Source organism: Leptopilina heterotoma, unplaced genomic scaffold (assembly GCF_015476425.1).
Source record: "Leptopilina heterotoma isolate Lh14 unplaced genomic scaffold, ASM1547642v1 Lhet_71, whole genome shotgun sequence".
Taxonomy (NCBI): Eukaryota; Metazoa; Arthropoda; class Insecta; order Hymenoptera; family Figitidae; genus Leptopilina; species Leptopilina heterotoma.
In genome coordinates, this window is record NW_025111165.1 from 78,788 (window position 1) to 619,750 (window position 540,963).

General features: G+C 23.7%; 17 protein-coding genes across 23 annotated transcripts; 7 read left to right on the forward strand and 10 right to left on the reverse strand.

Moving 5' to 3' along the window:
- Nucleotides 1-23,451: 23,451 nt before the first annotated feature.
- On the forward strand, nucleotides 23,452-38,502 carry LOC122510618 (DNA replication ATP-dependent helicase/nuclease DNA2). Its single transcript, XM_043625389.1, has 14 exons — nucleotides 23,452-23,654; nucleotides 23,898-24,649; nucleotides 24,849-25,113; nucleotides 25,206-25,383; nucleotides 31,741-32,020; nucleotides 32,419-32,829; nucleotides 33,027-33,263; nucleotides 33,380-33,526; nucleotides 33,719-34,115; nucleotides 36,068-36,261; nucleotides 36,566-36,752; nucleotides 36,846-37,031; nucleotides 37,156-37,338; nucleotides 37,467-38,502. Exons 1-14 carry the CDS (start codon nucleotides 23,613-23,615, stop codon nucleotides 37,695-37,697), a joined length of 3,690 nt encoding a protein of 1,229 aa, XP_043481324.1. The 5' UTR covers nucleotides 23,452-23,612; the 3' UTR covers nucleotides 37,698-38,502.
- A 2,410-nt stretch (nucleotides 38,503-40,912) lies between these two features.
- LOC122510611 (lysine-specific histone demethylase 1A) lies at nucleotides 40,913-305,969 on the reverse strand. The gene is made up of 14 exons (XM_043625382.1): nucleotides 305,758-305,969; nucleotides 304,974-305,196; nucleotides 304,733-304,884; nucleotides 303,445-303,606; nucleotides 303,242-303,358; nucleotides 302,800-302,976; nucleotides 302,143-302,409; nucleotides 298,846-298,980; nucleotides 298,670-298,743; nucleotides 298,070-298,218; nucleotides 47,138-47,430; nucleotides 45,055-45,267; nucleotides 42,643-42,853; nucleotides 40,913-41,287 (listed from the first exon to the last, which is right to left on the reverse strand). Exons 1-14 carry the CDS (start codon nucleotides 305,779-305,781, stop codon nucleotides 41,103-41,105), a joined length of 2,382 nt encoding a protein of 793 aa, XP_043481317.1. The 5' UTR covers nucleotides 305,782-305,969; the 3' UTR covers nucleotides 40,913-41,102.
- Nucleotides 184,558-190,085, forward strand: LOC122510610 (toll-like receptor Tollo). The gene has a single exon (XM_043625381.1). The coding sequence runs from the start codon at nucleotides 185,428-185,430 to the stop codon at nucleotides 189,136-189,138; it is 3,711 nt and encodes a 1,236-aa protein (XP_043481316.1). The 5' UTR covers nucleotides 184,558-185,427; the 3' UTR covers nucleotides 189,139-190,085.
- A 350-nt stretch (nucleotides 305,970-306,319) lies between the features above and the next one.
- LOC122510623 (acyl-coenzyme A diphosphatase FITM2) lies at nucleotides 306,320-308,547 on the forward strand. The gene is made up of 2 exons (XM_043625396.1): nucleotides 306,320-306,824; nucleotides 306,936-308,547. Exons 1-2 carry the CDS (start codon nucleotides 306,520-306,522, stop codon nucleotides 307,756-307,758), a joined length of 1,128 nt encoding a protein of 375 aa, XP_043481331.1. The 5' UTR covers nucleotides 306,320-306,519; the 3' UTR covers nucleotides 307,759-308,547.
- A 33-nt stretch (nucleotides 308,548-308,580) lies between these two features.
- On the reverse strand, nucleotides 308,581-310,140 carry LOC122510624 (BPTI/Kunitz domain-containing protein-like). The gene is made up of 3 exons (XM_043625397.1): nucleotides 309,650-310,140; nucleotides 309,051-309,209; nucleotides 308,581-308,842 (listed from the first exon to the last, which is right to left on the reverse strand). Exons 1-3 carry the CDS (start codon nucleotides 309,747-309,749, stop codon nucleotides 308,682-308,684), a joined length of 420 nt encoding a protein of 139 aa, XP_043481332.1. The 5' UTR covers nucleotides 309,750-310,140; the 3' UTR covers nucleotides 308,581-308,681.
- Nucleotides 310,141-310,677: 537 nt separating this feature from the next.
- On the forward strand, nucleotides 310,678-321,366 carry LOC122510613 (lysophospholipid acyltransferase 5). Its single transcript, XM_043625385.1, has 8 exons — nucleotides 310,678-310,938; nucleotides 315,130-315,237; nucleotides 315,323-315,445; nucleotides 315,744-315,859; nucleotides 315,989-316,147; nucleotides 316,349-316,579; nucleotides 319,915-320,223; nucleotides 320,567-321,366. The coding sequence occupies exons 1-8, from the start codon at nucleotides 310,836-310,838 to the stop codon at nucleotides 320,840-320,842; spliced, it is 1,425 nt and encodes a 474-aa protein (XP_043481320.1). The 5' UTR covers nucleotides 310,678-310,835; the 3' UTR covers nucleotides 320,843-321,366.
- A 2,900-nt stretch (nucleotides 321,367-324,266) lies between these two features.
- Nucleotides 324,267-335,368, reverse strand: LOC122510615 (extensin-3-like). The gene is made up of 3 exons (XM_043625387.1): nucleotides 335,204-335,368; nucleotides 326,533-327,024; nucleotides 324,267-324,361 (listed from the first exon to the last, which is right to left on the reverse strand). Exons 1-3 carry the CDS (start codon nucleotides 335,216-335,218, stop codon nucleotides 324,275-324,277), a joined length of 594 nt encoding a protein of 197 aa, XP_043481322.1. The 5' UTR covers nucleotides 335,219-335,368; the 3' UTR covers nucleotides 324,267-324,274.
- A 52,137-nt stretch (nucleotides 335,369-387,505) lies between these two features.
- Nucleotides 387,506-391,651, reverse strand: LOC122510614 (nucleoside diphosphate-linked moiety X motif 19-like). Its single transcript, XM_043625386.1, has 6 exons — nucleotides 391,422-391,651; nucleotides 390,506-390,718; nucleotides 389,872-390,214; nucleotides 388,672-388,904; nucleotides 388,187-388,345; nucleotides 387,506-387,963 (listed from the first exon to the last, which is right to left on the reverse strand). Exons 2-6 carry the CDS (start codon nucleotides 390,584-390,586, stop codon nucleotides 387,697-387,699), a joined length of 1,083 nt encoding a protein of 360 aa, XP_043481321.1. The 5' UTR covers nucleotides 390,587-390,718; nucleotides 391,422-391,651; the 3' UTR covers nucleotides 387,506-387,696.
- A 490-nt stretch (nucleotides 391,652-392,141) lies between these two features.
- Nucleotides 392,142-393,934, reverse strand: LOC122510616 (succinate dehydrogenase assembly factor 3, mitochondrial). The gene is made up of 2 exons (XM_043625388.1): nucleotides 393,444-393,934; nucleotides 392,142-392,659 (listed from the first exon to the last, which is right to left on the reverse strand). The coding sequence occupies exons 1-2, from the start codon at nucleotides 393,618-393,620 to the stop codon at nucleotides 392,480-392,482; spliced, it is 357 nt and encodes a 118-aa protein (XP_043481323.1). The 5' UTR covers nucleotides 393,621-393,934; the 3' UTR covers nucleotides 392,142-392,479.
- A 725-nt stretch (nucleotides 393,935-394,659) lies between these two features.
- LOC122510612 (ATP-binding cassette sub-family C member 4-like) lies at nucleotides 394,660-413,947 on the reverse strand. Of its 2 annotated transcripts, none has more exons than XM_043625383.1 (16): nucleotides 413,826-413,947; nucleotides 413,454-413,557; nucleotides 412,204-412,314; nucleotides 409,760-410,153; nucleotides 406,449-406,580; nucleotides 405,952-406,143; nucleotides 402,566-403,393; nucleotides 402,112-402,417; nucleotides 401,494-401,703; nucleotides 398,852-399,353; nucleotides 398,208-398,438; nucleotides 397,852-398,082; nucleotides 397,464-397,726; nucleotides 395,461-395,900; nucleotides 395,146-395,275; nucleotides 394,660-395,059 (listed from the first exon to the last, which is right to left on the reverse strand). In XM_043625383.1, the coding sequence occupies exons 2-16, from the start codon at nucleotides 413,525-413,527 to the stop codon at nucleotides 394,844-394,846; spliced, it is 4,260 nt and encodes a 1,419-aa protein (XP_043481318.1). In that variant the 5' UTR covers nucleotides 413,528-413,557; nucleotides 413,826-413,947; the 3' UTR covers nucleotides 394,660-394,843. The 2 variants fall into 2 exon arrangements, with proteins under 2 accessions (XP_043481318.1, XP_043481319.1); XM_043625384.1 differs by having other exon boundaries at nucleotides 413,454-413,551; nucleotides 413,826-413,848.
- Nucleotides 413,948-417,671: 3,724 nt separating this feature from the next.
- On the forward strand, nucleotides 417,672-425,480 carry LOC122510619 (caspase Dronc). Its single transcript, XM_043625390.1, has 7 exons — nucleotides 417,672-417,817; nucleotides 420,611-420,827; nucleotides 421,511-421,749; nucleotides 422,046-422,322; nucleotides 422,415-422,671; nucleotides 424,748-425,042; nucleotides 425,293-425,480. Exons 2-7 carry the CDS (start codon nucleotides 420,690-420,692, stop codon nucleotides 425,413-425,415), a joined length of 1,329 nt encoding a protein of 442 aa, XP_043481325.1. The 5' UTR covers nucleotides 417,672-417,817; nucleotides 420,611-420,689; the 3' UTR covers nucleotides 425,416-425,480.
- A 2,583-nt stretch (nucleotides 425,481-428,063) lies between these two features.
- LOC122510620 (proteasome activator complex subunit 3) lies at nucleotides 428,064-432,916 on the reverse strand. 2 transcript variants are annotated; one of them, XM_043625391.1, is made up of 5 exons: nucleotides 432,780-432,916; nucleotides 431,551-431,583; nucleotides 431,089-431,409; nucleotides 430,759-430,895; nucleotides 428,064-429,075 (listed from the first exon to the last, which is right to left on the reverse strand). In XM_043625391.1, the coding sequence occupies exons 1-5, from the start codon at nucleotides 432,801-432,803 to the stop codon at nucleotides 428,853-428,855; spliced, it is 738 nt and encodes a 245-aa protein (XP_043481326.1). In that variant the 5' UTR covers nucleotides 432,804-432,916; the 3' UTR covers nucleotides 428,064-428,852. The 2 variants fall into 2 exon arrangements, with proteins under 2 accessions (XP_043481326.1, XP_043481327.1); XM_043625392.1 differs by lacking the exon at nucleotides 432,780-432,916 and adding an exon at nucleotides 432,589-432,711.
- Nucleotides 432,917-434,272: 1,356 nt separating this feature from the next.
- On the forward strand, nucleotides 434,273-436,670 carry LOC122510621 (cytochrome b5 domain-containing protein 1). Its single transcript, XM_043625394.1, has 3 exons — nucleotides 434,273-434,629; nucleotides 434,717-434,841; nucleotides 436,365-436,670. Exons 1-3 carry the CDS (start codon nucleotides 434,275-434,277, stop codon nucleotides 436,596-436,598), a joined length of 714 nt encoding a protein of 237 aa, XP_043481329.1. The 5' UTR covers nucleotides 434,273-434,274; the 3' UTR covers nucleotides 436,599-436,670.
- Nucleotides 436,671-436,936: 266 nt separating this feature from the next.
- On the reverse strand, nucleotides 436,937-449,992 carry LOC122510635 (alpha-amylase A-like). Of its 3 annotated transcripts, none has more exons than XM_043625410.1 (6): nucleotides 449,833-449,992; nucleotides 446,766-447,008; nucleotides 446,155-446,585; nucleotides 442,366-442,750; nucleotides 439,328-439,825; nucleotides 436,937-437,160 (listed from the first exon to the last, which is right to left on the reverse strand). In XM_043625410.1, the coding sequence occupies exons 2-6, from the start codon at nucleotides 446,946-446,948 to the stop codon at nucleotides 437,149-437,151; spliced, it is 1,509 nt and encodes a 502-aa protein (XP_043481345.1). In that variant the 5' UTR covers nucleotides 446,949-447,008; nucleotides 449,833-449,992; the 3' UTR covers nucleotides 436,937-437,148. The 3 variants fall into 3 exon arrangements, with proteins under 3 accessions (XP_043481345.1, XP_043481347.1, XP_043481346.1); XM_043625412.1 differs by lacking the exon at nucleotides 449,833-449,992 and adding an exon at nucleotides 449,716-449,824; XM_043625411.1 differs by lacking the exon at nucleotides 449,833-449,992 and having other exon boundaries at nucleotides 446,766-447,146.
- Nucleotides 449,993-450,046: 54 nt separating this feature from the next.
- LOC122510638 (malate dehydrogenase, mitochondrial-like) lies at nucleotides 450,047-467,306 on the forward strand. Of its 2 annotated transcripts, none has more exons than XM_043625413.1 (7): nucleotides 450,047-450,267; nucleotides 456,111-456,614; nucleotides 458,492-458,787; nucleotides 462,730-462,987; nucleotides 463,230-463,365; nucleotides 463,611-463,813; nucleotides 467,104-467,306. In XM_043625413.1, the coding sequence occupies exons 2-7, from the start codon at nucleotides 456,467-456,469 to the stop codon at nucleotides 467,224-467,226; spliced, it is 1,164 nt and encodes a 387-aa protein (XP_043481348.1). In that variant the 5' UTR covers nucleotides 450,047-450,267; nucleotides 456,111-456,466; the 3' UTR covers nucleotides 467,227-467,306. The 2 variants fall into 2 exon arrangements, with proteins under 2 accessions (XP_043481348.1, XP_043481349.1); XM_043625414.1 differs by having other exon boundaries at nucleotides 456,150-456,614.
- A 35,886-nt stretch (nucleotides 467,307-503,192) lies between these two features.
- LOC122510625 lies at nucleotides 503,193-507,356 on the reverse strand. Its single transcript, XM_043625398.1, has 3 exons — nucleotides 507,177-507,356; nucleotides 504,985-506,154; nucleotides 503,193-504,715 (listed from the first exon to the last, which is right to left on the reverse strand). Exons 1-3 carry the CDS (start codon nucleotides 507,354-507,356, stop codon nucleotides 503,330-503,332), a joined length of 2,736 nt encoding a protein of 911 aa, XP_043481333.1. The 3' UTR covers nucleotides 503,193-503,329.
- LOC122510626 lies at nucleotides 507,173-516,437 on the reverse strand. 2 transcript variants are annotated; one of them, XM_043625400.1, is made up of 4 exons: nucleotides 516,309-516,437; nucleotides 514,098-515,276; nucleotides 512,331-513,676; nucleotides 507,173-507,965 (listed from the first exon to the last, which is right to left on the reverse strand). In XM_043625400.1, exons 1-4 carry the CDS (start codon nucleotides 516,393-516,395, stop codon nucleotides 507,920-507,922), a joined length of 2,658 nt encoding a protein of 885 aa, XP_043481335.1. In that variant the 5' UTR covers nucleotides 516,396-516,437; the 3' UTR covers nucleotides 507,173-507,919. The 2 variants fall into 2 exon arrangements, with proteins under 2 accessions (XP_043481335.1, XP_043481334.1); XM_043625399.1 differs by lacking the exon at nucleotides 507,173-507,965 and having other exon boundaries at nucleotides 512,251-513,676.
- Nucleotides 516,438-540,963: the final 24,526 nt, after the last annotated feature.

The window sequence follows — 540,963 nt, forward strand, 5'->3', positions numbered from 1 at the left end:
TTTTATTATTTTTTAAAAACAAATTTTTTATATAATTGAATTCTTTTGACGAATTTTAATTAAATTTTTTAGAATAGTTACATTTTTCAAGGAATTCGATTAAAATTGTATTAAAAATAAATTTAATAAATAAATATATATTTAATAAATAATATATTATTATTTATTATTATTATTATTATTATTATTATTATTATTTATTATTTAATAATAATATATTTAATAAATAAATTTTATTTATTTATTAAAAATAAATTTAAATAATTGAAATTCTGCGATTAGTTTTATTATTTCTGAAAATATATTGAATTCCTAAAAAGAATTTTATTATTTATGAAAATAATATTGAATTCTTGCAAAAAAAATTTATGAGAAATTTGTAAATAATTGGAATTCCAGTGAAACTTTTATTATATTTCTGAAAATAATAAAAAGTTTGCGTGGAATTGTTTTAAAATTTTTTTAAAAATAATTATATAAAAAAAAATTTTACAAAATTCTACGCAAACATTTAATTAGTACTTTTGGAAAATTTTATCAAAATAATTGATATATTGAAAATTATTAAATTGAAGAAAATTTTTTAAAATAATTGAAATTTTTTCAAAGAATTTTATTAAAAATTTCTGAAAATAATTTAATTTTGAAGAAGAATTTTATTACTTTTAAAGATAATTGAAATTTTAACAAGAATTTTTTTTAATTTTTGAACATAATTGAATTTTTATATTATTTTTATATTATAAGAATATTATAACTGTAACTTCTTAAAAAATTATTTTCCTATTTAATTATTATCTAAAATTTAAACTAAAATTCATTTTCAAATCAATTTTTATTAAAAAATTCTACGAAAATTGAATTATTTAAATACAAAAGTGAATTATTTGTTCAATAATTGAATGTTTCTTAAAATTTAATTCTTTTAAAGAATTTTTATTATTTTTTAAAAACAAATTTTTTATATAATTGAATTCTTTTGACGAATTTTAATTAAATTTTTTAGAATAGTTACATTTTTCAAGGAATTCGATTAAAATTGTATTAAAAATAAATTTAAATAATTGAAATTCTGCGATTAGTTTTATTATTTCTGAAAATATATTGAATTCCTAAAAAGAATTTTATTATTTATGAAAATAATATTGAATTCTTGCAAAAAAAATTTATGAGAAATTTGTAAATAATTGGAATTCCAGTGAAACTTTTATTATATTTCTGAAAATAATAAAAAGTTTGCGTGGAATTGTTTTAAAATTTTTTTAAAAATAATTATATAAAAAAAAATTTTACAAAATTCCACGCAAACATTTAATTAGTCTTTTGGAAAATTTTATTAAAATAATTGATATATTGAAAATTATTAAATTGAAGAAAATTTTTAAAAATAATTGAAATTTTTTCAAAGAATTTTATTAAAATTTTTGAAAATAATTTAATTTTGAAGAAGAATTTTATTACTTTTAAAGATAATTGAAATTTTGACAAGAATTTTTTTTAATTTTTAAACATAATTGAATTTTTATATTATTTTTATATTATAAGATTAGAAATATTATTACTGTAACTTCTTAAAAATTATTTTCATATTCTATTATTATCTAAAATTTAAACTAAAATTCATTTTCAAATCAACTTTTATTAAAAAATTCTACGAAAATTGAATTATTTAAATACAAAATTGAATTATTTATTGAATAATTGAATGTTTCTTGAAATTTAATTCTTTTAAAGAATTTTTATTATTTTTTTTAAAATGTGAAAATTTTTTGAAAATAATTGAATTTTGACGAATTTTTTTATTTATAAAGATAATAATTGTGATTTTGTCGAGATTTTTTTTCCTAAATTTTGAACATAATTGAATTTTGTGATAAGAATTTTATTACTTTTGAAAATAATTGTATTTCTGCAATCATTTGTATAATTTCTTCATAATTAAATTTTTTTTACTGTTTTTAACTAAAATTCTTCTGTAAATCAATTATTTTTAATAATTAATTAAATAGATATTGATAAATTTAACTCATTTGGAAAAAATTTTCAATTAATACAATTTTTAAAAAATCGAATTTCATTATAATTTCTAACAAAATTCATTCAACACTGAAATAAAAAAAAAATTCAGTATTGTTAGAAATTTGTCTGCTTTAAATGGTTCCTACTACTAAAAATCATTTATTTATTTATGTCCTCAAATGTTAACACCCAGAAAAAAATTTATTTCTGACTAAAATTGATTGTACTACTAAAAATAATTTGTAATTTTAATTTGTAATTTTTTGGACAAATAAACTTTTGTCTAATTTGATTAGTTTTTGCTGTTAAGGTAAGCATTTTTAATTTGACTATTGCGATTAATCTAAGAATCTCTTGTCTGACTAAATAAGAATTTTCTACTTAATGTCAGTTTTGGTATCTTTAAGAATTTTATTTATTATTTCACCTTTAAGAAAACTTATAAAATCTATTTTTAGAGAGTTGCTTTTTGTATTTACTATTTAAAAAAAAACAAGTATTCACTCAGAACATATTTTTTCTGGAAACAAATAATTTTTGTCTGACTAAACATACGGTTATACTACTTAAAAATTGTCGAGTTAAACAAATTGATTTGTTGAAATAGAAATTCGTCTGACTTAAATAGTTTTAACTACTATATAACAGTAATTTTTTTTGTCTCGAAAAATATCCAAAAAAAAGTTGTTTGTCCGACCAAACTGAATTTTACTACTTAAAAGTTCATTGTCGTTTGTCATAAAATTTCTATCGTAAAAAGAATCGTTTTCCGAGTTAATGGTCAAGATCATTTTCATTTTTAAATTTAAAAATATTTTCTAATTCTATATTGAATTTTAAACACTTTCGAAGTAGTGAACCCTTTTGGAAAAAAGCCCTTTTTAAAAAGACTTCTTTTATAATTATAAGGTAAAAAACTTTTAAGTTAGAATTTAAAGAAAAATAAAAAAAAAATCAATAATAGAAATTTAGTAAAATATATAGTATAAAAATAAAAGTATAAAAAAATGTTGGACAGAAAAAAAGGAGAGCAGGAGAAATGTATTTTTAAAATAGAATGAACAGTGGAATGTGAATTTTATGGAATGCCATAACCATAAATTAGAGGAAAAAGTGGGTTCATCAGTGATAATTATAGTCAATGTTCGTAGTTTTCAATTAAGAACTGCAACTTTTTAAATTAAGAATCATAAGTCCCTAATATTGTTCTCTTTCAAGATATTCAGTGCTAAAGTTTCAGCGAGAGAACGACCAGTCCGACTTTAATTATCCAGGACTTGTTTTCTTCTTTATTAAATTCTCAACAGCCTGCCTTGCCTTCCTAGAGATCGTGTACTCAATACGAACTCGTGATTTAAAATTGCAAAAAGTTCCACGTAGTCTTTTACTCCGAAACTTTGATATCCTAGACATTTACGTTAAAATGGAAAAATAATGTCTCCTACTCTTTATATCAAAAATTTATTCACTTTATTTTATTGATAATGTAAATAATTTAATTTATTTCAATTTTTATTTTTTTTTAAATTACTTTTTTTAAAAATATGTTTAAAAATATTTTATATTTATTATTAACTAATATATTTACTCCTCTATTTTTGATATTTTATGAATTTATCAATAAAATAAATTTGAAATAAAAAAATTGAAATTAAATTTTATATTATTTTTAATTATCAATTAATAAGTCTTCTGAAAGTATCAAGTTGATACTAAAGTGGACAAAATTGATGCCAAAAATATGAATCAATTTTTAATTTGTCCCACGGTTTTGGTATCAATTCGTTGCAATTTGATTCTTTTTGAGTTAACAGTATAATTACTTAAATTTAATTAAAGAATTTTTATTTTTCGAGAAGAATTAATTTTTCTTTTACTGCTTTCTGTATTTTTAATTCTTTACTTGATTTAATTTATTCAATTATAAATAATTTGTTATTTAAAATTTTAAATGCAAAATTTTGATGATATAGATATTTTAAACGGTTGTAAAAGTAAAATAATTAAATAATAAAAAAAAGAGATTTTTTTAAGAAGTTATTTTCTCCCAAAAAAAAAGTAATTGTCTAATAAAGCCAAGTTTTCCCGGCACGTTTTATGCAGGCTGCACTCTTAAAGTTTTACTATTTTTTCTCGAGTTTGTTTACTTTTTTTTCCTCTCTAAACTCAAATTAAGTGAAATTTCGACTTATTTATTTCTGTTCCATTATCTCGTGAAACATTAATTGAAAACAATTAAAATCATGTTAAAAGGCATTTCTTTTTATTTTTATTGATTAAATCTTTTTTTTTTTTAATAATAAATAGAGGAAAATTTTTAGAAGTCGAGAAATAATGACGGGAATTAAATAACAAATGGCAAATGTGAATTAAAAGTGGAAGAATAGAAAAAATTTGAAAAATACAAAAAATGAAAAAATAGAGAAATAGAAAAATAAAAATAAAAAGTAGAGAAACCGAAATATTAAAAAAATAAAAAGAAAAATAGAAAAATAAAAATTAAAAGTAGAAAAACAGAAAAATTTTAAAGATAGAAATAAAAAAATAGGAAAATAGAGAAAATGAAATTGAAAATGAAATTGAAAATGAAAAATAAAAAAAAATTGATAAAATAAAATAGAAAAATAGAAACATAAAAAAATTGAAAAATAGAAAAAGTAGAAAAGTAAAAAAATTAGAAAATAGAAAAAATAAAAAAATTGCAAAATAAAACTAAAAATACAGAAATATAGAAAAATGAAGTCGGAAAACATTAATTTCCAGCATTTAGGGAAAATAATTTCTCGGAGGTGAAATTTACATTTCTTTTTTAATTAATCAACTTTATTGCTGTGAGTGAGTGCATGATAAATTAGACAAATTAACATTTTAAGACGAAGAGAGACGTTAAGTAAGAGAAATTTATTATTTCAAGTTACATAAACCTGTTGAGTCGGACAAATTTATTAGTGAAGTGATTTTAAGTCAGAGAGAAATCTTGATTGAACGTATTTTCTTTAACAAAAGACTTTGTCTGACTTAATTGGTTTCTACTACTGGAAAAAAATAATTAACCATAAGAATTGTCAGCAGAAAGTATTTTGCGACTCAATTTATTATTACTACTGAAAAAATAAAAATTTTTTTCCCACCTTCAGAATATTCTCTGACTTATTAACTAGTTTTGGTCGAAATAAAATAGTTTTTACTACTGAAAAAAAAATTTTTTTTTCACCTAAAATATGTTTGTCCCACAGAAAGAAGAAATGGTCTGGCTCTGACTGGTTTTTACTACTGTAAATTAATTTTTGATAAGTTAGGGAATATTTTAAAAAAAAAACTGTCTGACTGAACTTAATTAGTTTAAATTTTACTACTTAAAAATTGTTTTTAGTTCAAAAGAATTCAAAAATATTATTTTTTCGAACTAAAATAGTTTTTACTACTGAAAAAAAGATTATTTTTTAACTGAACAATTTTTATCGAAAAGAAAGAAAAGTTTGTCTGACTTAAACAGGTTTATACTACTGGAAAATGATATTTACAAAATTAAATTAAATTTCCCTTAGCAATTGTTGTTAGAAAAAATGATGTCTCACTATTCATTGGGTTTTACTACTTAAAAACTTCTGTAAAAAAAATGTTATCAAAAAAATAGTTCTTGTCTGACTAAAAGATTTTTTACTACTAAAAAAATTTGTTTTTGCATAGACCATACTATTTAACAAAAAAAATATTTCGCCAGACCGAAAATTTCTTTTTCTACTTAAAAACATTCATCCTGTTTAAAATTTTTTAAGTTTTTTAAATTTTAAAGCAAATATTTTTGATAAAAAGCTTTGTGTAGGACTTGAATATTTTTTATTACTGAAAATATTGTTTCGACAGGAAATAAATAAAAAATTAAAATTCAAAAAGGGAACAATAATGGTTTGAATTATTCTTTTTTTGAACAAAAGAAATGTTGGAATATGTGCATAAATATTTGAACAATCGCGCTCTTATTGACCGCCACCTGACTTATAGTTACTGTACTATTTTTGAACCTACAAATATGTAACTTCCGTTTTTCACAAAAGTAACGCGAACGCGTCGTAGAGCCATCCCTTTTTGTATCTTTGCTATCTTATATTAAATATATTCTTCTAAACGAAGTTGCCTGTGTCATTACTCTTCCTGTGCGACCCGAATATCCAACAGGTTATGGGCCCAGAGCGCGTGTGATTAGTGAACGGGCGAAACTTTCTTTATCCTTTGGTCTAACAAACTGAACGACTTTGAGGTTATGTACAGAAACGTGTTTCTCTCTCCCTTGAGTGAAAAAGCGTGAACTTACCGTGACTCTGTGTTTTACTTTTTGTGTACAGTGATAAAGAAAGAACAGGAAAAATGTCGAGTTCGACATATCGCATTGAATCTCTTACCCAAAATAATTACGACACTTGGAAAATGCAGGTGCAAGCGCTGCTTTTCAAGAATGATGCTTGGGACTATGTAAACGGCAATACTAAGAAACCAGAAATCGTCGAAGGGGACGCCGCATCCATAGAACAAGCACGTCTTTGGGACATAGGAGATGGGAAAGCAAAATCGGATCTGATCTTGGCGATCACACCCTCAGAGCTCAAGCAGATTAAAGGCTGCATTACGTCGCATCAAGTCTGGCTAAAACTAGAGTCAATCTATCAGTCAAAGGGCCCTGCCAGGAAGGCAACACTTTTAAAGCAATTGACATTGCAGAAAATGCAAGAAGGCGACAACGTACGTCAACACCTTCACAGTTTCTTTGACGCAGTGGATAAACTCCACGAAATGGAAGTGAAAATAAATCCTGAGTTGTTAGCCATTATGCTTTTATACAGTCTGCCCAAAAGTTTCGACAATTTTCGATGTGCCATCGAATCAAGGGATGAACTTCCGACTCCTGAGGCCCTTAAGGTAAAAATCCTAGAAGAAAACGATGCCAGACAACAGAAAACGAAAGAAGGTACTCAAAACGCCATGGTAGCTAGTGATCCGAAATGGAAATCCAAAGGTTCAAGATTCAACAAATTCAGCGAGGAAAATCCTAGGAGAAAATATGAAGTACGGTGTTACGGCTGTAATAAAACGGGTCACATTATTAGAAATTGTCCTCAGAAAAACACAAGTGAAAAAGTTAAAGCTAAAAAAGTGGAAGAGGAAAGTTTTCTTGCTACCGAAAAAACAGCTTTAAAAGCTGAACGTGTTGTTTCTCGTGGTTGGTGTTTAGATAGTGGGTGTACCTCCCACATGTGTAATGTGAAAGAAATTCTTACATCAATAGAAAGTTCTACGAGTGAAAAATTGAGCCTCGCGAACGGCGAATCGACGGACATCAAGGCCAAAGGTGAAGTGAGACTAGCTGTGTCAGACAACCTGGGTGACAGATACGTGAAGTTAAAAAACACACTTTTCGTCCCCGATCTTCAAACAAATTTGATGTCTGTGTCGAAGGTAACAGATAACGGTTTCAAAGTTATTTTCGATAGTGACAAGGCTGTCGTAGAAAATAGTGAAGGAGATGTGAAATTGATCGCCAACCGTGTTAATGACTTATATTACGTGCAATCACCGATCGATAGTGAAAAAGCAAAACAGGCTTCCGAAAAAACAGCAACGGAATTGACATTGACAGAATGGCACAGCAGATTCGGACATCTCAATGAGGAAAGTCTTAAGCAAATTGTTAAAAATAATCTTGCCCTAGGAATTAATTTCGACATTTCCGAAAAGTTATCTCCCTGTGAAATCTGTGTAAAAGGTAAAATGGTTCGACAACTCTTTCCCAAATCACAATTAAAAAGTACAGAAATTTTAGAAATTGTCCACAGTGATGTGTGTGGCCCCATGAGAGTGGAATCGATCGGAGGATCTCGTTATGTCGCCACATTCGTCGACGACCACACAAGATGGTGTGAAGTGCGTTTCTTAAAAAGAAAAAGTGATGTTTTAACCGAGTTCGTGAAATACAAAACTCGCATGGAAAACCTGACGGGAAAAAGGATCAAATTTCTACAATCTGATAACGGGGGAGAATATTGCAACAGAGAATTCGACGAATACCTAGAAGATCATGGAATCGGAAGAAGACTGACGGCCCCGTACACCCCTGAACAGAACGGCCTAGCCGAACGGAAAAATCGCACGCTTCTGGAGGTCGCCAGATGCATGCTCATCGAAGGAGGACTGTTATCAGGATTTTGGGCTGAAGCTATTCATACGGCCAACTACGTAAAAAATCGCACCCCATCAAAATCAATCAATAATGCAACACCATTTTGGAAGTTGACAGGAAGACATCCTGTCGTCGCCCACTTCCGAAGTTTTGGAAGCAAAGTTTTCGTTCTAGAAAAGAAACCAGGAATGGACAAATTCAAACCACGCTCATATGAAGGAATATTTGTTGGCTATTCTGAAGAGGCGAAAGCCTATCGTGTGTGGAATCCTGAAAGAAAAATCGTGGTAATTACTCGAGATGTTAAATTCATGCCTAAATCAATCACTCACACTAAATTTGAAGAGTTTGAACCTGATCCTCAAATTAATCCACAAGATCAACAGCAAGAAAACGATGAAGTACCATTCGAAGGGCCGGAAGTCCCCATGCGACAGGCAGCTGGAAATAATCAACGAAGAGGGCGAGGCAGACCAAGGACGATACGAACAGGAGAAAAAGGCAGACCGAGGAAAGAGTATCAAATGATTCCTGAAAACATCATCGAAGAAGAAGAAGTCGAAGAAAACATTGAAATCGCCGACCTTGCAGAAATTTCATTAAAAGAAGCTATCAATAGTTCTGATCACGACGAGTGGAAAGCAGCCATGTGCGACGAAGTAAAGTCTCTTCTAAAAAACAATACTTGGACTGTAGTCGATAAACCAATCAATCAGAGTATTGTAACTTGTCGATTCACTCTTCGAAATAAACCAGTGGCAGACGGATCTCAAATCAAGAAAAAAGCTCGTCTCGTTGCTAGAGGCTTCTCGCAACGTGAAGGCATCGACTATCACGAAACGTTCTCACCAGTCGCTCGGATGAGCTCAATAAGATTAATGATGGCGATCGCAACCAATATGAAGATGAAGATTCACCAGTTAGATGTGTCAAGTGCCTTTTTAAATGGAGACTTAGAAGAAGATGTCTTCATGAATCTCCCTGAATTTTTTGAAGAGATAATTGAAAAAATATCTGCTGAGGAAAAGAAAAAGAAAAATTTACATTCATACCAGGAAATGAGAAAAATTTTAAACAGTCTACGAAGTGGAAATAAAGTTCTTAAGTTAAATAAAGCGATATACGGACTGAAGCAGGCTGGAAGACAATGGAACTTAAAATTCGACAACGCTCTTCGAGAAATCGGATTAACCCCCTGTGACACAGACCATTGTTTTTATCATGCTGAGAGAAACGGTGCTTTATTACTTGTCATCATCTATGTGGACGACGTGCTGATCTCATGTCAGGATCTAGAGTGGATGTACGAGGTGGAACGAAATCTCATGAACAAATTCGAAATGAGAAACCTTGGCAACATTAAATATTGCCTTGGAATCAATTTTAACTGGAACAACGGAAATATGGAAATGTCACAACAGCATTACATCAACGAAATTCTGGAACGCTTTGGAATGAGCGAATCAAAGTCTGTGCTCACTCCATTCGAGACAGGTAAACAGCTGATCAAACCAGAGAATCCATCAGCAGACATCATGGCTAAATATCCATATCGACAACTCGTGGGCTCTTTGATGTATTTGGCCGTGAGCACAAGGCCAGACTTAATGTTCGCTGTTAGCAGTTTAAGTCAATTCAACGACTCATTTGGCGAGGATCACTGGATTGCAGCGAAGCGCGTGCTACGCTACGTAAAAGGTACTGCATCCTACGGAATCGTCTTTAAGAAAGGTCCAAATATTCTACAAGGCTACGTTGACTCAGACTGGGGAGCATCACCCGAAGATCGACGATCCTGTACCGGGTTCGCCTTCAAATTCGGAAATTCGACTATCAGCTGGGAGTCAAGAAAGCAACGAAGTGTTGCACTCTCAAGCACAGAAGCGGAGTACATGGCGCTCTCCGAGGCCACAAAAGAGTCAATCTACCTTTCTCGACTTATAAATGAACTAGGAATCAGCATGGAACGGACATCGACCATTTTCTGCGATAATCAAGGAGCTATGAAATTAGCAAAAAATCCAATCTATCACGGCAGAACTAAGCATATCGACATCCGCTACCATTTTGTGCGCGAAGCCATCCAAAATGAACTTATCGAAGTAAAGTACTTGTGCACAGAAGACATGATTGCCGATGTGATGACTAAAGGACTTTGTAAAGTGAAACATAAAAGGTGTATGGACAATCTTAGTTTTGTGAACATATGTCCTTTCGATTGAGGGAGGATGTTGGAATATGTGCATAAATATTTGAACAATCGCGCTCTTATTGACCGCCACCTGACTTATAGTTACTGTACTATTTTTGAACCTACAAATATGTAACTTCCGTTTTTCACAAAAGTAACGCGAACGCGTCGTAGAGCCATCCCTTTTTGTATCTTTGCTATCTTATATTAAATATATTCTTCTAAACGAAGTTGCCTGTGTCATTACTCTTCCTGTGCGACCCGAATATCCAACAAGAAATTTCAAAAAAGTATAATACTCGCTCTTGAAAACAATAAACCGGAAAATTGTGAGAAACAATTTTTATGATTAAAAAAAAAAAAAAAAAATTGGTTCAGATATAAATTGTCTCCCGAAAGTCGTAAGGAGAAGAAAAGAGAAATTTCTTTCCTGCATTTTATGCTTTATTCATCTCTATTTCATTTAATATTTCTTTCAACGTTCTTTAATATTGCACTACATATAAAGACTGCAATAATTTTCATTTTTTTTCAAAGTTTTTTTTTGTGTACAAGAAATGAGTTCATTATTCGAATCGTCATTTTTTTGTATAAAGAATTTTCGGAATGCTCAAAAATGAAAAAATAATTAAAAAAAAAAGACGAAGTGAAGGAATAAGAGATGCTCATTTTTATTTAAAAAAATTCTTTTAATAAACAATTTTGTCTGACTTAAAATATGTTTTTATTACTGCTAACAAAATTTTCTGCGAATAAACAGTTTTGTCTGACTTAAAATTCGTTTTTACTACTGAAAAATCGCTTTTTTATGGCTTTTAACCATTTTTCGGCATTATAAAGTTATTTTTCCGCTTAAATTTGATTTTTCTATTGGTTCTGCATATTTTCCATGTTTTCTGCACTTAAACAAATTCTTTTACAAATAAAAAGCTTTGCCTGTCTTAAAATTTGTTTTTACTACTAAAAAATCGTTTTTTTATTAATTTCTAACAATTTTTGTAAATTAAAAGTTATTTTTCTGAGACTAAATTTGATTTCTTTTGCAAATTCTTTCTGATTCTGCATAAAAAAAATGTCTGGCAAAATGTATTTTTATCTGATGAAACATCAATTTTCTACTGAGATTTCTTTTTTTCTCCAAAAGAAAAGAATTTAGATTATAGTCTGACTAAACTAGGTTATTTTAATTAAAACTTGGGCGTAATTGAATTATTTCTTAAAAATAGATATTCGTCTGAGACATTTTTTTAATAAAATAATTTATTCACATCTCGTCAGTATGTTTAAATAATTTATTGTTGTTGTTAAAAATAACTATGTCTGACGTAATTCGTTTTTACTAGTTAATAAAATATATTAATTTCAATAATGTTAATGTTTGTCTGACTAAATTGACTTTTACTACTAAAAATAATTTTATTATGGTTTGACAATCATCAGGAAATAATATTTTGTCTGACAAAAGTAGATTTTACTACTGAAAAATGAATTTACTATGTTAACAATTTTTTTTTATGAAAAAGTGTGTGTCTGACTAGATTGGTTTTTACTACTGAAAAATAAAATATTTTATTTTACAATTTTTGTTGTCTATAAAAAATTCATTGAGAAAGTTAATGTTTGTCTGACTAAATTGACTTTTACTACAGAAAATAATTTGATTATAGTTCGATAATTATCAGGAAATAATATTTTGTCTGAGCAAAGCAAATTTCACTACTTAAATAAGCATTTTCAATAATATTCCATAAATATTGAACGATGACATAAAAAAAAATTTTTTTTTCGATAATTATCAGAAAATAGTATTTTGTATGTATACAGTAGATTTTACTACTTAAAACATGTGCTAGGTCAAAATAAATTTTTTTATTAAAAATTTGTACGTCTGACTCTAATAGTTTTCACTAATGAAAAATAATATATTTAATTTGTCAATTCTTGTACACCCTTAACAAATTTTATTAAAAACTATCATGTTGTCTGACCAAACTGGTTTTATAACTTCGAATAATATAAAAGAAAATTCAATTAAACTTTTTCAAAAAAATTAATTTCAAAATTCAATTATTTCTAAAAATTCACGCTTTATTGCTTTCAATATTCAATTCTAATCTAAAATTTTAACTGAAATTCATTTTTATGAAATGAAAATCAATTTTTATTAGAAAATTCTACAAGAATTCAATTATTTAAATGAAAAAGTAAATAATTTATTGAATAATTGAATGTTTCTCAAAATTCAATTCTCATAAAGAATTTTAGTATCAAATTTTTAAATAATTGAATTCTTTTTTCGAATTTTATTAAAACTTGCATGATCATAATTACTTTTTTTAAGGAATTCAATTATAATTGTATGAAAAATAATTGAAACCCTGCGATGAGTTTTATTATTAGTAAAAATAATTGAATCCTTAAGAAGAATTTTATTACTCTTGAAAATAATTGAATTTCTGCAATAATTTCTAACTTCTCTAAAATTAAATTTTTTTCTAGTGTTTTTAACTAAAATTCTCCAATAAATCCATTATTTTTAATAATTTTTAAAAATGTTCTTTGATAATTTTCAAATACATTCGTTTACAATTCAATTTTACAAAATTTCAATTATTCGGAAATTCTGCAATTAAATACATATTGAAAAATATAAAATTAAAATAATTTCAATAAAAATCCTATTAAACTTTTAGAAAGAATTAATTCTACAGAAATTGTTTGTCAAAAATATGAAAAATTAAGAATTTCAATGAATTTAATTTGAAAATTTTTCCAAAAATTATTTCTAAAAATCCACGTTATAATGCTTTTAATATTTAATTATAATCTAAAATTTTAACTGAAATTCATTTTTAAAACCATTTTTATTAGTATAAATTCTACAAGAATTCAATTATTTAAATACAAAACTAAATAATTTATTAATTTCATGTGTCTTGAAATTAAATTTTCATAAAAAATGTTATCAACAAATTTTTTAAATCATTAAATTCTTTGGACGAATTTTAATAAATTTTTTAAGAATAATTACATTTTTTAAGGAATTCGATTAAAATTGCATTCAAAATAATTGAAATTATGCAATGAGTTTTATTATTTATGAAAATAATTGAATTCCTAAAAGAATTTTATTATTTATAAAAATAATTGAATGCCTGCAAAAAAATTTATTATTTATGAAAATAATTGAATTATTGCGAAGAAATTTTTTTAAAAAAATTTGTAAATAATTGAATTCCTGTAAAAAATTTCATTATTTATGAAAATAATTGAATGTTTGCGTAGAATTTTATTCAATTTTTTTTTTTAATAATGGAATTCTTTTGGAAAATTTTATTGAAATAGTAGATATTAAAAATCATTGAATTTTAGAAAACTTTTGAAAATAATTGAAATTTTAACAAGAATTTGATTAAAATTTTGTAAAATAATTGAATATCAGAGAAGAATTTTGTTATTTATAAAGAAAATTGAAATTTTGACGAGAATCTTTTAAAATTTTTGAACACAATTAAATTTAGTAAATATGTTACTAAGTTAGTTAGTAAGTTAGTAACTAACTTACTAACTTACTATTTTCCCTGGAGAAGCTAAATTCGTTGAATTTTGACAAATCGTTGACTTTGGTGTTTTATTTAGAGTAAAATTTTATTTATAGTTAAAAATAACACCAAAATAGATTATTTTAATCCTTTCTGGTATTAATTTAATCCTAGAGGGATTTAAACTGTTGCAGATTATTTTAATCCATTCTGATGTTATTTTAACACTTCACTTTTTACTGTGATTGACATACCTAACTATAGATGTTACTACTTAAAAAACATTTGTCTTATTTAAACAATTTTTAAATAGAACGTTTTTGTTACTGAAAACGTTACATCACAACGCTTTTGATTTGTTTTTCTTCTCAATTTTGAAATCCTTAGAAAAACTGTGTTTACTTAGTAAAATTTTTACTTATTAATTGCGTTTAATTATCACCGAGTAATTTATTTATTAATTAATATAAGATTGAGTTAAATTTTGAAATAATTACAAAAGAGAAAGAGAAAATTTTCAAATATTAAATAGAAAAAAAGGGAATATCGTCGTGTCAGAAGAGCATTAAACAAAATTCGACTCATGTTTATGCGAGGATAATTCGAAAATTGGTTCAACAATGTGGAATAATGTCCTGAGAGAGAGAGAGAGAGAATCGACGACAAACGGAATTCATACAAGTGTAAACCATCCACTTAAGTGTGCGGCGCTTATGTGGAATATTTAAGAGGGAGAAATAATGGTTTGTAATATATTTTGCGGGTATAACAATAAGTGAAAGAGTGTGTCATTTATTGATGAAATGAAGCACGAAGTATTAATGCAGACATGTGTGTGTGTGGGTGTTATTTAATGTTGATGGTTAAAAGGAAAATTCTTGCATCTGTTGGCAGATGCGACGAGGGATATATGCGACGTTGGTTTTGCGAGAGAGCCCGGCTTACCGCATGAAAACAAAAGATATAATGATGCTCCAGTAGTAACAGCCTGTCCAACTGGTGCAACGTTGAGATTCAGCCACTGGAAGCACCCATTAGAATGCATATGGGCGTATGCGAACCAAGAGAGAGAGAGAGAGAGAGAGAGAGAGAAAGGAAGGGCTGAGCAAATAGTACCCTACGCGCAGTTAAATACAAAACGATACTTGAAAAAGTAGATACATACATATATATATATACAGCAATGTATGTTTTATATGACCACGACTCTTCATGTTAGTCTAGCCAGACTTTTCTGCATAATGAATGAACCTGCGGTCCCATTAAAATAAAAGACTTCTCGTTTTCTTTTTCTTTTCCTCTTCCTTTTTTTCCTTTTTTCCTTTTTTTTTTTTTTTTGAACACACCGAAAACTCTTCACAAAAAAAAGACGGTTCGAATAATGAACCCATCTCTTGTATACAGAAAAAAGAAAATAGAAGGAAAAAAATTGCGAAAATTATTGCACATTATTATACATATAGGGGAAATATCAAAGAATTTTGAAAAAAATGTTAAATTGAATAGAGCTGAATAAGGCATAAAATAAAAAAAAATTCATTAACTAGTACAAATTGTTTTTTTCCTTTTGCAAGTAGTAAAAACCTATGTTAAGTCAGACTAAATTTATTTTATTGAGATGCTTTATATACCCTCTTATTTTCTCTGAATTGTTTCTCAATTTATTTCTATGTTTTTAAGTAGGTAAAGATTTGTTGGGTCAGACGCAACTCGCTCAGTCTTTGATTTCATACTTAAACTGTTGTTGTTTAGTAAAAGAGGTAAATATTGGCAAACAAAAAAGAATGTTAAAAAAAGGAAAAAATATGTAAAATAAGGAAAACGTATTGAAACGATAAAGAGAAATTAAATTGTATTCAAAATTATCTTTAAAATTGGAAAACATTAAATCGAAAATAATAAAAAATAATTATATGTGACGCTCCACGAGAAAAGGGACCTTATTTACTCTTGTCATAAGGTCCCTTTTCTCGTGGAGCGTCACATATTTATATTTTAAAGAAAAAGGATTAAATATTTTCATGAAAAAAAAAATAAAAAAACGAAAAATATCGTTAATAAATTGTCGCATTATAAACAAATTATTTTCAGTAGTAAAAGACAATTAGGTTAAACAAACAATAATTTTCCCATTAAATTCTATTAAGACGATAAAAATTGTGAAATTAAATATAATATTTTTCAGTAGTACAAACCAATAGAGTCAGACATACACATTTTTACTAAAAAAAAATTATTTAATCCTAATTCATGATGTTTTAAGTAGTAAAATCTACTTTAGTCAGACAAAATACTGTATTTATTAATAAATTGTTGAATAAAAAAAAAAATTATTTTCAGTAGTAAAAGACAATTAAGTCAGGCAACAATATTTTTATAAATATTTTTATCTACAAAAATTGTTAAATAACATAGTTTATTTTTCAGTAGTAAAAACTAATCTAGTCAGACATACAGTTTTTTCAACAAAAATTTTTTTAGACAGCAAATGCTCTCTAAGTAGTAAAGTCTATTTTCGTAGGACAAAATACTATTTATTGATAAATTTTCGTAGCGTAAACAAATTATTTTCAATAGTAAATGATAAGTAAGTAAGACAAACAATAATTTTTGTTCTCATAACTTTTTTCAAACTATTAAAATTGTAAAATAAAATATTTTATTTTTCAGTAGTAAAAAGCAATTAAATGAGACATACACTTTTTGTCAAATAAAATTGTTTAAATCTAGCAAATACTTTTTTAAGTAGTAAAAATCTACTTTGGTCAGCCAAAATATTAATTTCCTGATGATTATCGAATAATAATAGAATTATTTTCAGTAGTAAAAGTCAATTTAGTTCAGACAAATATTAACTTTTTCATAAAATTTTTTAGAGACGACAAAAATTGTCAAATAATTTTTTTTTTCAGTAGTAAAAACCAATTTAGTCAGACAAAAAACCTTTTTTCCAAAAAAAATGGTTAACATAGCAAATTAATTTTTAGGTACTAAAATTTACTTTTGTCAGACGAAATATTACTTCCTGGATGATTATCGAACTATAAACAAATTATTAATAATAATTAATAATAAATAATTAATAATTAATAATTTTCTCATAAATCTTTCTTAACTATAAAAATTGTCAAATAAAATATTTTATTTTTTTTATTATTAATAATAATTAATAATAAATAATTAATAATTAACAATTAATAATTTTCTCATAAATCTTTCTTAACTATAAAAATTGGCAAATAAAATATTTTATTTTTCAGTAGAAACAACCATTGAAATCAGACATAAACTTTTTTGGAGAAAAAATTATTTAGATCTAGGATATGCTTTTTTAATTGTTGTAAAATCTACTTTTGTCAGACAAAATATTATTTAATGCAATAAATGAATAAATAATGAAACTAATTGTAATTGTAAATAAATAAATAAAATAAATAAAATAAATAAAATAAATAAAATAAATAAAATAAATAAAATAAATAAAATAAATAAAATAAATAAAATAAATAAATAATAAAATAATAATTAATAAAATAAATAAAATAATAAAAATAAAATAATAATAATAAAATAATAATAATAATAATAATAATAATAATAATAATAAATTGTAATTAATAGAAACGTAAAATGCGCATAAAAATGGTAATTTGAGTCAAATCTGCACAACTTCCTGCGGGGCTATTATACACATTGAGAATATTTATATCTATGTGGCGCCCTTAATGTTGAACGGCTATTACTACTAGTCACCCTATTTTTTCAAGGGCGATAAATTTGAAAAACCCCTAATGCTTGAGAGCTTATAATTATAGTCCTAGAATGTGCAGAAAGAGCTTACAAATCCTCTGGTTTATTTATTGTAATAGTATAAATTCTGCTTTTATCCTCAAACGCAATATATACATTATCTTAGAATTTCATATTCGAAAATTTACTATATATTTATTTATTAATATATTTATTAAATTAAAAATGTAATCTTTGTTATATCTAATCTAAGAAAGATATATTAAATATCGAAAAAAGTATTTTCTAGGTCTAAACAAATTTTTTTTTCATACAAAAAAGTGTGTGTCTGACTTAATTGGTTTTTACTACCTGAAAAAAATATATATTTGACAATTTTCATCGTCTTAAAAAAATTTTATAAGAATGTTATTGTTTGTCTGACTAAATAGATTTTTACTACTGAAAATAATTTGTTTATAATTAGACAATTTATTAACGACATTTTTCGTTTCTTTATTTTTTTTGCCGAAAATATTATTTAGTCTTTTCTCTTTTAAATATAAATATAATTATTTTTTATGTTTTCGAATTTTAAATATCATTTTGAACAATTGAATTTTCCTTTATTGTTTCAATACGTTTTCCTTATTTTACATATTTGTTTTTTCTTTTTTTCATTTTTTTATTTCTTTTTGTCAATATTTACCTCTTTTACTAAACAACAACAGTTTAAGTATGAAATCAAAGACTGAGCGAGTTGCGTCTGACCCAACAAATCTTTACCTACTTAAAAACATAGAAATAAATTGAGAAAAAATTCAGAGAAAATAAGAGGGAATATAAAACATCTCAATAAAATAAATTCAGTCTGACTTAACATAGATTCTTACTACGCTTGCAAAAGTAAAAAAATAAAATTCATCTAATTTTGACAATTTTTTAAAAAAATATTTCATTATAAAAAATAATTTTCTTTCCCCATGAACACTAGACATTTTAAGTTATTCAAAGAATCGTGTCAACGCAGGAAAAACTTTCATTTCTATTTAAATTAGAAGTTGTTACGAATTTTACACCACATTATTCACGGTTTCCTTAATATAATACACACACACTCTCTCCCTACTAACTTCAAAAAAAAAGGTACCATCCAATTTCTATTTAAATTATCCAAAAAAAAATTCTTGTCATATTTCTGTTGACCCGTAAAAAAAAAGTTAAAAAAAAAACTTGACGTCTTTTTTTTTTGATAAAACTTTGTATATATATAAATTTTTCAGTTTACTGAGGAGAAAAAAAAAGATGAATAAATCGATGAATGGAAAAAGTTTTCTTTCAATAATGAAAATAGACAGAGGAGGTCAAACAAGATAAAAAATGGATGGAAATAGATTGAACGCATTTTTGTCCCAGTAGATTTGGATTCTATGTATTTCCGCAAAATTCCTTTTTTTTCTATATATATATATATATATATATATATATATATATATATATATATATATATATATATATATATATATCTCCTTTTCTTCTGCTCAACATGGAATTAAATTCTCTATATAACGCATCAGTCTTTCTTTCTTTTCTTTCATTTTCTTTTTTTTAAACTACTTTTATCCAATCTTTACGACTATCTTATTCTACTCCCGGTGTATATAGTGTTATTCGATTTTTTTTCAATTTGACTAGAAAAGGTCTTATCTATTTTATTTATCTTGTTAAGAAAATTAACCCCCTTTTTTATATTCACTCAGTGTTAATAGAATTTTCAATTTTTTTTTCTATTTTTCAATTTTGTGGAAAATTGAAGAAAAAATTGCAAAGTGTTTCTTTCACGAAAATAAATTTAAATAGTTTTCTTTTTATTTGGAAATTTTGTTTTATTTTCAATTGTATATTTACTATATATAGAACTGAACGAAAAATAGAAAATTTATAAACTATATAATATATATAAACCACGCTTTCATGAAGAAACAATACAAATAAATAAACTATAAATAAAAATTTAACTATAACTAATTTCAAGCCGTTCTGTAGACGCAAAAATTTAGTATTTAAGTTTAATAAGAAAAATTTGTAAAGAGAAATTACGAAAATGTAAAAACACTTGTTTAGCCAAATATGTAAGGCTGAAGACAGGTGTATAAACCAATAAATAAAATAAAAAATAAGAAGAAGATTATACAATTCTCAACCAAAAAACAAAAGTTCTGCAAAAAAACATATGGAGCAATAAAAAAAGGTACAAACTTGACAGGTAATACAAAAACGTGTCTAAAAGATTAGTACAAAATGACAAGCAAATTTCTATAATATTTTTTACCAAAAAAAAAAAATTTTTTCTCCAACAAACTTTATTACCAACATAAAACAATAAGAAACACCATCCTAAGAAATATGAAAAAACAAAATAAAAATTTGCAAAAAAATTAAAAAACAAAATTGCAAAAAACTTTAAAAAAAAAATAAATAAAATAATTAAAAAAATGGCAAAACATGCCAAAAACTTTGAAAAAAAATTTTCAAAAATTTATTTTTGATACTAAAATTACTTCTGGTGAGGCTCCAGAGATGCTCCAATTCAAAGGATTTTAAAAAAATATCATTTAGGTAAGAAAAAAAAATTTCGAAAAAATTTTGAAAAATGACGTCACAACCCTCAAAATTGCCCAAAAGTGCCCAGAAATGAGTCCTAGATCTGGCCATTTTTGAAATGCAAAAATGCACTTAACGTATACTCAACTTTAAATTGCTATAACTTTTTTTCTAATTATATCCGATTCAACTGAGCCTACATTTTTCTGACTCGTTAGGAGTTTCTGCAAAAAATCTCTGTTGGTGAAAATTCTGTAAACAAATTTTTTAAGGGTTTTTTTTTTTTGCAAAATATGTCAAAAATAGTCGTTTTTTCAACCCAAAAATTTTGGGTGTTTTTGAACCTTTTTTTTGACACATCGCCATTTTTAAATTGCTATAACTTTTTTCCTAATCGTCTGTTCTGACTCAGCCCACGTTTTTCTGACTCATTAGGAGTTTCTGTAAAGAACCCTCTTTGTGCGAATAAAGAAAAAATATTTTTTTTGCAAAAGGTGCCAAAAATAGGTTGAACAATTTTTTGGTTTTTGAGGTGTTTTTTGCAAAAAAAAGCAATAAAAATTTGTTTTACTGAATTCGCACAAAGAGGGTTCATTGCAGAAAGTCCTGCGATGAGTCTGTCGAACGTAGTCTGAGTCAAAACGAATAATTAGGGACAAATTTAGAGCATTTTAAAGTTGGAAATCAAGCCCAAAAAAACACCTCAAAAACTAAAAATTTTTCAGCCTATTTTTGGCACGTTTTGCAAAAAAAAGGCAAAAAAAAATATTTTTTCTTTATTCGCACAAAGAGGGTTTTTTTTACAGAAACTCCTAACGAGTCAAAAAAATGTAAGCTCAGCCGAATCGGATAATTAGAAAAATGATTTCAGTTATAGTTCAAATTAATATTTCTCTGACTCATTTCAATTAATTATTTTTTACCTATAATGAAAAATAAAAAAAACCTTCATGAGAAAGCACCAAAAATATAAAATTTAAAACCGACACGGTTTTGAAACTAAAACTTTTATATTTTATGACTATGAATTATTCTTCACTATCAACGTAACTCTATTATAAATATTAAATTAATATTGAGTCAATTTTTCGAAATGAGAAAATAAGAAAAGAATGAAAAAAAGAAGGAAGAAAAAACCAATAATTTGGTGATTTTGACGTAGAATAGTTTCCAATATAAAGTAATATCGGACAAGAACCATTGAAAAGGGAGAAATAAAAATCTCCTGAAAAATGAATCTCAAGTTTGATGAGGCATGGACCAATTTGAAGAAATATGGAGAGGCATTGACTTTTCTATATTTTATCCCCTTTCGTTTATATATATATAGAGAGAGAGAGAGAGAGAGAGAGAGATACTATAGAAAAATGATGAAGACACAAAGAGATGCAATCAGAGTTAAGTGTTGATACTGACTTTTATATGTCTTCAAAAAAAAAAAAAGAGAAAAAAAAAGAAAAAAAACCGTAATCGTTTCTCTCGTCGCCAGTGAATTTTTCAAGAGAGTAATACGCATCTTGTTTAACTTTCAACGATTGTTTGAGTATGATGGGTAAAAAGTTTCTATAGAGCGCATCCAACCCCCACTCCTCAACCCCATTTGAGAATGTTGATTTTCATCGTTTAATATTGCCCAGAGACTTTATTTAAAAACTTTTCAAAATTGGTGAACAGAATTTTTTTTTCCCAAGTTTCTTAGATAGTTTTTTCCTTGCAAGAAATATTTTTAGTTTGCCAATCATTTTTTTTTTTTTTTTTGTAACTTACTCTCGAGGAACTAACAAAATCCAATTTATAGTTGAAAGTGAAACTGTAAATTAGAAAATTATTATAATTTTTCTTCCTCATTGGAAAGCCATATATTTTTTTTATCAATTAATATAGTTAAGAATAATTTTTTTAATGATTAATTAATAATATGAATTAACATTAATTAATTAATTAATTAACATTAATTTTTTAAGAATAAATAATCAATTATAAAAATAAATATTTTTAATATTTTAATATTGTAAAATTAAAAAACTTGTGTTATTATTATTTACGTAAAAAAATCATAATTTTTATAATTAATTTCTATCGTATTTTTAAATAAAAAGTTCCTCACTACATAAAGGGGGGAATAGAAAAGATGAAAAGATGTTTAAAATTTAAATTGAAATTTTTTTTTATCAGTATAAAGAAATCAAGTTGTTGGTTGAAAGAAATTTTTTTAAAACCACTTAAATTCTAAACAAAAGCGGCAACTGCGACGACTGCTGCTGCAGAAAACCACCCTTTAATATAATCTTAACGGAAAACGTAAAACGTTCACATTCGCTGTCTGCTGCTGACATTTAATTATGCGGATATACTGAAAATTTCGACTTTATTTCAAATAAATTAATATCACAATTCTTATAAATAGATTATAAATCATTTTTTCTTCAATTTTATCATCAGTTGCATAAAAAATTTTTTAAAAGCTGATTAAAAATCGTAAAATTCTAAATTTTACTCAGGTTTCAATTTTTTTATTATTAATTATTATTAATTAGTTGTAATATTATAATCAATTTATTCTGATTAAAATTTAATTAGATACAAATTACAATTTTTATTATTTTTAGAATCTTGAAATTTTTTTTATTTTAATATAAAATTATTACATTACAACTACACAATTATTTAAATATTTTTATTTATTTCTTGCTATTTTCTTTATTATTATTTTTATTATTATTATTATTATTTTGATTTAGTTAAATAATATTATTTATTAATTATTAGTATATTATATTATTTCTCAGTATATTATTTATTATTAGTTACTAATTATTATTTGTTAATAATATAATATAATATAATAATAAAATAATAAACAAGAACAATAATTTAATAATAATTTATATTAATTTATTATTGAAATTTAATTATTTTCAAACTTATTTATTATTTAATTATAATTCAGATAAAAAATTTTAGTCGTTTTAATTTAAAAAAACCAAAGTTAAAAATTAGCTGAAAAAAAATTAAATAAATAATTTATTATTAAGAATTTAGAGAAGGTAAAAAATAAATAATTTTCAATAAAAAAAATTTCTTTCCAGATTTATTCAAATTGAATTTACGCGCTATTTTTCAAAGACACACGTGACTTTCAATTCGCGCATGCGCAATAGAGCAATGTTTACATATCAACATAACCAAAAAAGAAATTATGCACGTAATTTGTTTACATTCACTTTTTTATCTCATAATGAGGTAATATTGGCGGGAACTAAAGAGAATAGACTGGAAATGTTCTATTCTCGTGTAATTCTGGAAGATGTCGAATAAAAATTATAATTATTGATTCAAATGGTCTGTGATAATGAAGAAAATAAAAACAACGAATACATCAGCCAAGCAAAAGGTTAGTTTTGAAGCACTTTATTTACAAAAATTAAATACAAAAACAATTTTCCCCCACAATGATAACAACAACATCCAACGAGTCTATACTTGTCAAAAATATTATGATTCACGAATAATAATATTAATTTGAAAAGAAATAAATATTATCATTTTTCCTAGACTTCAAAGTTAGTAATCTCTTTGATTTGAAACGCATTTAGTTGAATTTTAGTTTTGAATAATTTATATTATTATGTTTCAGGCCATAAAAAGAGACGTTGCAAATAATAAAAAAATATCTTCTTTCTTCACAAAAAAACCATCTGATTCAGTAAATAACAAAAATAAATCTATCGAGACAAATGATTCGAAAAATAAGAGAAAAATTGACGATTTAGGGGAGAAATCAATTTTGGAGCATTCGTCAAAACAGAGAAAAATTGAGAATGACACGAAAATACGAGAAAAAATTAAGGATCATTCAAAAAGTGATTGTTCCACGAAAAAAGGGGGAAAAAATATAAAAATTTCATCACCGAAAAAAATGAAAATTACAAAAAGTGCTGCAAACGAATCTACTTCTACAATAGATGCAAATAATTCAAATTTACCACTAAATAATGTATTAAAGGAGAAAATAATCAGCGATGAGGATTCTGGTGTTGCATCGAAATTATCAATTGATGAGAATTTTAGTGAAATTTTCCCCGATCAATTAAAAGAAAAATTCACCACTAACGATGTGAATAAGGAAAATAATTTAGACAGTAAAACCGTCGTGTGTGACAAAAAATTACCTGTTGATAAAATTGAACACAATTTCGATTCCTTTGATTTGGAAAATGATTTTTTCGATGATATATTCATTGAGGATTTTGTGCAAAATGATCTCAGTCTTGCGGAATTGACACGTTGTATTATAACAAATGTGACAAAATCTGGAAGATTTTTAAATTTATCTTTGAAAGATTCGATTTCCAATGAGACGGCTTGTGTCAAATGTTGTGATTACTGGTGAGTTTCAAGTTCATAAATTTAATTTATTTTAAATTAATTACAATTATGTATTTATATTTGGATCCTGAAAATTTGCTTCGCAGAGAGAACGAATTAATTTATAATTAATAATTATAAATAGATTAATGAATTTAAAATAATATATTATAACATAAAAAAATAAATATAAATTTATTTTTCTTGAATGTTAAAAAAGGTCCAATTTGGAAGTTGAAAAGGGACAAATAATTGTGATACAAGCTGAAAAAATTGGCGACGATTGGATAGTGGACAACAATAATGGTCTCGTAGTAATGCACCCGGATATTTTAATATCCGGAACTTCCGTTGTTGGAGGACTTTTTTGCCACAGACAAAGTATTTTGAAGGAAAAATTCCGTGGATTCGAGTCATTGCCACTTTTTGAGTCCAATGGCTCCTACATGACTGTTGGACTTCTCGTACATAATATTCTACAAGAGGTAACAACAATAATGATAATAATATTAAAATGATATTCATTATAATTAATTGAATTAAAATTTGCTATTTTAAAATGTAATTTTAATTTTAGGTACTGATGAAAAAAATTGAAACACTTCCCGCAATTATGGAAATTTACGAAAAAATTATTTCAACTTTCGATGCCATAAGTTTAATGTTTCAATGTAATATGACAACAAAACAATGTCGAGAGAGTGTTGAACCTTATATTCCGCAAATTTACAATTTTATTCAACGTTACATGAAAGGTAATTAATTACAATAATCTTCATAAATTATCTATTAACATTTTACATTAAATTAGTGATAAAATTTATTTATTTAGGTATTTATTATTATTATTTAAACATTTTTAATTTTAAATTATCATTGATCCAAAAATTTTGAACTTGTAAAAATAAAGACGAACGAAATATTTTTTTATTAATAATATTTTCATAAATTACTGATTGAAAAAAATTTTTATTAAAAGTACTGGAAAAAATTATTTTAAAGAATTCAAATATCTTGATAAATAGCAAAATTCTTCCCAGAAATTAAATTATCTTTTCAGAAATTTTAATAAAATTCTTTATAAAATTCAATTATTCTCATAAATAAAATATTCATCACATGAATTAAATTATTTTCCAAAGTAATAAAATTCTTCGCAAAAATTCAATTACTTTCAAAAATTTTTCACGAAATTCTCCTCAAAAATTCAATTATCTTGATAAATAGGTAGCTAAATTCTTTGAGAAAAATTCATTTTTTAAAAATTTTAATTAAATTGTCAAAATTTAAAATATTTTGAAAACTTTATTGCAATTCAAAGATTTTTAATATCTACTATTATCATAAAATTTTTCATGAATTAAATTATTGAAAAAGAATTTTGATAAAATTCTACGCAAACTTTCAATTATATTTTCATAAATAATAATATTAATTTCATAGGAATTCAAATATTTAAAGAAATAAGATTTGCCTACAATTTTTCGAATAAAATCAATTATTTACCAAATTTTTATGAAATTCTTCGCATGAATTTAATTATTTTCACAAATAATAAATTTTTTTACTCGAATTCAATTTTTTGAAGAATTTTAATAAAATTCTTCTCAAGATTTCAATTATTTAAAGTATTTAAAGAATTGAATTATTCTTGTACAATTTTCTAATAAAAATCCATTAAAACATGAGTTTTAGTTAAAGTTTTAGATAATAATTGAATATTAGAAGCATTATATAGAGTGCATTTTTAGAAGTTATTATTGAATTTGAAAAAGTTTCAAATAAAAATCTTTGAAAATCTGAAATTTTCATACTTTTAACTAACAATTCTGTATTAGAATTAATTTTCTAAAAAAAGTATTAACGAGGTTCCAGGGATCACGAAATAAGACCAAAGATTCAGGGTTTTAAGTAAAGTCACAGATTTATTAATAATGAGCGAAAAAGGATTAATTAGATACAAAAATGTACTATTGTCTCAAGCGTCTCTATGAGAACTGAACGAATAAAAAAAGAAAGACGCCGTAACAGGCGATTAAAGAAAAATATAGCGGAAGCAGATGGCACCACCAGATATAAAATAAAATAAGTAATAAAAAAAGGGAGGCTCAATTTGAATATTTCTAACACCCCCTCTCAAAGTGATGTCCATCTAGTTTCACATTAATATTCCGATGTTGTTCAAACATTTCCAATGCTTGATCCTCGGCAGTCCTTTGGTAAAGACGTCCGCTGGCATGTTCTCCGTGGCAAGGTATTTCAAGTAAATTTCCTCTGCTGACAAGGCTTCCCTCACGAAATGATAACGCACGTCTATATGTTTCGTGCGCGAGTGGTACACGGGGTTCTCTGCCAATTTCTTTGCTCCTTGATTGTCCACGTGTAGCGTGATGGCCGGCTGCTTCTTTTTACTAATCTCCTCCAGGATCCGACGTAGGTGGATTGCCTCCTTGGAGGCATCGCTGAGAGCCATGTACTCCGACTCTGTAGAGGATAGTGCTACCGTAGGCTGTTTTCTCGACTCCCAGGAAACTGGACCTCCGTTCATTGTAAAAATGTACCCGGTGTAAGATTTCCTGTCATCGATGCACGCAGCCCAATCTGCGTCGACGAAACCGGTAATACTGCCCCCTCCTGCTCCGAAGGTGATCCCCACGTCCAGCGTTCCCTTGAGGTAACGAAGCACTCTCTTCGCGGCCTGCCAATGACTAATTCCGAAACAGTCATTAAATTGACTTAAGTTGCTTGTTGCATGAGTTATATCGGGGCGCGTCGCCACCGATAGATAAATGAGTGCTCCCACGAGCTCTCTAAATGGTGGTTTCTTACCATCCTTAGTTGTCCAGGTGTCGGTCTTGGACAGCTTCGTTCCCGGGTCGAGTGGCGTGTTCACCGGATGACACGATGACATCCCAAAACGGTCCAGGATCTCCAAGATGTATCCTCGTTGATTCATGGTGATCGTTGATGCATCATGAGAGAATTCGATTCCCAGGCAGTAGGATACTTCGCCTAAGTCGTTGATTTGAAACGACTTCCCCAGGAAGTTGTGAAAGTCATTGATCTTCTCGCGGTTCTTTGAGAGTGTGATGATGTCATCGACGTACGCGATAATTATAAGGGCGTCATCACCTTTACCTTTCACATACACACTAGCATCACCAAAAGTCGGTTTTGCTCCGAAATTGCACAACACTTCACCCAGGCGTTTGTGCCAACAACGTCCGGATTGTTTCAGTCCATACAGGGATTTCTTTATCCGACACACTTTGTTTCCCGAAAGGAGTTTGGATAACATCCTCTCAGATTTTTCGACGATTTCTCTAGATCCGTATTTCTTTTCGATTATAAATTTTAACACTTTTTCGGTGCACTCCGGGATCTCCATGTGAATTTCCTCTTCGATAACGCCGTTGAGGTAAGCAGTTGAAATATCGAATTGTCTTGTGTACATCTTGTGTTCCGCCGCAAAAGCCATTGCGACACGGATAGAGCTGAATCGTGCTACGGGAGCATACGTCTCGTTGTAGTCCATGCCAGGACGCTGGGAAAATCCTCTTGCGACAACCCTCGCCTTCCGCTTGATTACAGATCCATCAGCACCACGTTTGTTCCTGAGGATCATTCGACTTCCTATAGTCGACCGGTTTCCAGGACGTTCCACCAGGTCCCAGACGTCGTTTCCTAGCAACGAACAAAATTCGTCCGCCATTGCCTCCATCCATGAGTCAGCTTCTGGACCAGAGATTGCGTGATCAATCGGGATTTCCGCTGTGCTTGCGAAATTCGTATCATTATCGATGTCCTCTTGAACGACCCTGTTCCCCTTCCTCGGCCTACCACGTCTTCCCGTGAGAATCTTCCTTGGTCTTCCTCTGACCTTCGCCGGAACTGGAACGTCAGGAGGCTCATCTCCTGGAATTTGATCTGGATTAACGTCGAAACCCAGGAAGGGTTCATACTCACTTGAGGCATCCTCGAAGAGTAACTCGTCATCACCAGAGTCATCGGTCAAATTTTGTGTTTCGATGATTTCCTGATCCTCTAGGTTGCTTGCTTTCCTGTCCAAGATGACGTCAACTTCATCCGTTGGCATGCGCTGCTCGATTGTCTCGTTCCGTTCCAAGATTTCGTTTGACTCGTGGTTGTCGATTATCTGCTCCGGGTAGAAGTCCTCGAATTTTCGTTCATCTGTTTTCTGGCATTCCTTCAAGAACTCCACGTCCCGCGAAATTTCCACCCTGTGTTCTTCAGGAATCCAGATCCTGAAGGCCTTGGAGTCCGCAGCGAAACCCAGGAAGACACCTTTGCGAGCACGTGGTCCGAATTTACCTGTGTTTTTAGTCCGATTAAGGCAATAAACAGACGAGCCAAATTCATGAAAGTTTCCGACATTCGGTACTTCTCCCATCCACTTTTCAAAGGGAGTTTTACCTTTCAATGAGACCGAGGGGCAACGATTCCTTATGAAATTTGCAGTTGAGATCGCTTCTGCCCAAAATGAAGCCGGGAGTCCGGACTGAATCAGCAAACAGCGAGCCATTTCGACTAAGGTTCGGTTTTTGCGCTCGGCCACACCATTCTGTTCCGGGTTATTGGGAACCGTCAGCCGATGCTTGATGCCAGAGTTCTTGAGAAGGTCGTTGAATTCCCTGTTGACATACTCCGTCCCATTATCCGATTGTACGTATTTTATTTTCTTTTGATATTGTGTCTCGATCATGCTCTTGAACGCCTTGAATTCCTGAAATGCCTCGTTCTTCTGTCGCAGGAAACGAACTTCCGTCCAACGTGTTGAGTCGTCAGTAAATGTCAGGAAATATTTGGCATGACCGTTCGATGTGACTTTCATCGGCCCACATAAATCCGTGTGGATCAATTCACCTGGAGCGGAACTTCTCGAGGATGCTTTCGGGAACGGCTTGCGTGTCATTTTTCCTTGAAGACAAACTTCGCACTCGATGTTGGAGTTGATGTTATTGATCTCTATTCCTTTGATTGTTTGATTTTTCACTGCCTCACGAAGATCCCTGGCATTCAGATGTCCCATCTTCTTATGCCAGTTGAGTAGGGTATTTTTCTCTTCGCGGCTCACTAGTGCGGAATTTTTGACACTTGCATTTGGATCGTTCACAAAATATAGTCCGTCAACCCGATCCGCACGTAGAATCACACTGTTATCAGTCTTGTTTACAACTTCGGCCTTGTGTTTATCGAACATTACACGATAGCCTTTGTCGACGATCTTCCCGACCGAGAGAAGATTCGTTCTTAAGTCCGGAACATGCAAGACTTCACTGAGATTTATCGTTTTGTCACTTTCGTTCACACGCGTTACCATTTCCACAGCACCTTTTGCACTGATTTTCGTTGAACTAGAATTCGCTAAGTTCAATGTTTCCGAGATATTTGCATCGAGGAACTTGAAATTACTAATATCCTTAGCCATGTGTGCAGTGCATCCACTGTCTAGGCACCATCGTTCTTTATTCGACGGGTAAATTAACGCGGTACTCGCTTCGCGACACTCATTTGGTACGAAAGTAGCGTATAACGACGCATTTTCTGTTTTGTTTTTGTTTTGTTCACTTCTCACTTTCGACCAACATTTCGATGCTTTGTGACCCAACTTCCCGCACTTGTAACATTTAAATTTGCTTTCACTATTTTGTTTATCCGATTTACCCGACTTTTCGTAAACTCGATTATTTGACTTTTGTGAAAACATCGCGTTCTGCACAGAATTTTGAGAATTACTCGATCGCGCATCACTTTCTTCGACAATTTTAATTCGAAGCGTTTCGGGTTGGGGGAGCTCGTCGCGCGACTCGATTGCGACACGAAAACTATCAAAACTGGCCGGTAAACTGTAAAGTAGCAATATCGACAGCAGGTCATGGTTTATCGGAACTTCCATGTCGCTCAGTCGATCAACAGCATCGAAAAATTTTCGAAGATGGCTACGAACGTCGTCGCCCTCGTCCATGCGTTGTAGCACAATTTGTTTTAGCAAGTTAGCTTTTCTTGCGGGGCCCCTTGACTGGTATACGGCTTTTAGCTTCGTCCAAAGTTCATTCGACGTCACGCACTCTTTCACTTGTTTCAATTCCGTGGGGGAAATTCCCAAAAATATGTCTGACAGAGCCTTGCTGTCTTCGAGTTCCCATTGCGTTACAGCCGCCGCGTTCACATTGTTCTGACCAGGTTCGGGTTTAACTTTTGTACCATTTACAAAGCCCCACGCGTCATTTTTAATGAGTAATGCTTTCATGTGGATTTGCCACGTATCAAAATTATCCTTGTTAAGCATTTCTATTCGCGTTACCGTTTGCGACGCCATTTTTCTTTCTTTTCGCGAGAATGAATGAACTTACTTTCGAATCTAAACTTATTTTCACTTATTTACTCGTGGCCTGGGCCCATAACCTATTAACGAGGTTCCAGGGATCACGAAATAAGACCAAAGATTCAGGGTTTTAAGTAAAGTCACAGATTTATTAATAATGAGCGAAAAAGGATTAATTAGATACAAAAATGTACTATTGTCTCAAGCGTCTCTATGAGAACTGAACGAATAAAAAAAGAAAGACGCCGTAACAGGCGATTAAAGAAAAATATAGCGGAAGCAGATGGCACCACCAGATATAAAATAAAATAAGTAATAAAAAAAGGGAGGCTCAATTTGAATATTTCTAACAAAAAGTTTGATTGAATTTTTTTTTAAAATTAATTGAAGTTTTTTATTTTCTAATATGAAGAATTTTTGAATAATTGAAGTTTCGTGAAATTGAATTGTAAACAAATGGATTTAAAAATTCTCAAAGAATTTTTTCATAAATTATTAAAAATAATTGAATTAAAGAATAATTCGAGTTAAAAATTCTAGAAAATAATAATTGAATTAAAATAATAAAAGAATTTTGAAGAAGTTAAAGTAAAAATATTCTTATAATCGAAAATAATTTACCACTCGGTCATTTTTAATTATTAGAACATGATGAAATAATATAATATTCTTAAAAGTTACTGAATTTCAAAAGATTTGAATTTGAAATAATAAATTTATATACTATTCTATTGTTCTTTTTATTAATAATAATAAAATTATTCAGGAGTGAAGGAACCGAATAATGCAGATAAAAATTTCGAAGGTCAAGTCGAGACGATTCAAGATATCGAAGAAAATATCTGGCTCCCAAAATTGGGATTGAAAGGAAAAATTGATGTTTCCGTCGAGGTGAAAATCAATTCAAGGAGGAAAATTATGCCCCTTGAGTTGAAGACTGGAAAGAGTTCTTTTTCTCCTGAGCACAAGGGTCAAGTGATTCTTTATACAATGATGATGTCTATGATAGGTCAACAAGTCGACAGTGGACTTCTTCTCTATCTAAAGTAAGTCTCTTCAATTTCGATCATATCGAACCATTTTTCTCCAATTTTTACAATTTAATTCCAAACTATTAAAAACTTTCTATTCGAGCAATTTAAAATCTACCAACAATAGGAAAACGTTTATTTATCTGAGAAATATATTTCTATGAATGATAATTATAATTATCATTCATTCATAATTATTAACCATAATTCTATCTATGAAACAAAAATCACAAATCTATCTATGAATAGTTAGAATTAAAATATATAATTTTAATAATATAAATTATTTTATAGAGTAAAAAATATTTATTTATTTAAGCAATGTTGTTAGTAAATTATAAATTTACCAATAATTAATTTTATCTAGAAAAAAATGTTTTAATTCTTTTTTTTTCTTTTCTTTTTTTTTGCAGGGAAAATGAAATGAAAGAAATAAAAGGCAGCAACAATGAGAGACGAGATTTAATAATGCTTCGCAATAATTTGGCACTTTTTCTTGCGAAAAAAACGAATGTTAATGTAAATAATTTTCATGATGTTAAAGAATTACTATTGGATTTGCCTGAACCGATACATCATCATAGTGCATGCGGAAAATGTTCTGTTAATCATTTGTGTTCAATGTATCTCATGCATGATGAGAAATTTCGTTTAAAAAGCAGTTCGCATCCCTTGAAGGAAATATCGGAGAAAGTATTGAATCACTTGAAACCGGAACATATTCATTATGTAATGAAATGGGTGAAACTCCATCAAATTGAAGAAGAGACCTATAATCAAAGTTCATCAATGAAAGACGTTTGGACAATGGAACCCTTAAAACGGTAGAATTATTTTTTAATTCAAAAAAATTAATTGTTTGTTAAAACAAAAGAATCAATTGTTTATTTGAATTTAAATATTAAAAATTTTTAATTATAATTTATTTATTATCTTACTTTCTATTATTTTATATTAATATTTAAGAATAGAAATTGTACTTTTTTTTCTGTTTTATATCACTAATTTTAAAAAATTAAAGAGAGAAGAAAGGTTCGTGCATTTGTAATTTAAAAATGGTGCATGTAGTGAAAATAGGAGATCACTATAAACACACTTTCAAAAGAAATAAAGAACTGGAGGGCGCACTCAACGATTTCACTATCTCGGATATACAGCAGAGTGATTTCGTGATTATTAATACTTCAGAGAGAATTAATATATCCGCTGGATATGCTGGCGAAATAAATCGCGATACAATTACAGTTTTTCTCGACAGGTGAATATTGAAACTTTTCCCCTTGGAAAAAAAATAAATATCTAAATAAATTTTTCACTTTTTTTTCCTCGTTGTATAAAACTAAAACGATTTCATTTTTTTTTTGTTTTTTGCAGAAATCTCACATTACGCTATCCGAATTTGATTTTTCACGTTGACAAATATTTTTCTGCTAATATTTCTCACTACAATCGAGCGGCCGTTAGTGGACTCTTGATTAATGACGAACACTGCAGCCGATTGAGAAGTATTGTCATTGAAAAGTAATTGAATTCATTTTTCATTCATTCCTTTTTTTTCTATTTACAGGTGTAAAGACAATTTTTTCGAAAAATGTAAGGACATTTTTTTCGTAAAAATGTAGAGAGTATTTTTCGTGAAAATTTAGAGTTGTTTCCCTTGAGATTTATTTACGTATTTATTTATTTATTTTCTTTTTTTTTTGTTTTTGACAGAAAACCGGCGACTTTTAAGACTCATTTGCCGAGAAAAATTGCGCCAATCAGTGCGCCAATATTGGGACGTTTGAATAAACAACAGCAGCGGGGAATTTTTAAAATTTTAACAGCACAAGAGTATGTATTGCTGAAGGGTTTCCCGGGAACTGGAAAAACGAGAACTTTAATTGCATTGGTGGAATTATTGGTAAAAATTGGAAAATCAGTTCTTATCACAGCAAACACACATAGTGCAGTTGACAATATTTTGATTGGTTTAATGGAGAAGAAAATTGATTTTTTGAGATTAGGTTCAAGCACAAGAGTTCATTCGTCACTGTCTGCATTTACCGAGAATGTGCTTACTAAAGATTGCAAAACTCCGGAGGATCTACGTAATGCCTATGATAGTAAAGTGAGTTTTTCCAAATTTTCAATCGAGAAATTAATTTTCTCTTTCAGCAACTACTCTCTTTTTTAAAATTTCTATTTACTTTTGGATTTATTTTTACATTTTTATTTATTTTTGTATTTATTTCTATATTTTTATTTATTTTTGTATGTTTTAAAAATGTTTTTAATTTTATGAGGCTAAAGTTCACAACGTTTTTAAAAACGAAAAAACAGAAAAAAATTTTTTTCAAGTTAAAATCATTTCTAATTTTCATATTCGTGAGTTTTTTTAAAGAAATTATTACTTAATAATTGTTACTCAAAAACAAAAAGTAGAAAATAATGTAAATTTGAAACTGAAATAAAATAAATTGTCGCATTATTTTTGAGATTTTGTTTTTAAAAACGTTGCGGACTTCAGCCTCATTCAATTTTAAAATAAATGTACTGAAAATGATTGAATTCTTCAAAAATAATTATCAAAAAATTTTTTTGGAGAAAATGTAATTAAAATTGTATTGAAAATAATTTTATTCTTGGAAAAATTTTTATTAAAATTCTTTAAAATAATTGGATTGTTTTGTAGAATTTATTTTAATGTTCTTGAAAATAGTGAAGTTTTTTTTAATAATTGTTACTGAAAATTTTGAAAGTAATTGAATTTTATGAAGATTTTCTTCTAAGTTTTTTAAATAATTGTGTTTATTATTAATTGTAATTAAAAATTTCCCTATTAAATTATATTAAAATTATTCATAGAAAATTAAATTCTTTTAAAAAATTTTATTAGAGTTTTTGTAAATAATTACATTTTTTTTTTAAATTTCATTACATTTCATAAAAATAGTGAAATTTTTTAAAAGAATTTTAGTTGAAAATTTTGAAAATAACTGAAACTTACAAAGAATTTTATTAAAAACTTTTGAGAACAGTTGAATTGTTTAGAAAAATTTTATTTTACAATTTTTAAAAATAATTAAACCTGTTAGAGTAATTTTATTAAAATTGTATTGAAAATAATTGAATTTCTCAGAAGAATTTTATTATTTACAAAAATAATGGAATTATTGCCAAGAATTTTACAATTTATTCTTCTTGGAAATTTTATTAAAATATTTTGAAGTCATTGAATTGTTTCGATGAATTGAATTTAAATTTTATTGAAAATAATTGAATTCTTTCGGATACTTTTATTAAAATTTTTGAAAATATTTGAATTCTTTTGAGGAATTTTATTAAAATTGTATTGAAAACAATTGAATTTCTCAGAAGAATTTTATTATTTACAAAAATAATTGAACTATTGCAAGAATTTTACAATTTATAAAAATAATTGAATTGTTTTGAAGAATTTTATCTAAATTGTATTGAAAGTAATTGAATTTCTCCGAAACATTTTATTATTTATGAAAATAATTGAATTCCTTTGAAGAATATTTTTTATAATATTTTGTGGAAATATTTTAATACCTGCAAAGAATTTTATTTATAAAAATAATTGAATTCTTGCGGAGGATTTTACAATTCATATTATTAAATAATTGAATTGTTTCGAAAAATTTTATCTGAATTGTTGAAAATAATTTTCAATTTTTATTAAAACTCTTGAAAATAATTGAATTTAAATAATATTTTTAAAAATAATTCTATTCTTTGGAGGAATTTTATTAAAATTCTATTGAAAATAATTGAATTCTTGCTTAGAATTTTACAATTCATAAAAATAGTTGAATTGTTTTTGAAAAATTTTATCTGAATTTTTTGAAAATAATTGTATTCTTTTGAGAAATTTTATTAAAATTCTGTTGAAAATTATTTAATTGCTCTAAAAGATATTATTATTTATGTGAGAATAATAAAAGTCTCGTGAAAAAAAAATTTATAGTCTATTTACAAAAAAGTAAAAACAATTTGAAAAATTGACCTAATATTAAACGAATTGAATTTAATTTTGAAAATAATTTGCATTGGCAGAAAGTTGTAGGCGTTACTTGTCTCGGTGCGTACCACAAACTTTTCGAGTCAAGGAAATTCGACATGTGTCTCGTCGATGAAAGTACGCAAGCTCAGCAGTGTGCGGTCTTGAAACCGCTTTACAATTCAACGAAATTTGTTCTTGTTGGCGATCCCGAACAATTACCTCCAATTGCGAAAAGTCAAGTCGGAAGGTGAAATTATTTTTTATTCGACACATTTTCTCTTCACACTCTCATTATTTTTCCTTTCGAAATAAAAAATATTTCATACGAAACAAAAAATTTCTTCGTTAAAAAAGAAAATTTTTTTCTAAACAAAATTTAAAATCTATTTGAAATTTAAAGTCTTAAAAAAATGTCTTAAAAAATGTTCTTAAAAAATGTTCTTAAAGAATTCTTCAGGCATTTGTTCTTAAAAAATGTTCTTTGAAATTTAAAAATAAGTTTAGAAGAAAATTAAGAGAATGAAATTTTAATTTATTGATAAATTTTTCAGAGAACTCGGCTTTAGTGAATCTCTGTTTAAGAGACTCGATAGTGAAAATAATACCGTAGTGTTATTTGTTCAATATCGAATGAATAAGGAAATTATGACCCTGGCGAATAAAATTACCTACGAAGATCAATTGGAAGTTGGCAATGAGAATGTAGGGAACGCTACTTTGCACTTCAAAAATAATAAGGTAAAAATAAAAATAATAAATAAAAAAATAAAAGAAACTTTTATTTCTTCTAAAGATTTAATTTCTAGAAATTAATCGAAATCTAAATTCCAGGTTTCGCAGATTTGGTGGATCCAAGCAGCTCTCTCCACAAAACTCGAAGAATCCGTGATTTTTCTCAACACCTCTGTACCAAAGGATTTTGAATCAAAATTCGAGTATCTCAAAAATAATACCAAACCCTATAAAAATCTACTGGAAGCTGCGATTGTCGAAAGACTCGTCAATACACTTAAAGAGGTAAATTTACAGAAAATTTCAATAAGGAAAGAAAAAATAGATAAAATGAAAAAAGAATAACAGAATTGAAAATTGTAAATAGAATTTTGATTTTACCATTTTAAAAAAAATTGTTCCTTTGTAGGCGGGACTAAATAATAAAGATATTGGCGTCATTGCACCATTTCGGGCGCAGGTGAATTTAGTAGGAAAAGCCGTTTCAAAGGATGTCGAAGTAAACACTGTAGATCAGTATCAAGGACGTGAAAAGAACATTATCATTTACTCGTGTACTGAGAGCTCACCTCAAGGCTGTGCAAATACAAAGGTAAATATTCTAGTGCGATAGCGAATTTACTTTCCCAACGACAAAGCAAGCGCTTGCGCAAATTAATTACGCCTCGCAAAGTTTCCAACCCTATCCTATTAAACAAGGAAAATTTTCTCTCTCGGCAGGCATTTCACATTCTCGACGATCACAACCGACTTACTGTCGCTGTCACACGAGCAAAACACAAATTAATCATCATTGGCGATCGTCATATTTTAACCACATATTCACCATTCGAGAAACTTATTCGTCACACTCGATCGGAAAATATCATTGATTTATTTCATTCAAAATTGTCAGACGAATTTAACTGGAAGGAAATGATTGACACTTTTCAGGATAAATTCGATTTCTAGTAATTTATAACAAAAAATTTTGTTATAAAACGTAATTGTAAAATTAGTTATTTTGTATACAAAAGTTAGGTTTAGAAACGAGGCATTTTTTTTACAAAAATTTCTTTATTGAATGGTAATTATTATACATGAGTTTTTTTTCTTGTAAAATATTTAACGTGTGTATTTGTCAATTTTATTTATATTCTGCATTTTTTTTGTATCATTTTGTGCAAACATTGAATGTCTGTGTTTATATTATATTATATATAATGAAAAGAGTGATTCTTGACGAATAAATATGATAAATATTTTTACTGCCTTTTTTTATTACGTCAACTATATATTTGCAGTTTTTTTTCTATCTTTTCTTTCACACATCATGTACATAAAAATTCCCATGTGAACACTTCATTAAAATACTAATTCATTAATAACTTTTTCTATTTCACGTTTGCCGCAGTCCCCGAAGAATTTGCATTCATTTACTGAATGGCTAACGGAGCTTCGAAATAATTCGCAAAGTTTCAATAAACAAGGGCTTGGAAATGTTTTCCTGGCAAAAGTTACAGTGTTATATGTGTGTCTTTATATATCTATATATTGAGAAGCAAACTTTGTGGCCTCTAAAACTTTTCGTCGAAAAGCATTTCCCCCTTTGGTGTTTATTGGAACTTCCCTTCTCGGTTTATTATCCTGAAGCTGTTTTGCGAATTTTCGCTTATCTTTCAAAAAAAGAAGCGTTCCATTAATGATGGAATCATTAAAAAAAAACTAAAAATTCATATCATTAATGGAAAATTGAAAATTTCAAAAATTTTATTTGTTCAAAAATTAATCAATAGTTATAAATACTTGAAAAAAAAACGAAACAAACATATATAGGGAAAGACTGGAAAATTCATGATTAACATTATTTAATAGATTATAAAATAAGTGCTTAATTTAAATTCTTAAGAATTACGGTTAAAGAAACATTTTTATATACAATTTAACTTTTTTTTTTTTGTTCGTTCTAACTAACGAACATGATTTTTGCTATTAGCATTTAAGAGTATAAAAATTCGTAATAATTGATTGAGTGAAACGGCAGAATTTTTTTTTTTACACTTTAGGCTCGAGCACTGTCACGTTTCAACTCAAGCATCGAGTATATCGTTACGATTGGAATTGCGTAATACTATTGGCGTACTTTTCACGTAACGATGTGTAAAGTACATTAAAACATTCGCTTCAGTCTATTAAAAACTAAAAAAAAAAAATATAAACTTAAGACTTAGATCCAAGGCATTTAGATGACAAAATTCACAAATTTCTCATTTAACTAAAAAAATGTCCACTTTTCATTTTTCAAAATAGTTCATTAATAATTTATTTATTCATTCAAATTAATTAATTTATTCATTCAAATTAAGTAATTCATTTATTCAAATTAATTAATTCAAATTAATGAAACTGAGAATTTAAACTTTAATATTTAAATAAAATTCAGTTTCTTGACAATAATTTAAACATGAGACTTTTAACAATAATTTATTAATTTCGAAAAAAAGTTCCTAATTTCAGAAAATTTGAAAAGGACACTTTTTTATTAGCAAAATTTATCAACTTAAAAAATCACATTCCATTATTAAGCTCAAAAAAGAAAAACAGTCGCAGAGTAATCAAATATTAAAAATTCTCGGTTTATTATTTAATAGTATTTATTTTATTGAACAAAATTTTTTTTTCTAATTCGACTATAATTATAATTCACAAGTTTCGAACGTTCAAATGAAGGAAATTATCTTTTAGTAAAAATATTTTATTAATAAAATATTTAAAATATTTTTTCAATAGAATATTAAAAATATTTTTAATATTTTTTCAATAAAATATTAAAAATATTTTTTAATAAAATTAAAAAATACTTTTTCAATAAAATATTATAATATTTTTTCAATAAAATATTAAAAATATTTTTTCAATAAAATATTAAAAATATTTTTTCAATAAAATATTAAAAATATTTTTGCAATAAAATATTAAAACTATTTTTTAATAAAATATGAAAAATATATTTTTAAGGCAGAATCCGACAAACAATCAGAACGAAAGTTAGTCCAATGTCATAATTTCGTATTTTAAAAAAAAAAGTTAAATTAAATTTTAAATTCCTTTTGGTAGAAGCGTAAGGAATTTAATTTTCTACTTTTTGAACATTTTAAAGTTATATTTGAATAAACATGATTAGTTTTTGTCAATAATAAATGATTTAAGTAACAGAACCTAAAATTTAACAAATGTTTCTTATTGACAGAAAATTGTAATTTTTAACCAAGTGCAACTTTTAATCGTTTTAAATATTCAAAATTAAATTCTTCGCTTTTTCACCAAGACGAATTTAAAATTCAATTTGTTTTTTTCTTTTCAATTACGATATTATTGACATTCGACTAACTTTTGATTTGACTGTCCGTCAGATTCTTTCTTAATAAAATATTAAAAATATTTTTTAAATAAAATATTAAAAATATTTTTTAAATGAAATATTAAAAATATTTTTTAATAAAAATACTGATTGCAAGCTAAAAGCTTAAAATTTACATTTTTTAAACACTTTATAATTAATTTTCTTTTTAACATTGTGACGGAAAATTGTAATAAAAATTTAATTTGACAAAGAAATAAATAAATTCCTCTCAATTGAACGTTCGGGATTTTTAGGATCGTGTATATTTTTTCTGAGACTTTATAAAATTCCATTTATGTAAAATTTGATTTATCGTTAAATTTTTCTTGTTCGATTTGTGATTGATATTTAATAATTATGTAATTTTGAACGAAAATCGAGAATTCTTAATAAACGATACACTCTTGGAAAAAAAAGAAATTAACGGCGAACTGCGATTTTTTCAACTATTTACAATTCACTCTTCCACCGTAATAGGTGTACTTCTCGAAAGTGAGAAAAATCAGAAATATTTAATTAAATTTCGCTTAAAAAAAATCATTCTTATCTTTGTCAAACACCAAAAAAAAAGTGTTTAAGAAAATTCGCATCGTCTGACGAAAATAAAAAAATAACACGTAACAATATAAAAAATGGAAACGTTAAAAAAAATTTAGTAATAATAATTGGAGAAGATTAAATTGGAAGAGAATGTGGAATGGATTTTAAAAAGATTAGAGTGATATTCAGCAGAGTTGCGTTTTTCTGTATGACAAAATGCAAGGAGCGATTTTTTTTCTTCTTCTTCTTCTTTTTGAAAACTTTTCTCACAAGATCTGCTGATGAAACTTTAAGGAAAAGTTTTCAATGTTTCCGAGAGTTGGTAGTCACTAGTCTGTGAAGATTTTGCGCGAACGAACGCATTAGCTGCGGGGCCAGTGAGAGAGAGAGAATGAGAGAAAATGAGAGAGGGAGAGAGAGAGAAAGAGAAGTCTTTATGGAGTTACGCCTGAGCTCGGAGTAGCTGTAGGGATTGCGGTTGACGAGGCAACGGAAGTGGTTAAGTTAGGAGGTGCATACGGACTTCCACAAAGTTGGTCTGCTATACGGCCACCCTCTCTGAGTCCACTTAAAAATGCTCCGTGCACTGTTGCTGGATAATTGCGTATCGTGTGTTCACCTGCAAAAAAAAAACCATAAAAATAAATAATAAAAGAAAACAAACACATTTTTATTAGTCAAATAACAAAAGGGAGGACTCTTCATTTTTGTGGCTAAATGCCAGAACGCTCTAGCCATAATTTCAGAAGAAATTATTAAATTATTACTATTATTCTTGTTATTATTATCATTAAAATCACGCAAGCAGAAAATTCACCTCGAAATTTAAGAGAGACTGCATTAAAAATTCGTATTTTCGTTCTGGTTTTTTCTAAATTACGTTTCTTATTATTTATTCTCAAAAATTTTTTTTATTTCTGCAAATTCTGCAAATTTTTTCTCGAAATCTTTTAATATTTATTCTGCAAATGTTTGGATATTTAATCTAAAAATCTTCGAATATCTATTTCGAAAAATTTTAAATTCCTATTAAAAAAATTTTGATTTTTTTTTTATCTATATTGGAATATTTTTGAATATTTAAATTTTAATTTGAAAATTTTTCGATAGTTTAATTTGGCAAATTTTTGAATAGTGTAATTTGAGTGTTTAATTGAAAAACTTTTGAATGGTTCAATTTGGAAAATATTTTGAATATTTAATATGCAAAATTTTTGTTTATTAAATTGGAAAATTTTTTGAATATTTAATTTAATAACTTTTGAATATTTAATTTAATAACTTTTGAATATTTAATTTAAAAACTTTTGAATGGTTTAGTTTTTGAAAATTTTTTGAATAATAAATCTGAAAAGTTTTCTAGAATACTTTGAGAATACAACAGCAAGAGGCAAAAAAAATAAACTTTTTAGTAGTCTCTTTATTTTTCGCCTTTCTTCTCCTCTGATGTTTATTGCAACTTTTATATTTAGAAGTGAAGCCTCTCGACAAGTTTTTATGACTTTCTTTCGCATCACCAGAATACTGAACTGCATATGAAAGAATATATAACTTTACAAGGAGTATTACACAAATATACATTCATGAAAAAAAAATGTGAAAATAAAAATTATTTCCAACCACTAATATATGTAGTTCACCAAAAGTGAAGATTATTTAGTTTTCAAGTTTTCCATTTTTTCTTTTTTTTTTTTGAAAAACAACAATTTTATTGTTAAAATTACAACAAATTAAATTAAATTGTAATAAATATTATAAAACGAAAAAAATGTACATTATGAAAATGAAAAAGTTGAAAATTAGAAATAAAAATTGTAAATAATAAAACTGTGAATAAAAATTGTAAAGTATAAATTAAAACCAAATAAAAAAATAATAAAATAAAAAAAATAAATTGAACCAAAAATTAAAAGTGGAATTAAAATAAAAAAAAGTTCTACTTTGAAAAGTGGAGGAAAAAGAGACAAAGCTCACCGGCGAAAAATAAACGTGGTTGGGGTGGCGTTGCTCCTGACGGTTGGTTTGGCGGAGGCGGGGGAATCACGGGTGCAGCAAGAAGGTCGTAGTCACTTCCGGAACTTCCAACGGCTACAAAACTATAAGATCCTCGAGCCCAGGGATCAGCACGCCACCTTGTTACAACGCTCTCACGGGGCTGAGGCACAACTTGGTTTCCAAAAATACCCTAAAATTTTGGAGAAACAAATTTTTTTCGAATTAAAATTTAGTAAAAACTATTTACTATTGCATGTAAATAAATAAATAATTAGGTTCTAATTTCTCTTATTTCTTTTTTAATTATTTAATTAGCCACTTTTTAATTTACAATTTTAATTTTTTTACCCTAATCTAGTCTCATCTTATTTTAATTTATAATTTTTCTACTTCTCAATTTTTTTTATTAACAATATTTAAATTTTGAATATTTAAATTTACAATTTTTTCTACTCAAAAATTTGTTTATTTGCAATATTTTAATTCATCATTTCTTCTAATTTGGTTTTTTCTACTTTTTAATTTTTTTTCCCCGACATATATTATAATTTACGGTTTTTTCTACTTAACCATTTTTTTAATGTGCAATTCTTTCTACTTTTCAATATTTTTTACTTACGATATTTAAATTAACAATGCTTTTTATTAATAATATTTAAATTTACAAATTTTTCTACCTAAAAATTTTTAAATTTGCAATATTTTAATTCACCATTTTTTCTAATTTGCAGTTTTTTTTAATTTAAATTTTTTTTACTAGACACATTTTAATTTACAATTTTTTCTACTTTACAATTATTTTAATATGCAATTCTTTCAACTTTTCAATATTTTTTACTTACGATATTTAAATTTACAATTCTTTTTATTTACGATATTTTTAAATTTACAATTCCATTAATTTACAATATATTCTAAATTTACAACTTGTTTTACTTTATAATTTTTTTAATTTTTAATTTTCTTCTACTTTAAAAACTTTTTTATTTTCCATTTTTTCTAATTTAATATTGTTTTAATTTGCATTTTTTTCTACTTTAAACATTTTTTTTATCCATAATCTTTTCTTAATGTACAATTTATTCTCATTTGCAATTTTTGTTCACAATATTGTAATTTATTGAAAAATAAATTAGAATTTATAATTTGAATAAAATAAATAAAGTTTCTTTGCATTACAAATATTTACAATCTTTTTTTCAATTTCCAAATTTTCTTTTATTTGCAATTTTTTTGCTTTGCAATTTTTTTTAATGTAGGCAATTTTTTCTACTTTGTAATTTTTTTATGTACAATATTTTAATTAATAATTTGAAAGAATACAATATTTTAATTTATAATTTGAAGGAATTAGGTAAATAAATTTTCTTTGAGTTACAAATATTTATCATTTTTTTCAGTTTTCAATTTTTCTTTTATTTGCAATTTTTGTGCTTTATAATTTTTTTTTAATGTTGGCAATTTTTTCTACTCTGTAATTTTTTTTATTCAGAATATTTTAATTTATAATTTAAAATAAATAAATAGATTTTCTCTGAGTAACAAATTTTTATTTATTTTGTTCATATTCCAATTTTTTTTTAAATTGTTATGCTTTACAATTTTGTCTAATTTGCAATTTTTTCTACATTTCAATTTTTTTTTACTCAGGATATTTTAATTTACAAATTTTTCTACTTCAAAATTTTTTTTTAATTTGCAATTTCCTTTATTTACAATGTTTTAATTTATAATTTGAAATAAATAAATAGATTTCTTTTCAATAGCAAATTTTTAACAATTTTCTTTCAATTTCAAATTTTTCTTTAATTTGCTATTTTTATGATTTACAATTTTTTTTAACTTGTAATTTATATTGCAATTCTTATTGCATCTTTTTTATTTGCAATTTATTCTAATTTATAATTGTTATAATTTACATTTTTTTCAAGTTACAATTTTGTCATTAAAATACAATTTTTGTTATTTACAAGATCTATAAGTCCCGAGCCTTCAAATAAAAGAAAATTGTTTATTTCTTCTTCAAATTAAATTTTTATTGCAATAATTATTTTTCAAAGTAACGCAAAAATATTAAAAATAGGAATTATAAATTTTCTAAATGTAAAATTTAATTTTTTAACTTTTATTAATCGAATAAGGCAATTTTATTCTTTTTATTTTCAATATTATATTTTTTAAACAGACAAAAAGCCTTGAAATTATACAATGTAACAAATTATCGAAATTTATGTTTAAAAACTAAAAAACAATGGTAAATAAAAAAATAATTAAAATAAATAAAAGAAAAAAATTAAATCTTTGTACGCTTAATTGAAAAGGAATTCAATAGAGAATTTTTTTTCTTCCTCGAATCTCTGGTGGCTATAAAGATGATAAATGATAGTTTACCTTGAGTACAGCAATACAGCGACCGATGATGACGTCGTCACTGACATTTTCCATAACGCAAGCGGCTTCTCCGGCGACCAGCGCCAGAAGGACCGGCGCTTTATACAAATTCCAGAATAAAAAGAGTTCACCACGAGACGCCGTTGTACTTCCAACATGACCGAACAAGTTTGCCGTTGGATCCCAAAAAATGCGTTCGAAACATAATACCACCTGAAAAACCAGAATTGAAATGAATTTCGAATTTTTATTATAAGCCTCATCTCTACCTCACTCTCTCTCATTTCTTGATTTCAGTTAAACTTCGTCTTCTTTTTTTTCTTCTTTTTCTTATTCATTTTTTTTCTCCCTTCTTTTGCATAAATTGAAAAACAAATCACGTCCCATTTGAAATAAATGATTCACCAAAGTGTCAAAATAAAAGAAAAAAAAAAGAAAAGAAAACTGTTATTTCATTTATAATTTAGAAAAAGAAAAAAAAATCATTGAATATTCTCTTTTCTTGCTCATTTATGCGTATAGAAATTTTTATTTATGATTTAGAAGGATGACATTCTCAATATAAAATGGAAGCGTTCATTTCAGATAAAAATTAATTTCTCCGCTCTTTAATGTCTCGATGAAGGGGTTTTTTTTTTATTTTTTTCCTTTTTTATATATTTAAAAGAATCTTGTGTCGAATCGACTCCTAAAATTCTTTAATCGTTCCTGGTGAAAAAATTGAAATTGGAATTTGTGATAAATGAATGCAATAAAAAGTTAATATTTTTCTGAATGTGGAGAATATTTTATTTTTCATTAAAAATAATTAAAAAAAAAAGAAAAGAAAGATGTTACTAATTTCTTATAAATCTCGTATCGTTTTCTAATTAAAAATCTCCAATAAGTATAACATTTTTTACAAATTTCAAAATTTAGAGTCGTTTTTATTTTATGTTTATTAAGTGAAAAAAAGGAAATTTGATTTTTTAAAAAAGAAGTTTTCGTTTAAAAAATTCTTTTTTTTTGTTTTGTCTCTATTTTATTTTATTCTCTTTTATTCATTTCATTTTTTCTTTTTTTCTTTTATCATTTTATTATTTAGGAGTGTTTTTTATTTTTAAAAGCTCTTTTAAAAATTGTAAAAGCAATAAATAAATAAATTATTACAAAATTTTTTGTTTTATTATAGTATTTAAGAGTTTATTTTAAAAAAATTTTCCTTCTCTTATAATAACATTTTTTTTTAATCATATAAATTAAACTTTTTTTGTCCAATTCTTTCTAACAATTATTATTACTAATTTTTAATTTCAATATTTTTCTGTCATTTCTGTTTATTTGCAATTTTTTCATTTATTAATTACATTTAAAAAATTTAATTTTAAATTTGTTAAAAAAGTTTTTTACGACTAAAAGAAAGTAAAATTTAAAATAAATTAAATTAATATAAGAAGTAAAATCAAAATCAATATGAGAATAAATAAATATTTAAAAAAAAATAAAATAAAATACATTAACGAATAAATAATACGAACAATTTTCAATTTTAAATGAATAAATAAATAAAGTGTTGGAAAAAACAAAAAATAAAAAATAAAAACAATTAAATAAATTGAAATAAAAAATAAATACAAAAATTTTTACTAATCTATGTTGAGGAAAAAGTGTAAATGAATAAAAAAAGAGGTAAAATTAAAGTAAATTAAAATAATAATGGAAATAAAATCAAAATCGAGATGGAAATAAAAGTGAGAAGAAATAAATACCACGAAAATAAAATAAAACGAAAAAAAAATTAAGAAAATTTGTAAAAGCTAAAAATATAAAAAATTAGAAAAACTAACAATAAAAAAATTTGTGATAGGTAAAAATATAAAAAAGTTAGAAGGAAAAATTAAAAATTAAAAAAATATGTAAAAATAAAACTAAGAAAATTTGTAAAAACTAAAAATATAGAAAATTATAAAAATTAACAATAACAAAATTTGTACTAAAAATTAAAAATAAAAGAAATTAGTAAATAAAAATTAAACAAAATAATTTTTTTTTTTTTTTTGATGAATTTTGTAAATTTTTTTTTTTTTTTGAGGAAAATAACTACCTTGTTGAGATTGCCAAAGCCCAGCCTTTGAATGGCTTGTGTTTTCCAATCGGGAAGTGGAGGATTGAAGCTAACTGCCGAAGGTGCGGCTTGTGCTTTTAATACTCCCAAGGGAAGAGTGACGAGCACAGCGTCAGCTTTATAGACAGTGTGACTACTTTGAGGACTTCTTGCAGGCGCTGCCCAAACTTCAACTCCATTTGGTCCATATCTCACGGCTCTTGCTGCTGTATTCAATCGTATATCAAGACCCTCAGACAGTGCCACCGGTACACACGAATATCCATTTCGAACTGCAAAAAAATAACACACTTATAAAAATCAAAATTTTTTATCATTATACAATTTTTTTTAATTTGCAATTTTTTATCATCTAAGATTAATTTTAATTTGCAATTTTTTACCATCTAAAATTAATTTTAATTTGCAATTTTTCATTATCTAAAATTCATTTTAATTTGCAATTTTTTTTTCTCAGTCAATGTAAATTATAAATTTATTAATTTTTTTTTTACTATTTATTTACAATTTTCTATCAATTCATTCTTAATTTGCTATTTTTTTAATTAACAATTTTCTTAATTTGCAATTTGTTTTTTATTAGCAATGTTTAAATTTATAAGTCTGTCTACTTTTCAAATTGTTTTAATTTACAGTTCTTTCTACTTTTAAATTTTTTTATTTACAAATATTTAAATTTACAATTTGTTTTATTTACAATATTTAAATTTACAAATTTTTTTTACTTTATAATTCTTTAATTTGCAATTTTTTCTAAGTTACTCTAAAATTTTTGTATTCGCAATTTTTATTAATTTACAATTTTTTTTTAGAAATATTTTAATTTAGGTACAATTTTTTCTACTTTACACATTTTTTTATTTACCTTATTTAATTATTTAATTATTTATTTATTTACCTTATTTACTTTAATATTTTGCTGATTCACAATTATTTCAATTTGCAATTTTCTCTTATGTGCTTTACAATTTTTCTTTAATTTGCAACTTTTTTGAAATTTTTTTTTATTTTCAATTTATTTCAATTTATAATTATTATAATTTACCACAGTTTATTTAAGTTACAATTATTCATTTAAATAAATTTTTTATATTTTATTGCAATTCTTTCAAATTTTTCTTTCTTCAGTATGCAATTTTTTTAAGTAGCAATTTTTCTAATTATCAATTATTTTTTATTCAACAATTTTTTCTTTAATTTTCAATTTATTTTTAATTTGCAATTTTTTGTAATTTATAATTTTTTATTATAATTTAATTAATTTACAATTTATAGTTTAAATTTTTAGTTTATTTTTCTTTAATTTCCAAATTTTTTTTAAATGTCATAATTTTTTTTATAAATTTTCATAATTTAACATTTTTTTATTATACAATTTTTTTAAATTTTCAATTTATTTTTGTTTTATTCTGTTTAATTTTCAATTAAATTAATTAATTAATTAATTAATTAATTAATTTTTATTCTACGCGATTTCTTTAATTATTAATTTAATTTGTTTAACTTTCAATTAAGGTTTTTTTAATATACAATAATTTTCATTTTATTTTTGTTTTCAATTTGTATAAATTTCAATTAAATTTTTTTTTAATGTATAATTTTGTTTATAATTTTAAAGTTTAGTTCAAAATTTGCCGTTTCTTTAGTATATAATTTTTTGAATTAAAAATTTTTCATTTAATTAAGAAAAATTTGTATACTTCCAGGATTTCTTGAATAGCAAACACTTTTTCCTAATTTCCCAAGAGGAGTTTGTTTTTTCAAAGACAAATTTTTACATTCAGGTAAATTTTGTCCAATTAGTGACAAAATCTAATTTTATTACAAAAAATCTTGCAAAAGAAAACATTTTTCCATAAAGAATATTTTTCTAAAATTTTTGGAAATATATTTTAGAAAATAAAAAAAAAACTTATTCTTCTAAAAAAATATATCTTTCTGCAAAAGAAGTTTTTCTGAGAATCTCTTTGTTAACTAAAGTTATTCTGACAGTTTTTTTTACGAGTCAAAATAATTTTCTCAGGGGAAAAATTATTTCTTGAGTAGAAAATGTAGTTTTATCAGTGCAATTTTTTTTTGTCGAACATAAAAAAATTTTTTGATGAATAAAAGAAAATAACGCTTAGAGAGAAGAATATTGTTTCTCAAAAATAATTCCATATAATTTTTTTTTGATTTTTTTTTAATTTTTCTTTTCGTCAAATTTCTCAAAAATAATTCCAAAGTCATAGAATTTTTTTTAAAATTAATTTTCAGTCTAATAAAGAGACTTTTTCAGTCGTAAAAAAAGAGAGAAACTTTTATTTTCGATTTTCCTTGTCACTGTTTCATTAAACTTTAAAGTTTTAAAACAAAAAAAATATGAGGATAGAGACATCAGAATGTTAAATAAGTAAATGAAATTATAAAGAGGAAACGAAAAATAAAAAAAGGAAATAAAAATTGTTGAATTCAAGGCATATTTCATCATGAGTGACCTGAAAGTGAATAAAAGAAGTAAGGACACAAGTGATAATATTTTACATGCTGTTGGCATGATTTCCGTGAGTCTTATTTTTAAATAAGCAATTTCTCTCTCCTCGTCTACTCTTTTTCACTTTTTTCTTTTATTTTATTCTTTTTCTCCTTCTTCTTCGTCTTCTTCTTCTTTTTCAAGTAAACTGTTCTTCATTTATGTGCGCTTATTCCACTTCTTTTGTTACCTTTGGTACTTTGTGCCAGAACGTATAATAAATATTTCATTTCTTTTTGGGTCTTTTTTTCCATTATCTGCACCCATTGTTGTTTGTATTTTTACCACATTTTATCTCTCGTTTTTCTTGTCCTCTACTTTTTTTATTTTTTTTATTTTTTTGGTCCTCATCTCGACTTCTCCCTCACACCCACAATTGAAATGATGAAGGAAAAAAGGGCACGAGCCAAGTTAACGTAATTTTAAACGTTTCATATTGTGACGTTCTTCAAACAAGAGTCGTGAATGTTTTATCGTCTCCTTTTATATAGACAAGCTGCTTTAGACTTTTTAAGGAAAATTTACCTTCCGATCGTTGAAGTTTATAGAATTTTTTTTTCCTTCCTCTTTTTTTTGAAGTGCACAGTTTTCAAAGGGAATTAATAATGTAAGGACAAAAATCCCAGGGGATTAAAAATGTAATACTGTAGCTTATGAAAAATTTATTCTTCTCTAATTACTGTTTTCCGAAATGTTTATTTTTCTACAATTTTTTTTCTTAATTTTTGTATTAAAAGATGGAATTATTCTAAAGAATTAAAAAAAAAAAGTTAATAGAATATTATTACTGTATTTGTTTTCAGATTATTTTTCAACAGAAAAATGAAAATGGAAAAGAGAGAAAATGTGAAGAACAATGTAAAAAAATAAAGAAAATAAAATAAAGTAAATTTAAAAACACAAAGAAGAAAATTTGAATACAAAATTAAAAACAAAATTAAAAGAGGAAAATGAAAGAACAAAATAAAGAAAATTTATAAACAAAAAGATGGAAATTTAAAAATAAAAAGTATATAATAAAAAAAATTTTTAAAAAAGTAATCAAAACATAAAATAAAAGAACAAATAAAATCACTTTATAGTTTGAAAAAGTATGAATTTTTCTCTCATATTTTTGAAAAAAACAATTTTTCTCCTCTCACTTGTAAATTACAAATTCATCAAAAAATAGCAGTGTTCCAATTTCAATTCTCAACTTGTTCGATAAATCAATTTTCAACCACTTTTCCAACAATCCATTTTTCATACTTTGGCAAAGGAATTTCCAACACTTAATTTTTTCAACTTCTTTTTACAAAATTCAAAAGTACATTTTTTACTAATTTAATTTATTAAATTTTGTTTATACAGTCAACTCTCGATAAGACAAAGCGCGATAACTCAAATTTTTCGGTAAGTAATTCTTGGGTCCCGTTAATTCCTTATAAGCATTATTAACATTTGATAACTCAAACTTTTCGATAACTCAAAGTTTTTTCGGTCTCCCTTCGAGTTGTTTGTCTTATCGAGAGTTGACTGTATTATTTTTTTTTTAATTAGAACTTTTCTTTTGTTTATTAAAAAATTGAATTCTTTTTATTAAAACGAATAAATTAATAAAATACAAACTTCATAATTAAAAATAATTAAATAAAAATATCTACATTTAATTTATATTCTCACTTTTTATTTTTTTTTTTATTCTCAATTTTCTAAACAAAAACCATTTCTTTTTTAATGAGAAAATTGAGAAATTTTACTAATTTATTGTTTTTTATTTGATTAACTAAATATTAATAGAAATTTTGTATTAAATTATTGTATTCATTATCAAATTTCAATTAAATTTTGTTTAAATAATTTTTGTTCTTATTTAAGTAAACTTCAAATTATTGAAGTAGAATTTCACTTATTCTTTGAGTAGAATTTTATGAAACTTTTTGAAATCATTCAAATCTTTCCAAGAAATTTATTAACATTCTTAAAAATAATTGAATTCCTGCGAACAATTTTATTATTTCTTTTAATTCTTTCAAAGCAATTTTAGAAAATATTAAAAAATAACTTAGCTCCTGCGAAAAACTTTATTATTTATGAAAATAATTAAATTCTAATAAAAAATATTATCATCATTTTTGAAAATAATTCAATTCACTCAAAGATATTCATGAGATATTTATAAAAATAACTGAATTCTTACAAAAAATTCTAATATTTATGAAAATAATTGAATTATTAAACAAATGTTATAGAATTTTTAAAAATAATTGAATCGCTACGTAGAATTTTATTATTTATAAAATAATTCAATTCTTTTTAAGAAACTTATTAAAATTAATTTAATAAAATTTTTAATTTATTAACATATTTCAATCTTAGCGAAGAATAATTGAATTATAATAATTTTATCAAAATTTTTGAAAATAATTGAATTCTTTTGGAGAATTTTATTACAATTTTTGAAAATAATTGAATCCTTATGTAGATTTTTATTATTTATAAAATACTTGAATTCTTTTAAATTTATTTATCAAAGTTTTTTGAAAATAATTGAATTCCATCGAATAATTTTGTTGTTTATAAAAAAAATTGAATTCTTTTGAAGAATTTTATGCAAATATTTTTAAAAATAATTGAATTCTAATAAAAAATTTTATCCACATTTTTTAAAATAATTGAATTTACGTAAAAAATTCCATTATTTATGAAAATAATTAAATTGTTTTAAAAAAATTTATTAAAATTTAAAAAAATATTTCAATCCATAAGAAGAATACTTGAATTACATTAAAGATTAAATTTAATTTAATTTAATTAATTAAATTAAATTTTTGAAAATAATTGAATTTTGCAAAGAATTTTATTATTTATAAAAATATTTGAATCCCTGCAATGAAATTTATTATTTATAAAATAATAAAATTGTTTCAAAGAAATTTATTAAAATTTCTTGAAAGTAATTGAATTCCTGCGAACAATTTTATATTGTTTATAAAAATAATTGAATTATTATGAAAAACTTATAAAATTTTTTGAAAACAATTGAATTCCTCTGTAACAATTTATTATTTATAAAAAAATTTAATTTCGGTGAAGAATTTTATCATTTATGAAATAATTCAATTATTATAAAATGTTTTAAAAAATTTGTTTAAAAATAATTGAATTTTTTCGAAGAAGTTTTTTATTTATGAAAATTATCGAATTCCTGCGAATAATTTTATTATTTATAAAAATAATTTAATTCTTAAGAAGAATTTTTCTTAATTTTCAACAATAATAAGATATAATTAGTTAATATGTAAATTTTAATAAATTCTCAATCTAAAATAATTGAAAAATTGAAGCTGATATATGAAAATAAATACTTTCTGTAATTTTCGTAAAAATAATTAATTAATAATTAAAACTAATAAAAGAATTAATAATAATAATAATAATAATAATTTAATTGATAAAAAGCAGTAAGTACAAAATTTTCCATACCTTGTATAAATAATAATATTGTTGTAAACAAGAAAGTTGATGATGAGTTTCTCTCTCCATCCAGAAAATTTAGAAACTAATTCACAAGATTGTGAATTAATATCAATAATTGTAGTTATGTTAATTATTTACTTTTAACATTTGTTAAATAATAAATCAATAAGTTTGAAGAAATAATAATTTTCCTTTAATTTTCCAAAGAAATTTTTCTCCCTCCAGTAGTTAATAGAAATTTCCCCAAAAAATACCATTACAGAAAGAAAATAACCCGCGATTACAGTAATCAAAATATCAGAATCAAATTTGACAAATTTCGATTTTTGCTCCGTTTCTTTTTGACTATAAAATAAATCAATTCTCAACCACTTTTCTATCATTCCATTTTCCATAAGTATCGCGAGTATTTCATTAAACCGTTCAAGAAAAGGTGTACTCGGTTCCATTACTAAATTACTCCAAAACCACAATATGGATTCCGGTAAAATTTTCAACATCGAATCCTCATCTAATTTACTATAGTCATTCAATAACAGTTTCGCAAAATCTTTTCTCATCAAACAAGTGACATTTCCAAATTTCACAATATAATTTGTACAATATTTCGGCGTCTGATTTTTCGGCAACAGACGATAATTACTCTTAAAAATATTCAATATTCTCGTATTATGTTCAAAAATTATTTTCGCAACAACCGGATGTAATAGTGTTGTTATATTAAAATTTTCCAAATCATCGACATTTTTTATTTGTCTTTCAGAATTATGAACATAAGCGACGTTTGTCAAGAATGTGTACAAACAACTTGACAATAAATACTGTAAAATTAACAAAACAGCAAAAACAGCCTTTTGTTTCCTTTTCCTCGGTTCCTTGTTCACTGTAAATCCCAAAATTAACTGGAGAATTACGAATGGATTCCAAATTTCAGAATCGAATTTCAGCAGCAGGAGAATGAACCAAAAAATTAGGATAAAAAGAGTCAAAGTTAGAAGTGTGAATAGAGCGTGTTTGGAAATCACTTTCATTATTTCGTTATCGTCCGATTCAAAAATTGGTACAACAACATTTAGTGGATTTAGGGATAAAAATATACTTCTCGATACATTGCGATCGAATTCAATTGACCACATTATATTCATTATAACATCAATTTCGTGATTTTCGACTTTTTCCTCAAGTACTCCGGGCAAAGAACCAAAATCCGCATTCACAAAAATATCGTAGGTGAAATTTAACTTTTCGGACATAATAAAGAGAATCGCTGAATGTGAACCGAAAATTTCGTTAATTCCTGTTTTTGGATTCTTCTCCACGTAGACGAATGGAAAATCATTATTGATACCAACTCGCATTTTGTAACCGTTTAGATCAATTAGCTTATTAGGAAACAATTCGGTCCGATTGGTAAAATTCCCAAAGTGAAAATTATTTTCAAACGGATTGAATGTGAAAATTTTTTGATTTTCCAAATTTGGCAAATTTATAGATTTTACCAACAAATTTCGATCGGAATTCTCCTCGCGGATCTGAAGAATCGTAAAATCCAAAAAATTCTCTCGCCAAGAGTCGCGAAATAATTTTCGATAAGCGAACTGTTCGTTTTTGACAATGTGGATAATTAGAAATCTTGGTCGGATTGAAATTTTCGATAATTGGGTCAAAGATTTTAGGGCATTTATGATTCGGGTTTCGTGGTTTCGATTCGAAGTGTCAATAAACAGAATGAAAATTGACACCCTTGGATTTGATAGTGATCGCAATTCTAGTAAATTTTTTTCTTTCCAATCAAAATTTTGGTTGAAATTAACATTCACTGTTGGGACTGATCTAGTAATTTCTGTAACAATTTTGCTAATTTTTTCACTTTCATTCGGTTTTTCTCTGTTAATTAAAACGACTTGATGAAAACTCGAACTTTTTTTCAAATAATTCATCAAATGTGAAGAATCGCATTTGGAAAATTTACAGTTGATCGTAAAAAATAATAGAAAAATAAGTAACCAAAGTAGAGAAGCACTGTCGGACAACATTTTTTTTCGGAGAAAATAGAAAATAAATTGTAAAATAAAAAAATTGATTAAAATAAAATAATATAATTCATGGTATCTACTATTTTCGTTCAACAAAATTGCCGGTTTTTTTCATCAAATTTAAATTTATTTGAATTCGAACATAAATCTACAAATTGTTTTAAAAATTTTAATTCGAGTTTTTATGAATAATTAAATTCTTTTGACGAGTTTCTATAAATTTTTTCAAAACAATGTTTTTTTCAATAATTTTAATTAAAAACTTGGAAAATAATTCAATTAAACAAATAATTTTTTAAATTTTTAAAATTTTTTATAATATTCTTGTCTGTTCAGAATTATAATTGAAAATTTGATTAAAATTTTAGAAAACAATTGAATTTTGTTGCAAAATATGAAAAATTTTTAAAAAATTAAATTCTTTCATGAAATTTGATTAAAATTGTATCTATTAAAAATAATTAAATTTTTGTACAGAATTTGAATTTTTTTTGTAATATTTTATCAAGAATTAAAAACAAAATTTAATTCAATAGTGAAATTTTCTTGAAAATAATTGAATTTTTGCAAAGATTTTACAATTAAAAAAAATAATTAAAGTTGTTTTGAAGGATTTATTAAAATTTTAGAAAATAATTGCATTTGTTCGTGAAATTTTATTAAAATTTTGTTTAAAAATAATTGAATTTTTACAAAAAATTTTACTATTTATAAAAGTAATTGGAGTCATCCAAACAACTTATTATTTATGAAAATATTTGAATTCTTGTGAAGAATTTTATGAAAATTTTTGAAAACAATAAACAGTAATAATTAATTATGTACTTAATAAGTAATAAAAATTTTCAATTATTTGTTTATAAAAATTAAATCATCTTCAAACAATAGAATTGAAAAATTTCAAAAATCTTATTTTTCAGAGTTTTTAAAATGACTTTGGGAAAATTCAATTTTTCCAGAAATTTTTTTTTCAGTATAATACTAAAACTAAAAAATTACAAAGTGTTAAATAAAATATTTAGCGAAATTTTCACGAAATATCAAAATTTTTAACTTTGTTATGCAAAGTAAAAAAAAGTACTGATGAAAATAAAAAAAAAACTGTTGATAGAAACTGAAGAAAATCCTTTAAAAAATTAATCAAACAGATTGTTTTTTTCAATTTCAATATTTTTCGCTAATAAAAATTATTATTTCATTTCTCATTCAAATAATCAAGAAATTTCCATATTCTTTTTTCCGAATACTTTGTAAATTGAAAAGAATCGCTTTTTAAAATGAAAAAGTTTCTTTAGTGGAATCTAAAGAAACGTGTCCTTTAAAAAACAATCTTTCTGATGGTTTTTTTTATCAGTTTTGATTACTTTCAATACCAAAATTATTTTGCGTGCTTTTAACAAATTCAGTCATTGTTCATCATCAGAGTTTCGGTCAGAAATTCAATTATGTTCAAAAAATTTTTTTAAATTCTTGTCAAAATTTCATTTATCTTTATAAATAATCAAATTCTTCTCCGAAATCCAATTATTTTCAAAAATTTTAATAAAATTCTTGGCAAAGTTTCAATTATTTTCAAAAATTTTCCTTAATTCAATGATTTTCAATATTTACTATTTTAATACAATTTTTCAAAACAATTCAATTATTTAAAAGAAAAATTAATAAAATTCTGCGCAAAGATTTAATGATTTTCATAAATAATAAAAATTCTTCAGGAATTCAATTATTTACACATTTTTTTTCATAAATTTCTTTGAAATAATTCAATTAGTTTCATAAATAATATAATTTTTTGCAGGAATTCAATTAATATTGTAATAAATATTAAAATTTTTGACCAATTATTTTCATAAATATTACAATTTTTTACAGGGATTCAATTATTATTTATAAATAATAAAACTCATTGCAGAATTTCAATTAATTTTAATACAATTTTAATCGAGTTTCTCAAAAAATGTAATTATTTTAAAAAAATTTATTAAAATTCGTCGAAAGAATTCAATTATTTTAAAATTTGTTGATAATATTCTTTACATGAGAATTCAATTTTAAGAAACATCTAATTATTCAATAAATTATTTATTTTTGTATTTAAATAATTGAATTCTTATAGAATTTTCTAAGAAAAATTGATTTAAAAATGTATTTTAGTTAAAATTTTAGATAATAATTGAATATTAAAGCATTTCAGCTGGTATTTTTTGAAAAAAAAAGAAAAGAAAAGATGAAAAGATTTCAAATTAAAATCTCTAAAAATCAGAATTTTTCATACTTTTAACTGATAATTTTGTAGAATTAATTTTTTTTGAAAAAGTTTAATGCAATTTTTTAGAAATAATTTAAAATTTTTATTTTCTAATATATATTTAATTGAAGAATTTCAGAATAATCGAAATTTCGTGAAATTGAATTGTAAACATATAGATTTGACAATTTTTAATGTCCTTTTTCGAAAGTTATTAAAAGTAATTGATTTTAAAAAGAATTTTAGTTAAAAATTGTGGAAATTAATATTCGATTTGAAATGATGAAAATAATTTTGAAGAAGTTACAGTAAAAAAAATTCTTATAATATAAAATAATTATTTTATAACTCGATCATCTTTAATTATTATAAAATAAGAAGATAAATAATAATAAAAATAAAATATTTTTTTGAAAATAATGTTATTGATGTTTTCGAATAATTTTACAATTAAAGAAATTCGTAAATAAATGTAATAGAATATTTTTTTTGAGTATCTAATCATTTTTACAGAATCGGAATATTCTCTAGGGTTAGGGAAAAATTAAAAAATTTTGTCTGGAAATCAGGGAAAATTAAAATTAAATTTTTGTGGTAAACCTGATCACAATAATAAATTTTTAATTGTTATACCTATAGTAGATTCTATTAATTAACAAAATGTATATAGTAGTACGAAAAATAAAAGGAGAAGACTAATTAAGATTAATTAAACAATTCAGACTGAGAAAACCTTGTTAATAATAATTTCACCAAAAAATACTACTGCAGAAAGAATATAACTCGCAAATATAATTATCAAAATATAGGGATCGAATTCCAAAAGTTGTGATTTCTGTTCTACATTTTTACTGTTCGATAAATCGACTTTCAACCATTTTTCCAATAAACCATTTTCTGTAAGTGCAGTCAATATTACATTAAAGCGTTCTACGTAAGGTGTACTTGGTTCCATTAACATATTACTCCAATAAAATAATACTGGTTCATTTAAAATTTTCAACATCGAACGTTCTTCCACTTTTATGGCATTTATCGAAAATTCAGCAATGGATTTCCTCAATAAAATTGTTGTATTTTTGTACTTCATGAAATACTTCAGAAAGTATTTTAGTCCTTCATTTTTCTTATAAAAGAGAGTTTTTCTTCTTAAAAAATTAAAAATGTTCAAATTACTATCATTTAATGCCTCGAACATACGAGGATTTATTGACATTGATAAATTAAAATCTTCAATATCATCTAATGTTTTGATTTTTCGTTGAGCATTTTGAACGTAAGCAATATTTGTCAACAGAGTGTACAAAAAACTTGATAATAAATACTGGGAAATTAACAAAAATGCAAAAAGAGCTTTTTGTTTCCATTCTTTTGGTTCTTTGTTCACTCCGTAACCCAAAATCATTTGGAGAATCGTGAATGGATTCCAAATTTTTGGGTCGAACTTCATTTTAAGAAGAAAAAGCCAGAAAATTGTGATAACAAAGGCAAGATTCAGAATTGTAAACAGAGCATGTTTGAAAATTACTTTCACTACTTGGTTTGAATTTTCATCAAAAATTGGTACAATGAAATTTAAAGACGTTGGAATAAGAAATACACTTCTTGATGCATTTGGATTAAGTGTGCCTGCATTCTCCATGTTTAGTAAAAAATTAATTTTTTCATTTGCTATTGTATTTCGAATTGCATTGTAAGATGTTCCAAAAGCATTACTCACAATTAAATCAAATGTGAAATTTAACTTATCCGATAGAATAAGGAGCAATCGCGAGTGTATTCCATCAATTACTGTAAATTTTCCCATTGAATTTTCTCTAGCAAAAACATATGGAGGATCATTGGTGAGGCCTACTCGCATTCTGTGACCATTTAGATCAATCAGTTTATTTGGAAACAATTCGGAACAATTGGAAACTTTTCCAACTTGAAAATCATTCCAAAACGGATTGAAAGTGTAAATTTTGTGATTTTCCCAATTTTGCAAACCTACAGATTTTACCATCAATTTTTGATCGGAATTCTCCTCGCGGAGCTGAAGAATCGTAAAGTCCAAAAATCTTTTGCGCCAAGAGTCGCGAAATAATTTTCGATAAGCAAGTTGTTCGTTTTTGACAATGTGGATGATTAGACATTTTGGTCGGGTTGCAATTTTTGATAATTGTGTCAAAGATTTCAAAGCATTTGTGATCCAGGTTTCGTAGTTTCGATTCGAAGTGTCAATAAAAAAGATGAAAATTGACGCTCTTGGATTTGTCAGTGAAGGCAATTCTAGTAATTTTTTTCCTTTCCAATCAAAGTCATCGTTGAAATTAACAGTCAGTGTTGGAACTGACCTCGAAATGTCGGAAATAATTTTGCCAACTAAACCAATTTCGTTGGGTTCCAAACCAATTACTTCATTGTCTTTTGTTATTAAAACCACTTGATGAATTTTTGAATATTTTTTCAAGTAACTTGTTTGTAGGGAATCGCCTTTGGAAAAATTGTAGTTGACGAAAAGAAATGCTTAAAAAATTAGTAACCGAACGAGAGAGATAAAATAAATTTTAGGCAACATTTTTTTTGAGAAGTGAAGAAAATTCTAATCAACAAAAAATGTTTTCTTAATTATTAAAATAAAATAAAGTTATTTCGGTTTTCAGGGAAATAAACACAGCTAACAAAAGAAAGAATGATAATAAATTAGAATTTTAATACCACTTTTTAAATTTAATTGAGAACCTATTCAATTGTTTAGAGCCAAATATTAAAATCCAATTTCACATATTCTATTTTTGTACACAGGGTTAGAATACATTTTTATCATCAAACGTTCACTAATTTGTTCACTCTTATCTTTTTCGTCTTAAGTTAATAAAAATTTAAAAAACAATTAAAAAGTTAAATACTAGATACAAATTTAAAAATATTTTTCATCCAATTTGTTAAAAGTACAAAGACGAAAACGGCTTTGGAGAAATTAGAAACCAAAAACAAGAGGCAAGATTAAATATTATTTTATAGAGAAAATGAAAAAAAATTTAACAATTAAATACTGTTAAACAATTGTCAACAATATAACAATGTTTGCCTTTGTCTCCTTATTGCCTAATATTTTAATTTATTTTTTCTGAAGTCATCAACAGTATAAATAAACTTGGTCAAAAATAAAATAATTATAACTATAATAATAATTAATTACTTAAATAATATTATCATTATTAATAAATATAATAAGGAATACTAAGAATTAAATAAATAAATTTAAAAAAATTTTAAGCAATATAATTAGTAACTGTGAAAAATATGAGTAACCACAATTTTTTAACTTATTTACTCAAAGGAAGGAATAATACTGAAACAAAAATGAAATAAACTTTTCCACAAGTCGAAGAAATATGACCTTCAAAAATCATTTGTTATTGATTATTTTTAATTTCACTGACCAATAGAAAATTTACACATTTTGAAATTTCTAGAACTGGGAAAAAATATTTTTAATAACATTAGAAAGAAAGAAAGAAACATTTTCTCCACTAAAAAATCGATGGTAAAAATTTCAAAATAAATATTTTTCTATAAACTAACACCATTTTCAGTAACAAATGTATTTTAATATTTTTTTGATTAGACTAAAAAATATCTGTATATGAATTTTTGCAGACTTGTTTAATCAATTTCAAGAAGATTTAAATTAATTAACTTTTTCAAAAACGACAAAATTAATTCTGCAGAATTGTTAGTTAAAACTATGAAAAATTCAGATTTTTAAAAGATTTTAATTTGAAACCTTTTCAAAATTCAATTATTTCTAAACATTCAGGCAATTATTATTTTAATATTCAATTATTATCTAAATTTTTAAATAAAATAAAATTAAATTAAATTAAATCCATTTTTATTAGAAAATTCTACCATAATTCAATTATTTAAATACATAAATAAACAATTTATTGAATAATTAAATGTTTCTTAGGATTCAAATCTCATGAAGAATTTAATTAAAAATTTTTTAAATAATTAAATTCTTTCGAGGAATTTTAATAAAATTTTTAAAAATAATTACATTTTTCAAGAAATTCGATTAAAAAATTGTATTAAAAATAATTTAAACGAAAATTCTTTTCTTTAGAAGAATAAATTAACTATTGAAATTCATTTATGTATTTATGAAAATTAAAAACGCAATTCTTTTAAAATTTCATTAGTTTTAAAATATTTAAGTAAAATCATCCACTACATAAATAATTTATGAGTAATAACTTTATGATAGATTTTTAACAATTAAGTTATTTAAAAAGAAATTATTTTCAGAAATTGAAAAGCTTGAAGGTTTTGTAAATATACTTAAGAATTCTAAAAATTTAATTTTTTCCAGTACTTTTAATAAAAATCCTGGACTTTTCCTTGATTTCCCTGACCAATGTTATACTTTTCCTGAATTTCCTGACTTTTGGCAACCCTGAAACTTTATAATTATAAATCCCAGTTCAAATAAATTATAAATAAAATTATTATTGTTATTTACTAACTTTTGAAAGAAAGTTTAAATAATAATTTTTTTTTTAAATCTGAACTGATATTTACATAAAGTTTGGAAAAAAGTGCATTTTTCCAGGTGACACAAAATTTTTAATTCCTTCATACTTTATGAATTAAGATAAATGTATAGAAACACGAAAAAGAAGATGAAAGAAAAGGAGTAGATTAATTCTACAATTCTGATTGAATACTTTTTTTCACAATAGTTAACAAAAATTTCACCAAAAAGTACCATAATAGAAAGTGAATAACCTGTCATTATAATTACCAAAATATTAGAATCAAATTCCATAGACAGTGAATTCTGTTCTACATTTTTACTGTTCGATAAATCGAATTTCAACCATTTTTCCAATAAACCATTTTCCACAACTCCCTGGAGTATGTCATTAAAGCGTTCAAGGAAAGGTGTACTCGGTTTCGTTACTACATTACTCCACAAAATGACAACTGGATCATTTAAAATTTTCAACATCGAACGTTTTTCAACATTCATTTTATTTATCAATAATTCAGCCCAGGATTTTCTTATCAAACACGTGACATTTTTGTACTTCATCAAATAATCAAGACAGTATTCAACTTCTTCAGCTTTTGTAAAAGAGGGTTTAATTCGTCTTAAGAAACTAGAAGATCCCAAATTACTACTGCTCAATGCTATCGCTAAAGAAGGATGTAGATATGTTGTTAAATTAGAATCATCAATATCACGAATGCTTTCTATTTCACGTTGAGAATTATCAACGTAAGCAACATTTGTCAACATTGAGTAGAGAAAACTTGACAATAAATACTGTGTAATTAGCAAAAATGCAAAAAGAGCTTTTTGTTTCCACTTTTTTGGTTCTCTGTTCACTCCTAAACCCAAAATCATTTGGAGAATCGTGAATGGATTCCAAATTTCTGGATCGAATTTCATCTTAAGTAGAATAAGCCAGAAAATTGTGATAAAAAAGGCTAAATTTAAAATCGTGAATAGAGCGTTTTCGACAATTACATTCATTATTTCCTTTGAAGTTGGATCAAAAATTGGAACAACGAAATTAATGGAATTCGCTGTAAAAAATACACTTCGCGATGCGTTTGGATGATTTGTAAGTGCTGTCGCAACATTTAGTAGAATATCAATTTGTTCACTTTCGACGAGAATACTAACTACATTTACAGTTGCGGAAAAATTTGAATTCACAACTATATCATATGTGAAATTTAATTTCTCCTTTAGCACAAAAAGCAACATTGACCATTTTCCATCGACTATTGTAAACTTTCCCATCGAATTTCTTCTAGCAAAAACAAATGGAGCTTGGTTAAAGAAACCTACACGCATTCTGTGACCATTTAGATCAATCAGTTTATTCGGAAACAATTGGGAACTGTTTGCAAAATTCCCAACGTGGAAATTATTCCAAAATGGATTGAAAGTGTAAATTTTGTGATTTTCCCAATTTTCCAAACCTACAGATTTTTCCATCAATTTTCGATTGGAATTCTCATCGCGGAGCTGAAGAATCGTAAAGTCCAAAAATTTCTCTCGCCAAGAGTCGCGAAATAATTTTCGATAAGCAAGTTGTTCGTTTTTGACAATGTGGACAATTAGACACTTTGGTCGGACTGAAATTGGCGATAATTGTGTCAAAGATTTCAAAGCATTTCCGATCCAGGTTTCGTAGTTTCGATTTGAAGTGTCAATAAACAGAATGAAAATTGACGCCCTTAAATTTGATAGTGATGGCAAGGATTCTAATTTTTTCCCTTTCCAATCAAAATCATCGTTGAAATTAACATTCACAGTTGGAATGAATCTCTCAATGTTTCTGATGATCTTACCAAGTTTTTCACTTTCATCTCGTTTGTCTTTAGTAATTAAGACAACTTGATGAAAATCCGAAGTGTTTTTCAAATAATTTGTCAAAAGTGAAGAGTCACCTTTAGCGAAATTGTTGTCTAACAATAAAAATAATAGAAAAATTACAAACAAAAAAAGAGAGTCACAACTAGACAACATTTTTGTAGAGAAAATAGAAAAAAATAAATTATAATTATTGCAATAACTTAGTAAAATACAATATTATTATTTAATATAATAACAAACAGTAAAAATGTGTCAAATAAATTTTGAAAACTTGTTAAACTTGTTAAAGAATTAGTAAAATAGGAATAAGTAAATTTTTCCAACTATTGCACTCAAAGCAAACAATAGTACTGAAACAAAAATAAAATAAAGTTTTCCACAAGTCGAAGAAACATGACCTTCAAAAATCATTAGTTATTGATTATTTTTAATTGCACTGACAAATAGAAAATTTTAACTTTCTGGAAATTTCTAGAAAAGAAAAAAATATTTTTAAACAATGAAAATGAAGAAAGAAACAAAGTTTTTTATTAAAAAAATCGATGGTAAAAATTTTAAAATAAATAGCGCTAGAGTGAATTTATTTACAAGCTGAATTAAACAATTATAACTGAAGATTTTTTCTTCCAATAGTTAACAACAATTTCACCAAGCAGTACCATTGTCGAAAGAACATAACCTGCCACTAGAATCATCAAAATATGAGGATCGAATTCTAAACTTTCTGATGTATTCTGTTCTTTAGGTCCACTAATCGATATATTAAATTTCAACAATTTTCCCAATAAACCATTTTCAGAAATTCCTGTAAGTATTTCATTAAAGCGTTCAAGGAAAGGTGAACTCGGTTTCGTTACTATGTTAGTCCAAAAACTTACTAATGGTTCATTTAAAATTTTCATGCTCGAACGTTCTTCAATTTTCATGTTACTTAACAAAAATTCAACAAAGAATTTTGACAGTGCACATGTGTTATTTTTGTACTTGATCAAATAATCAAGACAGTATTCTGCGTCTCCAGCTTTCGTAAACGTTATTCTAACTCTTTGTAAACAATTTGAGGATCTCAAACTACTACGATTCATCATTACTAAAAGAACAGGATGCACAAATGTTGTTAAATCAAAATCATTAAGATCATCGAAATTTTGTATTTGTCGTTGAGAATTATCAGCGTGAGCAACATTTTTCAACAATGAGTACAAAAAACCTGACAATAAATATTGTGAAATTCACAAAAATGCAAAAAGAGCTTTTTGTTTCCATTCTTTTGGTTCTTTGCTCACTCCGTAACCCAAAATCATTTGGAGAATCGTGAATGGATTCCAAATTTTTGGGTCGAACTTCATTTTAAGAAGAAAAAGCCAGAAGATTGTGATAAAAAATGCTAAATTCAGAGACGTGAATAGAGCATATCGGCTCATTACTTTTAACATTTGTCGTTCGAATTTGCACTAAAAATCGATACGATATCAATTTGTTCTTTTTCGACAAGATGTGCAACTACTTTCGGATGTGAAGAAAAATTTGGATTCACAAATACGTCATAAGTGAAATTTAATTTTTCCATCAGCTCGAAAAGCAATATTGAGTTTTTTCCACCGACTCCAGTAAAATTGCCGAGAGAATTTTTTCTAGCAAAAATAAATGGAGGATTGTGATAGAAACCTACTCGCATTCTGTGACCATTTAGATCAATTAGTTTATTCGGAAACAATTCGGAGCACTTAGCAACATTTCCAACGTAGAAATTATTCCAATACGGATTGAAAGTGTAAATTTTCTGATTTTCCAATTTTTGAAAACCTACTGATTTTTGCAACACTTTTTGATCGGAATTCTCTTCGCGGAGCTGAAGAATCGTAAAGTCTAAAAATTTTTCTTGCCAGGAGTCGCGCAGTAATTTTCGATAAGCAAACTGTTCGTTTCTGACAATGTGGACATAGTCAACTGTAATACACGTTTGAAGAAAATTTTTATAGTGTACCAAAATACTTAATTCTTCTTCATTTATCAATATTTTCAGATATTTTTTGCTTAAAATTTAACTTCTTCAAAAAAAAGGAAACATTGAATCACAATCCTAGTAGTTTTTCCCCATTCCAATCAACATTTTGGATAAAATTAACATTTACTTTTGGAACTGTCCAAAACAAGAGAATTATTACCGAAGGGGATATACAAAAATATAACTATCCTTTTTCAAAAATAAATTACAACAATTCTAATTATTGCACTAATTTAGAAACATTCAATATTATTATTTAGTATAATAGAAAATACTAAAGATAAAGCAAATAAAATAAATTTTTTTTAAATATAGTTACAGAATATGAAAGCAAAATATTTGATAAAGTAAATAAAATAAAATTTTTTAAAAATATTAGTTAGAGAATATGAAGAATGGGAGTAACTTAAATTTTTCAACTTTTTCACTCAAAGTAAAGAATAGTACTGAAACAAAAATTAAAAAAAAAATTTCACAAGTCGAAGAAACACGACCTTTAAAATGATTAATTATTGATTATTTTTAATTTTACTGACCAATAAAAAATTTTACCTTTCTAGAAATTTCTTGAAGGAAAAAAAATATTTTTAAACAGTAGAAATAAAGAAAGAGACTTTTTTAATTGAAAAATCGTTTGTAAAATATTTTCTAAATAAAATTTTTTCCTTCCTACCATTTTCAATGAAAAATGTATTCACATATTTTTTTGAAAAATATTTGCAGCTAAAAAAAATCTATGTGGATTTTCCTATTTTTTAAAATCAATTTCAACATATTTTAATTAATTTTAACTTTCGTAATTCAAAATTCCTTACATTTGGTAAATCAACAAATCATGAAGTCAGACAATTCTGTAAAAAGATAGTAAATAAAAATAATAATTTGTTTAAAAACTGTTGAAATAATAATTTTGTATTTAATTTGAATTCGTATTTACAAAAAATGTTTGGTAAATTGCAATATTTATCAATATACGATTAAAAAAACAGGAAGAATTCTAGTGCATTTTATAATATTTAAATTTTAAATTTATAATATTTTAAATTTTTTGTCAACTTTAGATAGATTGTAAATCATTATTTGATATTATAACAATATTGTTATTTTTCTTTATACCATTTTCAAAAACAAATGTATTTGCATATTTTTTTGGAAAATATTTTTAGTTAAAAAAATCTATGTGAATTTTTCCAGATTTAATTTCTTTGAATCAATTTCAAGTAGTTTTATTAAATTTTAATTTTTTTTAAATTCAGTACAAATTTATGAATTAAAACATACCCAGTAATACGAAATATTTTTAATTATCTATTAGAAGAAGAAATTGACGATAATTCTGACAAAGATTTTAGAGCAATAGTTGATAGAAATTTCAATGAAAAATACCAGTATAGAAAAAACATAACCCATGATTATAATAATCAAAGTATCAAAATTTAATTTTACAAAATCTGATACTGGGTCCGATTCCTTCTCACTATTCGATAAATCAGGTTTTAACCACTTTTCCATTAAACCATTTTCCATAAGTGCTGTGAGTATTTCATTAAAGCGTTCAACGTAAGGTGTACCCTCTTCCAGTATTAAGTTACACCAATAAAAAAGTACTGGTTCATTTAAAAGTTTTACCATCGAACGTTTTTCCACTTTCATATTTTTAATCATTACTTCAGCCATTGATTTTCTTAATAAACAAGTAATATTTTTGTACTTTATTAAATACTCAACACAGTAATTTGCATTTTGTTTTCCAACATACAAGCCTGCACTTCTTTGTAAAAAAACAAACAATTTTGAATCACTATCATTTAATGCTCTGAAAAGAGTTTGATGCATTGAAGTGGTTAGATTAAAATCTACAACATCATCCAGATTTTTTATTTGTCGTCTAGAATTATCAACGAAAGCAGCACTTGTCAAAAAAGTAAAGAGAAAACTTGACAATAAAGACTGTGAAAGTAACAAAAAAGCAAAAACTGCCCTCTGTTTCCATTTTTTTGGTTCTTTGTTCACTCCGTAACCCAAAATCATTTGGAGAATCGTGAATGGATTCCAAATTTCAGGATCGAATTTCATTTGTAGGAGAATATGCCAAAAAATCAGGATGAAAAGGGTCAAACTTAGAATTGTAATTGGAGCATGTTTGCAAATTAATTCCATTATTTCGTTTGAATTTCCTTCAAAAGTTGGTACAACGATAGGGTAAGTGTACTAATTCCTGCGGTATTTTGGTCAAGACGTCTTTTAACTATAAAATATAATTTTTATATTGATCAAATTGAACTTATGTCTTATTAAATTTGTAGTTTGTGTTATTAAGATATGTTTACAATAAATAACATCTCTAAAATATAATTTATTTTAATAAATTTAATAAATTAAAAATAATATTCAATGCGTTTAATTCTGCGCGTTTGAGTCAGTTGCTGCGCATCAGTTGCTGCGCGAATTTAATTCCTGTGGGTCAGTTTCTGCGCATAATTTCGTGTTTATGTGTATAATACCGCAAACTACTATGAAATCAAAATGGGACAATGATTTTAATCAATGCTTAATTGAATAGAATATAAATTTATTAAAAATAAATATATATCATATATTAACAAAAGTAACAAATAATTTCTGAATTATCACATTTTTGAAACATTTAGTTAAAACTTAATAACAGAATTCTTCCTTAATTAATTTATGTATTTATTAAATTTTATTTAGTTTTTCCTCCATAATCTTCATTTTTTCTTTCATTTTCATAATTTTTTCTTGCTCTTTTTCAAAATAGATAGTCTATTGTAACCAGTCTTAGTTGATTTTCTGAGGGCGCAGAAATTAAATCAAGCCCAAATTCTGTGTTAATTACTACTCTTAAAAATAAAATATAATAACAGACAAAAATAAAGTAAAGTTTAATTTTTCTTTTAAAACAAGGTTTTCTTTATCTAAAATCATCATAGTAATAACCACTTTAAGTCTAAAAACAATAATAAAGCCTTTTTTATGTAGGTATTTTTGCACCGCCAGCAAAGTTAGCAATGAAAATAAATAAAACCTTGAACACGTCAACTTTTAATTAAAATAAAATACATAAATATTATGTTTTGGTATATACTTCCTATATCTATTTTAAAACTTACATCGTTAAGTAATTTTTAAAAAAAATTTCAAAATTATTTGTGCTCTGAACAAATGTATTCACTTAAATTATTAAAATGCCGCAGAAACTGAAGCACCCGCAGCAATTGACGCACTTACCCTATTAAAAGAATCTGGAGTTAAGAATACAGTTTTTGATGAATTTTGTGAAATTGTTAGTGATGTCACAAGGTTTAATACGATATTAATTTTTTCATTTTCTATTAAATTGCTGAGTACATTGCGAGTTAAGATAAATTCTCTTTTCATTACTACATCATACGTGAATCTTAATTTCTCCGATAGCACAAAAAGCAATGGTGAATGTGATCCACCGACTATTGCAAAATCTCCTTTCGAATTTTTTCTAGCAAAAATAAACGGAAAATCGTTATAGAAACCTACACGCATTCTGTGACTATTTAGATCAATCAGTTTATTCGGAAACAATTGGGAACTGTTTGCAAAATTCCCAACGTGAAAATTATTCCAAAACGGATTGAAAGTGTAAATTTTCTGATTTTGCAAACCTACAGATTTTTCCATCAATTTTCGATCGGAATTCTCTTCGCGGAGCTGAAGAATCGTAAAGTCCAAAAATTTCTGTTGCCAAGAGTCGCGAAATATTTTTCGATACGCGAACTGTTCGTTTTTGACAATGTGGACAATTAGAAACCTTGGTCGGATTGAAATTGGCGATAATTGTGTCAAAGATTTTAAAGCATTTCCGATCCAGGTTTCGTAGTTTCGATTCGAAGTATCAATAAACAGAATGAAAATTGACGTTCTTGGATTTTCTAGTGAAGACAATTCTAGTATTGTTTTCCCCTTCCAATCAAAATCATCGTTGTAATTAACAGTCAGTGTCGGAACTGATCTCGTAATTTCTGTAACAATTTTACCAATTGGTTTACTTGTATCTTCGTTTTCTTTTGTTATTAATACCGTTTGATGGAATTTCGAATTTTTTTCCAGATACTTTATCAATTGTGAAGTATCACATTTGGAAAAATTGAAGTTGAACGACAAAATTGATAGAAAAATTAGTAACCAAAATAGAGAGGGTGTATTAGACAACATACTACAGAGAAATGAATAAAATGAAAACATAAATTTTCATGAAATATCAATGCAAGTTGGATAACAATTCTAGTCTTAATTTTTCCCTCTTCCAATAAAAATTAACATTCACTGTTGGGACTGATTTTGTAATATTTTCTAAAATTTTATAAATTTCGTTTGTTTTACATCACTTTAGTTAATCAAAAAGTTTTCAAATAATTTGTCACTAGTGAAGAAACAAAATTATATAAATTATAATTATAAAGTAAAAATTAATTAATATACTATTAATTAATTCTTTTTAAATACACATTACAAATATCCTTCCTCAAAAATTTAATTACATAAATATTATTAAATATAATATAATCATGGTAATAATTTATTATAATAGAATAAGATTAAAATTTTACTATTATAACAAATATAAAAAAATAAATAAACAAATTTAAAAAAATTTTAAACAATATAATTGGAGATTGTAAAGAAGGGGAGCAACTAAAAGTTTTAAAGTATTTCACTCAAAGTAAAGAATAGTACTGAAACAAAAATGAGATAATTTTTTCACAAGTCAAAGAAACACGACATTTAAAATCATTATTATTGATTATTTTTAATTTCACTGACCAATTGAAAATTTTACATTTCTAGAAATTTCTAGAAGTGAAAGAAATATTTTTAAACAGTAGAAATAAAGAAAGAGACTTTTTTTCATTGAAAAATCGATGGTAAAATATTTTCCAAATAAAACAGTTTCCTTCCTACAATTTTCAATAACAAAATATTTATTTACATATTCTTTTGAAAAATATTTGAAGCTAAAAATTATCTACGTGCTCTTTAAATTTGAATTAGTAAAAATGTTTACTAATTTGAATTAGCAACAGACTTTTTGATTTGGAATTAGTAAATTTTACTAATAAATTAGCAGAAATTTTTATTTTTTTTAGTAAAATTAACTAATTAAAAAGCAAAAAGTCAGTCACTCATTAAAATTAGTAAACATTTTTACTAATTCAAATTTAGAGAGTGAATTTTTTCAGATATTTTTTTTCAAATCAATTTCAGGATTTAATTAATTTTAATTTTTTTAAATTCATTGCACTTTGTGAATCAACAAATCTAGTAATACGAATAATTTATAATTGTCTATTAATATTCAAAAAAAAGATTAACCTTAGCTCTACTAAAGGCTTCCTAGGGTAAACAAACAATAACAATTTTTGAAATTTCTAGAAGTAAGAAAAATATATTTATAAACAGTGGAAGTGAAGAAAGAAACTTTTTTCACTGAAAAATCGATGGTAAAATTTAAAAAATAAATATTTTCCTACTAATCGTTTTCAATAACAAAGGTATTTATATATTTTTAAAAAAATTATTTTTTCATATTTTTCCAGGCTCTATTTTATTTACTCAATTTCAAGAAGATTTAATTCAATAAAATTAGTATAGTACTTTGTACGAAAGGGCATAGTCCCGATTACTATTTAAATAAATAGATTAATTCCAATTTCTGTTTTTTAAAAAAAATTACCTCTTGTAAATCAACAAATCCTATGAGACAATTCTGTAAAAAGTTTGTAATTTGTAAATAACAATTATAATTTATTTAAAAATTGTTAATGTATTAATAATTAAATTTATAATCTGAATTTTGTAGTATAGCCCCTGGTACATCAAAATAATTCTTGGTAGCGTTAAGGTGAATTTATTTAGAAGACTAATTAAAGAAATACAATTGAAGACTTTTTCTTACAATAGTTAACAACAAATTCACCAAGCAGTGCCATTGTAGAAACAACATAACCTGCTATTATAATTATCAAAATATGAGCATCGAATTCTAAACTTTCTGATGTATTCTGTTCTACATTTATACTGTTCGATAAATCGAATTTCAACCATTTTCCCAATAAACCATTTTCAAAAATCCCTGTAAGTATTTCATTAAAGCGTTCAAGAAAAGGTGTACTCGGTTTCGTTTGTATAGCACTCCAATAAAATATTAATGGTTCATTTAAAATTTTCATCATCGAACGTTCTTCAACTTTCATGTTACTCAACAAAAATTCAGCCCAAGCTTTTCTCATCACACACGTGACATTTTTGTACTTCATTAAACAATCAAGACAGTAATCTTCATCTCCATATTTCGTGAAAGAAGGTATAATTTTTCTGAAAAATTTCATCGAACTTAAACTACTTTTATTCGTCAATAATATATTAGACGGATGCATAAATGTTGTTAAATCAAAATCATTCAGATCATAGATATTTTCTATTTGACGTTGAGAATTATCAATGACAGCAACATTTGTCAACAATGAGTGCAAAAAACCTGCCAATAAATACTGTAAAATTAACAAAAATGCGAAGATTGCATTTTGTTTCCATTTTTTTGGTTCCTTCTCCACTGTCAAACCCAAAATCATTTGGAGAATCGTGAATGGATTCCAAATTTCTGGATCGAATTTCATCTTAAGGAGACAAAGCCAAAAAATTGTGATAAAAAGGATCAAACTGAGAGTCGTGAATAGTGTATGTTCGGAAATTACTTTCAATAAGTCGTTCGAACTTCCACTAAAAATTGGAACAATGAAAATGATAGACTGCAAATCTATACATACAGTTCGTGATGCATTTGGATAAACTGCAGCTGCTGAAGCAGTACTTAGTACGATGTCAATTTGATCGTTTTCGAGAACACTTGTAATTGCAGTCGCGGATAAGAAATAAACTGGATTCACAAATACGTCATAAGAGAAATTTAACTTTTCCATTAGCATGAAAAGCACCGTGGCGGTTATTCCGCCCACTTCTGTAAAATTACCGAATAAACTTTTTTTAGTAAAAATAAATGGAGTATTCGGAGTGAAACCCACTCGCATTCTGTAACCATTTAGATCAGTCAGTTTATTCGGAAACAATTCGGAACAATTGGAAACATTTCCAAGGTGGAAATTATTCCAAAACGGATTGAAAGAGTAAATCTTTTGATTATCCAATTTTTGAAAACCTACTGATTTTTGCAACACTTTTCGATCGGAATTCTCTTCGCGAAGCTGAAGAATCGTAAAATCTAAAAATTTCTCGCGCCAAGAGTCGCGTAAGAATTTTTGATAAGCAAACTTTTCGTTTCTGACAATGTGAACAATAAGACACTTTGGTCGGATTGAAATTGGCGACAATTGTGTCAAAGATTTCAGAGCATTTATGGTCCAGTTTTCGTAGTTTCGATTCGTTTTTGTGTCAATTAACAAAATGAAGAATGACGCCCTTAAATTCGTAAACGATGATAAACCTTGTAATTGTTTTCCTTTCCAATCAAAATCTTGATTGAAATTAACATTCACTGTTGGGACTGATCTCGTAATTTCTGTAACAATTTTACTAATTTTTTCATTTTTGTCACCTTTTTCTTTTGTTATTAACACGAATTGATAAAATTTCGAAGTGTTCGTTAAATTATTGATCAATTGTAAAGAATCGCATTTTGAAAGATTACAGTTGAAGGATAAAAATAATAGAAAAGTTAGTAATCGAAAAAGTAAAGAAATATTAGACAACATTCTTTAGAGAAAAAAAAGTAAATACTTTCCACAAGTACTAATTATAAAACTGAAATTTCTATGTTAATGAAATTATGCTTATAAGACTGTTCTAACAAAAATGTTTTTAAACAACAAGGATTACAAAGTAATAAATGAAAAACAGAAATAGTTAATATAAATTGTAGAATCTTATCCTAAAGAAGCAATCAGATTGTTATCTTCCATTTAAATATTCTTCACTAATAAAAATTTTTCCATCACCATTTTTTATTAATTAATAAATCAATTTCTTGTTCTTTTTCAATAAAAATCGAAAGTATCGATCGCAATCTTAGTTATTTTTTTAATTTTACTAATTAATTACTAATTTTAACAATTAATAAAAAAATTAAACAAAGAAATTAAAAAAATTATTAAACAATTCAATTGTAAAATGTGCAGAAAGAAAGTAACTAAAATTTTTTAACTTTATCACTAAAAGTAAGGAATAATACTGCAAGAACAATAAAATAAATTGTTCCATAAGTCCAATAAACTAACACCATTAACAGTAACAATTGTATTTACATATTTTTTCTGTTTACAATTGCTACAAGAGAAGAAATATATTTTTTTATTTCAGTGTTTTACAATTTCTTGTTTAAAATTCGTAATTTATTTGAATTAAAAAAACAATTTAAACACAAGAAATAAAGAAAAGAGAGGTTTTTTTTATTGAAAAATCGATGGTAAAATTTTCAAAAAAATATATATATTTCCAATAAACTAACACCATTTTCAGTAACTATATTTGCATATTTTTCCTGAAAAATATTGAAGGCTAAAGGATATTATATGTAAACTACTCCAGAATTTTTGAGAAACAAAGAATAATACTAAGTCACAAATAAAATAAGATTTTCAACATATCTAAGAAACATGACCTTCAAAAATTGAATTATTTTAATTCCGATGATTGATAAAACATTGTATATATCTTAAAGTTTTTAGAATTTTAAAAAATATTTTTACAAACTAGAAATAGAGAAACATTTTATGCGAAGAAAAATCGAATGTTAAATTTTCAAAATAAAAATTTTTAATCAACCCAACACATCAGCAATTGTCAGCAATAAATGCATCAGCATATATTTTTTTGAAAATTTTTTTACTCTAAAAAATATTAATGTATATTTTTTAGACATTTTTTTAAAAATCAATTTCAAGGAAACTTTAATTTTTTTGGCTCAATGGTTCAGTGTGTTAAGTTATTAATCAATTAATTGGTTAAAAATAATTTAAACAATTAATTTTGTTACGTAAATTTCTGCAATTTTTGTATGTTAAACAAATCAAGAAGTACGAAAAATTTTTTATTTTTCATTAATCGTTCGAAGAAGATAATTTAATTAATTAAAATACAGATATTTTTTTCCAACAGTTGATAAAAATTTCAATGAAGAAAACTAGTGTAGAAAGAACATAACTTGTGATTATAATAGTCAAAATGTCAAAATTGAATTTCACAAAATCTGATATTGGGTCCGATTCCTTCCCACTATTCGATAAATCATGTTTCAACCACTTTTCCATTAAACCATTTTCCATAAGTGCTGTGAGTATTTCATTAAGGCGTTCAACGTAAGGTGTACCCTCTTCCAGTATTAAGTTACACCAATAAAAAAGTACTGGTTCATTTAAAATTTTTATCTTCGAACGTTCTTCAATTTTCATCTCATTAATCAATATTTCAGCAAATGATTTTCTCATTAAACAAGTAATATTTTTGTACTTCATTAAATAGTTAATACAGTAATTTCCATTCTGTTTTCCAACATATAAGACTGCCTTTCGTTGTAAAATACCAAACAATTTTAAATCACTATCATTTAATTGTCGGAAAAGAGTTGGATGCATTGAAGTGGTTATATTAAAATGTTCAAGATCATCAAGATTTTTTATTTGTCGTTGAGAATTATTATCGAAAGCAACACTTGTCAAAAAAGTGAAGAGAAAACTTGATAATAAATACTGTGAAAGTAACAAAAAAGCAAAAACTGCCCTCTGTTTCCATTTTTTTGGTTCTTTGTTCACTCCGTAACCCAAAATCATTTGGAGAATCGTGAATGGATTCCAAATTTCAGGATCGAATTTTATTTGTAGGAGAATATGCCAAAAAATCAGGATGAAAAGGGTAAAGATTAAAATTGTGAGTAGAGCATGATTGGAAATTAATTTCATTACTTCGTTTGAATTTCCGTCGAAAATTGGTACAACGACATGAAAAGAACCTGGAGTTAGGAATACACTTTTTGATGAATTTTGAGAAATTGTTAGTGATGTCACAAGGTTTAATACGATATTAATTTTTTCATTTTCTATTAAATTGCTGAGTACATTGCGAGTTAAGATAAATTCTCTTTTCATTACTACATCATACGTGAAACTTAATTTCTCCGATAGCACAAAAAGCAATGGTGAGTGTGATCCATTGACTACTGTATATTCTCCTTTTGAATTTTTTTCAGCAAAAATAAACGGAAAATCGTCATAAAAACCTACACGCATTCTGTGACCATTTAGATCAATCAGTTTATTAGGAAACAATTCGGTCCAATTGGTGAAATTCCCAAACTGGAAGTTATTCCAAAACGGATTGAAAGTGAAAATTTTTTGATTTTCCAATTTTTGCAGACCTACAGATTTTTCCATCAATTTTCGATCGGAATTCTCTTCGCGGAGCTGAAGAATCGTAAAGTCCAAAAATTTCTCTCGCCAAGAGTCGCGTAATAAGTTTCGATAAGCAAGTTGTTCATTTTTGACAATGTGTACAATTAGACACTTTGGTCGTGTTGGAATTGACGATAATTGTTTCAAACTTTTCAAAAAATTTGTGATCCAGGTTTCGTAGTTTTGATTCGAAGCGTTAATAAACAGAATGAAAATTGACGTTCTTGAATTTTCCAGTGATTGTAACTCTTGTAAATTTTTTTCTTTCCAATTAAAATCATCGTTGAAATTAAGATTTACTATTGGAACCGATCTCGTTATGTCTGTAACAATTTTGCTAATTTCTCTATTTTCTTGTTTTCCATTGCCTTTTGATATTAATAACACTTGATGAAATTGTGAATTTTTATCCAAGTATTTTTTCAATTCTGAAGAATCGCCTTTGGATAAATTTGACGATAAAAATATTAGGAAACTAAGTAACCCAAGTAGAAAGAAAAAAGAATTTTTCAACTGCATTCTTATTTACGAAAAAAGGTAAAATTTTTATAATTATAGTTTTCTAATGTAAAATTATCAGTCCATTAATTTTTTTATAGGCTGCAGTCAGTAATAATATAAACCTAACAGTAAATACTAATATTCAAAAAATTTAAAGTACCAAATTTTAAAAAAATATGTTTTAGGAATTTGAAACTTATCACTCAAATAAAATTTAAGAACTGAAAGGAGTTCTGACTGTAAAGAATAAAAAAATTGTAAGTATAAATCAAAGAATTATGGCCTTAGAAGAATCAATCTTACTTATTGATAATTTTTTTTCCTTGACATTTAACATTTTTTAATTTAATAAAAAGTTTTCCATGTCTTACACAAATAGTAATAATGCAAAAAAATATTACAATGACTTATATTTGTTTCTCTAGATTTTTCAATTCTCAATTCAAATAAAATGAGCAAAAGGTTGAGAATTTAGACGATCGAATTGGAAAATTAAAAGAAATGAATTGCTGTAAATTTTTGTTTGCTTTTATATTTTGTAATTGAATAAATTTAGTTCTGTCTTATTATTTTTTGATAATTTACAAAATTTAAATTTAAAGTAGGGTAAACCAGACAGTAGACGGACACTTTTCAATTTTAAATAGTGGCCCATTACTGTCGGATTTTTACTTGTTTATTTACTAATTTTTTTAACGAATAAAAAATTTTTTTTTGCTAAACATGATTGGTTTAATAGTTTTGTGTGATCGTAAGGAACAACATCACATAAAAGAATTTGAAAAAAATATCAATTGAACTTTTAAAACAGTGTTAATTAAAAAGATTGCTTCAGGTGGCCGACTACTGTAGGATTCTTACTTTTTTCTTATAAATTTTTTTAACGAATAAAAAATTTTTTTTTGCAAACATGATTGGTATACTAGTTTTGTAGGAACATTAGGAACAATTACAAATGAAAGAAATTTTAAAGAAATTTTAATTGTAATTTTTAAACAGTATTCATTCAAAGGATTTTCTTAAGTAGCCGACTACTGTCTGGTTATATACAAATAAATTACAGCAGTGATTTTTCTTTTTAAACGATTTATCACAATTTCGCAAAAAAATATAATCAGTGAAACAAAATATCCTGCTATTATAATAATCGAAATTCAATATCACATATTTCAATTCATGATCCATTTCTAGTTTTCCATTGTTCGATAAATCAATTTTCATCCACTTTTCTAACATTCCATTTTCCATAAGTGTCGTAAGTATTTCATTAAATCGTTCGACGAAAGGTGATTTTGATGAAATTTCGAAATGTTCTTCAAACAATTTGACAATTTCAAGGAATCACTTTTGGAAAAATTACACGATAAAAAAAAATAGAAAAATTATTAATCCAAAAAGAGGGTAAAATGAATTAAACATCATGTTCGAAATAGTGAAAAGTAGAATGTAAAATATTTTTAATAATAGTTATAGTAAATCTTAATGCAATTATCAAAAGATATTTTTTTCAAAAGGTACTTGCCTTTAATAATAAAAATTAAACAATAAATACTAATTCTCAAAATAGTTAAATATCAATAAAAATTATAGTTTTATGTCACTTATTATATTTTTTGTTCTATTTCATTTATTCACTATTTTTCTTGACTTTCTGTGATGAAATAAAAAATTGAAATCAATATTATCTGAGGATTAGTTAGAAAATTGAAATAAAAAATTGAAATCAATATTATCTGAGGATTAGTTAGAAATATTAGAAATTTGAAACATATCGCTCAAAGAAAGGAAAAATACTGTTAATAAGTCTGCCAGTCAGGAAATGAAAAATTTGTTAGTTCGAATAAAAAGACATGACCTTAAAAAAAGCAATTTTACTGATTGTTTATTTTAATTTCTTTACAATCAATAATTTTCACTCTAACAAAATGTTTTCTATGTCTTACACAAATGGTAATAAAGCAAAAAGAAAATTTACAATGTGCATAATGTTTTTTATCTTTAAATTATTCTTTAAAATAAAATAATAAAAAAATGTAAATAATTTGATTTCTAGAAAAAAAAGAAAAATATTTGCACAATTACTTTGAAATAAAATAATAAAAAAATAGAAAAGTACAAAACGAAATTTGAATTACTTACAAAAATGAATTACGATAATTTTTGATAGTTTTTACATTTTTATAATTCTCCATCTTTTCTGAATGAATATTTACATAGTTAAATAATTTGAGAAATCTACAAAAATAGCATTTTTTGGCGCGTCTAAAGTGGGTAGACGCCTTAAATTACCTTCTTCGGATGATTTATAAACAGTTAAAAATTGTTCGTACTATAGATATTAATATCTTTTTTTTTTTTTTTTTTTTTTTTTAAATGACTTCAGGCTTAGCCAACTGTCAGAACACACACTCTTATATACCAACTTGTTTTTGCGTTTCTACAGAACGACTTTGAGGTTAGGAGTACTCGCATTTGCCTAGACCACCCGTCAATGGGTTTTCTCGCCAGTGGAGAGGGAAACTGTAGAAAACCTCTCCGAGTACAACCGGTTTATCGACAGTCGAATTCTAATGGTGTGTACCGGACAATAATCGACGGTGCAACATCATTATACTTCGACGTCAAACCTCCCGCTCAGATTATCTCACGTGCCGGAAAAATCCCAGGCTAATGGGCGCGAACCAAGTACCCTTGGTCCGCCCACCGAGCCAGGCATCTATCCGACCGAGCTAATCTGTCGGTATATTAATATCTATTAGAAGAAGAAATTGACGATAAATCTAACAAAGATTTTAGACCAATGGTTGATGAAAATTTCACTGAAAAATATCAGTGTAGAAAAAACATAACCCATGATTACAATAATCGAAATGTCAAAATTGAATTTCACAAAATCTGATATTGGGTCCGATTCCTTCCCACTATTCGATAAATCATGTTTCAACCACTTTTCTATTAAACCATTTTCCATAAGTGCTGTGAGTATTTCATTAAGGCGTTCAACGTAAGGTGTACTATCTTCCAGTATTAAGTTACACCAATAAAAAAGTACTGGTTCATTTAAAATTTTTATCTTCGAACGTTCTTCCATTTTCATCTTATTAATCAATAATTCAGCAAATGATTTTCTCATTAAACAAGTAATATTTTTGTACTTTATTAAATAGTTAACACAGTAATTTGCATTCTGTTCTCCCACATATAAGACTGAACTTCTTTGTAAGTAACTAAACATTTTTAACTTACTACCATTGAATTGTTTGAAAACAGTTGGATGCATTGAAGTGGTTATATTAAAATCTTCAAGATCATCAAGATTTTTTATTTGTCGTCGAGAATTGTCAACGAAAGCAGCACTTGTCAAAAAAGTGAAGAGAAAACTTGACAATAAATACTGTGATAGTAACAAAAAAGCCAAAACTGCCCTCTGTTTCCATTTTTTTGGCTCATTGTTCACTGTGAAACCCAAAATTATTTGGAGAATCGAGAATGGATTCCAAAGTTCTGGATCGAATTTGAAAACAAGTAGAATCAACCAAAAAATCATGATGATGAGGGTAAAGCTTAGAATTGTGCATACAGCATGTTTGGAAATTAAATTCATTACTTCGTTTGAATTTCCGTCAAAAATTGGCACAACAACATTAAAAGTACCAGGAGTTAGGAATACACTTTTTGATGAATTTAGAGAAACAGTTGCTGATGTCACAAGGTTTAATACGAAATTAATTTTTTCATTTTCTATTATATTGCTAAGTACATCAGAAGTTGAGAGAAATTCATTTTTCAATACTATATCATACGTGAAACTTAATTTCTCCGATAGCACAAAAAGCAATGGTGAGTGTGATCCATCGACTACTGTAAATTCTCCTTTCGAATCTTTTCTAGCAAAAAGAAGCGGAAAATCGCTATAGATTCCTACACGCATTCTATGACCATTTAGATCAATTAGTTTGTTTGGAAACAATTCGGTCCAATTGGTGAAATTCCCAAACTGGAAGTTATTCCAAAACGGATTGAAAGTGTAAATTTTCTGATTTTCCAATTTTTGCAGACCTACAGAATTCTCTTCGCGTAGCTGAAGAATCGTAAAGTCCAAAAATTTTTCTCGCCAAGAGTCACGAAATAATTTTCGATAAGCAAACTGTTCGTTTCTAATAATGTGGACAATTAGAAATCTTGGTCGGGTTGCAATTTTTGATAATTGTGTCAAAGATTTCAAAGCATTTGTAATCCAGATTTCGTAGTTTCGATTTGAAGTGTCAATAAATAGAATGAAAATTGACGTTCTTGGATTTTTCAGTGATCGTAACTCTTGTAAATTTTTTTCTTTCCAATTAAAATCATCGTTAAAATTAAGATTCACTGTTGGAACCGATCTCGTTATGTCTGTAACAATGTTGTTAATTTCTCTATTTTCTCGTTTTCCATTGTCATTTGTTATTAATAACACTTGATAAAACTGTGAATTTTTATCTAAGTATTTTTTCAATTCTGAAGAATCGCCTTTGGATAAATTTGACGATAAAAATATTAGGAAACTAAGTAACCCAAGTATAGAGAAAAAAGAATTTTTTAACTGCATTTTCATTTACGTAAAAAAGTAAAATTTTTAAATCAGTCGATTAAATTTTTTCATAGGTTGTAGTCCGTAATAATATAAACCGAACAGAAAATACTAATAATCAAGAAATTTAAAGAACCAAATTTAAAAAAAATATGTTTCAGGAATTTAAAACTTTTCACTCAAATGACAGTGGTGGTGTGACAGTAAATAATAAAAAAAAATTGTTAGTGTAAATCAAAGTGACATGACCTTAGAATAATCAATCTTACTTATCGATAATGTTTTTTTCCTTGACATTTTTCAATTTAATAAAAAGGTTTGCATTTCTTACACAAATAGTAATAATGCAAAAAAAATTACAATGACTTATATTTGTTTCTCCAGATTTTTCAATTCTTAGTTTAAATAAAATGAACAATAGGTTGAGAATTTAGACGATCGAATTGGTCAATTAGACACTTTGATAGGATTTTATTAAAAAAATTACCTTTTTTATTTTTAAATGAAAATTTACAGCATTAAATTCAAAAATGCACAACAGGGAATTGCAAAATTTACAAAAACGAATTATTTTAATTTTTCTTTTCTTTAAACTTTGTGAATGAAGAAATTCACAACTCTAAGGAAATTATATTTTTCCATGAACCATTTAAAGAAATGACTTTCAATACAATGCTTTATTAAAATTTCGCAAAAAAATACCATTATTGAAACAAAATATCCAACGATAATAATAATTAAAACATTAAAATCTAATTCCACATCTTTTAATTCCTGCTCCGTTTCTAATTTTCCACTGTTCGATAAATCGAGTTTCGTCCACTTTTCCAACATTCCATTTTCCTTAAATGTCGACAGTATTTGATTAAAGCGTTCCACGAAAGGTGATTTTGGCTCAATTAATAAATGATTCCAAAAGGACAATACAGGTTCAGGTAAAATTTTCATCACCGAACGTTCACTTAATGTTTTTTCGTTTATTAATACTTGAGCTACAGTTTCTCTTAAAAAACACGTGACATTTCTGTGTTTTATTATATAATTTAGGCAGTACTTTGCATTTTCGTTCTTTGGAAAAAAACGATAATTATTTCTTATATCTTTTAAATGTTGCAAATCATTATTAATTAATGTCATACCAACAGGATGCAAAAATGTAGTCAAATTAAAATATTCAAGATCAGCGAGACTATTTATTTGTCGTTGAGAATTATCAACATGAACGACATTCGTCAAAAATGTATACAAACAACTTGAGAATAAATACTGCAAAAATATCAAACAACAAAAAACCGCTTTTTGCTTCCCTTTTTTCGGCTCCTTGTTCACAGTAAAACCCAAAGTTAACTGGAGAATGATGAAAGGATTCCAAATTTCGGGATCAAATTTTAGCAGTAGGAGAATGAACCAAAAAATTAGGATAAAAAGAGTCAAAGTTAGAAGTGTGAATAAAGCATGTTTGGAAATCACTTTCATTATTTCGTTAGCCTGAGATGCAAAAACAGGTACAATGACAACGAAAGAAGCTGGGCTGAGATGTGTAGTTCTTGACACATTCGAAAAAATTGTAAATGTCGAGTAAGTGTTCAGTGTAAAGTCTATTTCATGATTAGATAATTTGACTTGAAGTATTAAAGGCTGTTGCTGAGGAATTTTTGTTTTAGTAAGATTATAGGTGAAATTTAGTTTATCAGCGAGAGCGAGGAAAATTTGCGTTTCTTTACCTTCGATGACTGGAAATTTTGTTTTTGGATTTTCTTTAACAGAAACAAACGGAAAATCGTTAAATACACCCACTCGCATTTTGTAACCGTTTAGATTAATTAGCTTATTAGGAAACAATTCGGACCGATTGGTAAAATTCCTAAAGTGAAAATTATTTCCAAACGGATTGAATGTGAAAATTTTTTGATTTTCCAAATTTGGCAAATTTATAGATTTTACCAACAATTTTCGATCAGAATTCTCTTTGCGGAGCTGAAGAATCGTGAAGTCCAAAAATCTTTCGCGCCAAGAGTGGCGAAATAATTTTCGATAAGCAAATTGTTCGTTTTTGACAATGTGAACAATTAGACATTTTGGTCGTGGTGCAATTTTTGATAATTGCTGCAAACTTTTCAAAGCATTTGTGATCCAGGTTTCGTAGTTTCGATTCGAAGTGTCAATGAACAGAATGAAAATTGACGTTCTTGGATTTTCCAGTGATCGTAGATCTTGTAAATTTTTTCCTTTCCAATTAAAATCATCGTTGAAATTAAGATTCACGGCTGGAACCGATCTCGTTGTGTCAGTAACGATTTTGCTAATTTCGTTATTTTCGATTCTATTATTGTCTCTTGTTATTAATACCACTTGATGAAATTTCGAAGTGTTCGTCAAATAATTTGCTAACTTTAAAGAATCACCTTTGGAAAAATTACACGATAAAAATAATAAAAAAATTAGTAAACCAAAACGAGAAAATAAAAAATTGTTTGACAGCATTTTCCAAATTAAATAAACAAGTAACTAGTTTTTATGACTTTTTGCGTTAAAATAACAAATTTTAAATCAATTTTTCACAGAGGAATATTTAGAAATATCAGAAATTTGAAACGTATTGGTCAAAGGAAAGAAAAATACTGAAAGTAGCTCTGACAATAATAAAAAAAAATTTTTTTTAGTACGAATAAAAAGACATGACCTTAAAAAAAGCAATTTTACTGATTGTTTATTTCAATTTCTTCACAATCAATATTTTTCAATTTAACAAAATGTTTTCTATGCCTAACACAAATGGTAATAAAACAAGAGAAAAATTACAATGTGAAATTATTTTTATTTCTAAATTTTTTGTTTTTCAATACAATAATAAAAGAGTTGAAAAACTTCAGTCATTCCTATTCTCTAAATGCTTTAATTACATTATTGGAATTTAGAGAATAGGAATGACTGAAGTTTTTCAACTCTTTCACTCTAGGTAAAGACTAATACTGAAACAGAAATAAAATAAATTTTTCCACAAATGAAGAAACTTGACCTTAAAAAAAATTAGTTATTGATTATTTTTAATTTCACTGAACAATAGAAAATTTTACAAATTTTGAACTTTCTAGAATTTAGAAAAATGTTTTCCAAACAGTATGTAGAAATAAGGAAAGAAACTTTTTTTCATATACAAGAATCGATGACATAATTCTTTGCAAGAATTCAATTATTTTTATAAATAGTGCAAATTTTATTGCAGGAATTCAATTATTTTTAAAACTATTTTTAACAAATTCCTCAGCGGAATTCAAATATTTGCAAATATTTCCATAAAATACAATTATTTCCCAAAATTTTAATAAACTCTTTGAAACAATTCAACTATTTTTGTTAATACTAAAATTATTTGCAGAAATTAAATTATTTTCAAAAATTTCCATAAAATTCAATTTCAACAAGAATTTAAAATTCTCTAAAAGTAATTCAATTATTCTCAAAATATTAAAAAAAAATTCTATATGAAAATTAAATTACTTTCAATGAAATTTTTAAATATATACGTCAAAAAAATTAAGAGAATTCAATTATTTTCGAAACAACTTTAATTGAATTTCTCGAAAGAATTTAAATATTGTCAAATATTTCTATAAAATTCTTCAAAACAATTAAACTTTTCCTAAAAATTTAATAAATTCTTCGATCATTTCAATTATTTTTATAAATAGTAAAATTCTTTGCATAAATTCAATTCTTTTCAAAACAATTTTAATAGAATTTCTCAAAAGAATTTAATTATTTAAAAATATTTACTAAAAATTAATTTATTTCCTAAAATTTTAATAAATTCTTCGGAACAATTCAATTATTTTTATAAATAATAAAATTCTTCGCAAGAATTAAATTATTTTTATAAATAATAGAATTCTTCTCAGAAATTCAATTATTTTCAATACAATTTTAATAAAATTCTTCTTCATAAAATTAAATTGCTTTTAAAATTTTCAATTAAAATTATAAAAGAAATTCCATTATTTAAAAAAAAAATTCAAAGAAATTCGTCAAAAGAATTTAATTAGGATTTTTGAAATTATTAATAAAATTCATCGCAAGAATTCAGTTATTTTCCTAAATAATAAAATTCTTGGAAGGAATTAAATTATTCTCTTGAAATTTTAAAAATAATAGAATAGAAAAATTTTCTAATTTAAATTTTTGTTGAAAACACTAAAAAAATTCAATTTTTGAAGAAATTACAAATAATTGCAGAAATTTAATTATTTTTAAAATTAGTAAAATTCTTCTCAGAAATTCAATTATTTTCAAAAATTTTAATAAAATTCCTGGCAAAATTTCAAATATCTTTATAAATAATAAAATTCTTCTCCGAAATTCAATTATTTTCAAAAAATTTTAATATTTTTAATCCAAAGTCTTGACAAAATTTCAATTATTTTAAAAAAATTTCCTGAAGTCAATGATTTTCAATATTCTATTATTTTAATAAAACTTGTAAAAAAGAATTCAACTATTTAAAAAAAATGTTAATAAAATTGTATGCAAACATTTAATTATTTTCATAAATAATAAAAATTTCACGGGAATTCAATTATTTTTATAAATAATAAATTTTTTTTAAGGAATTTAATTATTTTCATAAAAAATAATTTAAAATTCTAGAAAATAATAATTGAATTAAAATGATGAAAATAATTTTGATGAAGTTACAGTAAATAAGGTTTGAATTTGAATCTTTTGAATGTCTTAATTCCTGTGGAAAATCCTGTTCCAAAAATAAGATTAAAAATAGAAATTGTGCAAATATTTTTCTTCTGTTTTTAAAACAAAATAATAATTTTGTTAAAAAAAATTGTATAATTCATAAACAAAAATAATGCAAAATAAATAAATTTTCTATTTTTTTATTTTATTTACATACATAAGTAGTAGATTTAGATAAATTTTGTGATTATTCAGTTCTCCAATCATCTTTCTTCTTATTTTATAATTAAAAATTTACAACATTAAATTAAAAAATTTACAAAAACGAATTACTGTAATTTTCGTTTTTTCTTTACATTTTGTGAATAAAAAAATTCATAAGTTTAGGAAAACGGTATTTTCCCATTAATCTTTCAACGAAATGATTCTTTACACAGGAATTTATGAAAACTTCGCTAAAAAATACGATCACTGAAACAAAATATCCCGCGATTATAATAATCAAAATATTAAAATCTAATTCCACATATTTCAGTTCATGCTCCTTTTCCAAATTTCCACTGTTCGATAAATCAATTTTCATCCACTTTTCCAACATTCCATTTTCCATAAGTGTCGTCAATATTTCATTGAATCGTTCGACGAAAGGTGATTTTGGCTCAATTAATAAATGATTCCAAAAGGACAATACAGGTTCAGGCAAAATTTTCATCACCGAACGTTCACTTAATGTTTTTTCGTTTATCAATACTTGAGCTACAGTTTCTCTTAAAAAACACGTGACATTTCTGTATTTAATTAAATAATTCACGCAGTACTTTGTAGTTTTATTCTTTGGATAAAGACGATAATTATTTTTTATAACACCCAAATGCTCCGAATCAGTAATTATTTTCTCACTAATCGGATGTATTAATGTCGTCAAATTAAAAGTTTCAAGATCATCAAGATTTTTTATCTGTTGTTCAGAATTATCATCGTAAGCAACGTTCGTCAGAAAAGTGTACAAACAACTTGACAATAAATACTGTAAAATTAACAAAAAACCAAGAACAGCCTTTTGTTTCCATTTCATCGGTTCCTTATTCATTGTGAAACCCAAAATTATTTGGAGAATTGTGAATGGATTCCAAAATTGACGATCAAATTTAAGCAACTTGAGAATAAACCAGAAAATTATGATAAAGAGAGTCAAAATTAAAATTGTGAATAAGGTGTGTTTGGAAATTTCTTTCATTATTTCGTGAGATTGAGAAGCAAAAATTGGTACAATGAGAACGAAAGAGGCTGGTGTCATGTGAGTAGTTCTTGAGACAGTGGAATTAATTACAAATGTTGATAGAAGATTCACTATAATGTCAATTTCACGATTTGATAGTTTATCCTGGAATTTAAAAATCAGTCCACCAGAATTTTTACTCGTAATTAGATTGTAGGTGAAATTTAGTTTTTCGGCGAGAATAAGAAAAATATGTGTTTCTCTTCCTTCGATCAGTGGAAATTTTGTTTTTGGATTTTCTCGAAGAATCACAAATGGAAAATCGTTGATAATTCCCACTCGCATTTTGTAGCCATTGAGATTAATTAGTTTATTTGGAAACAATTCGGAACAATTGGAAAAATTCGCAAAGTTGAATTTATTCACAAACGGATTGAAATTATAAATTTTTTTATTTTCCAAACCTTGAGAATTTATAGATTTTTCCATTAATTTTCGTTTGGAATTTTCTTCGCGGAGCTGAAGAATCGTAAAGTCCAAAAATCTTTTGCGCCAAGAGTCGCGAAATAATTTTCGATACGCGAACTGTTCGTTTTTGACAATGTGGATGATTAGACACTTTGGTTGGATTGAAATTTTCGATAATTGTGTCAAAGATTTCAAAGCATTTGTGATCCAGATTTCGTAGTTTCGATTCGAAGTGTCAATAAACAGAATAAAAATTGACGCTCTTGGATTTGATAATGAAGGCAGTTGCAGTAATTTTTTCCCTTTCCAATCAAAATCATCGTTGAAATTAACAGTCAGTGTTGGAATTGATCTCGAAATGTCGGAAATAATTTTGAGAAATACACCATTTTCGTTGGGTTCCAAACCAATTACTTCATTATCTTTTGTTATTAAAACCACTTGATGAATTTTTGAATATTTTTTTAAGTAACTTGTCAGTCGTAGGGAATCGCCTTTGGAAAAATTGTAGTTGAAGAAAAGGAACGATTGAAAAATTATTAACCGAACAACAGAGGAAAAATAAATTTTAGACATTTTTTTGAGAAGCGAAAAAATTGGAATGGCTTTTTTAATTATTAATTTTCAATAAAAATAAAGTTTTTCCTTTTCTTCTTGTAATAAACTAATTGAAGAGTTGAATTAATTTGTCCACTACTTCAGGAAAATTTATTTTTCCGAATTTATTTGTTGAAATATTCGTTCAGAGCTTATTTAGTTTCAATGCGAAAATAATTTTTATTTATTTATATGTTTATACGTATTATGAAAAATTATTAATATTCAAAATTGAGTTTAAAACAATTTTTATCTCTATGTTTGAGTAATTAGAAAAATTGTTCTCAAGTTTATGAGCATTTTTTTTTAGTTTTTAACTCCAGGTGAAGGATAAGACTAAAAGTTGATAATACAAATGTTTCCTAACAAATATAAATAAACATGACCTTTTAAACTTTTGCACCTATTGATGTTTGTTACATCCACACAACAAAAGAAATTCAAAAAGTCAATAAAATTTCTTGGAAATACAAGAAATTATACGTTTCATAAATTTACAATTGTTTACAATTATACTATAATGCTTGCTTTTATATTTTTAACTTTATAAATAAATTTTCATCTTCTGCATTTTTAAATAAAAATTTACAACCAATTAATTGTAAAATTAACGAAAAAAATTTGCTATAACTTTTGTATTTTGCCTATTTTACAAGGTTGGAAATTTTATTAAAAATACTGGAAACATATTGAATTTCTGTAATTTGATAAAATATTATTATTTTATTTTTTTATTATTAAATTATAATAATTTATATTATTATTTTTTATTATTTTTTACATGTATTTTAAAATTTAGCAACCTTTTAAAATTTCAAAATTTTAAAAATATTAAAAACATTAAAAACATTAAATTCTTTTTAAACTTCTGTTTACTTTCCTCATCAATTTTGAAATCATCTTAAATTTACAATTTTCGATAAATAATTGAATTTAAAAATATTTTAAATTGAAATTTGAGAAAATTTTACATCCTTTTAATGAACAAGTACAAAAAATATTTAGTTTTTGAAATATTTTTATGTAACATAAATTTTTCTAAATGTTGAATTTTTAATTACTGTCAAACAAGGCAATTTGTAACAGTGGTGCAATAAGGAGCAGATCAATAAATTTTAAGTCCGGATGTTCATTATCGACTTCTTTGTTGCCTGATCTCTGTAATGTGCTTCTTTGTCTTCTTCTTCTTCTTTTTCTTCTTCTTCTTAATTCTTAATTGAAAATTTACAAATTTAAATTGAAAAATTGCCAAACACGAATTATTAATATTTTTAATTTTTTCTTTACATTTTGTGTAATTCACAAGTTTCGAAAAATGGAATTTTCCCATTAATCTTTCAACGAAATGATTCTTTACACAGGAATTTATGAAAACTTCGCTAAAAAATACAATCACTGAAACAAAATATCCCGCGATTATAATAATCAAAATATTAAAATCTAATTCCACATATTTAAATTCCTGCTCCTTTTCTAAACTTCCACTGTTCGATAAATCAATTTTCATCCACTTTTCAAACATTCCATTTTCCATAAGTGTCGTCAGTATTTCATTAAACCGTTCAACGAAAGGTGATTTTGGCTCTATTAATAAATAATTCCAAACAGGCATTACAGGTTCAGGCAAAATTTTCATCACCGAACGTTCACTTAATGTTTTTTCGTTTATCAACACTTGAGCTACAGTTTCTCTTAAAAAACACGTGACATTTCTGTGTTTTATTATATAATTTAGACAGTACTCTGCAGATTCGTTCTTTGGAAAAGGACGATAATTATTTCTGATAAAATTTAAATTTTCCGAATCATTATGAAATAATGTCATAGCAACAGGATGCAAAAATGTAGTCAAATTAAAATATTCAAGATCAGCGAGACTATTTATTTGTCGTTGAGAATTATCAACATGAACGACATTCGTCAAAAATGTATACAAACAAATTGCCAATAAATACTGTAAAAATAGCAAACAACAAAAAAATGCTTTTTGTTTCCCTTTTTCCGGCTCCTTGTTCACTGTGAAACCCAAAATTATTTGTAGAATTGTGAATGGATTCCAAATTTGACGATCAAATTTTAGCAGCTTAAGAATAAACCAAAAAATTATGATAAATAGGATCAAAAGTAGTGTTGTGAATAAGGCATGTTTGGAAATTTCTTTCATTATTTCGTGAGATTGAGAAGCAAAAATTGGTACAATGAGAACGAAAGAGGCTGGTGTCATGTGAGTAGTTCTTGAGACAGTGGAATTAATTACAAATGTTGATAGAAAATTCACTATAATGTCAATTTCACGATTTGATAGTTTATCCTGGAATTTAAAAATCAGTCCACCAGAATTTTTACTCGTAATTAGATTGTAGGTGAAATTTAGTTTTTCGGCGAGAACGAGAAAAATATGTGTTTCTCTTCCTTCGATTAGTGGAATTTTTGTTTTTGGATTTTCTTTAATAAGAACGAACGGAAAATCATTAAAAACACCCACTCGCATTTTGTAACCGTTTAGATTAATTAGCTTCTTAGGAAACAATTCGGTACAATTGGTAAAATTCCCAAAGTGAAAATTATTTCCAAACGGATTGAATGTGAAAATTTTATTTTCCAAATTTTGGAAATTTACAGATTTTAACATCAATTTTCGATTGGAATTCTTATCGCGGAGCTGAAGAATCGTAAAGTCCAAAAATCTTTTGCGCCAAGAGTCGCGAAATAATTTTCGATAAGCAAGTTGTTCGTTGTTGACCATGTGAATAATTAGACACTTTGGTTGGGTTGAAGTTTTTGATAATTGTGTCAAAGATTTCAATGCATTTGTGATCCAGATCTCGTAGTTTCGATTCGAAGTGTCAATAAAAAAGATGAAAATTGACTTTCTTGGATTTTCTAGTGAAGACAATTCTAGTAATTTTTTCCCCTTCCAATCAAAGTCATCGTTGAAATTAACAGTCAGTGTTGGAACTGTACTCGAAATGTCGGAAATAATTTTGCTAATTACACCATTTTCGTTACCAATTAGTTCATTATCTCTTGTTATTAATACCACTTGATGGATTTTTGAATATTTTTTTAAGTAGCTTGTCAGACGCAGGGAATCGCCTTTGGAAAAATTATAGTTAACAAATAGGAATAATTGAAAAACTATTAACCGAACGAAAGAGAGAAAATAAACGTTAGGCAACATTTTTTTTTTTTTTGAAGGGAAAAAATAGTTTTCTTATTAAATTAAAACAAAAATAAAGTTGTTCCTTTTCCTAGCTTTTTAGCACCTCCGACAGAAGAAAGATTATTTTTTATAATTTACAAATAATTTTGTTGAAAGAAATAAATGTATATATATATATACTATAATTGTTGTAATTTTACTAGATGTAATTAAAAATTCTTCGAACAATATAATTAAGTAAACAATCGTTGAAGAATGATAAACAAAAGTTAAAAATCTGTTAGTGAATATAAATTTTCTTATTGTTTACTCAAAGTAAAGGATAGTACTGAAAGTTGATAAAAAAAATATTTTTCTAACACATGACCTTTAAAACTTTTATATACTTGTTGATGTTTGTTCCTTCCACTGATCAATAGAAATAATGTCAATGAAATTTTCTTTCGAATACGCGAAATTATACGTTTGTTAAGTTTACAATATTGCTACAAAAGGAAAAATATATTTCTCGATTTCAGTGTTTTACAATTTCTTGTTTAAAATTCGGATTTTTATCAATAGAAAAATTTCTATTGGCCAGACAAGTGTGAACAGGTAAATTACAGTCAGACAAGATATTTAATAAAATTTCAAAAATTATCATAATTATTATTTAAAAATAGAACGAAATTTCTGCTACATATTATATCAATTCTATGTTAGAGTAAAAAAATTATTGTCTAGAAAAATTGTTTTAAATTCATTCAATTTTCCAATTTGTAGTGAGAGAGAGTGTATTTTTGTCAGAGGACAATTTTATAATTTTGAAAATTAATTTTTGTCTAAAATTTAAATTATTTTTTCAAAAAAGTAGTAAATTTTATTTAGTACATAAGTGGGAAATAATTCTTATAATAGAATTCGAATTTTGAAATTGGAAATTTATAATTTTCTTTCAATTATGTAAACTGGAAATATTCATATTTTCCCACGAATATTATTATTATTATAATTTTCTTTTCTTCGAACGTTTATATTGACGGAACGTATATATATATATGTATATAAAGGTGGCGTTGCGATAATTATGTAAATGTAGGAGGCGCCAATCGCGAATCTCATGGGGAGTTTCGAGAAGTGTCTTGACCTTGAAACACTTTCGATAATGCCTAATGAATCGGCCATAGAGGTGGCACGACGGAATGTAAAACGAACACGAATGACGATCAGATGGGCGGGAGGCCATTACTCACGTTGCCCAGAAGACGTCAGCCACGCTGGGTGTTGTTATTAATTAAACGTCCATGCGATAGTCATCGCATTTGCCGTCCTTTTCATATGGCAAATCATCTTCTTTTCCTCGATTAGATGTGATTAGATGCCATTTGTCTCCTCATTTGCTTAAATATTTATTTATATTTTTATATACTTTTGTGTGTCTGTGTCTGTATTTTTTTGTATACTCTTTTGCTCGCGTGTTCCTCGTTAAGTACAAATATACCTTTGAGAGAGTATTATATTCTACAAGAGGGCCGAAACTTGCTTTCATCATTCATGATTTATATATATGAGCAAAAGTATTTGTGATATTCTTCAACCGGGTCATTGAACCACTCGAACGTTATAATAATGATGAAGGAGTTCATAATTTTTTACACTGTAATTCTCTCCTTTTTTGAATTTTTTTTTGTTTGAATCAAAAGTTTTTTCTAAATTCGTTTCCTTTCTTTTAGATTTTTCAGTAAATTTAATAGTAAATTTTAAATACAGACAATATTTGTATCAAAATGGCAAAATAAAAGGAACTCTAAATTTCTTAATTTTGAATTTTCTTTCTATCATGACAAATATTTCAAATTGCAGAATTTTTCTCCTAAATAATTATTTCATCGATTTTATAATTTTCTTAAACTAAAAAATATTACAAATTCTACTTTTTCCAATTTTCTTTAACAATAGAAGAATTTAAGAAAGGCGAAATTTAAATTTTCTTTTAATTAATAAAGGTAATTAAAAAAAGCGGAATCTATATTTTTTATTTCGAAGAAAAAATTACAAAAAAAATAAATGACATGGAATATTGTTTACTTATAAAAGAAAATTCGAGAGAAAGAAAAATTACAGAGAATATTTTTAATACGAGAAAGAAAAGAAAAATTATGAAAAGACATTTTCTTTAAATATTCTAACTTTTTTTGTGTTTTTCTCTTTTTATTTTGAATTTTCTTCCTACGATGGAAAATATTTCGAGTTAGAGAATTTTCTTCTTTAATATTTCTTCGTTTTCTTGATTTTCTTAAATTAATTTAACAAAAAAATAAAAGACTTAGAATATTTTTCACTTATAAAGGAAAATTAGAGAGACAGAAAGAGAAAAAGAAAAAAGAAAACACAAATTAAAGGAAGGAATTGACTTCTAATAAATTAAAAATATTCTAAATTAATTGTTTTATTCTGAATTTTCTTCCTACGATTAAAAAAATTTCGAGTTATAGAATTTTTTTCTTCACATTTTCAATAAAATGAAATGAAAAAATGGAAAAATAGTAAAATATAAAAGTAAAATATAAATATAAAATATAAAAAACAGTAACCAAAAAAAGGTAATAAAAAGAAAAATAAGTTGAATGAAAAATACATTAAAAATAAAAAAAACAGTTAGGATCTAAAAATAATCTTAAATAATTTTTAAGTACCTAACAAAATAATTAAAAAATAAGTTACAAAATAAACTATAAATAAAAAATTAAAAATAATGAATAAAAAGATAGTAAAATAATAAATAAATATTTGTAAAATATTACTTCTAAAATGTAGAAAAAGTAATAAATTTTAAGAATCAATGAGAATTATTGTAATTTTGTCTATCAGTAGTAAAACCACGTTTCAGTCAGACAAAAATGTGGTGTTTGTGAAAAAAGAGTTTTTTTTAATTGTCTCAAAAAACATTTCAATATTGACAAAATTCCTTATGAAAAATTTGTCGACATTTTAATTGCAGTAGTAAAAGAGTTTTTTGGTCAGAGATTATTCCTGTTTTCAGTATAAGTGATGTAAAAATTAATTATTAAAACCTTGAACATTATAGAAATCTTAATATATATATTTACTTACGAAATAAACTCGACAGGAAACATAAATGTTGTTTAACTCACCTGAAACAAAGAGAAAAGAAAACACTCAATATTATTAAAATTAAGAAATGAAAAGAAATAAAAAATTCTATCAAATTCCCATTACTTCAAGTAATAAATAATTAACAAATTTAATAAAGTTGATTTAATTTAATGATTTATAATTATTTAAAAATAAATGTATTGGTTATAATTTCTGATTTATTATTTTTTCAAATTAATTATTATAATTATTAATTTGTACAATTTTGTCTTCAAAGTAGTCAAACTTTAGGATTAGCCAAATGAAATTCTGTAGAATATTATAATAATTAGGTAATATAATTAATATAATTATAATAATTAATTTTCATAATATTATATTTTTATTTTCAGTAGTACAACACATTTTTGGCCAGACAAATTCATTTTACTATTAGCAGCAACAGAGGATTATGCAGACTTGCGAATTATATTAAATTCGTATAATTATTTTCTCAGTAGTAAAAGAGTTGCATTAGTCAGACAAAAATTTATCAAAAAAAAAAAAAAATTCAATGTAAATATTTAAATTTTTATTACTGGTATATACTAAAATTTTTGTTTTCTATAGAAATAATAAATTATACAAGTTCTGTCTGACTTAAAAATATTTTTACTACTAAATGTATAATTAATTACGAAAATAATTGGAAAATTAAACGAATTCTACTTTATGTCTGACTATAAATTACCGTTACTACTGACAATTAAATTTTTTAAACTGTGAGTCTTGGTTTAAGTAGTAAAAGTATATTTCCGTCAGACAACATTTTTTAATTCTTAAAACTGTTGCATCAGTAGTTAAAGTATGTATCAGCCAGACATAATTATTTATATTGTCATTTTTAATCCGACGTGAAATAATTTGACGGAAAGCGCGCTACGTGGGAAGTTAGTAGTAAATGTATATTCGAGTCAGACAAAAAATGTGAATGCCTACAACTGTTGCATCAGTGGTAATAGAATGTATCAGTCAGACATAGTTGTGTATATTGTAATTTTAATATTTTTCGAATATTTTTAATTTTCTATATTATTAATTCAGTAGTAAAAGTTTATTTTGGTCAGACTAAAAAATGTACTTTCTTTCTACTATTGTTATCAGTGGTAAAGGTACGTATTATTCAGACAGAATGGTTAATAATAATATAATTTTTAATAGCAGAAGTAAAAGTAATTTTTGGTCAGACCGAAAAGTTCTTCATACTATATTGGTATCAGTAGTAAAAGTACGTATCGGTCAGACCAAAATTTTCCTGTTTAAAACACCTTAGTCAGTAGTAAAGGAAGTTTTCAGTCAGACTAAACAATTTAAATTCGTTTAATCCTTCAAATATTTATAATTTAATTTTGTAATCAGTAGTAAAAGTACTTTTAAATCAGACAATATGTACGAAGTAGTCACAGTTTGTATTCGTCAGACATAGAATTGCTTTTAAGTAAAATTGCTCTAGTAGAACGTACTTTAACTAAACTATTCTGCTTACGTTATCAGTAGTAAGAGTAAATTTTAGTCAGACATTTTCTATTAACAATATTATCTTTCAAATTAACAATGATTAGAAATGTTAAAGTATAAATATTTATAATATTATAATATTTTAGTAGTTGTAATATTTTTTTTTTTAGTTTTTAGTCAGATTATTTTAAAATTGTAAATAAAAATTGATCGAGTGAAAATAAAGATAATTATTTTTCGAAAAAAGAAAACAATTGCCAACGAGGTATAAATGAGGGTCAAAATGTGAAATTACTGTATATATGTAGAGACAATAATGGTGAGTCTATATTGGTAATGATAGGACTGTTTTGCGGTTCCATTATCCCTCTTAAAGGCTTAAGTTTTCCTCAAGTTGTGCGGAGCCATTATAGTTTCTCTCCCTTTATCAAATTCCATAACTATGCTATATATACATATATACTGAATGGGTAATCTAGTGGAGAATTTGATGGAACACCTTTCTCGTTAATCGATGAATTCGACAGGAACTCGCAAGTTGTTTTGAATGTGGGGTGCTTTGAGCAGCAAGTACTTGGTTTGTAAACCGCAATATGAAGTTCAAAGCCAGCCGACGTGAATCTAGAGCAAATACGCTAAATTCATGCGCCCATGTACTTGTCGACTATTTGCTTCACGTATTACCTCAGAATTACTAATTATATTTTTATTATAATCAGAATCTATTATTAGCAACTTTTAACTAAAATATTAATTAATTATTAATTAACTATAATAATCGTGGTATTCTTTCTTTTTTCTTCACATCTGACTTCTGTTTTTCCTTAAGCTTTCATATATTATATTATAATAATTATTTTTTATATTTTAAAATAAATTGAAAATTTTTAATTACTTAAAATAAATGTTTATTAATTTAGACAAATTTATTCGTAGAGAAAATAAATAAATTCCATTCGAAGAAACTATTTAATCGAAGTAAAAATTGTTTGAAATGAAAATTATTTCAGAAACAAATTTTTTTTTTTAAATAATATTTTCACATAAAACCATCACAGTCGGTTGATAATTGAAAACATAAAATATTTTCTCTCTTCAGAAATCATTATTTTTAGTAGTCCTTTACACTGCTGTTTATATATATATATATATATGATTGTTAGTGAAATTTGTTTTGGTAGAGAAGGGAAAAAAAGGACAGAAATTGCTATTTTAGAGAAGAGAAAGAGAGAGAAAAAAAGATTTGAAGATATAAACCAAACGTTCAATACAAAGCGCTAACAAGATGAATAATTTTTGAAAAAATGAAAACCATTGCTCCTTTTAGTGCGACAAACAGGTTCTACAAATTTGCTCTAAAGTAACCTTCTTCCTCGCCTCACATACAATCCTGCGAATTGCCAAGAGCTCTCGCTAGCATGTCCTTTAAACTCGAACTATAACTCAACTCACATCTCTTGACTCTCTCTCACTATCTTCGTCTTTCTCTCTTTTTCTCACTCCTTTTATATACACTTGAAGAGTCATTCGTAACAAAACACTGAGTCGCGAATGTGCATATGCATATATAGATGCAAAAAAAATTTTTTATTGAGGAATAAGAAAAACGTTCGAAAGAGAAAAAAATAAATAAAGAAAGAAAAAATTAGAGAAAGAAATAAAAAAAATTCAAAAAAAGAAGAAAGGAAAAAAGAAAAAGGGAGAGAGAGAGAGAGAGAGAGAGAGAGAGAGAGAGAGAGAGAGAGAACGAAAAGGGAAGGAATACAAAAGAAAGAGAGAAAGAAATAAGGAGAGAAAAGAAAACAACGAAAGAGAAAGAAAGAAAATAGATAAAGCGAAAAGGGAAAATAAAAAAACCAAGTAAGAATGAAAAGAAGAAAAGAGAAAAAACAAAGAAAAGAAAGATAAGAAAGAAATAAAAGACAAAAAAAGTAAAGAGAAGAAAAAAAGAGAAAAATAAAAGAAAAAGAGATAAGATAAAAGAAAACAGAAAGATAAATAATAAATAAAGAGAGAAACGAATACAGAAAAACAGAGAGAAAGATGCAAAAAAAATGTCTACCGAAGAAAAATAAAAACGATTAAAAAAAAACGGAAAAAAGAAAGATAAGAAAAAACGAAAGAGAAAAGAGAGAAAAAAGAATAAAAGTATACAGAAAAAGAAAGAGAAAATAGAAAAAGATGAAGAAGAAAAGAAAAGAAGAAAGGAAAAAAGGTGAAGAGAACAAGGAACAGAAAGGAATAAAAAAAATTAAAAGAGAAAGAGATAAAATAGAAGAAATAAAAAGAGGAAGAGAAGGAATGGAAGAAAAAAGAAAAGATTGAAAAGAAGATAGAAAAAACAAAATTAAGTAGAAAAAAAACAATAAATAATAAAATAAGACCAATAATAAAGTGAAAAAGAAATAGAAGAAAGACAAGAAAAGAAAAAAGGAGAAAGAAAGAAATGAATACACAGAAAGTGAGAGAATGATTCAAATACATTTTTGTCGAAGAAGAATAAAAACTTTTAAAAAATGGAAATTGAAAAAAGAGAAAAAGATAGAAAAGAAACAAGAAAAAGGGAGAAAGAGAAAATAAAAAACGACGAAAGAAAGAGAAGAGGGAAATAAAAAAGGGAGTAAGAAAAATAGAGAGAGGAAATAAAATAAATGGAGAAAGAAATAAAATCGAAGAAAAAAAAAAATAAGAAAAGAGTACAGAAAAATTAGAGAAAAGGAAAGAAACGAATGAAGAGAAACAAAAATTAGAGAGAATTACAGAGAAAGAGGGGAAATAGAAGAAAAAAGAAGGAAAAATAATTCAGAAAAAGGAAAGAGAGAATTAAGGAAACGAATGAAGAGAAGAAAGAAAGAAAAAGGGAGAGAAGAAAAAGAAATAAAGATAGAAAGAAAAAGAAAGAAATAAGAGAGGGAAAGAAGTATAGAAAGAAGAAAAAGAAAGAAGAGAAAAAAGGGAGAAAAATAGAAATAATGAGAGAAGCAGAAATAAAGAAAGAAAAAAGATAGAGAAAGAAAGATACACAAAAATTTGCATCGAAAAAGAATAAAAACTTTTGAAAAAGGAAAATAAAGAGAAATGAAAGAAGAATGGAAAAATGGGAGAGAGAGATGGAAAGAATGAAAAAGAGAAAAAGAAAAAAAGAAAGAAAGATTCTTATCTTTCTTTCTTTTTTTATTTTCTTTTGATAAAAGGGAGAAAAATAGATAAGAGTGATGGAAAGAAACGAATGAAAAGAAGTAAGAAAGAATAAAGGGAGAGAAAAAAAATAAAGATAGAAAGAGAAAAAAGGAAGATAAGAGAGAGATAAATAATGAAAGAGAAAAAAGGAAGACAGGAAAAAGGAAAATAAGAGAGAAGATTAAAAGGAAAAAAGAGAGAAAAATAGAAATAACGAGAGAAAGAGAAATAAAGAAGAAGAAAGATAGAGAAGGAAAGATACAGAAACAATTTTATTGAAGAAAAATACAAATTGTTTAAAAAGAGAAATAAAAAAGAAAACGAAAGAAACATAAGAAGCAGTGATAAAAGGGAGAAAAATAGAGAGAAGAAAAGAAATAAAGAGAGAAAGAGTGAAAATTGAAGGAAAAAGAAGGAAAAGAATACAGAAAAAGGAGGGAGAAGGAATGAAATGAATAAAAAGAAGAAAGAAAGAATAAAGAGAGAAGAAAAATAAATCAAGACAGGAAAAGGAGAAAAGAAGAATAGAGAGAGATCAAGAAAGAATGAGAAAAAAAGAAAAAGACAAAAGAGAAGAAAGAGAAGAAAGAGAAAAAAAGACAAAAGGGAAGAAAGAGAAAGAATACAAGAAAATAGGAAGAAAAATAGAAATAACGAGAGAAAGAGAACTCAAGGAAGAAAAAAAAGATAAATAAAGATAAAAAGACAGAAAAACTATGAGAAAAAGAACTAAATAAAAAAACAGAATAAAACAGACAAAGAAAGTTATACAAAAAAAGTTGTTCGAAGAAGAAGAAAAATATTCTATAGAGAAAAATTGAACAAGAAAGAAAAAGGAGGAGGAAAAATAGAAAAAGAAGAGAAAGAAAAAATGAGAAAAAGAAACAAAGAAATAAGTAATAAAAGGAAGGAGAGAAAATATAAGGTAGCGAAAAAGTGTACAAAGAAAGAAAAAGAAAGGAAAGAAAAAAAACAAAGAAAGAAAGATAAGAAGCAATTATAAATGGGAGAAAAATAGAGAGAAGGAAAGAAATAAGAGAAAGAGATAAAATATAAAAAAAGAAGGAAAAGAATAAAGATATAAAGAAAAATGATAGAGAAAGAAATAAATAAATAAAGGGAAGATGTCAAAAAGAAGATAGGAAAAGAAATAAATGAAGAAGTGAAAAAATACAGAAAAAAGATAGAGAAAGAAAGATGCAAAGAAAGTGAAGAAGACGAAAAACGTTCGATAGAGAAAGATTGAAGAAGAAAGAAAGAAGACAAGAAAGAAGGAAAAAAAGGGGAAGATAGAAAGAAAGAAGACAAGAAAGAAAGAAAAAAAGAAAAAGATAGAAACAAAGAAGACAAGATAGAAGAAAAAAAGGGAAATATAAAAGAAAGACGACAAGAAAGAAAGAAAAAAAGAGAAAGATAGAAACAAAGATGATAAGAAGGAAGAAAAGGTGAAGATAGAAAGAAAGAAGACAAGAAAGAAAGTAAAAAGGGAAAGATAAAAGAAAGAAGACAAGAAAGAAGGTAAAAAAGGGGAAGATAGAAAGAAAGAAGACAAGAAAGAAGGTAAAAAAAGGGAAGATAGAAAGAAAAAAGAGAGAAAGATAGAAACAAAGAAGACAAGAAAAGAGGTAAAATAGGGAAGATAGAAAGAAAAAAGAGAGAAAGATAGAAACAAAGAAGACAAGAAAGAAAGAAAAAGGGAAAGATGTCAAGAAAAAAGATAAAAGGGGAAGATAGAAAGAAAGAAGACAAGAAGGAAAGAAGAAAAAAAGAAAGATAGGAACAAAGAAGCGAAGACAAGAAAGAAAGAAAGGGAAAGATAAAAAGAAAGAAGACAAGAGAGAAGGAAAAATAGGGAAAGATAGGAAGGAAGAGAAAGAAAAAATGGAAAAAAAGAATCAGTGAAATAACTAAGAGAAAGGAAGAAAAGAAGATATAAAGAAAGAAAGAAGAAAAGAAAGAGAAGAAGAGGGAGAGACAAAGAACAAAAGAAAGAAAGCGGGCCTAAAGTGTATGATTTTAACCCCCTCACGCCCTGAACTGGATCCTGTCGCCTGTCGAAGATCCATATTGGTGAAATGATCGCGATCCTGTTTTTCCATTTTGACTTTCGCACTTGGCGAAGAAAATATAAATACGGTTCGTTAAACCACACGTAAGAGTTCTGCCAGTTGGCTGTTTTAGTATTTGACTGTTCTTTAACGCGCGGGGCTGGGTTCGACTCCCGTCGAGCGACAGAACGCCATAAGCAACCAATTTAAATGTAAATTGAAAACCAGCGTGGCATACAAATTGTTCGACTCAGCGTCAAAATATATTGCGTGCCAAGATCAAACACAAGACGAGGGTGATGCGGTCAATGTAAGGGACCGGTAGGACAAGGGCGAAACAACTGCCATGGAGGGGGTGGTGGATTTCAACAAAAATTCCTCCTTTTTACTTACATACTTTCATACTTTCATACATATATATCTATTTGCAAATTCATGCAGAATTTCCCTTCTATTTATATATTTATTATGTATTCATAAATATAAATATATACATGCCAGTGAAAATATATTTTACTTCAACCAAATATAGTTTATTTGACTTAAATAAAATTATATTCGTCTCGAAGCTCAGTAAATTATTTATTTGTTTTTTTCTATTTATTTATTATATAAAGTAATAATTTATTTACAAAAATTACTTATTTATTTTAAATAAAATTTTCATTTGGCGTAAATAACAAGTAAAATGATTACTAGCTTGTTAAATTTTGCAATTTCTTAAATTCTAGTTAATTTAACCAGAATTCTGGTTATTATTATTATTATTATTATTATTATTATTTTTATTATTATTATTAATAAATTATGAATTCAATCAAATAAATAATTAAATTATTATTAATTTAATGCAAATATAATTCGTTTGCTTCTTAAGTAACTTTTTTGGGAATACGTCACATCTCCTTATTTTTTTTCCTATTTTCTGAATTTACATAATTATATTAACAACAAAATTTTTAAATACAATTAATTAAAAATATTCAATTATTAAATTATAAAAAGATTAACAAAAAAAGAGTTGTACAATAAAGATAATGATATTTCAATGGATTTTATGATAATGAAAAAATTAGAAATGGAAAGTAATCGAACAAAATTGATTTTGTGCTTTATTTCTTTTTTATTTGGATTTATTTTTTGTTTTATAATATCACATAATTTGTAATATTCCTTACTGATAATGTCAGCTTTTTGTCAATATTATTACCCCTTCTGTAATATAGAAATATTTAGTATTTTTTTTTTTTAAATTAATCTATTAAATAAAGTCAATAAAATAACTTTTACAATGAAAAAAAAAAAAATTTATTTGTTTCAAATAATCGATTACTTGTCTATTATCAAATAAATATTTACTTGAATTAAATAATTTATATTTCAATAAATTAAATGTTATTTGCTTCTAATAATGAATTTAATGGTTCAAAATAGAATTTATTTGATTGAAATAAAAATTATATGATTCATATAGTAAATATTTATTTGATAATAGACAAGTAATCGGTTATTTGAATCAAAAAATTTTTCTTTAGTATAAATTTTAAAAATCGTAGTAAATTCAAATTGAGAAATAAAAAAAAATTCTAGATTTTACAATATTTGGGAAATTTTTAGTATTCGTTTAGAAATTGCTACTATTTTAAATTTGTATATTCATGGATTAATTTTTCCTTTAATTAAAAATAATAATGAATTTTAATATATATGTAAAAGTGTAAAACTCTTACGTTTGTGCAACAAGTATAACTTATACAAGTTTTTTCAGAATCATCCATTGTATCACTACTCTTACAATATGATGGATAAGTACAATAGCCCGAATTACCCGATCCACATCTCTTTAAACGAGTTCCCGGTTTTGCATCTGCAAATATTTTTTCATTTTCATTAATAAAAAAAAATATTCAATTTCTACCATAATAATTCTGATTGCTAGGTAATTTTTGTATTTCAAAATTTTGTTGTTAATGGAAATTCAGAAAATTTCAATATAGCTTATGATATCACGAGATGGGAAAAAAAAATGTGACGCACTCCTAAAAAAAGTACTTAAGAAGCAAACGAATTATATTAGTATATTAAATTTTTATAATAATAATACAAATCTCAATTTCACCAGAAATCTGGTTACTTTCTTTTTTTTTAATAAAAAAAAGAAAAATTAAAGAAAGAAAGACATCTTGTCTAATTAAACAAAAATTTTATCAAAAAAAAAAATTTCTGTAAATAAATTATTATTACTTTATATAATAAATAAATAAAAAAAAATACATAATTTAGTGTGCCGCGAGACGAATGGTTAAATTATTTAGAATGCTGGTTAAATTGAATAAAAAAATCTGTTTGAAACAATTAGAATTCTATTTATTTCTAATAAAAAAATATTTTCTAAAAAATAAAAAAAAATTTGTTCCAGTTGAAATGATATAATTTACATATTGCGGTAAATTTTTAATTCGATAATAATATTGAATAGAAAGCAAAAATACAGCGAATAAATATTCAAAAATAAAAATCCACTTCTGATTTTATAGAGTAATCATTCAAAAATTAATGACATCATTTTGGTAGGAACGAAATTTTTTTCTTCACGCAAACTTATTACTTTGTAATTTAATATACGCGTTACAGTTTTATTTTTTTCTTTCTCCAAAAGCGACACATTATAATCATTGTCAATAATTTTACCCCCCCATTAATCGAAATGCGTAACAATTTTATTGGAATCAGTACATAAATTCTTATTTGTCTTCAATAAATCTCCGAAAAAAACCTTTCCCCCCTAAAGCAATCACTTTTATCTGATTATTTCCTGGATTCGAATATGCAACGTCATAAATAATTCTTCAGCAAAAGAGTTATGTTAATTTCACCAATATTTTAGAGTTTCATCCATAAACCAAAAAAAAAAAAAAAAAATATATATATATATATATTTCTCCCTTCCTCTTTCCTCGATTTTTTTTTTCCTTTTTATAATTTCGCCAAAGAAATAATATTAAAATTATTTTTTAAAAATAAAATTAAAATAAAATTGAAACGAAATTAAAATAATTTTTTTCTTTGACAATTTTTTTTAGTTATTGAAAAAAAAATATTTAATATTTAAATAAAATATCAGTTATACAAAAATGTTAAGTTTTAAAAATACGTAAAAGAAATATTTTTTTAATAAACTATAAAAATTATTAAGTTGAGTAAATAATGAATTTCTATTATTTATTATATGAATAATAAAAAAACTACTTTATAAAATTTAATACTTTTTGGCATTTTTTCACTAATTTATTTATTTATTAAATTTACACGAACAAAGTATAGTTTAGAATAAATAATTCTCTTTAAAAAAAATACTTGAACTAAATAAAATCAGTAAATACATAAAAATAAATAATAACAAATAATTTATTATATAATTTCTATATATTTTCGTCTAAATATTTAAATTAATTTAATTATAATAATTTAACATTTTTTTAATAATTTGTATATTTTTTTTAAAAGTATTTTCTCACTAATGAATAATTCCAACAAAAACAATTTTTTTTTCCTGACTTAAAAAAATTGATTACAGTATATGATTCTGCAATTAATAGCACAAAAGTGCCAAAGAGGAATGAAAAAAAGATTTAAAGAAAAAAAAAAAAAACAAAACCCGAAAAAAGCAAAGTTCAACAAACATATTTTTTCCAATACACAGGGTGTGGGTGCGATGAAAATTAAATCGTTGCTGAAAAATTGAATCCATAAAGATGTCGAGACAATACACCGGTGGACAAACTGAATGTGTGTGGGGGGAGGGAGAGAGGGGGTGAAAAGAGGAAGAGGAGGAGATGGAAAAAAAAATATCAGCGGAGGGTGAAGCAATTGCGCCCATTTACAATCTTGTCAAACCTCGGCGATTCATTTTGGAATTTCGCAAGCTATAATTACGAGACATTCCGACCTCCTCTAACCTTACGAAAAATCCATTACTCTGACAATTCTTTGGCTGGGGGGATATCGGTATGGCTACTAAAAATGAGTACAATATACGATGCATCGTCGAAGGTGACAGGTTAACGGCAACCGGCCCTCAATGGACTACTGGAGGCACGCCACAAGCTTTTTTGAATATATATCAGAAGCGTAGGAAAGAAATTTCTTCTTTTAGGATATAGAGAGATGAAGATACGTGTATTTTTAGTCTCCTCTTGATTTTTGGAGGACTTGGCCTATTGACAATAAGTTCGATATTCGGAAAAATCTTGGGGTTTGAAATTTGTCTAGTTTTGTGGGCAATTTTTTTTTTTTTATTGGCGAATAGTCAAGAGATATTTACCAATATTTAAACAATGCAGGCTTCGAATCCACTTTAAGGCGCAAAAAAAGTCGCTTAAAGTCGATTAAAAATACAAAAAAAAAGTCGAAAAAGTCGTTTTATTTAATTCAATGTTGTCACAAAAATTTTATTTTGTATTTCCCTGACGTTTCACTGATTTCTAAATTCAATTATTCAAAACTTGAATAATTTTGTTATAAACATTATTATTTTCAATAGTAATAAAACTCTGCGCAGAAATTCAATTATCTCCAAAATTTTTTTTAAACTCTCTTAAAAATTACAATTATCTTTATAAATAATTAAATTCTTCTCCGGAATTCAATTATTTTTAAACAAATAAAAAAAATTGTCGTCAACATTTCAATTATCTTCATAAATGAATAGCAAAATTCTTCGACAAAATTCAATTATTTTCATAAACACTAGTATTCTACACAAGAATTCAATTATTTTCAAAATTAATAAAATTCTTCTCAGAAATTCAATTCTGTTAAAAACTTAAAAAAAACATCTCGTCAAAATTTCAATTACGTTTATAAATAATAAAATTCTTCTCCGGAATTCAATTATTTTCAATTATTTTAATAAAATTCTTAGCAAAAATTCAATTATTTTCAAAAATAACAATATTTATCGCATGAATTCAATTATTTTCAAAATTAATAACATGCTTTGCAAAAATTCAATTATTTTTAAAATTAATAACATGCTTCGCAAAAATTCAATTATTTTCAAAAAATAAAAAAAAATTGTCGTCAAGATTTCAATTATCTTCATAAATGAATAGCAAAATTCTTCGACAAGATTCAATTATTTTCATAAACACTAGTATTCTACACAAGAATTCAATTATTTTCAAAATTAATAAAATTCTTCTCAGAAATTCAATTCTGTTGAAAAATTAAAAAAAACATCTTGTCAATATTTCAATTATCTTTATAATTAATAAAATTCTTCTAAAATTAAATTGAATAAAAAATATTTTAAATTCTGCAATGAGATTTATTATTTATGAAAATAATTGAATCCCTATAAAAAAATTTATTATTTATAAATATAATTGAATTTTTGCGAGAAGAATTATAAAACATTTATAAATAATTTAATTTCGGTGAAATTTTTATTATTTATGAAAATAATTTAATGTTTTGGGTAGAATTTTATCAAGTTTTTTGAAAATAATTGAAATTTTGACAAGAATTTTATTAAAACTAGCGACATGTACCTCACTCGCTAACGCTCGTTCGGTTGTATTTAAACTCATTTGTTTTTACTTATTTATTTTTATTTCTTTGAACTAAGTAAATATTTACTGGACATAAATATTTTAATTTATGGTATCAAATAAATAGTTATTTGAACCAAATACAAATTACTTAAGTCAATTAAATGGAATAATTTGATCTAATAAATATTGCTTTAAATCAATTATGAAAATTATTGGATTCAATAATGCATATTATTATTAGATTTTCACGGCAGCAAATGCTGACTGAGTATAGAAAAATTGTTCACGACGCTCTTTGCCAACATTGCTTTTTTGACATAAACTTGAAAAAAATTATAAAAAATGTTTATGAATGTTTATAAACATAAATTTATTGAATAAAATTAATATTTTACTTTTCAGTTATTCATTTTTTATTTTTATTTAATTTAATAATAATTTAACATAATTGTCTAATTTTATAAATAATAAATTATTTAAACAAATTAAAATTATAAACAAAATTTAAACTTTAATGTCAACAATAATTTGGTTCTTATTAAAATACTATTATACTTCTAACTATGAATAAAAAATTATTAAAAATTACCACTTGTAAAATGTTAAATGCAATAAGTAAAGTTATTTAATTCTATTATTAAAAATTTAGTTTTTTATTACCGTCAACCGGGGCTATTTTGTGCACCAAATAGCTTTTTTTTATTTAAAGATTTATTTAAATTCAGAATTAAGAGAATAAAGAAAATCAACTTTTGATGTATGTTGTGGACATCCTTCTGAAGGTTTCCTATAAATTTTGCAAAGAAAAAAATTTTTTTGTCTTAGTTATAGTCATTGAAAGTCGTGCACACAATAACTCCCGGGATGGGGCTATTTTGTGCATCGAACTTTGTTTTTCTATAATGTTGCGTAAACAATTTTTTTAATCGTTTCTGCTTTATGAAATCTTTTGTGTATATATTTGAGAGTAAATTAAAAAAAGAATGACCTAGTAAAATTTTTTTGTAGATATATTGTACAAAAAATGTAAAATAAAGCACTAAAATTTTGCTAAAATCTGGATTTACTAAAAGTTAACAATCTTTCTTTAAATTGTATATTACGCAGATATTAAATAACATTTTCTTCTTTTTTAATATATATTTTATAATAATATACTAATATAATTATAAAATGATCGTTTAAACACTTATAAATAACTTTAAAACATCATTTCAATAGGAGCTTTTTTAATGGTTTTGAATGATATTTTTAAATAACTTGAAATAAATATTTTTAAGGTTAAATAGATAAGAATTTAATATCTAATATGATTTTCAAGTTATTTTAAGAGAAACGAGAAAATAGTTTTAAAACTAATTTTAAAAACTTATAAATATTAATTAATGTTTATTTTTTGAGGTTGCGTTGTGCACCGGTAGAGCTTTTAATCGTTTTAATGATTTTAATTAACGTATTTACAGTTTTTTGACAGAAAAGTAAGACAAAAATGTATAAAAATGATAAACAGAATCTTCTTTACTTACTAAATAAAATATTTATGAAAAATATTTTATTTTTTTAAGTGCACAAAATAGCCCCATGGAATCCTGGTTTTTCAGTTTTTTCCACTTTTCTCTTAAAATAATGAATAAAAAGTTAGCGCATTACGTATGTATCATCACAACACAATTGAAAACAAATATCTAACTCAGTTTATGAGATACATAAAAACTCTAGAAGATCTGGTATAATTTTTCCGAACTTTCAAAATTTTTGACACAAATTTTCCGTTTTTAGGAATTTTTTTCTCTTAATTGCCAAAGAATTAAATAATAACATTTAGTGCTCTCTATTGTCATGTAATAAAACTTTCATTTCACAAAATAGCAGATTAAAATAATTCATTTTAATAATTTTTTTCATTAAAAAACTCGCGTGCACAAAATAGCCCCCGGATGCACAAAATAGCCCCAGTTGACGGTATTTCTAACGTATCTTTTTTTTCTCATCTTTGATTCAAAAATTGTAAGTCTAAATGATACTGAGATGTTAAGGCAATGTTTCACCGTAATATTAATATAGTATTCCAAGGTAATGTTGAATGAATATTAAGGGAATATTCCCTGAAAATATTCCAAAATTTCATACTTTGAAAAAATTTGACTTTTTTTCTCTTTATCTTCTTTTTTTTAGTAAAAACGAATTCAATGGTATTTTCAACATATTAAATATTAGCTGGGAACATTCCCTCAACATCACCCTGGAATATTCCATTAATATTACGGTGGAACATTCCTTCAACATCATCCTGGAATATTACTTCGATATTACCATGGAACATTCCCTAAATGTTATCTTGGAATATTCCTGTGCGGCAGACATTTTAATATTACTTTAAGATCTTTAGAACATTCCACTGGAATATTCCCAATATGAAATGCATTATTCCCTTCAATTTAAGGTACTACTACACATTAGAATTTAAAAAAATTTTATTTTTTTTATTGTATTTTTTAACTCCTTATGGCTTTAGAAAACACCTCCTAAAGTATTTAAAACCAATTGTAAAAAATAAAAGTAAATTTTTCAAAAAATATTCAATTAATGTAAAAAGTCATTGACAAATTAAGTAAGGCTTTAAGGGGATGGTGGGGTCCAGCTTTTTGTTACGACCAGTAGAAACATTGGTACTAATGTATGTAACAGTGTCTGAAATAAAAAAAATGGTGGTGTTTCAATTTGCAAAAGAATTTTAGGTAATTTATGGATGGCCTCTAACGATACATATAAGTTTAAACGCGTTTTTCTCAAAATAACGTTTTCTCAAATTGCGGATAGTTTATCTCTGAATCTACTAAACCGATTTTAATAAATAATAACTCGTTTTGTTTGTTAGCATGTCCTGTGTGAGAATTTACCAGAAAATGGTCAAAAAATTAAAAAAAGACATTTTTGCAGACTAGAAAAATACTGAAAAACCTAGTGTATTTTGACAAAAATTATTCAAACATCTGCTATTTTTTTATTTTAGTCCATTTTTCATTAATGGTGGTAGATTTCTACACGGAGAAAAATGAAAAAATGATTTATGCAGTCAGTGTAGTACTCCTTTATAGAATAATATGTGACAGGTACACACTATAGTATTAGAAGTTTCATAGCTAAACACTTTGGGACTCAACACAAGTTATTCCATTCATCAGCTTAAACAAGACTGTTTATATAGTCTAAGAGGGAATAAGAGTATACAAAATTGGAATGAGAAATTACTTTCTCACGTAATTGTTAAAAGAACGCGGCAGTGTACAAAACACAAGTCAATAATAGAAGCGAATATTGAACAACTAGTACTCAGTCCAGTTCTTTCGAAAAATGAACGCCGCGTGCACATAAAGTAGATACCTACTCGAAAACCACAAGTTATTCTCTCTCTCTCACACTAATGGTCGTTCACTTATTTTACCGTTTCACTTAGAGCAAGTTTCACCAACTTCCGATTAAAAGTTAATCAATGATTAAAGACAGTTTAAAGGCTTCTGATTGGTTAATTGAGGATTTAATCATTGATTAACTTTTAATTGGTGTTGGTGAATTCGGCCCTTACTCTTACTACTCTCAACTATTATGCAGTGCAGTTAAGTTAATTAAATTATTGAATATTGCTGTGAGAATAATTAATTATACATGTCATTCAAGGTCAATTCACTATTTTGTACACGTAAAAAAAAGAATAATCACATTTACCATGAAGAGTCTTAAACTTGAAAAAAGTTAAGAAAAAATTAATGTTTTTTATTTATTTATTATTAAATTCTAATAACCGTATCAAATTTAAACTAGTTGACAATATTATTTATTCAATATTATGAATATTGTTGACATTCATACTTACATTAATTACAAAGTAAAATCGACGCATATTCTTATTTATTTCATTGGTAAGGGATGTTTCTTAAATAGGAAATTTCCCCCATCGAGATAAACTGTCCGCAATTGGATACACTGTTAAAAATGTTCTGAATATTCCGATAAAATTCAGACACAAATGTAACAAAATTTTCCAAATGATGGTACTGAAAGCATTTATATGTTACATTTGCTTGAAATTTACTACACGTTTCTTATGATTTCTAAATGTTACTCAAAATTCAAAATTTTTAGTAAAAATCCTTATGAGTAACGGAATTCTAACTTCAGTCAAACTAAAATCAGTAACTAGTTAAGGAAATTTAATGAAATGTAACTGAAAATTTGGGAATAGTTTCAAAAAGTATAAAGAGTAACTGAAAATTACGAAACTGTAACAAAATTTTCAGTTACCACAGCTGAATTAAGATGCGCACAATTACTTTCGCGCCGCTTGGGTCTGTTGCAGGAAATACATAACTGAAAATGCCCTTCGAAAAAGTGGTTGTGCGTAGAAAATGTTTCATTGTATAAAGTTATTTAAATAAGTAAAAAAGTGTTATAAATTATTTTTAAAGTTTCATAAGTGATCATTCTTGGGATTAAAAAGTTGAAGCATATTTCCACATATAAAAAGTATGTACAAAATCTATTTTTATTCATGCTCCATTACACGTATTAGATATTTTTGAAGAAAAATCGTCCTGCAAAATGGAATGTCCATGCTAGGAACCAGTACCGTAACTATGATGAGCTTATTGATATTCAGAGCAATCAAAGTTGTGATACTTTTGATACTTTATTAATAAATGAATGATTAATATTATTTGATTGAATAAATAGTTTTGTGCATAAAAAGTAAGAAATAAATATTATTTATATTATTTACTAGTTGTTTTTTGATCAAATTTATTTATAAACCATAAATAAATAATTTTTAAACAATAACATTATTATTAAATATTTTTAAGTTTAAATAATTTTTTACTGAAAATCTAGTGGGATAGAAAAAATTGTGAGACAAACTTAGAAATAATGAAGTTATACATATTAAATTGTACTTTGTATTTTAATGTAAATTATGTTCGCTATCACTGATGAGTGTCATTAAAATTTATTGTTTCAGTTTTGTTCAGTTCTGATTATTAAGCAATATGTAACATTTGAGTTACATATTATTGTTTAATAATCAAAACTGGAAAAAGCGGTAGCAAAATTTTTAGGAAAAATAAAAAAATTCAAGCTATGACATGTTATGAAATATTATGAAACTAAAAAAAAATTTCGGAAAGGAGCAACAGCAAGTTTAAGCTGTAACGTGATACAAAAATTTAATTATTTTTAAAAATTTATGCTGTAATGCTTTTAATATTCAATTATTATCAAAAATTTTAACTTAAATTCATTTTGAAATAAATTTTTATAAAAAAATTCTACGAGAACTCAATTATTTAAATACAAAAATAAATATAATTTATTGAATTTTCATAAAATTTAATTATTATAAGGAACTTAATCAAAATTTATTAAAATTGAATTCTTTTGAAGAATTTTAATAAAATTTCCAAGAATTAATTGCATTTTTCGAATCTGTAACATATTTTTCAATAAGGTATGTAACGGAAGTATTATTGTATTGCGTGTTCCAGAAATTTACGAAATTGTAACATAATTTCCAAAATAAGCAACTGAAGTTTTCTGCAGTTACGTGTTCCAGAAATTTACGAAACTGTAACAAAATTTCCAAAATAAGCAACTGAAGTTTTATGCAGTTACGTGTTCCAGAAATTTACGAAACTGTAACAAAATTTCCAAAATAAGCAACTGAAGTTTTATGCAGTTACGTGTTTCGTAAAATTACGAAACTGTAACAAAATTTTCAGTGACTTGTGATTAAAGATTTATGCAGTCACATGGTTCTGAAAATTATGAAATGTTTCAAAGTTTTACGTAAAACGTAACTGCAGAAAACTTCAGTTGCTTTTTTCTGAAAATTCCAACAAAAATTTCTAACAGTGTAACTAACTTTTTGGAGTTTCAATCTGAATGCTGTCTGCAGATTATGAAATTAAATAAAAATTAAAAACAAACCATTATTTTTATTCTCCAAATATGTACTAATATAGGCAAAAAAGTATTTTAAATATTTATAATAAGAGACCTAAAAAAAAATTTTTTTAATTTGGTCTTTTAAGAGCCTTCTAAAGTGTAGTAGTACCTTAAGGTTATATTCCGTGCTACTTGGGTACTTTGTAATTTGATAGTGTTTAGGGTCCTAAATAAGTGTGCCAAAAAGTTTTACAAAATTTTTAATATTTTGCAAGATATTTGCAAGAGAGCGTTCATAAATGATGTCACGTTTTTTGGGCGAGGGTGGAGGGTCTCTACTAAACGTGACACAATGTATTTTTACATGTGAAATTGCATGAAATTGCGTGAGAGGGGAGGGGGGTATATAAAATCCCGAAAAATTGCGTGACATCATTTGTAAACGCTCCCCAATCAAATAATTTCAACACTTTTTTTAGGAATTTTTATCTCGTAAAGTATATAAAAATGCTGTTTTATTAATTTTTTTGAGAAATGTTTTTTTTAAATTTTTACTGCACTATTCTTACGCACATCACCGTCACCAATATTGTTACAATATGTATTGTAACAATATTGTTACGACTTTGTCTAGACTTTGGGTTTTTGCAAGTCTAGACAATATAGTTGTATAATAATATAAATTTTTCTTTCTAAACCAGAGTTTGAACATTTACAAAATTAAAACCTCCCAGTGTGCACGTTCTAGAACTGTTCTAGAACAGTTAATGGAAATAAAGAACAGTTCTGGAACGGTTCCAGAATTGTTCCAGTACGTGTACACTGGGTTATAGTGGTTAGAAAATGTAAAAAATTATTAATATTTATAAGAATAAAAATTATTTTATTTAAAATCATTGTGTAATAAGACAAAAATTAAGAAGTGACATTTTAAAAAAATGTCATTGTACATTATACGAAATGTTATTTTTACGTATTCTCTTACAAAATCTTTCATTTTCGTCCGCTATACTGGATTCAGTTAAAAAGTACTAAAATATCAGTCATTCTTCACTGATTGTCATTTTATTATGTTTTTTATTATTATTGTAAATTTCTGTCAAACAAATAATTTTACTGAAAATCAGCAGAAAATTACACTTACAGAAATCTCAGTCATTTTTCACTGATTATCCATTTAAATATTATTGTTAATTTATATCAAACAAATAAATAAGTAAATACACAAAATTAAAAATTCAACAACTTATATTATCAATCGTTTATTAAATCTATATATGTGATTTGTGTATATGTATGATTTTATATCTGCATATGAGTCAGTATACATGTGTATGTAATTTATGTATATGTGTGAGCATACATGTACATGTGATTAGTGTATATGTGTGGGTGATTTGCGCGCATGCTTGATATTTATAGAACACTACTGCGCATGCGTAACATTGATAGAACACTACTGTGCATTCCTGACATTGATAGAACACTACTGCGCATGCCTAACATTGATAGGACACTACTGCGCATGCCTAATATTGCTAGAACACTACTGCGCATGCATAACATTGATAGGATACTACTGCGCATGCCTAACATTGATAGGATACTACTGCGCATGCCTAACATTCGTAGAACACTACTGCGCATGTCTAACATTCGTATAACACTACTACGCATGCCTAACATTGGTAGAACACTACTGCGCATGCCTAACATTCATAGAACACTACTGCGCATGCCTAACATTCGTAGAACACTACTGCGCATGCCTAACTTTAATAGAACACTACTGCGCATGCCTAACTTTGGTAGAACACTACTGCGCATGCCTAACATTCGTAGAACACTACTGCGCATGCCTAACATTGATAGGATACCACTGCGCATGCCTAACATTGATAGGATACTACTGCGCATGCCTAACATTCGTAGAACACTACTGCGCATGTCTAACATTCGTATAACACTACTACGCATGCCTAACATTGGTAGAACACTACTGCGCATGCCTAACATTCATAGAACACTACTGCGCATGCCTAACTTTAATAGAACACTACTGCGCATGCCTAACTTTGGTAGAACACTACTGCGCATGCCTAACATTCGTAGAACACTACTGCGCATGCCTAACATTGATAGGATACTACTGCGCATGCGTGACATGACATGTACATATATGTGTTTAGAGTATATGTGTAACATACATGGGTATATGTTTTTTGGACATGTGTGTGAGTGAAGTATTCTAATAGATGTTAGACAGATAGAAAGAGGTGTGAGTCGGTCGGTCGGTCGGTCGGTCGGTCGTACATTAACTTAATATAATATAGAGGATTTTTGAAAATAATTGAATCGTTTTGAAGTATTTTATGAAAATTTTGTAAAAATTATTCAATTTATTCAAGCAATTCCATTAAAATTGCATTGTATTACAAATTATTAAAATTCTGTGATGAGTTTTATTATTTATGAAAATAATTGAATTCCTAAGCAGAATTTTATTGTTTATGAAGATAATTAAATTATTGCGAAGTAATTTATAAAAAAAATTGCAAATAATTGAATTCCTGTGAAATTTTTATTATTTATGAAAATTATTAAATGTTATGCGTAGAATTTTATCAAACATTTTTTTAAATAATTGAATTCTTTTCGAAAGTTTTATTAGAATCGTAGATATTGAAAATCACTGAAATGAATAATTGAAAATAATTGAATAAAGGAAAATTTTTTGAAAATAATTGAAATTTTGCCGTGAATATTATTAAAATTTTTGAAAATAATTAAATTTCGGAATAGAATTTTATTATTTATGAAGATAATTTTGATTTTGAATTTTGATAATTTAATGTTGAAATTTTGACGAGAATTTAAAAAAAAATTTTTGAAAATAGTCTGTTTTCAGTATTTTATAGAATTTTTATAAAAATAATTATATTCTTGCGAGTAATTCGATTAAAATTGTATTGTATTAAAAATAATTGAAATTTTGTCAAGAATTTGATTAAAAATATAAATTTTTTTGAAAATAATTATATTTCGAAGAAGAATTTTTTTATTTATAGATATTTGAAATTTTGACCAGAATTTTAAAAAAATTTTTCAACATAATTGAATTTCTGCGAAGAATTTTATTACTTTTGAAAATAATTTAATTATTTTTCCAAGAAATTTATTTAAAAATTTGTAAATAATTGAATTCCTGTGAAATTTTGCCAAAAATTTTATGAAAATTTATTAAAAATAATTTAATTTCGAAGAAGAATTTTATTGTTTATAAAGATAATTGGAATTTCGACGAAATTTTTTTTTTTAAATTTTTGAACATAATTGAAATTCTGCTAAAAGGATTTTTATAACTTTTGAAAATAATTGAATTTCTGCAATCATTTTGTAACTTGTCCAAAATTTAATTTTGATTAGTGTTTATAACGAAAATTTTTCAATAGATCCATTATTTTTAATAGGTAATTAAAGAGACACTTTTTAAAATTTTTAATTAATTTCAGAAAAATTTAAATTATTAAAATTTTTCACAAATCTAAGTTCCTTAAAATTTCTAATTAAATTCATTCAAAATTGAAACTTTATACAATTAAAAAAAAAAATAAAATACAAATGAAAATGAAATTTAAATAAAATAAGACAGAAATAAAAATAAAATTTAAATAAAATAAAATTTAATTAAAATAAAAACCAAATGAGGACGAATTCTTTTTTCAAAAATGCTCCTACGCCACTGGAATATATATTAAACACTTCTTTTTTGCTTATTTGATCGTCAAACAACTACCGAAATATTTCGAATTTTTTTTTTTTTTTTTTGCCTGAACTTTTACACAAAAAGAAAAAGAGGGAAAAAAAGAGAAACAGAGAGAGAAAGAAAGTATTCGATTATCAATGCACACTCGTCGAATGTCGCGAAGGTGTTTTTACCCAATAGAATTCCCACGCGTTTAACTATATTTGCCAGTTTTTATTGGCTTGCTCTGGCAATCTATGCAAGTTTTACCATCGCTGGAGCCACAACGGTAATAAACGCAACACGTTTTGATACTTGTCCACCCAATTCGCAATGCTTCCCTTGATACTTGCAACAAATCGTTGGAAGTAACGACAATATTCTTCCTTTTCTTTCTTTTCCCCATCTTCTTCTTCTTCTTCTTCTTCTTCTTTTTCCTTTTTTTCCACTCATTCTTTTTAAACGTTTGATGAGGTGGCCTTTTTTTCTCTCTTTCCATCCCTCTCAAGGAAATAAAATTAAAAAAGGAGAAAAAAAGGAGAAAATAAATAAATACTTTGAGACACGATACTGTAGCGATTTAGTTAAACAGATGTAGTTTATTCTTCATTCCAAACCAGTTTATTTGATGAACCCGTTCTCTTAAACCAGTTAAAGATGTCGATAGTAAAGTTTATTTCAAACAAGCTTTTCTTCATGCCTGAGAAAAATTCAATACACAGAATCATAAATTTCAACTTTGGATTTCATATAAATGTCAATTTCAATGAAGAGACATTTCTTTTATCTGATTATCTTTCATTCTCCTCCCTTTTTTTCTTTATTTGGACAAAATAATATTTTCGTTCAAATTTTGTATCGAAATTAATTTAAAACCCATTTCGATACAATTGACAATTTTGTACCTTATTTTTTTTTAAATTTTGTTCTTAATTGTTGAAAAGTGATTCAATGTTTTTTATGAAATTTAATTATTTTCTCAATTGTTACTTTTACTGCAATTCTTCTTTTTTTAATTTTTATTACAAAAAATGAATTTAAAATAGAGTATAAAACGTATTTTATTTATGGATTTATTATTATTACTATTATTATTTATTTATTTATATTATCATTAATTTTTTTTTTCATTGGAATTTTTATTTCAATCAAATAAATTCTAATTAAAGCTTTAAATTTAGTATTTTAAGTAAATACTAGTTATTTGGTTTAAATAAAAATTATTATAAAGTTTATTAAAAATTAATTTAACAAATAATTGAGTGCTTGGATACAACAAGGGGACGTACGCTCGGCGAGCCGCTTTAAAGTCAGTCAAAGGTACCGTAAAGTGTAAAAAATGAAAATTCAAAATTTTGAATTTTGAAAACTGCCATCTTATAGGAAATAAAAATGCGCATCTTTTTTTTCTTTGAAATTTCTTTGAATAATTAATATTTTTATATGATAATGGAAAAAATGTGATTAATTTTCAATGTTAAATTTCATTGAATTTTAAAATATAAATCGTCGTATCTCCGACAAAAATGAATGAATTCTTTTGATTTTTGGTACACTGAAAAAAATTCGGTCGAAATCTTTAACTACTATTACCTAGTTGAGTTGAAAGTTGTCAAATTAATTACTTTTTTAGTTTTACTAACAATTTTTGTGTAGTTGATTTTACTACTTTGAATATAGTTGAAGAATAATAGTTTATATAACTAAAAAAAGTAGTTAAATTGCAAAAACAACTACAAAATCTAATTACATCAACTAAATTCTTAGTTCTTTTTACTACTTTCGGTAGTAAATATAAATTTTTAAATTCAGTTGAGGACCTATTGAATCACTCAGGGTAGTTAAAAAGTAGTCAAATCTACTAGTTTTTTTTTTGAGTGTATACAAATGCATTTGGACCTGCAGAAGACGACAATATCACGAAAATGTTAAAAGCAATTAATTGTTTATTGATTTTTAATTGTTAATACTGACCGGTCAAAAATAATTTTTTCTTATCTTTGGTTGCAAAAAGTATGCGGGGAACTTTAAAATTCAAACAACTTCCAGTGAGACATTTGTTTATTACGATGTAAAGAAGTTTTCTGTAAAATTGCAGAAAGATTAGTTTTATATTTACAGAAATACAATAGTTTTAAGAAAAATGCTCGCGCCGCCAACGATCCCTACCGCACAGATTTTAAGGTTAGTTGCACAGTAAAGTTTTATTTATATATAAATATATGTGTGTAATATTTGCATTGAATTATTTATTAACTGTTACATACTATACAACATAGGTATAAGCTTTTTTAATAATTTTGTAAAACATTATGTGTATGAATATAAATATTACAAATAATTCTAGCAGTATTTAATTAAATTAAGATTATTACTGATATTTATTTTTGTTAGTATATCGTTTATTTACAATTCAATTTTTATCGACTCTATAATGTATTAAAACTATTATTTAATATGCTGTAACAACACTTAATGTCCTTTTTAATTACATATTACGTTGAATCTAGTATAATCTAATAATATCTATTAAAATATAATAGTTCAAAATATCACAATTGTCAAAAATTGTTTAAAATAAAAATTTTTTCCAGTTTTTAAACAATAACATTGACATCTAAAAACGTTTTAAAAATTTTATAATGTTTAAAATAAAAACATTTCTTTTAACACAGATATTAATCTTAATTTAATTAAATACTGTTAGAATTATTTGTAATATTTATATTCATACACATAATGTTTTACAAAATTATTAAAAAAGTTTATACCTATGTTGTATAGTATGTAATAGTTAATAAATAATTCAATGCAAATATTACAAACATATATGTATTTATATATAAATAAAACTTTACCGTGCAACTAACCTTAAAATCTGTGCGGTTAGGGATCGTTGGCGGCGCGAGCATTTTTCTTAAAACTATTGTATTTCTGTAAATATAAAACTAATCTTTCTGCAATTTTACAGAAAACTTCTTTACATCGTAATAAACAAATGTCTCACTGGAAGCTGTTTGAATTTTAAAGTTCCCCGCATACTTTTTGCAACCAAAGATAAGAAAAAATTATTTTTGACCGGTCAGTATTAACAATTAAAAATCAATAAACAATTAATTGCTTTTAACATTTTCGTGATATTGTCGTCTTCTATAGGTCCAAATGCATTTGTATACCAAAAATCAAAAGAATTCATTCATTTTTGTCGGAGATACGACGATTTATATTTTAAAATTCAATGAAATTTGACAATGAAAATTAATCACATTTTTTCCATTATCATATAAAAATATTAATTATTCAAAGAAATTTCAAAGGAAAAAAAGATGAGCATTTCTATTTCCTATAAGATGGCAGTTTTCAAAATTCAAAATTTTAAATTTTCATTTTTTACACTTTACGGTACCTTTGACTGACTTTAAAGCGGCTCGCCGAGCGTACGTCCCCTTGTTGTATCCAAGCACTCAATTATTTGATGTATTTTCTTATTTTCAGAAAGAATTTTAATCTTTTCCCTGACTCTCAAAAATATTCTGATTCACTATAAAAATTGTTAGATACACAAAAAAATTGTTTAATTCATTAATTTCTCAATATTATTAATTGCAAAATTATTCGAAACATCAAGAATTATTCTTAGATAAATATTTAATCAATATTATTATTTTTACATTCAAGTTAAAATTTTTTAAAACTACAAATTTGAAATTCTATAATCTATAAAAACTGACACTGTAACTTTTTAAAAATTATTTTCAATATTTCAATTTAATTCTTTTCTAGAATTTTTAACTAAAATTCTTCTCTAAATCAATTATTTAAAATAATTTTAAAGAGAAAAATCATTTGAAATTCAATTATTTAGGAAAATTTTGAACGCGACTTTAGCAAAATTATATTAATTTTGAAATTTTTAAGTAAAATTATCAAATAAATTCTGTAAAATTATTAAAATGATTAAATTATAATTGAAATTTTCTAAAACTTTAATTTCAAACGTTTCAAAAACGAATATAAAAGTCGTAAATGAAATTTTACTAAAATTAGATTATTTTTAAAATTTTTTTAGTAAAAGTAGTTGATAAATAATAATTTTTGAGTAATAATTATATGATTGTTTTTCAAGAATTAAATTATTTAGAATAAATTAAATAAAATAATAATAAAAAATAAATAATAATAAGTACCTAATAGTAAATAATAATAAATAATAAAAAATAATAATTAAGAATAGTGAAAAATAAAAAAGTAATAATAATAAACAAGAATAAATAGTAATAGTAATAAAAATAATATTTATTTTCTTCCGTTAATTTCAATTTATTTTCATCAAATGGAGGAATAAAATTTTAAATTCTGCTTTTTCTCTAAAATAAGAATCATTATCGTTTTATATATATATTTGAATCAGTTTAAAAACTCTTGGAAAGCAATGATTGTAATCTTCACTCTTTTTTCTTTCCTTTTCATCTCATCTCTTCTTATTTTGTTCTTTTCTTTCCTTATTATTTTTTTCCTGTGTCTTTCTTTACATTTTTTTCATTTTTGCTTTTTTCTTTTTTTTTTGAAACATATTCGAGAATGAATATTCTTTCATCGAAATTCGAATGTTGCGGCGTCCTTTTCAGTGACGTATACTGTCTGAACGGAATGCTGAATAAATGGAGTACAACCGAGGAACCCGTATTCAAGAAGGCGGTATAAATTCGTGCAGGTAATACGAGAAGTTTCGCCGAGACAAAAAAGGTGTTAATATACATGGGCGGTAAAAATAACTTGGTAATTCTGTAAGTTTTCTTATTCTTATGCAAGATATTCCCTTTGGACTGTTTATAAACAGGGACAGTAGAATCAATTTTTTCTTTCAAATTATAATATTCAAATTTCAATATTATGACTATTTGATATTAATAATTTAATATTAATAAACTAATCTTCATAATTTAATATTCATAATGTAATATCAAAAATTTAATATTAACACAATCGCGTTTTTTAATAATTAAACTTAAACACGTACTTATTGAATTTTCTTAAAATTTTTGGAAACAATTGAATTCTTTCAAAATATTTCTGTAATTTATTGAATATAATCGATTTTGTTAATAATTATAAATTTTTGTAATTAATTATTTTACTATTAAAACTTTATTAAAATTATTGATAGAGAATTAAACTCTTTTAAACAATTTTATTAGAGTTTTTGTAAATAATTAAATTAGTTTGAGGAATGTCTTTGTTTTATTTTAGAAGCTAAGAATTTAATTTGCAAGAAAAGTAGGTAATTTAGAAAGAAAAAATACTGTAGAGAAAATGTAAATTGTGAAAAAGAGTAATTTCCAAAAAACATTTAATTTTGAAACAAACGTTAATTTTAGAAAACAAATAATTTTCATAAAAATTTAATTCAAAGAAAATTTATTTAGACAAAAATTTAGTTAACCAAAATTTTAGTTAACCAAAAATTTAGTCAACCAAAAAAATTAGGTAACAAAAAATTTAGTTAACAGAAAATTTAGTTAACCAAAAATTTAGTTAACCAAAAATTTAGTTAACAAAAAAACTTAATTTAAAAAATAAAAAATTCCTAATTAATTTATTTTTTATCGCTGTGCTTAATAACGATTTTCAAATGCATATAGTTAAAAGTCCGCGTGTTATATCGTTAAATTACACATTGTAAACACTGACAATTCTTTTTTTTTTATTGCAGTGAAATGGTAATTGCAGTAAATTTTAACAATTGCGGTAATTCCATGTTTCTTGAATATAATAAAAAAGAAAAGAAAAAAATCTTGCACCAAAATCACAGTGTCTATTACGCGTGGTAACTGGCAAGAGTGAATAGAGCGTCTCCTGGAAGTTTTAAGAATGAAGAAATTAATGCTAGTCATTGTAAACGTCGTTTTGCACTTTCTTTCATGATGACTTGCGATTCGTCTCGGTTGCACGAATGTCTGTTAAACTAAAGAATAAGTCAAACAATAGCGATATACTCAGCAGAAGGTTTAGCGAACAAAAGAACTCATTGGAGAACCGACAAATGAAAAGTAATCGAAAACAACGTTTCAAACGTGACAAATCTTACAAACATCAATAAACTTAAACGAATACACACTTCATATTTTCAATAATTTACTTGCAACCATCTGTCGTATCCTCTTGTTTAGTTTTTTTAAATTTCAAATTTTCCATTTTTTCTTTACTCAACAATTTTTTTTAATCTATTGTACCTCAAAAAATCTTGAATAATATTCTCAAATAATGTTTTCTAAGAATTGTCAAGTGAAGATAATAATATTGTTTCTAAGAAGTCTCATATGTGGGAAGATATAAGCAATCATGTATTTTGAAAAATAATTTTAAAAAACTGTTTTTTTTTCTTTTAAATTTGTAAGAAAGTTCAAAGAGATGAAAGGGTGAAAAAAATTCAAAAAGACTCTTTGAACTTGAAAAAAATATAAAAAAATTATTTTTTTAAAAAGAAATTTCGTCGGAAGATATTTGTATTTTATTATTTATTATTATTTTTTTTCATTTATTTACTTAATATTTATTAAATAAATTTATTAAAATTTATTAAAAATATTTAATAAAGGATGATTTACTCTTTTATAATCTGTTTATTTAAAAAAATTAAAATTGTAATTTAAATTATAAGTTAATGTAAATTTTAATTTAATTTTCCATTTTTTTACCAAAAAAAAAGTATTTTTCTAAATTAAAAATTTAAATGAACGAAATATTTTTCTCTTCTTCAATATTTTGTAAAATTTACAAAACTTAAATGAAATTTTCAGTAATTGAACATATATTTAGTTAAAAATTAATTTTTTTCATATAAAAAAGAAAATTAAATTGTAAATAAAATTAAAATTTAAAAAAAGTATCAAAACTAACGCAGTTAATATTTTGAATTTTAAATTTAATTTCATAAATAATTAAATGATATTTTTATTCTTTCTATTTAATTTATACGAAAATAAATACTTTTTTCCAAAAAATATGAATAAAAATTTTATTTCTACCCTGAAAGAAAATTGATTTGATTCAAAGTCCAGTAATTTCTATTAATTGAAGCAAATACCATTTAATTGATAACAAACACGCATTCGGTTATTTAAATCTAAATTTTTTTCACTGTAAAAATTTATTTAAATTCATTTAATTTTATTTCTGACTAATCAATTTTCAATACGAGAGTAAAAACTTTTTTTTTCAAACAGTGAATAAATATTTGATTTCTAACAATTTATTTCCACAAGAATATCACAATTTTTTGTTCGATGAAAAAATTATTTTCGCAAAAAATAAAAATTAATAAAAAAAAAAAAAATTAATAAAAAATTTTATTTTCTTAATATTTCGAAATATTAAAAAACTTATAGAAAATTTCTTACCTAAAAAATTAATATTTTATATAATTAGTTGTGTCTTACTCTTTTTACGAAACTAAAGATTTTTTTTGTCTAAAAATTGTTTTCGTAGAAAAATAAAAATTTTTTCCATAAGAAAATTTCTAATTTTCTTCTCTAAAAATTAATTTCACAGAAAAATACAAAAATTTTCTCATTCAAAAATATTCGAATTATTATAGAAAACGAAAAGAAAATGCTGAAGAGAAACTAAAAGAAAATGAAATTGAAAAACTATAAAAGAAAATGAAATTGAGAAACTAAAAAAAAATCTAATCTAAAAAATAGAAAATAAAAGAAATTTCTCCTCGGAATAATTAAATTCAAGAAACTAATAATTACTCTGTAATTTACTAGTTTCTAATTATTAACTCTCCTGTGTATATAACTATATATAAAGAGAAAAAGAAAAAATACTATCACTGACCATTAATTAATTTTTCCCATTATCATATATGGCAAAAATAGAAATAATAATTAGCAACTTTGTAATTTATTTTCCACTTTGAAATTACTTTTCCTTATAGATTCATTGAGTGGAATTGAGGTGGGAAGTGAGGGGGGAGGAAGGGAGGGAGTGAGGGAATTTCATTCGATAAAGACCGGATTTGAATTGTGCTTGCAGTTTTCATCACACTGCGTGAATCGTTTTCATTTTTCGCTTTGATTGAACTCATAAAGTATGCAACAGCCGACACACGGAACTTCTGGTTTCAATTTGAAACTAAATGGGGGCAAAAAAAAGAGAGAAAAAAAATCGATTTTAACTCCCGGCTCATCGCCGCATGAGAATTATATGCTTTCGAAAAAAAAAAAAAAAAAAAGTGTATCTCGCGCACACTATATTGCAGGAATAGACAAAAATAATATTCGATATGGGAAAAAAAATTTTCAAATAACATTTATCTATAACTGTACATGTAGATTCTGCGTATATTTATATATCAAAAGTCGGAAATTCGCCGAAAAGGAGAATCGAAAATTTTTTATCTTTCAAAAGAAAGGGAAGTGAATATTTTTTTTATTCTCTTCGCCTTAAAAAAAACTCTTTTTATTTTTTTCGCTTAAGAAAAATCTCTTCTTATTCCTTCCGCCTTCAGAAATAGTCTTTTTTATTTTTTTTTTTAAGTTCAAAGTGGTCTTTGAATTTTTTTTTCTAAATTTAAAAATAGTGTTTAAATTTTATTTCAAATTCAAAAGGAAAAAAAAAGATTTTTAACATTTAATTACGAATTTCTTAATTGTAAAATTATTCCAAACACCAATAAATTCTTTTTTTTAAATAAATATTTAATCATTATTATTTTCCGTAAAAAATAAAATTCTTCAAAACATTCAAATTCAAACGTTTATGAAATTCAACAACTTATAAGAATATTATTATAAAACATGAATAAAATTACATTTCACAAATAATGAAATTCTTCGCTGAAATTCAAATATTTTTAAAATCTACTATTTTAATAAAATTTCTTAAATGAATTCAATTTAAAAAAGAAAATATAATAAAACGCGTTGCAAGAATTAAACTATTTTCATAAATAATACAATTCTTTAAAGAATTCTAATTGTTTAAAAAAAAAATTAATAAAAATTCGTTACAAAAATTCAAATATTTTCATAAATAATAAAATTCTTTAATTATTTTTAAAAAATGTAATAAAAATTCTTTACAAGCATAAAATTATTTTCCTAAATAATAAAATTCTTCACAGAATTTCAATTATTTTTAATACAATTTTAAGTACCTAAATTTTTCAAAAAATATAATTATTTTCAAAAATATTCCAAAATCAAATATTTTTTTTTTAAATTCATGCTAAAATGCTTTTAATGCCTAATTATTATGTAAAATTTTAACTGAAATTCATTTTTAAATAAATTATTATTAGAAAATTCTACGAGAATTCAATTATTTAAATACAAATAAAATGCAAATAAATAATTTATTGAATAATTGAATGTTTCTAAAAATTGAATCCTCATAAAGAATCTTATCAACAAATGTTTCATCAAATTTGTGAAAAATAATTGAATTCATTTGGAAAACTTTATTAAAATCATAGATATTGTAAATTATTGAATTAAATAATTGAATATCATTGAATTGCAGAAAATTTTTTGAAAATAATTGAAATTTTGACAAGAATTTTATTAAAAATTTTTTAAAATAATTGAAATTCTGTGATGAGTTTTATTACTTATGAAAATAATTGAATTCCTAAAGAGAATTTTATTATTTATCAAGATAATTGAATTATTGCCAATAAGTAATTTATTAAAAAAAAAATTGTAAATAATTGAATTCCAGTGAAATTTTTTTTTATTTATGAAAATAATTTAATGTGTTTTGCGTAGAATTTTATCGAACATTTTTTTTTTAATAATTGAATTCTTTTGGAAAATTTTATTAAAATCGTAGATATTGAAAATCATTGAATTAAGGAAAATTTTTTGAAAACAATTGAAATTTTGCCGTGAATATTATTAAAATTTTTGAAAATAATTTAATTTTAGCGAAGAATTTTGCGATTTGTAAAGATAATTGAAATGATGACAAGAATTTTAAAAAAATGTTTAAAAATAGTCTGTTTTTAAGTATTTTATAGAATTTTTGTAAAAATAATTAAATTCTTGTGAGAGAAATTCAATTAAAATTGTATTATACTAAAAATAATTAAAATTCTCTGATGAATTTTATTATTTATGAAAATAATTGAATCTCTGTATACAAAATTTTATTATTTATGAAAATAATTGAATTATTGACAAGAAATTTATAAAAAAATTTGTAAATAATTGAATTCTTGCAACGAATTTTATTCAAGTTTTTAAAAATAATTGAATTTCGGTAAAGAATTTTATTTATAAAAATAATTGAATTCTGGCGACGAATTTTATTAAAATTCTCAGAAAATAATTGAATTTTGGAGAAGAATTTTATTATTTTCAAAGATAATTGAAATTTTGTTCAAGAATTTTATTAAAATTCTTGAAAATAATTGAATTTTGGAGACGAATTTTATTATTTTCAAAGATAATTGAAATTTTGAAGAGTGTCATTTTTAAAATTTTTTGAACATAATTGAATATCTGCGAAGAATTTTATTACGTTTAAAAATAAATTGAATTTCTGAAATCATTTGTAACTTCTCCTAAATTCAATTTTTTTCAGTACCTTAATAAAAATCCCTGACTTTTCCCTCATTTCCGTAACCGACAACTCTGGAAATGGTAAAAATATTTTTAAAATAAATAGCTTGAAAAATTTCCATGAAAACTCTACGAAAATTCCATGGATAAACTTTGGGTCCAATTGACCCAGTGTATTAACATCGTGACAATAAAATTAAATTAAGTACAATTTTTTTTCAGTCCAACTATTTTGAATTTAGGGGAAAAAATCATTGAATATAATGTACAATAGAAAAATGCCATACAAACAAAATAATTCGTCTCGAGTAAAAATAATCAAAAAAAGAAAAAATCTTCGACATTATAATAGTTAACACACACACATTTTATAATTTTGTGGTATTCATTGCAATTTTCACAGGGATATTATGTTTTTGTGCCATACAGCAATGCGGTATATAACTTTCTGAGATGGATGTAAATTTGCCGGACTTAATTCTTTTTTAGCGAAAGAGAAAAAGAGTGTGTGAGAGAGTGAGAGAGAAGAGAAGAGATGTCCTGGAGTGGGGGGAAAGAAGATAAGAAAGCCAAAGGAATTTATAGCGACAAAAATTCTCACAGCTGCATTTTCAAGAAAGAAGAAGAAGAAGAAGAAGAAGAGGAGGAGGAAGAGAGAAAAAGAGAGGAAGGGAGAGAGAACATGCCGGACGACAGGATAGCATTGCGCTATTACATCCAGAATTTTCACCCTGCGTGCACAGCCTTGAGTTCCACAATTGGTCGAGTCACGAACTTTTATTCGAAAGATTATATAGTACTAAGCGAGTTCACAAGTTATACAAGGTGTTCCATAGTTTGTGTTTTCAATGAAAAAGATCATAATTATATTCTTCATTTTGAAAGTTTCAAAAAAAAAGGAAAGAAAAAAAAAGAATCCACATATATATATATGAATTATACAATTTCCTGTAAAAACAATTTCTTGTCGTGCTTTCGTGAAGAGTTTAAAAGAAGACTTTTTGAGAGAGTCTTCTTTCAGCGCAAATTACGAGGCCAATCATCGTTGACTTTAATTTATCATTTATCGTGTTTGTAACAAGGTAAAATTCTCCTACGGCAAAAAAAAATATTTACTTTTACCCTAAAAAGAATATTTGCCAAAGGTGACAAAAAAGAATTCCATTAGAAAATTATTTTTGAAAGTAAAAAGGGCGGGTCCGGTATTTATGGAAGAAATAAATATTTACAAGGTAGAAGAATTGGCTCTAAAAACGAAACTTTTAGAAGAAAAAAATGTATTTCAATTCTTTATTTAATAGTAGAAATAGTATTAATAGCAGAAATAGTAGTAACACTAAAAACAGTAAATAGTAGTAACAGCAGTAATAGTAGAAACAGTAGTAATAGTAAATAGTAGTAATAGTAAATAATAGTAATAATAAATAGTAGTAATAGTATATAGTATAAACAGTTGTGATAGTAGTAATAGTAAATAGTAGTAATACTAAATAGTAGAAACAGTAGTGATAGTAGTAATAGTAAATAGCAATAATAGTAGTGATAGTAGTAACAGTAAATAGAAGTAATAGTAAATAGTAGAAACAGTAGTGATAGTAGTAATAGTAAATAGTAGTAATAGTAAATAGCAATAATAGTAGTGATAGTAGTAATAGTAAATAGAAGTAATAGTAAATATTAGAAACAGTAGTGATAGTAGTAATAGTAAATAGTAGTAATAGTAAATAGTAGTAATAGTAAATAGCAATAATAGTAGTGATAGTAGTAACAGTAAATAGAAGTAATAGTAAATAGTAGAAACAGTAGTGATAGTAGTAATAGTAAATAGTAGTAATAGTAGTGATAGTAGTAAAAGTAAATAGTAGAAACAGTAGTGATAGTAGTAATAGTAAATAGTAGTAATAATAAATAGTAGTAATAGTAAATAGTAGTAATAATAAATAGTAGTAATAGTAAATAGTAGAAACAGTAGTAATAGTTAATAGTAGTAATAGTAGTAATGGTTAATAGTAGTAATAGTAGTAATGGTAATAACAGTGATGACAATAATAATAGTGATGATAGTAATAATAGTGATGATTGTGATTAATAATAGTTATAGCAGTAATACTAATAATAGTAATAATAATAATAATTATAATAATACATGTTATAATTAATAACTATAATAATAAAAATTCCCAGACTCACAAAACAATTATTTCTCTCATTAAAGAAATAGTAATAAAGAAAGAAAGAAACAAATTTAGCGCTAATCGTGATTATTTGCATTTAATAATTACATGAATCTTGAAGAGGAATTTTAATGAGAATAGATATTAGTGTACAGAAAGGAGGAGTCCTTTATATTAAATCAATTTTAATTTTTTAGAAAAAACATCCACTCGCTCTTGAATGAGTCAAAAGATTTATTTTCATATACATTTTGCCTTTTTCTTCTCTGAATTAAATATTATTAACTTTTATCGGATTTTGATTTTTGAAAATAATTAACACGCGATATTTGCAAAAGCAGTTTCTGCAGAATTTTTTCTTTCTCTCCTCTCCTCTTCTCTTTTCTTCTCTTTTCTTTCTTTTTTTAAAATTTTATTGCAATTTTATTATAATATTAATTTATTTTATTATAATTTATTGTATTACTAATAAAGAAACGGTGAATAATTATTATTGCCACGAACAAATATATAAATATATATATATGTATTAATGGAAAGGAGAAAATATTTTTTTAGAAACTTTTATTCATACTATGATTTATTGAAATCAACAATCTTTTATATATACTTTATATTATTAATATTTCAAAAAAAAACAAAAAAAATACGTGGTGTATATTTATTTATTCCTGTTTCTAGTCTTCTCGATACTTAATAATAAAGCCATCAATATAATTTAATAGACTATTGGATATAACAGAAACCGTTAAATATATAATCTCTTTCCTATTGATTTTAAGATTTATTTTAGTATTTATTGCTTTCGTATGTTAATGGAAGGAAATAATTTATAATTTTTATTAACAAAAAAAATACTAGCAAGCGGGTTTGAAAAATTTTTTTTCTCTCATTTAATTTTAAGGTGTAGACAAAAAATTTATTTCTGTTATAATTTCTCTTTTATGCTGTTAAATAAAAAACTTATAAAAATTAAAGATGGCCGATATTAGAAAATAAAAACTTTAAATAATTTCAAAAAAAAATTCAATTAAACTTTTTCAAAAAAATAAATTCTTTAGAATTTTTAAATAAAATTATGAAAAATTTAGATTTTCAAAAATTTTAATTTGAAACCTTTTCAAAATTCAATTATTTCTAAAAATTGATGCTATAAGCCTTTTAATATTCAATTATTATTTAAATAAATTTTTATTAAAGAAATTCGACAACAATTCAGTTATTTTAATACAAAAATAAATAATTTATTGAATTGAATGTTTCTCAAAATTGAATTCTCATAAAGTATTGTATCGACAAATACTTAAATAATTGAATTCTTTTGACGAATTTTAATAATAAAATTTTTAAGAACAATAACATTTTTCTAGAAATTCGATTAAAATTGTATTAAAAATAATTGAAATTCTGCGATGAGTTTTATTATTTGTGAAAATAATTGAATTACTAAAAAGTATTTTATTATTTACGAAAATAATAATTGAATTATTGTCAAGAAATTTATAAAAAATTTGTAAATAATTCAATTTCTGTGAAACTTTTTTTTACTCATGATAATAATTAAATTTTTGCGTAGAAATTTATTAAAATTATTTTTTAAATAATTAAACTCTTTTGGAAAACTTTATTAATATAGTAAATAATGAATATAATTGAATTGAGGAAAATTTTTCAATATAATTAAATTTTGTAGTAGAATTTTATTATTTACGAAGATAATTGAAATTTTTACGAGAATTGTTAAAAAATTGTTGAAAATAGTCTGTTGTGTGAAATTTTTATTATTTATGAAAATAATTAGATGTTTGCTTAGAATGTTATATTTTTTTTCAGTTGAATTTTTTGGGGAAATTTTTTGAAAATAATTGAACTTTTGCTAAGAATTTTATTAAAATTTTTGAAAATAATTGAATTTTGGAGAAGATTTTTATTATTTATAAAGATAATTGCAAATTTCGAGAAGACTTTTATTATTTATAAAGATAATTGAAATTTTGAAGAGAATTTAGAAAAATTTTTGAAAATAATTTAATTGTTTTGAAATATTTTATGGAAAATTTGTGAAAATAATTAAATTCTTGGTAGGAATTCGATTAAAATTGCATTGCATTAAAAATAATTGAAATTCTGTGAAGATTTTTATTATTTATGAAAAAAATTCAATTCCTAAAGAGAATTTTATTATTTATGAAAATAATTGAATTATTGACAAGAAATTTATAACAAGTTTTAAAATAATTGAATTCCTGTAAAAACTTTTATTATTTATGAAAATAATTTAATGTTTTGAGTACAATTTTATTAAATTTTTTTAAAATAATTAAATTCTTTTGGAAAATTTTTTTAAAATCGTAGATATTGTAAATCATTTGAAAAATCATTAAGAAAATTTTTGAAAATAATTGAAATTTTGCCAAGAAATTCATCAAAATTTTTTTAAGTATAATTGAATTTATTTAGAAAAAAAATTTTATTATGTATTCATAAAGATAATGGAAATTTTGATTAGAATTTAAAAAATTTTTTGAACATTATTGAATTTTTGCGAAAATTTTATTACTTTTGAAAATAATTAAATATTTCTTATAAATTCTAAAAATTTGATTTTGTTCACCACTTTTAATAAAAATTCCTGACTTTTTCCTGAATTACCTATGTCAGAATATATGATGATTATAATTATAATAATTTTAAAACTATATATTCCAATTCATATTTTATTTTTATAAAAAAAAATTTGAATTACAAATTTTGTACGTCTATTATTTTTAAAATTGCTAATTTTATTTTAAAAAGTGAGTGAGAAGTCAGTTGCGCGCTTAAGCGCACGAATTTTTGATAATAATAATAATAGTAATAATAATAATAATAATAATAATAATAATAAAATAGTAGTGAATGATAATAATAAAAATAATAATAATTTACAGACAGCGCGTATCTTGTTTGATAATAAATAAATGTCAAATAATTTCTCAAGTCGCGTGATAAGTAGAGTTTTCGATCGATAGGATCTAAAAAGACATACCCTTATAAGTACGTTGCGTCGACTAATATAAAGACAAAATGCATATAGAAATACACACACACACACACACACAGAGGTATAAAATTATATTATGATCGTGTGTAAACAGTGAACGCACGCGTATATTACACGTGTGTGCATGAGAAGGCGCGCTTGTCCAGTTCCTTTTTTGTGTCAGCCAGTTATTAGATTATGATTAAACGATTGGAGGGGTTGGAAAGGCGAATCGGTTGGAGACGTACGACGCGCAACAGAGTCCAGAGGAAGAGAGAGAGAGAAAGAAAGATAGAAAAAAAATTAGAGAGTGAGAATGAGAGAGAAAAATTTTTTTCTTTCTCTCTCTCTCTCTCTCCCTTCTCTTTCTCAATCACTTTTTTTCACTCACCTAAGAGTGAAAGAGGAAAAGAAAGAGACAAGGAGATCGCAAGAGAGAAAAAGAATAAAAAGAAAAAAGGAGAGAGAAAGGGAGTAAGAAAGAGAGACAAAAAGAAAAAGAGAGTAAAGTAGAGAAAAAGAGACAGAAAGAAAAAGAGTTACTCTTACTCAAGTAGAGAAAAAGGGACAGAAAGAAAAAGAGAGTGAAGAAGAGAAAGAGAGACAAAAAGAAAAAGAGAGACAGAAAGAAAAATAGAGTAAAGTAGAGAAAGAGAGACAAAAAAAGAGAGTAAAGAAGAGAAAGAGAGACAAAAAGAAAAAGGAAGTAAAGAAGAGAAAGAGAGGAAAATAAAAAAATAGTGAAAGAGAGAAAGAAATAAAATTGAAAGGAGAGCGAAAGAGAGAGAATTAAAAAAAGAGTGAGAGAGAGAAGTAAAAAGAGAGCCAGAGAGAGAAAGAAAAAAACAGTAAGAGAGAGAAAAAAAAGACAGTAAGAGAGAGAAAGTAAAAAACAGTAAGAGAGAGAAAAAAAAGACAGTAAGAGAGAGAAAGAAAAAGACAGTAAGAGAGAGAAAGAAAAAGAGAGTGAGAGAAAGAAAAAGTGAGTGAGAGAGAAAAGAGAGAGAGAGAGTTTGGAGGGAGAGTCGGCAGAACAAACGGGCATCGTAAAGGAGGAGCTAATTAAAATACAAATACCTAAACTGGCTCTTGAGGAATTAGTTCCGTGGGAGGGAGAGCAAAAGCGACGAGAAAATGAGAGAGAGAAAGAGGGACAGAATGAAATGTGCACCAGATATGCAAGAAAGAGATGGACAAGTATTTATTGTGCACTGGGGCAGGTCCCCGAAGAGCAACGGTAGAGAACTAACAACCTGAATAAGTATTATAGTAAAATTAACATTTCTGAGGAGGTGAGCGTGTGTGCGCAATGGCGCCACAAATTCGAAAATTCACATTAAAACTTTTTTAATTAAAATAATAATTAACTTTCAAAAGTCCTCTATCATTTTCAAATTTACTAAATAACGTATAAACGTATTCGATTTCTCGTGCAGTTCCTTTAGAATTTTAACGAATTTTTTCTATTCTTTCTATATGTAATTATTCCTTATTTATGTATTATATATTATTTACTATTTTATTATGTGTTTTTTTTTTAATATTTATTATATATTATTAAAAATAATTACTATGCATTATTAACTATTAAATATATATCATTAACTATTTATTATTTATTTGACATTATTTCATTAAAAATGTTCAATTTATTCACCCAGAGAAAAATTTTATTTAAATCAAGTATATTTTATTCGACTTAAAAAAACGAATATTTGTCTCAGAGACAAATAGGTTTTTCATTTGATTTAAATAAAAATTTTATTCGACATAAGTAACAATTTTAATTGAACCAAATAAAGTTTTATTTAAACCAAATAAAATTTATTTGAAACAAGTAAACAGTCTCTAGTTGTCTCTGAGACAAATTCATTTTTTCTCTGGGTGTTTATCATTTTCTTATAGGTAAATAATCACTTCTACTTTTTTCTGTTTACTTTTTTTTTACTTATCTTTATTTTTTTTTTATTTATTTATTTTCATTTATTTATTTTTACCTATTTTTATTTATTTCCACTTATTTTTATTTATCCATTTTTTGAGGGTAACGATTTGCACACTACAGTCCAAAATGTCAACTAAATTTAAGGTTTATAAAATTATTTAAGACCAATAACTGTCTTAAAAATAGTTAAACACTAAAATACGAAGCACTTTTGGGAGGAAACAACTTTTAAGTTGTAAAAAAATTTAGCTTCGTTTTTACAGTCCATGTTTCTCCATTTATTCGGCAAAAAATAAATTTTTTTTAATCGACAACCATTAAATAAAAAACAAGCTAAATTCAATTAATTTCCTATATATATAGTAAACAAATTAGTAATAAAATTTTTTTCTCTCACCAAATTTCGGTTTTTATTAAATTTTTTGAAGTTTTTATTTTCTATAATTTTTATTTTAATTGAAGAATTACCGAATAATGGAAATTTCGTAAAATTGAATTGTAAATAAATGAATTTAAAAATTCTCAATAAAGAACTTTTTCAAAAAGTATTGAAAATAATTGTTTTAAAGAAGAATTTTGGTTAAAAATTCTAGAAAATAATAATTTAATTGAAATTTTGAAAACAATTTTAAAAAATCTTCATGTTTTCACAGTTTTTCTAAGGTTTTGATTCGTTTTTTGTCTCAATTTGATATCCTTAGAAAAATTGTGTTAACGAAATTCGTAAATAAATTTAATAGAAAACTTTTTTGTTTATCTCATCATTTTTAGAGTAAATCAGAATATTCTTAAAGGTCAGGGAAAAAGTGAAAATTTTTTCTGGAAATCAGGGAAAAACAAAATTAAATTTTTGTGACAACCCTGAAATTATTTTTTTTTTCATCACAATTTGTAAAAAATTTACCGCCATATAAAGTAAATTTTTTCACATTCCGATAATAGTAGTTCAAAATTTATTATATTTATCTCATAAGACATGAATACAAAATTTCCCCACCTCTTTGGTATTAATTTCAATTGCTGAAATAAATTAGGATGTATATAAAATGATAAATTTCAAATTCCACCCAAGTATCATATCTTCTTCGCCTTTTGAAAAATGTACTTTTATTCAATAATTTTCTCATGTCATATAGTGGGACATAATTCTGCCACTGAAGATGATATAGATTCAAAGATGTATGTATATATAAATATAGTATATATATATATATATATATATATATAACGTTCAATATATGATATGAATTTTCCTCGTGTTGTGAATTTTGAGTTTCTCTCTTCGAAAATATGCCGAGATATTGGATTCTCAAGTGTATATATATTATATATATAAATACAATTCAGTATATATTATATATACATTCAATTTGCAGTAATTTCTGAAATTTAATTTTAGCATTCGGAGTTAATTTTCTTCATATAAACGCGCTTGCTTGCTTGTTTTTTTTTCCTCTTTCTCGCTTTTTGTTTTTTATTTCACAACTTGGGTCCATTAGGCTTGAAACAATAGGGTGAGAGAGAACGTTCTTCCTGCTTCTTACTTCAGAATTCCATGAAATTGCCGGTTTCGAAGTTCCTTGTTAAATTAACCAGCCAGAATTGCACGACAATTTCCGTGTATCGGAGATTCCTTTGGAAGCAGGCGAAACGACGCGACGCGACGATCTTGTGCCGTGCGCGACGCTTATTAAGATTCATTCGAAGGAATTTCCTAATAATTTCGTATTTTCGGTGTATTGTACTTTATATGCATATATATATTTATATTTATATATATTTGTATATATATATATTTTAGGTAGATATATATATTTTTAGGTATATAGGTGAGCGTGTTTTGGAAGCTTTGAAAGGATGTACAAAAGGACGACAAGTTTCGGAAGAAAAAGTTTTGCCTATTGAACATGTCAGCTCCTCGAGTTAATAATCAACGTCAACTGGCGGAAGTTTTCAAGGAGATTTATTAAATATGCATTTATTGCCCTTTCGACTTTGTTCCTCATGTATATGCAACCGGCTTTAAGGTACACTCTCACACACACACACACGTACACATTGTCTCGTCGACTGTGTTTTAAGCCACTGAAATAGCCAAAGCTCCTTATCCTAAACAAAGTTAGCAAAGTGTAGGAAACTTTATCTCATATCTGTTTAGGAAGTTTGCTTTTGAAAATTGTCACTTAATTCATAAAGAGAAAAAAGTGCAAAATATCGTCTTGACTTTTTTCTAAATTCTTAAATTATTATTAACTATATTAATCTCCGTATTCTTTCATTCATTCTGTCCGCTCTCCGCAGTTTGAACTTGCTTTTTGTTTTTCTTTCCTCAAAAAATATTGTTTGACAAATTGAAGTAGGATTTTTTCACGATTTATAATAAAATAATATTAGAAATTAGAAAATTAAACAAAAATTATGATTAACAAATAAAAAATATATTTTGTTAGTTGTTTTTTTCCTATAACAAATTTCGTTTGTCTGTTCTAAATTATTATGCAAATTATTCCTCTTTTTATTTATGAAAAATACTGGAAAATTAATTGTTAGAAAATTTTGATTAAGAAGTAGGAAATTTATACCCATTTTATACATAATTTTTATTTCTCAATAACAATATTGTTCACAAACTGGTTTTTTTTTGGGAAGAAAAACATTAGATATTCCCGTTTCTTAATATTTTTGCACAAAATTCTCAAATTTTCATAAGGAAATAATTTGCATCAATAATTCTATTTCTTAATTTCGTTTTAATAAAATTCAAAGTATTTTTAAAAATAACGAAAAAAAAAATGTTTATAAATTATATTTGTCAATTAGAAAATTTAATTGAAAATGGAACTGAAAATTTTTGAATTTTTAGAAAATAAAGGAAAATATTTTATTGAAAAAAATGTTCTGTTAAATTTATTTACGATTCTCTTTAATTGTAAAATTAACAATAATTTCTTTTTTAAATATTTTAAATAGTTAATTATTATTATTTTTCCGTAGGAATAAAAATTCTTTAAAACATTTAAATTCAAACTTTTTTTTGAAATTAATCAACTTTAAAAATATTGTTATAAAACAAAGATAACGATTACTTCGAGTCGAAGACTCGGAGTGATCGATTTCTTTGTTTTATAATAATTAAATAAAATTTTAAATAATTGAATTCTTTTGGAAAATTTTATTAAAATTGTAGATATTGAAAATCATTGAATTAAATAATTAAAAATCATTGATTTAAGGACAATTTTTTTTTAAAAACAATTAAAATTTTACCGTGAATTTTATTAAATTTTTTGAAAATAATTGAATTTCGAAGTAGAATTTAATTATTTATGAAAATAATTGAAACTTTGACGAGAATTTTTGTAAAAATAATTAAATTCTTGAGAGAAATTCAATTAAAATTGTATTGTATTAAAAATCATTGAAATTCTGTGATGAATTTTATTATTTATGAAAATAATTGAATTATTGCCAAGAAAATTATAAAAAATTTGTAAATACTTGAATTCCTGTGAAATTTTTATTATTTATGAAAAAATTTGTTTTTAAAGAATTGAATTCTTGCAACGAATTTTATCTGAGTTAATAAAAATAATTAAATTCTTGCGACGAATTTTATAAAAAATCTTTTTAAATAATTGATATTTTTCGAAAAATTTTATGAAATTTTGTATTTAAAATTGAAATAATTGAATTCCTGTGAAAATTGTATTACTTATAAAAATAATAATTGAATTATTTCGAAGAAATTTATTAAAAATTTTGTAAATAATTGAATTCCTGTGAAATTTTGCCAAAAATTTTATTAAAATTTTTAAAAATAATTAAATTTTGAAGAAAAATTTTCTTATTCATGAAACTTTGTAAAGAATTTTTTTTTTAATTTTTCAACACAATTGAAATTCTGCGAAGATTTTTTATAACTTTTGAAAATAATTGAATTTCTGGAATCATTTGTAACTTCTTCAAAATTCAATTGTTTTAGTGTTTTTAACTAAAATTCTTCTAAAAATCGAAAATATGAATTGGACAATTTAATTGACTCAAATAAAAATTATTCCATTCAAGTAAATATTTTTTTGATAATAAACAAGTAACTGGTTATTTGAAAGATTTCAATTTAAAATTCCGAAAAATTTAGAATTTTGAACAATTTTTATTCAAATTTTTTAAACAACTTGAATTTTTCAATACATATAGTTGATTGAAAATTTTTTGACTAATTGAAATATTATAAAATTAAATTGTAAACAAGTGGAGAATTCAGAAATATTTTAGCTGAACTTTTTTTTCTTGAATAATTGAATTTTTAAAGAATTTTCTCAAAAATTATTTAAAATAATTAATTTGGAGAAGAATTTTAGTTAGAAATTCTAGAAAATAATTAAATTGAAATCTTAAAAATAATTTTGGAGAAGAAATAGTAATTTTTATTATTAATTTTAATAACTATTAATTATATTATTTAATATTCTTTATACTAATAAATATTAATTTAAATTAAATTAAAGGAAATTATGTAAAACTCTCTAAATTTAAAAAAAAATGCAATGAATAAAATTATGGCTTTACTAAAAATTTCTTTCATAGTTGAACAAAAGATTTTTTCGATTTAAAGAAAAAATGTTTTTCTTTTTACGTCTATTTTATGTCTTTTTGATTTTCTTTTGTGGTTTTCATTTATTTTTCTTTTTGAAAAAAAAATATTCAATCAAAATATGTTTAAACTTTAAAATCAAAGAAATAATTTTTTTGAATTATTATCAATTTAATATTCCGCTTGTTATTAATTAATTACTCAGAGAAACTATTTTTATAAATTAAAATTAAAAAAAAACTATTATTTTCAATTCTATCAAAATAACAGTAAAAAAAAATCACAAAGTTAACAAAGGTTATAATCAACAAATTGGGAGGATAAATATTTTTTATTTTTTTTCTTTGAAAAATTGTTTACGAATTTTTCTTATACAAATTTTATTTTAAAAGGAAAAAATTTGTTTTCTTTGAACGAAAAATATTTTTTCTACATTTTTAATCGTTAATTATGAACGTTGTATATTTTACCGACTTTAAAAAAATTGATAAAAAAATTCTGTTGGGAAAAGAAAATCATTGAATTTAAAAGCAAAAGAAACTTTATAATAAAATTTTTTTACAAAACTTCGGAAAAATGTTGACTACAGAAAGTTATGAAAGAAAAACTATTAATAATTTAACTCGTAAAATTGGACAAAGGAATAAGAAAATATTTTATTAAAAGAGAGGTAATTAAAATTCCTCAGTTGTTGTTTTAAAAATATCTTTATGTTGTTTTTAATATTTTCTTGAAATTTTAATTATTACTAAATTAACAAATATTTCTCCCATCGCTTCTTGAATTTTTGCAAGATAAAAATATGTTTAATAAGCGAATATCAATATTCAAGTGTGAAAAAAATTCTTTCGCACTATCGCGAATTATTTTTGTTGAATAAAATAAAATAAATCCATTCGCTGATACTAAACTCGTGTTTCATGGACAAAATGAAGTTGTAACCTTTTATTTTTAAATCTCACCTCTCATCAGGATGTAATATAATTAAATTTAGATAAGAGAAACTATTCACATATCGTAAAACATAAATTATCTCTTTCGTTTTTTTAAACATTGTAATGAATGTTTTCGATTAATGATTTGACGCCATAAAAAAAGGCAATTTTGTATATAAATTTTTATAGAAACTTTTTATACGATAATTTGCCATTGATAAATCTAACTGTCCATTTTGCATCTGGATTATGTGTCTGTGTCTGTGTATTTGCGTGTGCCTGTATGCCGAGTGGATTTCTTGAGTAGTTAACTCTTATCACTAACAGGCGCTGTCAATTTGTCTGACCAAGTACAAAACTTTTCTACTAGCGACATGAAATTCTCGACTCTCATCACTTTTCTTTCACACCACATCATCATTCCTTTAATTATATGCTAATTTACATATTCTATATTCCTAATATGCTAATCATAAATTTTGAGAAATTGTTTAAATTAGAGAAATTCTAGTTTATGTTTCGTTTTCTTCTTTTTTTTCCCATTAAATTATCATTTTGAAAAAAATTCATTCATTCTCGATTTGGATGATTAATTTTTCGACTCTTCTACTTTTTTTTTATTTTATTTTCGATGAGAAATTTTTTAATAGCAGATTTCGATTTTTTTGTTTCTTTAAATTTTATAGAGAAAACAAAATTTTATAACTTTTGTAAATTTCCAAACTTTAAAAATTTATCTTTCTTTAGATTTAAAGCTAATTTTTCATGAATAATAATAATGATAAAAAAATTGTCAAAAATTGAAATAATTGAAATTATCAGAGAGAAAAAAGAAAAAATCTAGAAAATTGTCAGTTTTACGGAGACGAAAAGTTCATGACAAATTGAGATATAGCGAATGAGAAAACTACAACGCTTGTTGTACTTGGTAGATTTGAGATCTCGCTTGGAGTGCGCGTGCTACCATGTTAGGTCAGAAATATGCACAAGAGCGCAGTTACATTTGAATTTCATTATGGGGAAATGGTTCTTTCTGAGTGAGATGTCATAAAGGTTGAGAAACGTCTCGTTATTATAATTTAAGATCTTACACTATTATCTTACATTTTAATACTCCTCCAATAGACACACAATTTCCATAAAATTATATCCATTTTTATACTATGCATAAACCTACAGGCCTCAAATCGACGTTAAAATAATGCAAATAAAAACGTCGCTTTATTTAAAGTGTGGGAAAAATCGAAAAAAGACATTTATCATTTTATTTTACCTACTAGTTTATTTTTTATTAGTCCATTATTTATTTATTAGTTAATTTTATATTTATCATCCACTATTATTTGTTGCTAAAATAATTATATTAATTAACTATATTAATCTTCGTATTTTTTCATTCATTTTGTCCGCTCTCCGCTCTTCGCAGTTTAAAGTTAGTTTCTGTGTATGCTATTGTTTATTTTTCTTTAAAAAAAATTGTTTGACAAATTGAAAATAAGATTTTTTCACAATTTATAATAAAAATAATATTAGAAATTAAAAAATATAAAAAAAATTATGATTAACAAATAAAAAATATATTTTGTTAGTTGATTTTTTTCTATAACAAATTTCGTTTGACTGATCTAAATTATTATGCAAATTATTTCTCTTTTTATTTATAAAAAATACTAGAAAATAATTTGTTAAAAAATTTTGATTAACAAGTAGAAAATATACCCATTTTATGCATAATTTTTATTTCTCAATAACAATATTGTTTACAAACTTATTTTTTTCTTTTGGGAAGAACAAAACTAAATAGGGTAAGTGTACCAATTGCCGAGGGTGTTCCATTTGTCGATGTTACCATGGTAATAACCAAAAAATATTGTCTAAAATCCACATTTGTTTGTGGATATAATATTAATATATTTTTTTCACATTTATAACGCATAAGAAAATTAATATTTATCACTTTTTTCCATTTACAATGTGCTACAATGTTTAAATAAAATTCAAAGTTTGTTTACTCGACAACAGGAACCATCCTCGACAATTGGTACGTTTACCCTATTCCCGTTTCTTAATATTTTTGTAGAAAATTCTCCAAAACATAAGAAAATAATTTGCATCAATTCTATTTCTTAATTTCGTTTTAATAAAATTCAAAGTATTTTTTTTAAAATAACGAAAAAAAAATGTTTATAAATTATATTTGTCAATTAGAAAATTTAATTAAAAGTGAAACTGAAAATTTTTAAATTTTTAGAAAATAAAGAAAAATAGTTTATTGGAAAAAATGTTTTGTTAAATTTATTTACGAATATCTTTAATTGTAAAATTAACAATAATTTCTTTTTTAAATATTTAATTATTATTTTTTTTCCGTAGGAATTAAAATTCTTCAAAACATTCAAATTCAAACATTTTTGAAATTAATCAACTTTAAGTTACATTACTTTAGTTACATTTTTCAAGGAATTCGATTAAAATTGCATTAAAAATAATTGAAACTCTACGATGAGTTTTATTAATTTTGAAAATAATTGAATTATTAAGAAGAAATTTATAAAAAATTTGTAAATATTTGAATTCCTGCACGGAGAGAAGGGCGTAGTAGATTCTACTGACATGGCAGTTAAATCTACTAAACAGAATCGTTAGGTTTGGACTGACGGTACAGACAGTGCCATCTACTGCACTGTTTAGTAAGATAGTAAGATACACTGAGCAAACAGTATATTCTACTAAACAGAGAGGTGTCGTAGTGTATTATACTAAACATACAGTTGGCGCCACTAACCGGTGCACTAAATGATTTACTAAACGCGTTCTGTCACATTTACTGCAACTCTTCTCTCCGTGTGTGAAATTTTTATTATTTATGAAAATAATTAAATGTTCGCGTAGAATTACATTAAAATTTTTTTAAATAATTGAATTCTTTTGGGTAATTTTATTAAAATAGTAGACATTGAAAATCATTTAAATGGGGGAAATTTTTGAAAATAATTGAAATTTTGACAAGAATTTTATTAAAATTTTTGAAAATAATTGAATTTCGGAGTATAATATTATTATTTATAGAGATAATTGAAATTTTGACTAGTATTTTTAACAATTTTTTGAAAATATTCTGTTTTTAAGTATTTTATAGAATTTTTGTAAAAATAATTAAATTCTTCCGAGAAATTCAATTAAAATTGTATTGTATTAAATATAATTGAAATTCTGTGATGAGTTTTATTATTTACGAAAATAATTAAATCTCTGTAACAAAAAATTTATTATTTATGTAAATAATTGAATTATTGCCAAGAAATAATTTATAAAAAAAATTGTAAATAATTTGAATTCCTGGGAAATTTTTATTATTTATAAAAATAATTTTATGTTTAGCGTAGAATTTTATCGACATTTGTTTTTAAATAATTGAATTCGTTTGGAAAATTTTATTAAAATAGTAGATATTTAAAATCAAGGACTTCAGGAATTTTTTTTATAAGAATTGAAATTTTGACAAGAATTTTATTAAAATTTTTGAAAATAATTGAATTTTAAGGAATTTTTTTATTTATATTGAGATTTTTTTTATAAATTTATAAATTTTGAATTGAATTCTCGTAAAGAATTTTATCAAAAAATTTTAAATTATTCAATTCTTTTGATGAATTTAAAGAAAATATTTTAGAATAATTTTCATTTTTCGAGGAATGCGATTAAAATTGTATATTAAAAATAATTGAAATTTTGCGATGAGTTTTAAAAATTTTTATGAAAATAATAATTGAATCCCTGTAAAAAATTTTATTATTTATGAAAATAATTAAATCCCTGTAAACATTTTATTATTTATGAAAATAATTGAAATTTTGCCAAGAATTGTATTAAATTTTTTGAAAATAATTGAATTTCGCAGCAGAATTTTGTTAATTTTGAAAATAATTGAATTTTGGAGCATAATTTTATTGCTTTTGAAAATAATTGAATTTCTGCAATAATTTCTAACTTTTATGTTAGTAATTATTATTATTATAAAGATAATTGAAATTTTGACAAGAATTTTATTATAATTTTTGAAAATAATTGAATGTCGGAGCAGAATTTTGATAATTTTGAAAATAATTGAATTTCTTAGCATAATTTTATTACTTTTGAAAATAATTAAATTTCTGCAATAATTTCTAACTTTTATGTTAGTAATTATTATTATTATTATAAAGATAATTGAAATTTTGACAAGAATTTAATTAAAATTTTTGAAAGTAATTGAATTTTGGAGTAGAATTTTATTAATTTTGAAAAAAATTGAAATTCGGAGCATAATTTTATTACTTTTGAAAATAATAAAAAATAATAAAAATTTTAATACTTTAACTAATTTAAATGAAAATTTAAATAAATTACACTTTATACCAAAAGTTTTTTTATTTTGTGTAAAAAAAATCTGATTTTATTAAAATCGTAAAAAATCGCATTTATTCAACCTACTCAGAAAAAATTGCACACAAAGCGAAGGTAGAAAATAATTTTTGAATTTTCTCGAGAAAAAAAAGGAAGAAACCAAATTTCCCGCTCGATAAAACTATTTTGATACAATATAGAAAAAATTTTCTTTTTCTTCTTCTTCTTTTTTTTTTTTTTAATTCAGAAAGTCGGATTCCATTGGAAGGCCGTTAAAAGTTATGCAGAACCTCGAGGCTGGTGAAATGTACCGTTCCACCTCGATTGGAAACAATAACGTAACATTTATGCCTCGAGCCAGATATAATCTTAACAATGAATCTGGAAGACTATTCTCGGTATCGACTCTCTCCCCCCTCTCCTACCCCCTTTCTCCTATATACATATACATAAATTTATAGATGTATAAGTTCATACACTTGTGGAAAATTCGGATTTCCGACCAATCGCATTTCTTTATATATATATATACAATTTCTGAACCCTTCTCGATCTTTGCGAACGATATTGGGGACCACGAGAGCAAGTCCCGTTTTGCTGAGGCTGAATTCGGATGATCTCACGGATGACCTTCCAGAAAATCTCTGTCGTCTGATCGCATCAAAACTTATAACCTACCGAATGTATATACATATATGTGTGTAGTATACACTCGGTTGAATCGCAAATGCTTTTTTCGTGAAGGATATTCAATGAGATATGCCAACAACATTCTCTTCATGAATCAAAAAGCCATTCTTTTTATTTTTCTCCTTTTATCCGTCATGGTACTGTTACGAAAAAAGCGGAATTAAAATTAACAGAAATTCCTTTTTTTCAAAAAAATAGATAAATAAAAAGATAAAAGGATTTTATACACAGGAACGTTGAATTTTTTTCTTTAAATTGAATTCCTCTTTTTTGGATTAAATTTTTCTTTAGTAGATTTTCAAAATTACATTTTACTCTTCAGTTAAAATTTAACTATATATTATATAAAACTACACGGGGAGAGAATATATATTAAATTTTGTAAAAGTATTTTACAATTTGGGGAAAAAGTGTGTAACAAAGCAAAATTTTGATATAAAAAATACTAAACTTTAAAAAAACTTATGTGAAATTTAGTAAAGTTATTTTAATTAATTAGTTAATTTAATTAACTTATGTGAAATTTAGTAAAGTTGTTTTAATTAATTAGTTAATTTAATTAACTTATGTGAAATTTAGTATAATTATATCAAATATCAAAAATATTAATTAAATTTTAATATAACTTTACTAAATTTCAAATTTAAGTTTTTTTTAATATTTACTATTTTTTATATGCGAAAATTTCGCGTTGTCGCATATTTTCCTCAAATTGCAAAATAATTTTTTATAAATTTCAATAAATATTCTATAAATTCATTATTTTTAATAATTAATTATATATATATATATATTGACAAATTTAACTAATTTAACTAATTAATGAATATTCTTTCTCTGTGTAGTACCACCGAGTGATAAGTTCAAATGTCTTTAATTAATTAAAATTATAAACTAAACTGAAATTAAAATTTAAAAAAAAAAATTAAAACTAAAAAATGAAACTGGAAAAAAAGAAAATTAAAAGAAAATTGAAACAAAATTAAAACTAAAACAAATTAAAACTGAAAGAAAAGTAAAACTTAAATTTTATTTTTAAATCAATTTTTATTAGAAAATCCTACGAGAATTCAATTACTAAAATACAAATGTAAATTATTTATTAAATAATTGAATGTTTCTTAAAATTTTATTCTTATAAAGAATTTTATAAACAAATTTTTAAATAATTAGATTCTTTTGACGAATTTGAATAAAATGTTTTAGAATAGTTACATTTTTCAAGGAATTCGATTAAAATTGTATTAAAAATAATTGAAATTCTGCGATGAGATTTATTATTTCTGAAAATAATTGAATTATTGCGAAGAAATTTATAAAAAATTTGTAAATATTTGAATTCCTGTGAAATTTTTATTTTTTATGAAAATAATGAAATGTTTGCGTACAATTTTGTTAAAATTGTTTTTAAATAATTGAATTCTTTTGGGTAATTTTATTAAAATAGTGGATATTAAAAATTAGTAAAATGGGGAAAATTTTTGAAAATAATTGAATTTTGAAGAATTTTTTTTATTTATATATTGAGATTAAATTATTCAATTATTCTTTTGACAAATTTAAAAAAAAAACGTTTTAGAATAATTTCATTTTTCGAGGAATGCGATTAAAATTGTATATTAAAAAAAATTGAAATTTTGTGATGAGTTTTATTATTTATATGAATATAAATAAATCCCTGTAAACATTTTATTATTTATGAAAATAATTGAAATTTTGCCAAGAAGTTTATTAAAATTTTTGAAAATAATTGAATTTCGGAGCAGAATTTTGATAATTTTGAAAATAATTTAATTTCGCAGCATAATTTTATTACTTTTGAAGATAATTGAATTTCTGCAATAATTTCTAACTTTAATATTATTAATTATTATTATTATTATTATTATTATAAAGATAATTGAAATTTTGACAAGAATTTTATTAAAATTTTTGAAAAAAATTAAATTTTGAAGCAGAATTTTGTTAACTTTGAAAGTAATTGAATTTCGAATTAGAATTTTGTTAATTTTGAAAATAATTGAATTTCAAAGCAGAATTTTGTTAATTTTGAAAATAATTGAATCTCTGCAATCATTTGTAACTTCTTCAAAATTCAATTTTTTTAGTGTTTTTAACTAAAATTCTTCAACAACAAAATTAAAATAAAAGATGAATTTAAATCTAATTCAAAAATTAAATTGTTAATAAAATAGTTATACTTTTAAACACAGTTTTCCTGCAAATATAAAATTGAGAATATAAAACTGAATTGAAAATATTAACATAATTTCATTTTCATAAATAAATTTAAAAAAAAAAGATTTTTTAATTTTAAAAATTTCATTTTTTATTTATTTAATTTTAATTTTGATATTTACGAAAAAAACAGAAAATATCCTTTTTCGAAATTGAGTTTGAAAGACTAAGGTAATAATTGTTTAATAACAATAATATGTCTTCGTAACGATCCTGTAATAATATTCAATGATAACAATTATTATCGACAATAAATAACGATTATATTAAAAAGTTGTTAATAATAACAATCATAATAATAATCATAATAATAATAGTAGTAATAATAATAGATTCATTGTAACGGTGAATAGTCTACACTAACTTGTTAAACAACTTTAGTGGCATTAAATAGCAACAGTTATCAAAGGTGTATTTCAACTTTTAAGATCGATAAATAATAGTCATTTCTATAGTAGAAAACGGAACTATAAAATTCATAATGCACAACATTAAAAATTCTCTTTACTCGGATAAATGAATTATTCATTGCAATAATTAAATTTTATTCGACAATTATATTTCACGCACAGTTTTTACAAAATAAACAAAAATATTATTCAATAAAAGGAAAATATATAATTTTAGAAAATAAAACTATTAATATTTTTTGTCTATTTGTAGAAAAATTTATTAAACTGTTATTTAGTTGCTTCTTTTTTTATTATTTCTTTATTGTTAACATCATTTTACTTTATTATTATATTTACTAGTTTTTTTGATGTTATTATTTTATTATTAATTTTATTTTTTATTGGTGTTATCACCAAAAAGAAAAACAATAGCCACAGCTGTTCCTGTTATTGCTATATTGTTTTTCTTCTTGTTGCTTCTATTGCTGTTGGAAAAAATTATCGACAAGAACAAAAAAGATGGAAAAAGAGGAAAAGGATAAAAAAAAATGAAAAATGGGGAAAAATATAAAAAAAGAAGTAGAAGAAGGTGCAGAAATTGTTATTGTTATTGCTATTGTTTTTCTTCCTGATGCTTCTATTGATATTGGAAAAAATCAGCAACAAGAACAAAAAAAGATGGAAAAAGAGGAAAAGTATAAAAAAAAATGAAAAAAATATAAAAAAAAGAGAAGCAGAGGAAGGTGCAGAAAAAGATGAAGAAGAATAAGAAGAGGAGGAGGAGAAGGAAGAAGAAGAAGAAGAAGAAGAAAGAGAAGAGGAAGAAGAGGTGGCTCCTCGTCGGTGTGTGCGGAGCGAAGAATGTGTGAGGGTGTCGGGTCGTAGACCACGGACTGAGTTGGGCCTCTTGGAGCGCCTAACCGGTCAAGCAACTTTTTAACGAGCCGCGGTTCTTCGCGAGAGGAAAGCGAAGATCCTGAAGCCGAACCGAGTTGAGCCATCTTCGCCGCTTCAAGAGAGAGAGATACACGCGCGCCATGCGATATACCGAAGACCAAAGGCCCGCAGTGGCCAACGAATTATAAACCTCAGCTTTTGCCCTTGTTGCTATTCGGTAGAGTCCTCAACGAATTCCTGCGAAAATCGAACGAGTTTTCGAGAATTCAAAACCCTGCTCTCTCTCCTCTTTCTCCCTCCCTCCCTCCCTCCTTCCATCATCATTATCATCATTATTATCATCATCATCAGCGACAACTATTTCCCATCTTCGAATCCAAATGTTTATTTAAAGTATTTTAACAAACACACAATATAATCAGGGTTGCCACAAATATTTAATTTTTTTTCCCTGATTTCCAGACTTCTTTCTGACTGATTTTGCCTTTTTTGCACAGTAAAAAGGAAATCTTAATTTAAGATCAGTCTTAAATTCAGCACTGTCTGCTCTAATGTTAAATCATACAAAATTCATTGCTTAAATTCAGAATTGACTGCCTTAAAAATCTTGCATCTTAATTTAAGACTGACTTCCTGCCTTAAAATAAGACTTTCTTTTTACTGTGTCCCTGACCCTAAAGAATATTCTGATTCACTCTAAAAATTATTAGCTACTCAAAAAAAAAAATGTTATTTATTTACAAATTTCTTCAAAAGTAAAATTATTCAAAAACATCAATAACTTCATTTTTAAATAAATATTTAATTATTATTTTCCCGTAGGAATTGAAATTTTTCAAAACATTCAAATTCAAACCTTTTTGAAATTCAACAACTCATAAGAATATTATTACAAAACATGAGGAAGACGATCACTCCGGAGTGATTGCCTTTTTCATGTTTTGTAATAATTTTAATTAGCATAAAATTTTTCAAAAAAAAGTTAATTATTTACAAAAATCCCAATAAAATCCTTCGCAAGAATTCAATTCGATACCTCCATGTATTACAATCCTATCTTACGGTGAAGGTTAATACAGTCCTATCTTGCGGTAACGTTTTATACAGTTCTATCTTGAAGTGACGGTTTATACCATTCTATCTCAAAATTTTCAATTTTTCAGTTTTTTGCTAAAATTATAGAAGAAAATATTCTGTATTAGATGGTAACACCTAAAATAGTTATATTAATTAGGATATTTATAAAAAACAGTAATTAGAAATAATAACAAGTTTTATCTTCCAAGTAAAAGTGTTCTATCTTTCTTTTGTTTTTGTATCTGTCAAAAAAATATACACATGTGATTCGTATAATCGCGTTAGAAAAGCAAAAAAGAACAAAAGGTAGAAAATGGATATCCCTTTGGATTTAAGTATGCCATCAGGAAAAAAATTCTTTACTGAATAATAATAAAAATATATAAATTTATAAAGTGATTATTATATCTGTTAATTTTGCTTTATTTTAACTTTTCTTACACCAGGAGAGACTTGTTCTGACGTAGAAATTGAGATCATTCGAATTCAGACTCGGATTGACTATTTTGACTAATATTACAGATACTTTTATTATTATAATTATATTGTAATTTATAATCTTGTTATCGTTTGTGAAATATATAATAAAATACTAGTATAATATAATCCTTGAAACATACTTATTAATTCTATATTGGAGTGACGTTTTCAACGTTTATTAAAGTAAAATAATGTAGATTTTTAAATTATTTTATTATTATTCTATTTGTATTCTCACTTGTGTAAAAATTTTCTACAATCAAAACCTCGTTTACTTACTTATTTAAATATTTGTATCTATACTTAAAACTCATAAAAATGATACGTTTATTTTAACTAATAATAATTGATAATTAAAATTAAACAAGAAAACTAACAACATTATTTTTATCATTCCACTATCCCGTGAAATATTAACCTGTCATAAAATTAGGTTAATTAACATTTGTAGACGTATTAAGAATGCATTTTCTTGGCTTGATTTTATATAATTGTGTTTTATTTATGTATATTATGATAGAAAAATCTTTAAAGAATTACATAAAAATTATCTTATGAATATCAAACTGTCATTAATATTTTTAATATGGAATTTACTTTTAATTTGGCTCTTACCCAAAATTGGCAAATTTGAGATAGAATGGTATAAACGGTCACTTCAAGATAGAACTGTATAGAACGTTACCGCAAGATAGGACTGTATTAACCTTCACCATAAGATAGGATTGTAATACATGGAGGTATCGAATTATTTTTACAAATAGTAAAATTTCTCAAAAAAATGCAATTATTTAAAAAAAATGTAATAAAATTCGTAGCAAGAATTCAATTATTTTCATAAATAATAATAAATCGATTATTCGGTAATTTATTTTCAAGTCAATTTTTATTAGAAAATTCTACGAGAATTTAATTATTTAAACTAAAAAATAAATAATTTATTGAATAATTGAATCTTGGTTAAAATTGAATTCTTAAAAAGAATTTTATTAACAAATTTTTAAACAATTGAATTCTTTTGACAAATTTTAATAAAATTTTTAAGAATAATTACATTTTTCGAGGAATTCGATTAAAATTGTATCAAAAATAATTAAAATCCTGCGATGAGTTTTATTATTCATGAAAATAATTTAAATTTTCCCAAGAATTTAAAAAAAATTTTCTAAAATAATTGAATTTCGGAGAAGAATTTTATTATTTATAAACATACTTGAAATTTTTACAAGATTTTTTTTTAAATTTTCAAACATACTTGAATAAAATTCATTTGAAGAATTTTATTACTTTTGAAAATAATTTAATTCTTCAAATGAATTTTATTCAAGTTTATAAAAATAATTGAATTCCTGTGAAGAATTTTATTATTTATATAAATAATTTAATTCTTGCAACGAATTTTATTCAAGTTTATAAAAATAATTGAATTTCGGTAAAGAAATTTATTATTTATAAAAATAATTGAATTTTCGAAAAGAATTTTAAAAAATTTTTTTAAAATAATTGAAATCTTCTGATGAATTTTATAAAAAAACCTATTTAAATAATTGATATTTTCGGAAAAATTTTATTAAAATTTTATAAATAATTTATTTCCAGTAAAAAATTTCATTATTTATGAAGATAATTGAATTTTGAGAAGAATTTTATTAAAATTTTATAAATAACTTAATTCCCATAAAAAATTTCATTATATTTAACCCGTTGCCTGTTTCCGACCCACGGGTGGGTCGTGAAAAAGTATGGCCATAACTGTTTCCGACCCACCCGTGGGTCGTGTTCACTATCACTAAAATAAATATAATTTGTATATAAATTGATAGACATTTTTCTTTATATCAATATTATAAGAAATTATAAGGGTCATTAATGATATTTTAGAAAATAATTGAATAATTAATTATAATTTAAATATATTATACTATTTGAAAAAGTATCAGATTCCGCTGGGCAGTTTGGGACAATCATGTTGTATTTTCCTCAAACAGTTAAGGGGTTAAAAAAAATTTTATTCTTGCAAAGAATTTTATTAAAATTTTCTAAATAATTGAATTTTTGGAAAGAATTTTAATAAAATTTAATAAATAATTTAATTCCAGTGAATAATTTTATTATTTATGAAAATAATTGAATTTTTAGAAGAATTTTATTAAAATTTTATAAATAATTTAATTCCAGTGAAAAATGTTATTATTTATGAAAATAATTGAATTCTGAGAAGAATTTTATTAAAATTTTAAAACTAAAGGAATTTCAGTAAAAAATTTCTTCATTTTAAAAAATAAATCTATTCTTACAAAGAATTTTTAGTAACAAATTTTATTACCTTTGAAAATAATTGTATTTTGAGAAGAATTTTATTAAAATTTTTTAAATACTTTTATTCCGGTGAAAAATTATATTATTTATAAAAATAATTAAAATTTTCCCTAGAATATTTTAAAAATTTTTCTAAAATAATTGAATTTCGGAGAAGAATTTAATTATTTATAAACATACTTGAAATTTTTACAAGATTTTTTTTTAATTTTTGAACATAATTAAATTTCTGCGAAGAATTTTATTACTTTTGAAAATAATTTAATTCTTCAAACGAATTTTATTCAAGTTTATAAAAATAATTGAATTTCTGTGAAGAATTTTATTAATTATATAAATAATTGAGTTCTTGCAACGAATTTTATCCAAGTTTATAAAAATAATTGAATTTCGGTGAAGAAGTTTATTATTTATAAAAATAATTGAATTCTTGAAAAGACCTTTGTTAAATTTTTTTTTAAATAATTGAATTCTTACGTCGAATTTTGTAAAAATCTTTTTAAATAATTGATATTTTTCAAAAAATTTTATGAAATTTGGTATTTTAAATAATTGAATTCTAGTGAAAATTTTATTACTTATGAAAATAATTGAATTATTTCGAAGAAATTGATTAAAAATTTTGTAAATAATTGAATTCCTGTGAAATTTTTGCCAAGAATTTTATTAAAACTTTTAAAAATACTTGAATTCTGAAGAAGAATTTTATTATTTATAAAGATAATTGAAATTTTGACGAGAATTTTTTTTTTATTTTAGAACATAATTGAAATTCTGCGAAAAATTTTTATAACTTTTGAAAATAATTGAATTTCAGGAATTTAAATTTCCAGTACTTTTACTAAAAATTCCCGACTTTTTCCTGATTTCCCTGAGTAATTTTACTGTGGCAGCCCTGAATAAAAGATAAATTATAAATGGTACAATTTCTATTTGCTTGAAATATTAAAATTATTGATTGAAATAGAATTTTCACAAATAAAAATTTAATGAAATAAAAATTATTTGAATTAAGTGAATATTTAATTGATCGATCATTTGAATGAAATAAACTTTTTTTTCAGTGTATTTATAAATTTATAAAAAATAAATAATGTAACTTGACAAAAATACTCCCCCCCCCCCCTTCTATTTTATATTTTTCTAATAAAAAATTACATATGTCGTTCCTTTTTTTTCTAATATAAAAAGAGAAATGATCCAGATGATGATTCTATAGATAAATCATCAAAGTCAATTATTAGGGGGAGATTAAAATACAAGTTGAAAAAAAATTCCCTCGCGCAACTATAGGGAGTGTGTGTATATCAATTATACTGGAACCAGTTGGCAAAATAACCTGTTGGAGAATCGAATTAGTTACCGGGGCAGATATAGCTCTCCCATACCATCAGGTGAATTTTACTCGTTAAGAAATCGCGAATTATAAATCGAGAAAAATGTACGTATATATACGAGATACGATTAGGGAAGGGCTCTCTCGTAATATGGCGGTAGAATGGAAAAAGACGACGACACTTTAATAGGAAGTTGTTGTTGTTATCTTAATAAAATAACAGTTATTGTGCTTTTTCGATAAATTAATTATTATGTAGTAATTATTATCATGCAAATAATTATTATATACAAATTATTATAATATTAACAATTATTACAAAAATTAGCAACTATTACATAAAAAATTATTTTTTGTAATAAGAATTTTATTATTTTTGAAAATAATTGAATTTCTGCAATAATTCGTAATTGCTTCAAAATTCAATTTGTTTAAATGATTTTAACTAAAATTTATTCTTCTATAAATCCATTATTTTTAATAATCAATTAAATATATTATATTAAAAAATTTAAATAATTTCGAAAGAATTTTAGTTATTAAAATTTTGTAAAAATCTAGGTTTTTTAAAATTTCTAATTAAATTTTGTTTTCTGGTTAAAAATTATTAGTTATTAAAATTTTGTAAAAATCTAGGTTTTTTAAAATTTCTTATTTAATTTTTGTTTTCTGGTTAAAAATTAATTTATAATTTTTTTCTTACCAACAAAAATAATATTTTGTACGTTAAAAAGTAAAAGAATTAAAAAATTATTTTTATTTCTATTATTTGTAAAATAGAAAATGTATAAAAAATACTGTTGTTTCTTACCCCTGCATCAAACAGCATTAGAAGGTTAACTAAATTGAAAGACTCACCTGAAACAAAAAGAGACAAAATATTAGAAAAATACACTTAAAATATACTGAGTAAATTAATTAGAAAATTAAAAAAAACTACATGGATAAAGTTTTAAAAATTATTAAAATTAGATGTAAAAATTTGTAAATTAGTTACTAAAAACGAAATTTGAAAATTAGGAAACCGAATTGTAAAAATCAATTTTTTCATTCAGCAATTTTTTTGCAGATACAAAAACATATTTTCTACAAAAAATTACGAATGAATTTTAAAATCTATCAATTTTTGAAGAATAATAAAACTCTAGAAAGGGTCAAAATATTTTCTGACCATTGATTTCCTATAAAAAAAATTACTACAAAAATAATTTTATAGAAAATTTAAATCATTATCTTGCGACATAGTTAAAAATGTAATCAAAGTCTCCCCTAAAATTAAAATAAAAATTTTTAATAATGCAAATTTAGAGAGCAGATTTAGAGAGTATAGAATAATCGAAAGGGAAAATAGTGTTAGATAACAATCATTTTCCGAAAGTTTAATAAATTTTCGACTTTCGATTATGAAAGTTTGATTCGTTTTCATCCGATAGTTGATGAAACGACGTGATATGAATCAAAGCATATATATATATATATAAGCAATCTGTGCGAGAGAAGAGGATGCGGGACACTGGCAACAGTTATACATATCTGCAGCCGTTAAGAGTTAGAGCCGGTTCATCACCTGTATAAATTTAAAGCCGTTCGCTGACTTCATATACACTCCTGGCAATATACACATTATAATTCTATTGTCAATCCGTAAAATCACTATTTTCAATCACTATTTTGTTCTCAATTTTTTTTTTTTTATTAATAGTTCTATTTTCCACGATTATCGGAAATAAATATCAAAATAACGAATTTACAAATTTATTTAATTGCAAGCCTCGGATTTTATGACTTTTTCTACTTTTTTCGACTATTTTTAAAAAATTAGACTTTTTTCGACTTATTTTCAAAAATTGCGACTTTTTCGACTTTTCATCCAAGTTTTGCCACAAAAACCACATTTTTTGTATAGAAATGCAATTTATTTCGATTTTTATAGTAGTGTAAAAAGTATAATTATACACAAATCTTTCAAAAATGAATTTTGAATGATTTTTATAATTAAATTTTTGAAATATCCAATTAAAAAATTTTTCAATTAATGAAACTTTGTAAAATTTAACTTAAAATAAGAAATTTTTTCAAAGCCTTTATTACAATTTTTGAAAAATCAACTTTTGAGGAGTTTTAATTGCAAATTTTGAAAATAATTGAATTCTCAAAAATTTCAATGAAAAGTCTTCAAAAGTGTAAATTTATAAATATGGAAAGTAATGAAAATTAGATTCTAAAAATAATATTAAAATATTTTTGAAAAAAGTAATACTTATAGAATTTTTTGCCTGTAATTTTTTTAAAATTCAATTATTTTCAATAATTTCAATTACACATTTCCGAAAAATCAAATGCGTGGAAAAAATAATAAAATTAAAATTTTTTTCGAAATTATTTTCAACACTTATAATTTATTTTTTATTAGTTTTATTTTTGTTCGAAAATAATTATCTTCCAAATAAAATAAATTAAAATTTTTGTAAATTTACTTTTTTAGACTTTTTAAAATTTTAGAGAAATCATGTTTATTTTTAAAATTAAAATTCATTATAAAAATGTGATTATTTCTTTTTATATTTTTCAAAAATCCAATTATTGTGAAAAGATTTTATCAAATTTCAATTATTTGGGAATTTTTCAATTGGATAAATTAAAAACCTATAAACTTTCAAAAATGATTTAAAATCGACTAAATCGACTTTTTTGCTCCTGAAAGTCGATTCGAGGTCTGTAATTGTAAAATTATTCGAAAACATGAATAACTTAATTTTTTAAATAAATAGATATTTATTATTTTATATTATTATCATCATTATTATTTTTCCATAAAAATTATGATTTTCAAAAATTCAAAATTCAAAACTTTTTGAAATTCACCAAATTCTTCCTGTTTTATAATAATTAAAGATGACCGAGTGATAAAATCATTATTTTAATTAATTATTAAGTATTTAATCGATAATAGTTAAGCAATCAAATAAATTTTTTTTATTGTAGTCGCAAGTGATCAAAATTTTCCCTCAAAAAAAAATGTTTTCGTAATTTTAATGACACAATAATGAACATAAAAAAACCAAACTCAAAAAAAAAAAAAGAAACCAGTTTAGCAATGAGTAAATCATGGAAAAAGTTAATAAGAGAGAATGACGAGAAGACAGCTTTTTTTACCACCGAATAAGATGATTTATAAGAAGTTGACTCGATAATGTGAAACTTGTTTCCGTTATCAAAAACAAAAAAAAAAAAAAAAATTAAAAAAAACCGTGTCTCAAATTTCCAGTCACGCTTTTCGTCGTCGATTTACTCTTTTTTAATCAAGTAGGTCAGAGTCGAACGCGCGATGATCGGGGTCTCAATTCCAAGGCCGCTGACCGACCCGCGCGCCCGATAAATTGTATTAGAATTGTGTGTATATAGGAGAATGGATTTTTGAGAGAGAGAGGGAGGGAGGGAGAGAAAAAAAAGCCAGAGGAGCTGAAGAAAAGGGCAAAGCCAAGGGGGACGTTGATAATGAGAGGGTAGAAAAGCGCCGATAAATCCAATGCGAAACCTTACGATTGGTAAATTACATCCTGTCCATATAGTCGCAGCTGTACGGGAAGAGACTGATCATGAGAGAAGGAGCGTAAAGAGAAATAGAAAAAGAAAGAGAGGGAGAGAGAGAGAGAGAGAAACTAAAAGAGAAATAGAAAAAGAAAGAGAGGAAGAGTGAGAGAGAGAAAAAAGAAAGAAAGAAACTAAAAGAGAAATAGAAAAGGGAGGAGAGAAAAAGAAAGAAGTAGAGAATAGAGAAATAGAAACGAGAAGAGAAAAAATTTGATTTTTTCTGAATTTTTCAATTCAAAAAGAATTTTGTCTTCTCTCTTTTTCTCAAAGTTCTCTGCTATTTTCTTAAATTTTCCTTATTCACAAAACGAATTTGTAGAAAAATAGAAGACGAAAAAGAGAAGAAAAGGAGTGATAAGAAAAAATCCAAAGGAAGAGAGAGAAACAGAGATAAAAGAATAGAAAAGGAAGGAAAAAAGAATTCATGAGAGAAATACAGACTTCGCACTCGATAATTAAATTTAAAAAAAAGTAGCAAAAAGTAGCTTTCAAACTAAAAAAAAAATTAGAAAAAAAGTTGCTATCGAAAAATTAAACTTGACGACAAAAAAAACTCGTTTTAGACACTTCACAAAACTGACAAAAATTCCATTCAATTTTTCTTATTTTCCTCGCTCTTTCCTAATTTTCATCAAAAATATTTACTTCTTTCTTATGCTGCTAATAAATTGAATTCCTGCAAAGAATTTTATAAAAATTTTTAAATAATTGATTTCTTTCGACTAATTTTATGGAAATTCTAATTTAAATAATTTAATTCCTAAGAAATTTTTATTATTCATGAAAAGAATTGAATTCTTACGAAGATTTTTACAAAAAAAATTTTGAATAATTGAATTCTGTTTGGAAATTTTATGAAAATAAATTGAATTTTGCAAAGAATTTTATTAAAGTCCCTCAAAATAATTGAATTTTGCAAAGAATTTGATTAAAATGCCTAAAAAATAAAAATAATTGAATTTCTAAGAAGAAATTTATTACTCTTAAAAATAATTGAACTCTTCTGATAAATATTGTTATTTATGAAAATAAATGAATGTTGCTAAAGAATTTTATTAAAAAGCCTCAAAAATAATTGAATTTTCGGGAATAATTTTTTTATTTATTTTTAAAAATTGAATTCTTTTGAAGAATTATTTATGTAAATAACTTAATTCTTGGGAAGAATTTTATTAAAATCTAAAAGAATAATTGAATTATTTCAAAAAAATTACCGAAAAAATTTATAAAAACTTTTTAAAGAATTGAATTCTTTTGGAAAAATTAATTAAAGTAATAGATATTGAAAATGATTGAATTAAAGAATATTTTTGTAAAAAATTGAAATTTTGCCATGAAATTTGATGAAAATTTTTCAAAATAATTAAATTTCTTTAATAAATTTTAATAAAATGATTTAAGAATAATGATATATTTTTAAGGAATTTAATTAAAATTTTATTACGAATAATTGAAATTCTTCGATGAATTTTATTATTTATGAAAATAATTGAATTCTTCATAAGAATTTTATAAACATTGTTTTTAATAATTAATCTTATCGAAATATAGTAAATATTATGAAAATTTTATTTTAAATAATTGAATTCTTGTGGAAAACTGTATTTATGAAAATAATTTAATTTTTCGATTAATTAATTGGAAATAGTATTAAAAATAATTGAAATTCTTTGATGAGTTTTATTATAATATATAATTTCTATAATCAACTAGTAACATAAGATTCTCATTGTTCAGTACATTGTACGAAAGGGCAATATAAGCCCGTTTATATACTACATAAATAAATATAATTTTATATTTTTCTATTAAAAATATTAAAAATTTATTTAATAAATAAATATAAATTTATTATTTATGTTAAAAATTTTATATTAAAAAATTTATAATTTTTGAGAATAGTTTTTTGATTTCTAGTATTAACGAATAGAAAGTAGTGGAAATTCTAAAAAAAAACACAGAAATAGTAGCTTTTAGTGGCTGAAATGTAAAAAAAGTGTTATAAAATATTATAAAAAAAATTTGTAATTAATTGAATTTCTGTAAAATTGTTATTATTTATAAAAATAATTAAATGTTATTATAGTAAAATTTTATTAATTTTTTTTTTAAAGTATCCAAATAGTAGCATAACGTAAAAAATGTAGTAAATAGTAGGTTTTAGTAGATGAGTGTGAAGCATGGAAATAGAAAAAAAAAGAAAAAGGCAGAAAAGGAGAAAAAGAAAAAAAGAAAAAGGAGAAAAAGTGAAGAGAAGAAGGAGGAGAAAATAGACTCCAACATAGACACTAAACTAACTAAACTATCCAGAATTCGAAACAGATTTGCCAAATCTGTAACAAATTCATTTCAAGTTCGTCAGCAGTGGAATGGACTAACGAGCTTTTCGACGTTTTTCAACACACTCTCACATGTGAATATAACAATAGAGACGCCAGAATCGTCCAATCCGATAAAACCTCACATCACATCGGTTGAATTTAATGCGAATCTCCCCCATTCCCCCCTTCCCTTTGCCCCCATCACTTCTCTTCTTATTTCACTGACCCAACAGTGAAGATTTAATTCCGCGGGCGTGTGCATAACTCATTGTCAATCAGAAAAGGTGTAATGAGAATTTCGCGGAGTGACTTGATTGTTGATCTTTCATGGGGACTTGAATAAATAAAAGGGGGAGCATCAGATCAATCGATTCATTTCAAATTACTCTCATTCTTTATATATATATATATATATATCTATAGATGAATGTGTCTTGTATACAACCCACGTGGAAAACTTTAAAAGATTCTAATCGAATTCAAATTAGACGTCCTAATTGGATCCAATTAAATTATCGACCTGTATGAATATAAAACAAGAAAAAGGGACAACAATAATTTTTTGTCTATTTTTAATTTTATAGGCAAATTTTTAAATAAATCTATTTTAGAATTTTTTTGTTTAGTAGTATTTACTATAATTAATTTTAAATTCTAGTAGAGTGAGGGGGGGTGAAAAAGACTCTATTTTACGCTATAAAATGGGAATTACAAATTTTTTCTTCATATTAATTATATTTTTATTAATTTTTGAAAAAGTTATTTTACAATTTTCAAATCCATTTGTTTACAATTCAATTTTACGTGAAATTTCAATTGTTCGAAAATTCTTTAATTAAATATACATTAGAAAATAAAAGCGTTAAATAATTTTTAAAAAATTTTTTTAAATTAGTTCTACAGAATTGTTAGTTGAAAGTATGAAAAATATAATTTTCAAAAATTTTAATTTAAAACTTTTTCAACAATTTAATTATTTCTAAAAATTCAGGCTATAATGCTTTTAGTATTCAATAAAATTTCTCACAAGAATTCAATTCTTAAACAAGAATTTTGATAAAATTCTAAACAAACATTCAATTAATTTCCAAAAAAATAAAAATTCAACAGGTATTTAATTATTTAACATAGAATTTGCCTGAATGTAAAAAAAATGTTTTAAAATTTGTCATTAAAGTCTTCGCAGTAATTCAATTATTTTCCTAAATTTTTAAAATTCCTTTCAGGGATTTAATTATTTTCATAAATAATAAAGTCAATTATTTTTGAGAAATAACAATATTCATCGCAAGAATTCAATTTTTATTTTTAAAAGTAATAAAATTCAACTATTTTCAAAAATTGCGTTAAAAATTAAATTCAGTTAAAGTTTTAGATAATTGAATTTTTGAAGAATTTACTAATAATTGTAATTTTTTAGAAATAATAGAATTTTGTAAAGGCTTATCAAATTAAAATCTTTGAAAATCTGAATTTTTTCATAATTTTAATTAAAAATTCTATGCTTTAGAATTTTTAATTTGCTTTTCTATGCTTTATTGAAATTTTTGAAAATTATTTGAATGAATTTGAAAAATAAACTTGAAAATTCTTCAACAAAATTCAATTATTTAAAAAAATTAAAAAAAAATATTCCCGTCATCATTTCAATTATCTATACAAATCGCAAAATTCTTCGCTAAAATTCAATTATTTTCAAAAGTAATAAAATTCAATTATTTTCAAAATTCTTAATAAAATTTATGACAAAATATTAAATATTCTTAAAAATTTTTCTTAATTCAATGATTTTCAATATTCTTGTATTTTAGTGAAATTTCCCAAAATAATTCAATTATTTAACAAAAATTTTGATAAAATTCTACACAAATATTCAATTATTTTCCAAAAAAATGAAAATTTCACAGGTATTCAATTATTTAAAATAGAATTTGCCTTAATTTAAAAAAACAAATGTTTTAAAATTTGGTATTAAAGTCTACGCAGTAATTCAATTATTTTCATATATTTTTAAAATTCTTTTCAGGTATTTAATTATTTTCATAAATAATAAAGTGAATTATTTTTATAAATAAAAATATTTATCACAAGAATTCAATTATTATCAAAAGTAATAGAATTAAACTATTTTCAAGAATTTAAATGAAATTCATTGCAAAATTTCAATTATTATTAGAAATAACAATGTTCATCATAAAAATTCATTTATTTTTAAAATTAATAAAATTCTTCGACAAAATTCAATTATTTTCTAAAATTAAAAAAAAAATTCTCGTCAACATTTCAATTATCTTTATAAATCGAAGAATTCTAATTTCAATAAATTCTATTTCGAAAAAATAATAGTTTCAAAAAATTTTTGTTTAAAAAAAATACTTTTAATAAATTGTAGTTTGAAAAAATAATAGTTTAAAAAAAAATTGTAGTTTGAATAAATTCTAGTTCGACAAATTAATAGTTTCAAATTTCGAAAAAAGACTAATTTCAACAAATTCTAGTTTGAAAAAATAATATAGTTTGAGTAAATTCTATTTCGAAAAAATAATAGTTACAATAAATTTTTGTTTGAAAAAATAATAATTTGAATAAATTGTAATTTGAAAAAATAATAGTTTGAGTAAATTCTAGTTTGAAAATTTTTTTTAATAAATTCTAGTTCGAATGGATTGGTGGACAAAGTTGGATTATTTTTTTTGGGAAATAAAATATTGGGAAAAATGATTTGCTTGGGAAAATTTTTTTTTGGGAAATATAATATTGGAAAAAATTTTTTTTGGGAAAACATTTTTTGGGAATAATTTTTTTTGGGAAAAAAATTTTGGGAATATTGACCCCCCCCCCCCCCGCCCGCCCTCTCAAAGAGAGGAAAATGAAGGAAGAGAGAGAAATGAAGGAAGAAAAAAAAGAGAGAGAAAAATATAAGAAAAGAGAGAGAAATAGAAGAAGAGAGAAGGAAAGAGAAATGAAGAAACCGTTTCTCTTTCCTTTTCTCTCTCCCCCATTCTCTTTATCTCATTTCCTTATGGTGACAGAGAAAATTATTTCCTGTGTTCGCTGTATACGGTGTTCTTACAAGCCAGTTAACATGTTTATCAAATTATAAAGTTATTATATTTTGTTTTTCTTTGATGTTTTTTTTACCCATCAATTTATTTCCGTTTTTCAAGAAAATTGTTGATTCCACTTTAATATTCATTTACTACACTCCTTATATATAGTTCAGAAACTTTATTTTTAGGGGAAATTTGAACGAAACTGCGAGAACCGGAAAGTACTCTTTAAATCTAAATTAGTAAACAAGTCGTCCACTCTGGAATTTTTTAAATTAAACTGGGAAAAAATTTATTTCATTCAAATAACAGATTTCTTGCTTACTGTCAAGTAAATATTTACTTGGATCAAATAACATTTATTTTAATCAAATAAATTTGAACCAATAATTATTTAAACTAATAATTCCAGTATTTACACTTTAAATAAATTTTTATTTATTTTTTAAATACTAATAATTATTATTATTATCATTATCATTATTATTTTTATTATTATTATTTTATTATTATTATTATTATTATTATTATTATTATTATTATTATTATTATTATTATTACAACTATCTTTTTTATCTTGTTCTCAAATCGATTACACCAAGATCATTATATTGAGTTGTTAATTATTCTCAAGAAATGTTATTAAGGCGTTTTATTGACTCGTTAATTTTGGTCAGTTATTATGATTAATTCTCAATAATTGGCTTAATGAACTGAAAAGGTTGGCTGTTAAATTTGAAAAAGAAAAAAAAACACGTTTAATACCAAAAGAATTTTAATTAATGAAATCATCACCGTCAATTGATAATATATATATAAAATGAAGAAATATTTGCACTTTTAATTTCCCTTAATATATATATTTAAAAACATGTGTAGACACATATAAGCGTTAAATATATATTACAAAAATGAAGCGAAAAAATTTGCTGCCGCACATGAAACAATTTTATATATATTTATATCCAAATTAACTTTTTAGAATACCCCCTTTCTGAATCCGTTAACAGCCTCCTTTCTCGGGCAGGTAAAAAAATCTACAATCATTTGTACCGTGAAAAGTATTTTTATTATCCAGCTCGAACTATATAACGGTATGATTTTTATTTATATATAAAACTGGCGTAACAGGACGTTAACTGATTTTCGTGTGAACAACATTTTCAAGATTTGGGCAAACTTTTTTTTTGTATTTTTAGTTTAGGGATTATTAACTATTTATGCAGCAATTTTCAATTTGTTATTTTTTTCTTTCATATTTATGTAGGTACATTAATTATTTCTTTTATTATTATTTTTATTCTCTAAACTTGAATTAATAAAAAAAAAGTCAGGGATTTTTATTAAAAGTAGAGGAAAAATTAAAATTTTAAGAATTCATAGGAAAATTCTAAATTTTGGTGTATTTTCGATTTGCCTCATAAACTATAAAATTAAACTGTCATAAAATTTTTACTTATAAATTATTCATGAATATATTTTTACTTAAATGTTTTAAAATTAATTGAATTTTAAAAGAGTTGCGTTTATCATTTTTCATAAATTAAATAAATTCAAAAGTTTTTAATTTTAAATTTTATAAAATTCCAATTTTTAATCAATTTATTTAAAAAATTCAGAAAATCTTAAATGACGGGAATTTTTTTTTAATTTTTCGAAAATTTTTATGATGAATATTATTATTTCTGAAAATAATTAAATTTTATAATGAATTTGATTAAAATTCTTGAAAAAAGTTGAATTTTATTACTTATTTTGAAAATAATTGAATTCTTGTGATGAATATTCTTTTTTATGAAAATAGTTGACTTTATTATTTATGAAAATAATTAAATACCTGAAAAGAATTTTAAAAATTTATGAAAATAATTGAATTACTGCGTAGACTTTAATACCAAATTTTAAAACATTTGTTTTTTTTAAATTAAGGCAAATTCTATTTTAAATAATTGAATACCTGTGAAATTTTCATTTTTTTGGAAAATAATTGAATATTTGTGTAGAATTTTATCAAAATTTTTGTTAAATAATTGAATTATTTTGGGAAATTTCACTAAAATACAAAAATATTGAAAATCATTGAATTAAGAAACATTTTTAAGAATAATTAATATTTTGCCATAAATTTTATTAACATTTTTGAAAATAATTGAATTTTAGCGAAGAATTTTGCGATTTGTAAAGATAATTGAAATAATGACGGGAATTATTTTTTTTCATTTTTTTAAATAATTGAATTTTGTCGAAGAATTTTATTAATTTTCAAAATAATTGAATCCTCGTGATGAATATTTTTATTTATGAAAATAATTCACTTTATTATTTATGAAAATAATTAAATTCCTGAAAGGAATTTTAAAAATTTATGAAAATATTTGAATTTCAGCCAAGAATTTTGTGATTTATAGAGATAATTATTTGAATGTTGACGACAATTTTTTTTTTAGATTTTCTCAAAATAATTAAATTCTTACAATGAATATTTAAGTAAAATAATTGAATTTTGCAATGAATTTTATTAAAATTCCTGAAAATAATTTAATTTCAGCGAAGAATTTTGTGATTTATAAAGATAATTGAAAATATGTTGACAATTTTTTTTTAGATTTTTTCAAAATAATTGAATTTTGTCAAGGAATTTTATTAATTTTGAAAATAATTGAATTCTTACAATGAATGTTTAAGTAAATAATTGAATTTTGCAATGAATTTTATTAAAATTCCTGAAAATAATTGAATTTTAGCGAAGAATTTTTTGATTTTTAAAGATAATTGAAATGTTGACAATGTTTTTTAGATTTTTTAAAAATAATTGATTTTTGTTAAAGAGTTTTATTACTTTTGAAAAAAATTGAATTCTTCAGATAATTACTATTATTTATGAAAGTAATTGAATTCTTCAGATAATAACTATTATTTATGAAAATAATTAAATTGCAGCCAAGAATTTTGTGATTTATAAATATAATTGAAATGTTAACGACAATTATTTTCTTAGATTTTTTCAAAATAATTGAATTTTGTCAATGAATTTTATTAATTTTGAAAATAATTGAATTTTTACAATGAATATTGTTATTTATGAAAATAATTGAATATCACTGAAGAATTTTGAGATTTATAAAGATAATTGAAATGTTGACCATTTTTTTTTTAGATTTTTTCAAAATAATTGAATTTTGTCAATGAATTTTATTAATTTTCAAAATAATTGAATTCTTGTAATGAATATTGTTATTTATAAAAATAATTGAATTTCAGTGAAGAATTTTGAGATTTATAAAGATAATTGAAATGTTGACCATTTTTTTTTTAGATTTTTTCAAAATAATTGAATTTTGTCAATGAATTTTATTAATTTTCAAAATAATTGAATTCTTGTAATGAATATTGTTATTTATAAAAATAATTGAATTTCAGTGAAGAATTTTGTGATTTATAAATATAATTGAAATGTTGACCATTTTTTTTTAAAGATTTTTTCAAAATAATTGAATTCTTACAATGAATATTGTTATTTATGAAAATAATTGAATTTTACAATGAATTTTATAAAAATTCCTGAATATAATTGAATTTTAATGCATAATTTTGCGATTTGTAATAAGATAATTGAAATGTTGACGAGAATGATTTTTTTTTTAATTATTGAAAATAATTGAATTTCTGGAAAGAATTTTGATATTTATTAAGATAGTTGAATTCTTTCAAAGAATTGCGTTAAAAAATTTAAAAAATTTAAAAATTGAAACTAATTTCAACAGAATTGAAATGAAAGTATTTCAAAAAAATACTGCATTAAATGATTTATAAGTAAATAACTTTATGGCAGTTCTTAAATAGACTTAATTTATAAAATAAATTATTGGCAGAAGTAGAAAAAATTGAAGGTTTTTTTTTCAGAATTTGTGTTAATTTCATTGTTTATGAGAGATAGAGATAAAAAGAGAGAAACCAAGAAAGAAAGAAACAGACAAGAAGAGGAAAATGCAGAAAGAGAGAAAGAAGAAACACACAGAGGGAATAATTTCACGAGAATGAAAGCTGTCCTTTAATCCAAGTCTATTGACCTGCCTTGTTTTCCATAATTTCCTCGCGACGACGTTTACTATATACGTAAAGATATTCCTCTCGACCTAAAGCAACCAATTTCAATTCTAAAACATCAAGATACTGTTAGGAAGACAAGGCGCACTAGTAGTAGTAATAGTAGTAGTAGTAGTAGTTGAAATCCTGATCAGCCTGACGTTCAAGGGACATATTTAGCGGTTTCGAATTGTCCCGTTCTCGTGGCATTTTCTACTTAGACACAAGAGGGAAGAAGAAGCAAAAGAAGACGACTACGACGACGGGAATATCCTGAGAATGTTTCCATGGATTTATCGTGCAAGTTACTTGGACATCCCGTTAGTCTAATACAATAGGGGACTCCTCCTAGTAAATCCTCCAATGCTGGCAAAGAACCCACACACACACTCACTCACTCACTCACTCACTCACATTTGCAAATATTTCGCAATCGTTAAAATCAAGAAAAGAACGGAGAGGAAAAAAAGGAAGAAAATAGTTATACCAATCAAGGAGAGACAAAGGGGAAAAATTGAAAAAGGAGAAATAACATTTGTATTGAGCCTTTGACCCGGTTTACATATATAGAAGCTGGTGAAGCGAAGACGGTATATAAGGGATGGCCGGATATCGAAGTAGACCCTTTTCCTTTGGTTTCGCTTTGACCTTAGCTTATAAGTGTATAATGTCTCTCTCTCCCTCTCTCTCTCTCTCTCTCTTGCTCTTTCTATATATAAAATATATCTCTCCTTCCATATATAATATTTAGGCTACTCTCTCTATCTTTCGCTTTTGATATCTCTTTCTACATATATAAATAATAAATAAATATTGGCAGAGAGAGAGAGAGAGAGAGAAATGACTATAAATAGAAAAAAGATTTCCAGACCAAATTTTCACTTTTTCCCTGACCCTAAAGAATATTCTGATTCACTCTAAAAATAAATTATATTAACTATATTAATTTCCGTATTCTTTAATTCATTCTATCCGCTCTCAGCTCTCCGCAGTTTGAAGTTAGTTTCTGTGTATGCTATTGTTTTCTTTTTTTCTTTAAAAAATATTGTTTGACAAATCGAAAATAAGGTTTTTTCACGATTTATAATAAAATAATATTAGAAATTAGAAAATTAAAAAAAAAATTATGATTAACAAATAAAAAATATATTTTGTTTGTTGTATGTTTCTATAACAAATTTCGTTTGACTGATCTTAATTATCATGCAAATTATTCTCCATTTTATTTATAAAAAATACTAGAAAATTAATTGTTAAAAAATTTTGATTAAGAAGTACAAAATACACCCATTTTATGCATAATTTTTATTTCTCAATAACAATATTGTTTATAAACTAATTTTTTCCTTTTGGGATAAAAAAACATTAGATATTCCCGTTTCTTAATATTTTTCTAGAAAATTCTCAAACATAAGAAAATAATTTGCATAAATTCTATTTCTTAATTTCAATTGTTTCAATAAAATTCAAAGTTTTTTTAAAATAAGGAAAAAAAATGTTTATAAATTATATTTGTCAAGTAGAAAATTTTACTCAAAATAAAACTGAAAATTTTTGGATTTTTTAGAAAATAAAGAAAAATTATTTATTGAATAATTGAATGTTTCTTATAATTTATTGCTTATAAAGATTTTTATTAAAAAATGTTTAAATAATTGAATTCTATTGACGAATTTTAATAAAAATTTTTAGAATAGTTACATTTTTCAAGGAATTCGATTAAAATTGTATATTAAAAATAATTGAAATTCTGCGATGAGCTTTATTATTCCCAAAAATAATTGAATTATTGAGAGGAAACTTATAAAAAATTTGTAAATATTTAAATTCCAGGGAAATTTTTATTATTTAGGAAAATAATGAAATGTTTGCGAACAATTTTATTAAAATTGTTTTTAAATAATTGAATTCTTTTGGGTAATTTTATTAAAATAGTAGATATTGAAAATCATTGAAAAGAGGAAAATTTTTGAAAATAATTGAATTTTGAAGAATTTTTTTATTTATTACGATAATAAATGGGATTTTTACGAGATTTTTTTGTAAATTTTGAACATAATTAAATTTTGTGATAAAAATTTTATTACTTTTGAAAACAATTAAATTTCTGCAATCATTTGCAACTACTTCAAAATTCAATTTTTTTTAGTGTTTTTAACTACAATTCTTCTATAAATGCATTATTTTTAATAATTTTTGAAAAAGTTCTTCTTGAGTTCACAATTCAATTTTTCACGTGAAATTTCGATTATTCGCAAATTTTTCAATTAAATATACATTAGAAAATAAAAGCTCCAAATAGTTTCAAAAAAACATTCAATTAAAATTTCAAAAAAAAAAAAATAATAATTCTACATAATTGTTTGTTAAAAGTATGAAAAATTCAAATTTTCATAAATTCTTAATTAAAACCTTTTTAAAATTCAATTATTTCTAAAAAAAATTCACGCTATAATGCTTTTGATATTCAATTTATTATTATCTAAAATTTCCATTAATATTCATTTTTAAACCAATTTTTATTAAAAAAATTCTACTACAATTCAATTATTTAAATATAAAAATGAATAATTTATTAAATAATTGAATATTTCTTAAAATTGAATTCTCATAAAAAATTTTATCAACAAATTTTTAAATAATTGAATTCTTTTTGTCAAATTTTATTAAAATTTGCATGAAACATAATTACTTTTTTCAAGGAATTCAATTTTATTTGTATAAAAAATAATTGAAACTCTACGATGAGTTTTATGGGAATTTTCAAATTTATTCGTTTACAATTCAAATTTACAAAATTTCAATTTTTCGAAAAGTCTGCAATTAAATATATATATTGAAAAATATAAACTTGAAATAATTTTCATTAAAAATTCTATTAAACTTTTAAAAAGAATTAATTCTACAGAATTTTTTTTTTGAAAAATATGAAAAATTAAGAATTTCAATGATTTTAGTTTGAAACTTTTTCAAAATTTAATTATTTCTAAAAATCCACGTTATAATGTTTTTAATATTAAATTATAATCGAAAATTTTAACTGAAATTCATTTTCAAAACCATTTTTATTAATAAATTCTACGAGAATTCAATTATTTAAATACAAAAATAAATAATTTATTAATTTCATATTTCTTGAAATTAAATTTATCGAATAAAAAATGTTTTCAGCAAATTTTTTAAATCATTAAATTCTTTGGACGAATTTTAATAAAATTTTTAAGAATAATTACATTTTTCGAGGAATTCGATTAAAATTGCATTAAAAATAATTGAAATTCTGCAATGAGTTTTATTATTTATAAAAATAATTGAATTCCTAAAAGAATTTCATTATTTATAAAAATAATTGAATCCATGTTAAAATGTTAATTATTCATGAAAATAATTGAATTATTACGAAGATATTTATAAAAAAAATTTGTAAATAATTGAATTCCTGTAAAAAATTTTATCATTTATGAAAATAATTGAATGTTTGCGTAGAATTTTATTCAAATTTTTTTTGAATAATGGAATTCTTTTGGAAAATTTTATTGAAATAGTAGATATTGAAAATCATTGAATTTTAGAAACTTTTTTTAGAACTTTTGAAAATAATTGAAATTTTGACAAGAATTTGATTAAAATTTTGTAAAATAATTAAATATTAGAGAAGAATTTTATTATTTATATAGAGAATTGAAATTTTGACGAGAATTTTTTTTTAAATTTTTGAACACAATTGAATTTAGTAACTATGTTACTAAGTTAGTTAGTAAGTTAGTAACTAAGTTAGTAACTTACTATTCTTCCTGGAGAAGCTAAACTCGTTGAATTTTTACAAATCGTTGACTTTGGTGTTTTATTTAAAGTAAAATTTCATTCATAGTTAAAAATAACACCAAAATTGATTATTTTAATCCTTTCTGGTCTTAATTTAATTCTAGAGGAATTAAACTGTTGCAGATTATTTTAATCCATTCTGGTGTTATTTTAACACTTCACGTTTTACTGTGTATGAATTCTAAAAATATATTAAATATAATTATTTTTTCCAGTACTTTTAATAAAAATCCCTGCCTTTTCCCTGATTTTCCCTACTTTCCATAATATTTCCCTGACCTGTGGCAATCCTATATAGAGAGCAAACGAGAAAGAGAACATTTAGAGAGAGAGAGAGAGCGAAATATATATTGAGAGAGCAAGAGAGAGAGCGAAAATATATATTGAGAGAGCAAGAGAGAAAGAGAATATATAGAGAGAAAGAGAGAGAGAGAGAATGAGAGGAGTCGATGGAAACGGCAATCGCTGTGCAAAAGCATAGCCCGTCACCTGCGCCGCTGAAAGTTCATTGGAGTGGGGTTTCTCTCGTGAGGTAAAAGGGGGGTTAAAGCAACTGTAAGGAATGGAATGGACTGGGCATGGAGAGTAAAGGCATCGGCGATCAGTGACCGTGTACCCCGTCCATTACCCCCCAAACCACCGCCGCCATCACCAAGACAGCTTTCAGCAGCAGAAGCGTTGGGATAACCTTTTTAGCGTGTCGTTATTCGAACGCTACTTATATCGCCGTGAATGTAATACCAATTCTACTTCTTTGAGTACACTGACGTATTATAACAGAAACCTTCGAGCGAAATATTTTAAATGACATCGTCGTATTCGTCGTCGTCGTCCTCCACAATGCGCACCATACACATACAATTATTTCCTCATGCCATATCTCTGTGATAATGTTTATTGCATTTCACTTGATCCAAATAATCTTTTCTCTCCGCTGTTTTTTCTACTTTGTTAAACAATTTAGATCATGCGATTTTTTTTTCAACTTAGGGGAAAAATAAACCAAAATACTTTCGAACAAAATTTATTTATAGATATAATTAACAAGTTTAAAAAAAAAAATTTTGTCCGCCATACTGGAACCGCCATTTTGAATTTTTCAAATCTGACCGTAGATTCGTTATCAGTGACCCTAAGAATCCCTAGAGACTAAGTTTCATAAAAATTAAACCATTTTTTAAAAATTCATCCGTCATATTGGATCCGCCATTTTGGTTTTTTCAAATCCTACTACAAGTTTCTAATAATCGTCTCCCAAAGCCCACGCGTAAGAAAATTCAAGCAAAATATTTGCCAAATATAAAATACGTCTTACAATTCAATTAGTTTTATAATTTTCAATTAAATTTTTCAAATTCAATTATTTCTTCTTTGAGACCCATAATATTTTCAATTATAATTCTTCGTAAAATTCAATATAGTTTAATAATTTTCAATTCAATTTTTTTAAATTCAACCATTTTCTTCTAAATCCTATTCTTTTCGCAAAATTCAATTATTTAAAAAATTTACAATTCAAATTTTCTCTGTTTTTCTCTCAGTCCGATAAATATTTTTAATTCTGATTAGTCATAAAATTCAATTAGTTTTATAATTTTCAATTAAATTTTTCAAATTCAATTATTTTTTCTGCAACTGATAATGTTGTCAATTCTGATTATATTATTATAAATAATTGAATTCAAGTAATTTAAAAAAAACTGCGTAAAAGTTGTTCAAAAAACTAAGTTTTCGAAATTTTCAATTAAAGTTTTTTAAAATTCAAATTTACTATAAACTTTAATTTGAAATCTTTTGAAATTCAATTATTGATAAGAATTGTAAAGGCAACTCTAGTAAAATTTATTTATTGCTGTAATTTTCAAGTAAAATTATCAAATAATTAATTAAAATTACCTCGAATATTTTCTAAATTAAAAATAAAATTTTCTAAAACTTCAAATTGAAACCTATTGAAATTCAATTAAATATAAAAATTGTTTGACGCAATTCATCTAAAACTAGATTATTTTTAAATTTTTAAGTAGAATTATTTACGAACTATTATATGGAAAATTATAAAACTAATTTAATTTTACGAAGAATCAGAATTGAAAACATTATCGGATACAGAAAATATAATTAAATTTGAAAAAATTGAATTGAAAATTATAAAACTAATTGCATTTTACAACGAATTAAAGTTTAAATTATTATTTAAATTTTACAACGAATTAAAGTTTAAATTATTATCCAGATTGGAAAAAATAGGTGAATTTGAATTAACAATTTTCAAAATGATTGATTTTACCACAAGAACTAGAATTGAAATTAAAAACACTAAAAGACATTGAATTTTAAAGCAATTACAAATGATTGCAGAAATTCAATTATTTTCAAAAGTAGTAAAATTTTTCTCAGACATTGAATTATTTAAAAAAGTTTTAATGAATTTATTGGCAAAATTTCAATTATTTTCAAAAAATGTCTTCAATTCAATGATTTATAATATCTACTACTTTAATAAAATTTCACAAAAATTCTCGTCAGAATTTCAAGTATCATTATAAATAATAAAATTCTTCTCTGAAATTCAATTATTTTCAAAAATTTTAATAAAATTCTACGCCAACATTTAATTATTTTCATAAATAATTAAAATTTCACAGGCATTGAATTGCTTTCAAAAACTCTTACAAAATTCCTTGGCTAAGTTCAATTATTTTTAATGCATTTTTAATGAAATTTCTCGAAAAATGAAATTATTTTTAAAAATTTTATTTAAAACCTGTCCAGATAATTCAATTATTTAAAAATTTGTTTATAACATTCTTTATGATAATTCAATTTCAAGAAACATTGAATTATTCGAAAAAATATTTATTTTTGTATTTAAATAATTGAATTTTCGTAGAGTTTTTTAATAAATATTGACTTAAAAATGAATTTCAGTTTAAATTTTAGATTATAATTGAATATTGAAAGTCAGAATAATCGAAATCTCGTAAAATTGAATTGTAAACAAAAGAATTTGAAAATGCACAAAGAATTATTATAAAACATGAAGAAAGCGATCGATATCTTTATGTTTTATAATAATATTTTTATATTATTATTATTGAATTTGAAATTTTTGAAAATCTAAATTTTTATAAAAAAAAAAGAATAATGATTAAAATTTATTGAAAAATGAAAAAAATTGTTTACATTTAAAAAATAAAATAATTTCTTAACCAAAAATATTTTTTGTACAAATAAAATTTCTTCTCAGCAAATTTTTTCTTTTACGCAAAAAAGGTGTTTACGCACTTTTCAATAATGAAAAGAATCTTTCACCTAATATGCGGCGTTGAATTTTTTCCTTACCCTCTCTCTCTCTCTCTTTCTCTCTTAAACGGATATATAATGAGAAAGATAATGATCCTACATTTTTAAAGATTATTTCACTGGAGAGTGAAAAGATGAGAAAAAAAAAGTTCGCGTGGCTCCCGCATAATATCAAGATTTATCAAGTCAGTATAAATTAGAAGTTCATTAAGTAAGAATTATAACCGGTAGATGCAAGAATTACAACTTGAAAATTTAATGGGACTTTAATAATGTCCAGTTTCTTAAGCCGCGTTGACTCTCCCATCGTGTCTTATTTATATTATATCTGCGGCCTTTAAAAAAGATACTGACACTGCGCAATCAATTTCACGCGTATAGGTGATTTGAATGCCAAGAGTCGATAACGTGATTAAACCATCAAAAATTAAAATCTGTAATCCAGATTATATATATATATATATATACAACAAGTTCAAGTCATCCTTCTTTCTCTTCTCTCTCTCTTTCATTCTCTGACCGGGGTTACTTTTTAATATCACTGAAATACCTTCTGATTTATCATTGTAATTAAAATTGTTCGAATTAGCGAACACACAGTCTTAAAAAGAGGAAGCAGAGAAAAAGAGAAGAAGAAAATGAAAAGATTTTATTTATTTTTTTTTTTTTGCTTCCTCGTGATAATATTTACAATTCTGACTCTTTGTAAAATTCAATTAATTTTTTAATTTTTAATTCAAATTTTTTAAATTTAACTAATTTTTTCTGAATCCGATAATATTTTCAATTCTATGATTCTTCAGGGTTGCCACAAAAATTTAATTTTTGTCCTGACTTTTCCCTGATTTCCAGACAAAATTTTCAATTTTTCCCTCACCCTAAAGAATATTCTGATTTACTCTAAAAATTATTAGATACTCAATAAAATGTTCTATTAAATTTATTTAAGAATTAATTAAAACTATTTGAAAACATCAATAAATTCCTTTTTAAATAAATCTTCAATCATTATTATTATTTTACCGTAGGAATTAGGATATTAAAAAAAATTCAAATTTTAATTTTAATTATTTTCAATACAATTTTAAATAAATTCCTCAAAAAATATAATTATTTTCAAAAATGTATCCAAAATGTTTTCCAAGAATTCAATTACATTTCACAAACAATGAAATTCTTCGATGAAATTTAAATATTTAAAATAAAGGTAAAATTTCTCAAAAGACTTCAATTATTTAAAAAAAACGTAGTAAAATTTTTTTTGTAAACCACTTGTTTACCATTTTAAAATTCTACAATTCTAAAAATTCACGTCATAATGCTTTCAATATTCAATTATTATAAAAAAATTTTAACTGAAACTTATTTTTAAATCAATTTTTATTAGAAAATTCTACGAGAATTCAATTATTCAAATAAAATAATAAAAAATGTATTTTAATAATTGAATGTTTCTTGAAATTGAATTCTCATAAAGAATTTTATCAACAAATTTTTAAATAATTAAATTTTTCGACGAATTTTAATAAAATTTTCAAAAATCATAACATTTTTCAAGGAATTCGAGTAAAAGTTTTTTGAAATAATTGAAATTTTATGATGAGTTTTATTAATTATGAAAATAATTAAATCTCTGTAAAAAAATGTGATTATTTATGAAAATAATTGAATTATTGTAAAAAAAATTTACAAAAAATTTGTAAATTTAGTTAAATTCCTGGGAAATTTTTATTATTTATGAAAATAATTTAATGTTTGCTTAGAATTTTATCAACATTTTTTTTTATATAATTGAATTCTTTTGAAAAATGTTATTTAAAATAGTAGATTTTGAAAATCATTAAATTAAGGAAAATTTTTGAAAATAATTAAAGTTTTGCCAAGAATTTTATTAAAATTTTCGAATATAATTGAATTTTGGAGAAGAATTTTATTATTTTTAAAGATATTTGAAATTTGCAAGAGAATCTTTTTAAATTTTTCAACATAATTGAATTTCTGCGAAGAATTTTATTACCTACTTTTGAAAATAATTGAATTTCTGCAATCAATTATATAACTTCTCCAAAATTCAATTTTTTCCATTACTTTAATAAAAAATCCCTAACTTTTTTCTGAATTCCCCAATTTTCCTGACCTGTGGTAACCCTGTTTTTTCGTAAAATTTAATTGTTTTTAAAATTTTCAATTCAATTTCAATTATTATCAAATAAATAATTAAAATTATTAAATTCAAACTCAAATTTTTTAACATTTCAATTTGAAACCTTATGAAATTCAATTAAACTATAAAAATAGTTGATGCAAATCTACTAAAATTAAATTATTTTTAAAGTAAAATTATTTACTAAATAAAATATTGAAAATTTTATAATTTTATAATTTAAAATATAATTTTACGAAGAATTAGATTTAAAAACATCGGATTGAGAAAAAGTAATTGAATTTGAAAAATTTAATTCAAAATTATAAAACTAATTGACTTTTACGACGAATCAGAATTGAAAATATTCTCAGACTCAGAGAAGAATAGTTAAATTTGAATTAAAAAAATGTAGAATAATTGATTATGACGAAGAACCAGAATTGAAATTATTATCGTGATCAGAAAAAAATAATTGAATTTATATTGAAAATTTTATTTATGATTTTATTTATGATTTCAAAGCTTATGAGACGAAGAAGCAAAAAATTCAAGAAGAATGAAATCTTTTCAATATTTTCACAAATTGATGGACACAAAAATTTAGCATTTTCTTATCAATTGTAGAAATTAAATATTTTTTCAATACTTGTGATAAAATTCTTGATAAATAAAATAAAAATAAAATGTTTCTATTATTACAATTATATTTATAAAAAATAATAAAATTTTCTAGTAAAATTCTAGTTTCTTTGACTATAGGTATTTAATTAATTTATTCATTAATAATATTTAATGTAAAAATAATGAAAATAAAAATGAAGTACATAATAAAAAGGTACATTGCTCTTGAAGGGGTAAAAAGACATTATTACGATGACTTTGAAGTGGAAAAAATATATTTTCAGTTCAATTGAAAAATTGCAAACGGACATATCGGGAAAAAATTGTATATATGAAAAATATATCGAGTTATCATAAAACGATGGTTAAATGCAATAAAAATTTTAATGGTCACAAAAATCGTTAGCGCAAAAGAAGCATAAAAGTTGGCAGGTCCACATTTTAAATCGGTACTACCTTCCTGGTTTCTTATATATTTTATCGCTACAAAAATACTGCGACACCGCGCAATCAATTTTGAAGCGGCTCGCGAAGTCTTCTTGTTTTTTACTCTCTCCTCTCTCTCTCTCTCTCTCACGATTTTTACACACGCGCGCTTCTCGAGCTTTTCAATAATTTTTTCCTTTCTTCCTTCTTTTATTTTTTTCTTCCCTTCTTTCTCTCTTTTCTTTTTTTTTGTATCTCCCGAATACCAAAGACTCCGAATACCAAATTAAAAGGAGAAGTTACTTTTGCAAGCTCTCACTTCGCTACACACTTCATACAAAAAATATATCGCTTCAATGATTTATATTAATGACACCAGAAACTGCAATACTATGTTGCAAAAATTTCTTCGCAGTCGGTTCCTTCCAAACCTTTTGCAACATTGTATATATATTCCCCCCTCCCCCCCTCTCTCTCTCTTCCTCTCTTTCTCTCTTTTTCCTTATGTGACATCACATGAAATTGATACATTAAAAAAAATATGATTTGTTTTTTTTTCTGGTAAAATATTCTGAATAATTGCATGTACATTATTTTTAATTGTTTACACTTTTTTCTAAACTTCCAAAACTTTTTAGAATGCAGGAAGTTTTTGACTTTTTACCTACTTGAGAGCAATTATTGATACATTAATTCTCAATTATTGTAATAAAAATTTTGAAGAAAAAATAAATAAATTTCCTTCATTTGTACCTTCAGAATTTTATGATCGTGAAACAAAAATTGTATGTTAAAACTGTAAATTAGCAGTTTTCCTCTATTTTATGTATTTTCAGGCTAACTTTATTAGTACTCGATAATTAATTTTCAAAGAATAGCAAAAAGTAGCTTTAAGATTGAAAAAAGTGATAAAAAAGTAGCTATAAATATTAAACATAATTAGATTAAAAAAATTAAAAATTAAAACATTTTAAATGATTTCAATATAAAAGCTTTTTGAAACTTAACTATTTCTAAAAATTATAACTGTAATTCTTCCTAAAATTCAATTATTTATTTATTTATTTTCGTCTTTTTTGAATTTTTAAAATAATTTTATTCATTTTATTTCAAAATAAAAACTTAAATATAATTACAGTCTCAGAACAATTCAAATTTTCGAAGATTTCGATTTTAAAATCTTTTGAAATATCATTATTTCTAAAAATTCACACTATAACGATTCTAATGTTCAATTATCTAAAATTGTAACTGAAATTCAATATTAAATCAATTCTTATTAAAAAATTCTATGAGAATTCAATTATTTAAAATTAAATTGAAACATAATTTGAAATAATTGAATATTTCTAAAAAATTCGAATTCTTACAAAGAACTTTATTACAATTTTTTAAAATACATAATTGGATTTTTTCTAAGAATTTCAATTAAAATTTCAAGAATAATTGCATTTTTCGAAGAATTTATTTAAAATTGCGTGCACTAAAAATAATTGAAATGAAATTAAAGTAAATTCATTAAATAATTGAATTCCTTGGAAAATTTTATTATTTATGAAAAGAATAAATAAAAATTATAAAAAAAAGAAATGAAAGTTGTAAAAATACAAATTCAATTGTTTCGAAACAAAAATTAGAATCGTATGAGAAATTTTATTAAAATTGTAGGAAATCAGGAATTGAATTCTTCTAAAGAATTATTACAAATTACCACAATTTTTAAAATATAAGTGAATTCCATTTTTAAAAAAATTGTAAAACTTTTTAAAAATAATTAGATTTCAGCGAGAAATATTATTCGAATTGAATTGAAAAGAATTGAATTTCTCCAAAGAATTTTGATAAAAGCCTTTGAATATAATTGAATTTTTCCGAAGAACTTTAAAACTTATGAAAACAATTGAATTCTTGCGACGAATTTTATTAAGAATTTATAATTGAATTCTTTTGGCAAAATTCTTTGCAAAGAATTTTATCAAATTTTTTGTAAATAATTTCATTCTTATGAAGAATTTTATGAAAATATTTGTAAGTAATTAATTTTTTTCGAAAAATTTTATGAAAAATCAATCTTACATAATCTGATTTCTGAGAAAATATTATTATTTAAAAAAAAAGAATATTTGCAAAGAATTTTATAACATTTTTTTTTAAATAAATGAATTCTTTCGAGAAAGTTTTTACTAAAATAGTAGATATTGAAAATAATTGAATTTCGAAAAGTTTTTGAAAATAAATCAATTCTTTCAAAGAATTTAATAAAATTTCCAAACATTTGCATTTCTTAAAGAATTTATTTTAAATTGTATTGAAAATAATTGAAATTCTGCGATGAACTTTTATTATTTTTGAAAATAATTGAATTCTTGCAACAAATTTTATTAAAATTTTCGAAAATAATTGAATTCCTGAAAAGAATTTTATATTATTTATAAAATTAATTGAATTCTTGCGATGACCTTTATCAAATTTTTTTAAAATAATTGAATTCTTGCGAAGAATTTAACAAAAACCTTTTTAAATAATTAATTTTCTTCGAAGAATGTTATGAAAATTGTATTTTAAATAATTTAATTCCTGGGAAAATCTTTTTACTTATGAAAGTAATTGAATTCTTGATAAGAATTTTATAAACAATTTTTAAATAATTGAATTCCTTTGGGAAATATTTTATTAAAATAACAGATTTTGTAAATATAATTGAATTTCGAAAAATTTTTGAAAATAATTGAATCGTTTAAAAGAATTTTATTAAAATTTGTTGAATTGCTTCTAAGAACTTTATATAGGTATTACAATTTTTGAGAATAGTTTTTTTATTCCAACTATTAGCGAATTTAAAGTTTCAAAAATTCTTAAACATAAAAAAATATAACTTTTAGTGTCAAAAATCTGAAAAAAGTATCCAAATAGTAGGAAATCGTAAAAAAGTAGTAAATAATAGGAAATCGTAAAAATAGTAATTAGTAGGAAATCACAAAAAAGTAGTAATTAGTAGGAAAACGTAAAAAAGTAGTGATTAGTAGGAAATCGTAAAAAAAAGTAGTGAATAGTAGAAAAAAAGTATCCAAATAGTAGGAAATCGTAAAAAGGAGTAAATAGTAGGAAATCGTTAAAAAGTAGTAATTAGTAGGAAAACGTAAAAAGTAGTAATCAGTAGGAAATCGTACAAAAGTAGTAAATAGTAAGGAATCGTAAAAAAGTAGTAAATTTATAGTTGGTTTCAGTATAAATGAGTACGAAGCCTGTATTTTACATAAAAATGAAATAACAAAAATCGTAATTAATAAGTAAAAATTTTTGCCAATTGAACTCGAGGTTTGATCTCAGAAGAAGTTTCACACTCGAGGTGTAAACGATTAAAAGTATTAACGTTACTATTCGAGATAGGGACACGTTAAGTGGTATCCCGTAGCGACATCGACCTCCCGTCAGGAATGGGTGCTACTTAAGACCTACTAAACCCCAAGACGCCACTGCAAAACTTGCCTTGATATTCTTAATATTTTGATTTCCCATCCCTTTTTCCCTCCCTCCCTCTCTCCATATATGCACAACTCGATATCAAACAATTAATCGCTTTCGTAAATGATTTCGAATTTCCAATCTCTTCATAAATTTAACTTTTTAACACCTGCAATCGACACTCACACACACACACTAAACACGCTGCACGAATTTATACGATATTTTTTACTTTTTTAATTCTGCATTTATATATATGTATGTATATATACTCTGCGCGCAATCTTCTTCTCTCATTGGAAGTTTATATTATTGTACATGCGGTGCATATATGTACGTGCGCGCACTACTGGAAATGATCGTAAATTTTAAGTTTTAATATTTAAGTACCTATGAATTTCAATAAGAGGCGCGAATTAAGCGTAATGTTTGTGTAACTTAATTTCCGCTTAAAATACAATACACATTTAATATCGTTACTTAATATTATTATTGAGGAAGTTCATTCACGTGCTTAAATTCAAATTAATGAATTCGATGCACATGAATCATTGCTATTTATTATTTTTTATTGACACTATTTTACTATTATTACTATTTTTATCTTTTTCCTTTTTTCTATCTCTAGTATTTTAATATTTTTATTTTTTTATTAATATTATTAATACCTATTATTTATTATTGTCATTTTTTACTTCTTTCTATTTCAATTTTTATTAATATTTTTTTTATTATTTGTTTTTATTTTTTATTTCTTTCAATCTATATTATTTTTTATCATTTTCCATTATTTTTCTTTTATCGAAAAATTAATTAAAACTATGAAAAAAATGAGGGACTAACTTCTTTCACTTTCATTTTTAATTTCACTTTGATAAATTTTCTTTCCTCTTCATTTTCACTCTTATTTTCTCTACAACTTTGAGAGATTTTTATTTTTAATTTCAATTTTGTTTTTACTTTTAGCTTGATAAATTATAAAAATTAAAGTGAATGAAAAAAATGAAAAAATAAAAATTAGTAAAATGAAACGGAAAATAAGACTAAAAATAAAAATTTATAAAAGTGAAATATATTCTTGAGTCGCTTTGTAAAAATAAATTATTTTCTTATTTTAGAATTTTTAACTTAAATTCTTCTTTATATCCATTATTTTTAATAATTTTTGAAAAATTTCTTTGCAAATTTTCAAATTAAAATTTTTTAAAAAGTTAATTCTACAAAAGTATGAAAAATTCAAATTTTTAAAGAATTTAATTTGACACCTTTTCATAATTCAATTATAGGTATTCCTAAAAATTTAGGCTATAATGCTTTTAATAATCAATTATTACCTAAAATTTGAACTAAAATATATTTTAAAATCAATTTTTATAAGAAAATTCTACAAGATTTCAATTATTTAAATATAAAAAAATAAATAATTTACTAAATAATTGAATGTTTCTTCAAACTGAATTCTCACAAAGAATTTTATCAACAAATACTTAAATAATTAAATTCTTTCGACAAATTTTAATTAAACTTTTAAAAAAATTACATTTTTCGAGAAATTTGATTAAAACTTGTTTAAAAATAATTGAAATGCTGTGATGAGTTTTATATTATTTAAAAAATAATTGAATCCTTTTAAAAAATTTTATTATGTATTTATGAAAATAATTGAAATATTGTGAAAGAAATTTATAAACAATTTTTAAATAATAGAATTCCTGTGAAACTTATTATTTATGACAATATTTAAATGTTTGCGTAGAATTTTATTAAAAAGTTTTTTTTTAAATATAATTGAATTCTTTTTGAAAACTTTATTAAAATTGTAGATATTGAAAATCATTGAATTGAGGAAAATTTTTTAAAATAATTATTGAAATTGTACCTGAAATTTTATTAAAATTTTCGAAAATAATTGAATTTCGGAGAAGAAATTGATAACAAAAATTTGTAAATAATTAAATTCCTGTTAAATTTTTATTATTTTTGAAAATAATTGAATTTTGGCTATGAATTTTATTAAAAATTTTGAAAATTATTACATTTTTCAAGAAATTCAATTAAAATTGTATTAAAAATAATTGAAATTCTGCGATGAGTTTTATTATTTATGAAAATAATTGAATCCCTGAAAAAAATTTAATTATTTATGAAAAATAATTCTATAAATTTATGAAAAATTTGTAAATAATAGAATTCCTGTGAAATTTTGATTATTTATGAAAATGATTAAATATTTGCGTAGAATTTTATTAAATTTTTTTTTTAAATAATTGAATTCTTTTTGAAAACTTTATTAAAATTATAAATATTGAAAATCATTGAATTGAGAAAAGTTGTAAAAATAATTGAAATTGTACCTAGAATTTTATTTAAATTTTTAAAAATAATTGAATTTCGGAGAAGAAATTTATAAAAAAAAATTTGTAAGTAATTGAATTATTGTGCAATTTTTATTATTTTTGAAAGTAATTGAATTTTTTCGATGAATTTTATCAAAAATTTTTTTTAAATAATTAAGTTCTTTTGGAAAATTTTATTAAAATGGTAGATATTGAAAATCATTAAATTGGGGAAAATTTTTGAAAATTAGCATTAGCTAAGAATTTTATCAAAATTTATGAAAATAATTCAATTCTTGTAAACGATTTTATTAGAATTTTTGAAAATAATTGAATTTTGCAAAGAATTTGATTAAAATTTTTGCGAAAATAATTGAATTTTAAAGAGAAAAATTTTATTAATTATAAAGATAATTGAAATTTTTAAGAGAATTTAAAAAAGATTTTGAACATAATTGAATTTCTGCGAAGAGTTTTATTACTTTTAAAAATAATTGAATTTTTGCAATCATTTATAACTTCTAAAAAATTCAATTCTTTTTTATTGTTTTTAACTAAAATTCTTTTATAAATTAATTGAATTGAATAAAATTGAACTAATTTCAGACGAATTTAAGTTATTAAAATTTTTCAAAAATCTAAGTAAAAGATGAAGAATTTGAAAAAATTATCGAAGAAGTGGAACGAAAGAAAAAAATCTAATTGAAAAAGTTTTATTATCTTCTTTGTTAAAAGAAGATAAGAAAGAGAAAGAAGTTCAAAAAGTTATTGAAAAAGTAAAAGATGAAAAATTTGAAAAAATTATTAAAGATGTAGAAGAAGAAATAAAAAAAATTATTAAAGAAAAAGTTGAAAATATTGAAGATGTAGAAGAAGAAGAAGAAGAAGTTAAAAAATTATTAAAGAAAAAGTTGAAAATATTGAAGAAGTAGAAGGAAAAGAAAAAATTAAAAATATTGCAGAAGGAGAAGAAGAAATTAAAAAAAATATTAAAGAAAAAGTTGAAAATATTGAAGAAGTAGAAGGAAAAGAAAAAATTGAAAATATTGCAGAAGGAGAAGAAGTTAAAAAAATTATTAAAGAAAAAGTTGAAAATATTGAAGAAGTAGAAGGAAAAGAAAAAATTGAAAATATTGCAGAAGGAGAAGAAGTTAAAAAAATTATTAAAGAAAAAGTTGAAAATATTGAAGAAGTAGAAAAAGAAGAAAAAATTGAAAATATTGTAGAAGGAGAAGAAGTTAAAAAAATTATTAAAGAAAAAGTTGAAAATATTGAAGAAGTAGAAGGAAAAGAAAAAATTGAAAATATTGCAGAAGGAGAAGAAGAAGTTAAAAAAATTATTAAAGAAAAAGTTGAAAATATTGAAGAAGTAAAAGAAGTAGTTAAAAAATTATTAAAGAAAAAGTTGAAAATATTGAAGAAGTAAAAATTGAAAATATTGCAGAAGGAGAAGAAGAAGAAGTTAAAAAAAATTATTAAAGAAAAAGTTGAAAATATTGAAGAAGTAAAAATTGAAAATATTGCAGAAGGAGAAGAAGAAGAAGTTAAAAAAAATTATTAAAGAAAAAGTTGAAAATATTGAAGAAGTAAAAATTGAAAATATTGCAGAAGGAGAAGAAGAAGAAGAAGTTAAAAAAAATTATTAAAGAAAAAGTTGAAAATATTGAAGAAGTAGAAGAAGTTGATAAAATTATCGAAGAAGTAAAAGAAGAAGAAGAAGAAGTTAAAGAAGAAAAAACAGAAGAAAAACAAAAAGAGTAAGAAGAAGAAGGAGGTGAAAAGGAGACAAAAGATAAAAACAAAAAGAACCAAGAATATGATGGTAGAAAGAGAAAGAGAGAGAGAGAGAAAGAGAGACGGAGAAAATGAGAAGGTGATGAAAGAGACCAGGTCGATAAGGATAAGAAAATCGACAGAGATTCTAGAGTCTCCCAAGCCAACGAGCCACTACTGCGCGAACCTGAAGATTGTATCCGTGTCTTGTTTTTACAGTCTCTGCCGGAACGGCCTGGGTCTTAGCTAAAGTCTAGAAGGTGCTGGTGGTGGGGGGCAAGGGGAAAGGAAAGAAACTCAAAGGAGGGAGGGCAACTCAAGCTGGTTGAGAGGCGAGGGAGGAGCTACTGGTTGCGGGGCCCTACTTGGGCCAGCCACGTACTGAAACAACTAGTTCTCGGAGAACCGTGACTCCTTTCAGAGTTGACCCTTTCCCCGCGTGTGTTTGGCTCAAGTCGCCATTTTTAATCAAATGAAAATCCAAAACACAAACCAAATACCTGGATTATTAAAATGTCATCCTCACTATTCTCATCATCAACAAGAAATTAATTCTTCATTCCAATTATCAAACTTATCTTTTGTTCTCAAATACAAGAAAACATCAACTGCACTAATTCAACAATAAAAAAGGAACAATGGACTAAAGGAATAACAACTTGATCACAAAAACAAAATTTTGAAATTATTTCGATTTCAAAAAGAATCGAGAAAAGATGTCGGAGTGTAAATATTACGCGAAAGTGCGGTGGTTATGTTTCACGATAAAATTAAATACAGTAATGTGGTATCAATAGAATTTACCGAATTATAAATGGGCTGAGGATTAAAAAAAAATCCAGAGCCCCAAAATAGCGAAGAGACTATTTCCCCCCCTTCCCTTCCCCCCCAGTTAACAATAAGAAAAAAATGCTGGGAAGTCCGGCGTTCTTTGCAATATTGTTGGGAACGATATTCGGTGTTCTCGGTGCCTCGTTAAGCAAGGCCCTGAGGTACAAAGCGCCGGATGAATGCGAATGGGTTGCGACGGGCGATTCAGTTGATGATGTTTCGCTCGTTTGCCGATTGAGAACAATAAATAGCGAATTGGAGAACACTAATTTCAGTGTTATTCAACCACAGCATACAGTACGTTTAAAATTAATATGCAGCGATGCACTATTCTATCAAAGTTCATTGAGTGCCGGAAGTTTTCGACCATTAATCGAATTACGTGATTTGATTATTGAATATTGTAAAATTGGCAATTTATCAGACGAGGCTTTTAAGGGTCTCAAAGAATTGAGAAATTTAACTGTTCGTACGCATAATACTGATTGGTCATCGATGTCATTGGAAATATCGTCACGTGCATTCACTGAGGATTTACAAAAATTGGAGAAATTGGATTTAAGTGAAAATAATATGTGGAGTTTACCGGATGGTCTATTGTGTCCGCTACGTTCATTGGAAGTGTTGAATTTGGCGAAAAATCGTTTAAGGGATGTTGAGGGTTTTCAGTTCGGTTATCGTGGTCGTTGTGCAATGAATTTGAAATGTTTGAATTTGAGTAACAATAGTATTGAATCGTTACCATCGGCAACGTTCGCCGGTTTATCGAGACTTCAGAATTTGGATTTAAGTGGTAATTCGATAGTGTCGATGGCTGATCGTACTTTCGAGGGTTTGACGTCATTGACCGTTATCACATTGGCGAATAATCGTTTGACTAGTTTACCACCGGAATTATTTAGTGATTCACGTGATGTGAATAAAATTTATCTACGTAATAATACATTGAGTGTGTTGCCGCCTGGACTCTTTGGTGAATTGACCCAGTTGGTGGTATTGGACTTGTCGAGAAATGAATTGACATCAGAATGGGTGAATGCTGCGACCTTCGGGGGTCTCGTTCGTTTGGTTGACTTGGACTTGTCCTGTAATCGAATAGCACGTCTCGAACCGGCTGTTTTTCGGGATATGTACAGTTTGCAAATATTGAGATTACAGGAGAATTTGATAGAGAATTTGGTGGATAATACATTTGCGTCGTTGTCGAATTTACACACTTTGGTATTGAGTGATAATCGTTTGACTGAAATTGATGGTTCGACATTGAGTGGACTTTACGTTTTGAGTCTACTTTCATTGGATAATAATCGTCTCGCGAGTTTGAGTACAAATTCTTTTCGTAATGCATCGTCCCTGCAGGATCTTCATCTAAATGGAAATCGATTGACGGAAGTTCCGGATGCATTGAAGGCAACTCCAAGCTTAAGAACCCTTGATCTTGGGGAAAATCTCATTTACGAAATACCAGACGGCACGTTCGATCACGTATCCCAATTGTACGGTTTACGCTTGACCGAGAATCACATTGGCAATTTGTCAAAAGGTATATTCGATAAGATCAAAGAACTCAAGATACTCAATCTATCGAGAAATAGGATACAGTTCATCGAGCCTGGCTCGTTCGACAACAATCTTAACCTTCAGGCAATTCGTCTCGACGGGAATCAACTAACGGAAATTGGTGGTTTGTTCACGTCTCTGCCGAATTTAGTGTGGTTGAATGTTAGTGACAATATGTTAAAAAGATTCGATTATTCAATGATACCGAGTGGATTACAGTGGTTGGACATACATTCCAATGAAATTAGTGTGCTGGAAAATAATCTCGATATTGAAACACAGTTGCATTTGAGCACTTTTGACGCGAGTGAAAACAAACTAACGGAAATAACGACAAAAACGATACCGATGAGTATCGAAACACTGCTACTGAATGACAATCTAATAACCCAAGTGATGAGTTACTCGTTCCTGAAGAAGCCGAATTTGACCCGAGTGAATCTGAAGGGGAACCGAATAAGCAAACTAGATCCCTACTCGTTTCGTCTAACGAACGTGCCGTACGACAAACAAATTCCAGAATTCTACATCGGTGACAACGACTACCTGTGCGATTGCTCCATGGAATGGTTACAGGAAGTGAACAACAATCAATCGGAAAATCGCAATCAACCGCAAGTGATGGACCTCGAGAGTATCTACTGTAAACTTCTCTACGATCGCGAACATCAATACGTGCCACTCGTTGAGGCATCACATTCACAATTTCTCTGCAAGTACGAGGATCATTGTCTCGTACTGTGTCATTGTTGTGACTTCGATGCATGCGACTGTGAAATGACCTGCCCCGCCAACTGTACCTGCTATCACGATCAATCGTGGTCGGCTAATGTCGTTGATTGTTCAAGGGCCGGCCACACGGGCAAACTTCCCGAGCAAATACCAATGGACGCAACTCGCCTCTACCTGGACGGAAACGATCTTCGTGTTATATCAAGTCACGCCTTCATTGGTAGGAAAAAATTAAAGGTTCTCTTCCTCAACAATTCAAATATCGAGATTGTACAAAATCGCTCCTTCAATGGTCTACGCGAACTCGAGGATCTCCATCTACAGGACAATGGAATTCGGGAATTACGTGGTCACGAATTTGAGGGACTTGAGTCATTAAAAATACTCCATTTGGAGAATAATCGTCTCACGATGATTGGTAATGGGACATTTGTTTCTTTAGTGTCGTTAAGAATTCTACGACTTAATGGCAATCGACTGATGAAATTATCAGTCTGGTCATTACCGACAAGCATCGAAGTGACATTAGCGGGGAATTTATGGTCGTGTGATTGTGATTATCTCAAGGATTTTCGTAAATGGATACAGAGTCCAAAGGTCATTGTCACTGATGTTAAGGAACTGGAATGTTTCACGAATACAACACAAGATATCGATGATGATAATAATCCAATCGAGGACAATGGAATCGAACTTTCCTTGTTAACGACCAGTTACAGTGCAAATGGTACCATCTGCTCGAGTCTCGAGAACGTTGAGAATAGCAGCGTGTACGGGAATTTTGCTAAAAAAACATCGTTCAGTGATCAGGATTATCTTCCATTGCTTGTTAGTACACTAGTCGCATTCTTAATTCTCGTGATCACGTGCATTCTCGCCTTTATATATCGACACGAACTTAGAGTTTGGTTTCATTCGCGCTTTGGTGTGAGGATATTTTATCGTCACGCTGATGTTGATCGTGATGATCGTGACAAATTATTTGACGCTTTTGTCAGTTATAGTTCCAAGGACGAGGCATTTGTTGCCGAAGAATTGGCACCTGTTTTAGAAACGGGTAATCCATCCTACAAACTTTGTCTTCATTATCGTGATTTTCCGGTGGGTAATTTCATTGCCGATACCATTGTCCAGGGTGTTGAATCATCACGACGCACGATAATGGTATTGTCGGAGAATTTCATTAAATCAGAATGGTGTCGTTTTGATTTTAAATCGGCGCATCATCAGGTGTTACGTGATCGAAGACGACGATTGATATTGGTATTGGTTGGTGAAGTGCCACAACGTGATTTAGATCCGGACATTAGACTTTATCTCAAGACAAATACATATTTACAGTGGGGTGATAAATTGTTTTGGGAAAAATTACGATTTGCCCTGCCCGATGTGCCAAATAATCAGAGAACAACGCCTAGACGACAACCACCACCTGTACGACGGCAACACAACAACCAGATGTCCAACGGATCACGAACACTTGCTGTTCATATTTAATTCTCTCCAAAAAAAAAAAAAAAAAACACCAGCTGGAAATACGGAAAAAAAATTCTATCCCGAAAATCTCTTTAGTGTCAACTTAAAAAAAAGTTTTTTGTGTTCTACGCTGTCAGTGAAAACTAAAAATCTTCGTTTGTTCCCAGTGCATCGTTGTTAGTGCCAAAAAAACAAAATTTTCCGTTCCATTGAAATTGAGACCTTCATTCATTCTATTTCAATGCGACCAAAAATCAACCAAGTGAATATTAGTCTGTACATATTAATTAATAGATCTGGAAAAATAATTTTGTAAATTTCTGTAAATTTACAAATACGTGTAAATATAATTAAGTTTTCAAATTCAAAAAAAAGTTGAAAATCGTGTTCGCGAAATTTTGAAAAAAAAATGTCAGAAAAATCACTAAATAGGGAAAAAATTTGTGAAAATTTTGTGCTTTCCTTTTTTTCCGATATTGCTGTGTATGTAAATTTTCGTCTCTTTTGTGAAACTATTGTGATCATCGCTTGTATCAAAATTAAAAATCTCTCCCTAGTGACACGAATTTATTAATATTAAATTTTTCCGCGCGATTTTAATATTGTCCACGTAATTATAGAAGCGAATTTATAATTACGAGTTTCTTTATTGTGATTTCTAGTTATTTTTATTTTTCTAATTGAATTTTTAAAATTCCTTTTTCTCACAAAAAAAATGAGATGATATTTTTTGTAAATTTTATTAATTTATAAAAGAAGCAAAATAATGAGAAAATTTATCTGTGACTTGTCGGAGAGTATTAGGCAATTGATCGAGTTTTTGGATTATTTATCAAAAGAAAACCAAAAGGTATGTTGTATAGCTATGTATTTTATTTATTATTAAAAAGCAAACGTCGCGGGCAAATTTTAATTCCTGTAACGAAAAAAAATGGGAAAAAAATTCTTGTTTAAAAGAATAAAGAAATTTTGTTTCAAATTGAAAATTTGAGTATATTTTATTTATTTATAGTTTAGGTCTTAATTGTAATTGTATTTAAATTTTATTTAATTTTTATTTCAATTTTATTTATATTTTCTTGCAAAATTTTATTTAAATTTTGTTTCAATTTCGTTTTATTTAAAATTTATTTGCATTTTAAAAATTCTATTTAAATATTATTTATCCTTTTTTAAAAGTATTTAACAATTGTTTTAACTTTAAAGTTCATTTACACTTTTTTAAATTTCTTCAACACTTTTTTTTTAATTTATTCAGTTTTTTATAATTTTAAATATTTTATTTACATTTTTTTGAAAATTCTATTAATATTTTTCATTTTATGTAATTTTATGTAACTAAATATATTAACATTTGCAAATAAATAAAAAAATAAAAAATAATTGACACAAAAACTTGTTGAAACTTCTATTAAATTTTTGAAATTAAATTATTACTTTTATATAATTTTATTCAATTAAATTTATTAATATTTATAATTCGCTTCTTTTAAAAAGAAAAAAGAGAAAAACTTGTTGAAACTTCTATTACATTTTTAAAATTAAATTTTTATTTTTATATAATTTTATTAAATTAAATATATTATTATTATTTATAATTTGCTTCTTTGTAAATAAAATAAAAAATACTCGAGACAAAAACTCAAAGCGCCTAATACTATCCGATATATTTTTATATTTGAAAAAACGAATATTTTCATCTAATTTTTCGTTTTAGGAAATTTTCGATCGTTGTAAAAAAATTCTAATTTATTGAAAATTGTTAATAAACAAATCTCCTGAGATTTATTCTTTTGTGTATAATATATATATATATATATTTGTAGCTTCGAGCGAGCTATCTCGCTTACGGTGATATCACTTAAAGCACTCTTATGCAAGTTTTGAACTTGTATATTTGTACGTTTTCAAATTAAAAAAAAAGAAAAGAAAAAAAACGAGTCTTTATTTAAGGTCACGAATAAACACCTTTTCTTTAAATGACTCAATTTGAATATTTGTAAGAAAAAAAAATTAATTATAAATTAGTATTTATTTTCCGCCAACTAATTATAATCAATAAAATCCGAAGAAAAAAATTTCGACTCAAATAAAAATTGTAAAATTTGTTTTTACTAAACGAAAATTGTAATAATAAAAGTTAAAAATTAGAATTTTGCAATAAATTTTATTGTGTGATATATATAATTGCGAATAAATAACGCGCGAGAATATTTATTTGTTACTCGCTAAAACATGACTGAATGCTGCGAAATTATTATTATATTTTCTCGAACGAATTTTTTTTTGTAAATATAATTTTAAGACTGTACGATATAAATTATAGTTTTTTTTTTTTTGTCGAAAGCTTCAATAAATATACGAAATTTTATTTGTTTTTAACCGACCCCCCTTTGAAAGGGGTGTGTGTGTGTACGCTTCTGTCTGCAAATACTCGATAATTTTTTTTTCGTTTTTTTTTTACATTTTGGGAATGCACTTTTTCAAGTAAAAAATATTTAATGGACGAAATAAAAATTTTTTATTACCACGTTTAAAAAATTGTGTACTTTTTTTCGATTAATATACAATCCCTTTCCCTCTTATTGTAGAAATGTGGAAAAAAAAATTCTTAAAACTTTCATTTAATTATTATTTAATTATTAGTTTCTTTACAACTTTAAAAAGAAAAATGAATAGACGATTAGAAAAGTGATTAAAAATTAGAATAAAATTAAAATATTTATGAAATAACGTTAAATTGGAAATATGTTAAAAGCCATTTAGGGCAACGTGTAAATTGAGACAAAGTAGAGCATGATACTTTTTAAAGAACACCGCTCTACAACGAGGGACTTAACATATAACTCGACATTAATCTTACAAGTAGATCACTCCATCCGATACACATAATGCCTTATTATTACTCCTTCGAGCCGGAAATTTCTTTTCTCATATATATAAAATTGGGCGTCTTAACACTTTGTTCCACAATCTTTTTTTTTTTTTTTTCTTCTCTTTTTCAATCAAGAATTTATTTACATTATATTTATTTAAATTTCATTCATTAATTTTAAACGAAATTTCAAATATTCTCGTCTGTATAATCGTTTTTCAGAAACTATTTTCGAGAAAAAAAAATTCGATAATTTTTTTCTATGTGAAATTTAATTAATTGTTTGAAATTGTTTCTAATAAGGGACACGTTAAAAAATTAACGATCGAAATAATTACTCGACTAATTGCTCATAATTAGTAAATAATTATGAGCACAATTGAAAATAATTGGTTCTAACTATCGTCTGGTTATTATTATTATTTATATTATTTTATATTTTTATATAATTAATAATCGTTGTATTCCGGGAATGGGTTTGAAGTAAGTTGCTGTTTGCTTTTTTGTTTGCTAACTTTTTAAATAATTTTTTTTAAATGCTTGAAATTTTTTAATTAATTTACTTAAAATCATTGAATTCTTGTAAAGTATTTATTAAAAAATTTGAAAATAATTGAATTTTATGAAGAATTTAATTATTTTCAATAATTATAATAAAATTCTTTAGTCAATTTATAAATAATAAAAATCTTTTGTAAAAAATTCAATTATTTTTTTATACATATACCAATAATAAAATAATTATTATCAGGATTTCACTTATTTTCAATACAATTTTAATTAATTACTTAAAAAATTTCAATTATTTTCAAAAATCTTGTAAAAATTCTCCGAGAAAATTTAATTATTTTTTAAAAATTGTAATAAGATCCTGTGAAGAATTCAATTATTTCCAAAAAATGTTAATAAAATTTAATAATAAAATTATTAATTAATAATTACAATTATTAACACAAACGATTATTAATAAACACCAATATTTCGAAAATTTGAAAGACATTCATCGTAAAATTCAATTACTTTCTCAATTTTTAATTCAAATTTTAAATTATTCAAAAACTTGATTATTTATTAATGGTAAAATAAAAAAAAATTAAGAAGAAAAATAATTATTCCTTTCTTCAATGGAAAATTATTTTCAATAGAAATTTTTTCTTAAATTAATTATTTTTCATAATTCTCATAAATTTCTTAAAGATTTCAATTATTATACAAAAATTCATTTATTTCTAAAAGTTGGAACTATAATTCTTACAAAATTCAATTATTTCTAATAATTTTAATTATAATTTTTGCGAAATTTAATTATTTTCTGAACATTTTAATTACAAATTCTTATCTAAATAAATTGTTTTTAAGAATTTTTTAGAAATTTCTTTAAAAATTAAATTATTTAAAAATAAAAATTATTTCTTATTATTATTTTTAAATTATTTCTAAAAATTACAACTATAATTCTCAAAGAATTCAATTTTTTCAAAAAATTTCAATTATAATTCTTGCAAAATTCAATTATTTTCTAAAATAATTTCCATTTCAATTTTAAATAATTTCTTTGAGATTTTAATTATTTAAATACAAAAATCCAATTATTTCTAAAAATTGCAAATATAATTCTTACAAAATTCAATTATTTCTAATATGTAATTTCAATTATAATTCTTCAAAAATCAATTATTTTCTGAACATTTTAATTATAAATTCTTATCTAAATAAATTATTTTTAAGAATTTTTCAAACTTTCTCTAAAAATTAAATTATTTAAAAATAAAAATTCAATTATTTCCTAAAAAGTTTAGCTAAAAATTCTTATCTAAATAAATAATTTTTCATAATTTTCAGATATTTCTTTTAATTTCTTTCCAAAATTCTACATTAAAATTCATTTATTAATTAATTTTTTCAAAAAATATTTCAAGGAAAGCTCTTTAAAAATTTATTTATTAGAAAAAATTCAATTAAAATACGTATAAAATTCAAGTTTCTCAATTCAATTTCATACAAAAATTTAATTATTTAAAAAAGTTGAATTGTTGAATTGTTTTGAAGAATTTATTTCAATTTTCTTGAAAATAATGGGAATTTTTTTTCTTCATAATTTTTACTGAAAATTTTGAAAGTAATTGAATTTTATGAAGATTTTCTTTTAAGTCTTTAAAATAATCGTGTTTATTATTAATTGCAATTAATAATTGTTCTATTAGGTTATATTAAATTATTCATAGAAAATTAAATTCTTTTAAACAATTTTATTACAGTATTTGTAAATAATTACATTTGTCTTTAAGAATTTCATTAAATTTCGTAAAAATAATGTAATTTTATATAATAATAATAATAATAATAATAAATAAATAAATAATAATTAACAAATAATTAAATTTATTATTTATTTTAATTTAAAAAAAATTCTACTATTATCTTTGTTGATATTTTGTAACAAAAATTAGAAACAATTTGTTTAATTTAATGAATTAAATCGTTTTTTTCAATTAAAAAATTAATAGTCAATTGAAAGTAAAAACTAAAGTAATAAATCTCTAATAATAATTCAATAATAAATCCAGTAATTAGCGAAGAATGAATATTTTTCTTTTAAAAAAAAAAAAAAAAGTGATCCGTTTGAAGAAGACAAAAAAAGATTGGTCTCAATTTTCAATGGAGAAATATTGGATTGATTTAATATAGAGATTATCACTGAGTTGTGTAGAAATTAAATCAAGTCCCATGGGAAAAGGAGTGCATTTTTATATTTTTTGTCTGGAAAAATAAAGGGAGAAAAGAAAAGAGATGCACTTTGAAATTACTTACTAACTGCGAGGTGAATGACAAAGTCGCGATGACATTCCTTATCTTGTTATATCTTGAACACGGATCGGAATTTTAGTATCCACAAAGAACATCTATTATGATGAGGAAAGTTGATAATAAGCTAAAGTGTAAGTAATGCCAGTTCGTGCTTTGTTCGAGAGTTATGTCTTTCACGGTAATAAACTTTCTTATAGGATAGAGACGAATGATTCAAAATGGCACTCGTTCTTCTCAATAGTTCACGTAATAGAGTAATCGATCTATCTTCATTAGAATCTAAAAATGTCTCCTTACGTAATGCGTCATTATCCTTTTTTTTTAATTAATTTTCCAAAGAGGGAAAATTTCGCTCCGAAAAAAAAATAAATACAAATAAAATAATAAAAATAGAAAAATAAATACATAAATAAATAAATAGAAAAAAGAAAAATTGAAAAATAAATAAAGAAAATAATAAGAAAATAAATAGAAAAAATAAACAGGGTTACCAGAAAAATTTGATTTTGTTTTTCCCTGATTTTCAAATAGAATTTTGACATTCTTTTTTACACTAAAGAATATATACTGATTAACACTAAAAATTATTTCATAAACAAAAAATTGGGGAAAAATTGGTTAAAAAACTAACTTTTTCGTAATTTTCAATTAAAGTATTCTAAAATTTAAAATTTAAACTTTCATTTGAAGCATTTTGAAATTCAATTATTTATAAAAATTGTAAACGCAACTCTAGTAATAAAATTAAATTATTTTCTGAAATTCAAGTAAAATTATTAAAATTAATAATTAATTATTAAAAATTATTCTTCAGAAAAAAAAATTAAATCTTTGAATTAAATCTTTTCAATATTTTCAAAGGCTGTTAGTACTTTTGATAAAATTTACAGAATTTTCCCTGATTTCTAAACAGAATTTGTGACATTTTTTCTTACTCTAAAGAAAATTTTCAAGAATTTTAATGTAATTTTTCTTAAAAATTCAATTATTTATAAAAAATTTGAATAAAATTCTTCATAGAAATTTAATTAGTTTCAAAAACTTTTCGAAATTTAATTATTTACAATATCTAGCATTTCAATAAAATTTGCTACAACAATTCAATTACAGTCAGTCCCCGCTACCTGCGCAACTCGCAACCTGCACATCCCCGAAACCTGACGCTCTGACGACATAGACCAAACTCGCTATGTGACTATACTCACTTTCACTTTTACCGCGTGCTCAGTGCCGAAAAGTGTCTCAGTACATAAGTTTCTCTTGACGACTAAAAATTTTTGTTGTGCCACAAATTAATTTAAAAAATTGAATTTTTTCTTTTTTCTTATCAATTACTCATTTGATACATATATTTTACATAAAGTATATTAAAATTAATAAATTTATCTAAACATTTCTGTATTTATAAAATATACACGCACTGAGAAAAAAGAATATTCATTTTAAAAATAAAGACCAGTTTGAGTGATTTTGTTTAATTAAACAGAGTTTGTAAGTTTCATTTTAATATATATGAAAAATATCTATCACTCTTATTTAAAAATATTATTTGCTTGTATATGATTTGTTTCATTTAAAAAAAAATTATATTTGAATTAAACATAAAACACGTTTAAGTACATAACAGTTTTGTACCAAACAAAATTTATGTTTAAATGAATTATATTTTATCAACTAAAAAATATGTTTGAATTAAACTTAAATATGTTTGACTGTATAACAAAGATAGTGAATTAAACATATTATGTTTCAAATTAGAAGTATCGTTTTCTCAGTGCGGGCGCCTACAATTGTATGCGATATAAGGGTGTATACATCCCTGAAAGTGGTGGGAAATGAATGGTGGGAGAGCGGCTGACTGGACTGTCAGGTAGCGAGTTCGGGGGAAAGGAAAAATTCTGAAATATGTGCAGGTTGCGGGGACTCACTGTATTAAAAAAAAAAATTGTAATACAATTCGTCGTAAGAATTCCATTATTTTGCATAAGTTATAAAATTCTTGGAAAAAATTCAATGATTTTCAAAAAATCTTAGAAAATTCTTTGGAGAAATTCAATTATTTGCAATTCAATTTTAATAAAATTTCTTCATGGAATCTAATTATTATTTTTAAAAAAGTTTACCAAAATTTGTTTAAATAGAATATACTTATTTTTAAAAATCGTGATAAAGTCTTTAGAAAATTCAATTATTTTCAGTACAATATTAATTAAATTCCTCATACGAATCTAAATTTTCTTCGAAACTATTGAAATTGTATTTTTACAAATTTCTTTTCTTTTTTTATCATTTTTAAATTTTTTTTTCATAAATAACAATATTTTCACAGGAATTCAATTATTTATTAAATTACATTTCATTTCAATTATTTTTAGTGAAATTCATTCCAGACAAATTCTTTGTATATTGCAATTATTCTTGAATATTTTATTAAGATTCTTCGGATGAATTCAATTATTTTAAATAATTTTGATAAAGTTCTTTATAAGAATTCAATTTTAAGAAATATTCAATTATTTAATAAATTATTTTTTCATTTTACGTAAAATTGAATTTTAAACAAATATGGACTTAAAAATTCTCAAAAAGAACTTATTTATTAAAAAATTATTTTTAAAAATTAATGGATTTGTAGAAGAATTTTAGTTAAAAATACTAAAAAAAATTTAATTTTGGAGAAATTACAAATTATTACAGAAATTCAATTATTTTCAAAAGTAATAATAAAATTCTTCGTAGAAATTTAATTATGTTCAAAAATAAAAAAAATTCTTCTTATAGGCATTCAATTATTTTCATAAATAATAAAACTCATGGCAGAATTTCAATTATTTTTAATATTTCAATCGAATTCTTTGAAAAATATAATTATTCTCGAAAGAATTCAATTATTTTTAAAAATATTTCCAAAATTCTTTGAAGAAATTCAATTATTTTTGAAAAAATTTTATTAAAGATTCTTTATACGAATTCAATTATCTTCAATACAATTTTAATTGTAAATTGAAGAATTCAATTATTCAAATTATTCAATTTTTTCGAAAGTGGTTAAGAAAATTCTTTATGAGAATTCAATTTTAAGAAAGATGCAATTATTTTTTTTGAATTCATATAATTGAATTATTGTAGAGTTTAAAAAAAATTGATTTAAAAATGAATTTCAGTTAAAATTTTAAATAATAATTGAATAGTTTAAAAGCAATATTAGCATGAATTTTTAGAAATAATTGAATTTTCTTTTTTATATTATTTGATTGTATTGATTTAGAGAAGCATTTTAGTTAAAAATTCTTGAAAATAGTAATTGAATTGAAATGATGAAAATAATTTGAAATAATAATTTTATGAATAAATCGAGCACTCCGACTCTTCGACTCGGAGTGATCCATTTCTTCATGTTTTACAGTTATGAAAAATTTAATTTATACTTTTAAGTAAAATGTTCTCTTATTTGACTCGGACTGGTTATATTTTTATTTTGGGCCAAGCAATGGTTCCTAATTTTTTATTTTTGGTCCGGAAATGGTTCCTAACTTTTTACTTTTGGTCCTGAAAGTTTGTATTTTTAAATACTTTCACTACAACGAGTCCTGTGATTAATATTCTTTGCTAAAATATTCCCTCGACTGAATACTAATCTCAGTGTTACGTATCATTAAAAGCACGTACAGACAATAAATTTCTGTTCGTCAACAGATTCTAAAAAAGAAAAAGAAAAAGAAAAAAAATAGAAAAATTGCAAATAGATTTTATATCCGTTAACCTGCATCTAAACCGGATACTATTATTCGATCCGCGAACAGAAAGTAGTATAGACCGCGATATAGTAAAGAGAGGTATGGTATGCGGGCAAGCATTCTCCTCAAGCTGCTAGCCTGTTTTACCAACCAGCTGCACTACCGAAAAGGACAAGGGGGATGGATGGATAAAACAATGGACGTGTAATCGATGAACACTCGAGTGCACGCTTGAATTTTTCTCTTCCTTATATCCCCCCCCCCTCTCTCCCTCTCTCACTGTCTCTCTTTACCCCTCCCCACCAATGGCCTTATGGGACGAACATTAATCTTCTCTCGGGAAATTAGAAACTCGTATAAAAAACTCTTTTCGAACTTGTTTTAAAGCCGCTACCCAATCTTTTCTTTAAATTGACTTGACAGATTACAGACTACAGCTGCTGAAGGAGATTTGTTTATGTCTCCATGTTTCATCTTCTTGAAACTTTGAAAACTTAATATATTATAATTTATAGGTATTTCCGAATATTTCCCGTTTTTTTTCCCCAACTAATTTCACCAAATTATGAAAGAGAGAGAGATGTATTCTTTTTATATTAATATCCCTAATATTCAGGAGTGATGCAACTTTCTTCCAATTTACTATACGGTTGGATATTGCTTTTAAATTTCCCCTCTTTTTCTGATTTTCTTCTGTCACAGTTAATTTTTATGTCTTTCTTCTTCATTAATCATGCTGAAATATTTTTTATTTAAAATTCACAGGCTTTTTACTCATCCACTAAAACGGAATATTTACTAATTTTGTTGAAGATTTTCAAAAATTTTTAATTCAAACTTTTTCCACTGATTCAAATATAGTAAATTTTTTTTAAATTATCCAATTATTAGAAATTGATTTCCCTGACCAATTTTACTTTCCCTGATTTTCCTGAACTGTGCGACAAATCTGAATAAAAAAAATTAATTAATTAAATAAATTTAAAAATAAATTATTTACTCGAAAGATTAATATAGAAATAAATAAAAACAGAAAATTTGAAATCATTTTTGAAAGAGGCAATTTAGTATACACTGTGTACACAAAAATAGTACATAAAGTAATAACTCGAAAGCTTTTCAAATTCACTGTAAAATTGTAGAGGTTTTCAATGTTCTTCATATTGCATAAACCTGAAGAAATATGAGACTCGAGAAAACACGCTTTTCACTTTATTATTCAGAGAGGAAATGCATTTTTTTTCCAAGCATTTTCTTCCTCACAATTTTACAATGAGATCTTGGTTCCAGGAAACAGGAATAGTGCAGATGTTAAATTATGATTCTCCTAAAGAAAAGCTTATTTTTTTGTTTTTTCGTTTTTTTTTCTTTTTTTTTTTGAGAAAGAGAGAATATCAACTTGCAAGAGCGTGAAGTTATAAAATGTTTTCAAGCGAGAAATTTTCATCGATACTGAACAACGCCTATAACACCTTTTTTTTCTCGCTCTTATTTCTCCCTCTCTCTTTTTCTATCCTTCAAACCTGACATTCAACAGATCTTTCCTTTCTTTATCGATATTGTAACTTCCTTTCGAGTTAAAAAAAAAAAATTAATTTACCGACTAATGGAGCAACAAGTATTGCGCTAAGAAAACTTGTGAAACTATCGCGCTATGAACTATATTGTAATGTATTATTGAAATTTTTATTAACGTATTAGTAAAATTTTTAATATTTGTGAAATACGTTTTTAATATTAAACACCGGAAATGATAAAAAATATTTTTTTTGTCATTTTTTTTATGTCTCGCTTGGTAAAATATAAAATCGAATATAATTATTTTTCTCACCAACAAATTTTGCATTCAAATCAAACAAAATAATCCTTTAAATAAAACTAAATTATATAGTGAAATAAAAATAAAATTCTTAGTTAACTTAAAGAAATTTTTTATTTTTTAAATCAAAATTTATTTTTAAAACAAAGAGGTTTAATTCTCAAATAAGTTATAAAATACAAATAAAAAATTTACTGCGAAATAAGTATAAAAAAATATCCCTAAATAGTTTTGAACTGAAATATTCCGACACCTGAAGAACAAATTTTTCCATTAAAAAATTTAAATAATAAAAAATAAAGAATGTAAATTTCCCCCTGTAAAAAATTACTTTCCGGTAAAAATAGCGGAAAAATGCGGGTAATTCAGTTGGAATGTACATGAAAAAAAGTGGTCTATCCGAAATTTTAATGTTAAGTAATCCTGCTACCGAATTCACCTTCCATTTAATACCACACTCATCCGAGAGTGTGACTAACAGGTTTTGAGAATTTCTAGGAAAGCCACGCGTGAAGAAATGTTAATATTATCCGATTAGCTTCTTTCACTGATTTTTTTTTTCCTTTTTTTGAGCCCTTCCATTAAATGTGTTCCCATATCACGACAATTAGGAGATAATGCAATAAACGAATCTATTTAAAATACAATCACGCGCAGATAAATTGATTAAATCCCCTTGCAATTAAATTACATAATTTTACACTTATTTATATTTTATATTAAAAATTTTTTAATAAATAATTTGAATCGTTTATTAAAAAATTATTAATATGCGATTTCAATCCGAATCTTCAAATAAAAGACCGCGATAATATAACACTGACACTAAAATGATAATTGAACTCGATAAAAACATCAACTCCTTCTCGAAAATAACTCTAAATCTCATCACATTGGAAAAGAGGCTTATCGCAATAATCCGTTTCATTTCTATATAGCAAAAAAGTAAAAGAAAAAAAAAATATTTTTTGCTACCACGACGACAGTTTCACTAATAACTATAAGTAATAATCACGTCACATTAACGTCACGATCGAAAAACTCTCGTTACATACAAAATAAGTCATTCGAGAATTAAAACACGAAGGAAATATTTTTGTCCTTGGAATTTTAAATGGAAGTAAATAAAAAGGAAAAAAAAGAAAAAAGAAAAAAAAGAGGAACATTTGCAAGATAACTTAACGTATTTCTCTCAAGTCATTGCGAATCGATGAAACGAGAGAGAGTAGATCGGTGTGAGATCCATATTTTATTGACTAATTGGTATATGGGGGACGACGCAATGTTTATTTCTTTTTTTTTCTTTTTTTGGCGCATGTAGAGTAACGAAAACTGGACGTGTCCAACTTGGGCTAAATGCATGCTAACGACGACTGCCTTGAAGTTTACAACCTATTCCCGTGATATTTTTCAGTCAATAATGACACTCGACATGTTCGTTGTCTCGTGGCAGTCGAAATGCCGAGTTGAAGAATCGTTTGAGTAGGTTGCCTCTCTCATCGTCCCGGAAAAGGCAAAACGAGCAGAGAGAGGGAGAAAAAGAAAGAAAGAGTAAGAGAGTTGAACACACGAAGAAGAATGAGGGGAGAAAAAAAGAAGAAAACGAAAAAAGAACGAAGGAGAAGGAGGACAAGAAAAAAGAGAAGGAAATGGAGAAGGATAAGAAGACAAAAGAAAAATAATAGAAAATCAGGAAAAGAAACAAAAAAGTAGAAGAAAAAAGAAAAATGGAGAGGAAAAAGAAGAGAATATAGAAGATAAAAAAGAAAAAAATAAAGAAGAAAAAAGAAGTAAAAAGAAAATAATAAGAAGAAAAGGGAAGAAAGAAGAAGAAAAAAGGAAAGGAGATAAAAAACAGAAAGAAGAAAATGAAAATCATGAAAAAAATACAAAGAAAAAATAAAAATGAGAAGAAGAAAAAAATATGTAAAAGGAAATGGAAAAATCGAGAAGGAAAGAGAAAAAAAGAAAATGAGAATGAAGTAGAAAAAGTAGAAGAAAAAAGAAAAACAAAATCAAGGAGGAAAAATATAAGAAGAAAAAAAAGTAAAAAGTAGAGGAAAAATCTAGAAGGAAACATAAGAAAGAAAAAAAGCGAATAAAAAAGAAAAGGAATTAAGAAGAAAAGAGAATAGAGAAGGGAAGGAAGAAAAAGAAAAAAGAAAAGAAAAACAGAAAGAAGAAAATAAAAATCATGAAAAAAAATAAGAAAAATAAAAAATAGAAGAAAAAATAAGTAAAAGGAAATGGAAAAATTGAGAAGGAAAGAGAAGAAAAGAAAATGAGAATGAAGAAGAAAAGGTATAAGACAGAAGAAAGAATAGAAGACAAATGGAAAACAAAATCAAGAATATATGAAGAAAATAAAAAAGACAATAGAGAAGGGAAAGATAAAAAATAGAAGAAGAAAGAAGTAAAAGGAAATGGAAAAATCGAGAAGGAAACAGAAAAAAATAAAATGAGAGTGAAAAGGAAAAGTAGAAGAAAAAAGAAAAACAAAATCAAGAAGGAAAAATATAAGAAGAAAATGAAAAATATAATAAAGAAGGGGATGATGAAAAAAATAGAAGAAGAAAAAGGATAATATGACGAATAAAAAAAATTAAAGGAAAAATCTAGAAGAAAACAGAAAGAAAGAAAAAAAAATGAGAATGAAAAAGAAAAAGTAGAAAGAAAAGGAAATAAGAAGAAAAAATAAAGGAAAATAAAGAATGGAAAGAAGAAAATGAAAATTATGAAGAAAAAAATAACAAGAAACAAGTAGAAGTATCAAGCATAAAAGAAGAAGAAAAAAGAAAAAAATAGTGAAGGGAAGAAAACAAATAGAAAGGAAAAATAAAAATAAGGAGAAGAAAGATGAAAAAGTATAAGGAAAATAAACTAAGAAGAATAGAAATTGAAAAATAGAAGAAGAAAAAAGAAAATAAGGTGAAGAAAAAAGACAAATTACGAAAAAAAGAAATGTCAAAAAGAAATTAAGAAGAAGCAGAAAAAGGGAATTAAGAAAAAGGAAAAAAAGAATAATGAAACTAATGGAAGAAGAAAAAAGAGAAGAAATTAAACAACAAAAAATGAGAGGATGAGAAGGAAGAGAAAAAGGAAAAGAAGAAGAAAAGGAGTAGAAGAAGAAGAAAAAAGGAGTAAAAGAAGGAAAAGCAAAATGAGGTATTAGCAGCAAAAATAGAAGGAGACGAAGAAATAAAGGAGAATAAAACAAGAAAAAGTAGGTAGAACAATTAAGGAGAAGAAAAAATAAAAAGTAACATAAAAAAAGAAGAGAATTTTTCAGATAATTCTTTTTACTCCAGGAAAATAAGAATGAAAAGGAGAAAAAATGAGAAAAAGAATAATTAAATGAAGGATAAGAAGGAATAAATAAAGGTGAAGAAGAAGAAGAAAGAAAAGTAGATAAAAAGAAAAAGTAGAAAAAAAATTGAAAAATCGAGAAGAAAGAAAAAGATGTAAACATAGGAGAAGGAAAGAAAAAAGACGGAAAGTAGAAGATAAAAGAAAAAGTGTAAGAAAAATTGAAATAAATGAGAAATGGAGAAGAAAAAAGAGAAAACGAGGAAATGAAATAAAAAAAAAGAAAAGAGAAGGAAAAAGAAAAACATAAAAATCAAGAAGAAGAAAAAAGAAAATGTAGAAAAATAAGAAGAGAAAAAAACGGAGAAGAAAAGAAGAAAAAAGAAATGAAGAAAATAGAAAAAATGGAGAAAAAAACAGAAAAAGTAGAAAATGAAGAGGAAGAAAAAAGGAAAAATGGAGAAGAAAACATAAAAAGTAGAAAAGGAAAAGGATAAAAAAAAGAAGAAAAGAGACGAAAAAGGAGAAAAAGAAAAGGAAGAGAAATGGAGAAAAAAACATAAAAAGTAGAAAAAGAAGAGGAAGAAAAAAGGGAAAATGGAGAAGAAAACAGAAAAAATAAAAAAAACAAGTAAAAACAGGAAATGAAGAAAATAGGAAAATTGGAGAAGAAAACTGAAAAAGTAGAAAAAGAATAGGGAGCAAGAAGGAAAAATGGAGAAGAAAACAGAAAAAGTAGAAAAAGAAAAGGATAAAAAAAAGAAAAAAGGAGACGAAAAAGGAACAAGTAGAAAAGGGAAATGAAAAATATAGGAAAAATGGAGAAGAAAACAGAAAAAGTAGAGAAAGAAAAGGAAGGAAAATAAAAAAGGAGACGAAAAAGGAACAAGTAGAAAAAGGAAAAATTGAGAAGAAAACAGAAAAAGTAAAAAAAAACAAGTAGAAAAAGGAAATGAAGAATATAGGAAAAATGGAGAAGAAAACAGAAAAAGTAGATAAAGAAAAGGAAGGAAAATGGAAAAAGGAGAAAAAGAAAAGGAAGAAAAATGGAGGGGAAAACAAAAAAAGTAGAAAAAATGATAAAGGGAAAGAAGAAGGAAAAAAAGAAAAAGAAAAAAAATAAAGAAAAAGGGAGATGGAGTAAAAAAGAAAGAAAAGTGAGATGGAGGGGGAAAAGAAAAGAGTTGGAGAAGGAAAAAAAAGAGATAGAGAGGGAGAAGAAAAAGGAGGTGGAGGAGGAGAAGAAGAAGACAGACAGACAGTGGTATATCCGGTACTTGAGAGCTGGAGGTGTTGCGTGCGAGTTAACGAGCTAACGACGATGAGCGGGCGCGATTTTCTTTCCTATCAACCTCCATCTACTTCTCACCACCCCAGCCCAACCCGACCCGATGTGATGCACCATACGGTCTCTCGGCACGGCCTCTTCTTCTTCTTTCCTTAACCATTGCCCTCTATACACCAACCATAAACTATACATACAACCACGAATTCAACAAGCTTCTGCACTTCCACCAATCAACACTGTCTAGATTCATCCAACTGCTCTTTCAATTTCATTCACTCTAACTGTAACAGCTAATAGAACCTTCCTTCGCCTCAAACATTTTCACAACTTGATACGTATACATTTGCACGAAAAATCTCGCACCAAATTGGTGAGCGGGGGGAAATAATTGTTGTTTTAATTATTTTTAACCGCTTTTTGCAATAACATTCTTTATTTACTTATCTATTTATTAATTTATTTTATTCTTTGTTTCTTTCTTTTTATCTCTCTTCAGGATTGACACAAATATTTAATTTTATTTTTCCCTAAGTTTCCCCTGATTTCCAAACTTTTTCCTGACTGATTTTGCCTTTTTTCCTGACCCTAAAGAATATTCTGATTCACTCTAAAAATTATTACAGTACCGTCCGAAATTGTCAGTCCACCCATTTTTAAAAGAATGAAAAAAATTTTTTAACATAAAATTCATGAAAACTAAAATTTTTTTTGGTTTATATTTTGAAAGAAGATAAAATTCTGGAAAGAATAAGACCTTACAGAAGTCATTTGGCCAAAATTTGTAAAAGATATTCTTAAAAATCGTAATTTTCAATGTTTTACAAAAATTTGAATAACTTCTAAAATAATGAACGCTTTTTAATAATCTTAGGCTTATTTTAAAGGTCATTTTCTACAGAATAAGAATTACTTATAGGCATTAACCTGTAATTTTTTATTTGGAATAAGCATGACGTCAAAGTTGAACAAAAAAATTGGAAAAATTTGAAATAAATTTTTTGTACTAAAAACTATTCTAGAACATATATAAAACATGATATGGTGTAGATTTTTCAAGAAAATTTAATAAAAAAATATGTTTGGATTTCAAAAATTATTTTTATTTTAATAATATTATTTCAAATTTTTTGAATTTTTTTGTCCAACTTTGACGTCATGCTTATTCCAAGTTAAAAATGACAGGTTAATGCCTATAAGTAATTCTTATTCTGTGGAAAATGGTCTTTAAAATAAGCCTAAGATTATTAAAAAGCGTTCATTATTTTAGAAGTTATTGAAATTTTTGTAAAACATTGAAAATGACGATTTTTAAGAATATCTTCTACAAATTTTGTCCAAAAGACTTCTGTAAGGTCTTATTCTTTTCAAAATTTTATCGTCTTTCAAAATATAACCCAAAAAAAATTTGAGTTTTCATAAATTTTATGTTAAAAAATTGTATTCATTCTTTTAAAAATGGGTGGACTGACAATTTCGGACGGTACTGTAGATACTTGAAAAAAATATTCTTAATACATTTATTTGCGAATTTCTTTAATTGTACAATTATTCGAAAACATCAATAACTTCTTTTCTAAATAAATATTTAATCATTATTATTTTTCCGTAGGAATTAAAATTCTTCAAAACATTCAAATTCAAACATTTTTGAAATTCAACAACTTATAAAAATTCAATTATTTAAAAAAAATATAATAAAATTCGTTGCAAGAATTCAATTATTTTATAAATAATAAATCGATTATTTGGAAATTAATTTTTTAATTAACTTTTATTAGAAAATTCTACGAAACTTTAATTATTTAAATTCTAAATAAAATAATTAATTGAATAATTGAATGTTTGTTAAAATTGAATTCTCATGAAGAATTTTATCAACAAATTTTTAAATAATTGAATTATTTTGAGAAATTTTAATAAAATTTTTAAGAATAATTACATTTTTCAAGGAATTTGATTAAAATTGTACTAAAAATAATTAAAATCCTGCGATGAGTTTTATTATTATTATGAATATAATTAAAATTTTCCCAAGAATTTTACTAAAATTTTTCTAAAATAATTGAATTTCGGAGAAGAATTTTATTAGTTATAAAGATATTTGAAATTTTTACAATAATTTTTTTTTAATTTTTGAACATAATTGACTTTTTGCGAAGAATTTTATTACTTTTAAAAATAATTTAATTCTTCAAACGAATTTTATTTAAGTTTACGAAAATAACTGAATTTCTGTTAAGAATTTTATTATTTATGTGAATAATTTAATTCTTGCAACGAATTTTATCCAAGTTTATAAAAATAATTGAATTTCAGTGAAGAATTTTATTTATAAAAATAATTTAATTCTTGAAAAGAACTTTGTTAAATTTTTTTTAAATAATTGAATTCTTGTGACGAATTTTATAAAAAACTTTTTAAATAAATGATATTTGTCAAAAAATTTTATCAAAATTTTATTAATAATTTAATTCTAGTGAAAAATTGTATTATTTATGAAAATTATTAAATTTTAATAAAGAATTTTATCAAAAAATTTTTAAATAATTAAATTCTTTCGACGAATTTTAATAAAAATTTTCTAAAAAATTACATTTTACAAGGAATTTGATTGAAATTCTCCTAAAAATAATTAAAATTCCTAAAAATATTTTTATTATTTATAAAATTAATTGAATCCCTGTAATATTTTTTTTGATTTATAAAAATAAATTGAATTATTGCGAAAAAATTTATAAAAAATTTTTAAATAATTGAATTGTAGTGAAATTTTTATTATTTATGAAAAGAAATTCAATGTTTCCGTAGAATTATATTAAAACATTTTTTAAATAATTGAATTCCTTTGGAATATTTTATTAAAACAGTAGATATTAAAAATTATTCAATTAAGAAAAATTTTTGAAAATAATTAAATTTTGAAGAAGAATTTTATTGCTTATAAAGGTAATTGAGATTATTACGACAATTTTTAAACAATTTTGAACATAATTAATGTTTTGCGAAGAATTTTATTACTTTTGAAAATAATTGAATGAATGAAAATTGTAAACGCAACTCTTTTAAAATTCAATTAATTTTGAAATACTTCCTGGAAAATTATTTATTAAATAATTAATAAGAAATAATTTTATAATAGTTCTTCATTACCAATTGATTCAATATTGCAAATTTTTCTAATAACATAAATTTTTAAATACATTTTTAAATATATTATATATTTAAGAATAGATATTTTTCAATATTCTAATACCTATATTTTATTTTCCAATATTTTTTTTATTAATATTTTAAAAATATTAAATATACTTTTAAATAACCTTTAAATTTCGTAAGAAAAATTTATTCCTACTCTGTAAGAGATTCAAGAAAGGAATAAAAGAAGCAAAAATTTGATTATCTTACCCGAAGAGTAAGCAGCAATAGAAACAACTTGGAAGACTTACCTGAAACAAAAAGACAAAAAATACATTTCAAAAATCTTTCTATAATAAACCATTAAAACTTAAAAATAGAAAAAATTTTAAAACAAACAATTTAAAAATTCCCACCAAACGAAAGCCCGCATATCTTCCTGACATCATTAATAATCATTATTCACTCCCTAATATATCCTCAAATATAAAACACTCCCCCATTGTCCACTAACCTACAATTAACCAAAATCAAATTAATCTACATTTCCAGAGATAAACATCAGAAAAAAAAGAGGAAATAAATATTAAAGACAACTATGCGGATAGCATGTTAACGAAATGACACATCATCCGCAAAATCATTTAACATATCCGCGAAAATGATACAATACCACACAAACATTTTGCGCCCAAAAACTAAAGGAGTAAAAAAAATGACTCGTTCCTAGAAAATAAATCGTTATTCCTCGATTATATCGTCTTTTACAGTTAGAAAGTAATCTTCTTTAGGCAAAAAGTCTTCCCACTAAAAAAGTGGGCGTTTAAAAGTAGAGATGCCCCGTTGATGTACAAGAAATAAATATATATATGTGTGTGTATACGGACATATAGTGATCTTAATGAAATTCTGGTATATATGAACAACAGACTGGAATTGTACATGAATATTAATTCAAACACGATTATAATCAAGCATGAGTTTGTACCGACAAGACGATATCTATTTATAATACGCTTGGTCTCCACGCCATGCTCAACGCTGTATTTAATCAATCATATCTCGGATTTGTGAGAAATAAGTTTAAAGAAGCAAACTGTCAGCCAAAAGGCGTCATAAATTGTTTAAAATGCTCTTTTCAAACAAGCTTCCGTGAGATAAGAATACACGAAAATGCACATACATATATATATGTATATAAAGCTCTATACACAATTCATCTTTCATTTATTTCTTATATATATATACATACACAAGACGATATTAAATGTAAAGAATAAACTATAACATTATGTTAAGACGTTACTTATCCGTAACAAGTACATAAAGGAAGAAAAATAATGAAATATTTATCACATTGCCATTGCGATATTGTGAAATTCGAAAGCGTTGGAAAATATTTCTCTATAGACACTGATATAGTGCTGTAATATATAAATAATAAAAAAACAATAACAAAAAAAACAAATATATTCTTTTTTGCCATAATTTATTCACTGAGTGAAAATTTTCTTGTGAAAAATGTTGTAACCGTGTTTTTCTAGGCAGGGAAAAAACAATGCAGAAAAAACAATAGTGTTAAAAAATAAATATTATACTTTTCAGTCCACTTTTGATAAAATGTCAAACTTTTTGGTTTTACTCTCTAAATTTGAATTAGTAAATTTTACTAATAAAATGAATAAAAAATAGTAGAAAAAAATAGTAGAAATTACTATTACTTCCAATTATTAGTAGAATTAGAAAAATTTATTAATAAATTACTGAATGTTACTATATATTAATTAGTAAAATTTACTAATTCAAAAACAAAATGTCATTCGCTAATTCAAATTTATAAACAATTTTAATTGCGAAAAATTTTATTAAAATTTTGTAAATAATTTTATTTTAATAAATAATAATTAACTTAAAATTCTATAAATAATTAAATTCCTGAGAATTTTATAAAAATTTATTTTGAGTAATTAAATTCTTTTGGTAGTTTATGAAAATTGTAGATATTGAAAATCATTTTTGCATAAAAATTGGCATATTAAAAGTATGAAAACTTTAAATATTCAAAAAAAAATTTATAGGTACTTCAAGAAAATAATATCATTCTTCCAAAGAATTTTATTAAAATTTTATAAATAATTTAATTCAAGTGAAAAAATTTATTATTTGTGAAAATAATTGAATTCTTGTGAAGAATTTTATTATTTGTGAAAAAAATTAAATTTTTGCGAAGAATTTTATTAAAATTTTAAAAATAATTGAATTCCAGTGAAAAATTTGATTATTCGTGAAAATAATTGAATTCTTGCGAAGAATTTTATTATTTGTAAAAAAAATTAAATTCTTGCGAAGAATTGTTTTAAAATTTTATAAATAATTGAAATCCAGTGAAAAATTTGATTATTCGTGAAAATAATTGAATTCTTGCGAAGAATTTTATTAAAATTTTATAAATAATTGAATTCTATTGTAAAGTTTTATTATTTGTGGAAAAAAATTAAATTTTTGCGAAGAATTTTATGAAAATTTGATAAATAATTGAATTCCAGTAAAAAATTTAATATTTGTGAAAATAATTGAATTCTTGTGAAGAATTTTATTAAAATTCCTGAAAATAATTGAATTTCTGAAAAGCATTTTGTTATTCATCAAGAAAATTAAATTCTTGAAAAGAATTTTATTAAAATTTTATAAATAATTGAATTTCAGTGAAAAATTTGATTATTTGTGAAAATAATTCAATTCTTGCGAAGAATTTTATTAAAATTTTTGAAAATAATTAAATTTTTGCAAAGAATTTTCATAATTTTTTAAATAATTCTATTTTTTAGATCAATATGTTATTTATGAAAATAATTGAACTTTGCAAACAATTTTATTAAAATTCCTGAAAATGATCGAATTTCTTGAAAGAATTTTGTTATTCATCAGGATAATTGAATTCTTGCGAAGAAGTTAATAAAACTTTTAGAAGTAATTAAATTCCAGTGAAAAACTTTATTATTTGTGAAAATAATTGAATTTTTGCGAAGAATTTTATGAAAATTTGATAGATAATTGAATTCCAATGTAAAATTTTATTTGTGAAAATAATTGAATTCTTGCGAAAAATTTTATGAAAATTTTATAAATAATTGAATTTCAATGTAAAATTTTGTTATTTGTGAAAATAATTGAATTCTTGCGAAAAAGTTTATGAAACTTTTATAAATAATTGAATTCCAATGTAAAATTTTATTATTTGTGAAAATAATTGAATTCTTGTGAAGAATTTTATTAAAATTTTTGAAAGTAATTGAATTTTTGCGAAGAATTTTATTACTTTGGAAAATAATTGAATTCATGTGATGAATATTTTATTTATGAGAATAATTGAATTTTGTAAAGAATTTGATTAAAATTCCTGAACATAATTGAATTTCTAAAAAGAATTTTGTTATTTATCCAAGATAATTGAATTCTTTCGGAAAATTGCTTTAAAACTTTGGAAATAATTAAATATAATTTTAAACATTCAACTAATTTCAGCAGAATTGAAATTAAATTTTATCAAAATAAATTATTCCTACAGAATTGTCAATATTCAAATTTTGCAAAGATTTTAATTTGAAACCTTCTCAAAATTCAATTATTTCTAGAAATTGCAATTATTTGTAATTTTCTTTTCTTAAAAATTTTTTTCCAAAGAAAAAATTGCAATACATTCTTTTTTATGTAAATAAGCGCTTATATGAAAGGGAATAAAGTGAAATTATCAGTGATCAAAATTAAGAAAATTATTCGACAAAATCATTCCGATATGTTAATTTTAAGTATGAAATATAGAGTACGAGAATGTGAAGATTGATTTACGATCAGTAATAGTGCAAGAATTTGATTTTGAATTTGCGATTAATTTTTTTCCTCCCTTCTTTTCTTTGGTGAAGCGCACATTTATAAGGAGCATTCCACGTCAGTCGAGAAGCTTCTTTTCGTTTTAGTAAATCAAATCTTGATAAAGTCATATGTGATCATCGGTTCATTGACTCTGATAAGAATCCAATATAACTGTAATATTATTGTTTATATGTGCGAAAAAAAGGAGCAGAAAGGAGTCATAAAAAAATTTAATTATTTATTTAAACTTCTAATATAAATAATTATTTATTTTAACTGACAGTTCTCACTCGAGAACAAATTTTCAAATATTTGAAAATTTTTTAATTACATCTATACTTAAAAATTCAACTGTCTTCAGAGAATTTCATTTTTAATTTTTTAAACAATTTTATTTTTTTTATTTTTTATATTTTATTCAAAACTTCAATAATTTCAATTTATTATTTATAAAAATAATTTAATTCTTGCAACGAAAATGATTAAATGTTTTTTAAATAATTGGATTCTTGTGAAGAATTTTTGGAAAATAATTGATTTTTTAAAAATCTTTTTATTAAAACTTATAAGGATAATTCAATTATTTCAAAAAATTGAATTACAATTATATTAAAAATAATTTAATTCTTGTGATGAATTTTATTACCTATGAAAATAATTTAATTTTTATAAACAAATCTTATTAAATATTTAAAAAATAATTAACTTCATTCGAAGAATTTTCTAAAAATATTTCAAATAATTTATTTCTTTTGAAAAATTTTCCTTAAAATTATATTTATAAATAATTAAATTTCTATAAAAACTATTGTTCGTGATTAAAATAATTGGAAAAAATAATTGAAATTTTTTTTTAATAATAATCGAATTCTTTTGAGAAAGTTTATTAAAATAGTAGATGTTGATAATAATTGATTTTTAGCGAATTTCAATATTTGAGAAAACAATTGAATTCTTACGAAGAATTTTATTAAAAATTTGGGAAACAATGATTTAATTTTTCAAAAATCATTTTATTAAAATTTTTAAAATAGTTGATTTTTTTCGAAAAATTTTCCTGAAAATTTGTATTTCAAATAATTCAATTCCTATGAAAACTTCATTATGATTATTATAATGATATTAATTGAATTTTTGCGAAGAATTTTCTTCAAAATTGTATTTTCAATGATTAAATTCATATGAAAATTTTATTTCTGATATTATTAATGTGGAATACGTATTTTTAATAAAGTAAGATTTTAGGCCATTTTTTTTTTTTTTTTTTTTTTTTTGAAAAAAAAAATGGCCTAAAATCTTACTTTATTGAAAATTTTATTATTTGATACTAATTGTATGTTGATAATAATACTTGAATTTTTGAGAAGAATTTCATTTAAAATTTTTTTAAATAATTGAATTCCAGTGAAAAATTTGATTATTTGTGAAAATAATTGAATGCTTGTGAAGAATTGTATTATTTGTGAAAATGATTGAATTCTTTCAGAATTCAATTAGGAATTTTATTAGAATTTTATAAATAATTGAATACCAGTGAAAAATTTGATTATTTGTGAAAAAATTAAATTCTTGCGAAGAATTTTATTAACATTTTATAAATAATTGAATTCCAAGTGAAAAATTTGATTATTTGTGGAAATAATTGAATTCTTGTGTAGAATTTTATTATTTTTGAAAATAATTGAATTCTTGAGAAGAATTTTATTAAAATTTTTGAAAATAATTATATTTCCGCGATGAATTTCAATACTTTTTAAAATAATTGAATTCTTTAGAAAAAATGAAAATATAATTGTCCTTCGGAGAAGAATTTCAATTTTAGCGAAAATAATAGAATTCTTGAGAAAAAAATTTCTTAAAATTTTCGAATTTAAGTGAATTGTTTCAAAGAATATTATTAAAATTTTTTTGCAATTGTTTCTTAGAGAAATTTTATTAAAACTTTTGATAATAATTTTTTATTTCAAATATCAGCGGATTTAAAATAGTGCAAATTAGTTTAAAACCAATTAATTTCTTATTCTTTTTTTTTTCATTAATTTCTTGTGAACTAATTGTGTTTGAATAAGAAATTCCAATATTTGAAGTAGATGACATTTTACTAATAAATCATTTTTTCGATTTTTGACTTAAATGAAAAATTTTTTTTAATAAAAATCAATTGATTCAAGTAAAGATTAATATTATTTTATATTATTAAATATTAATAATCCTTTATTTTGAATCAAATAATTTTCTCTTTTCCACTACCGTATTATTATCGAATTAGAAAATCACAATATAATTGCAGGGGAAAAAAGAATGAGTAGCATGAAAATAATTAAATATTAATTTAAACTAGCAAAAAAAAATTACATTTCAAAGCATCAGGTTAAATGTAAATGAAATGTGGGAAATGTGATGTTAAACACTCGACTCCTTGATTCTTGTACAAACACGGAAAGTACTCTCTTACTTTGGAGGAGAAGTCCCTTCACAAGGACTTTACAGTGTTTGCACTTGACTTTCAAGTACGATGTTTTCCTTTCAACGCCTTCGATATTTTAAAAAGCCACTTCTACTTTTATTATATACTTGAAAAAAAAAAATTTATCTTTAAAATCAGTAAAAACCTTGGGAGAACTTCTTCTTTTTTCCCTCTTCTCATTCTTAAAGACATTCTATTCATTGTTTAAATTAAAAGCCATACAATTTTTCGGTTTTTTCTTTTAGTTAAGTGAAATTCTTGCTTTTTTCAATTAACCGAAGTAATAATTCTTCCTCATCCTTTTTTTTCATTTAATTACACAAAAAATAACATACAATTCGTGAGGTGAAAGTTAAATTTATACAGTGATAAAAATATGCGGAGATTTTTTAAAAGTATTAAATTTTATGCGATTTAATCTCAAGATATCGTGGAGTGATGTAAAGGAAAAAAAAATTGTTTTTTTTTTGGGGATTTTTTTTTTTAATACTGTGTGTGACACGACGATGCCTTTTGCAAGAATCGTCTTCAACACTTCCAAAAATGGATGGACCGAATTCGCAACATGTATCTGCAGTTAAGCAACCACGCGCTACATGTCCGAACAATTAAGAATGCCACATAAGTCAATGAACTCTCACATATGTAAGTCCCGATTAAGATCTTTCGGATATCAATGTCGAAAACGTAGCACACACTCGACATGGAATCTCTTTTGTGCGCTTGACCGATTTTGATCAGCCAATCGATCAGATTTTGATCAAGTTGGATGCCCCTATATCTATATATACATACACAAGTTTCATGCATCAAAATGCAACACTCGCTATATATACATATATATGTATGTTCGCTGACAGTTTCAAAGTCAACTTTTTTGCATGCTTTTAATCCTATATTGGAAAATCAATTCGTACTTTATTACTTTTACAATTCTTGTTGACAATCTCAAGAATTTCAGTCAGTCGAAAATTTATTTTAAAAAATAAATATTGCTTTTTTTCTTTAATTCAAATTTCTTAATTCAATTTTAAAAGAGTTGCCTCTACAATTTTGTCTTCGCAATAATTCAATTATTTTCATAAATAATCAAATTTTTTACAGAGATTGAATTATTTTCATACATAATAAAACTTATCGCAAAATTTCAATTATTTTCATAAATAATCAAATTTTTTACTGGAATTAAGTTATTTATTAAATTTTAATAAAATTCTTCCCAAAACTTCAATTGTTTTAATAAAAGTTTAATTTTATTAAATTTTAATAAAATTCTTCCCAAAACTTTAATTATTTTAATGAAAGTTTAATTTTATTAAATTTCAGTAAATTTTAATTTTAATAAATTTTAATTTTATTAAAATTCTTTGCAATAATAAAATTATTTTTAAAAATAATGAAAACTTTTACTGGAATTCAATTATTTAATAAATTTTAATAAAATTTTTCTCAAAATTCAATTATTTTCATAAATAATCAAATTTTCCACTGGAATCCAATTATTTATAAAATTTTAATAAAATCCTTCTTAAAATTCAATTATTTTCATAAATAATAAAATGTTTCACCTGCAATTCAATTATTTTTTAAATTTTAATAAAATTCTTTGCAAGAATAAAATTATTTTAAAAATAATGAAAGTTTTTACTGGAATTCTATTATTTACAAAATTTTAAGAAATTAATATATTCAATTATTTTAATAAAAAGTTTAATTTTATGAAATTTTCGTAAATTTTAATTTTATTAAAATTCTTTGCAAAATAAAAATTATTTTTAAAAATAATTAAAAATTTCACTGGAAATCAATTATTTAATAAATTTTAATAAAATTCTTCTCAAAATTTAATTATTTTCATAAATAATCAAATTTCTCACTGGAATCCAATTATTTATAAAATTTTATTCAAATATTTTCAAAAATAATAAAATTTTTCACTGGAATTAAATTATTTATAAAATTTTAAAAATATTCTTTGCAAGAATAAAATTATTTTTAAAATAATGAAAGTTTTCACTGGATTTCTATTATTTATAAAATTTTAAGAAATGAATATTATTAAAAAATTCGTCTCAAAAATTTAATTATTTTCAAAAAATAATAAAATTCTTCGCAGAAATTCAATTATGGTCAAAAGTTTAAGAAAATTATCGTCAAGATTTCAATTATCTTTATAAATATTAAAATTTTTCTCCAAAATTCAATTATTTTCAAAAATTTTGATGAAATTCTTCGAAATAATTCAATTATTTTTAAAATTGACAAAATTCTTCGCAAGAATTTTCAATTATTTTCAAAATTGATAAAATTCTCCGAAAGAATTCAAATAGTTTTCAAAAATGATAAAATTCTTCGTAAATATTCAATTATTTTAAATATTAATTATTACGTAATTTTGATTATTCTGACATTCTTCAATTAAATATATATTTAGAAATTAAAAACTTGAAGAATTAATGAAAAATTCAATTAAACTTTTTTAAAAAATAAATTCTACAGAATTGTTAATTAAAAGTATGAAAAATTCAAATTTTCTAAAAGATTTTAATTTTGAAACATTTTCAAAACTCAATTATTTCTAAAAATTTACGCTACATTGCTTTCAATATTCAATAATAATCTTAAAATTTTAACTGAAATTCATTTTTAAATCAATATTTACTAGAAAAATCCACGAGAATTCAATTATTTAAATACAAATAAAATGCAAATAAATATTTTATTAAATAATTGAATGTTTCTTAAAATTGAATTTTTATAAAGACTTTTATCAACAAATTTTTAAATAATTGAATTCTCTTGACAAATTTTAATAAAAAATTGAAGAATAAGTTTATTTTTCGTTATTGGTTTTTACCGTTGGGCTTGGTTTTCTTCAAATTAATAAAATAAATAAAATTAAAAATAATTGAATTTCTCAAAAGAGAAAAAACTTTTTGAAACTTCTTTTCTTTTATAAGAGTTTTGGAAAATAATTGAAATTTTGCCAAGAATTTTATTAAAGTTTTTGAAAATATTTGAATTTCAGAGAAAAATTTATAAAGATTATTGAAATTTTGACGAGAATTTTTGTAAATTGTTGAACACAATTAAATTTCTGCGAAGAATTATATTACTTTTGAAAATAATTGAATTCTTGAGGCGAATTTTATTAAAATGTCTTTTTAAATAATTGAATTTCTTTGATGAATTTTAATAAAATTTTCAAGAATAATTTCATTTATCGAGGAATTTCATTAAAATTGTATTAAAAATAATTGAAAGTCTGAGATGAGTTTTATTATTTATGTAAATAATGAGATGTTTGCGTAGAATTTAAAAATTTTTTTAAAGAAATGAATTCTATTGAAAAATTTGATTAAAGTAGTAGATTTATTAAAAATCATTGAATTGAGGAAAGTTTTTGAAAATAATTGGAATTTTGCCATGAATTTTATAAAAAATTGTTGGAAATAATTGAATTTCTAAAGAAGAATTTTGCTAATTTGTAAAATAATTGAATTTATACAGTAATTTGTAATTGCTTCAAAATTCAATTTTTTCTAGTGTTTTTAATTAAAATTCTTCTATAAATCCATTATTTTTAATAATCAATTGAACATATATATTATACTAAAAAATTTAACTAATTTCAGCAAAATTGGAATAATTAAAATTTCTCAATTTACGTTCTTTAAGACGATTTCTAGTTAAATTCATTGAAAATTGAAATTCAACAAAATTTCAAATTAAAATCTTTTGAAATTCATCTGTACTTATGAAAATTGTAAACGCAACTTTTTTTAAAATTTTTTTCGAAGAATTTTAATTCCTACGGAAAAATAATTTTTGCATATTTTTGTCAGTAATTGGTCCGTAATTTTTCATTTTTTGTCCGTAAAGTCCGCATTTTTAAATACTTTCACTGGTTCGAGCCCTGTGATTAAATATTTATGCAAACAATTTTTTTTGACGTTTTGAATGTATCTATTATCTTTCATTTTTAAAAGTCAAAAAGTGAAAAGTGAAAGTGAAAGTGACAGTGAAAGTCAAAGTACTCAGGAAAATTGAATGTCAAAGTAAAAATCGAATAAAAAATCAAAGCCATTAAAAAATCGCACCCCTGTTACGTATATAAATAAGTATTTAAATTTACAACTTGTTAATTACACGATCATCAATCACACGTAGTTGTAAAAAATTGAATTCCGTTTTATTAGCAGAAAGTATTATTGCTATCAGTAACGGAACATAAAAGGTACAGTTTTGATAAAATTGTAGAAATATATATCTCGGAATTGAATGTCTGTGTGCATATATAGCGGGTCTTATTCGCATATTCATGATCGTATGCAACGGATGGCACGATGGCACCGACTATACGGGATATGGCGCCTTTTGTTGCTGCGGGGTTATCATAAGCAAAACCGATGTTCAGTTGGCTTTTACGAAGTAAGGTAACGCTTTTAGTCGTTTGAATTGTATATATATGCGCTTATGCGATATGTATCGCTTATGAGTAATCGCAAAGTGTAGAGTGTTCGCTTTACGAATGGCTCTTCTTTCACCAGCAAATGTAACCATGCATCATTGCGTTAATTACTCAAGTGAAATGTGCACTATAGGAATGTCAACAATTCCATGGTACAGCTTTTCTCTACTCGCAGGAATTACACACTCACGTTCTGCGAATATCATTTCTCCTTTTTCTTTCACTCGCCACGTTTTGTTTTTCATGCGTGTCGTCCTCTCAGGAATATCAAAGGTTCCTTTTTCATGGTAAAATTGTCTGCCGACTGGGATTCACTCCTTTTTTTTCAAACTTTGGTTTCTTTTTTCTTTTTTTTTTCTCTTTTTGCAAACATTTTTCAATGCTTTGCAAATTTTCTCTTTTTTAATCTACAGACGCTTTTTGCATTTTTAATTCAAGTTTTAATAAACCAGGACTTTTGCAGAACGCGTGTAATTATTAATCAGTAGACTCATATATGACGGGTTCCACGTTAAGTGACCCAGGTCAAAATTTTAAATATTTGGGATCGGGTAAAAATTTTGCAGAAACAGTAGTCCTATTAGATACAATTAAAAATACCAAATATTATTAATTTATTTAAACAAATATAAAAACTGGAGGGGGTCAAAGTTTAAATTTTTGGTCTAACATGGAATATTTGAAAAATTTATAGTTTCTTTAAAACAAAACGAAAATACGTTTTCTATTTTGGGTTTTGCTGCTGTTTTTCAACACTTTCTAATGGTGTAAACAAATGTAGAGAAAAAAAATGTTTGACCTTGAAAAATTAAATTAAAAAATAAAATTTCATTTTTTCATCAAATGGACAGTTTTTATTTTTAAAAAAAAATTTTTATCATAAAGGTGAGGTTTTTTCCTAAAAAAAATGTATAGGTCAAAACGTGGGACAAGAACTTTTAACTGGTCAAAATAAACATTTACTTCTGCAATCCACCGCCCCTGCTCGTTGTTGGGCTATATATTGTTTATAACAATTGAAATAGATTATTTTATGCTTTATTAATTATCTGGTGGTCATATTCGATGAATTTAAATTTATTTAGATCATGTGCATCAACGGAATAAGAAAATAAACCTCCTTTTTTAAAAAAGTGTATTAATTTGTTAACTTTGATTTAAAAAAAATTATAAATAATTATAATCTCTAAAATCGGCCTCGAAGGATGTCTTAAGAATTTATTCCTCTTTAATTTAAGACAAAGAACACTCAAATCGGTTAAAAATTGTAAGCTATAGACATTTTTTAATAGTAAATTGTAAAAAAAATTCCACTGTGGGACGGTGCACGGCAGAAGTAAATGCTTAATTTGACCAGTTAAAAGTTCGTGTCCCACGTTTTGACCTATACATTTTTTTTAGGAAAAAACCTCACCTTTATGATAAAATTTTTTTAAAAAAAATAAAAACTGCCCATTTGATAAAAAAATGAAATTTTATTTTTTAATTTAATTTTTCAAGGTCAAACAATTTTTTTTCTCTACATTTGTTCACACTATTAGAAAGTGTTGAAAAACAGCAGCAAAACCCAAAATAGAAAACGTATTTTCGTTTTGTTTTACAGAAACTACAAATTTTTCAAATATTCCATGTAAATTTTTGACCTGGGTCACTTGACGTGGAACCCGTCATATAGTGTTTAAGGTCCAAAGAAATTGCGAAGAATTTTATTATTTGCGAAAAAATTAAATCCTTCCTAAGAATTTTATTAAAATTTAATAAATAATTGAATTCCAGTAAAAAAATTTCTTTTATGTTTAAAAATAATTTTATTCTTACAAAGAATTTTCTTAAAATTTTATAAATAAATGAATTTTTGGAAAGAATTTTAACAAATTTAATAAATAATTTAATTTTAGTGAAAAATTTTATTATCTATAAAAATGATTGAATTTTGAGAAGAATTTTATTAACATTTTCTAAATAATAGAATTACAGTGAAAAATTTCATTATTTTTAAAAACAATTTTATTTTTGCAAAGAATTTTATTAACATTTTATAAATAATTGCATTTTTCGGAAGAATTTTAATAAATAATTTAATTCCAGTGAAAAAATTTATTATTTACGAAAATAATTAAATTTTGAGAAGAATTTTATTAAAATTTTATAAAAAATGGAATTCCAGTGAAAAATTTCATTATTTTTAAAAACTGTTTTATTTTTGCAATGAATTTTATTAAAATTTTATAAATAATTGCATTTTTTAAAAGAATTTTAATAAATAATTTAATTCCAGTGAAAAATTTTATTATTTACGAAAATAATTAAATTTTGAGAATAATTTTATTAAAATTTTATAAAAAATGGAATTCCAGTGAAAAATTTCATTATTTTTAAAAACTATTTTATTTTTGCAATGAATTTTATTAAAATTTTATAAATAATTGCATTTTTTGAAAGAATTTTAAAAAATAATTTAATTCCAGTGAAAAATTTTATTATTTACGAAAATAATTAAATTTTGAGAAGAATTTTATTAAAATTTTATAAAAAATGGAATTCCAGTGAAAAATTGGGGCGGTATCAATTGCCCTCAATTCAACTGTATACAGGAAAACTGCCCACAATAAACTGCATACTGGAAAACTGCATACAAGCAAATTTTAATAATAAAATTATTAAATTTAATTTGAAAACTGTATAAATCTAAACTGCATACTGTTAAACTGCACATAGGTAAACTGCACACAAGTCTAATTTTCATTTAAATTTATAAATAATTAATATTAAAAAACTCTACACAGTTAAAGTGTACATTGGTAAACTGCATACAAAACTAAATTAAAAAAATTAAATTAAAAATTTATTTATTGTTCAATTGCACAATGTTAAACTGAACATTGCTCAACTGCATACAAAATAAATAATTACAAATTTAAAAAATTTAATGTATCGTCAAATTGCACATCGGTAAACTGCATACATTTCAACTGTATACAGCTAAGTTCTCTTTTATGAATATATTCGCAACTGTCAACTTCATAAAAGAGAACTTAGCTGTATACAGTTGAAATGTATGCAGTTTACCGATGTGCAATTTGACGATACATTAAATTTTTTAAATTTGTAATTATTTATTTTGTATGCAGTTGAGCAATGTTCAGTTTAACATTGTGCAATTGAACAATAAATAAATTTTTAATTTAATTTTTTTAATTTAGTTTTGTATGCAGTTTACCAATGTACACTTTAACTGTGTAGAGTTTTTTAATATTAATTATTTATAAATTTAAATGAAAATTAGACTTGTGTGCAGTTTACCTATGTGCAGTTTAACAGTATGCAGTTTAGATTTATACAGTTTTCAAATTAAATTTAATAATTTTATTATTAAAATTTGCTTGTATGCAGTTTTCCAGTATGCAGTTTATTGTGGGCAATTTTCCTGTATACAGTTGAATTGAGGGCAATTGATACCGCCCCGAAAAATTTCATTATTTTTAAAAACTATTTTATTTTTGCAATGAATTTTATTAAAATTTTATAAATAATTGCATTTTTTGAAAGAATTTTGTTATTCGTCAAGATATTTGAATTCTTACGAAGAATTTTATTAAAATTTTATAAATAATTGAATTCCAGTGAAAAAATTCATTATTTTTAAAAATAATTATATTCTTACAAAGAATTTTATTAAAATTTGATAAATAAATGAATTTTTCGAAAGAATTTTAATAAATAATTTAATTCCAGTGAAAAATTTTATCATTTACGAAAATAATTAAATTTTAAGAAGAATTTTATTAAAATTTTTTAAAAAAATGGAATTTCAGTGAAAAATTTCATTATTTTTAAAAACAATTTTATTTTTGCAAAGAATTTTATTAAAATTTTATAAATAATTGAATTCCAGTGTAAAATTTTATTATTTGTGAAAATAATTAAATTTTTAGGAAGAATTTTATTAAAATTTTCTATATAATAGAATTCCAGTGAAAAATTTCATTATTTTTAAAAACAATTTTATTTTTGTAAACAATTTTATTAACATTTTATAAATAATTGAATTTTTCGGGAGAATCTTAATAAATAATTTAATTCCAGTGAAAAATTTTATTAAAATTTTTTAAAAAAATGGAATTCTAGTAAAAAATTTCATTATTTTTAAAAACAATTTTATTTTTGCAAAGAATTTTATTAAAATTTTATAAATTATTGAATTCCAGTGAAAAGTTTTATTATTTGTGAAAATAATTGAATTTTTGGGAAGAATTTTAATAAAAAATTTAATTCCATGGAATTATTTTATTATTTATGAAAATAATTGAATTTAGAGTAGAATTTTATTAAAATTTTATAAATATTGAATTCCAATAAAAACGTTTTTTTTTGTGAAAATAATTGTATTTTTTGGCGAACAATTTTATAAAACTTTTTAAAATAATTTAATTCCAGTGAAAAATTTAATTATTTTTAAACATAATTTTATTCTTGTGAAGAATTTTATTAAAATTTTATAAATAATTGAATTCCAGTGAAAAATTTTATTTATTAATATAATTGAATTATTGCGAAGAAATTTAAAAGAAAAATTGTAAATAATTGTATTTTTGTGTAACTTTCATTATTTTAGAAAGTAATTAAATTCTTGGGAAGAATTTTATTAAAATTTTATAAATAATTTGACACTTAGACATTTTTATTAAAATAATACTTTGATACTGAAAATCATTGCAATGAGGAAAATTTTTGAAAATAATTGAAATTTTGCCAAAGAATTTTATTAAACTTTTTATTTTTTTCAAGAATTAAGTTATTTAAAAAAAAAATAATTATCAAAAATAGAAAAAATTGAAGGTTTTAATTAATATTCAAAAAAAGACAAAAATTCAGAATTGAGGGTCTCAGTAAAAGAACCAGTTATAAGTTCTTGAGACTCAAAATTCTCTATCTTTGAATAAAAAAAGGATTTGAAATTTCAATTTCTTGAAAACATTTAGTATTTATATAAAGATTACCAAAATGTTTATCAAAAAATTATGATTAAAAACAGTTTAATTTTTTACATACAGGGCAATAATTTTGAGCTTAAAAAAATTATAACCGGTTCTTTGATTGGAACGCTCAATTTTCCTGTGAATTCTAAAAATTAAATTTTTTTCAGTACGTTTAATAAAAAATTATTTGATTCAAGTAAATAATTATTTGATACCAGACAAGTAATCGGTTATATTTGAATCAAAAAATTTTTCTCTTTTAGTAAGAATACATTTTTTTTTGTACAGTATACACTATTTGACACATTTTTCAACTAGACATAAATAAATACAGCATACACATATACACAAAACGGAAGTGTTTCGAGAAATTAGCAATGCAAGAAAGTTGGACATTTTTTTCGCATGAAACATTTTATAATGATGATGCAGTGAGGGGGAGAGTCTTCTCTAACAGTATGGGAAAATGCAATTCCGCGAGATTTAATTATTAAGGTTTTGGATTAGACAATAGGTCTGTCAACGTCTCCTGTTTTACCGTCAGCAAGTTTCGAAACGCACCCATTGTGCGCGAGTTACGTGACTTGCTGAGATAGGATGAGACAATTAACTATAGAAATGTGTGAGCATGTAGTTCTCCACTCTAATAGACTTAAATAAATGAACGTATTATGGCAATTAACTTTATAATCAGGTTTTGGTCCAAAGAAAAAAAAATTTTCCGCACCTAAATATAAATCTCAATTTTATCCGCAGCATCCTCATTTTTATGTCTGGGTATATTTCTAAATCCTGCACGTCTTTGAGGCAATAAAAAGAATTTTTTTCTGATTTCTGTTAAACTATTTTTTAATAATTTTGTCATTTTTTTATATTAATTATCAAAATAATGTTTATAATTTTGTTTAAATTCAGGAGTAAGTTAATTTTTGTTAGACTTGATGTGTCTTTACGTAATGGAAAATAATTAATATCTTCATAGTACGGGAGTGAAAAGGTTTCTGAAAAATAAATATGTTTACAATGAAATTTTTCCCACACTCGGACGGGGGAGAAGTTTTTAAAAATCTAGCATACTTTCACTATCTATAGGCATTAAAAAGAATTTTTAAGGATTGACAAAGGTGCAGAAACAGGTGATTAGTCAATTCTTCTAGATTCTTGAGTCACGATGTACTTTCCACTACAATTGGCCAATTATCTACCTGTGTCATCTTAAGGTTAGGCACGACGTACTTGACAGTTTTAAAACGATACTAAAAATAGTGATTTCATAAAATAAAAATTGGCATTTGGAAATTTAAGGTTTTTTCTAAACTTTTTTTTATTTGCTATTTTCCATATATTGTTATTTTCACATATGAGGTGGAAATCACACGAACAGTGGATTTTCAATAAAAAGAAAAAAAAAAGTTTTTTTCAATCAAAAATTAAGAAACGCAAGAAAAAAGAAAGAAAGGATTTTTTCCTGCCTTTCTTTCTTTTTTTTCTCTTGCTTGCATTTGGAAAAAATTGTTTTTTCCTTCCGAAATAACGGCAAGAAAGATAAAAAGAACAAGAGACAAAAATTAAGTAAGGAAAAAATAGAACAAAATAAAAAAAAGAGAGTAAAAAAAAGAAAAGAAAGACTGCCAAAATGAAAGAGAAAAAATTACGAAAAGAATGAAAGGAAAAATAAAGACAGTCAAGAAATAAAAAAAAGGAAGAAAGAGAAATAGTATGATAAGAAAATGGAAGAAACAAAGAATAAATAAAGAACAACAAGAAAGTTAAAAAGGATAAAGACAAAAAAGAAATAAAACAAAAGGTGGAAGAAACAATGGAAGAAAGTAAAGAAAAAAGGACAAAAATAAAAAAAGAAATAATGAAGAAAAGAAAGAAAGAAAAAAGAAAAATAATTAAGTATGAGGAAAAAAGATAGGCTAAAAAGACGAAGAAAAGATAAAAAAAAGAAAGGAAAGAAAGACAAAAAAGAAAAAAATAAAGACAAAGAACAACATTGTATTAAAAAAAGATTTTGATTTTTCCTCATTTTGCTTTCTTCTTTCAAGAATAAAGACAGATTTCTTTTTTAAAATGTTATAATTTTTATATCCCTTACAATTTTTAATTTAAAATAATTTAATTACTGCATGAACTTTTATTAATTTTCTTGCAAAAAATTAAATTATTTCTAAGAATTTTGCTACCAGCTTTAAAAATAATTGTACTCTTCGAAAATTTTGTAAAAATTGTATTAAAACAATTGTAAATATTTCCGCGAAGGAAATTTTATTAAAATTTTATTAAAAATAATTGAATTCTTAGATGAATGTACTATGTATAAAAAAAATTGAATTCACGAGAAGAATTTTATTGAATTTTTCAGAAATAATTGGATTGCTTTGAAGAATTTTCTTAAAACTTTTGAAAACAATTAAAAATTTTCTATAGAATTCAATTTCTATAAAGAACTTTTATCAAAATTTTGAAAAATAATGGATTTAGAAAAAAATTCTTGAGAAAAATTTTTTGAATTTTCTAGAAATAATTGAATTGTTTCAAAGAATTTTCTTAAAACTTTTCTGAGAAATTCAATTAAAATTGTATTAAAAATTGAAATTATTCAATTAACTTTTAAAACAATTGTAATTGAATTTATAATTAAAATTTCAAAAAATAATTGAAATTTACCGGAGAATTTTGTTAAAATTTTGAAAAATAATTGAATTTTATCGAAAAATTTTGTTACAATTTTTAACAATTGAATTCTTTCGGAGAAATTTTATTACAATTGCATTGAAGTAATTAAATTCGTGAGAAAAATTATATTATGCGAAAATAATTGAATTCCTTCAAAGAATTTTATAAAACTTTTTGAAAACAATTAAATTCTTTTGAAAAATTCAATTATTTTTAGTATTAAATATAATTAAATTTTTATAAAGAATTTTATTACAATTTTGAAAAATTATTGATTCTCTGCGAAGTTAACATTTTTAAAAATACGTGAATTCTTTTAAGAAATTTTATTAAAATTTTATTGAAAATAATTTAATTCCTTGGGAGAATTTTATGAAACTTTTTGAAAATAATTCAATTCTTTTGAGGAATTCGATTAAAATTTTATTGAAAATAATTGAATTTTTATAAAGAATTTTATTAAAATTTCAAAAAATAATTGAAACTTAGCGAAGAATTTTGTTAAACATTTAAAAAAAAATTGAATTTTGCGAAGAATTTTATCATTAATTTTTAAAATAATTCAATTCCTAGATGAATTGTATTATTTATAAACAAAATTGAATTCACAAGAAGAATTTTTTTGAATTTTTTTAGAAAAAATTGAATTGTTTCAAAGAATTTTCTTAAAACTTTTCTGAGAAATTCAATTAAAATTGTATTTAAAATAATTGAATTCCTATAAAGAATTTTATTAAAATTTCGAAAAATAATTAAAATTTAGCGAAGAATTATGTTAAAATTTTTAAAAATAATTGAATTTTAGAGTAAAATTTTGTTAAAATTTTTAAAAATTGAATTCTTTCGTAGAAACTCTATTACAATTTCATTCAAGTAATTGAATTCGTGAGAAAAATTATATTATTTATGCGAAAATAATAAATTGTATTTCTTCGAAGAATTTTATGAAACTTTTTGAAAATAATTAAATTCCTTTGACGAATTCAATTATTTTCAGAATTAAAAATAATTCAATTTTTATAAACAATTTTATTACAATTTTGAAAAATAATTGAGTTTCTACGAAGTTAAAATTTTCGAAAGTAAGTGAATTCTTTAGAGAAATCAGAAATTCTATTAAAATTTTATTGAAAACAGTGGAATTCCTTGGAAGAATTTAATGAAACTTTTTGAAAATAATTCAATTCTTTTGAGGAATTCAATTAAAATTGTATTGAAAATAATTGAATTTTTATAAAAAATTGTATTACAATTTTGAAAAATAATTGAATTCCTGCGAAGAATTTTACTATTTATAAAAATAATTGAATTGATGTGAAGAATTTTTTTTTTTTAAATTGTGTTTTACTTCGAAAAATTTTATTTAAATTCTCGACAATAATAATTGGCAATAATTGGTTGTTAATTAATTTGCTATCAATTTATCAATTAATTATTTATTAATTAATTAATTTGTCAATTACTCAAGAGGCGACTTTTTAAAAAGTTTTGCACCTGAGATTATTCAAAACCTGAAGTTTATAATTGAAAATAAAAAGTTTATAATTTGCATAATAATAACAAATTGAAAAGCCCGAGATCAAATTATTATTAATTCCTGACATTAATTATCATTAATTTTCACCAGAAAATCGTTTATGCATTATTCAATCTCCCTTTGTTTGTTTTGAAACGTGAAATTCGTTCTGTGTACTTATGTACACAATAATATTTTCTCAAGAAGCACATTTTTTGAAGGTTAATTTTCTTTTCTGTTTGCTTTTTCCTTTTTTTTTTTTTAATTCTTTACTTGATGGTCGAGAGTGGGAAAAGGGAATGATGGTTCAGTAGTAACAAACTGTCTGAGAGTCGTACACCTTGTGTGTATGTGTATTGGGATATAAGGAGTAAAGAAGCTGGAAGAAACGAGGTAGGGAAAGAAAGAGTTTGCTCAAGGCTCCAAACTCCACGATCCACTCGAGATCTCTCTCTCTCTCTCACCGGCTTCTCATAAATTACAGTCCCTCACCGGTTGTTTGCGATGGCCAAGTAAATCTAATGAATTTCTACGCTAATAGAAGAACAAGGCAAGATAGTAATTATGATTTGCACGGAGAGTCTAGCACGACTCTGTTCAACCAATCTCGTTGGTGACGTGCCGCACTATATATAAATATATACCGTGTACAATAAAGTCAATGGGAAATGTCCATTATTTCGAAATCGGTTTAACATGCCCGGCATTTGCGCGATCATCCACGCCACTGCTGTGTGCATTTCCAGTAATTTATTTCTATTATCTACAAAATATCATCAGAGATAATGCAAATATTTCTCTCGATTCTTGTCGTATTAACGTCGACTTGAAAGGTGGGAATGGGAAAGAAAAAAAATTATCTTACTAATATTGTAAAATTATAGTTGCTAATTATCTCTCTAATAGTTACACACCACTCAGGAAATTAATAATCATTTTTTACTGTAGATGACTGCAACTATTTTCAACTACAATTGAGTACAACTATTTTTTACTGTAATCGATTACAGTAAAAAATAGTTAAATAGTAATAGTTGTACTCAATTGTAGTTAAAAATAGTTACAGTCAGTTATACTTGAAAATAATTACAATAAATATTACAATAAATATTTTCAAATACAACTGACTATAAATTTCTTTAATTACAACTACACTGAAAAAAATGTAATTAATTCAATTAACCGATTAATTGACTATTATCAATTAAATATTTAATTGAATCAAATAATATTTATTGAAGTCAATTAAATGGTTCAATTCATATTTGCTTCAAATACTGAAATTATTGTTTCAAATACCAATTAATTGACTCCAATAAATATTATTTGATTCAAGTAAATATTTAATTGATAATAGTCAATTAATCGGTTAATTGAATCAATTAAATTTTTTTTCAGTGTAACTATAACAGGGTTGCCACAAAAATTTTTACTTTTTCCCTAACCCTAAAGAATATTTTAAATCACTGTAAAAATGATTAAATACACAAATAAACATTTAATTTAATCATTATTATTTTTTCATAGGAATTAAGATTTTCAAAACTTTCAAATTCAAACTTTTTAAAATTCAATAACTTATAAAAATATTGTTATAAAATTTCTTTAAAATTATTTTTATCATTTCAACTATTATTTTCTATAGAATATTAAACTAAAATTTTTCCCTAAATTAATTATTTTTAATAACTTTTCAAAAAGTTCTTTAACATATTTCGAATCCAATCTGTTTACAATTCAATTTTACGAAATTTCAATTATTCAGAAATTCTTCAATTAAATAAATATTAGTACTTACGCAAAAAAATTCAAATAATTTCGAAAAAAATTTGAATTAAATTTCCGCAAAGAAATAAATTTGACAAAATTGTTAATTCAAAGAATGGAAAATTTTGATTTTGAAAGATTTTTATTTTAAACCTTCTAAAAATTCAATTATTTCTAAAAATTCTTCCTGTAATGCTTTTCACATTCAATTATTATCTACAATTACAACTAAAATTCATTTTTAAATCAATTTTTATTAGAAAATTCTATAAGAATCCAATTATTTAAATACAAAAATAAATAATTTATTGAATAATTGAATGTTTCTCAAAATTGAATTCTCATAAAGAATTTTATCAACAAATTTTTAAATAATTGAATTATTGCGAAGAATTTTATTAAAACTTTATAAATAATTGAATTCTTGCGAAGAATTTGATTAAAATTTTATAAATAATTGAATACCAGTAGAAAATTTTATTAATTGTGAAAATAATTGAATTCTTGAAAAGAACTTTATTAAAATTTTTTAAATAACAGAATTCCACTGAAAAATTTTATTATTTTTGTAAATAATTTTATTGTTACGAAGAATTATATTAAAATTTTATAAATAATTTAGATAATTGGAATTTTAGAAAAATTTTATACAATTTCTTTTTTAAATAATTGAATATCTATGAAAGTTGCCACAAAAATTTAATTTTGATTTTCTCTGATTACCAGACAAAATTTTGACTTTTTCTCTGACCCTAAAGAATATCCTGATTCACTGTAAACATGATTAATTTGAAAGTTGAAACCTTTTCAAAATTCAATTATTTCTAAAAATTTGCGCTAAAACGCTTTTAATATTTATTTATTTATTATTTATTTCAAGTATCAACAGGCTTACAAAATAAAAAACGCCCTTTCGTACAAAGTACTAATATATAAGAAAAGGAAAAAAGAGAGAAGAAAAAAAAATAAATAAATAAAATAAAATATTAATTACAATGAATAATTAATTAATTATTTGATTACGCTGTGTAATATTCAAATAATAAGTTGCGCAGGGCAGCAATATTCAATTATAATCTAAAATCTTAACTGAAATTCATTTTTAAATCAATTTTTTTTTAAAACTCTCCAAGAATTCAATTATTTGAATTAAAAAAAAAAATTTAGTGAATAATTGAATGTTTCTTAAAATTGAATTTTCATAAAGAATTTTATTAACCACTTTCGAAATAATTTGAATTCTTCAGACAATAATTATGAATTGATTATGAATTATGAATTAATTATGATTAATTATGAATTAAAGAATTGACAATATTATTGTCAATTCTTTGAATTCAATTAAAATTGTATTGAAAATTATTGAATTCGTATAAAAAATTTTTATTAAAATTTTCAAAAATAATTGAATTTCTTGAAAGAATTTTGAAAATATATTTAAATATAATTGAATTCTTTTGAGAATTTTGGTTAAAATTGTATTGAAATTAATTGTATTCATAGATGAATTGTATTATTTATTTATTAATTTATAAAAAATATTGAATTCCTGTGAAGAATTTTACTGACTTTTATGAAAATAATTGAATTCTTTTGAAGAATTTTCTTTAAACTTTTGAAAACAATTAAATTTTTCTGACGAATTCAATTAAAATTGTATTAAAAACAATTGAATATTTAAAAAGAAATTTTTACAATTTTTAAAAATAATTGAATTTCTGCAATTATGACATCTTTAAAAATTCTTGTAAAATTTTTATTATTTATGAAAACAATTAAATATTTGCGTATAATTTTATTAAAATTTTTTTTAAAATAATTGAATTTCGGGGAATATTTTTATTATTTATAAAGATAATTGAAATTTTAACGAGAATTTTCTTTTTAATTTTGGAATATAATTGAATTTCTACGAAGAATTTTATTGCTTTTGAAAATAATTGAATTTCTGCAATCATTTCCAAAATTCAATTTTTTTTAGTGTTTTTAACTAAAATTCTCAAAAAATCCATTACTTTTAATAATTATTTAAATACACATTAAAATATTTAACTAATTTCAGAAGAAATTTGGTTTATAAAAACTATTTTTAACTATAATTGACAATTAAATAATTATTGTCAATTAAGTAATTAAGTAATTAATATTGTAATAACAATTTACAATTATAACTGAAAGCTAAATAATTAATTGTTGTCAATTAGTTAATTAAATAATTATTGGCAATTAATTAACAAAATAATTAATTATTGATTGTTGTCAATTAAATATTAAATTGTCACTTATATAATTTACAGAACTTATTTTTTTTATTTTCAATAATCGAGTTTCCATATAATGAAAATTTGCGGTGCATTTTGAAGACAGTAAAACTTCTCGTTTTTTTTCTTCTTTTTAATAAAAACCGCCTTGCAATCTTGGGAGACTTTTATTATAAAACTAAGAAAACTTTTCTAGACAATAAAACTTTTTTTTTTGTTGTGTTACTAATAAGTCTTCAGACATAAAAACTTTCTTGGCAAATAAAACTTATCTTCTGCGAGATAAAAAGCTTTCTACACTCTTGATAAATGACCCTCCCTAATACTGTTTAAATCCATCAATTTAAGTTCAATTACACAGCGGAAAAAAAGGAAAAGAAAAGAAAAACAAGGACCCGATTCTTTCTTTTCTAAATTGAAAACTAATTGAGAGCATTTACTTAAAAACTCTAAGAAAATTCATTTCTTTTTCAAACAAATAATAGATTTTTTTCTTAAGAAACAATTATCATTAACTATTATCATTAACTATTAATTATTATTAGTTATTATTATAATTATTATAATAAATAATTGTTAATTTTTTTTAATAAGTAATAAATATTAATTACTAGTTAATAGTTATTAATTAATATTATATAATTACTAATTAATAGTTATTAATTAATATTATATAATTACTAGTTAATGGTTATTAATTAATATTATATAATTACTAGTTAATGGTTATTAATTAATATTATATAATTACTAGTTAATGGTTATTAATTATTATTATATAATAACTAAATATTAATTACTATTTACTCCTTATTAATTATTATTTTACAATTAATTAAATATTACTTATAAATAATAATTAGTTAATTATAGTTATTACCAGTTTTCTTGACATTATAACAAGCATTGAATTATGAATTGTAAATTACAGTAGGGATTTTAAATAAATTTGATAATAATTTTGATTCTTACTTTCTTTCTGTTTCTCCCTTCTTTATAAGATTAAACGACTAACATAAACTTAATAAGTGAACCAGTAAATCATTTTTTAAATCAGTGTTCCATAATTATTAACACGTCTCTACTTTACTACTGGAATTTATTATTTTAAAAAAAGGAATAAAACAATGTTAATAATTTATAATGTAAGAGAGAAACAGATGTTGTATATGAATATTGTGCAATTTAATTGGATAACGAATTTTTGAAAGAAGCCAAAAAAGAAAAAAACAAATTATCATTTACAAGCTATCAAGTATATATTCAGTTATTTTAAACATATTTATAGCTCTTCATATATATTACTCAATTTTCATGTATTCTGAATTAAATCATTGATATCTCATTAATAGAAAGTAAACAATTTGCTCTTTCGCAAAACTGAATAAATTCTCAAGCAATATCAATAATTCCTCTAACATATATATAATCAAGTTTCAAGATTGTTTTATACTAGACAGTAAATTGAACAAATTTATTAATACCCCAACTACACAAATAACTATAATTCAATGTCTATTTTTTGCTTCTTCAATTTTTGCTTGTCTTTCGAAATTTTCGAATTTAATATTTAAAATATCAACGTAATAATAAAAATAATAATAATATTATATTTTGATTCTTGTTAAAACTTTTTAAAATAATTTTAAACTTATTACAAAATAATTAAATAATTTTATTATTGTTTAATAATTATAATAAACTATAGCAAATGTTACACCCGCGGAACGTAATATTCAATTTATTATTCTTATTATGCAAATTACAAAATTTTTTTACTTGCAAAAATGAATTTTTGAATAATTTCAAATTCAAACTTTCAAAAAATTCAATTATTAACTAATTTACTAATTAATTATTCGTTTTTTATTTTTACAAATTTTAATAAAATTCTTCGCAAGAATTCAACTATTTGCTTTAATAATAGGTAACATTCTTAGGAAGAATTCAATTATTTTTATAAATAGTAAAAATCTTTGCAAAAATTCAATTGTTTTCAAAAAAATTTCACGAGAGAATTAAATTTTTTTCTTAATTCGTTATAAAATATTTCGAAAAAATTTAATTATTATTTTATAATTTAATATATCCTTCAAAACAATTCAATTTTATTTAAAAATAGTAAAATTATTTGCAAAAATTAAATTATTTTTAATTCTATTTTAAATTTTAATAAATGTTCATGAAAGAATTCAATTTTTAAAAAAAATTTTATATTTTTCGAAAAAATTCAATTATTTTCTAAAAATTTAATAAATTCTTCAAAACAATTATATTTCTAAATGTAAAAATATAAAATTCATAATAACATTCTTCGGAGGATTTCAATTATTTTCAAAAATTTGAAACAAATTCTTGTCAAGAATTCAATTTTTTTCATAAATAATTGAATTCTTTACAGAATTTCAATTATTTTCAAAAATTTGAAACAAATTCTTGTCATGAATTCAATTTTTTTTTATAAATAATTGAATTCTTTACAGAATTTCAATTATTTTCAAAAATTTGAAATAAATTCTTGACAAGAAAATCTTTCTTTAATTCATCGCAAAAATTATTTTGAAAATTAATTCAAAAAGTAGAAAAAATTCTTTGTTTAATTCAATTATTTTCAAAATTTTCATTTGAAATTATTCAAAAAAATACATTATTTAAAAAAACACAAAGAAATTCTTCAAAAGAATAGAATTATTTAAAATTATAATGAAATGTTTCTCGAGAATTCAATTATTTTCATAAATAATAAAATTCTTCGGAGGATTTCAATTATTTTCAAAAATTTGCAACAAAATCCTTGCAAGAATTCAATAGTTTTGAATACATTAATTTTTAGTTTGAAAATATATGAAAAGAGAAATTATTAAAAAATTTAGGAAACAAAAAATTTGATTATATTCAATTATAGAAAAGTTTTCGAAGGATAAAATGGTGTTTTAATTTCTTCACTTGAGAACGCCAAGGTCGCCACCAGATGTCAGTAAGAATTCCAAGAACGAACAAAACTGCCATCTAGCGGTGACCTTGGCGTTCGCAGGTGGAGAGTAGCGTCTAGTCTCCATATTGAATCTCAAGATATTCGTCAATAATTATTTAATTATTAAGTAGTCCAATAATTATTTATAATCAAATTTAGAAAGTTTAACATTAAATAAAAACGTATTTCAATTATTAATTTACTTTCCCTATCAATACAAAAATAAAAAATGAATTAAACTCCCAACATTCAATCACAAAAAAAACCAAACTCAAAACTTTTCCGTTTCTCAAAAACTTCCACATTTCTCTCTTTTCACCGAAAAAATCATAAAATACAGCAAAAATTTTTCAAAAAAAAAAAAAAAACAGTTTCGCATAAAGTCTATGGAGTAAAAAAAAATAAATTTATCTCCTCTCCCTTCCAGTCCCACTTGCATTTGGAGGCGTGTGTCTCATGAACTTGTGTATATAATCAAAGCAATTTGTTACTACGATTGAATAATAAACACCTAACTTTATTGTTTCTGTTGAAAGAATTCGGCGCGCGGGGGCAAGATTCATCTTGAGAGAGGGAGGGAGGAAGGGGGGGGGGGGAGTTGGACAACGTATATACAAGCGCGAGTGAAACTGTATACACGAAGGGGGGCGGGGGACGACCAAGGGGGGTGTATACTACTCTCCTTCAACTCGACAGTAAACGGAGATGCGTTCCGCGAAGAATCCTTGTAAAAGCTATACATAAATTACTATTACGATCGCAATAAAATGCCCTTATGTTGGGTACAATGATTGTAAGAAAGACGGTACATTTCATTCAAGTTTTAGGGGGGGGGGGGTTTGTCACACGCTCAACAATTCACGAAAATATTGTTGATTTTTCTTTTTTTTTTTTTTGAAAGGAAAGAATAAAATAGTACATTTGTGACGTTATATTGCGGTTTCGTGTGCGGTCGTTGTAAGAATGTATAATAATGTTTAAGAATAGTTATATATATATATAGTAGACACGGGGAATATTCAGTCGAGAGGCAAAGTTTCGAACCCCAAGAAGCTATATGCCGCGCGTGAAATCGAGTGGAAAGACAATATGAGTTTATTGTCATGGTGGGGGTATTTAATGGACGGGCATATAACGGTTGGCGGCGGACAAGAGCAAAGTGCGATTCGTGGTATTTGATATCGGGATAATCATTCCAAGTTGTAACCCTCTTACTCGCGGGACTTTCTCTTTCGTAAGATCTCTCAAGACTTGTAAATATATATATATATGTATATATTTTCAACGTTCGTTCAGCGAGAGCAAAATGCATAGGACACAATCACCTAAAATCCTTTTATACTCCACGATTCATCGTGAGCGAATATATCTCGCGTTTATATTTATATATATAACATAAATACACATATACATGCACATGTGCACGTAAACATGCATATAAGCACTTATACATGCACATGTGCACTTATACATGCACATAAGCATGTATATTTGCACATGTGCAGGTATATTTGCACATGTGCATGTATATTTGCACATGTGAAGGTATATATGCTCATGTGCTTGTATATGTGCACATATACTGGCACATGTGCATATATACATGCGCATAAGTATATATACCTGCACATGTGCATATATACCTGCACATGTGCACATATACATACATATAAGCATATATACCTGCACATGTGCACATATACAAGCACGTAAGCATATATACCTGCACATGTGCAAATATACATACACATAATCACATAAGCATGCATATAAGCACATGTACATATACACAATGTAAATATGCATATATACAAACAGGAAACAATCGAAAAACATTGTATGTACACTGTGTATGTACATAGTCGAGAGATCTAAAAGAGTCAACCCAACATATTTCCGTCAGATAAACCTGCACTGCTAAACGCTTTATCTCGGTGAATATTTTTCGGATAAAAGAAATGGTTTCAGAGAAAGTTTCGAGTCATTACGTGACAATGCAATATCGCCTTTGCAACATTGTATTCGTATAAAACACAATGCCATAACATTGTAGGTACGAATAAGTTCTCATTATTTAAATAAACGAAATTCCCCTGCATTCTTTTTCTCTCATCGACTCTCTCAATGTCGACACTAACAATCCAATGTTGAAAATTTATATTTACTTTCCAACGCCAACACGTATTGTGTAGTAGTATATATGTATATTTCTTCTGACATAATAGGCTCTATTTTTCTTCAGGCAAAAAATTGCTACCAATATTTTTTTTGGATTTAAAATGGGATTTTTGGTTGAAAATCGAGTTTTTTCACGATTATACTTGTCGGTTATCAAAATAAATATTTATATCCAATAATTATCAGGGTTGCTAGAAAAATTTAATTTTATTTTTCCCTGACTTTTCCCTGATTTCCAGACTTTTTCCTGACTGATTTTCTCGGAGTCATCGTCTTCTTCATGTTTTGTAATAATTTAAATTACCATAAAAGTTTTGCAAAAAAAAGTTAATTATTTACAAAAATTCCAATAAAATCCTTCGCAAGAATTTAATTATTTTTACAAGTAGTAAAATTTCTCAAAAAAATTCAATTATTTAAATAAAATGTAATAAAATTCGTTGCAAGAATTAAATTATTTTCATAAAAAATAAATCGTTTATTCGGTAATTTATTTTTAAGTCAATTTTTATTAGAAAATTCTAGAAGAATTCAAGTATTTAAATTAAAAAGTAAATAATTTATTGAATAATTTGAATGTTTGTTAAAATTGAATTCTCATAAAGAATTTTATCAACAAATTTTTAAATAATTGAATTCTTTTGACAAATTTTAATAAAATTTTCAAGAATAATTACATTTTTCGAGGAATTCGATTAAAATATTTTATCAAAAATAATTAAAATCCTGCGATGAGTTTTATTATTTATGAAAATAATTAAAATTTTCCCAAGAATTTTATTACCTAAAATTTTTCTAAAATAATTGAATTTTTGCGAAGAATTTTATTACTTTTGAAAATAATTTTATTCCTCAAACGAATTTTATTCAAGTTTATAAAAATAACTAAATTTCTGGGAAGAATTTTAATAAAATTGAATAAATAATTTAATTCCAGTAAATAATTTAATTATTTATGAAAATAATTGAATTTTGAGAAGAATTTTATTAAAATTTTAAAAATAATACAATTCCAGTGACAAATTTCTTTATTTTTAAAAATAATTTTATTCTTACGAAGAAGTTTCTTAAAATTTTATAAATAAATGAATTTTTCGAAAGAATTTTAAAAAATGTAATAAATAATTTAATTTTAGTGAAAAATTTTATTATTTATGAAAATAATTAAATTTTGAGGAGAATTTTATTAAAATTTTATAAATAATAGAATTCCAGTTAAAAAGTTCATTATTCTTGCAAAGAATTTTATTAAAATTTTATAAATAATTCAATTTCTGGAAAGAATTTTAATAAAATTTAATAAATAATTCAATTCCAGAGAAAAATTTTTTTACTTTTAAAAATTATTTTATTCTTTCAAAGAATTTTTTTAAAATTTTATAAATAATAGAAATCCGGTGAAAAATTTCTTTACTTTTAAAAATTATTTTATTCTTTCAAAGAATTTTTTAAAATTTTATAAATAATAGAATTTCAGTGAAAAAGTTCATTATTCATGCAAAGAATTTTATTAAAATTTTATAAAAAAATGAATTTTTGGAAAGAATTTTAAAAAATTTAATAAATAATTTAATTTTAGTGAAAAATTTTATTATTTATAAAAATACTTGAATTCTTGAAAAGAACATTGTCAAATTTTTTTTAAATAATTGAATTGTTGCGACGGATTTTATAAAAATTTTTTTTAAATAATTGATATTTTTCGAAAAATTTTTATGAAATTTTGTATTTTAAATAATTAAATACCTTGTGAAAATTTCATTACTTATGAAAATAATTGAATTATTTCGAAGAAATTTAATAAAAATTTTGTAAATAATTGAATTCCTGTGAAATTTTGCCAAGAATGTTATTAAAATTTTTAAAAATAATTGAATTTCGAATAAGAATTTTATTATTTATAAAGATAATTGAAATTTTGATGAGAATTTTTTTTTAATTTTTGAACATAATTGAAATTCTGCGAAGAATTTTTATAACTTTTGAAAATAATTGAATTTCTGGAATCATTTCTAACTTTTCCAAAATTCAATTTTTTTTAGGAATTTGAATTAAAATTCTTCTATGAATCTAGTATTTATGAAAATTGTAAAAATTATTCATTAAATAATTTATAAGTCAGAATTTTATGTTAATTCTTAAAAAATTAAGTTATTTAGAAAGAATTTTTGTCAGAAATAGAAAAAATTGAAGGTTTTGTATTAAAATTGGTGGTAATTTTATAGTTTACGAGGCAAACAAAAAAAAACATAAAAATTTAGAGTTTTCTAATGAATTTCAAAAATTCAATTCTTTCCAGTACTTTTACTAAAAATCCCAGACTTTTCCCTGATTTCCCTGATAATTTTTACTTTCCCTGACTTTTCCCTTAATTTTCCCTGAAAAAAGTTGTTTCTGATTCCAAAATTAAATTTTTTATTATTTGGAATCGTACAATAAAAATTAAAAACATTAAATTTGTTTCAACTTACCGAAAAGAATATTTCGTTCCAAAAAGAAAGATACCAAAAACAAAAGCAGCAAAACTCAAAGGACTTACCTATAACAGAAAAAAAAGTGATGGAAACTATTAGAAAACATAGCAGGCAAAAAATATACAGAAGCACATAGAAGAAAAACAGAAAGAAAATAGCTCATCATACAGCAATTTCGAGCATAATTTTCTTAAATTCCTCTTTTACTTAACAACGCTATTCCTTTGAAAACAAAGGAACGTAAAATTAAAACATCCGGCCTCTTGAGAACATTAGTCAGCAAAGCACAATGATGAATGAGAGTTATGAGAATAGAAAAAAGAGCGAAAAAAAATTCATATATATATATATATAAAAATATAAAACTAAAGGAAAAAGAAGAGAGAAAAAAAAATTAGCTATATATTCATATCACAGAAGCTGAATCTCGATGTTACTTTCCCTTTTACAGTCGTATAGCCTGGAGATTGAATAGCCTCGAGTGAACTAGTATAGTAATCACAGTTTCATGTCAGGGAAAAATGTCGTATGTGGTCAGACAAGTCTGTAACTCTTTTTATTCTATACGCGCAACATGCGAAGAGAGCCTTTTTTCATCCTCTCGTCACAGGAACGCCAAAGGGTACCACCTATAGATCAACTGCGAGAAAACGAGACTTGGATTGAAAATGATCTGCATTCTTTTATCCCCCATCTTTTTCTTTTCAACCTTCATATATATATACTTTTAACTACCATGTACTTTTCTTTTCTGTGTATGTGAGATTTTTTCTCTCTTCCTTGTTGTTGATTTTTCTTTTATTTTCGAAAAAAGGAAAAAACAAAACACCAAATCCCCAATGACAACATAACTAGAATAAAATAGACTGAAGAAAAGTTAATTATATATTTTATTTGAAAAAAAAATTCCACTTCAAAATAATTATCTGTAAAAACGTTCTCGACAAGTCAAGGTTAATGTATAAATGGAGAAAAAAATGGATAATTATTAATTGCGACTTCTTTCCCTAGTTATCTTCTTTTAGTCTCTTTTTTCCTCTTTCTCTCTTTCATTTTTCTCTCTTTTTTCCTTCCCTTCTTTTTCCCTTTTTTCTTTTTCTCTCTTTTCTTTTTCATTATTATTATTTTTAACAGTTTATTAAAAATTATTTATTTCTTTTGTTGTTCCCTTTTTTTCCCTTTCTTTTTTTTCACCTTTTTTCTTTTTCCCTTCTTTTTTTCTCTCGAAGAACGAATATTTGTAAAATAAGCATTTTTATATATATTTTTATATAAAAATTACCAAATATAATAATTGCTAAGTATAATAAATACCAAACATAACAAAACCCAAGTCCTAATTACCAAAAATAATAATTACCAAGAACAATAAAATTAACCAATATTTTAATTGAATTTTATAATAAAAAGGCCTAAATTCGAATTATTTTGTAATAAAAAAATTACCCAATTTATTTTAATTGAATTTTATAATAAAAAAACCTAAATTCGAATTACTTTGGAATAAAAAAATTATCCAAATTTTGTAATTGAATTTTATAATAAAAACGCCTAAATTCGAATTATTTTGTAATAAAAAAATTACCCAATTTATTTTAATTGAATTTTATAATAAAAAAACCTAAATTCGAATTACTTTGTAATAAAAAAATTATCCAAATTTTGTAATTGAATTTTATAATAAAAACGCCTAAATTCGAATTATTTTGTAATAAAAAAATTACCCAATTTATTTTAATTGAATTTTATAATAAAAAGACCTAAATTCGAATTACTTTGCAATAAAAAAATTATCCAAATTTTGTAATTGAATTTTATAATAAAAACGCCTAAATTCGAATTATTTTGTAATAAAAAAATTACCCAATTTATTTTAATTGAATTTTATAATAAAAAGACCTAAATTCGAATTACTTTGCAATAAAAAAATTAAAAAAGTGTTTTTATCAAAAAGCAAATACCAAATACAGCATTAAAATATTTATTTAATTAAAAAAACGTATTAAATATTAAAACATTTTCTCTTTTCTTTTTTTTTGAAAAAATATTTAAATAACCTAGGCCTTTTGTAAAACAGCGAGAAAATAATTTCACGTCAAAACAGAATCGGAAACTATAAAAATAATGATCCGGAACGAAATGGATCCTAGTTTTTGTTGTATATAGAGAAAAAAAAGTGGGACAAGGAGGAAATCGATTTTTAATAAAAAAAAAATTCCCGATTGAAAAATAAAAAAAAATATAGAAGAAAAAAACATAGAGAAAATAAAGACAATAAATAAATTTCGAAAATGGACCAAGTGATTAAAAAAAAAATCAAGAGACAGATTTTTACCGCAGAAAATAATTTCCATTTACTCCTTAAGTTACAAAATTAATTTCCATTTATATTGTTTTTATTTCTGTTTATTTTCCTTAATTTTTTTACGAGTCTACATATTTATTTATCTATGAAAAAAAATCTAACTGACAAAATTTTTACAAAAATTACACATTGACTGGGGAAAAAAAAATTTGCAAGTGGGAAGGAATTGAAATGTTTAAAAAAAATAATTATACAAATATTCTAAAAAATACTAGATAAAATTAATAACAAATAAAATTGTTACTCGAAGATAAAATTATTAGAAAATAAAATGGAATTTTTTCTTTAAAATTTTTAGAAAATAAAATTATTAGTAAAAATTTAAATTATTATAAAGTACAATTAAAATGCATTTATTTGAAACCCGTTTATGTTCAAATAAATTAATTACTAACAAATTTGTATTTTTTTTTTTATTTTTAGTAAATAAAATTCTTATTTGAAAAATAAAGTTACTATAAAAAGTAAAGTGAAATAATTTACATCAATTATATTTCTTAATTTCAATTGTTGTAATAAAATTCAAAGTTTTTAAAAAATAAAGGAAAAAAATTTTTATAAATTATATTTTTGTCAATTAGAAAATTTAATATCGATTTACAAATTGTTATTAAAATTCCTTAAAATAATCGAATTTTGTCGAAGAATTTTGCTATTTATTTATAAAGATAATTGAAATGTTAACCAAAATTTTTTTTAGATTTTTCAAAAATAATTGAATTTCAGCGAAAAATTTTATTGATTTTTGAAATAATTGGATTCTTGTGATGAATATTGTTATTTATAAAAATAATTGAATTTTGCAATAAATTTTATTAAAATTTCTGAATATAATTAAATTTCGGCGAAGAATGTTGTTATTTATAATTTATAAAGAAAATTGAAATATTGACGAGAATTTTTTTTTAATGTTTGAAAATAATTGAATTTCTGGAAAGAATTTTTATACTTATTAAGATCGTTAAATTCTTTCAAAAAATTCTGTTAAAATTTTTAAAATTGAAACTAATTTCAACAGAATTGAAATACAAATTTTTCGAAAAAATACTTCATTAAATAATTTATAAGAAATAACTTAATCGTTATTAGAACAATAGAATTAAAAATCATTGAAACGAGGAAAATTTTTGAAAATAATTGAAATTTTGACAAGAATTTTATTAAAATTTTTAAAAATAATTGAATTTTGAAGAAGAATTTTTTTTATTTATTAAGTTAATAATTGGGATTTTGTCGAAATTTTTTTGTAAATTTTGAACATAATTCAATTTTGAGATAAGAATTTTTTTACTTTTGAAAATAATTGAATTTCTGCAATCTATTTGTAACTTCTTCAAAATTCAATTTTTTTTTAGTGTTTTTATCAAAAATTCTTCTGTAAATCCATACATGGGATTTTTTTAGGGATTCTTCTCTCTCTCTTACTTTTGTTCAATCACTCTTTCTCTTTTCCTCTTTCTTTCTCTCTTTTTCTTCCTCTTCAAACTTTTTTCCTTTCTCTCTCTCTCTTTCTTTCTTCCTCTCTCATTTTTTCTCTCCCTTTCCCTCTTTTTCCCTTTCTCTCTCTCTCTCATCTTTATTCTTCTTGAATTGGCTCTTCTCCTCTCTCGTTGAGTATGGTATCGAGGCAATCCAAGTTGATCAGAATTAAATTAATCTGCAACGATCGAAAGTAATGAGCGATGCGGTATGAAAGACGAAAGGGGGAGGGAGGAGGGGAGAGACTTGGTAAAGAAAAAGAAAGAAAGAAGAAGAAGAGGAAGAAAAAAAAGGGATGGAAAAGAAGATGCTGGCACGAACGAGGGATATATAGGAGCAATTCAACCTTCTTCTCGTTCGTGAAGACAGCCTTCTTTACCGATCGTAACGGAACACGAGTAACGCCTCGTAAACCTGTTCTCGAAGTGGACGGAATAGCATTTTCTTCGTGTATAGGCAACGTCGTGACGATACGTTCGATGTATGGTACAATCAGGGGAATCCGATTTAACATGGCCTACAGTATTTTTAATGAGGCAGTAACTTTTGTCACTCACGTACGAATCTCCATTCTATTAGAATGTTCCTGATAATACTAGATCGAATCCCCTCGTTTCGTATCTTTATTATATTGAGAAATGAGATTCAATACAACCTGAGACATGGGGGATAGTACGCGAAATGGGACCTTGTACAACAAACGTGAAATTTTATCTTTTTATTGCTATTCTTTTTTTTCTAGTCGAGAACAATTTTATCTCTTTCAGATAAACTCAATGTAGTAATTATAATTCTATACCTTTTTTGACTAATTTTAGTAATTTTACTTATTAACAATTTTAATAATTTTTAGTAGTAGTTGCAGTTTTTAATAATTAGACTTAGAATAAATTTTTATTCAAGTAGAAATTCTACTGAATTGTTCTAGTGAAATTCTATAGAATATTTACTAGATTTTAAATGGAATTATTCTAGCAAATTTCTGCCGAATTTTTTTTTCGACTGAGAAAAAGAGGAAGAGAAACAAAAAGAGAGAGAAAGAAAAGGAGAAAAAAAACCATATAGGAAGAGGAAGAAAAAACCAAATGGGAAAGAGAAGAGAGCGAGGAAGAGAATAATAAAAAGGAAAACAAAAAGAAGGCCCAAGAGAGAAAGAGAGAAGACGAATGAAGACCAAGTTTTTTTTCCAAAGAGAGAGAGAGAGAGAGAAAGAGGCGCGCAACCGAGCATAAGCTCCATTCGGACAATGACCGTCATTCTCAAAGATCGGATGTCTCCTGTATTTTCGCTTGACATAGAAGAATAAAAAGGTGCAGAAACGGTAGAGCGATGAGGTTAATTTCGAAAACTACATGCGGCCGACGCCTTCAACTTCCTTTGTTGAAAACGAGTCTGACTGGTGCCTTGTCTCCGCGCGCGATGTTTCAGATAGGGTGCGCGAGCGTTTTTCACAGTAAGAGAGAAAAAGAAAGGGCGAACGAGAGAAAGAAAGAGATGAAATCCGCGCGCGCGTGTGCGCGCACCCACGGAAACAGAGAACTCACTGCACGACGACTTGGGGATATAAAATGCTAATGACGATAATATATTGCCTTTTGATGTTGACTGTTAAGAGCTATGCTGTCATCAAACAATGTCAATGTCCATTCACTTCCGCTCTCGACGTTACAGTCCATTGAAAACAAAATCCAATACCGTGAATCCGTTCCAATCGCTGAACGAAAAACACGCCAATCATTTCCCTCATCCCACAGACTCTCTCTAATATATATATATAGATATATCAAATTAATTTCATCCTCGAAATAATGCCAATTTAATTTATTTTTGCAACGTAATACTGCATTGTTATCGAACATGTCCCAGTGTCTATTTAATCTATAACAATCTATTACTTCGCACTCTTTAGCTAGTGAATAAACGCATAAAGAAACTCTACACATCCGGATCAGTAACCCTATTTTATTAGTCCAAGTTTTGATTAATGAAGTAGTGCCAAATCGTTCATTACATAAATTAGTAAATGCTTTTACTAACTTAGTCAAAAAATACTAATTGGTAGCAAAAATCTACATCATTTGTAGACTGCTATAAGTTACTAATTCAACCAAACACGTGCCTATTCATTAAAAACTCAAAATTCCAAAAAGAATAATTCATCAAGCGAAAGTAATCATTATGTACATTTTTTACATTTAAAGTAAAGATTGAAAGACAGGCGAAAAAAGAAATTAAGTAATGATGAATCTAATGCTGAATGTAAAACTGATTCAAAAGCCGAATCTAAATCAGAATCTATAACTGATTCTAAAGATAAAGATGAAACTACACAAAAAACTAATGATGAAGTTAAAGCTGAATTTGAAACTGAATCTAAAACTGAATGTAATGCTGAATCTAAAGTTCAAACGAAAGGAGAAACCAAAAATGATTCTAAAGGAGGAACTAAAGATGAAACTAAAGATGAATCTAAACATGAAACTATAGTAGAAACTAATGATGAAGCTACAGCTTACACTAAAAGTGAATCTAAAACTGAATGTAATGTTGAATTTAGAAATTAAACTAAAGATGAATCTAAAGGTGGAACTAAAGATGAATTTAAAGGGAGAACTAAAGATGAATCTAAAATTGTATTTAAAGATAAAACTGAAGATGAAACTACAGAAGAAACTAATGATAAAGGTAAAGCTGAATCTGAAAGTGAATCCAAAACTGAATGTAATGCTGAATCTAAAGATTAAACTAAAGATGAATCTAAAGATGTATCTGAAGATGTATTTAGAGCAGAAACTAAATATGACTCAAAAGCTGAATGTAAATCCGAGTCTATAACTGATTCTAAAGATAAAACTAAAAAAGAAACTAAAGATGAATCTAAAGATGAAACTAAATATGAATTTAAAGACGTAACTAAAGATGTAACTATGAAAGAAAATAATGATGATGCTAAAGCTGAAACTGAAAGTGAATCTAAAATTGAATGTAATGCTGAAATTAAAGATGAAACTAAAGAAGATGCTAAAGGTGGAACTATAGATGAATCTGAAGATGAAACTAAAGATGAATCTAAAGTTACATTTTCAGATGAAACTAAAAGTGAATTTGAAGACGTAACTAAAGATGTATCTACAGATGAAACTAATGATGAAGCTAAAGCTAAATCTAAAAGTGAATCTAAAACTGAATGTAATGCTGAATCCAAAAATTAAACTAAAGATGAAACTAAAGATGTATATACAGGTCGAATTAAAGATTAATCAAAAGCTGAATTTAAATCCGAATCTATAACTCATTCGAAAGATAAAACTAAAGATGAAACTAAAGAAGAAACTAAAGATGAATCTAAAGGGGGAACTGAAGCTGAATCTAAACATGAAACAATAGATGAATTTAATGACGTAATTTAATGACGTTTTTAGATGTATCTAAAAATGTAAGTATTGAAGAAACTAATGATGAAGCTAAACCTAAAACTGAAAGTGAATCTAAAATTGAATGTAACGCTGAATCTAAAGATTGAACTAAAGAAGAAACTAAAGATGAATCTAAATGTGGAACTAAAGATGAACCTAAGGATGAATCTAAAGATGAATCTAAAGGGGAAACTAAAGATGAATCTAAAGTTGTATCAAAAAATGAAACTAAAGATGAAAGTACAGAAGAAACTAATGATGAAGCTAAAGCTGAACCAGAAAGTAAATCTAAAACTGAATGTAATGCTGAATCAAAAACTAAAACTAAGGAAGAAACTAAAGATGAATCTAAAGGTGGAACTAAAGATGAAACTAGAGATGAATCTAAAAATGGAACTAAAGATGGAACTAAAGATAAACACAAAAATTAAATTAAAAGTGAAGCTATATGAATTAAAAAACTACTAATTGTTAAAAAAAACTATTAATTAATTTGTACCCTGCTAGTATCATCTAATTCCACCAAGCACGTGCCAATTAATTAAAAACTAAAAATCCCTAAAAGAAATATACATCAAGCGAAAGTAATCTTTGCGTCAACTTTTTGCAATCGAACTAAAAATTGACAGACTGACGGAAAAAGTCATTAGGTCAAATTAAAGTCACTGTTGTACAAGTTCCGAGAAAGTGAAATCATGTTCCTATTTAATTATACGGGAAATTCTCTGAAATAATAATAATTAAGGTGAAATAGATCTTTGGCTAAAAAGACAGTAGATCATGTTCGAATTACACGTTCAAAACCTGATCTGCCTGAGATGAAAGTTGTGGTTTCAATCTTATAACTTTAAGGTATAGTTTAGTGTTTCAGTATAAACAAGAATATGTATTAAAAAATCAGTTATTGATAGTTCAAGGCATTTAGTAGTTAAAAGAGTGAGAGAGAGAAAGAGAGAGAAATACTTGTCTATATCTCACGTGTCTGCTGTCTATATCTCAAAAGACCTTCCACTATGGCTTATATCTCTCAGAAAGGTATATAACAACTTCAAGAAAAAGACAATCTTAAACGAGAAAGTAACTATGCTTATGGTTATTACGCAGAGTTTAAGAGAGCTCACAGATAATCATGGGAGAAAATGATTGTAATCTCAAAATGTTTGTATCAAACTTTATAAAGTAATCAAGAACTGAACTTTATGTCTATGGATAATTTAGAAAATTTGTAATTTAGATAATTTTACGACAAATACAATTTTAAATTCATTGACTTAATGCGCGAGTAAACTGAATGTTTGATAAGCGCAAAGATGTTCTTAAAAAAACAAAAACAACAGAAGATTTTTCACTTACAAAATAATAAAATAAGTGAGTGAATAAAAGTAGTTATAAAATAGTATTAAAATAGTATTAAATACTATACAATAATAATAAAATAGTATAATAAAATAGTAATAATATTCACATTCCCCAAATAATCAGAATTTCCGAAAGGAGAAAAATTTTCGAAATATTTACAATGGGTAATAATTTCAAGAATTTCAACTTGTTATAAATTCAAATAGGAAATGTTTTTAGGAGAGCAATAGAGAAGATTTCTGGAATTTCACCCGAATAAAATAATAAATAAAACGATTGCGCATTAAATTATTAAATCATGAGAATTTTCTTCAAATAAACTTAACGTTTATGATGCGATAAGTTACGTAATCAAGGTTAACGGTTTGAAATTAAGTGTATACACACTGGTTAAAAAAAAAGAAAAAACTCAAGAAGAGATGAGGAAAATTTAGTCCTACAGAAAAGGGCGTTCAAAATAAAACTAAACACGAAACTAGAGAACAAATTGAAGATGACACTAATTAAACTAAAAATGAATCTTAAAGGTAATCTAAAACTGAATGTAATGCTAAATCTAAAGATTAAACTACAGAAGAAACTAAAGATGAATCTAAAGATGGAACTAAAAATGAAACTAAAGATGAATCTAAAGGTGGAACTAAAGATAAATCTAAAAATGAATCTAAAGATGAAACTAAAGTTGAAACTTCAGAAGAAAGTAAAGATGAAGCTAAAGCTGAATCTGAAATTGAATCTAAAAACTGAATGTAAAGCTGAATCAAAAAATAAAACTAAAGCAACGAAACATGGTCCTAAAAATTAAACTAGAAATGAGGCTAAAGATGAAACCACGAATTAATCAGAACATAAATATAAATCTGAGTCTACAGAATGTAATGCTGAATTTATAGATAAATTTAAAGCTGAACCTAACATTGAATATATTGCTAAATCTAAAATTTAATCTAATGCTGAATGTACTACTGAATCAAAATCTTAATCTAAATCCGAATCTATAATTGATTCTAAAGATAAAACTAAAGATGAACTGAATGTAATGCTGAATCCAAAAATGAATCTAAAGATGGAACTAAAGATGAATCTAAAGGTGGAGCTAAAGATGAAACTAAAGATGGCTATAAAGATGAAACTAAAGATGAAAATTAAAATTAAACTAAGAATTAAACAAAAAAATGAAACTAAACATATAAATTCTAATATAAAATGCATTTAATATTTAATTTTAAATCATGAGAATTTTCTTCAAAGACATTTAACGTTTATAATAGTGACAAGGTACATAATCAAGCTTAACGGTTTGAAATTTAGTGTATACACACTGTTTACAAAAAAAAAGAGAGGAGAAAAAAAATACATCTCAAGACGAGATGAGGAAAAGTTAGTCCTACAGGAGACTGTGGGCGGTAAATGTTGGTTGACGAGGCATTCATATACTTACAATTCTTGTAACTACTGAAGAGTGAGGACTTGAACGTTACTACGTGCTTATAAGGTAGAGTATAAAATCATATACTTTAACCAGAAGCGGAAGAAATGTAGGCAACTAACCATGCATTTTGACGAAGCTTCATCATTATGAAATACCATCTTTATAGTTATACTCTCATTATTCACTTAGGTAACTTATTCTTTTCTAAACAGACAATAAGAACTCTTGTTATTGACTTTATCTCATCGTTTTCTTCTTCTCTAAGCACTATGCACATTTGACGCTTCATGAGAAAAGGTCTGCCTCTCTAAATTGCGCTTCGGGTCGAGTGCAAAGAAGTCGTTTTACTTGATTTAATTTACAAAATAAAAAAAATGTCTAAAAATGTTTAAATTTAATTATCTGTTGTTCTATATTCTATAATAAAATTAATTTAACACGTTATGAAAATGAATAGTGCACTATTCATTTTCATAAGGTGTTAAATTAATTTTAGTAAAAAAAATGATATTGTTTGAAAATTTATATTTTTAAATACCATCACGAGATTAAAATTGACAAAATAAATGCACGTGAACAATTACCATGAATTTTCACTGGAATCGAATAATAATTCATCGACAATCATTGAAATAATGAACAATTAGAAATGAAAATTAGTAATACTCCTCCAAAGTGGAAATTGAAGACAAAATACAAAGGAAATGGTATATAATTACATAGTAAATGTTATTTAATATAACGCAATTCGGCGCAAAGACGAGAGAAACGCGGTTACTGAACTTAAATGAGAATTTCTCCAAACACTTAGTAAATTATCAGCCCTTGAGGATTGCCTGTCTAAACAAACTGTTTGCTATCCAGTTCCACATTCTCGAATTCTGTCCACGTTCCCCAAATTACTTACTTACATAAATACACCCTGAAATGCATGATTCGACAAACATTTGTTCCAAATCAATTTAGCAGCAAGTTATTGCAAGCAAAGAACTTTAAAAATTAAAATACATCCTATAGAAATCTAATTTTATTCCTTACTCTCTATATTTGAGAGCCAATTAGCCAATTTTATTCTTATCATATGAGAAGGTAATAGTTTTTTTTAATTCATTTAATAGAATCAGTCCTTTATCATTAACTAAAAATGACTACGATTCAAATTTAGAGAACAATGAATAAATTGCAATGCGGTTCAAATTTGGAACTTTTTTAAAAAGGGACCAAAAGGTTCCTTTTTAGGATAAAAAACGCTAGTGACGGTTCATTTTTTTTTTATGAAAAAACTGAGTAAATTTCATTCACTTTCTGTATGGTATCGCTTTTAACTTTATAAAGAGAGTTGCAAGCAGGGACAGGAGAGATTAATAAATCACAGTGTAGTTGAGCGGAGTACGTAAAACGTCTGGGAAAAAGGTAATAAAGCTGGATATCGCTCAGTCGCGCCAGTCACAGAGTGTAAACATGGTAGGCAGCCAGTATTACCAAGTAAGAGTGAGAGAACCCTTTTCTTCAAGCTCGTTCAACTTGCTGAGTGAGCAAGACATTCGATTACAGAAAAGATGATTGTCGATGTTTGCCAGCAACTCTCATCGTTTATGTATGTGTGTTTGTGTACAGGTGCCTATATATGTATGTGTGTGTGTGTGTGGTTGTGCAAAAGAATTGAGGTGGATAAGGGCTACCAAAGGGAAGAGAGGCAGGGGACCTCATACTGACGAAGAGAGAGAAAGAGAAAAAGAGAGGGGAGAGAGAGAAGAGGAAAAGAAGAGTCGTTCCAACCTCGAGGCAGGTTCTCAGAAGCTACCGGTGCTGCAGGAATCCACGCAAGCGTAGAGCTGGATTATACTGCCAAAGGGTATATTTATCGGGCGAGAATGTACGCAGAAGCGCGTACATTGCTACAAAGGGACCGCTCTTTGAATCTAGCCTTGACGTAACTTTGCAAGTGGACTTCTCTCCTGAGATTCAACCCGGTTGCGGGTCTCCCTCTCCCCTCCCCCTCACTCTGGTATATATGGCGAACCCGGCAAACAAGTAATGTATCGGGCAACTTCAGCGCACTTATTCTCTCTCATTCAGGGTGATGGTGGTGGTCGTGGGGGAGGGGGCCTCTTTTATCCCATTCTATCACCTGATCGTTCTGAATTCCAATCTTCGACCTTATTAGAATTCACTCTTAACATTGTATATACATATAGTTGCCTAAGTAAATCCTCCTTCCGAAAAATTTTATACACTATATATGAGAAATTCCACACCTGGCAACTGAAACTCAACACACTAAACAAACTTTTCCTCAAGTTCACTTTATATACATAAAGAGATGTCAAGTCAGAGACGTTGACTTTGTATTCTGCGGAAGAATAAAGTTTTCCTTTGTTTTTCAGTTTTAGCTTTTCAAGATAAAAGGGAAAGTTAATCTAAAGATGTAACTAAAGATGTAGTTAAAAGTTGCAGATATAAAGAAAACTAGAGATGGAACTAAAAATAAAAATAAACCCAAAAGTGATGCTCAATCTGTAAGGCTGAATTTACAGATGAATCTAAAAATTATACTAAAGATGAAATTAATAAAGAAACTAAAGACGAAACTAAAGATAATAATTTAATGCTGAATCTGAAGTTGAACCTAATGCTGAATATCAAGATGAATCTAATGCTGTCTATAATACTGAATCAAATACTGAATCTAAATCCGGATCTATAACTGATTCTAAAGATAAAATTAAAGATGAAAATACATAAGAAACTAAAGATGAAGCTAAAGCTGATTCTGAAAGTAAATCTGTAGCTGAATGTAATGCTGAATCCAAAGACAAAACTAAATAAGGAACTAAAGATCAATCTAGCTATGGAACTAAAGATGAAACTACAGAAGAAACTAATGATAATGCTAAAGCTGAATTTGAAAGTGAATCTAAAGTTGAATGTAATGCTGAACCGAAATATAAAACTAAACAAGAAACTAAAGATGAATTCAAAGATGAATCTAATAATAAATCTAAAGATGTACGATAAATCTAAAGATGAATCTAAAGACGTAACTAACGATGTAACTACAGAAAAAACTAATAATGAATCTAAAGCTGAATCTAAAAATGAATCTAAAGACGTAACTATAACGATGTAACTACAGAAGAAACTAATAATGAATCTAAAGCTGAATCTGAAAATGAATCTAAAACTGAATGTAATTCTGAATCTATAGATGAAACTAAAGCTGAATCTAAAGACGCATCTATTGTTGAATGTAAAGCTGAATCTAATGCTGAATGTAAAGCTGAATCTAAAGATGAATCTAATGATAAATCTAAAAGTGTATCTAAAGATGAAACTAAAGATGAATCTAGAACTGAACCTAAAAAAAAAATAAAAAGAAGAGGCTACATGTGAATTTAAAGCTAAATCTAAGGCTGAATCAGAAGCTGATTTTAGAAATGAAGCAAATGATGAATCTAAAGCTGAATCTAAAATTGTATGTAATGCTGAATCTAATGATTAAACTAAAGAAGAAACTAAAGACGGTTCTAAATGGGGAACTGAAGATGAATCTAAAGTTGTATCTAAAGTTGAAACTAAAGATAAAACTAAGGATGAATCTAAAGACGTAACTAAAGATGAAACTACAGAAGAAACTAAAGATGAAACTACAGGTGAATCTAAATCTGAATGTAACGCTAAATCCAAAAATAAAACTAAAAATGAATCAAAAACTGAATGTAAATCCGAATCTATAACTGATTCTACAGATAAAACTAAAGATGAAACTACAGAAGAAACTAACGATGAAGCTAAAGCTGAATCAGAAAGTTAATCTAAAACTGAATGTTATGCTGAAGCCAAAGATTCAACTAAAAAAAAAACTAAAGACGGATCTAAAGATGAGACTAAAAATAAAGCTAATAATTAAACTACAAATGATCCGAAAGCCAAATCTAAAAATGATACTAAAAGCGAAACTAAAGATGTATCTATAGATCACCTTAAAGACAAAGCTAAAAACGAAACTTAAAACACATCTAAAGAATGAATCTATGTCAAATAATCGTAAACGAAAAATAAATGGCTGAAATTTATTTGCTGCATTTGCTAATTAAAGCAATAAAGTAGATGCTGTTTGTAATAGTCATTCGAGTCGAATAGTCTCGTAAGAAAGCAACGTAAAATGGAGAAGTGCATCTACAATCTACTATAAAGCCCTAAAGCGCCAATGGAAACGTGTCATTCATAAATAAATCTCCTCTGAATTATGTCGTTCAAGTCCTTCTTCTCCACTTTCAAGACCGTAGTATAACAATTATATCTTTTCTATTATTAATTATCCAATCAACGAAAACAAAAAAATTTGTCTCATCTCACCGTCAGAGTGTCCTATCTAACAAACTATCTAAACTATGTTGCATATCTTATGTCTTTAATGACACTTCTGCATAAAAAATAGCAACCGGAGAATATAAACAATATTTGTCAAAAGTACAATTTAATGAATGTCTTTTAGGTTTCGTATTCTTCAAAGAAAAAAATCCACTAAAAAATAGAAAACTCGAAAAAATTTAAATTCCTTTGAGGCCCAAAAGTCCAAAGTCATCAAAGGGGAAAAAATCGTTATACACTAATTTTTAAGTCGTCTAATTAACAGTTAAAATCACCTAACGCTAAATTAACAATTTCATCTGCGTATTTATGCATAAGCACCTTTTTACATAGTTTAAAAGCTTCCGTTACAACAACTAACAGGTGTTCGAACAAACTGAAAATACTATAAATCTTTATCTCTCATAACCCACTCTCTTAAGAGATCGAAATTTAAAAGACAAAGATAACAACTGATCCTGCTATTAATAGACTAAATTAGGAAACAACGAACTAAAGTAAAGATGAAGATAAAGAAACAGACAATGAAGAACACGAAGCGTTTAAGAACTTTCAAGAACATTAAAAACTCAAGTATTTAAAACATTAAGTACTTCAGTTTTTAATTTTTTTTTCAAACATTCTTGGGTGTAGTATATGTAAGAACAGCTTATAATGCTTCGAACTTCGAAGAAGAGCTTTACTAATAAAGTTTTTTTTTGTTAAAAGGAAAAAAGATGAATGTAACTTTTACTATTTATCAACTAAAACCAAAATTGTCTGGAACTTCTGCGCATTTCTAACAATTTACTATCATTGAAGTGAATTTTGCTACCCTCGAGGTACATTTTAGTAAAAATTAGTTCGAGTGTAGTAAAATTCAGTTGTTTGAAAATAGTAAAAGTTGCTAGAAGTTCGAGACAGATTTGGTTTTAATTTGTAAACAGCAAAAGTCACTCCATGCACCAATTTGAAAAAGAATTTTTGCTTTCGTTTCGCGTCCTTTCACGCATAAATAATCAAGACAGAATCAGACTAAAAGAGACCACATGAAGATGTCCATGAGGAGAGCATCAATCTTAAAATTCTCGATTGATGCGAGCTGATATCTCTAACTCTATCATGCTGATACAAAATTGTTTACTCCATTATTTTCAACTTCTTGATGTAAGTCTTAAAGAAACATCTTGTCAGAGCTTATGATAAATTCCTAGCTCAACTCCTTTGAGAGCGAAAGATGAAAAGAGATAAAGTGGCAAGGGGAAGGTGAAGGGGGATCATCATATCATAAAGGGAATGAAAAGGGTATCAAAGAACAAGACGTTACTCTGTCTTTCTCTCTCTCTTTCTCTCCTTTCCTATCCGTCTTCTTTCGCCTCTTTAAGCCGAATTTGATTAATGTTTGATATAAAGTCAAGTGCCAAGCTTAAAGTGAAGGAGCATCTTCATCTTCAACGATGAGTTTTCAATCTGTATTCTTTTCATTTCTCTCCTTTCTTCGCAATGATCGGATTTAATAAATAAGGGAATTTATGAAACAATTCTTGAAATTGAAAAGAGAATTAGACCCTTCATGCCAATGGAGAGATTAAGTAAATATAACTTTTGAAATATTAAATTGAATTTCCGCATTCTTTTCATAGAATCGCAAAAAGTGAATCATTTTTCAAAAATTTATTTTGCATATCCTCCATCATTGTCCATTCAAATCTTTTCTGCATTCGAATCGAAAAGTTGACGAGTTGATTGCAAAAGAATTTGAAACAAAAATTCTACAGATTCAGAAACTTTATAACTAATCATTTTGATACTGACACAAAATTATTGTAATAAAATTTTAATTTCAAGAAGAAATAAATAAATTTCAATCATTTGCACGTTCAGAACTTTAAATGCATTTAATTTAATGTATATTCCTTTTCCAACTTTCGTTTCGTGTACAGAATGACAATGCAATAAATATTATCTAATTTACAAGAAATTAATTAAAGCTTGGAGCAAAAAAAAAAGAACTGCTTAAAAGAAACGAAATAATTTACTTTCAAATAAAATAGTATTCGTTTCATAGCGAGACATGCATTTGTAAAATGATCACGTTGTACATTATCGTGAAAGCGGAAAGTCAAGGCACTATTACGTTATATATATGGTTATCGAGAAAAGATAGCTAGTAAAAGGTCGACGGGAGCGATGCATCCGTGGAAGACATTATGTGTAACGGATGAAGACACGAGTCGATTAATGAAAATGACTACTGAAGAAGGGACACACCGTAAAAATAATCCAACAACAACTATAATTTTCAAACAATGTTAATTTCCGTACTTGCTTGTTAATTACACCTTCTTTCAGTCTCTGTGAAAAATACTACTTTCATTTTTCCCTTTCATTTCCGTTTTACCAACTCTACAATTATCTCATTTCGTATATATGCAATCTGGATCAAGATTTTTAACAATTCCAGAAACAAAAAAAGTCATGCACTCTTGTTGATGTAAGTTCATTCATTACGAGTTACAAATGTTTGGGAAAAATTTGAGTTACTTGAGAAATTATTTTACTACCCATTTTACTGATGGAGAAGTGAAATAAAGTTTTCCTTTGTTTCACTGTTCAAGATTGAAAAGATTAAAGATAAGGAAACTAAAGATGAATCTAAAGATGAAAATAAAATTGAAACTAAAGGTGGAACTACAGATGAAGCAGAAGATGAAACTAAAGAAGACAATAAAGATTAAAGTTAAATGTGAACATGAATATGAACAAAAAAAATTAAGCTACAGATGAATCTCAAAATTAAAGCAAGCTGCAAATCTGCATCTAAAAAAAGATATAAATCAAAATTTAAAGCAGAATCTGAATTAAAATCCTACGAAGAATCTAAATCTGAATCTAAGATGAAACTAAAAATGAGTCTATAGCTGAATCTAAAGATGAATCCAAAGATGAATCTAAACAAGGAAATATAGTAGAAATAAATGATGAAGCTAAACCTAAATCTAAAACTGAATCTAAAACTGAATGTAATACTGAATCTAAAGAATAATCTAAAGAAGAAACTATAATTGGAATTAAAGATGAAACAAACGATGAAACTACAGAAGAAACTAAAGATGAAACTGCAGAAGAAAGTCATGACTAATCTAAAGATTAATCTAAAGATGCAGCTAAAGATGAAACTAAAGATGTATTTTAAAATTTAACTATTGAAGAAACTAATGATGAAGCTAAAGATGAAACTAAAAATGAATCTACAATTGAATGTAATGCTGAATCTAAAGATTAAACTAAAGAAAAAACTAAAGATGAATCTAAAGAGGGAACTTAAGATAAATCTACAGTTGTATCTAAAGATGAAACTAAAGATAAAACTACAGAAGAAACTAAAGATGAATCTAAAGCTGAATCTAAAGATGAATCTAAAGTTAAATCTAAAGATGCATCCAAAGATACATCTAAAGAAGAATCTAAAGATGAAATTAAAGATGAATCTAAAAAAGAATCTAAAGTTGAATCAAAACAAGAATCTAAAGATGAAATTAAAGATAAATGAATCTAAAGATGAAACTAAAGATGAATCTAAAGATTAATCAAAAGCTGAATCTAAAGATGCATCCAAAGATGAATTTAAAGATGCTTCTGAAGATGCATCTAAAGATGAATCTAAAGATGAAATTAAAGATGAAACTAAAGATAAAACTAAAAATGATTCTAAAGATAAAGCTAAAGCTGAAAGCATAGCTGAATTTAAAAATGAAACTAAAGCAGAAGCAAAAGAAGAAACTAAATATGGAACTAAAGATGAAGCAACAGCTGAATCTAAAAATGATTCTGAAGATGATACTAAAAATAAATCTTAACCTGAATCAAAATCTAAATATATTGCTGTATCTAAAACTAAATTCAAAGATTTGACAACTGAATCTAATGATGCAACTGAAGTGAAAACAAAAGCATAATCTAATGATGAAGGTAAATCTAAATCTGAAGCTGAATTTAATACTGAATCTGTAGAAGAATCTAAAGTTTAAAGTGAAGATTAAGTTCAAGAAGAAACTAAAGATAAAACCAAAAATGAAATTAAAGATAGATAGAAATTAAAGATGAAACTAAGAATGGAACTAAAGATGAATCTAAAGATGGAACTAAAGACAAAACTACAGAAGAAACTAAAGTTGAAGCTAAAACCGAATCTGAGAGTAAATCGAAAGCTGAATGTAATGATGAATCCATAAGATAAAACCAAAAAAAATGCTGAAGATTACAAGTTACAAATCTTTGAGGAAAATTTGAGTTACTTGAGGAATTATTTTACTACCAATTTTAATACCTATTTTACTGCATAATTTACTTCATATTTTACTACCAAGTAATCTTTCTATCAACAAATTTTGTAAAAATACTTCAATCTTGAAAGTAAAACGAAAAATCTTTAATCTGAAAATTTGACGAAGATGTTTATCATTTGTGATGTGGCATCCTAAAACTACTCTACAAAAAATAGAAAAAATGGAATTAAGAATAGTGCAATTATTGCCCTGGATCTGTGGAAAGGACGAAACATTTTGTTAAATTTGTTTAATGACTAAAATTTGTCTGTTGGATCAAAAGAAAACAAGAGAAAAAAATTTCGAAGATTCCGAATTAATTTCAAATAACTCACAAGATGCTTATCATTCTAATGTTCTACTCCTCTATTCTACAAGTTTAGACAATCGCCAATTTTGATTTCATACATTCAAAAGTAAGAAAATCATTGAGAACATTGAGAGAATGAACGTAAAATTTTGATAGCCCCCTAAAGTTGTTCAAGTTTGATCATTTGCAACAAGAAGCTGTACGAAAATCTAAAGTTCGTTATCTGCCAATAAAGGTCGAATTTAATTTAGATAACAGATACCCGAGCAATTTGAAAAGTTTCAACTCCCTCACGATTCATTTAATTTAACGAGGACGTGGAGGTAAAGTTCGCAGCGTATAGTACAATATCGATAAGAAGAAGAAGGAGAAGACGAAGAAGAAGAAGAAGAGAAGAGCTTGTATGGAAGCTCGATTCTCACTGCGTATATACTATACACACATATATATATTCGTCAGAGGATAACGTTTCAGCGGCTTGTGAGGAATCCTAATTTATAAAATAAACGACGGTGTAGCGTTGCGTATACGCTAAAGAGTGTGCCTCCCACACAGGTAGTTATCACGGTGACTTAATGCCGGGTAATGTGCTCTCCAGTTACATCCCAGGCAATCTGCTTGGCTTGGATGGACGATTGGTCGACCCAAAGTCCCAACCACCAAACCAAGACACACACGCAGTTAAAGAATGAGAGAGAGAAGGTAAAAGGAATAATGAAACCCAAAGAGAGGATAGAAATTGAAGAAATAAGAAGAGGAATGAAAGAGGGTTGCTCAAGTACCTCGTTCCTTGTCCTTACTTACAACCTACACGACATGACGACTAAGAGTCGAGGAAAAAGTGTGTGAGTCTCTTTCTAGGAACCCCTTTTTCTCATTCAACTGAGAGAAGAATAATCACTGTTTAAACCGAAACTACGTTTATACTCATCATTTTCATCACGTTTTAAGTTGATAGTTTCTGTAATTACACATGTACTTGTTGCTGTCTATGCCACTCCATTAGTTTTCAATCCAATCACTGAGATAAAAGTGCACTAATCACTGAATTTCTACTGGAAGAATTGTTCAAATTTACCTAGAATTTTCTTTGTAAAATTGTTTACAATTAAAAATTATAACCCCAACTAATTAGCATATTTTACTAACTAATAATTAATTATGCATGTAAAGCTAAATCTGAAAGTGAATCTAATGCTGAATTTGAAGCTGAATCTAAAACTAAATCCAAAGTTAAATCTAAAGATAAAACTAAAGATGAAACTACAGGAAAAACTAAAGATGAAGCTAGAACTGAATCAAAAAAAGAATATAAAGCTGAAGCTACATGAGATGCTGAATTTAAATATATATCTAATGCTCAATGTAAAACTAAATCTAAAATTGAATGCAATGCTGAATCTAAAGATTAAACTGAAGAAGAAACTAAATATGAATATAAATGTGGAACTAAAGATGAACCTAAGGATGAAACTAAAGATGAATCTAAAGGGGAAACTAAAGATGAATCTAAAGTTGTATCAAAAAATGAAACTAAAGATGAAAGTACAGAAGAAACTAATGATGAAGCTAAAGCTGAACCAGAAAGTAAATCTAAAACTGAATGTAATGCTGAATCCAAAGATTAAACTAAAGAAGAAACTAAAGATGAATCTAAAGTTGTATCTAAAGATGTAACTACAGAAGAAACTAATTATGAAGCTAAAGCTGAATCTGAATGCAAATCTAAATCTGTTTGTAATGCTGAATCTAAAGATTGAACTAAAGAAGAAACTAAAGATGAATCTAAAGGTGGAACTAGAGATAAAACTAAAGATGGAACTAAAGATGAATCTAAAGGGAAAACTAAAGATGAATCTAAAGTTGTATCCAAGGATGAAACTGAAGATAAAACTAAAGATGAAAGTACAGAAGAAACTAATGATGAAGCTAAAGCTGAATCAATAATTAAATCTAAAACTGAATGTAATGCTGAATCTAAAACTAAAACTAAAGAAGAAACTAAAGATGAAACTATAAAAGAAACTGAAGATGAAACTAAAACTGAACCTAATAAAGATGATGAAGCTGACGCTACATATAAATTTAATGTTGAATGTGATGCTGAATCTAAACTTTTATCTAAAGCCTAATATAATGCTGATTCTAAAGATGAATCTAAAACTGAACCCAATGTTGAATCGAAAAATAAAACTAAAAATGAAACTACAGAAGAAACTAAAGATGAACCTAATGCTGAACCTAAAAATAAATCTAAAGCCGAATGTAATGTTGAATCTACAAATAAAAATGAACCAGAAACTAAAGATGGAACTAAACACGAATCTAAAGATAAAGCTTAAAATTAAACTAAAGATGCGAATCAAAAAATAAATCGAAAAAGGAATCCAAAACCTAAATTTATCTTGGAAAAAATTGTTTCTAATTCCAGAATTGAATTTCCTATATTTTGAATCCTAATGAAAATTAAAAACAGAATTTTGTTTTAACTTACCACGAAAATATTCCGTTCCAAAAAGAAATACCAAGAATAAAAACAGCAAATGTCAAAGGACTTACCTGTAACAGAAAAAAATGAGAAAACTATTAGGATACATATCAGACATAAATTGTACAGAAGCATATAGAAAAAAAACGAAAACAATAGATAATCATACAAATAAGGAAAAATAATAAAAGTACTAAAAACATTAATTATTGTCCACTATATTCAGGTAGGAAAAATTTACTTCAAAAATATCTAAAATAGATCCCAAAGTATTTATTCTAAATTTTGCGAATATTTTCCTCCAGACTAGTGGCTAAAAAAATAATTACTCAACAAATAATTTTATCTCAAAAGAAGAAAAAAAGGAGACAAAAAGAGAAGTTCCAAAAGAACCGGGAAGATTATTTTGTTTCTTTGTCAAACTTTGTTGTGTCTCGTTTGCTAACAAATAGGTTCCCTTATGTGATACGTATGCAATGCAAAGAATACACACTATTCTTTGATCAAACACAAGGGATTGTAATTACTCTACTCTGTTTGCCTCTCGATTAGTTTCAGCGAATTCTTTTCTACTGAAACACACTCGACACCAAGGTCTTGTTAAACTCAAAAGATTTTCTCCCATTATTCAATAATTTACGCAGCATATTGTTTCATTTAAGTATAGAAAATTCTCATTCTTCACACGTCTTATCTTTTTCAAATCTCCATTTTTTTCCAGTAAATGTACAATTTAATAAATACTTCTCTTCTTATTTTCAACAAAAGAAAAATTTATTTGTCTCGTACTAAAAACAGTCATGAGGCAATATTGCACATGCAATATCAATTTGATGTTAGTTACTGAAGTAATATTATTTAATTTAATTAATTTTAATAATTTTGTTAATTTTATTAATTTTTAATTAATAAATTGAAAATTAAATTCAAATGATTGCATTTGTAATTTCCAATTAATACAAATTAATACTTTATTAATATTTTGTTTCAAAAGTACAAATTTTATGACATCACTATTTAAAATAGAAATTCAAAAAAACAAAATTTTAAAGAAGCGGACAGTGAATATCGAGTCTCATTGTCAGCAAATTGTTTATGACAATCGTTAAACAACTTTAATTACATATTTTCATGACTCTTGAAGATTTGGAAATTTTTTTTTTTAAGAAAATTTAAGTGTTTTCAGAAAATGTTTCACGTATAAAAGGGGAATATAAACAAAATATATAGTCCCGACACACTTTGTCGTTGTAACGTCTCCTCTCATTTCTTTAAAATCTCATACCAAATCTTTGAAATGACCCATAAAAATATTTATGAGCACCTTAGGAGTGAAGTTTTATGATAAAATTCCTTAAACTGATACATCCTACATTTCTAATGTCGCAGGATACCTACGCAAGGACGTTGTATACATATATATATTTTTTTATTGCAAAAACAAAAAATACTTATTTTCAATTAACTCTAGTATTGATTCACCATAAAGGTGTTGTAAATAGAAATAAAAAATTTTTTTTATTACATTTGTAATTCTACGTGTATGTAAAATATTTTTTTTCTGACAACTTCACTTTAGTATTTATATGTAGGATCTCAATAAAATTTCAAAAAAAAAGAATATTTTAAAATTCAGAAAATAAATGAATACGTATATATTTAATCTACTTATAAATTTAAGTGTCGTTTAATAATTTCTTTTTCCTTTCAGTTTCGAATTAACAAGGTATGTACCAGAGTTTAATGGGCAATATAAAATCGTAAGTTTCGTGTTTCTTATAACGTTAACTTTATATTTTTTTGCCACTCATTTTATTTTAAATTTAGAACCCTTTTTTGTTTTCAAGAGGAACGAGAATTATTTAAAGAACGAATCAAACTGAGTAGCAAATAAAATTGAAAATTTATGGCAAATCAATTTTCATTTAATTCTTTAAGAAGAGTGGAAAATTGGTTTTTTCAATTAACATTTAACATTTTTGGCCCTTTTAAACTAAAAGGAAAAAAATTTGATAATAAAATATAAACGAGCAATGACTAAATATAAATAATGAAGATTAATTTTATTTTAAAGACAAACTTGGAGGAAAAAAATATAAAATAATGTTTACTATATTCAAAAAGTAAAACCTAAATTGCGATTTTCTAAAAACTTTTACTATTTTTAAAAACAAAATTTACTATACGCCGAAAGTAAATTTTACTAATATTTTCTTTATCAGAATTAATTAGATAAATTTTTTTTCTCATCAAATTTAAATTTATTTGATTTCGAACACGAATAAACTTATAAATGTCTTCAAACATTTTTATTAGAGTTTTTATGAATAATTAAATTCTTTTGATGAAGTTTCTTTAAATCATTTGAAAAAATGTTTTTTTTAATAATTTTAATTGAAAATTTGGAAAATAATTGAATTAAACAAAGAATTTTTTCAATTTTTTAAAATAATCTTGTCTGTTTATAATTTTTATTAAAATTATATTAATAACTGAATTTCTGCAAAGAATTTTACTATTTATAAAAATAATTGAATCCTTCCAAAGAACGTTATTATTTATGAAAATAATTAAATTCTCGCGAAGAATTTTATTAAATTTTTTGAAAACAATAAGCAGTAATAATTAATAATTTACTTAATGATCAATAAAAATTTAATTTGCTCAAGAAATAAATAATTATCATTTATTTCAACATTCAGAAATTTAAAATTATAAAAATTAAAGAGGATAATAATAATAATATAATTTTTAGAAGCAAAAAATTTATTTAAAACTTTATATTTTAAAAATAAAATTATAATTACGACGACTAACTTTCCTTGATTATTTTCGAAAAAAAAAATAAAATTCTTTAAAAGAATTTAATTATTTTTAATAGAATGTCAAGAAATTTCAATTATTTGTTTATTGAAATTGTTCTATAAACAAATGAATTTGAAATTTGTTCTATAAACAAATAATTGAAAATTTTTGAAATACATAATTGAAATTTCTTTACATTCTATTAAAAATAATTAAATTCTTTTAAAGAATTTTTTTTTTTTTTTCGAAAATAATCAAGGAAAGTTAGTTATCGTAATTATAATTATTTATCAATTATTAAATTAAAATACTTTGAAAATTCGATTAGTTAAAAAGCTTTTAATGAAATTCCTTAACAAATTCAATTATTTTCAGTTGAATTTCACAAAATTTCTATTAATTCGATAATTTTTTAGAAATTTATTTACATACTATATTTTAATCAGTAACTGATTTTTTACTATCAAATTAACTATTTTTAACTAATTAAAATTTACAGATCAGTGTAAAAATATCTATAAAAATTGAAATAAAAAGCGATTTTTTAAAAACAAATTAAAATAAATAAATAATAATAAATAAATAAAAATTAAATAATTCTTGGTTTGGCATAAAATTCCTGGATTTTTCGGTTAGTTAGGGGAGTTTCACAATTTAGACAGTAAACTGTTTACTGTCTAAATTGTGTAACTCCCCAAATTTCAACTGTAAACTGTAACAAATTTCACAGACCTTATTTTTTTTTCTCAACAAAATTCGAAACAAATTTCCCCCTTCAATTCTCAAAGACTGCGTGTTTAAAAAACAAAATTTCTCTTTCATTTTCCCCCCTAATAGTTTCTCCACTTATTATTACAATTTTGCAAATTATTTAAAAAGTAAAAAGGAATCCCTACATTCAATGCTTTAAAAAAAAAAACAATTTTGCGGTCTCTATTCTTTTAGTTTCGAAAAAAAGAAAAGAAAGAAAAAAAGTACCAGCGCAATGAAATTTAATTCCTCCTTTTTTTCCAGTCACACTACATTTAAAGAGAAATTTTTTGACATTAAAAAGGAGCAAAGTGAAAAATTTCAAGTGCCTCCTTGTTAGCGTGTTAGACATGTAAAATGAATACGAAACTGATAACATTGCGGTTTGACCCTAAATTGGCAGAGTGTATAGCGCCCAGTAAAAAGGGGTTCAGTCTCCCCTATAATTTATAATTCCTGCGAAATCGTTAATGGGCATTTTAACGTCCAGGCTGGGACCTCACGTGTAAACGGTACTCGATCGACTGCACGGATCTTGGCAAACATTGCTGTGCTTGTGGGGCGCGCTCTCTCTCTCTCTCTCTCTCTCTCTCTCTCTCTCTCTCTCTCTCTCTCTCTCTCTCTCTCTCTCTCTCTCTCTCTCTCTCTCTCTTACTCTCTTTGCTTCTCTCACTTGCTCTCTTAGCCTCTCTCTTTTACTCCTTCTTTCTTTCACTCTCTTTTTCTCTCTCTCCTTCTTTCTCTCTCTCTCTTTGTCTCAATCACTCTCTTCGTCTCTCTCACTCTCTTTTTGTCTCTCTCCTTCCTTCTCTCACTCTTTTTTTGCCTCTCTCTTTCTCTCACTCACTCTCTTCGTCTCTCTCACTCTCTTTTTGTCTCTCTCTCTCCTTTTTTGTTTCTCTCTTTCTTCCACTCACTCTCTTTTCTCTTTCTCTCTTTTCTCTCTCTCTCTCTCTCTCTCTCTCTCTCTCTCTCGCTTTTTCTCTTTCTGTTTTTCTCACTCACTCTCATTTTCTCTCTTTCTTTCTCTCTCACTTTTTCTTTGAGTGGAAAGAGAGAAAGAGAATGAGTGAGAGAAAAATAAATAGAGAGAGAGAGAGTGAGTGAGAGAAATAGAGAATGAGTGAGAAAAAGAGAGAAAGAGTGAGTGAGAGAAAGGAAGAAAAAAAGAGAATGAGTGAGAGAAAGAGAGAGGAAAAAAGAATGAGTGAGAGAAATAGAGAGAGAGGGTGAATGAGAGAAAGAGAGAAAAAAAGAGAGAAAGAGGGAAAAGGAGCGAGAGAGAAAAAAAAGAGAGAGAGAGAGAGAGAGAGAGAAAGAGGGAAAAAGAGCGAGAGAGTGGAGTGGGCCCTTGTACGTGCCTTTAGACTTTAGAGTCTGCCACTCTCAACGATTGACTTTAGGTATGTAAGTACGTACGAGTATGTACTAAGAAAATGGAGAGTCAAGGGAATACGATGAGAGAAGTTAGTAGGAGTGAGTACATGTAGGCATTATTATAGATATATAGGTAAAGGTAAAAAGGTATAGGAAGGCAAAGGAAAGAAGAAGACGACGAAGAAGAAGAAGAGTGCGGATTCCGCGGGGCGAGGCTGTACCTCGTTGGCGGGTGGGAGTGTACAAGGTCTTCGATACCTCGTAAATTACCGTCGGCCCCTTCGCGCCCTCAACTCACCTCTCTCACTCCCTCTCATATATAGCAGTGGTCCTATCCTGCGAAAAGACTATGCGAAACAAACCGACTAAATTTCCATCTGCGGGACCTCTGCATCAAGTACTTTAGTTTCCAATTGGACGCATTCCGGAATTTATCGACTTTCATGGGAAAACATCATCGAAAATCCCTCACAATAGAAGCAGAAGCAAGCAGGAAGGAATATTTGTTATACGAGATGCCCAGAGAGAAGAGAGTGTTTACTACCTAGACCTCACTTCAAACTCTTATTCTCTCCCTCTCCTCCTCCTCATCCTCATCCTCCTTTTGAATGTACATTTCACGTAGGTACTTTTCAACGAGCCTTCAATCCTCTCCTATTCTCCAGTGTACTTTCCTACCGACCACTATCATTTCAACAAATTTTCAAATGCTACCAAACTCTCTTGTCTCTCTCTCTTTCTCTCTCTCTCGTCTCTCAAGGAGTTAATTAAAATCGGAAAATGCTTACTTTACTCCGGCAGAAAATTGAAAGCGGAGAAGCGAACGAGATGAAATTGGACTGTTACATTCCAAAAGTTAAACAATAGGAGTTTTTATTTTTCCAACAATTGGATTAAACTAATGTATTGTTCTTGAATTCTCCTTCGCTATAAATAAGGAAAATGCGAAAATGCACGGAAAGAAAGTTAATAACAAATATTATAAAAGTAGTTTACATTTGTAGGACAAAATGACTTTTAATGTCACAATTGCTAAACTATAAAAAAATTTGTATGAAATTCAATAAAGTTATATTACAATTTGCTTAAAGTTTTTCAGGGTTGCCACAGGGCAGGGAAGTCAGGGAAATCTGGGAAAAGTCAGGAAAAGTAAAATTGGTCAGGAAAAGTCAGGGATTTTTATTAAAAGTACTGGAAAAAATTAAATTTTTAGAATTCATAAGAAAATTCGAAATTTTTGTGTATTATTTTGTTTGCCTCATATAAACTATAAAATTACCAAGAAACCTTCAATTTTTTCTATTTTTGACCATAATTACAAATTAAATAACTTTATTCATAAATAGATGAACCTTAAAAGATATTAATTTGAAATTTTATAAAACTCCAATTTTGAATGAATTTAATTAGAAATTTTAAAGAACTTAAATTTTTGAAAAATTGGAATATTTCAAATTCTTCTGAAATTACACTGAAAAAAAAAATTTATTTGATTCAAATAAACGATTAATTGTCTATTATCAATTAAATATTTAATTGAATAAAATAATATTTTTGAGTCAATAAAATGATTCAAATTTATATTTGCTTCAAATACTGAAATTATTGGTTTAAATACCATTTAATTGACTCCAATAAATATTATTCGATTCAAGTAAATATTTAATTGCTAATATTCAATGAATCGGTTGCAAAAATTCAATTATATTCAAAAATTTAAAAAAGTTCTCGTCAAAATTTCAATTCTGTTTATAAATAATAAAATTCTTCTCCGAAATTCAATTATTTTCAAAAAATTTAATAAATTTCTTGTCAAAATTTCAATTCAATTCAATTATAAATTTTTTTGCAATAATTCAATTTATTTTCATAAATCAAAAAAAAATTTTACAGAAATTTAATTAATTAAATAATAAAAATATTTTTACGAATTCCAATTCATTTGAATATGAATAATAAAACTCATCGGAGAATTTCAATTATTTTTAATAAAATTTGAATCGAATTCCTCGAAAAATGTAATTATTCTTAAAAATTTTATTAAATTTTGTCAATTTTCATAAATAACAATATTCATCACAAGAATTCAATTATTGTTAAAAATTTTAATGAATATCTCGTCAAAAATTCAATTATCTTTATCTTTAGCAAAAATTTTCTCCAAAAATTAAATTATTATCAAAAATTTTCATACAATTCTATGCAAAATTTCAATTATTTTCAAAAAATTATTTTCAATTCAATGATTTTCAATATTTACTATTTTCATCAAAATTTATCAAAAAATGTAATTATTGAAAAGAAATTTTCGATACAATTCTACGAAAACATTGAATTATTTTACTTAATAATAAAACTTTCAATTAGGAATTCAATTATTTTCATCGCAGAATTTCAAACGTAATTTTAAATAAATTTCTCGAAAAATGCAATTATTCCTAAAAATTTTATTAAAACTTGACGAAAGGATTCAATTTTAAGAAATATTCAATTATTCAATAAAATAATAAAATTCGTTGCAATAATTCAATGATTTTCATAAACTATGAAATTTTTTACAAAGATTCAATTATTTTCGTAAATAATAAAATTTTTTTTAGGAATTCACTTATTTTCATAAATAATAAAACTAATAGCAGAAATTCAATTATTTTAAATTCAATTTTAATCGAATTCCTAGAAAAAATGTAATTATTCTTAAAATTTTTATTAAAATTCGTCGAAAGAATTCAATTATTTAAAAAATTTTTGATAAAATTCTTTATGGGAATTGAATTTTAAGAAACATTCAATAAATTACTTTTTTTCCATTTAATTGATTGTAAAATAAAGAAATAAATAAATAATTGAAATTCTCATAGAATTTTCTAATAAATATTAATTAAAAAATATGGATTTCAGTTAAAATTTTAGATAATAATTAAATTGTATATTAATTTTTGAAAGTTAAAATTTATAATAATTTTCTTTAAATTAATAACAAAAAAAAATAATAGCTATAATTTATTTGACTTAATTAAAAATTACCCGGTTCAAATAAATCTTTACTGGATAATAGAAACAAATAGTCAACTAACGGATTATTTCAACCAAATAAATTTCTTCCATAATATAATTATAGTTCCCGTGTAAAGTTAGCTTAATTAACAAAAGTCTAAAATTGTCGACAGCTTTAAATAAGTTTTCTGTACTTATAATCTATAAACGATAAATACTCATGTTTTCTATATTTAAAAAGTTCCCGTTTTCAAAAACGATTTTATTTTCCAATTCCTTTTGCATTGGAAATTCTTTTTTTTTTTCTTTTTTTTTTGGTAATGCGGATTAAGATTATATTATAGTTTGTGTGTCTATTGCGATGATCTTGAAAATCGCGTGATTGAATCTTAATTTTCAGGAGAAATTCTAAACCAGTTTTAACTGCACTTCCTTATCGTTTGTGCGCAACAGTTTTGTTATAAACTTGCGGATATCGCGGGGTGGATAAAAAATAAAAAATCGCAACCATATCTTTCGAATCTCTTTGAATCTGTCAAATTATTAACGTTTACCTGCTTATATGCAGGATGTAAAAGTTGTTGCAAGATCCAGTTTGAGTATTTAGATCTCAAAAGAAGAAATATAAAAGGTTTATTCCTTGCGCAGTAGTTGTGAATTCTTCTTGCATATTTTCACGCAGATAGTTTTGTATATAAATAGTGAACTACTATTCAATGGATAACAGTTTCCATCAATTGGTTCAAAAATAAAAATATTAATATAGAATGTGACTTCTTTTTAAACTTGATTTATTAAAATGCAACTTTTTCTACTTTTTTCTCACATATTGCAACATAATACGATTTTTTTCAAATACAAAATGAAACTTATTTTGATTTTCATAAATAGTCAAATTTATTTAATTATAATTGCAGGGTGACGGCCTTTTTTCCTAAAAAAAATTCCCGTTCATTTCCTGGTCATGAATTATTTTTCCAGGTCATAGAGAAAAACTGTCAAAAAATAATTTCCAAGATTTTCATTCAATTATTTTTTAAAAATGTTAATAATATTCAATTATAATTAAAAATTTTTAATTATATAACTAAAAAATTCAAAACATTTCTAAAAAATTCAATTATAATTCAAAAAAAGAATGTCACAACTTTTAAAAACAAATATTTAAATATTATTATTTATATTTTCACATCTATTCAAATATTCAATAATTTCAAATTCAAACCTTGAAAATTCAATTATTTCAGAAATTTTGCAACTGTAACTTTGTCAACGAAAATTCTTTTTTTCCATATTCAAATACGTTTAAAACTTAATTATTTAGAAAAAAAGAGAATAACATTTTTATAACTTTTCAAGTTTTCAAAAATTTCAAATTAAAACCATATTTTAAATTCAATTATTTTCAACAATTGCAATTCTAACTTAGTGAAAATTCAATTATTTTTAACAAGTGCAACTCGAACTCACCAAAAATTCAATTTTAAATAATTTTGAGAAATTTCTTACATTTTCAATTACTAAAGAAAAATTTAATTCAAAAACAATTAAAATTCAATTATTTACAATATAAAAATTTATTTCTTAATATTTGTTCAAGATTTCGAAAAATTCAATTTAAAATAATTTTAAATTCAATTATTACCTATTTTTTACAAGAACAACTCGAACTCACCCAAAATTCAATTATTTTTAAAAAAATGCAACTCGATCAAACCCAAAATTCAATTATTTTTTATACTTTTTGAGATAGTTCCTTAAAAATTCAATTATTTTAACAAAAAAAAAAATTCCATTTAAGACTAAAATATTTCTAAAACTTTAAAAATTTATTTTCTAAAAAAAAAACATAATTTTATTTATTTTAATATCTCGTTCTATTTTGAAATAAAAACTTATTTTTTAAAAATTTCGATTTCATTTTACTTTTGTTCTAATTTCTTCAAATATTTACTAATTTAAATTTAAAGAATAAGTTTTCTGATAATATTATTGCAAAAAAAATTTTTGAAATATAACTTTTTTAACAACGTGTTATAATAATTTTTTTTATTACTTTTTGGAATTTTTGTATCTTTTTATAATTTTAAATCTGAAATAATTTCATTTTTGCTTAGAATTTTATTAAAATTTTTGAAAATAATTTAATTATTTTGAAGAATTGTATGGAAATTTTGTGAAAATAATCAGATTTTTTCGAAAAATTTAATTGCAATTGCACTGAAAATAATTGAATTCACATAAAGAATTTTATAAAAAAAATCTTTAAATAATTGAATTCTTTCGAGAAATTTTATTAAAATTATATTTACAAAATAATTGAATTTAGTTAAAATTGTATTGAAAATAATTGAATTCTTATATAGAATTGTATTAAAATTTATTAAAAATAATTGAATGCGTTCGTGAAATTTTTTTTTTTAATTATATTGAAAATAATTGAATTCCTGCAAATTTTTTTAATGACTTTAATTAAAATTTTATTGAAAAGATTTGAATTTTATGCCAAGAATTTTATTAAATTTTTTGAAAATAATTGAATTGTTTTAAAGAATTTTATTAAAGTTGAATTCTTTTAAAATAAAAAGTTTTTATAAAAGAGCATTCAATAATGTTTATTAGTGTCAATTAAATGGTATTTGAACCAATAATTTCAGTATTTGAAGCAAATATGAATTGAACCATTTAATTGACTCGAATAAATATTATTTGATTCAATATTTACTTGATAATAGTCAATTAATCGGTTATTTAAATCAAATAAATTTTTTTCAGTATAATTACTATATATTGACAACAATTAGTATTATTTTTAATAAACTCGTCATTGATAAATATTATTATACATATAGAAAACAAAATTAATTTCCCGATTTCATACACCGGATAATTAAAAATTTCAATTTGAAATTTAATTAATTAGGAAAATTTAAAATTAATATGTTAACTTCTACATTATGAGAAGAGCTGTCTGCGCATTATCTATACCGTATAAAGCATCTATATAAACTTATCGAGTCCTTCAATAGAAAATCCCTCTTTTTGTTAACAAGCTCAGAAGATTGAATGAATTTGAATAATTTTCATTCATCGCTAATAGGTGTAAAGGAGAACATCGTCTAGTCCCAACAATGAACGGAGGTAACAAAATGATTCTCTATTATCTGAAAGTATCTTGAGAATTTCTTCTCATGGAGTCATTACCAACAATACTAATTACTTTAGTTCATTGTTTCTGGTATATTTGATGTTTTACTAAGCATGAATAAAGCACCTAACAATATGTTGTTTTTACTCTCGAAAGATAAGAGAGTTTATGAATATTTTAAAATCTATCTAACATCAAAATTTATACATATGAATATAATAATTTTATTTGAAGGAAGTTGTGGTTTAAGACACAATCTTTTATATATAATCCCTTTTCGCATTCCTTATATATATTAATTTTGCATGAATTAAAGGTTATTATACAATTAAAAGAAATATATTATATGTAATTATGAAATTATCTCTTCAACAAGGGAGATCTAAGACATATGGAATAGGAGATTTTTTATTGTATGTAATTTTCTATTAAATAAAAACATTGCCTGGATGTCTCAAAAAGATAGTGAATTTTTTTCTCGATTATTTTTATGAATAACTTTCACGAATAATTAAATTCAATATACTGAATATTTGTTTTTGAATATTAAAAATACTTTCTTGTGGAAAAATCCAAAAGTCCTTGAAATTAAAATTTAATTTTAAAAAATCCAATCAAAACTAAATAATTCCAAGTATTTTTTAATACTATTGAAATAGATCTTTGAGATTTCAATTATTAAAAAAAATTCTATTCAAATACGTTTAAAACTTAATTATTGGGAAACATAAGAATAATATTTTTATAACTTTTCAAGTTTTCAAAAATTTCAAATTAAAATCATTCGAAATTCAATATTTTTTTTTAACAATTTAAATTCTAATTTAACCAAAATTCATTTATTTTTCGCAAGTAAACTCACAAAAATTCAATTATTTTAAATAAATTTGAGAAATTTCTTACATTTTCAATTATTAAAGGAAAATTTAATTGAAAAACATTTAAAATTCAATTATTTAGAGTTTAAAAATTTATTTTTCAATATCTGTTCAAGTTTTCAAAAATTTCAATTTAAAATTATTTTTATTTCAATTATTTTAAACAATGGCAATTCTAACTTAGCCAAAATTCAATTATTTTAAATAATTTCGAGAAATTTCTTAAATTTCCAATTATTAAAGGTAAATTCAATTCAAAAACATTTAAAATTCAATTATTTACAGTTTAAAAATTTATTTTTTAATATCTGTTCAAGTTTTCAAAAATTTCAATTTAAAATTATTTGAAATTCAATTATTTTAAACAATTGCAATTCTAACTTAGCCGAAATTCAATTATTTTTTACAAGTGCAACTAGAACTCACCCAAAATTCAATTATTTTGAATAATTTGTAGAAAGTTCTTACAGTTTCAATTATTAAAGAAAAATTCAATTCAACTACATTTAAAATTCAATTATTTACAGAATAAAAATTTATTTTTGAATATCCGTTCATGTTTTTAAAACTGTAAATATTAAAAAATTTAAAATTCAATTATTTTTAACAAATGCAACTCGAACTCACAAAAAATTCAATTATTTTAAATAATTTTCTGAAATTTCTTACAGTTTCAATTATTAAAGAAAAATTCAATTCAACTACATTTAAAATTCAATTATTTACAGAATAAAAATTTATTTTTGAATATCTGTTCAAGTTTTCAAAAATTTCAATTTAAAATCACTTAAAATTCATATATTTTAAACAATCGAAATTCTAACTTAGCCATAATTTAATTATTTTTAATAATTTTGAGAAAGTTCTTACATAGTTTCAATTGTAAAAAAAATTGCGATTAAAATAGTTTTAAAATTCTATTATCGACAGAAATGCAAAATATTTTTTGACATCTATTCAAGTATTCAAAAATTTTAATAATTGGCCAAAATTGGAATTATTACTTAATCTTATTCAATTTTTTGAAAATCTCAATTTAAATCCTAATGAAATTTAATTATTTTCTTTAATTATTTAAAAAAAATAATCTTTTATAATTCAATTATTTCAAATAATTTTGAGAAACTTCTTAGAGAATTCAGTTAATAAAAAAAATAAAAATTCAATTAAAATAGTCTAAAATAATACGTCTAATAAAATTGAAAAGCGGACCAAAAATATTCGAAAATTCGCATAAATAATAATTGACTGAATATCTCAAAGATAGCGCGATTTTCTTTCTGGAATATTTTTGCTAATAATGAATTGTTGAATTAATAGAAATTCGTTTTTGAATAATTTTTTTTTAATATTCTATAGAAAAAATTTGGAAATCTGTTTAAATAATAATTGACCGAATATCTCGAAGGCAGCGAACTTCTTTCTCGTATATTTTTACGAATAATAAAATTGAATTCTTGATATTCCTTTCGAAATAAATAAACAAAAAGAAAATTCGAAAATTCGTTTTAATAAACAATAATTCTAATTGTCAAAGAAGAAAAAAGACAGAATTACAGAAATACTTCGAAATTTTGAATTCGAAACAATTGCCTCCTATTCTAATTTCTTCGACACGATTACATAGTGGCCTTAAGAGTAAAGAGAGAAGAAAAAAAATAGTGACGATGATGATGATGGTAAAAAATAATAAGAAGAGCTATTTTTTCCCTCGATTGCCCAAATTTCGCCGTTGAATGACGATGAGGGTGAATCACGAGTGGGGCCATTGTCGTGTTTAATTCAGCGTTAAATCGTTTACATCTCATTAATCGTGAAGAGTAACAGCAATACCCAAGGCAAGAGGCAAGCCGCCGCCGCGCACTCATCGATGCACATCTATCTCCAGAGTCCAAGTCCGTCACTTCGATTTTTAGGCCGGTTATAAAAACCAGCTTATCCTTTATATACATATAAAACCCTAACTCGATGAAAAATTAGATATGTAAACATGTCCCAGTTGAGAATCATTTTTCAATGTCCGTTATAGATGAAACGATTTAATTGTTTCTTTTTTTTCCCAATAAAAAATGAACCACATATATATCAATATATTTAAATCAAAACTAATCTATAACATTTAAAAAAATAATATTTCTCAATATCGTTTACAGTTGATGTCAAAAATTTTCATAAATTAACTAAATTTTTTTTTCTTTCGAAATTTTCTTCTCTTTTATAAAAATGAATTTCTCTTGCAGTATATATATACTCAAGATGAATAGTTTTTGAACTGCGCGCTTTCTAACATTGAAATATACTTTTTCGTCTTATTTTCTTATTGTCCTGGATACAAAAAAAAAATTCACGAATGAAATTACTTTTTCAATTTAGAAAATAACTTTCCATGGAAGATCTACATTGAAAAAGTTTTCACTTTTATTTCTTTTCTAGTTTACAATAAACTTGGAAAATACACTTTAGAAAAAAGAAACAAAACTTTATTTGCGTAGACTCTAAATTCGTTTGGAAAATAAAAACAGTTGCGGAATATAATTTTATATTATCGTGTATATAGAAGTAAATTGTTCGAAACTCTCTCACTAAAACGAGTATATATTTGCTATTTTAATTTCGTTAATTTTCGTTAAAGCGAAAAATTATTTTTCTATCAAAAAAATAAAAAACAGAATAAGTAAAATAAATATAAATAAAATAAAAACAAATAAATTTTTCTATCATGAAAATAAAAAAGAGAATAAATAAATAGAAATAAATTAAAGAAACGAAAAATGAAAATAAAATGAATCAAATAATAATAACATAGAAGCTAATTTCGCATGAATTGTATTTAAAAAACGGATTAAAATCGATAAATCAATTTTGAAAATGTGAAAAGAATTGGAAAATCGAATATACATATATATACTGATTATCTTTGACAGGAAAAATGTTCAACATATCTAAACATTTGCTGACGATGATAATAAAAGATGATGCGAGAGATAGTAACCTATCATGATAATCAAGTTACTATTCAGTTAAAACCTTCTTGTATATCTTGATTCAATTGAAATGACCATCTGAATTCTAATCCTGTCATTGCTAGTTGAAAATGTCCCTTTATTCAATTTATTTATATATAAATAAGAATATAAATCAACTATGCGGTCTACACTACGCTGTTGAATTCGTCTCCAATCCTTCCCTCCTCCTCCTCCTCTTCTTCTTTCTCTCTTTTTATTCTTTCCCGCCTTTTTTTCGCTTTATTTCTCGTAATATTCTTTTTCGCTAAGCAAGAAAGATAGGCTTATAAAGAAACGTCGAAAAAAAAGAAATGCAAAAAAGGAAAAGAAAAAAAAGAAAGAAAACGGAAAAAAGGTAATTAAAAAAAGAGAAAGAAAAACAAAAAGCAGAAAAGGAAAAAATGAAAAAGGACAAAAAAGAATGAAGAAAAAAGTAAAGAGAGCAAAAAAGAATAAAATAAAAGAGAAAATAAAGATAAGAGTAAGAAGAAAAAGAGGGGAAGGAAAAAAAATGAAAAAGAATAAACGACAAAGAACAAAAAAAAGAATAAAGAAAAGAGTAAAGAGAAATAAAAAAAAGGAAAGTAAGAATAAAAATAAGAGTAAAAAGAAAAAGAAAGAAAGAAAAGAATTATTACAAAAATTTAATTCTCATTTTCCCTGATTACCAAACTGAATTTTCCCCTTTTCCCTGACCTCGATATTAACTTCAATTCGAATTCGTCATTTTTTAAATCATTTTCAAAAAGTTTTCTTCTACGTCAATTACTTTTAATAATCTTTATGATGTTATAAAATTTTCTGCCTAATTAATTATTTAAAATAATTTCTAAAAAGTCTTTTTCTAAGTCAATTATTTTTAATAATTTTCAAGTAGTTTTTCGCTAAATCAATTCAATAAAAATTTCCATTATCTTTATAAATAGTAAAATTCTTCTCCGAAATTCAACTCAAACATTTTAACAAAATTTTTCGCTAAAATTCAATTATTTTTCAAAATTTTAACAAAATTCTTCGCTAAATTTCAATTTTATTATTTATCAAAATTTTCAAAATCTTTTTTATATGAATTCAATTATTTTTAATACAATTTAAATTGAATTCCTCAGAAAAATTTAATTGCATTTTTAAGAGTTTAAAGAAAATTCTTCGAAGCAATTTAATTATTTTCGAAAAAATTCATTAAAATTCTTTTCAAGAATTGAAATTTCTTTAAAAAATAATACAACTCATTTAAGAATTTAATTATGTTTAAAATTATTGACAAAATTCTTCGCAAAATGAAATTACTATTTAAAATTTTCATAAATTTTTTCTAATATAGGAATTTAATTATTTTTAATACAATTTTAATTGAATACCTGGGAAAAATTTTAATTGTTTTTAAAAGTTTCAAGAAAATTTTTGGAAGCAATTCAATTATTTAAAAAAAAAAAATTCAATAAAATTATTCGCAAGAATAAAAAAATTTTTTTTGTAAATAATACATTCATTTAGGAATACAATTCTTTTTAAATAAAATTTTGACAAAATTTATCGAAAAAATTTAAATATTTTCATAAATACCTATCAAATTCTTTTTTGGAATTCAATTCTTTTCATCATAAATAATAAAACTCATGGCAGAATTTCAATTATTTTTAATTTTAATCAAATCCCTTGAAAAATGTAATTATTCTTGAAAATTTTTATTAAAATTCATCAAAAGAATTTAATTATTTAAAAATTTGTTGATAACCTTTTTTATGAGAAGTCAATTTTAAGAAACATTTAATTATTCAATAAATTATTTATTTTTGTATTTAAATAATTGAATTCTCGTAGAATTTTCTAATAATAATAATAATAATTGATTATAAAATGAATTTTAATTAAAATTTTAGATAATAATTGATTATTAAGAGCATAATAGCATGAATTTTTAGAAATTGAATTAAAAATTGAATTTTGAATATGTTTCAAAATTAAAATATTCAAAAAATTGAATTTTTCATACTTTTATCTAACAATTCTGTAGAATTAAATTTTTTTTGCAAAAGTAATTCAATTTTTTTCTGAATAAAGTCAAAATTTTGTTTGGAAATCAGGGAAAAGTCTGTGAAACACAAAATTAAATTTTTGTGACAACCCTGATTTTTTTTCTCTTAATTTTTTCCTTTTTATTTCTTTTTTCTAATTTTTGTTTTCCTTTTACTTTTTTCTTTTTCTCTTCTATTCTCTTCTTTCAATCCTTTTTCTGCTTTTACTCCTTCTCTCTTTTATTTTTCCCTTTTCTCTTCTTTTTCTTTTATTTATTTATTCTTCTTTTCTCTGTTTCCTTTTTTCTCTCATACTTCTCTCTCGTTTCTTCCCCTCTTGTCTCTTCTACAAATTTTCTTCATTTTTCTAAAATAGAAAATTATTATACTTAAGTAAAAGTTTTCATTTGTATTTGAATGTCACTTTCTCTGAAAGGATAGTTACGTAATAAATAAATGTTGGTTTGATAAAAATCGAATGATATTTTTAAAAAAAGAAATAGTAATTTTACTTTAGCAAAAGTCATGATTCGAATTTTACAGAGTCGCTTCTCTATAGAAAATAAATTTTCATCTTGATAAAAAACCAGTTTCGCTGACATTTATATTTCTCAGGATAGAAATTCGATTATTTCGTTGTTGCTTGTTTTTTTGTTTCTTTTCTCGAATTTATATTTTAATGAAAAAGAAACACATCAAGGACAGAAATTTCGATTAGCTTATTTGAAAACTAGTTTGCTATGATGTGGAAATAAACAGAGGAGATGAGTAAATAGAGTTATGGAGAATTTCTCGATTATTCTCTGGGTATTGGTTAGATGTATATTCCTTTGTAGTATGGAGTGTAATTTTATTAAACATGAGTTTTCGCAAGCATGAAATGAACGTCTCGGTAGCGAATAAAATATTTGTTTGCGCGAGTCGAGTGTATATCTCGAGAGCCTCGTGTCTTGTATAAATCGAATGAGTCATTTCTCTCTCTCTCGTTTGTGAGTGTTTTTTTTTTATTTTCTTTCTTTTTTTTCTTTTTTTTTGATTGTGAATGCCAACAAACGTCAAAATGGAGTTATAGAGGACGCGTTGTGTGTTGGTTTGAATATTGTTGAGAAGGTAACGTGATTGTCCCCATTGCTTTCTAAAGTCATCGACTTATAAATCGAGAGAGAGCCTAATTTCAATAATATTGGACGAGACGTCGACACGGTCTCTCTTCGATGCTCTTCGATGCTCTTCGACGATGACAAGAAGTAAAGAGATGCGTCAGAGGTTTATATACCAGGAGTTTAAGGCGATGGAAAGGCGGAGCAGTGTTAAGCTTGAGGATCGGCCATCCTGATGCCAGGATGGCAAAGAACGAAGGCGCAAGACGAGTTCGAGGCGGCTTCACACCGATCACCGTCTGACATGACACGGCCAGCACATTCTTTCATGGGAGAATGCTAATCGTGGCCCGGCCGACTCTTGCTTCCTCCTACTCTTCTTCATTCTCAAGCTGTTGGTATATACCTTATTTTCGTTTTTACTTTCTTATTTCTTTTTCTATCTTTCCTTTCTCTTTTTTTCCTTTTCCTTCTTTTTCTATCTTTTTTTACCTTTTTTCTCTTCTTTTTTCCTCTTTTCTCTTCTTTTTCCCTTTTTTCTCTTCTCTTTCCCTTTTTTCTCTTCTTCTTCCCTCCCTTTTATCTTCTCTTTTTCTTCTTCCTCTTACCCCTTCTTTTTTTCTTTTTCTCCCTTCATTCTCTCTTCAGTTTTCATTTATCTGCCTTTCTTTCTTTTTTCCCTCTCTTTTCTTTCTTTCTTCCAGTAACTTTAATAAAAATCCCTGACTTTTCCCCGATTTCCCTCACCTGTGGCAACCATGAAAATAGAGAAAAAATTGGAAAAAGAGAAATGGAGAGAAACAGGAGTAAAAATAGAAAAAGGATTAAAAAAAGAGAAAAAAGGGGAAAAAGGAGTAAAAAGAGGAAAATGAGTAAAAATAGAAAAATGATTGAAAAAAGAGAAAAGGAATAAAAGGAGAAAACGGGAAAAAAGAGAAAGGGGAAAAAGGAGTAATAAGAGAAAAAGGAAAAAAAGAAGAAAAAGGAAAGAAATAAGAAAAAAGAAAGGAAAGGAATAAAGTAAAGAAATAAAAAATAGAAAAAGAATGAAAAAGGGTGGGGGTGAGTTTTTACTTGACAGGAAAGCCATCTTCGCTATCTTTTCATCCTGGCAGAAACCTCCATTATGTGTCCTCGAGACACTCCACTGGAGAACACGTTCTCCAACTTGACAAAAACTGACTATCCACAAATTGAAAGCACCGACTGCTTCTTCCCTTACTTTCCCGCGAGGTACTTACGCCGCTGCATTCTCACGTAGATTCTTGATTGCAAAACACTTGACTAGTATTGTAGACTGCAAACCGGGGCACAAAGAGAATACATATGTTTCGTGACTTTTTCTCTCTCCACCCAGAAATCTAACATTCTTTCCAGCCAATGCCTTATAAAAGTAATCACAACTTTTCCAATAAATATAGTATGTAGGACTCGTGAAATGGGAATTTTCTACCATTCAATTTAATATACATCTAATCCTAATCTAATTTCATATTCAAATAGACTTCGTCGGGGCGTAAAAAACAAATCAATTCATTCAACTCAACAACCACTAAATGACTAAATAGTAAAGACTGACAAAATAATCTGAGACTAATAAACAAGGAAAAGGGTGTGGAAAAAGCAGAACAAGAAACTTTCTTCAATTACAAAACATAATTAACTTGTGATTATCTAATAATAGGTTTTATTTGGAAAACTGTCTCGTTTCGGAAAAAAGACTTTTTCTAATAACAGACTTTGCACTCGATATAATTAATCGTACACTGAAAAAAAAAATTTATTTGATTCAAATAACCGATTAATTGACTATTATCAATTAAATATTTAATTCAATCAAATAATATTTATTGAAGTCAATAAAATGATTCAAATTCATATTTGCTTCAAATACTGAAATTATTGGTTCAAATACCATTTAATTGACTCTAATAAATATTATTTGATTTAAGTAAATATTTAATTGATAATAGTCAATTAATCGATTATTTGAATCAATTAAATTTTTTTTTCAATGTAAAAAAGTAGCGAAAAGTAGCTATCAAAAAATTAAACTTGACGACCAAAAAGAAAACTCGTTTTAGACACTTCACAAAATTGACAAATTCAACATTAAAAATCACTGAATTATGAAAAGTTTTTAAAAATAATTAAATTTTACAAAGTATTCTATTACAATTTTTGACAATAATTGAATGTCTGTGTGGTATTTTATTAAATTTTTTTGAAAATAATTAAATTCCTAAAAAGCATTTTATTATTTGTGAAAATAATTGAATTCTTGCGAAAGATATTATTAGAATTTTTTAAAATAATTGACTTTAAAAGAAGAAATTTATTACTTTTAAAAATAATTGAATTCTTGTGATAAATATTGTTATTTATGAAAACAATTGAATTTTGCAAAGAATTTTATTAAAATTTCTCAAAATAATTAAATTATCGGGAATAATTTTGCTATTTATCGACATAATCGAATAAATTGGAAGAATTATTTATATAAATAATTGAATTCTTGGAAGAATTTTATTGAAATCTAATAAAAATAAATGAATTATTTTAAGAAAAAATATAATTAAAATTGTATTTAAAATAATTGATTTCATTCGAACAATTTTATTAAAATATTTGAAAATATATAAATTCATGCAAAGAATTTTATTTAATTTTGTTTCAATAATTGAAATTTTAACAAGAATTTTATGAAAATTTTTGACAATAATTTAATTCTTAAAGAGAATTTTTAAAGAATTTTGAAAATAATTGAATAGTTGCGAAGAATTTTATTACTTTTCAAAAGAATTGAATTCTTGTAATGAAAATTTTTATTTATGAATATAATTGAATTTCGTCAATTTTTATAAAACTTTTAAAAATAATTGCATTTTTCCAGTAATTTATTTAAAATTATTTTTAAAATATTTGAAATTCTGGCATGAAAATAATTTAATTCCTAAATAAATTTTTAATATTTATGAAAATAATTGAAAAGTTTCGTAGAATTGTATCAAAATTTTTTTTCAATAATTAAATTTTTTGATAAATTTTATGAAAATAGTAAATATTGAAATTAATTGAATTGAAAATAATTTTTTGAAAATAATTGAAATTTTACAAAGAATTATATTTAAATTTTTGAAAACAATTGGTTTTTTTTAGAAAATTTTTGCTATTTACAAAGATAATTGAATTCTTTTTTCTTGTGATTAATATTGTTATTTATTAAAATAATTGAATTTTGCAAAGAATTTTATTAAAATGTCTCAAAATAATTGAATTTTCGTGAATACTTTTGTTATTTATCGATATAATTGAATTTTTTGAAAGAATTATTAATGTAAATAATTGAATTCCTGTGAAAAAGTCTAATATTTTTGTGAATAATTGAATTTTATTAAGAATAAAATTGTATTAAAAATAATTGAAATTCTGCGATAAATTTGATGATTTATGAAAATAATTGAATAGTTGCAAAGAATTTTATTAAAATTTTCAAAAATAATTAAATTACTGAGAAGAATAATTTAATTATTATTAAAGTAATTGAATTATTGCGAAAAATTATATTAAAATGTTTAAAAAGAATTGAATTTCTTTGAAAAATATGTTTATTTTTGAAAAGAATTGAATTCTTCATAAGAATTTTATAAACATTGTTTTAAATAATTAATTTTTTGAAATATAATAAATATTATGAAAATTTTATTTTAAATAATTGAATTTTTATGGAAAACTTTATTTGTGAAAATAATTGATAATCAACTCCAAAAATCGAAAAAAAATACCAACAAATAAGAAAAACTATAATTCATCTGCATATAATAAATAATAAAAAAAAGTTAATGCATCCCTATAAAAAAAATGTTATGAAAAAAAACAAAGCACACCAAAAGAAAAGTCTATTAATTTGAAAACTTTTATGCAGCACTTGAAGGGAAAAAAAATAAATTCTCAAAGGAAAACCTAGGCGAGTTGCACGATCAAAGCAATTTACAAGGATAAAAATAAAGACAGATAGTCATCTAAGTGAATTCTGTTTGCTGCAGAGGTCCATTCCTTATTCCTTATTTCTTATTCACAGTGTTTTCATCATTCTAACAGGAGTGCCATTCCGCCCCAACCTTTCAGTCACTCGTTCCCTTCTGAATATTGAAATATTGCGCTGAAAAGGTCCCTGAGAAAAAACTTATTAAACCCAATTTACAAACAACTACATTCTTTTCTTTCGAGAGAGAAAATCAAAATGAAATGAAAAAAAGAAACAATGAAAAATTCCTACGAGTTAAAATAATATGTTACAATAAATATTGAAAACGAATTTCTACATCTGGAATCACAATTCTTTTTTCTTTCGAGAAATGGACGAAAAGGTGAATTAATAAATTCAATTAAATAAATTAAATTAATTATTAAACTTTTGACATGACAATTTGCAGCTATAAAACAATTTAAAATCAAAATATCCTAACTTTTTCCATAGGAATTCAGATTTTTCTGTTTTTATAATAATTAAAGATAACCCAGTGATAAAATTATTATTTTATGAAAGAATATTGTTACTTTAACTTCTTCGAAATTATTTTCATTATTTAAATTCAATTATTATTTTCTAGAATTTTTAACACACATTGTTCTTTAAATCAATTATTAGTTAAAAGTACGAAAAATTTATATTTTCAAAGATTTGAATTTGAAACCTTTTTAAAATTCAATTATTTCTAAAAATTCTTGCTACAATGCTTTTAATATTAAATTATTATCTAAAATTTTAACCGAAATTCATTTTTAACTCAATTTTTATTAGAAAATTTTAAGAGAATTCAATTATTTAAATACAAAAATATGAATTTATTCAATAATTAAATGTTTCTTAAAATTTAATTTTTAAGAAGAATTTTGTTAACAACTTTTGAAAATAATTAATTTCTTTTAAGGAATTTAATTAAAATTTTACTGAAATTTATTATATTCAGGAATTTTATAACAATTTTTGAAAATAATTGAAAAATTTTTGGAAGAATTCAATTAAAATTTTTTAAAATAATTTAATTCCTGAGAAGAATTTAAATACATTTATGAAAATAATTGAATTCATGCAAAGAATTTTATTTAATTTTGATTAAATAATTGAAATATTGACAAGAATTTTATTAAAATTCCTTAAAATAATTGAATGTTTATCGTAAAATTTAATTTGTACGAAAAAGTTTATTAACAATTTTTGAAAATAATTAATTTCTTTCAGAGAATTTAATTAAAATTTTACTAAAATTTATTATATTAAAAAATTTTATTAAAATTTTTAAAAAATAATTAAATTCCTGAGAAAAATTTTAATAAATTTATGAAAATAATTGACTTCATGCGAAGAATTTTATTAAATTTTGTTTAAATAATTCAAATGTTGCCAAGAATTTCATTAATATTTTTAACAATAATTTAATTCTTGAGAAGAATTTCGCTATTTATTCATAAAGATAATAGAATTCTTAAGGAAAATTTTTAAAGAATTTTATTTCTGCAAAGTATTTTATAACTTTTCAAAAGAATTGAATTCTTGTGACAAATTTTGATATTTATCAAAATAATTGAATTTTGTGAAAGAATTTTATTAAAATTTCTTAAAATAATTTATTTTATTGAAAGAATTTTGTTGTTTATCAAGATAATTGAATTCTTTTGCAGAATTTCTTAAAAATTTTTGGAAATAAATGATTTTTGTAACGAATTAAAAGTTATTTATGAAAATAATTGAATTATTGCAACGAATTTTATAATTTTATTCAATAATTGAATGTTTCTTAAAATTAAACTCTTTCGTCAAGTTTTAATAACATTTTCTACAATAATTGCTTTTTTCGAGTAATTTATTTAAAATTGTATTAAAAATATTTTAAATTCTGCGATGAAAATAATTGAATTTTTATTATTTGTGAAAATAATGGAATTTTTATTATTTGTGAAAATAATGGAATTGTATCAAGATTTTTTTCAATAATTAAATTTTTTGATAAATTTTATGAAAATAATAAATTTTGAAAATCATTGGATTGCGAAAAACTTTTGAAAATAATTGAAATTTTGCATAAGATTTTATTTAAATTTTTGAAAATAATTGAATTTTTAGCGAAAATTTTGGCTATTTATAAAGATAATTGAGTTCTTTACGAGATATTCGTTAAAATTTTTAGAAATAATTGAATTTCTTCGAAGAATTTTATTACTTTCGAAAATAATTGAATTTTTCTGAAGAATATTGTTATTTTTGAAAATAATTGAATTTTGCAAAGAATTTTATTAAAATTCTTCAAACTAATAGAATTTTCGTGAAGAATTTTGCTATTTATGAAGATAATTGCGTTAAAACTTTTAAAATAATTAAATAGTAGTAAAAAATTCATTCTCGTCAGAATTAGAAAAAATTTTTGAAAGTTTTGTATTAGAATTCGTGTCAGTTTCATAGTTAAACTAAAAAGTTAATTTTAAACTAATTAAATTAAATAAATTTAATTTAATTTTTTAATTTTTTTTATGTTTTATCAATTAATTAGTTAATTTTCAATTAACTTTTAAATTAACTTCATAAATTTTATGAAGCAAACAAAAAAGACACCAAAAATTCAGAATTTTCTTATTAATTCTAAAAAATTAATTTTTTCCAGTACTTTTAATAAAAATCCCTGAATTTTCCCTGAATTTCCTGATTTTCCTAACCTGTGTCAACCATAAATATTTATTTATTTGTTATTTGTTTATTATTTTTTATTATTTTTTATTATTTTTTATCATTTTTTATTATTTATTTATTATTTATTTACATATTATATTTTATTATTTATTTATTATTTTATCTATTTACTATTAAGTAAATAGATAAAATAATAAAAAAATAACTGAAGATATTTTAAGTATATAACAAAATAATTCTTTCTCAACTGCATTTATAATGTGCACCTTTACCCCAAAGAGCAAAAAAACTATAATGGCAATTCTGCTTTCATTAACTTTTCAAGAAAAGGCTAAAGGAGAATTAACTTTTTAAGAAAAGGCTAAGAGAATTAACTTTTCAAGAAAAAACTATATAATATAAAGAGAAAAGCGAAAAAAAAGCCGACAAAAAAATTACATAACCCGGAGAATATTTAATACCGTGAGGTATATATAAAATAGAAAAGTCACGAGACCGGAATATATTAACTCATGTGAACAAAACGATGAGAAGATAACGGTGTATCTAAACACGTGTTACCGATATTAATCACCAAGATTCGACAGCTCAATGCATTTGCCAACAGACATTAATCGCCTATATATACACATTCCATCAATGCAGTGCACGCATTTTGCGAAAGTTGCGCATCCATCTTCTTCTATACTTTACTATGAAAAATCCCGTCAATATATAATGCCATAGTGAAAAGGATGATAATTAGTAAAAGTGCATACAGTGAGAATTATTTTTCAAAAGCATTACGTCTACTGCAAATTTTTTATACACATTCAAACAACTTGTGGATGAAAATTCCATCCATCATTCTCATTAATGGAAAAAAAACGAAGCTTTTTAATTAATTAAAACAGGTATTAATTATTTTACAACCAATATCAATTTTATTACTTTGCAATTTTTTTATTATATTTATCTTATCTGTTTTTTGTTTGTTAATTTTTTTTCTATTCAATTTTTCAACAATAATCAATAATTTATTGCCAACTAATTAAATCTTATCCTCTTATATTATTTATTTATTTATAAAAAATAAAATGTAAATAAAAAATATAAAATAAGAATAAAATTCAAAGAGGGAAAATTTTAAAAAAAGAAAAAATTCTAAGAATTCAAATTTCCAAAAACAAAAAAGTGTAATTAAAAAAGAAAATGTTCAAAAATGTAATTTGATGCACGCAAGAAATAGTGATCATTTTTCATTAAAAATGATTAATTGAAGAAAAATTTAAATCAAATATATTCTAATGATGAGCTTTAAAATAATAATTTTAAAAATACTGTTTAAATGAATTATTTATGAACGAAGATTATATACACCGAAAAAAAGAACACAACTAATAGGTCAAAAAATCATTAGCCACACGATTCTAATAATTCCCAGTGGAGAGAAAATAATCTAAACATTACTGATGAGCCACAAATCAATAATCTGAGTAATAGTTTTAACCCAAGTTCATTTTACTTTATTAACTCAATATAAGAGAAGCGGGACTTTAGTTTTAGTAAAATAATAAAGAGTTTCCTCATCAAGACAACTGTGTAATGGATGCATAGATTGAATGTTATTATTCAGAGAGTGTTTTACTTGCTTGCAAATGAGCGTCAAAGAGAAGAAAAAAAGTGTACAGTGCAAATTAATTAGTTGGTTAGAAATTAACTGTTATTTAATTAGAATATTTTATTCTGTCTCTTTCTCTCCCTGAGAAAGAATTTCCGAAAAAATTCCTTTAATCTTTTTATTAGTAACAATTTTTTAACTAATATGAATCAGTGACAAACTTTTTGCTTTTGAATTCATGAAAATTATAATTATTTCGATTACAGAGTTGCCACAAATATTTAATTTTATGTTTCCCTGACTTTTCCCTGATTTCCAAACTTTTTCCTGACTGATTTTCACTTTTTCCCTGACCCTAAAGAATATTTTGATTCACTCTAAAAATTATTAGATACTCGAAAAAAATATTCTTAATACATTTATTTGCGAAATTCTTTAATTGTACAATTATTCGAAAACATCAATAACTTCTTTTCTAAATAAATATTTAATAATTATTTATTTTTTCGTAGGAATTAAAATTCTTCAAAACATTCAAATTCAAACCTTTTTGAAATTCAACAACTTACAAGAATATTATTACAAAACATGAAGAACATGAATAAAATTTTTCAAAAAAAAGTTAATTATTTACAAAAATCCTTCGCGAGAATTCAATTATTTTTACAAGTAGTAAAATTTCTCAAAAAAATGTAATAAAATTCGTTGCAATAATTCAATTATTTTCATAAATAATAAATCGATTATTCGATAATTAATTTTTAAGTCAATTTTCATAAGAAAATTCTAGAAGAATTCAATTATTTAAATTAAAAATTAAATAAGTTATTGAATAATTGAATGTTTGTTAAAATTGAATTCTCATAAAGAATTTTAATAAAATTTTTAAGAATAATTACATTTTTCGAGGAATTCGATTAAAATTGTATCAAAAATAATTAAAATCCTGCAATGAGTTTTATTATTTATGAAAATAATTAAAATTTTCCCAAGAATTTTATTAAAATTTTTCTAAAATAATTGAATTTCAGAGAAGAATTTTATTATTTATAAAGATACTTGAATTTGATACTTGAAATTTTTACAAGAATTTTTTTTTAATTCTTTAACATAATTGAATTTCTGCGAAGAATTTTATTACTTTTGAAAATAATTTAATTCTTCAAACGAATTTTATTTAAGTTTATAAAAACAACTGAATTTTTGTGAAAAATTTTGTTATTTATACAAATAATTGAATTCTTGCAACGAATTTTATTCAAGTTTATAAAAATAATTGAATTTCGGTGAAGAATTTTATCAATAAAAATAATTGAATTCTTGAAAAGAACTTTTATTAAATTTTTTTTAAACAATTGAATTCTTGTGACGAATTTTATAAAAATCTTTTTAAATAATTGATATTTTTCGAAAAATTTTATGAAATTTTGTATTTTAAATAATTGAATTCCTGTGAAAATTTTATTACTTATGAAAATAATTGAATTATTTTGAAGAAATTTATTAAAAATTTTGTAAATAATTTAATTCCTGGGAAATTTTGCCAAGAATTTTATTAAAATTTTTAAAAATAATTGAATTTCGAAGAATAATTTTATTATTTATAAAGATAATTGAAATTTTGACGAGAATTTTTTTTTAATTTTTGAACATAATTGAAATTCTGCGAAGAATTTTTATAACTTTTGAAAATAATTGAATTTCTGGAATCATTTGTAACTTTTCCAAAATTCAATTTTTTTTAGTATTTTTAACTAAAATTCTTCTGTCAATCTACTATTTTTGAAAATTGTAAAAATTATTCATTAAATAATTTATAAATCATAATTTTATTGTAGTTCTTGAAAAATTAAGTTATTTAAAAATAAATTATTGTCAGAAATAGAAAGAATTGAAGGTGTTGTAGTAAAATTCGTGGTAATTTCATAGTTTACGAGGCAAACAAAAAAAAACATGAAAATTTAGAGTTTTCTCATGAAATTTAAAAATTCAATTTTTTTCAGTGCCTTTACTAAAAAGTTCATCAAGTACTAGAAATTCATCTTTCAGGTATAAAAAATCAATTCACTTATGAACTAAATAAAGTTAGATTTCCAAAATTTTAAGGGAAGTATTCTAATTTTTTTTTAAATTTTCCACCCAGTAGAAAATTATTTTTTCTCTTTTCAGAAACACAACAGAACTTTACGTCACTTTCTCAGTCTTTAAATATTATACAAAGTATATTTACTGACCACCAAGTAACTGTGTACATACAACTAACGAGCAAAACTGTTACGATGTTATTCTTTTAAGAAATTTCTAACTAAACTGAAAATATCCTACATGAACTTTCTATTATACAGATTATTAAAATTGATACTAGTCAAGAAGAAAATATACCGACAGTTAGTTTTTTTCCCCTTTTTCTTTTAATAAACTCCATCGCCCAGAGGTAGAAAGGAATTTTATAGTGTTTTCCTGGATTTTTTTTTCTTTCAAACTTAAAATCTCCTGATTACCATTACTTTATAACAATAATTCTTCATGGAGTTTACTATAAACAAGCTAACAGATGATCAATCGAACCGTGGAATTGATATAAACACTACGGAAATGAAAGTCAATCATTTATACAACTCGAGGCTAAATTGGTTACATAGAAATCGTTTGATCCATTTTATATTGTCTCTCGCACTCACCAGTAACAATTCTAAAATGTAATATCAAAAATTTATCACGAAACAACACCCGCGTGAATGATTTTCAAAGAAACGTACAAAAAAAAAGGAAAAATGTTTTACAACATTTTAGAAGAGAATTCTAAAATAATTTCTGGGAATGAAGAAGATCTTGGAATTGAAAATTCTAAACAATTTCCAGCGAACTTTTAGAAGCTTTAAGTCAAACAAAATAAAACGACTTTTTATTATTTAAATTAATATACTAAAGTTACTATTTTTATTATTAATTATTAATTTATTAATCGACTAGCAAATGTTACGTGCGCGGAACGTGATATCCAATTTATTATTATTAAGCAAATTATCAAAAATTTTTTATTTTCAAATATGAATTTTTCAATAATTTAAAATTCAAACTTTAAAAAAATTAAATTTGTCACTAATTTACTAATTAATTATTCTTGTTTATTAATTTTAAAAATATTAATAAAATTCTTTTCAAGAATTTAATTATTTTCATACATAAATAATAACATTTTTCGTAAGAATTCAATTATTTTTATAAATAGTACATTTTTTTACAAAAGCTCAATTATTTTTTAAAAAAATGTTTAAAAAATTTCACGAAAGAATTCAATTATTTTCTAAATAGTAATAAATCCTTCAATACAATTTAATTGTATTTATAAATAGTTAAATTCTTTGCAAAAATTCAATTTTTTTCTAAAATTTTAAAAAACTCTTCGACAAAATTCAATTATATTTAAAAGTAGTAAAATTCTTTGCAAAAATTCAATTATTTTTAATACAATTTTAATAAAATTTCCTGAAAGAATTCAATTTTTTTTTAAACTTGTAATAATATTTTTCGAAAAAAAATTCAATTATTTTATAAAATTTTTAAAAATTCTTTGAAAAAATTCAATTATATTGAAAAGTAGTAAAAATCTTTGCAAAAATTCAATTATTTTACCAAAAAAAAAATTCACGAAAGAATTCAATTATTTTATAAAATTTTTAAAAATTCTTTGAAAAAATTCAATTATATTTAAAACTTAGTAAAATTCTGTGCAAAAATTCAATTATTTTTAATACAATTTTAATAAAATTTCCTAAAAGAATTCAATTTCTTTTTAATTTTTAATAATATTTTTCAAAAAAATTCAATTACTTTTAAAAATTTTAATAAGTTCTTCGAAAAAATTCAATTATATTTAAAAGTAGTATAATTCTTTGCAAAAATTCAATTATTTTCCATAAAATTTAACCAAAGAATTCTATTTTTTTTTCTTAAATAGTAAAATCTTTGCAAAAATTCAATTATTTTCAAACAAATTTCACGAAAGAATTCAATTATTTTCTACGTTTTAATAAATCCTTCGAAACAATTCAATTTTACTTATTAATAGTAAAATTCTTTGGAAAAATTCAATTGTACTCAAAACAATTTTATTAAATTTTCCTGAAAGAATTCAATTTTTTTTAAACTTGTAATACCTAATATTTTTCGAAAAAAAATTCAATTATTTTCTAAAATTTTTAAAAATTCTTCGAAAAAATTAAATCATTTTAAAGAGTAGTAAAATTCTTTGCAAAAATCCAATTATTTTTAAAACAATTTTAATAAAATTTCCTGAAAGAATTCAATTTTTTAAATTAATTAAATGTTTAATTTCAATTTTTAACAAACACGTTTATTTTGAAAACTTGAAAGAAATTTTCTATAAAATTCAATCACTTTCAAAATTTTTAATTAAAATTATTTTAAAAATTCCACTATTTAAAGAAAAATTCAAAGAAATTCTTCAAAAAAAATTTAATTAAAATGTTCGAAAATTTTCAAAAAAATTCTTCGGAGAATGCAATTATTTATCCCAAATAATAAAATTCTTCGAAGGAATTCTATTATTATCAAATTTCATTGATAAAATTCTTTGCAATAATTCGATGATTTTTTATACATTAATTTTAAAATGGAAAATATTTATAAAAAAACATTATTAGAAAAGTTAAGAAACAATTATTATTCTTTATTCCGCATATTTTCAAATATGAATAAATATTATTATAAATTACAATATTAAAAAGTATTATAACAAAAATAATTCAATTTTTGAAATTAATTTAAATTCTTTATCGCCTCAACATTTTTTTCTTAAATATCAAAGTAGAAATAAAGAATTTTAAAAAACAAGAATTTTCAAATAAATCAATCGGTAATATTTCAAGTCACAAAAATCGAAAAAAACGAAAAACCATCATTTTATTAAATAAAAATCAATTTTTCCCTTTTTTGTCTCAAAAAAAAAAGTTCCACACTCCAAGGCCTGTTAGCCTCCAAAAAAAGGGCAACTTGTTACCGACTATAAGAGAAGAAGAGATGGGGGGGGGGGGTTAAAAAAACTCACTCTCTCTGAACTTTGGCGAAGAAAAAAAAAGCGAAAGAAAAGAAAAAGGAAAAGATGAAGAGGAAATACTAAACCGACACGGAACCCCGTAATTACTTTCGCTCGATAGATTCCCCTTTCCAGAGTGCTCTGCAATCTGCATTTGAACCTACACAGAATCATCATTCACTTTCGATTTAAAGTTAAATCTGTCTTGTGCAGAGATCCAGTTTGCCGCTCTGAATAGAAGACTCGGCGACTGCAAACTAAAAAAAAAGAAAGAAAGAAAAAAAGAAAAGGGGGAAAAAGAGAGTCAAGAAGGAAAGCATGTCGTACGTAAAGATCGGTGCACGATTTGGATAATCGCCGGTGCACTTTGCTGTAAGCAGTTACTTTACGCTTTCTCGGATAGTGATCTCCATCATAACTTAATGTCGTAACCATACTACCGTATAAAGCACACAATCGAATTATTTCCTGGTCCACACACTCTTCTTCCCTCAAAAAAAAAAAAATTCGCTAATATATATATTTACTTTTTTTTCTCTATCAAAAAAAAAAAAAGAAAAAAAATGCGACAGTCACCTTTTAAACTACCTAATACCCTCTTGTGTTGGAGCTCTTTAGTAAAAATATACGCCTTTAATATAACGAGGACTCGCGACTCTCGGGGTATTTGATCGGCTCCAGGATAGAGCCTCCCTATCTCTACGGAATCTCTTGGAATCGGTTTTTAATAAGGTTGATAAAGTCAACTTGGGCGGAAAAGATAGGTGGGGACGGGACAAGAGGGGTTGAGGATGTCGGTTACCTGCCTCGAAAGCGGATGTACCGCGGAAATAATTCACGCGTTATCTACGCCATCTTCCCAGGAGTGCAGCATCTTCCTTGGATCTTTAGTAGTGCACCAGCTGCGGGTACACAATGTCACTGTTAACATATATACGAATTCCCTATATATTGCGGCGAAATCCTTAACAAATTTTTCCCTTGTTTAACTCCTGCTTTTCAATTTTTAGTCACTTTTTTTCGTCAATTTTTTTTTTCAATCATTCTTACTCCGTCCTTAACATTCTAAAACAATGGAAGATCATTATTTTTATCCTTTTTGACATCAAATTCCTAGAATATTAATTCCAACGTGAAAAATTTTTATACTTCAGAATTGCCACAAAAATTAAATTTTATTTTTCCCTAAGTTTTCCCTGATTTCTAGAGGCAGAATTGCAATAATTGAATTATTGCTAAGAGATTCATAAAAAATTTGTAAACAATTGAATTCCTGTGAAATGATTATTATTTATGAAAATAATTAAATGTTTGCGAACAAAGTAAAAAAAATTTGTTTTCAATAATTGAATTCTTTTGAAAAATTTTATTAAAATAGTAGATATTGAAAATTATTAAATTAAGGAAAATTTTTAAAAATAATTGAATTTTAGTGAAGAATTTTTTTATTTATCAAGATAATTTAAATCTTGAAGAGAATTTTAAAAAATCTTTTGAAAATAATTGAATTTCTGTAAAGAGTTTTATAGCTTTTGAAAATATTTCAAATTATTTAATGCAATTTTTAACTTTCTTATTCTTTAAATCAATTATTTTCAATAATTTTTTGAAATTTTTCAAAAAATTCAATTATTATTATTATAATAGAAAAAATTTAAATTTAATTCAGAAATTAAAATTATTTTCTAGAATTTAATATATGAAACTTCTTCTTTAATTTCAAATCTAATTCTAAAATTAAAATTATTTTTCAGAAATCTATATTAATAAAATCAGACTTCTGTCTGTACATTGCTCCAAACTTGAAAATTTTTATATATTTTTTCGTTTTGAGACATTAGAATTCGAAAAATGTAAAAAAAATTTCTGTCTGTCTGTATGCAAAACTTTGTTCGCGCATCAATTGAAAACGGTTTAACCAATTAAAGTGAAATTTGGCAGTCTATTAGGTATTAACGTAACTTAAAATCATAGCCTTATCCGATTAAAAAATATTAACTTGAACGAAAGTTATGACATTTTTCCAAAAAATTCGAAAAATAAAAAAAATTCAAATTTTTTATTTTTTGTAAAATTAATGCAAAACTATCCTTAGCTAACTTTTTCAGATAAATACAACCCACTTCTATAATAAAATTTTTAAAAAAGACGTATTTTGAAATTTTTTATCGGCTTTTTTAGATCAACTTTTTTATAAAAAAATAGTGATTTTTAATCTTTATGCAAGCTTTTCAGAAAAAGTTATTAAAGTTTTTTATTTGAAGATCAGTATGTAAAGTAAAAAAATTTGCTACATTAGACAAAAATAATGAAGCTAAATGCCATAAAAAAGAAGAAAAAATGTTGAATTTTAAGAAATTCGGATTTTTGAATTTTTGATAATTTTCGATAAATTTAGATTTTTTACTAAAGAGTGGAGACTATTAAATAAGTAAATTATTTTTGAAGAGCACAAAAATAATGAAGCTAAATGCCATAAAAAAGAAGGAAAAATGTTGAATTTTAAGAAATTCGGATTTTAGAATTTTTGATAATTTTCGATAATTTTAGATTTTTTACCAAAGGGTAGAGACTAATAATTAAGTAAATTATTTTTGAAGAGCACAAAAATAATGAAGCTAAATGCCATAAAAAAGAAGGAAAAATGTTGAATTTTAAGAAATTCGGATTTTAGAATTTTTGATAATTTTCGATAATTTTAGATTTTTTACCAAAGGGTAGAGACTAATAATTAAGTAAATTATTTTTGAAGAGCACAAAAATAATGAAGCTAAATCCTATAAAAGAGAGGAAAAAATGTTGAATTTTAAGAAATTCGGATTTTTGAATTTTTGATAATTTTCGATAATTTTAGATTTTTTACCAAAGGGTAGAGACTATTAATTAAGTAAATTATTTTTGAAGAGCACAAAAATAATGAAGCTAAATCCCATAAAATAGAATAAAAAATGTTGAATTTTAAGAAATTCGGATTTTTGAATTTTTGATAATTTTCGATAATTTTAGATTTTTTAACAAAGAGTCGAGGCTACTAAATAAGTAAAGTATTTTTGAAGAGCACAAAAATAATGAAGCTAAATCCCATAAAAAAGAAGAAAAAATGTTGAATTTTAAGAAATTCGGATTTTAGAATTTTTAATAATTTTCGATAATTTTAGATTTTTTACCAAAGGGTAGAGACTAATAATTAAGTAAATTATTTTTGAAGAGCACAAAAATAATGAAGCTAAATGCCATAAAAAAGAAGGAAAAATGTTGAATTTTAAGAAATTCGGATTTTTGAATTTTTGATAATTTTCGATAATTTTAGATTTTTTACCAAAGAGTCGAGACAATTTAATAAGTAAATTATTTTTGAAGAGCACAAAAATAATGAAGCTAAATCCCATAAAAGAGAGGAAAAAATGTTGAATTTTAAGAAAAACGGATTTTTGAAATTGTTCGAATTTTTGATAATTTTAGATTTTTTACCAAAGAGTCGAGACAATTTAATAAGTAAAGTATTTTCCAAAAGCACAAAAATAATGAAGCTAAATCCCATAAAAGAGAGGAAAAAATGTTGAATTTTAAGAAATTCGGATTTTTGAATTTTTGATAATTTTCGATAATTTTAGATTTTTTACCAAAGAGTCGAGACAATTTAATAAGTAAAGTATTTTCCAAAAGCACAAAAATAATGAAGCTAAATCCCATAAAAGAGAGGAAAAAATGTTGAATTTTAAAAAATTCGGTTTTTTGAATTTTTGCTAATTTTCCATAATTTTAGATTTTTTACCAAAGAGTCGAGACTATTAAATAAGTAAAGTATTTTCCAAAAGCACAAAAATAATGAAGCTAAATCTTATAAAAGAGAGGAAAAAATGTTGAATTTTAAGAAATTCGGATTTTTGAATTTTTGATAATTTTCGATAAATTTAGATTTTTTACTAAAGAGTGGAGACTATTAAATAAGTAAAGTGTTTTTGAAGAGCACAAAAATAATGAAGCTAAATGCCATAAAAAAGAAGGAAAAATGTTGAATTTTAAGAAATTCGGATTTTAGAATTTCTGCTAATTTTCCAAAATTTTAGATTTTTTACCAATGGGTGGAGACTATTAAATAAGTAAATTATTTTTGAAGAGCACAAAAATAATGAAGCTAAATGCCATAAAAAAGAAGGAAAAATGTTGAATTTTAAGAAATTCGGTTTTTCGAATTTTTGATAATTTTTTATTTTTTGCTTCAAAATGTGTTTTTCAAAAATTTTAATGAAATATTTTTAAAAAATCAATTATTTTAAATAAAATTTAAAAAGAAATTTGATAAAAGTGGTATTTTGTTGCAATATTTGAAAGAAAAGTCAGAAGGTCGGATTTTTCGAAAATAAGTCGAGAAAAATTACCTTTTTTGAAAATAATAGTAAAAAAGAAACAAAAGTTCATACCGTGGCTTCTAAATTAGAATTTAAATTAACTGAATTTGAACCTAATTACAAAAGAGATGATTTAGAATTCCACAAATTAAAAATTTGGACAAATTATATTTTTAGAGATTAAACTTTCGAGCTTTTGCTCAAAGAAAAGAAAATATTTTTCAAAAATGAGTAAAATAGTTGAAAATAGGTGAAAAGTCAACGGAAATGGCGTAACAATATTAAAATTAATTTCCACTCCAAAATCCAAGGGAAGAATTTTTTTTTCCATTTTCTCTCCTTGTTTGTAAAATTTTTGAACCGACGGGCAAGTAAAATAATGGTCCGAATTGATTAAGGATCAAGATACAGTGTGCTACAATAAAATAAATTCAATAAATTCAAAATCTTGCATAAAATTTAATTGCCATCCTGTCTTTAGCATTGTACGCATTTTAAAACTCGTTCAAGTTCACATATACGGCGGGCAATCTGTGCGATCGCCTAAAGACACAAAGAATTGCCATAGGGGGTAAAGGGAAAGGGAATGGTTGCAAATTCTGGACACGCCATATTTGGAAGCGCAAAGTTCCGGTTCTTCGAGCTAAGCGTTGAGCAACAAGAAACCATCAGGTCCCCAATTGTCTGATTGATTCCAATTAATTACTGTAATTTGATTTGTTTCGCTTTCATGTCTCATGGAATTATCGGCGTATTTACTTTTTACATTTTTATTTCTTTTTTTGGGTATTTTTTGCATTTTTGTTTTAGTTTAGAGAAATTTCTATCCGAATGTAATTTCGATAATTGATGTTGTTATTAATTTCTCGAAGAAATTTTGTCTTTTTGTTTAGAAATCTATATAAGAAAATAATGTTTGCACTCAATTGTTTTTTTTAAGGGAATAAATTGAGTAGAAATTTAGTAATTTTCTTCTTTTGCGTATTTTCAGGAGAATGTGAAGAAAAAAGAGAGGTGACAAAAAAATGTACTCACCCGTTAGATGACTGCCAGTGAATTCGAAGTCGTCATCCTGGTCCCAATGCTTCAGACTTAAATTGGACAGTGATGTGGCGTTGGCGAATTCCAAGTTTGCGAAATGCCAGTCTAATATTTGTCGGTCCTTCGAGGATAAATATACATCGCTGCAAGAGATAAAGAAACAATTTTGAAATTAGATCGATAAATTCAATTTAAATTCAAATTCAAATGTACAATTAGAAATATTCAAAACATAAGTGAAACATATCTTTACAAAATTTATTACGAAATAATTCCTAATTGGCCCTCTTTTAATTAATTAAAGTTAATTGGGTAAATAATTAAAAAATTAATTAATTACCTAAATCAATTAAATTTAAATTAACTTTAAATTAAAATTATCGAATTCTACGACGATAATTCCTATAAATAAATAAATTAAATTAAAATTAAATTAAAGTGTAAATAAATAAATTAAATGGAAAAAATAAACAAAATAAATTAAAATTGAATTTTCTGTTATTATTTAAAAATAACAAATCTTGAAATTCGTAATAAAAATAAAAATACAAGATTGTTAATAGTTTTTGAAGAAAAATTTCTTTAAACACAAACCTTGGAGGAGAGGCTTCTAATTCTTGAAGCTTAGCCTCAATTTCTTTCTGTTGTTCCGCAAGCTGGTCCCACTCCTTTAAAAAATAATATCAAAAAAATTAGAAACAATAATAACAAAACATGCATAATACAAAATAGAAAATCGAAATAATGTTCAGAATGAAAATTTTACTTACTTTACAAACATTATGCAAGTCACGCAATTTTGACCTCAAAACGAACTCCTGCGTAATATCTCTTGCTTGTTTACTGTCCTGTGTTTCTTTATATTGTTTATCTAATTCAACCAAACGTTCCTTAATAGCAATCATCTGGAAAAAAAATTCACCTATTTTAGTCAAATATTTTTTTTTGATAAATAAGGATTCCCACAAAAAATTAATTTCTTTTTTCCCTGGCTTTTCCTTGATTTCCAGGCAAAATTAAGATTTTTAAAAAAATCCAAATTCAAACCTTTTTGAAATTCAACAATTTAATATTATTATAAAACATAATAAAATTCTTAGAAAGAATTCAATTATTTTTCATAAATAATACAATTTTTCATAGAATTTCAATTATTTTTAATACAATTTTAACCCTTAAACCGCACACTTACGAATCCATCCTTAAACCGCACACTGGGTGTGCGACACCCAGGGACTTTTAAGTGTGTTTTCCAAGCTGGAATAGGATATTTTTTTTTGGAAAAATTATCTTATATAGCTCAGTACATCTATTTTGAAGGGTGCGGTTTAAGGGTTAAATAAATTCCTCTAAAAATTGAAATATCAATTATTTTTAAAAATTCATGCTAAACACTTTTAATATTCAATTATTATCTAAAATTTTAACTGAAATTCATTGCAGGAATTCAGTTATTTTAACAATTAATAAAATTTTCCTCGTGAATTCAATTATTTTAAAAAAATCTAATAAAACTCTTTACAGGATTTCAATTATTTGGAAAAAAATTGGATAAAATTCGTTGCAAGAATTCAATTATTGTTATTATAAATAATAAACTTATTCACAGAATTTCAATTATTTTTAATTCAATTTTAGATAGATTCCTCTAAAAAAATTAAAAATTGAATTATTTTTTAAAATTTTATTGAAATTCTTCGAAAGAATTCAATTATCAATTATTTTTAAAAATCCATGCATAAACGCTTTTAATATATCAATTATTATCTAAAATTTTAACTAAAATTCATTTTTAAATAAATTTTTATTAAAAAATCATTATCTTCATATTTTATAAAAATTTAAATTTCCATAAAATTTTCAAACAAAAATTAAATTATTTACAAAAATTTTAGTAAAATTCATTACAGGAATTCAAATATTTTTAAAATTAATAAAATTTTCTTTGTGAATTCAATTATTACATTATAACAATTAATAAAATTTTCCTCATGAATTCAATTATTTAAAAAAAATTGTAATAAAATTCTTTACAGGATTTTCATTATTTAAAAAAAATTTAATAAAATTCATTGTAAGAATTCAATTATTTTCATAAATAATAAAATTTTTCATATGATTTCAATTATTTTTAATACAATTTTAAATAAATTCTTCTAAAAAATTAAATATTGAATTATTATCTTAAATTTTATTAAAATTCTTCGAATGAATTCAATTATTAATTATTCTTAAAAATGCATGCTAAACACTTTTAATATTCAATTATTGTCTAAAATTTTAACTAAAATTTATTTTTAAATAAATTTTTATTAGAAAATTCTAAGAGAATTCAATTACATTAAAAACAAAAATAAATAATTATTTTATTGAATAAATAAATGTTAATAATTAATTTTCAAAGATAATTGAAATTTTTAGCAGAATTTCTTTAATTAAATAGAATTTATGTGAAGAATTGTATTACTTTTGAAAATAATTGAATTTTAATTTGAGGTTATGTTGTACGCATGGCGCCTGTAAAATTAAATTACATTGAATCCTTTAAATATTCCACTCTAAGAATAAAAATACATAAAAATCACTCACTATTTTCAATTTACTATATTTCGATTCATTTTATTCATCCCGATAAATAATTTAATTGGAAATATATATTTAAAAATTACTAAAATGAAAAGCAAGTAAATGTCGAATGACGCATTACTTAAATCTGTACTAATTACACTAGATGGCGCTATTCTTTTTCAAAATTTTGAACACTATTTCCCCCATTACAATAAATGTTAATTAATTAAAATTACACAAGAAAAACGAAAAAAAAATCCTAATTTGTTGTGCGACATTTTGGGACTATAAAATATTTTGTAATTATATTGTACTTATAACTGCGAAATTAGATTTACCTGGAATCCTTTAAATATTCTACTCCAATAATAGAAACACTTATATATCTCACTCACAATTACTTTCTTGATTCACATCATTAAACATGATTAGTAATTTAAATAGATATATTCTTTCTAAATTAATTTAAAAAACAATACAGAAACGACACACAAGTAAATGTAGACGGGGCGGTCTTCTCGATAAATGGCGCCAAAAGTTATTCATTAGTTAAATCTATTTACGCTAGATGGCGCTATTTTTTTGAATTTTTAAACAATTTTCCCGCCATTTATTACAATAAATATCAATTAATTAAAATTACGCTAGATGGCGCTATTTATTTGAACTTTTGAACAATATTCCCGCAATTTATCATAATTATATTATTATAATCTACTATAAATATAATAATATAATCATATTATTTATTACTAAAAGTAAACAAAATTTTCTTTCATGCTTTTAATATTCAATAATTATTATGTAAAATATAACTGAAATTCATTTTTAAATAAATTTTTATTAGAAAATTCTAAGAGAATTCAATTATTTAAATACAAAAATAAATAATTTATTGAATAAATATAAATATATCTATTCATTACGATTTATTACGTGATCGGGATAAATTTTAATTTACGGTTCAAAATATTTCTCAAAACAGTAAAAAAATATTTATAAATACTAATTATTAATTATTAATATATAAAAAAGTGTAAATTGTTTGTAGACAATGATATTTTTAAAATTAATTTTTATAAAACATTGGAAGAATTTGAACTTTCAAAAAGAAACGAAATACTTTTTGACGGAAATATTTTCATAAATAAAAAATTGCAAAATAAAAAAACAGAAAGTAAATAATAATTAAATAATAATTAATTATTATTGTTTAAAAAATTATTTAAAAGAAAAGAAAAAAAAATCTTTTCTCTATTATTTAGAAACTATAATTAATTTTCTATTTATATAGATGCAAAATTGTAGTAAAAATTTAATTTGAAGAAGAAATAAATAAATTTCGCTTCATTTGAACGATTTGAACATTCAGAACTTTAGGATCATGAAAAATTATTAGAAAAATTTAGTATATGAATTGACGTGATTATAAAAATTTCCCCAATTGTTTTACAATAAAATTATTCTATTTCTAAGAAGTAAAAAAATGAAATACTAACTCTATGTTGATTGGCTATAAGTCGTCCTTGCAAGGCCAGGTATTGTCCAAGATGAGTAACTTGTCTTTGTTTAACACCCTGCTCTTGTAATCTTATCACCCATTCGAGAGCTTGTCCCAAAGAAACTGGACGTGTTGGAGTTGGTTGCGTTGCTCCACCAGCATTATTATTAACATAATTAAAATCTAAATGATGCGAAAGATACGAAGTTGCTTCTAGTAAACGATTAAATTCTCTTTCGACCATTTCGTCCTTATCTTTTGGTACCTGAAAAAAATTTATAATTTATTTATAATTTATTTATAAATTTATTTATTTATTAATATTTAATCAAATTTATTCTAAAATTGTACAAAATATTTTAATGTAAAATTATAATAAATTTTAAATTGCAAAAAAGGAGAATAGACAAAAATATTTGAAAAATGAAAACTATAAATAACTTAAATGTTTGTGAAAAATTTTGAAAATTTTGAAATAAGAAGAATTATTAAAATAAATAATAATAAATTAGAAACTTAAATTTTATAATTTCTTTCTTTGAATTATTATAATTATCTCTAAAACTTATTAAATGAAATCACATTTAGGTTTTAATTTGAATTTGTTATTGAAGTTTTCAAATTTTCTAGAGATAAAATTAAAAATTATACTTACAGTTTGACCGTCACTTTCATATAGGGGGCATTTTTGTCTAATTTTATGCAATTCCATATTAATTTGTTTACTGAGGGTTGTTACAGGATTGCCACCAAGACCAGTAACAACCATTGCCCCCAAGTCGGCAATGTAGGACGATTTTCGAAATGTTGCAATTCGTCCACCTACTCTGTCCTGCAAATAATAAAAAAATTAATTTAAATGTTAGATTTAAAAATTAAATTCAAAAGACAAATTTAAAAATTAAAATTAAATGTTAGATTTAAAAATTAAATTTAAATGTTAGATTTGAAAATTAAATTCAAATGATAGATTTAAAAATTAAATTTAAATGTCAGAATTCAAAATAAAATTTTCAAATTTTTATAAAATTGAACAAATAAAAAGTAACATTTAAAAGAAATAATTATCAATAAATGAAGAAGCAATGTTTACTTACTCTAGCTTCCAAAACAATGACCTCCAAGCCAAATTGTTGCATTTGTTGAGCTGCAGCTAAACCTGCAATTCCTGCACCAATTACTATTACTTTGCCTAATTTCTTCGTTGGAATTGGCTGCAAAAAACGATTTTTTTTAATTAGTACCGCTAATTTCTCAATTTACAATTATATGACTTTGTTTTTTTTAAAATTAACACTACCTTGAGTCGTTTAAATACACCAAAATTAATGAATCCGTGTCGTTCTAGAAAAGCATGAACTCGTCGTGCAAGAATTGTGTCACTATTATAAGGCGCCTCAATTTGAGGCAAGGCATTTTCAAAAATGAGTTGTTGTTTTGCATTTTCCAACCATATTTGCAACTGTAAATTAATGACAAACATTATTAAAAACTCAATTTTTAATCTAAAAATTTAATTAATAATTAATAATTTACAATCTTTCGACTACTAAATAATAATTCAATAATTATATTAAGTATTCGGATAAATTATAATTAATCAAATTACTTCAAAGTAATTAAATAATTTCTGTGAAATAATTATTTCATAGAAATAATAGAAATAGTAATTGAATAATTTTCAATATTAATAATCGTTGTATTCCAGTAATCTGTTCGCAGTCAGAAGTTAGTTTTTGTTCGCTTCTTTGTTTCCTACCTTTTTTAATAATTTTTCTTTTTAATTAAGTATTTTCAATTTCAAAATTAATAATTATTGAAAATAATTGAATTCTTGCAAAGAATTTTATCAACAAATTTGAGAATAATTGAATTTCTTCGAAGAATTTTATTATTTATGAAAATAATTGAATTCTTGCAAAGAATTTTATCAAAAAATTTGAGAATAATTTAATTTCTCCGAAGAATTTTATTATTTATGAAAATAATTGAATTCTTGACAAAAAAAATTGATTTCTTGAAATTTTATTGAAAATTATTGAATTTTTGTAAAGATTTTACTATTTAAAAAGAATAATTGAATTGTTTGAAAGGATTTTTAAAAATTTTAGAAAATAATTGAATTCTTTCGTGAAATTTTGTTAAAAGTTTTAAAAAAATTGAATTTTGACAAAAATATTTACCATTTATTAAAATAATTTAATTCTTTCAAAGAATGTTATTATTATTTATGAAAATCATTGAATTCTTGTGAAGAATTATATTTAAATTTTTGAAAATACAAACAATAATAATTAATTATGTACTTAATAAGTGTTTTTTTAATTTTGATTATGAAATTATTCAAATTTATATTTGAAAATAAAAACTTTTATATTATGCGAAATAATAACTAAGCTAGTAAAATAATTATAAATTTATAAAAATAACTAATAGAAATTAGATAATTACTATGAAGAATAAAAATTACTTTATAGAAATTATTTAATTACTCTGAAGTAATTCGATTAATTATAATAAATAATTAAAACAAGAAATAAATTTAAAAAAATGGGTTTAAAAGAAAAAAAATAGAGTAAAAAACTCACTAATCTGTTTCTAATGTGCAAAAAAACTTTTTGAGTCTGTGGAGGTCCATTGGAAACATCAGGAAAGCAAGCTGCTTCAGTTGATGTTAATTTATCGAAAGGAAGACGACTTTGAAATGCAGCACCTTCTAGGCCATTGAGCAATTCTTTCACTAAAGGAAAAAAATATTATATTAAAAAATGAAAAATGCAAAGTTTATCCTATTGACTGTTAGTTAAATGTAAATTTCGTAATAATTACCATGTGGATCTTCGTGATCACTGTCCTGATCTTCCTCCTCCTTCGTTTCACTCTTTGCCGGAATTGGTGGAGGAGCAGTTGCTACTGGTTCCGGATCCTTTTTGGTTTCTATTAAACCCTTCTTTTCCGGTGTTCCCAAACCAGTTTTTGATTTTTCAGAAGTATCGGAAGTATTTTCATCATCCAGTTGATTATACTTCTCCTCCATTTCTCTATATTCAACCTAAAATTTTTTTTAATTTTTAAAAATTAGAAGACAAAATTTTAAAGCGTAATTAACTATTATTTGGTTGAGTGTTAAATTAGTTTCTTAAATGTCACTTTAATTAGTAATTGGAAATAAAATACCTCACATTAACAAATTAATGAAAGTTACAAGTTTTGCTGTATTGAATAAATTGCATATTATTGGTAAACATTGCACCGAAAACGTATATTACACTATATTGTATCATTTTGAATAAAATATAATTCAAAGAAATTTACAAATATTAATAATCTACCCTGACAGAGACTCATTTTCAAAAAGTAATATAATATCAAAAATTATACTTAATCATACAAAGCATATACAAAATAAAAAAACACATGAACGGGGTCAAAACATAACCTCTTCAAATCGTAAACAACTCGGAACAGATACATTAAACTTTACAAACTTTTAAATGCATGACCACACCAAATTATGTTAATAAGTAATAAAATGTCATTTCTACATGTTAGAATAATAAAAATAAGATAATCATCGATGAATTGTTTAAATATATAAAAAATATTTAGTTACCTTTGCTCGTTTTCGGCGACTCATTTTGCCTCGTGCACTCTTCGAATACAGAGTTTGACTACAAGTAAATCACAAAACCCACACAATTCTTTCTTCTTTCACTTTAATCTTAATTCAAGACGTTACGATTTAAAAGTTTTATTAAATAAACTTTCAGTTTTTTTTATAAAAACTCAAAACTAGCATGATGTTTTCCGACGGGCACTAACACAATTGCACGAGCAGTACTGACAACGTTTAGAAATGAAAATCTGAACGTGGACGCAATGCGCATTCGCAAAGTTCCAGTTATGCCAACCTGCAACAATTTAAAAAGTAAACATAACCTTATTTTCTATTTATTATTAATTTCATTTATTTTGATTTTTCTATTCAATTATTTTTAATTAAAATTTAAAGTAATAGTACATAAATAATTAAACGACAGAAATTGAAAATTGAAACTACTTTCTTATTATTTGATTCGATTTCGATCTCAGTGTTTTTCATGTAAATAGGGGTTACATAACCCAAAATCCAGTTACAATAAACAATTTAATGTGAATAATTATCAAAATTTACAAAAACAGTTTTGCCTGCAGTCGGCTCTATTTTTGGTTAAGTCACGCAGGAATTGGAATTTACACCTGCCGTGTGTTTTTATTAAAAAAATTCCACACGTCGTATTATGGTGTATTTTGGAAAGTTGATGAAATTTTTGAAAATAAAATTCTCCTGTCATTTTGTGTTTATTAAATTTACTCTGGAATATTTTTGAGAACAATGACGACGGGACGACGAAGAGCATCACATTCAAATTCAGGGAATTCATTGTTCAATTCCTCCGGGAGTTTTCGATCTCGAACACTTAATTTTCGACCTAATTCCACACAAGAGGATCGAGGAGGTACGAGACCAACAGCTGTTCCAAGTTCAATTGGTCTTATTTTAATAACAGCAATTCTTCATATTTGTAAAAAATCCCTGCTCTTCGATACAAAATTAAAAGTTGCTTTATATCTCGGAGCTCTTTTTCTCGGCTCTATTGTTACCGATGCAATCAAGGTGCCAAGAAGTTATTTTTCCAGGTAAATTTACAATTTTTCAGAACAATAAATTAAATATTATGAGGTAAATTAAATGCGTAAATAAGATTTAGATCGAATTAATTAATTAAGAATAAACGATTCTTTTTTTAGATCGGATAATGCACTGAATCGGTATTTTATAAAATGGGCCTGGGGATGGCTGCTGACGACAATGATACCATGGGTTGTGTTAACAGTGCACACAATTGGTTGTGGTCGACGAATTATTTTAATAAAACACATGACGCGTTTGATTTTCGCCACGTGCGCTTGGATTCTTTGGATAAATTTGTTTCACTACATTGAGACAAATTTCGGAAGGTGCTACAATACGAAAGATATTCTTTTACAGGAGAAATCAAAATGCCTTCAAGTTGGTAAATTTTGGAGTGGTCTCGATATTTCTGGACATGCTTTCATTATAATTTACTCGAGTCTTATTCTTGCCGAGGAGGGTAGAAGTTTAATTGGATGGGAAGGAATAAAAGATTTAATAATACAAGAGGAACATACGAGAACAGTTGCAACGGAAAATAGTACGGGTCCATTGAAGAATTTATGTGATGAGGATTTTCAATTTTTGAAAAAAGCTTACAAAGTATTGACACCATATTTACGTGGTCTCTTCATAACAATGACCGTGCAACAATTATTATGGGACATTATGCTCGTGGCGACAATTCTTTATTATCATAATATGGCGGAGAAATTTCTTGGCGGTGTGGCAGCAATTTTCACATGGTACATGAGTTATCATTGGTTATTTAGAATGACAACATTGGGATGTACGTGCCCTGGACAGGGACTCTTTAAATATGCCGCTGAGCCAAAAATAAATATCGAGAATAATTCTCGTATGCGAAGAAATACGTTAAATAACACAAGAACGAGGTATGGATTTATCGGTGTATTGAGAAGTATGTTTTTTAATTAAAAAATAATATGACACCGAAGAAATAAATAAATGCTTTTCTAGACAAACTGCTGTGGTAATCAGGGAGTCTAAAAAAGTTAATTTAGCTTTAATTGAGAAAAAAAACGCAAAACATTTAGTACAAATAAATTTATATAAATAGAATTTGTCGAACCATGATTTAAGCATTTTACACTTTGGTGAGAATTAAGATTTTTATTTATTAATCGATTAATAGGGGAATTTATTTATTAAAGGGAAAATTGTGACAATTTTTCCGAGTACGAATTTTTTTGTACTCTGAATGCCATTTATTAAAATGTAATTTTTAATTATTTTAAATGATTTTAAATGATTAGTTATTTAAATTATTAAAATTCTAATAGTTTATTATTTTTTGGTGTCTGTGAATGTCATTACGAATTTAAAGAATTAAATTTCTTTACTTGTAAATAATCCAAACGCACTGAACAAATAACGAATAATTTTTTATATTATAATGAAAATTTGTAAAAGATTAACAAAAAATTCAAGTGAAAGTAATGAAAAAAAAAATTATTTCTTTATATATTTGTATTTGTCGTGTGTTTTTTCTTGGATTGTTATTTTATTGTAAATCTTTCAAATTGTACAGTTAATAATTTTAAAACATATTCCTGTTTTGCTATCAAAGATTTATCGCAGAATAATAGATATTTTTAATATACATTACATGATTCATTAAATCAATATACAATTGTTTCTATTATTCAGCAAAATGTAATTTCATGAAAAATTTGAAAATAAATTAATCAATTTGATACAATTAAATTTTGTTTAATTTCAATAATTTAAAAGAGAAAATACGAGTTTATAAAATAATTTTATTATTATAAAAAGAGGTACAAAATTTCACTCAAAATGTTTAAAAAAGAAACTTTTACAAAATATTCTTAAAAACTATTTTACATACATTTTTTTTCACAATCTTCTAAATCAGTAAATCTGTTTTTGTTTCCCATGCAACCTCCGTAAGTGAATTGTTCGCATTTTTTCTCTTTAGCATTAAAAGCGTATTTTTCTATTGAACCAAAACAAGGGCCTTGATCAATCGGTTGTGAACATTCTGAAATATAAAAAATTATTGAGTAAGATAAACATTTTGAAAATATAAAAGAATAAAATTAAATTTTAAATATAAGGAAAGAATTCTGGATGAAATTTAAATTCCAAATGTAAACGAATAAATTGAGATATAACCATTTGGGATTAATTTAGAATTTTTAACGATTATGTATAAATTTTAATTTTAACCACATTTTTCTTTATTTTACCTTCACAAGCATCTTGACAATCTTTTAATTCAGTAAATCTGTTTCCATTGCCATGACATCCGCCGTATTCAAATTTCACACATTTTTTTTCAGTTGAATCAAAGCCATAAGACGGAATAAATGCACGACAAGTGCCAATTTCAATTGGTTGCGAGCAAACTGTAAATAAATATTTAAATTAATAACAAATACAAAAAAAAATAAATAACAATAAATTAATAATAATAATATTAATAATAATAATAATAATTTAATAATAATTAATATTAATAATTAATTATAAATTAACAATCATTAATAACAATAATAATAAATAAAAATAAATTAATAACAAATAGCTGAATAAAATATCAAATAATAAAAATAATTATAATTTATTTATTTATTTACCAAAATAAACAAGATAATAAAAATATAATATTAATTATTATTAAATAATGTCAAATAGAAAACAATTCAAAAAACTTTAATAAAATATGAACAATTGAAATAAAACATAATTATTATAATTGAATAAGAAAAAAATATTTTTATATTAAATTGCTTTTCAATTAATTTTAATTTTAAATAAATATTTATTTACAATAAATGTTTATTACCGTCAGTAATGTTTGAATCCAATACAGCCGCTGAAGTAATTACTGTTTGTAGAATTAAAACACAAACAGAAAAAACACTCAAATGTAAAACTTTTGCCATTTTGATACTTTTACAACAAATTTGTTTGTAGAAAAAAATTTTCGACTGCCTCTGATGAAATGTGAATTGGAAATAATAGTTCAAGAATAATAGATCTGCTTTTATATAGAAAAAAACGAGATGTGGTGCGGGTATTTGGAAGAAAGAAAAATAAAAATAGAATTTCCGCTTTTTCTATTAAAAGTTCTAAGATGACGCATAGGAATATTTGATATTTGCTTTTTTTTACACTCGAATTTCTAAAACACACACTGCTGACATTGAAATTTCCATAAATTTATTTATTTCGAAAAAATATTATCTTTGGAGAACTTTATAAATAAAAAAAAAAAAAGAGTCTGTTTTTAGACGCGATGTTTCCAAGAAAGCACGTGTGCTGTCAAAAATATAATAAATTCGACTAAGAAAAATACAATCAAGTTCAAAACTTTTTTTTTTGTTCTATGAGATAAGAAAAATTTTATTCTGTAAATTAATTAATTTTGCTTTGAATTTACAAAAATTAAGGAAAATAAACAGATTTATTAATTTTTCTTTTTTGTTTTTAGTAAACTTTTTACAAAATACTTCAGAAAATTAATTAAAAATTTGTTTTCAACTTTGAATATTTTGAAAATCTCCGCCCGTTTTCATGGCTGCCAACGTACAAATTTCCCCTTGTTCAAAAGTTAGTTTACCATGTTTACGAAACTACGAACAATGTTATGTTTAATTTAAATAAATTACTAAATTCGCCTTTTGTTGTTTATAAACAAGTTACAAAAATAAATTGTTCTTTTTTTCCGTAAATTAATTTTTCTGAATTTTTCTTTAATTTCAACTTACCAATTGGCAATCCTGGTAGAGAGATCGAAATTTCGATAGTATCGTCGTACTGCGTCGTACTTCCATCTAGCATTCTTTAACTACCCATCCCTGCTTAATTCCCAGTTTATTTTTATTTCAAGTGCCGAAGTGCGTGAATTTTGGTGAAAAGTTAAAGATCACAACATCGGACTCTCGGAGAGAATTACCTAGTTGTGCTAACTTCAGGTGCATTGTTTTAAGACCGCGCATGCCGTGCATTACTGAACACCTGCAACAAAAATGGCCAGCTTAACACAAAATTCGAGTGGTTTTCTCGCTAAATTATCGGCATTAGTTGGTGCTCCCGAAGATGCCCTTTGTCTTCTCATGTCCATTCTCTTAGGTAATATAAATTATCAATACTTTCTCTTTAATATTCTCCAATTTTTCATTGAACATTCATTGCTTTCACTTGTTAGAATTCATTAGGTAAGACTATAGAACTAAACATGTAGTTTGCATTATATATTGAAGTTATTCAATTCATATTACAAGATTACAAACTTTATAATATATATAAAGTTGTTCTATATAAACGTTTTGGGCTCATAACCTTTTTTTATACATATATATACAACAAACTAATATGGAGTTTGCCCGATAGAAACCAGTTGCTTTTTTATCTTTTTAGGACAAATTTTCTATTTTGACATATTATGGGATACTTAAGAACCTAAAGTTCTGAACGTTCAAATGAACGAAATTTATTTATTTCTTCTCCAAATTAAATTTTTATTGCAATTATTTTGCGTTACTATCCAAAAAATTAATTACTGAGTTTCTAAACGTAAATATTTCAGTTTTTAAATTTGTTTGTGATAAGTAATTTATTAAAATATCTTCAATAAAAAATATTTCGTTCATTTGAACGTTCAAAACTTGGGGATCATGGATACTTTAGGTTATTCAATTTAGAATTTAGAATATATGAATTTTTTAGATGAATCTCTTTTGATCATAACCTTCCTTTTTTACATACACATGTACAACACATTAATACGGAGTTTGCCCTTTGATATCACGAGTTACTTTTTTTTTATTATCTTTTATGGTATTAATGAATAAATGATTCATATAATTATTTCTATCACTTTAGTGAGAAAACTTCGCTTTCTATATGTAATAAAAAGTAAAATTCAACAAGTTTTTTAATGCATAAAGGTAGAAATATTCTTTCACAAAACATTTTTTTTTAAATTTCTCATTTGTAACATTATGATAATAATAATATTCTCATATATTTTTTCTCCAATATTTTTTCTGCCTATTTTTATTTATCAAATATAGTAAAAAGTTATTAATATATTAAAGATTGTAAATAATTGTTTATTTTATTTTTATACGAATTAAAAAAGAGACATTGTCATATATAATGTAATAATATTGGTTTTTCGTTGAAATAAGGTAATATTATGTCTATTTTTACATGCAGTTCTTATCGAACGATATTGAATTTTCACTCCCTTTTTGTTTCCTCTTTATTAGCTGTTATTTGAGGGATTATATTGACAGTAAAGTGTATAAATTTCATTAAAATGAATATGTAGAACAACTGAGGAGAAGCCATAATAATGTTAAAAGAACGCTAGTAGTGATTCATGGTATTTTTTTTTTACATTTTATATTCACGTTGACGAGAAAAAGTTCATTGAACTCTAGATATTTTGAATATTGTAATTACATGGTAATCGTTATATCTTTGTTTGTTTTTTCAATTGTTTCGAGTTGTAAAATATTTTCTGAATGATATGACATCAATAGATTAGTTTAGAAAATTTATTGTAATCTATACTATACATTATAGTTTTTACGTGTAATATAATCCCATTCCCCTTTACAATGTACGACATTATCGCTATTCTACTGATAAAAAGTTATGTACACTACATTGCAATTATTTGAAAAATGTTTATTTTTCAGTTTTTCAATTGTATTAAATTAGAGACTAATTTAATTTATATTTTTGCATTAATGAGTATAATCAGAATAAATAAATGAAAATTTATTTTCTTATAAAAAATAATATAGGGTTGACACTTAATTCTTGCAGAACTATCATAAATTTGTTACTTATAAATTATTTAATGAATAATTTTACTTAAATGTTTCAAAATATTATTAAAAATAATGGATTTACAAAAAACGCTAAAAAAAATTTAATTTTGAAGAAGTTAAATAATTGCAAAAAATTTATAAATAATAAATTCAATTATTTCCAAAAATTTTCACAAAAATTCTTGTCAAAATTTCAATTATTTCCAAAATTATAAACAATAAATTCAATTATTTTCAAAAATTTAAATAAAATTCTTGGCAAAATTTCAATTATTTTCGAAATTATAAATAATAAATTGAATTATTTTCAAAAATTTTCATAAAATTCTTGGCAAAATTTCAATTATTTTCAAAAAATTTCCTCGATTCAATGATTTGCAATATTTACTATTTTAATAAAATTTCCCAAAAGAATTCAATTATTTAAAAAAAAACTATTTAATAAAATTCTACTCGAACATTTAATTATTTTCATAAATAATAAAAATATCTCAAGAATTCAATTATTTACAAATTTTTTTTAAAATTGTTTATAAATTTTTTCGCAATAATTCAATTACTTTTATAAATAATAAAACTCATCGTAAAATTTCTATTATTTTCAAAATTATAAATAATAAATTCAATTATTTTCAAAAATTTTTTTTAAAATTCTACGCAAACATTAAATTATTTTTTCATAAATAATAAAATTCTTTTTAGAAATTCAATTATTTTCAAAATTGTAAATAATAAATTTAAATATTTTCAAAAATTTTAATAAAATTCTACCCAAACATATAACAATTTTCATAAATAATAAAAATTTTATAGGAATTTAATTACTTTCAATGTAATTTTAATACAATTTCTTGAAAGAATTCATTTATTTTACAAATTTTTATTGCAATTCTTCGCAGAAATTTAATTATTTTCGAAAATTATAATAAAATTTCCTTGAAAGAATTAATTTATTTTAAAAATTTTTAATGCAATTCTTCGCAGAAATTTTAATATTTTCAAAAATTGTAATAAAATTCTCTTGATAGAATTAATTTATTTTTAAAATTTGTAATGCAATTCTTTGCAGAAATTCAATTATTTCCATAAATAATACAATTTTCATAAAATTTTTCGAACAAAATCAATTATTTTCATCCTTTTTTTATGAAACAGGAATTCAATTGTTTACAAATCTTTTCTAAATTTCTTCCCAAAAATTCAATTACTTTCATAAAAATAATAACATATTTTACAGGAATTCAATTATTTTTTATAAATAATGAAACTCTTCGCAGAATTTCAATTATTTTTAATATAATTTTAATCAAATTTCTCGATAAATGTAATTATTCTTAAAAATTTTATTAAAATTAGTCAAAATAATTGAATTAGTTAAAAATTTGTTGATAAAACTCTTTATGGGAATTGAATTTTTAGAAACATTTAATTATTTAATAAATTATTTATTTTTGTATTTAAATAATTAAATTGTAATAAAAATTGATTTAATAAAAATCAATAAAAATTTATTTAAAAATGAATTTCAATTACAATTTTAGATAATAATTGAATATTAAAAGCATTATTAGTGTGACTTTTTAGAAATAATTGAATTTTGAAAAGTTTTCAAATTTAAATCGTTAAAAATGAGAATTTTTCATATTTTTAATTAATATTTCTGGAGAATAAATTTTATTCAAAAAGTTTAAATTAAATTTTTTGAAATTATTTCACGTTTTTATTTTCTAATATACATTGAAGAATTTCCGAATAATCAAAATTTCGTAAAATTGATTTGTAAACAAATGGATTTGAAAATTAAAGAACTTTTTCAAAAATTATTGAAAATAATTGATTTAAAAAAGAATTTTAGTTAAGGGCGTTTGAACCTTGATGACGTTACACGTTGTGCAAAGCATGTGTGACGTCATCAAGGTTCAAATGCCCTTAAAAAGTCTAGAAAATTATAATTGAATGGAAATAATCGAAATAATTTTGAAGAAGTTACAGTAAGAATATTCTAAATATAAAATAATGATTTTATCACTCGGTCATCTTTAATATTATTTTAAAACATGAAGACATTGATTACTCCGAGTCGAAGACTCGGAGTGATTGATTTCTTCATGTTTTATAACAATTTTTTATAAGTTGTTTATATAATTTCAAAAAGGTTTAAATTTAAAATTTTTGAAAATCTTAAATAAATGTAATTTTAAATATAATTAATTAATTAATTAATTACATTTAAATGTAATTTTTTTGAGTATCCAGTAATTTTATTTTTAGAATGAATCAGAATATTCTTTATGGTCAGGAAAAAAGTAAAAAATTTTGTCTGAAAAATTAGAAATCAGGGAGAAAAGTCAGAAATAACTAAATTTTTGTCGCAACCCTGAAATATAGAAAAAAATATTTAATTTATACATTTTGTTTCACATTATTCTATTTTCTAATTCTAGTTTTTGTTAATTAACTTTCTTTTCTTTTTTTGCAGGTTTTCCATTAGCATTAATTCATAGGTACACACTTTATGGTCAAGATCCAGTTAGTCAACATTTATTTTTCATCGTTTCCGGAGTACTGCTAGGTTTTTGGAATTACGGTAATTGGAGATAGAAAAAAAATGTGTTATAATTAAAAAAAATTGTCATCTTTGAATTTGTATTTTAAGAATATTTAATTTTCAGGTTGGAGTATACTTCATCCGATAATTACAGTCTGTGCAACTTACGCAATCATTAAAAGACTTGGTAGTACAAAACAATGCCTTCAAGCATCTTTTTTATTCAACATGGGCTATTTATTTTACGGTAAGTTCAATTAGCGATTTTTTAAATTTGCTGAAAGTGAGATATGTCTTGTTTAGCGAATCGTTACAAATATTAAATTATCGTTGTCGACTATTTAGTTTTTTTTACAATTATTTTTTATTATTAAATTTATTAAATTTATTTAATTTATTATTAAATATATTAAATTTATTTTATTATTAAATTTATTAGCATGAAATTTTGTATCTTAATTATTAATCTTGATAATTAAATCTTTCTATTAAATTTATTTGCATGGCATTTTGTATCTTAATTATGTTCTTAATTTTCTTTACAGGCTATTTAACAACAAGCACAGAAGATTACGATATTAAATGGACAATGCCACAATGTGTACTCGCTCTTAGATTAATTGGTCTTTCATTCAATGTGTGGGATGGTTCCAAACCCGATGTGAGTACCGAAATCGAAAATAATACAAAATTTTTATTAATTTTTTTATTATATACTGAAAACTCTTAAAAATTGAACTTTTGTAAAATAATTTTTTTATTAAATTTCTCCTTTTTTTCAATTTACCAGAGTGAATTGTCTGCATTTCAAAAGCAAACCGCCCTTAAAGAGCAACCCTCTTTTCTGGAAATTGCCGCATTTTCCTTCTTCCCAGGATCATTTTTAGTCGGTCCTCAATTTAATATGAAAAGATATCAAGATTACGTCAATAATCGTCTCATTGCTACGGTGAGTAAAGAAAATAATGAAAAAACTTACAAATATTTATGTTTATATATATTAAATTGGTATAATATACAAATTAAAAATTAATTGAGAAATAGAAAAAAAATTGTACAAAAATTACTTTTAACTATAGCATTAAATTTCTGTTAGTATTTTAAAAGTAGTTTGTCTCAAATTTTGATAATAAATAAAAATTATTTTCAGGATGGAAATAGTCAAAAGTTACCAGACTGCATAATTCCTGGTATTCAACGTTCATCGCTTGGATTTGTCTATTTGGCGCTCTATCAAATTGGAAATCAATTCTTCCCTGAAAAATATTTACTGAGCGCAGACTTTGAAAATTTGAATTTCGTTCAACGTTGTTTCGGTGTTGGAATTTGGGGACGTATTAATTTATATAAATACATTAGTTGCTGGCTCATGACCGAAGGAGTGAGTACAATCTTTTCATTTATTCAATTGCTTTTATTATTGGGAATTATGTCAATTTTTTTTAACAATTTTATTAATAATTAACAATTTTGTTAAAAAAATTAATTAATACATGGTGTCTACTAACCGGGAATTTAATTTGACTGGAAAAAACCGGGAATAAGACAGGAATTTTATGCCAAACCGGGAATTTTTTTAACCAAATTAAAAAAAGTTTTATTAATATTAATTCAATTATTATAAATTAAAATACTTTGAAAATTCGATTGGTTAAAAAGTTTTAAATGATCGCTTTTTATTTCAATTTATATAGACATTTATACTATTCTCTAAATTTAAATTACTTAAAAATAATTAATTTGATAGTAAAAAATCAATTAAAAAAAAAATTATCGAATTAATAGAAAATTTTCAAAGTATTTTAATTTAATAATTGATAAATAATTGAATTTTATAAAGAGTAACATTCTAATTTATTCATGTTTCTTAGTGCGATGATTAATAATTAAAATTTTTATTAGTTAATTTAAAAAAATAACCCATTTAAATTTTTTTAATAAAATTTAATTTTCGCAAAGTTTTTTTTTGAAAATTCTGAAAAATAAGATTTTTGAAATGTTTCAATTCTATTGTTTCAAGATAATTGAATTTTCATAAACAAATAATTGGAATTTTTTGAAATAATTGCAATTTCTTTACATTCTATTTAAAATAATTGAATTATTTTAAAGAATTTTATTTAAATTTTTCGAAAATAATCAAGGGAAGTTGTTCACCGTAATTATAATTTTATGTTTTAAAAATTTCTTCGCAATATATTCAATTCTTTTCATAAATAGTAAAACTCATTACAGAATTTCAATTATTTTTAATAGAATTTTAATCAAATTCCTTAAAAAATGTAATTTTATTAAAATTCGTCGAAAGAATTTAATTATTTCTAGAAACTGTAAAAAAAAATTCTTCTCAAGAATTCAATTATTTCCGTAAATAGCAAAATATTTCAGATTTACTAAATTCTTTTGAATATTATTTTTAAAAAAATTCTTCACAAGAATTCAATTATTTTCATAAACTTCCATGAAATTCTAAAAAAAGCAATTCAATTATTTTCAAAAGTAATAAAATTTTTGTCAGAAATTGAATTATTTTCAAAAAAATTTTCTAAAATTCTCTTCAAAAATTCAATTATATTTATAAATAAAAAAATTCAATTATTTTCAAAAATGTTAATAAAATTGTAGAATTTTATTAAAATTTTAATTATTTTAATAAATAATAACATTCTTTAGAAGGATCCAATTACTTTTATAAATAGTAAAATTATTTGCAGAAATTAAATTATCTAGTATCAATACATTTTAATAAAATTGAATTAATTAAATTTTCAATTATAATTATGAACAGACAAGATTATTTTTAAAAATTGAAAAAATTCTTTATTAAATTCAATTATTTTCCAAATTTTTAATTAAAATTATTTTAAAAAAATATTATTTTCAAAAAAATTAAAGAAACTAGTCAAAAGAATTTAATTATTCATAAAAACTCTATAATAATAAATTTTGGAAGCCATTTTGTAGATTTATTTATGTTCGAAATCAAATAAATTTAAATTTAACGAGAAAAAAAAACCGGGGGAAATTAGGACAAACCCGGGAAATACCGGGAATTTTGTTGAACGAAAATAGTAGACACCCTGAAATTAAATTACGAATCAAAATTATAGAATATTGAAATAGAATGTTAAACATAGAAAATAGATAATTAGAAATTTGAGATTAGTAGATTTTAGCAACAACTGTAGGAAATTTTTTTAAAAAATTCGTAAATTTGATTAACATTTTCTACTTTTACTTTCTTTAATTTCGAAAACATTTCTTCTTCAATTGGTGAAAAGTTTCGTAAAATTTATTAAATTTTGCTTTTTCTTTCTTTAACTCTCAAAATCTTTTTCTGTAATGAAATTTTCTAATTATTGGAAGTAGAAGAATTCGAAAGTCTATTATTTAAAAAATTATAAAAATTAAAATAAGAAACTAAAATTCTGTAATTAGAATTCTTTCTATATAATAGAAATAGTAATAATAATAATAATAATAATAATAATAGTAGGTAATAATATACAATTATAGCATTATTTAATAGCAATATTTCATTATAATTAGTTTTTTTTATTTTCACTGTTTATTTAAAACTGACATACATACTTTGAATTTTCCAAACAAAAATTATTTGCTATATCTTTGAATTTATTTTTTCTTTTGTGAAAATTGAGCAAAATTTGTATATGAATACATGATTATGCTTCGCTTGTCGCGCTTTTATTTCTTTTCGGATTTTGTTTTGCATTTTTCAATAGAAAAATCCGCTCACGAGATTTCTAACACTTTGTTTGTCAAACAACTGCCTGTTTGTTTGTTAATCTCTTTAATGAGTGTGAATATTTGTTTTGAGCAAATGTGGTTTGTTTGCATAAATTTTTTTACTGATGAATTGTGGTTTAAGTCATGAATGGACTTAAAAATAAGAAGAACACGGAGAAATATTACAAAAAAAATGAATATTATATGTACACATAAGAAATATTTTTTTGCTTTTAAAAAAATTGCATGACTTTAACTAAGGTATGTAAGAATGCTTTAATTTTTTTTAATTATTTACTAACGGACAAAAAAATAAATTACTAACACTAGAAAATAGTTCTTATAAGTTTGTTTGTTTTCTTTTTTCTTCAAGGTACGTACGTTTTTATTATTTATTATAAAGAAACAAATTCTGTTACATTGTTTACCGTATTTATCGATTGTTTTACTGTACAAACACCTTTTTTCTTTCTTTCCTTCTTTCTTTTTTTCTTTGAATTCGTTTTAAATTAAGTTCTATTAATTTTTTAATTTATAAAACAAGTTTATAAAATTAATTAAATTCTACTTAATTTTATAAAATATTTTAATTAAGTTACTCTTTGATTTTACAATTATTCGGAAATTTTCTATTCTTCAAGTAATTTAGTTGTAAACGTAATTTAAAGTTATAAACGTTAAATAATATTTTTTTGTTCTAATTTTAGCAGAAATTTAATTTAATTAGCAGAGATTTATGGAAAATTGTTTAGTATTTGCAAGAATTAGGAAAAGTATTTAATCAAGAATCTGAGCTAATAAAATGTAGAAAAGAAAAAATGGATACGTGTTGTATGGTTGATAATTTTAATGATTTATTTTTAATTTATTTTTAATTTATTTTAAATTTATTATTTTATTTATTTTTATTTTCATTTTATTTGGTTTGAAATTAATAAAAATGTTCTAGTAATTGATTTTTCTCTTCAGGTGTGTACTGCTTTTGGATTAACTTACAACGGAAAGGATTCTTCTGGTCATTTAAAATGGGATGGCTGTGCAAATGTGGAATTACTGACATTTGAGAATGCAACTCAATATGATCATTATATTCAGTCGTTTAATATTAATACAAATCATTGGAGCGCAGAATATATTTACAAGAGACTCAGGTTTCTTGGATCAAAGCTTTATAGTCAAGTAGGAACTCTTGCCTTCCTTGCCGTATGGCATGGCTTCCATTCTGGTTATTACATGTGCTTTATCATGGAGTTTATTATTATGTACTTCGAGAAAGATGTAAGTACCTTTTTTGTATTTAAATAATCTATAAATTAATTAATCTTCCTCGAGGGAGAATTTTTTTTAAATTTTATTGAATTTTATCCAAAGAATCTTTAAAGAAAATTGAAACTAATATCATTAAAGAAAAAATATTAAAATCTAATTCAGAGTTGCCATAGGTCAGTGAAATTAGGGAAATGTCAGGGAATTTTCTAAAAAGTACTGGAAAAATATCAATATAAATTAAATATTTATTTAAAAATGAAGTTATTGATTAAATAGGGATTAATTATTGTAAGAATAATTAATTAATTTATTTATTTATCGAGACTTTAATTAATTATTCGAATTTTTATAGATGGTACCAATTTTGATGAAGCACGAACAACTTCAATTACTGGTGAAAGAAAATTTCGTCGCGAGGTTCGCTTTTTGGATTCTTTTGAAGGTTTATACGTTAATTTTCATGGGCTATGCGATCGTACCCTTTGTCTATCTTTCATATCCAAAATATATGCAGGTTTATCGTAGCATATATTATTGCGGTCATGTGATATTCTTTAGCTATCCTTTACTAGCGCCTTTTATTAAGAAAGCAATTCGTCAAAGTCGTCCCAGATCGCATCAAGAATAAAGAAAAAAAGAAAAAAAAATTGTTAAAAATTATAAATTTTGAGACGATGTACAGTTATAATTTTGGAAAATATTCTTCCATAAAATATACCGAGATGAAGACGATTTTATTCGATTTTTATTACTTAGCAAAGCAGTAGTTGAAAATGTGCACTATATATTAAAGTCTTTTCGTCCTCATCAATTTTAATGTATCTTGTGAAAGATGCATTTTAGATGAAAGGTAGTTCCGTGATATCGAAGACTGATACTTGTTTTTTTTTCTTCTTCTTAATTTTTAAACTTAATACTTTTTCGTCTTCGTGCAGTCCAATTATTACAGAGTTATATGTATAGAAATATTTTCGGATTTAAATGATACCGACATTGTGAAATCCGAAGAAAAAATTGAAAAAAATAATTATTGACAAATAATTAATAATAAACACAATTTCAATTAAAAACGAATGAGAGGAAAATATGTATGAATTGGAAATCGTAAATTTTACCATTTCAAAACTTAATTTTTCCATTTCAAAGTCTAAATATAATTTTTTCAAACTTCAATATTTGTTGTATAAAATTGTTATATAATCTTAGAAATTTTTTTTCAATTTAAAACATGTACAAAAAAATAATTTTACTAGAAATTGGAGCAATTATTAAAAAATTGAAAAAAATCTTCTTGTATTCGAACAAGAAAAGAAACGAATTTCATGATTCTTTTTCCCCCAATATATTTTTGAAATTTCAAAGCAACAAAAAAAGAGATGCAGGGAAAAAAATTATTTCTCGAGATATAAAAATTAATACAATAAAAAATGTATTAAATGAACTAGAAAAATTGTAATTATATTAAAAGACAGTGATGACTGTTATTAATAATTATGACTGTACAACTTTTTTAAAACTAGTTGTTTGGCTGAAAAACTTTGTAAAATATTAATGACAGCCAATCTTTTTGAGTATAAGAAAAATTAGCTTTAAGAAAATGCCGCATTCTGGGCGACATCAACGCAGAAGAGTTATATTTAAAATGAAAATGTACATAAGGTTGTGAACAAGACAAAGAAAAAGAGAGATCAAGTTTCATACCATTAGAATATTTGTAATTACCAATTAAATATCTACGATAATAATTGCTCCTAGTTGATTATCAAAATGATTAAAAAATTACTTTCGGTTCCATTCTCGATTATTGAATATGAAAATGGAGCACAAGAATAATTTTTTTTAATCATTTTATTAAAAATTTGTGTGTAATGAATTTTTTCTCCAATTAATTGTAGAATTCATTTAAATAGTTAACTATTTAGTTTCCTTTTTGTTTTAATTTTTTTCAATTGTTTCCTTTCGCTCAATTTGGATTGTAGTTAATTTATTCAGCAGTGGTTTAGATAATTAACTAAAAAGAATTAAATTTTTTTTTAAAATTAATTTTTAATTCAGTTTTTTGTTATGAATTGAAATTTTTGAATTGAATTTTTTGTTATGAAAGTTGTTTGCAAAATAATTTTTCTTTGAGCACTGTTTCAAAACACGAATATTTAGAATTGAAAATATGTAAGTTTTCCTTTGTAGACTAAAACGAAAGCGAGCTCAAAAAGCGTGTGTGTAGGGTTGAGAATGTGTGTCTCAAAGTCGCAGGTTCTTTGAGAAAATAAAGTCAACATTTATCTAATATTGTAACAAAGTTTTAGATTCAATACGTTGATTCAAGTGTGAGATACAAAATAACTGAAATCAAAGTTATAATTATTTTTTCAAATAGTAATTATTGGCATGCCTAATCATTACTTTAATTTGGTCGAAAAGAATTTTTTTCACTTCTCAGTTTGTTGCGGAACATTATTTTTTATAAAGAAACAATTTTTTAATTATAAAATAAAATGGAATAAATTTTTATTGTAAAAAATAAATGTTTCAAATTCAAGGAAAATTTTTATTTTTTATTTATTTGTAGTCCAAGAGCGGACTAATGTTTTTTATTTAATTGAACAAAAATGGAACAAAAATTAATTTTTTTTAAGGCGAAATTACAGCTTTTATTTACATGAAATGAAATATTTAGACTAAGTTAATCTTTTCTCTTTTCGAATTTTGTATCTTGCGCTTGAATCATTTTTTAATGAAGTACTAAATAGTGTATAATAATCCTGTTTCATTTCCACGTAAAGTACTTCCGCTTTATATATATAAAAAAAGAAGTGTATTTTAATAAAAAAAAGTCGATTTGGAAAGGGTTTTTATTCATTGATAAAGTTTTTTATTCACTTGTAAAAAAATGTACGTTTGACATTTTTCTTAACACGATTTTCTCGTTATTATTAATTTTTATTATATATAATAAAGTTTATTTGTTATTTGAATTAATTTAAAATGTATTTATTTGTTATTAAATTACAATGTGCAAAAATACTAGGAAGTTTTATTCTTTTCGTTCTTGATTTAATTTGCTGAAATGAATTTTGTTTTATTTCGGAAATATTTATCATTTTTGTCAATTCGTTTTACTTTTAAGTTTTAATTATAAAGAAACAAGAAATTAAATTAATTACCTTATTTTACACTTATGAATCATGAAACTTATTTTTAAGTGGTGTAATTATTTTACTGAAAATACTTTTGTTAATCGAATTTTATAATAGATTTTAATATTAGATTTTCATATTAGATTTTTATAATGAATTCGAGGAGTAGATTTTTATAATGGGTTTTAATAATAAGTAATAAGTGGATTTAAATCAGATTTTTAGTTATAAAAATAGAAAATTTTGCATTATTCCGTTTTTATTAAATAAAAAGTATAAAAATGTATTTTTTCCTAAAACTAAGCATTTGTAGAAAAATAAAAAAATATTTTATTCAACTCCTACGTATACATATGAATGTTTTCTATAGTATACAAATTAAAAAAACAAATTCGCACTTGGTGAATGAAAGCACAATAATAATTTTAACCGGTTGTTACAAATAACACAAAAAAAATCATCCAATGACACATTATGGACATAATATTTATAATGTTACTTTTTTCTTTTTTATATGTGAATGCGATAATATAACACACAATTATTCCCTCATTATTTATATATAAATCTAATTTATGTACAGTTTTTTTAGTCTCATATTTTTTAATTTCGAGCATATCTCTCAGTCTAGGCCAAAAATATTTGCGCACGTCTTCAATATTCTTAATGAATATAGAAAAAATTAAAAAAAAGTTCTATATAACAAACAAAATTTCAATATTAAATTAAATTTCACATGTTTAAAAAAAATGCGTCCTCTTTTTAATATAAGAAGAACTTTTGATTTATCTTTTAAAATAAAAAAAAAAAATTAAATAAAAATTTAAAAAAAGGCAGTAAAGTTATACTGAATGAAGTATAAATTTTCACAATCAGTATAATATGATTTTCTGTTAGGATGGAATTTTATTTTTAAACTAAATCTAGTAAGGACCACTGCTGGGTGGTCCGTAACTGTCAACTGGTACTGAAGCTGGTGGAGGACCATATTCCGCATTTTGTTGCTCTTTCTGCAAAAAAAGAAGGAAAAGTTTTTTAGAATTTATATATTTTAATTGTTGAAAATTTTTTTACTGTTTTTACTATTTTACATATTATTGCTGTTATTATTACTAAATTATTATTTTTATAAATAATAAATTTTTTCCTTTGAATTTTTAGTTAAAAGATAAATTAATTTACAAATTTTTCTTTTTCAGATTCGAAATGCAGTGATTTAAAAGAAATTTGGAATTCGAATGAGTCGATGAGAAATTTTAATTCAGAGTTAATATTCGAAATTGATTGAAAGCACATTTCGATTTGAAAGAACTGGAGATGATAGGACCGAAATTAATTTTCATCCAAATTAAAGGACGTAAGTTTTTTTTAAACAAAATTTCCATAATAGTAGCAGGGTTGCCACAGTTCAGGGAATTCAGGGAAAAGTCAGGGATTTTTATTAAAAGTACTGGAAAAAATTTAATTTTTAGAATTCATAATTAGTTTTATTTAATTTTTTAATATATATTTATTTTAATTAATTATTAAAAATCATGGATTTATAGTAGAATTTTAGTTAAAAACACTAAAAAAAATTTGAATTTTAGAGAAGTTACAAATGTTTGTAGAAATTCAATTATGTTCGAAAACTAAAAAAAATTCTCTTCAAAATTTCAATTATCTTTAAAAGTAATAAAATTCTTTTCCAAAATTCAATTATTTACATAAATTTTTGAAAATTTTGAAAATTTTATTAACCTCGTTGAAAAAGTTTAATTATTTAAAAATTTGTTGATAAAATTATTTATGAGAATTCAATTTTAAAAAAGATTCATTTATTCAATAATTTTTTCATTTTTGTATTTAAATAATTGAATTCTGAATTTAAAAAAAAAATTAAAATTTGGTAATAAAAATTGTTTTAAAATTGAATTTCAGTAATAAATTTAGATAAAAATTGAATGTTATAGACATTATAGCGTGAATTTTTTTTAGAAATAATTGCATTTTGAAAAAGATTAATTGAATTTAAAAAAAAAATTATTTCAATTTTTTTTTCTAAATATTTAATTGAAGAATTTCCGAATAATCAAAATTTTATAAAATTGAATTGTAAACAAAATGGATTTGAAAATTCTCTAGGAACATTTGCAAAAATTATTAAAAATAATTGAAAATTGTTCATTTATTTCTTTTGAAGAATTTTAATAAAATTTTTGAAGTCAATTACATTTTTCGAAGAATTTACTTAAAAATTGTATTAAAAATAATTGAAATCCTGCGAAGAATTTTATTATTTAGGGAAATAATAATTGAAGTCTTGCAACGAATGTTTAATACATTTTTTTAAAATATTTGAAATCATGTGGAAAATATTATTTATAAAAATAATTGAATTCTTGCAATGAATTTTATTATATTTTCTTTAAATAATTGAAATCCTGTAGAGAATTTTATTATTTATGAAAATAATTGAATTCTTTTGAAAAATTGTATTAAAATAGTAGATTTTCAAAATATTTGAATTTCTGCAAAGAATTTCATTTTTTGTGAAATGTAATTGCAATCTTGTACAAAATGTTTGAAAATAATTACATTTTTCGAGGAATTCATTAAAATTGTATTAAAAAAAATTCTAATCCTCGGAAAAATTTTATTATTTATGATAATAATTGAATTCTTACAACGAATTTCATTACATTTTTTTAAATAATTGAATTGATGTTAAAAATAGTAATACTTTTAAAAATAATTGAATTCTTTCGAAGGATTTTATTAAAACTTTTGTAAATAATTTAATTTTTTTTTGGAAAAGTTTTATTTTTTTTATTTTATAAAAATTTTATGAAAACAGCTTGCTATCTTCATGTTTTATAATAAATATTCTTATGAATTATTAAATTTCAAAAAGGATTGAATTTGAATTTTTTTTAAAACTTCATTTCTACGAAAAAATAATAATGATTAAATATTTATTTAAAAAAGAAGTTATTGACGCTTTTGAATAATTTTACAATTAAAGAAAGTCGTAAATAAATATAATAGAAATTTTTTTGAGTATCTAATAATTTTTCAGGTGAATCAGAATATTCTTTAGGATTCAGGGGAAAATTCAAAAATTTCGTTTGGAAATCAGGGAAAAATAAAATTAAATTATTATGGCAACCGGGAGTAGATTTGCAAAAAAAAAGAAACGTACCTGAGTCTTGTAGCGAATAAAATAGACTTCCGGTTTACTGGGCTGTGTTGGCGCCTGTGTGGGAAGAATAACTTCCGGTGCCTCTTCTGGTTTCTTAACGAGAACGTAAATCAAAGTCTTCTCCTCGTCTTGTGGTGGAAGAGGTGGGAGAGCAGGTGCCGTTGGTGTCGGTGGTGTTGGTGCCTTTATGAAGACAATTTTATAATGCTTCTGTGGGGGTGGTGCGGGGGCAATGTACTTGGGGGCCTTATATTCTGGTGCCTCTGGTGGTGGAACATGAACGTAAACGTGTTTATGAATTACAGGATTTCTTTGCGGTGGTCCATAACTTGAGGATGGTTGAACTGGTGGTGGACCGTAACTACCACCGCTACCGGTACCGCCTATTGATGATGGATAACCACCGCCGCCACCGCCTCCCGATGGTGGGAAGTATGACGATGGTGGTTCCGGTCTCGCTGACGCTGAATATGCCCACGTCACTAGTAACACCTGTTTCAGGAAAAAAAATTGGGGTAAGTGATTATTTTTCATTTTTATAATTACACCCCGTCATCAAAAAAATTTTTCTGATCGTAGTAAAAGCCACGGGGCTTTTACTACGTTCAGAAAATTTTTTTTGATGATTCGAAAGTTCTGAATGTTCAAATGAAGGAAATTAATTTATTTCGTCTTCAAATTAAAATTTTATTATGCGTTTTTGTAATAATTATCCCCATCCACCTAAAGGCGTTTATTCAAAATATAATCAGAATTTGTGGAGAACAAGAAAAATTCTAAATATGAGAATTTCTTTTTAATTAATTTTTAAGGAAACGGAAATTAAAGGGAACTTGTACAATAATTATATTTTCCCCTCAGAAAATGAAACACTGACGTAATGCACAAACGTGATCTAATCACACGGATTTTCTTAATATGAATATACAATTGCCAAATGTTATTCAACATATTTTCTTTACGCTTTTGTTTTTATTTCTACTATTATTGTTATTTTAGTTGTTATTTATATTTATATTTTATATTATTATTTATATTATTAATATTTTTATTATTATTATTATTATTATTATTATTATTATTTATTTATATTACTATTTTTATTTTTATTATTATTATTATTATTATTATTATCATCATTCTTACGCAAGTCGAGTTCAGTGATTCAAAATAACATTTTCTACTTAATGGGTTTCATTTTCTGGAGTATGCGTTTGCTTTGCTTATTAGAAAAATTATATAATATATGTTACAAATTATTTTATCTTTTTTTTATAATTACGTTAATTTGCAAAAACAAGATTTCATCTTTTGGGACATAAGTAATTTAAATAATAATAATGAAAACAATATATTGCTAATAATAAATTGCTAATAATAAATAAATTGATAATAATCAATATAATAATTAATAAATCGACGAAAAATAATATATAAATAACAATTTAAACCATAATTTTCTGGATCAAAGATAATTAATTCAAAATTAAGGAAGGAAATTTTATTTTCTTTGTACTGGAGTTTTTAAAATAAATTTCCAAATTTACACTGAAAAAAAATTTATTTAATTCAAATAACCAATTAATTGACTATTATCAATTAAATTTTTAATTGAATCAAATAATATTTATTGGAGTCAATTAAATAGTATCTGAACAAATAATTTTAGTATTTGAAGCAAATACCATTTAATTGACTCAAATAAATATTATTTGATTCAAGTAAATATTTAATTGATAATAGTCAATTAATCGGTTATTTGGATCAATTCAAATTTTTTTTTCAGTGTAGTTTTTTAAAAATTAAGAACATCAATATTTTTGAATTTTTTTAATCTTAACAACATTACAATCATTATGAATTATTCAACAAAATCTTGAATTTTTTTTCTTATTTCTGTCCGATATTAAATTTTAGACTTTATTAAAATTTTTTGTTGTTGAATAATTGAGATCTTCAAGAACTGTCTCAAAAATATTAATAATAATTAATTTAGCAAAGAATTTTTTATTTTAAATTTACGAAAAATAAATTGTTTTTTGAAAGTTTTAGATTGGATTTTTTGATAATTTGAATTATTACCGAAAAAATTTTGACAAAAAATATAAATAATTAATTCTAAAAAGATAATTCATACCTATTATTTAATAAATATTCAACAAATTTTAAATAACTAAGTTTATTATAACATTTTAATTAAAATATTTTTTGAAAGATAATTAAATTTTCCAATAAATATAATCGAAAAATTGTGGAAAATTTGCAATTTTCTAAAATTCTATTGAAAATAATTAAGATTTTTAAAAAAAAGTTTATTAAAGTTTTTGTAAATAATTAAATTTTGGAAATTTTGAATTTAAAAATTATTGATATTATTAAATTTTAGCGGTATTCTGATAATTGAAGTTTGAGAAAAAGTTGAATTATTGAAGACTTTTCTTAGAATTTATTTTAAATAATCTATTTAACGAAGAAATTTAGTTAAAAATTCTAAGTAATAAATTGAATTTTTGAAATATTTAACTTTCGCTTAAGATTTAAACATATTTTAAAAACTCTTTTAAAATTCAGTTATGATTTAGAAATTTTAACTAAAATTATTCATTGAATAGATTATTTTTAATAAATCTTGAGGAAAGTCTCTTGAATAATTTGAATATTTTTCAAAATTCAATTATTATTTAGAATTTATTTATTTTTTATCTAAATTTGGATTTTAGAAATAATTGAATTTCAGACATTTAATTTTTTTAAATTCATTTACTTCTAAATAAAATTATTAAAAGAATTGAATTCTTGTTGAAAATAACAAATACTAGGATTTAAATATTAAAAACAAAACTATTAAATTTTGAATAATTGCAAAAATTGCATTGAAACTAATAAATTGGATATTTTACACATTTTTTTTAAAGATTCAGTCAATCGAATTTTTAGAAATTTAAATTAAGAATTTAATAAATAATTGAATTTTAAACGTATTTTCTTCATCGTCTTAGAATTAAAATATTAAATTTTGAATTAAAATTGAAATTATAGAATTAAATTCTTCAAATAATTGAATTTTGGAAAAGTTACAATTCAAATTTCTCACATTAGTTACATTTGAAAATTTTCGAAAATTAAGATAAAGTATTAAATAATTTATTCAAAATAAAATAAAAATAATTCAATATTATTGAATAGTATTCAATATTATTATTGATAGTTTTCTTCTTAATAAAAATAATTCAAGTTTCGAGGAATTTTATTCAAAATCCTAAAAATTGATTTTTTAATATTAATTTAATCTATTGTAGATAATTGAATTTTTGAAAATAATTAATTGCAAATATTTCACGCGTTATTGGAATTTAATATCATTAAAAAACCGGAAACAGTTTAAAGAATATTGTAATAAAAATTTTTAAAGTACCTAAATTAGATTTTGAAAAATTGTAATTGGAAATTTTGAAAAATAATTGAATTTAACAAAGAGACAGAATAATTTTGACTCTTCGTTAATTATTGAATTATTGAAATTATTATCAGGATCAGAAAAAAATTGAATTTTTTTTTAAAATCAGAGAAGAGACAAATTCAATTTTTCATTTCAACTTTAAATAAATAAATTTTATTTATTTGTAATTTATTTAAATTAATTTATTGTAAATTAAATTAATAATTTTGTTTAATAAATAAATTTTATTTATTTAATTAAAAATTTTATTTAATAAATAAATTTTATTTATTTATTTAAAGTAGATTAAAAGCTAAAGTTTTTTTTCACATTTGTTTAAATAATTTTGTTCCAAAATCAGAAGCTAGGAACAAATTAAAATAATTAGAATAAATAGGTAATAAATATTTGTTTTTAAATTTTAATGCAAAAATCAAAAACTGAAGATAAATTACAATAAATAGATAATAAATTTTAAATAAATAATTTTCTATCATATTTGAAAGTGAAGAACTATTTAAAAAAATTAAATAAATATTAAATAATAATTTCTCGTTCTCATTGTTTTGTGCAATTCGGAAAAGAGAGTAATAAAAGTAAAAATAATATGGAAGAGTGTGTTACCAGTTATATAAGATAGGAAAACGTTTCAAAATGAGTTCTAAATGAGGGAAAGGAACTGAAAGATTAATTTACAAGATTAGCTTTAAAAGCCTAAGTAGGAAAAGTTGTCATCATCAAGGAAGAGGTACATTATTCTTGTTACTGAATCAATTTTTACGAGACAACATGTCAACGTTTGTCCATATTACAACTTTGCTAAAGTGTTATAAATAATTGATGTGAACATATCAAGATGATACGTCTCGTCACTTAGAGAAAAAAAAATAATAAAAAAAAGGAGTGACCGTCTCATAGGAATCAATGCAAGAGGTGGTGGCTTTCTCCTACCTATATTTTTTTTTACTATCTGCTTCCTAATTTCGGCTTACGTTTCATTTCAAAGCTATATGCCTTAACGCTTTCGCGATTCTCACTCGCTCCGACGATTAACGCTATGCGCACTGGACTCTTTATTCAGCACCTGACGAACCGACTTTACCTGTGGCATAGAGTAAGAGGCGAATTGGGTGAGAAAGAAAGAGAGAGGAAGACGTTTGAACATGCGGTTAATTGTTTCCGGTAGAAAACGAAGATTATTCTTGATCGGCTATATATAGAGAGAGAGAGAGCGTAATGTACTGTTGCGTTAGTCTATAATGACAATATTTTGCAAGAATTGCTAGACTATTATGGAATCAGAAATGCTCGCGACATCCCTGTGTGTAATTTGTTTCGTTTAATGCCAAGGCGTGCTCTTGATGACAATATTTCATTTATAAAGGTGGAACACTTGTCCTTGGCATCAGTTTTCTCTTAAATTGAAATCTTTATTTCTGTTTTAGATAAAAAAAAGAAATTAATTCTAATATTTTCGACTCAAAGGAAAGGGAATTTGATTTTGAATTTTCCAAACGAATTTTTAGATTTTGGATTTTACACGTAAATATTCGTTCAATGAGAAGAAGCAGAAGAAGAAAAATCATTGGATTCAAAAAAGATCATAAGACGAGAGAAAATTATTTTGGACTCAAAAGGAATTCAATTATTATTTTTGGAAACGAATTTTCAGATTTTAGATTTCAAATACTTTCAAAAAAGAAGCCGCAAAAGAAGAAAAATTATTTGGATTAAAAAATTTGATTTCGCGAAAAAGTCATTTTGAATTCAAAAGGAATTCAAATTTTAATTTTCGAAACGAATTTTTAGATTTTGGATTTCTTTTACTTTCGAAGAGAAGAAGTAAAAAAGAAAAAATCATTTGAATTCAAAAGAGGTCAAAAGATGTTTTGATTAGGAGAGAAATTTATTTTGGATTCAAAAGGAATTTGATTTCGAATGTTGAAAACAAATTTTTAGATTTCGGATTCTAAATACTTTCAAAAAAGAAGCAACAAAAGAAAAAAAATCATCTGAATTCAACAGATTTTTTCGTTATGAAAAAAAAATTCTTTATTCAAAAGAAATTTGATTTTGAATTTTCGAAATAAATTTTTTGATTTGGAATTTTAAGAAACTTTAAAATGAATAATCAAAGGAGAAAAAATTATTTTTATTCAGAAGATGTATTAATTATGAAAAAAAAAATCATTTTTGATTGAAAAGGAATTTGATTTTGAATTTTCGAAACAAATTTTTAGATTTGGAATTTTATGTACATACTTTAAAAAAGCAGTAAAAGAAGAAAAATTATCTGGATTCAAAAAATATTTTGATTCCAAAAAAAAAATTATTTTGGATTCAAAAGGAATTTGATTTTGAAAACGAATTTTTAGATTTCGGATTTTAAATACTTTCAAAAAAGAAGCAACAAAAGAAAAAAAAATCATTTGGATTCAAAAGATTTTTTCGTTAGAAAAATAAATCATTTTTGATTGAAAAGGAATTTGATTTTTAACTTTCGAAACAAATTTTTAGATTTGGAATTTAAAGTAACTTTAAAATGAATAATCAAAGGAGAAAAAATTATTTTGATCTAGAAGATTTATTATAATTACGAAAAAAAATCATTTTTGATTGAAAAGGAATTTGATTTTAAGTTTTCGAAACAAATTTTTAGATTTGGAATTTTATGTACTATAAAAAAAAAACAGTAAAAGAAGAAAAATTATTTGGATTCAAAAAATGTTTTGATTAAAATAAAAATTATTTTGGATTCAAAAGGAATTTGATTTTGGATTTCAAATACTTTCAAATACGAAGCAGCAAAAGAAGAAAAATTATCCGATTTCAAAAGATATTTTGATTACGAGAAAAAATTATTTTTGATTCAAAAAGAATTTTATTTTAAATTTCCGAAACGAATTTTTAGATTTTGGATTTTAAGTATTTTCAAAAAAGAAGCAACAAATTTGAAAATGGATTGATTTTTGTAGAATTTGGATTGAAATATAAATCTTAAAAAAACACAAAAAAATAAATGAAAATCATTCGAATTTGAAAAATCTCGAATTTCATTTTTAATTTCAAAACAGATTTTCATGATTTACAAGTTTTGAACGTTCAAATGAACGAAATATTTCTTATTAATCATATTTTCAAAAATTACTGATTTGAATTAAAATTAAAAAATTAAATTTTAAATGCAAAAACTTTATTATTAAATTTTTTTATAGTGACGCAAAATTTTTGTTATAAACATTTAATTTGAAGAAAGAATACATAAATTTCGTTCATTTGAACGTTCAGAACTTTAGGATCATGATTTTCTTATAGATTTCAAATTGAAATACAAATTTCGGAAAAAAAAGGAAATAAAAATTATTCGAATTCAAAAAATCTAAAATTTGATTTGTAACTTCGAAACTGATTGACTCAGATTTTATATTGAAAAATAAATCTGAAAATATAACATTTTAGTTGCAGATTCGTGACAGATTGGCGCTATGGAAGAAATTCAAATTGAAATTAATGTCAAATATAATCCTTAACAAAAAAAATTTTAATTAAATACTGTTAATTAATGATTGTAAATTAATAATTAAAAAAAATAACAAATTATTGCTAATATTTAATATTTAATTAACTTTTACATAAACTTCAATAATTTATTGTCAATTTTTAAACTTTTTTAACATTTTATTCAAATTCTTGAAAAAAAAATTTTATTTATTCGAAATTTTGTAAGTTAAAAATTTTATAGTAAAAAGTTTATACACTAAAAAAATTTATTTTATTCAAATAACCGATTACTTGTCTGTTAGTAAATAAATATTTACTTGACTCAAATAATATTTACTTAAATCAATTAAATGGTATTTGAACCAAATAAATTTTTTTTTCAATGTATAGAATTTTCAAAAAATGGAAATAAATAAATAATAAAATTAATAAATATTAAAATAAATAAATAATATAAAGTTTAAAAATGTTATAATATTTTAAAACTAAATTATTGCTTCTAATAGTTTTTATTTTCTTATAAATAATTAATAATAACGTTTAACAATAACTAATAAAATAACAATTATATTATCGTTTAATTTAAATAATAATAATTAAAATAATTTATCTGAGTTCATTTATTTTGTATAAAAATTAAATAATTGATTTGACTTCATTAATATTGTATTCAAATTATTATCACTTTCTACTAATATTTAAAAAAAAATTTTAAATTATTTTCAACAATTAAAATTTAAACACTAGAATCATAAAAAAAATAATTATTACAAAGAAATAAATAAGAAAAAATCTTTGTACTTACGTTGAAAAGAGCACTAATAAATTTATAATTTTTTGAACTTGATTAATAAATTATTAATATCAATTTTTATATTAATATTAATTATTATTGGAATTTTATTATTAATATTAAATTGTTATTATATTTTTATTATTGTTTTTTATTAATTTGTACTGAATTATAATTTATAATTAATTTACAATTAATTTATAATTATTTTACAATTAATTTATAATAAACTATTTATAATGAATTTCAATTTATTTTCAATTTATAATTAACTATTATTATTTTTTTTTATTTTTATTAATTAATTAATTAACTAAACTAATTAAATACCAATTTTTTTCTACAAGATTAACTTATTCTTTTGTTAAAAAATTTCTTACGCATTTGAAATAAAAAATTTAATTTCAGATGATGATGATGATGTATATTAAGAAAAGAACGTGTAAAATGTAACAATTGAACGTGTGAAATTTTTCCCATCCACAAAACAATTTATAATTGACAATAATCTTCACTTTGAATTTCTTCCCAAGTGCGGAAACTTTTTTTTTTTTCTTTTTTGTTTAATTTATAAACTCAATCTGCTATATAGTCGACAATCCAATTCCCACTTCCTTATTGTCGCACAAATTAATTGTACACTCGTGAGACGAACAAAAGAAGAGTATAATAAAATGAAGAAAACCGCGTCACTATATATAATAAATAATGAAAAAGCGATAAAAAAAATTCACAGAGAAAAAAAAAATAAAAAACTTATAAGGAAAAACGAAGGACAAAAATTTGCAAATACTGAACACCGATTCGATTTAAAAATTCTTCCTTCAAAAATAAGGGGAAAAAAATACTCTGTAGCACGCACCGCATAATTTGAATAAATGTAACCAGAAGACAACGAGTAATTGAAGATTTAACGTTTCACACTTATAATTACTTACAATTAAAGCCCTCATATTGGCACTTGCGAATTAAACGGATCGTCGTCAGTAAACGAACCGAGAAAAAAAAGATTGTTTTATTTAATTTATTTTTTGACAGAAACTCGCTCGTACACTCGCTTTCTTGTGTATGCTCGGGCGCACTTGTTTTCGAGACATTTATATACCACAAGATCTTCTACCACCAAAGCATTGAAAACAGTGTAGAGGCGTACAGAGGAAACATCCTTTCCTTTGGGGGTTCACTTTATACTAGTAGTGGCGGTACCACTTGCTACCATTTCGCGTTTAGTGAGTGGCAATATGCTCTAACAACAACAATGTCTAGATGACAGTCATGATAATACAATGAATCTGTCGAAAACACACCTTTTGTTCTCATAAATCTAATAGTGCTCGATATACTCACGTGTATAAATATAAAATGAGAATAAAGATTAAACATAAATGAAAATTCACATATTTTTTTCTTTTTTGCTATCAAGATGTACAATAAGTAACGTGCTCGTGAAATAGTTCATTTTCACACTGTTGAATAAAATAGCACTGTCAATATAATTATGATTTTTGTAGACATATAATATAACAATTACGGGTTGTAATTGCGAAAAATGAGTATAATGAAAGAAATTATTGTTCTGGAGGAAAAATTCTACCATTATTCGAGGGTATAATTAATTTTGTTTATAATTAATTGTACAAGGAAAAAAAATTATCACCAACTGATAGTAAATTTATGCTTAATTTACAATTAATTTACATTCAATTTACAATAATTTATTTACACTGAACAAATTTTATTTGATTCAAATAACCGATTACTTGACTATTATCAATATTAAATATTAACTTGAATCAAATAATTTTTGTTTGAGTTAATTAAATGGTTTAATTTCTTTTTCCTTGAAATACTGAAATTAGTAAATAAGATTAAGTTGATTTTAAAAAAAATAATCTGATTCAAGTAAATATTTATTTACTAATAAAAATTAAAATAAAAAAAAAATTTTTTAAAAACTTAAAATAAAAAAATTAAATTATTAAAATAAAAAAAAATTAAATTTTTTCAATGTAAATAATTATAAATTGAATGTAAATTAATTGTAAATTAAGCATTAATTTACTATCTTGGTGATAATTGTGTAATTAATCAATTAATAATCATAGTTTCAATCTACAATCAATGACACCTCATATTAATTAATTACCATCAATAACTATAACCATTGATTGAATAAATATTACGATTAATTAATTAATTTGAAATACAATTGATCATTAAAAAAATTTATTTGATTCAAATAACCGATTACTTGACTATTATCAATTAAATGGTTCAATTCATAATTTGCATCGAATACTGAAATAATTTATTTACATTCAATTTATTTTATTTAAATAAAAATAAAATAAATAAAAATTATTTGATTCAAGTAAATATTTATTTGAAAAATGGACCAGTAATCGTTTATTTGAAACCAATTTCTTTTCAGTGAGTAATTAATAATTAAAACTAATTAATTAGGTTGAAAAACATTGACTACTTATCAATTAAGATTAATAATTTAATTTTAGATGACATTAATAAATTAGTAATTAAGATTAAAATTTTCCTAGTGAAATATAGACTGATTGGAATTGTGCATTGTCAATATATTTTTTGTAGACATATAGATAACAATTCATGCACTAAAAAAAATTATTAAAATCAAATTTAAAAAATGAGAAATGAAAATAATTATTGCCCTGGTACAAAAAAATCTTTGTTTTTAATTAATTGGAAATTAATTAAATTTATTGTATATTTATTGTAAATTAATGTAAATTAATTATAAATTAGTTGTAAATTAATCATTAATTGACTATTAGTTGGTGACAATTGATTAATTAGTCGATTAATAATCGTAGTTTCATTCAAGATACAATTAATGGCATCTTAAATTAAAGAATTAATTAATTAATTGCTATCATTATTGTTAATAGTTATAACCATTGATTTATTAATTAATTTAAGATAAAATTAAATAATTATTAAATGAGATTAATCAACTAATTTCAAATTCACTTGATTAACTAATTAAAAATAATTTCTCAATTAAAAAAATAAAAATTTCTTAGGAAAATATAAACTGTTTAGATTTTCTGTCAATTTTAATAATTTTTGTACAATAAATGTTGGTAAAAATTAGTAGAATTTTTTTCAGAAAGGGTAAAATTTAATTCGGAAGTATAGGAAAATTTACTATCAGTTGGTGACGATTTTTGAATTAATTAGTATAGCTTCAATTTATATTCAATGGCACCATCAATTAATTAATATAATTAATTTATAATTATTTATATTATTTACTTATATGTAAAGTATAATTATCTATAATTATTAATAGTATAATATTATTAATTATGAGTATTGAATAGTAATTAATTAAGACTAATTAATAGGATCCGTCATTGAATAATTAATAATAATTAAGAAAGACTAATTAATTAATTTGAGATACTAATTAATTAATTAATTTTAATCAATTAATTAAAAAAATTAATTGATTTTAAATGACAATTTTTATAATTTAAAAATTCAAATTTTTGGAGTAAAATATTTATCGGGATTTTTGCTAACTTTTACAATTTTTCAAGTAAATTTTAGTAAAACTTAGTAAAATTTTTTTGGTAATGTTAAAATTAAATTCGTAGATAAAAAAATTTACTCAGTAAATAATAAAAATTTGCCTATATAAGAAAAAATTCCACATCGTTTATATTTTTATTAAATTTTACTATTTTTAAAGTAAAATTTAGTAAAAATTAATTAAATTTGGTTATTCCGTAAAATTTCTAATAACTTTATGATTTATAGTAAATTTTACTATTTTTGAAGTAAATGTTCGTAAAAAATAGTCAAATACGTTTATTTTGGTAGTTCTGTAAAATTTTTATTAAATGTCTGATAAATTTTACTATTATTGAAGTAAATTTTAGTGAAACGTATTTATTCAAGTAATTTCTCTAGTTTTATTTAATTGTAGTAGAAATTAGTAAAATTCATTTACTCTTGTATTTCTCTCAATTTTTGTTAAATTTTATTGTAAATTTTACTATTTTTAAAGTAAATTTCAGTATAAATTATTAAAATACATTTATTTCGGTAATTCTGTAAAATTTTACTATTGTTCAAGTAAATTTTAGTGAAATGTATTTATTCTGTTATTTCTCTCAATTTTTATTTAATTCGTACTATTTTTAAATTTTACTATTTCCGAAGTAAATTTTAGTAAAAATTAGTAAAACCTATTTCAAAATTAGTAAAAAATTTACTCCAAAAATAGTAAAAGTTACAAAGGTTCTACTTCGTAAATAGTTGAAAGTTACTTTATTTTTTATTAGAACTTTAATATAAAAATCTTAATTAATTATTAAATTTACTATTTATAGTAAAATTTAACAAATAATTTTAGAAATTATAAATTAAAAATTTGAATTAAATTATTGATTTCTTATATATTATTAGACAACAATCAATCAAAAATTCAAATTAGCCAACATTTTAACAGACCACATTTTAAATTTGGACATTTTTATTTTTTCCATAAATAAAAAAAATTTCACAAAAATCACGCGACGATATAAAAATTATGCGAATTCCACAAGTTTTGCTGGCAAAAAAAAAATTTTTTTTTTCTCCAAGAATTTATCGTTACGTAAAGAAAAAAAAAATTTCGGCAATGTATGTCAAACGGATATATATGTCTCCTATATATAATAGGAATAGTAAAACTGAAAATTTGTGCAAAAATTCTATCTCTAAAATCTTCTCACGTGATTGATTTCTATTCTATAAATTGGTAATTAGATAATAAACAATATATTTGGCTTATGGTTTTTTTTCCTTTCTTTCGTTTATTATACGATTTTATTGAGCTCGATCGTGTGTTACTTAAACGACGTGATTGGAATATTATTAAAAAGTGAGATTTTGACGATCAAAGTCTCTGTTGCTTGTCTGACGTTGGAATGTTGAGCCAACAAAATTTATTATTCATATCACAAATCGAGAAAAAAAAATTTCACTTTGATTTCATTTTTCCGGTGTAAGGAAGTCGATGTCCGGAAGATGCATCTGATTAATGTCTCTCCTTTTCAATATATACGTTATGTAGGGGAATGTAGTCAAGGTTGGTCTACTGTCTAGGTAGGCCATCGCGATTTTTTGGACAAGTTCACTAGCGCCACCTACGCGCATGCTTGTCGAAGCTTGTCTTAGTGTAACCTAACTTTTTGTTCAATTACATTTTCGGAAAATCGAAAATTGTGTTTTCTGTGACGTCGGTACAAAAAAAGCTCAAAAAAAGTTTTGTGCATAATGTGAAAAACCATTAATAAAAGATAAAAAACAAATTGAATCGTCAAGGCAAGTATGCAGAAAATTTGTGGGACTCATGGTTGAAAGAAAAACAAAGTAAAAAATCGAATCCCGAAACGTATTTCTTTATGGTTACAACAATTCGGTAATGTTACTTACTGTCAAGGTCGGCCACTATGTGTTTAAAATGCGCAAAGATGAGGACGAGCTACTTCATTTGTAAAAACTGCAATTCTGTATAACTCATAATATAATTGATCATCTTATTAATATTTTTATTTAATTTTATTAATATTTTAGTGCAAAATTTTTTTTTATTTATATTTATTTTTTTATATTGTTTATTGTTATTATTTTGTTATTTCATTAAGTTACAAGCTGTAAACAATAAAGAATCAATTTTCCGTAACTCCAAACATGTTATTTTATTTTTTAACGATTAATGCCCTTTGAATTTTAAACATGGCCGACCTTGACTGTAATGGCCAACCTGGACTACAAATTTTTTTTTTTTTAAATCTTTATAACTTTTTCATTTTTAAACCAATCAATTTACTTTGTACAGAAAAGATGTTCCTATTAAACAGGACTTTCCAACCATATACTTCAATTGTCCAAATTCATTTTTAAAAAAAAGTTATAAACAAAAGTCAAAAAAGTGGCCGACCTAGACTATGTTCCCCTACGAATAAACAATAAAACTTTTTGTGTAAATTTTCTGCAAGTAAATAACGTGACTCTACTTTAGACTGTATGTTTGATTTTCTTTTGAGCGAACTGGAAGAAAGTTTTGTTTTATTATTTTTGTTTCATTTTTTATTTTATTTTTACTTTAGTTTTATTATTATTATTATTATTATTATTATTATTATTATTATTATTATTATTATTATTATTATTATTATTGTTTATTATTATTATTTATTTTTATTTTACAGACTTAATTGTATTTCCTCTCTTTTTTATGAATGAAATTCATTTTGGAAATTAATAATAAAAAATTGATATAATAAATTAATAATATAAATTAATAATGATAAATTAATAATTAAAAAGCTAATTGTAAATTACTAAGAAAAATTATAATAAATTAATAACTATATGTTAATAAATTAAAACTTTTCGTTTTTATTTTCTAATTTTCTAAAATTTTGAAAATAAATTTTGTTAATATTTCATTTGGATAATTTTTCACCAGACAACAATGTTTACTGTTTCATAAAAATTCAAATAACTTCTGAAATAGTTACCGTTTCTTTCTAATGTTTCTTTCATAGTTTTATTTTAAAGGTAATTGTCTGCAGAAATGGCATTGCTTATAATATTTAAAGAGTAATTTTCTCCACAGCGGAAAATGCAAGTTTAAAATTTAAACCAAAACAATTAGAAAAATTTGAAATCACACTTTTCAACAAAAAAAAAAAAAAAAGAAAAATAATTTTCAATATGCAAGCAAAATTTATTTTATGCAATATTTTTTAAATTGAAGAAGAAAAAAACTTCCTTCTTCGAAAGGAAAAATTTACTTCTTACTTTGCAGAAATAGTAAAAAAAGTACCTGCAGAATAAAACAAAAAGATAAATTTTGTTTTTTATTTTATTTATTTTTTTTTTCATTTCGTTTTTTTATAGAAATTTTAATTTTCTTTATATAGGTCTTTATTAACTCGTGATTTCGTGGAATAATTTATTTTCGTGATTGGCAATTTCGAATAATCTTCATCTGTAACAAGGTGAATAAAAATATAGTAACAATTATCTCGTTCATCCTCGAACTGACGATGATAATATAAAATTTGCAAATTTCGGAAAGTATTTCTAATTTGCATTTAGTGCACTTAATTTTCCCTGAGATGTTATCAATGCGACTATTGTTCTTGAAGATGAAAATAATATTGTAATACAAGTTAGCGAGGAAAAAAAAAGAAATAAGAAAAAAAAATTAACAAGCCAGTGCGGAATAAGTAAAAGTTCTTTTTTCTTCCTTTTTTTACTCAACCATTGTTTTAAGGGTGAAAATGATTAAGGAAAATAATGATTCCAAGCACTAAGTAGCATATATGCAGATTATTATCTCGTTTGTATATCACTGCGCTGGGACAAGGCCGAATAGTTAACATAGCTTTCTTGTATAATAAGTGTGCAATAAGGTGAACGGTTTAAGCATGAATGTTGTTAATACGAAAGGAAAACTATATATATATATACACAAACACCTTCTGTTCATTTCCTGTATGAATCTATATATACAACACCATTTGCGAATGAGTATACGTGAATGATTATTATACGCGAAAGTGTCATCAATGAGATTGAGAGTCATTATCACGAACACTCCGTGTGCAAGCCAAAATAAAAACATTTTTATACTTGCAACAAAATAAGTTTGCATACTTTCACTGTTGAAAGCCGTAAAAGGGTTCACAAAATATTCCAGTCTAATTATATATATCCAGTAATAATTAGGCTTCACCTGTGCGATCAAACGATCGCAAAAAAAAGGAAAAATGTTTCGAAAGAATTATGGGCAATTGGGAACAAGGTTGAAATCATGACCGAGAAAAAGATATCAAGTCATTTTTTTTTTCGTCCCTCTTTCTTTTTACACGACCAACAAAAGATGAGAAACAAATTTCTTCTTTTTGTGAGTGAAAAATTAAAAATTCAACTTTTTAAAAATAATAGTATACTTGGAAAATTGCACCTAAAATTAATTTTTGATTTTATTTTTCCATTTAAAAATTCTACGAAAATTCAATTATTTAAATTATTCAATAATAATTATTTAAATACAAAAATAAATAAATTATTGAAAAATTCTCTTAAAATATTTTTAATTTAAAAATTCAACTTTTTAAAAATATTATAGTATCTACTTAGAAAATTGCACCTAAAATTCATTTATTTAAATTATTCAACAATAATAATTTAATTATTTAAATAGAAAAATAAATAATTTATTGAAAAATTTCGCGTCTCTCAAAATAGATTTCTCATAAAGAATTTTATCAACAAATTATGAAATAATCGAATACTTTCGATGAATTTTAATAAAAGTTTTTTTTAAATAATTACATTCTTCGAGAAATTTGATTAAAATATTATTTAAAAAAAAAATTGAAATTCTGCAATGATTTTTATTATTTATATAATTGAATTTCTAAAAAGAATTTTCTTATTTAAAAAAATAAATAATTAAATTTATGTGAAATTTTATTATTTATGGAAATAATTAAATGTTCGAGTAGAATTTCATTAAAATTTTTTTAAATAATTGAAATTTAGAGAATTTAAAAAAATTTTTGAACATAATTGAATTTCTGTGAAGAATTTTATTACTTTTGAAAATAATTGAATCCCTGTAAAAAATATTATTTATGTAAATAATGAAATTATTGTGAAGATATTTATAACAAATTTGTAAATAATTGAATTTCTGTGAATTTTTATTATTTATGAAAATAATTAAATGTTCGCGTAGAATTTCATTAAAATATTTTTAAATAATTGAATTTGGAAAATTTTATTAAAATAGTAAGATACTTATTAAAAATCATTGAATTGAGAAAAATTCTTGAAAAAAATGAAATTTTGACAAGAATGTGATTAAAATTTTTGAAAATAATTGAAATTTAGAGAATTTAAAAAAATTTTTGAATATAATTGATTTTCTGTGAAAAATTTTATTACTTTTGAAAATAATTGAATCCCTGTAAAAAATATTATTAATTATGAAAATAATAGAATTATTGCGAAGAGATTTTTGAAAAAAATTTCTAAATTAAATTTCAGTGAAATTTTTATTATTTATGAAAATAATTGAATGTTTGCGTAGAAATTTATCAAAAAATTTTTTGTAAATAATTGGATTCTTTTGGAAAATTAGGGAAATTTTTTGAAAATAATTGAATTGCGGAGAAGAATTTTATTACTTTTTTGAAAATTATTTAATTCTTTAAGTGGATTTTTAAATATTTTTTAACAAAATTGAATTTTTGCGAAGAATTTTATTACTTTTAAAAATAATTTAATCTCTGTATAAAGAATGTAATTAGAAAAATAATAGTTGAATTCTTGCGAAGAAATTTATAAATGATTTGTAAACAATTGAATTCCTGTGAAATTTTTATTATTTATGAAAATAATTAAATGTTGGCGTAGAATTAATTTTGTCAAGAATTTTATTAAAATTTTTGAAAATATACTAACTTCTCCAAATGTTAATTTTTTTTTTCGTGTTTTTAACTGAAATTCTTAAATAATTCAATTATTTTTAATAATTTATTAAATATATTTAAAAATTTAACTAATATTATTCAAAAGAATTTTAATTATTAAAATTTTTCAAAAATTTAAGTTTTTTTGAATTTTCTAATTATAAAGTTATTCAAAATTGCAATTTTATAAAATTTCAAATTAAAACCTTTTAAAGTTCTTCTATTTATGAAAATTGTAAACTTTTAAAATTCAATTAACTTTCAAATATTTAAGTAAAATTATTCATTAAATAATTTCTAATTCTTTTGGTAATTTTGATGAAAATAGTAGATATTGATAATAATTGAATTGCGAACAACTTTTGAAAATAATTGAAATTTTGCCAAGAATTTTATTAAAATTTGTGAAAATAATTTAATTTTGTCGAAGAATTTAGCTTTTTATAAAGATAATTGAATGTTTGACGAGAATTTTGTTGAAATTTTCGAAAATAATTGAATTCTTGCAATGAATATTGTTATTTATGCGAAAATCATTGAAGTTTGCAAAGAATTTTATTAAAAGTCATATGAAAACAATTAAATTCTTTCGAATAATAATTGCATTAAAACTAATAATTAAATCTACATTTAAAAAAATCCATTATTTGACAGAATTAGAAAAATTTGTAGGTTTCATATTAGAATTCGTAGCAATTTCATAGTTTACGAATAAAACAAAAAAAGACTCTATAATTCAAAATTTTCTTATAGGTATTCTAAATTTTTCCAGCACTTTTAATAAAAGTCCCTGACTTTTTTCTTATTCCCCTGATTTTTTCCTGAATTCCCTAACCTTTGGGCAGCTATGGATTAGTTTATAAATAGTAAAAGTTATTTCAAATACATTTTTTCTTTGTAATGTATAAAAAAGCTTAAACTATTTGTTGAAAGAGAATAGGCATTAATATTTATTTATTTATAAAAAAATGCATTCGTAGCAGTGTATGTGAATATAGGGAAAATTAAATTATCATATTGAAAGCATTACTTAATTAACAAACAGTAATTAGAATTTACTGCCTCATGACTAAACAGAATGAAGCAACTGTTAGGGTAGTTAGGGACAATATAAAATATACCGATCCGCATTAAAATGCATATATAAAATAAATAACACATCAAGTTTCTTAATTCCCTCGTGTGTGTATATAATATACGTAAACTCGACGGGATTTACAGACAGAAGAAAAAATCCTCTTGAAAGATTTCCCCTTAATTAATATATCTACCTCTCTTCATCTCTCTTTCATCGAATCCTCATGTTTTTCATATATATTGATATTGAATAGTAAAAAAATAATCTCTTTCCTCAAAGATGTTTATCAAAAAAAAAATTTCTTATGGAATATACTAGATTTAGTAATTGATGTACTTATAATCTGTCCAATTTCACCATAGTCCTTGATTTCGAATTCAATCAAGAAACAGCATAATTTTTTCTAAGAGAAAGATGCTCTCATCCAAAAGTTCTTGTCCCCCAGAATCGCTAAATTGTATAGGTATGAATAGGGTATAGACCTTATTTGGATACTTGTCGATCTGGTTGTGTATTTTTTTATTTTTTTTTTTTTATTTGATGGTACATACGCACTTCTTTTATGAATGTATATGTATAATGCAGCTCTGGTCCTCGCAGGTGAAAGTCAAACTAATTACGAGTACGCGGTTACGCGCCTATTGCAAAATTTCGTCCGTTCTTCGCGATACGAATAGTAAAACTTCGGGGCAAATATGTAGATGTTGCGAGATATACATTCATATATGTATATATATTTACCATTTGCATATCTTCCGTATATTCCTTCTTTTTGTATGTACAGAAAAAAAGGATATTTTGAAATCATCATTAATTGAAGCAATTCTCGCACTTTTTAAATAATATAACATCATGGAATTCAGGAAAAAGTCAGAAAAATAAGAATTGATCAGGAAAAATCAGAGAATTTTATTTAAACTACTGAAACAAAATTTAATTTCTATATTCAACTCTCTAAATTTGAATGAGTTAAAAATAACTGATTTAGAAGCAAAAAGTCAGTCTGTAATTCAAATAGTAAAATTTCTACTGACAATTAGTTAAAAATAACTGATGTTTCAGTAACTTTTTTTTGACTGATTCAATTAGTCAAGTTTAACTAATTTTTCAGTTATTTTTTTTTTTTTTTACTGAAAATCAGTTATTTTTAACTGATTCAGAAGCAAAACGTCAGTCACTGATTGTCAGTTAAAACCATGATTTTTAACTGATTCAAATTAAGAGAGAATTTTCAAATTCTGAAATTCGTTACATTTTTTAATGTATATTTAATTAATTATTAAAAATAATAGATTTATAGAAGAATTTTAATTACAAAAATACTAGAAAAAATTGAATTTTGGAAAAGTTACAAATGATTGGAGAAATTCAATTATTTTCAAAAGTAATAAAATTCTTCGCAGAAATTCAATTATATTCAAAATTTTTTTAAATATCTTGTCAAAATTTCAAGTATTTTTATAAATAATAAAAATTTCACAGTAATTCAATTATTATATTTACAATTTTTTATAAATTTCTTCTCAAGAATTCAATATTATTTTCAGAAACAAATTTTTTTACATGGATTCAATTATTTTCATAAATAATAGAATTCATCGTAAAATTTCAAATATTTTAAAATTTTTAATACAATTTTAATTTCAATTCTGTTGAAATTTAGTTGAATTTTTAGTATGAATTAAATATTATCATGGTAAATGATAAAATTGATAAATTAAATCCAAAATTTTCTTTAATTCTCTATAAATTTCAATTATTTTCAAAAATTTTAATAACATTCTTGGCAAAATTTCATTTATTTTTAAGAATTTTTGTCAATTCAATAATATTTTTAATAAATATCTTACTATTTTAATAAAATTTTCAAAATTCAATTATTTAAAAAAATTTTAATGAAATTCTACGCGAACATTTAATTATTTTCATAAAAATTCATAGGAATTCAATTATTTATAAATTTGTTATAAATTTCTTCGCAATAATTCCTTTATTTGCATAAATAATCAAATTTTTTACAGAGATTCAATTATTTTTATAAATAATAAAAATCATCGCAGAATTTCAATTATTTTTAATACAATTTTAATCCAAATTTTATTAAAATTCGTTAGAAGAATGCAATCACTTAAAAATTTGATGATAAAATTATTTTGAATTTAAATAATTGAATTTTCGTAGAATTTTCTAATAAAAGTTAATTTAAAAATGATATACCAAATAATCGATTTATTATTTATGAAAATAATTGAATTCGTGCAACGAATTTTATTACATATTTTTCAAATAATAGAATTCTTTTGAGAAATTTTACTACTTGCAAAAATATTTGAATTCTTGTGAAGGATTTTATTAAGAGTTTTGTAAATAATTAAATTTTGTTTGAAAAATTTTATGGTAATTTAAATTAGTACAAAACATGATCGCCTTCTTCATGTTTTACAATAAAATTTTGATAAATTGTTAATTTCAATAGGTTTGAATTAAAGTCTTTTTAAAATCTTAATTCCTGTGGAAAAATAATAATGATTTAATATTTATTTGTTAATAAAACTATTGCCACTGTACAAATTTCAATGAAACTAATTCTTGTGGATAGTTTTCAAATATAAAATATCGAAGATAAAAATGCCAAATTTCTACAGGATTTATCGTGCATTGTGATTGATTATTTTCTTTTATAAACACCGTAATTTATAAAAATATATTAAACTGTTTCCTGGATTGTAAAAAAAATACCAGAAAGTGAAGTTTGAGAAAATTAATTTACTGATGTGAGTCATTAAAATTATCTTAAAATATACATCTAGGATCTACTTTCAGTCGCACTCTGATTCACAAAGGATTTATTTTTATTTTCACCTTCTCTTTACAATATTGTGCAAATCTTATAAAAAAAATTATACTTATGACCATAATTATTGTATACTTTTGAGAATTAAATTTAAAAACAAAGTTACTAATGAAATTTTAACTATCAGAGAATAGGGAAAAATTTCCTTAAAAATACAAAAATTTTTCCCTTTTCAATATTTTACTATTTTTTGGAGTCGGGATGTAAATTCTAAAAGAATTTAATTCGCTAATGGTAAAAATTATCTGAAATTTCAGTCGGTTTATTTATTTAAATTTAAAATTAAAGTTTTGATTTTACTTTGAATGGTAAAATAGTTTTTCTATATATTTTTTTTTTATTTTGCATTATAAGTTTTTATACAGTAAAAGTTACTTTATAAATAATTATATCTATGTACTTCAATTTTTTTCCGTGTATTTTATATCAAATTGATCAGTATCATGGAATAAAGAATTTTTCTGCTTCGAAAATTATAATTTCGTTTGAAAAACAAAACAGTTTATTCTTTTTCTAAAAAAAAATGAGATAATTTTATCTTCATTTGACGCCTATTTCTTTTATTCGTAAAAAAAAAGTTAATTTTCTCTGTCACGCGAACTTTCTTTAATTAGACCGTCTTTTTTCATGGATTAAATTGCAATTTAAAAGAATAAACAGTTTAAACGGTTGGCGTTTAGAAAATTCTAATTAATTGATACCCATTCTGACAGTGAACAAAATTATTAATTAGAAATACTATTCATTTGGAAATTTCGTTATTTTTATATCTATTTCAAATGATTTTACTTATTTTTCAATTACAAATTCAAATTTAAAAATCAAATGATATTTATTTTTGTATTTAAATTATTGAATTCTTGTAAATTTTTCTAATAAATATTGATTTAAAAATGAAAACATTTAGTCTATATCTTACTCTAATTATAACGAATTGTAATTAAAATAAATTGTAAATGTAATTATAATTTACTATAATTTTAGTGAATTGTAATTGCAATTAATTATTGTAAATATAATTTATTGTAATTGTAATTATTTTTTACTGTTATTGTATAGTCAATTGTAATTATAATTAATTCTATTTGAAATTAATTGAACACTCATAAAAAAGATTTAACTCAGCGTCAACTGGAATTTTTATTTAACAAATAAATTTTTATTTTCTCGAAACATATATTTTATTATAAATTTTCATTAAATAATTAGGCATTGAGACAAATACATTTTTATTTAACTCAAATAAATTGTGTATTTGCTTTAAATACAACATTTCTCTCGTAAAAGTAAAATTTAATTTACAATTATAAATGCTACTTTGTATCTTTTTTTACGCATAAGTAAATCATTATCAGAGCTGAGAATCAATTTTTAAATCTGAAATTAAATCAATATATAAATTTCGACCGGGTTAAGTACTGGTATAAAAAAATCGTAAATTCTGCCTATGAATAAAAATTGAAAGCGCATATCCAAACAAATGAAGAATCATTATAATAATAATGCATGAGCCAATTATTATTTTTCAAGATAATTTTTGGCAACCTTCAACCGGTTCTCACGATTTATACACACAAGACATTTATACGCGTGATATAACGTGAATTTATCTTTTTACGAGAAAGTAGTCATTTCTTCGCGCACAAATACATGCGTGTAAAAAGGTTCTTAATAATTTTCCACACGTATATATTTGTTACACTTATATACACATACAATATGCTTCTCTTTCATATTTCTTAATGACTTTTGGAAATAACGTAATACTTGAAAAGAGGAGTATACAAGATGAAATAACATCACGAATTACCGATACAGCAATTAGACTCTCTTTCTCTCTTTCTCCCTCATTCACGTACTAACAATTACGATTCACCTAACAATTAACTGCAAAACGAACTTGCAGGAATATGCGAACTGTTAAATGTTCAGGAAGCAACTTCTTTCCTGAATCCTGTGTCTTACTTTCGTATATATATAAATGCAGAATTGATATTCACTCGCAAAGAAAGTTATTTTTCGAAAAGAAAAATTATTTTCTTTTTTTAATTTTCTTTTTTAATATTACAAAATTTAATTTTCTGAAAATTGACTTAATATTTGTTCGGGTTGTCACAAAAATTTGAATTTTCGCTCATGTCTTGATTTGCAGGCAGAATTATTTATTTGTTTTAAATAAATATTTTATTCAGGATAGTCACACTTTTTCCCTGATTACCAGACAAAATTTTAACTCTTTCCCTGATCCTAAAAAATATTCTGATTCACTCTAAAAATCATTAGATACTCAACAAAAATCTTCTTTTACATTTATTTTATTTACGAATTTCTTTAATTGTAAATTTATTCAAAAGCATAAATAACTTCTTTTTTAAATAAATATTTAATCATTATTATTTTTCTAGAGAAATTAATATTCTCAATAATTTAAAATTCAAACCTATTAAAATTTAACAACTTAAAAAAATATTGTTACAATTATATATTATAATTAATTACAATTAGAATTGATTACTATTATGTACAGTAAATTATAATTCCAATTTATTATAATTCCAATTAATTATAATTACAATTGATTAATATTACACTGAATTACAATTAACAATTAAATTCATTGTAATTACAGTAAATTATACTTGCAATTACAATTAATTACAATAAATTATAATTACAATTGATTATAATTACAATTACATTTCATTATAATTACATTTGATTACAAATTATTACAATTTCAATTAATTATATTTACAATTGACTACAATTACAGTAAATAATAACTACAATTTATTTTAATTATAATAAATTACAATAACAGTTACAATTAATTATAATTACAATTGACTACAATTACAGTACATAATAACTAAATTTGACTACAATTACAGTAAAAAATAATTACAATTGACTACAATTACAGTGAAAAATAATTACATTTACAATAAATTATATTTACAATCAATCACAATTATAATTGACTACAATTATAGTAAATTATAATTACAATTACAAGTAATTGTAATTAAAATTGACTATAATTACAGTAAATTATAATTACATTTAATGACAATTACAATAAATGATAATTACAATTACAATAAATTATAATTACAATTATAATTAATTACAATTGATTACAATTATGGAGGGTAAATTATAATTATAATTAACTTTAATTACAATTGATTACAATTACAATGAATTACAATTATATTGACTACAACTACGGTAAATTAAATTGACTATAATTACAAGAAATTATAATTACATTACAATTAATTTTAATTACAATTTACTGCAATTAGAGTAAATTATAATTACAATTAATTACTAATATGATTAATTTTATAATTACGATTGACTGCGCAATTACAATAAATTATAATTACAATTGATTACAATTACAATAAATTATAACTAAAATTACAGTTAATTTCAGTTGTACTTAATTTTAATTGGAATTAATTAGAATGATATTTAATTGCAACTATAATTTATTATTAATTGCAGTCTGTAAATTTTTATACTTTTATTTGAATAAATTCCAGCAGTTCAATTTAATTAAATATTGGTCTTTTAATTTAATTAAATTTCGGTTTTTTGAATTGTTTAAACTTTGATTCTTTAATTTAATTAATTTTTTGGGACTTTTTAAGTTTTTAATTTGAATACACATTATTAAAATGAAATTATGTAAACTGATAAAATTTGCGAATAATTGCCTTAAACAATGGTATATATATAATAAAAATATAATTCCTAAAAAACTTGAAGAATTTATAAATTGAAATTTCATCACATTCTTTCTTTATAAAAAGAAATTTGGAGAAAAGTTTGGTGTTACTGTATAGTGGGAGGAGAAACAAGTTTTTAACCAGTGTACATGTCTGTCTGTTTGGTATAAAAATTTTTTTTTTTTTTTGAAAGACCTAAAAGAACGGATTATTTTCTTAATCAAGTTTCACAAGAATTCAGACTGATTTTGAAATGCATCACACAAGAATACGATATATTTTGCATAATTTTTTATATAACTAAATTTTTTGCATATAATTACTCAAAAGAGAAATATTTTTGCGCTTTTTAAAAAATTCCTCTATCGATAAATTTCAAATTTTGAATATTGCATTTTTGAAATATTTTTTATTTCGTAAATTTCACTTTGTATAGTTTAGATTTACTAGAAATACATAAATAAACTACTAAGGATAATAAAAGTCTAAAAATAATTTATTAGAATAATTATTATAATATTATAATTCTAATTAATATAATTTATTTATTATACTCTAAAATTTCATTAATTTAAATATTATTTAATTAAAAAATTTTATTAAAAATTATTATTATTATCAGATTTTTAAACAATAAAATTTATCGTTAATGATTCTATTATTCTATTCGATATTAATATCATTGTTATTGACTTTAAAATTTCTATAATTTTAATACAAAAAAAATTTCTTTTATTTTATATTCGATTGTCTATCGTATAGAAGAAAAACTTTTATACTATATAATTTTATGACTTATTTTGCATTTAAAAATAGTGTTTAGATCATAGTCTATATATGACCAAAACTGACAATTATATTTTAAGTGGAGTTATAATATTTCTTTCCAAGTTGGAGAAATTTTTTTTCCACCACAATTGCTCTAGAATAATATTTTCCTCTTAAAAATAAGGTTTAATGGTAAATTGCCGCAACTCGATACTTATATTTTTAGTTATGCTTTATTTTAATTCTAATGAAACAAATTTTAAGTGTAACATTTTGCAAAAAAAAGGAAAAAAAAAATGCTGATCGTAAATGTGTTTACCAAGTTTTATTTTCAAATATTACATAACATGCAAAAATCTCAAATAATTGATCCACCCTGAGAATAATTATGATAATTTATAATTAATATAATAATTAATTTAAATAAATTGTTCCTCGAAATATATTTTCAACGTTAGTAAAAAAGTAATTAATTTAACAATTAAAAAAAATAATTAATAAAAATTAACAAACATTATAAATAAAAAATTAACAATAATTGATTAAATAAATAATTAGATTAATAATGGGCAAAATAATTAATAAGCAATTAGTAAAAAAAATATAACTTGATTATTTACAATGAAAAAAAAATTTGTTTGACGTAAATAATCGATTATTTGACATACTATTATGAAATAAATATTTACTAGAATCAAATAATTTTTATATTCAAATTAATTAAATGGCATTTGCTTCAAATACAGAATGTATTGGTTCAAAAACAATTTATTTGATTTGAAATAAAAATTATTTGATTCAAGTAAATATTTATTTAATAATAGACAAAAAATTGGTTATTTAAGTCAAATAAATTTTTGGACCAATAGTGTGTAAATTCACTTATTCAATTAATTTATTTATTATAATTATAAAATTATATCAATAATTATTTTATTACTAGCAACAATTCTAACTAACTTCTTACTACTTTTTTTAAAAATAAAATTAGCAATTTTAAAAATAACAGAATTTAAAAATTTTCTAATTTAAATTTTTGTTGAAAACACTGAAAAAATTCAATTCCTTCAAATAATTTTATTATTTAGGAAAATAACTGAATTCTCGCAAAGAATTTTATTAAAATTTTTAAAAATCCCAATTAAATTCTTTTGAAGAATTTTTTTGAAACTAATAGAGTTTCTTTAATAATTTTAATTGAAAATTTTGAAAGTAATTGAATTTTATGAAGAAGAATTTTATTAAAAGTGAATTCAAAATAATTAAATTTCTTTATTAAAGAATTTGACTAATATTTATAAAAATAGTTGAATTGTTTCGAAGAATTTATTAAAATTTTATGACATAATTGAAATTTATGGAAATATTTAAAAATTTATTAAGAATTATTTAAGAATTTATTAAAAATTGTAAGAAATAATTAAATTGTTATGAAGAATTTTATAGAAATATTTGAAAATCATAAAATTTTTTCGAAAAAATTCAATTAAAAGTTGTTTCGAAAATAATGGAATTTCTTTAAAGAATTTTATTAAAATTAAGTATATTCAAAATAATTAAATTCATCGAAAGAATTTTGTTATTTTTTGAAAATAATTGCGAATTCTTTCAATTTTTTTGACGAATGTACATATTTAAAAATTGCATTGAAAGTAATTTAATTTTTATATAGAATTTTTTAAAAATATTTTCAAAATAATTGAATTATTTTTAGAGAATTTTAAATTCTTGTTTAAATTGCATTTTATGGAAATAATTTGAAAATAATTAAATTCTTTCGTGTAATTTTATTTAAATTTGATTATAAATAATTTAATTCCTGCAAAGAATTTTTGTATTTTTAAAAATAGTTGAATTCTTTCGAAGAATTTATTAAAATTTTAGGAAATAATTGAAATTTATGGAAATATTTAAAAATATTTGAATTCATCCGAGGAATGCAATTAAAATTGTTTTAAAAATTATTGTATTTTTATAAAGATTTTACTATGTAAATATTTAAAAAAATAATTGAATTGTTTAGAAGGATTTATTAAAATTTTAGAAAATAATTGAATTCTTTCGTGAAATTTAAAAAAAAATTGAAAATACGAACAGTAATAAAATTAATTTTGTATTTAATAAGTAAATTTTTTAAATTTTGATTATAAAATTATTTAAAAAATTTATATCTGAAAATAAAAAAGTTTGTAATTTGCATAACAATAATTAACAATAAGAATAATCATGACTGAAAAAAATTATTATTATTTAATAATCTTAACAATAATAATTTTTAGTTATAATAATATATTTATTACAATAAAACATGTTAAATACAATTTTTTAATATTGTAATTATTTTACAATTAAATATGTTTTAATTTCCACGAATATTGTTGATAATTTTTTTTAAACATTTGGTTCAAAAGGGTTAAAAAATAAATATAATTTTTTTTTTCACGAAAAAACGATAGAAATTGATTAAGAAAAATAGGAAGAGAAAAAAGTAAAGTTTAAATTAGTTTGCGAGTAAAGAGAAATTATTTATTTATTTTTTTATTAAGAAAATTATGATAATCGGAGAGTAACAATTTCCCTATATCAAAAATTTTTATTATCATTAATTTCATCATGAAAATGATATTAGTTACAAGAATTCTTATATACGTAATTGCAAATTTTATAGGTTTTTGCTATACGATATAGTTATACCTACATATATATATAAAGTTGTAAGATAAATTTCTCCTCTTTTCTTGTAACAATTAATAATTTATTGCTAATATTGTCTATTTCTTAATAAATTGCCGCATGGAATTCTCTATATATTTATTAGTCCTTTCACGAAGATATCGTCTATATGTATGGTTTGGAATAAAATCAAATCCAGAAGGCAATCTTTTGACGCGTATGTATAAAAAAAGAAAGGAAAGAAAGGAAATAAAAAAAAAGATGAGGAGAATTTTCCTTTCGCTTGAATACACACATTCGTCTTCCCCCTATATACTCATGTTGACAGTGAAAAAAAATTTATTTCATCCAAACGAACACGTTTCTCCGCGAGTTGATAATTTATTACTTGTTTTATATTAGGTGAGTGCCTTCTTTTACCTGCGATGCGTTTTCATAACCAGTGCGGTTATATCAGATGACGTAATCGAAGGAATCTCTACCCCCTTTTTTTTACTATTTTTTATTTTTTTATTGGTAATTTTTTGCGTTTGTTTGAAAGAAGGATTTAATTAATTTTTTTTAAACGTATAACATTGTTTTAGAACTATTATTATAAAACTGAGTACAATTTGTTTGAAATGCAATTATTTATTGAAATCGAGATTTGAAATACAATTACAACTTTAGAATTTTTATTTTTATTTACTGTTGCAATTAAGTTATTATATATAATTATTATTGAAATTTGTATTACAGTACAAGTAATTTAATCGAATATTTTTTTAATTCAATTATTTTATTTTATTTTTAATTTTAATTTTTATTATTTTTTTAATTTTTAATTTTTTAATTATTTTTATTTTCATTAAAATAATGAGAATTAAATTATAATATTTATTGTAATATTTTTAGTTTAATTTAGTTAATTGAATTTCGATAATTATTTTCAATTTTTAATTATATTTTATAAATATTAAAACACTAGGAACAATTCGCGCGCTGAAGCGCGAGGCTAACTTACTTACTTTTTTAAAATAAAATTAGAAACTTAAAAAATAATAGAATTTAAAAAATTTTAATTCAAATTTTTGTTGAAAAAAGTGAAAAAAATTGAATTTTTCAGAAATTTTAAATAATTGCAAAAATTCAATTATTTTCAAAAGTAATAAAATTCAATTGTGATCAAAATTTGAAAAAAAAATTCTCGTAAAAATGCCAATTATCTTTATAATTAACGAAATTCTTCACAAAGTTTAATTATTTTCAAAAATGTTAATAAAATTCTTGTCCTAATTTCAATTATTTTCAAAAATAAAATGCATTTTTCTCATTTCAATAACTTTTAATATCTACTATTTTAATAATATATTTCCCAAAAAGAATTAAATTGTTTAAAAAAAAATTTTAATAAAATTTTACGCAAACATTTAATTATATTCAGGAATTCAATTATTTACAAATTTTATATAAATTTCATTGCAATAATTAAATTATTTTCATAAATAATAATTTTTTTTTTAAGGAATTCAATTATTTTCATAAAAATAATTAAAAATTGTAGAAAATAATAATTGAATTGAAATAATAAAAATAATTTTGAAGAAGTTATCACTCAACAATTTTGATTTTACCACTCGGCCATCTTTAATTATTATAAAACATGAAGAAATCGATCACTCCGAGTCTTCGACTCGGAGCAATCAATTTCTTCATGTTTTATTAAAATACTTTTATAAGTTGTTTTATTTAAAAAAAAGTTTGAATTTAAAATTTTTGAATATTTTAATTCCTGTAGAAAAATAATAATAATTACATTGTATTTATTTTAAAAAAGAAGTTTTTGATGTTTTCGAATAATTTTTTAAATGAAAGAAATTCGTAAATAAATGTAACAGAACATTTTTTTGAGTAAAAGTTTTTCCTTTATTTTCTAAAAATATGTATAAAAATTTTCAATTTTATTTTCAAAGAAAATTTTTAAGTGACAAATAGAATTTATAAACATTTTTTTCTTTTATTTTTAAAAAACTTTTAATATGTAACGTTTTTTTCCAATAGAAAAGAATCAGTTTGTGAACAATTTTTTTATTGAGAAATAAAAATTATACATAAAATGGGTATATTTCCTTTTTCTTAATCATAATTTTTTTACAATTAACAATATTTTTATTTAATATTTTTTATAAATAAAAAAGAGAAAAATTTTCATAATTTAGATCAGTCAAACGAAAAAAAGAATAAAATATGAAGATTATTATAGTTAATTATTCATATTATTACTCTTATTAATCAATTAATTTAATTAATTAATATGTAATTTAATTTTTTTTAACTATTTTTAATGTTTAATTAATTTATAAATATTATCCATGGCAAAAATTTGACGGTCTCATCGGCACTTAAGGGCATTTGAACCATTATGACGTCATAGGTTCTGCAAAGCATGTGTTTTAAGGCTGTGACGTCATCATGGTTCAAATGCCCTTAAGGAGTTAATATTAATTAATTAATTAATTAATTATATTCAAGAAGAATTTCAATTAATATTATTATTATTACAATTATTGTTATAATTACTTTTTTTATTATTTTTATTTTTAATTATTGTTTTTAATTATTATTGTTTTTATTATTATTATTATTATTATATTATTATTATTAACTTTATTTTTATTATTCGGAGAGAATGCTAACTTTTTTTGCGCATTTAACTTATTTTTATTACTTTTATTATTAATATTATATTTTTACTATTTAATTTTTTTTGAAAATTACATTTTATTTACACAATCAGCAAACATTTATCATTTAAATTTTTTTTTTACGAAACTACTGCAAAAGTGAAAAAAAATTCCTATTCAAAATGAGAGTGCTAAATAATTTTTTACGATTTTTAAAAGTGTCGAAATTCAGTTTCTTTTATATATATATTTATATTTTTTTTCTACCCAATTCTTCTAAAAGACTTTCAAAGTCCATTAAAATGTTAATTTCCGACGAATTGCCGTTTTCTCGTTTTTAGATTGATTCAAGAAATTCCATTGACTTGAAACTATTCTGTTGATTTAAAGAAAATCAGTTGATTACTTTAAGTGCCTGTATATAATAATTACTCATTAGGACATATAATTAGCCTCGATTAACTGACAGTTTTCAAAGCAATTGTTATATCATTTTTGTTCGTCTATTTAAAAAAAAAAAAATTTGAACTTTTATTAATTTATTTATTTAATTTTATTTATAATAGAAAAAGTATTTTTATACAACTATAAAAAATATTAGGAACCGATAAGACAGTCGGAGATTTTTCCTGAATCAGTAGATTTGGACATGAAGTAGAAAAAGTAGTTTTCGGTCAGACATGCTTAGTTTTAAGTAGATAAATTTTTTATTTATTTATTATTTTTTTTTATTTTTTTTTAATTTATTTTTTTTTTGCTTTAATTAATAATTATTGTTGGTGTATTTGGCAATTGTTTTTTTAAAATTAATAACAATATTAATAGTGTTAGTAAAAACAGTAGAGTAATAATTTAGTAATAATAATTATAATAATAATAATAAATACAAGAATATATAAATAAATGCAATAAAATATTATAAAAAGATACAGGAAAAATATTAATAATTAATAACAATAAAATATTTAAACCGAGAAATTAATTTTTCTCAAAGATGCATAAAGTGCATTAAGAAAAAAATTTTTTCGCAATAAAATTAAGGAATGATAAATAGAGAATAATATAAATTTGGCATTGATTGGTGCGAATACTTATTATGCATTATGACTGGAAAATTATGAGGATAATTTATTGACCTAATTATGTAATAAATAATATACACGAGGAACTCGTATTCTATGATAATTGGTGGTTATATATTTAAATGTAACCATATTAACTTGTGTAAGATCGCGATCATCTGCGTATTCCATACATGATGACTACAATTTATATCACTATTTATTATAATTTAAAAATTTAAAAAAAAAGAAAAAAAAATTAATACACTCTTAACTTCCTCCTTTTGCTAAATATCAGATTACTCTGACGATTAGTGTGTAAACTTCCTTCATCAGTGCGTCTCGCAAAGATTAGTTTCACTGACGCTCTTTATAGATCAATTTCATTTTCACTGAAATACTTCGCACATAAATGTCTACTGATTCACCGGAATAGTTTAAGTGAAACTTTTCACATATATTTATATATTTTACCAACACTTTTTATTATAAACTTTGGAAAATTTCTAGTTTCCTCATTCCTTTTTTCTTTTTATTTTTTTAAATTTGCATTAACTCGCAATTGAATTTTTATAAATGGGTCTTTTATATATTAATATATGTTTATTTTTTTTCTGTAACGAATATTTCACAAATTACAAAATTCCGTTACAAAACGAACTTTTTAATATCTTTCAAGTTGGGGAAAATTATTTTTGAAATATGAGATAGAAAGAAAAAGAATACAAACAATGGTTTGTTAAATTATGGAGATAATAAATCGAAAGAAAGTGTGCTTAATTAATTATATTTTTTGTGTAAATTAAACTGGTTATAATTTATAACTAATTCATTTATTATAATGAAAAAAATGATAAAATTTTAAAATATTATTACTAGGTATAATTTTTTTCTTCGTCGGCTTCAATAAAAATTATTATTAATATTATTCAAATAATTATAAATTTTTTTAATAAAATTCTAAGTAGGAATTCAATTATTTTTACAAATAAAGTTTTCCACCTAAATTCAAATATTTTAAATAAAATTTTCAAAATATTTATTGTAATACGAAAAAATAATTATTTAAAACAATGTTTACAAAAGTCTTAAGAAGAATTTTTTTTTTTCAAAAATAACAAAATTTTTCACAGCAATTCAATTATTTTTAAATATGTTAATAAAATTCTTTGCAACTATTCAATTATTTTCATAAATAATTAAATTCATCGCAGAATTTTAATTATTTTTAAAACAATTTTACAAGAATGGTTTAAAAAATATAATTATTCTTAAAAATTTAATTTCAATTCCTCGAAAAAATCAATTATTTAAAAAAATGATTTTTTAAAATTCTTTGGAAGACTTCAATTATTTACAAAAATAATAGAATTTTTCACAGGAATTAAATCATTTTCATATATTTTAATAAAATTGTTTGAATTGTTTTAAATTATTTACATAAATAATTCTTCGATAAAATTCAATTATATCGATAATTAACAAAATTCTTCACAGAAATTCAATTATTTTCGATTTTTTCTTAAATTTTCGTTTTTCTGATACGGGCGGGTGGGAACGTTGTCTATCATAAATTTATTTAAAAAATTTTCAATTGTCACATTTTAAGGAGCAATAATCACCCTTTACTCAAAAAAACGAAAATTAGAAAAAAAGTTAAAAAAAATTCATAACTCGAACAATTTTAGACCAAATGTTTATTTCTTGGTCGCAAATTAAAGAGGGATTAATGCTTCTTTTCATTGGACCAATAGGAATTTTTTAAAACAATTTTAGATAGCCAGCGTCCCCACCCGCCCGTATCAGAAAAACGAAAATTTGGAAAAAAAGTTCAAAAAAAATTCATAACTTGAACAATTTTAGACCAAATGTTTATTTCTTGGTCGCAAATTAAAGAGGGATTAATGCTTCTTTTCATTGGACCAATAGGAATTTTTTAAAACAATTTTTGATAGCCAGCGTCCCCACCCGCCCGTATCAGAAAAACGAAAATTTGGAAAAAAATTTTTTAAAAAATTCATAACTCGAACAATTTTAGACCAAATGTTTATTTCTTGGTCGCAAATTAAAGAGGGATTAATGCTTCTTTTCATTGGACCAATAGGAATTTTTTAAAACAATTTTTGATAGCCAGCGTCCCCACCCGCCCGTATCAGAAAAACGAAAATTTGGAAAAAAATTTTTTAAAAAATTCATAACTCGAACAATTTTAGACCAAATGTTTATTTCTTGGTCGCAAATTAAAGAGGGATTAATGCTTCTTTTCATTGGACCAATAGGAATTTTCTAAAACAATTTTTGATAGCCAGCGTCCCCACCCGCCCGTATCAGAAAAACGAAAATTTGGAAAAAAATTTTTTAAAAAATTCATAACTCGAACAATTTTAGACCAAATGTTTATTTCTTGGTCGCAAATTAAAGAGGGATTAATGCTTTTTTTCATTGGACCAAAAGGAATTTTCTAAAACAATTTTTGATAGCCAGCGTCCCCACCCGCCCGTATCAGAAAAACGAAAATTTGGAAAAAAAGTTAAAAAAAAATTCATAACTTGAACAATTTTAGACCAAATGTTTATTTCTTGGTCGCAAATTAAAGAGGGATTAATGCTTCTTTTCATTGGACCAATAGGAATTTTTTAAAACAATTTTGGATAGCCAGCGCCCCCACCCGCCCGTATCAGAAAAACGAAAATTTGGAAAAAAATTTTTTAAAAAATTCATAACTCGACCAATTTTAGACCAAATGTTTATTTCTTGGTCGCAAATTAAAGAGGGATTAATGCTTCTTTTTATTGGACCAATAGGAATTTTCTAAAACAATTGTTGATAGCCAGCGTCCCCACCCGCCCGTATCAGAAAACCGAAAATTTGGAAGAAAAGTTCAAAAAAAATTCATAACTCGAACAATTTTAGACCAAATGTTTATTTCTTGGTCGCAAATTAAAGAGGGATTAATGCTTCTTTTCATTGGACCAATAGGAATTTTCTAAAACAGTTTTTGATAGCCAGCGTCCCCACCCGCCCGTATCAGAAAAACGAAAATTTGGAAAAAAAGTTCAAAAAAAATTCATAACTTGAACAATTTTAGACCAAATGTTTATTTCTTGGTCGCAAATTAAAGAGGGATTAATGCTTCTTTTCATTGGACCAATAGGAATTTTTTAAAACAATTTTTGATAGCCAGCGTCCCCACCCGCCCGTATCAGAAAAACGAAAATTTGGAAAAAAATTTTTTAAAAAATTCATAACTCGAACAATTTTAGACCAAATGTTTATTTCTTGGTCGCAAATTAAAGAGGGATTAATGCTTCTTTTCATTGGACCAATAGGAATTTTCTAAAACAATTTTTGATAGCCAGCGTCCCCACCCGCCCGTATCAGAAAAACGAAAATTTGGAAAAAAAGTTCAAAAAAAATTCATAACTCGAACAATTTTAGACCAAATGTTTATTTCTTGGTCGCAAATTAAAGAGGGATTAATGCTTCTTTTTATTAGACCAATAGGAATTTTTTAAAACAATTTTTGATAGCCAGCGTCCCCACCCGCCCGTATCAGAAAAACGAAAATTTGGAAAAAAATTTTTTAAAAAATTCATAACTCGAACAATTTTAGACCAAATGTTTATTTCTTGGTCGCAAATTAAAGAGGGATTAATGCTTCTTTTCATTGGACCAATAGGAATTTTTTAAAACAACTTTTGATAGCCAGCGCCCCCACCCGCCCGTATCAGAAAAACGAAAATTTAGAAAAAAAGTTCAAAAAAAATTCATAACTTGAACAATTTTAGACCAAATGTTTATTTCTTGGTCGCAAATTAAAGAGGAATTAATGCTTCTTTTCATTGGACCAATAGGAATTTTTTAAAACAATTGTTGATAGCCAGCGTCCCCACCCGCCCGTATCAGAAAAACGAAAATTTGGAAAAAAATTTTTTAAAAAATTCATAACTTGAACAATTTTAGACCAAATGTTTATTTCTTGGTCGCAAATTAAAGAGGGATTAATGCTTCTTTTCATTGGACCAATAGGAATTTTTTAAACCAATTGTTGATAGCCAGCGTCCCCACCCGCCCGTATCAGAAAAACGAAAATTTGGAAAAAAATTTTTTAAAAAATTCATAACTCGAACAATTTTAGACCAAATGTTTATTTCTTGGTCGCAAATTAAAGAGGGATTAATGCTTCTTTTCATTGGACCAATAGGAATTTTCAAAAACAATTTTTGATAGCCAGCGTCCCCACCCGCCCGTATCAGAAAAACGAAAATTTGGAAAAAAAGTTCAAAAATAATTCATAACTTGAACAATTTTAGACCAAATGTTTATTTCTTGGTCGCAAATTAAAGAGGGATTAATGCTTCTTTTCATTGGACCAATAGGAATTTTTTAAAACAATTTTTGATAGCCAGCGTCCCCACCCGCCCGTATCAGAAAAACGAAAATATGGAAAAAAATTTTTTAAAAAATTCATAACTCGAACAATTTTAGACCAAATGTTTATTTCTTGGTCGCAAATTAAAGAGGGATTAATGCTTCTTTTCATTGGACCAATAGGAATTTTTTAAAACAATTTTTGATAGCCAGCGTCCCCACCCGCCCGTATCAGAAAACCGAAAATTTGGAAAAAAAGTTCAAAAAAAATTCATAACTAGAACAATTTTAGACCAAATGTTTATTTCTTGGTCGCAAATTAAATAGGGATTAATGCTTCTTTTCATTGGACCAATAGGAATTTTTTAAAACAACTTTTGATAGCCAGCGTCCCCACCCGCCCGTATCAGAAAAACGAAAATTTAGAAAAAAAGTTCAAAAAAAATTCATAACTTGAACAATTTTAGACCAAATGTTTATTTCTTGGTCGCAAATTAAAGAGGGATTAATGCTTCTTTTCATTGGACCAATAGGAATTTTTTAAAACAATTGTTGATAGCCAGCGTCCCCACCCGCCCGTATCAGAAAAACGAAAATTTGGAAAAAAATTTTTTAAAAAATTCATAACTCGAACAATTTTAGACCAAATGTTTATTTCTTGGTCGCAAATTAAAGAGGGATTAATGCTTCTTTTCATTGGACCAATAGGAATTTTCTAAAACAATTTTTGATAGCCAGCGTCCCCACCCGCCCGTATCAGAAAACCGAAAATTTGGAAAAAAAGTTCAAAAAAAATTCATAACTAGAACAATTTTAGACCAAATGTTTATTTCTTGGTCGCAAATTAAATAGGGATTAATGCTTCTTTTCATTGGACCAATAGGAATTTTTTAAAACAACTTTTGATAGCCAGCGTCCCCACCCGCCCGTATCAGAAAAACGAAAATTTAGAAAAAAAGTTCAAAAAAAATTCATAACTTGAACAATTTTAGACCAAATGTTTATTTCTTGGTCGCAAATTAAAGAGGGATTAATGCTTCTTTTCATTGGACCAATAGGAATTTTTTAAAACAATTGTTGATAGCCAGCGTCCCCACCCGCCCGTATCAGAAAAACGAAAATTTGGAAAAAAATTTTTTGAAAAATTCATAACTCGAACAATTTTAGACCAAATGTTTATTTCTTGGTCGCAAATTAAAGAGGGATTAATGCTTCTTTTTATTGGACCAATAGGAATTTTCTAAAACAATTGTTGATAGCCAGCGTCCCCACCCGCCCGTATCAGAAAACCGAAAATTTGGAAAAAAAGTTCAAAAAAAATTCATAACTCGAACAATTTTAGACCAAATGTTTATTTCTTGGTCGCAAATTAAAGAGGGATTAATGCTTCTTTTCATTGGACCAATAGGAATTTTCTAAAACAGTTTTTGATAGCCAGCGTCCCCACCCGCCCGTATCAGAAAAACGAAAATTTGGAAAAAAAGTTCAAAAAAAATTCATAACTTGAACAATTTTAGACCAAATGTTTATTTCTTGGTCGCAAATTAAAGAGGGATTAATGCTTCTTTTCATTGGACCAATAGGAATTTTTTAAAACAATTTTTGATAGCCAGCGTCCCCACCCGCCCGTATCAGAAAAACGAAAATTTGGAAAAAAATTTTTTAAAAAATTCATAACTCGAACAATTTTAGACCAAATGTTTATTTCTTGGTCGCAAATTAAAGAGGGATTAATGCTTCTTTTCATTGGACCAATAGGAATTTTCTAAAACAATTTTTGATAGCCAGCGTCCCCACCCGCCCGTATCAGAAAAACGAAAATTTGGAAAAAAAGTTCAAAAAAAATTCATAACTCGAACAATTTTAGACCAAATGTTTATTTCTTGGTCGCAAATTAAAGAGGGATTAATGCTTCTTTTTATTAGACCAATAGGAATTTTTTAAAACAATTTTTGATAGCCAGCGTCCCCACCCGCCCGTATCAGAAAAACGAAAATTTGGAAAAAAATTTTTTAAAAAATTCATAACTCGAACAATTTTAGACCAAATGTTTATTTCTTGGTCGCAAATTAAAGAGGGATTAATGCTTCTTTTCATTGGACCAATAGGAATTTTTTAAAACAACTTTTGATAGCCAGCGCCCCCACCCGCCCGTATCAGAAAAACGAAAATTTAGAAAAAAAGTTCAAAAAAAATTCATAACTTGAACAATTTTAGACCAAATGTTTATTTCTTGGTCGCAAATTAAAGAGGAATTAATGCTTCTTTTCATTGGACCAATAGGAATTTTTTAAAACAATTGTTGATAGCCAGCGTCCCCACCCGCCCGTATCAGAAAAACGAAAATTTGGAAAAAAATTTTTTAAAAAATTCATAACTTGAACAATTTTAGACCAAATGTTTATTTCTTGGTCGCAAATTAAAGAGGGATTAATGCTTCTTTTCATTGGACCAATAGGAATTTTTTAAACCAATTGTTGATAGCCAGCGTCCCCACCCGCCCGTATCAGAAAAACGAAAATTTGGAAAAAAATTTTTTAAAAAATTCATAACTCGAACAATTTTAGACCAAATGTTTATTTCTTGGTCGCAAATTAAAGAGGGATTAATGCTTCTTTTCATTGGACCAATAGGAATTTTCAAAAACAATTTTTGATAGCCAGCGTCCCCACCCGCCCGTATCAGAAAAACGAAAATTTGGAAAAAAAGTTCAAAAATAATTCATAACTTGAACAATTTTAGACCAAATGTTTATTTCTTGGTCGCAAATTAAAGAGGGATTAATGCTTCTTTTCATTGGACCAATAGGAATTTTTTAAAACAATTTTTGATAGCCAGCGTCCCCACCCGCCCGTATCAGAAAAACGAAAATATGGAAAAAAATTTTTTAAAAAATTCATAACTCGAACAATTTTAGACCAAATGTTTATTTCTTGGTCGCAAATTAAAGAGGGATTAATGCTTCTTTTCATTGGACCAATAGGAATTTTTTAAAACAATTTTTGATAGCCAGCGTCCCCACCCGCCCGTATCAGAAAACCGAAAATTTGGAAAAAAAGTTCAAAAAAAATTCATAACTAGAACAATTTTAGACCAAATGTTTATTTCTTGGTCGCAAATTAAATAGGGATTAATGCTTCTTTTCATTGGACCAATAGGAATTTTTTAAAACAACTTTTGATAGCCAGCGTCCCCACCCGCCCGTATCAGAAAAACGAAAATTTAGAAAAAAAGTTCAAAAAAAATTCATAACTTGAACAATTTTAGACCAAATGTTTATTTCTTGGTCGCAAATTAAAGAGGGATTAATGCTTCTTTTCATTGGACCAATAGGAATTTTTTAAAACAATTGTTGATAGCCAGCGTCCCCACCCGCCCGTATCAGAAAAACGAAAATTTGGAAAAAAATTTTTTAAAAAATTCATAACTCGAACAATTTTAGACCAAATGTTTATTTCTTGGTCGCAAATTAAAGAGGGATTAATGCTTCTTTTCATTGGACCAATAGGAATTTTCTAAAACAATTTTTGATAGCCAGCGTCCCCACCCGCCCGTATCAGAAAACCGAAAATTTGGAAAAAAAGTTCAAAAAAAATTCATAACTAGAACAATTTTAGACCAAATGTTTATTTCTTGGTCGCAAATTAAATAGGGATTAATGCTTCTTTTCATTGGACCAATAGGAATTTTTTAAAACAACTTTTGATAGCCAGCGTCCCCACCCGCCCGTATCAGAAAAACGAAAATTTAGAAAAAAAGTTCAAAAAAAATTCATAACTTGAACAATTTTAGACCAAATGTTTATTTCTTGGTCGCAAATTAAAGAGGGATTAATGCTTCTTTTCATTGGACCAATAGGAATTTTTTAAAACAATTGTTGATAGCCAGCGTCCCCACCCGCCCGTATCAGAAAAACGAAAATTTGGAAAAAAATTTTTTGAAAAATTCATAACTCGAACAATTTTAGACCAAATGTTTATTTCTTGGTCGCAAATTAAAGAGGGATTAATGCTTCTTTTCATTGGACCAATAGGAATTTTCTAAAACAATTTTTGATAGCCAGCGTCCCCACCCGCCCGTATCAGAAAAACGAAAATTTGGAAAAAAATTTTTTAAAAAATTCATAACTTGAACAATTTTAGACCAAATGTTTATTTCTTGGTCGCAAATTAAAGAGGGATTAATGCTTCTTTTCATTGGACCAATAGGAATTTTTTAAAACAATTGTTGATAGCCAGCGTCCCCACCCGCCCGTATCAGAAAAACGAAAATTTGGAAAAAAAGTTCAATAAAAATTCATAACTTGAACAATTTTAGACCAAATGTTTATTTCTTGGTCGCAAATTAAAGAGGGATTAATGCTTCTTTTCATTGGACCAATAGGAATTTTTTAAAACAAATTTTTGATAGCCAGCGTCCCCACCCGCCCGTATCAGAAAAACGAAAATTTGGAAAAAAATTTTTTAAAAAATTCATAACTCGAACAATTTTAGACCAAATGTTTATTTCTTGGTCGCAAATTAAAGAGGGATTAATGCTTCTTTTCATTGGACCAATAGGAATTTTCTAAAACAATTTTTGATAGCCAGCGTCCCCACCCGCCCGTATCAGAAAAACGAAAATTTAGAAAAAAATTTTTTAAAAAATTCATAACTCGAACAATTTTAGACCAAATGTTTATTTCTTGGTCGCAAATTAAAGAGGGATTAATGCTTCTTTTCATTGGACCAATAGGAATTTTTTAAAACAATTTTTGATAGCCAGCGTCCCCACCCGCCCGTATCAGAAAACCGAAAATTTGGAAAAAAATTTTTTAAAAAATTCATAACTCGAACAATTTTAGACCAAATGTTTATTTCTTGGTCGCAAATTAAAGAGGGATTAATGCTTCTTTTCATTGGACCAATAGGAATTTTCAAAAACAATTTTTGATAGCCAGCGTCCCCACCCGCCCGTATCAGAAAAACGAAAATTTGGAAAAAAAGTTCAATAAAAATTCATAACTTGAACAATTTTAGACCAAATGTTTATTTCTTGGTCGCAAATTAAAGAGGGATTAATGCTTCTTTTCCTTGGACCAATAGGAATTTTCTAAAACAATTTTTGATAGCCAGCGTCCCCACCCGCCCGTATCAGAAAAACGAAAATTTGGAAAAAAAGTTCAATAAAAATTCATAACTTGAACAATTTTAGACCAAATGTTTATTTCTTGGTCGCAAATTAAAGAGGGATTAATGATTCTTTTCATTGGACCAATAGGAATTTTTTAAAACAATTTTTTATAGCCAGCGTCCCCACCCGCCCGTATCAGAAAAACGAAAATTTGGAAAAAAGTTCAAAAAAAATTCATAACTCGAACAATTTTAGACCAAATGTTTATTTCTTGGTCGCAAATTAAAGAGGGATTAATGCTTCTTTTTATTAGACCAATAGGAATTTTTTAAAACAATTTTTGATAGCCAGCGTCCCCACCCGCCCGTATCAGAAAAACGAAAATTTGGAAAAAAATTTTTTAAAAAATTCATAACTCGAACAATTTTAGACCAAATGTTTATTTCTTGGTCGCAAATTAAAGAGGGATTAATGCTTCTTTTCATTGGACCAATAGGAATTTTTTAAAACAACTTTTGATAGCCAGCGCCCCCACCCGCCCGTATCAGAAAAACGAAAATTTAGAAAAAAAGTTCAAAAAAAATTCATAACTTGAACAATTTTAGACCAAATGTTTATTTCTTGGTCGCAAATTAAAGAGGAATTAATGCTTCTTTTCATTGGACCAATAGGAATTTTTTAAAACAATTGTTGATAGCCAGCGTCCCCACCCGCCCGTATCAGAAAAACGAAAATTTGGAAAAAAATTTTTTAAAAAATTCATAACTTGAACAATTTTAGACCAAATGTTTATTTCTTGGTCGCAAATTAAAGAGGGATTAATGCTTCTTTTCATTGGACCAATAGGAATTTTTTAAACCAATTGTTGATAGCCAGCGTCCCCACCCGCCCGTATCAGAAAAACGAAAATTTGGAAAAAAATTTTTTAAAAAATTCATAACTCGAACAATTTTAGACCAAATGTTTATTTCTTGGTCGCAAATTAAAGAGGGATTAATGCTTCTTTTCATTGGACCAATAGGAATTTTCAAAAACAATTTTTGATAGCCAGCGTCCCCACCCGCCCGTATCAGAAAAACGAAAATTTGGAAAAAAAGTTCAAAAATAATTCATAACTTGAACAATTTTAGACCAAATGTTTATTTCTTGGTCGCAAATTAAAGAGGGATTAATGCTTCTTTTCATTGGACCAATAGGAATTTTTTAAAACAATTTTTGATAGCCAGCGTCCCCACCCGCCCGTATCAGAAAAACGAAAATATGGAAAAAAATTTTTTAAAAAATTCATAACTCGAACAATTTTAGACCAAATGTTTATTTCTTGGTCGCAAATTAAAGAGGGATTAATGCTTCTTTTCATTGGACCAATAGGAATTTTTTAAAACAATTTTTGATAGCCAGCGTCCCCACCCGCCCGTATCAGAAAACCGAAAATTTGGAAAAAAAGTTCAAAAAAAATTCATAACTAGAACAATTTTAGACCAAATGTTTATTTCTTGGTCGCAAATTAAATAGGGATTAATGCTTCTTTTCATTGGACCAATAGGAATTTTTTAAAACAACTTTTGATAGCCAGCGTCCCCACCCGCCCGTATCAGAAAAACGAAAATTTAGAAAAAAAGTTCAAAAAAAATTCATAACTTGAACAATTTTAGACCAAATGTTTATTTCTTGGTCGCAAATTAAAGAGGGATTAATGCTTCTTTTCATTGGACCAATAGGAATTTTTTAAAACAATTGTTGATAGCCAGCGTCCCCACCCGCCCGTATCAGAAAAACGAAAATTTGGAAAAAAATTTTTTAAAAAATTCATAACTCGAACAATTTTAGACCAAATGTTTATTTCTTGGTCGCAAATTAAAGAGGGATTAATGCTTCTTTTCATTGGACCAATAGGAATTTTCTAAAACAATTTTTGATAGCCAGCGTCCCCACCCGCCCGTATCAGAAAACCGAAAATTTGGAAAAAAAGTTCAAAAAAAATTCATAACTAGAACAATTTTAGACCAAATGTTTATTTCTTGGTCGCAAATTAAATAGGGATTAATGCTTCTTTTCATTGGACCAATAGGAATTTTTTAAAACAACTTTTGATAGCCAGCGTCCCCACCCGCCCGTATCAGAAAAACGAAAATTTAGAAAAAAAGTTCAAAAAAAATTCATAACTTGAACAATTTTAGACCAAATGTTTATTTCTTGGTCGCAAATTAAAGAGGGATTAATGCTTCTTTTCATTGGACCAATAGGAATTTTCTAAAACAGTTTTTGATAGCCAGCGTCCCCACCCGCCCGTATCAGAAAAACGAAAATTTGGAAAAAAATTTTTTGAAAAATTCATAACTCGAACAATTTTAGACCAAATGTTTATTTCTTGGTCGCAAATTAAAGAGGGATTAATGCTTCTTTTCATTGGACCAATAGGAATTTTCTAAAACAATTTTTGATAGCCAGCGTCCCCACCCGCCCGTATCAGAAAAACGAAAATTTGGAAAAAAATTTTTTAAAAAATTCATAACTTGAACAATTTTAGACCAAATGTTTATTTCTTGGTCGCAAATTAAAGAGGGATTAATGCTTCTTTTCATTGGACCAATAGGAATTTTTTAAAACAATTGTTGATAGCCAGCGTCCCCACCCGCCCGTATCAGAAAAACGAAAATTTGGAAAAAAAGTTCAATAAAAATTCATAACTTGAACAATTTTAGACCAAATGTTTATTTCTTGGTCGCAAATTAAAGAGGGATTAATGCTTCTTTTCATTGGACCAATAGGAATTTTTTAAAACAAATTTTTGATAGCCAGCGTCCCCACCCGCCCGTATCAGAAAAACGAAAATTTGGAAAAAAATTTTTTAAAAAATTCATAACTCGAACAATTTTAGACCAAATGTTTATTTCTTGGTCGCAAATTAAAGAGGGATTAATGCTTCTTTTCATTGGACCAATAGGAATTTTCTAAAACAATTTTTGATAGCCAGCGTCCCCACCCGCCCGTATCAGAAAAAACGAAAATTTAGAAAAAAATTTTTTAAAAAATTCATAACTCGAACAATTTTAGACCAAATGTTTATTTCTTGGTCGCAAATTAAAGAGGGATTAATGCTTCTTTTCATTGGACCAATAGGAATTTTTTAAAACAATTTTTGATAGCCAGCGTCCCCACCCGCCCGTATCAGAAAACCGAAAATTTGGAAAAAAATTTTTTAAAAAATTCATAACTCGAACAATTTTAGACCAAATGTTTATTTCTTGGTCGCAAATTAAAGAGGGATTAATGCTTCTTTTCATTGGACCAATAGGAATTTTTTAAAACAACTTTTGATAGCCAGCGTCCCCACCCGCCCGTATCAGAAAAACGAAAATTTAGAAAAAAAGTTCAAAAAAAATTCATAACTTGAACAATTTTAGACCAAATGTTTATTTCTTGGTCGCAAATTAAAGAGGGATTAATGCTTCTTTTCATTGGACCAATAGGAATTTTTTAAAACAATTGTTGATAGCCAGCGTCCCCACCCGCCCGTATCAGAAAAACGAAAATTTGGAAAAAAATTTTTTAAAAAATTCATAACTCGAACAATTTTAGACCAAATGTTTATTTCTTGGTCGCAAATTAAAGAGGGATTAATGCTTCTTTTCATTGGATCAATAGGAATTTTCTAAAACAATTTTTGATAGCCAGCGTCCCCACCCGCCCGTATCAGAAAAACGAAAATTTGGAAAAAAATTTTTTAAAAAATTCATAACTTGAACAATTTTAGACCAAATGTTTATTTCTTGGTCGCAAATTAAAGAGGGATTAATGCTTCTTTTCATTGGACCAATAGGAATTTTTTAAAACAATTGTTGATAGCCAGCGTCCCCACCCGCCCGTATCAGAAAAACGAAAATTTGGAAAAAAAGTTCAATAAAAATTCATAACTTGAACAATTTTAGACCAAATGTTTATTTCTTGGTCGCAAATTAAAGAGGGATTAATGCTTCTTTTCATTGGACCAATAGGAATTTTTTAAAACAAATTTTTGATAGCCAGCGTCCCCACCCGCCCGTATCAGAAAAACGAAAATTTGGAAAAAAATTTTTTAAAAAATTCATAACTCGAACAATTTTAGACCAAATGTTTATTTCTTGGTCGCAAATTAAAGAGGGATTAATGCTTCTTTTCATTGGACCAATAGGAATTTTTTAAAACAATTTTTGATAGCCAGCGTCCCCACCCGCCCGTATCAGAATAACGAAAATATGGAAAAAAATTTTTTAAAAAATTCATAACTCGAACAATTTTAGACCAAATGTTTATTTCTTGATCGCAAATTAAAGAGGGATTAATGCTTCTTTTCATTGGACCAATAGGAATTTTTTAAAACAATTTTTGATAGCCAGCGTCCCCACCCGCCCGTATCAGAAAACCGAAAATTTGGAAAAAAAGTTCAAAAAAAATTCATAACTAGAACAATTTTAGACCAAATGTTTATTTCTTGGTCGCAAATTAAATAGGGATTAATGCTTCTTTTCATTGGACCAATAGGAATTTTTTAAAACAACTTTTGATAGCCAGCGTCCCCACCCGCCCGTATCAGAAAAACGAAAATTTAGAAAAAAAGTTCAAAAAAAATTCATAACTTGAACAATTTTAGACCAAATGTTTATTTCTTGGTCGCAAATTAAAGAGGGATTAATGCTTCTTTTCATTGGACCAATAGGAATTTTTAAAACAATTGTTGATAGCCAGCGTCCCCACCCGCCCGTATCAGAAAAACGAAAATTTGGAAAAAAATTTTTTAAAAAATTCATAACTCGAACAATTTTAGACCAAATGTTTATTTCTTGGTCGCAAATTAAAGAGGGATTAATGCTTCTTTTCATTGGATCAATAGGAATTTTCTAAAACAATTTTTGATAGCCAGCGTCCCCACCCGCCCGTATCAGAAAAACGAAAATTTGGAAAAAAATTTTTTAAAAAATTCATAACTTGAACAATTTTAGACCAAATGTTTATTTCTTGGTCGCAAATTAAAGAGGGATTAATGCTTCTTTTCATTGGACCAATAGGAATTTTTTAAAACAATTGTTGATAGCCAGCGTCCCCACCCGCCCGTATCAGAAAAACGAAAATTTGGAAAAAAAGTTCAATAAAAATTCATAACTTGAACAATTTTAGACCAAATTTTTATTTCTTGGTCGCAAATTAAAGAGGGATTAATGCTTCTTTTCATTGGACCAATAGGAATTTTTTAAAACAAATTTTTGATAGCCAGCGTCCCCACCCGCCCGTATCAGAAAAACGAAAATTTGGAAAAAAATTTTTTAAAAAATTCATAACTCGAACAATTTTAGACCAAATGTTTATTTCTTGGTCGCAAATTAAAGAGGGATTAATGCTTCTTTTCATTGGACCAATAGGAATTTTCTAAAACAATTTTTGATAGCCAGCGTCCCCACCCGCCCGTATCAGAAAAACGAAAATTTAGAAAAAAATTTTTTAAAAAATTCATAACTCGAACAATTTTAGACCAAATGTTTATTTCTTGGTCGCAAATTAAAGAGGGATTAATGCTTCTTTTCATTGGACCAATAGGAATTTTTTAAAACAATTTTTGATAGCCAGCGTCCCCACCCGCCCGTATCAGAAAACCGAAAATTTGGAAAAAAAGTTCAAAAAAAATTCATAACTTGAACAATTTTAGACCAAATGTTTATTTCTTGGTCGCAAATTAAAGAGGGATTAATGCTTCTTTTCATTGGACCAATAGGAATTTTTTAAAACAATTTTTGATAGCCAGCGTCCCCACCCGCCCGTATCAGAAAAACGAAAATATGGAAAAAAATTTTTTAAAAAATCCATAACTCGAACAATTTTAGACCAAATGTTTATTTCTTGGTCGCAAATTAAAGAGGGATTAATGCTTCTTTTCATTGGACCAATAGGAATTTTTTAAAACAATTTTTGATAGCCAGCGTCCCCACCCGCCCGTATCAGAAAACCGAAAATTTGGAAAAAAATTTTTTAAAAAATTCATAACTTGAACAATTTTAGACCAAATGTTTATTTCTTGGTCGCAAATTAAAGAGGGATTAATGCTTCTTTTCATTGGACCAATAGGAATTTTTTAAAACAATTGTTGATAGCCAGCGTCCCCACCCGCCCGTATCAGAAAAACGAAAATTTGGAAAAAAATTTTTTAAAAAATTCATAACTTGAACAATTTTAGACCAAATGTTTATTTCTTGGTCGCAAATTAAAGAGGGATTAATGCTTCTTTTCATTGGACCAATAGGAATTTTTTAAAACAATTTTTGATAGCCAGCGTCCCCACCCGCCCGTATCAGAAAAACGAAAATTTGGAAAAAAATTTTTTAAAAAATTCATAACTTGAACAATTTTAGACCAAATGTTTATTTCTTGGTCGCAAATTAAAGAGGGATTAATGCTTCTTTTCATTGGACCAATAGGAATTTTTTAAAACAATTGTTGATAGCCAGCGTCCCCACCCGCCCGTATCAGAAAAACGAAAATTTGGAAAAAAATTTTTTAAAAAATTCATAACTCGAACAATTTTAGACCAAATGTTTATTTCTTGGTCGCAAATTAAAGAGGGATTAATGCTTCTTTTCATTGGACCAATAGGAATTTTTTAAAACAATTTTTGATAGCCAGCGTCCCCACCCGCCCGTATCAGAAAAACGAAAATTTGGAAAAAAAGTTCAATAAAAATTCATAACTTGAACAATTTTAGACCAAATGTTTATTTCTTGGTCGCAAATTAAAGAGGGATTAATGATTCTTTTCATTGGACCAATAGGAATTTTTTAAAACAATTTTTTATAGCCAGCGTCCCCACCCGCCCGTATCAGAAAAACGAAAATTTGGAAAAAAGTTCAAAAAAAATTCATAACTCGAAAAATTTTAGACCAAATGTTTATTTCTTGGTCGCAAATTAAAGAGGGATTAATGCTTCTTTTCATTGGACCAATAGGAATTTTTTAAAACAATTTTGGATAGCCAGCGCCCCCACCCGCCCGTATCAGAAAAACGAAAATTTGGAAAAAAATTTTTTAAAAAATTCATAACTCGACCAATTTTAGACCAAATGTTTATTTCTTGGTCGCAAATTAAAGAGGGATTAATGCTTCTTTTTATTGGACCAATAGGAATTTTCTAAAACAATTGTTGATAGCCAGCGTCCCCACCCGCCCGTATCAGAAAACCGAAAATTTGGAAAAAAAGTTCAAAAAAAATTCATAACTCGAACAATTTTAGACCAAATGTTTATTTCTTGGTCGCAAATTAAAGAGGGATTAATGCTTCTTTTCATTGGACCAATAGGAATTTTCTAAAACAGTTTTTGATAGCCAGCGTCCCCACCCGCCCGTATCAGAAAAACGAAAATTTGGAAAAAAATTTTTTAAAAAATTCATAACTCGAACAATTTTAGACCAAATGTTTATTTCTTGGTCGCAAATTAAAGAGGGATTAATGCTTCTTTTCATTGGACCAATAGGAATTTTCTAAAACAATTTTTGATAGCCAGCGTCCCCACCCGCCCGTATCAGAAAAACGAAAATTTGGAAAAAAATTTTTTAAAAAATTCATAACTTGAACAATTTTAGACCAAATGTTTATTTCTTGGTCGCAAATTAAAGAGGGATTAATGCTTCTTTTCATTGGACCAATAGGAATTTTTTAAAACAATTGTTGATAGCCAGCGTCCCCACCCGCCCGTATCAGAAAAACGAAAATTTGGAAAAAAAGTTCAAAAAAATTCATAACTTGAACAATTTTAGACCAAATGTTTATTTCTTGGTCGCAAATTAAAGAGGGATTAATGCTTCTTTTCATTGGACCAATAGGATTTTTTTAAACAATTTTTGATAGCCAGCGTCCCCACCCGCCCGTATCAGAAAAACGAAAATTTGGAAAAAAATTTTTAAAAAATTCATAACTCGAACAATTTTAGACCAAATGTTTATTTCTTGGTCGCAAATTAAAGAGGGATTAATGCTTCTTTTCATTGGACCAATAGGAATTTTTCTAAAACAATTTTTGATAGCCAGCGTCCCCACCCGCCCGTATCAGAAAAACGAAAATTTGGAAAAAAAGTTCAATAAAAATTCATAACTTGAACAATTTTAGACCAAATGTTTATTTCTTGTTCGCAAATTAAAGAGGGATTAATGCTTCTTTTCATTGGACCAATAGGAATTTTCTAAAACAATTTTTGATAGCCAGCGTCCCCACCCGCCCGTATCAGAAAAACGAAAATTTGGAAAAAAAGTTCAAAAAAATTCATAACTCGAACAATTTTAGACCAAATGTTTATTTCTTGGTCGCAAATTAAAGAGGGATTAATGCTTCTTTTCATTGGACCAATAGGAATTTTCTAAAACAATTTTTGATAGCCAGCGTCCCCACCCGCCCGTATCAGAAAAACGAAAATTTGGAAAAAAATTTTTTAAAAAATTCATAACTCGAACAATTTTAGACCAAATGTTTATTTCTTGGTCGCAAATTAAAGAGGGATTAATGCTTCTTTTCATTGGACCAATAGGAATTTTTTAAAACAATTTTTGATAGCCAGCGTCCCCACCCGCCCGTATCAGAAAAACGAAAATTTGGAAAAAAATTTTTCAAAAAAATTCATAACTCGAACAATTTTAGACCAAATGTTTATTTCTTGGTCGCAAATTAAAGAGGGATTAATGCTTCTTTTCATTGGACCAATAGGAATTTTTTAAAACAATTTTTGATAGCCAGCGTCCCCACCCGCCCGTATCAGAAAACCGAAAATTTGGAAAAAAAGTTCAAAAAAATTCATAACTTGAACAATTTTAGACCAAATGTTTATTTCTTGGTCGCAAATTAAAGAGGGATTAATGCTTCTTTTCATTGGACCAATAGGAATTTTTTAAAACAATTTTTGATAGCCAGCGTCCCCACCCGCCCGTATCAGAAAAACGAAAATATGGAAAAAAATTTTTTAAAAAATTCATAACTCGAACAATTTTAGACCAAATGTTTATTTCTTGGTCGCAAATTAAAGAGGGATTAATGCTTCTTTTCATTGGACCAATAGGAATTTTTTAAAACAATTTTTGATAGCCAGCGTCCCCACCCGCCCGTATCAGAAAACCGAAAATTTGGAAAAAAATTTTTTAAAAAATTCATAACTTGAACAATTTTAGACCAAATGTTTATTTCTTGGTCGCAAATTAAAGAGGGATTAATGCTTCTTTTCATTGGACCAATAGGAATTTTTTAAAACAATTGTTGATAGCCAGCGTCCCCACCCGCCCGTATCAGAAAAAACGAAAATTTGGAAAAAAATTTTTTAAAAAATTCATAACTCGAACAATTTTAGACCAAATGTTTATTTCTTGGTCGCAAATTAAAGAGGGATTAATGCTTCTTTTCATTGGACCAATAGGAATTTTCAAAACAATTTTTGATAGCCAGCGTCCCCACCCGCCCGTATCAGAAAAACGAAAATTTAGAAAAAAATTTTCAAAAAATTCATAACTTGAACAATTTTAGACCAAATGTTTATTTCTTGGTCGCAAATTAAAGAGGGATTAATGCTTCTTTTCATTGGACCAATAGGAATTTTCTAAAACAATTTTTGATAGCCAGCGTCCCCACCCGCCCGTATCAGAAAAACGAAAATTTGGAAAAAAATTTTTTAAAAAATTCATAACTTGAACAATTTTAGACCAAATGTTTATTTCTTGGTCGCAAATTAAAGAGGGATTAATGCTTCTTTTCATTGGACCAATAGGAATTTTTTAAAACAATTTTTGATAGCCAGCGTCCCCACCCGCCCGTATCAGAAAAACGAAAATTTGGAAAAAAATTTTTTAAAAAATTCATAACTCGAACAATTTTAGACCAAATGTTTATTTCTTGGTCGCAAATTAAAGAGGGATTAATGCTTCTTTTCATTGGACCAATAGGAATTTTCTAAAACAATTTTTGATAGCCAGCGTCCCCACCCGCCCGTATCAGAAAAACGAAAATTTGGAAAAAAAGTTCAATAAAAATTCATAACTTGAACAATTTTAGACCAAATGTTTATTTCTTGGTCGCAAATTAAAGAGGGATTAATGCTTCTTTTCATTGGACCAATAGGAATTTTCTAAAACAATTTTTGATAGCCAGCGTCCCCACCCGCCCGTATCAGAAAAACGAAAATTTGGAAAAAAAGTTCAATAAAAATTCATAACTTCGAACAATTTTAGACCAAATGTTTATTTCTTGGTCGCAAATTAAAGAGGGATTAATGCTTCTTTTCATTGGACCAATAGGAATTTTTTAAAACAATTTTGATAGCCAGCGTCCCCCACCCGCCCGTATCAGAAAAACGAAAATTTGGAAAAAAATTTTTTAAAAAATTCATAACTCGAACAATTTTAGACCAAATGTTTATTTCTTGGTCGCAAATTAAAGAGGGATTAATGCTTCTTTTCATTGGACCAATAGGAATTTTCTAAAACAATTGTTGATAGCCAGCGTCCCCACCCGCCCGTATCAGAAAAACGAAAATTTGGAAAAAAAGTTTCAAAAAAATTCATAACTCGAACAATTTTAGACCAAATGTTTATTTCTTGGTCGCAAATTAAAGAGGGATTAATGCTTCTTTTCATTGGACCAATAGGAATTTTCTAAAACAAGTTTTTGATAGCCAGCGTCCCCACCCGCCCGTATCAGAAAAACGAAAATTTGGAAAAAAAGTTTCAAAAAAATTCATAACTCGAACAATTTTAGACCAAATGTTTATTTCTTGGTCGCAAATTAAAGAGGGATTAATGCTTCTTTTCATTGGACCAATAGGAATTTTCTAAAACAATTTTTGATAGCCAGCGTCCCCACCCGCCCGTATCAGAAAAACGAAAATTTGGAAAAAAATTTTTTAAAAAATTCATAACTCGAACAATTTTAGACCAAATGTTTATTTCTTGGTCGCAAATTAAAGAGGGATTAATGCTTCTTTTCATTGGACCAATAGGAATTTTCTAAAACAATTGTTGATAGCCAGCGTCCCCACCCGCCCGTATCAGAAAAACGAAAATTTGGAAAAAAAGTTTCAAAAAAATTCATAACTTGAACAATTTTAGACCAAATGTTTATTTCTTGGTCGCAAATTAAAGAGGGATTAATGCTTCTTTTCATTGGACCAATAGGAATTTTTTAAAACAATTTTTGATAGCCAGCGTCCCCACCCGCCCGTATCAGAAAAACGAAAATTTGGAAAAAAATTTTTTAAAAAAATTCATAACTCGAACAATTTTAGACCAAATGTTTATTTCTTGGTCGCAAATTAAAGAGGGATTAATGCTTCTTTTCATTGGACCAATAGGAATTTTCTAAAACAATTTTTGATAGCCAGCGTCCCCACCCGCCCGTATCAGAAAAACGAAAATTTGGAAAAAAAGTTCAATAAAAATTCATAACTTGAACAATTTTAGACCAAATGTTTATTTCTTGTTCGCAAATTAAAGAGGGATTAATGCTTCTTTTCATTGGACCAATAGGAATTTTCTAAAACAATTGTTGATAGCCAGCGTCCCCACCCGCCCGTATCAGAAAACCGAAAATTTGGAAAAAAAGTTCAAAAAAATTCATAACTCGAACAATTTTAGACCAAATGTTTATTTCTTGGTCGCAAATTAAAGAGGGATTAATGCTTCTTTTCATTGGACCAATAGGAATTTTCTAAAACAGTTTTTGATAGCCAGCGTCCCCACCCGCCCGTATCAGAAAAACGAAAATTTGGAAAAAAATTTTTTAAAAAATTCATAACTCGAACAATTTTAGACCAAATGTTTATTTCTTGGTCGCAAATTAAAGAGGGATTAATGCTTCTTTTCATTGGACCAATAGGAATTTTTTAAAACAATTTTGGATAGCCAGCGCCCCCACCCGCCCGTATCAGAAAAACGAAAATTTGGAAAAAAATTTTTTAAAAAATTCATAACTCGACCAATTTTAGACCAAATGTTTATTTCTTGGTCGCAAATTAAAGAGGGATTAATGCTTCTTTTTATTGGACCAATAGGAATTTTCTAAAACAATTGTTGATAGCCAGCGTCCCCACCCGCCCGTATCAGAAAACCGAAAATTTGGAAAAAAAGTTCAAAAAAAATTCATAACTCGAACAATTTTAGACCAAATGTTTATTTCTTGGTCGCAAATTAAAGAGGGATTAATGCTTCTTTTCATTGGACCAATAGGAATTTTCTAAAACAGTTTTTGATAGCCAGCGTCCCCACCCGCCCGTATCAGAAAAACGAAAATTTGGAAAAAAATTTTTTAAAAAATTCATAACTCGAACAATTTTAGACCAAATGTTTATTTCTTGGTCGCAAATTAAAGAGGGATTAATGCTTCTTTTCATTGGACCAATAGGAATTTTCTAAAACAATTTTTGATAGCCAGCGTCCCCACCCGCCCGTATCAGAAAAACGAAAATTTGGAAAAAAATTTTTTAAAAAATTCATAACTTGAACAATTTTAGACCAAATGTTTATTTCTTGGTCGCAAATTAAAGAGGGATTAATGCTTCTTTTCATTGGACCAATAGGAATTTTTTAAAACAATTGTTGATAGCCAGCGTCCCCACCCGCCCGTATCAGAAAAACGAAAATTTGGAAAAAAAGTTCAAAAAAAATTCATAACTTGAACAATTTTAGACCAAATGTTTATTTCTTGGTCGCAAATTAAAGAGGGATTAATGCTTCTTTTCATTGGACCAATAGGAATTTTTTAAAACAATTTTTGATAGCCAGCGTCCCCACCCGCCCGTATCAGAAAAACGAAAATTTGGAAAAAAATTTTTTAAAAAATTCATAACTCGAACAATTTTAGACCAAATGTTTATTTCTTGGTCGCAAATTAAAGAGGGATTAATGCTTCTTTTCATTGGACCAATAGGAATTTTCTAAAACAATTTTTGATAGCCAGCGTCCCCACCCGCCCGTATCAGAAAAACGAAAATTTGGAAAAAAAGTTCAATAAAAATTCATAACTTGAACAATTTTAGACCAAATGTTTATTTCTTGTTCGCAAATTAAAGAGGGATTAATGCTTCTTTTCATTGGACCAATAGGAATTTTCTAAAACAATTGTTGATAGCCAGCGTCCCCACCCGCCCGTATCAGAAAACCGAAAATTTGGAAAAAAAGTTCAAAAAAAATTCATAACTCGAACAATTTTAGACCAAATGTTTATTTCTTGGTCGCAAATTAAAGAGGGATTAATGCTTCTTTTCATTGGACCAATAGGAATTTTCTAAAACAGTTTTTGATAGCCAGCGTCCCCACCCGCCCGTATCAGAAAAACGAAAATTTGGAAAAAAATTTTTTAAAAAATTCATAACTCGAACAATTTTAGACCAAATGTTTATTTCTTGGTCGCAAATTAAAGAGGGATTAATGCTTCTTTTCATTGGACCAATAGGAATTTTTTAAAACAATTTTTGATAGCCAGCGTCCCCACCCGCCCGTATCAGAAAAACGAAAATTTGGAAAAAAAGTTCAAAAAAAATTCATAACTTGAACAATTTTAGACCAAATGTTTATTTCTTGGTCGCAAATTAAAGAGGGATTAATGATTCTTTTCATTGGACCAATAGGAATTTTTTAAAACAATTTTTTATAGCCAGCGTCCCCACCCGCCCGTATCAGAAAAACGAAAATTTGGAAAAAAGTTCAAAAAAAATTCATAACTCGAAAAATTTTAGACCAAATGTTTATTTCTTGGTCGCAAATTAAAGAGGGATTAATGCTTCTTTTCATTGGACCAATAGGAATTTTTTAAAACAATTTTGGATAGCCAGCGTCCCCACCCGCCCGTATCAGAAAAACGAAAATATGGAAAAAAAGTTCAATAAAAATTCATAACTTGAACAATTTTAGACCAAATGTTTATTTCTTGGTCGCAAATTAAAGAGGGATTAATGCTTCTTTTCATTGGACCAATAGGAATTTTCTAAAACAATTTTTGATAGCCAGCGTCCCCACCCGCCCGTATCAGAAAAACGAAAATTTGGAAAAAAAGTTCAATAAAAATTCATAACTTGAACAATTTTAGACCAAATGTTTATTTCTTGGTCGCAAATTAAAGAGGGATTAATGATTCTTTTCATTGGACCAATAGGAATTTTTTAAAACAATTTTTTATAGCCAGCGTCCCCACCCGCCCGTATCAGAAAAACGAAAATTTGGAAAAAAGTTCAAAAAAAATTCATAACTCGAAAAATTTTAGACCAAATGTTTATTTCTTGGTCGCAAATTAAAGAGGGATTAATGCTTCTTTTCATTGGACCAATAGGAATTTTTTAAAACAACTTTTGATAGCCAGCGCCCCCACCCGCCCGTATCAGAAAAACGAAAATTTAGAAAAAAAGTTCAAAAAAAATTCATAACTTGAACAATTTTAGACCAAATGTTTATTTCTTGGTCGCAAATTAAAGAGGGATTAATGCTTCTTTTCATTGGACCAATAGGAATTTTTTAAAACAACTTTTGATAGCCAGCGCCCCCACCCGCCCGTATCAGAAAAACGAAAATTTAGAAAAAAAGTTCAAAAAAAATTCATAACTTGAACAATTTTAGACCAAATGTTTATTTCTTGGTCGCAAATTAAAGAGGGATTAATGCTTCTTTTCATTGGACCAATAGGAATTTTTTAAAACAATTGTTGATAGCCAGCGTCCCCACCCGCCCGTATCAGAAAAACGAAAATTTGGAAAAAAATTTTTTAAAAAATTCATAACTTGAACAATTTTAGACCAAATGTTTATTTCTTGGTCGCAAATTAAAGAGGGATTAATGCTTCTTTTCATTGGACCAATAGGAATTTTTTAAAACAATTGTTGATAGCCAGCGTCCCCACCCGCCCATATCAGAAAAACGAAAATTTGGAAAAAATTTTTTTAAAAAATTCATAACTCGAACAATTTTAGACCAAATGTTTATTTCTTGGTCGCAAATTAAAGAGGGATTAATGCTTCTTTTCATTGGACCAATAGGAATTTTCAAAAACAATTTTTGATAGCCAGCGTCCCCACCCGCCCGTATCAGAAAAACGAAAATTTGGAAAAAAAGTTCAAAAAAAATTCATAACTTGAACAATTTTAGACCAAATGTTTATTTCTTGGTCGCAAATTAAAGAGGGATTAATGCTTCTTTTCATTGGACCAATAGGAATTTTTTAAAACAATTTTTGATAGCCAGCGTCCCCACCCGCCCGTATCAGAAAAACGAAAATATGGAAAAAAATTTTTTAAAAAATTCATAACTCGAACAATTTAAGACCAAATGTTTATTTCTTGGTCGCAAATTAAAGAGGGATTAATGCTTCTTTTCATTGGACCAATAGGAATTTTTTAAAACAATTTTTGATAGCCAGCGTCCCCACCCGCCCGTATCAGAAAACCGAAAATTTGGAAAAAAAGTTCAAAAAAAATTCATAACTAGAACAATTTTAGACCAAATGTTTATTTCTTGGTCGCAAATTAAATAGGGATTAATGCTTCTTTTCATTGGACCAATAGGAATTTTTTAAAACAACTTTTGATAGCCAGCGTCCCCACCCGCCCGTATCAGAAAAACGAAAATTTAGAAAAAAAGTTCAAAAAAAATTCATAACTTGAACAATTTTAGACCAAATGTTTATTTCTTGGTCGCAAATTAAAGAGGGATTAATGCTTCTTTTCATTGGACCAATAGGAATTTTTTAAAACAATTTTTGATAGCCAGCGTCCCCACCCGCCCGTATCAGAAAAACGAAAATTTGGAAAAAAATTTTTTAAAAAATTCATAACTCGAACAATTTTAGACCAAATGTTTATTTCTTGGTCGCAAATTAAAGAGGGATTAATGCTTCTTTTCATTGGACCAATAGGAATTTTCTAAAACAATTTTTGATAGCCAGCGTCCCCACCCGCCCGTATCAGAAAAACGAAAATTTGGAAAAAAATTTTTTAAAAAATTCATAACTTGAACAATTTTAGACCAAATGTTTATTTCTTGGTCGCAAATTAAAGAGGGATTAATGCTTCTTTTCATTGGACTAATAGGAATTTTTTAAAACAATTGTTGATAGCCAGCGTCCCCACCCGCCCGTATCAGAAAAACGAAAATTTGGAAAAAAAGTTCAATAAAAATTCATAACTTGAACAATTTTAGACCAAATGTTTATTTCTTGGTCGCAAATTAAAGAGGGATTAATGCTTCTTTTCATTGGACCAATAGGAATTTTTTAAAACAATTTTTGATAGCCAGCGTCCCCACCCGCCCGTATCAGAAAAACGAAAATTTGGAAAAAAATTTTTTAAAAAATTCATAACTCGAACAATTTTAGACCAAATGTTTATTTCTTGGTCGCAAATTAAAGAGGGATTAATGCTTCTTTTCAGTGGACCAATAGGAATTTTCTAAAACAATTTTTGATAGCCAGCGTCCCCACCCGCCCTTATCAGAAAAACGAAAATTTGGAAAAAAATTTTTTAAAAAATTCATAACTCGAACAATTTTAGACCAAATGTTTATTTCTTGGTCGCAAATTAAAGAGGGATTAATGCTTCTTTTCCTTGGACCAATAGGAATTTTTTAAAACAATTTTTGATAGCCAGCGTCCCCACCCGCCCGTATCAGAAAACCGAAAATTTGGAAAAAAAGTTCAAAAAAAATTCATAACTTGAACAATTTTAGACCAAATGTTTATTTCTTGGTCGCAAATTAAAGAGGGATTAATGCTTCTTTTCATTGGACCAATAGGAATTTTTTAAAACAATTTTTGATAGCCAGCGTCCCCACCCGCCCGTATCAGAAAAACGAAAATATGGAAAAAAATTTTTTAAAAAATTCATAACTCGAACAATTTTAGACCAAATGTTTATTTCTTGGTCGCAAATTAAAGAGGGATTAATGCTTCTTTTCATTGGACCAATAGGAATTTTTTAAAACAATTTTTGATAGCCAGCGTCCCCACCCGCCCGTATCAGAAAACCGAAAATTTGGAAAAAAAGTTCAAAAAAAATTCATAACTTGAACAATTTTAGACCAAATGTTTATTTCTTGGTCGCAAATTAAAGAGGGATTAATGCTTCTTTTCATTGGACCAATAGAAATTTTTTAAAACAACTTTTGATAGCCAGCGTCCCCACCCGCCCGTATCAGAAAAACGAAAATTTGGAAAAAAATTTTTAAAAAAATTCATAACTCGAACAATTTTAGACCAAATGTTTATTTCTTGGTCGCAAATTAAAGAGGGATTAATGCTCTTTAATAAAATGTGACTATTGCAATTTTTTTCTATAAACTTTAATAGCTAGCGTACGTTGTTTTTGCGTTGATTGAACCGTATAGGGCCACCGCGCTACTATGTGTGTCGGCGCCTATGGATTGTTCTGATGGCTTGCGGCCGGCGGGTCGCTATTTTCACCGAGCCCATAAAATTTGTTGAAAAAAATTAATTATTTAAAAAGATTGTTAACAAATTATTTGCAAGAATTTAATTATTTTTAAAAATTTTTTATAAAAATCGTTGCAAGAATTGAATTATTTATGTGAGTAATAAAATTCTTCTCAGAAATTTAACTATTTTTAAAAATATTAATAAAATTCGTCAAAGGTATAAAATTATTTTTTGAAAATTTTAATAAAATTCTTTTCAACTGTTTACTAATGTATTTTTATAAATAATCAAATTCATCGCAGGATTTTAATTATTTTAAATACAATTTGAATTAAATTGCTTTGAAATAATTCAATTATTTATTTAGATTTTAATAAAATTCTTCCCAAGAATTCAATTATTTACATAAATATTTTTTCGAAAGAATTCAATTATTAAATATAAATATCAAACTTATTCCCGAAAATTCAATTATTTTGAGGCATTTTAATAGAATTCTCTGTAAAATTTAATTATTTTTAAAAACTTTTAGCAATTTAATGATTTTTAATATCTACTATTTTCAAAGAATTTTCAAACAAAATTCAATTATTTAAAATTTTTTTGTAAAAATCTTCATAAAAGTTCAATTCTTTTCATGAATAATAAAAATTTTTCAAGAATTCAATTTTTTAAATTGGAATTTGCATAAAATTAATCGAAAAATGCAAATAATTTAATAATTTTTATAATATTCTTCGTAAACTTTTTTTATAAATATTTAAATTCTTCAATGAATAATAAAAATCGTTGCAGGAATTTAATTTATTAGCAGGATAAGAAAGAAGTAAATATTTTTTATGAAAATTAGGAGAAAGTCAGGAAAATAAAATTTAGAAATAAAAAAATCCATTCAAAATTTTTGTCAGTTTTGTGAAGTGTCTAAAACAAGTTTTTTTATGTCAAATTTAATTTTTCGACAGCTGCTTTTTTACTAATTTTTTTAGTTTGGAAGCTACTTTTTGCTACTTTTTAAAAATTAATCATCGAGTGCGAAGTCTTTTAATATCATAATAATAAATAATTAATATATAATTAGAAATTAGTTATTATTAGTTAGAAGACTAATAAATAAAAATTCCTCCACTTGAAGTTTTTTTCAAATATTTTTGTACTTTTTTATTCTTTTTTCTTAAAGCTACTTTATAATTATTATATTAATTATTTATTATTATTTGAATAATTGTAAAATACTTACTATAATAATAAATAATGAATATATAATTATAAAATATAAAATATTAAAAAATAGGGTAACTATAAAGAAGTAAAGAAAAAGAATTAGAAAAAAATGCAAGTGCAGTGAATTTTTTTATTTATTGTTTAAAAAGCAATTTTTCCAATTCATTTTTAATAGACTTTTTTACATTATTTTCGGTAATGTCTTTTCTATGGATAATAAATCGGCTTTTATTGATTTTTCTTATATTTTTCGTTCCATAATCTTATGTAAGGAAATGAGTTATTTACTTTCAATTTTAATGGTATCCGTTATGCAGCTCATCAAAAAAGTTTAAGTAATGGAAAATAAAGTAACAAGTATAATGTAGAATAAAAGGGGGAAGAGGAGAAAAAAAAAGTTTTTTAATGACAGCATGGAAGTTATTATATCAAGTTGTAATGCTTTCGCTCACTATGAATTATAATAGTATATAATACGTATTAGGCATCACTTTTGTTTCAAACTCGAAACTTTAATATTAAAGTCAGGAAATTAATCTTGGCAGTGAATGTTTTTATTAATATACAAATATATGAGACCAAATCGAGTAATTAAAATAATTAAAATTAAACTTTCCGTTAGGAGACCTTTTCTTTGAATTTCTCCTATGCAAAGTCAATGACACCAGAAAATTGAAAATTTAAAAATTAAAAATAAAATTTTGAAAAATAAATTCTGGGAAAATTAAAAAAATAAAATTTGTTTTTATAACAATTTGTTTTTTTAAATAGTTTATTTACAAAAAATTAATTTACGAAACGTGGTAAAATTACATATTACAGTAGAAAAATAACATTTTTTTCGAAGGATATATTTTTAATTTACAAATTCTTTTCGTAATTTATTTTTAACTCACGAATTATTTCGCAATTTGTTTTTTTTTTTAATTCACAAATTTCTTCGCAAATTTTTTTTTAATTTACAAAATTTTATAATTTACTCGGCTTAATGCGAACAGTTTGTACTGGAAGTGGTGACAAGTGACCGTCAATATTTTCATGATTGTGGACAATTATTTTTTTCACCTCAAGATCGTAGAATTCGAGACGATTTTTAACTGGTGAATCATTTCGTAATTCACTAATTGTTAATGTTGTTTTGTCGAGAGTATTTTTCTCCATAAAACTCACTTGCTTTGGATACAATGAATCTCCGGGTAGAAGAAATACTGTTCCGTCTAATAATTTTACCATGACCTTAAAAAAAAGAAAGAATGAACAGAAACAAGAAATTTTCATTACTTTGTTTGTAATTATTTTAGTCATTAAAAATTTTATTTCTTCATTAGAGAGAAAAATTCTATTAACTTGTAGGTCGATAATAAAAATCAAATTTGCCTATTGCGGTTAATAATTATTTTTCTTTATCTCTCTCTCTCTCTCTCTCTCTCTTTGCAAAAGAAAAATTATAATAACTTACGGGAAAATTTAATTGCACTCCCATTTTACTTCGATCGACGGCGAATTCTAATAAATTATCCAAAGATTCGAATTTCGCTAATCTCGCTAATTCATACTGTTGTGGTGGCATTAAAAGTACATTCGATGAGGAGTTAATAAGTTCCTTTGGATTTGCCCACTGAAAAGGAGAATTTTTATTTTTTAGAAGAGAATTAATTAATCTATTTTAAATAAAAATTGATTAAATTAAATTAAATTAATTCTTATTTAAATTAAATTAAATCGAATCAAATATTGAAATTCGATATTAGAGAATTAAAAATTAAATGAAATTGACTAATTTAATTTTAATTAAATTAATGAACTTCTCTAATTTATATTTAATTAATAAAATTAACTGATTTAAATTTAAATAATAAAATTAATAAATTTGTAAATATTGCAAAATGAAAAAAATTAGTAATAAATAAATCTTCAAAAGAAGATAAAAAGAAGAGATTTTACTATTAAATCCTCCATTTCGGTTTCTTCGTATTTAGCCTCGGGAATTTCGGGAAGACAAGCCAAATAGAAAACAGTATCAAAACGCTTTCCTATTGTTGTTGGTGTTAACCAATCGCTCCATTCGTGCAGTGACCATAAATCGGGGTAACATTGAAGACCTTCGCATAATTTGTAAAATTCTGTCGGATCATTGTGCACTTTGCTCTGCCACTTTTCAAGTTCACCGTTTGGAACTATTTTTGGAAAAATAAAATTAATTAGAAAATGAAAATAAATTAGGAGACGAAAAAAAATATTACTGAAGTAGAAAAAAATAAATCAGTGAGAAAATAAAAAAATGAAAGAAAAGGAATAAAGAAAATAATAAATAAGTGAAGAGATAAAAAAAATCAATGTAGAAGTAAGAAAAAAATAAAATAAAAAGAAATAAAAATTAGAGAAAAGAAATAAGGAAAATAGTTAATAAAAAAAAAAATAAATTTGAAGAGTGAATAACGAATTGAAGAAAAAATAATTTAATCAGGAAATGAAAATGAGAGAAAAGGAAAATAATAAATAAAAAATAAAGAATTATGAGTGAGAAGCAGAAAATATGCAAAATAGTTTCTATTTCCTATTTTTATTTTTTTTTAAATTTTCGAATTTTAATTAAAATTATGGAATTTCACAAATTTTAGGAAAATGAATATTAGAATTCATAAATTTTTAGAAAAACTTTTTTTAGAAATCAAAATTTGTTAGAGAAACTTTTTTTTAGAAATTAATAAATATATCCAAAAATAAAGAAGAAAATCAAATAAGTAAAGAAAAAATAAAGAAGGAAATGAATAAAGAGGTAAAGAAAAAAAATCAGAAAGAATAAAAAAAGAAAATTGATAAAGAAGTGAAGAAAAAAAATAAGTTAAAAAATTGAAATGAGAGGGGAAAAAATAAGAAAAGTAATAAATAATTCAGAAAATAAAGAAAAAAAAATGAATGAAGAATGTAAAAATATAATAAATAAGTGAAGAAATAAAAATGTGAAAAAAATAAAATAGTAAATAACTCGAAAGAAATAAAAAATAGTAATTAAATGAGGAAATAGAGAAGAAAATTAATTAAAGATGTAAAAATTAATAATTAATTAATTTATGAAAAGTATAACTAATAAATAAAATTATTAATTAATTAATTTTATGTATTATTTTAGTTATAACTAACCGGTAAAATTTTGTGCCCAATCCTTCAAAAAACCAACTTTCGACGAGCTTTTACAAAGTAAAATTCCACATTCCTCGAATGTCTCTCGAATTGCTGTTATTCTTAGAGAAATTTCTCGTGGCAATTCATTGGATACTTGTTTGAAAATTGGCGGCCGTGTATTAGTGTTTGGTATCAGTGATTTAAAATTATTCTGATCAAATCCAAAGGCAGCGAAGAGTTTATTCCATTTTAAATCAGCATCGGCCGGTTCGGTTGTACCGCCCGGAAATACATAGGCTCCGGGCATAAAACTCGAATTCTGGTGTCTCTTCAGTGCCATCAATTGATAGTCATACGTAAACTGTAAATTAAAACAAAGTTATTTACCATTTAAAAAAAAATAAAAATTGAAAATAATTATTAAATTTAATTTAAAAAATGGAAATTATTAAATTAAGTCGAAAAGAATAAAAATAATTATTAAATCAAGTTAAAAAGGGTAAAAATTAACAATTATTATTAAATCAAATTAAAAAGAGTAAAAATTAAAAATAATTATTAAATCAAATTAAAAAGGGTAAAAATTAAAGAATTAAATCTTTCTTTATGAATGATATTATTTTTTTTTTGATAATAATTTGTGAGTACTTACAACTGATGACGAAGTTTCTTTTGGTTTGACACGATGTCGAGCTGCTAGAAGAAGACTAGCAGCGTCTCTCCAAACTTTCATTGCGGACTTAATTTTTAGAGAATAGTACTTAGATAGGAAAGAATATTTCTGGTAGTAATAAATTATTTCACGTAATAACAAATTATAAGGTTCAATATCATCATAACCTTTTTTGAATGATTTTTTTTGAGTCTGCAAAAGACAAAATTAGTAAGGTGAAAATAAATGAATGCGCTGTTAGAGATATTCAACTGTTTAAATAAAATCTAATTTTTTTTTTCAAAAATTCGAATTCATTCTAATTCTACTTGACAAAAAAATATAATTTGAAATTTATTATCTGCGTTCATACCTATTTACAATTAAATTAATTAATTAAATTTTTACAATAAAATTTTTACAATAAAAATTTACAGTAAAAGTTTTACAATAAAAATTTACAGTAAAAGTTTTACAATAAAAATTTACAATAAAAGTTTTACAATAATAATTTACAATAAAAGTTTTGCAATAAAAATTTACGATAAAAGTATTAGAATAAAAATTGTTTACAAGTCCATTTACTTATTATCGAATGAAAATAATTTTTTTCAAACAAAATTTTTTTCAAATATATTCTTTCATTCATTTTGAAATTATATTTTGAATATTTCCTTCTCACAGAGGTTATGTTTACAAATAATAAAATTTCAATCCTAATTAATTATTAAAAAAAACCTTTTTTCATAAAAAAAATGTCGACATTTATTATTTTTATTTAATAAAATGTTGTCATGAATTTTATATTTGTAAAAAAACGGTGAAACTAGAAACAATGCTTGCACTATTGTTTAAATTTATGCAAATAGGAAAAAGGAGAATAAGAGATTCGTATTTTCCACTTTGAACTACTTACATTTCTCTAAGTGAGCAACTTGCGTAATAGATGGATAAAAATAATATTAAATAAATTATATCACATATGTGACTGAATTTTGCTGCGCCGATAGCGGCACATTTCCTACTGAAATTTATCGTTGAGTCATGATATTGAAAATCAAGAAGTGAGCGCGACTATGAAATGATAATCACGCTAATTGTTTCCAGACACTAGGAGAATTTATTTTTTTTAAATATCCTATAATTTTTATTTTTCTATATAATATTTAGAATTGTGATAAATTATTATTTGTACGTTTTTATATATCACTGCGGAAAAATTTGATTCAATTTTTCTTTTATTTTTTTCTTTTATTTTTTTTAAAATTTTTTTTTTATAAATAAAGTTCCGTATTTTATTATTTCTATTATTGATTTATTTAATTTTAATAGAGAAATATTTATTACTATATATTTATTACTATATTAGTAATTATTAACGTTATTAGTTAATATTAATAGTATTAAAAATATTAATAATATTAGAACTACTAATAATATTAATATGGTAACATTAATAATATAAGTAATAAGTATATTAAATATATAAATTATATATTGTAATAAAATATATTTATTGACTTTATTCTAAAATAGAAGTCAAATTGTATTTTTAAATTTGGAGTATAATTTTTTCAGTCTATACAAATAAATCACAATATTGTCTCAATATTAAAAGATTGAAATATTGAAACATTGAAATATTGAATTATTCGAATATTAAAGTATTGAAAAAATTTTAAACAGTATTTTTTACAGTAAAATTGAGACAATATTATTGTTGTCGAGGCGATGCGTTATTGAGAATATTTGGAGAATCACTTGTTAAATATATTAAATTAATTTAATTTAAACAAGTCAAATTAATTTGTTGTCACGAATATTCCGAAAACAATTTATATTATTTAGACAATAATACTTGCTTTAAATATTAAAATAACAAAGTATTTAATTAAGTACCAACAGAAATAAATAACTACTCTCATTTTTTTCATACATAATTAATTATTTGAACTAAATATGAGTCTTGTAACGTCAGGAATTTTTGCTTTTTTCATCTGGTTTCCCCGTTGCTGCCATTAGTAATTCATAAAGTTGATACACTTGTTCGTCTCTTAATTTTTCAATGTCTTCACTATTTAAATTCTTTCCTAAAGTCTCCGACGTTTTTGGTCCTTGCAATCCAAGTTGTTTCGCCAAAGATATTGCATAATTCTGAAAAAATATTATCTTTTATTTACAAATATTAAATAAACAAATTATAATATTAATTAATTCAATTCTCAATTAATTATACTGTAATTTCAATCACTATCAATTACCTAATTCAATTTCATTTTATTAATATTTAACATCCTAAAATTTAAAACGTTCAAATGAGTGCGAATTTTTTTTTCTTCTTTTAATTTGTGTTCTTGTGAAAAAATTATTTTTTTCATGAAAAATATTAATTCTAAATTAATGAGATGTTTAATTTTAATATATTTTTTTCTTGAAAATATTGTTATTTTATTAAAAAATATTAAAAAATATTTAAATAGAAAAAAAATTCGTTCATTTGAACTTTTAAAACTGTAGGAAAATAATTTAACGATTGAGTGATAAAAGAATTATTTATAGTTAATAATTAATTAATAAGTATTTTGACTAGTATTATAAATATTGTCTCTATTGCAAATAAATATTATCACTAATATTATAAATATATTATAAATATATGTAAAACAAAAAGACGTCGGTGATAGTAACTTTACCATAAATGTCAAAACACATTTTTGGAGTAAATAATTCTAATGTAAAAAAGTTATCGTTCATTTCAGAATTTCCTTATTTTTTTATTCTAATATAATATTAGTGAAAAATTGTTTACATTTAGCCGGCAAATAATTTACTATATTAATAACCTAACCTCTGGAATTGTATTTACATTCAAGTGCAGAGGAACATGACAGAAAAGGAGAAACAAAACATAAAAGAAATATTAGATATTTATTCTTACGGCCCATTCGTTCAGGAAAACATTAGCTTCAGCTGAATTGCAAGTTTTATGACGTTTAAATTCATCTCGTACATAATTATTGCCAAGGGATTGTATTTCCAATGGTAGTCCTCGATGTAGCCTCAAAACTGTCTTGTAGAGTCTTCTTACTCGTTGTAAATGCGTTAACGAGCTCATACTTCTATTCCCAGTATTTATTTTTAATACTGATTATAATTTTTCAATTGTTCAATCCAAAACTTTCAAGAAACTTCATTTTTTTCAGCAATTCCATTATAGTGTTTATTTATAAAAATTTTACGTCCCTGAGAGTTTCAAACTAAAATTATAATTCATCCATCGAAAATATATAATTTACTCGAAAAGTTGAAACTGTAGTGAATTTATCTCTGCTCCGAAAAGCGATCCGAAAAGTTTCTTACTGTGGCATCTAGAATAATTCACTGGAACTTATTTGAAAGTGTCTGTCGGTAAAGTAATTTTAATTTTGTTTTTCCCTGACTTTTCCCTGATTTCGAAACAAAATTTTGAATTTTTCCCTGACCCTAAAGAATATTCTGATTCACCCTAAAAATTTTTAGATACTCAAAAAAATTTCTATTACATGTATTTGCGACTTTCTGTAATTGTAAAATTATTCGAAAACGTCAATAACTTCTTTTTTTAAATAAATATTTAATCATTATTATTTTTTCATAGGAATGAAGATTTTTAAAAAATTCAAATAAAAAATTTCTGAAATTATTGGAATTTTGTAAAAAAAATTTGCAATTAATTTATAAAGAGAATTGAAATGTTGGCGACAATTTTTTTTATTCTTTGAAAATAATTGAATTTCTGCGAAGAATTTTATTAATTTTGAAAATAATTGAATTCTGGTGATGAATATTGTTATTTATGAAAATAATTGAATTTTACAATAAATTTTTCTATTTATAAAGATAATTAAAATGTTGACGAGAATTTTTCAAAAAAGTTTTGAAAATAATTTAATTTCTAATTTTAATATTTATTAAGATAGTTGAATTCTTTCAAATAATTGCGTTGAAATTTTTAAAATTGGAACAAATTTCAACGGAATTGAAATTAAAGTTTTGGAAAAAAAGACACAAAAATTTAGAAATTTCTTATATGTAAATTCTAAAAATTTAATTGTTTCCTATTTTATAATCAATAATTAATACTGGATTTTTAGTTTTTAATTTAGATTAAAATTTTTTATTAGAACTGATTCTCGATTACAATTATATAAAAAATAATTATTTCTATTTTTTTTTTTTTTGCTGATTCTTATTTTTTAGTATGTAAATTATAATTATGTTGTAGAATGTTTATGAATTGGCAAATGGAAACTAATGACTAGCAGCGAGTTATGAGAGTTCTTTTTTCTTTTTGAAATTTTATATTTTTGTAGTTTGCAAATTGTCAAAACCACTGTCATTGTCAATTGAATCAGAGTGCGTTAGATCGAGACTTCTTTGCACTATATTTCGCCGACAAGCCATTTCAGCCAATTGTGATAATGTTCTTGCTGTTTTTTCGCCAGTTTTCTGCACCATTTTTGAAAAGTATCCATTTGGATGGTCACTTAATAATTCATGGGGGCAGCCAAATTCCTGTTTTCAAAAAAAAGAGATATTGTACAATATTAGGTTTAAAAGTTGTTCTTGATATTTTTATTATTTATTTCTATTTATCTTACCACCATGTGACCTTTTTCCATGACAACAATCCGATCGCTGTCAATGACAGTATTTAATCTATGTGCCACTGTCAGTACGGTGCAATCTGTGAATTTCGTTCGTATCGTTTTTTGAATAAGACTGTCCGTACTGAAAATAAAATTCTACTGTTAGTACTCTTCAAAATCACATTTTTAATTAATTTTTTCTTTTTCAGAAAAATGAAGAAGAAGAAGAAAAATTGAAAGGCGCCTTAAATTCATCTACCGCGGAGGACTTTGCTTCTTCAAATGGTGAGTACCTAATTAAAAAATTTATTGGTGATGGGAACTTACTATGAATCGATGTTAGCAGTCGCCTCATCCAGCAAAAGAATTTTATTATTCCGTAAAATTGCCCTCGCTAGGCATATCAATTGTCGCTCTCCAACGCTGAAATTACTTCCACCAACGGCAACTTGCATGTCTAAGGAAAGATCACTCAGTTCCACTTCTCTCAAGGCATCGTAGAGTAAATCGTCTGAATATAATCCAAAAGGATCCAAATTGCGTCGAAGACTTTCGGAAAATAGAACCGGTTCCTGTGGTATTATCGATATTCGCGAACGTAATTCTTGTAGACCAACTAATTTTGTATCAACGCCATCAATTATCAATTCTCCCTCCAATCCCTCGTTGTAAAGTCGAAACAAAACTGATATCAGGGAGGATTTACCAGCTCCGGTTCTGCCAACAATTCCAACTCTCCATCCTGATTCTATCACCAAATTTAGATTCTGAAAAGAATTATTTGTTATTTGGATATTTGGTTCTGATAGTTGGTTATTCCTCGAGTTATTTAAGAAGAAGAACAGGATTGCAAAGAAAATTTTATTTTCTTCTTTCCTGATTTTCAGACAGAACTTTGACTTTTTCCCTGATTCTTACAAGAATATTTTTTAATTCACTCTAAAAATAATGTTGAATTTTAAGAAATTAGGGTTTTTCGAATTTCTGATAATTTTTAATAAATTTAAATTTTTTACCAAAACGTGGAGACTATTAAATAAGTAAAGTGTTTTTTAAGAGCCCAAAAATATTGAAGCTAAATGCCATAAAAGAGAAGAAAAAATATTGAATTTTAAGAAATTAGGTTTTTTGAATTTTTGATAGTTTTTAATAAATTAAAATTTTGTTACCAAAGAGTGGAGACTATTAAATCAGTAAAGTGTTTTTTAAGAGCCCAAAAATATTAAAGCTAAATGCCATAGAACAGAAGAGAAAATTTTGAATTTAAAGAAATTGGGTTTTTCGAATTTTTGAAAATTTTTAATAAATTTTAATTTTTTACCAAAAGGTGTAGACAATTAAATAAGTAAAGTGTTTTTCAAAAGCACAAAAATATTGAAGCTAAATGCCATAAAAGAGAAGAAAAAATATTGAATTTTAAGAAATTAGGTTTTTTGAATTTTTGATAGTTTTTAATAAATTAAAATTTTTTTACCAAAGAGTGGAGACTATTAAATCAGTAAAGTGTTTTTTAAGAGCCCAAAAATATTGAAGCTAAATGCCATAGAATAGAAGAGAAAATGTTGAATTTAAAGAAATTGGATTTTTCGAATTTTTGAAAATTTTTAATAAATTTAAATTTTTTACCAAAAGGTGGAGACAATTAAATTAGTAAAGTGTTTTTTAAAAAATCCACTTGTTTAGAATTCAATTTCATAAATTTTAAATAGTTTGAAAATTTTTTTGATTAAATATATATTGAAAAATACAACAAATTTCAAAAATGTTTCAATAAAAATAATTCAAGAAACTGACTTCTTCAGAATTTATTATTAAAAATTATTAAGATTCAACTATTCAAAAAATGCAATTTCAAACTTTTTGAAATTCAATCTATGAAAATAATATATATTAGTAATATTAATTTAACATTCTAAAAAATAAAAATAGTTACTTATAAATTATTTTAGAAAAACTAGTTAATATTAATGAAAAAACGGTTTCTGTATAATTTATTTTTTAAGAATTAAATTAATTTTAGAAAATTCATATCACTTTTGTTCTAATTAGTTCAAGTTTTTACTAATTTAAATTTAGAGAATAATTTTTCTGATAATATTATTACAAAAAAATAGAAATTAATTTATTTTCCATTATTTTGCGTAAATAATTATAAAAAAATTTTCCTATTTTTGATAAGTAATTATTTCATTCTTTAATTTTTCCCTGGCCAATTTTGCTTTTTCTGAATCTTGCCTAACTTGTGGCAACCCTGAAGAAGAAGAAGAAGAAGAAGAAGAAGAAGAGATATTTTATTTAGTAATATTAAAATTAGCTGCGTGTATAGTTACGTTGAGTACAACAGGACCACTTGATTTGTATTTTAAATTGATATTTTTGAGGATCATTCGTCCCTTTGTTGGCCATGTTGGTTGTATCGGAATTGAAGATTCCATTGGCTTTTCTTGTGGAAGATCAGTGTACTGCATAATTCTTTCCACTGACGTCATGTACGATGCCGTTTCCGCAAGACGTCTCACTCCGTATTGCAACATACCGGCCAAAATTAGTGACTGCGATATTGCTAATCCGACATTAGCACCGCTGCTTTCATCTAAAGAAACAGTTTTTTTTCAGTTATAAATTGAAATTACAAATTGAAACTACAAAATTAAATTATAAATTTAAATTACAATAGAAATTACAAATTTGTAATCACAATAAAATTTTACTACTTACGTATTAAAATTAGAGAAAATGTAACACAAGCAATAAAGACGCAAACAATAAGATCGAGATAATAGCCAAGGCAATTGATTGTTGCTACTATAAGACTCCAAGAGCTTGTGTGTGCATCTTGTAGGCCATCAAATTCTTTTCGTAATCGACCCTCCATTTCTACTCCACAACTTCTTATTGTTGTCAATCCATTGAGACTCGAAGTAATGTACGAAAATACTGGACTTTTACCTGAAATGACAAAATAATTTTATGTTTCTTAAATAAAAGTAATTTTAGTTTTTTTTTATTGAAAATAATATCAGTTTTTTTAAGTAAAATTTATATAAGTATTTTTTATATTTTCTAATACTTACTGACACCCTCGAGTCTCCTGAGTACTCGAGCACTTCTCAGGTAGTAATTTTTTAATTGATTGTAAAGTAACATCATTATTATAATGGGAATAATCATCCAATAATTGACAATTGTCACCATAACGAAAATACCCAACATGACGAAAAATATTTGCAATCCTTCGACAAGTGCATTAGGCAATAATTCATCCATTGTACCAACGTCTTTGGTAAATCTATTCAAAATTCGCCCTAAATTTGAATATTTATTAATTGTAGTTATGATTCTTGATGAAGAATTATTGCATCCAGATTCTTAAACTAAAAATTCACCCCTCAAAGAGAAAAAAAGAGAAACAAAAAATTCTCCCTTTAAAGAAAAAAAAGAGAAACAAAAAATTCTTCCTTTAAAGAAAAAAAAGAGAAACAAAAAATTCTCCCTTCAAAGAAAAAAAAAAGAAAAACAAAAAATAAATACAAAATACTCTAAGAAAAGAAAATAGAAAATAGTTAAAAAGAAAAAAAGGCGAAATAATTAAAGCAAAAGAAAAAAGAAAGTAATTAGAAGAAAATAAAAAATAGAAGAGGATGTAAAATTAAAAAAGGTAATGCATTTAAAAAATAGAACAACGGAATTAGAATCAGTAAATAATTTGTCAAATTACCAGATGAATTTGTATCGAAAAAATTCATATTGGCGTGTAGAAGATTGGCGAACATGGAATTGTGTAAATTTTTCCCGGCGATGGTGCACGAGGCGATGAATGAAGTTGCACGTAAAAAATTAATAACCATACAAAGTATTAAAAGAACACCGTAAATATAGATGCTGTTTGTCGTCGTTAAAAGGCCATTTTTATCGTATTGTAAAAATGAGAAGAAATGATTTTCATTTTTAATTGGTGACGTTTTGTTATTCTCAATGTCTGTTCGTAATGCCTCCAATTGATTCCAATAGCTGACCCAGTAATCCGAACCACTGGTAACAGCTTGCGAGAGTATCAAAAGAAATACAAGTGAAGGAATAACAAAACATTTTCCAGCTTGCGATAAGTAACGAAAGAATATATTTAAACCCATCGAACCCTTTTGCATTTCTTCCTCTTCTTCCTTATCTTCACTCGCAACATTAATTTGTTCCTGTGAAGTTGTACTGGTATTCAATTCCTGTGAAAATAAATGTTAAAATTAATAAAATATAAATAAAATAAAAAAATAAATAATATAATAATAAATTAATTAAATTAATAATAGTTAAGCTAAAACTGGCACCACCCACTTGAAAATTAAATTTTATTTATTAAATTTTGTATTTAATAATAATTAATGATAAAAGAAATACTAAAATTAATAATTACTAAATTATTTATACAATTAAATTAAATTTGAATTTGATTAAAATTTCTTGAAATAATTGAATTCTTTCGAAGAATTTTAATAAAATTTTTTTTATTAATTGCAATTTTCGGGGAATTAATTTAAAATGATATTAAAAATAATTGAAATTCAGCAATAATTTTATTATGAAAATAATAAAATTCTTGCGAAGAATTTTTTAAAAATCTTATTAAATAATTGATTTTGTTGGAAAAATTTCTAAGAAAAATGTATTTTAAACAATTAAATTCCTCTGAAAATATTATTTATGAAAATAATTGAATTTTATTAAAAATTTAAAATTATATTCAAAATAATTGAATATATCTAAAGTATTTTATTATTTATGAAAATAATTGAATTTCCGCAAAGAATTTTATATTATTTATGAGAATAATTGAATTCTTAAAAAATTTTTTTTACGAATTTAATAAAAATTTTTGAAAATAATTGAATTTTTTCAAGAAATTTTATTAAAATTGCATTGAAAATAATTGAATTCAATTAAAAATATATTGGAAAATAAAAACTTGAAATAATTTTAAAAAATTCAATTAAACTAAAAATTACTTCTACAGAATTGTTAGTTAATAGTCTGAAAAATTAAAATTTTTAAAGATTTTTAATTTGAAACCTTTTCAAAATTCAATTACTTTTAAAAATTCAATTATGGTTTAAAACTTTAACTAAAATTCATTTATAAATCAATTTTTAGTAGAAAATTCTACGAGAATTCAATTATTTAACTATAAAAATAAATATTTTATTAAACAATTGAATGTTTCTTAATGATTTTATTTCATAAAAAATTATATGAACAAATTTTTAAATAATTGAATTCTCTTGACGAATTTTAATAAAATTTTGAAGAATAATTGCTTTTTTCCAGAAATTTGATGAAAATTGTATTAAAATTAATTGAAATTCTGCCAAGAATTTTATTAAAAGTTTTGAAAATAATTGAATTTCGGAGAAAATTTTTATTATTTATAAAGTTAATTGAAATTTTGACAAGAATTTTTGTAAATTTTTATGCATAATTGGATTTCTGCGAAGAATTTTATTAAAATTATTTTGAAAAAAATTGAATTGTTACGCAAAGAATTGCATTCAAATTTTTGAAAATAATTGTATTCTTTAAAGAAATTTAATTAAAAATGTATTGAAAATAATACTCAAATTCTAATAAATAAATTGTAGCAAAGATTATTAAAATAATTAAATTTCTTTGATAAATTAAAAAAAATCTTTAAGAATAATGACTTTTTCGAGGAATTTCATTAAAATTGTATTAAAAATAATTGAAATTCAGCATTGAGTTTTATTATTTATGTAAATAATTGAATAATATATGAAAATACTTTGTAAATAATTAAATTCCTGTAAAATTGTCATAATTTATGAAAATAACGAAAAGTTTGCGTAGAATTTTATTAAAATTTTTGTTAACTAATTGAATTCTTTTGGTAATTTTTATTAAAGTAGTAGATATTAAAGATCATTGAATTGAGGAAAGTTTTTGAAAATAATTAAAATTTTTCCAACAATTTTATTAAAATTTTTGAAAATAATTGAATTTCTGATTAGAATTTTACTACTTTTGGAAATAATTGAATTTCTGCAATAATTTGTAATTGCTTCAAAATTTAATTTGTTTTAGTGTTTTTAACTAAAGTTCTTCTATAAATCGATTATTTTTTAATAAAACTAGTTAAATTAAACATTTTTCACTTTATTACAGAGAAAATTTTTACTCTGCAGAATTTAAAAAAATTCTTTTTGAATTTGAATAAATTTTGGGGGTAATCCAGCCCCTCAATTTTAGTATAAATCAGGCTGGGAAGATTTTTTTAAAATGAAAATTCAACAAAAATATAAGTGAATTAATTCTTTGTATAATAATTAAATTAAATAGTGGAATTTTTTTTACCGAATTAGAATTATTTGATTTTTTCGACGAGCGACTCAATGTTCGTCTTCTGAAACTGGTTTTTTTATTTTTTCCCTTCGATGAACTTTCATCAGCTTCATCTTGTTCAGTGTCGGCTAATTCGTCGTCTGTTTGACTCTCCAAAATCTTCATGTATTCCGAGTCCAATGAATGAATGTCGTTATAGCAACCTTGAAATCTGATAGTTCCCTGCAATATTTTTTTTTTAATTAATACCTAATAATTTTTTAATTATTTTGCTAATTTCTTTGAGAATATTTTTTTAATTATTACTGCAAAATTATTGGAACGAATATAAAATTTTCAGACTGAACTTTGAATAATGTTTTGCTGTGTCGAATTATTATTTTCATAATTAATTATAATTTTTATTTTTTAGGTGTTTAAAATTTTAAATTGAATAAATTTTGGTTTTATCGAAATTGGAAATTTTTATAAATCCCGTAATTATTCTTATTTTGTTTTGTTTTTTGTTATTTTCTTTTTGTTTTAATTTCGGAGACATTTTTAGAGGCGATTTTAGAGGCAATTTTAGATGCAATTTTAGAGTCTGTCTCCTTTGGAGTATACTTAAATTTAATCCCACATTGCACTTACTCGTTCGATAATGGCGACAATATCAGCACGTGGTAGAAAATGGATTTGATGAGTGGCGAGAATACGAGTTTTCCCTTTGAGATATTCTAAAATGCATTTTTGAAATAAATCCTGTCCCACGTGAGTGTCAACGGCACTGAGTGGATCGTCCAAAAGATAGAGATCAGCTTGTCTATAAACTGCTCGCGCCAAATTGACACGAGCTTTCTGTCCACCTGAAAGTGTCGCTCCACGATCTCCCACGTGTGTCATATCCCCGTATGCGAATTGTTTAAAATCTGGTTTCAAAGCGCACACTTTCGTTACCTTCAATGAAATCAAATAATTAGCAAAAAAAGAATATTCCCAAAGTTTCGAATCTACAAATGCACGACATTTTTTTTAATTCCTTTTAATTTGTATTTTACTAAAAAAAATTATAAATCCTGATTTTCAGTATTCTCATATTTCTTACCTCGTCATATCGGGCCTTATCGTACGGATTTCCAAACAAAATATTCTCCCTGATTGTACCGGTAAATATCCAAGGCACTTGACTAGCGTAAGAAATTTTCAAATTTGGATTATCAATGTAAAAGCCACGAAAAATTTCACTCTCCGATTCTCCATTTTTGTACTTCTGTCGGAGTGAAACATTCCCAGCGCCCAGTGGCAGTTCCTTCAGTAAAAGATGTAATATTGCCGATTTTCCCGAACCAACTGGACCGACGAGTGCACAAAGTTGTCCCGGCGGTACTTTTAGAGAAACATTGCAAAGCGTTGGTGGCAATTGGCACGATACCCAATTAGCACAAACTCTACTAAGTTCAATTTTTACAGGATTATTCTCCTCATTTTCTGCCTGTGCAATTTTACCGTTCTCCGTTTTGCCAAAATAGAAAATATCATTATTTCGAAATTCCATTTTATTTCTGTCGAGATTATTCTTCTTCACGTCCGTCAGTGGAGTTATCTCTTCCAATAGGAGGAATTGTTCTAAACGTTTTATTGAAACTAACATTTCTGATAAGTACTGTAGACCATTTGGTATGTAAATGGACATTGCTCTTTGTAAAATATTACAGTAAACGGCAATTGTAAAACTTATTTCCGAATTAAGTTTGTTACCTGTTAATACGAATACTGATAGTGTTACAAATAATATTGCTCGTTCGGTGAATACCATTCCACTCAAGTAAGTTGCTCGGACAATTGCCATGTAGATGAGATTTAGTACTTCCTTGGCGCGAAGGAGTGAGACCATTTTTTCGAATGATTTTTCCCAGGCGTACATTTTCACCACCTGGAAATTTTTTTTTATTATTATTATTGCAAATTAATGTAAAACTAGCAACGATTCTAACTAACTAAATTTTTAATACCTTTTTTTAAATAAAATTAGCAATTTTAAAAATAATAGAATTTAAAAATTTACTAAATTAAAATTTTTGTTGAAAACACTAAAAAAATTCAATTTTCGAGAAATTACAAATAATTGCAGAAATTCAATTATTTTAAAAAAAAAAAAATAAAATTCAACTATGTTCAAAATTTGAAAAAATTCTCCTAAAAATCCCAATTATCTTTATAAATAACAAAATTCTTCTCCAAAGTTCAATTATTTTCATAAATGTCAAAAAAAAAATTCTTGTCCTAATTTCAATTTTATTTTCAAACATTTTTCTAATTTCAATTATTTTCAAAAATAAAATGCATTTTTCTAATTTCAATGATTTTCAATATCTACTATTTTAATAAAATTTCCCAAAAAGAATTCAATTATTTTTTTAAAAAAAATAATGATAATTGCAAACATTTAATTATTTTCATAAATAATAAAAATTTCACAGGAATTCAATTATTTTCATAAATAATAATAAAATATTTTTAAGAAATTCAATTATTATTTTCATAAAAAATAATTTTAAATTCTAGAAAATAATAACTGAATTAAAATGATGAAAATAATTTTAATGAAGTTACAGTAACAATATTCTTATGATGAAAAATAATTATTTTATTTTTCGAACAACTTTAATAATTATTATAAAACATGAAGAAATCGATCACTCCGAGTCGAAGACTCGGAGCAATCAATTTCTTCATGTTTTATAAAAATACTTTTATAAGTTGTTTTATTTAAAAAAAAGTTTGAATTTAAAATGTTTGCCTTAAAATTTTTATTTTAATTCCTGTGGAAAATCCTGTTTAAAAATAAGATTAAGAATAGGAATATTGTACAAATATTTTTCTTCTTTTTCTAAAACAAAATAATAATTTTGTTAAAAAAAATTGTGATTCATAAAGAAATATAATGCAAAATAAATAAATTTTCTATTTCTTAATCACAGTTGTTTAACAATTTTCCAATTTTGTTTAGAAGTAAAGAAGAAAAATCTGGATAATTTCAATTTGACAAAACATAATATTTAACAAAAATTTTGTCTTTTAATAAAAAGAAGTAAAACAAATGTTGATGATTTCTATTTGTCATTACAATTTTGAATTAATTATAAAATAAATTAAATTAATAAATTTCTACAGAAGAAAAAATTTTTGGTTTTTAATTCGTATTAAATTTTTGGTTTTTTTTATTAGTTTTTTTATTATTATTAATTTTTTTCTTAGAATTTCATTAAATTTACAATTCAAAATATTGAAAAAGAATAATTTTCATAATTAAAGAAAATTATTTAAACAAAAAATTATGAAACAAAAAGTAAACAAAAACAACTAACTTCAAACTGCGAACAGACGATCGGAATATAAATTATTAATATATGAATTCTGTGGAAGAAAGGCATAACAGCATAACTGACATTTTTATCAAATTTGAGATAACATCAGATTTGTATATATTTAATATTGCTCTTCAAAGTTCAATAGCTGAAAAATCATTAAAATGGTTATTAATGTAGAAAATAATGGAAAACATAATCGCATAATTGCGTTTTTGACAAAAGGAGACCAGCATAATAACATAACTGCATTCAGCTTAAAAAACAATTGACATAATTAAAAATGAAAATAACCTTTATGAATAAAAACAATAAGAATTTTGTAATAAAATGTTTTTAGTAAAATACATTTTTCGTACTTTAAATTAAATATATTTATTTTAATAAAACTGGAACAAATTTTTTATAGCATAAATTGTGCATTTAATTATGTACTAATTTTTAAGGGTATTTCTATTCTAAAAAATTTTGGAAAGTATTTCAAAAAATAAATTGAAAAATTCTTCAAGTTGAACAGTAAAGTAAATTTTTTCTTCGTTTCAATAAATTAAAAACATTTTATAAAAAAATAAATTTTATAACTAAATAAACTCTTATAATTTTTTCTAACGAATTAATAGTTTAATTTGTCTTTGTATGAAAAATTTTTTTATTATGACAAATCAAACCAAAATAAATTGTGACATTAAATGTGTCTGAAGTTGGACTCATAAAAAATCTGAACTTGCATAACCGCATAAGTGCAATAAAACTCATGATTCCGATGAAAAATTATCAAAATTTATATCAAATCGTGTGTTTTATTAAATGTTATAAAAGAGTTTTGAAAATATATTAAATAATAATACTAAATGCAAAAGACCGAACAAATCTGTTGATTTTCTGAATTGACAGAAGTGAGAGAACATTAAAATTAATTTATCTCGAAATCATGACAAATGCAGTTATGCTGTTATGCCTTTCTTCCACAGAATTTTAATAAAACAGTAGAATGTATCGCATTAAAATGAATGTAAAAATAGAATGTAAGGAAAATTTTTAGTTTTTTTCATATTTATTGAAATTTAAATTTCCAGTGATTAAAATATTGATTTTTAATAAAAATTATGTGGGAAAATCTTACCTGAATACCTTGTACCAATTCGTTCATGCGCTGAACTCTTCTATCCGTTAAGGGAGCAATTTTGGTTCTCAATTTATTGCTAATGTAGGACAGACAAATTTGAATCGGTGCTGAAAGTACAATTACAGTTGCGAGAGCTGCAAGCGTAGAATATCCCACATATTGCCACATAATGCAAGCAACAATTATTACCTGTTAATAAAAAAATTAATTAATAACTAAATTAATTATAATTAAGTCAATTAATAATAATTGAATAAATTAATTAGAATTAATTAAATTAATTATAATTTACTAACATAATTATAATTAACTAAATTTAATCCTAATTATTATTTATAACCCAATTAATAAACAATTAATTAGGTAATTAAAAATCAAAATTAAGGAATTAAAATCAAATTAGGAAAATAATTTTACAGGGAATTCAGAAAAGGTGATATTAATGATTTTGAAATATAAATATTAAATTTATTTATAATTTACTTTAAACTTACTTGAAAAGGCATTATCCAAATGTTATGGAGGAACATGAATGTTAAATCAAAGCGACCAACATCATTGCTAAGAAGATTTACTATTTGTCCCGCTGCCGTTTTGTCGAGGGCTGATTTACTAAGTCTCAGGAGCTAAAAAACAGAATTTAATTTATTGACTATTAATTTTTTATTATTATTATTATTAATTTTTATTTCATTATTTTTATTTTCATTTTTATTATTAATTAATTTAATACTTAAAAATATTTTCATTTTTATAATTTCTTTAAATTTGGAAATGAACTCCAATTTATAATTATTTTTCATAAAAATAAGAAAAAATAATTATTCGTTTAAGGCTACTTGAACCATTATGACGTCACAATTTTAAAACACATGCTTTGCACAAACTGTGACGTTATAATGATCCAAATGCCCTAAAATTAAATTTTAATAATTTAATTTAATTTCGGGATTTTAATATTATTTAATGTAAATTTAAAAATAAAACATGCAATTTTTATTTTTGAAAAATATATTTTTATATCTATATTAAGAAAACATTGCGCGCAGTAGCAAAAACTTTGCATATTTTGCAAATATTTGTTATTCAACAATTAATTTTAATTCTTAACATCTTAGAGAGAATTTTAATGTAATTTAATAACTTGAATAAATTTAAAAATTTTTTTACAAAATTTCTGCTGTTTGCTTTGCTTTGAATCAAAGCTATAAGGAAGTTAAAATCGAAAATTATAAATGTAGGGTCAAACATAGATAACAATAAAATTAGAAAAAAAAATCGTTTCATTGAAGATAATATTTTGTTTATAATTTTTTTTTTTTTTGAAACATTTCTTTAGAAAATAATTACGAAACTATTTCCTCTGATTTATAAGAGAAAATAGAAATAATATTTAATAATAAAACGTTATTTCTCTTTAGCGAGCTTTAGACGATTTCCTTATTGAAGATAATTTTAAATTCCTGTATAAAAAAAATTATCTGCGACAAAAATAGATTATAGAAGTTAAAGAACGTAATATCGATCGAAATAAACGTTTCTTTATTGTTGCTGAAAAATTTAGGAAATCAATTATTAAGTTTGCTTTGTCTATTTTATTACCTACTATATTAATTATTATTATTTCGTTTATTTCGTTGAAAATAGATAATTATCGAAGCTCCTATGTATTAAAACGTGTATGAACATTCGCGAGGGTCATTAACAGTTATCAGCAAAGTTCGACACAAGGTCTGTGAATAATAATTTGGTTAAAAATTGCAAATTTCAATGTTAAACTAGGAAACACGGGTATTTAACAATTCTTTATAATTTATTATTCAATTTTTTTTTTTTTGACTCTAGAGGAATTTTTGAAGTTCCTTTAGTGAAAAATTGAAAATTATCTACGAAATATCGTGTTCAATATTGCCCATTAATATTGGGGCAATATTGTCACAAATTTTGAGAGAAAATATTTTTATTATTTCCACCCTGTGGGAAGATTGCCTGGTAATGTTGGCACAACATTGACAGGCACACTGCAAAAAAGATTTATTTGATTCTAATAATATTGATTATTTGACTATTATTATCAATCAAATATTTACTTGAATCAAACAATTTTTATTTGAGTCAATTAAATGGTTCAATTAATATTTGTTTGAAATACTAAAATTAATTATTACAGGGTTGCCAGAAGTCAGGGAATTCAGGGAAAAGTCAGGAATTTTCATTAAAAGTACTGGAAAAAATTAAATTTTTAGAATTTATATGAACATTCTGAGTTTTGGTGTATTTTGTTTAATAAAGATCTTTGCAAAATTTCAATTATTTTCAAAAATTTCCCTCATTTCAATTATTTTTAATATCTACTATTTTAATAAAATTTTACAAAAGAATTCTATTATTTAAACAAAATTTTATAATAAAGATTTTACAGGAATTCAAATACATACCAATTTTTTATATATTTCTTCCCACCAATTCAATAATTTTTAATGAAGTTTTTCCAAATAATAAATTCAAATATATTCAGAGAATTAAAAAAATATTTCTGAAAAATTTAATTATTTCGAAAAATTTAAATAAAATTCTTTTAAAAATTTTATTATTTAAAAAAATTAGTACTAAAAAAAATGTTGAGAAAATTCTTTACAGGATTTAGTTAATAAACTTGCAATTTTAATAAAATTTCTCTATACAATTCAATTATTTTCAATACAATTCTTCTTGAGAATTCAATTATTTTCACAAATAATACATTTTTTATGGGAATTCAATTATTTAAAAGAAATTTGAATTAAATTTTTCGCTAGAAATCAATTATTTTTATAAATAATAAAATTTTTCTTGAGAATTCAATTATTTTTACAAATAAAATTCTTTACAGGAATTCAATTCTTTAAAAAAATGTTTAATAAAATTCGTTGCAAGAATTCAATTATTTTCATAAATAACAAAACTTATCGGAGAATTTCAATTATTTTTTATACAATTTTAAATACAATGACAGAAAATTGCATTTATTCTTAAAATTTTTTTTTAAAATTCACCGAAAGAATTCAATTACTTTTAAAAATTTTGATAAAATTCTTCATAAAAATTCAATTTTAAGAAATATTCAATTATTAAATAAATTATTTATTTTTGTATATACATAATTGAACTCTCGAAAAATTATCTAATAAAAATTTATTAAAAAATGAATTTAAGGTTTCAGTAATTAATAATAATTAATTACTAATAAATAATTAGCAATTAATTAGTAATAATTATTAGTATTAGTATTAATTATTAGTAATTAATTAGTAACTAATTAGGAACAATTATTAGTATAAATAATTATCAATTAATTAGTAACAATTGTGCAGTAATAAATAATTAGTATAAATAATAATAGTAATTAATTGGTAATAATTATTAGTAAATAAACAACTATACTCTCTAAATCTGAATTAGTAGTTTTCTATTATTGAAATAATGTGGTTTCGTTTAACAAATTGAATGAGTTCATTAAAATTAAATTAAAGTTAGTAAAAATTAATAAAAAAAAAAATTATTTTAATTACTAGTAAACATTTAGTAATTAATTAATTAAAATTAAATTAAAATTAGTAAAAATTAGTCAAAACTATTAGTTATTATTAATTATTTTTGACTAATTTTAATTTAATTTTAATTAATTAATTACTAATTTTTTACTAATTAAAAAAAATTTTTTTTACTAAGTTTTACTAATTTTAATTTAATTTAAATTAATTAAATAATTAATTACTAATTATTTACTAATTGTTTCTACTAATTGTCAGTTGAAAATATTTACCTTTCTGTAAACAAGAGCAGAGCACGCTACTCTTACTCTCATGCCCATGTGTTGAGAAAATTGATTAGTGTGATGCATAAATGCACAATTGAGATAAAGCACAATTACTAATCCAGCGGCGTAACCCAGTACTTCCTCCTTTGTTTCTGTGCCCCCTTGTTCGCCATCTTTAAAATAGCCGATCACCCATTTTTGAAGAACTGGCATAATTGTTTGTACTATGAGAATAAAAAGTAATAGAAAAAATGCGTGAACCACTAGAGACCACTTGAAACATCTAATTAGAGCCCATATCAAATTTGGCATTTTTCCTTTTTTCTTCACTTTCCTGCCATCCGTTTCTTTTAATTCGTATTCTAGTAATTTCAATTTTTCAAGCTCCTTGTCCCACTCTCTATAAAAAAAATTAATTTATATTATTGTAAAATGCCTAATGAACAAACATTCGACACTAATGAATATTATATTACTAATCACTGCCTAATTATTATTACTAATTAACATTATTACTAAATGTCTAATTAATATTATTAATTAACGCCTGATTATTACTGATAAATGACTAATTAATATTGTTACTAAATGCCTAATTAATATTACTAAATCCCTAATTAATATTACTAAATCCCTAATTAATATTATAACTAAATGCCTAATTAATATTAGCAATAAATGCCTAATTATTATTGTTACTAAAAATGCCTAAATAATATTAGTAATTAACATTATTACTAAATCAGATTTGCCACAAAAATTTAACTTTATTTTTCTCTGATTTCCAGAAAAAATTTTGACTTTTTCCCTGACCCTAATGAATATTTTAATTCACTCTAAAAATTATTCGATACTCAAAAAATTTTTCTATTGCATTAATTTACGAATTTCTTCAGTTGTAAAATTACTCGAAAACATCAATATTTTGTTTTTAAATAAATAATTTATAATATAATTATTTTCCCACAGCAATTAAAATTTTCAAAAATTTCAAATTTAAACCTTCTTGAAATAGAACAATTAATAAGAATATTATTATAAAAAACCGAGTGATAAAATCATTATTTTATATTATAATATTTATAATATAATTTATTTACTGTAACTTTTTCAAAATTATTTTCATTTCAATTCAATTATATTATTATCGACAGAATTTTTAAATAAAATTCTTTTTTAAATCAATTATTTTTAATAATTTTTAAAAAAGTTCTTTGAGAATTTTCAATTCCAATTTTTTACAATTCATTTTTACGAAATTTCATCGATTATTCGGAAATTCTTCAATTAAAAATATATTTGAAAATGAAAACTTCAAATAATTTAAAAAAATAAAATTCATTCTACAGAATTGTTAGTTAAGTATGAAGAATTCAGATTTTCAAAAATTTTAATTTGTAACCTTTTCAAAAATAAATTATTTTTAAAAATTAATGCTACAATGCTTTTAATATTCAATTATTATCTAAAATTGTACTTGAAATTTATTTTTAAAAAAATTTCTATTACAAAATTCTATGAAAAATTTTGAATACAAAAATAATTAATTTAATAATTCAATGTTTCTTAAAATTGAATTCTCATAAAGAATTTTATCAACAAATTTTTAAGTAATTGAATTGCTTCGACGACTTTTAATAAAGTTTTTTAAAATAATTATATTTTTCGAGGAATTCGATTAAAATGTATTAAAAAAAAAATTGAATTTCTGTAAAATTTTTATTATTTATGATAGCAATTAAATGTTTACGTAGAATTTTATTAAAATATTAGATATTTAAAATAATTGAATTGAGGACAATTTTTGAAAATAATTAAAAATTCGACAAGAATTTTATTAAAATTTTTGAAAATAATTAAATTTCGGAGAAGAATTTTATTATTTATTTAAAGATAATTGAAATTTTGATAAGAATTTTTAAAAAATTGTTGAACATAATTGAATTTCTGCAAAGAATTTTATTACTTTTGAAAATAATTGAATTTCTGAAAACATTTGTAACTTCTCTAAAATTCAATTTTTTTAGTGTTTTTAATTATAATTCTATAAATCCGTTTTTTAATAATTAATTAAATATATTTGAAAAAATTTAACTAATTTATTTGAAAAGAAATTATTGTCAGAAATAGAAAAAATTCAAGGTTTTGTATTAGAATTTAGAAATTCAGAATTTTCTTATGAATTCTAAAAATTTAATTTTTTCCAGTACTCTTAAGAAAAATCCCTGACTCTTCCCTGATTAATTCTACTTTTCCTGATTTTTCCCTGACTTCCCTGCGAGCAGTAGTATTATCCTGTGAATTCCTAATTAATATTATAAACAAATAACTAATTAATTTTATAAATTACTGCCTAATTAATTTAATAAATTTTCCTCAATCGATTAATATTTTTTGTTTCTATTTAATTTAAATTAACCATTTATTAATCACAATTAAATTTTTTTCACCTTTCTAACTTGTTTCCTACATATTGAGATTTATCTGTTTCCAGTGGTTCAAACAAATCTGTCATCTGCAACTCTTGCTTTATTCCTTTATATAATAATTTTCTCAACCACCTGCAAAGTAATTACATTAATTACTTTTAAAACCAATTTTTCGAGATTTTAAAAATACTTAATAAAAAAAACCCTTAAAAATATTCCATTACATTTTTAATACATTCTTCAAATTCACTTTATTAATTAATGATAATAATAATAATAATAATAATAATAAAAATAATAATATTATTTATTTATTTTCCTTTTCTTTGTTTTGAATATTCGTTTTAAAAAGTACAGGGAAAATAGTATTTTTTTTCTATTTGACATAGAAAAAAATAAATGTGTCTTTGTGTAAAAGTTTACAAGGTAAATTATAAAAAGAAATAATATACGCATTTTGTTGTTCACAATTATATAGAATAATTTGACATTTGTTAACCAATTGAAAACATATATGTAAAGGTTATTTAACTGTGATAACAATTTTTTTATCTATTCAAACTACACTTATCATATTATATTTCTTGGGAGAATATTAACATTAGATTATATTATGAAATATAGCATTTAAGCAAAAATCTATTATTCTGTGAAAAAGTGGTATATTTACAGGAGCACTTTTTCATACTCAAAATAATTTTATTTGATAAAAAAAAATTTTATTACACTATATTTTCTTTTAATGAAAATTTCAATTTTCATTTTAAAAAAATAGTGTAATAAAATTTGTTTTTCCAGGAGAAGGAAAATTTTTTCCAGTATGCATTGAAAACAAAGTATAAACAATGTGAAGAAAAAAATGTATTAAAAATATAATAAAGTGGAACTACTTATCACTAACAAAAAGAAACACTTATATATGTGTCACATAAAAATGGTTTTATTTTAATAAGAGGAAAAAAATTAATAAATTATTTTGTAATAATAAATATTTTATTTATGAATAGATTTCACATAAAAATTAAATTTTAAATAGGAAACAGAAAAAGGAAATTAATAAACTATTTTCTTTCATTTTTGAATATGTATGAAAATAATAGTTAAATAAGTAAAAGATAAAAAAAAATTAAGGAAATATTTTTTAATAATGAATATTTAAAAAAAAAATACTATTTCAGTAAGTAAAAAGTAAAAAAAATTAATCAATTTTATAATAATAATTATTATTAAAATTAAAATTAAAAAATTAAAATACTTGAAATATTACGTACCAAAAATTAAGTTTACTGATGATATTTGCATTTTTAAGTGGACTCGATTTTTGTTGAATTTCAGTGCTATCCATTTTAATGCGTTTGAAAAATTGTCACTATAACTTGAATTTAATTTAAAACTGAAGTTAATTTATTTTGTTAACTTATTTGAATTTACAAAGTTCAAAAATTAAATAAATTATTTAATTGAATTCAAATTAATTAGTTAAACTTTAATTAATTTAATTTAATTTAATTAATTTAATTAATTTAATTAATTTAATTAATTTAATTAATTTAATTAATTTAATTAATTAATTTAACTTTAGTTAATTGAGCTTATATTAATTAATTGATCGCAATTCTAATAAAATAAAAGAACTGAATTACACATTTGAACAAATTATTCCTCGATAAATTGAACAATTATTGTTTAATAGAAAAAAAACAACGGAAACAAAATTTTTTTTTGAATTATTATCTTAATTATTGAAAATAAAAAAAAGTTTTTAAAAAAAAGAGTTAATTGTCACTTGTGGGTAAAAAATACATTTTCGAGTCAACGTTCAGAGTAGAACTGAATTGGTAGAAACATGTGTAGTTCTTATAAGTTAACACGTGACATGTGTCGTGCGCGTCTTAAGTTGAACTGATACAGATAATAAATATAATAATAAAAAATAGAAAATGATTAAGTCAAATACATTTTCATGGAGTGAAATGAATAAATTTATGCTGATGTCATTTTATATATATATATATATACATACGCGTTTGTGTGAAATGACATATTAATTCATTTTCAACAAATTGTTTGATAATCTCGTGCAATTATTGGAGAAAATTTTTTACTTTAATCAACATTTTATTGTCGTTGATGATTTTACAATTTTCCCCACTTTTTTTTATGGAAAAATTTCAATTAATTATAAACTCAAATTAAGCGGAGATTTTTTTTTTTATTTAGTTAACGCTATTGGAAAAATTAATTTGACTGAAATAATCGATTAAAAATTAAAATAATTTTCCTTTCAGTTACGAATTAATTTATTAATTAAAATTAATTAGAATAAAATTAAATTTATTAATAGTAAGTAATAAGTAATAATAAATAAATAATAAATAAAAAATAAAATAATAAAAAGAAATAAATAAAATTAAAATTAATTAAAAAAAAATTTTCTACTAAAATTTCTAATATTGTAAAAAATAAAATATAATTTTGTGTAATTTTTGGGATCATTCATAATTTTTTATACCAAAAAAAAATTTATTTGACTCAAATATAACTACTTGTCTATAAATAAATATTTACTTGACTCAAATAATTTTTGATTAAATGAAATAAATTGTATTTGAAGCAAATACTATTTCCGAGACTATTTCATTGACTCAAATAAAAATTATTTGACTCAATAAGTAAATATTTAATTGATAGCCAAGTAATTCGTTATATTTAAATCGAATAAATTTTTTTTCAGCGTAAAGAAAAATGTATGAGGACAAAAATTAAACGAACTTTAATAAATGCCAATTTTATTATATTTCTTTCTATTCAAAATTGAGTAGAGAGAATATTTTTTTTGTCTGAAAATATTAATTTGTAAGATTAATATGTCAGAATTTTAAGGAAATAATTAATCTCTCAAAATTTAAATTGGTATGAAAAATCCACTAATTAAAATTTTAAGTAATTACTTTTTTATTTACTATTCAATTATTATTATTATTAATGTTATTCAATATTTATTTATTTAATTATAGATTATTAACAATAAAAATAAATTAATAACTGATTTAAAGTAGTAAAAATTAATAAAGAATCAAATTAACAAATTTACTATTAGTAAATAAAATTAGTATAAAATTAAAAACTTTTTAATTTATTATTCTATTTTTGGAAATTGTTTTTTAAATTATTGTAATTTAGTTTCAAATTATTTTTTACTAATTTAAACTAGTAAAAATTTCTAGTAATTTACTTTTTTTTTTAATTTTGAAGTACATTTATATTGTTTTGAAACTTACTGCTGATTAAATTTCCCGAAGACGTTAAATTTCAATTATAAATGTGTTGTTATTCGCTAATTATTAATTAGTAATCCATCAGCGATTTTGATAATCCGAGGTAGTCTAATCTTAGCGGAGACATTTACGATTATATATTCATAGGAGAGGGAGGAAAGCATTTTTTTTTCAAATTTAAAAATTTTTACTTAGAATTCTTCAAAAATGCTTCAAAATAATTTTGAAAAGTAAAAAATTTTTACAAAAAAGCTTCAAAATAATTTTTGAAGAATTCTAAGTAAAAAATTTTTAAATTTAAATAAATTTTTAAATTTTAGAATATAAAATTTATTTCAACTAAATTTGACAAAATTTTCAAATAAGTGAAAATTTAATGAATTCTTTTAAATTTTTATGTGAATTTATCTTTCAAAAATTTTAATTACAATTTTTCAAAAGACTAATGTTCTTTATGAGATTTTTCTATATGAGATATTTATGATTCTTATTCTTATTTATCTTTCTACAAGATTTAAGAAATTGAATAATTTTAATGTAAAAGCTTTTTGAAATTTTATACTATTCCTAAAAAGTACAACTATAATTCTTTCAAAATTAAATTAAAAAAAATAAAAAATAAATAATTATACTTTCTTTAATTTTTATTTTTCTAAAGAATTTTATTAAAATTTTTGAAAAGAATTGATTTATTATTTTTTTGAGATGCCAAATTTTTTAGAGTGATAAAATTTTTTCAGGAATTTAATAAAAATTGCAATAAAAATAATTGAAACCCAGCGAAGAATTTTATTATTTGTGAAAATAATTGAATTGCTCTGGAAAATTTTATTATTTGTGAAAATAACTGAAATATTTCGAGGATTTTAATAAAAATTAACATAAAAGTTATTAAATTCTTATAAACAAATTTTATCAAAAATTTTGAAAATAATTACATAATTTTTTTCATAAAATTTTATTAAAATTCTTTAAATAATTGTCTTTAGAATTTTTTTTCCTAAAATTATATTTTAAATAACTGAATTCTAGTGAATATATTATTATTTACGAAAATAATTGAATTTTTGCTAAAAATTTGTTATTAAATTTTTTTAAACAATTTTAAACAATTTTTAAACAATAATTTAATTTTAGCGAAGAATTTCATTATTTGTGAAGATAATTTAATTCTTGCAAAGAATTCTATTATTTGTGAAAATAATTTATTTCTTGCAAATAACTTTATTATATTATTTATTTAAAAAATTGTATTGCTGTGGAAAATTTTATTATAATTTTTAAAAATAATTGAATTCCTGCGTAGAATTTTATTATTTTTGAAAATAAGTTGAAATCTTGTGATCAATTTGATTATTTTTGAAAATAATTGATTTTTTCGAAGAATTTAAAAAAAAATTTTAAGAATAATAACATTTATTGAGAGATTTATTAAAAATTGCAATAAAAATAATTGAAACCCAGCGAAAAATTGTATTATTTGTGAAAATAATTAAATTCTCGAGAAGAATTTAAAATTTTTGAAAATAATTGAGTTTTTTTTAAGCATTTTTAAAAAAATTTTTGTAAATAATTGAATACTTTCGAGTAATAAGAATAATTGTATAAAAAAATTAATATTAACAATAAAATCAATAACATCTGTAATTATTATTTAGAACTAATTATTAATATTATTAGCATTAATAAAAAAAGGTGAAAATAACGAAAGAAAAAATAATGTAATAAACTTTAATAATAAAAAAGCAATTGAAAGAAAATTTTGAAATTGGAAAATTCCCTATTTTCCTCTATAATGTAATGAAATATATCTATATTTTTGCTATATACATGTGTAAAAATGTATTTACAATGAAACAAGAGTGAAGATTTCTAGTGTTATTATTTCCCGCCTTAATGATTGCGCATGACTCATTTATAAACCACCTTAAAATTAAGGCCGTACCTTCATAGCGCGATGTTTAAAAGTATTCTAATAAAATTTTTCCACTTAACAAATAAATATCATTTATTCAATAATAAATAAAATAATTAATAATCTAAAACCTAAACAATGATAATCTTTATTATAATTAAAAATTCTTTGTTCTCTACTCAAGGTTTATTCTTCTTTATTTTATCGAGGGATAATCATTGAAATTCGATATGACAACGTTGGAATGTTACATTCCATTTTGATAATGGCAACACTGTCAGTTGAGTCACCCCCATTCCTTCCATGCACTCGCTTTCAACTTTTGTCTGTAAATGACCCTGTAAGTGACCAGGCAATAACCTTTTAGTGGTGCTAATACCTGTCAAAACCTGTTGATTTTTTGCAAGAACCATCAAAATTCCATCAATAATCAATATTCTTTGTAAGTGTTATTCATAAATTTTCATTGTTAATAATTATTTTAAAAAAACAGGACAATGAACTCAGTTTCTTGTGTACAATTGTTGACTATATACATTTGTCAAGTGCAACATGTGTTTTATTAGCGTAAATTTTTGTTTATTTAAACTTTTTTTTGCTTCTTTTTGGTGAAAATTTGCATTTTTATTATAATTTTTCCTTTTTTTGTATTTTTGCTACTTTTGCAATACTTTAAGACGCTTGTTTATTACTTTTTTTTTACTAACTGTTTAGTGAATAATTGTTACTTGATAAACTTTTATGATTCTTTTTGTTTATGGCAAAATTTTCGATTTCTAAAATCAAAATTATTAATAGAGTGGAATTATTAGTGAAGGAAAAAAATTCTACGAAATAGTAAATTAAACTTTATGGAGTAATTTTTGGAGTAAATTTAGAATTTTTTTATGCAAATTTGAGATAAAAAGTTATAATAATTTTATATTTGTGAGTAAAGATAGGAATTGTTAATTATTATTTATTTCTGTTAACTAAAAATGTTTGTGGAAAAAAATTGACTAAAGGGTACGATTTTATTTCTTCTACAATGTGGGAAATGATATTGAATTGTAAATTTTTTGGGGGTAAAAATCACCACCGTAGTTTCTATTATTAGTCTTCTTCAAATTCCCTTTCAACCTTGTTACGATTTAAAGACAGGAGTAGATTTTATTCAATCCCTTCTTCTAAATAACAGCCATGGACATAGATTTTAAATTACGAATTTTTTTTTTTAATACTTTTAACAATAATTTTAATAATTTTAATAATTTTTTTTTCATAACATTTACTAAATTTTTTATTTAATCGAAAAAGTTTGCAAAAACTAATTTTCTAATTATTTTTCAAGAGGATACTTTATATTTTGACAGAAAAATTCCTTCATCTCTTCGCGAGATTAAAAAATCTTAAGATATAATAAAAACCCCACCTTCTATTTCCTTTAGAGTATGCTTATGGACAAATTTCTAAATTGGATGATGCAATCACATATTTGCATCTTTTTAAAATTTGTTTTGAACAAATTAAAAAAGAAATTTCTGAGTTTTTTTAGAAAAAGAAATTATTTTGCTCGATCTGTTTTTTCGAGAATAGATGCAAAGGAAGAAAATTATTTCTATTAAATATAATAGATTTCGGAGTAAAAAGAAAATACATAGGACTTATTTTAAGACAGACGGGAGGTCTTAAATTAAGATCAGTGATTTTTAATTCGAAGCAATTATTTTTGTATTTGAAAAAAATTGAATTTACTTTATTACTAATATGAGATTGTTATTAATTTGAATAAAAATTTAATTTATTTAAATAAAGTTTGCTTTATAGAAATATTCGATATACTTATCTTAAAGTAAGATTAATTTTCAATTAAAATGAATATAAACAGAACTGAAAAAAAACTTATTTCATTTATATTTTATAAAAATTTCAATTAATTTACAAATAAATATTGATAATATAAAATAAATATTTTTATAAAATGTTTTTTCATTAGTCTAACTTTATTTTTTCTTACTCAATTATTTTTTTATATTAACAATATTATTTAAATTCATGTTTATTTTATTTTTATTTATAATTTATTTTTTACAAATAAATATTTAACAATATCAAATAATTATTTGTATCAAGACATTAAATTGTTGATTTATTAAAATGTTCAGTAAAAATAATTAAAACCCCGCGAAGAATTTTATTATTTCTGAAAATAATTGAATTCTTGCAATTACTTTTATTATATAATTGTTTTTAAATAATTATATTTTTGTGGAAAATTTTATTATTATTTATAAAAATAATTGAATTCCTGCGTAGAATTTTATTATTTGCCAAAATAATTGAATTCTTGCATTAGAATTTTATTATGTTTTGAAATAATTGAATTCTTGTGATAAAGATTATTTATAAAATTAATTAATTTTTTTCGGAGAATTTTAACAATATTTTTAAGAATAATATCATTTTTCGAGGAATTTAATAAAAATTTCAATAAAAATAATTGTAATCCAGCAAAGAATTATTTTTAAATTAAAATTTTTGAAAATAATTGAGTTTTTTTAAACATTTTTTTTTATAATTTGTGAAAATAGTTTAATTCTTGTAAATAATTTTATTACCTATATAATTGTTTTTAAATAATTGTATTTTTGTAGAAAATTTTATTATTTATAAAAATAATTGAATTCCTGCGTAGAATTTGTCAAAATAATTGAATTCTCGAGAAGAATTTTATTAAATTTTAAAAAAATTTTTATTATTTGTGAAAATAATTGTATTCTTGCGAAGAATTTTATTGTTTGCGAAAATAATTGAATTCATGCAACTAATTTCATTTTGTTTTCAAATAATTGAATTCTTGTGATAAATATTATTATTTATGAAAATAATTTAATTTTTTCGAGGCTAAACAAATACCCAAATACCTAGTTGCAAAAATAATTGAGTTTTTTCGAAGCATTTATTATAAAATGTTTTGAAAAATAATTGAATAATAAAAAATGTCAAAATTAGAATATATTAAATACTTTTTTTAATGGAAAAAATTAAAATTGAATTCTAGATTTAGTTTTAAAATTAAAGTTGGGATAAAATCTTATTTTAAGACCAAATTAACGAGGTAAATATTTATTTTAAGTGCAAAATTAATTTTGAGCTGTTAATGCCCAAATTAATTTCCTAAATTAATATTTTTTCGCACTATATCTAATGCTAATAAAAGGAAATTTTTTCACTAAATGACATTTTTTTGATACAGATTTTTTACACAATAACAACAACAATAGATCAGATCTGATCTCTATCAGAAATTCTACAGTCAATAATTTACAACAATAATGAACCAGAAGGATCGTCAAAGAATTGATTTATCCTGCGAGAAAATCGCACGTGAGGTGGACATGAACATCTTATTGTTCAAATTACTAGAGAACAGAATATTTAATTTCGACGATTGTAACATCTCCGCCTGGAAAGTATGCTTTTTTTATTTATTACTTAAAAAAACTGTCTATTTTTATTTAAATTTTTTTTCGAATTTCATTTTGATTAATAACCGACATGAATTAAAAAAAAATTATACGAAAGTTGGACATTTTTTCAACTTCTGTTATAAAATAAAAAAACAATATTACTATTTTTATCAAAATATTCAATTAAGTTAAATATTAATAATTAATATTCAATTTAAATTAAATATTGTCAATTAATATTCAGTTTAAATTAAATATTGATTACTAATATTTAATTTAAATTAAATATTAGTAATTAATATTCTAAGTAATTAGGCATAAAGTATTAAAAAAAAATAATTGTCGATGGTCGTAGTTGTTAAGGCACGTGAATTAGTGAATTGAACTTAGGGTCGTTGGTTCGATCCCCAAAGCTTTTAGAGATCATAAAAAAATCAAAAAATAAGAATTAATAATTTATTCATTCATTTATTTATCCAAATATATATTAACATTTATATACATATAAATTTATAATAAATAAATAGAATGTTAATTTATTGAGTTAAAAAAATAAAATATTAAAATTCCAAAATAATTATTATTTAAATTGAAATATTAAATTTTGAATAGAAATTCCGCTTGGAACTTTCCAAGAATAAGATATTGAATAAGAAATTAAAAATAAACTATTTTCTTTTTTGCAGGAAAATTTAAACAATAATGAAACAAAGAAACATATAGTTTTATGCATCAAAACACGAGGACCGTATGCTTTCAAAAATTTTCTAACAAGTTTGGAACAATGCGGTTATAACGATTTGGCAACAAATTTAAGCCAATTGGATATCGATTCAAACATTCCAACACAGGAGAGAATTGATTTTGAGGAAAATGCCACATCTTCAATAATTGATACTCCTTACGAAGAAAATTCAAATGACTAGTTAGTTTTTTTTTTTAAATAAGAACGTTGAAAATTAATAATGAATAATTAATAATTTTATTAAACATTAATCTTGATAAATAATTATTTACTTATATTTGAACTACTCGAGTGTTAATGTTCTTTTTAATTTTTTTAATATTTGAATTTTTTGTCTCTGTAAATTCAATGAATTTTATTAATTTAATTTATTTAATTACAATGAATTTAATTAACATATTAATCAATAAATTTATATATTAACTTAATTTTTAATTTAAATATAATAAGAGAAGTATTAAAATTTCTTTTTTCAGTGACTCACCCAATAGTTTCATATATCAGGAAGAACCATTGCAAATTGTCCTGAAAAAATCAAAATCATTTCTAGATGTACCAATGGCAGGAAAAAAGGATTTGGAGAAATACATAATGCGAAGTAAACCACGCGGATTAGTTTTGATTGTTTGCATCATCGAATATAGAATTTTAGAATCTAGAGAAAGTGCAAAATACGATAAAGTTAATTTGAAAAAACTTTTTGAAGAAATGGGCTTTGATGTCACTGTCACTCCGGAGTATTTGGAAAGAAAAGTAAGGAAGTTGAAAAAACAATTTTATTTTCAAACAAAAATTAAAAAATTCTTTTGTATATATGAAATTATTAATATTTATTTTTTTTTAAGGATTTGAGAAAAATTATTCAAAATTTCGCGAAAAGAAAGGAATTTTTAAATGTTGACTCCTGTTTTGTAATATTTTCTTGTCACGGAATTGAGGCTGGAAAACGTTGGGATGCAGAAGTGCAAACAAGTGAATGGTCTGAACACTCACAAGTACAGAAAGAAAAACTCTATTGTTCAGAAATTATTGAATATTTTAGTTCGACGAATTGCCCATCGTTGAAAGGAAAACCAAAAGTTTTCATGTTCCAAATGTGCAGGTAAGAGATTTTTTTTTTTATTCTTACATACTCATCTCCCGAAAAATTATTAGATATAATTGATTTTTTCTAAGACTTATTTTGAAAAAAGGAATTTGCTTTTTAGAAAAAAAAATTTAATATTTTTTATTGAAAATATTTTCAGTATAAACTTCAATTATTGAACATTTTCAAATTCAGATTATTTAAAATAATTCATTTAATATATTCAATTATTTTCTGAAATTTTAATAAAATTCTTCTGAGGAATTCAATTATTTTCATTACAATTTTAATAAAATTTCTCGAAAGAATTCAACTATTTTTAAAAATTGGAATAAAATTGATCGAAGGAATTAAATTATTCTCAAAAGTTTTAACAACATTATTTATAAGAATCTAGCACCTCAATTATTTTCATAAATAATAAATTATTTCGTGTGGATTCAATTATTTTAAGTATAATTTTTTAATAAAATTTCTCCAAAGAATTAAACTTTTTTTTAAATTGCAATAAGATTCTGAAAAATATTACATGATTTTTTAAAGAATTTTCATAAAATTCAATAAACAAATTTGTAAATACAATAAAATGGTTAAATAGAATTTTATATTCGGCCAATAATTTTAATAAAATTGTTAATTACAAGTATGAACAAAATCGATTATTTAAAAAAAAAATTAAAGAAATTCTTCGAAAGAATTCAATTATTTGCAATATTTTAATAAAATTTCTTGAACTAATTCAATTATTTTAATAAATTGTACTAAAAATCTAAGAAGAATTTAATTATTTTGTAAAAGTTTTAATAAAATTCAATAATCAAATGTTTAATTACCTACAATTATTAACAAACACGATTATTTTTAAAATTTGAAAAATTTCTTCATAAAATTTAATTATTTTCAAAATTTTTAATTAAAATTATTAAAAAAATCTCCATTATTTTTAAGAAATTCGAAGAAATTCTTTAAGACAATAAAATTATTTTCAAAAATTTTAATATAATTATTCGCAAGAATACAATTATTTCCAATATGAAATTCTTCACGAGAATTAAATTATTTTTGAAGACAATCATTTCTCGAACAAATTCAATTATTTTCAAAAATGTTGATAAAATTCTTCGCAAGAAACAAATGATTTTCAATACATTAATTTGAAAATTCAAAACATTTATAGAAAGAAAAATTATTTTAAAAAATTAAGAAAGCAAAAAAGCAGTTTTTATTAATACTTTTGAAAATAATTAAATTCTTTCGAGAAATTTAATTAAAATTATTGTACTGAAAGTAAATTAATTCTTAAATAATGAATTGTATAAAAAAGTTTTGATTTTGTATTCTTTTAAAGAAATTTATTGAAATTTAAAAAAATAATTCAATTCTTATAAAAAGTTTTTCTTAAAATTTTGTTGAATAAATTAACAGAAATTTTAACATAATTCAATTATTTTAAAAAATAATAATATTCTTCGGAAGAATTCAATTATTTTCATAAATATAATAAAAGCTTTTGCAAAAATTCAATTATTTTTATTACAATTCTAAAAAAAACATCGTGAAAGAATTCAACTATTGTCAAAACCTTTAAAAGTTAATAAAAAGAAAATTTCTTGAATGAATTAAATTATTTTAGAAAATTGTAATAAAATTCTTGAGAAAAATTGAATTATTTTCTAAAATTTTTAATAAAATTCAATAATTAAATGTATAATTTCAATACAATTGCTTTCAAAAATTGTTCAATTAAAATTATTTAAGAAACTCCATTATTTTAGAAGGATTCAAAAAATTCTTCCAAAGAATTTATTTAGGATTTTTTAAATATTTTAATAAAATTTTTCTTGAGAATTCAATTATTTTCAATTTTTTTTGATAAAATTCTCTGCAAAAATTCAATGATTTTCAATAGACATTAATTTTAAAATTGAATATATTTAAAGAGAAAAATAATTAAAAAATTTTGAAACAAAAAGACAAGCAATAAACTAATTTTAAACTGCGAACAAATTAACAGAACACAAAGATTATTAATATAGTTTTATTTTATTATTTTTAATTAAAAAAATAATTTTTTTTATCTTATTTTAACAGGGGAGACAAACACCAATTTTCGGTACCTTTTTCTAAATTCGCCACTGATGGAAAACCAATATATCAAAGTGAAGAAGGCAATGACGATTCAATTAGAGGTGTAGAAGGCAATGATAATACTAATGAAAGTGACATATTGCACAGAAATTATGAGGATACATTAATTGTTCACTCTACAGTTCCTGGACATTACTCATATAGAGACACATGTACCGGTGCTTGGTTCATTCAAATACTATGCAAAGTTTTCATGAGAGAGGCGTACCACAAACATTTGAAGGATCTCATAGACAGAGTGAGTTTTAATATTGGTTTTCCTTTTTTTTCTTTATATTTGGAAAACTTCTTTTTCTTTAAAAAATACTTCTTCTTTTTCTTCCTTTTTTTGTGTTTAACATTTTTTTTTCTTTTACTCAATTTTTAAATATTCTCTTCTATATTTTGATTTTCTCTTGTCAAGATAATAAAAATATTAATGAATAGAAAAAATTAGAAAAATGAAAAAAAAATTAAATCGATAATTTTTTTTACTTTTTATTGAATAGGTTGACCAAGAAGTGAAACGTTTAAGAACTGAACATAAAATGTGTCAAACAATTATCACTACCAGTATGGGTTTCTACAAGTTATGTTACTTAAATCCTGGATACTTTGGGGATAATAAATAAATCAGTGAATTTCTCTTATTTACCAAAGAGAGCAACAAAAAAACAGTGTTGTGAATAAATTTCAATGATTTCATTTCTAATCAATGAAATTTAAGCATAACAACTATTGTAAAAAATAATTCTTTTCAACACTGGAATATCAATTTAAGGGTTTCGATAAATTACTTAACATCACTTGTCGAAATTTACAAATTTTCGCATTATTCAATTCGAATCACATTCTTTAATTTATTAACTGAAAATTAAATATTTACTATATAATCTAATTCTGAAATCAAATTAAAAGATTAAATCAAATCATTTTAGCAACTGATGAAATTAAAAAGTAGCAAAATCAAAATGTAAATTATAATTAAATTGATTTGTAAAATCGAAAATAAACTATTAAATTAGTAGAATTAAAAATAAATTATAGTTAAATTAGTAAAGTTTTAGAAATCAAATAATCAAATAACAGATCAAATAATTATAATAGTTTGAACTTTCAAAAATTCTAAATTAATAGTATTTAAAAATTACCAGAAAAATAATTCATTTAATTAATCTCGACAAGTGGTGACAATGCCCTTAAATCCTAGAGAACAAGTATTTATTCCTCTTAAGTAAAAATTTTTATTTTCTTTAATTATAAGAAAATTTTTTAGAAACACGAGTTTTATTTTATAATTTACTTTATAAGGTATCGTTTCCTTTTTTTTAATTAATTTTCAGATTATTCTGTTAATTTTTATTCTCAAATGAAAATTGTTGATTTATATTATATTATATCATTATTATATATTATATATAATTTGCTCAATTAATAATATTGTTGATTAATAATTAATTTAAAAAGTTGAAAATTAATTTTAAAAAAATTAAATCAATTAAAAAAAAATTTAATAGGTAAATTTATATATTTTGTAAAATTTCAAAAGAAAATGTAAATTGAAAATATTTTTCCTTTGAAGAAATTGAAAATTTGTGATAAAAGAATCCTAGTCTAATTTTAACATGTGAAATTTTTTTCGTCGATTTAGTGTGTAGAAATAAATTTAATATTTTTCTAAAATTTCTCTTTATGGAAAATTTCTCCGATTCTTCTTTTATTTTTTTTTACTATGGTATTAATTAGATATAAATTTTTGTCTATTAAATATTTAGAAACAAAATTTTCTAAAATTTTCTCCGTTTTTTCTATATTTAGCAAAAATTCTTCTTATTTATTAAAGATAATTATTTTATAATTTTTGATAACAAAAAATTGTCTAAATTTAGTTTTCCATTATTATTTAATTTGATTTGAATTTGAGAAACCATGACAATCTGAAAATTATTCTATAAAAAGGTAAACAATAATTTAAATGTAAAGTATATAATAAAAACACGTTTCTAGAAAATTAATAAATTTTATAAACATAATCAGTTAGGTTTTAAATAATAAAATGTGAAGATAACAATCACATCGAGTCAAGGATATACACGAACTGATAATTATCTCTACATTCAATATTACTTAATATCTCCATTGTTTATAAATATTTTTTCGCTTAGTCATTAAATACTTAAATGAATATTAATACTTATAAATTAATTACTTAAATTAATTCACGTGTAAAAGAAAATTTTCTAATTTTCTCGAAAATGTTTCTAAATACTTGTTTAAAAATATTACTGGGAGAATTTATTTTTAATTATAAATTCCAGTGTAAAGAAAATAATACGAGACAAAGAACAAATTAAGTCAATGCAGTAGATGTTGATGAATATTTTTTTTGTAGAAAAATTATTAGAAATTCGACATAGAATGTATTGTCTTCGAGATCATTATTTCGTTTTGTGCTCCAACATCTCCTTGCATTTCTTAATTGTATTTAAAAAAAATTAGTGTACGTTAAGAGACTGTTTTTACTTTTTTTTCAGTCTCTTAACATTTACTATTAAGTTCAATAGTTAATTTCTTTATCTCTTTTATTAAATTATTATAAATTAGAATCTAAGAATGTGCAAGTCTTCGAACATTAATTAATTTCATTTGTGCTATTTATAGTTTTTTCTGTCCCTCGCTCAATGTCTTCGCTCAACCCTTTGCATTTCTTTATATTTTCTTATTTAATGTAAGGCATTTAAAATTCTAGTATGTTAAAAGACTGTTTTTAAAATTAAATTAATTTAAATTAAATTAAGTCTATTAACATTAAAAGAATTTCTATTTTTACTTCTAATGAAGTTTAATTTAATTTAAAAGTTATTTTTAACTATAAACATGTTTATTTATTGTGTTGATTCATAAAAATGTTTGTAAAGACTGTTTTTTATCGAATATTTTAGAAAAAAGAGATTTCTAGCAATAATTATATTATATTATATATTATATTAAAAAAACGATTCTATATTGTCGATAAAATCGACATTTCGATTTTTATCATTCGATTTCTTGTCTATTTATCGACAAATTCGAGGATTTTTGAAAAATTCTGTATTTTCAAAAGATTTTTTAGAAAACCTTGATTAGTGCAATTTTTATACTGCGCAATTTTGTAATTTGTAAATACAGATTATTTTCAAGAGAAATTTATTTCATTTCTTTCCATTCACAAAATTTCGATGATTCAAATTTTCTATTAAAAAAAAAAAGAAAAAGTGTCTCGGAGGAAATGAAAACAGTGTTTTTGAAATTATATAATTATGTATTTTGACATTACAGTATTACAAGATCGATTTCTTTAAGGTACAGTCTACAATAATTGAACATTAATATTCGAGAGGAACACTTGTGTTTTGCTAATTAACTTCAATTGGAATCTGAGAACAATTAACTAATTATGATAAATAACTTGTTATTTTTATCAAATAGTTAAAATTACAATTACACTGCGCGATCGAATTCTTATATCACTGAAATACTGTTTTTGCTTCTCTTTAAAAAAATTAAATATCTACAAAATTCTCATTTTTTTCTCGAAAACATAAGGATGATAAAAAATTCTCTTTCTTTTTTCTCTGAATCGATATATTTTGATATTCAAGCATTTCGATTAAAAGTTAACAAAAAACAATTAACTCTGATCATTTCTTTCTATTTATAAAATTTTGATCCACGGTGAAAAAAAATCTATAAAAAAATGTTTATTCTAAAAATGTAGAAAAAAGAATGTATTTATAAATGGTTGAAAAAAAGTGGCTAAAAAATAATTTCCGACGCAAAAAAAAAAAAATAGAAATGAAGTTTTTCTTTGAAGTAAAATTTTCTTTAACTACGTAGATGAAAACGGAGATGAGTGATAAGTAAATGGAGCAAAGTTAAATTATAGTTCGTGTGCGATAAACAAAACAAAAAAACATTGTGAAAATTTACGCGCGAACACTCTTTTTACCTGAATTTTGTTTTTACACTGTGAGTCATATTCATCACTTTTATTCATTGAGAAAAAAGCCGTTGTTTTTTTAAAAATTATTTAATACAGAGATTCAGCGTTTGATGATCGCGGTCGTTTGATCTTCTCCAAGTTTTTAATGACAAGATCATGAAGTGCGCAATAACGATTACGAATTTCGCACATAACGAGCCACAAGCTTACGTATTCTTTTTCGTCAAGTTCCTGAATTGCTCGCCTATAATCGGCAACGTGGGGATACTTGGCGACTTTACTCAGAATTTTTCCTCTCGATACAAAATACCTGTGAAATTTTAAATTTGATGAATTTATTTGATTTAAAACAATTATGTAGTTTAATGGAAACAAAGTCTATTTCTACTGAATTATTTTTATTATTTTAAAAGTAGATTGGATTCTCTTGAGAAGTTTTAAATGTTCAAATGAATGAAATATTTTTATATAAATACTGCGATTGCAATAACAGGGTTGCCACAAAACTTTAATTTTATTTTTCCCTGATTTCCAGACAAAATTTTCACTTTTTCCCTGACCCTGAAGAACATCAATAACTTCTTTTTTAAATAAATATTTAATCATTATTATTTTTCTATAGGAATTAAAATTCTCAAATTCAATAACTTATGAGAATATTATTATAAAACATGAAGAAATTTAAGATGAAAGAGTGATAAAATAATTATTTTATATCATAATAATATTGTAACTATAAATTCAAATTTTCAAACATTTTAATTTGAACCCTTTTCAAAATTCAATTATTTCTTAAAATTCACACAATAACTCTTCTAATATTCAATTATCTAAAATTTTGCCTGAAATCCATTTAATAACTTTTTATTAGAAAATTTTTCGAGAATTCAAATTCAATTATTTAAATACCAAAATAAATAATTTATTCAATAATTGAATATTTCTTAAAATTGAATTTTTATGAAGAATTTAATCAAAATTTTTAAAAATAATTGAGTTCTTTCGATGAGTTTAAAAAAAAAATTTTAAGAATAAATGCAATTTTCTATCATTATATTTTAAATTGTATAAAAAATAATTGAAATTCTGCGATAAGTTTTGTTATTTGTGAAAATAATTGAATTCTTGCAACGAATTTTATTAAACAATTTTTTAAAGAATTGAATTCCTGTAAAGAATTTGTAAAAATAATTGAATTCAGGAGAAAAATTATATTATCCATGAAAATAATTAATTTCTTTCAAACAATTTTATTCATATTTTTTTAAATAATTGAATTTTTTAGAATTTTTTAAAAACTTTTTGAAAATAATTAAATTCCATCGAGGAATTTCATTAAAAAATTGAAAATAATTGAAATATGACAAAGAAATTTATTAAATTTTTTTTAAATAATTGAATTACTGTGAAAAATTTTATTTTTGAAAATAATTAATTTCTTGTGAAGAATTTTATTCAAAATTTTTTAAATAATTGAATTTCTCAGAATTTTTTAAAAACTTTTTGAAAATAATTAAATTCCATCGAGAAATCTCATTAAAAAATTGAAAATAATTGAAATCTGAGAATGAATTAAAAAAATTCTTTTTTAAATAATTGAATTCCTGTGAAAATATTTATTTTTGAAAAGAAATTGAATTCTTGGGAAGAATTTTATTATTTATAAAGATAATTGAAATTTTGACGAGTTTTAAAAAATTTTTGAACATATAATTGAATTTATGCGAAGGAGTTCATCACTTTTGAAAATAATTGAATAAATCAGTTATTCTTAAAATTTCTATATTTTAATATTATAATATTCTTTATTTTCTATATTTCTTGTATAGCAATAGAAATTTAATTTGAAGAGGAAATGGATAATTTTCCTTCATTTGAACAATCAGAACTTTAGGATCATTCGAATTTTATAAATTAATTAAATTTATATTGGAATAGAATTAAATTTTGTTTTTTCTTTCAAGACGATTTAATAATTTGATTAATTTATTACCTGGAAATTTGATCGAAAAATGCAGCTGCTTCACTCTCTACAGCTTGAACTTCAGCGAGAGTGTCTTCTTGAATTGAGACCCCAAAGTTGTTTCCGTCTTCGATTTTTGGGATCATAAATGAAATCCACATTTTTAACTGTAAATTTGACAAAAGAAATGGTATCATTACTTATGCTATTAATAAAATAATTACACAAATCGAAAAACAGAAAGTTACTCGGTATTTTTTTAAATATATTCAAAGTGCTAATTTGTACAAAAACTTAATAAAAAGGGCACACATGTCATAATATTGTTAGTATTATTGCTTTAAAATAATTATTACTCACAAGATTTGAATCTTCTAAAAGTTGTCTAATGTACGGTTTCACTATGTGTATTATATCGCAGATTGGTTTGTTGCATGGAACTGGTCCATTGGGAAGAACCATAACTTTGGTACCAGGTACATCTTCTAAATTATTTTCAACTCTTGCTCTTTTCGATGGTGGTTCTTCCTGGGAATGATTCAGAAGTATTGGCTCTGGAATGGGTATATTTAATTCCTGATGAACTTTTGATAGGTCTTGATGAGAAAAACCCGGTGTCTCCAATAGTTCATTGAGTTTGACAATTTTTTCCGGAAATCCCTTCACAATAAGTTGTTCCGCCTAAAAATAAAGCGAGCAGAAAAGTTGAATAAAAATAATTTACAAACCAAAATAAATTAACAAAAATAGAAAAAAAATACTAAATTAACATACACAAAAAAATAATAAATTTTAATAAATGAAAAGGAAATTGAAACAAACCTTCGTTTTCAGTGAATCCTTGTACTCTTGAACCTGTACAAAAATATTTTCGTAATTAAATCAAATATTTTATTTGAATACCACAGTTTTTAGTAATATTTACAAAACTCAAAATTTAAAAAAATGGTTTTTCAAAATTAAGCCAACCGTAGTGAACAAATTTCCTTTAGAATCGCCAATTTTCGCAAAAATACATTCAGAGATCCCTGATTCTTTATTTTGAGATGTGAATAAAGCGGGAAACATTTTTCTTAATTATTAAATTGCACTTTAATAAAAATTTAGAAGAAAAAATTAAAATTGTAAAAAAGTTTCAATAAAACGGTTAATTTGGAAATATTAAAGTATGATTTGAAATCTGACAAATTTTGATGTTGCAGGTTATCAAGTATCAATTGTTTATATTGGAAAAACAAATTTGACAAGTTTCGTAACATTAGTCAACACTGTAGAAAACAATTTAAAAAATTCATACAATTCACATTCATGTAGTTTTTATTCCAATGGGTGTAAAATAAAAATATTCAATACTTACAATTCTCTAGAACCAATTTACATAAAGTGCACTTTTAATAAATGAATAAAAATCCTGAATAGCAAAATTATAAAAAAAAAAAAATTCAACCGAAATTTTTACTTTTAATCTATACGGAGTGGAATAAAAAAATAATTTTAATTGACAATCGTGAATCACGAGAGTTTTCTCGATGATGACAAAGGAAGGACGCACTTAATTTACTCGAATATTGTCTTGTTTACGAACCACTCGGGATTATGAAAAAATTTCTATTAAAAAACAAAAAACTCCATTCCTCGTGAAACATAAGAATAGAAGAAAATATTTGCAGAGAATTTAAAAAAAAAATCTTTTGTCACGTAAAAACACATTGTTCAAACAGCTGCAACGATTTTGAGGTTAGAATTATTATAATGCTTTCATACTTTCTCTAACATAAATTAAACTAAAATTTCATACTTTCAATCGATTAGGCTTAATTAGATGAATGTTATTATTATAGAAAATGATAATAATATTACCGCAGATGAAGACAGCATTGTAAAAAATAAATACAGGATTGATTGTTAAAGTGTTGTATATGATAACCGGTCAATGAAAATACTAACCTCTCAAGAGGAGGGTTCATGCCAATCATTTCAGAATTAAAATTACTTCAATGAATATATTATATTTCGAGTAAATTGGGAAAATTATTAAAAAATTAAATTACCCTTTTTCCCGTTGCATCGTCCATTCTAAATTGTTAACAAACAAAACTTTGTAAAATACAACTACACTTTGATTAAAACGTGAAACTTCAAACAGGAAGTTGTAAGTTGCTTCACTATATTCGTCAAATGATTAATTGAAATTTCTTTTTTAATTATTAATAAATTGCATTTTATTGTCAAATAATTTATTAATATGTAATATTTAAATTATTTACTGTAATTAAATGTATTAATTTTTATTACTCAGAGATTATTTGTTATTAATTGTACAAGTGATCAAATTGGCGGGGAATTCGAAAAAATTCAAATATGAAATATCAACTTTTTTTATAAAAAAAAATAAAAATAACTTTTTTCTAATAAAAATAATCAAAATTATCAATTAATGAAAATAATCATTTAGCAAAATGAGATTAATTAAAATAATAATAAAATGGACAGTAAATAATGGAAAAGTTTCCATTTAAATTAAAATAATTATTGAAGCTATTTTATTACTTTTTTTAACTGAGTAAAAAAAATTAATAAACATAAAATGACAATTTATTTAATATTTAAAGAAAAATTATTATAATTAGCGAAATATTTTAAAAATTCCGCAAAAAAAGGAAACTTTTTCGATTTTAATATTTTTTTGATAAAATCGAAAATATACTTATTGAGAAGTCATGAAATAAATTATTTGTAAATAATTATAATTTAATGATTTATTTATATTTTCTACAATTTTTTAATTATGATTAAAATTACAAATTTTAAATTTATAATTTTAATTATAATTTCAATTATAATTATAATATTTCCAATGTTGAATGTTTTTTATTTTTTGATTTATAATTTTGTTAATTAATTATTTTAATCATGAATTCATTTTAATTGAATAATTAATTGACAAAATTCTAAATTAAAAAAATAATAAAGAACAAAAATTTTCGCAGTGAGAAATTTTTTGAAATAAATTAAGAAATTAATTAGTTTTATGTCAAATGAATTAAAAGAAAAATTAAAAATTAACCAATCCACTAATTTATAAATTGCAAATTTCGAAAAAAACAATATTTTTTTATTGCTTATTTATTTATTAAAAAAAAATCCTTTAGCGATTAAATTAAGAAATAAATTATTATTTTCAAGTAAATAAATAAATAAAAAATTAACTGATAGATTAATTTATCAATTTTATGTAAATTTTATATTTTTAAAAAAATTTATTTTTATTATTTTATGTTTTTATCAAAAAATGTTTTGATGACTAATTTAATAAGAAAATTAGTTACGTTAAATAAATAACGAAAATTAACAAAGTTAATTATTTTTTATTTCAATTAATTTTTAGAAATTAATATTTAACAAAATTAATTTATAGAAATTAATTAAATCGATTAATTTATTAATTCTAAATATAATAATAAATATAATTATTATAAAAAAAATGTTCCAAATAAACAAAAAAAAAAATTGCAATTTTTCACAGGTATTTTCGAATAAAAAACGATGTCCAAAGAATTACTAAATAGAAAAAAAGAAAAATGCACAAATTGCACATTAAAAGGGTGTTTTTGCAATTATCCCTATTATTTACCAACCGAGGTGTGTATTCACAATACATCAAATGATTGTTGGGTTTCATTTAATGATGGTGTTTACGATCTCACGGAACTTTGTCAATTGTGGAAGGGAACAAAAAATATTAAACCAATTTTAGCGCTCGCTGGAAAGGACATAAGTCATTGGTTTGATCGTGAAAAAAATGACATTAAACACTATATTCATCCTCTAAATGGAAAATTAGTGCCATATTGTCCACATGGACCAATACCGGATGTTGATTCAATTTCTCAAATTTCTACTTCTACCTTAATTAATAATAATGATAATAATAAAAATGACTCTAAAATCTTTTCTTCTACTAAAAATTTAATTAATAACAATACTTCGTGGAAAACTGCCAAAAAAATGCCATGGTGGAAAAGTGAAAAATACCGAATTGGCAATCTTACAAAAAATCCAAGACCCTGCAGAATTATTAATGTCCTCACAGGATGTGAAGCAATTATTTCCGTTAGTTGATTATATATTAAAAAATTAATTATAAAAGTTATAATAACAATAGTTTGCTTTTTTTGTTAACTAACTTTTTTAATAATTTTTCTTTTCAAATCATTGAGTTCTTGGAAAGAATTTTGTCAAAAAATTAAAGAATAATTGAATTCCTTCGCAGAATTTTATTATTTATAAAAATAATCGATTTCTCGAGAAAAATTTAATTAAAATTTTTAAAAACCCTAATAAAATTCTTTTGAAGAATTTATTTGAATTTTTTTTTTAAATAATGGAGTATCTTTAATAATTTTAATTGAAAATTGTGAAAGTAATTTAATTGTCTTTGTATTTTTTTAAATAACTTAGATTTTTGAATAATATTCAATTGAAAATTTTGAAAATAATTGAATAAAACAAATAATTTTTTCAACTGTTTAAAATAATTTTTAAAATAATTTTCGCGATGAATTTCACTTCGAAAGAATTTCTTGAATATAATTTATTTCAAATTTTTGAAAATAATTGAAATTCTGCAAAGAATTCAATTATTTATGAAAAAAATTGAATTCTTGACAAGAATTTATTTCAAATTTTTGAAAATAATTGAAATTTTATAAAGAATTCAACTATTTATGAAAAAAATTGAATTCTTGACAAGAATTTATTTCATATTTTTGAAAATAATTGAAATCCTCCGAAGAATTTTATTATATATGAAAAAAATTGAAATCTTCAAAAGAATTTTACTTGATTATTTTTTATGAAGACAATTTAATTTTTAGGAAGAATTTTATTAAAATTTTTGAAAATAATTGAAATCCTCTGAAGAATTCAATTATTTATGAAAAAAATTGAAATCTTCAAAAGAATTTTACTTGATTATTTTTTATGAAGACAATTTAATTTTTAGGAAGAATTTTATTATTTATCAAAATAATTATAATTTTGCAAAGATTTTTATTAAAATTTTTGATAAATAATATAATATTGTTTCAATGAAAATTTAAATTCTTTGTAGGAATTTAGTTAAAATTGTATTGAAAATAATTGAATATTTAGGGAGAATTTTATTAAAACTTTAGAAAATAATTGAATTCTTTTGGAATATTTTATATTGAAATTAAAAAAAAAATTGAATTCTTTCGTGAAATTTTGTTGATAATAATTGAATTTTTGCAAAGATTTTACTATTTTAAAAAACAATTGAATCGTTTTGAAGGTTTTATTAAAATTTTGTTGACAGTAATTGAATTTTTGTAATGAATTTTATTATTTATAAAAATAACTGTATTCTTTCAAAGAATTTATGGAAATAATTGAATTCTTCCGAAGAATTGTATTCAAATTTTTGAAAATATTAAAAATAATAATTAATTATTTACTTAATTGAGTGAATTTTTTAAATTTTAATTATGAAATTATTCAAAAATTTATATTTAAAAATAAAAAATTTCGTAATTTGCCTAATAATATTGAAATTAAAATTTAAAATTTAAAATTAAATTTAAAATTTAAATAATAAATAACAATAAATTGTGAAGGTTTGTGAAGAGGATACAATACGAAGAATTCAGAAGCGATTTTTAATTTTCAATTCAAATAACGAGAGTTACACGTGGACGTACGAAGGAAAACCTGTGGACCTTGATAAAACTTTAACGGAAAATGGAATATTAGATGAACGAGATCGTTTTGTAAATTGTGGACTTCCGGAAGATATTTATATTCCAGCTTTATTGTGTCATTACAATGATGATCTCACGATGACGACTTAACTGTAAAAATTTTGCTAAAAATGTCCTTTTAATCTAAATTCCCCTTTTAAAAGCTTTATAATTAAAAATTTATATACTTTTATAATTTTATACGATTTTCATGACAAAAAAAAAAATAAATACATATATTTATAAACTGTAATTTACAATGTCATAAAAGTTTAATATAAATTTATAATATTTATAATATATGCGGCAAAAGTTTATTACAAATCCGCAATTTATTATTATAAATAAAATTATATCAGATGATGAAATTTCATGTCATGAAATTTTATTAAAAATTTATAATTTATAATGTTATTAAAGTTAATCGAAAATTTATAATGTAATGTAAGCGATAATAGATTGCGGTAATAATACTAATAATATAAATAGTATACAGACTTCAATTAGACATCATTTAATTTCAATAGTATCAATTTGTTTATTAGAATTGGAATTAATTTTTTTATAATTAATACGTATATAATAGAAATAATTAATTTATACCAATACAATTAAATTTTACTTCAAATTTTTCCAGTTGATGAATTTGAAAGCAGTTTTATTATAATCTTGCCTAAAAAAGAAAATAATTAGATTAATTAGTAATATTTTTAATTAAAATGTTCTTTAAATAAAATATTTTTATTAATTTTTCAAAAAGTTCTTTGAGAATTTTCAATTTCATTTGTTTACAAATCAATTTTAACAATTATTTAATTAATACAAAGAAATATGTAAATAATATTTTATTGAATAATTGAATGTTTCTCAAAAATGAATTTTCATAAAGAATTTTATAAACTTTTTAAATAATTGAATTCGATTAAAATTGTATAAAAAATAATTGAATTTATAAATTATAAATTTATGAAAAATACGAGAATTTTATTATTTATCAAAATAATTGAATCTCCGTAAAAAGTTGTATTATTTATGAAAATAATTGAATAATTGCGAAGAAATTTATAAAAAAAATTTGTGAGCAATTGAATTCTTTTGTATTTTCAAAAATTTGAATATAATTCTTTACGCAGTAATTCAAATATTTTAAAAAAATTTAATAAAATTCTTTGCAGAAATTCAATTATTTTTATAAATATTAAAAATTCTTCCAAGAAATTTAATTAAATTCAAACATAATAATTAAATTCTTGTAAAACAATTAAATTATTTCCATAAAATAATAATAATAAAAAAATTCGCATAAAATTTTTGATAAAATTCTTTATAGGAGTTCAATTTATTTTAAGAAATAATCAATTCTCATAAAGAATTTTATTAACAAATTTTTAAATAATTGAATTCTTTTGAATTATTATTTATTTTTTTTGTATAAAAATAATTAAAATTCTGCAATGAGTTTTATTTATATTAAAAAGTTTTATGTTTTGTGAAAATAATTAAAGAATTGTATTCAAATTTTTCTATAAATTTCTCTGCAATAATTCACAGTAATTCAATTATTTTTAAAAAAATTCAATTATTTTTATAAATAACGAAAATTTTTCGAAGAAATTCAATTAAATTCAAACATATTAATTAAACTCTTGTAAACAATTAAATTATTTCCATAAAATAATAAAATTATTCTCAAATTATAAAATTTTTGATTAAATTCTTTATAGGAGTTCAATTTTAAGAAATAATAATCAATTCTCATAAAGAATTTTATCATCAAATTTTTAATGAATCGAATTCTTTCGATTTTGTATTTTTTTGCATAAAAATAATTGAAATTCTGCAATTGGTTTTATTATTTATATTAAAAATGTATATTAAAAAATTTTATTCTTTGTGAAAATAATTGAATTATTGCAAAGAAATTTATAAAATTTGTAAATAATAAAATTCCTGTGAAATTTCACAATTAAATGTTTGCGTAGTATTTTATTAAAATTTTTTTTTAAATAACTGAATTCCTTTGGAAAAATTTATTAAAATAGTAGATATATTAAAAAATCATTGAAGTGAGGAAAATTTTTGAAATTTTGCCAAGGATTTTATTAGAATTTTTGAAAATAATCGAATTTAGGAGTTAAGAATTTTATTATTTAAATAAAGATAATTGAAATTTTGACGAGAATTTTTTTAAATTTCTAAACATAATTGAATTTCTGGAGAGAAATTTGATTGTTTTTGAAAATAATTGAATTTCTGCAATAAATTTTAACTTCTCCAAAATTAAATTTTTTTTAGTGTTCACAACTAAAGATTCTTATAGGAATCCATTATTTTTAATAATTAATTAAATATATATTAAAAAATGTTAACTAACTTTCTTTAAAATTCTAATTAAATTCATTCAAAATCGAAATTTTACTTTTTAAAAAATAAAAAAAAATAATGGTAATTAATAAATTAATTAGTTAACAAGTTTTATTTTTTTAACCCTGTAGGGTAGATTTCCCACTTTTGGCCACTGCTTCATTCTTCGTCAATTTTTATAAAATTTTCATTTAATTATTTATTATAATTATTATTTCTTATTATAATAATATAGTACTATACAGGATTTTATTTTTAATTTTAAGTATTTTCTTAAGTAAAATACTTAAATAAACTTAAATATTTAAAATTACTATAAATATTAACTAGTGGCCAAAACTGGTGCTTTTACACTAATTTATTTGTCAACTGTAATTTATTTGATAAATTTGTAAATAAACTTAAATAATTTTATATTACAAAAATAAATTGGTTGTATTTCTTATCTAAGAAAAAATTAATTTTCCCATTCTTACTTTAATATGAATGGCAATAACTCCATTATGCGCCATATGAGGAATCTCAAAATCAGCAAAACCCTTTTTATCAACGTCAATAGTCTTTACAGAACATCGATTTCCAAAATTCATATTTCCTGAGATAATATCGCAATATCGACCGGCTGGTAAACCAGTATTGAGACGTTGCTTCAGATCGAGATTCTTTTGATTATTGAAAACAATGAAGCCACGACGTTCGCGGGCAAATGCAATTTGATCTTTGCCATTGCTCCACCATTTGGTAAGTTTAGCGCCCTTCGCAATATTACGAAATTTCACCATATTACGAATTTCTGGCCAACGATGCTCGCACACCCATCCATTGTCACAAGCATTTCCTGTCACATTAATAATTGGCGATTCCAAATTTCCATTTTCATCTGCAGGCGGTCCAGCATTTGGATCGGTGAATTCAAAGGAACTCATTACTCTCGCATCTCCATAAGGATGGGCCAACATAAAAGCCTGTGCCATCTGGGGAATTTTTTAAATTTTATTTTTTTATTCACTTATTTTTAGTTATTTTTATTAATAATAATATAAGTAATAATTTTTCGCGAATTTCAATAAATGTCATCTTCTTGAAATATATAATTGTATTCAGAATTTATTTGATAAAATTATTTCATCAAAATTTGAATTGACATTTTGCTATTGAATTAGTAATTTTTACTAATAAATTAGTAGAAATTGCCATTTATTAGTCAAATTTACTAATTGAAAAGAAAAAAGTCAGTCACCAATGCAAATTAGTAAATAACATTTTTACTAATTCAACAATTAGAGAGTAAATAGGTTGCCACAAAAAATTAATTTTGTTTTTCCCTGATTTCCAGACAAAATTTTCCCCTTTTCCCTGACTCTAAAGAATATTCTGATTCACTCTAAAAATGATTAAATACTAAAAAAAACATTCTATTACATTTACTTACGATTTTATTTTAATTGTAAAATTATTCAAATAAACATTAATAAATTGTTTTTTTAATAAATATTTAATCATTATTATTTTTCCATAAGAGTTGAGATTTTAAATAATTTCTAATTCAAATCTTTTGAAATTCTACAATTTCATAAAAAATTTTATAATTATTTGCGGATAATTTTATTATTTTTATGGAATTAATGTAATTGTTTACAAGAATATAATTAATGTGTTTGAATATAAATGAATTGCTACGAAAAATTTTGTTATTTATAATGTTAAGTGAATTCTTGTCAATAATTTTATTAAAATTTTTGAGCACATTTTCATTATTTATGAAAATAATTGAATTCTGAAGAAAAATTTTATTGAAAATAATTGAATTTCTGCAAGGAATTTTATTTAATTTTTTTAAAATAATTGAATTACTGTAAAGAATTATATTCAAATTTTTAAAAATGCAATAGAATTAAATTATTTAGAAAGACTTTAATAAAATTCGTAACAGAAATTCAATTATTTTTACATGTAATAAAATTTTTCACATAAATTCAATTATTTAAAAAATTGTAATAAAATTCATTGAAGGAATTAAATAATTTTTACAAGTAATACAATTTTTTACATAAATGCAATTATTCAAAAAAATGTAATAACATTCGTTGCAAGAATTCAATTATTTTCATAAATAAGAAAGTTCTTCACAGGATTTCAATTATTTTTAATACAATTTTAAATAAATTTCTTGAAAAAGAAAATTAGTTTCAAACATTTTTTGCAAGAATTCAATTACATTTCAGAAATAATAAAATTCTTTGCTGAAATTCAAATTCTTTCAAAATCTACCATTTTAATAAAAGTTCTCAAAAGAATTGAATTATTTAAAAAAATGTAATAAAATTCATTGCAGAAATTCAATTATTTTTACAAGTAATACATTTTTTTTACATGAATTCAATTATTTAAAAAAATATAATAAAATTTGTTGCAAGAATTCAATTATTTTCATAAATAATAAAATTTTTCATAGGATTTCAATTATTTTTTTAATTTCAATACAATTTTAAATAAAGTCCTAAAAAAAGAATTATTTTTAAAAATTTTATTAAAATTCTTCGAAAGAATTTAATTTTCAATTATTTTTTAAAATTTAGGCTATAATGTTTTTAATATTCAATTATTATTTAAAATTTTTTCCAGGAATTTATTTAAAATTGTATTATAAAAATAATAGAAATCCTATGAAGAACTTTATTATTTATGTAAATAATTTAATGTTTGCTTAGAATTTTATCTACATTTTTTTTAAGTAATTTAATTCTTTGAAAAATTTTATCAAAATACTACAATTTTAATAAAATTTATTTTCATTGAATTGAGGAATATTTTTGAAAATAATTGAAATTTTGCCGAGAATTTTATTAAAATTTTTGAAATAATTGGATTTTGGAGAAGGATTCTATTAATTTTAAAGATAATTGAAATTTTGAGGAGATTTTTTTTTAATTATTGAACATAATTGAATTTCTGCTATGAACTTTATTGTTTTTGAAAATAATTGAATTTCTGCAATTATTTGTAATTTCTCGAAAATTTAATTTTTTCCAGTACTTTTTATAAAAATCCCTGACGTTTCCCAGATTTTCCTGATCAATTGTATCACCTGTAAAAAATTTTTAGTGTAAATTCCCCAAAATTTTGGTGACCCAATTTTAACCAAAAAAAAAAGGTAAATTTACACAAAGAAAACTTGGTGAATTTTTCCCAAGAAAACTAAAGGAAATTTCCCTTTAAAATCTTGTGGAATTTTCTCTTTGAAACCTTAGGGAATTTTCCCTTTGAAACCGTGGGGAATTTTTCCCAAAAAAACTCGAGGAAATTTCCCTTTTCAACCTTGGGGAATTTTCCCTAAAAGCTCGAGGAAATTTCCCTTTGAAACTTTAGGAATTTTCCCTTTGCAATCTTGGGGAATTTTCCTTAAAAACTCGAGGAATTTTCCCTGATTTCCCTGACCTGTGACAACCCTGGTAATTTATAATTTCAAAAAATCTCCTATTCTTTTAATGAAATTTTTTCTTTTTTTTTGTACCTTGTATTGCCTTGGCAATTTGTAATTAAGAATCGATGCACCACCAGCGCCGTGACCACGTTGATTATCATGATTATCAATCATGACAACGGCGTCGGACGACGGCAACAGACCCCAAGCGCCAGGTTGGCCCCAATTTTCTAAATCCTTCAATTCCTTTTCGTTTCGAAACATCATACCCAATATGATGCCAAATGCGAATTCAATCACTGTTCCAAAGCCATTGTACTCGAATTTTGACACAGCCTCACCGCCCAGATCAATTACCTCCTGATAAATGAACGGACGACTCTTGGCCGGGTAGCCGTGTTTTGTATTCAAATTTTTTATCCTACCATAAATCACTTTAAGATCATTTGGATACATGTGTTTCGCCGCGTCAAATCTGCAAAAATTCATTATCATTTGCTCATCATCTGCTTCTGTTTCTAACACTTACTCTCATGATAATGAAATTTTTTTTAAAAGTATTTTTTTATCTAAATCCTAAACTGAAAAAATTTTATTCTTAATTTAGAAAAATATTTTTTGGATCCTATTTAAAAGAATATTTTCCGTAGAATTTATTCTTAGTTGTTCAATTTGATGCCAGACTAAATTTTGCTTTAGAAATTAGTAAAAAATTACTGATTAGTACTAGCAAATAAATAGCCATTGGTAGACAATAACTAATTAGTAGTATAAAATGATTAATTATTAGAACTTAAATTATTACTAAACAACTAATTATTAGTAGAAAACAATTAATTTTTAGTAGAAAATAACTAATTATTTGTGGAAAATAACTCATTATTAATCAGAAATAAATAATTATTATTAGTAAAAAAAAATAACTAATTTGTACTAGTAGAAAATAATGAACTTTTAGTAAACAAGTATCTAAGAAAATAGTCCAATTTAATTAATAAAAAATAATAATAATAACAACTGATAAAATAAAATGGATAGTATAATTTTTTTTATTATTAAGGGGATTTGAACCATTATGACGTCACAATTTTGGAACACATGCTTTGCGCAAATTGTGACGTCATAATGGTTCAAATGCCCTTAATTTTAATTTTTTTTTTTAAAAGTAGACCTACTTTCAATAGCTTATAACTTTAAAAGTATTGAGTTTGGAAAAAAGTTGTCAAAGGAAGAAAGTTTTGGTTTTTCTTCAACTTTTAAAAGATTTAAAAAAAAATTTTTTTTTTATAAACAAATTAATTTTTTTTAAATTTGGGCGCGATTTTTTTTTATTTTTTTTTTATTTATTTATACCTACTAATATACAGAAAAATTTCCAAAAAGATTCGAGATGGGCCGACTCATAGTTTTCGTTCTATAAATTTTTTAATTAATTTGTTTATAAAAAAAAAAAAATTTTTTTTCTTAAAAATTAATAAAGAAATTTTTTTTTAAATTACATAAAAGTTAAAGAAAAACCAAGATTTTCTTTCTCTGACAAGTTTTTTCTAAACTCAAAACTTTCAAAGTTACAAGCTATAGACTTATAATTCACAGTTTTCATTCTATAAAAAATTTATGGAACGAAAACTACGAGTCGGAACATCTCGAATCTTTTTGGAAATTTTTCTGTATATTAGTAGGTATAAATAAATAAAAAAAAAATAAAAAAAAATCGCGCCCAAATTTAAAAAAAATTAATTTGTTTATAAAAAAAAAAATTTTTTTTTAAATCTTTTAAAAGTTGAAGAAAAACCAAAACTTTCTTCCTTTGACAACTTTTTTCCAAACTCAATACTTTCAAAGTTATAAGCTATTGAAAATAGGTCTACTTTTAAAAATCCAAAATTTCGAAAATTCATAACTCGAAAATTTTGGCAAATATGGAAAAATAAAAAAATACGTATTTAATATTTTTCTATCAAGAACGATAAAAAATATGTTTAACCGATTCTAAAATGTCGTAGAAAAATTTCCCGTGAAATTGCCCATATATACGAAGTAAATTTGAGTGAAAACTATAGTAAAATTTACTTCTAATTTGTTAAAAGTCTACAAAAATAGAAAAATTTAGTATTAGAAAATTTTTATTTTTCAAAATAATTTTCAATATTTCCCACGGAAATTTATTTTACAACATTTAGAATTAACTAATAGTTAAGAAGTAGTAAAATTTATTTTGTAAATTTATTTTTAATAACAAATTGTTCTATATTCGAAGAAAATAAAAAAAACAACAATTTTTCCAAAGTTTGCAAAAAGTAGACCTTTTTTTTCTTCAACAAAACTAAAAAATTCTCTAACTTGCAAAAAATACAATTTTTCTAAGTTTTTTTAAAGGGGAAAATATGCATAATTTTTTATCATTTTCGGAGGATTTTATTAATATAACGAGATACAAATTTTTTTTTGTGTTTTAGTAGGGAAAATTAATTAATTTAAGGATTTTTACTAATTTAAAGGGTTAAATTATTTTTTTTAGTGTTTTGGGGGATTTTATTGATTTAAGGATACAAACAATTTTTTCGGGATTTTTTTATAGGTGTTTTAGTGGGTTTTATTAATTTTAGGTGATAAATAATTTTTTGTGGTGTTTCTGTAGGTTTTTCAGAAGATTTTATTAATTAAGGGGATAAATAATTTTTTGGGGTGTTTAAGTATTTTAGGGGATTTTATTAATTTAAGAAGATACATGATTTTTCTTTGGTGTTTTGGGGTATTTTATTATTATAATTTCAGGGAAAAAAAAATTTTTTACGGGCGTTTTATTTGGATATTCATTAATTGAATGTTTCAATCATTAATTTAGTTAATTAATTAATTTAAATTAATTTAAATTACGATAAATGTTTTTTGCTTGTTTTGAACTACTTTATTAAATTATAATTTAAGGAAGAAAAATTTATTTTTAGGGCGTTTTATTAGGTGTTTCAAGAAATTTGATTAATTTACTGGGATAAAATTTTTTTTTTGTGTTTTAGTACGAAAAATTAATTAATTTCAGGATTTTTAATAATTTAAAGGTTTTTTTTAGTGTTTTGGGGGATTTCGTTGATTTAAGTGGATAAACATTTTTTCGGGGTGTTTTGACAGGTGGTTTTGAAAATTTTATTAGTTTAAGACGATGAACAATTTTTTTTTGTTTTCTAGTAGGTGTTTTAGGTCATTTTATTAATTTAAGAGAAAAAATGATTTATTTTTGGTGTTTTGGGGGGATTTTATTATAATTTAAGGAGATAAATATTTTTTTTGAGATGTTTTGGTAGCTGATTTAGGAGGTTTTATTAATTTAAGGGTATAAATAATTTTTTTGAGGTTTTTTGATAGGTGTCTTAGAAGATTTTATTAATTTAAGGGGATAAATAATTTTTTTGAGTGTTTTGTAAGTGTTTTAGGGTATTTCATTAATTTAAGGGGATAAATGATTTTTTTTTGTGTTTTGGGGGATTTTATTATAATTTAAGGAGAAAAAAAAGTTTTCTTAGGCGTTTTATTAGATTTTTCAGGTCATTTTATTAATTTAAGGGGGTAATTCAAATTTAAAGAGTAATGAATTTTAATCGTGAATTTATTAGTTTTATATTTGTCTGACTCTTTAACTTTTGCAAAATTTTATTCACGTAAAAATGCATATAGAAATAAAATGGAAGAAAATAGAAGCAAAAATTTTTCAAAGTTGAAAAATGTTGAATAAAAAGGTGAAAATGAAATGGAAAAAGCGAAAAAAATGAAAAGAAAGTGAAAAAAGGTGAAAACGAAATGGAAAAAGCGAAAAAAATGAAATAGTAAAGTTTGTGACTCATTCTAAAAATGAAAAGAAGATAAAAAACGTCCTCGTACCGAAAACCAGCAACACCTGCATCGACACACCTGTCCAAAAAATGGACAATAGCCTCTCTGACATTTTCGCGAGTCTGATTAAGATCGTGAAGTCCAGATAATTCACAGACTCTGACTTCGGTTGCATTTTTGTAATTTGCAATTGTACATTGTTGGTGGAAATCCTGGGGACCAAATGGAACAGCGGGATATTCTCGACGATGGGGCCGAGCTCTGGTACCACCTGTACCAATAGCAGGTGACTGATCGGTTGTCATATGGTTAACGACCACGTCTACAAAGATTCGAACTCCAACCGCGTTACATCTCCTCACCATGTCCTTGAATCCCGCCTCATTGCCCGATCTTGTTTCAATTTTATAAGAAATCGGCTGGTACCGCTCGAACCAAGGCCTCTTTGCCAGTATCATATTTTCATTTATTGGCGACACCTCGTAAACAAAATTTTACATAATATATTCAAATTTAAATTGCAATTTTCTATCAATTTTTTATACTGCCCTTCTTTTCAAAATAAAATTAATTTTCCAATTTTTAAAAAAAATTAATAAATTTCCCAATATTATAACTTTTTCTAATGTATCAAAAAAAAATTAAACATCAAATTTTACCTGAACAGCTGCGTAACCAGCTGGACCAAGAAAACGTTCACATTCTTTGGCAATATCATCAAATTTCCATTCGAATAAATGCACCATTGTCGTGCGATCATCTTTATAGTGGGGATTTTTTTGTCCTCTTATAATATTTAAAAAAAGCAGAAAAACCACAAGACAAAATGAATAGTTATTCATTTTGTATAAAACAGGTCGATAATCAAAAGTGTCACGTATAGTAAAATTTCTCTCTTATATCTGCAAACAGGCAATATTTATTATCTCTCGTCAAAAACATGTGTCAAAGAGACGTTTCCATTTAATAATAAAAGTGAAAAATAAATTCTTCATTATTAGTTAAAAGAGAATAATAATTTTCCATGTGCCATATGTGTCACTTGTTACTCATAAAACATTAAACAACAAAATAAAATTTTGCTATATTACTTTCTTGGTAATAAACTGTCTGGCGATACACGAGTTTTTTTCCTCATTAATGATTATTATTATTAATGTTTACTTTTTAAAAACAAGTCGGTAAAGTAAGAATCAACGGAAAAGAAGAAAAAAATTAACTAACTAATTACTAGTAACAATTCATTAGCAAAAACCAATTGTGTCTTAATATACATTAATTTATTAATAATATTTCAACATTTTTTTAAATATTATTTGTTCTTTTATTAATTAATAATTATTTCTTTATATTATTTTTCATATTATTTTTCGTAATATTTTCCATATTATTTTTTATATTATTTTTTATTATATTTTTTATATTATTAATCAACAATCATGTAGTTATAAATTCTTTAAATTTGGATTTGTAAAAATAAAAATGTTTTACTAATTTGAATTACTGACTGACTTTTTGCTTTTAAATTAGAAAATTCAATTTATTTTACTGATAATTAGTAAATTCAGTTCATTTTACTAATAAATAGTAATTTCTACTAATTTATTAGTGAAATTTACTAATTCGAAAGAAAAAAGTTAGTCACTAATTCAAATTAGTAAATATTTTTAATTATTTCAAATTTAAAGAGAGAATATTAATATTATCTCATTTGTAATAGTCACTAATTTTAATTAGTGAAATTTTTTCAATAATCAAACTTGATTAGATAACAAAGTTTAGAAAATAAATAAAAAAATTATATTTTAGAAACAAAAATTTTATTATTTATTTTTAAAAAATAATTGTCATTAATCACATAGTATTTTTTATCATCGCCAAATTAAAAAAATTATTTATAGAAACTTAAAATTTCCTACCTTAAAAAATTTTACAAACTTTGGAAAAATAATTTTTCTTTGAATACTAATATTTTTTTTCTTTTCTCTTAATTTAAAAAAAAAATTATAAAAATTTTCCATGTTAAAAAAAGTTGTATATAAAAACTTCGAAGGTTAATTTTCTTGAATTAAATAAACATTTTTCGAATTATAAAACATTATTTGGAAAATGTTTCAAGACAAAAAAAAATTTTGTCAAGATATTATAAAATTATATTTTAACTTGGAAAATTTAAATTTTTTTTACATCAATTAAAAAAGATATTGAATCAGAAAAATTTATTTTTCCTAAATTATATACGTAGAATTTTTTTCTAACTTGGAAAATTATAATAATTAATTTTAATTTGGAGTAGAAAAAAATTATTATGATTCAAGGAAAAATATTATTCCAATGAAGTATTTATTATTTATTCATTATTACCTAGAAATTTGTTTATTATTAATTTATTATTTATTTATTACTTCAATTATTTTTCTTTCAAATTATTAAAATTTTCCACCTTAAAAAATTTCACAAAACTTTCGAAAAATAATTTTTTTTTAATCGTACACGATGTTTTTATTTTTCTTCAAAAAATCTACAAACTTGAGAAAAGATATAATTTATTTTCTTCAATCAAAATATTTTACATTTTTTTCAAACTAAAAAATTATTTGGTAATTGTTTCAAAAATATTATTCTTTCAAATTTTTGTAGAAATTTCTCTTTTTTGGGAAATTACATTTTTTTTTATTAAAAATTGGAAAAATATATTTAATCAAGAAAATTATCTTACGTCGACATTGTATACAATATTCTTTCCAAAATATTTATTATTTATTTTTGATAATAAATCATAAGAGTTTAAATGCCCTTTAAGTAAATTATTTATTTGTTATTTATTTAGGTAATTTTACAAATTTTTTTCCTTCATAACTATTAAAATTTAATTCTAAAATTCTATAAAAATTTGGAAAACTAATTTGTCTTTGAATCTTTAAAAAAAAAAAAATAATTTTTGGCAAGATTTCTCATAAAATTTTTTTTTAACTTTGGAAATTATTATTTTTTTACATCAAATGAAAAAAAAAATGATTCAAGGAAATTATTTTTCCTAGATTCTGTGGATTTTTTTTAACTTGGAAAATTTTAATTAGTTTTCTTAATTTGAAGAAGAAAAAAAATACCATTATGAAAAAAATACCATTCAAAGAAAAATTATTATTACAAAGTATTTATTATTTATTTACTATATTAAGTAGATATTATTTATTTTTCATTTATTTTCCCAATTTTTTCCCAAACTTTTCAAATTTAATTCTACAAAAAAATTAAATTCTAAAATTCTACAAAAATTTAAAACAATAATTTTTCTTTGAATCGTACAATGTTTTTATTTTTCTTGAAAAAATCTAAATAATCCAAGGAAATAATTTCCTTGAATCAATTAATTTTCTCTTTATTGCAAATTAGAAAAATTGTTTGAAAATTGTTTCAAATATATTTTTCAAATTGATATTGTTATATAAAATTTCAAATTTTTCACGTTTAATTAAAAAAAAAAAAAATTCTCCAAAATCTTGAAAAAAAATTTTCTTTGAATCTAATTAATAATTAATAATGTTCGACCACCCATACACGATAAATTTTGTAGAAACAATATTTACATATATTATTCAAACATACAAATTGACTGATTAAATGAAATTGCGCTCTTTATTATAAAGTGACGAAATTTCTCTTGAACCAATTATAAAACGTTATTGCACGCAATTACTTAGAATTCGACAATAGTATATTTACATATCGCGCGAGGAACTGTCCTAATTACTGCGTACTGGTGCAATTCACTCGCGCATTCATACGACACAATATATTAACACTAATACACTCATCGTCTTTAAAAGAATTGGTTCACTTATCATTATACATTAAATAGTTGTTTTCTAGATCACAGTGTGCGAGGTTAAAGTTGTGCGACGTGAAATAATGGGAACGTACAATTAAGAATCTCCATGAATATTTCTCAGTATTCACATTATCATTGATACTTCATTGATATATGTCAGTTGATTCTCGTCGTGTCAATCGCTATGAATTCAAGAATGAAATTTTCCAAGAAAATTATTTATTATAATACGCAAATTTTATAACTCTCATTCTCACTTCAAATTATGTCTTCTTCGCGACTTATCAATGATTATTAATAACAAATTTATGGGCTACGATAAAAGAGGAGTAAGAGAATAATTTTTTTTCTAATTATTATTTTATTGATAATTAATAATTCAGTGTTATTCAATTTTAATTTAATCTAATTTTAATTCCAATAATTAAATTTTAATCGAATTTTAATTCCAATTTAATTTTAATCTAATTTTAATTACAATTTAATTTTAATCTAATTTTAATTACAATTTAATTTTAATCTAATTTTCATTCAATTCTGATCAACAATTAGAAAAAATGTTATAATAATAATTAACTTAATTATCGATTGTAATTAAATAATTAACATTACCTGTATGTTATTATTATGACAATAATTTTTTTATTATTAAAAATTTTAAAATTAATAAAAAAACTAATAGAGAACAAATATTTTTTTATAATAATTTTTTTATAATAATAAATAAAAATAGAATATTCGAAGAAAGACAAAAAGAGAGGAGAAAACAGTAAAAAGAAGAGTAAACAGAAATTAATGAAGAAAAATTAAAATAAAATGTAATGAAAAAATAAAAAATAGTATATATATGTTAGGCTCAAAAGCCGAAAACGGCCAATGGCCGGAAAAAACAGCCAAACCTAGTTTTGGCAAGTGCAGTTTTGACAAAACTAGGTTTGGACGTTTCACTTCGGCCATTGGCCGTTTTAAATTGACAAATCTAGTTTTGGCAAATCGACATTTGCCAAAACTAGTTTTGGCAATTTAAATTTGTCCAAAACTAGTTTTGTCAATTTAAATTTTGCCAAAACTAGTTTTGTCAATTTGTCATTTGCCAAAACTGGTTTTGTCAATTTGACATTTGGCAAAACTAGGTGAGGCATTTCAAATTGTGAGAAATTGAAAGAAAGAAAGAATAAAAAAAGAAAGACCGCCGTATTAATAGAAAATTTGTTTAGAATTAGCATGTACTTATTGTTGCTATTTTGAAAACTTAGATTATTTTTTCTATGTTTGGGGAGTTTGTTATTAATTTATATAAACAATTATTAAAAAATGTTTGTCATTACTTGTATGTTTTTTATTTTGATACTGTAATCCACGGTAAAGAAAATAAGCCTAACTTGATAAAAAAATATTAATATTAAAAAAAGTTACAAGGGTTTTTCTAAGTTAAACTTTAACTGCTGTTTTCTCGAAAACTTGTTTTCGCACGTAAGGTCCCTTTTCATAGACCAGGTCACATATTGTTTCTGTATTGAATAATTGTGTGTATGAAATAAGAAATCGTCAACAAGGTAAATTAGCCTGTGTAAAGATAAATTAGTCTGTGTAAAAATAAATAAGTGTTAAAAAAGTTTTTTTAATTAACTTTTATGTGCAAAATATCAATGGATTTTTGTTAGAGAAATTTCATCTTATTGTAAATAGTATTAATCAATGACACATTTTTAAATAAATATATTCCTATTGTATAACGAAGCGGTCTTTCTCACAATTTGAAATGCCTCACCTAGTTTTGTCAAATGTCAAATTGACAAAACTAGTTTTGGCAAAAGTCAAATTGCCAAAACTAGTTTTGTCAATTTAAAACAGCCAATGGCCGAAATGAAACGTCCAAACCTAGTTTTGGCAAATGTCGATTTGCCAAAACTATTTTTGTCAATTTAAAACGGCCAATGGCCGAAGTGAAACGTCCAAACCTAGTTTTGGCAAAATTGCACTTGCCAAAACTAGGTTTGGCTGTTTTTTCCGGCCATTGGCCGTTTTCGGCTTTTGAGCCTAACATATATATATAAAAGAAGAGTATGAAAAAACACAGAAAGAGTAGAAGAAAGTCCAAAAAAAGAAGAGAATAAAGAGATTAATTTAAAAAGAAAACTTTCATACGTGGAATAATAATTGATTTAACAAGGAAGAAAATAGTGGTTTTTCAAGTGCATCATCATAATATTTATCTGGTAAAAATGTTTTTTCTTCCTTTGGAATATTAATTTGAATTCACAGAAATTCACGCAGGAAGCCATCTGTAAGATGTGCTAAACCAACAAGTTACAGAAGGCTGAACAACTGGTACAGTTTATTAGTACTGATCACAATCAATGGATAGTCTATGAATATATAATAGGAAACTTGCTTAAACTTTTGCTTAAAGCAATAAGATATTATACACCTATTGAGTTTAAATTATTACAACTTTCCTCAAGCAATTTGTATTATCTTTTCTTCACTTTTTTTTATTTTCATCTCTCTTGTAAGAAGAATAGCGAACTAGATTATTGGCCAAAAAAATGTATATTATTTACATATTATTTTACTATATTTATTAAAAATTATTATCTTATTTTATCTTATTATTATATTTTAACTTTTTATTTGTCTCTAAAATATTTCATTCGTATTTTTATTACAATGTTTTATTTATGGTTATTTACAAATTATTTTGCAATATGTTTATTTTTAAATTACTTTATGTTTATTTTTATAAATTACTTTATTTATGATTTTTTACTAATTACTTTATTTACATTTATAAATTATTTTAAATATATATTTTAATATTCCAATAATTTATTTATAAACTATTGTAAAAATAAAATATTTTAATATTCCAGTAGAATAAATTTTACTTGAACTAATTAAGTTTCTGTTTTGAAGAAATAAAAACGGAATTTTGTAATAAAAAGTTTGCAATATATTTTTGTTTACTTCCGATTCAATATTAATAACATTTTATATTTTTATTTGAAAATTTTTAGAGTGTCTCTACGGACAAAGAAACATTTTAATGTCTCTAGGAAAAAAATTTTATTTACAAACCAAATATAATGCCTTGAAAAAAAATTTATTTGTTTTAGAGCCTACTAAATTATTTATTTATTTTAAATAATTAAATAATAATTTTATTCGACATAAATGGAATTTTTATTTGAACTAAAATAAAATTTATTTGAAACAAAAAATCTAGTTTGCTCTAAGTCAGATATATATATTTTTTCTAGGCGTATAAATCACTTTGTTTATATTCATTATTTATGTTTATTTATTCATCAAATTTATTTATTTGTATTTATTTCTTTATCATATTTATTTATTTATTTGTATTTATTTATTCATCATATATTTTTATTTATATTTATTTATTCATCATATTTGTTTATTTATATTTATTTATTCATCATATTTGTTTATTTATATTTATTTATTCATCATATTTGTTTATTTATATTTATTTATTCATCATATTTATTTATTTACATTTATTTATTTACATTTATTTATCAATCTGCACGGCAAAAAACCTCCGTCTATAAAACAGGGATAAATTTCTCCAGAATAGTGAAAGTATTACTTGAAATAACTAAAAATTTCGTTAATTCAATAAAATTTGTATCTATTCCAGGTGAAAATTTTTTTCCATGTATTTTTTTTATTTCTTCTGTAAACGGGCTTAGAAAAATAAAAAATGCCCTTTCGTACCATTGATACCGAAAATTTAGAAAGGAAACAAAACATAAAAAATTTATAATTTCATTTATTTCTAATATTCTTTTATTCATATTTATTTATACATAATTTTATACTTATTATATTTATTAATTAGTACAGGAAACGGAAATATTTCCTTTTTCATGCATTGAGAAATTATTTTCAATAAATATTGTATATAGTTATATATTCAGGACTTTTGAATAATTTCATGATGCTAATTATTATTCTTTCGTATGTATGCATAAACAAGACTAAAAAAAGGGTTCGCAAGTAGTTTCTCACGCGGTAGTTTTTAATTTTCCCTTTTTTTCCACCGTATTCGAGTTTATGCGCTGGTGCTAATTATCATTCGAGTTGGATTCCATATTTTTACACTTAACTGTAAGATTTTTTTTTGTCTCTATTTTTGTCGCATTTCATTGATGAGAAGATCATTTATTCAAGCCACTATAATACTTCCTGAAGATATTTTTACTTTTATTATCATTTTCATCATTTTTAAGTTTAAACACGTCTTTAAAAAAAATATTAACATCGTCTAAAGTTTATTAATTATTAATATTTTTTTAGCTTTTATTGTTATTATTTTTTTAGTATAAAAATAAATAAATAAAAAATAAATTATTATCATTTTTAACAAAGTAGGACTAGGAATTTTTATCGTCGTAAATAATTTATTTATTAATATTTTTATTATTACTTAATAATGTTTGTAACATTCTTATTATATTCTCACTATTTTTAGTTACTGCCTTTTTATAATTTATTAATTTTATTAGAATAAATTATAATTAAAAAATTTTATTATAAATTATAATTTAAAAATTTTATTATAAATTATAATTTAAAAATTTTGTTATAAATAAATAAATTTTAGTATTCTTTTATTATTTTTTAACAATTATTATTTTTAACAAATGAGACTACTCTTTAAATTTGAATTAGTAAAAAATAACTAATTTGATATCAGGCAGTCAGTCACTGATTCAAATAGTAATATTTTTTTACTAATGAAATAGTAAATACTTTTTAATCGATTTACTAATGAAATAGTTGGTAATAACTAATTAAAGTTAAATTTATTTTTTTATTTTTAGGTTTTGTCAAAATAACTGAAATTTTTGTAACTAATTCTATTAGGGAAAAACTAATTTTTGTAGTTATTTATTTACTATTAATTAGTAATTTTCTACTAATAATTATAGTTATTTTTTATTAATTGACAAAAAGTCAGCCACAATTTTACTAATAATTTGTTAATTTTAACTAATTCAGATTTAGAGAGTAAGTAATATTTAACATGTTAGAAAAATATTATGTTTGTTTATTTTACTTGTTTATTTTACCTATTATTTATATTTATTTATTATAATTTATTTATAATAGTTTTATTTTATTTATTTACATTTTTTTCCATTTTTAATAAACCTATAATTTTCAAAAACAAAATGAACAAGAATTTAATTTGTAATTCTTAATTTAGTTTAATTGTTATTGTTATTATTTTTTTATTATTATAATTATTTTTATTTATTTATTATTTATTTATTTACAACTTTAACTTTTTATTATTATTATAATTATTATTATTTTTATTGTTGTTATTATTATTGTTATAATGATTTATGATTATTCTCTTATGATTATTTATGATTATAATGATTATTATTAATATAATTACATAAATATTTTCATTATTATTATTTTTATTGAATTCGCAGTGTCATTAATCACTATTAATTAAATTTTTTATAAAAATAGATATAAATTCATCAGCTCAGAAAGATTTTTTTTTTTTTTTTTTTTTTGAAAAAAAGAAGTGAAAAATTACGTTTATTACGATGCACAATGTTGATTGTTGTTGTTGTTGTTTTCTGGCGGTTTAAAATAAATACAAGTGAGAGTCTCCATTGGGCCAATTAGTATTATATGAAGATTGATAAATCGTTTGCTTAGGGCTGCAATTTAAAACAAGCTTTTTGCACAGTGACAGGTGTTTAGAAGTATTCTTAATACTTAGTCGTTTCAAATGACAATTATAAATTATCTTCACGATCCTTATAAATTGTCATTTTATCCTTTTAATAATAGCAACAATAATTGAAATAATAAAAAGTCAAATAATGATTTTTTTTTTTTGATAAAACTTTTTGTTAAAACAGTTTCTCTGAAATTTTATTCTGATTATTATTAATTGAATTATTAATTAACAATAAAAAAAAATTTTTTTAATTAACGTTATCACTTTGTGTTTGAATTCGAATTATGAAATTACATTTTCAAAAAGATGATAAAAATCTATTTTTTTTTTCCCAAATGAGAATGGAATTCATTTCTAAATGAATAATCTCATGGGAAAAAAAAATTTATTCTGCATGTGAGAGATGAGAGAAAAATGACTCACCTGATTATTTTTAATCAGGAGGAGAATGACATTGTGTTTTACATGGTAATATGATAGAAGTTTGAAACTAATGTTTTAACGAGAGGAAAGCATTCCTGGAGAAACTTTTGCTATACGATATCGTGGGCACAAACTTGTCTCATTACTTCGAGGAAAATATCTGATTCTCATTCATATACGTGACTATTTCTGTATTTATTATCATTCAAGAATATCCCATAAGGTTTAGAGAGAAAATAGTGTTTTAAAAAATAGTTTTTATTCCTTCAATTGTTTAACAATTTTTTTTTTTGCAATACAACATTTCAATCGTTAACCAAAAAAAAAAAAAATTGTCAAGAAATTAATAAATGAATGTTTGGTGATGAAAAAAAATGTTAATTAAAAATGGAAGTCGATTACTTTTAAATGCCACAGGTGGAATTTTGAGAAAAATGGGACACTATCGTTATTTTAGAAAATCGCCAATAATTGCGAGTAAATCGTTGAAAGTGGCAATTTTAGGTTGTACCGGAAGGACAGGTAATGGAATTGTAATGAATAAAATTTATTTTTTTTAAAAGAAGCCCTAAATATGGTTATTTTGGTTTCATCAATATTTAAACAATATTTTTATTTTTCTTTACATTATTTTTGTTACAAAATAATTACAAAAAACGGTTTCAAAAATAGCAAATATTAAATCAAATGTAGGTTTAACATTTCTTTATTTAGTAATTTTCCAGTTTATTTTATAATTTTCTAATTTATTTAGAAATTTTCTACTCTATTTAATAATTTTCTAATTTATTTAGTAATTTTTTATTTTCTTTAATAATTTTCTAATCTATTTAGTAATTTTTTATTTTCTTTAATAATTTTCTATTCACTTCCATAATTTTTGAATTTATTTTGCAATTTTTTATTTTCTTTAATAATTTTCTATTCTCTTCCATAATTTTCTAATTTATTTAGTAATTTTTTATTTTCTTTAATAATTTTCCAATTTACTTGGCAATTTTCTATTTTATTCAGTAATTTTTTAATTTATTTAGTAATTTTCTAATTTTTTTTATTTGAACCAAAAAAATACAACCAATAAATAAACCATAATTTACGTAGTAATTTTCTATTCTATTTAATAAATGTCGAATTTATTTGGTAATTTTTTATTTTCTTTAATAATTTTCTAATCTATTTAGTAATTTTTTATTTTCTAAAAAATTTTTCTATTTTATTTAGTAATTTGTTATTTTCTTTAATAATTTTCTAATTTATTTACTAATTTTCTATTCTGTTAAATAATTTTTTAATTTATTTTGCAATTTTTTATTTTCTTTAATAATTTTCTATTTTCTTCAATAATTTTCTAATTTATTTAGTAATTTTTTATTTTCTTTAATAATTTTCCAATTTAGCTGGTAATATTCTATTCAGTAATTTTTTAATTTATTTAGTAATTTTCTATTTTTTTTTATTTGAACAAAAAAAATACAGTCAATAAATAAACCATAATTTACGTAGTAATTTTCTATTCTATTTTATAAATTTCGAATTTATTTAGTAATTTTTTATTTTCTTTAATAATTTTCTAACTTATTTAGTAATTTTTTATTTTCTAAAATTTTTTTCTAATTTATTTACTAATTTTCTATTCTGTTAAATAATTTTTGAATTTATTTTGTAATTTTCTATTTTCTTTAATAACTTTCTAATTTATTTAGTAATCTTCTATTTTCTTCAATAATTTTATAATTTATTTAGTAATTTTCTATTTTATTTAATAATTTTCTAATTTATTTAGTAATTTTTTATTTTCTTTAATAACTTTCTATTCTATTTAGTAATTTTTTAATTTATTTAGTAATTTTCTAATTTTTTTTTATTTGAACCAAAAAAGAAACCAAAGCCAATAAATAAACCATAATTTACGTAGTAATTTTCTATTCTATTTGATAAATTTCGAATTTATTTAGTAATTTTCTATTTTTTTCAAATAATTTTCTAATCTATTAATAAGTTTCTATTTTCCTTAATAAAATAGAAATTTATGTTTGATTATTAAATTAATTAAATTAATCACTAATTTAATTTAATTCAATATTTTAATTTTTAATTTAACAGTTTAATATTTATTTTATTCTGTTTTATTTTATTTAGGAATAATTAAATTTACAGTATAAAGATTTTAAAGGTTGTTTTTGTTGAGAATCTACATTTATTTAATTTTTTTAAATAATTAATTAATGTTTTTAAAATTAAATTTACAATTGTTACATATATTAATTATTAATAGTTAATATTTTAATACAGTCAATAAATAATTATATTTTCTCGAAAAGAAAAGTAGGAAAATAGGAGAAAAAAAATTGAGAAATAAAAATAAGAATTAATCTTTGAATATATTTATTGAAATCTAGGAAGATGTTTGTCCCTATTTTTGAAGCAATCAGCTTTAATTGATGAATTGGCACTTTATGATATTAAATCGATTCGCGGATTAGCAATGGAATTAAATTGCATTGACACAAACTCTAAAGTGAATTATTCTGAAACTGATGAGCCTTCTTTGAAAGAAGTTTTAGAGGATGCAAAAATAGTGATGATCACTGCCGGTAAATCATATTCGAGCACATCACCAAATGATGATATTCTCTATGATAATGCTCTCATTTTGGCCGAAATTTTTCCCGAAATCGTCAAATATTGTCCCGATGTAAGTCTGCCAGGAAAATTCATTTAAAAAAAAAAACTTTTTGATAATATTCATAAGAATTTTTTTATGAATTCTAAAAATTTAATTTTTTTCAGAACTTTTAATAAAAATTCCTGACTTTTCCCTGAATTCCCTATGTCAGAATATGTGATAATTATAATTATAAATAATATTAAATATATATTCCAATTCGTATTTTATTTTTATAAAAAAAATTTGAATTACAAATTTTTACTTTCTTATTTTTAAAATTGATAATTTTATTTTTAAAAAAAGTGAGTTAGAAGTCAGCCGCGCGTGAATTGTTGCTATAAATATTAATATTAATATTATGTCGAAATGTTAAAAATTGTACGTAAAGTAAATAATTTTTTTTTTTTTTGGACACACAGAGAAAAATGATGATAAATGACAGTCAACAAATTCTATTATTTATGCGAGTTTTATAGTTTTGAAAATAGGAAAATAAATCATTGTGTGTATATGCCTGAGCACAAATAAATATAAGTAGATTTAGATACAGCTTGGTCATTTTATCAGTGTGATAAATTATCGCAAGCAGATCCTCGGAATGCAAAACAATTACCCACCCGTAAGTAAAATTGCCTTGCAATTTGGCCTTGAGGGGTGGGTGTTAAAATAGCAGAATCAAAATTAATGAAAACGCATAAAGGAGACGAGGCCAACTGCAATACATGCACTCGCTTTTATCCGCTATTTATCTGCATTACAACTTCTTTGTGACATAAATACGAAGTATATAATACTGAACTTTTTTTTTTTGTTTTATTTTATTTTGTTATTTTTTTTCTTTTTTGTGCATTTATATACACGTGAGGCAGATGCTCGAGGTACATGCATATTTACTATACAACACAGTGCTCTGGATACATTACGCAAATTATATCGTTATTTTCAATTATCCACATTACAGTAAATCCATTACGGGAATTATCTTTCATTACTCCGCACTGTGGTATAAAATTCAGAAATTAGTCAAATTCAATTGTATGTTCTTTAAAAAGGAAAAATAAATCGATTTTGAACCTAGAATTATTGAAAACATAATAACTGAGATATAATGGGTAATAAAGATTATGGAGATGAATTTATAATCTCGATTATTTTATATTCAATATAAAATTCAGTATACTGAATTTTACTAGATTTTTCTTCAAAGAAATTTTTAATTCTCTACATTGAAAAAAAATTTGATTCAAATAAACGATTAATTGACTATTATCAATTAAATATTTACTTGAATCAAATAATATTTATTGGAGTCAATTAAGTGGTACCCAAACCAATAATTTCAGTATTTAAAGCAAATATGAATTGGAACCATTTAATTGACACCAATAAATATTATTTGATTCAATTAAATATTTAATTGATAATAGTCTGAAAATTTAATTATAATATTAGAATATTTGATTCAAATAACTAGTTATTTAAATTAAATAATTTTTTTTCAGTGTAATTTAATTTTTCAATTTTTTAACTTAGGGTGTTTCTCCACAAAGTGGTAATTCTTTTTTAAAAAATTAATTTTTCCGTAAATTTCCCATGTAAACTTTATAAAGCTCCAAAATAATTATTTTGTTGATATTTGAACTGAATTTTTTTTTTATCTTTTATAAAAAATTTTTTAATTTTCAAATTTTTAAGCTTTGAAGACTGAAAAAAGTACAGAAAAATTAAATTAGACGACTAAAAAAACTCCTTTCAAATTGATTCAGAAAAAATTGATTCATTATTTCCATTATAACTTTTTTCTGATTTTCATCAAAAATATTTACTTCTTTTCCTCAACCTGGTATAATAACTTCAATTCTCAGTTCTCCTAAAGTTCAATTATTTAAAAAATTTTTTTGTTAAAGTTCTTCAAAAATATGATTATAATTAAAAAAAATTTTTTTAAAGTTGAAAAAATAAAATTCTTTAAAAATATAAAATTTACTTAAATTTCAATTTGACATATTTAATTTAATCTTTTTAATTCATCTACGAAAATTAAAGTAACTTCACAACAAATTTTAATTACAATTTTTTTCCTGGTTTCTAAATTAAATACCTCAATGTTTAAATAATTTTTATTAAAAATATATATTGAAATTTTCCACAGGAATTGATATTTTAAATAATTTCAATGTAAAACCTTTTTGAAATTTAATTCACAAAAACTCGCAACAGTAATTCTTTCAAAATTGAATCATTTTTTGGAATCTTTAAATAAAATTATTAAAAAATTCAATAATTCTTTTGGAAAATACTGAATAATTAATTTTTTTATGATAAATATTGAAATATTATTACAGTTTTACAATAATCAAACTTTTCAAAAAAAGTCATTTAAAATTTTTTTGAAATTTAATTATTTAAAATTTGTAATATAACGCTTCTAGTATTCAATATTGTTATCTACAATTTTATCTGAAAATCATTTTTAAATCAATTTTTGTTAGAAAGTTCAATGACAATTCATTTATTTAAATACAAAAATTAATAATTAATTAAATAATTAATTATTTTTTAAAATTGAATTTTTATCTTAAAAAATAATTGAATTCTTTCAAAAAATTTTAATAAACTTTTTAAGAATAATTGCATTTTTCCATGAATTTATTAAAAATTGTACCTATTAAAAATAATTAAATGCTGGAAACAAATTTTATTAAAATTGTTTTAAATAATTGAATTTGTTTTTGAAGAATTTTTTTTTTAATGAATTTTGTAAATAATTAAATTCTTTTAAGGAAAATATTTATAATTATATTGAAAATAAATGAATTTTCATTTAAACAAATTTTATCAATAATTATTTGAAAATAGTTCATTTTTTTCAGAGAATTTTACATAAATTTTTATTTAATTAATTTCTTTCAAAAAAATTTATGAAAATTGTATTTCAAATAATTGAAATTCTGTGGAAATTTTATTATCTATTAAAATAATTGAAGTTTTTGCAAATAATTTTATTAAAATTGTTTTTAAATAATTATTGTATTCTTTTGTGAAATCTTATGAAAATAGTAGGTTTGAAAAATAATTGAATTTCAGCGAAAAATTTCATTATTTGGAAAAAATAATTGAATTCTTGACAAAAAGAAATGTTCTTATAAAATTTTTGAAAATAATTATATCGTTTTAAAGAATTTTATTAAAAATTTATAAAGTGTTTCTAAGAATTTGATTAAAATTTTTGATAATAATGAAATTCTCGCAAGAAATTTAATTAAAAATGTATTGAAAATAATTATTAAATTTTATTAATTAAAATATATCGAAATTTTTAAAAATAATTGATTTCTTTCGAAGAATTTTAATAAAATTTTTAATAATAAATTAAATAATTGCATTTTCGAGGAATTTGTTTAAAATTGTATTAAAAATAATTGAAATCTTCCAACGAATTTTATTAAAATTTGAATAATTTAATTCTTGAGAAGAATTTTATTATTTATAAAAATAATTGAATTTTTGCGGAGAACTTCATGAAATTTTTTCGAAACAATTGAATTCTTTGAGAAATTTTTTATTAAAATAGCTGATATTGAAAATAATTGAATTTCGACTGTTTTTTTCGACAAATTTTTGGAAATAATTGAATCGTTTGATATTATTTTATTAAAATTTTTCAATTGTTTCTAAGAGACTAATTTTATTACAATTTTTAAGTGCAATTTTTTTATTCCAACTATTAGCGAATTTAAAGAAGTGCAAATTCTAATAAAAAAAGAAAAAAGTATCTTTTAGTGTTATACAAAACTAAAAAAAAGTAGTAAATAGTAGGTTTTAGTAGATGATTAATTTTGCAAAAATTGAATGCAGATTAATAAATAATTTTTAAATTTATTAAATAGGAAACAGTTGAATTTAATTTTTTTATTTTATAATTTAATTTTTTAATTTTTAATTTAATTTTTTAATTATTTTCGAAAGGCATTAATAGGAATGACGATGAATCCTGTGAACAGTCTAATACCAATGGCAGCAGAAATGTTAAAAATGGCTGGCATTACAAATCTAAATCGCCTTTTTGGTGTGACAACAATAAACAGCATTAGAGCAAACACAATGACGGCGGATATTCTTGGTGTCGATCCAGAATGTGTTGTTGTTCCAATAATTGGTGGTAATTGTCCAAAAACATGTGTACCACTATTTTCGAGCGCAAAACCATGCAACAGTTTCACTCACGTCAGTTTTTTCTTTTTATATTTAAAATCAAATTTTTTTTTCATTTTAAACTTTAATTTCAACAAAAAAGGAATTTAATTTAATTTTTAAAAACTTAATTTAATTTTCTAAAAATTTTATTTTATAAAAATAAAATTAAAAATAAATAAAATTTCTTTTTAAAGAAATTTAAGAATTTATTTATTTAAAGAAATTTAATTTAGGAGATCAATAAAAATTTTTACTATTTTTTTAATTTCCAGGAAGAAATCGGTAAATTAACGCATGGCGTAAGAAATGCAGATCAAGATTTTCAGCAAAAATATCCCGAAGTGGAAAATTCATTACACTTAATGGAAGGCTATGCTGCCGCAAGATTTTGTATGTCCTTGTGTAAAGGTGACTATTAAAAAAAAAATTAAATTTATAACAATTTCCAAACTTGTAATATTAAAAATCTAAAGGAGAAAAAAAATTTCCAAATGAACCGAGAATTTAATTATCCTTTGGAATTATTTTTATATAAAAATTGTAAAAATTTCCAAATGTTATTAAAAAGGAATAAAATTATGATCGCAAGGAAAATATTATGGTAGTGGAAAAAAATGGATTAATTAAAATGAAATTATGAATTTAATAAACAGCTTTACGGGATCAAACGGAGGTGGTGGAATGTGCTTATGTTCGATCTTGTGTTATTCCGGAAGTGACGTATTTCGCCTCGCCTTTGAGGCTAGGTCCATGCGGAATTCAGATGCATTTAGGTGTGCCACCTCTTTCAGATTCAGAATGCAAATTACTTGAAGTTGCAGTACCTGAATTGAGGGAAGCAATTAAAATTGGAGAGGTAATTTACATTTTATATCTCGATGACAAATATTTCCCTTTTTCCGCATATATACAAAAACAATTGTTTGAGATTTCATTTTTCATTAAATATATGAATTTTACTTTCATTATTATTTTCATTTCAATAAATTATTATGAGGGTTGCCACATAAATTTAACTTTGTTTTTCTCTGACTTTTCCTGATTTCCAGACAGAATTCTTATTTTTTCCCTGACCGTAAAAAATATTCTGATTTACTCTAAAAATTATTCGAAAACATGAATAGTTATCAATAAATATTTTATCATTATTATTTTACCATAGGAATTAACATTCTCAAAAATTTCAAATTCAAGCTTTAAAAAAATCAATTATTAACTAATTTACCTAATTAATTATTCTTGTTTATTAATTTCAAAAATTTTAATAAAATTCTTTCGCAAGAATTCAATTATTTTCATGAATAATAACATTATTCGTATAAGAATTCAATTATTTTTATAAATAGTGAAATTTTTAGGAAAAATTAAATTATTTATAAACAAGATTTTAATGAAATTTCACGAACGAATACAATTATTTTCTAAAATTTGAATAAATCTTTCGAAACAATTCAATTATTTTTTTAAATTGTAAAATCTTTGCAAAAATTGAATTATTTTCAAAAAAAAATTTCACGAAATAATTAAATTATTTCTTAATTCTTTATAAAATCTTTGCAAAAATTCATTTATTTTTAATACAATTTTAATAAAATTTCACCAAAGAATTCAATTTTTTTCTAAAATTTTGATAAATCCTTCGAAACAATTCAATTATATTCATAAATATAAGTAAAATTCATTGCAAAAATTCAATTTTCTTCCTAATTCGTCATAAAATTTTTCAAAAGAATTTAATTATTTTCTAAAATTTGAAGAAAATTCAATAATTAAATGTTCAATGTCAATTATTAACAAACACGATTATTTTAAAAACTTGAAAGAAATTGTTTATGAAATTCAATTATTTTCAAAATTTTTAATTAAAATTATTTAATAAAGTCCATTATAAAAAAAAAACTCAAAGAAAATTAGAATTTTCCAAAAATTTTAACAAAAGTCTTCGGGAGAATTCAATTATTTTCCTAAATAATAAAATTCTTCGAAGGAATTCTATATTATTAAATTTTTATAAAAAATTCTTTGCAACAATTCGTTGACTTTTGAAACATTAATTTTAAAATTGAAAATATTTAAAATGAAAAATTATTAAAAAGGTTAGGAAACAAAAATGCAAAATAATTTATTCAATAATTGAATGTTTAAAAAATTTACTTTTTACGAAGAATTTCATTAACAACTTTTGAAACTAATTAATTTCTTTTAAGGAATTTAATTAAAATTTTGTTTTGTTAAAGAATTTTATAAAAATTTTTAAAGACTTTTATTGAAATTTTTGAAAATAATTGAATTCCTAAAAAGAATTTAAATAATAATTGAATTCATGCGAAAATTTTTATTAAATTCTGTTTAAATAATTTAAAATTTGACAAGAATTTTATTAAAATTTTTGAAAATAATTGAATTCTTGAGAAGAATTTCGCTCTCTGTTTATTAAAATAATTTGAAGAAATTTTTAAAAATAATTGTATTTTTTGAGTAATTTATTTAAAATTCTATTAAAAATATTTGAAAATATGCGATGAAAATAATTGAATTTCTAAAAAAAATTTTATTATTTATGAAAACAATTGAATGTTTTCGAATTGTATCAAAAACTTTTTTTCAACAATTAAATTATTTGAGAAATTTGATAAAAATAGTAAATATTGAAATTCATTGAATTGCGATTACCTTATGAAAATAATTGAAATTTTGCAAAGAATTTTATTTAAATTTTAGAAAGGAATTGAATTTTTTCTAAAAAAATTTTTCAACTTATAAAGATAATTGAATTCTTCACGAGAATTTTTAAAATATTTTGAATATCATTTAATTTCTGCAAAGTATTTTATTACCTTTCAAAAGAATTATATTCTTGTAATGAATTTTAATATTTATAAAAATAATTGAATTTTGGATAAGAATTTTATTAAAATTCCTTAAAATAATTGATATTATGGGAAGAATTTTGTTGTTTATCGTGATAATCGAATTCTTTTGCAGAATTAATTGAATGTTTTTGTAAAATTGTATCAAACTTTTTTTTTCTATAATTAAATTTTTTGATAAATTTTATGAAAATTGTAAATATTGAAAATCATTGAATTGCAAAAAACTTTTGAAAATAATTGAAATATTGCAATGAATTTTATTTAAATTTTTGAAAATAATTAAATTTTCGTCGAAAAATTTTGCTATTTATAAAGATAATTGAATTATTGACGAGATATTCGTTAAAATTTTTAAAAATAATTGAATTTTTTCGAAGAATATTATTACTTTTGAAAATAATTGAATTCTTGTAATTAATATTGTTATTTATGAAAATAATTGAATTTTGCAAAGAAATTTTATTAAAATTATTGAAGAAAAATTGAATCCCTGAAAAGAATTTTAATATTTATGAAAAATAATTGAATTTGGTAAAGAATTTTATTAAAATTTCGAAAAATAATTGATTTTCTGGGAAGAATTTTATTACTTTTGAAAATAATTGAATTCTTGTGATGAATATTGTTATTTATGCAAATAATTGAATTTTGCAAAGAATTTTTCATAAATTCCTAAAAATAATTGAATTTCTGTGATGAATTTTGTTATTTACCAAGATTATTGCATTAAAACTTTTAGAATTTTTTTAATATTAAATAATATTAAAAAATTCATTCTGGTCAGAAATAAAAAAATTTTTGAATGTTTTGTATTAGAATTCGTGATAGTTTCATAGTTTATGAAGCAAATAAAAAAAAGACACAAAAAAATTAAGAATTTTCTCACGAATTCTAAAAATTAAATTTTTTCCAGTAATTTTAATAAAAATCCCTGTCTTTTCTCTGAATTCCGTGATTTCCCTGACCTGTGGCAACCCTAATAATTATTTATTTAAATTTATTTAAATGAAAATATAATAAATCAAAAAGAAGAAATAATATTTCATTTGTTTGGAATATTTCATAAATTTTCATATATTTAACTCGTGATTCTTTTAAATTCTCATCAGATGAGAAAGTATTTTTTTTTCTTTATATAATGTTTAATTTAAATTTTATAAGTCGACTTGTTATTTTTTTTGTCCACATTAAATGTCGTGTGTGTTTATATGTGGAAATGCGAAGAAGTCATAAAAGCGTTTTACGTCAGCATCTCTTTTTTTTTTTTTTGCAGACACTCGCTCTTGGAACTGAAGACATTTCATCTGAGATTTGTCCCCCAGACCCTGAACCATGTGCCGAACGAGTTTATTCCTCGGAAAATAGTAAAACTCCCCCAACTACTTGTGCCGAATGAGTTAATAAATTCATAATTTAATTACCAATTTTATTTTACTAATATTTAGTATGAATTTTTTTTTCTTTCTTTTTTTTCTATTTCAGACTTAGTACTCAATAATTAATTTTTTAAAAAAGTAGCTTAAGACTGAAAACAGAAGTAAAAAAGTAGCTATCGAAAAATTAAACTTGACGACTCAATTTTTTCATATACTGAGAAAATAATATATTTGAATGAAATAAATTTTTTTAACTATAGATTTTCTTTCGTTGAACAACTTTCCTATTTTTGAGAATATTCACTACTTTTTAAGTAAAAAAAAATAATTCATTGTAAATTTGTCATTGTTTTATTAGTTTTTCATTAGCTTACAAGAGATATAATTTTTTTTTAAAACAAAAATTTTTATTAAGAGATAATTAAAAATTGTAAAATTTATTAAAATCGATGGAGTAAAATGATGATGAGAGTGGAAAAGCGACAGTAGCTGTACGCAAGTGAAAGCTGGGAGGCAAATAATTTACACGTCAATATTGAATATTAGAAGCATTTAATATCGATGTAGATATGCTTTTAACATTATTTATACTTTAGCTACTTGTTTAATATTATATCGTGTTTTATTCATTGACGTGGGAAAAATATATTGAGAAATGCGCTCCTCTATATTTCTAGGTCTCGTTATATTTTAAATCGACTTGTTTCTAAACGAGAAAACGAGTGTAATAACACTTATATTTGCAGACAACATACATTTGTTGTCATGCGAGAATTAATATTTCTCCTAAAGGATGTTTTCTTTTATTCCTTCAACAAGAGATGTTCATGTTATTATAAAAGAAAACGAACAATATTTTAATAAATATCAAAATTCATCACAAGAATTCAATTCCTTTGAAAAGTACCTAATAAAAAATTTTGTAGAAATTAAATTATTTTAAAATTTTTTTTAAATTTTCATCAAGAATTCAATTATTTTTATAAATTTTTCGCCAAAAATTCAATTACTTTCAAAAAATTAAATAAAATTCTTGGGAAAATTTCAATTATTTTCAAAAGTTAATCGTAATTCAATAAATTTCAATATTTACTATTTTCATCAAATTTATCAAATAATTTAATATTTGAAATCAATTTTTGATACAATTCTACGAAAACATTCAATTATTTTCAAAAATAATAAAATTTCATTTAGGAATTCAATTATTTTCATCGCGGAATCAATTATTATTTTCAATTATCTTGATAAACAACAAAATTCTCCCCATAAAATTAATTATTTTAAAAAATTTTAATAAAATTCTTTTATAAAATTCAATTAATTTTATAAATATTAAAATTCATTACAAGAAAATAATTGTTTTGAAAGGTAATAAAATACTTTGCAGAAATTAAATGATATTCAAAATATTTTAAAAATTCTCGTCTAGAATTAAATTATTTTTATAAATAGATAGCGAAATTCTTTACAAGTATTCAATTATTTTTAAAAATTTAAATAAAATTCCTATCAGAATTTAAATTATTTAAACAGAATTTAATAAAATTTTTCGCATGAATTCAATTATTTTCATAAATTATTATTTTCATTCATTTTTAGGAATTCAATTATTTTTCAAAATTTCAATAGAAGTCTTCAAAAAGTTTTCGATTATTTTCAAAAATTTTTTATAAAATTCTTTGATAATAATAAATTTTAGTAAAATTTTAATTAAATTCCTTAAAAGAAATAAATTAGTTTCAAAAGTTGTTATTGAAATTCTTCGTAAAAAGTAAATTTTTTAAACATTCAATTATTGAATAAATTATATTGCATTTTTGTTTCCTAAACTTTTTTAATAATTTTTCATTTTAAATATTTTCAATTTTTAAATTACTGTTTTGAAAATCATCGAATTGTTGCAAAGAATTTTATAAAAAAATTTGATAAAATAGAATTCCTTCGAAGAATTTTATTATTTAGGAAAATAATTGAATCCTCGCGAAGACTTTTGTTAAAATTTTTGGAACATTCTAATTTTCTTTGAGTTTTTTTTTTTAAATAATGGAGTTTATTGAATAATTTTAATTAAAAATTCTGAAAATAATTGAATTTTCATGATCAATTTCTGTCAAGTTTTTAAAATAATCGTATTTGTTAATAATTGGCATCGAACATTTAATTATTGAATTTTCTTCAAAATTTCAGAAAATAATTGCATTCTTTTGAAAAATTTTATAACGAATTAAGAAAAAAATTGAATTTTTGCAAAGATTTTATAACGAATTGAGAAATAATTGAATTCTTTCGTAAATTTTTTTTTTTTTGAAAATAATTTAATTTTTGCAAAGATTTTACTATTTAAAAAAATAATTGAATTGTTTCGAAGGATTTATTTAAATTTTAGAAAATAATTGTATTCGTTCGTGAAATTTCATTGGAATTTTGTTAAAAAATAATTTAAATTTTGTTAAAAATAAAAATAGTCTTCAAGAAGTTTTCGATTATTTTCAAAAATTTTTATAAAATTCTTTAATATAATAAAAATTGAAATTGAATTTAAATGATGAAAATAATTTCGAAGGAATTAGAGTAACAATATTCTTATGTAAAATAATAATTTTATCACTGAGTTATCTTTGATTATTATAAAAAAAATGTTTTGTAATTCTTCTCTCTAAATTATTAGTAATTATGTTTACTTAATTTAAAGTTAGTTTAAATTAGTAAAAATGTTTACTAATTTGAATTAGTGACTGACTTTTTGCTTTTGAATTAGTAAACTTTACTAGTAAATAGTTATTTCTACTAATTTATTAGTTAAATTTGCTAATTCAAAAGCAAAAAGTCAGTCACTAGTTCAAATTAGTAAACATTTTTTTACTAATTCAAATTTAGAGAGTTCATGTTTTATAATGTTTTATTAAATGCAGAAGAATTGTTTTACCTGAAAAAATTATGTTTAATTATTTATTTAATAAAGATCAAAGTTTCTAGGGCTAAAAGCCCTATAGGATTATGTTGAGGCGGGAAATTTTTTTGAGAAAAAAAAACCAGAAGAAAAATGACCTTTCATCTCCTGCAAGTTGGAGTAAACACAAGTAGCTTCTCTATGGCATTATTTTTTTATTGCTGAAATGAAGCAACGGTATCGGAATTATTGCTGCCATGGTAATGTTTATAAATCACGTGATTCCATTCGCATATAACTCTGCGCAGATTCAGAAATTCCATGCTCGGTGCATTATGGTTTTACAGGGAAGTCGCCTGCGAGCAATACGAAGGTCCCGAAGGTGTTATTTATAGTCTTGGTTGCATTACTTATAAAGAGTCTACACATATATATACAAAAGCAATGGAAATGCTGATGCGGTGGGTGAGTCGGTTAAGTGGTTAACTCTCCAGGTCGAGAGTCTTTGTATATAAAAGGTTGGCGCCATAGGCACGCAAAACCAACGGTCCCTTCGATGTTCCGCTTCATTGAAGTCGCGATTTTAAATCTTATCTTTCTGTCTATAAATCCTCATGCCAATATAATGCATTGTAAATTGCAATAAACAAAAAATTTAACATCAAAGATACAGATTTTCATTAACGAACAAAACTTTCACTCCTCTGTATCAAACTAATTTTTTTTAAAGTCCTGAAAGAATGTCTCTTGAAAATGATGATGATTAAAACGACAAATCTTCAAACTTTTCTTATTTATCTTCAAAAATCTTTAAACTAATCAAAAGAAATTTCTTCAGTTTTTGGTTATAATTTTTTCTAAAATATGATAAATGAAATTCATCCAAAATTCAATTATTTTCATAAATAATAGAATTTCCACAAGAATTCAATTAATTTAAAATAGCATTTTCAAAAAAATTTCTAAAAAATCAATTATCTAAATTTTTATACAATTCTTCACAATAATTCAATTACTTTCACTAATAATAACATTTTTCATGGAAATTCAATTTTTTAAAAAAAAATTTATGATAGAATACTAAGCAAAAATTCAATTATTTTCATAAATAATAAAACTCATTTAAGAATTTCAATTATTTTTAATACTATTTGAAATTATTAATCGAAAAATTCAATTATTTTCACAAATAAAGTTTTCCACAAGAATTCAATTATTTAAAATAAAATTTTCATATTATTTATTATATTTCGGAAAAATTAATAATTTAAAAGAATATTTATAAAATTCTTATGAAGAATTCAATTATTTTCAAAAATAATAAAATTTTTTCACAAAAATTCAATTCTTTTTAAACATTTTAATAAAATTTTTGGCAAAAATTCAATTATTTTCATAAATAATAAAATTTGTCGTAGGATTTCAATTATTTTGAATACAATTTTACAAGAATTGCTCAAAAAATGTAATTATTCTTAAAAATTTAATTTCAAGTTCACGAAAAAGTTAATTATTTAAAAAAATATTTTTTTGAAATTCTTTGGAAGAATTCAATTATTTAGAGAAATATTAGAATTTTTCACAGGAATTCAATTTTTTGTTTTTTTTAAAAAAATTCAATTATTTTTCTAGATTTTAATAAAATTCTTCCCAAGAATTCAATTATTTACATAAATAATTTGACAAATGAATTCAATTATTAAAGATAAATAACAAAATTATTCCTGAAAATTTAATTATTTTGAGGCATTCTATTAAAATTATTTGGAAAATTCAATTATTTTCATAAATGACAATATTCATCACAAGAATTCAATTATTTTTAAAAGTATATAAATTTTTTCTTGGAAATTCAATTATTTTAAAATATTCTAATAAAATCGTTCGGAAGAATTCAATTGTTTTCATAAATAATAAAATGCTTTTTAGGAATTCAATTATTTTCAAAAAAAAATTTAATAAATTGACACACAGATATTTAATTATTCTCAAAAATTTTAGTAGAATTTTTTGTAAAATTCAATTATTTTTAAAAACTTTTCGCAATTCAATTCAATTGTTTTTCACGAATAATAAAAATTTTTAAATTTATAATTTTATAATTAATTTTATTTATAGTGACACAAAATATAATAAAAATTTAATTTGAAGAAGAAGAAAATAAATTTTTTTTTGTTTCTCAACTTTTTTAATAAATTTTCTTTTTTAATGTTTTGAATTTTAAAAATTAATGCCCTGAAAATGACTAAATTCTTGCAAAGATTTTATCCAAAAATTTGAAAATAATTAGTCATTTGACGAATTTTATTAAAATTGTTTTCTAATAATTGAATTATTTCGAGAAAATTTAATTAAAATTTGAAAATTATATTGAATTCTCGCAAAAAATATTATTATTTATTAAAAGAAGCGAATTATTCCAAAGAATGTTATTAAAACTATTGAAAATAATTTAATTCTTAACAAGAATTTTATTAAAAATTTTTTTAAATAATTGAATCTATTCGTGAAATTTTATTAAAAATGTTTCGAAGATAATTGAATTCCTGCGATGAATTTTACTGTGTATAAAAATAATTGAATTCTTCCAAAGAATATTTTATTAAAATTTTTTAGTATAACTTATTTATCATTAAAAGTTTTTTTAAATAATTTAATTCTTCCGAAAAATGTTATTAACATTTTTAAAAATAATAAAAATTAGTTAATTATGTAGTTAATAGGTAAATTTTTTAAATTTTCAATCTGAAATTATTGAAAAATTAATGTTTATATTTGAAAATATAAAATTTTTTAATTCGTAAAATAATAAATGGAACAGTAACATTTACGATAGTAATTAATAATTATTACATTTATTATTATAATCATATATAATTTATCTTTTAAAAATGGTTTATTTATATTTTTTGAATGTTTATAAATATTTTCATTATTACTTAATAATATACACGGCCTTGGCAAAATTTTCAAAAAATCTTCAAGTTTTTACAATATTTCTTCAAATTCTTCAAATATCGCAGATTGCTTCAATTTTCTTCAGATTTAAAGAAAAATCTTCCAATCTTCATTTTTTGATTTAAAATAAAAAAAATTCGTAATGGAAATTTTTTTCGTGACAAACATACTTGTAAAAGCTAATGATTTATTTCTGGAATAATTTTATACATTTTATATTAAAAAAAAAAAAAAAAGAAAATGAGAGCAAAATTGGCGCTGCTAACTTTTGGTTTTGTAAATTTAATGAGTGAATTGAAGAGTTGTAAGTAACGTAACGAACGTGTGTAATTATTGTGCCTTAAAAACAGCAGGGGAATAAAAAAAATACTATAACGATTTAATTACTATTTAATTAGTCCTGTAGTGCCAAATATGGGAACCACTGCGGTTACAACTACACCATCAATTATCGGAATCATTAATTATATTGACTCTCTTATCATTTCGAACAAATTGATAATCGTAAATTGACGTTACCATCAGATTATGCTTGGTAAATTAATTGGAGATTTAGAACAAATTGTAGATCATAAATATTAAAGTCGCCATATTCGCAACCGAATTAATTGCAGATTTGGAACAAAAGTGAAAACAATAAATTATAAAATTTCAATTATTTTCAAAAATTTCCCTCAATTCATTGATTTGAAAAAAAAATTTAATAAAATTCTTCGCAAACATTTAATTATTTTCATGAATAATAAAAATTTCTTAGGAATTCAATTATTTACAAATTTTTTATAAATTTTGTTCGCAATAATTCAATTATTTTCAAAATTAATAAATTCTTTTTATAAATTCAATGATTTTCATAAACAATTTTGTTTTAGAAATTTAATTATTTTTAAAAATAATAAACCTCAGCGCTAATTTCAATTATTTTTCATACAGTTTTGATTAAATTCATCGAAAAATGAAATTATTCTCAAAAATTTTAGTGATAGCAGACAAAGTGGTAATGATTTATTATTTGTTTGCATCCTTATACGAAAAACGCTAGTAGTATAAGATAATCTCCAAATAGATTTTTACAGTAGTAACAGTCAAATTTGGTCAGACATCAAATTATTGCCTTCTAAACCGTTTGCCAATTTCTTTCAATTTTAAATTTCTTTTTTACAAGCTTCTGAGAGTTTCTCCTATTTTAATATAATTTTCCAAAAGAAGTCAATTAATCGGTTATTTGAATCAAATACATTTTTTTCAGTGTAAATACTGAAGATATTGTAAATTGTAACTAAATTAATTGCAGTTGCTTAGAATCATAAAAATCTTGAATATTGATCACAGAAATAAAAATTTGATTTTATTTTTCATTAAATACTTTTTGGAATAGAATTTTCACTGGTTTGCGAACGTTAGAATATTTCCGTATACAATAGAATCTCGTGTGTGTAATGTGAATCTGTGATATGGTGTTCCATGGTTAAACCATGCCTCATCATGAGGGGGACGTTATTCCACTGCAACAGCAACAAAACCCATGAAACAGGTCTTTTCCGCATTCTCAGTCTGCATTGGTTCAATAATCTTTCCTGATAGGGGAGGATGAGCGTCATTTGAGGAAATTTAGAAAAGCAGATTTTACTTTTCAGTTCGAAAATGTTGGAAAATTTACTTCCCAGAAATAGTAAAATTTACTTGTCGGAAATGGTAAAATTTAATTGCCGAAAATAATAAAATTTACTACGAAAATATAGAAGAATTTACTTTCCAGAAATATTAAAAAGTTAACTTCGAAAATACAGTAAAATTTTCTCCCTTGAAGTGATAATATTTCCTATTTGGAAATACAATAAAATTTATACCCGAAAAATAAAAAAAAAACATCCACTTAGGTAAAAGTATAGTAAAATTTAATTTTCGGAAATAGTAAAATTTACCTACTTTAATAATATAATAAAACTAACACCTTTAGAGAATAAAATAAAATTATAATTTTACCTCTGTGTGATAATAATTTAAAGACAAGTCACGTACGGAGAGATGAAATTTTTTGGCAGAATAACATGAGGACAAACAACTAAGATTATTTTTATTGGTTCCACTAAAAAAAAAGAAAGAAAGAAAGAAAGATCATGGTCGTGACACAAGAAGAAGTTTTACAAACGCGAGCACTGCTCGCATAAAACCGTATATAAAATGCTCTTTATTCTTCTCCACGCGAATGAAGGCCCTGAACTTCCGGTTGACGAAGAAAAAGCCGAGGACATGTGAAACAAAGGGAAAGTCAGAGATTGCAAATTTAAAACAAAAAAAAAAAAGAAAAAATCCCAACTTCTCGTCCTCGGAAAGAGAGGTCTTTATGGGAAGTCAAAGTTCATTCTAAAACGAGGAACGAATTCAAGATATCTTTATGCATTATAAAAGAAATGCCCTCGAGGTTTTTAAAACTCAATTAGCCATTGTGAATAACCGAGACAATGGCCCTAAAGAAGATCTGAACGTTCGAATGAAGGGAATTTATTTATCTCTTTCAAATTTTATGGATAGTGAAAAGGAAATTTGTATTTTTGTTTCAAAATAACCGATTAGTTGTTTGCTATTAAATAAATAATTATTTACTTGAAGAAAATAAATTTTGTAGTGACAATAAAATAAGTATTTATTTGAATCAATTAGTTTATATTTTATAATTATTTAAACTAGCAGGGTCGACATTATTATAAAACATTTTATATTATAAAAATATTGTTACTGTAACTTTTTCAAAATTATTTCCATCATTTCAATTCAATTATTATTTTCTAGAATTTGAAACAAAATTTCTTCATTAAATCAACTATTTTTAACAATTTTTCAAAAAAGTTTTTTGAGAATTTTCAAATTTATTTGTTTACAATTCAATTTTACAAAATTTCGATTATTCGGAAATTCTTCATTTAAATATATAATTAGAACATAAAAACTTGAAATAATTTCAAAAAAAATCCAATTAAACTTTTTCAAAAATAATTAATTCTACGGAATTGTTATTTAAAAGTATGCAAAATTCTGATTTTCAAAGATTTAATATGAAACCTTCACTAAATTTAATTATTTCCAAAAATCCATGCTACAATGCTTTTAATATTCAATTATTTAAGAACGAAAATAATTATTTCAGTGAATAATTGAATGTTTCTCAAAATTAATTTCTCATAAAGAATTTTATCGAAAAACAGTGCAATTTCAATTCTATTTCTTGAAAGTATTTAATTATTTTCAAAAAATTTTTATAGAATACTTCAAACTAAAGTAAAAAATAAAAATTTCTCGGAAGATTTCCATTATTTTCAATAAATTTTAATAAAAAATTAAAAGTAAGAATTGAATTATTTGCAATAAAATATAAAATTTTAATTAAATTCATCGACAAAATTTGCAAGAATTCAATTATTTTTATACATTGCATAACATTTTCCGCAGAAATTCAATTACTTTTAAAACAATTGGAAAAAAATTTCTCAAAAGAATTCAATAATTATTAAAACTTTTTTAACAAATTCTTTTTTTGAAATTCTTTTTCACAACCTTTCCATAAAATATTTCAAAAAAATTTAATTATTTTCTATACAATTTTAATAAAATTTCTCGAAAGAATTAATTTATTTTTAATTAATTTCAATAAAATTTTTAAATAACTGAATTCTTTTGCAGAAATTTTAATAAAATTTTTAAAGAATAATTGAATTATTGCGAAGAAATTTATAAAGCGCAATTGTAAATAATTAAATTCCTGTGAAATTTTTTTTATTTATGTAAATAATTTAATGCTTTGCGTAGAATTTTATCAAACATTTTTTTTTAATAATTAAATTCTTTTGAAAAATTTTATTAAAATCGTAGACATTGAAAATCATTGAATTTAATAATTGAAAATCATTGAATTAAGGAAAATTTTTTGAAAACACATGAAATTTTGCAATGTATTTTATTTAAATTTTTGAAAATAATTGAATTTTCGACGAAAAATTTTGCTATTTATAAAGATAATTGAATTTTTGACGAATTTTTTCTTTTGGGAAATTTTATTAAAATAGTTAGATATTAAAAATCATTGAATTGTGTAAAATTTTTAAAAATAATTGAAATTCTGCGATGTTGTTTTATTATTTATGATTATGTAAATAATTGAATTTCTAAGAAGAATTTTATTATTTATGAAAATAATTGATTTATTGCGAAGAAATTTATAAAAAATTTGTAAATAATTGAATTCCTGTGAAATTTTTATTATTTATAAAAATAATTAAACGTTTATGAAGAGTTTTATTAAAATTTTGTTTAAATAATTAAATTCTTTTGGGAAATTTTATTAAAATAGTAGACATTAAAAATCATGGAATTGAGGATTATTTTTGAAAATAATTAAAATTTTGTAAAGAATTTTATTAAAATTTTTGGAAATAATTGAATTTTAGAGAAGAATTTTATTATTCATAATTTTAATTTTTGACGAGAAGTTTTTTAAATTCTTTGCAAATAATTGAATTTCTAAGAAGAATTTTATTTCTTTTGAAAATAATTAAATGCCTGCAATTATTAGTAGCTTTTCCAAAATTCAATTTTTCTTTCAAGGTCTACGCAAGATATCAAAATTAAAAAGGTCTTGCTCTTTATAATTTTTGAATTATTATTTCTCCTTATATTTTTTGCTTATTTTTTCAATTTTACGTATCAACTCGAATAGTAGAAGCGATTTATTGTTCTCCACTTGAGAACGCCAAGGTCGACACTAGGTGGCGAGGAATCTGCTTTTATCCACTTAACTGCCATCTAGCGGTGACCTTGGCGTTCTCAAGTGGAGAATAGCGTCTCCATATTGAATCTCAATTTGTTCGTAATTTTATAATTATTTACTATCAGAATCTAGAGAGTTTGACAATTAATATAAACGAATTTCCATTTTTAATTTACTTTCCTTTTTTATATTTTTATAGTCTTCAATTTTTTGAATCTTTAAATTAATTTTTCTAGTAAATAAATTGATTTTTAAAAGTTCGGTTTAAGAAATAGTTTCATTAGTCGCTTTTTGAACGAAATAAGTGTAACTTATATATAAAAATAGTTGCAAGTGGTAAAAAAAAGTATCAAAAAGTAAAGTACAAATACAAAAATTCCTAAAAAAATACAATGTTCTAAAAAATGATAAAAATTTGAAAACTAAAAGTTGAATGATGCTTTGAAAAGAAGAGATGGAGGATTCCTAATGAGACACTGATGACAGCCATTTGAATAGTTTGAATAGCATTCGTCGCAGTGCGTCATCTATCTTCCCTTTCTTCTTAATGCTCAACTCTCACGCTTTAAACACTGGTTGACCTTCACAAATGGTCAATGTCTAGAGTTCAGTTATTCTGAAACGCACGCTTATAATAATTATAAAGCGTAATGCGACATGTCCAGTACGTACGCTAATGTACATTTGTAATATGTACATATACATACATACAGTATGCTAAAAAGCAAAAGCAGTAGCGACGTACACGAGCCAATCATAGTTTATTGACCCAGCAAAAGATGTTATTCTCTCACAGAAATCTTAATTATATTTTCTCCATACACTGAATTAACAACTGAAATTAATAACACAAATGCTGTAAAATAATTAGCAGTACTGTGATTTCTAATAAATTTCTAATTTCCATTTTTTTTTATAATTTCTACTTGTACAAAACTCTAATTTCTACTTGTTCGAAAATTTCAAGGCGAGTTTTAAATTATTTAAATCATTTAAATTATTAAAGGCAAAAAAAAAAAATTGTAGACAAAAAATTAATTATTCGAAAACAGTAGAAGTTACCTGGTAATAGAAAACATTTTTTAAAAACATAAATAAATGAAAATAAATATAAATAAACGCAAGTAAAACATAAATTCCAAACTGACAATTTATTGAAGCTACAAACTAATTAAAACTTCTATTAATTAAAGCTACCATCGAACGAAACTAATAAAGGTTGTAATTATCCTTCACTAGCGTCAGTAACAACTACCTATACCTTCCATTAATTTGATGTTATAATTATTATCAACTGTCAACGATTGTTTAATGCAATTAATGTTGATATTTTTCGAATATTGAAACTACAATTTTTTTTAGATTTCAGCCACTAAAAGCTAATATTTCAGTTGTTTTTTTAAATTTCCACTACTTTAAATTCACTAATACTAGAAATAAAAAAACTATTCTCAAAAATTATAATCAAATTCTTTAAAATGATTCAATTATTTTCAAAAAAAATATTCGAAATCCAATTATTTTCAATATCTAGTATTTTCATCAAAAACAGTTTAATTATTTAAAAAACATCCAAAATTCAATTATTTTCATAAATAATAAAATTTCCACAGGAATTCAAATAATTTAAAATAGCATTTTCAAAGAAATCAATTATTTAACAAAATTTTTATACAATATAATTCAATTACTTCTACTAATAATAACATTTTTCATGGAAATTCATTTTTTTTTAAATTTATGATAAAATTCTAAGAAAGAATTCAATTATTTTTATAAATAATAAAACTCAACTAAGAATTTCAATTATTTTTAATACTATTTTAAATTAATTTATCAAAAAATTCAATTATTTTCACAAATAAATTTTTCCACCAGAATTCAATTATTTAAAATAAAATTCTCGTAATTATTTATTATATTATTTTCAAAAATAATAAAATTTTTCACAGCAATTCAATTATTTTCAAACATTTTAATAAAATTTTTGTCAATAATTCAATTGTTTTCATATAAATAATAAAATTCTTCTCAGGAATTCATTGCAGGATTTCAATTATTTTTAATACAATTTTTCAGGAATTGATCAAAAAATGTAATTATTCTGAAAAATTTAAATTCAATTCATCGAAAAAATCAATTATTTAAAGAAATTATTTTTTAAAATTCTTAAGAAGAATTCACTTATTTCCAAAAATATTAGAATTTTTCTCAGGAATTCAATTATCAATTATTCTAAATAAAATTTGAATTAAATTTTTTTGAAATAATTCAATTATTCTTTTAAATTTTAATAAAATTATTCCCAAGAATTTGTCTATTTACATAAATAATTCTTCAAAAGAATTCAATTATTAAAGATAAATAATAAAATTATTCCCGAAAATTTAATTATTTTGAGGCATTCTAATAAAATTCTTTGCAAAATTCAATTATTTTCATAAATGACAATATTCATCACAAGAATTCAATTATTTTTAAAAGTAATAAATTTTTTCTTATAAATTCAATGCTTTTTAGGAATTCAACTATTTTCAAAAAAAATTTAATAAAATGACACACAGAAATTCAATTATTCTCAAAAATTTTAATAGAATTTTTTGTAAAATTTAATTATTTTTAAAAACTTTTTGCAATTCAATGATTTTCAATATCAACTATTTTAACAAAAAAATTTCCAAACAGAATTCAAATTATTTAAAAAACTTTTTTGTAAAAATCTTTGTAATAATTCAATTTTTTTCATGAATAATAAAAATTTTTATATTTATAATTAATTTTATTCATAGTGACACAAAATATTATAATAAAAATTTAATTTGAAGAAGAAGAAGAAGAAGAATATAAATTTTGTTTTTAGTTTTTGTTTGTTTCTTAACTTTTTTAATAAATTTTCTTTTTGAATGTTTTGAATTTTAAAAATGAATGCACTGAAAATTACTAAATTCTTGCAAAGATTTTATACAAAAATTTGAAACTACTTAGTCATTTGACGAATTTAATTAAAAATTTTTTCTAATAATTGAATTATTTCGAGAAAATTAATTTAAAATTAGAAAAAAATATTGAATTCTCGCAAAAAGTATTATTAATTATAAAAAACGAATGCTTCCGCAAAGAATATTATTAAAATTATTGAAAAGAATTTAATTCTTCACAAGAATTTTATTAAAATTTCTTTTAAATAATTGAATACTTTCGTGAAATTTTATTAAAATTGTTTTGAAAATAATTAAATTCCTGCGATGAATTTTACTGTTTATAAAAATAATTGAATTCTTCCAAAGAATGTTTTATTAAAATTTTTAAAAATAACTTAATTCTTATCATTAAAAGTTTTGAAATAATTTAATTCTTGCGAAAAATGTTATTAACATTTTTGAAAATAATAAATATTAGTTAATTATGTAGTTAATAGGTGAATTTTTTAAATTTTGATAAATCTGAAATTATTGAAAAATTAATGTTTATATTTGAAAATATAAAATTTTTTAATTCGCAAAATAATAAATGGAACAGTAACATTTACGATAGTAAATAATAATTTTTACATTTATTATTATAATCACAGGAATGTAAAGAACAAAAATTATAATTTATCTTTAAAAAATGGTTTATTTATATTATTTAAATGTTTATAAATATTTTCATTATTACTTGATATATGTACACAGCCATTGCAAAATTTTCCAAAAATCTTCAAGTTTTTACAATATTTCTTGAAATTCTTCAAATATTGCAGATTTCATCAATTTTCTTCAGATTTGAAGAAAAAACTTCCAATCTGGCTACACAGAACTACAGAAGTGAAGCGGATGAAGAAAGAACGAGCCTGCGAGGTGCTGCCACCGCGCAGTGTCCTTGCGAAGTTGAGGTCGCGGAGAAACGAATGGAGACAGTACCAATTTTCTGTACTCTATTACATGACTGTAAACATTGGCTATATACATATAAACCTACGCCTCGTTGCCACTGCCTGTGACGTCTTTTTTTTCAAAATGCAAGCGCGCGTATAATATATTGTGTAAAACTATGAATCACGTCGAATTAGAGGTGGTAATTATATACATAGATATATGTATATTGTGCCACCGCTTTCTTCTGCTTCCGCAACTAAATCGAACATTTGCATCATAAATTTGCATACCTGCTCATCGAAAAAATATTCTCACTGCCATAATAATTGTATTATGAAAAAATGTTCCCATTATTTATAGTTTGAAAAAAAAATGTTTTGACAAATGAAGAACAATTTTGTTCTTCGTTTGTCAAAACGTTTAAAACAATTATATTTATTTATTATACAAAATTCTGAATATTGTGATGGCAATAATACTTATCTTTATATTTTTATTATCTTTCCTGCTTAATTTAATTTCAATTTTTAATTTAATTTTAATTTTTTAATTTGATTTTAATTTTTTAATTTAATTTTAATTTTTTAATTTGATTTTAATTAAATTTAATTTTACTTCTTCAATAGAAAAGCTCCAATTTGATGCAAAAAAAAAAAAAATTGATAATCACCTCAGAAAATTGCAAAAAAAAATTGTCAAAACCAGCGTCGTTTTTCAAGACACAATTTTTTTCTAAATCAGAAGTAAATTCTAAAAAAGTGAATCAAGAATATAATAAAAAAAAAGTGAATCAGAATATTCTTTAGGGTCAGGAAAAAGTCAAAATTTTATCTGGAAATCAGGGAAAAACAAAAATAAATTTTTATTTTTAATTAATTAAAGTAAGTAGTAATTATTTTTTACTATTTTCTCCCTTCCATTAAAACAATAATCAATCATTATCTTCTCTTTTGGCCTCGCTTTTTTGCCGGCAACTCAATTGAAAATCCTCTATTTTCAAACTAAAATGTAGTGAATAAATTTTTATCTAATAAATTACATGAAAAAAGAACAAGTTACCTCGGCATTAAATATAGACATTTTAATTATAAATTTTGAAATGCACACAAAGGTGAAAAAGTAGCAAAAGCTACACACGCGGAAAGTGGTGTGTGAAAAATAATTTTGACAGAAGGTTAATAGGATAATATTCTGTTTTCAAATTTTGATCACGCTTCATCTCTCACCAGGAAGTCTAAAAAAGTTCCGGTGCGTGGCATGTAAAAGAGAGAAAGAGAGAGAAGGAATTAAAAACTTAAAAAAAGGAAAAAGCTCTGACGAGCCTACGATAGAGATCGCCCCATGATTCTCTATTACACACGGATTCTCTCATCGATCCCTGGCGTAATCCTGACTTGAAAAGCCTGCAGGCGGGCCTTTTGCTCATCATATTGTGAGAAACTATGCAATTAATTCGCTAGAACTGCGCGAGCGCGCGCGCGTATGATGCCGTTTCGTATAAGCGCCGATTCGCGAGAGAGTATTTATAATAAAAAAAAGAAGAGAGAGAGAGAGAGAGAAAAGGGAAATAAAGACTAGACATAAGGAAATTGCGCTTTCGGAGAAGTCTCTCTCTCTCTCTCTCTCTCTCTCTCTCTCTCTCTCGCAATTCGTCTCTCTTTAGATGCTAGAGGCGCCGGAAATATTTTCTTGTTTAGTCCAAAAGATAAATGAGCATTCATAATTTTCATGTAATTTTCTCTCTTACGCCAGATTTTTTTTAGAAATTTTCCATTTCCCAAATAGATTTTTACAGTAGTAACAGTCAAATTTGGTCAGACATCAAATCAAAGTAGAAATCAAAATAAAAAAAAAAATTACCTTTCAATTTCTATCAGTCACATGCTGTTAAGGTATTTCTCTCATTTTTATACATGTTTGGAAAAAATCGATTTTGCTAAAAAATATTTTTGCGAATCAAAAAAATTATTATTCTCTGTGTACAATTTTTACTTAAATGACAAAATTTATTACAAAATTTTTTAATTAAAATGATAATCATAATAATAATAATAATAATAATAATAGTAAAATAATAATGATAAAATCATTATTATTTTATATTACAAGAATATTGTTACTGTAAATTCTTCAAAATTATTTCCATCATTTCAATTCAATTATTATTTTCTACAATTTTGAACTAAAATTTTTCTTTAAATCAATTATTTCTAATAATTTTTAAAAAACGATCTTTGAGAATTTTCAAATCCATTTGTTTACAATTAAAATTTACAAAAATGTCGATTATACGGAAATTCTTCAATTAAATTCATAATCAGAAAGTAAAAACTAGAAATAATTTCAAAAAAATGCAATTACCTACATTTTTTCAAAAAAAAAAAAAAAAAAATTAATTCTACGGAATTATTCATTAAAAATATGAAACATTCAGATTATTAAAAATTTAATATGAAACCTTCACAAAATCGAATTATTTCCAAAAATTCATGCTATAATGACTTTAATATTCAATTATTATCTAAAACTTTAACTAAAATTCATTATTAAATCAATTTTTTATTGAAAACTCTACGAGAATTCAATTATTTAAATACAAAAATAATTAATTCAGTGAATAATTGAATGTTTCTCGAAATTATCTTCTCATAAAGAATTTTATGAAAAAATTCTCAGTGCAATTGCAATTAAATTTCTCGAAAGTATTTAATTATATTCACAAAATTTCCATAGAATACTTCAAATTAAAATAAAAAATAAAATTTCTCGGAAAAATTCAATTATTTTCAATAAATTTTAATAAAATTCTAAAAGTAAGAATTGAATCATTTGCAATAAAATTTTAATTAAACTCATCGAAAAAATTGTCAAGAATTCAATTATTATTATACATAGCATAACACTCTTCGCAGGAATTCAATTATTTTTAAAACAATTTGAAAAAAAATTTCTCGATAAAATTCAATAATTATTAAAACTTTTTTAAAAAATTCTTTTTATGAATTCAATTATTCTTATTGTAGTTTCAATTAAATTTTTCGAAAGTGTTTAATTATTTTCACAGCATTTCCATAAAATACTTCAAAAAAATTCAATTATTTTCAATACAATTTTACTAAAATTTCTGGAAAGAATTAATTTATATTTAATTAATTTTAATAACATTTTTAAATAACTCCATTCTTTTGTAGAAGTTTTAATAAAATTTTTAGGAATAATTACATTTTTCGAGAAATTTGGTCAAAATTGTATTAAAATAATAGAAATTCTATGATAAGATTTATGATTATGAAAAGAATTGAATTGCTAAAAAGATGTTTATTATTTATGAAAAGAATTGAATATTTCTCAAAAATTTTATTATTTATGAAAATAATTTAATTATTGAGAAGAAATTTATAAAAATTTCAAATGTTTTCAAAATTCAATTATTTCTAAACATTCATGCTACAATGCTTTTAAAATTCAATTATTATCTAAAATTTAAACTGAAATTTATTTTAAAATCAATTTATTTATTTATTAATTTTATTTATTATTTTATTTTAATAAAATTTTTAAGAATAATTACACTTTTTGAGAAATTCGATTAAAATTGTATTAAAAATAATTGAAATTCTGTGATGAGTTTTATTATATTTATAAAAATAATTAAGTGTTCTTAAAAAAAATTTTATTATTCTCGAAAATAATTGAATTCCTGTAAACATTTAATTATATATGAAAATAATTGAAATGCGAAGAAATTTATAAAAAAAATTTGTAATTACTTGAATTCCAGTGAATTTTTTATTATATTTATTCAAATAATTCAATGTTTGCATAGAATGTTATTAAAATTTCTATCAAATAATTGAATTGTTTTGGAAAATTTTATTAAAATTGTACATAATATTGAAAATCGTTTAAATTGAGAAAAATTTTTGAAAATAATTTAAATTTGCCGAGAGTTTTATTAAATTTTTTTGAAAGTAGGTTGAATTTTATTATTTATAAAGATAATTGAAATTCTGCGATGAATTTTCTTATTTATGAAAATCATTTAATTCCTAAAAAAAATTTTTATTATTTTTGAAAATAATTGAAACCCTGTAAAAAATTTTATTATTTATAAAAATAATTCAATTATATTGTCAAATAAATTTATAAAAACTACTTCTACTCCTGTAGAATTTTATTAAAATTTTATCAAAGAATTGAATGCTTTTAAAAAATTTTATTAAAATAGGAAGTTTATAAAAAATTTGTTAATTGAATTCCTGTAGAATTTTATTAAAATTTTATCAAAGAATTGAATTCTTTTAAAAAATTTTATTAAAATAGGAAGTTTATAAAAAATTTGTTAATTGAATTCCTGTAGAATTTTATTAAAATTTTATCAAATAATTGAATTCTTTGGAAAAATTATATTAAAATAGGAAAAAACTTTTAAAATATAATAAAAAAGAAATTTAAAATTCAAAGAAATTGGCAACTGTTCAAAAGGCAATGATTCGATGTCTGACCAAATTTTGACTCTTACTACTGTAAAAATCTATTTTGTGACTGTCTTATACTACTAGCGTTTTTCGTAAGACTGCTAACAAATAATAAATCATTACCACTTTGTCTGCTACGATTACTTTTCTCTACAATTTTTTCACTAACAGGAAATTAAAAAATAAAACTACAATCTTGAAGTGAACTTCGAAGAATGAAAAAATGTATTTTTCCCTCTTGGAAAAATTGTTTTTATTATTGTTTCTCGTGCTATTATAATTCAGGGAGATAGGTGAGATGATGTAAAATCCTTTTTTTTTATTTTTGCCTTCAAGTTGAAACGAGAAGGGAAAAGCAATAAAATATGATATTATCAAATCATCAAAATTTTCTATATGGCGCCTACGAGAGATGCCGTCAGTTAAGACGAAGCGTTGGCGCCAGAATCCTTAAGGGCACGGGTGCAATTCATGATGTGTCTTGAGGATCGACTTGTTTACAGCGAAAGAGAGAGAGAGAGAGAAAGAGAGAGAATAGTTAACGAGATTTCGTGCGCGATTATTAGGCGCGAAATGTGATCTTTGCAATTTAACAAATCGTGATTGGTTCTTATACATAGAGAATCTCTCTGATTTCCAATCGATTTCGGACATTTTTTTTCTCTTTCTATATATACACTCGATTTAGAAGAAAGAAGAATGGACATTGAGATTTACGAGTATAAGAAAATAGTCACGCCACAAATGACATATCGCTGTTGCTTCAACTTAACGATTATAATTGCAGATAGTATAGAATAGTGAGTAATGGTATCACTTTCCCTCCATCAGCCCTCTAGAAAAACGTTCAGTAATTTACTCTCCAAATTTATTTTCGATTTAGTTTCTTTCTTTATTTTTCAATATTATTTTTATTTTTTAGCTTTTCAATATTTAAAGAATTGAATTCTCGAAGTTTTTTTTAAATAAAAAATTGATTTAAAAATGAATTTCAGTTAAAATTTCAGATAATTAAATACTATTATTTGATTAAAAAAAAAAGTTCAGTTGTCTATTATCAAATAAATATTTATACATGAATTAAATAATTGTTTTGCCTAATGCAAAAAAATGAAATCAAGATTGCCACAAGTCAGGGAAATCAGGAAATTCAGGGAAAAGTCAGGGAAAGTAAAATTGGTGAGGGAAATCAGGGAAAAGTCGGGGATTTTTATTAAAGTACTGGAAAACATTGAATTTTGGAGTAGTTACAAATGATTGCACAAAATTCAATTATTTTCAAAAAATCAAAAGTAATAAAATTCTTCGCAGAAATTCAATTATGTTCAAGAATTAAAAAAAATTCTCGTCAAAATTCAATTATCTTTAAAAATAATAAAATTCTTCTCTGAATTTCAATTATTTTCAAAAAAATATTTCTCAATTCAATGATTTTCAATATCTGCAATTTTAATAAAATTGCTCAATGAAATTCAATTATTTAAAAAAAATTTTTGATAAAATTCTATGCAAACCTTAAATTATTTTCATAAATAATAAAAATTTCACAGGAATTCAACTATTTTTAAATTTCTTTTATAAATTTCTTCGCCATAATTTAGTTATTTTCATAAATAATTTAACATTTTTTATAAATAAATATATCATAAATAATAAAACTTATCAATCATAGAATTTCAATTATTTTTAATAAAATTTTAATTAAAATCCTCGAAAAATTTAATTATTTTTGACAATTTTATTAAAATTCATCGAAAAAATTCAATTTTGTTAATAAAATTCTTTATGATAATTCAATTTCGAGAAACATTCATTTATTCAATAAATTATTTAGTTTTGTATTTAAATAATTGAATTCTCGTAGAATTTTCTAATAAAAATTTATTTAAAAATGAAAATCAGCTAAAATTTTAGATAATAATTGAATATTAAAAGTATTATAGCATGAATTTTTGAAAATAATTGATAATTGAATTTATTCGAAGAATTTTAATAAAATTTTTGAAAATAATTACATTTTCCGAAGAAAATTAAAAGTATGATTATAAAAATAATTGAATTGCCAAACAAGATTTTATTATTTATGAAAATAATTGAATTGCTAAAAAGAATTTTATTATTTATGAAAATAATTGAATTATTGACAAGAAATTTATGAAAAATTTAAATATATTTGAATTCCTGGGCAATTTTCATTATATTTATGAAAATAATTAAATGTTTGCGAAGAATTTTATTAAATTTTATTTTTAAATAATTGAATTCTTTTGGAAAATTTTATTAAAATAGTAGATATTGAAAATCATTGAATTGAGAAAATTTTTTGAAAATAATTGAAATTTGACAAGAATTTTAATAAATTTTTTGATAATAATTGAATTTTATTATTTATAAAGATAATTGAAATTCTCCAAGCAGTTTTATTATTTATGAAAATCATTAATTTCTTAAAAAGAATTTTTATTATTTATGAAAATAATTGAATCCCTGTAAAAAATTTAATTATTTATTGGAAATAATTAAATTATATTATTTTATACAATTTTGAACTAAAATTCTTTTTTAAATAAATTATTATTAATAATTTTTGAAAACGAAATTTAATGAAATTTGAAATGAAATTTATGAAAAATTTAAATATATTTGAATTCCTGGGCAATTTTCATTATATTTATGAAAATAATTAAATGTTTGCGAAGAATTTTATTAAATTTTATTTTTAAATAATTGAATTCTTTTGGAAAATTTTATTAAAATAGTAGATATTGAAAATCATTAAATTGAGATTTAATAATTAAAATTCTACTATGAGTGGAAAATTTTAATAAAATTTTTAATAATAATTACACCTTTTGAGAAATTCGATTAAAATTGTATTAAAAATAATTGAAATACTGCGATGAGTTTTATTATTTATGAAAATATGTAAGTGTTCTTAAAAAAAATTTTATTATTCACGAAAATAATTAAATTCCTGTAAACATTTAATTATTTATGAAAATAATTGAATAAATGCGAATAAATTTATAAAAAAATTTGTAAATAGACACTTTAATTCCTGTGATTTTTTTATTATTGTATTTATTCAAATAATTAAATGTTTGCATAGAATTTTATTAAAATTTCTTTCAAATAATTGAATTCTTTTGGATTTTAATAAAATTTTTTGAAAATAATTACATTTTTCGAAGAATTTACTTGAAATGGTATTAAAAATAATTGAAATCCTCAGAAAAATTTTTATAATTTATAAAAATAATGGAATTCTTACAACGAATTTTATCAAATTTTTTTTAAATAATTGAATTCATGTGTAAAATTTTATTACTTGTAAAAATAATTAAATTCCTGCAACGAATTTTATTACAATTTATTTAAATAATTAAATTCTTTTGAGAACTTTTATTAAAATAGTAAATTTTAATAATTTTTGAATTTCAGCAAAGAATTTCATTATTTGTGAATATTTGTAAATGTAATTTAATTCTTGCAAAAAATTTTTGCAGATAATTTCATTTTTCGAGAAATTTATTTAAAATTGCATTAAAAATAATTGAAATCCTGTGAATAATTTTATTATTTATGAAAATAAATGAATTCTTGCAATGCATTTTTTCAAATTTTTCTAAATAATTAAAATAATGTAAAGAATCTTATTATTTATGAAAATATTTGAATTCCTGCAACGAATTTTATTATAATTTATTTAAATAATCAAATTCTTTTGAAAAATTTTATTAAAATAGTAAATTTTAAAAAGTTTTGAATTTCAGCGAAGAATTTCATTATTTCTGAATATTTGTAAATGTTATTTAATTATTGCAAAAAATTTTTTGAAGATAATTTCATTTTTCGAGAAATTTATTTAAAATTGTATTAAAAATAATTGAAACCCTGTGAATAATTTTATTATTTATGAATAATAAATAATAATTGAATTCCTACAACGAATTTTATTATAATTTTTGTAAATAATTAAATTTTTTTTTTGAAAATCGAAATTTAAATTTTTATAAAACATGAAAATATCAATTGCTCCGTGTCGAAGACTCGAAGTGATTGATATCTTCATGTTTTATAATAATATTCTTGTTTGAATTTGAATGTTTTGAAGAATTTTAATTCCTATGGAAAAATAATAATTAAATACTTATTTAAAAATTTATTTATTTATGTTTGCGAATAATTTTACAATTTTAGAAATTCGCAAGTAAATGTAGTAGAATGTTTTTTTGAGTATCAAATAATTTTTAGAGTGAATCAAAATATACTTTAGGGTCAGGGAGAAAGTGAAAATTTTGTCTGGAAATCAGGGAAAACGAAATTAATTTTTTGTAAAATTACAACCCTGTAAATCAGTAATTTTATTATTCAAAGCCTGTGGTAAAAATTGTAAGTTAAAAAAAATTTGAAGAAAAATTTTGTTTTGCAAAAAAAGACCATTGAGTAGAGTGATATAGTACTTTATTGTAATAATAGTAATAATAATTTGAGCATTGTAATAAACTTGGTTATGAAAATGAACAGTTCAATTTGACTCTATCTGTACAACAAAGACAAGATCAACATTGTGGATTCAGAGGTAATAATGCCATGTAAGTGTCCTTTTTTTTTTTGTTGCACAGACAGTTGAAGATGCGGTCCTGACACTTGGATAAAGGGATAAGAGGAAGAGGAAAAATAAAAACGTGCAAGCTTTGCAAGGGCTTCCTGCTGCGATATAACTCTAATAATAGTTTCTACTATCTTTATCTATCTGGTCACTCACATCTTTCAAGTATGCGCACGAGTAATGCCACCTTAAGAATGCAACTTGCTTATAATGTACTTTCCACTTAGTGTAGTAAGATGATTCAAATAGTCTTCATTTTCCCCCTTTTATTACTTTATCTTATTTTTATTAATAAAATCGAATCTCTAATGAATTTTTATTAATAAAATCATTGCTTTTATATATTTCAATTTTTTTTTAAACAATATTGACTCTTTCAGAAAATTCTATTAAAATAAGAAAAATTTTTAGAAACTTGTAAAAAAAGAAATTTAAAAAATAAAGAAATAAAAATAATAAATAAAATAAAAAATAAAATAATAAAAATAAATAATAATATAAAAAATAAAAATATAATAACAAAAATAAATAATAAAATAAAAATAATAAATAAAATAAAGATAAAAAATATTGGCAACAGTTCAAAAATTGTTCATTCGATGTCTGACCAAATTTGACTGTTACTACTGTAAAAATCTATTTGGAGACTATTTTATACTACTGGCGTTTTTCGTAAGGCAGCTAACATATAATAAATCATAACCACTTTGTCTGCTACCATTACTTTTATCTACAATTTTCCACTAACAGAAAATTAAAAAAAAAACTTACAATCTTCACCTCAAGAATGAAAAAATGAATTTTTACCTCTTGGAAAAATTGTTTAAAATTCTTCTTTAAATCAATTATTTTTAATAATTTTTGAAAAAGATTTTCTAGAATTTTCAAATCCACTTGTTTACAATTCAATAAATTTTACGAAATTTTGATTATTCGAAAATTCTTTAATTATACATATTATTAGAAAATAAAATAGTATTAAATAGTAATAGTATTAAAATAGTATTAGAAAATTAAAATTCAAATAAATTCGAAACAATTAATTCTACAGAATTTTTAATTAAAAGTATGAAATATTCATGCTATAATGCATTTAAAATTCAATTATTATCTAAAATTTAAACTGAAATTCATTTTTAAATTAATTTTCATTAGGAAATTTTACGAAAATTCAATTATTTAAATACAAACAAAATGCAAATCAATAATTTATTGAATAATTGAATGTTTCTAAAAATTGAATTCTCATATTAAGGAATATTTTTAACAAATTTTTAAATAATTGAATTCTTTCGACGAATTTTTGATAATAAAATTTTTGAGAATAATCACATTTTTTGAGGAATTTGATTAAAATTGTATTAAACATAATTTAAATTCAGCGATGAGTTTTATTAATTGTGAAAATAATTGAATTCCTAAAAAGAATTTTGTTATTTATGAAAATAATTAAATTATTGTGAAGAAATAAAAAAATTTACGTAAATATTTGAATTATTGCGAAGAAATAAAAAAATTTACGTAAATATTTGAATTCCTGAGAAATTTTTATAATATTTATTGAAATAATTAAATGTTTGCATAGAAATTAAAATTTCTTTTAAATAATTGAATTATATTGGAAAATTTTATTAAAATAGTACATATTGAAAATCATTGAATTGAGAAAATTTTTTGAAAATAATTGAAATTTGACAAGAATTTTAATAAATTTTTTGATAATAATTGAATTTTATTATTTACAAAGATAATTGAAATTCTCCAAGGAGTTTTATTATTTATGAAAATCATTAATTTCTTAAAAAGAATTTTTATTATTTATGAAAATAATTGAATCCCTGTAAAAAATTTAATTATTTATTGGAAATAATTAAATTATATTATTTTATACAATTTTGAACTAAAATTCTTTTTTAAATAAATTATTATTAATAATTTTTGAAAACGATCTTTGAGAATTTTTAAATGCATTTGCTTACAATTCAATTTTACGAAAATTTGATTATTCGGAAATTCTTATTCAATTACGTATATATATATATATATATATATATATATATATATATATATATATATATATTATTGGAAAATTGAATAATTGAATGTTTCTTAAAATTTAATTCTCATAAAGAATTTTATCAACAAATGTTTAAATAATTGAATTCTTTCGACGAATTTTAATAAAATTTTTAAAGAATAATTACACTCTTCATGAAATTTGATCAAAATTGTATTACAAATAATTAAAATTCTGCTATGAGTTTTATTATTTATAAAAGTAATTGAATTTTATCCAACAATTTTATTAAATTTTTTGAAAATATAATTGAATTTCAGAGAAGAATTATTATAATTTTTAAAGATAATTGAAATTCTGCGATGAGTTACGGTTTAGAAGTTTATAGAAGTTTAAGTTGTTTGAATTTTGTGTTTTTTGGCCAATTTTTAATTTATTAATTTTATTTTAGAACCGTTTTTTAATATTATTTTAGAACGATTTTTAATATTATTTTATTTTAGAACCGTTTTTTTAAATAATATTAAAAAAACGGTTCTAAAATAATATTAAAAAACGGTTCTAAAATAATATTAATAAAACGGTTCTAAAATAAAATAATATTAAAATACGGTTCTAAAATAAAAATATTAAAAAAACGGTTCTAAAATAATATTAAAAAGTCGATTCTATAATAAAAATATTTAAAAAACGGTTCTAAAATAAAAATAAAATTAATAATTCAAAAATTGGCCAAAAAACACAAAATGCAAACATCTTAAACTTCTAAACTGTAAAAGGCCTCTAAATAATATTATCAATAATAATAATAATAATAATAATAATAATTATTATTATTAAAGTTATTATATTCTAAAAAAGAAGAAAATGAGATGAAACAAAAAATATTAAAGGTAAAATTTTCAAATCCCGCTCGAAATGCGCTTTTGAAATCTATATTATTCTTTAGTGGGGATTCTTGATGCAAATTGGAAATGATTTGAAAGTGAGAAAACATGAGGTGCATGCAGGCATTATTATATAGTCAGAAGGTGGAAAAATTCTTAAGAGAAACCCCAAGGTGGAGGAGATAACTTTACGCGCCTCAAATCCTAAAAGTAACCCCGACGTAATATAGTCGACGATCCGTGCAGCAGGTGTTAGTGTATCTTGTGTGTCACGTTCGCAGAAGGGAGAATTTACAGCTGCCTTTACGCTACACTCAACATCTATATATACGTGGACCAACAAAAAGACTTTTTGAATTTAAGAGATATGAGGGAATTTATAAAATTCATCCACGCGCAAAAATGCAAAAAAAAAAATTGATCCAAATAGCACAACATATGGCAAATTTTGATTATGTTAGCCTTGAAATTTTGCAATGTGACAAATTATTATAATAATAATAATTTTTTCCTCTCCTAAACTTGTTTTGTAAAAAAAAATAATAATAATAATATAATAATAAAAAGTAATAATTTGTAATTTCTTATGGCTAAAAACGGTTGGTATGGTAACCATTACTTCGTAATTTAACGGCCCCTATGGGGGCCGTTAGGACCTATGAACAGACACCCAAGTCTCTCTATAAAAGTGGAAAAAAAATTCCATTTTCCTTAAATCGTATTTGTTTTGGGACAAATTTTTTTTTATTTACTAAAAAATTTTATTGTAAAATTATAAATTATCTACTTCAATTTTATTGTAAGATTATAGATTACTATCAATTAGAATTGTCAAGTAAGATTATAAATTATCTGCTACAATTTTATTACATACAAAAGAAGACAAAAAAAAAGACAGAAGAAAAAAAATACGCTCACAAACAAATAGATAGAGAATTATAGTGGATTATTTTTGTTGTTTTTAAAACCAAAAAAAAAAAGGACAAGTGATAAGAATTTATCATGAAGTTGAAGTCCCCTCAAGGCATCCTTGAACTTGAACGAGTTGAGGTAAGGGCCGCGGTTTGTTGCTCCAAGTTATTTTTGCCCTGCCTCGCTAAGTTCATCATACCGGAACAAAATAGACAATATTTTGCACTGGTGAAACAACTTTTTTTTTATTTTTTTGGAGAGAGGCCAATTTTTATAAAATGAGGTTTTCTGTATATAAATATAATTCTTTATTGGCAAGAGAGAAATAATAATCAGGAAAAAAAATTTCTTACAAATCTCTTATTAGTAATTGACATAATATTTTATTGTTTTGCAATTGAATATGTAGGATATAATTCAATATTGATGAAAGAGAAAATGTAATTTTATTTATTTTGCAACTCTTATGCAAAACAGTTTTCACATTTGACGTGAACACGCGAAATTTATATATTGACAATTCAAATCATGTGCATATGAATTATAAATCTATATATCTTCTTTTGCATAATAGGAAAAAGTGACCAGTTTTATTTCAGGCTTTGCACTCGATAATTAGATTTAAGGGGAGACCTCGAACAACATTTTTAATTATATCAAGAAAATTATTTAAATCTTCCATAAAATTATTTTTAAAATTATTTTTATATATTTTTTAGAGAGGAAATCAATGGTCAGAAAATAAAAATGGTAGAAAAATATTCTAACTCTTTTTGAATTTTTATTTTTCTTAAAAATTTATAGACTTAAAAATTCATCTGTAATTTTGTAGAAAATATGTTTTATATTCACAAAAAAATTTACGAATGAAAAAAATTTTTTTTATCATTTTTAAAGTATTTAAAAAAACATATTTGTGTATTCATAATAATAATGATTAAAATTGATTGATGTTTTCAGATAATTTTAGAATTAAACAAATTCGTAAATAAATGTTATGGAACATTTTTTGGAGTATCTAATCATTTTTAGAGTGAATCAGAATATTATTTAGGGTCAGGGAAGAAGTCAAAATTTTTGTCAAGTAATTAAGTTTTTCATATTAAAAAAAAGAAAATATTTTGCAGGATTTAGTTAATTATCTAAAATGTTTGTTACAAAATGCTAATTTTTTAGAAACAAAGGAAATAATGAATCATATAATAACATTAATAATTTTTTTAAGATTAATAAAAATATTTTTGAATCATTTGAGAAATAAAAATAATATTATTAAATTAATGATATAATAAAAAAATAAAGAAATGTAATATTATCTGTCAAAACATATAAAAAACAAAAGCATGAATTTTGTTAAAAAATCGTGATGATTTTATATTTTATTTCTATTTTCTATCAAAACCTATAAAAAACAAAAGAATAATCATGACTAACTTCAGGTGTGGACAGAATTGTTGCAAAGAATTAATAAAAAAAAAAAAAAATTGAATTCTCGCCAAGAATTTTATTAAAATTTAAAAAAATCCTAATTAAATTCCTTTGAAGAATTTCTTTGAATTTTTTTAAAACTAATGGAGTTTCTTTAATAATAAATTTTAATTGAGAATTTTGAAAGTAATTGAATTTTATAAAGAAGAATTTTATTAAAATTGTATTGAAAATAATTTAATTCTTGCGAAGAATTTTACAATTTATAAAAATAATTGAATTGTCACGAAGAATTTATTAAAATTTTAGAAAATAAATGAATTTTATGTTAATATTTGAAAATTTAAATTCTTTCGGCGAATTCTATTAAAATTGTTTTAAAAAAGAATTGTATTTCTACAAAGGATTTTACTATTTATAAAAATAATTGAAATGTTTCGAAGAATTTATTAAAATTTTGAGAAATAATTAAATTGTTATGAAGAATTTTATAAAAATATTTAAAAATAATGAAATATTTTTGAAAAATTCAGTTAAAGCTGTTTCGAAAATAATTGAATTTCTTTAAAGAATTTTATTAAAATTAAGTACCTATATTGAAAATAATTGAATTCATCACAACAATTTTATTATTTTTTTAAAATAATTGAATTCTTTCAATTTTTTTAACGAACATATTTAAAAAATGCATGGAAATTAATTTAATTTTTATATAGAATTTTTTAAAAATATTTTCAGAATAATTGAATTATTTTTAGAGAATTTTAAATTCTTGTTGAAATTGAATTTTATGGAAATAATTTGAAAATAATTAAATTCTTTCGTGTAATTTTATTGTAAATTGGATTAAAAATTATTTAATTCCTGCAAAGAATTTTAGTATTTATAAAAATAGTTAAAATTGTTTTGAAGAATTTATTAAAATTTTGGGAAATAATTGAAATTTATGAAAATATTTAAAAATATTTGAATTCATCCGAGGAATTCATTTAAAATTGTTTTGAAAATAATTGAATTCCTGCAAAGAATTTCACTATTTTCAATTAATTGAATTCTTGCGAAGAATTTTACTGTATTTATAAAAATAATTGAATTTTTTCAAAGGATTTATTAAAATTTTAGAAAATAATTGAATTTTTTCGAAATGTGTTAAAAATTTGTTTAAGAATTGAATTCTTCCGAGGAATTCAATCAAAATTATTTTGAAAATAATTGAATTCCTGCAATGAATTTTACTATTTATAAAATTAATTGAATTCTTGCCAAGAATTTTACTATTTAAAAAAATAATTGAATTTTTTCGAAGGATTTATTAAAATTGTAGAAAAAAATAGAATTTTTTCGAAATGTTTTAAAAATTTTTTCGAAAATTGAATTCTTCTGAGAAATTTAATTAAAATTGTTTTGAAAATAATTGAATTTTTGTAAAGATTTTACTATTTAAAAAAATAATTGAATTTTTATAAAGATTTTACTATTTAAAAAAATAATTGAATTTTTTCGAAGAATTTATTAAAATTTTAGAAAAAAATTTAATTTTTTCGAAATGTGTTAAAAATTTGTTTAAAAATTGAATTCTTCCGAGAAATTCCATTAAAATTGTTTTGAAAATAATTGGATTTTTGTAAAGATTTTACTATTTAAAAAAATAATTGAATTGTTTAGAAGGGTTTATTAAAGTTTTTGAAAATATGAACAGTAATAATTAATTTTGTACTTAATAGGGTAACTGTACCAATTGTCGAGGGTTTTAGGCAACATGTGACTTTGACATTTTTTTTCTCGGAAGTAAATGCACTTTAAAATTTGATTTTTGTATATTTGGACAAAGGATCTAATAATATTTAATATTCATATTTATTTTTTTAATATAAACTAAATTGTTAAGCAAAAAATATATTTAAAAGTCAATCGAGCAAAAGCACCATTTGTCGATGGTCTTGTGCTAATTTCTCGAGGGTCTGTTCCAATTGTCGAGGGTATGACATTTTTAAACATATAACCCAATATAACCTAACAATTAACCTGTACAGATATTTGAAAATCGAGTAGATATTTATTTTTTCGATAAAAATATTATAGAACATTACCAGAAAACAAATATATTTATTTAACTATATTTGAATAATTTATAATATCGATATAAAACATTTTTATAGTAGATGATACAGGACAGAAAATTATTTAACTGTTTTTTAAACTTTTATAAATATAAGTTAATTAAATTTAATCAATTTTGTTAATCAGACATTAATTGAAAAAATAAATTAATTTAAGTCACATTAAATTTGTAAACGAATAAAATAAACTTTTATTACGAACTGTAAATATAATGGTTAATTATAATTAAACTATAGTACAAAATTTTTTAGTTTTAAATAATGCATTTTTTTATTAATTTTTTTTCGGTCTTTCTCGTTTTTTTGGTTGATTATTTTCTGTTGGTTGTAAATTTTTGGAGCATTTTTTTTCTTTTTCTCTGTACCTATAAATGTTTGGCATTTATGTTTGACGTTTAGTAAATAAACACTTAACCATCGATAAATGGTGCATCAGCGAAAAAAGTGACTACACCAATTTTCGAGTCATTACCTCGAAAAATGGAACTGTCAAAAAAAAGGAACCAAATACCGATGATTTGCTTTTAAAAAATATTAAATATTTTTTTTTAACAAAAAAACATGCATACAAAATTAATTTAGTTCGTGTACAAAATTATAATAATAATTTTGTACACAAAAAGTCATTATAAATACGTTTAATTTGCATTTCTAAAAATCTGTTTTAATCAACCTGAAGTATTAAGAAAATGGAGATTCGTGTAAATTTCACAGCAGTGAATTATAATATTAATTAAATAATTATTTTAGTAGAATCGCTACGAAATTTGCATATATAAATATACAGTTGAAAATACAAAGATTATTTAGAAATTTTTTTTGTTCTTAAATATTATATATTATACTATTTATCTAAAAAAGAAAATTATTATCCTCGACAATTGGAGCACCCTCGGCAATTGGTGCAGTTACCCTAAGTGAATTTTTTAAATTTTGATTTTAAAAATATAATTTAATCTTTTTAAATTATTTACCGGAATTTAATTATCTTCAAAAGCATTCTAATTACAATTTTTCAAAAGACGAATTTTTTTTCCAAATAATTTTCAAATTAAATTACATTCAAAACTTGACTAATTTTTTTTGTTTAATTAAAGGTGTAAGGTTATAGTTTCTTTGACTAATTGACTAATTTTTTTAAAATAAATATTTAAATACATATTTATTTTTTCACAGGAATTAAAATATTTTAAATAATTTGAATATAAAACTGAAACACACTTTTTGAAATTTAATTATTTCTTAAAATTAAAACTTGACTCTAGTAGCTGTTTTATAAATTAATAATACAAAAGTCCTTTTTTTCAAACATAAGCTTAAAAATAAATTAAAACCCTTCTGATTTGTCTTCTTTTTTTTGTAATCTAATTTTAACCATGTGAATAAAATTATACTTTCAGTCTAAAAAATAAAAAAAGAAACATAAAATCGTAAATTGTACTTTATGACACTAATTTCTTCTCTCCATCTCTTTCTCCACATGTATTTATAATTCATTTGAAGAAAAAATTGAATATGCTCCACTCCATAAAAATGAAAAAATGAAATAGCGCCTACGTTCCGCAAAATGGAAAATACGTTCAACAGTAGCAATTCTTTTCGGTTGGCAGTTGACAATATAATGTAAATTGAATAGTACCTCATAATTGTGAATTATGAATTTTAGTAGCGTCCGTTAAACTTGTAGGTTATTGAGTCATAAAATAGTCTCTTTTTTTTAAATACTCATATACACGCACCAGGACAAGACAAAAGTGCACCGGTTTTGCCAAGAGAGAGAGAGAGAGAAAACGCGAACGAACCCAACAGCGAATAAGAAAATTTTTCAATACCTTTACATTATAGATATTTATATATGTATTTACAATCGTTGTTGGGAAAAAAAACAACTTTCGATTTACGAGAAATGATCCGAGATTTTCGATATTTTATAAAGAGCTCATCATAAATTCAGAAAAAAGGGAAATGAAAGAAAATTGTTTTTATTAAATTGTCTTTTTTTTGTTAGTCTGAGAATTATTTACGTTTACGCGAATCGAATATAGAAATTATTACCATACAGCATTTATAAGAGAATTTAAAAAAATAATATAAAATAATTTTATTGAAATTCTTTAAAATAATACATTTTTGAAAATAAAATGACTGTAGTCCAATGGGTTAGAAATTTGCTTAATTAATTTTTCGGATTACTGAATAAAAATTAAAAATTAAATAAAAACACATTAAAAAACAATTTGATTGAGATTTAAGAAAATAATTGTTTGAGTAATTAATAATCGAGTAAGTATTTACTTAAAACAATAATATTTACTTGATTTAAATAATTTTTATTCAAATGAAATAAATTGTATTCGAACCAATAATTTTGGTAGTTAAAGCAAATACCGTTAAATTGATTTAAACGAAAATTATTTGCTTCTAAATATTTATTTATCAATATAGGAGAAGTAATCGGTTATTTTAATGAAATAAATTTTGTTTATAGTAAAATTTTCGCAGGTGTAAATTTTACTGTTCCTGGTAAAGATTTTTTTCCGCATTAGATTTAAAAGAAAAAAAATTCTACTGTCTTTTTGGTTATAATAAATATCAGGTCCGTTTGCCTCCCACGCGGAATCTGGCACGAGAATATTGTTGAAAGTTGGTCGCCTTTATAGAGTGTATATGGTTGCCTCGCTCCTGTTGGTCTGAGGATTGTAACGCGAAACCATTCCTCTCGACCTGCCTTGCCTTCTGTGAGGTCTTCTCTACTTTGGTGTCTTGCAACCAAGCGCCAATCAGCTATTTCCTTGGACTTTGTGTTAATCTACTATCAAGTCATTGACCTTCGACTACATTTACGATTTTAAAAAAAATCCACTCAATTAAATAATAATTTTTACAAGTAAAAGAAAAATAATATTAAATTGTTCGCTCACAAAATAATAAACACTGCAGATTTTAGTTAGTTACCTAAATTTAATATTCAAAAATATACCAACAGCACAAAGGTTTCACCCTATTTTTAGAATTTTTAGAATTTACAAGAACATTCTGAATTTTGGTGTTTTTTGTTTAATAAAATTCTTGGAAAAATTTCAAAAATTTCCCTCATTTCAATTATTTCTATAATATCTACTATTTTAATAAAATTTTACAAAAGAATTTTATTATTTAAACAAAATTTTAATAAAAATTTCACAGGAATTCAAATACATAACAATTTTTTATATTTCTTCGCAACAATTCAATAATTTATAATTTTTTAATGAAGTTTCTCCAAAGAATTCAAATATATTCAGACAATTGAAAAAAATTTAAAATAGTTCTAAGAAATTCAATTATTTCGAAAAATTTAAATAAAATTCTTTTAAAAATTCTATTATTTAAACAAATGTTGACAAAATTCTTTACAAAATTTAGTTAACAAACTTGCAATTTTTATAAAATTTTCCTATACAATTTAATAATTTTCAATACAATTCTTCTTGAGAATTCAATTATTTTTACAAATAATACATTTTCTTGTGGGAATTCAATTATTTAAAAAAAATTTAAATAAAATTCTTAGCTAGAAATCAATTATTTTTATAAATAATAAATCTTTTTTTGAGAATTCAATTACTTAAAAAAAATTTTCATAAAATGCGTTATAAATTTGAAAAATTATATTAAAATTGGTTGTAAAATAAAATTATTTTCGTAAAATGTAACATTCTTCCTAGGAATACAATTACTGGCAAAAATGTTTGTAAGAATCTCCGAAAGAATTCAATTTTCGTAAAAAATAAAATTCTTCAAAGCAATTCAATTATTTAAGAGATTTTAATAAAATTCTTCTCAAGAATTCAATTCTTTTCAAAAATAAACATTTTCACAGGAATTTAATTATTTAGAAAGAATTTTTTTTTAATTCTTTGTCAGATTTCAATTTATTATTTTAAAATTTTTAATAAAATTTCTTGACGAAATTTAATTATTTTAAAAAAAGTTAAAAAACAATTTTGAGAAATTCAATTACTTAAAAAAATTTAAATAAAATTCTTTTAAAAGTTCAATTATTTAAAAAAATTTGACAAAATTTTTTACAAAATTTAAGTAATAAACTTGCAATTTCGATAAAATTTTTCTATACAATTCAATTATTTTCTCAAATAATACATTTTTTTACGGGAATTCAATTATTTAAAAAAAATGTTAATAAAATTCTTTGATAAAAATCAGTTATTTTTATAAATGATAAATTTTTCCTTGAGAATTCAATTATTTAAAAAAATTTTGATAAAATGCTTTATAAATTTAAAAAATTATATTAAAATTGGTAGTAAAATAAAAATATTTTCGTGAAAAATAAAATTCTTCAAAGCAATTCAATTATTTAAGAAATTTTAATAAAATTTTTCCCAAGAATTCAATTATTTTCGTAAAAAATAAAATTCTTCAAAGCAATTCAATTATTTAACAAATTTTAATAAAATTCTTCCCAAGAATTCAATTTCTTTTTAAAAAAAAAACATTTTCACAGGAATTCAATTATTTAAAAAGGAATTTTTTTCAATTCTTTATCAGATTTCAATTTTTTCAAAGAAATTTCTGGATAAAATTTAATTATTTTTAAAAAGTTTTTAAAAATTCTGAGAAATTCAATTATTTAAAAAAATTTGAATAAAATTCTTCATAAGAAATTAATTATTTTCATGAATCATAAAATTTTTCTCCAGAATTCAATTATTTTTACAAAGAAAATTCTTTACAGGACTTGAATTCTTTAAAAAAATGTTTAATAAAATTCGTTGCAAGAATTCAATTATTTTCATAAATATTAAAATGTTTCGTAGGATTTCAATTATTTTTTATACTATTTTAAATATAATGATAGAAAATTGCATTTATTCGTAAATTTTTTTTTAAAATTCACCGAAAGAATTCAATTATTTTTTAAAATTTTGATAAAATTCCTATAGAAAAATAATAATGATTAAATATTTATTTAAAAAAGAAATTTTGTCTGGAAATCAGGGAAAAGTCAGGGAAAAACAAAATTAGTTTTGTGGCAACCCTGATAATGATTACTGCACGCAACATTATGTTTATTATTTATCATTCATTTTATTATTACATTACATTTTGTGGAGTGACGTTTTGCTACTTGTAACTTTACAAATTTACAAATTTACAAATTTACAAAATTTACAAACAAATTTACAAATTATGTTAAGTGGGTACAAGACACAATTTTTTTCTTTGCGCTTTATTACGAACCGTTTCATGAAATTTAGGAGGAGTTTTATTTTCACTTAAAATTAAAGGATTTTCTGTTGACGCATACTCAACATTTACCCTCATTTCTTCAGTATCAACAAATCCTAATTTTTTGCATTGCAAAAAAATTGTATTGCTTTTAACAATCGAAAAGATTTTGTTAGACAAATCAGTACCATTGAAGGTAATTTTCGGTATTTTTGAGTAAAGATCTTTTAAATTTTTAAATACTCGAATATTATTATAACTTATTAAATTCATCAAGGATAAATTATCTATCCAATCCATCGTATCTGTCAAATATGTCGTAATACTTAATTTTTTATCCATATCAATAATTCTAGTTACATTGCGAACGTAATCAGATTCTTGATCAATAACTTCGAGCATGTCGTCAATGTAATTAAATTTTAAAAAGCAAACGAATTTAAGAAATTTAAAAATTTCTTTTTTATTACAAAGAATTTTCAAATAATTATTGTTTGTGTCATTTGTTAATTTTATGTTTTCATAAGTAGATTTTACTAAATTGGAAAATTTAAGAACATCGCTATATTCAGTCATTTGAAAATCAATATCGGTTCTTTTATTTAATTTCAACGACGATGAGCACTTCGAACTTTTAAATATATATTTTATGCCAAAAGAAATATATTGTTGTTTCAAAAAGTTACGAAATTCCTGAAAATATGTAATGTTACAATTGCTTCTAGAATGTTGATCGTAATTATTCACAGATTGTGTCAAATCATTGTTAACGGAAGTATATGTAGAAAAATATTTTGGAAAGCGGTTAAAAAAATCTTGATGAACTTTAATTAAATATGCGGGATTTATAAAGCGCGTCTGTATGTTTCCTGAGGAAATGTCACGATAATCGAGTAGCGCATGAATTAACGAATCATAGTCATCAAAACAACTTGATTCATTAAGAAAAAAATAATTCGTAGAGTTTACAAAATAAAAAAAAACATTTGAATAATCTTTAATCATTTTGTATTCGAAATAGCCAATTAATGGGTTTTCTTGTCTGTTGATAGTGGTTGGGTAGACGTAATAATGAGTATCATTGGATTGAACCAAATAAATATTTTTCATAATCACATCGTACAGGAACTGTTCGGAATAATGAAGATCTTCTCGCCTTACTTTTGGTACTACTCTACTAGTTGTTATTTTGTTAACAGTTGTAATCCCTTGTTTCATGTCATCTACGACGATTATCACTAATCTCTTAAATTTCACATCAAAAAGTAGATCATCGATTGTTTTCCAATGTTCGTAAATAGTACAGATTGTACTGTCCATAGGTATGTAGTTGTTATTATTGTTTACACTCTGTAAACAACAAATATTTGTAAATACAACTTACGTTAGAGTATTTTTTACAATAAGATTTTAAAAATTCAAAATAGCGGATCCAATATGAAAAACATGAAAATTTAAACCTCAGTATGAAACATGATCCGACATTTTGAATTTTTGCTAATTTCTTTCGGAAACTTGACGTGATGGGAAGTTTCGACTCCGAATTCGTATTCAGCAATAAAAAATTTATTCGCTGAAAAAAATTTGTTTTAATTTGTGAAATAAAGATTAAAACTTACCAAAGAATGCTTAACAATATTATAGATAATATTCATTACATTTCTGCAATTGTCTCCTAAATGTAGCATTTTCCGTTTAAGATCATCAAGTGAGGAAAAAATGTAATCGTTTCTTAAGGAATATTCGTTATTATACAAAAATATTACGCTGTTAAACCAATGTAGTTTGCTTATCAATGATTCTGCAACACGTTTTTTTAGGACTTGTATCCACTCTGTTATTTTGTAAGGCATAATACCTGATATTCCATTCACAAAACAAAATAATTTAAATATGTCTATTTTGTGTTCATTTTCACAAAAATCGACAAATGAAATATCATTTTTTTTCAATGAAGATACAGTGTTATTTATCCAATTCAAATAATCAATCATAACCATAACATCTTTTAAATCGCTACCATATCCTAAAAGTTCTGTCACTTCCAGATGTCTTGATTGAAAGCAAATTAAGTTTCTTTTAACAGTTCTTCTTTTTTTATTTTTTTCTAATCTCTTGCTATTGCTTTTAATTTGGTTTAGTAATGAGTTAAAACGCATTAAAGAACTCGCACTTTGAGAATTAACGTTGAATCCCATCCAAGTACAAATGTTGTCAAAATTATTTAATGCTTGAAAAGATAAGTTTTTTGTTTCTTTTTCTCTGAATAATTGTTTACGTAACTCGAATAATTCCGAGAAGCTTTCACCTTTTTGTAGCTTTTCGCCTATATATCTTGCAAGAGTGCAATTGGTGCAGCTTGGTTCCAATGGAATTAAAATATCTTCAAAGAATGGAAACTGTTTTTTTACATTAACAAAATCGAAGGTAATTCCTGAATTGTCACTTAATAGTTTTCTTTGAGAATATACGGTCAAAAAATGGTATTGAATGTTTACTGGATAAACGAAATAATAGGTATCGTTGGCTTGGTATAGATGGATATTTTTCAATGCTTTATGTAACTGACTGTAATAAGGGTTGTGCTTGATTCTATTATCATTTAATATTCTTTTTCTCTCACTGAAATTTGTAACTCTGTTTATACCATCACTTATCTTATCTGCTATAATTATTACCAACGGTTTGTAATTTTTTCTAAAAAGCACAGAATCAATAACTTTAGAGTTATCATAAAGGGAACAGATATTATCTTCAAACGTGAGAGGTTTGACATTCGTTTCTTTTACCTGTAAAATATTCGTTCATATTGTATTCATTTTCAAATTTTTAAGATGTATCCTTAGAGAAAAAACATCGACTCCTTTTTACATATTTTTTTTATAATATGTAACGTTAAGGAGTCACTTTTTCTAAAAAATATTTTTTAACATTTCTTTTTTCTAAAAAATTGCATTTACACAATGTTTTAAAAACTACTAATAAAATTTTTTTTTTATTGAAAATCAAACGATAAGCAAGATATGTGAAAAAAAATGAAATTTCGGAAATCGTGTAAATTTATTCCAAATTATCATTGCGGATTCGCATTTCGGACCTGCAAACCGTAAAGTACGTCAAATTGCAATTTTGAACTCTATTTTTAAATCGGTGAAAAAAATATGAATTCATGATATTTTTAAAATTTCTTTTGGAATATCAAAATTGATTAAGAAAGCAACTCAGAAAAAACTTGTAACTTAAATTATCCATAAAAATATTTCATTTGTTCATTTTTTTGAAAAAAGATAAATATTAACTTTTCACGATTTCCTGATAAATATTTTTTTGTAAATTTAATTTTTAAAGAATTATTAAAATTTCAACAAATTTTTTTATTGCTTTATTATTTTTCTACTTTAAATATATAATATACAATTTTTTATTATAAAGTTTTATTTTTTATTTATAAAGTTTTATTTTTCTTATTTTTTTCTTAAATTTATTATTCATTTACAACAGAAAATTCAATTAAATTTCTGTTTTAGAATACTTTGGGAAATCCCAATTGGGCCAAGTTGGGTCAACCCAAACTCTGCTAAAGTACATTAAAGAAAAAATTTTTTTTGAGCTTTATACAGTTGCACCTTTTTTTTTGTCTAGCATATTATTTAAATAATAACTTACTTAAGTAAATTTTTTTATTTATTAATTTCTCGAACTTTGGTAAGCTCAGTTAGACCCACATTGGCGCTCAATTTATTATAAAATATAATAATAATAATCATAATAAATTAACAACAACAATAAAATTTTTTCTTTTTAAACTTACATTTCTTTCTCCATGAATTGAAATTTGTCCAGCCATCAATAAAAAAATCAAAGTAAGCGTTATCGAAAATGTACTTTGAGAATGCATTTTTGGTTTTTTCATGAATATACTTTCTTTCAACACTTGCACTGATATAGCATTGAAATCGAAAAATGCATGTTTACATACGTAAAAAATCATAAAATATAATCAATTTTTTTAACAACTTTAAGTTTATCACATTTTTACTTTTTATCTTTTAAACTGGTTTTGCGCATTACAAAAATTGACGATTTATTAAATTTCAAAAAAAATTGTATTTTCTTTTAAAGATAAATAGATTTTCTTTGACAAATATTTTTTAAAATTCTCTAATTGAGACAATTATATAGCATCAAAATTATTGCCATGATTTATTTCCTTTCTTTTTTGTCTGAATTTGATATTCTTTGAAAAATATTTGGGTAACTATCTATTAATAGGTTGCTGAATGATTGCTACAAACTTGATGCAATCTTGGTACAAACTTGTAGCAAACATACTAAAATTCTTCAAAAATATTTCATAAAAAAATTTATTTTTCATTTCTTATTTTTTAATTTTTAAGATCTTTTAACGACTATTTTTTAATACCCATTCTTTAAATATAATGATTACTTTACACAAAACTATATTTATTATTTATCATTTATTATTATTACAATACATTCTGTTGAGCTGGGAGGACATTTAACTACTTGCAACAAATTTACAAAGCTTACATGTTAACTGGGTACAAGACACAATTTTTTTCTTTGTGCTTTATAAAGAACTAGCAACATATACCTCACTCGCTAACGCTCGTTCGGTTGTATTTAAACTTATTAGTTTTTACTTATTTTTTTTTTTTATTTGAACTAAGTAAATATTTACTGGACATAAATATTTTAATTTATGGTATCTATTAAATAGTTATTTGAACCAAATACAAATTACTTAAGTCAATTAAATAGAATAATTTAATTTAATAAATATTGCTTTAAATCAATTATAAAAATTACTTGATTAAATAATGCATAGTTTTTAATTAAAATAAATATTTATTTGCATCAATAAAATAATTTTTTTGAAATAACTAAACTTAGAAGGTTAGATTTTGAATGTTAGCCTGATTCTCTGAATAATTAGTAAGAAAAGGGCGAAGATACGTCCATTCTTTTCTTACTAATAGGATTTTCTGTAGGTAATGATCAGGGTGTTTTTTTGAAATTTTTACTGCACTATTCTTACGCATGTCACCGTCACCAATATTGTTACAATATATATTGTAACAATATTGTTACAACAAAGTCTAGACTTTGGGTTTTTGCAAGTCTAGACAATATAGTTGTATAATAATATAAATTTTTCTTTCTAAACCAGAATTTGAACATTTACAAAATTAAAACCTTATAGTGGTTAGAAAATGTAAAAAATTATTAATATTTATAAAAATATAAATTATTTTATTTAAAATCATTGTGTAATAAGACAAAAATTATGAAGTGACATTTACAAAAAATGTCATTGTACATTATACGAAATGTTATTTTTACGTATTCTCTTACTAAACCTTTCATTTTCGTCCGCTATCCTGGATTCGCCATTTTGTATTTTTAAAAAGTGACTTTGGATTCATAATCAGTGGAATTTTACTGAAAATCAGTTGAAAAGTACTAAAATATCAGTCATTCTTCACTGATTATTATTTTATTGTGATTTATTTATTAATATTGTAAATTTCTGTCAAACAAATAATTTTACTAAAAGTCAGTTGAAAATTACACTTACAGTAGTGTTTCATTCGAGCAACACGATCCGAGAAACGAACAAAAAACGATTTTCTTTTTGTTTTGATAACCAAGCTGTCATGTTCGCTCGTCTTATTGAAGTAAATTTTCATAAATGTTTATTTACATTATTCGAAGATAATTAAATCTTAAAAAATTACTATAAAAAAATTCTAATAATATTAGTTTTTAAAAATATTATAATGTTATTTTTCGAAAATAATTGAATTTCTTAAAATAATTCTTATATCCTAATTTACCTTTAAAAATTTTTTTTTAATTTTTGGTAATTCAATTATTTTCAAAATTTGCAATTAAAATTCTTCAAAAAATTGTAACAAAATACTTGAAATAAATTAATTATTTTCAATTAAATTTTGCACAATTTCAACTATTCAAAAAGGTTTCTATTGTAGACATATTTGAAAAATTTAATTGTGTTAAAAAATTATTCAAAGAAATCTAAGTATACTTATTTTTAATTATCTATAACTTAATCTATTGAATTTAGAAAAATTACATCAAGAGGACAAAACTTTGTTCTTTCGTCTACTTTTGAATAATGTTTAGAAAACTAAATTTTTATTAATGTTTATTAAAAAATTATTTTATACCTAAAAATGTTAAATTTTTTTAATTTAGGCATGATTACAATCACAGGCACACAAAAAAAAAGTTGTCTGTTCATTGAACAAGACCTACATGTCTTATAGTATTTTGGCCCCCTGAATACGAATATGAAGTCAGAATTGCTCCAGCACCCTCTGTTTTTTTTAAATCAAAAAAACTACCCTTAAGTCTAAAATTCAAGAATTAAAGTAAAAAAAAATAAAAACACGGCTTTCTTCGGATTATTTTTAGTTGTCAGTTATGGGAAAGTCGAGAAGCAGTCGAGAAGTTCGGTCGATGACAATTAGAAAATTAGACGATACGATTTGACAATTAACAAAAGAATAAACAAGATGATCGTTTGAAAACCAAAGACGATAACCAAATAATCGCTCGAAAAAATGAAATTCGCGGATCGAAGTGAAACACTAACTTACAGAAATATAAGTCATTTTTCACTGATTATCCATTTAAAAAATTATTGTTGATGTCTGCCAAACAAATACAGGGTTGCCACGGACCTGGAAAACCTGGGAAACCCGGAATTGTCATGGAATTTTTTTTCAGTCATGGAAAACCTGAAAAATCTGGAATTGTCAGGGAATTTTATGAAGCCTGATACTAAAAGCTCAATTTTTTGTATTTGAGTCGTAAAAATTTCAAGTTTTCAAGTTGACATACAACTTTTTGATTTTAAATTTAGTGCTTACAATTGAAATCAATATGGCATTTCTAAATTTTAGTTTCTTTTGGTCTCTATCTTCCTTTCAATAATTTTTAAATTAATACATTTTAGAAACCCCAAAATGTTATGAAACTGAAGCTACCAACTTTTATGCAATGAAAATTTTTTCTTTTGCTAATTGTTTTTTAATGTAAGAAGCCCTTTAAAAAATTGCAATCGAAAAAAATTGCTTCTGAAGCAAGGAAATAATAATTTAGTTAAAATTTCGGGATATTTGGATAATCTACGAAAAAATATTTAAAAATCACTAATTTCCTTGCCTTCCTTAGATCCTCTTACAATTTTTTTAAATGACTTGTCACATTAAAATAAATAATTTGTAAAAGAAAAAATTGCTTATGAGGTGAGGAAATAATAATTTTGTTTAAATAATATATGGATTTTTCGAAAATCTGTGTAAAAAATCAAAATTAATAATTTCCCCGACTTCGATCTTTTAAAATTTTTTAAAAGGCTTCTAACATTAAAATAAATAATTAGCAAAGAAAAAATTGTCATTGAATAAACGTAGGTAACTTCAGTTTCATAAAATGTTATTAAAATGCTTTTTAAAATACTGGTTTAATAATTGTGAAAAATTCTAAACTTAACTAAATTTTTAAATTTAAAAAGATTTGCTCCTCATCTTTCTTCGGAGCGTATCTCAAATAACCTTACAAATTTTAACTTAATTTTTTGTTAATAATGAAATTAAAAATTAATAACTTATTTTGTTAACAATTTACTTAAAGGATTTTATACTTTTTGTCGTAATTAGCTAAAAACATACCAAAACAATTTTATTTCTGGTTTGGAATTTTTTAAGAAATGGTCTGGAAAACCTGGAAAAGTCATGGAATTTTAAAATCGATGTCTTGTGGCAACCCTGAAATAAATAAGTAAATACACAAGTAAATAAATAAGTTCCATTACAACACAGACAGCGCAGCATTAGCGAGTGAGGTATTTACGTATATTTAAAAAAATTTCAACAGACACTACGTGCATCAACGAACCTTAAAAAATTCAACAATTTATATTATCAATCGTTTATTAAATCTATACATATATGTGATTTGTGTATATGTAGGAGTTTATATCTGCATATGAGCAGTATACATGTGTATGTAATTTATGAACATGTGTGAGTATACATGTACATGTGATTAGTGTATATGTGTGAGTATACATGTGTGGGTGTTATGCGCGCATGCTTGATATTCATAGAACACTACTGCGCATGCCTGATATTCATAGAACACTACTGCGCATTCCTCACATTGATAGAACACTACTGCGCATGCCTGACATTCATAGAACAATAGTGCGCATGCCTGACATTGATAGAACACTACTGCGCATGCCTGATATTCATAGAACACTACTGCGCATGCCTGATATTTAAAGAACACTACTGCGCATGCGTAATATTGACAGAACACTACTGCGCATGCGTAATATTGACAGAACACTACTGCGCATGCCTAATATTGACAGAACACTACTGCGCATGTGTAATATTGACAGAACACTACTGCGCATGCGTGGCACTAATAGAACACTACTGCGCATGTGTAATATTGTCAGAACACTACTGCGCATGTGTAATATTGACAGAACACTACTGCGCATGCGTAAAAGTGATAAAACACTACTGCGCATGTGTAATATTGACAGAACACTACTGCGCATGCGTAACAGTGATAGAACACTACTGCGCATGCGTAACATTGACAGAACACTACTGCGCATGCGTAACATTGACAGAACACTACTGCGCATGCGTAACATTGACAGAACACTACTGCGCATGCGTAACATTGACAGAACACTACTGCGCATGCGTAACATTGACAGAACACTACTGCGCATGCGTAACATTGACAGAACACTACTGCGCATGCGTGACATTGTGAATATGTATACATTTGTGTTAATATTATTTTTAAAAGATATACATATATATACGGCTAGGGTCGGTCGGTCGGTCGGTCGGTCGGTCGGTCGTTCTTCAACTTAATATAATAAAAAATGATTTCTTCTTGAAGTTTAGAGGTAGTTTTATTTTTACTTAATTCTAAATAGTTTTCTGTTGACGTATTATTAACATTTGGGGTAATTTCTTTAGTATCAAGAAATCCTAACTTCTTACATTGCGAAAAAATTGTATCATTTCTAACAATCGAATAGATTTTGTTAAACAAATCAGCACCATTTAAGGTAATTTTTGGTATTTGAGAGTAAAAAGCATCTGATTCTTCAAACATTCGAGTTTCATTATACTCATAATCAATATAATTTATTGATAGTAATTTCTCTATCAAAAGTTTTGATTTCAACAAATAATTAGTAATAGCATTTTTCTCATTTTCAACAGTACTTGTTATATAGCTACTTACATATGGTACCTGATGAATAACTTTAAGCATGCCTTCAATATAATTTATTTTTAAAAAGCAAACGAATTTAAGAAATTTAAAAATTTCTTTATTACTACAAAGAGATTCTAAATTAGTATCGTCTCTGTTATTTATTGTCATTATTTTTCTATAAGCAAACTTTACTAATTCATGAAAATCAAGAACATCACTAAATTGAGTCATACGAAAATCAATATCGGTTATATTATTTAATTTCTGCGACGATGAGCACGGCAAACCTTTAAATAAATCATTTAATAGGTAAAAAGGAATTTTTAGTTGTTTCAAAAAGTTACGAAATTCCTGAAAGTATGTAATGTTACCATGGCTTCTATAATGTTGATCGTAATTATTCACAAATTCTGTAAAATCATTGTAAACGGAAGCATATATAGGAAAATATTCTGGAAAGCGGATAAAAAAATCTTGATGAACTTTAATTAAATGTGAGGGATTTATAAAGCGCGTCTGTATGTTTCCTGAGGAAATGTCACGATAATCGAGTAGCGCATGAATTAACGAATCATAGTCATCAAAACAACTTGATTCATTACGAGAAAAATAATTCCTAGAGTTTACAAAATAAAAAAAAACATTTGAATAATTTTTAATCATTTTGTATTCGAAATAGCCAATCAGTGGGTTTTCTTGTCTGTCGTCGTTCGTTGGGTAGACATAATAATGAGTATCATTGGATTGAACCAAATAAATATGTTTCATTATGAAATCGTACAAAAACTGTTCTGAATAATGAAGATCTTCTCGTTTTACTTTCGGTTCTACTCTGCTAGCTCTTATTTGATTAGCAATTTTGATCCCTTGTTTCATGTCATCTACCACGATTATCACTAATCTCTTGAATTCCACCTCAAAGAGTAGATCATCGATTGTTTTCCAATGTTCGTAAACAGTACAGATTGTATTATACTTAGCTCTATAGTCGTAATTAGAATATACAAGCTGTAAATAATGTTTAGAATTAAAATTTACATTAGAGTATTTTTTATAGTTCTCTTATTACAATTGTATAACATCACACGTAGAAATAAAACAATAAGCACAGCGTTAAGAAAGTTTTTAAATTCTATTATACAGTTAATAAGAAATTTTCAAATTATTAAATAAGGAACAGTGGGGAATCAAAAGTGATCACTGAGTTCAGAATCAAACATTTAGGGCACATTTATAGAGCAAAATACAAAATGTTTAGATCGAAATAAAAAATATTTGAACTTAGTAAATGTTTATCAAATAGTTTGCATTTATTTGAATTAAATAAATTTTGTTTTCAGTGCACAGTTTTTACTACTTTGCCATTTGTTATTTCCCTATACTGATGCATGAAATGTTTTAATTTTGTGAAATACAATTTAAAACTTACCAGAGAATTCTTAACAACTAAATAGGATAATTGCATTACATTATGCCAATGTTCGCTTTCATTTTGTATTTCCCGTTCAAAATCATCACGTGAAGAAAAAATTAAATCGTCTCTTAACGAATATTCGTTATTATACAAAAATTTCACTCTATTAAACCAATCTAATTTGTCATTCAATGATTTTGCAAAATGTTCTTTTAAGACTTCTATCCACTCTGTTATGTTGTGAGATGTAACATCTGATATTTCTTTCATAAAACAAAATAATTTAAATATATCTATTTTGTGTTCATTCTCACAAAGACCGCCAAATAAAATATCATTGTTTTTCAATGAAGATATAGTGTTATTGATCCAATTTAAATAATCAATAAAAACTATAACTACTTTTAAATTTTTAGCAATTGGGAAAATCAGTAGATATTCTGGCGCTTCCAAATTTCTAGACTGAAAGCAAGTTAGGCTTCCTTCTACAGTACTTATTTTTTTACTTTTTTCTAAACTGTCGCTATTGCTTTGAATTTGTTTTAGTAATGAGTTGAAGTGCATGAAAGAACTCGTGTTTTGAGAATTTAAGTTAAATCCCATTGAAGTGCAAATGTCATAATTATTCAATGTCTTAAAGGATAAGTTTTTTTTCGCTTTTCTTTTAAACAATTGTTTACGTAACTCGAATAGTTCTGAGAAGATTTCTCCTTTTTGCAGTTTTTCATTTATATATTTTACAAGAGTGCAATTGGTGCAGCTTGATTGCAGTGGCATTAAAATATTTTCAAAGAAAGGAAACTCTTTCTTTGCATTAACAAAATCAAAGGAAATGTCTGAATTGTCATTTAATAGCTGCTTTTGGAAATATATGGTCAAAAAATAGAGTTGAAATTTTAATGGATAGATAAAATAATATATGTTGTTGGCTTGGAATAGAAAGATATTTCTCAATATAGTTTGATGTAACTGATTGTGATGAGGCCAGTGCCTGATATTTTCATCATTTAAAATTCTTTTGCTGTCACTAAAATTTCTAACTCTGTTTACACCAATACTCAATTTATCTGCTATAATTATTACCAATGGCTTGTACTGTTTTTTGAAAAACAGAGAATCAATTACTGATAAATTATCGTAAAGCGAACAGATATTATCTTCAAACCTTAGTGGCTTGATATTCGTTTCTTCTACCTGCAAAATATTCATTCTGAGAAACATTCTCAAAATTTTAAAATGTATCCTTAGAGTAAAAATATCAACGCATTTTTTATATACTTTTTTTATAATATGCAACGTTAAGGAGTCATTTCTTCTAAAAAACATTTTCTAAAATTTCCTTTTTCTAAAAAAATGCATTTCTAAAAAAATTGCATTTAATGTTCTAGAAACTACTAATTTCTAAAATAAGACACGTATTAAATAAGTTGTACATTTCGTTATCATTCAGCTTTTACATTATGATAAACAAATTTCATTATGTGAAAGAAAAATTTCAAAGATAAAATCATATTATGAGGAATCATATTATTAGCTTAATTTATTCTATGAAAAAATGTAGATTTTGTAAAAAAGGATTCCCTACCGATTTTCCTAATCGTACATTCCTAATTTCAACGTTTCCTAAAAACGAATTTCCTAAATTTGAAATTTCAAAAAGAATTTTCCTAAGCGAAAATTCCTAAAGTTATTAAATTTTCCTAATTTACTAAAAACTTTATTTTAAAAATGAAGTGGAAATAATTTTCAATTAATTACTAAAATTTAGAGAACAATTGTATGTGGAAATAATTTAAAATTAATTACCATCCACAAACAATTGTTTGCCCACAATTCGAGGACCAATCTCCATTGTTTTTATTTAAAATATAAATTTTTTTAATTTATTTATAAATTACACTTTTAATTTAGACTCGAAATATTAATTTACAATCAAAATTTTGGAACTTTTGACATTTATATTTGTTGCTATTGAAAAAAGAATTGCAGATCGCATATCGCATCGTCATAAAAAATATATATTAGGAAAAATGATATTGTTCGGAAAAAAAGACTTTAGGAAAAATGAGTTCGGAAGAATGATTTAGGAAAATAGTTTTACGAAAAATTAACTATTTGGAAAAGTAGTTGTTAGGAAAATACGTTTAGGAATCTAAGATTAGGAAATTCGTCGGGGAATATTTTATTGAAAAATTTAAAAAAAACAAAATTTCTTCTTAAACTTACATTGTTTTCTCCAGAAATTGAAATTTGACCAGCCATCAGTAAAAGAATCAAAGTAGGCGCTATTAAAAATGTACTTTGAGAATGCATTTTTGGTTTTCTTGTGAATATACTTTCTTTCAACACTTGCACTGATATAACATTGAAATAGAAAAATATATGCTAATGTACAAAAAAATCATAAAATTTAATCAATTTTTTTTAACAACTTTAACATTCTGACATTTTTACATTCAATCTCTAAAACTGGTTTTGCGCATTGCAAAAATTGACGATTTATTAAATTACAAAGAAAATTCTATTTTCTTTTAAAATTAAATAAATTTTGTTTGTCAAATATTTGTTAAAATTCTCAAATTGACCAAATCTTTGAAAATTTTAATTTTAAAACTGTAGGTAATAATATTTTAATTTTTATTTAAAAAAGAAACTACTTTTTTAAAATTAATTATCGAGTGCAAAGTTAGTTATCAATGAATCCTAATCAATGGAAAATAAAAAAAGCAAAAGAAATCAAAAATAGAAACAATAATTTTAGTACTATTGATAAAAAAACAGTAGCAGTGGTACAGTTATATTGCTACAATTTAAAAAAAAATTATAGTAATTGTAACTTGATGTGGTATCAGTTGGAGAACAAGGAGATTTTCCACTAGACGAAGCTACTCGATCATTAAAAGCAGAAACTCTCGCAGTTGGACAATGAGAACAATAACATGTTTCGCTGCACATTTGGTAATTTTTATCCTATTCACCGAAGAGATCATAGGCGAAAGGTTGTGCTATAAACACAAAACAAAGTAAAAGGCGCGAATCAGATGCAATCGCTTCCTCATTGCTCGAGAACTACATAGGTATAACTACAGTTAACTGCACTCTGGAGTTCAAGGTTATGAGCTTCTGATTTTATCCGACTAAATTTGCAAAAAAAGGGTCACATTAAATTATTCCTTTCCCAACTCATAAGGCGTAAATTTAATTCTTTTTTTTAATAAAAAAGTAGCAAGTTTCTTGTTTTATTATCAAATTTTTTTTTATAATAATAAAATACGAATTGGATTATATAGTTTTAAAATTATTATAATTATAACAATCATATATTCTGACATAGGGAATTCAGGAAAAAATCAAGAATTTTTATTAAAAGTACTAAAAAAAATTAATTTTTTAGAATTCATAAGAAAATTCTGAATTATTGTGTCTTTTTTGTTTGACTCATAAACTCTAAATAAGTTACCACGAATTCTAATACAAAACCTTCAATTTTGTTCAACTTCTGACAAAAATTTCTTTTTAAATAACTTAAATCTTGAACAACTATCATAAAATAAATAAATCATTTAATGAATAATTTTACTTAAATATTTCAAAATTATTTCAATTTTAAAAAAGTTGCCTTTACAATTTTCATAAATAAATCAATTTCAAACGGTTTTACTTTAAACTTTTATAAACTTTCAATGTTGAATGAATTTAATAAGAAATTTCAATGAACTTAGATTTTTGAAAAAATTTAATAATTCACAATCTTTTAAAATTAATTAAATATTTTAATATATATTTTATTGATTATTAAAAATAATAAATTTATAAAAAAAATTTTAATTAAAAACGCTCAAATAATTGAATTTTGAAGAAGTTAGAAATGATTGCAGAAATTCAAATATTTTCAAAACTAATAAAATTCTTATCACAATATTCAATTATGATCGAAATTTACAAAAAAAATCCCAATTATTATCTTTATAAATAAAAAAATTCTTCAAAATTCAATTATTTTCAAACATTTTAATAAAATTTTTGTCAAAATTTCAATTATTTAAAAAAAATTTCCTCATTTCAATGATTTTTAATATATAGTATTTTAATAAAATTAACCAAAAGAATTCAATTATTTAGAAATAATTTTAATAAAATTGTACGCAAATATTTAATTATTTTCATAAATAATACAAATTTCACAGGAATTCAAATATTTACAAATTTTTTTTATAAATTTCTTCGCGATAATTCAATTATTTTTAACAATAATAAAATTCTTTTTAGAAATTCAATGATTTTTAAAAATAATAATAAAAATTTCTACAGCAATACAATTTTTTATTTGAATTTTTCGAAAAATGCAATTATTCTTAAAATTTTATTATAATTTGTGAAAACAATTGAATTATTACAATTTTTTTTTATAAAATTCTTTGTAGTAATTAAATTATTCTTATAAACATTAAAATTCTTTTCGGAAATAATAAAACTTTTCTCAGAATGTCAATTATTTTTTATACAATTGAATTTCTTGAAAAATGCAATTATTCTGAAAAATTTTATTAAAATTCGTCGAATCAATTCAATTATTTAGAAAAATTTTATAAAATTCTTCGCAATAATTCAATTATTTTCATAAATATTAAAATTCTTTTCAGAGATTTAATTATATTTTTATAAATAATAAAACTTTTTTTTAGGAATTCAATTATTTTCAAAAGTAATAAAATTTTTCGAAGAAATTCAATTATTTCTAAAAATTTTAACAGTTATTTCGTCAAGAATTCAATTATCTTTATAAATAACAAAATTTTTAGCCAAAAATTCAATTATTTTCAAAAATTTTAATAAAATTCTTTGCAAAATTTCAATTATTTTCTATTTCAACTATTTTCATCAAATTTATCAAATAATTTAATTATTGAAAAAAATGTTTGATATACAATTTTACGAAAATATTCAATTATTTTTCATATAATTATTTCTATCGTTTACTGTTTTTTTTTCATTTTATTATTTAATTTCTATTTCGTTTAATTGAATGCATTCAAAATTTACATAGATCATAAATTTTTCTCAATTAAAAAAAAAAAAATTCCAAATTGCCCCAAAAGTTATTTTTAAGGGACATAGAAATTATTTTTTTTTCCATTGAAAACCGTATTTTATGCAAATTTTCCAAAATGCATAAATTATGAAATAATTCTTATATAATCGTAATTTTTAAACAATAACAAGAAAATAATTTTCCTGTGAAAAAATATTTAAAATTTTTTCCACGAGAAATAAGTATGTAGAAATTATTTTCTACTTTGAAAAGTGAAAAACAGTTTAATTTTTATTGTATATTGAAAATAATGACTTGAGGTGTTAGTTTCCTTTTTCTCTCAAAAATTTTTATAGAAGAAAAATAAAATAAATATTTTTTATATACGGCAATTTTTTTTTAAAAAAAACAGTGAGCGGAATTTCTTGAAAACAAATACGATTGGAATTATATTGGAATGTGGAAGTAGTGACTATTGAGTAAAAGTAATTTTTCAAAGTAAAAAAGAAATATATATATTTATTCTGCTTTATACTTGATAAACGTTTTGATCAAGTGCACACATGGAGACCAGTTACACCGAGGTAACAATGGTATATGTATATATATATATATAGATATATATTGTTAGGGACAGAGAGTTGGGTGTAACTTTTATGTAACCCAGAGTCTTGATAGAAAGGAAAATCATTTTACAATAATCATTCGTCAAGTCAACCATTCTCCATTATGCCAGCAGCATTCTCCCTTGTTTCATGTGGAGCGAAAGAATGAACAGGTCGTGGGTGTGTTCCCGGGAACAATGTGACTTTATGCTAAATAACCGGACGCTATAATTTTTTTTCTCTTAACTCAACGACGATAGTAACGGTCCTTCTTTACCAAATAAAACATGTAACATTTTTCTGAATTTTTTTTTTTCTCTTTTTGGAAAAAAAATTTTAATTCTGAATACACTGCGTGAAAAGTAAATTTATTTGCATTAAATAATAGGAATGTAAATAATATAAAAAATATAAATATATATAAACAAATTATATATTTATATACATATGTATATACCTATATATAATAAACTAAATCATTTTTATTTACAGTGATGCCAGTAGATGATTAAAACGACAAATCTTCAAACTTTTCTTATTTATCTTCAGAAATCTTTAAACTAATCAAACAAAATTTCTTCTGATTTAGGTTATAATTTTTTCTAAAATATGATAAATGAAACAATTTTAAAGAAATAAATTAATATTGTTGTGTTTGAATCTGTACGATTCACAAGTTTATGAACATTCAAATGATAACGAAATACTTTTTATTAAAAATATTTTCATAAATTACTGATTGCAATAAAAATTATAAACAAATTTTATATTTAGAATCTTTAAAATTAATTTTATTCATAGTGACACAAAATATTATAATAAAAATTTAATTTGAAGAAGAAAATAAATTTCCTTCATTTGAACGTTCAGAACTTTAGGATCATGAATCTGTTCGCAGTTTAAAGTTAGTTTTTGTTTGTTCCTCAACTTCTTTTAATAAATTTTATCTTTTAATATTTTGAATTTTAAAAATTAATGCATTGAAAATTCATAAATTCTTGCAAAGTATTTATCAAAAAATTTGAAAATAATTAGTCATTTGATAAATTTTATTAAATTTTTTCAAATAATTGAATTCTTTCGAGAAAATTTAATTAAAATTGTATTGAATATTTATATTATCTAAAATTTTAACCAAAATTAATTTTTAAATCAATTTGAATGTTTTTCAAAATTTAATTTTTAGAAAGAATTTTACAACAATTCTTGAAAATAATTGAAAACTTTTTGAAGAATTTTATTGAAATTTTGAAAAATAATTCAATTCCTGAGAAAAATTTAAATAATAATTCATGAAAATAATTGAATTCATGCGAAGAATTTTATTAAATTTTGTTTAAAAAGAATTGAAATTTTGACAAGACTTTTATTAAAATTTTTAACAATAATTGAAAACTTTTTGAAGAATTTTATTAAAATTTTTAAAAATAATTTAATTCTTGAGAAGAATTTGAATAATAATTTATGAAAATAATTGAATTCATGCAAAGAATTTTATTAAATATTATTTAAATAATTGAAATTTTGACAAGAATTTATTACTTTTCAAAAGAATTGAATTCTTGTCATAAATTTAGATATTTATCAAAATAATTGAATTTTGGAAACGAGATTTATTAAAATTCCTTAAAATAATTGATTTTATAGAAAGAATTTTGTTGTTTATTAAAATAATTGAATTCTTTTGCAGAATTACTGAAAAAATTTTGAAAATAATTGATTTTCTGCGACGAATTGAAAGTTATTTATGAAAATAATTGAATTCTTGCAACGAATTTTACTATTTTATTGAGTAATTGAATGTTTCTCAAAATTGAATTCCTTCGTCAAGTTTTAATAAAATTTTTAACAATAATTGCATTTTTCGAGGAATTTATTTAAAATTGTATTAAAAATATTTGAAATTCCGCGATGAAAATTATTGAATTCATAAATGAAATTTTATTATTTATGAAAATGGTTGAATGTTTTTGTAGAATTGTATCAAAATTTTTTTTACAATAATTAAATTTGATAAATTTTATGAAAATAGTTGGAATAGGAATTAATTGAAATTTTGCAAAGAATTTTATTAAAAGTTTTAAAAATAATTGAATTTTTGGCTAAAAATTTTACTATTTATAAAGAAAATTGAATTCTTGACGAGATAATCGTTAAAAATTTAAAAAATAATTGAATTTGTTCGAAACATTTTATTACTTTTGAAAATAATTGAATTTTTCTGATGAATATTGTTATTTATGAAAATAATTGAATTTGGCAAAGAATTTGATTTAAATTCCTAAAAATAATTGAATTTCTGTGAAGAATTTTGTTATTTATAAAAATAATTGCGATAAAATTTTTGAAATAATTAAATAATATTAAAAAAAAATTCTTTCTTGTCAGAAATGGAAAAAAATTTTGAAGTTTTTTTTATTAGAATTCGTGGTAGTTTCATAGTTTATGAGTCAAACAGAAAAGACACCAAAAATTCAGAATTCTCTTATGAATTATAAAAATTCAATTTTTTCCACACTTTTAATAAAAATCCCTGAATTTTCCCTGATTTCTCTGTCCAATTCTCCTTTCCCTGACTTTTTCCTGAATTCCCTGATTTTCCTGACCTATGGCAACCCTGAATTTACACTTGAAAATTTTTTATTAAAATTTTTGAGAATTTAATTATTTTCAAAATTTGCAATTAAATATTCTGTTCTTCAAAATTTGATTTTCAAAACATGCAATAAAATACTTGAAAAAAATTAATTTTTTTTAATTAAATTTTAGAAAATTGCAATTATTCAAAAGTTTTTTTCGTAAATTATAAGTACATTTTAAAAATTTAATTATCTTACAAATAATAATTAATGAAGAATGATTTTTGAAAGATTTGTTTATTATTTATTTTTCACACTATTATATTAATTATATCATAATTACGTAATTATTAATCATAATATTATTAATTATGGTGTAGGTAGATAATTATTATTTATTGCATAATTTAATAATTATAAATTATTGCAAAATTTCATAATTATAAATTATTGCATAATTATTAATTAGTAATTACTAATAATATATTCATATAATTTTAATAGAACTTGACTGTAATGAAGAAATAAATTAATTTTTTTATATTTGAAGGTTCAGAACTTTGGGAACATAAAAATTTGCTTTGTCTGATTAAAAACGACTTGGACTACTTAGATCTTAATAAGGCGCGTGCTTCAATTTTCAAACTAACAGATGTTCGTCGATAAAAAATTTTTTTTTCATTATTAAATTAAAAAAATCGATTTTTCTTCTTATAATTAAAAATTACAATTAAAAATGTCCCCTTAGAGAAAAACAATTAAATGGTTAATTACTTAATTAATTCAGAAAAACGGGAGTGGTTCCTTTCATAATCAGACAACGTTAATATTTTTTATTTGTTACTCAATATTAAGTTAATATTAATAATAATCTTTTTTATTAATTATATAAACATTATAATATTTTTTTTATTGTTAAAATAATATTTTTAATATTTTTCGCATGTTTTTCGTATTTTTATTTGTCTCTCTTCCTCTAACTAGTTATTAAAGTTTTCTCAATAATAATCCACAAGTAAAAAAAATTCTTCTTGGTAGATTATAATTTTACTTGATGTTTTCTTTATCAAGAAACGATATAATTTTGAGAGAGAGACCAAGATGCGTGCAAAAGTGGTGTTAATGCAGAAGATATCCTACTGCTGCTTTCATTCTTTTCAATTTGGCTTCTTTGTTTTTTTTTTTGAAATTTTTTTTTCCCCTCTTAATTTTTTCCTTTTTTAATATTTTTTTTTTTTCGTCAAAGTAACTATTTAATCAAAATGCATCGAGAAGTAGCTCGGTCACGGCATTCGTGGTTACAAACCGTTTCCATAGGCCGGGGGATTCTCTTGCTCTAGATTTACGAGTGGAAAAACGTCGGGGGAATGCGAGAAAAACGCACGCGGCAAATTCAGAGCGCGGTCGGCCACGAAGAGCAAATTGAAGACGAGTCGAAGATAAATCTCGACTCGATTTCACGCCGCGAACACGCCCAAACCGATTGCAAAGACGAGAGAAAACCCTTCAGGTGTTGTTGTTATTCTTCATCGTCAAGAGAGTCTTCTTCTTCAATGAAAGAAGTTTTCTTCTTTTTTTTTCTCAATTTGAAATGGAAAAAAAGAATTGAAAAAATAAATTTTTCTTCTTTTTTTTCATTTCGAAATGAAAAAAAGAATGAAAAAATCAATTTTTCTTCTTTTATTTTTCGAAATAAAAAAAAAGAATTCAAAAAAGAAATTTTTCTTCTATTATTTTTTCGAAATGAAAAAAAAAATTAAAAAAACAAATTTCGACCGAATTTCGAAAAAGAAAATTGTAAAATAATAAAATAGAAAATGATTACAAAACGTAAACAGTTTTTATTTTATTTCTTCAAAAAGATAAATATTAACTTTTCACGATTTCGTGACAAATATATTTTTTTTAATAACTTTCAACAAAAATTTTTTATTCCCGTTTTTATTTTTTTACTTCAGAATTTATCATTTTTGAAAAATGCAAATAAGATATACGTACATAAAAATAAATGACAACATTTATTGAAGAATATTTTTAAATTATTCTAAACCGAATCCTAAAAAACCAATTTTTTTAATAACTTTGATTTCAAATTTTTATTCTTAATTTCTGAAACTATTATTTATTTAGGTTCAAAATTAATAAAAACAATTGTAATAACGAACGATCTGGTTTTTTATAATCTAAAAAATTTGAAATTATCTTCATAATTTTTTTTAGAAATCATCACGAAATAATCGTGTCTTGATTGAGAATTTTTCTTCTTTTATTTTTCGAAATAAAGAAAAAAATTGAAAATAACAACAAATTTCGAAAGAAAAGAAAAATAATTGTAAAATTAGATATAAATATATAGGAAATAAAAAAATTAACTCACTCACTCAGCTTGTGCACTCGATTCTCGAACCTGAAACAAAAATTTTGCATTATTTTAAAAATTTAACTAATTGATTAGGTAATTTATTTGCTTACATGTAAAAGAAATGACAAAAAAGTAGAAAGAGGATTAAATTATTTAAAATTTAATTATAAATAATCCCTTAATTCCTAAACCTTATAATAATCAATAATTATTTATTACTAGCACTTACTTACTTTTTTTAAATAAAATTAGAAGTTTTGAAAATAATATAATTTAAAAATTTTTAATTCAACTTTATGTTGAAAACACTAAAAAAATTAAATTATGGAGAAATTACAAATAATTGGAGAAATTCAATTATTTTCAAAAGTAATAAAGTTCTTCTCAGAAAATTAAATTATCTTTAAAAAATTCTTGTAAAAATCCAAATTATCTTTATAAATAACAAAATTGTTCTTCAAAGTTCAATTGTTTTCGAAAATGTCAATAAAATTCTTGTCCTAATTTCAACGATTTTCAACAATTTTTCTCATTTTAATGATTTTCAATGTCTATTATTTTAATAAAATTTTCCAAAAAGAATTCAATTATTTCAAACAAAAAAATTTCATAAACTACGCAAACAATTAATTATTTTCATAAATATTGAAAATTCCACAGAAAGTCAATTATTTACAAATTTTTTATAAATTTTTTAGCAATAATTACATTATTTTCATAAAAAATAATTAAAAATTGTACAAAATAATAATTGAATTGAAATGATGAAAATAATTTTTAATTAGTAACAATATTCAATTATAATATAAAATAATGATTTTATCACTCGATCATCTTTAATTATTATAAGTTTTTGAATTTTAAAAAGGTTTCTCAGGAATTCAATTATTTAAACAAAAATTTAATAAAATTATTCTTTGGAAGAATTAAATTATTTTCATAAACAGTAAAATTCATCGCAGGAATTTAATTATTTACAAAAAAATTTTAATAAAATTTCACGAAAAGATTCAATTATTTTAAAAAATTTTTAATAAAATTCTTATTAAGAATTAAATTATTTTCAATAATTTTAATAATATTCTTTGGAAGAATTCGATTTTTTTTATAAATAATAATATTTTTGCCAGAATTCGATATTATTTTCAAATTTTAATTAAATTTTCTCGAAATAATTCAATTATTTGAAAAAAATTTTAATAAAATTCGTCAAATGACTAAATTATTTTTAAATTTTTGAATAAAAACTTTGCAAAAATTTAGTAATTTTCAGTGCAATAATTTTTAAAATACAAAACATCAAAGGATAAAATTTATTAAAAAAGTTGAGAAACAAACAAAAACTAACTTCAAACTGCGAACAGATTTATTTATTTTCTTCTTCCAATTAAATTTTTATTATAATATTTTGTGTCACTATGAATAAAATTAATTATAAAGATTCTATATATAAAATTTGTTTTTAATTTTTATTGCAATCAGTAATTTATGAAAATATTTTTAATTAAAAGTACTTCGTTCATTTGAACGTTCAAAACTTGTGAATCGTACAGATTCAAACATAACAATATTAATCAATTTTTTTAAAATTGTTTTGTGAAATTTAATTTCATTTATCATAGTTTAGAAAAAATTATAACTAAAATCTAAAGGAATTTTTTTGATTAGTGTAAAGATTTTTGAAGATAAATAAGACAAAAGTTTAATAAAAACTTAATAAAAAAAATATAAAAATAACTTTAATAGAAAAAAAATAAATGAAATCTATCATTTCCATAAATATTTCCCCGAAAAAAATTGATTTCCTCTTTTTCCACACATTTTTCCCTAGCAACAATTTGGAATCAACAAAAGAAAAAGAAGAAAACCAGAAGAACTTGTTCGAAAGAAAACATAAATAAAGGAAGAAGAAAATGAAAATAATGGAATAAATTTAAATGCGAGGAATAAAATTGGTCCCTTTCGTATATTGCAATTGGTATAAAGTAGAAATATATATATATATATAGACACAGGGAAAGTTATTGCTCTGGATCGAGTCAAGGTCGTAGAGTAATTGATCCTTTCGTCAGTGTTGAGCGTGAGGAATACATGTTTTCATTTCTCTATATACAACGTTTAAAGTTCAACTATCAATCTTTTCATATCCGCTTTTAAAATGTGATTCTCCTTTGCTCATCATCTTTTCGCCGATGGCTTCTCTCTTTTAAACAGCCACCACCTGTTATCTTCCATAATACTTTGTCCACCTTAAGCTATACACATAGTATAACCAGTCACCACACAATATAATTATAGTAATAAATATTCAGTTATAAATAACTTTTAAATATTTTTAATAGCTGTAATTTTGTAATGAAAACACTTTTTTTTTAATAAAATAAGCCATACTTTTGATATAAACTCTCTCACATTACAAGATTATTCTCGTAATAATTAATTGTCCGATTTACTTTTTTTATTGAAAATATTTTATTTCTTTTTGCGTTTTTTTTTCTTCTTTGACTTTGTGATAAATTACGTTTTACATTCTTTCAGTATTAAATATTACAATAAATAAAATAAGGAATAAAAAATAAAGTAAATATATAAAAAATAAAAAAATTGCCTGCTTCGAACTTATCTAGCGAAACCTAATATTTTCTACTTTTTTTACGATTTGATAATATTTCGAAACTTTTTTTTAGGATTTGTGACAACAAAAGCTACTTTTTTCTAAAAAAAAAATATTTAATATTTAATATTTTAATAAAAAATTTTACAAAAGAATTTAATTATTTAAACAAAAAAATTTATAAAATTCTTTGCAAACATTCAATTATTTTCTTAAACAATAAAATTCTCACACGAATTCAATAATTTAAAATACACTTTTATAAAATTCTTTTCAAAATTCAATTATTTTCATAAATTTTAATAAAATTTTTCCTAGAAATTCAATTTTGTTTTTTAAATCTTAATAAAATTCGTTATAACAAATCAATTATTTTCATAAATTATTTTTTCATAATTATTTTCAAACCTACTATTTTAATAAAAAAATTTCTCAAAAAGAATTCAATTATATAAAAAAATGTATGAAATTCTTTGCAAAAATTCAATTTTTTCATAAAATTTTTTTAAAACTCAATTATATTAATAATTAAATAAATTATTCACACGAATTGTATTATTTAAAACACATTTTTTATAAATTTTTTCGAAAAAATCTATTATTTTAAAAAAGTTTATAAAATTTTTAGCAAAAAATCAATTATTTTTATAAATAATGAAATTCTTCGCAGAAATTCAATTATTTTTAAAAATTTTAATAAAATTCGTTACAAGAATTCAATTATTTTCATGAATAATAAAACTTTCAATTATTTTTAGATAATAATTAAATATTAGAAGCGTTATAGTGTGAATTTTTAAAAACCAATTAAATTTCCTACGATTTTTAAATTAAAATCTTTGAATATTTTAATTATTGTAAAATTGTAATAATACTTAAATTTTTATTTTTGAAATTAAATGATTAATTTTTTGAATAATTTTATTTTAAAATTTCAACAAAAAAGACAAATACAAAATACAAATGATACAAAATAAAATTAATTTTCACAATATTTTTTATAGTAAAAAGTAATTTGCACAACACTTTTTTTAGTAAAAAGTTATTTTCACAATATTTTCTATAGTAAATAGTAATTTTTACTATACTTTTCCCGTAAGAATTGGTTTATATTCTTTTTCTCTGTGTAGAATTTAATGCAGTTTTTACTAGATTTTTTTTTTAGTAAAAAATAATTTTCACAACATTTTTTTTTTAGTAAAAAGTAATTTTCATAATATTTTTTACAGTAAAAAGTAATTTGCACAACATTTTTGTCAGTAAAAAAGTAATTTTCACAATATTTTTCAGAGTAAAAAGTAATTTTTACTGTATACGCTTTCAGTAACAATTGGTTTATTCTTTTTCTCTGTTGTTTAAACGTATTTGTCATGGAAACATAGAATAAAGTAATTTTTACAATACTTTTATAGTAAAAATTGCTATTTGGATTCAATTTTAAAAGAAAAATTCATTAATCAATTGAAAAAGTAGAGTTACATTGAATATTGAATTTGTAGAGTTATACTCATTGTATAATGCTTAGAAAATGAATATATTGACAACGCGAAATGAAATCGAATTATCGAATCCTATAAGATTTGATATGCTGACAGAACTTTTTCGGGATATTTTTTTTTTTCAAAACATGTATATACAGATATATATATATACGAGTGGCTAATTTGCAATTCTAATATTTACGAATTCAGTAGTGGAGCTAAAGGGGCAATCACTTATTTAATGCCATATAAATTCCAGATTTCAATCACGCGACTGAATATTATCAAATAAATGGCTTCATTAAAAGCAAAATTGATTTTATGAATTATTTATTTTCCTCTACTCTTGGTAGGGCACGTCTATATAGTTTATAAATATTACAAGTAAACCTGCGAGTGGGATTTAATGATTTACAACATGTTCCCAGTATTGCAAAATTATTTTCATTCCTTGAGTTTATATTCAAATTTCTAAAAAATAGTATATACTGTCTCTAACGTCCCACATATTTATGGCTAGAGGAACACGCTAGTGCAGGAAGCTTCCTCTAATTTTCAAAATGGAAGATTTACAATTTTTTATTATAGTAATTTCGATATTTTTGCTTTTTAGGAAAAGATGGGAATTTTTTCATTTGAAAAATTTGCTTAAACTTTTTTTGAACAAAAAATGAAAGTCTTTCAAAATTGCACCCCTGAAATTATTGTTTCAAATTTATTTAAAAAAGTGTTTGTTACAATTTTTATTTTTTTTTGCTAAAATTATAATTTATTTGTTATAATTTACCACCCACTGAGGATGATGCTTTCACGAATTTATGATCTTGCTCGATAGTTAATCACGAGCAAAGTTCCCGCATTCATATCTCCTAACGAACAACGTTTGTATGGCTTCTATCGTGCGAACATACAGTAGTCACGATTCTGATTACGGACCTCTTTTGTTAAAAGAATAAGGAGCCAATGAGAGAAAGAGAGAGAGAGATTTACTTTGTTGTTGTTGTTGTTGTTGTTGTTGTTGTTGCTGCTGCTGTTGTCTCACAATGTGAAAAGAGACAAGGAAAGAAAGTTCTTGACTCAATGACAAGTAAAGCGTGAGGGAAAATGATAATTACATTCACTGACATTGCCAATTAAAATCAGAATTTGTAATTTTTTTTATTAACGAATTCAGCAATTTATTAAAATTCTATTGTTAATAAAGAAATAAACTATTTCTAATTTATTATTTTTATTTTTTGTATCAAGAATTAAAAATCTATTTAATAAAGAAATAAACTATTTCTAATTTTTAATTTATTATTTTTTGTATCAAGAATAAGAATAAGAATGAAAATAAAAATTAAAATAAGAAGAAGAGTTTAAGAATCAGTGCTACCAGATTGGAAGATTTTTCTTCAAGTCTGAAGAAAATTGAAGCAATCTGCGATATTTGAAGAATTTGAAGAAATATTGTAAAAACTTTAAAGATTTTCAACAATTTTCCTCATTTCAATGATTTTCAATATCTCTATTATTTTAATAAAATTTCACGAAAAGAATCAATTATTTAAAAAAATTTTTAATAAAATTGTACGCAAACATTTAATTATTTTCATAAATATTAAAAATTTCACAAGAATTCAATTATTTACCAAATTTTTATAATTTTTTTCGCAATAATTCAATTATTTTCATAAAAAATAATTTTAAATTGTAGCAAATAATAATTGATTTGAAATGATGAAAATAATTTTTTATCAGTTACAGTAACAATATTCTTATAATATAAAATAATGATTTTATCACTCATTCATCTTTTTTAATTATTATAAAATATACTTATAAGTTTTTGAATTTCAAAAAGGTTTTGAATTTGAAATATTTAAATGTCTTAATTCCTGTGGAAAAATAATAATAATTAAATATTTATTTAAAAAACAAGTTATTGACGATTTCGAATAATTCTTCAATTAAAGAAATTCGTAAATAAATTGTAACCGAACTACATAATTAACTAATGTTTATTATTTTTCAAAATGTTAATAACATTTTCGCAAGAATTAAATTATTTAAAAAAACTTTTAATGATAAGAATTAAGTTATTTTCGAAAATTTTTAATAAAACATTCTTTGGAAGAATTCAATTATTTTTATAAACAGTAAAATTCATCGCGAATTAAAATATTTTCAAAACAATTTTAATAAAATTTCACGAAAAGATGCAATTATTTAAAAAAATTTTTAATAAAATTCTTGTTAAGAATTAAATTATTTTCAATAATTTCATTAACATTCCTTGGAAGAATTCGATTCTTTTTATAAATAATAATATTTTTTGCAAGAATTCAAATATTATTTTCAAATTTTACTTAAATTTTCTGGAAATAATTCAATTATTTGCAAAGAATTTTAATAAAATTCGTCAAATGACGAATTATCTTCAAAATTTTTTGATAAAAACTTTTTAAATATTTTATAATTTTTAGTACATTAATTTTTAAAATTCAAAACATTAAAAGAGAAAATTCATTAAAAAAAAGTTGAGAAACAAACAAAAACTATGTAACTTTAAACTGCGAACAGATCCACGATCCGAAAGTTCTGAACGTTCAAATTTTATTTTCTTCTTCAAATTAAATTTTTATTATAATATTTTGTGTCACTATGAATAAAATTAATTATAAAGATTCTAAATATAAAATTTATTTTCAATTTTTATTGTAATCAGTAATTTATGGAAATATTTTTAATAAAAAGTATTTCGTTCATTTGAAGGTTCAAAACTTGTGAATCGTACAGATTCAAACACAACAATATTAATTTATTTTTTTCAAATTGTTTCATTTATCATATTTTACAAAAAATTATAACCAAAATCTGAAGAAATTGTTTTGATTAGTTTAAAGATTTTTGAAGATAAATAAGAAAAATTTGAAAATTTGACGTTTTAATCATCTGGCAATAAGATGTAAGCAAATTATTAATCAATAATAATAATAATAATAATAATAATACGATATTAATAAACAATGAGACAATAAAATAAATAAAATAAATTATAAAAATAAAGTGCAATTGTTACCAGAAAAACGAACTGTAATGATTTATTTCCCAATGAGCGTTAATAATAGATGCAAGCAAGGTCATTCAATGTTGATGCTTCTCTAAGATTAAAACGGGAATCTTCGAATGAGGTAATACCATAAAACGTAAGTCTGAAAAGTCACTGATCATCTATAATCCACGTCTAGTGAATCAACGCTGGATTTTGCCAGCTATTAATCATTTTAGAAGCAGGTGTTTGAGGATTATATGTGCGGCAGGAACCAAAAAAAAAAAAAAAAAAAAATTTCCGTCTTTTTATATGATTAAGTAAATTATTCAAGGACGATTATTTATCCAAAGAAATTCTTTCTCTATATGCGCATGTATATATACTTCCTCAAAAAATATTTAAACATTTTTATGGGAAAATTATACTATAATAAAAGCTCATCAATCGATATTATAAATTTTTGTTTTTTCTCTCTGTTACTAGGTGTGTAAAGTAAAAATTTAAAATTTATGGCTATCATATTCAATTTTTAGTAGATTATTATTATTGCACTAACATTTATTATTATTCAATAAATGAATATTATAGTTATAGTTATTATTATTCATTAGGCTTTAATTCCTTATAATAATTACTTTCTGAAAAACCCTAATGTGAAATCGACACAAATTCTAATTCTATTTACATTCTTCACGCTTCGCGAAAAAAAATTATTTAAACGCTACTAAAATACCTTTTGTTTTGCTGTCTATTTATAATTTAATCCACTATATATAAAATGGCAGAATATGACAAAAAAAAAAATCAGTTTCCTCGTCACGTTTTGTTGCCATGATTTGCAGAGTTCTTTCTTACACAGAATTCTCTTTCGCAATTTAAAAGCATAAGCAACGTATTATACTCTCAAAGCTTATATGACTGCACGTTCGCATATATAAAGTGAACGTGCCAAACTATCGCCGCGCTTGAATATGGTCAAGAAATGCAGGGATGAAAGTTAATAAAGATTGCCTAATAATAATATTATAATATATGTCGCATAATATTTTTTTAAAGAGAAGAGAAAATTTAGAGTCGTATATAAAATTTATCATCATCATTTCTAGCGCGATTAAATGAGGGAGAAAAAAATTTTTTCTCTTCTTGAATTTTTAATTGACATTTCTTGCTACTTTATTAGAGAAATGCCACAATTATTATGTCTGTAAATCATGTTGGAGAAAAATTATATGTATAACTGTATGTACATATCCTTTTTAAGAGGATTATTTTGCAATCTACTAATGTTACGTATGATAAGGTTTTGTAAAAGACCGCACGTGTTATTTTTGCCCTCTGCACTTTCAGTATTATATATTTAGATGCCATATGTAGAATAATATTGTACGAGTGAAAAATTTCGAAATCATTTGCTTATCACCTTTTGGAATTTTGCAATCAGCAGTTCTATTTTTTTCTTCTTCGACATTCATTTTTCTTCTGGAAATAGACGCAATCTTTATTTCAAGTGAATGGGGATTTATTGTTCGCACAAAGAAACTGAAAGTCGAATACCAAAAATTCAATTATTTTTAGGAATTTTAAAAAAATTCTTTGCTAAATTCAATTATTTTCAAAAATGACAATATTCATGACAAGAATTCAATTATTTTCGAAAGTAATTAAATTCTTCGAAGAAATTCAATTATTTTTCAAAATTTTAACGAATACCTTGTCAAGAAATCAATTATCTTTACAATTAACAAAATTTTCACAGAAATTCAATTATTTTTAGGAATTTTAATAAAATTCTTCGCCAAATTCAATTATTTTCAAAAATAACAATATTCATCACAAGAATTCAATTATTTTCAAAAATAATAAAATTCTTCGAAAAAATTCAATTATTTTTAAAAATTTTAACAAATATCTCGTCAAGGATTCAATTATCTTTACAAAAACAAAATTTTTCACAGAAATTCAATTATTTTTAGGAATTTTAATAAAATTCTTCGCCAAATTCAATTATTTTCAAAAATAACAATATTCATCACAAGAATTCAATTATTTTCAAAAATAATAAAATTCTTCGAAAAAATTCAATTATTTTTAAAAATTTTAACAAATATCTCGTCAAGGATTCAATTATCTTCACAAAAACAAAATTTTTCACAGAAATTCAATTATTTTTAGGAATTTTAATAAAATTCTTCGCCAAATTCAATTATTTTTAAAAATAACAATATTGACGACAAGAATTTAATTATTTTCAAAAGTAATAATATTCTTCGAAGAAATTCAATTATTTTTAAAAATTTTCACGAATATCTCGTCAATAATTGAATTATCTTTACAAATAGCAAAATTTTCGCTGAAAATTTAATTATTCTCAGAAATTTAAATATAATTCTTTGCAAAATTTTAATTATTTACAAAAGTTTTTCGCACTTCAATGATTTTCAATATTATTTTCAAAAAATTTATCAAATAATTTTTATTTTTGAAAAGTAATAATATACTTTGCAAAAAATGAAATTATTTTCAAAATTTTTTAAAAATTCTCGTCAAGAATTAAATTATCTTTATATAGGTAGTGCAATTCTTCTGAAGAATTCAATTATTTTCCAAAAATTTTCAGTAATTCTGCAAAAGAATTCAATTATCTTCACACACAACAAAATTCTTCCTATAAAATTAATTGTTTTAAGGAATTTTAATAAAATCCCTTTTCAAAATTCAATTACTTTGATAAATATCAAAATTCATAACAAGAATTAAATTCTTTTGAAAGGCATTAAAATACTTTGCAAAAATTAAATTATTTTCAAAATTTTTTAAAAATTCTTGTCACGAATTAAATTATCTTTTTAAATAGATAGCAAAATTCTTCTCAAGAATTCAATTATTGTCAAAAATTGTAATTTAAATTATTCTCAGGAATTTAATTATTTTAAAAAATTTTAATAAAATTCTTCAAAAAGTTTTCTATTATTGTCAAAAATTGGCAAAATTTTAATTATTTAAACAAAATTTAATAAAATTCTTCTCATGAAATGAATTATTATCATAAATTATTATTTAAATTCTTCTCAGGAATTCAATTATTTTTAAAAGTTTTAATAAAATTCTTCAAAAAGTTTTCTATTTATTATTTTCAAAAATTGTTATAAAATTCTTTAATTCAATAAATTTCTGTAAATTTTAATTAAATTCCTTAAAAGAAATTAATTATTTTCAAAAGTAGTTAATAAAATTCTTCTTCAAAATTAAATTTTAAGAAACATTCAATTATTCTCAATAAGTTATTTATTTTTGTATTTAAATAATTGAATTCTCGTAGAATTTTCTAATAAAAATTAATTTAAAAATGAATTTTGGTTAAAATTTTAGATAATTTTAATTTAAAAAAGGTTTCAATTTGAATGTTTTAAATAATTTTAATTATTGTTATTGATGATTTCGAATAATTGAATTAAGAAAAGATTTTATTATTGAATTCCCGCGAAGAATTTTAAAAAAATCTTTTAAATAATTGATTTTTTGTAAATTTAATGAAAATTATATTTTAAATAGGTAACTGAATTCCTGCAAAAAAATCTTAATATTTATACAAATAATTAAATTCGCGCGAAGAATTTTATTAAAATTCCCTTTAAATAATTGATTTTTTTTTTTAAATTAAATGGAAATTATTTATGACTTATTTATGAAAATAATTGAATTTGTTTCCAAGAATTTTAAAAACATTTTGGTAATAATTTTTTTTAAATAATTGAATTCATGTAAAAATTCTTATTATTTATGAAAATGATTGAATACGCACGAAGAATTTTATAAAAATTCTTTAAAACAATTTTTTTTTTCGAAAATATTTAATGAAAATTATAGATATTTTAAATAATTGTCGTGTAAAAATTTTATTATTCATGATAATTATTGAATGCTTACGAAGAATTTTATTAAAATTCTTTTAAATAATTGAATTATTTTGCGAAGTTTTACTAAAATAGTAGATATATTGAAAATTGAATTTCGAAATTTTCTTCAAAATAATTGAATCGCTTCTACGAATGTTATTAAAATTTTTTACATTAATTTTTTTATTTTTACTTTTATCTCGCTTTTAGCGAATTTAAATTTGTCAAATTTTGAAAAAAGAAAAGAAAAATATAGCTTTTAGTGTGACATATTGGGAAAAAAGTATTCAAATAGTAAAAAATCGTAAAAAAAAATAGTAAATAGTTGGTTTTAGTAAATTATTGTGAAGCTTAAAAACTGAGAGAGAATCAAAAATGAAAATAAAATAAAAAATAAAAATAAAATAAAAAATAAAAATAAAAATAAAATAAAAAATAAAAATCACTGATTTTTATCGAAATTCTAGTTAACTAAATTGAAATTATCTTTTCAGCAGCAAATTTTAGAGAAGTTAGGAAAAAAATTATGTTTATTAAAAATATTCAAACTGAATTTTTCTCTATTCACTTCTGATTTTCCAATTTAGCAATTAATTTTATCAATTAAAAAAAATTATTTTGTAATATATTAAAACAGCAAAAAGAAAAAAAAATCCTTCACTTCAACTGAGTTCTACTTGTAAATTTTTTCCAGCAACCAGATTGGCATAATTTGTTCTCAATAAGGGGCCATATTAGCAATCTAATCATTATTAATATCTCAGTGAGAGTTGTGTTGTAAGAGCATTAGTTTTTTTTCTCTCCATTTTGCATTTACGATGCTTGTAAGTAGCCAATACTCTTGGTATAATTTGTTATGTGCGGTGGTGGAGACAGTATGGAAGACGACCTTGCAAAAAAGCATTAGATTTACTCTCTCTCTCTCTCTCTTTTTTATATAGCTTCGCGGTAAACTCTAAGCATGAGTACTGAGTGATCTTTAATGAAAATGAACAGTTAGCTTACGCAAGATCGTGAGTCGTTGATCGTGCTTCAGGATTCATTTCTAAACTTTACGATTTCGTGTCTATCTATGGAACCGAAACACCTCTAATATTTTTCTCTATAGCTATATAAATACCTATATACATTGAAAATAGTATAATTTCAATACTTATTTTTGTCGTGACTCGTTATGTGAAACAAAGTTCATGAATGCATCCGTTGTCGGAAATAATAAACCTTTATTTCCAGAGTCATTGCTACAAAGGAGATCTTCGGGAATGTCAGATATCAATAAAAAAAAAATATCACGAATCACAAATATATAGACATATACGTATATCGAATTTATATTTATATGGGTCAATCACTTTTGATAATATTATAAAGTCGATTCATACTTTAATATCCCGACAGAGACTATACATAACAAAGAAAAATGAATTATAAAAGACTAGATTATATCAGAAATAATGTGATATAAATTTTATGGGGCATAATATATAATCTGTATTTTAATGTCTCAACAACAATACAGAATTTTTTTTTTTTATTTTTCTTCTTTTTGTATAATCTAATGCAATATCAGTTTTGTAATTTTAGATTATCTTGGTAAAAAATTTTCCGATTATCAATATATTATACATTATATTTATGCTTTACGAATATATAATTTACAATTTATTTGTCACGTGGGTTGGAAAATATTGTTATGTAAAAATTTCAATAGTGTCAAACAAAATTTTATCAAACATTTATAAAAATATAAATCGAAAAATGTTTTTTCTTCTAAATTGTTGTTCGTAGAATTTTTTTATTTTTATCAAAATTAAATAAAAATTATTTTCCTGTCACGATAAAGAAATTATTTTAAAGATAATTATTTTTATTATTTTAAATATTGAAATTTTCAATTAAAAAATTTACAAATAAATTATATTTTATTACAATAAAAATGTAAATAAAAAATAAATTACTTACTTTTTTGTGTAAATATAAAAAAGAATTTTTATTAATTTAATTTTACTATTTTATTGATTATTTTTATGAACAAAATTTGTAGAAAAATTTGTTATTTTTTTGAAGTAATTGTAAAAAATATAAATATATTATAATAATTGAATATAATTTAATAATTCCTTTTTTATAATTTTATAATGCTCGCTAAACTTGAATTTGTAAACAAAACTAATTTGAATTCGTGACTGACAATTTATTTAACACTTTTGCTAATTTAAATTTAGAGTAATTTATTTACATTTTTATTTTAAAATACATAATTTATTTGTAATAAAATAGAATTTATTTTAATAAAAAATAATTTAGAAATCCTAAATCCTTTAATTTTAATTTATTCTTAATTGAAAATTTCAATATTCTGCGAAATAATTTCTCTATCGTGACAGTGAAAAAAATTTTTATTCGATTTTGATAAAATTTACAAAATTCTACGAACAACAAATTTATAAGAAAAAATATTTTTCGATTCGTATTTTTATAAATGTTTGATTAAAAACTCTTTTTTTAAAAAGATTTCTAAAGCATCATTTTTAATAAAGAAATTTGTCAACAAAAAATTTCTCATTTTCTGTGTAAAAAATAATTTTTCATTAATTAGTTATTTTCATATTTTGTTTTACAGAATAAATTTTGAAGAAAACCCAAAAAAATATTAATTTTATTTTGTAGAATAAATTTAGAAGCAAAGTAGAAAAAAATTAATTTAATTTTGTAAAATAAATTTAGAAGCAAAATAGAAGAAATTAATTTTGTTTTACTAATAAATTAAAGGAAATTAATATTTTTCTTTGCATAATAAATTTAGAAGCAAAATAAAAAAAAAATTACTTGAATTTTGCAGAATAAATTTAGAAGCTAAGCAAAATTAATTTTATTTGCAGAATAAATTCTTCAGCAAAGTAAATAAATTAATTTCACTTTGCAAAATAAATTTATGAGCAAAATAGAAAAACATAATTTTCTTTTGTAGAATTAAAAGTAAAGCAAAAAAAAATTAAATTTATTTTATAGAATAAATTTAGGAACAAAATAAAAACATTTAATTTTCTTCCTGAGAATAAGAATTATAACCGAAAAAATTTATTTTCTCTTGCAGAATAAATTTAGGAGCAAAATAAAAATAATTAATTTTTGGTATAGGAAAAAATTGATAAAAATTAAAAATTCTAAAGTTATTATCAATAACTTCTTTTTTAAATAAATTGTTTTTTTTATAATAATTAAAGATGTTCAAAATATAAAATAATTATTTTATATTATAAAAATATTGTTATTATAACTTCTTCAAAATTATTTTCATATTTAATTATTATCTAAAATTTTAACTAAAATACATTTTTAAATCAATTTTTATTAGAAAATTCTATGAGAATTCAATTATTTAAATACAAAAGTGAATAATTTATTGAAGAATTGAATTTTTTTTTAAATTGAACTCTCATTTAAAGAATTTTGTCAACACATTTTTAAATAGGTAATTAAAATTCTTTTCACGAATTTCAATAAAATTTTTAAGAATAATTTCCTTTTTCGAGAAATTAGATTAAAATTGTATTAAAAATAATTGAAATTCTGCGATGAGTTTTATTATTTATGAAAAGAACTAAATTAATAAAACTATATATCAAAATCATTTTAAAAAATTTTTATTAACCGACAATTTTGTAGAATCAATTTTTTTTGAAAAAGTTTAATTGAATTTTTTTGAAAATTATTTGACGTTTTTATTTTATGAATATTAAAATGAATAATTTCCGAATAATCAAAATGTTGTAAAATTGAATTGTAAACGGATTTGATAATTCTCAAGAAACTTTCACAAAAATTATTAAAAATAATTGATAATTGATTATTGATTTCTTTCGAAGAAATTTAATAAAATTTTGAAAATAATTAAATTTCTCGAGGAATTTACTTAAAATTGTATTAAAAATAATTGAACTCCTGCGAAGAATTTTATTTTTTAGGAAAATAATTGAATTCTTGCAACGAATTTTTATTACATTTTTTTTTTAATAATTGAAATCCTGTGAAGAATATTTTTATTATATATGGAAATTATTGAATTCTTGCAACGAATTGTATTAAATTTTTTTTTAAATAAGTGAATTCTGTGCATTTACACTCTTGGGGTATGTAAAAAGTCAGATTTTTTTTTGGCAACGTGAAAATATATTTTTCTATCCACAAAAAAATTTCCGAATGAAAAAATTGATTTTTACTATTTTTGAAGCAATTTTTTTTAGAAAAAGTAAAACCATCTTTAAAATGCTAAAAATTATTATTAATATTAAATTCTAATAATTAATTAGAATTTTAATTTTATTTATTTATTTTATTTAATTAATTTTAGACCATAATTTTTTATCGAAATAATAATAAATAGAAAAATTCAAAAGAAATTAATAGAAATTAATTTTATCATTCGTCAAATTTTTTGTGAATAGAAAAATATGTTTTCTACAAAATGACAAAATTCAAAATTACAAAATTATAATTAAAAGTGTATCAATTTTCAAAGAAAAATAAAAATTCAAAAAGGGGAAAAATATTTTCTTACAATTGAATTCCTCTAAAAAAAAATTACTAGAAAATAATTTCTATGAAATATTTGAATTATATTATTTTCATTATTTGATTTTTATTCAAAACTTTGGGCAAATAATTATCACAATGTCAATTAATTGAATTTCATTAAATTATTTAATGAAATAACTAAATAATAATTTAATTAAATACACTGAAAAAAAGTTTATTTGACATGAAATAACCGATTACTTCCAGGAGTATAAAGAGAGTCTAAAGGTGGAATTAATCCTCATAAAATAGATATTCTTGGTTGTTGGTCGTCGGGTGTTATATACAGAGTAAAATCGTAAGTCTTCGGTCAATGTAAAACTTTTACAACTAGTTTATGACGATAACTGTAAATACATTGAATACCTGTATGATTAAATTCAACCTGCATAACCACCTACATTGATAAAAAGAAAGAAAAAGAAAAATCAGTGCAATAAAGGAAAGAGTTTTGTTTGATAATTTATATGTGTATATATAGACACTAGTATTATACAATATCTGCATTATATCATCATAAAATAACATATTATATCATAATAGTCGTTTTAACGTTTATATACCCGGGAATAGCATCACGTACATAATTAGTTATAATTCCTTTACACGCGAATAAAATCCTGGAGACGGAAACGTAATATTTATTATATTTTGAGAGGACAGGAAAATTCAATAGTTGAATTAAAATTGAAAGTTC

Coding starts and splice junctions, on each gene's coding strand:
- LOC122510618 (XM_043625389.1), top strand. CDS start 23,613: ATGAAGAAAATAAAAACAACGAATACATCAGCCAAGCAAAAG. Junction 25,114..25,205: donor TACATAATATTCTACAAGAG/GTAACAACAATA, acceptor TTTTAATTTTAG/GTACTGATGAAAAAAATTGA. Junction 36,262..36,565: donor GCGAAAAGTCAAGTCGGAAG/GTGAAATTATTT, acceptor TAAATTTTTCAG/AGAACTCGGCTTTAGTGAAT.
- LOC122510619 (XM_043625390.1), top strand. CDS start 420,690: ATGAACCAGAAGGATCGTCAAAGAATTGATTTATCCTGCGAGAAAATC. Junction 421,750..422,045: donor GAAGAAAATTCAAATGACTA/GTTAGTTTTTTT, acceptor TTCTTTTTTCAG/TGACTCACCCAATAGTTTCA. Junction 422,323..422,414: donor CGGAGTATTTGGAAAGAAAA/GTAAGGAAGTTG, acceptor TTTTTTTTTAAG/GATTTGAGAAAAATTATTCA.
- LOC122510626 (XM_043625399.1), bottom strand. CDS start 516,395: ATGCATTCTCAAAGTACATTTTTAATAGCGCCTACTTTGATTCTTTTA. Junction 515,277..516,308: donor CAATTTCTGGAGAAAACAAT/GTAAGTTTAAGA, acceptor AATATTTTGCAG/GTAGAAGAAACGAATATCAA. Junction 513,677..514,097: donor TAGTTGTTAAGAATTCTCTG/GTAAGTTTTAAA, acceptor CATTATTTACAG/CTTGTATATTCTAATTACGA.
- LOC122510624 (XM_043625397.1), bottom strand. CDS start 309,749: ATGGCAAAAGTTTTACATTTGAGTGTTTTTTCTGTTTGTGTTTTAATT. Junction 309,210..309,649: donor GGATTCAAACATTACTGACG/GTAATAAACATT, acceptor ATTTATTTACAG/TTTGCTCGCAACCAATTGAA. Junction 308,843..309,050: donor TTGTCAAGATGCTTGTGAAG/GTAAAATAAAGA, acceptor TTTATATTTCAG/AATGTTCACAACCGATTGAT.
- LOC122510613 (XM_043625385.1), top strand. CDS start 310,836: ATGGCCAGCTTAACACAAAATTCGAGTGGTTTTCTCGCTAAATTATCG. Junction 310,939..315,129: donor TCTCATGTCCATTCTCTTAG/GTAATATAAATT, acceptor CTTTTTTTGCAG/GTTTTCCATTAGCATTAATT. Junction 316,580..319,914: donor GCTGGCTCATGACCGAAGGA/GTGAGTACAATC, acceptor TTTTCTCTTCAG/GTGTGTACTGCTTTTGGATT.
- LOC122510612 (XM_043625383.1), bottom strand. CDS start 413,527: ATGGATAGCACTGAAATTCAACAAAAATCGAGTCCACTTAAAAATGCA. Junction 406,144..406,448: donor TTTGGATAATGCCTTTTCAA/GTAAGTTTAAAG, acceptor TTTTATTAACAG/GTAATAATTGTTGCTTGCAT. Junction 401,704..402,111: donor TTGTCGCCATTATCGAACGA/GTAAGTGCAATG, acceptor AAAATATTGCAG/GGAACTATCAGATTTCAAGG.
- LOC122510616 (XM_043625388.1), bottom strand. CDS start 393,620: ATGAGCTCGTTAACGCATTTACAACGAGTAAGAAGACTCTACAAGACA. Junction 392,660..393,443: donor TTTTCCTGAACGAATGGGCC/GTAAGAATAAAT, acceptor ATATTTTTTCAG/AATTATGCAATATCTTTGGC.
- LOC122510635 (XM_043625410.1), bottom strand. CDS start 446,948: ATGAATAACTATTCATTTTGTCTTGTGGTTTTTCTGCTTTTTTTAAAT. Junction 442,751..446,154: donor GCAGGTGTTGCTGGTTTTCG/GTACGAGGACGT, acceptor GAATTTTTGCAG/ATTTGACGCGGCGAAACACA. Junction 439,826..442,365: donor AATTGCCAAGGCAATACAAG/GTACAAAAAAAA, acceptor AAAATTCCCCAG/ATGGCACAGGCTTTTATGTT.
- LOC122510638 (XM_043625413.1), top strand. CDS start 456,467: ATGTTAATTAAAAATGGAAGTCGATTACTTTTAAATGCCACAGGTGGA. Junction 463,366..463,610: donor TTGTATGTCCTTGTGTAAAG/GTGACTATTAAA, acceptor TTTAATAAACAG/CTTTACGGGATCAAACGGAG. Junction 463,814..467,103: donor AAGCAATTAAAATTGGAGAG/GTAATTTACATT, acceptor TTTTTTTTGCAG/ACACTCGCTCTTGGAACTGA.
- LOC122510614 (XM_043625386.1), bottom strand. CDS start 390,586: ATGAAAGTTTGGAGAGACGCTGCTAGTCTTCTTCTAGCAGCTCGACAT. Junction 388,346..388,671: donor CCGAAATGGAGGATTTAATA/GTAAAATCTCTT, acceptor TCTCCTTTTCAG/TGGGCAAATCCAAAGGAACT. Junction 387,964..388,186: donor GAGTGCAATTAAATTTTCCC/GTAAGTTATTAT, acceptor CTTTTTTTTAAG/GTCATGGTAAAATTATTAGA.
- LOC122510610 (XM_043625381.1), top strand. CDS start 185,428: ATGCTGGGAAGTCCGGCGTTCTTTGCAATATTGTTGGGAACGATATTC.
- LOC122510615 (XM_043625387.1), bottom strand. Junction 324,362..326,532: donor TTATTCGCTACAAGACTCAG/GTACGTTTCTTT, acceptor CTTTTTTTGCAG/AAAGAGCAACAAAATGCGGA.
- LOC122510621 (XM_043625394.1), top strand. CDS start 434,275: ATGTCCAAAGAATTACTAAATAGAAAAAAAGAAAAATGCACAAATTGC. Junction 434,630..434,716: donor TTCAATTTCTCAAATTTCTA/CTTCTACCTTAA, acceptor ATAACAATACTT/CGTGGAAAACTGCCAAAAAA. Junction 434,842..436,364: donor GATGTGAAGCAATTATTTCC/GTTAGTTGATTA, acceptor TAAATTGTGAAG/GTTTGTGAAGAGGATACAAT.
- LOC122510611 (XM_043625382.1), bottom strand. CDS start 305,781: ATGAGTCGCCGAAAACGAGCAAAG. Junction 302,410..302,799: donor ATGAAAGTGACGGTCAAACT/GTAAGTATAATT, acceptor AATTTTTTTCAG/GTACCAAAAGATAAGGACGA. Junction 298,744..298,845: donor ACTTGCATAATGTTTGTAAA/GTAAGTAAAATT, acceptor TATTTTTTAAAG/GAGTGGGACCAGCTTGCGGA.
- LOC122510620 (XM_043625391.1), bottom strand. CDS start 432,803: ATGGACGATGCAACGGGAAAAAGG. Junction 431,410..431,550: donor AGGATTCACTGAAAACGAAG/GTTTGTTTCAAT, acceptor CTTTATTTTTAG/GCGGAACAACTTATTGTGAA. Junction 430,896..431,088: donor TTTTAGAAGATTCAAATCTT/GTGAGTAATAAT, acceptor TCAAATTTACAG/TTAAAAATGTGGATTTCATT.
- LOC122510625 (XM_043625398.1), bottom strand. CDS start 507,356: ATGATTTTTTACGTATGTAAACATGCATTTTTCGATTTCAATGCTATA. Junction 506,155..507,176: donor CAATTCATGGAGAAAGAAAT/GTAAGTTTAAAA, acceptor AATATTTTACAG/GTAAAAGAAACGAATGTCAA. Junction 504,716..504,984: donor ATATTGTTAAGCATTCTTTG/GTAAGTTTTAAT, acceptor TGTTGTTTACAG/AGTGTAAACAATAATAACAA.
- LOC122510623 (XM_043625396.1), top strand. CDS start 306,520: ATGACGACGGGACGACGAAGAGCATCACATTCAAATTCAGGGAATTCA. Junction 306,825..306,935: donor CCAAGAAGTTATTTTTCCAG/GTAAATTTACAA, acceptor TTCTTTTTTTAG/ATCGGATAATGCACTGAATC.